This window comes from Pinus tabuliformis, chromosome 7, assembly GCF_031772625.1.
Source record: "Pinus tabuliformis cultivar Carrire ecotype Pingquan chromosome 7, CPIR1, whole genome shotgun sequence".
NCBI lineage: Eukaryota > Viridiplantae > Streptophyta > Pinopsida > Pinales > Pinaceae > Pinus > Pinus tabuliformis.
This window is the reverse complement of record NC_142293.1, coordinates 181,990,770-182,567,485: the sequence shown is the minus strand read 5'-3', so window position 1 is coordinate 182,567,485 and position 576,716 is coordinate 181,990,770. Positions and strand designations below refer to the sequence as shown.

The window sequence follows — 576,716 nt, the reverse complement described above, 5'->3', positions numbered from 1 at the left end:
TTTAAATGAAGCAAAGTATTCAATTGTCAAAGTTTTTGAACAATCTAATATTATCCACTACTGAAGACATAGTGAAAATCAACAAAGCGACTCTTGCTGATATTAAAAGGCATCTACATTATACACATGAAAATGTTGAATTTATCCAACTTGAATCACAGCTACAACGTGATGAGATACAGCAAAAAAGTCATGTTTCTAAGTCATTCAATAACACAACTTCAAATTATGAAGATAATTCCAAGACACTCAACGATACAACTTCAAGTATGTGTACATCATCACATTCAACCTTCTTGTTCCAAGACAATCATCAAACGATGGGAGGAAATCTAATGTGACCAAAAACAACGTGGTTTAGGATCTGACAAAGATGACAACAATTTGCATATTCATGATTATTCAAAACTAATCAAGTTCCTCAATAGCGGATTTCTTGATCAAGCAACATAAAAATTCAATGAGAAAGTTGAAGAAAAGACAAAATACCATTTTATCAAAGAATAGGTCATATGGAAGATTTATTGTTTTGATCTCCATCCTTGTCACCATTGTGGCAAGAAGAATCACTCATCAGAGAAATGTTGCAAACGAAACAAACCAGTCATATTGAAGATTAATTATGCACGGATTGATCCTTGGGAGTGGATATCAACAGTCAAGAGATTATATATGTTTTATCACAAAATTCAATCTCACATATTGCATCCAGCAGTCAAATGAATATAGTACTCTAATGCACCTGAAAGGGGGAGTACAACAGTAAAACTCTCCTACATCTTAAGGGGGGAGTTCGAAACAAATGCAAATGGTTATGGTCTCTACTTTCAGTTGACAAAGGGGGGAATTAATGATGAGATTTAAATTGAATTGATGCTGATTTTTTTTACACTAAAAGTTTTGACAACAACCCAATTCTCCAAGGGGAATCAAAATTTTTCAGTGGACATGCGATTGGGATGTTGATTGAGAGAAAATCTGGGCATTTTTTGTTCACTTAGATGGTCATTGGACCTAGCAATGGATAGATAGATTATTTTAAATTTTAGCTTGGAATTATATTGAGTTGTCAAGAATTTTCAGGGATGTGTGAGACTTTCAGTTCTTCACTTCTCTTGGTTCGCTCTCTTCATATTGGAGTTTTCGGCATCTGGTTTTGGATTTTTTCCAGTAGCTTTTCATTGAGGCTCAAATCAGTAGTTTCAGAATGAAGACTTGGAGATGGTACCAGGTTCTTACTCTAGACTTGTTATTGGGGGGGGGATGTTAGCCTCATACTCACAATCAATAAGTCCATAATAATCAAATTATGAAACTTGGAATATGTAATTCCTACTTATCTCTAATGTGCTCATTAATTCTAGAATGAGTTTGTTCCTAATACTTTGGAGTTTGTTGAGGTCTAGTTGGTATAGATATTCTCTCCAACTAGTTAGCCTCCTATATTAGTGTGGTTGAGATATTCACTCAACCAAGAGATTGCATGTCCAAGATAAACTAAATATCTCAAGACATAGCTTGATGTATAGATATTGTATCATTATTATTTGTGAATAGACAATTAGGCTTAAATCCTTCTCCGTTAGGTTTATGTCTCTTGAATTATTTATTTATTTCATTAATTATCTTCACAAATTAATCAAACTATCATCACATGCTTCATGAAATAATTCACACTTACAACAATTCTCTCACACTCTCAATAAATAGAATGCAACACTCAACATCAAATACAAACCACAGTTTCATCTTCTTAGCAAGGTAATTGAAAATAATGCTCTATTACACTTGGATGCTTGTACTCAGTATACTAACCATACCTCGTATAATTCTTGTACTAAAATGAAAATCCCTAATCCTAAACTCAACCTAGATCATAAATGAAAAGAACGAAATCGCCTCTGCTTACTCAAACAAGGGAACAATCGAGGTTTCGATTCAGTGATATAAATCATAAGCACCCTCAGTTGTTTCAAGTTAGCTCATGTGTGAACACAGGGGGAAAATAGTAAAGGGTTAGGAACAAAGTTCAAAACAGAGTCCAACTACAAACCAGTCACTAAGACTTAAGGTAATAGTTTGTTCATAATGATACACACAATAAGCTAGGTATATCTTTACAAACTAACCTCAACTCGCGGTGATCCAAGTCATAAATAACTAGTTATCTCGACTGACAATAGAAATACTATCACAAAATATAATGGTTCCTTACCGTAGGACTCGCCCTTTGAAATATTTAACAGTGAATGTGAAAGAAGATTAAGATCATGAACCATTAATAGAAAGGAACAATTGCATGAGAAGAAACAACGAATCAAAATTATACAAAACCTTAACAATCACAAATCAATATTAAAACCCTCAAGCAACTAGATCCAAAACCTCTGAAATCATTTCAAAAATAATAATTTTATATTTCATTAATTAAATAGAGATTCAAATCCAACTCATATATTCGAAGATACTAGCACAAGCATGAAACAACAATATTCAATATGGGGATAGTACAATACCAAGAAATAAATATGATGTTTAAAATAAAAATATACTACAATGCTTAAACTACAAGGTGCACACATATTTCATCTAGAGAAAATATACAAAGCGTTGTGGAGTTGCGTTGGTGGGCCCTTAACATACCAACTTCCACACTGAGATTAAAAGATAACTTACAGAAGCAAAACATGAATCATGTAAAATAACATAACTCACAGATATAAATAAACTCCTAACACATAGGTTGAATTAGTTAGACAACTTTCACATCACACGTTCATCTAGTTTGAGGAGTGAGAACTTTAGTAACATCTCCCTATTCTCACTAGTTTTTCTCGTAGACCCAATTATACAATTTATACATAATGATGAATAACAAAGAGGCACTAAGGCTAACTCCAATTTAGAAATAGTTGGATCTAAGATCCATTTTGGGTCCAACATGAAACCAAATTCCCTAGACTTGGACACTTGAAACTGGATCTACCTGTAGAAGTTGACCATTGAGTCTTCACCCCTGCTTCCTTGGGTTGTTACATTGGTGGAGGGAAACAAAATATTTTTCCATATCTTGTCAAATAGTCTGATTTCTAGCTCACATTCTGTAAGTTAACTATGAATATGTGGTACATACATCCACCTATGTACGAGCACTGCATATATTAGGGTTAGTGGTTTATATTTATCACAAAGTTTTAGAAAAACACACAAATCAAATAATTCTGACTTTAAACATAAATGTGCCTACCTATCTTTGTAAAATATTGTATTTGCAATATTTTTCTTATAAAACCACATCAAAATGAAGGATACAAACTATAGGTTTAGGCAAAAATTGGGTGAAACAAAGGTGGGTAAGGGAAAAAAATAAGACATTTTCAACACCATCACTCCTCCAACCCTATCTACTTGTGTGTCCTCACACAAAATTACTAGCCCCTGTAAAAAATAAACTCTTGGAAACCCTTGTCATCACTTATTAACTTTAATATTAATTTCCATATCTAAACTTGGGCTTTCCTTCTGCCTCTTCCTTTCTCTCTTTCCCTTATCATTTGAAGTGTTGAGTTCTCCTTCGAGTTGCATGTTCTTCTCCTTACAAGTATTCAATTCATCTTCAAATTGTTTATTCTTTTCTTTCAATTCTGCTATCTCTGCATTCAATAGAGTCACATTGTTTTTCAAGGTTGAATTTTGAGTTTGAATAAATTGATTCAAGAATTTGATCTCCCTCACTCCATTCTACAAAAAGCTAATTCTCTTTGCATATTTCCTTTGTTTAAGCAAGGTTCTAAGAGGAATCGAATCTTTTGAATATTCAACTCGCACATCCTCATTATCCCAGACCAGTTCTATCGTGGTTTCTTCAACATTCCCTTTAAGCTTGTCAACCACTCGTGACTTCTTATTATTAGTTTTTAGTTTCTTCCCTTTTTCCTTAGTGCTTTCCTGAACCTTAGTGCAAGTGTAGATTTCAATAGTAGATTCTCTATGGATTTCATCATAATTATTTGATACTTGAGAACTGTGACTTACCGCTTTTATCTCACACATAGGGCCTTCCACTGAACGTCTCCTGACACAGGAATACTTTCAGTTATAGGAGTAATTTTAGTTGGAATATCTTCTCTTTCTACAAGCATAGAGAAAAGATATTCCTTAGCCCTTTCCCTAGTCACTCTCATAGTACCATCCATAGATGCCAAAGATGGCTCAACCCTTGCATTCTCAGACCCTTCCAAGGGTTGTTTCTACTTTGCATTCTTAGAATTTTTAACTAGTTTACACTATTTCATAGTCTCAGGCCCCTCCAAAAGTTTTGGTTCCTTCTCAGACTCAGACCCTTCCATAGATTTACTCTATTTTACAATCTTCATCTTCTTCACAGGTTCCCTCTATTTCACAGTCTCAGACTCCTCCATAAGTTTAACCTGTTTCACAGACTGAGACTCTTTCACATGTTTACTTTGTTTATTTTTATCAACACACTTGTGTACCTTCATAACAAATCCTCTTGGAGACTATTCTTCTAAATTAACATGTCGTTTTAAGTCATCGGTCTTGAATTGCACTAGAAATTGATCCCATTGAAACCCTTGTTGACTCAATACCTCATAAACTAATATCTTAAGCAACCCAACATGATATAATTGCCTCTCCTTTTTGTTTGTATGGATCCTTTTAATTCCATGTGACACTCTTTCTAAGATTTTAAGAACAAAATGAGGGAAAATCAAAATCTCATCTGATTTGAAATGCAACAAGTCTCAAATATGATAGAGGAGTACCAATGGAAATCGACCTTCACGGGTCAATAATTTCTGCAGAATCAACAACAAGCTTCTCCACTTCTCAATCAAGCATTTCACATGAATCTCATGCCTCCAATCAACTCTATGGGAAGGATATCTCATGAATATTTGTCATGCACTTGTATCAAAATATCCCTTTTTAAAAATGTTCTCTCCCTCCTCGAGAAGACTGGTTACTTCAACCAAAAACTGATCAGAAACATTAAGCACCAAGGACCTGATTGTTTCCCTTTTACCATCAAAGTTCTCAACGAATACCTGTGCGACTTTAAATTCATGCCCATCAAACTTTTTAATGAATGGTAACCACTCTGCCGCCTTAAATATTTAGAAGCCACTTTTATACTCAGGAATCTTCTTAACTTCTCTAACCAACTCTAGTTCAAATCTTACTACCAACATGCTTTCCACTATAGACTTCTACTCATAATATGTTATACTTCTCCTCCCTCGGCCTTACACTTCAGTTCTATCAACTTGTCTCAGTATCGGTGGCACAATCACCCCTGCAAGTTTGCATGCAATGATATATATAATTTCCCCTTTTAATCATTACCATTGAAATTTGATCCACCGATTATTCCATTTCCACCACCTTTCAAACCAATTGGCAACAACAGAAATTGTGTGAATGTTTAGTCATGATGAGATTGAGGTCACGAAAAATGATTTCTTTTGATTGAGGGTGATTGTAGAATGATGGGTCTAGTAGATATTATCATGCCATGGGCATTCATATGATAACTAACGGCAGGAAATAACATCACTGGTACTATGAGTTTAGTATGAGGCATGGGAAAATATTTGACCTAATTTAATTAACATGTATTATAGTGACATCAAGGACACTAAAGATGTTCCTCCACATCATGATTGTGTCTTGTTGGATTAGTAATTGCAAATATTAACATTATATATAAAGTCTAGGAGAGGTTAGAGATATGTCAGTTTAATTTTTTTTTTTAAATTTAGTGCACTTTCTAACTTTGGGATATAAATAACCACTAAAATCCTAAACATTTTAAGTAACATGTTCCTACTAAAAAAATATGAAAAAGATATATTCCATAAGCCAATCAAAGTCGTAGATCAATAAATAAAAATTGATGATATTAATTGATGGGGTGCAAGGTAAAAACTATTGCATAGGGCCACTATCTCTACCATGTATCTGGCCTGCGTTGAATAATATGTCTATACTACATAGCCTGCATGTACTATATCAAAATTCAAAATAAGGATGATTTTGAAGTTACTCAAATCATTCAAAACTATTATTATCAATATAGATCTATCAATTTGGATTTCGCAATGACGATTCACTGCCAAATGTTGCCCAAGATGTTGCTTGTGCATGTTGGCTTTTTTTTTTTAAATGAAGAAGATCTTGTTAACTTTCAAATGATGGGGAAACAAGAAATAGGGAATATGAGAAATTTTTAGAATGGGAGGGTGTGAATTTTAGGAAGACAAAAATGGACATAAATAAGGAATCTTTCCCTAAAGAGAGGGAGAAATAGAATAGGGATAGGGTGAATAAAGAATGGGAAGTGTAAATACAAGGAATAAAGAGGGGAAGATAGTAATGGGAAAGGAGTTAATTTTTAGGGTAGAATGGGAAAGAAAGAGGCTGGAAATATAGTTAAGCAGAGTTCTCTCATTTCCAATTATCATACCTCTTCTTTTGATGTTGTGGTCTTGTAAAAAAAATAACTACAACGGGAACTATTTATGATGACTGCGTGTAAATTTGACAAGTTGTCTACCCTGAACATTAGTAAGGGCAAGCTTCTACTAGTTAACTACTGTTGTCACCAGAAATACCTATAGAGTCTTGCTTCTTCTCAGGGATATAAACACACATATATAAATCCAACCAATGTTCCCATTTTATTAAAAAAAGTGGAGTCTACCTTCAAGTGACCTGGCTTTCAAGAAGCCTCCTACATAATTGTGCTAGTGACCCAGTTTTCTTTTTTTTTTCCCGTAGAAAAAGTCGTAATTTATATTCATGTTGAAATAAATTACATTTTGTAGATGCTTAGAGCATATGCAGATAGCTGTCCATGGTTAGGACAAAACTGAAAAAAAATAAAAAATTTACAAATACATCAAGCCTATACTTTTCTGCCCTTCTTCTTTTCCACCCTACGCCAACCCTGTGAGTCAGGAGGGGGAACAATGATGGCCTGCGGGTGCTCTTGTATGTTCACTGGAGATTCTTTGTCGGATTCTGATCCTTCAGATCCATGAGTTCTTTTATTGCCACTAAATTCCAGCTGTGGAATTTTCTGCTGCTGAAAATGGTCCTCCATTTGAGGGTCTGGTGCTTTTTCTTCCTGTGTGCCGTTCTGTTCCATATTTGTATCAGGTTCCTCTTGGTTCACTGTATGCTCTGGCGTCTGCATATCCTCTTTTTCCCTCCAATCGGTGTGCTGCCATCCATTCGGCTTTTTTGGTTGTTTCTTGTTCACTTTGGGGTCCTTCTTGCCCAGAGGGCAGGTGTTTTGAAGATGCCCTGTTTGCATGCATCTAAGGCACCTGAATGCTGTATTTTCATAATCAAGCGGTTGTATCCTCTGCGTATTATTATAGTTCAATGTGATGTGATCAGGTAGCCCCAGACTTAGATCCACTTCTACACATAATCTAGCATAGGTGAATATTCCTTGGTTAATTCTTTCTTCATCTGTTTTAAGGAATTTCCCCAAAGAATTTCCAATGGCTGATAAAACTTTGTAGTGCCAGAAATGTAGAGGGAGGTTATGCAGTCTCACCCAAACAGGAACTGTTGTTACTTTCATAGTATTTGCATCAAATTCAGGAAACCAGGGGATGGTGAAGAGGCCAGCCTTTCCCCAGAACCATGGCCCCTGATTGATAATGTTGTCACGTTCTTGTTCTGTTGTAAAGCGAACTATGAAGAAACCCTTTGAGCATAGGTGAATTTCACAGTCAGGTGACCATGTTGAGAGGATCCAGTGATGCAGGGCATCTGATTTTGGCCAGAACCCATTAAATCTACATATAACAGCATGAGTGGCTAGATCAGTGTGTAGACTAGTTACCTCCGGTGAAGTTACTTGGATCGTTGGAGATTCCAGTGTTTGTTCCACAATATAGGGACCTGGTAGTTCTGGTGCTGGTGCTGGTTTGGGTTGAATGTTTTCCCCTTTACCGTTCACCGCATCCTTGAAGGAGCCTGTATTCTTTGAACTGGACCCATTGACTGCATCACGAAAAGAGCCTGGAATCTGTGATCCGCTGGCTGCTGCACCTCCCCGAAGCCTCATGTTGACTATAATGTTAGATCCTGGCTTAATGTTGTAGTGGCCTATTGTCCAGTGATCTTGTATCGATCTGCCCTCTGAGAGCAGATGTTGGTATCCTTCCGGAAGGCCAATGAGATTGGCAATGATTTTCTTCAGTTTTGAGACTTTGTCTGAAGCTTGAACCCAGATTGGGGTTGTTTTCCCACAGGGGGGCTTTATAAAGATTTGGAAACATAGATCTGATGAGGATGCCTTCAGATCCACTGAGTCTGCCTTATCCAGGTCTGATTTTATGGGTTTGGTTTTTAGATCTGGCGGGTTCCCACCTATCTTCTGCCTGGATCTGGACAGATCAGATAGATCCATCCCAGATCTGCCATATTTTGCCCGATCTATTATGGGAGAGGATAGATCTGCTGCATGCAGGCCCCTTTCTTTCTTTGTTTGCCTGGATCTGGACAGATCAGATAGATCCATCCCAGATCTGCCATATTTGGCCCGATCTGTTGTGTAAGGGGGCAGATCTGCTGCTTTCGGGCTCTTTTTCCCATGTCCGAGCCTTCTCCCTCTCTTGTCATCGCAGGCGCCGGCGTTTCTGGTCTTCCTCTGTCCAGCCTTGGTGGCTTCGCTCCTCGGTTCGGCTCCTTTGCCCCCTGAAAGAATCCGTCGATTACGGATCCCTGTACGAGAAGAGATCCATTCATCTGAAGTATCCACCAGTTTAGAAAGATCGTTGTTTGAAACCACAAGTTTAGGCACTGCTGAACCAGAACCTATCAATCTCGAACCTCTGCCAACAACTCTGCGAGGCCGGTGTGCCGATACGCCAAGGGTTTCACGAAATCCTTCAGCTACAGCGCATCGAACGTCCTTGCGCACACTCCTCGTAGATGAAATCTTCAACAAAACGCTTACAGCTATCCCTGAAATCTCTCCATTGAGGAACGAAATAAGAGGTATGCAGTTCGATTCCCTGGCAAGGGGAGAACCAGTAGACAGGTACGATGCTGAGGCCATTTTTTCTCCTCTAGTGACCCAGTTTTCACAGTCATGTATCATTATTATTATATTATTTTTTAATTATTTTTAATTTAATTTTTCTGATTTTTTTTTTTAATTATTCGAGAAAAAGAGAAATTCAATAGGTACTCACAGTAGGCTGGTGCTCTCCCCTACCTACCCATTTTAGATTTTACTGTTTTTGAACTTGTTGGGTAAATTCTTCCTTGATGTTGGGCTAAAGATACAATCTAAGCCTATGTCCATTCACCAGGAAGATAGTACCTTGTTCATCAATGGTCTTTATCTCAACTACCCCATTCTTAAAAACTTTAACCGCCTCATAAGGTCTCATATAGCATGTATGGAACTTCCCTTTAAAATTCTTGAACTTTGAATCGTAGAGAATCACCCACTTTCCCTGCTAGAACTGTTTTTTATTGATCAACTTATCATGTCATTTATTGCATTGTTGCTAATCAAGACAGTTTGTTGTACAAAATCCCTTCTCATCTCATAGAATTCACTTAACTGCAAAAGGCATTATTGCTATACCTCCAACAGATCTAATCCCAACTAGAATGCATTCCTGAAATTTTTAATCTAGAATTCAATTGGCAGTAATACCTATTTCCCATACACCAAGTCATAAGGTGTGTGGCCTATATTTTTCCTCCAAGTGGTTTTGTAATCCCACAATGCTTCTGGAAACCTGCTTGTCGGGTCCTTTTTATGGATATTCATTGTTTTTGTAAGGATGGACTCAGTGACTTTGTCTATGGACTCTACCTGCCCATTTTCTTACAAGTGGTATGGTGTATACTTCCTATGTCGAATCCTATATTGATCTACAATTCCTTTCACCGAATTAGAAACCAATTGTGGTCCATTGCCAGTAAAAATTTCTTGTGGTACACCAAATCAGGTAAAAATTTCAGTAAATAAGAAATCAACGAAAACGTTTTTAGTGGCATAAGGAAGACCCCTAGATTCTACCCATTTTTTCACAAAATTTATACAAACCAAGATATGTCTTTTATTTGAAGATGTTGGAGTTATAGGTCTCACAAATTCAATGGCCCATTTTTCAAAGGGTTCTAACATGACTTGTGGGCACAAAGACATCTCATTGACTTTACTAGCTTGTTCCATCCGCTGACAACTATCACAACATTTAACATATTGTTTGGCATCCTTAAAAAAGGAGGGCCAAAAGTAGCTAGCACAAATAATTTGATATGGTATCCTTTAGTCTGCAAAATGGCCCCCACAAGGTTCATCATGGGCAAATTTAAAATTTCAAACACATCCTCTTCTCTTACACATCTACAGATAATTAGATCGAGTCCTTGTAAAATAGCACTCGTTGAATCCAAGAGTACGAAGCACTATTCTAAATGCTCCTTCGCCTTTCACTAGCAGATATGTGTGGTGGTGTTTTTCCTATGAAGAGATAATTTTCTATATCAACAAACCAAGGGGAGTTTGATGAAACATCAAAGAGATTTTCATCAGGAAATTAATCGTCTACAACAATTGTTTGGCCAAAATTGTTCAATATAGAAATAAAATCAACTACCACATTTGACTTTCCTGGCCTGCCAATTATAGGTACATTGAATTCCTACAGTAAAATTATCCACCTAGTTATCCTACCATTGGTTAAAGGTTTGTTCATCAAATATTTTATGACTGAGTGATTTGTGTGTAGAAATACTTTGTATCTTGTAATGTAGTGTTTGAACTTATTGATAGCAAAAACCACAACTAGGAACTCATTCTCTGACACTGTATAATTAAGCTCGGAAGATGGATTTTTTTACTAATGACATATATGGCATAATATTTTTGTTTTTCCTCTTATCCCAATGTTGCACCAATGGAAGTATCCCAGGCATCCAGGGAGATATGGAATGGAAGGGTCCAATCAGGCCCCCTCAAAATTGGTGTTTGTATTAATCTCTCCTTCAGATTCTTGAAAGCTTGTTGGCAGGCTTTGGTCCAAGAGGAATCACTATCCTTATCCAACAATCAAAAAAGAGGGGCATCTATCATAGAAAAAATCTCGATGAATCTTCGGTAGTAACTCGCATGACCTATGATCCCTCTCACTTCCCTTTGTGTTTTTCGTACAGATAGGTGTATGATGACATCTATCTTGGTTGCATCTACCTGGATACCCTTATCAGAGATAAGATGACCAAGGATCACCCCTACTTTGCACATCAATCTAACTTTTTTGTCATACGGAGCAAAGCAGGCCTGCTGACATCTAACTAGTACTTTATTCAAATTTTAGAGAGCTTCCTGAAATGAATCACCAAATACTGAAAATTCATCCATATAAACCTCTACACACTCAAGGTCACCAAACATATCCAGGACTTCCCTCTAAAAAGTAACAGGAGCATTAAAAAGTCCGAAGGGAAGCACTTGGTAGGCAAATTCTCCCCAGGGATAAGTAAAGGTAGTCTTGTCCCGATCCTCGGGTGTGATATGTATTTGGTTATAACCACTAAATCCATCCAAGAATGAGAAGTACTTTTTGCTATCCTTCACAGTATATTATTGATCTAATTCATTTGGTGCTTTCGTAACTATTTATTTGTCATCATTTGCACTCATACAAACTTAAGTTTTGCGTGTAGTTCTTATTCTACCTTACAATTTCACATATTTTATTATGTGCAGGTTAAGAAGCTATATATTTGGCATCTCCTTCTTTTGTCTTGTATGATTATGAATATTTTTACGAGGTAATCACCCTAGAACATGATCGTTTTCTCAAACGTCATACAAAGAAGCTTCATATCTCTCACCATGTCTCTAACTCTATACGAATTATTCAACATGGTAGGGGCTAAATTGTCAGGAAAATATAAGTTTGGATGGTTCAACCTTGCTACGAAAATAATCTTAGTTAAGGGTTGATTCACAACAACTTCTATATGAATGTTTGTTTTGTGCTGAGAATGTTTAGTGCTCTTCTCCTCAAAATCTCATTGTAGATCTGGTTGAACAAGGTCACATTAAAGCTAAAAAACTTGACAAATATGGAAATGCATATAATGTCATTCCATATCTTAACAATATTGAACTTGATACATTTCCTCAAAATGCCATTCTAGATCTGGTTGAACATGGTCGCATTAAAGTTAAATAATTTGACAAAACTGTGAATGCACCTGATATGATTCCATGTCTTGACAACATTGATCTTGATACACCTCCTGATATAGAGAACATTGTAAGTATTCAACTTGTGATACTCATTTCCCACAAATTGTCATATTTAGTGCCCCTCTTTGATTATATTCTTTTGTAGTGCACAATTTGTAAAAATCAAAACAATGGATAGCTTTTACTAATTTTTGCAAGTTTCTTTATGTAGGAACTAAATTTCAACTCCCAAAGAGAACCTTTCAGCTTGAACAAGGGGCACAACACATTGATTCAAAATGATAGAGAGTTACGCAAGGTATGATAGTGCCACATTACAAAAGGTTGTCTACATCCTAGTAGGAGGAAATGTGGATAGTGCATATTTGATTCGTCTTTCAACTTAAAATTTCTCATCTCAACTTAAAATTGATATTTCAATATATTTTATACATGGCTATCTATTAGCAAAATTACATTATTCAACTTCCACTGTGATTTTGTCTAAAAAGATGCATAGTTATTTCAAAAATATTTTTACCAACAAGAGCATAAACTATTTGACAAAAATGAAGCAACTCAAGAAACTAAAGTTACTAATTTAAGAAACTAAAGGTACTAATTTAATCCCTATACGAAAGCAACTGTGACAGCTTTTGCTCTAGGGCAAGGACTTGTTACTCCGCAATCCAATTGTGACGGCCTTTGCTCTTACCATCATAATCTCCCGCAAGAACTTGTTGTTCGTGAAGCGAAGACTTTTATTTTCGAAGCTTCTTGTGGGAAATGCGGCATTGGTATTAAAGGATATTAACGCTAGTATTTCCCATTTCAACCGCTGTGGAAATATCACAATTTATCATCACGCTATTTTAAAAGGTCACTATATTTGTTAAATGAAAAAAACAACAATTATTAACACAAGCAGCGCTTGGAGCATGAATCTACAAACAAACAAGAGAATTAACCTGAGCACGTTTAGGATTTTCTGCCCGTGAAGAGTATTACTATGAAATCAACGCATCATTGAGTTCATTCATGAATTTACATTTCAGTTGGCACTCCCATCCCAAGCGCAAATTCATCCACATTACTTCAGTGCTGCACATCGGACCTCAACTCCAACATTTTTTGCAGGACAAAAATTCTGATCTCACAAACTCCAGATTTGCTTGTTCTAACGGTTTCTTTTGATAATATTTTACATGAAAAAGTTGTTTTATTGTTAAAACTCAACAATAAATTTGATGATTAAATTTCTTTTAGTGAAGGAGCCATAATCTTGAATTCCGTGGCATTGTGTAAGGCCAAGAATCTTAGACACAGATCTCACACCAATGGGACAAAACCTACTACTGTTATGGAAAATCGTGATAGATTTTGAAGTTTTTCTATCAGATGGCAGCATTCAAAAGACACAACAAATTATATTTACTAGTATTTATATATGTCATCAATAGATGTCACACTAGTTGAAGAAAAGTTTCCAAGGATCGTTGTAAGATATGTTACATTTTTAATCATGAATTAATGCAGTGATCGTGAAGAAAAAGGGTTTGGAAGCTTAGCTTTTCTCCAACATCCTCTACATTATCTCAGTTTTTACTTTAGGTTGATTTTCATTTTTGTTTCAATTTTAGTCGTGATATAAATGTTTTAGTTTTGGTTTAATTTACATTTTATTTTTTTAATGGTTTAGTTTTATTTAATTAGTTTTGAATATTATATTTATATGATATGATATAAAAACATCGAACTATCTATGACAAAACATTCCATGGTTGGCTTGGTCCAATAGTTTAATAGAATTAAAATTGTATTATTATTATTTTAAAAGTTTTATTTTAAGTTTTTATTATTCAAATTGATCTCAATTTTTACTTTAAGTTGATTTTCCTTTTTGTTTTAATTTTAGTTATAATTTACATGTTTTAGTTTTGGTTTAATTTAGATTTTATTTTTATTAATGGTTTTGTTTCATTAATTAATTAGTTTTGAATATTATATTTATATGATATGATAAGCAAAACATCGAACTATGACAATCACTCCATGTGTAAGGCCTCCGCGACTCGGGCAGGCATGCACGACGGACGGACGGTTGCACGACGAGCGGGCGCTCCATGCACGACGAGCGGGCGCTCCGTGCACGACGAGCGGGCGGACGGTTGCACGACGAACGGGCGGGCATACGACGGACCTCTGTCACTTATGCGACATAAGTGCGACGAAAGAATGTAACAATGCGACATGAGCGAGCAACACTTGAAATAAGACTAAGTGTTGGCTCACGATTTATATGCGATGCAAACTAAAGCTAAGCCAACTTGTATTGAAGGCATTTGGGGTGTTGAACGTGGAGTTATGGGGTCGGCCTTAAGGCTGGACACCCCCTCCAAATAGCACGCAGGAATGTGTATATATGCGAGGAGGTTTGAGCTCATTTGCACCATCGAAGTTCATCAACAACTTCGCATATCTCTCTACATTGAGCAAGGGGTAAAAGGGAGGCGCAGTAAGGGCGCATACCTCATGCGCTAAAGTGTGGAGTGCGCAGTTTTACCGGGAGCTGATTGTAGGACGGCAGAACAAAGTTGTAAGGCAGTTTTGTGCAGAACCGAAAGGAGGAGTTCTTGGTGTCTCGGGTGAGCACCCTCCTACCGTAAGAGGTTGCCACATGGTTGTAAAAGGCTGTCTTTGCCTTGGTTGTAAATATTCCTAAGTGTGGGCTTGGATTCTGCCAAGCACACTTGTATGATGTATTATTGAAGATTATCATAATATATTGTTATCGGGCAGACTTGTTCGGGAGTTGCCCCTCCCTTTATACTTGTGTGCAATTGTTATTGTTTTTGGTTAATTGCATATTGGATAATGAATGAGTATGGGCTTCATTAAGTATAAAGGCTAATGCAGTTTACTTGGTTGCGAAACACAAACTAAGTAAGGACAAGTGAATTAGGCGTAGTCCATGTGCATGAGTATTGGTGAAAAGAAAGTGCACGATGGTGCCGCACCTCGCCGGCACGGTTGAAAGACCATCGTAGGCTCGGGGGCATGACAGTTGGTATCGGAGCTCGGTTTAGAGCTGGTGAGCAGGGTTGCTCGTGACAGGTTCTTGCAGGTGAAAGAAACCGTTTCACACGAAGTGGAACAAGGGTTGATTTAGGTTGCAGGTGACTTGGTGAAATATGGAGAAGGCTGAAAAGGCAGTGATGGTAGATGAACCTATGGAAGGTGAGTCTAGCCATAATGCGGTTAAGGCTCTCCGGTACGAAGTGTTGGAACATATGAGTCGATTAAGTTCTAACTGGGTTGCAATGAAGGCTGAGAACATGAAGATTCAAGAAAGCTGTTCAGAACTAAGGAGGGAACTTGAAGAACTCAGAAGCCAATGCGAAAGTACGACAGATGTTGAACTCAATGAGTTTGATGAGGAGATCCGACATAGTGGACCTGGTCTTCAAGAGCTCTTTGATGAAAGGGCCCGGTTGAGGAAGGAAAGGACCAAGGTGGAAGCCGAAATCAAACAAGTTGAGGAAGAGATAAGGAAGAAACTTCTTGGTAAGAAGGTTGTTGTGATTGAGCAAGAAGAGCTCGACTACATTGACAGGTTGGGGACTCACTACCGAGAGCATCCAGAGGACATTCGGAAGTTTAGTTCCATGAACTTGGTCAATGGACACTTGGTTGGTGCACTTGAGCAGAACACGGTGGAAGGAAAGCTTGAAGCAAGTCAAGCTAGACCAGGGCCGAGTTCCCTAGAAGAGCCAAGCAAGGAAGTAAGGTATCTTAAGAGGAATGTCAAGAAGGAGCATAAGCCTATTGACACTTCTGAGGTCGAATTCTTGAAAAAGGTTGCTGAGATAAGGCGTAAAACAAAACTGATAGAGGAAGATGGTTCCTTGAAGTTAAGCTTTGTGCAGGTGACCGTGAAGGGCAAGAGATTTGCAGCTTTGGTTGATACAGGAGCTACTCATAGCTTCGTGAGCAGAAAGGCAGCAAAGTCTTTTGGAAAGAAAGCAAAGATGGAGAGGGAATGTAGTGCTTTCAAAGCAGTTAACTCTTACATTAGAGCTATTGATGGTATATTGAAGGATACTCAGGTGAAAGTAGGATCATGGTTCGGGAAGTTGGACTTGAGAGTTGTGGACATGGATGATCATTCTATGGTGTTGGGGCTGGACTTTATGGAGCTTGCACAAGCCATACCGATGATGACCCGGGACATTCTCTTGATCACAGCTGAAGGAAAGAACATGATGGTACCAATGAATAGAAGAAGTTTCTTGGGGTATAGACCAAGAATGGCTTCTATGACTTTGTATCCCAAAGATCCGAATGTGAAGCATGAGGATGTGGAGCAAAGAGGACTTGGGAGTATGGTTCAAACAACGAAGGAAAGGAAGCTTGTTGACTTCGTTGCAAAAGCTGGAAGGAAGAAGGAAGGATGTGAGAAGGAAACCTCACGAACATGGAGACACTTAGTGGGAGCATCTTCTACTGATGATCTTCACAATGGAGTTGCAAATGAAGGGAGCCCGAGTGCTACTTCAGAAGCAGTGGTTGATGAAGATTATGAGGGTAGAGATCCTGCTGGGATAGTGGACTTTTGCAGATATGCTATGGGCATATATGACTTTCAGTTGACAAAGAACAAGCTAGGTGAGCTTGGATGTACATGTGAAGAGATTGAAGCTGTGCATAGATACTTGAGGACACAACATCAATCTGACACATGGGTGGATGAGAGTCAGGGAGGAAACTTCCTGGCCCTCCTTTCTCTATAGATAACCTTGGAGGAAGGTTGATGTGGAGGCCTTGGTAGGGAGGAACCACATCAACTTTACAAGGGGCCTTGGAGGAGGCTTCTTCATGACAAATGAGAACTTGGATGCAGATGATCAAAGGTTGGGATGGAGTCTACATGAGTTGGACATCATGGACAGCTAGAGTCATGGACATCAGGTTGGCTATACGAGACATGTTGCAGATGGGATGAGGACTACTTCATGGACCTGAGCATGGATTTACTTACATGGATGGATTCTTGATCGAGTTCAGGATGTGGCAGTATGTTTTGAGAACCGACTGATGGTGACATGAGGATGTGCATTCTCATAGTTTGAGCGTGACAGTTGGACTGATCACCCGACTAGTTCAAACGTGGGGACTAGTAGTGTACAGAGATATGTTGACATTATGTTGGGGTATCATGACAGTAGTTCACATGAGGACGACACATGGTGATTAATCATCATGGATTGAGATGACTTCTTGGTATATCATGGGCAGTTTTGCACATGGAGATGATGACATGATGGAGTTGACACATTGTTGCGGTAGACATGTAGCTTGAGTTGGAGGGATTGACCTTCCATGGTAGAGAGCAGCATGGGGAGATTGTGACAGGGGGTCAGTGATCATGGGCATCTATGACATACATTGGTATGGTTGTCTTGGTGACAATTTGGTCACTAAGGTGATACATGATGGAGATGGAGCTTTATATATGTTGCAGTGATGTTTGCCTTATATGGAGTAGTATACATCATGGTTGATGATGATCTTGGTGGAGAGCTATCAAGATGGTGTGTTGTCGAGGACGACAACGATTTTAGGTGGAGGAGGATGTAAGGCCTCCGTGACTCGGGTAGGCGTGCACGACGGACGGACGGTTGCACGACGAGCGGGCGCTCCGTGCACGACGAGCGGGCGGACGGTTGCACGACGAACGGGCGGGCATACGACGGACCTCCGACACTTATGCGACATAAGTGCGACGAAAGAATGTAACAATGCGACATGAGCGAGCAACACTTGAAATAAGACTAAGTGTTGGCTCACGATTTATATGCGATGCAAACTAAAGCTAAGCCGACTTGTATTGAAGGCATTTGGGGTGTTGAACGTGGAGTTATGGGGTCGGCCTTAAGGCTGGACACCCCCTCCAAATAGCACGCAGGAATGTGTATATATGCGAGGAGGTTTGAGCTCATTTGCACCATCGAAGTTCATCAACAACTTCGCATATCTCTCTACATCGAGCAAGGGGTAAAAGGGAGGCGCAGTAAGGGCGCATACCTCATGCGCTAAAGTGTGGAGTGCGCAGTTTTACCGGGAGCTGATTGTAGGACGGCAGAACACAGTTGTAAGGCAGTTTTGTGCAGAACCGAAAGGAGGAGTTCTTGGTGTCTCGGGTGAGCACCCTCCTACCGTAAGAGGTTGGCACATGGTTGTAAAAGGCTGTCTTTGCCTTGGTTGTAAATATTCCTAAGTGTAGGCTTGGATTCTACCAAGCACACTTGTATGATGTATTATTGAAGATTATCATAATATATTGTTATCGGGCAGACTTGTTCGAGAGTTGCCCCTCCCTTTATACTTGTGTGCAATTGTTATTGTTTTTGGTTAATTGCATATTGGATAATGAATGAGTATGGGCTTCATTAAGTATAAAGGCTAATGCATTTTACTTGGTTGCGAAACACAAACTAAGTAAGGACAAGTGAATTAAGCGTAGTCCATGTGCACGAGTATTGGTGAAAAGAAAGTGCACGATGGTGCCGCACCTCGCCGGCACAGTTGAAAGACCACCGTAGGCTCGGGGGCGTGACACCATGGGTTGCTTGCTCGAATAGTTTAACTGAATTAAAATTGTCTTATTATTATTGTTTTAAAAGTTTTATTTTAAGTTTTTTTATTATTCAAATTTAATTTTAATTTTATTTATTAGTATTTTTGGTTTACCTTTCTCCTTATAATTTAAACTAGGTTTATTTTTTAATTTTATATTTAGTTTTATTTAAGTAGTTTATTTTTTTATTATCTACGTTTAATTTTATTAATTTTAGTTTAGTTTATTTTTATTAATTTTATATTTTTCATTTTAATTTAGTTTGACATTAATATAGAATAAGTTAAACAAAGTTTTTTGGTAGAAATTATATGAGAGAATTCTTTGGCCGACGCGTTTCGAACAAACAAGTGTGGTTCAACATCAGGACAAGATGAAGAGGAAAACCATGGCAAAGGCTTAAATAGAGAGCAATGTAGAGACATAATTTCAAGTAACGACTATATTTGAACAATAATTTTTAAATTATAATACTAATTTATTAATATATTAATAACAAATATTATTAAGTAATGGATATATTAAATGGATAGTTTTTGAAAAAAATATTTAAATAATGATATTATTTATTAAAAATATTAATAAGTAAGGGCTATGTTTTTTTTCTCTGTAAAAACTAATTCTATTAAGAGGAAAGAAAAATATAGTTACAATGAGGTAGTAGCCTCAGCTGAGAACATCTGAGTTTCATCTGGTTATCAAAACTGTCCCATGTTTGGGAAAACCAGTTACACTTTGCAAAAAACCATGCAGAAAGTCGGGAATACAACAGTAAAACCAGAATGAGAGCTTGAGAGAGCACCATTTGAAGCATTTGAGACAACATCATATGACAGATTGCTACACAAATCAGCAATAGAACCACAAATGCCAGAACCACAAAACTACAAGCAGTATCACAAAAACCACTAACAACAGAGCCTAACCAGTCAGCAGCAAAAAACTTGGGTGACACGTGGGCGACCATGTGGCATCACATAGGGAAGTCCAGGTCCAGTGGCTCCTCAATGACGGGGCACTCGTTCCCATACCAAATCTCACCTTCCTTTGCCACGCCGCCCTCCGCCCCGCCACCTGGAGGTTCCAAAGCCTGAAGGGTGCCGCTCGAGCTGCCAGCAATGGCCATGGAAATTGTGGCGTCGTGAGAGCTGCCACCTAGTTACTGAGTGTCACCTACAGCATCACCTTCCTCATGCTACCCGCCGCGCCTTGCTGCTCTGCCTTCATCCGCCGAGAGCTGCTCTGAGCCATGTCTGCCGACAATTCTGCGGTTGTCCTGAGGTTGCTCGGCCGGGTTACGCTCCAGAGCCCTGTGTTGTTCTTCTTCTTCAGAGAAGATGATGGTAATATTAGCAGTGATAATGGGCCGGTTCAGGTTGCTCTGGAATCTGAAGTGAGTCGACTGGAAGGCATTGTGCGGATAGACTCTGCGAGGCGGGCTAGGAGGGGGAGAATTAGCCTGGGATGAAGTCGGAGAGGCAGGTGGTGGTGGCTGCTCCATGCTTTGCGCAGCCTGAGAGCTAGCACGGCCCCCTCGGCTACCTCCATGGTGGCTCCTCATGCGGTGACGAACCATGGTAATGCAGCGAAGGAGAAGCGCAGGCGAATTGGGTGCTTGGATGGGAAGCAGAGAGTGCTCAGAGGGGGCCTGAATAGGGTTCAGAGGGCAGAGCTGGGAGAGTGAATTAAGACAGCAAGGAATCGAACAACGATTGCCTGTAACAATTCTGCTGCAGGGGTTTCCTGCTTGGAGCAGGCATATACTGCAGGAGGGCGGACCGACAATGGAGTTGATGGGCTTATGCACCATGTTTAATCTAACCATCTCCTTATCTCGACCGGGGCGTTCATTTATTATGTCCTGCAGGTGGATTTGCTCTCGCCTGAGGTGAGTTTGCAGGTGCCTGAGCTGGGCATGGAGATTAGCGTTGGCCTGTAGCTGGCAGGGCTGAGCACCATCGTTCCCCTGAAGCACCATTAATAGCCTTGAATATCACCCGCATCCGGTTACGTAATGGCTATATTAAATGGCTAGTTTTTGAAAAATAATATTTAAATTAATTAAACCAAATATTACTAGTTCTTGAAAAATAATATTTAAATAATGATATTAGTTTATTAATTTATTGAAATATTGATGATGATGATGGTTAATGTTCACTGAGACCAAAGTTTGGTCTATCGGACCTAAAGAAATGAATTATTTAGTTTGATTTAAGATTTTATTCCTATGTTCAAAAAGCTTGGAGAGAAGCCTCCCGAGCTCACTGTAATTTTGACAATGTAAAAGGTTAGGAAGGTCAGTATTGCAACAAAGATTTTGAAACTAAGATTTAATGTAGTTGTACACAGGATACTCTAAGACGATGTGATTTTCATCCTCGATGTTCGTATTCTCACAAAGATGGCAGAACCATTCCATCCATGGTGTTTTAGGAACTTCCCAACAACCCGTTCACTAGGGAGCTCATGAGAGTTCATTCTAATTTTGGTTATACTAATTTTCTTCTTTGAGCTAGATAAAACAGAGAGATACTTTTGATCTTCTAGGGTGGGGTTGATGACCTCCTTATAATATCTTAATTTTCTTTTACCTACTAAATCTTTCTCACGCCGCATTTTCTCTTTGAACTTAGAAGTAACAATATTTTTAATGTTATTAATGTTTTGCAATGCAACATTCTCATCGATCTCCCAATGGTTTAACCAGGCCCTGGTGTCATTATACCAACCTCGTTTGGGCCTTAGGTGGTTTTGGCCGGAATTTAATATGTAACGGCTATATCAACTGGTTAGTTTTTGAAAAAAATATTTAAATAATGATATTATTTCATTAATTTAATAAAAATATTAATAGGTAACAGCTATATTAAATGACTAGTTTTTGAAAAATGATATTTAAATTAATTTATTAAAAACAAATATTAATAGTTCTTGAAAAATAATATTTAAATAATGATATTAGTTTATTAATTTATTAAAATATTAATATGTAACAGCTATATTAAACGACTAGTTTTTGAAAATAATATTTAAACTGTGATCTATTAGTTTATTAATTTATTAAAAACAAATATTAATAAGTAACCACTATATTAAACAACTAATTTTTAAAATAAATAAATAAATAAACAATCAAAGCCAAACTTTAAAGAAGGGGAGTAAAAAATTATAAAAACAAGTGAAGACCCTAATCTAGACAAGATCATTTGATAAATAAAATAACTAATGGAAATAAAATAAAGTAAATTAAAAATAATTAATGGAAAAATAAATAAATAAAACAAAAATACACACAAGTCAAATTATATATATATATATATATATATATATATATATATATATATATATATATATATATATAGAAACGTACATATATATATATATATATATATATAATGGGGTCAACAAAAAATATGGGGCTCAGGCCCATTAAACAAATAACAAAAATAATAAAAGGAGCTAAGAACGAATAGGATGATAAAATACGTAAAAACTTGAAGGATCAAGAAAATAAACTCTAATGAAGAATAAATCAACAACAAATACTATAAAAGGGATGTCAATACTTAAAATAAAAAAATAAAAGAAAGAAGGAAAGAAAGAGAAGCCTAAAAAATTAGGAGGACAAGACCGGGGCCCAACTTCTACTAATATTCCAACCATCATCTCTATTCAAATTAATGGGTCTTTTCTCAGTTTCTAGGGCCTCCCTCAATTTACGATGATGGAAATGACTAACCTTAGCAACAACTTAGGCCTCCTCAATGCATATGTGATGCTTAGATTTATCTGCATGCTCCCCCAAAGCAGAGGAGTGTGTCCTCTTAATTTTTTAGGCTTTTTTTTCTTTTTCTTTTCTTTTTTTTTTTTTTTTTTTCTCTATGTAGGTATTCGCATCCTTTTTATAGTATTTGTTGTTGATTTATTCTTCATTAGAGTTTATTTTCTTGATCCTTCGGGTTTTTATGTATTTTATCATCTTATTCATTCTTAACTCATTTTAGTATTTTTGTTATTTGTTTAATGGTCTTGAGCCCCATATTTTTTTTTGACCCCATTTTATTTATTAATTATTTTTTCTTTGGATATATATAATTTGACTTGTGTGTATTTTTGTTTTATTTTATTTGTTTTTCCGTTAATTATTTTTATTTTATTTTATTTTATTTCCATTAGTTATTTTATTTATCAAATGATCTTGTCTCAATTAGGGTCTTCACTTGTTTTTATAATTTTTGACTCCCCTCCTTTAAAGTTTGACTTTGATTATTTATTTATATCTTTATTTTAAAAACTAGTTGTTTAATATAGCAGTTACTTATTAATATTTGTTTTTAATAAATTAATAAACTAATATCACAGTTTAAATATTATTTTTCAAAAACTAGCCGTTTAATATAGCTGTTACATATTAATATTTTAATAAATTAATAAACTAATATCATTATTTAAATATTATTTTTCAAGAACTATTAATATTTGGTTTTAATAAATTAATTTAAATATTCTTTTTCAAAAACTAGCCATTTAATATAGCCATTACCTATTAATATTTTTAATAAATTAATGAAATAATATCATTATTTAAATATTTTTTTTGAAAAACTAGCCATTACATATTAATATTTTAAAAAATTAATAAACTAATATCATTATTTAAATACTATTTTTCAAGAACTAATAATATTTGGTTTTAATAAATTAATTTAAATATTATTTTTCAAAAACTAACCATTTAATATAGGCGTTACCTATTAATATTTTTAATAAATAATATCATTATTTAAAAAAAAAATTCCAAAAACTAGCCATTTAATATAGCTGTTACTTAATAATATTTGTTTTTAATATATTAATAAATTAATATTATAATTTAAACATCATTGTTCAAATATAGGCGTTACATGAAATTATGTCTCTACATTGCTCTCTATTTAAGCCTTTGCGATGTCTTGCGTGTTCATTTTGATGATGAACCACACTTGTTGGTTCGAAACGCATTGGTCAAAAAATTCTCTCATGTGGTTTCTACCGAAAGACTTTGTTTAATTCATTATGGATCACAGAAGCTTGAATACAAAAAATAGAATAAGTTAATATGTTTAGTTATTCTAATTTTAATTTATTTAGTTTTGGTTTTAATATATTTAGCTTTTAGTTTTAGTTTTAATTGTATTTAATTTACATTATTTTTGTTTTAATTTAAATTACTTTTAGTTTAAATTTAATTTAAAATTAAATTTCTCGAGTTTCATTAAATTTTTAGTTTTTAAGTTGTACTTCAGATTAAATTTCATTTTATTATTAGGTATTGGTATTTTAATTTTATTTGATTATTGATATTGTTAATTTTGTTGATATTCTTAAGCTTAGTTTTTCTTTTTATTTTAGATTTTAGATTTATTTTGGTAAAAATCAATATTATTTAATTTAGTTTTAATTTTATTTAGAGTTAGTTTTATTTTTAATTAAATTTTATTTCATGTTTTTCTTTAAATATTAATATTAAAATTAGTTTTATTACAATAAGATTTTAATATAATTTGGTTTAATTGTTTTAGATTTTCATTTTTGTTTTTAATTTTCAAATTTTATTTTAGATTCCATTCATATTTTTTGGAGTGAATTTTGGGATTGCAAGTAAATGATGGTGGATTTGGAACATGAAATCAAATCAAGTCAAACAAGCTCAAAGGTTTTATAAAAGGAGCATGATTACACATGAAAAATGGTTCTAGATCTAGAAATTATAATGGAAATTTGTACGATGGGAAACTATTGATTGAAGTTTTGTAATAGGGAGAGATTTTTCTTGTAGAATTGAAAGAGTCTTGAGTTCTACAAGGAAGGAGTTTTTTCACTATTGTATAGCTAATTCCTGAAGTGCAGTAACCCGAAATTAAAATATACAACTAATTACATCAATTTATGCAATAATAATCAACACACAACTATTTATCTATTTAACATAAAATTTTCAAAAAATACGAGTAGAGACAACTTATATATATCAACGATATTCCTTACTTGTGATTTTGGACATGAACTCTATTTGAATCTCGCTAACCACAACAAAGTTTTTGGGGACAACTCTCCACCCAACCTTAGGCTCAACTGCACATAATCTTCCTATAGTTGGCCACTCTTGAGCCTTCAATCAACTACTACTGCCAGGGAATCATTTGTCTCACAACACTATTATTCAAAAGAATGAATCATCTCATCCCTCTCTTCATTCATTAAATAGAACAAATGGTTCCAAGAATCAAAATGGATTGGAAAGGGATCCGCATGCACACAAAACATGTGTCAACATACCAACTTTTATTTCTTTGTTTTAAGTTTTACTTAATTCAATATTTTTCTTAATTTAACTCTTTCTTATTTTATTCATTTTTATTTTTTGTTAATTTTACTTATTCATACTATTTTTGTAGTTTATATATATAACTTCAATTTATTATTTATTAGTTTATTTATGTACTATTATTATATTTTCTTCATTATTTATTATTTACTTGCTATATTATCTTTTCTTTATTCTTTATTCTTTATTTATTTATTTATATTAATTAATTATTATTACAGTATTATTATTACGGTGCATTACATACTCCTCTCTTTAAGAAATTTCATCCTAAAGTTAAGTTGAATCATTTAAATTTTTATTTTATTTTATTTACCTATTTATTACTTCGTGTTTTCCCTATGCCCTCTGCAAAATTAGTATAAGAGTAGGCATCAAAAATTTACACATCACCAGGGAAATCCCAAGGAATATTTGTCATTTTTTCCCAACTTTCAGAATCATGCATAAAGCCTCATTGGTCTATACCATAGCCCAAGGCTCACACCAAGGCTTAGACTTCATCTATCGCAAGGCAAGCATCTAATCCTAGTACTCAATGGCTATGGGCATATCGCAAGGTTGGACTACTCCCTCCACACTTACTAAGGTACACATCCCTAGGCATCAAAGTCCTTACACCCCCACTAGATTTTGGCATCCCAATCCAATATCAGGCACTCAACCTCCTCAAGATGGTCCTATAGCCCCTCAAGAGTTGTCCATCAAAAGATATACAAGACAAAATAACCACTGGCACATGTAGTGTTGATTGACTTTGTCTCCATCCCATGTGGTGTTACATATCCTCCCTCGCAGGTATGAGCTCCCATGAGGTCATCAAATAAACCAGCCCTCTTGACCCATTTGTGGAGTTCCTGTCAATTACCACATCTCAACATGCAAACAATGCATTATTTATAATCATAATATCATATAAAATAATCCACAGGCCAACTCCTGCATGCCATCATGATAACATAATATCATTGTTAATCACAATATTCTAAATAGTAAAAAGTTGCATACTATTGCATGTCTTAAAATCTATGTGCAATTACAACATCCTTAACCTCAAGATTGCATGTCTTAAAATCTATGTGAAATTACAACATCCTTAACCTCATGAAATACCATCATAAGTTATAATATCAACATATCCGCATCAAAGATATATCATGACATCACATAATAAATGTAGCCACATGTCAATATAACCTAATACCATAACATCATAAATATGAGAATCATCTCAATACATATCAAATATAGAGTAATAATACATTATAAGTGGTCTTATCATGAATTAATTTCATTTACTTATATAAACAATGAATACTAACTATGAAATGAGATTATTCAACATCCCTCTAGGATCTAGGCTATCTCACCAATACTATTAGTGTCGTGTTTTCATCAAGATACTATTTACTTTTCAATAACCATTTCATGTTATTTCAACTAGGGAGTTGACAATTTAACAGTTGGTACAGTCATTTAATTATATCGGTAAACTTTAAATGAGTCTCGTCATCTTGATTCTAATCTATAGTCATTTGTTCTTCATTTCCCATGAGATTAACGTCAAGTGATGATTCATGGAAATACATCTGAAACTATTAAGGTAGTTTCACATTAGTAACACTTTAATTCAGAAAAGGTGTAAGATTGGAGCCATATTTAATTACTTACAAAACTATGAGAATAGAAGTACAATCCCCCAAGAAGTACATGTCAAATGAATTCAAATTAGAAGAAATAAGTATATCCCTTAAAATAGTATCCATTTAATCTTGAAGGGATTGTGAACCCATTATTAAAATGAGAACTTAGAAAAATATGTATATCGACAAGGGTTTTAAGAAAGGAGGAAAAGTTTCTAAGTTTGATCTCAAAAGTTAGCAATATATAACTAAGAAAGTTACTTTATGAAGGAAGAGGAAATGATGAACTTTCATTTCTCTATTGATGATAGTCAGAACCCACTTGGAAGGTTTAGATGAATAGAAAAGAGTAGTAGAATGATACTTAAGGCGGGTAAGGGAAAGTTTTATAAATAAGTGTAAGAAATCAACAAGAAGTCATTTCTAGAACATGATGGAAGATTTGGATTTTGGGAATAGTCATGATGAAGTAATTTATTACTCTGGTGGTATCTTGTGAATGAATAACCCTGTGAAAAATGGTTAAGGAATCATAATAGAATATTCCATATAAGGACAATCCATAGTAGAAAGAAAACATTGGAAATCAACCAATGAAGTTAAATGATCATGATAATGATGAAGGTCATTTTTAAGGAACTATAGGAAGTATGATGGCATTAGGTTGCAGAGGTAATCAACCCATGAGTGGATTAACGATTTAATGAGACTTCATATAGGACAACTTATCAACTTGTTCCATTAGTATTGAAAGAAGTTATTGCCAAGCACATTAGGCATACAAACCTTTTGTGGATTATAATGGTAGTAGTGATTCCAAGCACTTTACATTCTAAATTAAAGATGGTAATTGACAAGTCAAAAGTTAAAGGAAAAATTCCTAGAACAACTTGAATAAAGGTGATTCTTTGATAGAAGAGATCAAGTATATTTAGATGAGAAATTAATGAGATAAGGAAATCTTTTAGAGTGAACACAAATAATGATCGAGTTATGGACAAATTACCAAGGATCAACCATCCCTTGTGCAAGTGGATTAACCATGACAAAAGACTTAAACAATGATGACATAGCGTTTGTGTGCATTAAATAGAATGGTACTAGAAGGGATAAGAAAAATATGTATAATGATCATGGAATTTTAAAGTTTGATATGAATGAGTTTGACTAAATTTCATTACATCATCTATCTATTTCCTTTGTTTTATATCTAAATCTTTATTTTAAACTCTCATAAAAATCTTAAAATCCAAACCTCATTTTCAGTACCATTACCAATTTCAAAAGTTCACAATGACTTTAATAATTTTAATAACTAAGATCATTTAATTTGCATATGTACATTTTCATTAACTATCAAAAGGAACATTTAATTTACATATGTACATTTTCACTAACCATCAAAAGTAAGGTAAAAACCATATTTCTGTTATACAATTTCTTATAATATTTATGATAATCTTGTCATAAATTGGATTAAAATGAACATGTACTTCATAATTGTAATAATCTATCACTAATATCACTTATCAAATATAAAGGAAACTACATAAATATATATGATTTATATCATATCCTCCCAAATATTCTCATAAACTTATTTATTGAGATATAAAACAACGTATATATATATATATATATATAAATAAACTTAATATACACACTATAACTTTTACATACAATGACAAATCATAACATATTATATATACTCATTAAAATAATAACTATCTAATTATAAACTTAATAGAATTTTACCATAGTCATATATAAATTTAATAATAATAATATTTATTTATTTATAAAATACATTTTTTTAGTTTAATGGTTACATTCATCACAATATTAATATATTTATTTTTTAATTTTCTTATTTTAAAAATATTTACTCTCTTAACAATAATTTTATTTTAAAATATATATTTATTATTTTTACTTAAATAAATATAATTTCTTTTAATTTTATTTTGAAATATATATTTATTACTTCTAATTTAAATAAATATAATTTCTTTTAATTTTATTTTGAAATACATATTTATTACTTCTAACTTAAATAAATATAATTTCTTTTTCTATACATAAAAAATGTGATATAAAATGTACATTTTTATTTAGAATAGGAAAATAATTCCCAATTGACTCATATCATTGTAAAAAGGATCATAGTTAAATATATCTATTTTTATAGCTTAAATATATAATATATACAATGTGTATATTTTATTGATGATGTTTATATGCAAACACCTTTCACTTTGTTATGTTATCATATCAAGAACTTCAAACGCTAAATCTCTTTTTTGTGTAAGGCGTTAAACTCGTTCCTTAAAAAAAAAAAAAAGTCCCCGCGTACACACGGATGTTTAGCGTGCATCTCAATGCTTATAACTTGCGCAGTTTTCCATGTGATATTGTACCTGAAAGGTTGGTTTTGGGAAAATCGTTGACGATGATGGAGAGAGTAGGTTGAAAAAGTTGCAAATATATTATGTGTATGATAAATATTTATTAATTTGTGAGATGCCTGAAAATTTTTTACATAGCAAAAAAAAATGCTTGAATTGTTTTTTTAAATGCGTTGAGGGTGAGACAAATTAACAGTTTTTGTAATTCAAAATTAATATAAGTAAATTTCAATGTATGAATTTCTTTTTAAAATTTCATAGAAATTTCACAAGTGTTGAAGGTGCTATTTGTTTAAGAAATTATGTTGTTCATTTAACTTCATTTTGTTTGAGGTTAATGAACAAGAATATAAAATCCCGAGGTCCAATAGAGTTGAAACATCGTTTTGATATTATATGTAACAATTTAAAATTAAAATATGTAACTAACCACATCAATTTATTTAATTAATATTCAATACACAATTATTTACTATTTAGAATAACTTTTTTGAAGAATACGAGCATATATGACTTACATGTATTGACGATATTCTTTATTTATGATTTCACAGTTGAACATTATTTGGATCTCGCTAAATGCAACAAAGTTTCGAGGACAACTCTCCATCCAACCATAGAGTAAATTATACATAATCTTCCTACAGTTGGCCACCCCCAAGCCTTCAATTAACTACTATTTCTAAGGAATCCTTTGCCTCGTAACACTATCCTTTAAAAGAATGAATCATCTCATTCCCCTCTTTGTCTATTAAATAGAACAAATGGTTCCAAAAATGGAAAGGGATTGGAAAGGGATTTGTATGCACACAATCCATGTGTCAACATGCCAACTTTTATTTCTTTGTTTTAAGTTTTACTCAATTCAATATTTTTCTTAATTTAACTCTTTCTTATTTTATTCATTTTTATTTTTTGTTAACTTTACTTATTCTTAAAAAAATTATATTTTATTTTTATATATATTTATTTAGAACTTCAGTTTCTTTATTTACTGTAATTATATTTTCTTGTAACATCTTCCTCTCACACTTACCCAAGCTAACTGGTCCATCGGGGTAAACATTTGACGAAGTGTTACTATGATATGATTTAACTCCCCAGGTACAGTTAAGGAAGTGGAACCAACAAGACAAGACTAATCTGACCTTCACTAGGAGCTACAAAACCCTCACGAGACAACCAACCCTTTTAGGTGCCCAACCCCTGAGACAACTTGATTTTTTTCTAACCTAGACCCTCCAGTCACTCCCACCGCAAGGCATACATGCGATTGTGGCCTCTTTCAACTAGTTTTGTGCCAGCAACCCCAAATTTTGTGCCACTTTTTCAGGGCTAGGGCTCAAACGACTACCAAGAACTTCATCAAACTTCCAAAAAAGATAATTAGCACTAAGATAAGATTACTAATGCAAACACTTGAACAAGTAATTAGTATAACCCCTACTATCCATAACAAGTATTTCATCAAACATATCGTAAACATGAAATCTACATGTCATAACAATAGATCTGAACATAAGGACCTCATCCTTATCTGAGAATCGTCAAGGAGGATTGATATCTCCTCCTAGTAGTTGCATTATTATCTATTAGGTGATTCATTCATTATTCCATATACTAACCAAAACATGATGAGAGCCATACACCAATATTATCATAAAATATTTTCATAACTAGCAAATAACCAGAGATATATTAATTATGAAACAACCATTAAAGCCACAGACTCACAACCACATTTTCTCATAAAAATACCAAAGGAAAAGGAGCTCTTATAAAGATATGTAAATCCAACCAAGTTAGGGACTTCCACGTACCACCCAACAATAGATTGGGCTAAACCAAATCTCTCTTTCAGAAAATCACCCTTGCGCCCTATTACAAGCATGAATGTGGGATTTCATGAAACAAATCAAACAAAACCAAACTATGGCTTCTAAATGAAAAACCATCTCAACCCTCAACCAATGATTCCACCTTACGATCGAACATCACTAACCACCACCAGATCAGTCCCTACCCAAGCTATCTAGGGCTCTAGAGTGTTTGTTCCAACCAAGGCTTCCAATACTAGTAACTTAACCCACAACTACTACCAGGCTGTAGATCGTTTGTCCAACCAAGGCTTCTAGGACTTGTAACTCAACCCAAAAATGGCTCCAAAGCATTTGTCCAACCAAGGCTTCTAGGACTAGTAACTCAACCCAAGCTGTTACAGGGCTTCCAAATCATTTGTCCAACCAAGACTCCAAGAACTAGTAACTCAACCATAGCCAAAGGAACCAACCAGAAAAAAAAATAAGATAAAAATCTAAAACTCCATGGTTATCTAGGAAAAACCACTGTCAATCCAATCAATCCTCCATTCCCATGGAAGATCATAACCAAGAAACCACATGCATGTGTCATGCATGCCAAAACTAGCAAGGAAATCATACATGCAACTCGGCACCTGCAAGAAAAACTCCTTGTAGTTGTTGATCCTAATATCCTCTTGTGCTTTCCTTCTTTTCCTTTACCTCCTTGCTCCAAATCCCAAGTATGTCATAATGCTCCAAGAGTGCTCCAAGAAAACTCTAAGTGTGCAAGAGTATGAGAGAGAGAGAATAGAAGACATAGCTTCAAGCTAAGGCTGGAAAAAAGCTATGAACTGATCCTCAGAAGCCTTTTTATCATTGATGCCTCTATTTTCTTCATTTTCCATCATTTTCCTTCAATTTCTTCCTCACATACATATTGTGACCTTTCACCTTAATTTTCTCCTATTCTCCATTATTTTCATAAATAAAATGTCAATTAATGGCTCTTTGCCTTTTCAAAGCCTTTGCCATTGTATTTTTCAATTTCCATAGCCATTAATTAATCACAGGTGATCAACATCGTTTTTTTTTTGTTCAGCATTCATCTTGGAATACGTGTCCCATGACCTTGGTTATTATTTTTCCTTCATTAACTTTATTATGTGTAATTTTAACTAAGGTTGTTACAAACCCCCCCCCCCCTTAGGGGAACACCGTCCTCGGTGTTTACTGATGCCAAGACCGCTAAAAAGAAAAACATACTACCCATGGAGCTTTATAACTTATCTTGTTGCAACATGTACATGGACGACCTATTGAAAAAAAACCAACATGACAAACATAGCAACATGACAATGATATCACTTATTGGAGATTTATAACATAGCTCATGGAGCTTTATAACATAGCTCATGGTGATATTTACATCCATATACATATATACGTATAGAAAAACAACACACACAAATATATACCAAAATAAATCCACTCAACAAGCGAATAGAGAATGATACATAGCCTGCATTTGATCAATCATCTCCCATGTAGTTTCATCGGGCCCAAAGTTCTTTCATTACACTTTATTATGATTTATTTTTCTATTCCAGATCATGAGCATCTTTCTCTACAAAATGCACTAAGTTCCTGGTTTGAATTCTCATTCTAACTCCATTTGTAATACAGACCAGTCAATCACATGATCAACATCTTTAGCATACTTCTTAAGCAATGACACATGGAAAACATCATGGAATTTCATTGTCGAAGGTAGTGCAAGTTAGTAGGCTACTCGTCCAATCGTCTCAAGAGTCTTGAAATGTCCACAATATCGAGGTGCCATTGTTAGGCCCCTATACTACTAGTGTAACCCCTTATTGTTATTAGGATAACCCACTTATTATATTGATGTACCCATGTAGTGCCCATAGTGTTACTATTGTGCCCCATAGAAGCCCACTATTGTTATTATTGTGCCCTTACATTATTATTGTTATGTCAGCTCTGATTATGTTATGACCCCTCAGACTCCTATATATAGAAAGGAGGTCTTTTCATTTGTATCATCCAAAAATTGTTCATTTATGTAATGTAAAGGAGGTTTCCCCCTCGAAGAGGCTGAATTCTGAGGCGTTGATCTATCTTTTCTATCTTTTCTTGAGCTGGTTTCATAACATTTGGTATCAGAGCTTTGGATTCTAGGGTTTCACTGCTCCAAACAGGTCATCGTGGCATTTTCGCTATAACTTTTTCTGTGATGTTTCAGAAGTTGCAAAAAAACACATTCGAGAAGAAATTGCGCTGAACCTCGGGTCTAAATTTCAGAGCTTTTCGCGCTATATTTGTGGAGATATGATCTAAGGAAGTTGGTCCTTTTGCAGACTCCTGAATTACATTCCCAACAGGTGACCTGGGGAAAATCATCATAACTTTCTCTCTGGGGATCGGATTGAAATTTCATAAGAAGGTACGGAAAGAGAACGGACTGTAGTTTCTTGTATGAATTTTTCAAATCCAAAGGTCGAAATAGTGACACGTGGCACTTCATACAATTTCACTCTTCTGGAAAGGTCTATAATCAGGTCATCTTGGGAGATTGTGCATAACTCTTTCTTAGAGAATCCAATTTGGATCAAACTGGTGGCATTGGAAAGAGGACACAGAGGGCTACTATAGGACACAATTTTAGAACTTAAAGATCCAAAAGTACAGAGTTACAGTCATTTCAAGGTCGAGCTCCTAAAATCAAGAAAAAGCAAGATGAGGAAGTTTGATGGCAAGGATCCGGTAAATTGGATACTTCAGATGGAGAAATATTTTGATCTACATAGTGTACAACTGTTACAAAAGGTATGTATTACATCTTCATATTTAGAACCAGATCAATTTTTATGGTACGAAGGGCTTTGTTCTCGTAAACAACTTGTTATGTGGTCAATTTTCACGGAGGAAATGATAGCACATTATGAGGATACAAAGAGCAACACCTTCTTTAGAGCAACACCACAACAATTGGAAAGAGTAAAAGGGCTTTGTGACATAGTGGAAAGCAAAATTATGGAAACCAGGAAGCATACCCCTCACAACTATAAAGATGGAAGTGTTGTTTCTCCTAGCCTTCCACAACCTACAAGGGTTACACCACAACAATTGGAAGAAAAAAGAGAAAAAGGGGTTTGTTACAATTGTGATAGAAAATGCACTAAAGGTCATAAGTATGCTGAGAAGAAATTATTTTACATAGAATATGAAGAGGAGGAAGAAAAGGATCAAGAAACATCAAAAGAAGAAAATATACGCCTGGACCCCACCCCAGAGAAAGAAGAAATGAATCAGACCATATCTTGTAAAGCATTGACAAGAATTACCACTCCTCAAACTCTCAAGATAGAAGGACATATCAAGAAGAAAATGGTGCAAGAAGTGAAAGATCACATCGAGAAAGAAAAAATGAATCCAACCATATCTTGTAATTCATTGTTCGAAATTACCACTCCTCAAACTATCAAGATAGAAGGACGTATCAAGAAGAAAAATGTTCAAGAAGTGAAAGATCACATCGAGCATCAAGAAATGAATCCGACCATATCTTGTAAAGGATTGGAAGAAATTACCACTCCTCAAACTCTAGAGATAGGACATATCAAGAAGAAAAAGGTTCAAGCAGTGAAAGATCACATCGAGCATCAACAACAAGTTCTCCAACTTTTAAAGGATAACGCCACTTCGGTGCAAAATCAAACGAAACAACAGGTAGATCAACATCGTAGTGAAAAAAAATTTGATGTAGGTGATTGGGTATTTTTACTGCTACATCTCAAGCAAGCTATTTATGAGAAGGAAATGTTGGTAATACTACATGCACATAAAAAATGGCGACCTTACCGAATGGGAAGACTCTTCAAGGATGAGGATGTGGAAGCATTGTTTTGTGCTATTTATATTATCCAACCAGATTGGATAAATGAAGCAAGGGATGAATGGAAGAAGGATGAAGAAGTATGGCCACTTATTCAAAAGTTGCAAAAGATCCCAATTCAAACAATATTGCCAGAAATTGAAGAGGAAGGAAAAATCATATTGGAACCTAGAGCAGTCACAGAAACAAGAACCCGACAGCTACGAAATCGATCAATTTCAGAGTATCTCATCAAGTGGAAGAACTTACCCGTTGAATATTCCACATGGGAGGACAAGAATTTTATACAGAAGCATCAAGAACTACTCAAGCGTTGAGGACAACGCTTTTTGAAGGAGAGGGGCATGTTAGGCCCCTATACTACTAGTGTAACCCCTTATTGTTATTAGTATAACCCACTTATTATATTGATGTACCCATGTAGTGCCCATATTGTTACTATTGTGCCCCATAGAAGCCCACTATTGTTATTATTTTTCCCTTACATTATTATTGTTATGTCGACTCTGATTATGTTATGACCCCTTAGACTCATATATATAGAAAGGAGGTCTTTTCATTTGTATCATCCAAGAATTTTTCATTTATGTAATGTAAAGGAGCTTGCCCCCTCGAAGAGGCTGAATTCTAAGGCGTTGATCTATCTTTTCTTGAGCTGGTTTCATAACAGCCATCTTGGCACATGAGCCAATCCTCAAGGATCTCTTCTTGGGCTTGATGCACAAGTACACCTATTTCCCAACCTAAAACTCCTTAAACATCATGTTTTGATCTGCATAACTCTTTTATCAATCATGTGTTGCATTTAGCTTCCTTTTTAGTACTTGTATTTCATGTTCCATCTTTGCCAACATGTCTGATCCTATCAATACCTTGTTCACTGGATTACTCCAACTGATGGGAGTGTTACAAAACCACCCGTAGAGTGCTCCAAACGGACTCATTGTCAATGACTCTTGATACCCATTGTTGTAAGAAAACTCAACCAATGGAAGATACTCTTCCCACTTGTGTTGTCGATGCATGACGTACATTCTCAAAATGTCCTCCAAAATCATGTTGACCCTCTCTATCAACAGGTCAACTCTATACCCAAACCTACAAATAACTCTTTCTAGAACTTGGAAGTGAACTTAACATCCTTGTCTGACATAATATTCTTCGGGACACCATGCAACCTCACTACATCTCTGATGAAGACTTGATTTATATCATTAGCTGAATAAGTATACTTCGGTGGAATGAAGTGTGATACCTTTGCCAACCTGTTCACTACAACCATCGTAAAATCATGTTGTCTAGATGTCCTCAGAAAACCTGTAATGAAATCCATGGAAATGACTTCCCATTTCCACTCTAGAATTAGAATATGTTGTAGCAATCCACCTAGATGCTTACATTATACCTTTACCTATTGACAATCCAAGAATCTAGCCACAAACTCTGCCACTTCCTTCTTCAAATTTGGCCAATAATAGAACTTATTCACCATTGTCAATGTCTTTTGATATCTTGGGTGACCTGAATATGGCTTATCATGAAATTCCCTCAATATGAGCTTCTTGAGATCACTGTTGTTCGGTACATATATTTGGTCCCTAAATCTAACCAAACCATCTGCTCTGAGATGATAGTCAACATCCTGATCACCTGTGCCCTTCCTATAAATTTGTCTTGTATGAACTCATAATTGTTATGTGATTTACTTGTACCCTCTTGCTAAGAGCATCTGCAACCATGTTCTCTTTACCTTTAATGTATCTGATCTCAAAATCAAACTCACTAATCATGGCTACCCATTTAGCTTGTTTGGCATTCACGTTTGGTTGGTGAAATAGATGCCTCAATCCACTGTGATCTATCATCAATACAAACCTCCGGCCAAGAAGATAATTTCTCCACATATTCAATGCATGGATGATCACTACTAACTCAAGATCATGTGTCGGATAATTTAGATCATCCTCATTTAGTTTCCTTGATTCATAACATACCACTTGTCCCTCCTCCATTAAGACTCCACCAAGTCCTCTTCTGCATCTGTACACACTACAAAATCTTTATTTGGAACTACAATATTTAGAACTGGAGCATTCATCAAAAATTGCTTCAATTTCTCAAAATTGGATACAAATTCCTCTGTCCATTCAAATTTCTTACGTTTCCTCTGCAATGATGTAATGGGATAGGAAATCTGAGATAATTTCCTAATGAACCTCCTATAATAACCTGTTAACCCCATGAATGATCTTACCTCATCCACATTCTTAGGAATTTCCCATTCCATAATAGCTCTTATTTTTTCTGGATCCATTGCTATGCCTTCCTTGGAAACAACATGTCCCAAGTAATGTACTGTTGTCTAATAAAAATTGCATTTACTGAGTTTGGCATATAGCTCATGCTCTCTTCGTAATCTCAACACCGTTGTTAAGTGTTTGGTATGCTCTTCTTCATTATTAGAATATGTCGATATATCATCAATGAATACAATAACAAACTTATCCAGATAATGATGCAACACACTATTCATCAACTTCATAAAAAATAATTGGAGCATTATTCAAACCAAATGGAACTACAACAAACTCATAAAGCTCGTACATTTTTTGGAAAATAGTCTTGTAGATTCCTTCTTACTTAATGCGTACATGATGGTATCTTGATCTCATACTAATCTTCGAGAACATTTCTATTCCCTTAAACTAGTCAAACAAATCATCAATCCTCGGCAACAGATACCTATTCTTGATGGTCACTTTGTTCAACTTCCTATAATCGATGCTTAACCTGAGAGTACCATCCTTCTTCTTCATAAAAAACACTGGTGCACCCCAAGGCAACACACTTGGCCTAATATGTCCCTTGTCAAGCATTTCCTTCAATTGCAACTTTAATTGTACTAACTATAGTGTGTTCATCATGTATGGTTCCTTTGATGCTAGTGCTACCCCTCATACTAGCCCAATAGAAAAGTCCACTTCCATGTGAAAGTCCACTTCCATGTGAGGTGAAATCTCTTAAATATTTGTTAGGAACACTTCCTTAAACTAATATAAAACTGGATACCTCCTCAATACATCTGAATCCTCAACTTCCTCACCTTTGTCCCTAGAAATATGTACTACAAATAACACATACCCTTTCCTGCGATTACACTTGGCATGCATAGTTGTCACTATTCTTATTGATGTTTCCTTCTTCCTACCTTGCAAAATTATTTGTTCCTCATTTTCATCCAAGCACTCAATGGAATTTTCATAACAATCCACTTTGGTCCTATGAAGATATAGCCATCCCATACCCAAAAGCATACTATATGATCCCAATGGAAGTACATTAAAATGCGCTGGCATAGGCATACCATTCAACTCAAATGCACAAGCTCTTACGTAGTGATGGACCCTTTTCTTAGTACTTGTAGCCAATTGCACTAACTAATACTTTGCATGCACTTATTTATTCAAACCATACTTATCCACCAGGTCAGGATTAACATAATTACAATTAGATCTAGGGTACATAAAAATAGAAACAACTTGATTACAAAGCTTACCATCTATCTCAATAATATACATCTGGTGATATTCCTGCCTATTATCTAGCGATGCATAGATCTATGGAATACTCTATCCAACACCCCCCACTGCTCGTGCTTCATATGCACTATAGATCTAAGGCCTACCACCCTAATGTTGTAGACAATCTCTTCTATGATTCTCTCCACCACAAGTCCAACAATGTAAAATTTTCCTATCATCAACCTTCTTCTGCTCCTTAGATCAAAATCCCTATCCTCTGTCAGATGCATTGAGATTCTTAGGTGGTGTTGCATTCTCTTTGTTACTTGTGTCCCGAGGTCTTGTTCGCTTCTTATCCCATTTCCCTTTATTCCTATTACTAGCTTTCCAATCCTATTTAGTCTTAGATCTGCGCTTTGATTTCTCATAACAATGTTTTAGCTTTTTGATGGCTTCCTCCAATGATCTAGGCTCATTAAACTCAATCTTATCTTTGAATGCTACCGGGAACCCACTAATGAATCTCTTAATATTTTCTTTCTCCTCTTTAAAATAAGGATCACACCTCAATAATGTGAAAATTCCATAAACCCGAGAATCCCTAACGCGGGAGCTAATGATATTTCTCCCACTTTTTAGATTTAGATGTTATTTGCAGTTTCATACAGAAAACATCAAAATACATACACCACATCCTACGCTAATTAAACAATATGTCGTAACAAGAAACTAAACAATAGAGAAAGATACAACACAAATGACATAGTTGTTTTTGGACAAATGTCCCTAGAAAAACCCAATCCGGGAAAACCGGTGCAGCAGATATGAGGGTTTTTACTATAAAGATGAAGTTTTTTTTAGTGCAATCTCTAGATGACTTACTGTAAATCCAGTACAGAGAATATCACTTGGCAGAAAAAATTAGTGAGATTACCTCATTCTACATTGCAACTCTCGGTTGATCCGATAGTTGAACCAAGGAGTTCCCCAGCTACTTCTTCGTTCCCCTGCATGGGCTTGCATCATCCTCTAAGGCACAATGTCACCTCTGTTGGGAATCGATTTTCCCTCTAGAGTTGATTCCAGCCCTCCCGACTCAGAAATGTCAACCTCTTAAGAAAATTTAGATTTCTGCGTAGGATATACGCTACTCTGCATGGGGCCTGCGTGAGCCCTTCTTGGCTCTACATCACCCTCTTTGGCCTCTGTGATGCCTCCTCTATGTGTCCCTTTACCTCTATATTGAGTATTCTTGGCTCTGAAGAAGATCCTCCAACCAAAACTCCCTCTGCCCTTCTCTACTTGATCACTACAAATCACTGTGTTACCTCTAGCTTCAGCGATTTGATCTAACTATCAACTCTATATGTGTCTTCCAAATGATCCTCAAGCCTCCTTAAATAATCTCCTCATTGAAATTCAATGGCCCAGATTAGAAGTCAATCAATGGCTAAGATCATTTATGCTTAATGTCACATGGAATAAGTCGATCTTGCGGACGAGATAGACCTTCCTAGAATCTAAAGAAGACCTAATGACAAGCGAACCAACCAGACAATATCTTTTCTAAATATGCTTTGATAAACAAATAGCAAACAAATGTTTTTAGGGCCTACCTTAGGTCCAACGCAAGCTTGTGGATGCCCTCGCTCCTTTGATCGAAGTGAGCTCCTTTCCACGAATCTGCAAACACAAACAAGGCAAACAAATTAAATAGCACCTGAAAAGCCAATTGCATAAAACATATTTAACATGAAAGTCAAGGAGTCCATGTAACAAATAACATAAGATACTTGTTGAGAAAAATGAGTTTGATTGTATTAATTCAAAAGAAGAAGAACTTTACAACCTTTTCCTTGACGCTGTACAAGCTCCTCCCAGGGTCCAGCAAGAAGTCTCCTCTACTTTGACAAGTTTCACTCACTCCCCAATGAAGCCAAAAAGATGTGTGATCTCTCCTCTTAAGCTCAACTAGGAAGTCTTGATTTCATCAGCATTTACCCTCAAAAATGTTCAGCTTCTAACCTCCCCAGCAACCAGCCCAATGCCTGTATTTATAGTGCAATGGAGGGAGGTTACTAGGTCCTCCTTCAAAGGGATAAAGCCATCCTTCAAAGGGATAGCTCCTCTCATCAAGGGATTAGCTCCTTCTCTTTTGGGATGCATGAACCACCTCAGAGCGAACAATCCACGTCAAAATTCCTTCTACAAAACCTCTAGAATTAACCCAAAGTGAGTTTTTTAAGATAAAACTTGCGCCTTTTGACTTTCATAGGGGTACGCACCTACACCGTTAGGGACAGAGCGGGCAGGTCCGCAGTTTTTATACACAGAAGGTGCGAGACCACAGGTGACCATGAGAGAAAGTGCGGAACCAGAGTTACATTGATTTTTAATGTCTTTCTCTCATTTCCAAAGCTTGATTTGAAGAACTGAGGTCTGAGACTTGCTTAGGAGGACAGTACAAGTGATGATAGACCCATACTGACTGCAAATAATCATGATGACGATATTGTTTTGTAACAGATTGCCCCCTAAAGTGCGAAGTCTGTAGTAGATGAGGATTTCTTATCATTTAGGAAGAGTGAAGTACTTTATCATTTCGAGGATCATCTTGTGGAGAGCCCGGTTGGAACCTGTAAAAACATTCAACGCAAAATATATATATGAGATCATATCATCGTTGAGGTAGGCATTCCCATACTCAGATAAAAACTAACAAGAAACTAACTATTGTTCTGATACAGGAATGATCTTGTAAAACATCACAAGTATAGACTCATGTGGACACAGTATGGACGTAGCCATCTGTTTATGAATAGTCCATTATATAATGAATACAAAATTCCTCGCAGCCTGGATTGTGGAAACTAGATCCAAGGTCTTCATTTCTACTTCCCGAAACACTACGATTCTATCCATGCGAATGAATGTGTTGATGTCGAACATGGTAGAAACCACTTGATTACCAGTCAATGATGTAAATTGTTAGCAAGTGTGAGACAAACCACCAATGATGTCAATGGCTCTCAAAGTACCCAGTACAATCCATGAGATGCGAATAAATGTGTTGATGTCGAACATGTCACGGAATCCTTTGATCGAAAGTCAATGATGTAAACTATTGTCAAAGGCGAGAAACCTTCCATTGAGGCATACAGACTTCAAGGTACTGACGATTCCTGGATCATCTTTCTAGATAATGAGTTGATGTCGATAGAAAGCGATCCGTCGTAGGCAAGCCCACAACATGAAATCATAGATCAAGTTGAAGAAATTTAGTTGCAAGGACTGACTCAGGGATGGTCAAGATGGATGACAGATATTTTGCAGATGAATGGCTTATTGGCAGTGACCTCTTGAACACATAACGACACGACAGATGGCTTGGTGACGATTGACCCAAAGTTAATACCCAGAAACTAGCTGAAGACTTTCAATAAGGTTTGATCAACTGTTATGCAAAGGATTTCCCAACCCAGGTGAATGAAAGTGTCGTGTTCAAGAGTGGTTACAAAGTATGACAAACAGGCTCATTTTTCTCTCTTTCCCCCACCATTTTTGGCAAGTACCTCTTTATTTTTGACAAGCTTGAGGAGGATAACATTTTCTTGATTATAAGCTCATCCTTCAAATGAGTCCAACTTAGTTTAAATTTGAACCCTAAGAAGGAGTGGTTTGTTCCTGTTTGTAATTGAATAGGTCCTTTACTGTGAAATTTTAACGAGTCCAGTATAGGAGAAACTTGGCGTTTTTCAATTTTAGAGAGTCTGAAAAAACTTAAGAAGACTCCAGGGTTGACCTTTTTCGTAAATTTGTGTCTCCCAAGCCCGAAAAAGTATAAAATAATACTTGAGAGAACCGCTTGATCTTTTACAACCAAGGAGTACTTTTCATCATTAGTGCCCTTGACCCGAAAAAGTAAAAAAGCGATCAATGACACGTCGTTTTATGACCGATATCGAATTTGAAACGACAAAAATCCGGCAATCTTTTCATGTTTTTTACGGTCGGAAAAGAGCTGTAAGTGGACCGTCTTTTAATTTCGTTTTAACGAGTTTAAAAGAAACACTCGGCAATCTTTTCATGTTTTAGGAGTCAGAAAAGAGCTTAAAGATGACTCTACATGTTTTTCTTTGAAAATGATAGATTTCACCTGAATAATCCTTTTATTCTGCACAAGAACACAAACATTACTCATACCTGTTTGAAATGGATAAAAATGTCGCAAAATACCTTTTCAAAGTGAAACATAAACAAATTTGCAATTTATTTACTCAAAAAACTTATAAAAAGGGCCTTTGTCAATTCATTTTTACCGTTTGAGTTTGGGTGAGAAAATAGTGCTTTTGCTCAGAAAACTTCCCGTGAAGATTACGGAAAATCCAACCGTCGGAATCAAACGTCGTCTTCTCCAGGTAATCCACATCATCCCACTCTTCATTTTTAACCGTTTAATTTTTTGTTTTAGTTCTTTATTTCATTTTTGGGAGGGTTTTTAGGCGCAAAACCCGCACGCGGGGGCCCGCAGGTTTACCATTGCAGGCCTGCAGACCCCGACTTTTTCTCCATTGGGAAAAAGCTCGGGGTCCGCACCTTCTATGTAGAAAAGTGCGGTCCCACGCACTGTGTCTAACCTGGAGGGTGCGGTCCCTTCCGCAAGGGTTTTGAACCCAAAAATTCTCAAAACTGGACCACACAAAATATTTTCTAGCATTTTAATTTGTCTTTATGCTTGATGCAGAGAGTACATCATGATAGATTGGCGTGAATGAGAGCATGAGGATGTGGGTGTCGCCGCATGGAATCATCAGCCTTCACTTGATGCTTTGAGGGCGTGTGGATTGTACAAATACTGGGCCATTCCTGGCATGAGGGCTCAGGTGGATTTCTTACAGTGGCTGGTTGATAGATGGAGCATACAAGACCAGTGCTTCTTCATTGGTGGCCACCAGCTCGAAATCGAGCCGGCAGACATATATTTCTTGACTGGTTTGCCTAAGAGAGCCGAAGACTTGACTCTGTTTGGGGCTAGGCCAGGTGGCCAGTCTGTCGATAGCCTCAGGCTAGAGTACTGCAACAGCCAGGCTAGAGACAAAGGGATAGACATAAAGACCATATCTCGTCCTGAGCTCATGGTGATTGCGTTCACTGTCACCAGACTTTGCGGAGCTGCCACATTACATATTGCCACCAGATCCCAGATGCGTATGGCAGTTGATTGCTTTCGAGGCACCATCTTCAACTGGTGTGATGCCGTGTTGGCCAATCTGAAAGGCCAACTGACCAGGGCCAAAAACGGACAACTAAAGACCTTTGGTTATGGGGCTTTGGTTGTGAGTTTTGGCCTGGAGAGGGTTCCTATGCTGATCCCACAACACCTTACTGTTGGAGCTGGGCTTCCTCGAGAGCCCAAACTGATGCGATGGGTCGCAGTCATGGCCCGTCACCCGGACGAGAGGACAGAGGTTGCTCAATTCAAACCTAAGTATTTCCAATGGCTGGAAAACCAGGTCTTTTCCATTCAGGACTTCCCTTACGCTGGGATAGATTTTCGTGGTGACCCAGACATGGTTCTTCCACCAGGAGAGCAGTGGGATGAGTCAGGTAAAATCCTTTTCAACATTTTTCCTATTTTAATTTTTTGTTATTTTTTCATCGTCTCAAAACTGATAGTAAAAATTTCAAATGCAGATGTGGGTCCACAGCAACCAGCCGCTCTCCGGCCTTACGAGAGGAGGCAACCAGTTGCACCCGCGCCAGCCCCACAGGACGAATCAACAGAGGTTTTGGCCGAGTTGGAGGGTAATCTTAAGCGCTTGACAGGAGATATTCCTGAGACCACTATAGATGACATTCCTCGTCGACTTCAGCACTATGTGATTGGGGTCACCCGGACGAGAGGACAGAGGTTGCTCAATTCAAACCTGAGTATTTCCAATGGCTGGAAAACCAGGTCTTTTCCATTCAGGACTTCCCTTACGCTGGGATAGATTTTCGTGGTGACCCAGACATGGTTCTTCCACCAGGAGAGCAGTGGGACGAGTCAGGTAAAATCCTTTTCAACATTTTTCCTATTTTAATTTTTTGTTATTTTTTCATCGTCTCAAAACTGATAGTAAAAATTTCAAATGCAGATGTGGGTCCACAGCGACCAGCCGCTCTCCGGCCTTACGAGAGGAGGCAACCAGTTGCACCCGCGCCAGCCCCACAGGACGAATCAACAGAGGTTTTGGCCGAGTTGGAGGGTAATCTTAAGCGCTTGACAGGAGATATTCCTGAGACCACTATAGATGACATTCCTCGTCGACTTCAGCACTATGTGATTGGGGTCCTGGGACCTTTTAGGAGGTTCCTTTGCAAGGTGGCCCGTGCAGTGGTTTCTTATAGAGATCATCACCAGTGATAGGATGATGGCCTATTGTGGGCACATGTGACATTTTTGTTTTTTGTACTTATCATTTTTTCAGATCATAAGGTGTTTTTCAACCTATGATCGAGGACGATGTATTTTTGACACACTCCTATATATATATATATATATATCACTATTACCGGCTTATCTTGTAAATCATGTTATGGCATGGTTTTAAATTTACAAGTATGATTATTGCAAATGTCTATTTAACATTCGAGAAGCAATTGCATCTGCTAATGTATTTAAAGACCTTGAAATATGTTGATATTCAATATAATCAAATTCACATTCCAAGAGATGCACTCTCAAAAATAATCTTAATAACACTGGATTTCTAATGGCATACACTCTATTAAGCTGTAATACAACGAGTTCAGAATCTAACCTCACTATCAAACTCCGAATCCCAAACGAAATAGATTTAGATAATAACTCTTGAATCACTGCACTATACTCGGCAATGTTGTTCGTTGTTTGACCGAGGCTTACCCCATGCATAGATACTAACTCGTCAAAGGGCGAATAGATAACCCAAGCTGCGGAAGAGATGTTCCGTGTATTACGACAAGCACCATCAGCAAAACCAATGTATGTTTGGAGAGGCATCGACATCTGCGATATCAAGAGTAAAACCAAGATAAGCAGGAATAATGACGAAAAAACACTCTTTAAGCTAAGCACATTGTTTAAACTAAAACACACCAGCTAGAAATAGAAAACTATCCTAACTAAATCTCCATACCCATTCTTTTAGGCATAATACCTCTTCAAGTAAAGGCCATTTCTGGGTTTACCCAAAGAGTCCCCATCAAAGTCTACCAATTCATAAGCCCCTTTGGCTAGCTTTTGCTTGACAACATATGGACCATGCCACATAGAAACGAATTTTCCAGCGCCTAATTTATCATTAGCTTGATCATAAACTAAGACTAGATCTCCTTCCGAAAAATTTCGAGGGGTCACATTTCGATCATACTGAGCTTTCATGCGTTTTGCGTGAGTCTCGATTGCCAATGCAGCATCACGTCGATTCTCATCTAATTGAGCCAAGTATAACAAATTCTTTTCCTCTTCGGAAGTGGCTGGAAGTAACTCGATGGCCATTTGCAGTGACGGGATTTCGCATTCAATGGGTAACACGGCTTCCAAACCATAGACTAGTTGGAAAGGAGTGAACCTTGTTGATGTTTTTACTGAAGTTCGATACGCCCAAAGCGCTGAAAATAGCATGTTGTGCCAATTTGACTGATGAATCCCAATGATTCGTCGGATCATGATAACTAAAACTTTGTTGATGGACTCAACCAGACCATTCGCTTATGGATAATAAAGGGTTGAACTATCATGACGTAAACCAAGCTGGCCTGTAAGTTCGGTCATCATAACATTTCGAAAATGACGCCCATGATCAGTGATTATCGCTTGTGGGACACCAAACCTAGCAATTATATGATTGAACACGAAAATTGCAGCTGTCTTGCCATCTGCCTCGAATGTAGGCATCGCCTCGGCCCACTTAGTAAAATAATCTACCGCAAGGATGATATACGCATGCCCCACGGCCGAGTGAGGGTTACATGTAATAAAATTGATACCCCATTTGGCAAAAGGACCAATGGCAGTTATAGGGTGGAGAGGAGCAGGTGGAGCGCGCATCTTACGATCAAAAATCTGGTAGTTGTGGCATTTTCGGACCGCGGTAATACAATCTTTAAATAAAGACGGCCAGAAGTAGCCAGCGCACAATATCTTTTGGGCTGTGGCAAACCCAGACATATGACCGCCACATGCTCCAGAGTGACAGTCATTTAGAACCCTTTCAGCTTCCTCGTGAGTTAAGCAACGTCGAAAAACAGAATCCGCCCCACGGTGATAAAGAGTATCTCCAATAATCCTGAATTGTTGGGACTGGAATCAAATTTTTCAACGTTCTGACCTTGAAATTTCTGGCTGAAAGGATTGGGTCTGGAGATAAACGATGATATCCCCATACCACGGATCTAAAGTGCTGATTAGAAACAAGGATTCGTCCGCAATGGGCTCCTCCGCCACAGTTTCTGTGTCAGCACGCAGGAAGTCACACATTAACTCCGCAAAAACTAAAGATTTCTTAGACTTGGATTTCTCAAATTCCAAGTCGAACTCTTGCAGGATAACGATCCATTTAGAGTACTTGCCCCCTAGCAATTGCTTGGTCAAAATGTAGATCATAGGGTTGCAATCCAAAATTACTGTAGTTTTACGTAGTAGAATGTAGTGACAAAAACGTTGGACAGCTTGAACGGTTGCCAATGCCAATTTCTCCACATGTGAGTATTTTAACTCAGTTGGATTTAAAGTTCGACTAAGGTAATATATCACATGTTCAGTTCCTGATTCATCTTCCTGAACTAAGACCATTCCAATGGTGGAATGAGAAGCGGCGAGATACAAGAAGTAATCCTGGTTGTAGTTGGGAGGATGCAACAACGATGCATGGGTCAACGTGTGTTTGAGTGCATCAAAAGATTTCTGAGCTATCTCATCCCAATAGAATGGAGTATTCTGTTTCAACAACCGGGTAAAACCCTTTGTAACCTCAGCGTAGTTAGGAATGAATCGTCGTAAAAAGTTTGCTTTCCCCTGCAAACTTTGGAGTTGGCAGAGACTCGAAGGAGGAGGCAATTTGATGATAGCTTCGACCTTTGAGGGATCAATGCGAATGCCGGCTTTTGAAACTACAAACCCCAGCAATCGACCCGTTTCTATACAAAAGACACATTTGTGTGGGTTCAACCGAATACGATAATGCCTACACCTCATAAAGATTGCTCGTAAATGGAGGAGGTGATCAACTCGATGTAATGAATGAGCAGGCAAGTCATCGAGATAAGGATGCACAATGTGCTTGATGTCATGAAACGCATAAGATATCGCCCTTTGAAAAGCCAAAAGGTAATTTGCAATAAGCAAATGTCCCCCATGGACAAATGAAAGCCGTTTTTGGTTGATCGGCAGGTAGAATGTTGATTTGATTGTATCCGGAAAAATCATCCATAAAGGAGAATATTTCGCTGCAGGCACAATCATCAATGATTTGATCGATATAGGGAGTTGGGTAATTTTCCTTTGGACAGGCTCGATTAATGTACCTATAATCGATGCATATTCTTATTGTTCCCTGTTTTTTGTTAACCGGAACAATATTCGATACCCAATCCGTTAATGGGATCAGATAAATGAAACCTGTTTTCAACAGTTTTTCAACTTCTACTTTAATTGTAGCAGCTTTTCATGGGTGAATCTGACGCAAACGTTGCCAGACGGGTTTAGCGTCCGGGTAAGTCTTGATTTCATGAACAACAATGGCGGGATCAATTCCTAGCATTTCCTCATAGGACCACGCAAACACGTCGCGTAATTCTTGAAATAGGGCCTTATATAATTGAATTTCGTCATCTGTACACGAGGCACCTATATGAATGTTCTCAACAATTCCGGGCTTAACCGAAATGTCAATAGGAATAGTTTGAGAGATGTTTCCCAAATTTAACTCTGAATCGGGATGTTTCATTGGATTCTGAGGTTCCTTAACATATTCAGTTGTAAAAATTGATGAGAAATCATTTTCAAAACGATCATACTTAGGTAAAAACGAAGATCTGTGATGGAGATCTTCCCATGGTAAATCATCTACACATAGGATTTCACGAATTTTCTCATCAGAGTGAACAAGTTTAGAAAACGTGGTTAAATCTGAGGTTGATGTGAAAAGTGATTCCTCACAGACCACATTCATTAAGTCATTTTCGGTTGAACACGGGTCGGCAAAAGACTGCACGGCTTCATAGGCAATTTCATATGGACTCAAAGGCATGGAATTACCAAATGAGTCTATCTCAGATTCAGAAGGGATGATCCAAGGATCATCATAAATAATGGTGTCTGATGTAATCATATGAATGGTTGCAAATGAAGATGATGCGTTGATTGGAGGAAAAGGAAAAGTTCCCAGTAAACCGGCATCTTTAACTAATCCTACTCCAACATCCTTATATGGGATAGTCGTTTTACCAACATGCTGAATACTCTCCGAAGAGGCTGGGTCGGATGAAAAGTAAGCCAGCTGGTCTATTGTTACGATCTTTCCATTGTGTGGAAACTTTATTACTTGAAAGACCGATGAAACGACCGATGTCATAGCGTAAGACCAACTTCGACACAAGAGAAGGTTGTAATCTAGAGAGGCATCAACCACCTCCACATCTAGACTAACGGTTTTTCCTTCAACCCCTATAGGCAAATCCTGTAGAATGCCAAAAGGATGAAACCCACGGCCATCAAAGACCTTTAGAATTGTCGGGGATTGATTTAGCGAAGGAGAACCAAGCGATCTCCAACACTGTATCGACATAATACACGTTGAGGCTCCCTCATCAATTACAGTCCGATGAATAGGCCTGTTTTTGACTATCACTGGAATCTGGAAAGCCATTTGATGAGGCAACCGCGGTGTACTATTTTCTAGATTGAAAATTATTAGGTTCGGGTCCTGAACATCAACAGCTCCTATAGCCGACAAAAGTAATTTATGTTGTGCTGGGCATGATTGCAGCACTTCCAAAGCTGACATTGTTGAGGGTGAAACAGCTAAATCCTCAACAATGTTATAATTCTGAGCCGCTCTCGCATGTGGATTGAAAGCTAACTTTTGAAGTATACCCTTGGCGGGCGGTTTGATTACCAAGTCTAGATTAGGTTTCTCGATCTGTAGTGGATCGGAACCGGGAGCTGAGGTTGATGGATTAGAATGAGAAGATTCTACTTCTTTACCATCAACAAGACTCTTACTACCATAATCTTGCGATTGAGTAGCAATCCTAACATGGGACATCATCAGTATGGGTTCTTCATTGGCACTCAAGGATGAACCTATCACTGTCTTGAGCCAGAAAAGGATCCTTCAAAACAGCAGGAGTTTGGGAACCTTTGACAATCTTCGCAACCTTTGCACGATGAGGGCAGTCTCTTGTAAAATGTTCATCGTCACAAATGAGACAAGGATAACGAGGTTTGCGCTTTTCATCATTGGATTCCACCTTTTCAGGTTTCTCCTTTGAAATTTTATCCGTTTTATTCTTCTTCTTTCCTTTCTTCTTCCCACCGGATTTTGATTTGGCTGTAGATGACTCTACAACGTGAATATCAGCGGAAATCTCTGCAGAAGAATCTCCTGTTGGGGAATCAGGAAAGGTTATAATGGGAGAAGAAGTCTTGGAAGACTTCTTCTTACTTTTAGTGTTAACCGTGCCAATCATACCATCGACGACATGAGATCCCGAAGGAGCTGCAGCGATTTGATTTTGCTTGGGAAGATCGGGGATTTTTTCGTGTAACGTACCCGACTGAGTGTAGACCAAGTCAAGGTACTGTGCTTGAGCAATGACTTGCTCCTCAGTAACAACTTCGGCTTTAGCAACATCTTCAGTGATCTTTGGCAACAAAGATTTTACAAACCACTCAGCCAAGATTTGATCCAGAATAAATACCTTCACTAAACGATGTTGACGTCTCCACTCATGAATATGATCTGAAATGTAAGTGGATGTCGATTGTTTTAGCGAAGTTAACAATTCTGTGCCATTGTCATATTGGACTGGCAACTGAAAGTGAGTTAAAAACGAGGTAGCTAACTGACTAAAATTATAAAAAGTGCCTCGTGATAACTCAATGTACCACTTGGTCGCGAGACCAATTAGAGTGCGCTGGAAAAGTCTAAGACGGATTGAATCATCTGTAATGGAGTTAGACGCACACCAGAGGTGGTAAGTCATCACATGGTTCGACGGGTCCTCTCCTGATTTACCTTCGAACTTGGGAATGTCACTGGGCAACTTATTCGGCATTGGCGGCCAAAACGGAAGATAATTAATGGGATCGTTCGTTAGGCGCGACAAGTCAAGTAAGTCCAAAGTTGCGATAAACGGTAACTGCCGATTAGGGTCCCTAAAACTCTGGGTCATGAGACCAGCCCCAGGAGGAGGATATCCAGGATAACTAGGAATAGGAATCGCGTTCGGGATATTGTATCCTCCCGGAAAACCATGATTAACCGGACCGCACTGGGGTTGTTGAGGTTGTTGATAAGTGTACCTAGGATACGGTTGATACTGATAGACTGGTTGCTACACAGCAGGACCGAATTGGTACTGTCCCTGGTACGGTTGATAGGTGAATTGTGGTTGACTTGTGACAACCGTACTTAAACCAGGTTGTCCTACAGGCATCTGAACCGAAGTTTGAATTGTAGATCCAGACGATGGTAAAGATGTCTGAGGAGTAGATACAGGAGCAGTAGAAACTGGAGCTGTCGTTACTCCAGAAGTAGGTGGGGTAGATTGAACAGATGTTGCGGCAGTTGTAGCAGTCGTTTGAGGCGGAGTACGAGGTGTACTAGGCCCAGGCTGAGAAACTACCGAAGGTACATAAGTTTGAATGTTAGACTGGACTGGTTGCTGGGGTGTACCAGAAACTAAGGGATGTCTAGTTTGAGATGACAACTATACACTTGGTTGCAACACCTGTTGGGTTTGCGGTGGATCCCACACTATATTCATTCCGGGGTACTGACCCATAACTGGTTGAGAATACTGAGGACCATAACCAGGTTGAGGGTAGGATTGATAATTGAAAGGTACATTTCCCGTTCCTTGAACAAACGTTTGACCTTGGGGTGGTTGGAAACCTTGGTTCGAGTATTGACCTTGGGGTTGATACCCTTGAGGCACATACTGATACTGGGGTTGACCTTGAGGTATAAATTGATACTGGGGTTGACCTTGGGGTACATATTGAGTCTGGGGTTGACCTTTAGGAACTTACTGTCCGATAGGTATGTACTGTCCTTGAGGTTGCCCCCCAGATGCAAATTGAGGCTACCCCCCAGGCGGTAACTGGCCACCTTGAGGTTGAGGATTGGGAATAGAACCTGACATCATAAGAATGTTTTCTACGCTCAATGGCTTAGTACCATTGTTTCTAGTTAATAACCCTTGTTCAATGGGTTGAGGAGATGCTCCCGAAAAAGTACCAGAAAGTGACTGATACTCGGAGGGAACAGAAGGACTGCCGTACAAAAAAATTCGGGTGATTGAGTAAACATGGATGACTGTCCTACCATATTGACGGGAGTATAAAAACCTCTGGGTGTTGGGTGATAAGGAGCACGAGGTGGTGAAAAACTTAACCCTGAGTTTTCTAGAAAATTAGTCAAAGAAAGATACCAAGAACTACTCCTAGGTGGACTGTAAAAAATTGATTCATGCTCCCTTAGTTCGATAACAGGTTGATTTTCAGGGATAGGGATGCCTAATTCTTCTTCCGGAGCAAGTTCTTCAATAGAAATAAGTCCAGAAGGAAGATCTTGGGTGATTACTCTTTTTACCCTAGGTGAACCAGGACCACTAGAAGTTGGAGAAACAAACCCCGATGTCGGAGTAGCAGAAAATTCACTTTCAGGCTCGGATATTTCAGGTTCTTCACCTATATCACTAGTAGATGAAAAGCTACCAGCGATTTCAGAGACAGACACTGACTGTGGATTATAATCTACTACTAACGGTTGAAAATCAGGATGTACTATCAAAGAAGATTCTCCTTCCTCAGGTGACCCAACTCTACTGTCTCTAGGAGTTACGAGGACTTTTAAGCCTTCAAGTTGGCTTGGTACTTCCTCAGGAGGTTGGCCCCGAAGTCTACGAGACTTCCTCAATAACTCAGCCACGTTTACAAACTCAGGAGACTGGCCCCGAAGTCTACGGGACTGTCTTGGTAATTCAGCCACAGTTGAAAACTTTTAACTACTTCACACGCAAACAAAGTAAAATCTCAATGAAAAGCACCTAAAGCCTCTAAAGAACCAAACAAATTTGAATCACATGCCTAAAGAATCTAGGAGATAAAACACACACAAACAATAACTTTCCAGACTGAAAACACTAGTTGGTGATGAAATCCAACGTCGCAGAGTTCAATATAGAAATGGCGGTTGGAACAGTTACCCCGGCAACCTGCTTAATGAATAGACTGGCACAAGTTCCTCCACTTAACCGTCTCGAGTGAAGTGAACCCCCCAGAAAATCCAAGTGAGTCTAGCTGATGTCTGCTTCAGGTACAGTGGGATCTTCCCACCACTGTCACCTTAGGAAGAGTCCTAAAGAATATGGCCACTAAGGTTACCAACTGAGACAAATACACCTGGGGGAACAGTCTACGATCCGATACACACGCAAGGGCAGAGTAGCAAGCTCAATCCCCTTGAAGGCTCCTTGACATAATCCAAGGTTTACCAACAAGTGACCCCAGGCTCCTCGACAATGGTTAATCCGAGGTTTACCATTTTTAATACGTGAATATCTGGCGTCATTCCCAATGAGGAAGGATTGATTCCCACACTAGTTCGGACACGATCTCGTGCTTCTCCTTTAAGAGGAGCTTTCCCAGAGCATAAATGCAACAATTGGATTTCTTCCCTACCACAAGATACAGCTACTTGTTTGTTTTTACTGTCTTGGAGAGTTAATTACTCTCCTACTCCAAGACACTAGCCTAAGCTAAGTTGGTGTATCAGAGCCCTAGAAATAAAAATGTTACTAGGTGAATTTTACTTTAAGTGTTAATTTTTAGTGGTTTTTGTTTAAGTCCAAAGGTGCGGAGATGAAACTCGTGGTATGAAGACTCGACTCAAAATCACTAAAAATGCACCTAAGATGATCTAAACAATCTTTTTCTCTTCGATGAACTTCTAAACTAAGAAAGAGTTTGAGAATGCAAATACTTTGTAAACACAAATCTTTCTCAATTAAACAAATTAAAAGAAGAGCTTTTCCTTTCCAAAGCACTCAAAACGAGACAACTAGTTATTTCACAAAAAATTCCCTTTTTCGTTTCAAAGCACTCAATCACTACAAAAAACAAACTTTTTTCAAAAGAGATTTTTTTATATTTTTTATAAAACACTCAAAACTAATGAAAATGACTAACTTTGAGATCTACAAATTATAAAAACCTATTTGAAGTCAAAGCCTACTAAAAGTATTTTTAAAGGATGTTTTACTTAGCTAGATGTAAGCTAAAGACCAATTTATGCAGAATCACAAATAAGTCAAGAACAACCAATTTTGTTTTATTTTTGAAAATGAAAATCCAAACTTTCAAATACAAGCTTTTCGAAGTTTTGTAAAGAGAAAACTCAAAGCGGATTCCTCAAACAAGGGGAGATTTCATAAATGGTTAGACTCATAAGAAAGCTGGTAGACACTAAGGTGATCTGAAGTCCCTACAGCTTCTAAGCTCAAAGCCACTACACAACCAAAATGAAAACAAACCCAACAAGCAAAACTCCTAGGAATTTCACCTAAAACCCTAACACTAACGAAATCAATCTAAGGAGAGCTTCTGACAAGTTATATGCAGGTCTGGGCAGTGGATAACAATTTCTAAAGACAAACTAAGCTGACTAACAGAGGAAATCTTAGGGTTTTCAAAATTTTGACAGGGTCCGCAGGCCCACAGTTGGCACAGGTGCGGTCCCGCTCTGTGCTAAAAGCCAAGCTGCGGGTAGGTACACACTGTGTCAAACGGCTAGGGTGCGGCCCTCTCCCAAAGCTATGAAAACGAAAAAATAACCCTGGATCTACAAACTCTACCCACTTTTACACATAACAAGCCAAAAACAGAAACAAAAATAGAGTTTCTCAGGTCAAAGTAAAAACAAGGAAAACAATCAAGTCCCCAGTGGACTCACCATTTTGTCACACGGAATAAGTCGATCTTGCAGACAAGATAGACCTTCCTAGAATCTAAAGAAGACCTAATGACAAGAAAACCAACCAGACACTATCTTTCTCTAAATATGCTTTGATAAACAAATAGAAAACAAGTGTTTTTAGGGCCTACCTTAGGTCCAACGCAATCTTGTGGATGCCCTCGCTCCTTTGATCCAAGTGAGCTCCTTTCTGCGAATCTGCAAACACAAACAAGGGAAACAAATTAAATAGCACCTGAAAAGCCAATTGCATAAAACATATTTAACATGAAAGTCAAGGAGTCCATGTAACAAATAACATAAGATACTTGTTGAGAAAAATGAGTTTGATTGTATTAATTCAAAAGAAGAATAACTTTACAACCTTTGCCTTGACGCTGTACAAGCTCCTCCTAGGGTCCAACAAGAAGTCTCCTCTACTTTGACAAGTTTCACTCACTCCCCAATGAAGCCAAAAAGATGTGTGATCTCTCCTCTTAAGCTCAACTAGGAAGTCTTGATTTCATCAGCATTTACCCTAAAAAATGTTCAGCTTCTAACCTCCCCAGCAACCATCCCAATGCCTGTATTTATAGTGCAATGGAGGGAGGTTACTAGGTCCTCCTTCAAAGGGATAAAGCCCTCCTTCAAAGGGATAGCTCCTCTCATCAAGGGATTAGCTCCTTCTCTTTTGGGATGCATGAACCACCTCAAAGCGAACAATCCACGTCAAAATTCCTTCTAGAAACCTCTAGAATTAACCCAAAGTGAGTTTTTTAAGATAAAACTTGCGCCTTTTGACTTTCACAGGGGTACGCACCTACACCGTTAGGGACAGAGTGGGCAGGTCCGCAGTTTTTATACACAGAAGGTGTGGGACCGCAGGTGACCATGAGAGAAAGTGTGGAACCAGAGTTACATTGATTTTTAATGTCTTTCTCTCATTTCCAAAGCTTGATTTGAAGAACTGAGGTCTGAGACTTGCTTAGGAGGACAGTACAAGTGATGATAGACCCATACTGACTGCAAATAATCATGGTGACAATATTTTTGTGTAACACTTAATCCTCATCTTCTTCTAGAATTTACAGCCACAGTTAGATTAATACTCATTAATTATTTTAATTTCCTAAGTTTAGACTTAGGGTCCCATTAAAAATAATTAATTATTTTAATAAAATTATCTGGGTGGAATTTCCCAAAACTCTTTTTGGGTTCTTTGAAATACATGTGCCCAAGCCTCCCTAAAAAATTTTATACTTAGAGCACATTCGATGCTACTAGAAATCAACACTCCCTCTTAGTAGGGAATGTGCTCTAGCAATGCCTCCCACTGAAGCATTACACCGACTTCAAAACATCGTCCTCTGCGCTGCTAATGTCTGACATGTTTTCCACCAACTATTGTGCTACTGCTGCATTTATACTACAACTCCCTCTGAATTTTTGCATTTGTGTTGTTGCTAGCACTGCCACTGCCAACTGCCCCTCCACTACAAACTATTGTTGCTACTGCATCAGCAATGGAAAAACAACCCAAATTACTGAATACGTTTTCAGCATAGATGTACCTCGATGCTAAATATCTAACTATTTCTAGTCCTACGCTATCCCTCTGAAGCCAGTACATTGTTGGTGATAATGCACTATGCCTCCTTGAACTGTTGCGACTCTGCACTACATTGTTTAGACTTGGAATTCTATCCACTGCATTTGCCGCTCCAACACTACTATGCACCAACTGACACTGATCCATCCTGCTACTACGGCAATTGTCTCTCGTAGCAAGAAACTGATCCTAGAGGTGGGCTCCTCCAAGATCCTGCCCATCTGTAGCTCTTTCGAACTACAGCTCCAAATCAGCCCACCTCCCTCCTGGAGTTATCTTGGTTGTCATGGAAAATTCCTCCTCCTCGATCTTCACAGGTGCAGCCTTTGGATCGTGCTTCTCATATTTTTCCTTCTTCCTAAGAGGACACTATGTTTCATAGTGACCCATTTCACCACACCTAAAGCATTTAATCTTCAAGACATCCTTCTTCCACCTCCACTGCTCCTTCCACCCCTTGGATGCAAGGGTTTCATTCTCTTCCTCCCCCTTGGGCTTCAACCCACTACTGCTGCTTCCATCAAGCTTACACTTTACTAGATCTCTCCTCAGATCCTCTTGCTTATGAGATGCCCACATCTCATCCCAATTTGGCAAAGTCGCCTTGCCCAAGATACTCTCGACAAAGACTTGCCACTCATCCGAGACAGAATTGAGGGTCAGTCTAACCAACTCGGACCCTTTAGGTGTAGACCCCACAACTACTAACTTATCTTGAGTCTCCTGAGTCTTTGTGAGGAACAGATCTATGCGCTCCCCCTTCTACATTTGTGTAGATCTGAGTCTGCCAAGGCATCCCACATCTCCTTAGTAGTCCCTCTGCTAGCAGTGTGGCAAACCATGTGATCCTTTAATCCATCTAGGATCATCCTCTTGGCCTTCACCATTTCTACTATATACTTCTTCAACGGATCTCGATCTGCCGGAAAACCAACATGCTGTTGGCATAGGTCTTGAGAGAATACTCATCTAGAAGGAATGACATTCTTGCCTTCCAAATGACGTAGTTGGATGCCCCATCCAACTTGTCTTGATCTCTTAGTCCACTAGTTGCGATCTATGCCACAAAAATGTCGAACTGCTCCTCTCTGCTCTTACTATTGCTGCTCAGCTAATAAGAAAATGGACTTCTTGGTGGGAAGTCTACTAAGGAAACTCTTCTGATGTCTTTCTGCCTAGTAAAATGGCCTGCAAAAAAAATTACATCCCACCAGCTCTTCCTCACATTAAGCCTCAACGATGCTCCTTGTGCCACGACAAAGTTTCAATATGGAAGCCCTTGTTCTCTTTTGACTCACTCAGAGAGAGCTTGCCTCAAAAGTTCAACCCTCCTGCCTTGGACTACGCAAACCCCTCTAGGGATTTGAACTATTGCCTCCTACTGCTATTTCAATTTCCTTTTCTGCTCAACATCAGTTTCTTTGGCAATTTTCTTCTTACTTCACCTGCACTATTCTGATACCATGTGAAAATTCCCTAAACCAGGGAATCCCTACTGCAACAACTGATGATATTTCTCCTACTTGTTAGATTTACATGAATAATTTATTTTCAGTTTCCTACGACACACATTGAAATACATACACTATAGCCTACACCAATTAAATAATATGCTGAAATAACAAACTGAAAAATAGAGAAGGATACAACACAAATGACACCGTTGTTTTTGGACAAATGTCCACCAAAAAACCCAACTTGGGAAAACCAGTGTAGAAGATCAGAGGGTTTTTATTATTAAGATGAAGTTATTTCTGAATACAATCTCTGGATGCCTTGTTGGCAATCTAGTATAAAGAATATCACTCAGCAAAATAAATTGGTGAGTTTACCTAACTTTACACTGCAAATCCTGGTTGATCTGGTAGTTGAACCAATGAGTTCCCTGACTACTTCTACATTGCCCCTACATCAGCCTCTAAGGCACTATGTCATCTTTGTTGGGAATCAATTTTCCCTCTGGAGTTGATTCCAGCCCTCCCGGCACAAAAATGCTAGCCTCCACAACAAATTCAGACTTCTGTGTAGGATTTGTGCTACTCTGTGTGGGGCCTACGTGAGCCCTTCCTCGCTCTATGGAACCCTCTCTGGCCTCTGCACTGCCTCATATGTGTGTCTCTCTACTTCTATGTTGAGTATTCTTAGGTCCGGATAAGATCCTCCAGCCAAAACTCCCTCTGCCCCTCTTTGTGTGATCATTACAAACCTCTTGCTTCAACAATTCGATCTAACTGATCAACTTTCTGTCTATCTTTCAAATGACCCTCAAGCATCCTTAAATAATCTCCTCATTGACATTAAATGACCCAGATTAGAAGCTAATCAATGACTAAGATCATTTATGTTTGATCCTTGTCTTTTTCTAGAAGATACACCCATGATTAGATTAATACTCATTAATTATTTTAATTTCCTAGGTTTAGACTTAGGGTCCCATTAAAAATAATTAATTATTTTAGTAAAACTATCTCCGAGTGGAATTTCCCAAAACGATTTCTGGGTTCTTTGGAATACATGTACCCAAGCCTCCCTACAAAATTTGATACTTATAGCACATCCTATAGTACAAGAAATCAACAAATAACTCCAAGAATATGCTAGTGTACTCCTCATCGTTCATAGATCCCATCTTCAACTCATAGATATCCTTTTCCTTGTCATCATAGTATCTCTCTAATATATAATTATTCTTGAAAATTCTCTCTAACTCACTCCAAGTCAACTCCTCTTCATGAATACCTTTGACATTCTTTACATCTTCCCACCAGATATCTACGTTACGTTTAAGGCTGAATGTAGCTATTCTGTCCTTCATGTTCTCTGAGTAATCGTGAAATATGAAGAGCTTATTCATCCCAAGAAACCACACTTTTTCATCCTATGAATTCTTCATTTCCCCATCAAATATAGGTGCCTTTTCTTTCTTAAACTCATCTGGAAAATATCCCCTATCCCTCCTCCTGTAAGGATGATAACAATGATGACCACACTACCTGTTTGAACCAGAACTAGAGTAAAGTCCATGTCCATTGCCTCATCTATCATATGTATCCAAGAACCTACCATTTCTAACTATTTAATCTCTATCCAACCTGTGCCCACCATGTGACCTACTACCATATGCTACATTAGTCTTATCCTCCTGTGCATGACTGATTCTAAGTGTTCCTTGTCTCTGCAAGTATGACAAGCTCTAAAGAATAACCATATTAAACTTTTCTTGTTTCTCCTGTTCCTTAGAAAGTATCTCCTGTGATTGAATGATTCAGTCATTATCTTCTTTGCAACTTCTCATTTCTGCCTTCAAAATTCTCAAAGTCTCTGCTATGTCAGGAGAATATCCCTCACCATGCTGCTCATATGATCTATAGGGAGAATCTCATGCACTGTAGTCTACCATTTTACTAGTCACCTTTGATCTTTTCTTCCTACAATGTATATCATGTTAGCTAAACCAAATTATAAACAAACCAACATACCTTAGTGTAGTTCAAGGGAGGATCTATATGCTGCAAGATCAACCAGATTAGCACAATACATGTATAATCATAATCATCACAGTGTATAGACACAATCTCAATCATCATTCCAATTACCATGCATTATGCCACAACTTCGACTTTGACTAGGTACCATGTGTGCATAACCAACATATGTATGACACGCATGCATAAACAATACATATAAACGTTGACATGCATTCATGAAGAACACATCTCGACAACAACACCATCAACTTATGGATGACATCACAATGACAACCATGACCAATACCATGCATACATAACAATCACATAGACCAAAACCATAATGAACATATGCAACTAACATGTACACATGAAAACACATTCACCCAAGGAGAATGGAAACCAGACATCACCCAATGAGAATAAAACCATGCTTTGATACTACTCTGTAACACCCTCCTCCCACATTTACCCAAGCTAACCAATCCACCGGGGTAAACATGTGACGAAGAGTTACTATGATACGATTCAAATCCCCATGTACATTTAAGGAAGTGGAATCAACAAGACAAGACCAATATGACCTTCCTCGCGAGCTACAAAACCCTCAAGAGACAACCAATCCTTCTAGGTGCCCAACCTTGAGACAACTTGATGGTTTTCTGACCTCGACCTTGATTCACTCCCATGACAAGCCATGCATGTGACTTAGACCCTCCAAATGCTCCCACAGCAAGGCATGCATGCAATTGCGGCCTCTTTCAGACAGTCAACGACCCCAGATTTTGTGCCACTTTTTTAGGGCCAGGGCTCTGGCCACTTCCTAGAACTTCATGAAACTTCTAGAAAAGATAATTAATACTGAGATAAGGTTACAAATGCAAACACTTTACCAAGGACTTATTCTGACCCCTACTAGACATGACAAACATTTCTTCAAACATATCACAAACATGAAATCTACAAGTCATAACAACAGATTTGAACATAGGGATCTCATACTTATCTAAGAATCATCAAGGAGGATTGATATCTCCTCCCAATAGTTGCATTGTTATCTATTAGGTCATTCATTTATTATTATTTCATCTACTAACCAAAACATAATGAGATCCATACACTAAGATTATCATAAAACATGCTCATAACCAACAAATAACCAGAGATATATCAATGATGAAACAACTAATCAAGCCACATACTAACAAGCACATTTTCTCATGAAAGTACCAAAAGAGAAGGATCTCTTATTAACATATTCAAATCCAACCAAGTCAGGGACTTCCACATACCACCTGACCATAGCTTAGGCTGAACTAGATCTCTCTTTTAGCCAATCACCCGCACGTCATATTCCAATCATGAATGTAGGATCTCATGAAATAGATCAAACAAAACCAAAATAGGGCTTTCAGAGGCAAAACCACCTCAACCCTCAACCATTGATTCCACCTCAAGGTCGAACATCACTATCCATCACTAGATCGGTCTCTACCCAAGTTTTCTATGGCTCTAGAGTTTTTTTTCCAACCAAGGCTTCTAGGAATAGTAACTAAACCCACAACTGTTGTCGGGCTCCAAAGAATTTTTCCAACCAGGGCTTCCAAAGCATTTGTCTAACCAAGGCTCCAGGAACTAGTAACTCAATGCAAATCCAAAGGAACATGAGCACCAACCAGAAAATAAATATAAAACCTACAACACCATGGTTATCTAGGAAATGGAAAGGCTAGGAAAAACTATTGTCAATCCAGGCAATCATCCATGCCCATGACAGATCATAACCAAGAAACCACATGCATGCCAAAACTAGCAAGGAAATCATACATGCAACTTGGTACCTGTTAGTGCTTGAAATTTCACCTCAGGCTGAGAAAGGCAAACTCCAAGGCAACATCAAACCACTTAGCCTCGTAGCTAGCCCTACGGGGCAGGAGAGGGCTCTCTCCGGTATATCTCGGTAAAGATATTCAACGGGCGAGATAACCAATAAGGAAACACTGATTTTAGGCTAGTAAACTGATAAAAAAGGTTTGAATTGGAAGTTTTAAGATTTTGGTGGAAAGTTGGGGAAAGGCAATTTTGGGTGCGGGGATTGGACACAGTTTTTGCAGGGGGTTCTTTGGGGCAAGGTAGGAGACAGTATTGATGCCTTTGATAGAGGTGGATGGATGAGAATGACCGGTGAGGAGTTAAGGAGAGCAAGAAATAACCTTGAATTCCCCTTAAACAGTTGAAAACATTGATATTAAGCAAACTTAAAAGCAGAGCATGACAGTCATGAATTCTACTTTAACACTTCATTTGCCTAATTTGCAGAAGGAAAAGTAAGGAAATGATTCACATAACACACTTACAAGTACAAAGAGAAACACATCAATCAATACATGTGACCACAAGAATCCCAAAAAGGACTGCAAAACCCTGGTCTTCCTTCCTTTGCCAAAATTGCAGAGATACAATGAGTAATACAATAGAGCTTTCTCCCTCAAGAGTCCAACCCTCCAACCATGAAAATGAGAAAGAAAGTACATAATATAGATCATCTAAACTCTTTCCCTACCTCCATGGGTCGAGCTCACTAACCTAGGAGTTGTTTCATCCACTTCTAAACTAAGCACTACAAACTAGGCAGTCAAAACAACTTGCCTCTATAAACTAGGAAACCAATTCATTCATTTAATTTTCACCTTTTTCATGAATGAATCTTCTAGAAGAGGTACATAAGTGTAAAAGTGTCATAAAATCACATTAATTACATCAAGGAGGATAAAAATTCACTCCATAAAGTCAAACAGGGTCAAACTGCGTTTTTCTGAGCTGTACACTGAAATTTGGAGAAGTTTGCCTGACGGGTCGCGCGCCTTTGGGACCACATTTGGGGCACTTCTGGGTGGCCAAATTGAGCAAGAGTAGGCTTGTTGAAAAGGTCTGTGAGTCTACTTTCCAACCCAACTAGAATATCTGAATTTGGTGGTCATTTTCCCCTCCAAAATTGCAATCTCCCAAGACTGCTTTCTGTGTCTCAAAAATGTGGCAGAAAGTCATTTTTTGCTCCTTTTTTGACTTTCTGGAGACCCAAAACTTCATAAAATCTCAAGTCCATTGATGAGCATATGTAACTTCTCATGACAAATCTGGAAATGCTGAGTTTTCCCGGAACGGAGTAGCCAAATGAAAGGGTCGCGCGGGGGGTGAGACCCGTTGAGGGGACAAAACCTGTTTTTTGCCTGAAAAAACCAAAATGACCCAAAATGCTCAAAATTTCTTGGGATTTGTGCTGTGGCTGAGCTATTTAGTGCCATGTTCCTTTTGATGTGATGCATTCTTAGCCAGAGGTGGAGTGTTGCTTTCCACTAGAGGTGAAGTGTTGTTTTCTACTCGAGGTGAAGTGTTGTTTTCTACTCGAGGTGAACCACTCTGAATACACCTGTTGACCTCTTCAAATGCCCTATGCAATGGAAACATGTGTTCATATGGAGCTGACACATTTGGGTATGGTCCACCTTGTTGATAGTCATTAGAAATCCCCCGAGTTGCATTGCCCTTCACCAGCCTTGTGTGTAATGTTTGAAAATTTTGTGGCTGCAAGTAAGCATCCTCTACAACCATCTTAGACCGAGAGTCTTCACGTTTTATAGCATCCTGTGATATCCTGGTGTATAAAGAAGGATTCTGGGGCCCAATAACAACATCCACTTGTGCTGCCATTGGTTCTCTAATTCTGTTATCATTAGATGCAGCACCACCTAGAACTTCACCATCCCTACACGACTTCATGAGATGATAAGCAACACCAACACGATCAAAACTTCCAGATAGTGGTGTTATAAGGAATTCATACCATCTAAAATGACACACAGCAAATTTATCTCTTTTGAGGAGATAACCAAGAAATGTCTCAAATTCTAATGATTGTTGCCGATTCTGGCCAGCTGCATGAAAATAAACCCGAGGCAACTTTGATAGTGGAAGCATTGCCGCTGGAGTCATCTCCTTAACATGCAAGGCTACAGGTATCTTCACTAGAGAATTGGAGCATGAAACTTGTCTGATTGGCTTTCCATCTTTGTACAACATAATAAAGGTATTTGACTCATCTTCTTCGGGGACCTTATTCAAATCCATCAACACCATTCTCATCCTCAATTAAGCAAACCTTCCAAAATTTGGCAGTTTGTGGCTCCTTGGCAAATTTGCAGGCAGTTTGATATTGAGGGCACTGACGGGTCACGCGCCTCACCCAACGGGTCGTGCGCCATTGACGGGTCGCACCTGTGTAAATTTTGCACTGGAAAAGGCAGCCTGATGGGTCGCGCGCCTCTGACGGGTCGCGCGCCAGGCTCAACGGGTCGCGCTTTTTCAGGAGGCTTTTGGAGGCCTTCCCGGTGTCGGAATTGGGCGCAGGATAGCTCGTTGGAAATTTCTTTGAGTCTAATTTCCAACCCAACTGGAATTTTTCAATTTTAAGTTCATTTTCCTTGTCAAAAATCAAATCTCCCAAGACTGGTCAAAATGTGCCAAATAAGGCTGCCTCAAGGAAGAGTGCTATTGCAGTCAACCTTTGAATGCCTTCCTCAACCCCAAATTGAGCTCATGATAGCTAATTGGAAAGATATTTGTGTCTAGTAATCATTTTACCCATCACACAAGTCATTTGACCAACCAGGCTAGGAGAAAACTTGATTTTCCCAAGGTCATTTCAGAGGTGCCTTTGATTCTCCTGAGGCAATGGTATTTTTTGACATTTCTCTCAAACCACGACACCTGTGTAAAAAGTGAAGGATGTTTTGCTTCTTTGGCATGTTGTGGACAAAAACCTCTCTCATTTTTCCAAAATTCATCTTTGACTGCTCTGAAACATCATTTGAGTGAAACTTGCCCCGATGTGTGAAACAAGGAATTTCGTGGCAATGAAGCGAAATGAAGGGGATAGGGGGCTTCTAAATTCTTGGGGAAATTTTTGGAAGTAGGGAGGGATGTTAGGAAGTAGGGGAAAGTGGAATCTCAGAGATTGAGTGAGGGAAAGGGGTCTAAAAGGGCAAAACACAGGCCCAACCTAGAAAATTGCCAGGTTGTAGCTAGAAACTAGGGTTTGTGCAAAAATGAGGAATTTGGCAGATCTAAGGGATGGGAAGTGTTTGATAAGGTACTTTAAGGATAGGGGAAGGTGTATGAACATCAGGATATGAGTTTTGCCGATGATTTGGCTGCCCAAGAGAAAATGGCTTCAAAACCCTAGGAGAGGGAAATGACCTTACCAAGGCACAACTGAAGCATGAATAAGCTGTGAAATGACCCAATGGAATTTGACATGATGATAAAAACCCTCTGAATGATGATAGACTTAGCTGAATAGTGACATAGACTGAAATTTGGGCAACTTTAGAAGGAGTGAAAGCAAACCCTAGACCTAATGCCTAGTGACCAAATTTTTCTTGAAGACTCACTGAAATGACAAAATTTGACCTTGACACTTCAAAATCACTTTGTAAGAGCACATTTGATCACTAGAGGAAGGCTGGAAAGACTGACACTAACAGTACCTGTAAGAAAAACTATTTGTAGCTATTGATCTCGATGTCCTCTTACACTTTCTTACTTTTCCTTTTCTTCCTTGCTCCAAATCCGAGGTATGCCACAATGCTCCAAGAGTGCTCCAAGAAAACTCTAAGTGTGCAAGACTATGAGAGAGAGAATAAAAGAGAGAGCTCCAATCTAAGACTGACAAAAATCTATGAACTGATCCTCAAATCCTTTTTATCATTGAGGACTCTATTTTCTTCATTTTCCATTATTTTCTTTCATTTTCCTCCTCACATGCGACATGTGACCTTTCGACTTCCTTTTCTCCCATTTTTTTCATAAATAAAATGCCAATTAGTGCCTCTTTTCCTTTTTAAAGCCTTTGCCATTTCCTTTGCAAATTTCCATAGCCCTTAATTAATCACAAGTGATGCCCATCACTATGTTTTTTCCCAACATTCAGCTTGGAAGATGTGCCTCATGACCTTGGTTATTATTTTGCCTTAATATACTTTATTACATGGATTTTTAACTAGGGTTGTTACATTTATTCATTATTTTGTATTTATTTTGTATTATTATCTTTTATTATTATTTATTATTTTATTTATTTATGATGATGATGATGGTTAACGTCCACTGAGACCAAATAATGGTCTATCGGACCTAAAGAAACAAATTATCTATTTTGATTTAAGATTTTATCCCTATGCTCAAAAAGCTTGGAGAGAAGCCTCCCGAGCTCACTATAATTTTGACATTGTAAAAGGCTAGGAAGGTGAGTATTGTAACAAAGATTGTGAAACTGAGATCTAATGTGGTTATACGCGGGGCACTCTAAGAGGAAGTGGTTTTCATCCTCGATGTTCCTCGATGTTATTATTATTATTATTATTATTATTATTACGGGGCACTACATAAAGGGGTTTGAGATTCATTGGGTTGTATCAAACAAAGACATTGGAGCTAATGATAATAAGTGTTCCCTTCAGTACATTATTATATTTTATTTGTTACTTGTTATTGTTTCCCTAACATTACTTTTTTGGTTTAAATTTTGTTCCCATTAGTATAATTATAGGTTAGGATTGTTGTTAATTGCATTTCTTCTATGCTAGTGCATGTTTTGTTTAAAGTTTTATTTTGTAAAATTGAATTGGAATTAGATTAGAATTCATAATGAGTCGCTAGAGACTTGTCAGTGGTCATTGATAACCTTTTATTGGTTGATCATTATCTTGTCTTGTTTTATTTTATGCTGGGTTATATGAATTACTTCTTTAGTCTAACATACGTATTTTATTGGAATCATTTCATGTGAGATAATTTGATAACTACTTATTAAATAAATCTTTTAGCATGTTTATTTGAACAGTTTGCAAATCATATGAACTAGTTCTATAATTTCCAAATGCATCTTAACCTTAGATTCAATCTAAGTCCTTTCCCATTGTTAGAAGATTTTCTCTTGGTTAGGAGTAACACTTCTTCTTCTCCTAGTTAGGATAGATTACTTTTTCATTTATGTTACCTACATCATAGATTAGATATGCATCAAAATTTAGGATAATTCCATTTCATTTATCGAAGTCTCCTTTAGTAGGAGAAAGATCCATGTGGCTTTGTTGTTAGGTCCCTATAATACTAGTGTATTCCCCTTATTGTTATTGTTAATGGAGCTACCTATTGTTATCGTTGTTCTCATGTACTGAAACAACAAACATGAAACCCATAGAAGCCCACTATCATTATTGTTGGGCCCTTATATTATTATTGTTATGTAGGCTCTAATTATATTGTGACCACTTAGATTCCTATACATACCAAGGAGGTCTTATCATTTGAATCATCAAAAATTGTTCATTTATGTGATATAAAGGAGGTTTCCCCCTCGAAGAGACTATTTCTCAAGTCGTTGATCTATCTTTCCTTATATTTTGTGAGCTAGTTGCATAACATTTCATATCCAATCTTTGGATTCTAGGGTTTGACTTCTTCAAACAGGTCATCTTGGAATTTTCACTATAATTTTTTTCTACAGGGCTTCGAAAGCTAAAATTACAACCACGTGGAGAAGAAATATTGGTGAACTTCATGTACTAATTTCAGATCTTGTTTCACTATATTTTCAGAGATATGATCTAAGGAAGTTAGGGTTTTTGCAGGCTCTATAATTCCATCTCAAACAGGTGGCCTAGGGAGAATCGACATAACATTCTCTTCGAGAATCGGAATTGAATTTCATAAAAAGTGACTAAAAGTGGATAGACTATAGTTTTTCTTTTATCATTTTCATGGCTGAAGGTCGAAACAATGACATGTGGTACTTCGTACAAGATCTGTCTGTTATCTCAAAATCAGATCCTGAAGGCTGCTGGTCAGGTTGACTCTAAGTAACTATTTCAAACCGACTTTAGGCTGAGGCTTAGCCTCCTCAACCTGAGAGGGCTCTCTCTTGATGGATTAATGATTTTGATTAAAGATAAGATGGCTAACTCTTATAGAACAACTGTGAAAAATATGAATGGTGTAATCACATTAAACAACTATCCATTGGGCTTATGGAGTCAACAACACCTCAATATAACAATGAACTCAACCTTACATGGAAGTCAGGGCATTCAGCATTTAAACATTCAGAACATAAACTCATATGGGACCACACAATTTATAAATGTATACAGGAAGTCAGAGCACATTCAGTGAATTCTGAGTGATTATACATCCATACCACTGTAAGAATTAAGAAAAGGACAACATCACATATTCTGAACATAAAAAATCCTTCATGAATCCTGAGAAGTAAAGTCAAGCATGTATTACTGAAAATGAGTCTTACATAGGCCAAATACAAGCTTTTCCATAAAATTTCCAACCCTGATTACATTGTTGTTTCAGCTATATATAGAGCTCTTATTCTAACTGATCGAGATTCCTCCTCCAGCATGAGGGGAATTCAAAAACTACTTCTATTACTGACAACTCTTAAACTTTAACTACTTAATAAATACAACAAAGTGTTGACTGGAGTTTTTAGAGATCTAAATCAACTATGACTCTAACTCCATATTACATGCATGATGGCTTTAATTAAGATGATTCCTTTCTATGACATCTGGTTCTCTTTCGGTTTGGCTGAGATGGGTGTTTAATGCTCCGTGTTAACCTTGGATGTTGTATCTTCTTCACTGTCCAGAAAAATTAGAAGACTATCCTTGCTTCTCGGCTTTATGATCTTCAAATCTTCATAAGTTGGTTTTTTTAATTTTTGTCCCTCAAAATATGACGGTGGCCACGTTTTGATGTGCTGTCCGCTGTTATGAAACCTGATTTGATGATGTGTCATCCACTGTTTCGAAAACAAAAAGGAAAACGTATTCAAGCTGTCTGATACATGCTTCAATTTCCCTATGATATGACAAAATGACACTTTTTGATTCAAACTATTTATTTCCACTTGTGCTAGTCTGATTGGCTATTGTAACTTTAGGTGTTCTCGTTGTATACAGCTGTCCTTCAAAATTTTCCCGCTTCAACTTCGAAACTGCTTGATTTATGTTGAAATCATCACTTTCAGCAGTTTCGTAGCGCGCTACGAAACTACTGAGTTATTTAAAACAACTTGTTTTTAACCTGAGACCTTTATTAACCGAGTGCTTGATTGCCAAAAACTTCTTTAGACTTTCCAAAGGCCGAATAGGGATTTAGATTTCTTCAGAAAGATAAGATCAAGCAAACTTATCAAAATTTTGAAACAGAATCTTACTTGAAATGAAAACTCATTTAGCAGGTCCTTTAAGCTGGCTTAGCTGTGCCTTCAGATCTTCAATTTGTTTCTTCATAACCTTATTCCCAGCTCTCAGTTGCATATTGATGCTTCTGATGTACTTGGCTTCTTTGATTACTGGTACTGTCCAGGTGTGAAATTGTGAATGGCCATCAACCACTGAATTCACCTAGGCTTCTACAGTTGCATTCCCTTCCCATAGAATTTTATAATAGTTTGCTTGTATGACTGCATGTCTTCTAGCAGCTTTCTTCAATTTGGCAATTTCATGCTTAGCTGATTCTAATTGGCTCTTCAGGTCTGCTATATTATCTTCTTTAGATGTAATGACTGTTTTGCCTGTGTTTTTCTTTTGCCAACGTTGTGTCCCTTCCCCTGTTTCCTCTGTTCTTGGCAGTGCTTCCTGTACTTGCTGGAATCTCCTTGTCATAGGTCTTCTAGGTTTAAAAACAAACTCTTCAGCTGGCTCATCAAATTTAAGCCTTTTTGAGGTCTTGGATTTCTTGGTGCTTTCTTGTTCTGACTGTATCAACTCAATTTGAACTGGTAGAGACTGCTCAAATTCAATAGCCTGTAATAAGTCATTTAAACTTCCCTTGGACACTGGACTTTCTTCGACTGCTATAGCTTTACCTTTTTCCTTATTCATCTGGCTTCTTGTTCTTATCCTTGAGACTACTTCAGATGTGCTTGTTTCAGGTACAGTCTTTTTACCATGAGCTTTTTCCTTAGTTGATTGCTGAGGTTGATCTTGGATGATGAGTGGCTTCACTTATTTTTTTACTTGTGAATTTGGAACTCTTTTAGCTCTTGCTTCTGTTTGGAGCTCAGCTATTGTAAAATCTCTAGCAGGTAGAGGAGTGAGGCCAGTCTGGCTTTTGAAGCCAGCCATAAAAATGAATGAATTCCAATCTCTGTCTACCTTTTGGAGCCCATCTAAAACCAGTAGTTTGATCAAACCATGATGAAACAAAGAGGTTTCACAATCCTCTTTTCTCAGCTGTACCTTATCACACATCTTACTCAAACTACGGAAAAGATAAAAAGGTAAGTCTATGGAGACCTTCCCAGTGAAATGCAAAAGGAGTTTAAAATGGTAAGAGTAAACCTTGTTATACCTTCCTTCACAAGTGAGATATTTCTATATGCAGGTGAGTAAATGAGCATAATATTCTTTGACATAACTCCTGGGCACTGCCTTACTTAAATCTTCATTTACAAATTCATCCTTCAAAAACTCCTTGCAAGGATTCATGTCAAACTTGAAGTTTTTAAACCATTGCTCTTGTCCTTGTGGGATCTCTGTCACAGTAGATATCACTTCTGGCGAAACCTGCAATTCTATCATGGCTACTTTTGAATTCAAGCCTGTGAAGTTAAGTGCAAATTCTTTAGTTACCTGTGCGTGTCCTCCTTGTAACTTTTTACAAAAATTCCAGCACCCGGCCTTCTTAAATGCTTTCTCCACCTCTTTATTTCTCAGCATTATATCTAAGCCTTCAGGCTCAGTCCTTAGACATTTTCCGGATCTGTGCTCCTTTTTCTCCATTGATTCTTCCAAATCTTCGCAAACAATGACTACCAGCTCCGGTTGGAATTGTGATTCAGCTTCTATTTGAATTCAGCCTCGCTTGATTAGCAGCCTCGCTTGATTATCTTTGCAGTTGAATTTTAAATTTTGCCGTTTAAAATCTTTCAAGTTGTAATCGTGCAGATTTTTCATTCATGCAAGACTTACGACCATCATTAAGATTTATGCACGGTGGTCTTTCTTGGAAATGATGATTCGTGCGTAATCAACAGATCTAGTGGTGGTGATAGTGGCAATGAGTGGTGAAATGTGATAAGAGGGGTACATGAGCTGACCTGAGAAGACACGGCCTATGACTCACCTAACGGACTTGACATTTCGGGAAAGATTCGCTGCGAAATGTACGAATCCATGATTTCGCAGCGCTGTCAGTTTTAAATTTGAATGATGCGCTGCGACACTGCCTAATCAGAATTGCGCTGCGAAACCACAAAAAGGCACGGTGACTGACATAAGATAACAGGTGGCTATAAAACAATGGTAGATGGAGGGGAACCAATGGGAGCTGAGAATAACTTGACTCAAAAACTCTTCAAAACTTCAGATTCTAAGGGAAGAAAATTAAAACAAAAATAAACTAGCACTGACCTTTATCATCGGGCTAGGATGAAAAGTTACATATATCAATTTTAGTTCTAAGTGATAACACTCTCTACAAAACCAGTCTATAATCATGTCATCATGGAAGATTGAGCATAACTCGTTCTTTAAGAATCAAATATTGGTCTGACTTGTGGGGTTGGAAAGAACACTCAAAGGGATACCATAAGACAAAATTTACAACCTTGGAGATCTAAAATTCTATAAATACAACAATTTCAATGTCGAGCCTCTGATCTAGTTCCCATGGCATCTAGCCTGGTTACATCGCTATCTCTTTCAATCCCACAATCGACTGCACCTCAGATTTAGGCCTATTAAATTCCCTATTTAGTGCTACCTAGATGTCTGCTACTCCAGCATTCAGGTTATCGTTAGAGTACTTAATATACCAGGTTGGTGCGCAATCTTGTAGAGCACTAACCAGTGTTGCCTTCTTTATATGATTATCTGTAACACCTTGAGCTTCCCACACAGCTCTCACAACAAACCAGAATTGGTCCAAGTCCTCATTTCCCAAGCCTTTGAGCAAAGGCAACTTCACTGTATTTGCCATATTGAACCACGATGGAGGTGGAGGTGGTATGAGCGAAGTTGGAGGCAATGGTGGTGAAGTCGGAGGTGGTGTGTGCGGGAATCCTTGTCTTATTAACTGAATAGAAATTTGCAGAGAAACCTTCGCTATCCCTTCTTCGTCTCTTTGCGGGGGTGAAATCAAGGGGCTATACTCCAGACCCGTTTTTCCTTCGTTCCTGTAAGTTTTTCCACTTCGCATAGTCCCAAACATCAAGGTAGCTGCGTAACCCATTTTTCGCACAACAACATTTTAATCCAAGAATTCAAAGATTTTATGTACTTACCTCGCGGTCCTTTGAAAAAGTGTCACTCCACCTCATTATAGCTAACTGAGGTGTCAACTGTGAATTCAGTCACAAATCCTCCTATGATGAAATTGAGCCAATGATCGACAGTGCGGGCGATCTTATCCTTTGATGCTTCCAATCTTCGCACTAGCTCTGGGGTCCACACAATAGGATCGTCAAGTTTCCAACTTCCTTGGCTATCTGCTAGATTTGTGATCCACTTGTATAGCTCAATAGGAAAAGAGAAAAAAATATCTCGTGGATCTTTGTATACAGGTACCAGTCCAACCACTGTTCCTTTGTCAGTCACGTGTTTTTGTTCTCCTGTGCCACAAATTTTTGGATCTTTCTATCCAACCAGTCTCCAATCTCCTTCTAAGTTGGATTCCAGTGATATGACATCACACATCTCTTATGCAGATTCCGGTCTCGGCAACAGAACAATTTCTTGGCTTGAGGGGGCCTGACCCAGGGTCAACATTAATTAGCCAAACAAATCCCTACACTACTGGCCCTTTCGGCATCAGCCCACGGAGCACGGACCGAAGTCTCACCCGAAGCAGTATGGGGCGATGCTGGAACCAAGTTTCTGCACCCTGAGATGGTTGTGATGTTGTTTGATCTCTTCTATCCCTGCCTTCACACAGGTGATCTTGCTCTAGGTCTTGTAAGACAAAACCCTCTACTCCAGCTTTCAATACCTTCGCAAAAGTATACAATCAGCCTTCGCACAGCCCTAACCTAGGGATCAGGTAATTTCACGCTACTATGGCAGTGCACTGTGCAGATTCCTCAATTACCCTAATTGATTTGCTTATTTTTCAAAATACTTAAGTTTATCACCACGTAATCAGATATTCGTAATTGCGTTTAATTATTCAATGTAACTGTATTCATTCATGCAACATAGAAGCATAAAAAAGGAAATTCATACACAAAATATCCAAACCCATCAATAGAACAAATACATAGAAATTGTAGAATAGCTCCTTTCATTAATATATTTCAAGTGTTACAGACTCTGTTCACCCTACGCAAATAGTTACAGGGGTCCGTGCACTCAGCTGCGGAATTCTACCCTAGGCCTCTGCGCACTCAGCTGTAGAGCCTCTACCTACGCTACAACCCAAGGCTTAGACTTCTTGGTCTAAAGCTATGACTCTCTTACTTCTTCCATTGATCAATGCCTCTAGCTACTTAGAGCTTAGCTCTTTTTATACAATCCCATGGTCCGCGGACCATGGGTAGATCTCTTACAGCCGACTTTACTTTACAAAACTAAGGGCGGACTACCCTTTGTGATACATAATACCTTCATGCTCCACGACCACAAAATGCAGATTCTTTACAATAATATTACAAAACTTGACTTAAACATGGGCTTTTAGCCCCAAAACTGCCCTTGGGGGATCCTGCTCCCAACATAGAGTCATGGTATTCTTTTGAAAAAATATCTCTGCAGAATCTGCATATACTCAAGGGGAGCATGGACAGCATATTGTACCTCAAAGCAGGAGAATATCTTGCTCCGCCCTTTGCCCTTGATGTCAAAGTGGGAGAGTATCTTGGTGTTTCTTGATATACACCTACATGGTTTCCATCAAGTCCAAAGGGGGAGATTGTTGGAATTATGGTACAGGTGTTCTCCTTGATGGAAACTCAACCACACGTCCATTTAGATTTGATAAAGGGCAATTCACATTGTAACAGGTCAATTAAGAGGTAACAGGGTAGTGGTACAGAAGAACAAGAAGTTGTAACAAAGGACTACTGATCAGAATCAATAAGTTGAAGAAAAAGGATGTTTTAAGTTAGTTTAAGTTGTATACACAAGTTCACCTTGTCAAAGTGGCTTATACAAGCGGGTTCACTGTAAAAAAGGAGCGTATACGTATGCACGCACTTTCACAAGAGGAAAAGCATGTATGGGTTGGAAAATCAAGATTAAATAATACCAAGGGTCAATACCATGGTATTATCCCACAATATTGGGTGAAGTAATGGATATTTGATCCCATCCAAGAATACCACAGGTTCTAAGTGTTGTTTGGTGCGAGGTATTGAGAAAGGCCAAAATCTATATAAGGAGGAGAAGATCAAAGGGCCAAGTGTGCAAGTTAAAGGGTTTTTCTTGAATACTTATATCTGAAGTATATCTTAAGTTGTAAGGGCTATGTTTATGATATGATCTGAAATATCTTATGCACCTTTTGATACAATGTTAGATCAGGATCATGAGACCTAAAATGACTTATCATTGTATGATTTGATAATTGTTGGGCTAGATATGAATGTTAAACAGATGTTTTATCCTATAAATGCTATGATTTGGGTATGACTGAAATCTGTAATAGATGTGAAGTTTTAATTTAGTATTTTCAGATCTATACACTGGTTAGCCTTGGTGAAGGTGCGTATACATGCTGGTTCGACACTACCAAGTAGCATATAAAAAATAAAATCCTGTTGTTCAGAGATGACTGATCTATCTTATCAGTGATGTTGTTTAATAGTTGTTTGTCAACGATGTCTCCATATATCTTAAAGTACAACTGAATGTATAAGGAGATTGAGTCTGATTGATTGATTGATTAAATGAGAAGGGTGATCTTTGTTGCTGTCTGTTTAGATCTCTGTAATTTGACAGTAGATCTTCGGAATGTTACTGGTTGGTACAGTTTTCACTCAGAGGTTTTTATGATTTAGTAATTTTAGAGGTATACGAAGGTTTGATTAAAGGAAGTAGCATATACATGTAGGTTGGATTCACTGAAGTAGCGTATACATTCTGACATATGATTTTTGAGGTTGCAGTTGGTTCTGGATGATGATGTAGGTTTCTTGGTTTAGCACAATGTTCCGGTGACAGTAATTTGACTGTTCAGATTGACTGTTATGAAACTAGCTCAAGAAAAGATAGAAAAGATAGATCAACGCCTTAGAATTCAGCCTCTTCGAGGGGGCAACCTCCTTTACATTACATAAATGAACAATTCTTTGATGATACAAATGACAAAACCTCCTTTCTATATATAAGAGTCTAAGGAGTCACAATATAATCCAGCTGACCTAACAATAATAATATAAAGCCACAAAAATAACAATAGATGGATTCTATGGGGCACAGAAATAACAACATGGGGGTAATAGGGGCACAACAATATAAATAAGGGGTATAACTAAAATATTAATGGGGTAATCACTAGTATTATAGGGACCCAACATGCCCCTCTCCTTCAAAAAAGTGTTGTCCTCAACGCTTGAGTAGTTCTGGATACTTCTGCATAAAATTCTCATCCTCCCATGTGGAATCTTCAACGAATAAGTTCTTCCACTTGATAAGATACTCTGAAATTGATCGATTTCGTAGCTGTCGAGTTCTTGTTTCTGTGACTGCTTCCGGTTCCAATATAATTTTTCCTTCCTCATCAAGTTCTGGCAATATTGTTTGAACTGGGAGCTTGTCGCCTATAACCTTCTTTAAACATGAAACATGGAAAACTGGGTGCAATCGAGAAGCTGCAGGAAGCTCCAATTTGTATGCCATAGTACCAATCTTTTGCAACACCTTGTATGGACCATAATACTTTGGTGATAATTTATTATCCTTCTTAGCTTGCTTTAGGGACATTTTCTTATATGGTTGTAGCCGTAGGAATACCCAATCACCTACATCAAAACTTCTTTCACTGCGATGTTGATCTGCCTGTTGTTTCATTCTATTTTGTGCCAACACGAGGTTATCCTTTAAGAGTTGGAGGACTTGTTGTTGATGTTCGATGTGATGTTCCACTGCCTGAACCTTAGAATTTTCTCTTAAATATGATGTGATGGATGGTGGTTGATACCCATAAAGTGCCATAAATGGGGTCATTTTTGTTGTTGTATGGAAGGAAGTGTTATACCACCATTCAGCCAGAGGCAACCATTTGACCCATTGTGTCTGTTTATCAGATACAAAGCAACGAAGATATCCTTCCAAACATTTGTTTACTATCTCAGTTTGCCCATCAGATTGAGGATGATAAGATGAGCTATGAGCTAACTGAGTACCAAGACAAGAAAATAATTCTGTCCAAAATTTTCCAGTGAAAATGGGATCTCTGTCACTTACAATAATCTTTGGGTTTCCATGTAGCTTTTGAATTGTTTCCATAAATGCAGTAGAAACTGTACTGGCTTTAAATGGATGTGATAATGCACAAAAGTGTGCATACTTGGTAAGTCTGTCAACTACCACCATGATGACACTCTTTCCCTCAGACTTGGGTAAACCTGTGATAAAATCCATTGAAACCTCCTCCCAACGTTGGCTTGGAATGGATAAAGGTTGTAATAGACCCGGTGTCTTAATTGTTTCAACTTTATTTTGTTGGCAAACCAAACATTCCGCCACAAACTTTTGAATATCTGATTTAAGGCCATCCCAAAAAAATTCCTTCTTAACCCTGTGGTAAGTTTTTAAAAATCCTGAGTGCCCTCCTAAGGGAGAAGTGTGCAATTCCATAAGAATCTTTTGTTTTAGCTGGGAATTCTTACACAGGTATAAGCGATCTTTGTACCATAATGAATCATTTTGCCAGCTAAATGTATCAGACGTACTGGAATCTTGTTGTAGCTTTCGAATAAGTGCCCACACTTCTTCATCATTCTTCCATTCCTCCCTTGCTTCGTTTATCCAATCTGGTTGGATAATAGAAATGGTGCACAACAATGCTTCCACATCCTCATCCTTTCTTGAGAGTGCATCTGCCACCACATTTTGCTTCCCTTTTTTGTAGATGATTTCAAAGTCATAACCCAACATCTTTGTGACCCACTTTTGTTGCTCTTCAGAGGATAATCTTTGTTCTAAAAAGTATTTAAGGCTATCATGATCCGTTTTTACCTTGAAGTGTCTTCCCATTAGGTAGGGTCGCCATTTCTTAAGTGCATGGAGTATTGCCAACATTTCCTTCTCATAAATAGCTTTGCTTAAAAACTTTCCCTTGATTGGACGACTTTCAAAAGCAATGGGTCTTTCATCTTGCATTAGAACAGCACCAATTCCATTTCCTGAAGCATCACATTCCACAATAAAGGTTTTTGTGAAGTCCGGTGTAGCTAAGACCGGTGCTTGGCACATTGCCTCTTTAAGATGTTCAAAGGCCTTTGTTGCTTCCGGAGTCCATGAAAATGCATCTTTCTTCAATAATGTTGTTAGAGGTGCTGCTATTCTCCCATAATTCTTAACAAACTTGCGATAATACCCTGTCAACCCAAGAAATCCTCGCAGATGCTTTATGGATGTGGGGATTTTCCATTCCTTAATGGCTTTAATTTTGCTAGGGTCTACCTTAACTCCTTCATGAGATACAATATGACCCAAATATTCCACCTCCTGGACTCCAAAGAAACATTTGGATCTTTTTGCATATAATTGTTTCTCCTCCAATAGTTGTAGCACCCTGTCAACATGTTCAACATGATCCTTCCAAGACTTGCTGTAGATTAGTATATCATCAAAAAATACTAACACAAATTTTCTAAGGAATGGTTTGAAAATTGAATTCATCAAACCTTGAAATGTTGAAGGTGCATTGGTAAGGCCAAAAGGCATGACCAAAAATTCATAATGACCCTCATGAGTTCTAAATGCCGTTTTCGGAATGTCTTCAATCTTCATTCTGATTTGATGATATCCCGAACGAAGATCCAACTTGGTGAAGTAAATTGATCCATGCAATTCATCCAGTAATTCATCAATGACAGGAATGGGGAACTTATCTTTAATAGTGAGCTTGTTGAGCTCCCTATAATCTGGACACATGCGCCATGATCCATCCTTCTTGTGCACCAATACTACTGGAGCAGAGAAAGAACTTTGACTCGGTTGAATTATACCAGCCTCTAGCATTTCTGCAACCATACGTTCAATTTCACTTTTTTGGACATAGGGATATCTGTACGGCCTGATGTTTGGAGGAACACTTCCTGGAATCAGATGAATAGCATGATCATGATCACGCATAGGTGGGAGACCTTTGGGAGTCTCAAATACCTTGGAATGATTGTCCAGGACTTTTTGGAGATCTGGAGAAATAGATGATTCTGAATGTGGAAACATCTAGCGAACATAATTGTGCAATTACACCTCTTTGCTCCTTTTTTAGAAGCTTTGTCATACCATTAGAGCTGATTATCTTTCCTGGTTTCCCTGCAATACCCCTTAATTCAACTTCCTTTCCTTCCGTAGAAAATTTGATGAAAAGTTCTTGAAAATTAAAAGCTATTGTACCCAAGGATTGTAGCCATTGGACTCCTAGTACAACATCAACACCTCCCATTGGAATGGAAAGCATTGGGCTAGTCAATACATATTCTCCCATGGATAGCTTGATATTATGGCACTTTCCAGAGCAATTTATTGTTCCTCCATTTGCAATCATCACTTGACACTCTGGTGCTGGATATAGGAAGCAATTCAATTCTTTTGCTACCCTACAATGAATAAAATTGTGGGTGCTTCCTGAATCAATCAACACTATTACCTTTTTCTTCTTGATTTGTCCTTCTATCTTGATGGTTTGAGGAGTGGTAATTCCCACCAATGCATTACAAGATATGGTCGGATTTATTTGTTCTTCATCTAGGCTTTGTTCCTGGAGTATATCTTCTTCTTTTGACCTTTCTTGCTCCTTTTCTTCTTCCTCTTCACAATCTATGTAGAATAATTTCTTCTCAGCACACTTATGACCTTTAGTGTATTTGCTATCACAACTGTAACAAAGCCCTTTTGCTCTTTTTTCTTCCAATTGTTGTGGTGTCAACCTTATAGGTTGTGGAAGACTAGGGGCAACAACACTTCCGTCTTTATAGTTGTGAGTGGTATGCTTCCTGGTTGCCATAATTTTGCTTTCCATTTTTCTTGCTAACCTGAATGCCTTCTCTAATGAATCAGGTTCCCAAAGGCGAACATCATGTTGGATATTATCCTTTAAAGACCCTATGAACACATCAATCCTATGCTCCTCTGGAATATCTTTTACCCTTATGTTCAATTTTTGGAACTCCTCAATGTGCTCCATTACTGAACCCTTTTGTTTGAGACTTATCAATTGGCTAAAAAAAGTGTTGCTTTTTGTATCTTCATAATGTGCTATCAATTCTTCCGTAAAAATTGCCCAAGTGATAAATTTTTTACGAGAGCAAAGCCATTGATACCATACAAACTGATTTGGTTCCAAATATACAGTTGCCATACGTACCTTTTGTGTGTTTTGCACATTATTGAGATCGAAGAACTGCTCCATCTGTAATATCCATGTGGCGGGATCCTTGCCATCAAACTTCCTCATATCGATTTTTGGAATATGGTGGGTCTTCGATCCAACATTAGCATCTATGGAATCATGATTAACATTACTTTTGTTCACATCATGAGTTTCCTTTACAACCTTTTCACCATTAGTAAGTATTTCTTGTAGAAAATTTGTCAAATTTGTCTTCAAATCTGCCATGTCTGTCTTCAAATCTGTCTTCAAATCATCCATCTTAGCTTACATTCCCTTTATCTTAGATTCCACGCCATTTATCTTAGATTCCACGCCACTTATCTTAGCTTCTGTTAGCTTTTGTGAGCGTGACATTTGTTGCACTTGTTCTTGTAATTTTGATATATCATGTAGCATTTCTTCCTCTTCTTCATGAGTCATGCTAGAGCTTTCAGGTTCCTTACTAGGTGTTTGCATTTTCTTTCCTTGGGGCATCAATTACCGATAATAATGCTTTACTATGCCCTTTGAATTCCGTTAAACCAAGCTTACACAAAAATTTAAAAAAAAACTACACACCTTTTTTCACTTTATAGAAGCCTAATATTGAATTTGATGTATCTCTATAATTTCAGATCATCCAGTTCTGAAATTGCGATCTGTAGTAGCCTTCTGCGTCCTCTTTCTAATGCCACAAGTCTGACCCAAATTGGATTCTCCAAGGAAGAGTTATGTGAAATCTCCCACAGTGACTTGCTTTTAAAATAGTTCAGTAGAGCGAACTTGTACGACGTGCCATGAGTCATTGTTTCAACCTTTGAATCTGAAACACACATACAAGAAACTACTATCCGTCCTCTTTCTGTACCTTCTTATGAAATTTCAATCTGATCCCCAGAGAGAAAGTTATGACGATTTCCCCAGGTCACCTGTTTTGAATGTAATTCAGGAGTCTGCAAAAAGACCAACTTCCTCAGATCATATCTCCGCAAATATCATGCAAAAAGATTTGAAATTCGGACCCAAGTTTCAGCACGATTTCTTCTCAAATGGTTTTTTTTTTTCGAATTCTGAAACGTCACAGAAAAAAAGTTATAGCGAAAATGCTACGATGACCTGTTTGGAGCAGTGAAACCCTAGAATCCAAAGCTCTGATACCAAATGTTATGAAACCAACTCAAGAAAAGATAGAAAAGGTAGATCAACGCCTTAGAATTCAGCCTCTTCGAGGGGGCAACCTCCTTTACATTACATAAATGAACAATTCTTTGATGATACAAATGACAAAACCTCCTTTCTATATATAGGAGTCTAAGGAGTCACAATATAATCCAGCCGACCTAACAATAATAATATAAAGCCACAAAAATAACAATAGAGGGATTCTATGGGGCACAGAAATAACAACATGGGGGTAATAGGGGCACAACAATATAAATAAGGGGTATAACTACAATAGTAATGGGGTAATCACTAGTATTATAGGGACCCAACATTGACTGATTGTTGGTTGATGCAATTATTATTGAGTTTGAGCTTCAATTTTATTGATGGGTCCAGTGTGAAAATTTGATGAAACATGGCCTTCATATTGTGTTGTTTTGTACCAGGAGTATCTAGTCTGAAAATTTATGAAATGTGGTCCTTGGAAGAAGAGGGAAGGTCGTAGCCTTTTGTAGGTCAGCGCCTACGTACTAATAAATATATCGGCTAGTACAAGAGCTAGGGGGTTGTAGATCCCTTCCAGTAGATGCTGAAGAATGAGAGAAGGTTGCAGCCTTCTACATGTGGGTGCCTGCGTACTGGTATGAGTCTACACCAATACAAGATTGTAAATATATTTTCTTTATATTAAAAGAAGACAAAGATGACAACAACAGGTGGTTTTTCTCCTGCATTGGGTTTCCACCTTAAATATTGGTGTTCATGTGTGTTTCTTATGTGTGATGGTTTATTCTATTATTACTGCACATAGTTGTTATTTAATAAAGTATTGATGCACTGATTAAAGATCAACACATGATGAATTAACTGAATCATAAGTTCACTAGATATACGTTGGTTTCCTTAATAACATTTGCATGCACATGTGAGTTCACTTCACTAAAGTAGTGTATATAAATCTGATTATGAAATGAAAAGTTATTAAATTATAAATATTGATTCACCTGCCACCCCCTCTCAGTATTATTCCCAACAAAGGATACCAAGATTAAATCTTTAGAATATCTGGTGATTAAGTTAGGATATGATCCTACTACAAAGGATCTACAAACTAAAGAGGTTGGTGAATTGGAAAAGGATAAAGAAAACATGTTCAATATCATAGTTGAATAGAATCTGCAAATACAGAAGATGGAGACTGAGTTGGAAACTTTATTAAAATAAAAAGAACAACAAGCTAATGTATCAATTGTTATTCCCCTAGAAAAAACTTCCATTGTAGGTACTTCAACAACATGAACTTCTATTGCAAAAACCATTAAAACAGAAACATAGTCCATTGATTTAGCTAAAGCTATGGGAGATTTATCGTTAAAAGGCCAAGATATTGAAAAGTTAAAATCTCAACTTAACAATCTTCAGGAGTAGAAAATCAAAACTGGCAATGCTTACTTGGTAGAAATACAAAAGAGTCATAGGTTGACTCAGAGAATAGAGGCCCTTGACAATGATTCTACTATTGCTCAAACTATAGCACAAGCCAAATAAAATATCTGGCTAGATATCAATGAATCAATAATTCATTTGTGGCCTTCAATAGAAATCATTTTTGAACAAGAACAATTACAAGAGAAATCAAAAAAAGTAATAGCAGAGGTGAAGAAGGACCTGGTTTATAAACGAGGAGATGCAATAGCATTAATCAACATTTTAAATTCAGAAACAAAGGAAGAGATTGAATATTATGAGATTGAAGACAAGACTAAAACCATTCTGGAAGTCAGGAGGATACTTACCAAGAGAAATTTAATGTTGCAATTAGGAAACAAGTGTCATATCCTAGAATCTAACATCAATAAGTTTCATAAAAAATTTAATGTGCTACATCATAAAGGACTTTCAGGTTTGTCAGGGATAGGAGACAAATTGATTCCTCTTGAAGAATACCAGTGTAGATTGCATTCTATAGCTATAGATAGATCAAATTTTGCGAAGATAAAGGGAACACTTACAGGATAATCTTTTATTGAAGGATTGAATTTTGATCTACTAATCCAGCAGGAGATTAAACACTTGTTCATAGTCAAGCCCACCTTTCAAAAACACACTGAAGTGGATGAGACTTACAGAAAATTGATAAAGTATTATATTCTTGATGAAGACAGACGAGAAACAAGATGTCATCTCATTGATTGACAAAAACATGAGGTTTCCAGCACCAGGCAACAAACTTTCAGCAACATGATGCAAGTTTGTAAGAGCAAAAGAACAGATAATTAGGAAACGCAACAAAATAGTAGCTTTATAGCCTCAGTCATCAGCATAAGCCTCAAATTTTTTGCAAGATGTCTAAGCAGTTCAAAATTCCTATTTTCTAGTTCTATTGTTGTAATTAGTTTCAAAAGATATTTTGTAAATAAATCTTGATTTTTAAATCAATATATTTTTAAGATGACTCTATAAATACTTTGTAGCTTGAAGTATGAAGGGTTGAACCCTTGTGATAAACTAGTAAAAAGAATTGTAATTCTCTGTGTTTTTCTGGGATTAATAGAAGGATTATGGATTCGCCTTGAAGCAGCTTGTTTTCTTGTGAGTCTTCTATTTTCTATTATGTATTCATTTTGTTTATTTCTAAATATGTTTGAAATTATTGGGAAATTTGGGTAAGATAAGACTGAATACCAATCTATCTGAAAACCCCTGTGAAGTAATGATCAATTACTGAGACTAGTTAATTGGAACTTTCTGTTTTAATTCATTCCTCTACATATTTTAATTGTCACTTCCCTTTAAGATTTAAATATATTTTGTTTGGTTGTAAAAGGATTTTACACGCATCATCTATATATGATTACTTAAATAGTTTGTTTGAAGATTTAATGAGTCATATATTTTCTTAAGTTCAACCTTACATGTCATTTCAAAGCTAAATTTTGTTGAAGGTGAAGAGTGAACCCTTTTAATATATCATAAATAAATAAGAGTCTGCACATGTTTAATAGTTTAAAGAATTGGTCATCAGAAAACTCAAATTTAAAAAGAAAAAACAATTTAGGTGCTCTAGCACAATTCCTTAACCTATAATTGTCTACAAAGGTACAACATATCCCATTGATAGATATTCTAGGTAGTAGCTCATTGACAGATCTTCTGGGTAGTAGCCCGTTGAAAGATATTTCAGGCAGTAGCCCGCTGACAGATATTTCGTGTAGTATCCCACTGATAGAGATTCTGGGTTATAAACCAATGAATAGAGGGTGGTATCTTAAGCTCCCCTTTGGTAACAAATTCTTCTTCTTTTAGATTCGAGAATATTTAACATATGAGTGGGAACAATCAAGATATAAGAAGGAATAAGCAATAGATGTACATTGATGATTTGAGATGATGAGATACTTGAGATGGGATGTATGATGATAGGAAGTCATGTTGATCGATGGTCAGATATTGGCAGGTGGAATTCTCCCTAGTTGAGAGGGAGTGTTAAAATTATGCAACTACGATAAAATTCCACTTTGGACAGCTCATATGATGAAGATAATAATTGCAATAGATTCCTCTTTTTGAGACGGCCAAAATTGACCTAAATATCACCTTATTTGGACAAGAAGAAGTTGGTTTTTGAATTTATGTTCCCACACATGTATATTGGATTAGGTCAACCCTATGCATATGCACAAGTGGGCAGGTCAGCCTCAACATCAAGTGGACCCTCATGGAAGCCTATAAATAGAAGAGACCTCAAGCTCATTTGGACACATTGAAAAGCCATATTATCTTCTCTTCTATTGTCTTGGTTCACATAGGTTTGACGGAGAAATTTCATACAAGGGTCCAAAACTACAGGGTTGAAGCTCACACGAATCCAGGGTTTCTATTTCTTGGTCACTGGCTCATAACTAAGCATTCTCGGCCCCAAATGCATGCACAAAGTGGTCAAGAGTGCGCTTGGGAAGCCTCAGACGCTCGCACAGTGGCCTAAAGGGAGTGTCTATAGTTTCTGAAGCAAATTGGATAGTATGGTCCCCACATGCACACACAGGGTGGTCAAGGGTGTGTCTGAGATGCCTCAGACACTCGCACAGTAACTTGAAGTGTGTGTATGGGGATTTAAGGCATATCTGAGTGTATTTGTCCCTAGTCACATACATACAATTCACCAAGGAGCATCTAGGACTACCATAGTCACTCACACAACTCCTCCTCTGTGTGTTCGGGACTAAAAGATGAAACTTCAGTACTCCGAAGATTCCACTCAATGACAATAGTGTTCAGCAGTAGGCTACAGATAGTGACAGTACATTATAGTCCTCAAAATCAGGGTTTTGAATACAAACATGTTTAGGTTGATTTCATGGATGTTCTAGTCGTTGTGAAGATATTGATCATCGTACTCTCTTTTACTAAATTATTTTATGACAATCTATAAGAAGAAAAATTTGAAAGGGTTTTCCCCATAGTTGGTTTTGCTCTAGTCTCCAACCAATCCTAGTGTCTCTATATGTCCATGGTTTTCTTATATTGTTCCTATTGAGCCTCATAATTTCTTCTTTTTAACACCCTTTTTCCACCTATTTTACTCCTTTTTTATCATCATAATCACTCAATGGGAAACAAATCACAGAATCTATGGCATGGCAGGTATATGAAAGTCTTGTATTTCATAAGTTAATAATGTTCTTTATTATTAGTCTAATATTTGTTTTAGCTACCAGATTGGGATGATTCTGCAGCTAAGTCCATTGTTTCATAGGTTCTAAGGTGCCAACTGGAGCGAGAAATATATGGGAAGATAGAAATCAATGCACTCCACGATTCCTTCCTACCTTCATGAACCAAATCAATCAAGGAAGCTTCCAGTTACGTGGTCAAAGGAAAAAAGTCAACTTTGTCAGTTACACAAGCAAGCGAGGAATGATATATACGCCTAACGATTTGCTTTGTTAATAGAAAATCATTAGCAAATTTCATTATGATATCTTTCATAGTTAATTTTAGTATTTTGTTAAGCGAAGCTAGGCATGAAGCTTTGAACATTTAATGATATGGGCTTTATAAAAAGACTTCGTAAGCAAGCAAAAACACAGTGATTTTATTATGCGACAGTGAGAATTAAAACTTTGTTTTCAATTCAATTATAAAGAATCCTTCTTATTTCAATGCATGGTTGATTGTTCAATTGGATATCATGACCATCTTCTTATTGAGGGCCCCCTCAAGTAGTAAGCTTATTTTATGTTTTTAAGTGAATTTCCTTATAACATTTTGTAAGTTTATTTTCCGGATGCATCCTATAGAATTTCCTTATCATTTTCCTTTGTTGATTTCTGAGTTAAATAGCAGCAGTGTGATTGTCTTGTTAACTAATTTTCTTTATTGATTCAAGAGAACATGAATTGAGTTTAATGAGTAACGATAACAATGGTGAGAGTTTAGATTTAAATTAAAATTGTAATTCTTAAAAACAGGGGATTTGAATATAGGTTTTATTTCAAACAAGAATGATTTATGATTTTGAGTAAGTGAGAATATATTTTCAATTCTTTTTGGATTTTCATGAAAGAGTGTGTTAGTATGATAGATGATTTGATTCCTTTAGAGAATTGAGTTTATTTTAAAGCATAATTCAGACATACAACAAGGAGAGAGTTGTGTGATTTTCTGAGTTAAATTTCATTTTGCAAGTGCGAGATTGATTTATAATTCTGAGATTTTCATAATTTGTGTGGATTTCATAATTAGAATTAATTTTCATAAGTATGGGATTGATTTACTTTTATGTAGAATTCTGAAATTTTCTTTTGAAGTAGTTGATAAAAGAGTGTGATCATTTTATTTTCTAGGAGAAATTTCTCTACTCATGTGCATTCCAATAACTTAATTTAGAATCTATATTTCGATAACTCAGTTTAATTTATAGGTGTGAATAATCAAGGAATTCTAGCACATAAAGTGCACTTACACTTCATCAACTTACTAGCTTTGGTCGATAATTTATGCAAGTAATTTAAAGTTAATTAAATTACCAAACATTTTGGCGTCATTGTCGGGGAAGTGTAAATAGGAGTCTTTTATTTTTATATAAAAAAAAAACAAAAGTGATATGAATAGGGAAAGAGATTCTAGAGGTAGATTTGTAGGTAGAGGTAAGAGTTTAATTCCAACAATATTACTCACCCCACCACGACCTTGTAGTGCCACACCACCCACTCAAACTCATATTCCACCATTTGCAGGAAAACATAAACTTCCTCAGGTACTTAGATCCAAAATCCAACCTAGAGATTCACCAACCTCATCAACCGAAGCAGTAATAGAAGAAGAAGATCCTCCAGCACGAGGAGTAGTTTTCTTATCTTCAACTAGAGAAAGACTTATAGGGAAAGAGCTAGAGATCCCTAGTGAAGAAGAGGAGGAAGAAACTTATTTTAACTTACCACTGATAGAAGAACCAAAACTAGAAAAGTTAGAAGAAGAACATAAACTTCCTCAGGTACTTAGATCCAAAATCCAACCTAGAGATTCACCAACCTCATCAACCGAAGCAGTAATAGAAGAAGAAGATCCTACATCACCAACACGAGGAGTAGTTTTCTTATCTTCAACTAGAGAAAGACTTATAGGGAAAGAGCTAGAGATCCCTAGTGAAGAAGAGGAGGAAGAAACTTATTTTAACTTACCATTGATAGAAGAACCAAAACTAGAAGAGTTAGAAGAAGAACCAAAAAACCCAATTTTGGAACCTTATATTAGTTCTAAAGAATCTACAATGGCTGGAGAAGGGGAAGGGGAGGTACATAATATTAATGGTGAAAAACATAGGATTGGAGGGGGAATATGAGGAAATATAGGTGGAGGAAGAGGGAGAGGAGGAGGTAGGGGAGATCCAGAACCCTTTGGATTTCCTATCCTCGATGAAGATACAATAGCTACAATGAAAAACATCTCACCCTCCATCCTTCCAAACTTTCATGGATTAAGAAGTGAGGATCCTAAAACATTTCTCTTTGAGTTTGAAGCCTTGTGTAGATCTTATGATTATCTTCCTGGCCCTCAAAAATTGAAATTGTTTCCAATAGCTCTTAAGGATGCATCATTAAAATAGTTCATTGGCTTAGGAGCACACTCTATAAGAACATGGGAAGAAATGGAAACTACATTCTTAGATAAATATAAGGATTATTGTATGCTCCATAATATTAAGGATGAATTCTTTAAAATTATGAAGAAAGAATATGAAAATATTGAAGATTTCATTGACACAATTTCTTATAATGTAAAAAGGGATAAGATGCATGAATTATATGAAGAAACTTAGAAATCTCTCTTATTAAAATCCATCAAAGATGAGTGGATTGATCTCCTCAATTTGATGGGTAAGGGAGATATTTCTCAGTTATCATTTGGAAACATTTGTGAGTTGTGCATACACATTTTAAGAGGTAAGGTAAGAACTGGGAAAAATCCAAAAGATCCTCTCATGTCTAGGATTATTAAATCTACAATTGGGACTGTAAGTAGGGCTGAATTAGGTAATTTTCTTGACAACTTTAAAATAGAAATTTTGGGAAGTATTAGTGAACAAATAGATACCCTTAAAGTGAAAAACAAGAAAAATGTTGAAAATGTTGCATTGTCAATATTTTGTCCCAAATGTAGAAATAAACATGCTATGAGAGAATACCCTCTTGATTTAAAAAATGTAGAAACTAGTGTTATATGTGCATAAAATCATGATACAAAATAATTTCCTTTAATACCAGGTCTTAAAGTAGTTTATCAAGAGAAAATGATACCAAATCAGATAGATCCCCTCTATTTTATTGCTAAGTGACCATGGAAAAATTCACAACCAAATATGACACAGGGATTTAACACTCAAATATTTGCACAACCATCACAAAACAATTGGACTGCACCCATGCCTTGGAAATCTTGGCCTCAACCTTGGGCATAAGGATGGAAAATACTTATGGAAAATATCCTCAATATCCTCAATATCAACCACCTTATCCTGCTTTTCCACCACAATATTTTCCTCTACATGTTCAACCAACTCAACCTTAGAATCCAAATCCACAACTTTCATTACCATTTTCGTAAAGATCAAATCAATTTCCTACTCAACCACTTACAAATATGAATAATAATAAAAATTCACAACCTATTTATAATATGGAAGGACAACATTTCCAAACTTACATGATAACTCCACTAGTTCTAAACAATGTCCAACTTAGATATGGTAGAGTATTGGAAAAGAAGTCCCAGATAATTGTTATTCAAGAATCTGAAAAAGAAAATGCCTCTGAAAAAGAGGAGCCCCTCAATGAAAAAGAAAAACTTAAAAAACAAGTCATCCTTACACATTTTGATGGCAATCCAACTCCTATTATGGAACAACCTTCAGTATCTATTTCAGAACCACCTTTTCCTGAAAGATTAAAAATTGATGAAGGGGTAGAAAAACATATTTTATTGCTTGATTATGATATGTTAGATGAGTTGAAGAATGTTTGTATAAAATTTCCTTTTCTACAATATATTAAGGAAATATAATTTTTTTCAAAGACAATTAGGGAGTTAAGTATTAAAAGACCAAAGAGAAAGAGAAAAGAAATTAAAAGAATTCAGTTAGTTGGAAAAATTGTAGATATCATGATGGGAAAAACAACAATTCAGAAATACCTTCATCCAGGAAGTCCCATTGTAAAAACATGTATCAATGGTATTGAAATTCCAAATACATTTATTGATTTAGGAGCGGCTATAAACATCATGAGTAAACAAACTATGAATCAATTGAAACTTCCTAATCTTCAATATACACCTACATTATTGCAATTAGTAGATAGATCTGTTATTAAACTTGATGGTGTATTAGAAGACATATTTGTATCCTTAGATTCTTGGGAGTATCTTGTTGATTTTATGATTCTAACACCCAAGAGTAATTTAGGAGGACATCCATTGATTCTAGGAAGACCATGGTTAGCTATAGTTGATGCATTTATAAGTTGTATATCTGGTGATATGTTTATTTTTTATGGAACTTCAACAAAAAAATTCGCATTATATACTCCTACAAAAACAACAATAGAATTAGAAAGTGAAGAATGGATATATGATGATATTGATATACGACCAATCTTTGTTACTTCACAAATAGATGAAGAAGATCAGATTTTGAATTTAATGGAAAATAATGAGTCTTCCTCATATTGTGAATCTAATCAAATTTTTCAAGAACAATGCAATATTGAATATTTATCATCTCGTCAATTATCTTTACATTCTATGGAAAAATTTGGCAACTCTTCAATAGAAATCTTCCCAGAAAAAAACTTTGAATATCAATAATAATATGGAAGAATTTCAAAAGAAAGATTTAATAAAGATGTTACAAGAACATTCCACTTCTTATGCATGGGAATATAATGACATGAAATGAATTGATCCTAATACTTGTATACATCATATTTACATTGAAGAAAATGTTAAACCAATACGACAGCCTCAGAGAGGAATGAATCCCAATTTGAGAGAAATTGTTAAAGAGGAATTACAAAATTTGTTAAATGTGAGTTTCATTTATCCAATATCAGATACCCAGTAGGTTTCACCATTGGTAATTGTTCCTAAAAAGAATGGAAAATGGAGAACATGCGTTGACTATAGGGAATTGAATAAATCTACCTTAAAATATCACTTTCCAATCCCTTTCATAGATCAAGTTTTAGACACATTGATAGGAAAGAAATATTTCTCATTTCTAGATGGTTTTAGTGGATATAACTAGATCCAAGTAGCTCTATAAGATCAAGATAAAACCACTTGTACCTGTCCATGGGGAACCTATGCTTACCGAGTACTTCCTCTTGGGTTGTGTAATGCACCTGCAACATTCCAAAGGGCAATTTTAGGAATTTTAACTGATCCAATTCATGATTGTGTGGAAGTTTACATGGACGATTTTACAGTTTATGGAAATTTGTTTGTAGAAGATCTTAAAAATTCATAAAAAGTCTCATTATATGTAAGGAATCAAATCTCTCGTTAAGCCATCAAAAATGTTTTATGATGTTTACTAAGGGGATTTTTTTAGGACACCATATTTCAAGAAATGGAATTAAAGTGGACACATCTAAAGTAGAAGTTATTTCTAAATTTTTAATTCCAACTTGTCAACAAGATGTTAGAAGTTTTCTTGGTTTTACTAGTTACTATAGAAGATTCATAGAAAACTTTACAAAAATTGCATCTCCACTTTTTAAATTTCTCACAAAAGATTTTGAATTCAATTGGAGTTCTGATTTCCAAAAGGCCTTTGAAACATTGAAAGAAAATATTTTTGAAGCACCTATTCTAAGAGGGCCAAATTGGAATTACATTTTCACATTTCAATAGATGCTTCAAATACAACATTAGGAGTTGTACTAGGACAAAAATATTTAACTCCTTATGCCATTTATTATACCAGTAAAAATTTGACTCCTACAGAGTTAAACTATACTGTAATAGAAAATGAGTTTTTAGTTGTTGTCCATGCCATCAACAAATTCAGACATTACATCACTGGCTATGAAACCTTTGTACATACAGATCATTCTGAAATTAGGTACTTAATGAATAAACCAATTAATAATGAAAGAATTACAATATGGTTATTGTTATTACAAGAATTCAATATTACTATTTTGGATCGACCTGGAAAACAAAATACAGTTGTTGACTTTCTATCTAGGATTTAAAATGATAATAATGATGTACCTATAGAAGACAATTTTCATAATGAATATTTATTTGCAGTATCTACTAAATCTCCTTGGTTTGCAGATATTGCTAACTATTTTGCTACAAGGAAGTTACCATTATATTTGTCTTGTGGAGAGAAAAGAAAGGAAATTCAAATTAATGCATCTTACTCGTGGATAAATGGAGAATTTTACAAAATAGGGCCAAATTTGATTATTTGAATATGTGTCAGAGAAGAAGAAGTACAAAAAATACTAAAATCTTGTCATGATGATCATGTTAGCTCTGCTACATAATCCAACATTTGAGGATCAAATGTAGTCCTGATTGGGTTGTTTGCGCACAGAAGGATGCCCAAAAACAGATACAAAGTGCCCCAAAAGCCTTCAAAATCCTCTTAAGGCCTCCACCGATCGAAATGGTTGCAAAGGAAAAGCCCTTGGGAGGGTGGAAATACATTATCGGGAGGCAAAAACACTCCAAAACCATGCAAAAATCAAAATCGCAGGCTTAAAGGTCCGAATTCATATCAGCCGTTGGATCTGGCCGATCAACGGTCCAGATCGCGTCGGCATATCGCAATCGGAGGAGGCAGGCAGTGGCAGCGATGTGGGACATTGCCGATCAGCGATCGCCGATGGGTGCATCGGCGAATCGGCATATTGGCGGGTTGTAGCATCATAGCATCGAAGGTATCAGCGGTAGCATAGCTATGTGATATAGCGATTCGATCAGGACCGTTGATCACGCATCCAGATCAGTGGCCGAGATCGCATCGCAATATCGCTATCGGGATAGTCAAAGGGGTAGGACTTTTACATATGATATGCATGCGACCTGATGGGTCAGACCCGATGGGTCGGACCCGACGGCATTATTAATTCTTTTTGATAGATGTTCGGGTCCACGGCAATATCGCTATCGGCGTTTTCAAAGGGGCGGGGCTTTTACATACGATATGCACTACGACCCAAAAGGCAGACCCGATAGAGGAAATATTGCATAAATGGACCTTTGATATTTAGAAGTGGCAAAGCGAGCAGGATTTCTCGGTGGCAGGGAACTGGTTAAAGCGGACATGGAGTAGTACAGCGCAGCAGGCAACCGCATGCAACTAACAGAGTGGCCGAAGATTGAAAAGGACAGCCTCGAGCAGACCACTGCATTTATCAGTTATGGGGTGTCTTTCAGTTAATGTTCTAGCTTCCAGAGAAGGACAACAAAATATCAGACAAGATCAATTTTGTTTACTGACACGGTCACGCTATAGCAAAGACCGATACCAAGCAGTTAGAGCCGTTGGTGATCCATTATGATCCCTCCACGCATAGGTTAGCAGAGATATTTTGTAATGACACACCATATATACCCAGAAGAGAGATGTAAGAGGGAGAGGAGTGCTAGATGAAGGTGACTCTGTTGTAAGGTTCAACTTCTGGAGACTGTAACTACTTTGTAACCTGCAGCATCTGGTCTTCATTTCCAGCTAATACAAGCTTCTTTTGTTGTCAATTGCTTACTTTCCACTTCTTCTTCTTGTTCCAGGTTGTGCCTGTTTTGCATTTGTTCATGTTCTGTTAATGTTTAGCATTAGAGGGGCTGTCATCCCACCTCTGTGTTAGGATTTAGCATGTATCATTGAACATGTATGCAGGTTTCTGTTGTTTAATGCATAGAGAGCTGTCATCCTGTCTGTGTATTAGAAACTAGATTTACAGACCTTTTAACTGGTTGCAGCCGGCCATCACAGGGTCCTGTGCATCTGCTGGTGTGGTCAGTGTTCTCCATTATCACCTTATCCTCAAACTGTGAGTAATTGGTGGTTAAAAGCCTTGTAGTCTGGGGGTGTTCACCCATGTCTGGGGTCAATCATAGTAGAAGTGGTTATCTGGCTTGAATATGCAGCATTTGTTTCATTCATCCACCATTTATCCAACTATTTTGTTGAATTTGTAATGTTCCCGAGCATCACCGATATGCAACCTAGGTGAGTTTCTTGGGGTGATAACATTAAATGGCGCCATTGCCAGGGAGAAGAGAATCGAAGCTCATCTTCCCTGGGAGACGACACAGCTTCAAGCTTTGATGACAGACAAGGTTTGAACACAGACTTTGGTTAATCATATGTCTAGCGAATCCACTGGAGGAAGGCCATCCTTTGGCAACTCCACATTGAATTTCTTGTCTAGTTCATGAAGCATGCTTGGAGAAATCTTTAGAAATCACTAGCTAGCCAGTGCCTGATCCTGAGAGGATCGATAAGCAGAAGAAACTTTGCAGAAGGGAGCATCAGGATCAGGTAAGCCTTAAAGAATTTTTATGTGTCTCTGTTAGTGAAGTTCACCTTCAGAGATTCATACACCTCCTTGTTATTCATTTCCCTTTTGGACCTCGGTTGAAAGAAGCATCCATGCTGTCTATCATATCCCTCCGTTTCTACCATTCCATTCATTGATTCATTCTACTCAGTCCACCAGTATCTTTTTACCTTACCTCAGTCATGGCAAGCCAGCAAGCTCTTACAAAGATAGAAAGAATAGTTGCTGCTAGGTATGGGCCATTAGTTTTTCCTACCCCTTTGAATGCCATGCCTGTAGGAGATTATATGGAATATATGCCTAAGTTTACTGGTGCAGAAGGAGTATCAGCTGAAGAGCACCTTGAATCTTTTTATTGTTATGCTGATAACCTAGATATCAATGAATAGGATGTCTGGATGAGGCTTTTTGTCCAAAGCCTATATGGGGAGGCTAGAAGATGGTTTAGAGAATTACCCCCTAGGTCTATTGCAGATATTGGGGCCCTAGATGATGTATTTTTAAAGCACTGGGGAAGTAATAAAGATCTACTCTATTATCATACTGAATTTGGGAACTTGCAGAGAGAAGATGGTGAGCTGCTGTCTGATTTCAATATCAGATTCAATCATATGTACAACAGAATACGAGCTGAAATAAAACCTACCCCTACTTCTGCCATGCTCACATATGCCAATGCCTTCGATTCTCAGATCTGCCTGTTGTTAAGAGAAAGGAGATGTGCTTCTCTAGCTGATATGCAAGATGCAGCTTTTGAAGTTGAATTGAACATTCTAGTTGCAGAGAGACTTGAAGGAGATGCTGAAAGGAGAAGACAGGGAGGTGAATCCTCATCATCCTATGATCCTGAGATCGATGAATTAGCTAGAATGATTGAGTTTTTAACCTCTGAAGTTTCCAGATTAAATACTGAGCAGTATTCTAAGGAAGCAGGAGCTCCTTGTTCTATTTCTCTTCCAGCTCCAAATCTATATAAAGGAGCACAGGAGCAATTGCAGATTTTGCAGAAAAACAGAGATGCAAACGAGGATCAAAGGGTGAAGACCCTTTGTTAGAATATAGTCATGAAAGAAGATCTGTTTAAAGAAGAGGAGGAGGTCCATGGTTTGGAAGATAAGGGCAGTGCCCCCTTCTTAACCAGAGCTGCATATGAAGAAGCAATATCTATAGGAACTGCTTGTGTGCTTGTTGTAGCTGTAGAACAACAAGCTGATCAGCAGCAGCAGATTGCAGCAGATCCCTTCATCCTCGAAGAATATGAGCCCGAAGCCAGCTTAATTTCCCATGACTACACATATATACAATTTGAGCAACCTGCTGATGTCCCCGCACCAGTAATCAAGAAGGGAGAAGAATGCTCCCCATCATCTTATGTTTCTCTGTCTGCTCAAGTAGAATTCCCTCAAAGTTGCCCCTCGAACACTGAGGCAGCAAGTAATTTAATGCTCAAGGCTGAAGATGACCATCTCAGTCTTGATATTCTAATATCTGCTCAGATGGCCTCCACACAAGATGAAGGGGCAGTTTATCAGAAGACAGAAGGAGAGGATGCGCAGTCATGGGTTTCCTCCTTGGATGAGGATTGTTCAAAGGAAGATTCAGGAGTAGAAATTATCTCTGTGTCCTCTGCACAAGAAAACAATGATGCATCGTTCACATTTATTTTGCAGGCCACAGAAGATAAAAATAGATACAAAGCATTCATGGTTATCCAGCAGGTGTACAAAGGCTCCCATGAAGAACATCCAAGGAGGAAAATACGCAGAGGGGAAATGAAATGTGATCCCTATCTACCTATCAAGCTCAAATGTCCCAAACTGTTTGAGGTGGAGGATCAAATAAATCCTGTCCTGCTGATCTATGATGAACCGGCTGACAGGCAGCAATTTTTGGTGGCCCAGCAAATGGGCAAATTTTGAAGTTATGTTTTCAAGCTTTAATGTTTGTAATTAAGTTCTTTTACAGTTTTCTGTTGAATGCTTAGTTGACTCCATGCCCAATGGACACTAGGCAAGTGTTTTTATAGCTGTTTTTGTATGAAGGCATTGGTCTGCAGGTTCTTGAGACCTCACAGGGAGGATCTCATCCCCAGAAGGAGCCAGTGTTAGCTCTGCTACATAATCCAACATTTGAGGATCAAATGTAGTCCTAATTGGGTTTTTTGCGCACAGAAGGATGCCCAAAAACGGACACAAAGTGCCCAAAAAGCCTTCAAAATCCTCTTAAGGCTTCCACCGATCGAAATGGCTGCAAAGGAACAGCCCTTGGGAGGGTGGAAATACATTATCGGGAGGCAAAAACACTCCAAAACCATGCAAAAATCAAAATTGCAAGCTTAAAGGTCTGAATTCATATCAGCCATTGGATCTGGCCGATCAATGGTCCAGATCGCGTCGGCATATCGCAATCGGAGGAGGCAGGCAGCGGCAGCGATGTGGGACATTGCCTATCAGCGATCGCCGATGGGTGCATCGGCGAATCGGCGTATCGACGGGTTGGAGCATCGGAGCATCGGAGGTATCGGCGGTAGCATAGCGATGCGATATAGCGATTCGATCAGGACCGTCGATCGCGCATCCGGATCAACAGCCGAGATCGCATCGCAATATCGCTATCGGGATAGTCAAAGGGCCAGGGCTTTTACATATGATATGCATGCGACCCGATGGGTCAGACCGATGGGCCGGACCCGACGGCGTTATTAATTCTTTTTGATAGATGTTCGGGTCCACGGAAATATCGCTATCGGTGTTTTCAAAGGGGCGGGGCTTTTACATACGATATGCACTACGACCCAAAAGGCGGACCCGATAGAGGAAATATTTCATAAATGGACCTTTGATATTTAAAAGTGGCAAAGCGGGCAGGATTTCTCGGTGGCACGGAAATAGTTAAAGTGGACATGGAGCAGTACAGCGCAGCAGGCAACCACATGCAACTAACAGAGTGGCCGAAGATTGAAAAGGACAGCCTCGAGCAGACCACTGCATTTATCAGTTATGGGGCGTCTTTCAGTTAATGTTCCAGCTGCCAGAGAAGGACAACAGAATATCAGGCAAGATCAATTTTGTTTACTGACACAGTCATGCTATAGCAGAGACCAATACCAAGCAGTTAGAGCGATTGGTGATCCATTATGATCCCTCCACGCATATGTTAGCAGAGATATTTTGTAATGACACAACATACATACCCAGAAGAGAGATGTAAGAGGGAGAGGAGTGTTAGATGAAGGTGACTCTCTTGTAAGGTTCAACTTCTGGAGACTGTAACTACTTTGTGACCTGCAGCGTCTGGTCTTCATTTCCAGCTAATACAAGCTTATTTTGCTGTCAATTGCTTACTTTCCACTTCTTCTTCTTGTTCCAGGCTGTGCCTATTTTGCATTTTTTCATGTTCTGTTAATGTTTAGCATTAGAGGGGCTGTCATCCCACCTCTGTGTTAGAATTTAGCATGTATCATTGAACATGTATGCATGTTTCTGTTGTTTAATGCATAGAGAGTTTTCATCTTGTCTGTGTATTAGAAACTAGATTTATAGACCTTTTAACTGGTTGCAGTCGGCCATCATAGGGTCCTGTGCATCTGCTGGTGTGGTCAATCTTCTCCATTATCACCTTATCCTCAAACTGTGAGTAATTGGTGGTTAAAAGCCTTGTAGTCTGGGGGTGTTCACCCGTGTCTGGGTTCAATCATAGTAGAAGTGGTTATCTGGCTTGAATATGCAGCATTTGTTTCATTCATCCGCCAATTATCCAACTATTTTGTTGAATTTGTAATGTTCCTGAGCATCACCTATATGCAACCTAGGTGAGTTTCTTGGGGTGATAACAGATCCATGTGGAGGACACTTCGCTGACAAAAGAACTGCTTATAAAGTTCTTCTCTTAGGATATTATTGGCCTTCCCTTTTCAAGGATGCCAAATAATATGTAAAGAGATGTGATAGTTGTCAGAGAATGGGTAAACATGTTCATTCAAATGAAATTCCTCTGCAACTTCAGGTACTCATTGAACCTTTTGAGAAATGGGCTCTAGATTTTGTTGGTCCAATTAATCCACCATCGAAACAAAAAAGGTACATTCTTGTTTGCACTCATTATGTTACAAAATGGGTGTTTCAGGGAAAACTAGTGTCTATTCGAACTGCTAGTCCCACTAAGACGGGTAGCTATCTTAGAAACAAACAATGAAAGATTTTCAAGAGTTCCTTTAAGTGTGATAGATGGAAGAGAAGAAAAGTGTGATAGATGATAGATTTCTCCTTTCCTTGATAGAATCTACCACTCCTCTCCTACTTGTCCCGCTTCAAAGAGTACCTGTAGAGTCAAAGTAACAGCAAACTATAAAATCATCTCTATATAAAACATCATAAACAATGTGGAATCAAAAACACATTGACCATACAATTGCATTTATAAACAATAAGATTCATAAATACGAGATCATATGGAGGAAAACTCAAAGAACTTTATTAATAGTAATGTAAGAGAGGATTACAACCTAGCTGTCTGATCCAGCATCATCCTCCTAGTTGTAGAAGCCCTCTTCACCTCATGAACAAGAAAATCACCCAATAATGCAATGTATCTTCTCACCAACAAACCAACAGCACTTCCTTACAAAATACAAAATTCCCACCCCCAGATCTCTCAGATGAGGGATCCATTTATAGATGTCTTGCAAGGGTGTGAATCAACTCTGGGTTTTTGATTAGTGTCATTCCACTGATAGTTCTTGGTTCCACTTGGAGATTTCATGATCTCTTACTCATCCCTGGGCGAATTCAGAGAGGCAAGTGTCACAGGAGAAGTTTCTGGAAGATTCCATGATCATCCACCTTGCAAACTATCTCTGCCATTTGTCTATTCTCACTCATCGCACCCCATAGAAGGCCATTTGAGTATGCATCACACCTGGCCAGTTAGGCAGTCAGTATGCATCACACCTTGCCCATGGAGCAGTCTATATGGTCCAGTTTTGGCCAGTTCTGAGTAGTTTTTCAGGTGGAACTTCTGGGAAATGATGTAATCAGTTGACCATGATCCTTTAGGGTGTGAAACAACACTTTTAGGGACTTAAGGAGCCCTTAGTTTATGGACATATGAGTTTGGGGTTACAGTGCCCAAATATGTCTATAACAGTTGCCCCCTAAAGCATGAGGTCGTAAATCTTCTGATGTCGGGTGAAATTCTTTATTCATGAGGATCCGAGGTATTCGAACTGGAAGGTGACCTGTATAAGATACAATACAATACATCATCATCATATTATTTTCATGATCTAGCTGAGGCGGGCATTCCCATGCTCAGCTTTATAAATTCATTTTCATGTACATAGGACAGGAAATCGTCTACTATTGCAAACTGGTGATTCTTTGCATGAAGAGTCATCTTCCCTGGCTTAGATGACTATCTGTGCAGCTTCTGTGTACAATTGATGTCTTTATTTTCCTGAATATATCGCAGCCCGGATGGATGAAACTAGATCCGGGGTCTTCAAAACTCGTCCAATCTTCACCCGATGTACAAGTCGATCCATGTGAAAAGATGTTCTGAAGTCGAACATGGAAAGACATCGCCTGATTACCAACCAATGATGTAAGTTGTTAACAAACACGAGAGAAGTCACCAATAATGATGATGACCCTCAAGGTACTATAGTACAATTCACGTGGTGTGAATATATGAATCGATGTCGAACACCACGCAAAGTCTTTTGGTTGAAGGTCATTGATGTAAACCTGTCGCCAGAAGTGAGAAACTTGCCATTGAGGCATGCAAGCTTCAAAGTACTGAAAGGGTTGTTTCTTAGTCAACTTCTTGGATAATGAGCTGATGTCGACAAGAAGTGACCTGTCATAGGAGGGCCTTGATGTATCCCACATCTATGATGCGAAACAGAGCAAATGATTTTTTGGAGTGAAAACGATCTGATGATATGAGGTTCAGGAATGGCAGTCATGAAAAATGAAGCGTGGATGTAATGTAGTGGATGAGGCGTTTGCTGGATGGTGAATTCTCTGAATGAATTCTCTTGAACATATTGGTGACACTGATATGGAATGGTAGCGTTAACCCCTTGGATGGCACAGCGGACCAATGGTGATGGTGAACAGTAAAACCTAACCCAACTCAATCATGGGGATGGAGTGAAAGTGTCATGTTCAAGAGCGATTTGCTACCAATAGAGTTCTTCAAGTTTTCTTCCCATTTTTCCCCAGTCTTTGCTGACCAGTACCTCTTTATTTTTAACAAGATTGAGGAGGATAACATATGCTTGGTCTATAATTTTCCATTCAAGAAAACCAGTCGCTTTGTGTTTAGCAAGCCTAGCGTCAATGAGACTCATTCTTGTCTAGGTGGATAAGTTTGTCGCTATTGTTTTAACGAGTTTAACGACAAAGATAACTCGGTCCTTTTGATGTTTAGAGAGTTTGAAAATGGATGAAAAGGAGACTCCAACAGTCCTTTTTCGTGGCATAATCCCTTAAGTCTGAAAAAGTGTAAAATAATACGAAAGGGATGACTTTTAGATAGTTTTAACAAACCGACAAAGATAAGTGCTCGATCTTTCTTTTTAATAATCCCTCAAGTAAAAAAAGATTAAAATATATGAGAGGGATTGCATTCCCTTTACTTTAACGAGCTGGGAAGGCCAATAGCTCGATAATCCTTTTATATTTAATGAGTCTAAAAAGAGTTTAAAAGAGGCTCATATTTGAGGAACGAGTGATATTTCTGGGTAGCAACTGGTTCCGTGTAAGTTTGGAACTTCTCAAAACATGGCAGTGTGAAGAGGGTGGCAATTAGAATCACTCGTCGCAGATGTTCCTCAAAGGGGTAAACAATCAAGTGGAAGTGTATGGTCGGTTGAATGAAATGGAGGTGATGGAAGGAACACAACCAAAGTTCACAAAGGGCAGATAGCAAAGTGATCACAAAGGTTATTTACCAAAGGCGGTTTTATTTTTTAATGAGCTTGAACCTTGTGCCAACATGTGCTCAGTGTAGGTTGATTTTTTAACGAGCTTGAACCTTGCGGGAACATTGCTCTTTTTCCTTTTTATGTAAGCTAGGAACGACCAAACTATAAAGCTAAAAAGCTAAAAAAGGACTTAAGGGATAAAAAGGTTTGCATGCCCCCAGCATAAAAAAAGACTTCAATAACCATATGGAAACTTACTATGGTTAAGCAGGATGATTTTCTATCAATACTTAGACAAAACACTTCCTGCACTTTGTCTGCCAAATAAACAAAGGTGAAAGGTCACTCAGACCGATCACATAACTTACAGGGAAACTTATCTCTACAGTTGGGTTTGTCCGCAAAATAGACAAGGGTGCATGCCCCCTAAGCTTCGTTACATTCACCAGACTACTCGCGGTAATTAGGTGGATGGAATGAAGGTTCCTTTACGAGATCAAGTGAAAGACTCGACTTGGAACTTTGCTCAGCCTTGTTTCATTTTTTAATGAGGTTGACACCAGTCAACGAACTATCCTCTGGCGACCTTTGATCACAACTCATAAGGGGTCACGAAGGAAAGATCTAGTTCCAATGCCGCCAGTACATATTGTAAAACATCACTTAATTGAGTCATGTCAGTCAGATTTTTAACTATGAAAACCTAGCTGTGATCGACACTATCAAAATGGTCAGAGTCCTTCTTAATCTTTAATGATGTATAAGATATCATATGACAGGTTTCCACTATGGCCACCTCCACCAGATTACTTGGAGGTGGGAAGGCAAAAGTACCCATTAAGGATGAGTCTTTTAGGAGACCTACTCTGACATGTTGAAGCGATTGAGAACTTCCATGGATCAATGGAATGCTTCCAGTAGCTTGTGAACTGTTGGGGAAAAAGGTTAGTTGGTCAACAATTGTAATTCCACCTTGGAAGGGAAACGCAATCTTTCTAAAATACGTTGACACAACAGCAGCCATAGCATAAATCCAGGGCCTGCCCAGTAGGATATTGTAGTCAAGGTTTCCATCAATGACCTCGACTTCAATTTCTACTGTCTTTCACCCCAGTTTGACTTGCAAGTTACTTAATATACCATATGGCATGTATGTTCTTCCATGGAATGCTTTTATTGTTGTTGATGATCGTGACAAGGGTGGAGAGCCTAAAGTTTTCCAGCAACTCATTGACATAATACAGGTAGATGCTCCCTCATCAATTATTGTTCAATGAACAGTTTTGTTGAGGGATTTTATCTATATGAGGAAAGCGAGTTCTGCTGGTAACTGAGGTTCATATCCTTTATGATTAAAGGCCACTAGATTCAAATTTGCTGGATCAATCCCACCTGTCACTGATAACAAAGCCTGTTTTTGGGATGGGCAAGTCTGTAGTACTTCAAGTGTCGACATAGCGGATGGTGATTGGGCCAGATCTTCCACTATATTATAATTCCGTGCTGCTCAAGCACGAGGATTAAATGTCAATTTATGTACTACTCCCTTAGGCGATTTTATTGTTAATTCAGGAATGATTGGTGGAACAACTTCTGACGAAGTTGTTGTCGAACTGCCCGGTTGATCTGTAGCCTTGCCATTCAACAATTGTGGATTTCCATAATCTTTATTCCTTGTTGATATCAAAGCATCATTTTGTTGTTTCGAGATGGATAGCATAAGCACTTGGGATGGGGAAGCATGATCGATAGCAACCAGGTTTGTTTCTAGGCTCAGAAACGGATTAGTCAACACCGCTGGGGTATTTGAAGTTTTTAAAAATTTCATAACCTTAGCTTTATGTGGACAATCTTTCGTGAAATGCTCATCGTCACATATGTAACATGGATAACAAGGTTTCTTTTTCCCAATAGGGTTTTCAGAAGATTTTTCAGGAGGTGAATTTTCCTGTTTTTTCTTATTATTTGTCCCTTTCTTCTTGTCCCCTGGTTTCTTAGGATATTTTCCTTTGTCAGTTGACACAGCATTAACCTCTGAGGCGAGAGGTTCTTCATCTGCTTTTTGACTAGAAACCGTACAGGCTTTTTTAGATGTAGCCTTTGCGGTTTTCATGCTTGTTGTACCTATCACGCCATTGTCGACACGAGAGTCTTTGCTTGATTTAGGAGGGGGAGGAACAAAAAATTTCGGTTTAGGAGTGTCAGGAATTTTGTCGTAGAGCATGCCAGACTAAGTATAGATCAAGTCTAAATATTGTGCATGAGCAATGACTTGCTCTTTAGTGACAACTCCTCCCTTAGCCACATCCTCTGTAATAGAGGGTAACAATGACTTTATAAACCATTCAGCTAAAAGTTGATCAGGAATGTACGTCTTTACCATTCTTCGACGATGCCACCACTCATGAATATGATCAGATATGTGAGTGGCTGTCGTCTGTTTAAAGTTGGTAAGGAGTTCTGTCCTTGTTTCGTACCTTATGGGTAATTGAAAATGGGTTAAAAAGGTAGTGGCAAGGGTGCTAAAGTTATCAAACGAAGCTCTAGGCAATTCTATATACCATTTAGCTGCCGGACCAGTTAACGTTCGCTGAAAAAGGCGAAGCCTAATCAAATCATCATTCAGGGTGTTGGATGAACACCACAAATGGAATGTCATCACATGATTCGATGGATCTTCACCTGGATTTCCATTGAATTTAGGAATATCATAGGGAAGTTTATGAGGAATCACAGGCCACCAAGGGGCGTAAGCAATTGGATCATTTGTCAGCCGGTTTAGATCTGGTAATTCTAGAGTTGCTACAAAGGGCAACTATTGATTCAGGTTAGGCAAAGCATACCCAAGATAAGATGGAATCGCCTGAGCAGTAGGTCTTTGCATACCAACATAATGTATTTGATGTTGGTAACTTTGATAAGGTTGATGGGCATAACCATTATAGTATGGTTGTTGATAACCGCTTTGGAAATGTGGTTGCCCATTACTTACAAAGACTTGTTGCTCAGGTCCTTGGTATGATTGCTGGAATTGCGGTTGTTGATATTGAACTAGCCATGGTTGTTGGACCATTTGCTATTGTCCAATACTAGATGATTAATCAAGATGCGGAGTCATAGTACCTGTTTGAGCCTAAGTCACTCCAGATAAGGAGGCACTAACCTAAGGTTGTGATTGAATCGCTAAGACGAGAGGTTGTTGTATTGCAACCTGAGAAACCTGAGGTTGACATACAACAGGTAGAACTTGTACTTGTGATACAGTTACAATAGCAGGTGTAGTGGGAATATTCAACACAGGATGGACTGGTTGCATTGAATATACAACCCTTGGTTGTTGAGGCAGTATTGGCACCCAACCGCTGGCTATAATTCCAGTTTGACTTGAACTTTGTTGTAAACTCTCATATGGTTGTTCTCCAGGAGGGAATAATGAAAGCGCATACTGCCCCCCATATGGTGGTAATCCCATACTTAAAGGGTAGATTGGCCTTTGAAGACACATTGGATCAACTTGTTGAGTTTCAACATAAGAAATACGAGATGAGAATTCATATGAAGAAAAAGGAACTGACCATGTCGTCGAAACAGTCCCTGATTGGACTTCGGCTTGTTGTTGATAACTAGCCGAGACATATGGTATACCAACAATCATTGTAGGAATGGTAGCAAGAAGCTCCATCGTAGATGTGTCAGTTGACACAGTCCTAGATGTTGATGGTTGTTCAGACATGTTTAGTCTATCCAAAAGATTTCCTAGCGATTCGATAGGAACTTGCGATGAAAAATAACTAACTTCTGTAGTAGAAGGATATAAGTGGATCCCAATTCCAAAATGCACTGGAGTACCAGGTGGAATATCATCTACTATCTCTTCTATAGCAATCAATTGAGGTGGAAGAGGTAGACCGTCAGGTCCGTAAAATATTTCTGGAGCCGAAGAAAGTGTAGCTTCTGCAGTAACAGATATTGGAGGGGTGACACCTTCTGAATTCTGGAATTCAACTTCCAGATGTTCAGGTAAGTGAACTTCAGTTTCTGGATTAGTCCTAGGTGGAGCTGCTTTAGGAATAGAGGTGTCTACCATTACACTAGGATCAGTTCTAATGTCCTCTCGTAACTGCGGAACTTCTTCTGTAAAGGCAGATGTACCAGAGATAATTGGACAAAGCGTTCTTGTTTAACTGTAATCTCTGACGATGTTGAAACACAAGTTTCAAATAAATCAGGTGAATTGGACACAGTTAAACAAGAACGCTTTGTCTAGGATGGTTTCATTTCCAGGGTCAAATACAGTTGACTCGCTAGTCTCCACGAACGATAGGGTTTTGATTGACTTTCTTCCACGATTGCGGATTACTTGATCAACTCAAAAAATAAGGGGAAAAATGTTATTCCGATTTAAATGAATTTCAAAGACACTTTGATGCAACTTGATTTTTCAATTTTTAAGAGTTGAGAAAAAGCTAAAGGTGACTCTAGTTGCCTTCAATTTTTAATGAAACTAAAGTGACAAGTGCTCAGATGGACCTTTTCTTTTAAGGAGTCGAAAAGGAACGAAAGTGACTGCTCTGGAAGTCTAGACAGAGGATTTACCAAATCGATCGTAAAACTGTAAAATGCACCTTGGTGATAAATGATAGAGAAATTACCAAGGACTTATGTACGGTAGTCAATCTTCTCAAATGTTGTGTTTAGTGCATTACGATCGGCAGGGCGACAGACACGGCTTCCTAAGGATAAAGGATATTAGCCTATTGTGGCATCCCAATATATACTCGACGATACGGGGAGCACAAGTCCGTACTAGCACTTGTCGTATCAAAGAGGAGGAATCACCCAACCTTTGATGAAAATGATAGTTACCAATTTTTACGATGCTGGAACACGTCTCTAGCCTAGACTTCTAGATGTGTTGCATTAGATTCTAAAGTGTTTTTATGTTCATTGAGGTTTATTTTAGAGTTGATCTTGCTTAGAAGTTTGTCTTTCAAGGTTCACCGCGTGATGTAGATGTGAAATTCCTAAATATGCAATCTAAAATGATAAACAGTTGTTTATGTTATTTTAGCAATGAAAATCCTAGCTACAAAGGAAAGAAGATAACGATTTTTCTTTCAGCAAAGAGCATAGAGCACACACTAAATGCAATTTCCTAAATCAAATTTCGCAAGCACTCAAAATGTAGATTCACATGCATGTATTTGTTTTCTGCTTTCTTAATGTGTGAATAACAAAAATAAAGCTAAGTACAGATCTGAACTATTTTCTTTCAAAGCAACAGTACTAACAATTTTTCTTTTCAAAATGAAAGGAAGACTAAGATGACACTTTTCGATTTCGAATTTAAAACTATTTTCGACACTTGAAATACTAATAATTTCAAAATCAAGTACAATGACAAAAGTACAATCAACTATCTAGAAGAGGAAGACTTTACGACACTCTTCTTTTGATTTAAAATGACAATTACGACACTTGCATCAAAAACGACAGTTCGATTAGGCTACTTTCGACAAAGGAAGACTGTAAATGATTGACAAATACACAAAAACATTTACAATTCCTAACTGATGGAGGCTGAAATAATGTGAAGGAAGATGGTTATAGCAAGAAGGTACTGATCATGAACAGCAAAACTATTGAATAAAGCTAAAAACAAAGAGAAAAAACCAAATTTCAGAGAAGAAAAATAGTTCACTCAATCATCGCACCTGCAACACAGGGAAACAGGGATGCATCTCACCTGCAACACACGGGAGGTGCGATGCATCTAGGTTTCATAGTTACAGACAGTGCGATGGGCCAAGGAGCGAAACTGAGCTTGGTTTTTGCTCAAAACTTGCAGCTAAGTTCAGTGATTTAGGCTGAGTAATGATGGACAGTAAACACAAAGCATAAGGGTAGGATCTGATGAGGTTCTGAGCTACCACAAGGGCACTTAGGATGCTTTGTAAGTCAGATGTTCAGTTCATAAACCAACCCAGAGATTGACTGAAGCAGTGTTTATCTACTTCGCAATTGCATAGCAAAGGTGTTTCGAAGGCTAGCTGGCTAACTTCAGGCTCTGTCTGTAGTTTATAAAGCAAACAATAAACAAACAAAACAAACTATTCATTCCCCAATGGAGTCACCATTTTGTTTTATGGAAAACTAGTGTCGATTCAAACTGCTAGTCCCACTAAGACAGGTAGCTATCTTAAAAACAAACAATAAAATATTTTCAAGAGTTCCTTTAAGTGTGATAGATGGAAGAGAAGAAAAGAGGACCAACCTAGATCTTTCGCTTTGATCCTAGCTTGATTTCTCCTTTCCTTGATAGAATCTGCCACTCCTCTCCTACTTGTCCCACTTCAAAGAGTACCTGTAGAGTCAAAGTAACAGAAAACTATCAAAGCATCTCTATCTAAAACATCATAAACAATGCGGAATCAGAAACACATTGACCATACAATTGCATTTATAAACAATAAGATTCACAAATACGAGATCATATAGAGGAAACCTCAAAGAACTTTATTAATAGTAATGTAAGAGAGGATTACAACCCGGCTGTCTGATCCAGCATCATCCTCCCAGTTGTAGAAGCCCTCTTCACTTCATGAACAAGCAAAGCACCCAACAATGCAATGTCTCTTCTCACCAACAGAACTTCCTTACAAAATACAAAATTCCCACCCCCAGATCTCTTAGATGAGGGATCCATTTATAGATGTCTTGCAAGGGTGTGAGTCAGCTCTGGGTTTTTGATTAGTGTCATTCCACTGATAGTTCTTGGTTCCACTTGGAGATTTCATGATCTCTTACTCATCCCTGGGTGAATTCAGAGAGGCAATTGTCACAGGAGAAGTTTCTGGAAGATTCCATGATCATTTACCTTGCAAAGAGTCTCTTCCATTTGTCTATTCTTACTCATCGTACCCCACAGAAGGCCATTTGAGTATGCATTGTACCTGGCCAGTTAGGCAATCAGTATGCATCGCACCTTGCCCGTAGTCTGTATGGTCCAGTTTTGGCCAGTTCTGAGTAGTTTTTTAGGTGGAACTTCTGGGAAATGATGTAATTAGTTGACCATGATCCTTTAGGGTGTGAAACAACACTTTTAGGGACTTAAGGAGCCCTTATTTTATGGATATATGAATTTGGGGCTGCAGTGCCCAAATATGTCTATAACAATGGGTAGAAGCTAATGCACTTTCTTTTGCAACTGAAAATGTTGTAGTTTCATTTCTTTTCGAGGATAGTTTTACTTTTTTTGGTGTCCCAAGGGAGATTGTGATAGATCAAGGAACTCAATTTACATCCAAGTTGGTACAAAAGATAATGGAGGAATATAAAATCAAACATCAGAAGTCCACTCCATATCATCCACAGGCAAATGGACAGGTGGAATCCACCAATAAAGTAATTGAAGCAATTCTTACCAATACTATGCATATGCATAGAAGAGACTGGGCATAAAATATTCCAGAGGCTTTATGGGCATATTGTACCACATGGAGAAATACTACAAGACATACTCCCTATGAACTTGTTTATGGGAAGCAAGTCTTATTTCCTATTGAGTTCCAGGTAAAGATATTCAAGACAGTAGTCAAATTAGGTCTTGATCTATCTGAAGCACATAAACAAAGAATGGAGAAGATGAATGAACTATATGAGATAATATAGGATGTTATTCAAAGAGCCAACATAGTTCAACAACAAATATCCACATGGCATGACAAGTACATAAAGGAAAGGAAATTTCAACCAGGAGATTGGGCATTACTTTTTGACTCAAATTTTAAAGATTTTCAAGGAAAATTTCAAACTCATTGGCTTGGGCCTTATGAGATTGAAACTGTTTTTTATCATGGTGCAATCAGGATCAGAACCATTGATGAAGAAAGAATGACCTTCCTTGTAAATGGTCATCGATTTAGAATTTATCACGAGACATTGGCAAAGGAGGAATTTGTTAAAAACCTACAAGACAATATTGATTTGAACATTATTGTTGGGCCTCCATTTTGTATTAATTTTACTCGAAATCTCTCATGTTGTTGTTTCGATAAATTATTATTTTCGAGAGTATTCGTTACTTCCCTTGTTTTATCAGGATTAAAACATTATTAATAAAGGGTTGTCTATTGCAGGTTTAAAATTGATTTAATCATGATTTTATCTAGGCTATGGACCTATATTTACTTGCCTGTACCATGCAATAGATTCTTGTACCAATTGGGATTCCTGCACCAACTGTGCCTGCACCAACATTCCTGCACCATTTTGTTATGGCTTCTTGCACTCTAGAGAATCTTTGTATTAGGCACTGCACATCAAGCTTGGCTGGAAGAGATAGAAAGTGTCAAAATGGGATGGACATGAAGATCAGCTTTGGAAAAGTATGCTACAACACTGTTGGATTAGCATAAGTGATTGTTGGGTAATGAATGTAGTTCCTGCTGGAAATGGGTTATCACTACAAGCTTAAACTTAGAAAGAACAAATAATTGATGAAATCCTGTTCTCTATTGTAATTCTCTATTTATAAAGTAATACAAATAAGGACTAGGAGAAGGTAGCAGTGTATAGCCTTCCTCTAATATTATCAGCTCCAGCCACGGTGCCTGCAACAACTGAAAGCTTCATACAATCATGAGGTCGTTTACAAATTTAGAAGAAGGCAATCTTATACCTGTAGCTTCTTTTCTATCTTCCCAGCAAACTTCCAAAATCGTTCGAAGATTGTTTCATTTGACAATAATGCAGTAGGATGCATGAACTACTATGTTGGTGGTTTTATTGGAGATCATTTCTCTTCAAAGGACCAGATATTTATTGAGTGAGCGACATTGTTAATTTTATTCACAACTGAAGTACGCTTGGCTCCCGAAAAGCGCAACCACATGATGAAGGCAATGACAAGGGGAATAAGCTCCAGGTCAGCACAGTTCCATGAAAGATCGAAGGGATCGAATCTGTTATTGGACTTCAGCTCGGCCACAACGCCAGATTATCTGATATGATGCATTGTTGCATGAGAAAGAAACATGTGGGAATTTTTACCATCATCATCGCTTTCTATGACAGAAGGGGTTTAGAACCAACGTGATGATGCATCGTTATGCCATATGATGTGGAGTCATCACTGTTATTTTTAGAATTATAAAATGTTTCAGTCGATCCCAGTTTTATGAGGAAATTAATATTATTTGAACAGGCAATTTGAGGAAGCAGTTGGTCCACACACAGCATCATTCCAGGAAAAGAGGAATGACTTGCCATAAACAATCCTTATTTTGACATTTAGTTAAAAACTCAATTTTATTCCTGGAAAATTGTTAAGATTTATAATCTGCCCCTCTTGTATTTCGATTGGCTATTAAAAAGCCTTAGTTTGTATTTCAATGCATATATAAGTTTAAGAGACTGCCTGGAGTAGGGGAATGTGTAGAAGGGAGGAGAAGTTGGTACCAATGTAGCATCACGTAGATTATAGGTTATGGATCACTTCTCCTTCTTGCTGGAGTTAAGTGTTTATCTGCATAATGTAAAACACTTATTTTAAATGTTAATCGAAGCATTTCTTTCCATGCTCTGTTTATCTATTTCATGCACCTCATAGCTTTAATTCTTGTGTGAACCAGGTCACTCATAGAGGGTGCGAGCTGGCTGGGTTGGCCACCAGACTAGCTTGACACTGCTTTGCTTCTCTTATATTAAATAGCATTTAAATTATTGTTTACTGTGTGAAAGATTTAACTATTTCCAGTCTCTTTCCTTCTTCAAATTCGTGTTATTAAATCTGCTACAATGTTTTCCTTTTGATTGCAATATTGATTTGATTCTCTGCATTAGAAATTGTTCTTACACTTGAAATCCTTTTTTATATCGAATAAGGATTGCGTCCCTTCAAAACATCTGAATTTACAAGATCAACTTATGCATTGACACTCTGCCTTTATGAGTTGTAATGTGAAACTTGAACCCATTGAATTGATTCAGATCTGTTTAATTTATATTCCAGAACCTGAGATTGACTTGAGTGTTCACGGTTTCAAGGTATTAACACATTCATTCAATATATGCTTACAAGAAACCATATGTTACTCAGAAGAAAAGATCGCATATATATTTATGTCATTTTAAATCATGATGCTTGCATAGCTGACATTTATGAAAAGGAACTTGCCTCATGTTTGAAAAACGATAATGTTTATTTTCCATCGTAGTTTCCTTTAAAATTCTGGACAGTTCTACAAGATTTATTTTTAGGGACAAGGAAGGTGAGAGAATCTATATTAAATCCATTTCTTGCATAAGTTCATTTACACAGTAAAGTTTGCCGATGCTTTTAGGTTAATTTACAGAGAGGTAGATGTAGTAGAATTGGTGTAGGCGGAATGGTTTTGAATTTCTCTTGAATCTATTCCAGCATTTACAATCTTTTTGATATTGTGTCAGCACTGCTTGGTTTCTAATTCTGATTTCCCTTCTGTTTGCTTGTACATGATTTCCTTTTATTTCTCGCATGATTTTAATTTTTTGGATTAGTGCTTCTCAAATTCTCTTTTAATGTAGGATTTCATTTATTTTCGAGATTAATGCACAGGATAGACTAGAATTTGTTTTGTAGGTTGCCAGAGGCTCTCTCTGGCATTTCCAGTGTTGTGTCTCAAATTTCACGAGCTACCAGATTGAAAATTAAATGTTGGTACATTTATAAGCCCTATACTACACCCAACATTTTGGCATCGTTGTCGGGGAGGTGCTTAGGGATTGACCTTGGTGACCTGTTGCATTTGTTTTTTTCCTTCATCTAATTTCTCTTGCAAATTTATGTTCTTTGAATTTATTTCTATCCTGCACTGTTGCTCTAAGGTTTCTCATTTTCTCTGATGTTATAAGAACTCCCACCCTATATCCACACACACACACTATTCATGTGCTAACGAATGTGCTAGTTGGCTTGTTAAAAATAGGAAAATGGTATTTTGAGGAATCATCCAATGAGGAGTTTTTATGTTGCTATAGAGACATACAACTCATCCAATGAAGAATTAACAAGTGCACAATTTAATATTTTGATTGAACATAAGAATGATATTATTAAATATTTGATTTCAAAATTGGATGATTTACAGGAAGAGCAGAAGAAGGATGAAAAACCACTACTTATCTTTTGCGCCAACTGTAGAAAGAAACACTTCCTTGGAAAGTGTCCACTCAATAGCCTGAAAGTTTGCAAAATTTTTGAAGAGGATCATCTAACAGAATGTTTCCTAGCACTACCAGGATTACTAAAGGCACTCAGGAAATCAAGTAAGGAATCAAATCTACTACTAGGTATAAATCAAGACCCATCACCATTTGATACTTGGAATAATTTTTATTATCCTGAGTAGGTTCCTCAACATGTTTATAATCCTACAGTTTCATGGAAAACTTTTAATCCTCCTCCAATTGAACACCCTACTTCATGGCCACAATGGCCCTCTCCTTGGCCCTCATCCTCGAGCTAGATATCTCCATGGCCTCAAGAATCATTTATTTCTTTCTCTCTAAGTCAATCTCCCATGCAAATTCAATCATATGAGCACCAACAACAACCACAATTTCTTTCCAATTCACCATCAAGTCATCCTCCTCCATGTTCCCAGCTGCATGTGTAACCTTATCTTAGCCTTAATCCATATCCTAACCCAAACCATAATCCATGCCCTCATCCATACCCTAACCCTAGTCCATACCCTAATACATACCCTAGTCCTAACCCAAACCCTAATCCGTACCCTAACCCTAGTCCATACCCTATACCTAATCCTACTCTTAATCCAAAACCTAGGTCTAAACCTAGTTCAAAGCCTAACCCCAATCCAAATCGAAAGCTTAGTCCAAGCCTTAATCAAAACCCTAGCCCAAACCATACCTTAAACCCTAATCTAAACCATCAGGTTGCACAACAATTTGAAACACCTATTCTTCTTGCTATCGAACAAAATGTCACACCTTCCATGTTGGGAAACAGAATGAATTTGAAAACTTCCCCCATTACTGCAGAACGTTTACCCAAGGAAGATATAATTCAAAGACCACCAGAGGAGAAATCTTTCATTGGAACTTGTTCTCAAAATGTTGTTAAAGCTCAAAACCCTAGAATGTCTCTCAACCATTCTTGTCAATTTGAAAATCAAATATTCGAACCTGAACTTAAGGGATTTATCTTTTGTCTTTCACCAAATTATTTGTGCCTCCAGGAGAGTGACTATCAAACTGTGGAGGACTTGCACTAGTTGGAGAATCATAATTATGTGGATTCCATTGAATCTTAGTTTTGAGGAGTCATCAGCCCACCTTATTTCCTCATCATTCGGAAATTCTTGATACCATGTCAATTGAAGCAATTAGTTTCTCACGCTTTGGTACGTCTTGAAGTCTATTCTTTAAAACTATGTGTGAGTATAATCAGCATTTTGTTAAGCACATGGCTTCATTGGAAGTATGCCTACACTTAAAGTTGATATTTCTCTTTTTAAAAATAAGGTAGGGTAATATGAGAATAATGAATAAAGATGTATAACAACACTCTTGAACTTGTGATTCCCTAAAAGCACAACTTTTGAGATTTCTATTATTATGCACTGTCATAGTAAGACTTGTTAGAAGAACTTTACACTTAATGCCTCATATTTTCAAGTGGCATTGATTTTTGATCAATATGTTGGTGAAGGGTATTGTTATAAGTTACATATAATACTTCTCTCCTACTCTAACAAACTATCATCCAGAAAATATTTTCAAGTTCCTCTTCGAAGGGACTCATGAAAATCCTCCAATGGTGGACCACGCCTATAAAACTCTAATAAGCTTTCATAAGAGAACCCTGATATGACCAACTCAAGGAATATTTTTAGTCATTATCTCATTTTTTTTAAATAATACTTTAGTGTAGCACGACCAACCAGTAAAGAATAGTAATTAAAAACTTTTCACGCCATCGTGCACTCTTAAGGAGTAGATTTGCTTCCCCGCCTACTAAGTAACCTATCTGAGGTTAATCATAATCAGAGTTTTTTTTTCTTTAAACATAAACGAATTAATTGAGGGATAGAAGGTCTCATTGCGAACCAATCTACTGTGATCATGGGTCCTAAGGAGAATGACATTACCACACTGGTCACCAAGCCAGGGTAATGGCATTCAGTTGAGGAAGTTGGAAGACAAGAGGTCTCATCGCGACCCAACTTGTTCATTCTTGTTATTTCTTGTGAATGGCACTGTCGTTAGCTGGTTAGCAAGCCAAGATAGCGGCCTTCAATTAACTTTTAAAAAGAGAAAAAATAAATGCTCTTAAATAACTCTGAATCTATATCTAATAGGTGGGACAAAAGCATTTCATGAGCTTAAAAGGTATCCTTGTCGAGGATATAGATGCCTGCTGGCAGCAGGGCCATGCCTGTGGTATTAAAGTTAATTCTACACTATAATTTACTCGGTTGTTTTTTCTTGCCCTGAACTCATTATCAGTGTCTTCGAGAATGGATTTAAAATCCTTTTGTTGTTATACCTAGGAGTTCTATCTTTTTGAAATGATTTTTATAGATGTGGAACCCTTAGTGCACGTAATTCACTGTACCCGGGCAAGAGGAGCTTTAACTATACATGGATAATGGTAAAATGGTCATTGTGGGAAGGTATTACTATGTTTACTTTTAACACCATGGCTTTTAGATCATGTCACTCATATTTAACATGAGGATACTAAAGTGTAACTTCTTATTTGAGATGCCCCCGAGATATTCTTTTTGGATTTTTTTTTTCAAGTAATAACACCATCCTTTCAATTTAGTTTTTCTATGGTAGCTTTTGTTTTAGATTTTCTTGAAATCAATCTAAACAAATAAAGAGTCTAGTAGACACCTTGTTTTTAGAACAAGTCTTATTTAGCACAGAAAATGCAATCACACAGAATTGCAGGAACATCGTTTTGAATGCCTACAAATGTTTCTAATTTTGTTCTTTATGCAAGTGACAATACCAGATTTCCTTGCATGAAGACATGCAATATGGTCATCATGGGGGGATGTTGGGCCTCCATTTTTTCTTATTTTTACTTGAAATATCTCATGTTGTTTTTTGGCTAAATGATTATTTTCGAGAGTATTCATTACTTCCCTTGTTTTATCAGGATTAAAACATTATTAATAAAGAGTTGTCTGTTGCAGGTTTAAAATTGATTTAATCATGCTTTTATACAGGCTATGGACATGCATTTACTTTCCTGTACCATGCAACAGATTCTTCTACCAATTGGGATTCCTGCACCAGTTGTGCCTGCACCAACATTCCTGAACCATTTTGTTATGGCTTCCTGCACTCTCGAGAATCTTTGTATTAGGCACTGCACATCAAGCTTAGCTGGAAGAGATAGAAATTGTCGAAATGGGATGGACATGAAGACCACTTTGGAAAAGTAAGCTACAACACTGCTAGATTAGCATAAGTGATTGCTGGGCAATGAATGTAGTTCCTATTGGAAATGGGCCATCGCTACAAGCTTGAACTTAAAAAGAACAAATAATTGATGAAAGCTTGTGCTCTGTTGTAATTATTTGTTTATTAAGTAATAAAAACAAGGACAAGGAGGAGGCAATTGTGTATAGCCTTCATCTAATATTATTAGCTCCAGCCACGGTGCCTGCAACAACTGAAAGATTCATACAATCATGAGGTCGTGCACAAATTTAGAAGAAGGCAATCTTATACCTGTAGGTACTTTTCTATCTTCCCAGCAAAGTTCCAAAATCGTTCGAAGATTGTTTCATTTGACAATAATGCAGTAGGATGTCTGAACTATTGTGTTGGTAGTTTTATTGGAGACCGTTGCACTTCAAAGGACCAAATATTTATTGAGTGAGGGAGTGTGTTAATTTGCTTCACAATTGAAGTACGTTTGGCTCCCGAAAAGTGCAACCACATGATGGATGCCATGACAAGGGGAATAAGCTCCAAGTCGGCGCAGTGCCATGAAAGAGGGAAGAGATCGAATCTGTTATTGGACTCCAGCTCAACCACAACACCAGACTATCTTATACGATGCATTGTCGCATCAGAAAGCAACAGGTGGGAATTTTTACCATCATCCTCACTTGTTGTGATGAAAGGGGTTTAGAACCAATGTGATGATGTATCTTTTTGCCATCTGATGCGGAGTCATCGTTGTTATTTTTAGAATTAGAAAATGTTTCAAGTGATCCCAGTTTTCTGAGGAAATTAATCTTATTTGAACATGAAATTCGAGGAAGCAGTTGGTCCACCCACAACATCATTCTAGGAAAGAGGAACGACTTTCCAAAAATAATTCCTATTTCGACATTTAGTTACAAACTCAATTCCTGGAAAATTGTTAAGATTTATAATCTTCCCCTCCTGTATTTCGATTGACTGTTAAAAAGCCTTAATTTGTATTTCAATGCATATATAAGTTTAAGAGACTTCCTGGAGCAGGGGAGTTAGTCAGTAAATCAATTCGCCCATAGCATAAGCACTCACAGTAGATAAGGAATGTGCATAAGGGAGGAGAAGTTGGTCCCAATGTAGCATCACGCAAATTATAGGCTATGGATCGCTTCTCCTGCTTGTTGGAGTAAGTGTTTGTCTGCATAACGTAAAACACTGATTTTAAATGTTAATCGAAGCATTTCCTGGCATGCTCTATTTATCTATTTCATGCACCTCATAGCTTTAATTCTTGTGTGAACCAGGCTGCTCATAGAGGGTGCGAGCTAGCTGGGTTGGCCCCAGACCAGCTCGACACCGCTCTACTTCTTTTAGATTAAATAGCATTTAAATTATTATTTACTGTGTGAAAGATTTAACTGTTTCGAGTCTCTTTCCTTCTTCAAATTGGTCTTATTAAATCTGTTGCAATGTTTTCCTTTCGGCTGCAATATTGATTTGATTTTCTACATTATAAATTTTTCTTGCACTCGAAATATTTCTTTATATCGAATAAGTATTGCATCCCTTCTAAACATCTGAATTTACAAGATCAACTTATGCATTGACACTCTGCCTTTATGAGTTGTAGCGTGCAACTTGAACCCATTGAATTGATTCAGATCCGTTTATTTTATATTCCAAAACCTAAGATCAACTTGAATGTTCACGGTTTCAAGGTATTAACGCATCCATTCAATCTATGCTTGCAAGAAACCATATGTTACTTAGAAGCAAAGATCGCATATATATTTTTGTCATTTTAAATCATGATGCTTGCAGAGTCGACATTTATGAAAAGGAAGTTGCCTCATGTTTGAAAAATGATAATGTTTATTTTCTATCGTAGTTGCCTTTAAAATTCTGGACAGTTTTACAAGATTTATTTCTAGGGACAAGGAAGGTGATACAATCTATATTAATCCATTTCTTTCATAAGTTCATTTACATAGTAAATTTTGTTGATGCTTTCAGGTTAATTTTACACAGAGGTAGATGTAGTAGAATTGGTGCAGGCAGAATGGTTTTGAATTTCTCTTGAATCTATTCTAGCATTTACAGTCTTTTTGATATTGTGTTGGCACTGCTTGGTTTCCAATTCTGATTTCCCTTTTGTTTTCTCATACTTAGAATTTCCTTTCGCATTGTTAAATAGTACAAGATTTCCTTTTATTTCCCACATGATTTTAATTGTTTGGATTGGTGCTTCTCAAATTCTCTTTTAGTGCAAGATTTCATTTATTTTCGAGATTAATGCGCAGGATAGACTAGAATTTGTTTTGCAGAATGTCAGGGGCTCTCTCTGGCATTTCCAGTGCTGCATCTCGAAGTTCACAAACTACCAGATTGACAATTAAATGTTGGTACATTTATAAGCCCTATACGACACCCAACAATTATTAGGAAGGATTTTCCTTCCTCTGCAACTTGATTTGTAAAGCTTTTCGTTTTTCCTAATATATATATATATATGTATATATATATATATATATATATATATATATATATATATAATTAAATAATAAAAAAATTGTATAAACATGAAAACCAACTCTGTTGGCATGTTTATACAAAAAATCTAGGGTGAAAACCAAGTAATTTTGGCACCCTAAATTTTCTTTTTCAATCCTATTCTAATTCCCATTTTCTTTATGTCCCTCTTTTTCTTTTCAGAATAAGTAGCTACAAAATTGTTGAGAATCTGTAGCTTTGATGAAATTCTGCAGCTAATATTGACAGGAATCACTGACTGGAATGATTGAAGATTGTAGCAGAAGGAAATGATCAAGTCCATAATGGAAGCACCTAAAGACAATTTCACAAGAAAAATCAAGTATTAGAATCACAAGTTGAAGGTATGCAAATATTGGATTTAATAATAAAGGTAAAAACATTACATTATGAAATAATATAGACATTGTACTGCCATTCAAAATAATGATTATTGTTCTAACTTTAGACTGAGTTATAAATATCATGTCATATCAATGAAGTTAGTCTAAAAATCCCATTTTCTACTCATCATCATCACGCAAACACATCATTTTCAAAACCCTGCTTCATTGATAATTTTGCTCACTCATGTCCATTATACTTTGTTTCTCAAGAGTTATTTCACTCATTTCCCTAAGTTGTCTCACTCATATCCATTTTCTATTTCACTCTCCTGTCCATACTCATATTTCTGAACCTAATACCATTCCAAAACCCTATCAAAGAAGTAATTTTGAAAAGAGACTTTTCCAACATGGGAGTCATTGTTAGAGTAGAACCAAACGGGAAGAAATTTATGGAAGGATAACCATAGGTCAAGCAAAAGTTGCAGCAAGAACTGTGGATAGGTTTTATAGAAAAATTGATGGATGTGAGAAACAGGTAACCAAATCTTTTGCTCGGGCCTTTGATGGAACTGAAGCAAAAATTGGGGACATCAAAATTGTCATGACAGAGTCCTTCATGGCCGAAGTGACTAGACTACCTAGAATTGGCGAAAGGTGGTTCAAAAATAGGGGTATTGAAGGGAATGAATGGAAGGTGTTTATAATGAACACAGGTATCGATATTATTGTTTTAAAAAAGGGTATTTTGAGCACATCTAGAGAAGGGTAAATGGAGGAACTTACTGTTAGTAATTCAGAAGTTCATTACCTGTGAGGGTAAATTTGGTACCATGTTTTTCTACCATGTTTGTTTAGTGATGAACTTTCTTGAAAGAAATGAGATCAATTTACCTTATTCTCTACTTAATAGCTTGAGAAATATGTATGACAATACACAAAGAAAATATCATTCCATTGAAAACACTCTATATCAGCATGGCTTTGTAAAAAATCTTATTGAAGCCCATCTTGAGAATCTAGGAGATAACTGGGATAATTTCTTAATTAGAAATCATTTTAAAGAAGTTGAGCAAGGAGAACCAAGTAGCAATAACATAAGGAGAAGCAAAAGAAAATTGTCTGAAAACCCTACTAATAACCCACCTCAACCAGAGCAACATTTAGAAGATGAACTTCCTCTTGCAAATGTTTTAGAAAATCTAAAGAAGAAAATTGTTAGAAGAAAGAAAGTCAGTGAAAAAGAAGAAAATACACCCAAGAATAAAATAGAGGAAACAAAGAAGGCCACTAAAAAACATAAGAAAACTCAAAAACAAAATCCTCTATCACTTACAATAAGGAGAATCGCAAGACTTAACAAAATGGTAAAGGAGTCATTTCAACAATTCATGGAGTTTGTTAATCTAGAAGAGGAAGAGGAACCAGAGGTTCCATTACTAGCTTTATCACCAGTGTCATCACCAATTGATAATCCAGTGAGAATAACACCATAGGTTGATCCAAGATAGCAGGAGATATATGACTATATTGAGTCTCTAGAGAAAAATGCTACAGGAAAGTTATCTTCTTCTTCAATTCAAAGAAAAGAAATTCAATTTGACAGTCCACAAGAACCTCTAATTGTGAATACTTTGAAGCAAGAAAATTTTGAATTAGAGACGTGAACAAACATCTAAAACAGGAACATGAGACATTGAATGTGAAAAATGAAATTGAAAGATAACATTTTGTTGCATCTAGGCTTATGTTATGAAAATAAAAAAAAAGTTAAAGGAGAAGAACAAGTCTCTCAAGAGAAAGGTCATAAGTTTGAAATACAAAATTTTGATGAAGAAGTGAAGGATGGAAATTGCTAAGAAGAAGGTAAAGAAAACAAACTTCCATATTTTAGCTCAAGCTTATGAAGGAGTGCGATGACAGAGAAACACTATCAATTTTGAATTTTTTCATGAGGATATGCAATGACCTCCATGTGGGGGAATGTTGAGCCTCATGATTGCTTTTTTTTAACACCCTTTTTCCACCTATTTTACTCCTTTTTTATCATCATAATCACTCAAGGGGCAACAAATCATAGAATCTATGGCATGGTAGGTATATGAAAGTCTTTCATTTTCATAAGTTAATAATGTTCTTTATTATTAGTCTAATATTTGTTTTAGCTACCCGATTGAGATGATTCTACAGCAAAGTCCATTGTTTCATAGGTTCTAAGGTGCAAGATGGAGTGAGAAATATATGGAAAGATATCAGTAAATGCACTCCACAATTCCTTCCTACCTTCATGAACCAGATCAATCAAGGAAGCTTCTAGTTACGTGGTTAAAAGTCAAAAGTCAACTTTGTCAACTACACAGGTGAGCGAGGAACAATATATATGCCTAACGATTTGCTTTGTTAATAGAAAATTGTTAGCAAATTTCATTGCAATATCTTTCATAGTTTATTTTAGTATTTTGTTAAGAGAAGCTAGGAATGAAGCTCTCAACATTTAATGCTATGAGATTTATAAAAAGACTTCATAAGCAAGCAAAATCACAGTGATTTTATTATGTGACAGTGAGAATTAAAACTTCGTTTTCAATTCAGTTATAAAGAATCCTTCTTATTGTTGAAGAATCTAGGGCAAGCATATTAAGGTGATTATTCTTGTAACATGATAACAATTTGTGAAGTCTTTAAAAAATTTATCTTAACTTGATGTTTACTTCATTATCAGTATGTGTTTGTTAACTTCATCAAACTTCTATCAAAACAAAAGAGACAAGAACACAAATGTTTTAGCTTTCTTCCAGGGCCAAAACCTCTCCCTCTTAGAGAGGAAAACCCATGCGAAAATTCTTCTTATAGTGATTCCATTGACGAATACCAATACCATGACCCTTGACATGCTCTGCCTATCCAAGACCAAGATATCAATCCTCCTTTCTGTCATTGCTGAGATCATCCTCATTGTTGTTGTATCATGATTTCTCATGGATCATTGTTGCACTATGACTGCTTCATTACTACTACAACCTTCAACAAGATCTTACTTGTTACTGAGAACATTGTTGTTGCAACATTGAGGCCTTCACAACTATATCACCAAGATCATTTACTATTGCATCTTTCCTGCACCTTGCTACATTGAGATTAATGATACACTTTGAGATCAATACTGTGTCTGGAATGTATTCAAAGAAGGGATTATAGAGATCCTTTTTTACCATGAGTGTATCCGAACTGAGACATGGATCACCAAATATGTAACTGAGTCTCGAATGAAGGATGTTGTGGTATATTTTTATGAGATCATCAAGTTACAAGTATGCCGAGAATGACAGATTTGAATCTTCTCATTGTAATATACTCCTATGCCAAGTTAGTACTATTGTAGGATTTCATAGATCCTCTTTTCCATAGGAGTACGCTGTCATTGATCCCATTCATGGAGATGAATACCACCGAGGAGGAGAGTATTACTTTCTCTATTACTGTCATCATCACCAAAGCTTTGGGTAGTTCAAGGTACTGCTATCTACTACAAGGATAGAATTCTTGAGACCAACATGATCTTTACATCCTCATCTGAAGATTGTCTTGATTCATCTATCCGAGATAGATGTGTCGAGAAAGAGACAGTGACATGCCAAAATCACATACGCCCTGATCTAGATTTAAATAGGAACACAACAAATTACATATATGACCATAAATAAAGATATGAAACAGAAATAATACTTCATTTCATTGATGTAAAATACTGAAATACACTTACAAACAGAAATGGAAATAAACTAGCTCGGGTGATGGTAGCTTATCTCTGAGAAGAGATGTAGTGGCTACATGTCTCTAAATTGTCTTACAATGAGGCTCGAATGCCTATTTATTGTTGAGAAATAATGGAAAACCATAAACATCCACAAACCTAACCCTAGGAGATGAAGTGCCAAACTATGGGCCCCGTTTTGGGTAACTTGGTACATCAACTTCCCGTGGTCGTAACTTTGGCATACAATCTTCGTTTCACACCCACAATACCTCGTTAGAAAGATATATCCAAGAACTACAACTTTGGGATGAGAAAAATCAGTCTACAGACCCATGTTGCTCCTACTTTTCCAAAAAAAAAAAATGTCATTTAGGGTCTCAAATGGCTCTGGAAGTTCAGGACCCAAAAAACTGCCAAAAATAGTAAATTGTGCTACAAATAAGAAAATTGAAAGAAACAATGGTGGAGGTCCAAGTGGAATAGGTGGGTGGCCACCAATATCCACCTGGATCACACGCCTTTTTTGCTTTCTTCATATAAGGATACCACCTTTAGGTCATAGATATGTCGAGGCTTTTAATTTACTGCGGTGGCATCATACAGGGTTTCATTCACTGCTCCATGTATCGAGGTTGTGACTGCACCAAAAACCCAAACTAGGTGTAGTCAAACCTTAGTGTGCCTTTCCCTAACATATGAAGATCTTAGATCCATTTTGCGAGTTTTATCTCTTTCATTTGCAGATACCCCAATAGGGTATTTATAGTGGTTGTGCACTATATTTGAGCCGACCTACATTCATGAACTGACGGGTCCTTTTATCAGGCCAACATAACATTTATTTATTTATTTATTTCATATTTTGAGCCGAAGTGAAGTATTTCCTTATCACTTTTCTTGAAAACTTCGGAAGGCTTATGTAATCATCTCCGATGCCAGATGATTACACAATCCTCCATTATTTCTTCTAAACTGAAGACAAGAATGTCGTGTCTGATTCTCCCTCTTAATCAGGGATGAGTTCCAAGTTTCTCTTTACTTAGAAACTTGCTCAAGTTCCTTTGTTCAAAGGAACTTCCCAGAGCTTCCTCTTACCCACAGACTCTATCATCAATGCTTTATAGGGTCTTCTAGTTGACCGATGATTCAAGAGTTCGATGTCATCAATTCCTTCATATGTAGGGCTCAGTTATCCATCACTTTCCTTCATTATGTCATTCCTTCATTCCTGGAAAGTTTCCTCCTTGGTTTTACATCCGGGGCTTCCTTCTTAAGCTCATATGTCTTCACTTTTCTTCAACAATGATTGCTCTGGATCACAAGGTACATAGTTGTGACATCCTTCACAACTCTCCTTTCCTTGATCCTACACACATACCCAGACTTTTCCAAGAGGTCAGACACCAAAAACAAATCACATATTACCTTTTGGTGGTGGCCTTCTTCCAGTGACATCTTCTTGTAGGTGTCAATCATCATGGTTTCATGTCTCACGATCTCTTTCACCCTCATGTCTTGCACTCCCAGGAACTCTCACAGTTCTTCAATTGTCACCAACTACCTCATACCATATTATGAGGACATATTATGTTGATTTCATCTAGTCTGACTTATGTCTTTCTACATCCTTTAAGAGGAGGAGATCTGTTCCCTTTTGATCATGCTTGATCTATTTTATCTGCAACCACATGTCATGACATTACAATATCAAATGAAAATACAAATACAATCATACATACCTTATTTTCCTTTCAGTATTTCCTGCAGCTTCCTTGATTGAAAAGATCTCCAATCCCTTGGGCTGCTCCATTCTTCATGTCATTGAACCACCAATTCATGAGTTCCAGGAGTTGGAATTTATGACAAGACATCTGCTACCTTCCTGGACTAGGATATCCTCCGTTGAGATCTCTATCAAAGATCCTTCAGGATCTAGTATATCCCCATCTGGAAAATGTTTCCTTTGACTTGAATGACTTCTTCCTTTTCTTCAATGTATAACGAGATTCCCTAGAGCTATGTTCTTCAAGATTTCATACGAGCTCTTGATGCCATGATGCATCTTACTATGTTTATATCTACAAGGACTCCTGATAGGATCCTTTTGAGAGGGATATCATTTCATCCACAGTAGAGATCCATTATTCCCTCTTTCCCTTGATCCTTTCCTCAGCTTCCATACACTTATTTGTATCTTATACAACTTGTCTTTCTCTGTCTAACATAGAGACCACAAAATGTTGATCAAGGTAACCTTATTGCTTATGGACATCTGTTACCTTACTTATTAATATCCATATCAATGATCATCGTTTTTCCCAGATCTCATAACTGAGATCTCATGAAGATGTTTCCATTCCTTGGCACCTACTTCTCTTCATTTTAGAGAGTATATCCTTTTATGTCTCCTTTCTTATTTCAAATAACCTTAAGAATTCTCATGACTTCAAAGGAGACCTTGATGTACTGACTTCACTCCTTCATGAGGATTCTGTCAATCCTACTACAAGAACTTTGGATGACTTCTCTAAACCATAGATCTTATTGCACTGATGAAGTCAATAAACCAAAACTTGATTATAGAATAAAAGATACTTACTTGATACGTGAAGACAATATCTTCATCTTGATCATGTCAGTTGATGTTGAAGCTAATATATTGACTGAGATCCTTAGATTGCCTTCCAACAAAATGTTGATACATAATAAATTGAAGTTTCTTGCCATGATCCATAGAATAGCTTCTGATTTGAGTAATGTTCATATACATTCTTAGATCTAATATCTTAAGACTTTTTTCTTTATAAAGAAGGATCCAAACTGAGTTGTGGATGAACTTGTCAAAACTGTTGTTACATATCGTGAGATCTGAGTACTATTGAAATCTTAAATCGTTGTTGTTGTATATTGATCTCTGATCTAGGGTTTGATCATGACTAGGGTTTAATTCTACCATGTAGATCTTCAGCTGCTTTGATGTCTTGATTCTTGAATGCCTCTTTTCTGCCCTTATGTTTGATTGTTGAAACCATCCCTCTGATACCATGTTGAAGAATCTAGGGCATGCATATTAAGGTGATTCTTCTTGTAACATGATAACAATTTGTGAAGACTTTAAACAATTTATCTTAGCTTGATGTTTACTTCATTATTAGTATGTGTCTATTAACTTCATCAAACTGCTATCAAAACAAGAGAGACAAGAACACAAATCTTTTGGCTTTCTACCAGGGCCAAAACCTCTCCCTCTTGGAGAGGAAAACCCATCCAAAAATTCTTCTTATAGATATTCCATTGACGAATACCAAGACCATGACCCTTGACATACTCTTCCTCTCTAAGACCAAGATAGCAATCCTCCTTTCTTTCACTACTAAGATCATCCTCATTTTTGTTGTATCATGATTGCTCCTTGATCACTTTTGCACTATGACTGCTTCATTACTACTACAACCTTCAACAAAATCTTACTTGTTATTGAGACCATCGTTGCTGCAACATTTAGGCCTTCACAACTATATCACCAAGATCATTTACTACTTCATCTTTCTTGTACTTTGCTGCACTGAGATTAATTATACACTTTGAGATCAATACTGTGTTTGGAATGTATTCGGAGAAGGGATTATAGAGATCCCTTTTTACCACAAGTGTATTCGGACTGAGACAGTGATCACCAAATACGTAACTAAGTCTAGAATGAAGGACGTTATGGTATACTGTTATGAGATCATCAAGTTACAAGTATGTCAAGAATGACAGATCTGAATCTTCTCATTGTAATGTACTCCTATGCCGATTTAGTAGTGATTTAGGATTTCATAGATCCTCTTTGCCACAGGAGTACGCTGTCATTGGTCCCATTCATGGAGGTGAATACCACCAAGGAGGAGAGTATTACTTTCTCTATTACTGTGATCATCACTGAAGCTTTGGGTAGTCCAAGGTACTGATGTCTGCTAAAGGGATATCATTCTTGAGACCAATGTGATCTCTGCGTCCTCATCTGAAGATTGTCTTGATTCATTTATCTGAGATAGATATGCCAAGAAAGAGACAGTGACATGCCCAAATCACGTACACCCCTTTTCCGCTTTCTTCATATAAGGATACCACCTTCATATCATAGATATGTCGAGGCTTTTAATTTACTGTTGTGACATCGTACAGGGTTTCATTCACTGCTCCATGTATCGAGGTTGTGAATGCACCAAAAATCCAAACTAGGTGCAGTCAAATCTTACTACAGGTTGCCCTAACATACGAAGATCTCAGAGGCATTTTGCGAGTTCTATCTCTTTCATTTGCATATACCCCAATAGGGTATTTATAGTGGTTGTGCACTATATTTGAGCCGACCTACATTCATGAACAGACGGGTCTTTTTATCAAGCCGACATAACATTTATTTATGTATTTAATTCATATTTTGAGCCGACATGTAGTATTTCTTTATCGCTTTGCTTGCAGACTTCAGAAGGCTTGTTTTGAGGCATAGATCTTGGTCTTGGAGGGTTGTTACACTTGTTGAAGACTTGTATACATTTACACAAACTCATGAAGATTTTCTATACAAGTGACATGACTCTTTGACATATAAAATAAATCCTAAAGACATCAAGAAGAAGTCTTTCACCTAGTGACACTTCTTTCTCATGAAACCCATGTAGCAAGATTACAAAAATAGTTTATTTCCTTTCATTACATAAAATACAAAGATCATGTCATTATGAAGACTGAACCTAGTTACACTTTCTTCAACACTTATTTCGATGCATAGTTTATTTTTCAATTTGATCTTGTGACCATATTCTTGTGGAGGGTCCCCTCAAGTAGTAAGGCTCTTTTATTTTTTTAAGTGAGTTTCCTTATAACATTTCGTAATTTTATTTCTGGATGCATCATGTCGAATTTCCTTATCATTTTCCTTTGTTGATTTCTGAGTTAAATAGCAGCAATATGATTTTCTTGTTAACTAATTTTCTTTATTCATTCAGGAGCACATGAATTGAGTTTAATGAGTAATGATAACAGCAGTGAGAATTTAGATTTAGTTAAAATTATAATTCTTAAAAACAAAGGATTTGATTACAAGTTTTATTTCAAGCAAGAATGATTTATGATTTTGAACAGGTGAGAATATATTTTCAATTCATTTTGGATTTTCATGCAAGAGTGTATTAGTATTATAGATGATTTGATTCCTTTAGAGAATTTAGTTTCTTTTAAAGCATAATTCAGACATACAACAGAGAGAGAGAGAGTGTGTGTGATTTTTTGAGTTAAATTTCATTTTACAAGTGTGAGATTTATTTATAATTATGATATTTTCATAATTTGTGTGGATTTCTTAATTAGAATTAATTTTCATAAGTATGGGATTGATTTACTTTTATGCAGAGTTCTGAAAGTTTATTTTGAAGCAATTGATTAAAGAGTGTGATCCTTTTATTTTCTACCGGAAATTTCTCTACTCATATGCATTCCAATAACTTAATTTAGAATCTATATTTCGATAACTCAATTTAATTTAGAGGTGTGAATAATCAAGGACTTCTAGCACATAGAGTGCACTTACACTTCATTAGCTTACTATCTTTGGTCGATAATTTATGCAAGTAATTTAAATTTAATTAAATTACCAAAGAGTTCCTTTATGTTCATTTGCATTGATGATGATGATATTGTTCTTTCTACATAGTTGCATATGTTGATGAATAATGATGTAAATCTGAATAATGTCCTAATGTTAAGGGGTGAAGTTAATGTGTTAATGAAGAAATCCAATTATCAAAGAAAATAACAATATATCCCTAAGAAAATTTAACATGTTCCCTAGTATGGCCACAGAAAACCCCTCAAACTTTGTAGTTCCTAGCCCTCTTCTGGATACATAAACAAAATATATAAAATTGTGCGCAACTCCATCGTCAACCAATACTATTGCCCGCTGTCCATGTATATTCCCTCAAATCCTAAGTGTAATATATCAAGGAATCCTAGTGAGTGTAGCAATGACACCAATCCCATCTCCCTCCTAGGGTCGCTCACTCTCCATCTCTCGAAACTCCTCTGGTATTTTCTCCTGCTCATCCTCCTCATCCTCACTATTGGAGAGCATCTCAATATAGTAATCCTTCCCCTTTGTTGTGCATTGGTGCCTTGGTTCCCATGGTTCTTAACAAGTGAAGAATAACCTTCTCCTCCTAACTATCTCTCCTTGTCTCCTCATCAAATTGGTTTTTCCTAGTCCGCTTGTTGTAAGGTGGTCTGATGTCTTTCCCTTCTAGTGGGAAAGTTGTCTTAGTATGGGCACTAGTCTTGGGGACTAAATCCTGTAGATCTCATTTCTTGCTGACTGCATCCTACAAGGAAGTGATATTTTAGGATTTTACCATCATACATAGAGGCTCAGCTAACCCCTCAACAAATAACATTATCCTCATGTTATTTTATAAGTCTAGTACCATCACAAATAACCTTAGGAATTTTGATACGTAGCTCTCTGGGATGAATTATTTTATTTAAGGGTGATTGATAGAGAAACTCATCGATATATAATCAAGAAAATAAATAAAAGATGGTTCATGACTTACTTGGGCCAAGAGGCCAAGTGGGGTGCTAAAATCAAGAAGTGGAAAGACAAAGCCTTGAAGGAAGAAGAACTTATGATAATTGTAGTTAACCTAGCTCTTCAAGGGCTTACTACTTGAATTCCTTCATAGGTCTATTCCATCTAGTTACATGAGCATTGGATCATTTTTCAGTTGCAATAGATCATAGCAAGGAAACCTTATCAGATTTCACAGCCTCTATATTTTTTGGATATGTATGTGTATGTCGATAGCTCTTATCAAAACCTATTGCGTGAGTTGTATCTTTTTAATTTCATTTTTCCAGACAATTCAAGGTGGAATTCGAACCCATTTGTAGGGTATATTCATCTCCGAGAAATAATTTCTTACACCAACAATTTGTTGCAGTGGAAGAAATCCCAAAGTCTATATGCAACATTGGAGGAATTTTTGAACCTTGTAGTTAGAGGGGAATACCCTCTAACATGGTTGATTTGCGATGGCGTTAATCCGTTAAGAATGGACCCAAGGGACACAACAACCATTATACACAACCAATATTTGGCTTTCACTTAATACAGGGAAGTGTTTAGGGCTTAAACTTGTAATTTTTTACTGATTTATCAAGATGTGTGGAATTAACTTCCGCAGTACCTCCAGCAAAGGTTTCTGATAGATTACCCATATTTTTTCCTGGCAATAAATAAGGTTGAGTTCTATTTTCGTTCCTTGATGAAATATGAAGCTCACTGGATAGGGTTAAGATTTCATTTTCTAGCCCTATGGTGCCCTACCAGGCACTACCATGCCCTGTGAATGTGGGTGAGTTAGAAGAGCAGAAACATTGGAAAGAACTAGTACGATGTCGTGGTTACTATTAATTGGGGGAATTCTGCCATCCTTCCTATTCCTAGAGCAGTGTGCATGTGGTAGTTCCTGAAGGAGAGGATGATGATGCACGAGGACATTCATCGGCCTCAGTAGGGGGATGTGTTGAGTTGCAAAATGAACCAATTTTTCTAGAAAATTAAATCTATTTGTTACAAAATGATTTTCTCTTTTCTTACCTTTTCCTTTCTGAATATCTTTACACCTATGGTAACCACAAAATATTAAGGTATAACAAGTCTCATTGGTTTTCTATGTTACATTATAAAGAGACTAGAAATTACTTAAGGAGTGTTTGATGTTATATATCTAATGGAATAAATTGAGTTGAAAACTCTTGTTTTTTGAGACCGTAGGCATATATTTTACAGGGATATATCATTTGGATTTTACATGTATGGATATACCAAATTCTAAAACAATGGAGCGGCCAATAAACATCTCCCCAGGGAATTGGCATTTTTTTTATGAATTAGTATCAACATCTCTTTTCATTGCTACTTGTAGCCAATCAGAACAATTTGTTATTCCTTTAGATCTTGTTCAAACTGAGGAAAGTTCTTTGTGTCCTAATGATTTATGGATCCAACAGTTTAGATTCCGTGGTGCACATCAATTGATGTGTTTCCGGGGCTCTTTATGCCAAAAAATATGTAACTTATGTCTGGTTTGAATTTAGAAACTTAGACGAGTTCTTTGGATAGTTCTTTTTAGTTGTTGGGGTAAAGATTCCTCCCCCTTGTACTTATAAATATGTGTGAACTCTGATGGATCAAGGACAATTGTGAAACTATGTTATAATTTTTATAATACATATTGCTCATGGATGCATATTTCTTTCTACTAAATTCATGTGTTTAATTGAGTTTTGTGCACAGGAAAGACCCTCGAGTTTGGGCCCACTCAAGGTAAGGCTTGCACACTTTACTTTTCGAGTTGTTTATTTATGTATATGTATTTTCATGCATTATTTAGTTTGGTTTATGTTCAATAGATTTGTGATTGACCGAATATATTGAATGTTGTTCTTAAGTATAATTGGTTTGATTTTCGTTTCAATTCGCTTATGGGATTTATTTTGTCCTTGAGTTTGTTTTTAGAAAGTGTTTGCATAGTTGTTGTGAAATCAATAGCCTCTGTTGCGAAATTAGCAGCCTGCTATAGAATTGAAAAACTAGTGCAAAATCATATCTAGATAGGGAAACCTTATGAATCAATGATCTTTCTTGTAAGATTTTCACTTCAACAGTTGGGTAAACTTATGTCTATACCAACAACAGTAGTTGACATGTCTTAATCTTGATTACCAGCACTTGTAGGTTTCATGCATATTCGTATCCCTTGATAGGAATTCTGGTACTGTGCATATAACACATAGGCCTCACAAGTTAAAAAACCCTGATAGACAATTAAATGGACATGTGAATCATTTTTAAAATAAATATACACACGTTCACACCGTCACAATGGCTAGTTACAACTTTGTCAAAATTGGTCAACAAGTTAAACAAATTTTGAAGGATAAAAATAGAGTAAGAATTGGGGAAATTAACGCATCCATTATGTAAAAAATGATCAGCAGAATGAAAGGAACATTACCCAAATGTTAGATTTAAAAAAATTTCCAAGGCATTATGTAACCAACACAATGGTAAAATGACGTAGCAAAGATAGGGATGATGTGGAAACACTAGGTAGGATATTAAAATGCAGAGAGATACCCAATGCAAATTAGGGCCGATTTCAACATGCCTAGTTGTCGAAATTGCTAAAAAGTTAAGAGAATCAGGGATCTAGAGGACATGTAGCCAAGTTGAGTTAGTAAGCCAAAGAAACTCAAATTGAATTGGTTGTTGAAGAAGTCAACTAGCAAATAGGTGGTTTGACTAGTCATTGGCAACACCATAAACTAGGAAGTCAAGTCATTGACCAAGAAAGTATTCATTAAAAAGAAAATATTATTTGAAATGACCAAGTAGAGCTCTCCTAGTCATGTTAAACTTCTCAATGACCAAATTGGGCCTTTTCAAGGACCAAGGAGTGGCACAATTAACAATTAATGTGTACCACTTTTTTTTTTACTAGTTTGGACCATTGGCAATGGGAATCTTGGACCTACTTATGCATTATGTGTTAGAAATACTGAGAGGGGGGTGAATCAATGTTTCACTTGAATTATTCAATTTTAACTTCATAGAACATGTATTATCATTAGCATTAGATCAAAACCTAAATTAGCAATACCATTAAAAAATGAATAACTTTGAAGATAGTGCACAAGATATTTTCAGGTGGAAACCCTTCCCGGAGAAAAAAAACTGAATGCTTCTTAATATACGTCTTTTAAAAATTAGATCAATAGGAAGCTCTAAATTCCAAGATTCACGAGATACAACTGGAAGGAGACTAAAACCCTCTAATTTATTAGCTCGAGCTGAAAGGACACTCCAACACCCTAGTTTACCAGCTCCAACTGGAAGGATGCTTGAATGCCCTGGTTTATTAGGTCCCACTAAAAGGATTCTCAAACACAGTGTTTTACTAGCTCAAATTACAAGGACACTCAAATTCTCTTGCTTTATTAGCTCCGACTAAGAGGATATTCCAACACCCTACACAGGATCTAACTTACACTAGCACAACCATGTCACCCTGAAGTGTTCTCATGCTCCAACCTAAAGGAGACTACATTATCTACCTTGCACCACCCTGCCACCCTAAAGATAAAAGATAAAAGAATAATATTTTCTACTGCCTTTGTCACTGCACATGTCTTAAAAACTCTACTCAACAATACTAACTCTTCTCAACACATCAACACTACTCAGTGATATATTCAACTCATAAACCCTAGTAGCAAAAAACTTCTCTCATCAAACCTAATGGGAGTAGACTCTGGAAGAAATCCTTAATCATACATCAAATAACTATATAATCATTTTTTGGTCATAAAAACATGGAAACCATACACATACCCACTCATCCATACTAAGCTATGTTCTCAAAGGATAAAAACCTAGCAGCATGAAAGCTTTGTCAACTCCACTGCCATAAAAAATCTGCTCAAGTTACGCCAACCTATCAACTCACATCAACAACCTATGATTCACAAGCATATACAAGATCTCTGCTCATCATTTATATCAAACCCTAGCATCTCACAACATCAAACCCTATCTCATCAATTCAACATCAACATCTATAAGAAAACTCTGGCAATTGTTACTCATCAAACCATAGAAGCATGTCAAGCTCTCACAATAACCTACTCATAAGCCTCCAACAAAGATACATCAATAAAGTTTGCATGCCTTCACCAAGGTCCATCTCTGAGTTCTAATCTTAGTGCTTCTTCTGGATCTCAACTTGGATAGATGATGACTTCAAAAACCCATATTACAAACTAAATGTTCAACATATGGGCCTTTTCAAGGTGTGTTATACAAATTGGATCCTTTTGGGTGCCAATGTAGAAAGGAGTCAAATTTGGGTCTTTGTTAGGTCACTATATGCCACAACCAACTCTGTCATTGTGTGATACTTTTTATAACCAGGTGATATTAAATATATCAAATAAGGCTTCAATGTTACGTGCTCCTCATAACATAGTGCTTTTGTATGAAGACCATTTGTTATTTCAAGGCCAACCAACTTCAAGCGATATGGTGATATATGTTTAGTTTACCAGTACCCGTATTTCTTGCGACCACAGTATTTTGTGGGTCTCACCACCGAATGTTATTCGTGTGTATTTTCACAAATAGTAAGATGTATTTGGGTCTAATTTCTTTGTTCAATTGTAATGGCAGGTAAGAGCTGGCTTCCGTGACTCTAACTGATTCCCTGTAATCTGTGACAAGATCTATACCTGCCTTGATTTTTTATGCTCCCTTTGATGTTGGATAATATTCAACTTAATCCATTACAACTTTATTAGATGTATAAGTGACCAAAAATGATCTTCTATCAAGGAATGATACGCAAGCTACTTCATATCAAAATTATAACATCACCCTTCTCAACCAACAAACATTGAAAAAAGTGAACAATCACTAGTGAATTAACACTGTCTAATTCAAGTATATTTCAACTAATATCTTCCATATATATATATATATATATATATATATATATATATATATATATATATATATATATAATTTTCACTGCACTAAGGGGAGAACGAACCAAAATTCTTTACGAACTAGCATAGACGCACCATTATATGCAATTTCTCTTATGTTGCATCATATGGTATATTTCCCATGGAGAGTGAGCGGTGTTGTGGGGTGGTCATGATTGAACACCTCTATGTTGAACGATTAATTTTCTTGAAAAATAAGAAACTACCAACAATCATCACCTTCGGAGGGGGATGCCATCCTCTAGCTCACAAGTTCACATTACAACTTCTACAACATCTCATTATTGTAACTAAATTCTTTATGCACTGCCTATATCCAAATGATTTGATGAATGGCCTATGATTTGTGAAATTACCGGACTTGAGATTTGATTTTAAAAGTTTAATGTGTTCAAATATAATGTCTTTCATAAATGCCTTATGCATATTAGCAAATATTTCTGACAAATTTCTCACCATTGTATATTTGAATATATTATCTTCACAGGCACAAATATCACAAAGAATGAGTAGTCATTCCAAGGTTTTGAACCCTATCCCACACATCATCGTGTTTTCATCAAGCCAAGTGATGAATCACTACAAAGTTGCATATCAAGTGTTTTTAAGTGTGATATGTGCCCATGATTCTAACCATAGAGTTTGATGTTCACCGTAGATAGATGTCTTGGAAAATGCATCCATATCTACTAACAAAAAAACCAATACCCAAAAGAAAAAATTAATCCAAAAATACTTTCGATAACCACTTCAACCTTCGACCTCCTTTAGTTGGATGTGACTCACGATTGTCAAAGTTTCATGAAGAAAATAGGTGTTTCATTTGCATACTTCTGAGGAGGAATTGAGTCTCTTTTTATAATGACTTTGGAGGCTTCTAGGAGGATCCGACTTAGACAAAATGGAGGGAAACCGACTTGAATTTTGAATTTCAAGTTTAACTTTTGGAGCCAAAAAATCCCGAAGTCTTTAAGGTTGACTTTAATCAAATTATTTGATAATTTTACCCTTAATAAAATCTTTCTTTGCAAGCATGTTTGACCTAAAAAAAAATATTTAATTCATTCCTTCATTAGTAATTCTTTTTGGTTTCAAGATATTTATCCAAATGTTCAACTACCACATCATCTCATTTTGGGGACTTTAACCATGGAATGGGGCATGAATTTTGAGCGTACATATCTCCTCAATCGTGAGGAGTTATGAGGCATGTTATATACCATTCAAATCAAAAAGACAAGGAGAATCAAAGGATGGTTGTCTCTTTGATAAAAATCATTGTCCTTTACATCCACTTTCCTCGATAAGTGCAAGGCATATAGGGATTTCCTTCTTCTCTTCGAGGGATTCTTTTCATTTAGATATTCTAATCAACACAAACTAGACAAATATGAAGAGCATTCAAGGACGAATTTTGGTATCAAGGACAACACCATTTGATTTGGATTTAAATAGGAACACAACAAATTACAGATATAACCATAAATACATAGATGCAGCAAAAATAACACTTCATTTCATTAATAGAAAAATATTGAAGTATGCTTACAAACAGAATGGAAATAAGACTAGCTTGGGCGATGGTAGCTTATTTCTGAGAAGATATATGGTCGTTATATGTCTCTAAACTGAGTTATATTGAGGCTCAAAGGCCTATTTATTATTGAGAAACAATGGAAAACCCTAAACATCCAAAAACCTAACCCTAGGAGATGAAATGCCAAAACTGTGGGCCACGTTTGGGTAAATTGGTACGTCAACTTCCCGGGGCCATAACTTTGGCATACAATCTCTGTTTGGCTATCATAATACCTCGTTTCAAAGATCTCGAAGAGAAGGCCAAAAACAAACTAACTAGTTGTTTGGAACAATTTTGGTCTCTCTGCTTTCCCTAAAAACATCATTTAGGGCCTCAAAACGAATCCGGAAGTTCATGACCCGAAAAACTGCCAAAAATTGTAAACTGTGCTACAATTAAGGAAAACCAAAAACTAAAAGAGACAGTGTTAGGGGTCCAAGTGGAATAGGTGGTTTGCCACCAATATCCACCTGGATCACCATTCAACAATCTCCCCATTTCATTGTTGGCAACACACATACTCCGCTTACATTTACTGCACCCCCTGTCTTCATGCTTCTAATCCTCTTCTCCTAATTTCTCTCCCCCTTTGACATCAATGTCAAAGGGTTATTCCCCCTAAGGAAATACCTTCTTCTATATTCTTGAAATATGCCTTTCTTCCTTTAAATGCTTCTCTCCCCATAACATGATATTCCTCTGACAGCTTGCCGCAACTAATTTTGTCTATCGACAAAAACCACGAGTCCTTGTCCATGACCTTGCTTTCCAAAATAGTTACTCTACTAATATGCCCATAATGTTGAGTACTTCTCTGACAACTTCTACCATCTACCATCTACCAACTTGTTGAAAGATGGATCTTCAAATCTATAACCACTGCTACTTAGACCACCCCTCTTCAACATCCATATGACATGGATTCATCAGGCTACATCCTTCCGAATAATGGGTGAACCAAATATGTAGTCGAATCATCCTTGACATCTTCCATTGTAGATTCATCATGACCCTTTGAATTTACAAAACCTAAGAGCATAACCACTGGAATTTTTTCTTTTACCTCTTCCTCTTGATTTTTCTTTCTTCTCCAAACTTTCTTGTACCTGATGTTAGAGTTATTTTTCATCTTGTATCTGCAATCATGAGTTATATGTCCATAGTTATGGAATTTGAAATAATCTATATGGTACATGAATGGCAGAACAACTGATGGAGGACACAATCATTTTTAAATATGTCATACGATCTTGCAAACTTGCTTCTAGGGTTTTGATAATGTCTACAATCCCTAGTCATATGCCCAAATTTAGAACATGAGAAGTAATGACCATTAAACATACTAAGGTACCTAGATGAGATGTCTTGTCTTGAAGGTCTTCTATAAGTAATCTTTCTTGGAGGAGGTACATCCCTTTGTTGATCCTTGTCCTTGATTAATTCAATATTAATTCTTGAAGAAACATTACCTTTAATCTTATTTTGAACTTGATTTTTCCTTTGAAGGAATTTCTATCAATATTCTCTTCAACCTTTCTTTACAAGGGTTTTTAGCTTGTGTCTTCATTACATGGGGCTTCAATTGCTTCTTTCACCTTCATCCTCAATAGAGATATTTCTTGATAAATTTTCTTATTAATGACATTATTCTTCTTTTCGTCATCTAAAAATTTATCCTTTTGTCATTTCCCAATCTTGTCTATTTCAGTTAGGGAAACATCAAGTTCTCTTTGCTTTTGAGCAATATCTTCCTGAAATTGGATTTTCAAGACTTTTCTTCTTTCTTTTGCCTCCTCTACTTGCAGTTTTAGACAGCTGAATTTTTATATTACTTTGTTAAAATCTTGCATTTGTTCCTTCTACCTTTTATTTCCTTTTTGAGTCTGTTTATTTTTGCTAGAGATGCATCAAGTTACTTTTACATTCGACCAACTTCTGTTATATACTTTTGCGCACATTCCTCCAATTGGGTTGTCAAGTTTTTCTCTTTCTTTTCTACTTCCTCCACTTGAAGTCTTAGAAGGGAAACTTCTTCATCAAGTATTTGATTTTTCTTCCTTGCTTTGTTAACATCACATAAGGCGCTAATCAATTATAATGTCCCCATTTTATGTTTCCTCTATAATACAACCAAGATGGATTTCGAGGGTATGTGATGGCGAGGTCACAGGAGTAGGATTACATTATCAAGGGTCCTAGCAGGATTATTTTTTGGACCTTGCGACATTCGCTTGGCATATTCATCATTAGGAGCAGCTATGCACAATTTTCTTTGGTCTCGTTTCTTTCTAATAATTCTCATAAAACAGAGTTATTATTGAGCATAACTTAATTAATTACACTTAAGGTGACATTTCGGGAGAAATACTTAATGGAACACCTTCGTGTAATAACTTGCTGGAACCAGAATGAGAAGATCTACAGGATGAGATGCTGAGAAGTGACTTCCAGTGGCTAGAAAAAATATGATGGGAAATTTACAATTTTCCCATATTAAAAATGAATTTAATTAGTCACTTAATTAAAAAGGGAAAAGATTAATTAAGGGGAAAAGGCCAAAGTGACTTAAATAAATTTAAAAGTCACTTAAGAAGAAGTTGAGGAGCTTCTAGAATAATAATAAAAACTAAAATAAAATACTTCTAGAAGATTGGAGATCTATTTATTGGGCCTTTAAAAGGAGGAGGAGGATATCATTTGGGACATCTTGGTTTTGAGTACTTATCTTTGGTGTAGATTGGAGAATTTAGTTCTCTGATATAGTAGCCCTAGGATGAAAACCCTTAGATGATTTAGTGACAGTGGGCATGAACCCATCTCTACCATTCATGAATTCATTCATGAATTCATTCAAAATTCAGAGGTTGTACTCATCAGTTCAATTATTTTGGAGGCTTGATATAGTTTGTAGCATATTTTTTTGGGAGTTCATCCTCTCAGCCATTTCCAGTATTATATGTATTATTTCATATTAATAAAATAAGGCAAAGTTCTTCTGCATGTTTATCTTGTTTATTCTTCAGTTGCAGATTAGATTCATAGTTTTTATCATTAATTTTATGGTTCAATCTGTGCAAATTGTTTATCGAATTGAAAACATAATCTTTTGAAGCAATATTCCGACAAATTTATATGTGGAATATTACGGTGATATCAAAGTTGGCTTTCCTACCAGCGTGAGGGTTTTAGATTGTTTGTAATTAATGTTTGCAGATTTCTATGGGGTAGATTATGTGATTGAGTTGTCGAAAATTGCTCCACAGTAAAAATATTTGAATGTCGACGTTTCGAGTTTACAACAAGACCCATCGCGAAGACAAAGATCAAGAAAAGCCAATGAGAAGGAGAGTTATAAATAGAAGGACAACAAAGGAAAGAAAGAAATGGCTGACAATATGGAAACTTTATAATGAAAATTATTTTATAATATTTATTTTATTATTTCTTATTTAATATATAAATATATTTAGATGTATATTTTTAAAAATATTAATATATTTAAATTTCTTCTCATTTAATATATTAATATATTTAAAATGTTGATAATTTTAAAAATATTAATATATTAAATTTAATTTAAATATATTAATAAATTTAAATATAATTAAATATATTAATATGTTTTAAAGAATGAATATGATATGTTCTATAATTAATTAATTGATTAAAATAAACTATTCATACTTTAAATAGTTTATTTTAATTACCATTCCTAGATTACTATCATTAATGGTTAATGATACTAATGGAGGAATGAGAGGGTTAGAGGGAAGGAGTAAAGGCACCATAAGTAGTTTTTAAAGGTTGTATTTTTTTGTAAGAAGAGGTATCCAACTTTTGCTAACATCAATCCCACCGTCTTTGTTGAGATTGTTGGGATGTTTTATGACCTCTAGTGCTTCACACATCTTCCTCTTATAGTAATGGTTCTCTTTGGAGATTAATTCCATATCCTCAAGGCATATATGATGACTAGTATTTTTAGAATGTTCTGCAAGAGCTGAGGATTTAATTCTTCCATTACTGATGTCAGCAATGTGCTCTTTGAGTATGGTTTTGAAGGCTCTTCTAGTTTCCCCAATGTAACATTTACCACATGAGCATTTGATTTTGTAAACTCCTTTCTGCTGAAGGTGATCCAAATCGTCTTTCACTTATCTCATCTTTTTCCTGATAGTATCCATGGGTTTAAACAAGGTTGATATGCCTTTCTTTCTAAGAATTTTGGCTATTTTATTAGTGAAACGCTAGATGTACGGAAGATATCTTTCCAATAGGGGGGTTTTGAGAGGAGAATGAGGTGGGATTAGTGGTGAATTTGGATTGGGCTTTTTTATTGCTTTGAGCTTGTAGCCAATGTTCAAGAAAACCTTCTTTAGATACTCTATTTCTTCATTTATATGTTCCTTATCAGAAATTATTAATGCTCTTGTGAAGAGTGTGTTGAGAACCCCCATCTTACGATGGTGATGTGAATCAGCATGGAGGTAGTTATCTGTGTGTGCCTTCTTTCTGTATACTTTGTGACCTAATGATCCATCACTTTTTCTTAGAAGAAGGATGTCAAGGAATAGAATGTAATTGTTCTCTTCAGTCTCCATTGTGAATTTAATGTCATTAGACATATTATTGAGGTGTTTAAGAAAGTTGTTAAGCTCAGCATCTCCATGTGGCCAATCAGCACCGGTGTCATCAACAAACCTTATCAAGTACTTGGCTTGAGAGGGTAGGTTTCCAAGGAAATCTTCTCAAATTTCTCCATGTAAAGGTTGGCTACTATGGGAGATAATGGTGACCCCATAGCCACACCTGTGGTATGCTCAAAGAACTCACTCTGGAAGGTGAAGAATGTAGAAGGCAGACGTGAAGAATGTAGAAGGCAGACAAACTTCAGTAAGATTTGCAGTCTCTGGGTATGCCACCTCTTTAACAACTTGCATAGCTTCATTAAGAGGTAGTTTTGTGAAAAGTTGTGTTACATCAAAGCTTACAATCTGATCTTAGGATCCAATCTTATATCCTTGATAAACTCCACAGAGTGATTAGAATCTTTGATATAGGAGTCAATATTGCCAACAAGCGGGGCAAGGGAATTTGCCACATATTTTGTTAATCCATATGTGGGGAACCCAATAGTGCTTACTATAGGCCTTAGGGGAACATCATTCTTGTCAATTTCGAGAGCTCCATAAATTCTGGGGGAGATCTCATTGCTAGGTAAAAGGCCCTTCATGATTCCTTCATCAAGATTGGATTGCTTGATGGCTTTCTTAAGCTCCTTGCTAATGCAGGTGATGGGGTTGTCTTTCAGATTTTTGTAACTAAGGTTGTTGTATAAATGGTCCTTCATTTTAGCGACATAATCAGATTTGTTCATCACAACTGTAGCTCCTCCTTTATCAGCTTTTAGAATGACAATGTCTTCATTGCTTCTAAGGCTTTTGAGAGCTAGCACTTGGCCTCTACTTAAATTGTTACTGAGAGGCTTTGCTTTGCTTAAGATAAATGCCCGGTCCTGCCTAATTTGTTCATTTTCTTCATCTCTTAAATTTTGAATCCTGTCCTCTAAGTTACATATAATTTCTTCAAAAGGTATGCGCCCAGGGTTATTGCGAAGTTTAGCCCTTTGTTTAGAACAAGTTCATGGATATTCAGCTCATATGAGGAAATGTTAACCACTTTTTTATTATTGTTTTATTATTGTTAATGCTGTGCGAACTGTGTATAAGAGGATTACCACATGGTTCACCTACACTGGAGTCTGAATTATTATTAATTGTTATGCCAAGAGGGTCATTAATTTTTCCAATGGGCTCACCCATGCTGGAATCTGGATTATTATTAATTTCATTAACTGCTGTGCCTAAGTCGTTGTTTATTATATTAATTGCTGGATATGTCTGGGAGTCCAACGAGGTGCTGTCAGAACTGCCCACTGCGATATTGCCAGAATTATTCATGTTACAAACTTGCACAATGTTTGGTTGCCTGTACAACGGTGGTGCTGCTGCTTATTGAACACATATTATTGTTTAGCTGACCTCTGACCGGAGCTGGATTGTTGGTACCGTTAGAAACCAGAGTTGCTCTGGATAAATCAATTTGTCGGATTTGTCAACAGCAACGTATTCCTGAAGATCAAGTTTTGGGAGCTGGTGCTACGAAGAAGGAGGTCGCATTAACAATCATTGTGGAGTCCAAATTAATATTTGCAGGGATAGATGGTTGTAAATGTTTTTCTTTGTAGAGAGACCAAATATGCAGTGTCGATTGTTATTTGGTTCCATCATCAATGTGCAGGCAGAAATCAGCTACAAGTAGTCAAGTTAGAAAGGAACCGAACGGATCAACTAACAAGGAAGTTATTAAACTAAGGGACTGAATACCACCAGTCGAATTGAAGCTTACCAGGAAACATTAATTCAATAACTGTAGAATCTGAATTATGGTGTGAGTCATGTTGCATGCCATTGAACAACATTGAGTCAACGGAAAAATTGAACGAGTTGTTGTACGTGATCAAAATTCAAATGCAAGTGTATTTGGCTAGCTTGAAAAGTGATCTGGTGCACAGGGAGACATGTGAATAGGAGTGATCAACTGAGCAACGAATGAGAGAATTCGTTGAAGGCATAGCATTAATTTTTTTGTCATATTGCTGAGTTGCACCCTGAGTAATCGCAAACCAAATGAAGCCTTACAGATGTAGCTACCCGAGTGAGATACAAGGGGACGTAAAAGAGATAGCATGTGGTGTTGACTATGTTGAGGATGCCTTCATCGAAGGAAGGAGCATGGATTGCGCAGGGTGCCAGTAATCAATGTGATTGGCCAGCAAAGATCAAATCAACCATCGGGGGATGAGCCAGGGATTGTGTTCTCATTGTTTGGTGATCGAATATGAATTGATGCTAAGAAAGAAAATATATATGTGTGGACCGAAATAATGTGAATGGTGTTACGCTGGCCGATTCATACAGTCAATATACAAGTGAAAATTGTTCACATGAAAGATCCCATCCGCAGAACTGTGGTTTGGCAGGATTATCATTTCTGGGATAAAGGAATTGTGGGGGGATGATTCCATGTTCTGAGACAAATCTGTGTTCTTACTATATACTATAGTTTCGGTTGGATAATTAATTCTAACCCGTGCAAGATGATTCCAAGTTCCGAGACAAATCTGTGTTCTTACTATAGTTTCGGTTCGGAAATTAATTCTAACGACCACATTAAATACACGGAGAGCAACTATACTTGCTAAATAGATTTTGAAGTTCTATGTAGGAGTACAAATTATTCATTTCGCAACACACATCAACATCAAGTAATTAATAAAGAATGTGTATTTAATAAAGGGTTCATAGAAATTTATGAGAAAATACAACCATACTTGTTAAGTAGATTTTGTTTACAGGTTGTGCGGCTGAAGGACAAATTAAATGAAATTATTTGTAGAAGTACAAAAAATTGAAATTATGTGTAGGAGTACAAATTATCCATTCCCCAACACACATCAAGTAATTAAGAAGTAATGTGTATTTAATGAAAGGTTAGTAAAAACTTATGGGTAAATATTCACTCTCAACATAGACAAAATAATTTCTGTAAAATCCTCCATCCTGTGTCTTAATGTTTTGTTCTATCATAAAAGACAAATTAAATTAAGTTCTCTATAGGAGTACAAATTATCCATTCCGTCAAGTAATTTAGAAGAAATGTGTATTTAATGAATAGTTAGTAAAAACTTATGGGCAAATATTCACTAGGCAACATAGAAAAATAATTTATGTAAAAATCGCCCATCCTATGTCTTAATGTTTTGTTCTTTCATGAATTAATGTGTTGAAATGTATGTTTTAATATACATGTGAAGAATATTTTAGTTTTATTTGGAGGTCCAGAGGAGAAAATCTTCTAACAAATTTTGGTGAGATGGGAGAAAATGGTGGAACAAATTTTGGTGGGCACGTGAAAACAATTTGTTACGAGGTTTTACAAGAGAGTTACTACCCAACTCTTGGTGAATGTAAATCGCATAAGAATGGAGCCTCAATCTCCATATGAATGTATTTCATGTATTAGAATTACAATCCATAGTTTTATTGTATTCCTCCTAAAAATTTTACTTTGTTTTACTCTTTTCTACTATGCACTAAATTTTTGAGTTCTAGCTCTAGTTTAACAACTTGATCTTTGCAAATGAAGTCTTGAGGGAAAGACTCTCCTCTACCCCAACGCTTGTTTTGAAGGCAGATTTTTTTGTTTGGCGCAAGGAGAAAGTTTTTTTCCAGTGAGAAATGGCAGGATCAAGCACAAGCTTGACTAATCCTCAGATAGCTCAATTTAATGGGAAAAATTATGATTATTGGGCTATTACAATGAAAGCTCTATTTTCTTCCCAAAATATTTGGGATTTGGTGGACAATGGTTTTCAAGAACCATCAGATGCAGCATCATATATTGCCTTGACACAAGTAGGAAAGGATTTGTTGAGGGACAACAAGAAGAAGGATTCAAAATCCCTCTTCTACATCTTTCAAGAAGTTTACGAAAGTATTTTCCGAAAGATTGCAGCAACAACAAAGTCTAAGTAAGCATGGGAGACCCTCCGGACAACCTACCAAGGCATGGAAAAAGTGAAGACAACAAAACTACAAATGTTGAGGAGAGACTTTGAAACAATTTGTATGAAAGAGTTTATGAATGTAGACTCATTCTTTACACATGTAATTGGACTAGTTACTCAAATAAGATCTCATGGTGAGACACTTGAGGAAAGAATGCATCTTGGGTAAACAACATAGAGAGACATTTCCAACATCAAAGTCAATAACAGCAAAGGCACCTTTAGAAATTGTTCATTTTGATTTGTGTGGACCAATGCAAACACCATCAATTGGTGGCAACCACTATTTATTTACCTTCATAGATGATTACACAAGGAAAACATGGGTCTACTTTGTTATGAAACCAGCTCACAAAAAGATAGAAAAGAAAGATCAACGCCTTAGAATTTAGCCTCTTCGAGGGGGAAACCTCCTTTACATTACACAAATGAGCAATTCTTGGATGATTCAAATGACAAAACCTCCTTTCTATATATAGGAGTGTAAGGAGTCACAATATAACCCAGCTGACCTAACAATAATAATATAAAGCCACAAAAATAACAATAGAGGGATTCTATGGGGCACAGTAATAACAATATGGGGACAATAAGGGCACAACAATATTAATAAGGGATACAACTACAATAGTAATGGGGTAATCACTAGTATTATAGGGACCCAACATGCCCCTCTCATTCAAAAAAGTGTTGTCCTCAACGCTTAAGTAGTTTTGGATGCTTCTGTATAAAATTCTCATCCTCCCATGTGGAATCTTCAGCAGATAAGTTCTTCCACTTGATAAGATACTCCGAAATTGATCGATTTCGTAACTGTCAAGTTCTTGTTTCTGTGACTGCTTCTGGTTCCAATATAATTTTTCCTTCCTCGTCAAGTTCTGGAAATATTGTTTGAACTGGGAGCTTGTTGCTTATAACCTTCTTTAAACATGAAACATGGAAAACTAGGTGCAATCGAGAAGCTGCAGGAAGCTCCAATTTGTATGCCATAGTACCAATCTTTTGCAACACCTTGTATGGACCATAATACTTTGGTGATAATTTATTATCCTTCTTAGCTTGCTTGAGGGACATTTGCTTATATGGTTGTAGCCATAGGAATACCCAATCACCTACATCAAAACTTCTTTCGCTACGATGTTGATCTGCCTGTTGTTTCATTCTATTCTGTGCCAACACGAGGTTATCCTTTAAGAGTTGGAGGACTTGTTTTTGATTTTCGATGTGATGTTCCACTGCTTGAACCTTAGAATTTTCTCTTAAATATGATGTGATGGATGGTGGCTGATATCCATGAAGTGCCATAAATGGGGTCATTTTTGTTGTTGTATGGAAGGAAGTGTTATACCACCATTCAGCCAGAGGCAACCATTTGACCCATTGTGTCTGTTTATCAAATACAAAGCAACGAAGATATCCTTCCAAACATTTTTTTACTATCTCAGTTTTCCCATCAGATTGAGGATGATAAGATGAGCTATGAGCTAACTGAGTACCAAGACAAGAAAATAATTCTGTCCAAAAATTTCCAGTGAAAATGGATCTCTGTCACTTACAATAATATTTGGGTTTCCATGTAGCTTTTGAATTGTTTCCATAAATGCAGTAGAAACTGTACTGTCTTTAAATGGATGTGATAATGCACAAAAGTGTGCATACTTGGTAAGTCTGTCAACTACCACCATGACGACACTCTTTCCCTCAGACTTGGGTAAACCTGTGATAAAATCCATTGAAACCTCCTCCCAACGTTGGCTTGGAATGGATAAAGGTTGTAATAGACCTGGTGTCTTAATTGTTTCAACTTTATTTTGTTGGCAAACCAAACATTCCGCCACAAACTTTTGAATATCTGATTTAAGGCCCTCCCAAAAAAATTCCTTCTTAACCCTGTGGTAAGTTTTTAAAAATCCTGAGTGCCCTCCTAAGGGAGAAGTGTGCAATTCCATAAGAATCTTTTGTTTTAGCTAGGAATTCTTACAAAGTATAAGCGATCTTTGTACCATAACGAATCATTTTTCCAGGTAAATGTATCAAACGTACTGGAGTCTTGTTGTAACTTTCGAATAAGTGCCCACACTTCTTCATCATTCTTCCATTCCTCCCTTGCTTCATTTATCCAATCTGGTTGGATAATAGAAATGGCGCACAACAATGCTTCCACATCCTCATCCTTTCTTGAGAGTGCATCTGCCACCACATTTTGCTTCCCTTTTTTGTAGATGATTTCAAAGTCATAACCCAACATCTTTGTGACCCACTTTTGTTGCTCTTCAGAGGATAATCTTTGTTCTAAAAAGTATTTAAGGCTATCATGATCCGTTTTTACCTTGAAGTGTCTTCCCATTAGGTAGGGTGCCATTTCTTAAGTGCATGTAGTATTGCCAACATTTCCTTCTCATAAATAGCTTTGTGTAAAAACTTTCCCTTGATTGGACGACTTTCAAAAGCAATGGGTCTTTCATCTTGCATTAAAACAACACCAATTCCATTTCCTGAAGCATCACATTCCACAATAAAGGTTTTTGTGAAGTTTGGTGTAGCTAAGACCGGTGCTTGGCACATTGCCTCTTTAAGATGCTTGAAGGCCTTTGTTGCTTCTGGAGTCCATGAAAATGCATCTTTCTTCAATAATGTTGTTAGAGGTGCTGCTATTCTCCCATAATTCTTAACAAACTTGCGATAATACCCTGTCAACCCGAGAAATCCTCGCAGATGCTTTATGGATGTGGGGATTTTCCATTCCTTAATGGCTTTAATTTTGCTAGGGTCTACTTAACTCCTTCATGAGATACAATATGACCCAGATATTCCACCTCTTGTACTCCAAAGAAACATTTGGATCTTTTTGCATATAATTGTTTCTCCTCCAATAGTTGTAGCACCCTGTCAACATGTTCAACATGATCCTTCCAAGACTTGTTGTAGATTAGTATATCATCAAAAAATACTAACACAAATTTTCTAAGGAATGGTTTGAAAATGGAATTCATCAAACCTTGAAATGTTGAAGGTGCATTGGTAAGGCCAAAAGGCATGACCAAAAATTCATAATGACCCTCATGAGTTCTAAATGTTGTTTTCGGAATGTCTTCAGTCTTCATTCTGATTTGATGATATCCTGAACGAAGATCCAACTTGGTGAAGTAAATTGATCCATGCAATTCATCCAATAATTCATCAATGATAGGAATGGGAAACTTATCTTTAATAGTGAGCTTGTTGAGCTCCCTATAATCCGAACACATGCGCCATGATCCATCCTTCTTGTGCACCAATACTACTGGAGCAGAGAAAGAACTTTGACTCAGTTGAATTATACCAGCCTCTAGCATTTCTGCAACCATACGTTCAATTTCACTCTTTTGGGCATAGGGATATCTGTACGGCCTGATGTTTGGAGGAACACTTCCTGGAATCAAATGAATAGCATGATCATGATCACGAATAGGTGGGAGACCTTTGGGAGTCTCAAATACCTTGGAATGATTGTCCAAGACTTTTTGGAGATCTGGAGAAATAGATGATTCTATTGTGGAAACATCTAGCGAACATAATTGTGCAATTACACCTCTTTGTTCCTTTTTTTGAAGCTTTGTCATACCGTTAGAGCTGATTATCTTTCCCGGTTTCCCTGCAATACCCCTTAATTCAACTTCCTTTCCTTCCACAGAAAATTTCATGAAAAGTTCTTGAAAATTAAAAGCTATTGTACCCAAGGATTGTAGCCATTGGACTCCTAGTACAACATCAGCACCTCCCATTGGAATGGAAAGCATTGGGCTAGTCAATACATATTCTCCCATGGATAGCTTGATATTATGGCACTTTCCAGAGCAATTTATTGTTCCTCCATTTGCAACCATCACTTGACACTCTGGTGCTGGATATAAGAAGCAATTCAATTCTTTTGCTACCTTACAATGAATAAAATTGTGGGTACTTCCTGAATCAATCAACACTATTACCTTTTTCTTCTTGATTTGTCCTTCTATCTTGATGGTTTGAGGAGTGGTAATTCCCGCCAATGCATTACAAGATATGGTCGGATTCATTTCTTCTTTATCTAGGCTTTGTTCCTGGAGTATATCCTCTTCTTTTGACCTTTCTTGCTCCTTTTCTTCTTCCTCTTCACAATCTATGTAGAATAATTTCTTCTCAGCACACTTATGACCTTTAGTGTATTTGCTATCACAACTGTAACAAAGCCCTTTTGCTCTTTTTTCTTCCAATTGTTGTGGTGTCAACCTTATAGGTTGTGGAAGACTGGGGCAACAACACTTCCATCTTTATAGTTGTGAGTGGTATGCTTCCTGGTTGCCATAATTTTGCTTTCCATTTTTCTTGCTAACCTGAATGCCTTCTCTAATGAATCAGGTTCCCAAAGGCGAACATCATGTTGGATATTATCCTTTAAAGTCCCTATGAACACATCAATCCTATGCTCCTCTGGAATATTTTTTACCCTTATGTTCAATTTTTGGAACTCCTCAATGTGCTCCATTATTGAACCCTTTTGTTTGAGACTTATCAATTGGCTAAAAAAAGTGTTGTTTTTGTATCCTCATAATGTGCTGTCAATTCTTCCATAAAAATTGCCCAAGTGATAATTTGTTTACGAGAGCAAAGCCATTGATACCATACAAACTGATTTGGTTCCAAATATAAAGTTTCAATACATACCTTTTGTGTGTTTTGCACATTATTGAGATCGAAAAATTGCTCCATCTGTAAAATCCATGTTGCAGGATCCTTGCCGTCAAACTTCCTCATATCGATTCTTGAAATATGGTAGGTCTTCGATCCAACATTAGAGTCTATGGAATCATGATTAACATTTCTTTTGTTCTCATCATGAGTTTCCTTTACTACCCTTTCACCATTAGTGACCATTTCTTGTAGCAACTTATTCATATTTATCTTCAATTCTTCTATCTTATCATCCATGCCATCAATTTTAGCGTCCATGCCATTTATCTTAGCTTCCATGCCATCCATCCTAGCTTCTACGCCTCTCTTTAAACAATCCATCTTAGCTTCTACACCTTTCTTTAAACCATCCATCTTAGCTTCTACATCTTTCCTTAAACCATCCATCTTAAATTCTATTGCTTTTTATGCAAGTGACACTTGTTGCACTTGGTCTCATAATTTTGATATATCATGCTGCATTTCTTCCTCTTCTTCATGAGTCATGCTAGAGCTTTCAGGTTGCTTACTAGGTGTTTGCATTTTCTTTCCTCGGGGCATCAATTACCGATTCAAACTAATTTTTCAAACCAAGCTTATGCAAAAATTTAAAAAAACTACACACATTTTTTCACTTTGTATAAGCTTGATATTGAATCTGATGTATCTCTGCAATTTTGGATCATCCAGTTCTACAATTGCGACCTATAGTAGCCCTCTGTGTCCTCTTTCTAATGCCACTAGTCTGATCCAAATTGGATTCTCCAAGGAAGAGTTATGCACAATCTCCCAAGATGACCTGATTATATACTAGTTCAGTAGAGCGAACTTGTACGACGTGCCATGAGTCACTGTTTCGACCTTTGGCTCTGAAAAATATGTACACGAAACTACAGTCCGTCCTCTTTCTGTACCATCTTACGAAATCTCAATCCGATGCTCAGAGAGAAAGTTATGACGATTTTCCCCACGTCACCTGTTTGGAATGTAATTCAAGAGTCTGCAAAAAGACCAACTTCCTCAGATCATATCTCCACAAATATAGCATGAAAAGATCTGAAATTTGGACCCGAGATTCAGCGTGATTGCTTCTCAAATGGGTATTTTTTTTAGCTTCTAAAACATCGCAGAAAAAAAAATTATAGCAAAAATTCCACGATGACCTGTTTGGAGCAGCGAAACCCTAGAATCCAAAGCTCTGATACCAAATGTTATGAAACCAGCTCACAAAAAGATAGAAAAGAGAGATCAACGCCTTAGAATTCAGCCTCTTCGAGGGGGAAACCTCCTTTACATTACACAAATGAACAATTCTTGGATGATTCAAATGACAAAACCTCCTTTCTATATATAGGAGTCTAAGGAGTCACAATATAACCCAGCCGACCTAACAATAATAATATAAAGCCACAAAAATAACAATAGAGGGATTCTATGGGGCACAGTAATAACAATATGGGGACAATAGGGGCACAACAATATTAATAAGGGATACAACTACAATAGTAATGGGGTAATCACTAGTATTATAGGGACCCAACATACTTCCTAAAACAGAAAAGTGAAGTGTTTGAGCGCTTTCGCCAATACAAGGCTCTTGTTGAGAAGCAATGTGGACACTACATCAAAGTCTTGAGGACTGACAGAGGTGGCAAATACATCTCAAATGCATTCCTTCGTTTTTGCAGGGAACATGGAATTCACAAGCAATTTACAATAAAGTATACACCTCAGCAAAATGGTGTCGTGGAAAGAAAAATAAGACCATTATGGAAATTGCAAGGTGTATCTTGAAGGCAAAGCATTTGCCAAATAATTATTGGGTTAAAGTTGTCGTTTGTGCAGCATATAGCCTTAATAGGTGTCCAACCAAAAGTGTCAAGAATATGATTCCTGAAGAGGCACGGAGTGGAAGAAAGCATAGTGTCACTCACATGAGAGTGTTTGGATGTGTGGCATATGCACATGTCCCGAATGAGTTAAGGAAGAAGTTGGACAACAAGGGGGAGAAATGGTGTTAGGTCCCTATACTACTAGTGTAGCCCCTTATTATTATTAGTGCAACCCCCTATTGTTATTGTTGTGCCCTTACATTATTATTGTTATGTCGGATCTGATTATATTGTGACCCCTTAGACTCCTATATATAAAAAGGAGGTTTTTTCATTTCTATCATCCAATAATTTTTCATCTGTCTATGTAAAGGATGTTTCCCCCTCGAAGAGGCTAATTTTGAAGTCATTGATCTATATTTTCTTCTATTTTGAGTTGGTTGCATAACATTGGTATATGCAACATGGTATATCAAAATTACGAACCAAGAGCAACAAATTTTGCTTTCACAAAATGTAACTAAAGCTAAGATGGATGGTTTAAATAATGGAATGGAAGCTAAGATGGATGGTTTAAAAAAAGGAATAGAAACTAGGATGGATAGTATAGAAGCAAAACTTAAAGGCAACATGGAAGATTTGAAGATAGATTTGACAAAGTTGCTACAAAAAATGCTTACTGATGGAAAAATGGTAGTAAAAGAAACTCATGTTGAGAACAAAATAAATGTTAGTCATGATTTCATAGACTCTAACGTTGGATTGAAGACCCACCATGTTCCAAATATCGATATGAGGAAGTTTGATGGCAAGGATCCTGTAACTTGGATACTACAGATGGAGCAATATTTCAATCTCCATAATGTGCAAAACACACAAAAGATACACATTGCAACTTTATATTTGGAACCCAATCAGTTTGTATGGTATCAATGGCTTTTCTCTCATAAACAAATTATCATGTGGTCAATTTTTATGAATGAAATGATAGCACATTATGAGGATACAAAGAGCAACACCTTCTTTAGCCAATTGATAAATCTCAAACAAAAGGGTTCAATGATGGAGCACATTGAGGAAATGAATATAAGGGTAAATGATATTCTAAAGAAGCATAGGATTGAAGTCTTCATAGGGACTTTAAAGGATAACATCCAACAAGAGGTTCACCTTTGGGAACTTGATTCATTGGAGAAAGCATTCAGGTTGGCAAGAAAAATTGAAAACAAAATTATGGCAATAAGGAATCCTGCCACTCACAACTATAAATATAGAAGTGTTGTTTCCCTTAGCCTTCCACAACCTACAAGGTTGACACCACAACAATTGGAAGAAAAAAGAGAAAAAGGGCTTTGTTACAGTTGTGATAGAAAATACACTAAAGGTCCTAAGTGTGCTGAGAAGAAATTATTTTACATAGATTGTAAAGAGGAGGAAAAAAAGGAACAAGAAACTTCAAAAGAAGAGGATATACACTAGGAACAAACCCTAGAGAAAGAATAAATGAATCTAACAATATCTTGTAATGCATTGGCAGGAATTATCACTCCTAAAACTCTCAAGATAGAAGGACATATCAAGAAGAAAAAGGTAATAGTGTTGATTTATTCGGGTAGTACCCATAATTTTATTCATTGTAAGATAGCCAAGAAATTGAATTGCTTCCTATATCCAACACCAGAGTGTCAAATGATGGTTGCAAATGGAGGAACCATAAATTGCTCTAGAAGGTGCCATAATATCAAGATTTCCATGAGATAATATGTATTGAATAGTCCAGTTCTTTTCATTCCAATTGGTGGTGTTGATGTACTTGTACTAGGAGTGCAATGGTTACAATATTTGGGTACGATAGCTTTTAATTTTCAAGAACTTTTCTTCATTTTTTTTGGGAAGGAAAGGAAGTTGAATTAATGGGTATCGCAAGGAAACCAAGAAAGATAGTAAGCTCTAACAGCATGATAAAGATTCTAAAGAAAGAACAACGGGGCATAATTTCACAATTATGTTCACTAGAGGTTCCCACATCGAAATCATCTATTTCTCCTAATCTCCAAAAAGTCTTGGACAATCATTATAAGGTTTAAGTAGTGGAAGACCACATTGAGAATCAACAACAAGTTCTCCAACTCTTAAAGGATAACCTCACTTTGGTACAAAATTGAATGAAACAACAGGCATATCAACATCGCAGTGAAAGAAGTTTTGATGTAGGCGACTGGGTATTTTTAGGGCTACAACCATACAAAAAAATGTCCCTCACGCAAGCTAAGAAGGATAATAAATTATCACCAAAGTACTATGGTACTTACAAGGTGTTGAAAAGTATTGGTACTATGGCATACAAATTGGAGCTTCTTGCATCTTCTCAAGTGCACCGAGTTCTCCGTGTTTCATTCTTAAAGAAGGTTATAGATGACAAACTTCCAGTTCAAACAATATTGTCGAAACTTGACGAGGAAGAAAAAATCATATTGAAACTTGAAGCAATCATGGAAGCAAGAACTCGACAACTACGAAATCGATCAATTTCAAAGTATCTCATCAAGTGGAAAAACTTACCCACTGAAAATTCCACATGGGAGGATGAGAATTTTATATAGAAGCATCCAAAACTACTCAAGCATTAAGGACAACACTTTTTGAAGGAGAGGGTCATGTTAGGTCCCTATACTACTAGTGTAGCCCCTTATTGTTATTAGTGCAGCCCCCTATTGTTATTGTTGTGCCCTTACATTATTATTGTGATCCCTTAGACTCCTATACATAGAAAAGAAGTTTTGTCATTTGTATCATCCAATAATTGTTCATTTGTATAATGTAAAGGAGGTTTCCCCCTCGAAGAAGCTGATTTTGAAGTCGTTGATCTATCTTTTCTTCTATTTTGTGAGTTGGTTGCATAACAAATGTATATTTGTTGGATATAGTGATGAATCCAAGGCATACAAGCTCTATAATCCATCAATCAAGAAGGTCATAATCAACAGAGATGTGTAGTTCATAGAAGAGGAAGCATGGGATGGAATTTTAGAGAAGACAGTCAATGTGAAAACATGTATACCACATGAAGACAAAGAGAAATTGACAACAACAAGTAATTCCTCAATAGTCACTCCTTCTACTCCTATTCAAACTCAACAAAGCAGTCAACAAGCGACACTGTCAACAAATAATAGGACAACGTTGCGCAGTCAAGCAAGTGATTCTCCAAGCACACCCAAATACCCACAGTGTCATCTACTTCAAGTGCAACATCAAGTGATATGTCAAGCCCATCTTCCACAAGCATAAGAAGACAAAAATTCAGAAATTTAAGTGAAATTTATGAGAAAGATGAAGTGGATAGTAGCATTGATCTTAATTCCTTATTTGCATTGATTTTTCATGTAGATGACCCAATCCATTTTGAGGATGCAGTGAAAGAAGAAAAATGGGTAGCGACAATGGATGAGGAAATATAATCAATATAAAAGAATGACACATGGGAGTTAGTGGAGCTTTTATAAGGAAAATAAGTCATTGCAGTGAAGTGGGTCTATAAGACCTAAAGCAACGTTGAAGGAAAGATTGAAAGGCATAAAGCAAGGCTAGTTGTCGAAAGATACAAGCAACAGCATGGAAGAGATTATGTGGAGACATTTTAACCAGTCACGAGGATGGAGACAGTGCGTACAGTGGTGTTGATTGTCGCACAACATAAATGGAAAGTGTATCAAATGTACGTAAAATCAGTGTTCTTGAATGGAGTGTTGAAAGAGGAAGTATATGTTGTTCAACCACCTGGTTATGAGGTAGAAGGTCAAGAAAAAGTGTATAGGTTGAGGAAATCTCTTTATGGGTTGAAGAAAGCACCACATGCATGGTATAGCAGGATAGATTCTTACTTGATGGACAATGGCTTTGATAAATGTGACAGTGAACCTACTCTCTACATCAAAGAGAGTGAAGGTAAGCTTCTTATTGTTGTTTTATATGTAGATGATTTTATTTTTATAGGCAGTGATGATTTTCTCATCGCTAATTTCAAAGAAGTCATGAAAAGTGAGTTTGAAATGACTGACTTGGGGTTGTTAAGGTACTTTTTGGGCATAGAAGTGAAGCAAACAAGAAATGGTATTTTTATTTCTCAAGAAAAATATGTAGAAGACATTTTGGAGAGGTTTAATATGCATAACAACAAGCCTGCACCAACTCCAACTATCATGGGGTTGAAGTTTAGCAAAGAATCTTGTAGCAGCAATGTCGATCCGACATTATACAAAAGTATGGTGGGAAGTGTTAGCCTCCTATACCAATAGGTTTCATTTTTCATGATTGGCAGGGGAAATTCCAAATATGTTCTACTTTGATGATGCAAAGATCCCATATTTCTGTGGAAGAACATGTCTGTACATAGTTTCGATGGTGTCCTACTTCTGGATGGGTGATCCAACAGTCTAATCTGGATCATGCCATGTTTAAATTGATGTTGTAGAATAGAGAAAGAGAATCTGTCCAAACTGTCTAATCTTGGCAGATTAGTAGTTAGGTAGAGAATAAAGGTTCCCAACTGCTTAATCTGGGGCCTTGGAAGTGATAAGGGTAGTTTTAGATAGAAACTCAAAAGGAAAAGAAAAAGAAAAAGAAAGAGAGCAATTGAGGGTTTGCAAGTCTAAGTGCACCCTCCTTGAAGTAATAAAAAATGCTAGGCACTAAGATGGGTAGGTAGAAAGGGGTTGCAGAAGCTTGTTTTCCTTTATATTGCTGGCCTTGATAGAGAAAGCATATATTGGCAAGAGCAGGTTCACCTATTCAGCATTTTGGTAACAACACAGTGAAGCATGTCTAACTCCCCAATCATTCCCCACAAAACGTCTTTCTAACATTCCCTAAAGGTCCAATGGGATTTCCTCATTGAGTACTGGCATCACCTTTTGATTATGGCAACATCAAGCCAAGGTGTTGATTCCTATTACACAAGAAAGCCACATTTCCTGTGTAAAATCCTTGATCATTTTCATCTGTCTCTGCACCTAAGTTTACTCATTAAACTTAGTATTCAGTTCCTCTCTCTCATCTCAAATCCATATTAACCCCTAATTTTACTATTTAGCTCCCCAATTTTCCCCTTTTCCCTATTATTATACCATTTTTGTACAAAAATCCCATAAAATATATATATTCCCCCCCCCCTCAGGCAATATAGCCTTAATACTCTAAAGGGTGAAGGCATGATAAAGTCGGGCGCTAATGCAAATGTGCATTCATAGGTTATTTTGGGGGATTAAATCAACATCTGGTTGATCTAATAGCCCTAGCGCACCTTATAAACCTGTACATAGTTTACCCGCTGATCCCTAAAAACCTCATAAAACCCACAAATTCTGTTTGTCCAAAGTTTATCCCGGCGCGATTTACCAGAAATAATAATTGTTTATTGGACGGGCCCCGCCGTATTGCTCTGCCATCTTCGCGTCCCGTCGTCCGTCGGATCCGGGCCCTCCCATCCGATGGTCCTCGGCGATTTCGGACCGCCCCCGATCACCGTCCTTTAGCGCCCGATATTGTCAGAATGATGACGTCTGTCCGTGGACGCGTGTTGGCTTTTGATTGTATCGGGCGGCTTCCGACACAAACCGGGCCCGTACCAAAAGCGGTCCGATAAAACCGCTTACCGTCATTGCATTTCCACCTCACGTCATCCTCGCATCATCGCCACGTCATTGTCGCATCAGCGTCGTGTCAGCTCCCGTTTTGCCATGGTTCCGACAGCTCCGCCACGTCGCTCATCCAGGTCAGCCCACTCACCGGTTGACACGTCATCCCGCCGTACTCGACCCCACCAATGACGTCATGCTGATGTCACTCGTAAAAAAGGCGCCAAAAAACTAATTTTTCCATATTTCGCCCAAAAATCATGTTTTTTCTTATTTTTCATAAGTCGAGCACTGTGTCGCTTGCATGCGTTTTACGACGTTTTTTCCGCCAACCTCCAGAAATTCATCCTTGAGCTGCTGCCGCCCCGAATTCCGCACAGTCAGCTCCCCCCGTCGCGCGACAACCAGGTATTTACCCGTTTCTTCCACAAACTGGTTTTTTCAGTCTTCCTCTGCTAAAAACACAAAATAACCAGTTTCCGGCATTCTGAACTCCTGTACCTTCAAAACCGAACTAGTATCCATTAGAGGGCCCAAATTCACCCTGTTTCGCCCCCTTTGGCAGCATTTCACCTCAATTTTGCCAAAGCTACCCTGTTTCTCTCTGTAAATCTCTTTCTCTGTCAAAATTCACCGCATTCATCCACAATTCAAGTATAATCTAGTTCAAAGGACAAGTGAAGCATGGAGACCCCTGTGGCCTTGAATATTACTCCTCTGAGTGCCCCACAGAGGAACCTGGACTGGTTGGCCCTTGCTGACCGGGATCATCAAATTAAAGAAACAGTTGAGATAACTACCAAATATCACATACACACTGTTTGTGAGCTGAAGGAGAAATACATGAGTGGTGCTGATGACATAGGTATCTGGGAGTCTCACTTGCCCATTTATTACCTACCCCAAGTCAATGTGTTCCTAGACCTCATCCATCAGTGTTGTGAACACTATGAACCCTCACAAAGAGCAGTTTTGGGTTCATCTGGGAATATTTTATTCCACATCACTCCTCAATCCATAAATCAGATGCTGAACTTTAAGCCAACTAAACCTTTGGTCCCCCTTTCTATGAATTTTCTGCTCCAAGAAGTTGCCAAGTTGCCCATCTCAGAGGTCACAAAGATTGGCCAGTTGTTCATGAAGCCAGAATATCAGCCCCGGCAACCTCCTCCTTATCTACATGTCTGGTTCAATGAAACATGGAGACTGCTAGTGGATATGATATCCTGCATTCTAGGATTCAATACCAGTGAGTTTGTGGATGAAACAACCTTGGTAATGTTATCCATGTTCACTCTAGGGCAGCCCCCTGTTGCCCAGTATGATTATGCCACATTTATTGCTAACAAGATTCATGAGCAATTCATGAATTTGGAGAGGGAAAGGGTATTCAAGTACACCTCCTATATATATCACTTGATATTATATTATCAGCCTGATAGTTTCCCTGTTTCCTTGAAAAAGCTGGATGCAAAAGGAAACAGGAGGTCAGTGGTATTTTGGTCATCAATCTGTCACCATATCTCTTGCTCCCCATATAGCTATTGTGAGTTCATTGATCTGTTCATCTATCCGGCCTTGTCTCTGCTACAGAGTTCTCCTCTTCCTAGACTCACCGATGAAATGCAGAAGATCCTCCAGCTTTCAAAGAATTATAGCATTGGAGATTGGTACTTCTACCAAGACCACACAGTAATTAGAATATATGGTTGTGAGCTAGCCCCTTACAGACTGCCAAAGTATGTTCCCATGAGACTTTTTGCATTAGAGTATTTCCGGCAATTTGGAAATGCAGACATGATTCATTTTCATAGCAGAAATAAAAAAGCACAGCTGAAAATCAAACACCAACTGGGTCCATTCATTTTCAACAAAAGAGAAGAAGCCTGGCAAGAAGCAGATAAAATTCTAAAGAGCTTCCAGCTGCAAACAAGCTTCCTTTGGTCACCCTATGACCCCAATCATTTTATAAGTCTTAGAAGAGTCAGATACAGACTTGCCAGCTATGACCATGTCAGAATCCCACACATTGAAAAATATGCAAATCAGTTAGAGTGGAAAGAGGGCACCCTAGTGGAGGCATGTTCTAAGGAAGAAATGGCACAAAAAAAAATGAAGCAATTAGAAAATGCAGTTGACTTAGAATGTTTTGGACAAGTTTGCTCCCCAGTACTCAAGCATCTTGGAGTAGCTGCTTCCTCTTCTACTACTCCCCAGCAATCTGCCCAAGCCACTACTCAAGCAGCAACTACAGCTAAAGGAAAAGAGATGCAACAAGAGGAGCCACTTCCTAATGTAGAGCAGCAAGCAGAATAGCAAGAAGAGATGGCTGAGGCACCTTCAAATATAGAACAACAAACTCAGGAAAAAGTCCTTCCTAGGCAGGAGGTAACAGTGGAAACCTCGGTGCTACAAACTCCAGCTAATGAAGAGAGAACCAGGAAGAGAGATAGGCAGGAGGAAACTCCTCTCACTACCTCAACAGATCAGCAAGGTGAGAAAGGTGAGAAAAGACAAAGGCTGAATCCCTTTTCTGAGGAGGAGATGCCTGAAAGACCCACTGATACCATGCTCCCTCCTAACATTGAAACATCGGCCAGTTCCTTTCAGCAGGAACAAGAGATGCAGCATGGAGGAGAAGTTAGTTCATCAGGACAGCAGACAAGATCCGAGCCTAGCATCAAGAAGCAGTTTATAGAGATAAAAGCAAGAAATGAGCCAATCAGAGTCCAACTCTATAACCAGCTGCTCAAGATGGCGCCAACTAATCAAGAAAGGCTTATGTCGGCCTATGATATCCAAGAGGGAAAAATGACTCTTAGTCATTTTAGGCCCACCATGCTGCAGCCCCAGTCAGCTGCTGACTATATCAGGACTAACCTAGAGGTATTTGCCAAGGACATCCATCCCATGGATCAGATAGAGCTGCACAAACAAACAGGGGAGATGGTTTATGCCACATTGGCTGATAAGACTCTATTGGCACATAGGTTGCAAAACTCCCTGCATAACACTACTGCTCAATTGGAGCTAGAGAAGGCTTCTTCTCAAGCCAAGGACAACAGAATCAAGTCCTTGGAAGAAATTATCATAGAACTGGGGCATGATCCAAATGACCCTAAGGGAGTGCAAGCATTAATGAAGAAGAAAGATGAGGACATAGCAGCTTTGAAGAAGCTGGTTAAACTACCACCAACCCTTCACCCTCAGACTGAAGATGTTGCCCAGCAAAGAAAAGATCAGGATGTGACGGCCATGCTGTTGGCCTTGCACAAAAGGTTGGTGGAGACAGAGGGTGCCTTGGAGGCAGCCCTAAAGCAAAAGGAAGGAGAACAGGTGTCCCAGCCACCTCAGCCAGTTATAAATATTGAGGATGCTCCTCAAGTAATAATTCCTCCCCCGGAAAGGACATCAGAAGCGGGCCCTTCAGCACCAGCACCAGATGTGGCAGCACCAGAGCAGGCACCCAGCCTCGACATGCAAAATATGAGGAAAGAACTGGAGGCTCTTGAAGCACAGATGGCAGAACTAAAGGTAGCAAAAGAAAAATTGGCTACACTAGAAGAAAAATATGATAAATCAAAGCAGAATGTGGCTGAAAGGACAAGAGAAATAAGAACCCTGGAAAAGAAGATAAAGGAGCTGGAAAATGAATTGACCATGAACAAAACTATAGCTGATGTGAAGAAAATTCTATGGGCTAAAATTGGCCAATCCATTACAGACCAATGGCAGTCCATTGAAACAGTTCATGAGCAAATGGATCTTCTGGGCAGAGCTCAAGCTGAAAATCAAAGAGCCAGGGCATCTTTAGGGAGTATGCCTGAAATAGCCAACAGAATGATAAATGTCCTTAACAATCGGACTGGCCTTCAGCTAGGAGGAATGGGCTTTAGAGACAGGACTGATACTATTCTGCTGATAAAAAGGGTGCTTACCCTGAGGAATTATGTCCAGACATTGGAGAGAAAGTGTCAAAAAATACAAGCAGAAGTGAATGGATTTATTGCAAAAAACACAGTTTTACATAACAGGGGCCTCCCCAGTTTGGTGACCAGTGCAGGAAGATTGTTATCACATGAACATTATGCCAAAAGGGTCAAAAACTTTGCAACAAATCAAATAACAGCATCTGCAAGCGCTCCAGAGGAAGCAGGGCCCCCATCTGGGCAGGATCTTTATGATAAGCTGGAAAATCTATTTTTTATTGAGCATGAGATCAGGCACCTTTTTGCAGTTCCTCCCAATTATTACAAATACACTGAAGCTGATGAAACTCTAATCAAAATACAGAGGCACCAATTGCCCACTGAAGAATGGTGGAGGAGTATGATAGAAACTTTACTTTGATAAATTAATTTTGGCCTAAAGTCAGCATTTTCAAATGACTCATGTATCAAATCTACCTAGAGCAACAGTGGAAGACAACTAGATGAAAAGGACAGTGTCTGGGTACAGCTGGATAATGCAATTGATGTGTCCAGTACAGCAACATCATGACAGGGCAGCATAAACGCAAGAATTCTCAAAATCAATGCAAAGGTGCTCAGCCGTCCCAAGGCGCTCCAAAAGTCAAAGGTTTCTGACAGGAATGACCAGCTGTAATCAATCTGCTTTAATAGCAATAACTATTGTATCCACTATTTTTGAGAGTTGGTAGAGAAAGTTATGAGTCAATGACTCATTTTTGAGATATTTTGTAAAGATAATTTTGTATATATACGCCCCGCTTAGCTTATTTGGGGGTTGTTGTTTATTTGTTCTGAAGAACTCGGCTGTATATTCTGAGAAGTATAATACAAGAAGCTGCTGGTTTTCTCAACTTGGCTATGCTTGGAAGCGTTGTGATGGGATTGTTGGCTGTTGCAGAACTCTCGTGTTTTCTCATGATGCAATAAGTGTTTTCCTAACTGTGTCTGTGTTTTATCTGTTTACATAACTCATCTATGCTATATGTTTGATAATCTTAGTAGGAAGGAAAATGAATAGTTCAGGATTTGTCCAGTAAGACACCCTAAACTCAATCTTTCCTGCTAACTATGTTTTCTTCAGGATTAGCTGTAAATGTGGAATTCTTAAATGCTCCTGTTTACTCTAATTTTATGGTGAATTCTATTCGGGAATTCTCTTTTGCTCTTGAATAGGATTCAGCCCTTTATTTTCTGTATCACCAAGAAAGAAATCTTTGTTGCCTTTCATGGTGTGATCCTATACTGTTTCTTCTTAAATCAAAAGTTTGTATCATGAATACCTATCTGGCTCTGCAGTAACACTCTCTTTATCACAGGTACTAAGTAATAATCAGTCATGGACTCCAGTTGCCCAATGGAATAAACCCTCTTTGAACATTGCAAACCCTTCTTCAGACAATAGCTGACAACCAAAATTCAAACAAAAATTTTATACTTCATAACTAGCCTAAAATCCCGAAAAACAAAGCTAAATCAAAAAGAGAGAGCCCTCTCTGATTGCAGGTAGGCTAGAACCTGTAATCCGAAGTTGTTTTGTGGTTACCTCGGCCGTATTCCCTTGGGAGTCAAAGGGAACAACCTGAGTGTTAACAGGAAGCTTGATGTATTTTATGGCAAGTAGGCCAGATATAATGTATGTAGTAAGCCTGGTTTTAAGGTTCAGGGGGACACCCAAGGAGACACATTGGAAAGCATCCAAAATGATCTTAAGGTATGTCAATGGCACAAAGGACTATGGTATTTTGCACACCGCAACAAATGATTTTAGGTTGGTTGGTGACACTGACAATGACTGGGCGAGAAGTGTTGATGATAGAAAGAGCACGTTAGGAAATGTTTTTCATTTGGGTTCAGGAGCCATTTCATGGGCCTCCAAGAAGCAACCATTAGTGTCATTATCAACAACAGAAGTTGAATATGTTTCCGCAACAACAACAACGTGTCAAGCAGTTTGGATGAGAAGAATGTTGAGGAATTTATGCCACGACCAACAGGGAACAACCACTATTTTATGCAACAACATTTCTGTAATTGCACTATCAAAGAATTATGTTTTTCACAAGAGGACCAAGAACATTGATGCTAAATATCATTTATTAGAGATTTAATTAATAAAAGTGAAATTGTGTTGCAGCACTATAGGTTATAGGCACAATTTGCTGATATTTTCACAAAGCCATTGGCATGTGAAAATTTTGTTTATCTCAGAGACTGTTTGGGAATTGTCAATGGCAGAATTTTTTATTAAGGGGGAGTGCTGGAAAATTAATCCCAACCATCGTGTTAAATACATTGACAGAAACCATACTTTCCAAGTAGATTTTGTTTACAGGTTGTGGATTTTTGTTTACAGGTTGAAGGACAGATTAAATGAAGTTCTCAGTAGGAGTACAAATTCTCCATTCCACAACACACATCAAGTAATTAAGAAGGAATGTGTATTTAATGAAGGGTTGGTAAAAAAATATGGGCAAATATTCACTCCACAACATAGAAAAACAATTTCTTTAAAATCGCCCATCCTGTGTCTTAATGTTTTTTCCTACCATGAATTAATGTGTTGAAATGTAGGTTTGAATATACATGTGAAGAAGTTTTTAGTCGAGCGGATGTAACTTTGAGACGTCAAGAGGAGAAAATCGTGGAGAAAATTTTGGTGGGCGTGTGAAAAAAATTGGTTACGGGGTTTTACAGAGAGTTACTCTACAACTCTTGGTGAATTTAAATTATAGTAAGAAATTTTTTCTTTACTTGGTGAAAGAGTCGTAGTCTCCATATGAATGTATTTCATGTATTAGAATTATAATCCAAATTTTTATTGTCTTCCTCCCAAAATTTATACTCAGTTTTACTCTGTTCTGCTATGCATTAAATTTTTGAGTTTTAGCTCCAGTTTAGTTGCGATTTCATCTCCGCAACTGAAGTCTTGAGGGAAAGACTCTCCTCTGCCCCAAATCATTCAGTTCCATACACTAGTGAACGGATCTTATGAATTTTTGTTGAAGTTAGAAGACCAAGGTAAAAATATAGTAGCTGAGTTGTTGTGCGCATGACAAAATTAGAGTCGGTTCTTTGGACTGAGTATGTGTGAGTATGTTAATGTGAATAAGCTAATTTTGAACTAGAGTTGTGCACACAGTTGGCAGATGTGATCATCATCGTATTGATATTTTGGTCGTGGTGATACCCTAAGGATTGACAAGTTGGACCTTGAGAACAAAATGGGTTATTTCAATGCCTAAAGGTCACTCATCTATGTCTAAATTCAATGACAACTACAATATTCTCTCACTCAAGAATTCTAGCCGAGTCAACACCAAAATTCAACTCAATTGCCTTGATTTCTGGTTTTGATGACTTTGTTGGTATGGTGGTGTCCAATTATTGCAATGTTTATTTAATTATTTTCATTGTAATTAAATCACTAGAGAAGATAGTTGCATTTTGTGTAGTTATTTGCATTTGCTTAGTGTTGTCACATTCTCTTCATTCAAGTCAAGGGGATTCACTTAAAACTCATTATATATATAACAAAAGTTTGAGGGGCTTAATGAGATTCAAATATTGTGGCAGAGGTTTCAGTATTGTAATTACATTGTACACATGATACCATTTTTGTCATGTTTATGTATTTATGGAGTCCTCAGAAATTAGAAGTTTGATGCTGCTAGAGGGTATTGTCATAGATGGCATTGTTTTTGTTCGCCTTACTGTCATTATGGGTTGATGGATTGATGAGTTTGTAGAGTTGGCTGAAAAGTGTTGTCAACAGTGTGGATTTGTATTTCTTATTGCTCCCTTGAAATCCTATCAGTATTCATAATTCTATCCAGAAATTAATTCAAGGGATTTGAGTGAGAATAAACATTTATTGATGACAAACCTTGTAATGGTGAGTGAGTGTTGAGTCCAAGTGTCACATGCCAAATAGGAGTAGGATGAAGTATGAATAGAGCATGTGCAAAGTGCTTGCTACCGTAACAAAGTTGTAGATTTGTGAGGTTGTTGTGACCAAAGATCATATTGTTGGTTTTATGTCTCATTTGTTCATGCTATTGTACCAATATGATTTGTGATAAGCGATTTATTGTTGTGGAATGTATATGTATGCTGCCACTGAGTGTAGTTGAGAGGATTTGTCTTTAGTGTTGTGTCTTGAGAGAATTATCGTTGTAGATGTCTTATATGTTGATATATTGTTGCTACTAAATAATGGGGTACTTAAAGCACATCTTAAATCAACACAACAGTACGTCAATGGATTGAAATTTGGACTAGAGATCAAAGCATAACACCAAACCTTTCTTAGGAGGGGTCCATACCATTATTCAACAAGAACAACAAAGGGATTTGCATAAGGGGCCAAAAATTGGACACAAAATCTTTGCACTTGGGATATATTTGAAATAGATGAGGGTTACAGAGAAATCCTTTCTCAAACTGGAAGAACTAGACTCACTCCTTTCCAAGGTGAGCTAGTAAGAGGGGAAGAAGCTAAGTTGGGCTCTAAAACTAGCCATGTGTGCCCTAATACAACACAATTTCTTGGCGTACCCTTGTGAAAGGGTCAAACTTCCATTTGTATCATGTCTCACTAACATCATGAAGTTGACCGCACCTATACCCCCTTACAATGATGATATTATGAGGGGAGTTTTCAAACTTATAGTAGAGACCTTTCGAGACTTGGATAACACTGTGGGTCCTATTGTTTCCCTAGAGACAGTGCTTGAATGCAAGGGAACTAGTGCCCAGGATATCTTTAAGAATAGATAACACTTTAAAAAAAATTGTTGGTTGGAGTTTAGCTTGGATAAAATGAAATGACTAGCTTGAATTCAAAGACCATCAATTAGAACTAGGATGGACATATCACTAAGATTTGCAGGTATTTCTAAATAGAAATGTCTAGTTGAAAAATGAGAAAGAACAAAGTTTAATGACCCAGGCACCCAAATCTGAATTTTAACCATGTAGAAGGAACGATGAAAGAAACAAGAAGTGTGAGTGAATTCTTGGAAAAGGAAAAGCACCTATTAAGGTATCTTAAACAAATTGTGGGTATCGTTTACATAGGTAAATCCACATTTTTCTTAAAGGAACCTGCTGCAACAAATGCCTATTCCAACAGAAGAAAAATACACCATGAAATGATGAACACATAGCAAGGAAAAAAAGGCTGCAACTTATTTAGAGAATTGGAATCAAAATTGGTTTTCTTTACTAATTTCTGAAATATTTTCTTAATTACATCATGACTCCCTCCTTGGAACCCCTCTTTTTCTCATTTCTCCTCTTTTATTTCTACTCCTAATCTAGTTGTTCCTTATCAGTTACCAAACAACTTCTTGAAACAGTTATAAAATTGTTTTCATCCTTTCTTTTTTAAATTATAATACATTTTTTTTTAAGTTCACATAACTCCCAAATAAAATATCAACAATTTTTAATATTATATATGTATATATAATATTAAACTTGGGATCTTCCATTTACAAGACTTTACAGTGTTCTCTAATATATTAGACTTTTAATTAGAGTCGCAGCACATTAATAAAATTCAAATGTCAATGATGGATGTGGGCCCTGGTTGTCTGTCGTATCCACGTTGGAGAGGAGGTGGAAGGTGCATTGTGCAGGCTTTCATGGCGATTTTAATGGCGTGGGGATCCTAGGATTCATCATGTAGCTGTCAACAATTCCATAAGTGGTGTTAGAAACCAGATATCACCTTGCGACACCACCTACAGTGTTTTCAGAAAATTTGATCCCTTACAGTGTTTTCAGAAAATTTGATGGAGAGGTGTCACAATTGATCCTTGTTGTAGATTTGGTGATGGGTGGTTTCATAAAACCATTTTGCGACACCCTTCCATCATTTAAAGCTCAATTATTTTGTCTTGACGCAATTTGTTGATCTGGAAAATGAGCATTATCAACCAACGATTGCTCTGAATACTGCATGAAGTACAAACCCCCAATTTTCATTCGCTATATTTCCGTGATCAATATTTTGTTGTTCATTTGTAGTAGGTTGTTCAATGCTACATTTTGATTTTGATATCGGATAAAATTTCAATCCTTCCCCAGAGGATTTGGAAACAGTAGTGGATGCAAAGCAGGAAAGTCACCAATGTCAGCATCCAAAGACTAAAAACACGCCTCTTCATCCCAATCTACGTCATTTGTCAAAGTCCAAACAAAATAAGGAATACGGTCCATATTAGGAGTATATTGGTCAAGCATCAGTGGAATGTTATGCAGGTTTCCTTGCTTATCAATTATAATACCAAAATATTCTGCTAACAATTGAGCCTTCTTTTCAAGAAGTTTCATGTTCAAATTTGCAATCTCATCTTCTGGACCATCGCTTTCCTGCTACATTCCTGCTTTCTCCTCTTCATCGAGGGAAATCATAAGCAATTCAAAAATAGAAGCAAGATTACTAAGTTGTATAGCATTAAAATGAGAAAACCGTCGCACATCCTGCTAATAGATAATATCCCTACTCAACTTTACAACATTTACGAGATAGAATTATGTTTTATATTGCAACACTGACAAAATATCATCTGCCATTCCACCATATGTACATATTTTAATGATATCTAGTAAGCCTGGATGAGTATTGCAGTTGATAGCATTCACCAATTTTTGGATACTTGTCAAATTCATCATTTCTTTTGGATTACTATTTTATCTTAAAACATACCTCATAACAACCAGGTCACCTTGACTTTCTTGACCTCCAACGGGATTCTTTTTCCCTCATTGTTCTTTCTATTGCTTCCAGAATGAAAAATAAGCCTCGAGGCCAACTTTGGCTTCTTAAGTATTCATTCTAGTATGATATGTACCGTATAAAACACAGATGCCATGTCCTTAATTTCTGGAAAACACACAGCGTAAAATGTGTTTCTATTGTATTTATTGAGAAGTGAATTTAACCTGAATCTTTTAGGAAAATCTGGATTGCCAAAAAAAAATCGACCATAAACTATAAGATCAACTTTAGTATTTGTAATTTCTTCATTTCCATCTTCTCTACTATATCCGCCATCTGGGCTCTATGGAGTGAACCTAGAGAATATTGTATTTATTTAATCCCTTGGCCATGTTAATCCCAAGTGCATCAAGGTTTAAGTCACTAGATTCTAGATATGTTGCAAATGGATAGAGTTGTATTCCCACTCTCTTTGCTCCAATTTTTGTGACTGCTTCAACAACCTAAGAGAAAACCTACATCAATTCTCCAATCTGCCACTTGTTGACACTTCATAGTCTCATGATGTTTTCAAATAATTTATGTCTTCTTCTAAAATTTCTAACAAAGTCACTCTCTCACATATGCATAGTCCCAATTGAACTCATGAGCACACTTTCTTTATGAAAGCTTAAATAAGCATAGAAATGTCTATCAAGACAGTGTTTTTGCAATGTTCAACTCATGTTGATATTCAGTGCACACTTTTGTTGACATATGTTAACAGTCTCCCTCACTTTGATTGTAATTATACTTTTAGTTCGGTGAGTTTTCCCAACTGTCGTTTTTGGTGCACCCTCGCTTTCACAAGTGTCACTTTCACATTAGTGGTTGTTCGCTTTCACTCACTTTCACTTTAATAATTATCATTTTCATGTTATCTTCACTCTGGCATGTGTCTCTTTCAAGGTCGTTTGCATTTTTCAAGTGTCGTATTCATGTTTTCCTTCTATCGCAAGGTGTCACTTTCGTTGTTTTCACTCCTGTGTGTGTCGCACATTTGTGTATCACCAAATTTAGTTTTGGCACACTCTTCTACTTTAGATGGTTTTACATATCATTATAATATTCACTAAGCACATTCCTACATCTTAGTGCACCTTTTAGTCACTTTTGTTGTAACTTGTGTTCTAAGAATGTGTCGTTTCAACTATCGCCCTTAGAAATAAGTGTCACTTTGTTGTCATTTCAAGGTGTGATTGTTATCCACGAGTCTTGTGTGTCCTTTTGGCTTGTATTGATGGTTTTCACATGTGTGATCCAATTTTGAGTTATGATCGGATGAATTTTCCCCTTACCTTACTAGTCCCACACTTACCCATTTCGGAGCCCTTCTTGGTCTTTCAACTTAGTGTGAGTTGTAAAGGAATTATCCCTCTTACCAAGTGATGAGAATAACCTATTCATGGGCCTCAATGATGCAATCCTAGTCACGAATATTTTTGCACTAACTCCTCCTCAAGAACACCTCAAATCCACTGCACATTATGAACCTCCTAAGGGCAGTCACCTAATCCTCCTTGCTTATACTGACTCACCACACTGATTTTTGATCACCTATACCTCGCATGGCACATAGATCACTCCTAACTAGTAGCATGGACCTCTTCCATCATCTTGTAAAGGGAAAACATGCAATGCAAATACCCTATTATCCTCCCATTGCAGTGAAAACCCCCTTAGGAAAAGTGGCTTTCTTCATATGGCTTCCCTTAGTGAAAAGTGCATTCCCAATGGTCAAGAACCCACTATTGGATCAAATTGCACTAGCCTAGGATGAAAAGTTCATTGAAAAGTGATAATGACCCTTTTTGAGTCAAACTGCGCTTTCCTAAAGGCCTTCTCTTCCTTAGGGTGCATGGCGCAGTCTTGAAGCCTGAAGCCTTCACCCTTCCCCCTTTTGAAATGCGCTCTATGCTCAAGCTTCTTCCTTAACAAATCTCCCTCAATGCATGGAACAATCTAAAGAGACAATGAGCCTTTGACCAGTCAAACTGTTCTTTCTTAAAGGGCACATGGCATAGTCTTGAAGCCTAAAGACTTCATCCTTCCCTCTTCCCCTATGTGATTTGTGCTCAAGCCTTGCTTAGACCCTTCCTCTTCAGTGCATGGCACAGTAGGAAGGCTCAACGAGGCCTCGTCTCAACGTTTGAATAGTCAAAGTGTGCTTTCCAAGTCTCCTTCTCTTTTATTTAGGTTGCATGGCACAGTCTTGAATCTTGAAGCCTTCATCCTTCCTCCCTCAGCTTCCCCACTACACTGGACCAAGGAGGATCTCTTCATAGTGCATGGTGTACTAAAAATGAGTACTGAAGCCTTCCTATGACATTGTTGAGTTTCATTGCACCCTCCTAAACAAGCTCCCTCCTTTCAACCCTTCTACAAGCCTATCATGAGATGATCATTCCATGAGTTGGGTAGTGATAGAATAGATGTTTTTAAAGGTTTTCATTGGCAGGGATACCTTCTTAGCATTACAAGATGATGCTCAAAACAGATGGCAAGGAGAAATCATAAAGGAACACCTGCGGAGAAGAAGCACCAAAGAGAGTTATCATGGAGACATGAACCAAGACCGAAAGACGACATATTGTGATGAATCAAAGGATTCCAAAGCTAATTTAACACCCTTTGGAGGGTAAATATAAACAACAAAGTGGATATTTCATGAAGATGAAGCATAGATCAGATCTACCATCAAGAATGCAAGATGAAGAATCAAGGAAGACAACTTGGCATTGCCACCTCATTGTGAAGTCCATGTCATCATTGTCAAGTTGTAACTTGTACAAGTATCATCATAATGGTCAGTATGTGTCCATGTATCATGACACATCATCATGTGTAATGTAATGATGTATTTTCAAGGAAAAGGATAGAATGAAATTTGTAGAAGTCCAAGAGTCATATGAGGAACATGAAGAGTCACATAGCCATATATAGGCAAAAGAGTCTTTTGGAGAAGTCCAAATGTCATTTAGAGAAGTCAAAAAGTCATTTAGAAGTTCAAGAGTTGTTTAGAAGTTCAAAGGTCATAATAGAAGTCCAAGAGTCATGAGGGTAATTCATGAGTCAAGAGGAGATGAAAGTTCATTCCTCTTGTTATAAAATTAACCTCATAACTCAAGCAATGGCTTTCAGAGGATTAAGATTTGGAGAGCTAGGCTTGGCTTCTGTACTTTGAATAGGAGAAAAAACTATTCTTTGGAAAAGCAAGAAGTGACTTAATGTTCCACTACTGGAACTAGTGCTTCATCATTGTAACTGTGTACTTGGACCTTTCACCTAATTGAAGCTCTATGATTCAACACATTTTCATGCATGTATCGCAAAAGTTTTAGGACTATTCTTAGGATATTTACGATATATATTGTGTTCATATGTACTGGAGAAATTGAACTATTTGGGTGGCTTTGGTACTCATTTTGTTGAATGTGTGTTGTATTCACTTTAATGATCGTTATGTGAACTATTTTTCTAACGGATATTTTCATCCTCTCATGTGTCTCTCTTAGGTTAGTAATATTACTTCCTTCCAGAAACTCACTCTCATCTCCTGCTCATGAAGGTCTCCTTTTACACATTACAATCAGTGTTTCACAATGTCAACTTACTTTATTTTTCAAGGTTTATGTATATAATATCTTATGTTATTTGTTGAAACCAAGGTGAACCTTTATGTTATGGTGATCGGGTCGATACTCCGAATGGAACTCCTACTCCAAAAAGTGTGAGGTATAATTGAGACTTCACATCAGGGAGACCCCCTGTATATTGGCGACATCTAGCACCATCAACACTTTGGTGCTAGGAGGGCCAGATCACAAGATGTGCTCGTTGAGTCTGTTTTGAATCTTTTATCTTAAATGGATCTTTCCTTAAATCATAATCCTAAAGTTTTTTCCTAACCTATGCAGTGGAAAACATTCCATCTTCGCGGAAACCCTTCATGTCTTGTCTCAATTCAGGTTTGATGGCAAGGGTGGTACATTTTTATCCAAACACATATATGATTTTCTTGGGTTTTACAAATATCATGAAATCAATGATAAAGATCTTGTTTATATTCTATTTTCCCTCACTCTTGAAGGTCACGTTAATCAATGGTGTCATACCTTACCATCTTCCTCCATCCATTATTTTCATCAATTTCTTAAGGAGCTTCATCAAACTTTTGATTACCGAGTTGTTTATAAGAGAATCAACCAACTTAGAATGGATCCTAATGAATCAATTGAGGATTTTGCTAATATATTCCTTCATTTATGTTGTGAGTTTCCTGAAGAAGATATGGATTTGAATTTCTTTAAGCAAAAGTTTGGACATTTGGTTCGGATCTCTTTGAATCAATGTGAATCTAAACCCCTAGATGTTTCTACTCTCCCAATTCTTGTAAATCATGAGACACCACTAATTTCAAAGTAGGAACCTACTATTCCTTTTGTTCCTTATCCTCCTCCTTTTCCAGTACCAATTGGGGTGCCTCCCTGTGATAATGTTGAAGTTGGGAAATATACAAATCAAACCACTAATCAGCCTCTTCAACCTTCATCTATTTCTCATGATCTAGATCCAACAGAGGAAACTTTGGAATGGTTCATACAACCTAAGGTGAAGGTTAATCCCTTGGTTAGTCAAGATGATATTATCACTCATAAATCCTTTCTTGAATCTGATTTGGATTCCTGTCATCTTCTATCATCTCTTTCTCATGATCCCTTACCCCTTGATTTGCCTGATTTTCAATTTTCCAGTCTAAACCATGATCAGGTGCAAGGTAGTCACTCTTCATACATAGAGAAGCAAGAAAGTGAGTATTCTTTTGATATTTATACTCTTTTCCAAAATCTTCCATGTCAATATTATGTTCTTCCATCCTTGGTTGATTTTGAATCTATTAATCTCGGTGATGAATCAAATGAAGTTGATTTGCTTAATCAATCTGAAGTCGTGGAAAACCATCACTCTGATGATGTTGATTCTATTGATGAATGTGATGATGATTTCCCAATTGCACCATTTGATCTTTCGAAAGATTTAGATCTTAAATCTGATTCGGTCCAAGAATATTTGCTTATGGAAACTTCCTCTTCAGCTCGTTATCCCTTGTGCCCTATTGTTTGTAATGCATTAATTTGTGAAGGAGATACTCCTTGATCTTCAAGTTTATCATCTAATGAGTTGGATTTTGAATTGAAAAAAGGTATTGAGGTTATGAATGAGGAAATAAAAGGCAGACAACTTATCAAGTAACCATTCCATTCCTTATCATTTCCAGTCCATGAGAACTCCTTAGTTCAGGGTACTCATGAGATTTGTCCAATCTATCCATCCTTAGATTCTCAATTAGAATAATCTTATTAACTGAGTAATCTGTTTGTTGAATACATAGATTATGATAAAATCAGTGATGTAGATGGCTACCATTTGGATAGTAGTATTTTAGTTGAAATTATTGACGATATATGTCCACATAACATGCATGATCTAATCCAATCTTTAATATGTCATTCCACAATATTTGAAAGTTCCAATACTTGTCAGGAATTCGAGACACTTCAACTTTTGTTGATGGTTATGTCAACTTCTTGCGTCCCTAGTAAGATTCCCCAACTAATTCAGATCTAGATTTTCTCACACAATTATTTCCTTTGAATGGTTTCACTGGATGCAAATTCCTTCTCGAAAGTTGTGTGGTATTTCAGATATAATTTTTATAACTTTCAAGGTTTGGTTCCCATTTGGATTCAAAGCCATTTTTCAATTGATTCATCTTCATGCAAATCTCTTGTATCAAACTTGGGTTTGGAATGTATACCCTTCATGGATGTACGAATTTGTGAAGTTTGTTATTCTAAAGATTATAAGTGGCTGGAAGATTCATGTCTATTAGATGATTTCAAAAGTAATCAAATCCTAATTCTTCTTGTGAATATTATGATATTAATCATTTTCATGTTGGAACTAGATTTCCTCTTCAGTATTAATGAATGCTTATGTTATTTGTTGAATCTAGTTCCTCTTTCTCATCTACTACATCTCAATTAGTTTCATGTGCTTGCCATATCGACAATCCTTTTTAATGAGCATGATGTCAGTCCAATTTGTAACCAAACACAATTAGATGGTTTGTCACATTCAACATATGAGGAAGATGATTATATTGTTCAAAGCATATGCAAATCTATTCAATCTGATCTATATTTTTTGTCTCTTAACTGAGAAACTTATGCCTTAATCAACCCATTTGATCATGGTTCTTGCTCTAACAATTGTCATTCAATTGATCATTTTCCCACTAGTGTACCTAATGATGGTTGTTTTACATCAACTGATCTTTATGGTTTATCATCTCAATATTTAAACACTTGTCAAGTAGTTGAGGCACTTCAGCCTTTGCTAATAGTTATGTTAGGCCCTCACTATGTTGACAAGCTTTCTGAACATGATCAAATTTATTTTCACTCGCAAGATTCTCATCTTGATTCCACACCATTAATTGAAAATTATTTCTCCCAAGGATTTTAGTTCTTTCAAGAGAATGCTTTTGAATTTTATGATCCAACCTATCATCAGTTAGAAACGTCTTACTTAGCAGGTCCATTTTCTAAAAGAAATTTTTGATCTCTCTTGATGTTTGCTAAGGAAGACAACATAAGTGAAAGTACATTCACAAGGAGCCATCAAGGATTGTTTGATTATGATTTGCATCAAGAAGGTAAGTTAGCAAGTTGGGTAAAGATAGGTAATATGACACATCTTTCTTCGTCTAGAAAATACCTTCTATTCTTTGTGAAAGATATTAAAGTTCTTATATTTTTTGTTGCACATTGTATTACGTCAGTTTTCATTGCTCATATATTTTTGATTGCAAGTTGGGAAAAATTACATTGGCTTAATTGAAAATATCATTACACTTAGCCCTAACCTTCTAGCTGGTTAGGTTAGTAATTGGCTTATTTGCATTTAGTTTCGTTATCATTGCATCCACCTTCTTTCCTGCTCTCCATCTAGTCTTTGCATTTATTTTGTTTTCATATTTTTTTCTTACATGATGCTTTTGGGTTCAGTCTCCATTTGTTTTTTTATGTATTTTCTTTCATGTTTTCTTAGTAAGACTTTGCATGAAAGATGTTCCTTTTGGCTCAAAACACAATGTGGCAAAACTTGAAAAGGGAAATTTTGATGAAAAAAATGCCTGGATTATATGTTGCCTCTTCTGTATCTTGAGTTTACATATCTTTAAATTTGATGATGTTTGACAAAAAATACGACTCATTCCAAACAAAAAACCTTTAGTAAAACTATAAAAGCCTATATCTTTATTAGGGTCTTCATTTTGACCCAGCCGCGTATTGAATGGTGTTTCGACCTGTCGACTCGACCAAATAGAGAAGGGAAAGGAGAAAAAACTTAAAAAGAGCATGTACCTTTTAAATCCCTTAAAACAAGGAACAACCTCTCCTACGCTCAATAAGTCGGGATCCCTCTTCTAGCCTGGTAAATAAATAACTACCTAAGTACATTTCCGTAAATAAATACATATTGGTGAAAGAAGAGAAAGGCTTCCTGCGTAGAGAGGTGAAGCAAGTAACTTTGTTGGGGTATTGTCCAGGCCTATTGGAAACGGAGCAATTCTTGTGTTTCCTTGAGGTGACTTTGTCAGGGTACTATTCAAGCTCGCTAGCACCGGAGCAACACTAGGTAATGTGCCTAAAAAGATCAACATACTTATTATCCTTTCCCCTATCGAAATAGTTGAGGCATGACTAGTCTTATATTGATGTGTTTCACATTGAGTAAAGAATAGAAAGGACTATATATTTAACTTGGATATGTAGCAAAACCAAGGTAATCTGAATGGAAAATCAATACTTCTTAAAGGAATAAGACCTTTCACTTAGAGAATTAAACCTAAACAAAGAAGTTGGAGTTCTACTAGTGTGTTGCCAAGTGTTGACATTGCGATCAACGCCCTCCAAAATTTTGCCTACATTTGAGTTTTGGAGCCTATTGAGGATCTCACGATCTGTCGCTCTATGGTCCCTTCATGGTTGAATAATGTTTTTCAGATCATTTAGGTCCTCTTCTCAAAGTTCTAAATTTCAAAGTCGCTTGCTCACACATGCACAGTCTTGGTTGAACTCATGAGCTCACTTTCTCTATGCAAGCTTAAATAAGCATGACATTGTCCATCAAGACAATTCCTGTGTGATGTTCAACTCATGTCGACAATCAGTGTGCACTTTTGTTGACATCCATTGACAATCTCTCTCACTTTTATTGCAATTATACTTTTAGTTCAGTTGAGTTTTCCAACTGTCGCTTTTGACACACCCTCGCTTTCACAAGTGTCGCTTTCACATTCTCTATTGTCACTTTTTCTCATTTTCATTTTAATAAGTGTCATTTTCATATTATCTTCATTCTGGCATGTTTCACTTTCACGTTCTTTCACATTTTGCAAGTGTTTGTCATCCCTCAATTTTGACCATTTTTCACCATGCATATTCCACCTTTCTATTATCCCTTCACACCATATCATGATCATATTTGTCATATTTTTGTCTCTTTTTTCACATTAAGGTAAATTAATTATGTCTTTTAATTTTTATAATTTTTAGTAAAAACTGGGTATTAAAAATTATTTTTGGCAGAAATAGAATTTCTCATAATGGATACATTGAAGTCTTATGTACAAGACACTTGGGCACAAATAGAAGGTAGATTCGAGAAGTACAAAACAAAGGATCGACAGACTCATATTTTCACACTCCGAATGAGTTAGAACAGGTGTGGTAAAATTTGGTCAAACTTGACTAGTCACTCAGAAAATCCCCTAATTTAGGGGCAATTTTGTGATTTTGTGGAATCTTCCCCTATTTCTTGCAACAAAAGAGATGAGTTCGACCTTATCAAGTGGAATATGACTATTTTTTGTTTTTACAACCATTTTAGTTGATCTTGTTACATTTTTAGCTTATTTAAACACAAACACTCAAGCAACTATGGATATTATTATTATTGTGACTTCTCTATTTCTGAATATAATTTGAAGATTTTGCCTTCTATTTCTTGTTTTGATTGTTGTGGGATGTGATTGTTGATATACTATAGCTAATAGTCTTCAAGTGTACCAAGCAAAGGTGGAGGGCCCCCATTCTAAGCTAAGTACACTACATTGTAATTGTTGTGCATAATTGTTAATATCTTAGATTGCTGAATATTTCCTTTACAATTTCTTGTGAATATTTTCTGAGTCAATTCATTGTATGTCATAGCCATTTATATTTTTGAAGTGATTTCATTTCAGTAATTGGTTTAAGTAAGGAAGGAAAACCTAGGCATCTAAGTTAGATCATCTTCCTTGTGAGCTAAGAATTGAATTGGAAATTGTGTTTATGCATTTAATCTTTACTTCTTTCTTAATTTAATTGTGTTATGCTTTATGGTGGAATTGGTTTTGTTGGAATAGGAATGATGAGGAAGGACAACTAGGACCTCTAAGTTAGAGCCTCTTCCTTGTTGGCTATGCTCCACATAGAATCATTACACATTTAGATCATAATTTTAATGACTTTACAATCAGTAATTTATATTTGTAATATGCATTTCCATTAAAATCTAAGAAACTCCTTCCTAAGCCAATTTAATCCAAGATCCATATATTTTGGATGTGTTTCCAAGCTTACAAGCCCAGATTGATATAAAATACATGTTTTAATTTACCCAGTAAATTGAACTAACATTTTTGGCATCATTGTCAGGGAAGCACGATTAGATATAACTAATTATCAAATAGCTTGTTTATAAAACATAAAAACATACAAAAACATCAAACAAATAAAAAAATTAAAAAATAAAAGTAATATTTTTCATTATGGTTATTTATGCCTAGACAAATAGACAAAAATGGTAGATATAAAAAACAAGACCTCCCAACTATTAAACCATTGGTGGGAGCAAGACGATCTACATTCGAACTAACTACACCAATTGCTAGAAAACCAACTTTGGAAGACTTAAAAGAAAAACAACGTTGAGGGCAAGAGTTAAATCTTGTTGAAAGACAAACTTTGTTGACTTATGAAGTAAAGAGAAAACAAACACAAGCAAAAACATCTTCTATAGGAAAACAAAGAGAAACAAGAAAACTAATGGTTCAACCTGTCCTCGAGCAATTAGAGCAAACAATTGATCAAACTGTCCTTGAACAACTAGAGGAAGTTGAAGAAGTACAAACTCAATTTTTTACTGAAACATTTTAAACAGCTAAAAAAAATGACAGAAGAAGGACAAGGATCCAATATTCCTAGACTAACTCTAGAAAAACGACTAGAATATGAGAAATAACGAAGAGAATGGGCAAGGAAAAGAGGAGGATACCAAAAGAGAAAATGAAAATAAAAGAAATGAGGATGGAGTAGACAATGACCAAGAAGCTACTTTTGGATTTCCAATCTTAGACACTGGAGAAATCTTGGGAGAAGAGGTAAGAATGAAAAATATCCCAACTTCTGTTTGACCAAAATTCTATGGTATATCTGCTCAAGATCCTGACTCATTCTTGTTTGAATTTGATATTCTATGTCATACCTATGGTTATATTGATGATACACATAAAATTCACCTTTTTCATGCTACTCTTAAAGCATCTGCATTAAAGTGGTTCATGGGATTAGGTGACCATACTATTACCAGTTGGGAAGAAATGAGTAATTTTTTTTTTTAAGAAATATCAAGCATACTGTAGGCCTAGAGATTCAAAATATGACATTTTTTGAATGACTCAACAAGAAGATGAAAGTTTAGAGGAATACTTAGAAATATTTCTCTATAACTTACAAAAATCTAAACATCATTCTTTAAATCCTGATATTATTCAAACAATATTTTTAAAAGGCATATGAGATGAGTATCTTGATATTCTTAATGTGATGGGAAAATGAGATATTTCATATTTACCATTTGATGAAATTGGAGAGTTATGTCAAAAATATTCAAGAGGAAGAGCTAAAACTAGGAAAAGAGATACAAATTTCAAAGCTACCAAATTAGCAACAAGAAGTATAACGAGAGATGAATTAGGAAACTTGTTTGAAGACTTCAAAACTAATCTCTTAAGTACATTAGGAACACAAGTTGATATACTAAAAACAAGAAAAAAACAAGAAGAACAAGATCAAGTATTATCCATTTTTTGTCCTAAATGTAGAAAGAAACATCCGTTGAGAGAATGTCCTTTAGACAATATTCATGTTTGTGGACTTTGCACTAAAAATCATGCAACAGATGATTGTCCAAAGTTGAAGGAATTGCAAGAAAATAAAATGGAAGAAAGCCAAGGGATGGAATCTCTTTATTATTTAGCACCAAGAAGACCTTGGCAACCTCGATTTACAAGTATGTCTCAAAATCCTCCTTAACAATTTACTCAACAATTTCCTCAAAACTATCAATATCCTATTCAAAATTTATGGAATGTTCCTATTCTTTGGCATGCTTGACCTCCTCAGCAAACTCAAAATAAACCTTCTCAAGGTTGGCGAGGGTATTCTTATGGAACCCAACCTCCTTAACACTATTATCCTCAACCACATTAGTCTTACCCTCAACAGCCATATAAGTCATTTCCTCAACAATATTTTCCATACCAGCAAATCCATCATTACCTGGACCACAATTAACCCAACCTCAACAGCTTCAACTGCCATCTAACCAAACACCACCTAGACCAACTCAATTACCAGCCCAACTAGTGGAAAATACGAGTAATAAATCAATATATAATGCGGAGGAAGGAACTTCATTTCCTACATATTCAATCCTTCATGTTCAAGATGTTCATTTAAGGTCTAGAAAAATTCTACAAAAAGATTCCCCCATCATCATAGAAGAACAAATAGAAGAAAAAGGGAGTCTTGAAAAATCCAAAATCGAGCACATAATAAAAGATAATCAAATTCAAAAAGGTAAAGCAATAATGACTCAAACACCTCCTTTTCCATAAAGGTTAGTAGAGAAAAAATCTTTAATTTCTCTTCCTAAATTTGATATCTTAGATGAATTAAAAAATTCTTATGTGAAAATTCCATTATTGAAAACTATAAAAGATATTCCAATCTATACAAAATAAATGAAGGAATTATGCATAAAGAAAACTAGAAAAAGAAAAAAAGATCTGCCAACAATCCATGTGATTGGGAAGCTAGCTAGTATCATGTCAACAAGTAGTACAATTGAAAAATATGTTGATCCTGGAATTCCAATGGTGACAATTTCCATTAACAATTTTTCAGTTTCTAAAATTTTAATTGACTTAGGGGCTACCATTAATGTGATGTGACAAAAACGATGAAAAATCTCAATTTGGCAAACATTCAACCAACCACTAAAATTTAGAACTAGTTGATAGATCTAAAGTAGTGCCGGAAGGTGTACTTGAAGATATCATAGTTTCTTTAGACTCTTGGGAATATCCAATAGACTTTTTATTTCTACAACCAAGACAAACCTAGGAGGGCACCCATTAATTCTTAGCAGACCTTGGTTAGCCACAACCAATGCCTTCATTGGTTGTAGACCAAGAAGTATGATTATCTCACACAGAAATGAAAGAAAGCACATAACACTTTATCCTCCTACTCAATCTCCTTCTTTGGTATTATGATCTGATGAAATAGAAAAAGAAAAGAAAGAAATTAAATCTATTCTAAGCATTAATCAAGCTTTTGATTTCAGAGAAGAGAATAATGAGGATTTAATAGATTTATTCATTTTAAAACCTAATATTTCAGATCAGCTAAGAACCATGCAATATGAAGTTGCAAGTCAAATTTTAGAACAATGTTTTTAGGAAATTGCACAATCAATTATTTTCAAACATCATTTGATGTTATCTTTCTTGTTAATTCAATCACAAATTCTAACAACAAAACAATAGAAATTAGTCCTACAAAATGTCTTATCATTGGTAACAATTTGCAAACATCACAAGGGGAACAATTAATTGCATTATTAAGGAAATATTCAAATGAATTTGCTTAGGACTATACTGATATACAAGGAATTCATCTTGACACATGTACTCACCATATTTACACAGATAATAGTGTCAAACCTGTAAGGCAACCACAACAAAAGATGAACCCAATGATGAAAGAAATAGTTAAGGGAGAATTACAAAAAAAATATTACAGGTAGGATTTATCTAGCCTATCTCATACAATCAATTGGTTTCTACTTTAGTAGTGGTTCCAAAGGAAAATGGAAATGGAGAGTCTGTGTAGACTATAGGAAATTGAACAAAGCAACACTTAAAGATCATTTCCCATTACCATTCATTGATCAAGTTCTAGATTCACTAACTGGGAAAGTTTTTTTCTCTTTTCTATATGGATTTAACAGCTATAATCAAATTAAAATAGCATTAGAAGACCAAGAAAAGACTACATTTACATTTCCTTGGGGTACATATCCATACAATGTGTTACCTTTTGGATTATGTAATACACCAGCTACTTTTCAAAGAGCGGTTTTGGTCATCTTTGCTGATTTAATACATGGGTGTGTAGACGTTTATATGGATGATTTCACTGTATATGGGAATACTTTTGATGATTGTTTGAAAATTTTGGAAAATGTTCTACAAATATGCATTGAAACAAATTTATCTCTCAGTAATGAAAAATGTTTTATGATGCTAACTGAAGGGATAGTATTGGGACACCATATTTCTTCTTCAAGAATAAAAGTAGATCCAACAAAAATTCAAATCATTATGAATTTGTTACCACCAACAAATCAAAAAGAGGTAAGAAGTTTTTTAGGGTATGCAGGCTATTATCAAAGATTTATTGAAAATTTTAGTAAATTGACCTTGCCCTTATTTAAAATACTTACAAAGGACATAGAGTTTTAATGGAATACTGATTGTCAAAATGCATTTGAAAAACTGAAACAAAAATTGTCCACAACACCAATTCTTAGAGGACCAAATTGGTCATTACCATTTCACATATCTACAGATGCATTAGATACTGCAGTAGGGGCATCATTAGGCCAAAAAGAAAATCATTTGCACTATGCTATCTATTTCATTAGGAAGAATTTAACTCCAGCTGAGTTGAATTACACAGTTACTGAAAAAGAAATGCTTGTTGTAGTACATGTAGTAAATAAATTCAGACATTACATAACAGAATATGAAGTGTTCATTCATATTGATCATTCAGCCATTAAGTATCTAATGAACAAACCAATTACTAATGGAAGGATTACTATATGGTTGTTATTAATGCAGGAATTTAACATTACTGTATTAGACCGACCAGGAAAAGAAAATCAAGTGGCAGACTTCCTTTCAAGACTTCATCTTCCTAGTGAGATTATTCCAGTTTCTGATAACTTTATGAATGAACATTTATTTGTTATAGTAGTTAAAACTCCATGGTTTGTTGACATAGCTAATTATTTATCATCTACAAAATTGCCTTCTCATTTTACAAATAAACAGAAAAAGAAAGTAATAAAATATAGTGCTAGATATAGTTGGGTTAATGGATATATTTTCTCTACAGGACATGATCTGTTAATTAGAAAATGTGTAAGAGAAGATGAAATTTTGGATATTTTGAAGGCATGTCATGATGAACCATGTTGTGGTCATTTTTCAGACGAAAGGACAACATACAAAGTGTTGAATCTAAGCTATTATTGGCCATCCATATTCAAAAAATCAAAGACTTATGTCAAGAAATGTGATTGCTGCCAAAGAATAGGGAGACCTATACATTCTAATGAAATGTCTTTAAATACACAAGTACTTGTAGAGCCATTTGAGAAATGAGCTCTTGACTTTGTAGGTCTTATTAATCCACTATCCAATGGAAAAAGGTACATCTTAGTATGCATTGATTATGTGACAAGAGGGTTGGAGGCAAAAGCAATGGAAAAAGCAACAAAAAATGTAGTAGTGTCGTTTCTCTTTGAATAGATATTTGTCATATTTGGAGTACCAAGACAGATCATCACCGACCAAGGATACACAATTCACTTCCAAGCTTGTCAGAGACCTTACATATCACCCTCAGGCAAATAGATAAGTGGAATCAACAAACAAAGTACTTGAAAACATCATGCAAAAACAATGAATATGCACAGGAAGGATTGGTCCAAAAAATTGAATGAAGCATTATGGACATATAGAATAGCATGTACGAATACTACTGGGTTCAGCCCATATCAACTGGTCTATGGAAAAGAAGTTATTTTACCTATTGAATTTCAAATCCACACATATAGACTTCCAACTAAACTTGGACTAGACCTATCAGAGACATAACAACAAAGGATCATGCAACTAAATCAATTGGAGGAAATCAAAAAAGAAGCAGTGGAACATACATCATTGGTACAACAACAATGAACAAAATGGTATGACAGATTTATTAAAAAGAAATTTTTTCATATAGGACACTAGGCACTTCTATTTAATTCAAAGTACAAGGAATTCAAAGAAAAATGCACCACTCACTAGTTGGGGCCTTATGAGATTGAAGAAGTCTATGATAATGGATCAGTGAATATCAAGACAATAGATGAGGTAGAAACATCAATTCTAGTCAATGGACACAGATTGAAAATCTACAAGAAGCATGTGAGTAAAGAAGATTTCCTCAAGAAAATATCAACAGAAGAAGACATGGAAGTTTTGGAAAAGCACAGTAATGTGTCTTCCTTACAGAATAAAAAATGATAAAAAAAAAGGTCAAAAATAATAAATACGTTTAGCTGTGAAAATCTAGATTCCTCGCATAGTACAAACCTGAATTCATAATAGAAAACCAATTTATTTAGCTAATATGAATTCTATAAAACAAATGTTTGTCTTTCAAGTCATTATTTTTAATTTTCTTCACTAAATTTTTGCAAAATAACTTCTCCAATTTGGAGACTTGAGGACAAGTCTCAAAATAGGAAAAGGGGAGGAAAACAACTGCATTTGTTTTGCCTTGTTAAACTCAAATAAGTTTAGTAGTTCAACATATTTTTCAATAGGGAAATAACTCATGAATGCAAGATATGTTCACTTCAAAGTAAGCATCTACATCAAAGAGGGACCTGAACATGAAAAGTATCTACATCACAGAGGGACCTGAACATGAGAAGCATCTACATTACAGAGGGACCTAAACATGAAAAACATCTACATCAAAGAGGGACCTGCACATGAAAGACATCTACATCATAGAGGGACCTGAACATGACAAGCATCAACATCACAAAGGGACCTGTATATAAAGAATAACCAATCAAGGAAATATATGAAAATATTAGATGAAAAAAAATCAGTTCATCTCAAATCAACTAAGGGAGCTAATCTTTTCAAGCATCAACCAAGGGAGGTAATGGAAATACTGTAAGTTACATATTTATTTTTAACGCCTTTTGATTTTGAAAAAAAATCTTAGTTTAGGAGACTAATTAAACATTGGTGCATAAGAGTGTAAACCCTTCATAGGAAAACGAAGTCTCGGTTCAAAAACACAATGTCATTCAAACACAGGGATAAGAGAACAAAGGAAATGAAGGCTCAACAGTGGAGATGTGAAACCCAAAACTACGACTGAGACAAAAGGTTGGAAATGTAAACCCAGAAAGACTAGAATCGATTTTATAATGAAGTCAGAGATGAAATCGATTAAAAGAATTTAGCTGTGTAAATTTCTAGGGTATACGAAGATTGTAGTGTTGAAGAGAACTCGAAAAAAATCCATGAAATACGTTGAGTCTTCATTGAATAGAACTCCATAACTAAATGTTGAAGTCTTCAAAATGCAAATCCCATAAATTGTGTGGAGTTCTTAGTGACTGAGTTGTGTTAGGAGTAAGGAACAGGTCAGTCAGTTGGTTTTAAAGTGGCTGTCAGTGTAGATATCAAATCCAAGTTTGAGTGGCATAGTTGGTAGCGTAAACTCGAGTCTGAGACTCCAAGTTACATCGTTAATATTGTAAAATTCGAGCTCTTAAGGTTTTGAATGGGGTGTGAGCTCAAAACAGAACTCAAGTTGCATTGTTGGTGAGCGAAGTCGGTGTTAATTTGGAGCTAAATTGTTGGTGGAAAAAATAAATCGTAATTTCCAGAGTAGAAGACTGTAAGTTTCATAATCTTTTCCAGAAATCAATTTCAAAATATAGAGCCTTATCTTTGTGAGTAAATAGTAGTTAACGAGTTGGTTTTTTTAGCCCTAAAATTCGATACTCTAGCTGAGGGGTTTCTCATCATCTTCGTGGGTATTCAACAGTCAGAGATTTCTCCTTGTTCTTGTAAACAACATTTAGTTCAGAGTCTTGGTAAATAACACCTCTGTGTTATTTAAAAAAAAAAAAAAAAAATCTTCGAATACATCTACAAGAAAACATCTTTCTTCACACCATGAAAGTAATTTCTCTATTATTTAAGATTGCAAATGAAATTCTCCTCTTTAAAATAGATCCATTACTTTTTCCATGAGATTATTCATTGTTGAAGGTTATTTAAATTGGTACAGAGACCAAAACAAGAAAGAACAGAGCCATCTAGACTTCAGTATGGAAGCAAAATTGAGCCCATAGGATTTCAAATTGAAAATTGGAATAAGGAGACAGTGGAGAAACTCTATCAAGCAGGCCTACTGGAGTTTCTTAGGAAATTTAATGGGTATAATGCAAAAGTGACAGAGATGTTTGTATCCAATTATGATAATGAGAAAACCATGGTAGGAGGTATTACTATTCCAATTACACCAGAGTACCTTTCTCAAGCCACAAGTCTATCAGTGAGAGGGGAAAAATATCATAAAGGGAAACATTTCAAGGAGAAAGGGTGGAACTACTTCTTAGAGAAGCCAAGGAAAGGTACATTTGACAGGACAAAAGGGATTCCAAGGGAGTGGTTGAGAGAACCATGGGTTGAGTTGGTTCTTATCATTCAGAAATACTTTACCTGTGATCGGAGGTACAACATAGTGCACCTATACCATATCAAATTCCTCCAACATATAAAAGGTGAATGCAAATTAAACCTTCCTTATTTATTTTCTAAAAGTTTAGTGAAAATGATTGAAGGAGTAAGAAGCAAAATTGGAAACAAGGAAGCTAGTTATTTCCATCAAGGGTTAATTATAATCCTTATTGAGCATCAGTTGAGAAATAGAGAAGAAACTTGGGAGAGTTTTTAAAGTAAAAATAAATTTGTAGAATTGTAGAGGGAAGAAGAACCAGTAGAAAATGAAGAAACTTTTCAACAGATGCACACTTCTATATATATTATGCAATATATTTTATATCCAAGAACTAGATCGAAGAAAAAACAAGAAGGCAGAAGCATGGAAATTTTTTGTGGAATGACCTTGCCCCCTTCATTAAATCTGTAGTAGGAGTCAAGGTTAGGTTGAGGAATAGGTTCCCTTAGCTCTAGGTCCTCTCTCTTTGTTTCTTGTTGCATACTTCCTTCCTTATCGAATTTCTGAGTTTCCTATAGGTTTTGCAGAGTTTCTTGTAGGACTGCCTCTACTTCCTGTAGGTCCTGTTGTGTATCCTGTAGGATGTCTTTTCCTTTGGATGAGGTAGATCTAGTCACAGGCCTTCTCTCATAAGTGATAGGATAATTAGGGGAGGTTTGTGCTGAGGATCCTTCTCCTTGAGTTTTTATAATAGGAGCCATCTTCTCCTGTTGTTTAGGTGAGTCTTCAATAAAAATGGGAACCTTGGTTGGAGTTTGAGGTTTTCCCTACCTTATCCTTTTACTTTTCCTTGTTCTAAAGTACAATGGGGTTTGCCTCTGTCTCTTGCCTTTTTGTTTGATAGGGGTGCTAAGGGCAGTGAGGGCAGCTACTACCTCTTTCTTGGTGGGTTCTAGAGACACCCTAGGTGACTCCTCCTTGTCTGTTGCCTCCTCTTTTCCATTGCCCTTTTCACCTTTTTCTTTCCCCTCTTCTTCTCCCTCTAGATCATCATCTGGTTTATCAATTTCCTCCTTGACATCTTCCTCTGTTTCTTCATCACCTTCCTTCTCTTTCTCTTCCTCTTCCTCCTCATTTATTTCATATTCATACCTTTCTGTTTCTTCATCATCATATGTGAGGGCCTTGATATCCACCTTTGTCGGCATGTCTATGAAAATTTCCCAAGTGATAGGAATTCTAAGGTTTTGGAGGGCATCTTATATCATGATTCTAATTAACCCATGGTGGGATAGTAGTTGGTAGTTTCCTCCCTGCATCTTCATGCTTATATCGATCAGTGATTGCGGAAGGAAGTATGGTATGTTGAGCCTGTGGTGAGGAGGTGTTTTTGCTCCAAACCTCAATTCTTCAAGAAGCCTAAAGTGATATCCATATACCACACTATACCTACCTTCACATGATATCTGTTTTAAAATATGGTAGCTTACCTCATTCCAGGGGTTTGGTAGGCTTGCTCTCCTCACTCCATTTTTGTCTTCAATGGGCTCCTCTCCCTCTTAGAGAAATAATTTCTTCTTTGTAGTTTGGCTATCTCCCTTGTCTTCCTTTCTCCAAGGCACTCCTAAGGGAAGTGTGGTAATTCTTCTTATGAGTCTAGGGGTGAGCTCTATGGAGAGGCCTCTCACCACAACATTGGCATGGGTCCTGGTCAGTGGAAAGAGGGAGAGAGCAAAATGTTTGGTTACTTCATCATCATACCCCCTCAATTTCTCAAAGTACCCCATCCAATTATCCCTTGTGAATATTTATAGCAGAGGAGGGTGTTCGTGAATCCTTACAGTGTTAATGGGCTCCCTTCTATCAAATTCCCTTGTCATTTTGTCTCGTGAATTTGAGGAGCAGAGATACAAAATTTTAATGGAGGAAATGGGACTAAAATTTCTATGGATACAATTCCCTTATACAGCTATCAATTCATCAAACTAGGAGATTTTTCTGTTATTTTTACTTGGAAAAATGGAAGGAAATGTAGAGCCTACCTCCTCATAGTGCTTGTTGTAGCCAACCCCTATGTTTCCCCCTCTGAAATTGCTCTCTGCCAATCCTGTAGACTGCCTGACTGTATCCTGTAGGATTCCTATGTGATCTTATAGGATTTCCTATAGGATCCTGTAGGAAGTCCTGTGCAGGAAAAAAATGAAGTTTTCCTCTCCTGTAGGTTTCTTGGGGATGAGAGCGACTTTTCTAGAGTGAGCCTCGAGAAGATGAATGCATGAGTGCATGGGGATCAACGTTTATTTCCTCTTATGGTCGAGTTGAGTGAGGTGGTGTGCTGGTAGCCGAGGTACGAATTTCTATTTTTGGACCATTGGTCCCCACTACCACATCATCATTCCTTTCACCTCATAATCAACTCCCACTTCGGGCATCCGTAGTCTTAACTACTTTCAACCTCATCCTCCTTTTCTTTGACTTGACTATTGCCACGTGTGTGAGGACTAACTGTTTTGTCCTCGCTGACTAAACGAAGGTGGCCAAGTTAACTAGCCACCTTTCGCTTATAAACAAACTCGTTCACAACCTTTACATATTTTGATTACATTATGCAAATGAGAGAGTGAAGCGAGATACTTACCTGTGGTAACAATACCTTGCTGCAGTTTGTTGAAGAAACAAGGTTTTTGTTGTATGTTGGCTGCATGTGATCTCTCCTTCTTTTTTATTTTATTGTCCTTTGATGATTTCTTTGATGTGAAGGTACCTGGTGTTGAAGATGATGGTGTTACTGCTGCTCTGGAGCTTCTTCTACCCTTGGATCTCCATGCTGGAAACTTGCTACAGCTTATGATTTTTATTCCGTGGGATAGGCTGCTACAGGATGTCCTGTAGCTGCTTCTCCCTTAGAATTTTTAATCATTTCCACTGCTATGACTTGAGGACGATGAACATGGACAAAGAGGAGGTCTAGGGGTGTGTGAATAATGAGAAATAACCCTTCAGGTGTTGTTACCCTTTGCTCTCTGTCTCATTTTTCCTCTGTGTTTTTTCTTGAAGACTGTAAATTTTTTTGAAAACTGGTTTTTTTAATGATGGATGTAGGGGTGATCAAGATGGAGAGAGGTATGGTAATGAAGTGGTGACGTAGGAATTTTATTTTTTTGACACGTGTAGGTCATTTCCTTACCTTAGGGTTACTTCCTTAAGGATTCCCAAGCCACTGTAATTCCTACAGGATCATCCTGTAGGTTTTCATGTTAGTAAATTATATATTACAGAGAAACAGAACACATAAAATATATTGTAGAAATATAAACACTAAAAATACATAAAACAAAAGAGACACAGATATATGTGGTTCACCCAATTTGGGCTACGTCCACAGAGAAACAACCAGTCCTTCCTTTTATATTATCCAGCAAAATGAAGAGATACAACCTACAGCAAATCCACTGTAATTCCCTCTTCACTCTCATTCTCCTCTCTCTTCCTCACTCAGAATACAGATCTACATAGACGTAATACAATTCCCTCATATAGAGCGAAGGGTTTCCTTCTAGGGCAAAACCCTAAATTAAACATAACTTCTACCATCAAATCTCTGCCTAATGAACAACTGAGATTGACTACGAAATTACAACATTTTACAATGCAATTTTACATCTATTTTTCGCTTCAGGGGTGCTCCCCTATCCCCCACTAGGGTGGGGCCGCTCCCAAATATCGTAGCGCGACCCCCTCCATCCCCAGACCCCCCTTGCAGCGCAAATATTATGGGCAGTGTTGCCGCCACATTACGAACTAGGGTCCAATGCGGTGATACCTCTTAATAAAGAAGATAATCAGGCTCCACACCCAACATTTCAAGGGATCCTGTAGGTCTATAGGGGATCCTATAGAAAACACAGTACCCTTGCAAATTGAGGGAAATGAGTGAAAAAAATGAAAGGAATGGTGGAATGATGAAGGATAATGAATGGAGAAATAAAAAAATGAGTGGAATAAGTCCCTTTTGATTCTCCTTTTCTCTCTAATCATCCTCCTACTGACCTGCAAATAATTTTTCATGATTTTCTTTTCTTTTTTGAAAACAACTAGTTTGCCTCCAAGAGGTTTTCATCCTAGCTGTTTGCCCTGGACGCCTCAAGAGAGGTTTTCACCCAAAGATCTTTTTATTTCCCTTTTTTTTTACCACCATTGGGCATCCCCAAGAAGTGTTCAACCCAATAGTGGGACTTAGGTGCCCCATGTAGGTTTTAACCTAAGTCTCCTTAATATTATTTTCTCCTTTTCTCAGTGACTTGATGAGGCAGGAGCTGAGGCTTGCTCCACCACCATCGATGTTTTATTGATACCATCAATGAACTCTTGCTTTGACAATGGCCTTTTACAAGTGGGAAAAGTGCCACAAGGGACACTTGTGGGCTTCGAACCCAAGGATGGAGTTTTGCACCCAATCATGTTTGGGGAATTTTCATGAGTACATTTCTACATGTGATGGTATGAGAGGATAGAGTGCGGAAAGAAAAATCCAACAATTCGAGAATTATCGAATTCCGAGTTGTAGAAGTGGAGAAATGAATTTTTGAAGTTGAAAATTAATTATTGGTATTCAAGTCATGTAGGATTGAAGTAAAATTGTCCAATATATGTGTCTCTTCATGAATTTTTGGAGCCCCTTTATTGGTGTATAAATAAAGGGTGAATGAGCTTCATTTTAGCATCCATTTGTGCAACACTCACACTTGAGAAAGACTCGTGAGAGAGAAGAAATTATATGCCCTAGCCGCAACAAGGAAGAGATAGGACAATGTTGGTTTTGAGGTTTGTTTCAGGGTTATTTTGAGGACCGAGTTGCTATGAGGGGAGGCCGAGGCAACTCCCTAAAGGTATGATGCAAGAGCAGGTTGTTTCAGCTTGTGTAGAGGGACCTTGGGTGCATAAATCTCGAAGGAAGGATAGTGTATGCTACTGTAGGTGGGCTGTGGGCCCTACCTTATCTTTGGAGGGAAAAGTGGGGATGTTTAAGGGTTGTCTATGCCCAGGACAATAGCAAAGGGTGCCATCATTTCTCCAAGACCAGGCTGGAGTCAAGGATGGATGTTTTGGTGGTTGATTGGGGGCTATTACAATAGCTAAATGTGCCCTAACCAGTCACATATATCACCACAGTAATGCAGACTTAGACAACAGTGTTGATGAGTGTTGGATTCGTGTTTTTGGGTCGGTTTGGATAAGTTTAACATTGCAACATGTTGGTTTTGTGTGGAAGACTTTTCGAGGAGTTGAAGAGTCCATCCTAAGAGCGGAATCGACAGTGAAGTATTGGGCATCTTTGCACAGTTGGATGGAAACATGTGGATGTCCAAAGTAGCCCTAGACAAGCTTCCTTGAAGTGACAAAGAGGAGTTGAAGGTTGGGTGAAGATTGGTGCCGAAGTGCAGCACATTGATGGACAAAGGTAACTGCTAGCTTGCCAATTTGAAGCTTGGGAATTACACCAAACTAGAGAGCAGATTGATGAGCTCGTGTACATGCAGCACAAGTGACATGCAACAGTGTTAGAGGGCAGCCCTCCTAGAGTCTCGATGTGTAGTGGTGCTGATGGACTAAGGAAATACTAGTGAACAGTACGGAAGCGAAGGACCGGCAGGACCAAATACGACATAGAAGTTGCATCAAAGTTTGTTATTGTGTCTTGTTTATCATAGACTGTTGTATTATTCGATGTTGGTTTAATATAACAAAGATTGGGATTGTACAATATTGTATAATTTCTTTAAAACTGCATACATTTGTGCATGTGTGATTTACTGCTTTATATTTATGCTGTGAAAAGTAATTTATGGTTGAGATTCTTGGTTTGGTAGCGTCAGTGACTTTAAGACTCTAACCTAGACCCAAAGTCATGGAAATTCAACATCCTCCACCTGGAAAACATCAACCTCGTGTTGATCCTAAAGTTGACCCTTTTCCTTCTTCACCAACTGTTTCTTCATCCCTTTCTTCCTCCTCGCCTGGTGAAATTCTAGATTCTAGTAACCAGAAAGTTAAGAAGAAGAAGAAAAGGAAAAATAAGTAGGGAGAACCAAGCAACCATTACTACAAATGTAACTAGTATGGAAAAATATTCCAATCAACCCCATAAAGTTAAATTCCCTTGCATGTTATGTAAGGGTGACCACTTTCTTAGAGATGTCTTGGTATTCCCAAAGTGTTGGAAGTGTGGTCCATAAGATCACATCGGCCTTTCTCGTCAAATTCTGGAGATCATGCTGGTGAAAATCCCTCGACTAGTGATAGTAAGGTCCATGGCGAAAAGGGTAAAGTCAAATTTCCCGGTAAGTTATCTGAAGAGAATCATCCTATTCACCTTTGTCCTTATATGGATGAAGGCTCAAAAGTGTTGGAAAACCTTGCATCTTCTCAGCCTAGACTTCCGGTTGGTTACCAGAAGCTTTCTCCCAATCCTCCACTAGTTGATGAAGCAATTGATCAGAATCTTAACCCCATCAAGCCCACTCTCTCTGAATATGAATTCCATGAGTCTGTTCCCAACGAACTATTGATTGAGAAAATGGTTGACCAATTCCACCTTCAATCGATTATACTTTTCCCATAGAGAGAAAGGGTCATACCCCTCAAGTTCTTCTTGTTTCTTCAAATCCCAATAAACTGGGAGGCAATCCTCTCGTTCCCATGGTACAAGGGAACAATCCTCCCGTTACCACAACACAAAGGGGCAATTCTCTAGTTCCCACGGCACCCCCTCCAAGTAATATGGTCAGTTCCTTTGATTGGAGTCAACTGACAAGATATCGTCTTCCTCCTTACATGCCCTTTCAGATCATAGTACAAGCTTATAATGCGGTTGTACCTAGCACAATCGTAAATGAAGGCACATCTGTTACTATTATGTTCTCAACTTCTTGGAAAGATTTAGGTTCTTCACAGCTTGTGCCCGTTACAGAGAATTTGTTTCCTTTTGACAGAGGAACCAGTCAAATGTTAGGGATCCTTCCTAAGTTGCCCATTACTTTGGGAGGAAAGGTTGTCTATATCAATGTGATGGTAGTCCAAGGCCCTTTGGATTTTAATGTACTCCTTGGGAGTGACTATATTTATGTCATGGGAGCTCTTGTCTCTTCACTGTTTCGTGTGATGTGTTTCCCACATGAAGGAAGAATCGTGACTATTGACCAGCTTTCGTTCGCTGGTCCTAATTTGACTCCCAATTGTCCTACTTCCTTAAGTGTTATGAATGTACAAGTGGTGTCTTCCCCACCACAGGTTAATTATGTGGCAACCTATCCCATTCACGTACTACTATAGATGAGCCTTTCACTATCTACTTAACTGCTCTTGACCTAGATCCAGTAGGTGATATGGTGAATCATTTATTAGGGGTATTGGAGTCTGATCTTTCCATTGGATCCTTTGATCCTTCTAGAGCATTTTTCTCCCATCTGATGAGAATCTCTTAGAAACCATGATCTGATTTCATAGCAGAGTTCTTTTTCTTGTGTCAAGCTCCTTAAAAAATAAAACAAGGTGTCATGAACACAGTTCTTTTCCTGTGTCAAGCTCATTAAAAAATGAAACAAGTTCCTTTTCAATTAGAGCCTTTGATTAGATCTTGTAAATTCCCAGTCGAGTCTTTTACTTGATCTTGTAAATAAACCTTCATTTCATCCACCTCTTAGTACCCAGTAGTATACTTAGGTGCATGAAATGAATTTTGGGAGGCATGTACCTCGAATTGAGTCATTATGTTGGGGGAATGAAAAATTATTTCAAACATAGTTTTTCCTCTGTTTCAAGCTTGTGTAAAAATGAAACCAATTTCAAGCATAGTTTCCCATGTTTCAAGCTTCTGTAAAAATGAAACCATTCCAATTTTGTCCCTCGTGATTATCATTTTTATTAGCCTGCTTTTTCCAAATGAGCCTTAGTTTTTTCATTCCATCATCACCATCTTATTGGCTCATCATATGCTTTCACTCGGTTATTTTACCCTTTCCCGAGGAACCGCTGCAATGAGTGGTCTTATTAGCTAGCCTCTTGACCTCTACGTGTTTTGAGTAGTTCCACCATCACCAGAACTAGTTGCTATCCTTTTATACCACTCATTCCTCCAGGAGTTCTCTTTCATCTTTTTTCAGAATCCCAAAATACGAAAATATTGTCGAGCACTTGCCTTTTCGAACTCGTAAAAGTAAATGAAAAGATGTCTACTCAATATAATTTTAATCCTTTTCCGAACTAAGATAGACTAGCTATGAAAAATGAATACCTTAGTCGAACATGGCTAAGAGTTTCTCTTGGGTATTGTTTTCTACCTTTTCGGACCTAAGGGACTTCCTACAAAAAGGGACATTTGGAGTTTTATTTTTCACCTATTTTTCAAACTCTCTAAACATGAAAGATAAGTTGAGTTTTACCTTCACTGGACTCGTTAAAACATCAAACAACAATGGTCTTTTTTATCATGATAAGGCCAAACTACTCCTTCTCAAGGGTCGTTAAATATACTCGGAGGGATTCATCTAAAGGATGAACTTACAAATCAAGCATATGTTATCCTACTTAAGCTTGTTAAAAAATAAAGAGGTACTGACCAGTATGGTTGGGGAAATTTGGAGAACAAGGGATTCCATTTTGCTAATGACAACGAGTCGCTCTTGAATAAGACACTCTTCCACTTCATCTTTGTGGTTGTTGGGTTGGGTAATCTGCTTATCTTTTGGTTATCATATCGTTTTGAGAGCCTCCATTTCAATTTTGGGTCAATGCTTTCAACTCCATTCAATGTAGCCAATGTGTTCAAGAGAAGTCATTTAGTTGATCTCTGCTACAATACTCTTAAGCCTTCATTTCATGTTTGTCTTTCCTGATCCAGTTCCATGCCAGCATCATTCTAATCATTCTATCTCAATCATCATACCTGTTTTGTGTCGTTGATGGGGGATACATTAAGGCCCTCCTACGATGGGTTGCTTCCTGTCGACATCAGCACATCATCCTGGAAGTTGACTTAGAAACACACCTTTGGTACCGTGGTGCTTGCATACATCAATGACAAGTTTCCTCACTCTCAGTGATAGGTTTACATCAATGGCCTTTGACCGAAAGGTTCTGTGTGGTGTTCGACATCAACTCATTTATTCATTCCATACGGATTGTAGCATAGTACGTTGCGATCCATTAACATCATCAGTGGTTTCTCTTGCATTTGTTAATGACTTACATCATTGGGCATTAATCAGGTGGTGTGTACCATGTTCCACTCCTCATTGATTCACATGGTTATATTTGTACATTGATTGGTCGTGTGAACAAGATAGAAGACCCCGGATATAGTTTCATCCATCCGAGCTACGATTTCAGGAGTTATACAAAGATCACAATGTATGATGGTCATGATCATATAGATAGTCATCCAGTCATGGTTCCACCAGTTGCATATGTGGACGCATCTTTTGATGATTGTACATGTTATGTTAGCTTATGATTTGAGTATGGGTACGCGTCCCTCAACAAACGAAGATGTCAAGTTGTAAATGTATTGTAACAAATGAAACTCGTCGGTTGTCCTTGATCCCTACTTGTCACAAGGTAAAGCACTTCAGTCCTCAGTCATCTTCTATGACTTTGAGCTTTAGGGGCATTTTGTAATAGGCCATTTTGTCACATCTGATCAGTGAACCTCTTAATGGGACCAATCAACATCTTATTTCCCATTGTCACCATCTTGCACAAATCCCTAAGCATGTTCCCTTCATCCCCCGGAATTTTATCCCTAAACTACATCATTTGAACCAGATTGAGGACCAATGCTCGCTGTAAGCCTACTGGGGTGCATTCATGTACAGGTTGCTCAACTGTGGCCTGTGTTGGTCACCAGCAAGTTGTTCCCCTTTGCACATGCGTTGGTTCTAGAAATCTAGGAGAATGATCGGGATTCTGGAAGCTTCCCCTTCTAGAAGTTTCTAGATGTTGTTTTAACTACTTACCTTGGATAAAACATTCATGTCTTATCCTTCCCTAATTTGGAAGTTTTCACAACTTATCCTTTGATCCTATCCCTCCATCAAAGGTGGATCTCAAACCCTAGATTGGTAATTGGATAAGAAATCCTAACTTTCCCTACTTCTCTATATATTCTCAGTGTTCTATGTGGTTGAGGGTTAGCTTTTGGAGAGTAGTTTTGTCCTTATGCTGCTATAGTGAGTGGTTAGCATTTCATGCATTTAGGGTGATTGGAGGTGCATATTTTGACAAGGAAATGACAAGTCAACAACTTGGAGGAGCTCTTCTACAAGATCAACTGCTACTTATGGTTGTAATCTCCTTACATTTATATTAATGCAAATAATTCATTGTTTTCCTATATGTGATGTTGTTATTTCTCTTATTTCAATACCATGTTGATCTATTGAATGAAGTATTTAGATGATACTGCATAGGTATCGTAGTTTCTTGGATTGTGTTATCTAACTGTGAAGGTTCTAATTTTGGCATTTGGAGCTGAAATTGGAGCTTCCAAGCTCAAAAAGGAGCGAAGTGTGCGAAGGATTCCAAGTAGGCCTCACTCCATCATCTATTTACTTTAAGAAAAAACATCATGTTCCTTGTCTCTTTGTTGTTCTAGGTTAGCCACTGACCTAGGGAGATACTTTTGTTCGCAATCATGAATCCTGTATAACAATATGCAAGATCTTTGTTGTTTGGTAGTATAATTTATCTCGATATTTTTCAATCCATTGATGAAATAGTACCCTGATCATTGGGTTGATAATCCATTTTTCATTATGAGATGTCGAGGCCAAATGAAACCAAAAAAAATTTGCATTATATTTGGAGTCATGCTCTAGAAAAAAATGAACATAAGGCAATCCTCATAGATCCGTCAATTTGGTACATGAAAGGTGTTGTTATTCATGTGGAAGCCATAGCCTTCCTTTAACCACCTATGAAGTTATGTTGTCCCTTTTGTCCAATTCCATGTTAGCACTACTTTTCATGGGATATATCCCACATAGGCCAAAGAAAAAGTAGTTTAAGTGTTTATATATCTCAAGGTTCATGGAATGTATCGACGTGTTGAGCACTTGTATTGTCTCCTTCACAGGCTCCTCCCTTGGTTTGGAACCTTGTGTGTCGAGCTTCCTTGTGATTTGTAATTGGTGGACTCTAATGATATATATAACATGGAATGGGGACTTGGATATTGGGCCTTGAGCCCAATAATTTTAATAAAAAGTACTTCGCGTAAGAGTCTGAGAGCATAAAATGCTTATAAAAACCAAAATTTTTCCCATAATTATAAATAAATAAATAAATAAAATTATAAGCAATGTGCTTCACATAAAAAGAGGTAATTTGTTGAATCAGATCCATAACATCATCAACATATGTTGTTTCCAGCTTGCCAGTTTTCCCAAATTTAATGATCTTTCCTTTAATTTTGATCCTCTGTTGGATTTCACATGCAATTTTTTTTTACATTTTGTGTAGGATTGAGCTACAACATCGAATCCCACTGGGGACAGTGTATTTCTTGCAAGACAATGAGAAAAACATACCAGTACCCTTTTTGGGCATGGAGTCAAAATTCTGAAAACCTTGAAATATAAAATCTCTCTGAAGCCTTTTTCAACTAGAATTGTTTCCCTTATTCATCAACTAAAATACTAAACTGAAACTTCTGAACACTAACACTGAAATGCTCACTACTAAGCTTATTTATGTACAAAATCCTCTACCTATATACAATACTGATTTCATTAAGCGAAATCTGATTTCCAATGGTACCAACCCAACATTTAAGTACTAGACCTTATACCTACTCCCTGAACTTTGAAAATAAAAATAGGCATGCACCATATAAATCATTCTAATATAAAATTGAATACATACCCCCAAACTGATATTGGTTGCCAAATAAAAAAATATGCCATATAATCTGCTATTGGGTCACAAAATTTATGAGAGAAATTAGCAGCTTCATTTTCTTTGATAGTTTCCTGACATATGTATTTTTGCATAAAGAAGCCACAATTACTTCTTCGTTCTTCAACTTTGGGTTCTCTCTCAAAACAATGATATCTATTTGAAACAAGATGTATATGACCAGATTCTTGAAAATTCCTTACCTTTATTTTAGGAACAACAAAAAAGTTCTTCATTAACTCCTTTATGGCATTTTCCCATGAGTGAGTTTGTTTCAAGAACTGCGCCAGAATCCTCCTCTGAATTGTTGAGAAATCAATGCTTATAGGGATTAGGGTTTGATTCCTCTTTCTTGATAATTACTTGTGAATTATGTTGGCTTATTTTACTTCTTAATTAGTTTATCTTTCATCAATCAATTACCAAATTATATGTATATGAAGACCAGAGGAACAAGAGACACAAGATGTAGGTGATTACCTAGGGAAAAACCCCTACAAAGGGCAAAATCTGTAAAAAAACGCTTCCTTTAGTATATTCAAATCAAGATGAGACACTTCCAAACTTCTTAGACCTAGACAAAGACCTCCTCCAACCACCAAGTCAACCCTTCCCTTCAATAGATGGTCCCTGACAAAAACTCAAAGTGACAAAATAGCAGTAGCTTTAGTCCAAAATTTCAGCCCCCCAACAATAGAACTTCGACGCCTAACAACAAAATTTTGGACCTACAGTAGACACATAATTTCAGCCCCAAAAAATGCCCAAAAAATTCACATGTGTGAGAGATAGATAGCCCATAAACTCGAATTAGGTCTTCGCAACAAATTTCGTCCTTCTCCACCTACTTTGCTCTCTTTTCCATCTTTCTTCCTTGAATATCTAACTTGTTGAGTGAATGCTCCAAATAGGTTGAATTTCCTCTCTTTATATAGCCTTTCTACGCGGTCGAATTGCCCTAATGTAGGCCGACTTCATGGGGACAAGGTCGACTTGGTGTGGAGGTAACAAATAATATTTTTGACTCAAAAATCATGTTTTTACATGATATAAAAGCCCAAGGAGGGTTTAATAAAAATGACAATGACTATAATGGCTCAAGACAAAACCTAAAAGCCTTGAATGGATGCTTTGACTTAGAAAACATTGACCCAAGCATGAAACCCATGCCTTAATAAGTCATTTTCTTTAATAATAAATTTTCTTTTGACAAGTACAATTATGAAGACCAAAACTAATTACATTCTTCAACACTCCCTCTTAACTAGGGAGGTATTCATAATTACATACATATAAGAGTACATGGAATATTTCAAAATGAAATGAACTACGAAGAGTTATAGCACACTCAGTGTTGCGGACTAGATCCCTGACTAGGGTATTCTATCCAAGTGGGACTAAGGGACTCAAGCTTTAGCTATTCTAGGTACCATCAGGATTTTAAGCTCTACCACCAACCCTAGGATCTAGGTGTGTATCCAAGGTCAGAGCTCCATGATCAATGCAACCCTCCCTCTTCAGGATCTAGACATCAATACATAGGTCGATGAGATGTCCTCCTAAGAATCTTGTCATAAGATGTTTCATCTTTCCCTATCAGCTAAATTTGTAACATCAATCAACCTAAGCATGCTCCTAAAATATTCAAACTTCTTATTCAGAAGAGATTTTGTCAGCACATCAGCTACTTGTTCATCTTTCAAGATATATTGTAGCTTCATGACCCCATCTTGTACCAAACTCCTAATGTAGTGATACTTGTTGATATGCTTCGTCCTTGCATGGAATACGAGGTCTTCATACATCTTGATGTTGTCTTGATTATCACAATTTATCATTGTAGGATTCAAACGCTTTCTAAACAAATCTAACAAGAGTTTTCTTAACGAAACAACTTTATTTCCTATTTCACATGCAACAACATATTCTGCTTCAATAATACTTAACACAACAGGATCTTGGTTTCTACTCATCCATGAAATCATTGTAGATCCCAAATTGAAACATCCATCTGTAGTGCTTCTTCCAACAATCTCATTTCCACCGCAATCAGAATCGATAAAACTTGTTAACTTGACTTCCTTTCCATCATATTTTACGCAGTTATGTATAGTGCCACGTAGGTATCTCAAGATATGCTTGGAAACTATCCAATGGTCATGATGAGGCTCCAACTGAAATTGACTTAGAACATTTATAGCAAACATATATCAGGTCTTGTATTTACCATGTACCTCAGACAACCCACCAACTTACGATAGCTAGTAGGATTGACTAGACTAAAGTAAAAGCTTCTCAACTTCTTGAGATTACTAATCATGGGAGTAGTCATAGGCTTGGAATCCATCATACCAAATTTATGCAACATATTGATTATGTATTTATATTGAACCAAATATATCTCACCAGGTTTCTTCTAGACTTCCAAGCCTAAATAATAGTGCATGAGTCCTAAATCTTTCATTTTGAATTCAACTCGCAACATTTTCTTGCATTCTAGTATTTTGCACTCCACACCTATAATAAACAAATCATCTGTTATTTTTTGTATCATCGGATATGTTCTAGCCTTGAAATTTTGTGGAGAGGCTAGAATGCATGAGGTCTCCAAAACCCAGAAATATTTTCTAGCAATTCCACCTAGAAATGACTTAATTAGATTATTAGTCAGTTTTTAAATATTTCCTAAAGTCTAAACTTAGGGAATATGACTAAATAATCAGAATTAATTAATTTATGGTGTGAATTTTCTAGAAACTCACACGGATCGACTTCAAGTTAATCCTAGCCATCGATTAAGATCTAATATTGGCCGTTGAAGTCTCAACAAAGGATTATAAGAAGTCGATGGGGCTTGGAGTAATCACTTGTGCAGTTTGATTTTATGAGCAGATCGATTCGCTAAGTAGCAACATTCAGTTGTCGAAGAGAGAGCCAAATAAATCGAAGCAGTGAGAGAAGGGCAGGGACAGTGAAGCCAGAGGAAGATTTCCAGATCCGGTGAGTGCATTTGCAGAGAGGCAGAGAAGCCACGGTGAGGCCAACGCAGAGCAACGCAATAGCCTTTAGAGGCAAAGTCGAATCGCTGGGGAGAAACAAAATTCCAGTGCCAGAAGTTGGGCAGAGGTTCCAGAGGCCAGAAGAGACACTTTCCCAAACAGTAGTTGGTCAAACAACTTGAGGAGAAGTTGTTCCAAGCTTAGAGCAACAACAACTATGCTAGGGTGACGCAGTGATTGCATAGAGGACAATTTGGACGACTCAATTTGAGCTAAGCTCAGTGCCTGAATTTGCTTGTGGAGTGAGGGATTTCTCCCCACTATATTTTCTTGCCAGTATTTCTCTATAGGATTGCCAATTTTCGCATCTAGTTGTACTCAGATTATTTCACTGCTGCATAATAATAAAACCCTCAGTTGTTGCACCGATTTTACCAATTTGGGTTTTTCAGGGGACATTAGTCCAAAAATAATTATGTTATTTTATGTGTGTGCTAGTATTTATTCCATTTTTTATTTCTTCTTCATTTTATTTGTGTAGGTTTCAATGTGATTGATTCAGTATTTGCTATAGCAAACAATAAATAAATTGTTAAGAATTAACTTAACAATTAGGAGAATTATTTCCAGTCGCTGTAATAAGATTTGGGTTTCCAAATTTTCACATGGTATCAAAGAATAGATGATCAACCAAAGAGCTCAATAGCGAAGGCAGAGGAAGTTTGGTTGTTCATTGAGGGGAAGTAGATCGAAACCCCATAGGTAGCGCAATCACCTTAGCTAAGAGGTCGAATTCTTGAGGAGAATCATTTTTTTTCTAAGAGAGGGACAGAAAAAATCGATCTCTCCAGATTGAGGGATTCCAGAGGTAGAGGGAGTAGCCATAATTTCAACAGAGCAGATCTCCAACTAGACACAGTAGTTTTGCAGCAGTTTGCTATAGCAGAACTAAAGTCAGGAGGAAGAAGAGCACACACTGAGGGAAAATTTTCCTCGGGGAACTTCTAGTCTCAAGAAATTCAAATTCCCTTGCAGATCAGCAGTCGTTGTGAGAATTTTTTCTTACTCTAGAAGGGAGTGTGAATAGCCTAGCTACAACTGAGTAGAAGGGAAGAGAAGATTTTCGACATCATCTGAGATGGCCACTGCCGGACTATGAGATCAGGACAAGTTGGACGGTGCTTCCAACTATTTCATCTGGAAGGAAAGGATGTCCTTCCTTCTGGATGAATATGGCCTGAAGCCATATATAGATGCAGTGGTAGTTATCTCCACATATGCAGATCAGCTAAAGGAGTACAGAAAGGAGATGGTGACGACAAAGAGGTTGATCCTTTATGGTGTTCAAGATCACATTGTATCACACATAGCGGCCCAAGGAATGACCAAAGAGACGTGGGATACACTTTCCACGTTGTACCAAGGCACTTTCGAGCAGTGAAAGATGTACTTAGAGGAGAAGTTGATATGCACCAGGATGTAGAAAGGGGAACACATAGATCCCTTCCTCACTAGGATTCAGGAGATCTGGGACTAGCTGTCAGTTGTTGGGGCAGCGCCTCAACCCACAGAGCTAGTGCGATTGGAACTAAACATTGTCTCCGAGGAGTGGCAAGTATTCGTCAAAAGCATTTTGGGCAGATAAACCTTGCCAAGGTGGGATAGGATGTGGGCCAATTTGCAGCAGAAGGAATTGAGACGGGACCTAGTGAAGAACTCCATCAGTGGCAGCAGCAACGGATTGAAGCAGGTGAAGGAGGAGGAGAATGTGGCCCTTGCATCGAAGGGTCCCAGTCAGGGACAAGGGGAGCAACAAAATAAGTAGAAGGACCTATCAAAGGTCAAGTGATTTAAATGTGGTGAGCTTGGTCACTATAGTACCCAGTGTCCTCTCGGGAAGAAAGACAAGGAAGAGAAGTAGGACCAATAGGTAGCATCAATAGAGGTCGATAGGATTTCCTCCAAGCTAGAGGAACACTTCACCATGTTTGCTGGCATACCCCTAGGAGTGAAATGGGGTGACTTGGTGTTTGTTAAATTGGCAACTAGGGCCAAACTCCATGTGGGTCAGTTTATTTATGGCAACTGATATTTTATTGGATCCCTCTCGTTGAGAGGTGTAGGATTGATCCAAAGATCATCCGATTCCGATAAGTACTTATGGAGATATGAATTTATTTTGATTATGTAATTATTATCAAGCCGACCAACTCTTATGTAGGCTCTAGAAGCCCAAACATCATGTCTATTCAACCTATACGTTTTTGGTATAAATAGATGAGGATTTGATGTCATTTGAACACATTTTTCTTGAGGTGATTTGCTCCTCTCCACGTCTTGGGTTTTTGGAGGAGTGAGACACCAAGAGTCATACGCTAGCCTAAAGATGATACCCTAACTCACACACAGTTGATTCCCTAGTTTGCACACAGATGATGCCCTAGACTGTACGCTGTAATGGAAACACCAACCCACAGTAAGGGAAGGATTTCATACGATATAATACACATGGACACCTTGCACGTTGTCATAAAGACACTATCCAATGCAGTCATGAAAAACACATATACGCAAATCAGGGAAGGCATGTAAAACGCAGCCAAAAGGAGAACCGTTCATGCAGGTTTGAATACAAGGTAATATGCATAGCATGGGCACCTTATCCAACACAGTCACATTGAACGCAGATATATACTTGAAGGACGCAGTCATATTGAATGCATTATGGGACAGCAGCAATGTAATCCAACGCAGTCACATTGAACGCAGATATATACTTCAGGGACGCAGTCATATTGAACACATTATGGGACGACAGCAATGTAATCCAACGCAATCACATTGAACGCAGATATATACTTCAGGGATGCAGTCATATTGAACGCATTATGGGACGGCAGCAATGTAATCCAACGCAGTCACATTGAACGCATATATATACTTCAGGGACGCAGTCACATTGAATGCATTATGGGACGGCAGCAACGTAATCCAACGCAGTCACATTGAACACAGATATATACAAGTCATATTCAGGGACGCAGTCATATTATATATGCTGCAGTAATGTAAACACTGGACAGTATATACGCTGGGCATTATGTAAATATGCTAGAAGTATATACGTTGGATATATACGCTAGGCACTGGAAATATATACGCTGGGCATTCATATAATATGCCACGCAGTCATAACGCAATACATATATCTTGGAACGCAGTCATATAATATACCACGCAGAGTTAGCCGCTGTAAAGGAAAGAAAACAACGTGGATGCATATACTCTGTCATACCCTACCTCGCAGCCCTAATCTGCTTCCATCATTATACGTTGTGTATGAAGACATATAAATACACTGGTCTAGAATGACATAGTAACATTGTTATGAAAAGTACTAAGAGCTACTATTCATATGTAGTCCTAAATAAAACATACGTTGCCTCTATACACTAGATAATGTCTCAAGTATTGTTGTATGGGACAGCATGAAAGTAGAAGGATTGTTTAAGATGGGACTGTGTGAAACTATAAGCCTAGTTACTTTGCTAGGCTGCAAGCCATAGAAAGCAGCTAAGGCTGATATCAGCAGAGGCAAATTGTTGTAGCATGATGATGCAACGAGAAGGCAGGGGTAGCAGCATGGTGGGCAGCACTATGAGATCATGTGCATGGACAGTACAATGATACATTAGCAGGGGCAGAAGCATGATGATGATGCACATTAGTTTGAGCATCATGATGATAATCATGGTTAGTGCAGCATGGTGCAGTATGCAATGGTGCAACTAGAGGACCAGATGCAACACGATGATAGGTATCAGTTGAAGCAGAATGTCTTCAACTGATCTCATCGTTATTGGAGATGATCTATGCTTAGATCTAGACAAGTCAAAGTGTTGACTTCTGTTGTAAATGTACAATCTCTCTCTCTCTCTCTTTCTCTACTGATCTTTGAAGAACATAAAAGAAGAATTGATCAAGGGTTTTCCCACACATTGTGGGGTTTGTCCCTGGCTCGTGCCACATCTTGTGTCCTCTTGTCTTGGCTTGTCTTCTGCGATTTATATTTATGTTCTATCTGCAATTTACTTTATGCTGATGTGATTGCTAATGTGGAAAAGAAATTGAAATAAATTGCTCTAGCATAGAACATTCCAAAAATTAACATGGTATCAGAGCTGAGGTGAAGAAAATGCCCAAACAAGAGTGAAAGAGCAATCACCAAAGACAGTTGGGACAAGACAAAAGGATCAATGGGTTCTTCATAATTCACATAGGGTGAAGTTGAAGCATAGCATATTATCAGAATGGCGCAGCGGAACTTCTGTTGGCCTACCTAAAGATCACTTCATTGGGAAGTTCGGATCTAAGGGTGGAAGGAAAGGCAGATGTCTTGGTTATAAGTTCGGCCCTTATGCAAAGGAGTGTCTGAATGGCAGAGATGCAGCTCATCAAGGACACGACCGACTCTTCAAGGAAGCAAGGAACCCCAGGAATGGAAGTCAAAGTTTTTAAGGTGGCATTCGTCGATGGAAAGGTACATGTTTGAAAATAGAATTTTCAAAGATGCTTTTGAGTTCAGGGTTGTATTAAGTTACAGGAAGTCCACTAGGGACCATGTCCATTGACACATAGCACCGAAGGTTTGTGAGTCAGATGGTGACAAGGAAGCCTGAATTCAAAAAGAGCATGAAAGTACATGTCTGAGATGTACCAAAGGAAAATCTTACAAGGGGACCATTCCCCTCATGTAGTAGGTCCACAGGTTTGAAACAACCCGTGGAGTTTGAGATTCTTGAACGGGAATCTCATGTATACAGGTAGAAGAAAGCCCTCTATGGCTTGAAGCAAGACACCCCGGGCATAGTATGAGAGGATCAGCAGCTGTCTGATGAAGCTGAGATTCACTAGGAGTGAAATCGAACCAAAGCACTCGAAGGTTGTGGAAGATAGACCTCTCATACCGGCACCTATGTCTGATAGGTGCAGACCCTCTCATTTGTAGGAGACAGAGGGAGTTGGATTCCGGATGTGGAATGATAAACTGCAAGCCTATGACTACCTCGAGGATCGTAAGTTATATGGTAGTGATGTCAGACCAGATTTGAGAATGCCTCTGAGTTTCATAAACTCATTCGCATTAATGTTCTTGGTGAACCTCTGTCCGGACATATGTTTTGCAGTTAGCATGGTGAGCTCATATTTGGTTGAGCCTCACTGGATTGGTGCCAAGAATCTTCTGAGATATCTTCAGGGCACAATCTCTCATGGATTGAGATACACTGCCGGAAAGATGAAATTGAATTATTATTCGAATGCTGAATGGGCAGGCAATGTGGAGGATCACTAGAGCACTTTTCAATGCTGGTTCTCTTTGGATTCTGCTTCGATGCAGGAAGCAGAAGTCGGTCGCTATAAGCACCACCAAGACCAAATACATGGCTATGAGTATGATCTCGTATGAAGCTACATGGTTGCGGAAGCTCTTAAGTGAGCTGTTTTTTTCTCTGTGACAACCAGAGGTGGGATTCAATTATTGAGGAATCCCGTATTTGACAATTTCTCCAGCAGACAAACATCAGATACTGCCTTATCTGGGATATGGAAATTCGATGAGCAAGGAGGCTCCATCGCACTGAGATGATGTACAGGTCGCTAAAGCCCTGGGGGAAAGATCAAATCTATGATTTTCCCGAACGAATTAGAGTCGTCAAGAGACCCTTGTACAAGGGTCCTGCATGTTGCATACATTGAGCTCTGGGAGCTCTGAGGGCTTGCAGTTCTTACTAGAGCAACATACGACCAAGGTGACTCACCCTCCCCTGGTGGTGTGCACTGGAACAAGATGATTCGCTTTCTTGTGGGACAAGATGATTCACTCTCTTGTGGAATAGGATGATTCGCTCTCCTGTGTAGCAGGATGATTAGTTCTCCTGTGAGGCCTGGATTGATGTGTTCTCCATGGCAATTGCAGCAGGGTTGATGTGTTCTCCTGTGAGGCCTGGATTGATGTGTTCTCCATGGCAATTGCAGCAGGATTGATGTGTTCTCCTGTGAGGCTTGGATTGATGTGTTCTCCATGGCGATTGTAGCAGGATTGATGTGTTCTCCTGTGAGGCCTGGATTGATGTGTTCTCCATGGCGATTGTAGCAGGATTGATGTGTTCTTCTGTGAGGCCTGGATTGATGTGTTCTCCATGGCGATTGTAGCAGGATTGATGTGTTCTCCTATGAGGCCTGGATTGATGTGTTCTCCATGGCGATTGGAGCAGGATGGATGTGTTCTCCTGTGAGGCCTGGATTGATGTGTTCTCCATGGCAACTGTAGTAGGATTGATTTTTTCTCCTGTGAGGATAGGATTGATTAGTTCTCCTGTTGAGGCATCCTACCCATGCAGTTTGGGACTCCTGGGAAGTACCTCTCATCTGATCAATGAGTAGGGAAACGAAGTTAGGGACCATAGTAGTACCGATGGACACATCACTATATCTACTGTACTCCCTACGCTAGGATGACCTCCATTGATCTGGGATCAATGATACTGGTCTGGGACCAGTTGTACACTCTCTAAGACTGTGATATTGCTCTGGGACCAATGGTAGGAGTTGTACCATACTATGACGCTGACTTCGGGTCGGTTAAGACTGGTCTGGGACCAGTGGTACCTACTCTGAGACTGACCTTGTGTCAGTGCAGTACTGGTCTGGGACTAGTGAGAGTTATACCATACTATGACGCTGACTTCGGGTCGGTTGAGACTGGTCTGGGACTAGTGGTACATACTCTGAGACTGACCTTGTGTCAATGCAATACTGGTCTGGGACCAGTGAGAGTGGCACATACTATGACACTGACTTCGGGTCGGTTGAGACTGGTCTGGGACCAGTGGTACACTCTCTGAGACTGTGATACTGGCCTGGGACCAATGGTAGGAGTTGTACCATACTATGACGTTGACTTCGGGTCGGTTGAGACTGGTCTGGGACCAGTGGTACATACTCTGAGACTAACCTTGTGTCAGTGCAGTACTGGTCTGGGACCAGTGAGAGTGGTACATACTATGACGTTGACTTCGGGTCGGTTGAGACTGGTCTGGGACCAGTGGTACACTCTCTGAGACTGCGATACTAGTCTGGGACCAGTGGTAGGAGTTGTACCATATTATGACGCTGACTTCGGGTCGGTTGAGACTGGTTTGGGACCAGTGTACATACTCTGAGACTGACTTTGTGTCAGTGTAGGACTGGTCTGGGACCAGTGAGGGTGGTACATACTTTGACGCTGACTTCGGGTCGGTTGAGACTGGTCTGGACCAGTGATACCCTCTCTAAGCCTGTGACACTGGTCTGGGACCAGTGGTACACACTCTGAGACTAACTTCGGGTCAGTGGAGAATGTTATGAGACATTCTCGATCAATTCTTCTTCTTCATGGTTCAGCAGAGCTAAGTAGAGAAGAGCAGAGCTAGCAAAGCCAGTAGAGCTGAGCAGAGCAGAGCAGAGCTAGTAGAGCCAGCAGAGCTAAGCTGAGTAGAGCAGAGCTGAGTAGAGCCAGCAGAGCTGAGCCGAGCAGAACCCGCAGAGCAGAGCTAGCAGAGCCAACAGAGCATAGCAGAGCCAACAAAGCTGAGCAAAGTTGGGCAGAGCAGTGCAGGGCACTGATGACAAAGATAGTACAGTCGGACTTATGGATCAGTGGATGGAGTTCTCCCTAGTTGAGAGGGAGTGTTAAATTGGAAACTAGGGCCAAACTCCATGTGGGTCAGCTTATTTATGGCAACTGATATTTTTATTGGATCCCTCTCATTAAGAGGTGTAGGATTGATCCAAAGATCATCCGATTCCGATAAGTATTTATGGAGATATGAATTTATTTTGATTATGTAATTATTATCAAGCCGACTAGTGCTTATGTAGGCTCTAGAAGCCCAAACGTCATGTCTATTCAACCTATATGTTTTTGGTATAAATAGATGAGGATTTGATGTCATTTGAACACATTTTTCTTGAGGTGATCTGCTCCTCTCCACGTCTTGGATTTTTTGAGGAGTGAGACACCAAGAGTAATACACTAGCCTAAAGATGATACCCTAACTCACACACAGTTGATGCCCTAGTTTGCACGCAGATGATGCCCTAGACTGTACGCTGTAATGGAAACACCAAGCCATAGTAAGGGGAGGATTTCATACGATGTAATATGCATGGACACCTTGCACGCTGTCATAAAGACACTATCCAACGCAGTCATGAAAAAGACATATACGCAGATCAGGGAAGGCATGTAAAACGCAGCCAAAAGGAGAATTGTTCACGCAGGTTTCCATACAAGGTAATACGCATAGCATGGACACCTTATCCAACGCAGTCACATTGAACGTAGATATATACTTCAGGGATGCAGTCATATTGAACGCATTATGGGACGGCAGCAATGTAATCCAACGCAGTCACATTGAACGCAGATATATACTTCAGGGACGCAATCATATTGAACGCATTATGGGATGGCAGCAATGTAATCCAACGCAGTCACATTGAACACAGATATATACTTCAGAGACGCAGTCATATTGAACGCATTATGGGACGGTAGCACTGTAATCCAACGCAATCACATTGAACGCAGATATATACTTCAGGGACGCAGTCATATTGAATGCATTATGGGACGGCAGCAACGTAATCCAACGCAGTCACATTGAACACAGATATATACAAGTCATATTCAGGGACGCAGTCATATTATATACGCTGCAGTAATGTAAACGCTAGACAGTATATATGTTGGGCATTATGTAAATACGCTGGAAGTATATATGTTGGGTATATACACTGGGCACTGGAAATATATACGTTGGGCATTCATATAATATGCCACGCAGTCATAACACAATACATATATCTTGGAACGCAGTCATATAATATACCACGCAGAGTTAGCCGCTGTAAACGAAAGAAAACAACGTGGATGCATATATGTTGTCATACCCTACCTCGCAGCCCTAATCTGCTTCCGTCATTATACGTTGTGTATGAAGACATATAAATACATTGGTCTAGAATGACATAGTAACACTGTTATGAAAAGTACTAAGAGCTACTATTCATACGTAGTCCTAAATAAAACATACGCTGCCTCTATACACTAGATAATGTCTCAAGTATTGCTATATGGGACAACATGAAAATAGAAGGATTGTTTAAGATGGGACTGTGTGAAACTATAAGCCTAGCTGCTTTGCTAGGTTGCAAGCCATAGAAAGCAGCTAAGGCTGATATCAGCAGAGGCAAATTGTTGTAGCATGATGATGCAACGAGAAGGCAAGGGCAGCAGCATGGTGGGCAGCACTATGAGATCATGTGCATGGGCAGTACAATGATACATTAGCAGGGGCAGAAGCATGATGATGATGCACATTAGTTTGAGCAGCATTATGATGGATAAGATCATGTACATGGGAAGCATGATGATAATCATGGTTAGTGCAGCATGGTGCAGTATGCAGTGGTGCAACTAGAGGACCAGATGCAGCACGATGATAGGTATCAGTTGAAGCAGAATGTCTTCAACTAATCTCATCGTTATAGGAGATGATCTATGCTTAGATCTAGAGAAGTCAAAGTGTTGACTTATGTTGTAAATGTACTGTCTCTCTCTCTCTCTCTTTCTCTGTTGATCTTTGAAGAACATAGAAGAAGAATTGATCAAGGGTTTCGCCACACATTGTGGGGTTTGTCCCTGGCTCGCGCCACATCTTGTGTCCTCTTGTCTTGGCTTGTCTTCTCCGATTTATATTTATGTTCTATCTGCAATTTACTTTATGCTGATGTGATTGCTAATGTGGAAAAGAAATTGAAATAAATTGCTCTAGCATAGAACATACCAAAAATTAACAGTGTTGTAGCCCCAGAGTGCTACAAATGGGCAAGATCCTTGAGGAGGTCCACCTCTTGGGTCAATACCTTGCTACGGGGGGTCATAGTATTTTTTGCAGCAGGTTGGATCAATGACAGTAGATGCAGTTAGATGCCAGAGTGACAAATGAAAAGTCTAGTAGCAGTTAAATGTTGGGCGGCGCAGTGCAAAGTTGACAGCAGTGCAATTGGCACAATGAAGAGTCAGCAATAGCACAAATTCCTCAGTGACAGCGTAGATACTAGCAACAGTTAGGACACGGGTGACAGATGCGTCATACTTATCAGAGTTGATTCAATATTTAGGATGCTTCTCAATTGAAATTATTATAGTTTAAACAACAACAGATGAGAGGGAGTTGTAGTGCAGATGCAGTGTTGGTAGTAGTTTAACAAGGTCAGGAACAACAAAGATGTAGCACATATCAAAGTTGCGCAGTAGTTGGTGGGTAGCATGGCCAGACATCAGTACCGTGACAAGAGATGATGCAGAGACAGGGTACTATTACAAGGGGCAGTAGCACTAGAACACATTCCTCGCTAAGAGGGAGTGTTATTTTTTGTAGGATCGGATGTGTTTTATCCTTGAAATTTTGTGGAGAGGTTAAAATGCATGAGGTCTCTAAAACCCAGAAATCGTTTCTGGAAATTCCACATAGAAATGACTTAATTAGATTATTAGTCAATTTTTAAATATTTCCTAAGTCTAAACATAGGGAATATGACTAATTAATCAAAATTAATTAAGTTATGGTGTGAATGTTCTAGAAACTCACACGGATCGAATTCAAGTTAATCCTAGCCATCGATTAAGATCTAATCTTGGCCATTGAAGTCTCAACAGAGGATTATAAGAAGAAGTCGATGGGGCTTGGAGAAATCACTTGTGTAGTTCAATTTCATGAGCAAATCAATTTCCTGAGTAGCAGCGTTCAGTTGTCAGAGAGAGAGCCAGAGAAATCGAAGTAGTGAGAAATGGGCAAGGACAGTGAAGCCGGAGGAATATTTCCAGATCCAATGAGTGCATTTGTAGAGAGGCATAGAAGCCACAATGAGGCTAACATAGAGCAACATAGTAGCCTTTAGAGGCCAAGTCAAATTGTCGGGGAGAAGCAGAATTTCAGTGCCAGAAGCTGGGCAAAGGTTCCAAAGGCCAGAAGAGACGCTTTCCCAGACAACGGTTGGTCAGATGGCATGAGGAGAAGTTCTTCCAAGCTGAGAGAAGCAACAACTAAGCTAGGGTGACACAATGACTGCACAAAGGACAATTTGGACGACTCAATTTGCGCCGAGGTCAGTGCTCAGAATTTCTTGTGGAGTGAGAGATTTCTCCTCACTAGATTTTCTTGCCAATATTTCTCTATATGATTGTCATTTTTGACATCCAGTTGTACTCAGATTATTTCACTGCTGCATAATAATAAAACCCTCAGTTGTTGCATCGATTTTCCTGAGTTGGGTCTTTTCGAGGACATTGGTCCAAAAATAATGGTGTTATTTTATGTGTGTGTGTTAGTATTTCTTCCAGTGTTTATTTATTCCACAATTTATTTGTGTAGGTTGCAATGTGATTGATTCATTATTTGTTGTAGCAAACAATAAATAAATTGTTAAGAATTAATTTAACAATTAGGAGAATTATTTCCAGTCGTTGCAATAGGATTTGGGTTTCTGAATTTTCACATCATCCACATATAGTAGCATAATGATTGGTTCATTCTTCACCACCTTCATGTAGAGGTTTGAATATGCGGAACTTTTGACGAACCCAATTCTTAAGAGATATGCATCCATCCTTGCACACCATGCCCTAGGAGCTTGTTTTAAGCCATATAGGGATTTCTTGAGTCTACAAACATGTGTATCTTTGCTATTTATTTCGAAGCCTTTTGGTTGTTCAATGTATACTTCTTCATCAATGGTTCCATTTAGAAATGTTGTTTTGACATCCATTTGATGGATATTCCATCCCATAGTAGTAGCTAGTGAAACCAAAGATCTTATAGTAGTATACCTAGCAGTAGGAGCAAAGGTTTCTTCATAGTATATACCTTCCTTTTGTGAGAAACCCCTTGCAATGAATCTAGCTTTGTATTTTTCTATGCTTCCATCAACAACATGTTTGATTTTGTAGATCCATTTTGAGGTGACAACCGATTTATTACTTGGTTTATGAATGATTTCCTTGATTCCATTCTTAATGATGGATTGATATTCTTCTTGCATTGCCTTCTTCCATTCCTCTTGATGAGAAGTTTCTTCAAATGTAGTTGGTTCAACTTCTATCAATTTTTTCATGTATGTTGCATAACCTGAATATCTCTTTGGTCTTTTGCTTTCTCTAAAAGTTCCTTTACCAACTCCATGTCCTTCGACATCTTCAAGTGTATCTTTTAACCAATTTTTCCTCTTCTTTGTTTCGGGAATGATTACAAATTGAATAGGCTCACTTGGTCCTTCTTCTTCTTTTTCTTGGCTTGTAGTTCTTTTTTCATGATGCTCTTCTTCTTCAAATAGTGGTATATATTCATCATCATATTTGATTGGTATATCGTTGGATCTTTTGTAGGCATGATTTTCGTCAATTATAACATCCCTGCTAACTTCAATTTGTCTTCCTTCCTTGATGTAGATTCTATAGGCCTTTGAAGAAAGACTGTAACCAATGAAGATCCATTTTATACTTGAAGAATCCAATTTCTTTTGCTTGTCTTTTGCAACATGGATGTATGCAGGACACCCAAAGATTCGAAGATGGTCTACACATGGCTTCTTCCCAGTGAATGCTTCTTCCAGTGTCATATTATCAAGGATTCTATGAGGACTTCTATTTTGTATATATATTGTTGTCGTTGTTGCTTCTCCCCATAGAAAATTTGGTGGATCTTGATCAATTATCATAGTTTGTATATATTCTTCAATTGTTCTATTTTTCCTTTCTGCAACTTGATTCTACTCAAGGTTGTAGGGAACAATGAGCTCCCTCTTAATACTTGCTTCTTTACAATATGCAATTGACTCTTTTGAAGTGTATTCCCCACAATTTTCGAATCTCAAAGTCTTTATCTTTCTTTCAGTTAATTTCTCTACTTTGGATCTAAATTCCTTGAAATTTTCAAATACTTCATCCTTTGTCTTGAGAAGATAGAGCCATGTCTTTCTAGAATGATCATCAATGAAGGTCACATAATAAAGATGGCCTCAAAGAGATTTGTTAGACATTGGCCCACACACATTGGAATCAATGAGGTCTAAGATCTTTTTAGACCTTGTATCACTTCTTGTAAATGGTTTCCTTGTATTCTTTCCCAAAGCACATCCCTTGCATACTCCTTCATGGTCTTCCTTGATGTCAATGATGCCCTTTACCATTTGACTAAGTGAGGGTATTATCTTGTAATGAATATGCCCATATCTTCTATGCCATAGTTCGATAGGATTGATCTCTATGTGAACCAGGGCTTGAGGAGATGGCGTTATAAATCTATATAGCCTTCCTTTACGAACTCCACTAACTTTTGCCTTTTCAATACTTGAATCCTTTCACCAAACCAAGACTTTACCATCTACAAAGGCAACCCTATCTCCTTTATCTTCTAAACATTAAATTGAAAGTAGATTCTTTTTCAAACCTGAGGCATAGAGTATAATGTTGAGATGTAGATTTGCTCCAATTTCTAGCTTCAGTGATGTAGATCCAAGGCCCTTGACTGCATAAATTTTGTTGTCTCCTAGATCCACTGCACGGGATGATGGTTCCTTCAATAAAGTATGATGTTATCCACTTTCTCCCATCACATGTTTTGATGATCCACTATCAATTATCCATGCATTGTCATCATCAAGAGTACCTGTAACTGTAGCCAAGAATCCTTCACTCTTGAGTTTCCTAAATAAGTTGTAAATGATCCTTCCAATCCATCTTCCTGCAATTCTCATGATATTGAATCCCATCTTCAAGTAGCTTTGCCATAGAGGGGGTAGCTTTTTCTTCCAAGCCAACAAAGTGATCTTCAACCTTCTTCAGCCTTAGCTTTGATACCATGTTGAGAAATCAATGTTTATAGGGATTAGGATTTGATTCCTCTTTCTTGATAATTACTTGTGAATTATGTTGGCTTCTTCTACTTCTTAATTAGTTTATCTTTCATCAAGAAATTGATCCAAAAATAAAATTATGTGTCTGAGGACACTTCTGCCATTAATGTGGTATCAGAGCTCTAGTAATGTTGCAGCTGATGTGAGGAGGAGATTCCAGCTCTACAAGCACAGATACCAAGTTCATCCCTGAACTTAGTAAATTTTATTCTGCCAAGAGGTTTCGTGAAAATGTTGGAGATCTGATCTTCTGAAGGACAATAAATTGGCTTGAGGACATCCTTGGCAATGAAAGATCTGATATGATGATACTTGGTGTCCACATGCTTTGTCTTTGAATGAAAAACAGGGTTCTTGGCAAGCTTAATGGCTGACTGGCTGTCAATGAATAATGATGTAGCTTCTGCCTAAGAAATTCCCAAGTCCTGCAAAATTCTGTGCAACCAAACAATTTCACATGCTGCTTCCCATGCTGAAATGTACTCTACTTTTGTTGAAGAAGTGGCCACTGTAGCTTGTTTCTTACAACTCCAAGACACTGCTGCTGACCCCATGCTCATTAAATAACCTGATGTTGATGCTCGATCATCAATACTTCCAGCAAAGTCGGCATCTGAAAAACCACCAAGTACAAAGTTTTTAGTCTTTTTGTAAAGAAGACCAAAATCTTTTGTTCCTTGGATATATCGAAGAACTCTTTTGGCTGCATTCCAGTGGCTATCTCATGGTTCCTGCATAAAACGTGAAATAATACTGACTGCATAAGATAGATCAAGGCGAGTGTTTGTCAAATAAATCAAGCTGCCAATCAACTGTCTATAAGTAGTGTTGTCCACCATTCCCCCCCCTTCAAATTTTGAAAGTTTCAAGTTTTGCTCCATGGGGGTAAGAACGGGCTTGCAATCCTGCATTCCAAATCGTTGAAGAACCTTTGCTGCATACTTCCTCTGAGAAATGAAAATATGATGTGGACGTTGGAAGACTTCAACTCCAAGATAGTAGTGAAGTAATCCCAAATCTGTCATCTTAAAACCTGCATGTAACTTCGTTTTCACCTGTGCAATATGATCATCATCGTTTCTAGTAATGATCAAATCATCTACATACATAACAAGAATCACCAGATATTTACCCTGTTGTCGCACATACAAAGTATCATCAGATTCACTTCGTTGAAAACCAACTTTCCTAAGATATTCATCCATTTTTGCATACCAAGCTCGGGGAGCTTGTTTTAACCCATATAAAGCCTTGATCAATTTGCAGACTTTATGTTCCTGCCCTTCAATTTCAAAACCTGGTGGTTGTGTCATATATACTTCTTCCTGTAAATCCCTGTTGAGAAAAGCACTTTTTACATCCATTTAATGAACTTTCCATCCTTTCTGAGCAGCCAATGCAAGTGTTAATCAGATGGTGCTTCATTTAGCTGTAGGAGCAAAAGTTTCCTCATAATCAATGCCTTCCTGCTGCGCAAAACCTTTAGCCACAAGTCTTGCTTTATACTTTTCAAGTTCTCCATTTTGATTGTACTTAACTCTGTAAACCCATTTACATCCTATGGGTTTAACATTTTGAGGACAATCAACAAGTTTCCAAGTGTTGTTATCAATTACTGCTCGATATTCTTCAATCATAGCCTATTGCCATTCTTTATGTTTTACTGCTTCATTGTATGTGGAAGGTTCAGTAAAATCATTTGCTATCAAGGCAAAATTTCCTTCACTTTTGTGTGACTTCCTTGTTCCTATTTTATTCTTCTCATCAGGCCTTACATCTTTCAAAAGTTGAACTACCCATTTTGGTAGTTGATGCTCACTTGTTTGAGATTCTGAAAAGTCACCATCATTGTAAAGAGGATTAATGTAAACTGATGTTCATCGATCAGTTGAAGATTCTGGAGGTGGAGAATCACTGTCAAAAGAACTGTTGCTGCTTGGAGATGCAGATGAACTGCTAGAAGATCCAGATGGTGTTGTTGAAGTAGATGGACTGGATGAATCATCTTCAGATGAAGGAAAATCAAGTTCATACCAATTTGGTGAATTTGGTTGACTTTTCATATTTCCTTTTCTTTGACTGCCTTTAGTTTCTAACTTTTGAAGAAGACTTTCTATTTCTTCAGCACTCTTACTCTCTGTTTCATAAAAAATTACATCCCTACTCACAATAAATTTTCCATTGGTCAAAAGACGGTACCCTTTCTTCTCATCAAAATATCCAATCATTGTGCATTTCAAACTTCTTGAGTCAAGCTTAGTTCTTTTTTCTTTCGGAACTAAGGCATAACATATTGATCCAAAAACTCTAAGATGTTTAACTCGAGGTTTGAAACCAAACCAAGCTTCATAAGGTGTGATTCCGTCTAAAGAAGCAGTTGGAGATCTGTTTCTTAAGTAGACAGTTGTATGAATTGCTTCTTCCCAATATGTTGGACTTAACTTTTTGAAAGTTAACATGGATCTCGCCATTCCTAACAAGGTGTGATTCATTCTTTCTACTACTCCATTTTGCTGTGGAGTGTAAACATTTGTAAGATGTCTTCTTATGCCATTATCGCTGCAATAAGTTTTGAATTCATTTGAAGTGAATTCTCCCCCATTATCTGTCCTGAGAGTGCCTATCTTTTCTTTGACTTCATTTTCAACAAGTTGGCGAAAAATTTTAAACTTTTCAAATGCTTCTGACTTTTGCTTCAAGAAATAAACCCAAGTCATTCTATTGAAATCATCAATGAATAGTAAGAAATATTTGCAACCACCTAATGAAGTTTGTAGTGGTCCACAAACATCACTGTGAACTAGTTGCAGCAGCCTGTTTGCACGCCAAGAACTTGTTGGAAAACTTTCTCAACTTTGTTTTCCATAAATGCAAGCTTCACATTTTGCATTTTCCTTTTTGAAAGTTGGAAGTCCCTTAACCATCCCTTGTTTTTGCAACTGAGAAAGACTTTCAAAATTTAAATGTCCATATCTTACATGCCACAATCTTATAGGTGAAATTCTTGTAGTCATTGCCCCTGCAAAGTCAGAATGCCTTGGAATAATTGTCCCTTTCATCCTTAACAATTTTCCATCTTCATAACCTGTCATCACAGTTTGCAAGCTCTATTTGACTGAATTAATCTTAACTAAGCCATCTTCCATAATTACCTGATGTCTTGCTTGTCAAATCATGACTAAAGATAACAAATTCTTCTTAAAGGTTGGTACATACCATACATTTGAAATCATTTTTTCTCCAATGCTAGGGAGAGAAACTTTAACTGCACCTTTTCCATAAGGAGTATGTTTTGTATCATCGGCAAGAAAGATGGAATTAAGTTGGCAATCTTGAAAATTCCAAAAGTAGTTTCGTCGACAAGTCATGCGCTGAGTTTCTCCTGAATCCAAGATCCAAGCATCTTCATAATCACTTTTAAGATAGGAGGAAAGTTGTAATGCCGGCGAAGAAGTAAAGACATATTCTAAACCATCATCATCTTGATCATTTGCAAATTGTGCTGAGTGTTGATGAAACTTGGGTATTTTATCAATAGAAGTTCAACAATCTTCAGCATAATGTCCAAATTTGTGACATCTTCGACACACAATTTGACTTAAGTCTCTTCCTCTTCCTGGAGACTGTCCTCTGCCTCTGCTTTGACTTCTGTTTTGAGGTTGTCCTCTACCTTGATTATTTCCTCTTCCTTGAAAATAGCCTCTTCCTTGACTGTTTCCTCTACCTTGAAAATTACTCTTGCCTGAACTGTTGCCATTGTTAAAGTTGTTTCCTCTGCTTTGGCTTCGACCACGACTTTGTACATTATGTGCTGCTTGATTCTGATTGAAATTCCCTCTGCCTCTGCTTCTAGAACTGTCAATTGATGATTTACTAGTGCTGGCCTCTGTGAAAAAGACATCTTCACCAACTTTCTTTTTCTTCCCAAAGGTTTTATCATGTTGGGTCAACATTTCATAGAGCTCATCAAACTTTAGCTTCTCTAACTTTCCAGTTAATTGTAGAGTTTCCAAAAAATGTGTGTAGGAAGAAGGAAGTCCAGCAATTAAAATTGTGACCATAAAACTATCATCTACTACTTGAAAACTAGCATTAATGATTTCCTGCTTAATATTCTTAAGTCTGGAGATGTATTCAAGGACATCACCTCCTTCAGTCAATTTTTGTTGCAACAATTTTAATTGTAGATCAACTTTCTTTGATTTGGGCTGAGTATCAAAGAAGTCTTTAAAATTCACAAAGCAGACCATGCATATGTAGCATTTGCTATATGGACATACATTTCATCATTAACACAAGATGTAATGAGAGCTAATGCTTTGGCATTCTTAACTTCCCATTTTGCTAGTGTAGTTGCATCTGTGGGTTTATTTGGCTTAATATCACCATCACATATATCATGCCAAAGTTCATTATAAACAAGAGTGCTTTCAATGAGGCATTGCCATATTTTGTAAGATTTTGTGCCTTCAAGTTTGTCAGAATCAGAAAACAAATTAATCAACTTTGACATTGTAGTGTTGAAGCTTCACACCAAGAATCGAGCTCAGAAAAAATATCAAGATGGGAAACACAACATGCAACACACTACGCAAAAAAATGATCTATCGGGGCTTGGCCTTGACCCTTGTATAGTTGTTGAAACAAGAGAAAAATGACTGAGCTTTGCACTTGGCTCTAGTCAATTTCTCAAATATTTACAAGGTAACTTTCGAAATTTGACTTTTACAATGCTCTTGCAAATCCTGGTAAAAAAAAAAATGTCACCCCCCCTCAAAGTAAAATTACTTTGAGTTACAATGCGATGAACCCAAATTTACAGATTTTAAATAAAAAATCACTTCTTTGAGAAATTACCCAACTCACCTTATTTCTCCATTACAAAAAAAACTTTATCGCCCCATTACAAAAAAAATACTTTTCTCTCCATTAAGTTTCCTTATTACTCCAAAAAAAATTGCTACCCTTCCACATTGTTTGATTAATATAAGAAAATTGAACTAAATCAACCCCTTAAGTGCTGACAAGAACCTTTATGGCTGATCTGGTGAATTTATCTCTGCATTGAATTTCAGTTGCCAAAGTACTGCAATCATCAAACAAATTTTCACCAGAAGACCAAAAATTTTCACCCAATATTTCTTGTCGTCAATATAGAAGAGGAACATGATCACATAGCAGAATTCCAGAACGGCCCCAGTTCCATTAACCATGGTCAGCAAAATGTTATTAGGTGATATAAAGGGCAGGCCGTACCATGCAGCAAGCAAGAAATTCATAAGTGCGGTAACATAAGGAAATCCTGAGAAGTCTTTTGTCAAATTCCTCCTAACAATATGGGGACTAAGAAGAGTATCAGGGCACTAATATCGGACTGTCGAAGAGGTTTGCAGATCTGACTGTCGAAGAGATAACTGATTTGTGGATTTCCGCACAAAAGATTGGTAGCAAACTCGAGTCACACTTGAAAGCTTCTTCACTTACATTTGCAATCTAGGATGGACCTGAAGCTGGTTAGATAGTTCGTCATGTTCACATTCATATTCATCCAAGGAAATGGTGGAGTTGAAGCTTTGACATCGTCTTCAGGCGTAAAGCAATAGATCTCTCAAAGGCCCCAAATTAATGAGATGGGCAGCAAATTATCGTTACAAGAGTCGAACTCCGCACCTCGTCTGATTCCTACTGTTGACAACAATGTAATTGAAAGAAACGGCAATGGCGTCCAACGCTCCAAGAGCTTCGCCTTCCAGGCTCCGCAGGAACCCTTTCGCATCGAAGATTTTGAATGCGAGAAATTGCATGGGGTTGGTTCTTACTCCAGGGTTGTCAGGGAAAAAAATAAAGACACTGGGAAAATATATGCATTGAAGATTATGGATAAACAATTCATAGCAAAAGAAAAGTGGTACTTTACAGTACCCAAATTGCGCAAATTTATTTTTTTCAGATTAAGTGGAGCACTCAATTGCTCAAACTTATGAATGCCTACTGTGACAGGCAATCCATTGATTTCAACTCAATCTAAAATCAATGATATAATTAAATTTCTTTTCCGAAAAAAAAAAAATTAGATACCAAATATTAACTGACCAAATTAATGGAGTTTTCCATGTGCCTGTAGAGCTGGAATCTCCTCTTCACATCAGCTATAGCATTACTGGAGCTCTGATACCACAATAATGTCATAAGTGTCATCAAACACGTAATTTTATTAATAAGAAAAAAAATTACATCTGGAATTTTGCAAGAATTTACACCCGGACAACAAAACACTCTTGCAATGAGCTATTTATAAGCTCAATGTCCTAACTACCTCTAATTATGGATCATTTATAAAATAACAAGTGTCCATTTACAATAAAAGCTATTTAAACAACTTACTAACAATTCTCCTAAATTAGAGCCTAAGATATGACACATTTGTAGAGTCATATATGTTGGAAATAATACTGAGAGGGGGGGTGAATCAGTGTTATTAAATTCTTTTCAATATACCTTCCAGATTTATACTTTAATTTATTCTTCAGATATTGATCATTAATTTGTATGTCAGTGCCATATAATAATGAACAAGAACGAAAAAAATAGATAAGCACACCAAAGAACACCAGATATAAGGTGGAAACCCAATGTGGGTGAAAACCACCTACTGCAATATGTCTCTATCTTCTTTCAATTAGAAACTTATTTTACAAGGATTTTGTACTGGTGCAGTTCTTTACCAGTACGCAGGCTGCAACCTGCAGAGAGTTACAACTCTCTCTCGTTTTCCAGTCTCTCCTGGAAGGGAGCTACAACCCCCTTTTCTTTTTTACTTCTTTTAAGGACCACGTTTCATTAATTTTCAAACTGGATCCAAGAAGATCAAATAATCATCAAATACATGCAAATCACCCAATCTCCTTATACAATCAACCAATGAATCATCCAACTTCTCAGAACGTTGTAAACAGAAAAGTAATACCAGAAATCTAAACCCAGAACTCTGCAGCAATAGATAAAAGACAGCCAACAAATGTTTCAAGATAGGTCCGCAACTTCACCAATAGAGGCCTGCAAATACCCGCAGCTCTTTTGTGTCTAAACTGCGCAGATCTGCACCTGGTCGGTCTACTGCTTTGCGTATCTCCGCACCACTTGTTCTGCTTCCCTGTGTACCTCTGCTCAGATCCGCACCTGCACTGTCCGCCTGATAGCGTACCTCCGCAACTTGTTCTTCTGCTTCCCTGCGCACCTCCGCACTGTGCCTTCTTCTGCGCTGCGTACCTCGCACTGCGCTGCGAACCCCCGCATTGCACCTTCTCCTGCGCTGCGTACCCCCGCACTCACGCCGTGGATCGCCTGCGAACCTCTGATTAGGGCCAAATTAACAGTCCTCCAATGTGCCACAGACAGTCAGATCCACAGATCTGATCATGCGCCCGAGAGATCACGACTTATCAATAGATTTGCCTTAAGTTTTCTCCTTGATTTAGATCTAGCTTTTAAAACCAATCACCCAAAATTTCAGATCTTAAGATATTCAAATTTCACAAGTGTCTAGCCAAGTGATCTCCTTTCCTTTTTATAGGCAAGCCCTTATTCAAACCATGGGACAAAACCATCGAAAACCAATACAAGGGATCCAAACAGGGGTTCAATAATTTAGATCCTATACCACGGGCCAAAACCATAGGATCATGAACGACGGGCTAAATACCAAGGGCCAAACATAAGAAACCCCACGTGAGCGTGCTTCTCTGCATTGGAGTGAGTGAACTGGGGGACCACACCTTATGAATGGAGAACCTGCGGGTATGTCCGCACTTCCTGGACGGCGAACCTGCAGGTCCGCACCTTTTGAACCATGCACCTGCGAACCTCTTATTTTCCATCATTTTGAGAGCTTGAACAGAGTTTTGCCACTTGAGTGAGTTGCCATCAAGTACAACACCTGTACCATAGAGCCAAACCAGAATCATAATGCCAACAATCTCCCCCTTTGGACTTGATGGCAACCTCAAGATCCTCAACGTCATTCTCCCCCTTTGACATCAAGGGCAAAGGGTTATGCTCCCCTTGAGAACATGCTTAGGCCTTTGATTTGCTGATCATGCTCCCCCTGACTAAAGATCAGATCTGCAAAAGAAAAATTTCTTCAAGAAGAACCATAATCCACCATACACCATAAATGACCATGAAAGAGATAGAGACATATTGCAGCAATATTCAGATCAGCATCCATGTTCTCCTTCTGTACTTCCTCCAAGATCTTCTACCATAATGCCAACAATGCATTATTAGAAGAATATATGCTCCCCCTGAACCTGTGCCATTCAATCTTCGACCAATCCGCAACCCAGCAAATGTACGCGTATACCCCATATGAAACTTGCGTACAACCAACAATCTCTGAAACAGATGAGATTCAACAACAAGATGATGCATCAACAACCCCCAGCTTTTGTCTGAGGTATTCAAAGGTGTCCCTGGGCAATGGTTTGGTGAGTATATCAGCAACTTGTTCCTTAGAAGGAACATACTCCAACTTGACCTTTTGTTCAAGCACTTGTTCCCTGAGAAAGTGATACTTGATCGGTATGTGCTTGGTCTTTAAATGCATGATTGGGTTCTTTGAAATGTTGATTGCACTTGTATTATCACATAAGATGGAGATAGGTGGAGTACAAGTGATCTAAAAATCCTGCAAGGTCTGCATCATCCAAAGGAGTTGAGTGCAGCAAGATGCAGCAGCCACATATTCCGCTTCAGCTGTAGATAAAGCAATCGAACTCTGTTTCTTGTTGAACCAAGATACTAATCTGGAACCCATAAAGAATGCACCACCACTTGTGCTCTTCTTGTCATCCACGCTTCCGGCCCAATCTTCATCTGTATAAGCATGAAGTGTGAGATCTGTATCTCTAGGATACCATAAGCCATAGTTTTGAGTTCCTTGAAGGTACTTGAAAATTCTTTTCACTGCTTGAAAATGAGTTTCCTTTGGATTTTCCTAAAATCTTCCAACTATTCCCACTGCATGCATGATGTCTGGTCGGGTACCTGTCAAATAAAGTAGACTTCCAATCATAGATCTGTAGGTTGGTTGATGCACTGCTGCTGATTCATCATTTGCACTGCAGCTACATCCTGTGACCATGGGGGTACATACTGGTTTTGCATCTTCCATGCCATATTTCTTCAAAATCTGCTTGAGATACTTGGTTTGAGACAAGAAGATCTCGCCTTCATTTTGTTGAATTTGCAGTCCAAAAAAATATGTCAGTTCTCCAAGCAAAGACATTTCGAATTCTTTCTGCATCACCAAGGCAAAGCTTTGACTCATAGCTTCTTCATTGCTGCCAAAGATAATATCATCTATATACACAACAAGTATTAGCAATTTGTCATTTTCAATTTTTATATAAATATTGCTATCTGCTGATCCCTTTGAAAAACCTTGTTGATGAAGATATTTGTCCAAATGGTAGTACCAAGCCCTTGGAGCCTATTTAAGACCATAGAGAGCCTTTTTTAGTCTGCATACAAGATTTGGATCATTCCCAAGGATGAACCCATCTGGTTGCTCAATGTACACTTCTTCTTCTAAGTCTCCATTCAGAAACGCTGATTTTACATCCATTTGAAATACTTTGAACTTCTGAAAGCTTGAGAGAGCAAGGAACATTCGGATGGCCTCAAGTCTAGCAACGAGAGAAAAAGTTTCTTCAAAGTCTATTCCTTCTTGTTGAGCATACCCTTTACAAACAAGTCTGGCCTTGTTTCTAATTACTTCCCCATTTTCATTCAACTTATTTTTGAAGATCCATTTTGTCCCTATGACATTCTTATCTTTTGGTCTAGGAACCAACTCCCAAGTGTTGTTCTTTTCGATCTGCTCAAGTTCTTCATCCATCGCCTTGACCCAGCATTCATCTTTGCATGCCTCTCTTACATTTTGTGGTTCAATGGAGGAGAGTAATGCCAAATAGCTTGAGGCTTCTGCAATTGTTCTTCTTGTTTGTACACCTGCCTCTTTCTGCCCCAAAATCTGAGATTCTGGATGATTCTTCTGAACGTACCTGGATGGAGTCTTCTCTTCTATCCTTATCTATTCCTCTGGTGCCTCTTGAGGTTCTTCTTCATCATCAATCTGATTTGGAGAGTAGTCTTCATCCTCTTCAATATTTTCATAATTTACTTGCCTAGGAATGTATCCTTTTTCATCAACCACTACATCAATGTTGTCAACAATTCTTCCAAGTCTTTTATTGTAACACTTATATGCTTTGCTGTGGGGAGAATAACCAAGGAGAATGCCTTCATCTGCTCTATGTTCAAGTTTGCCAAGTTGTTCATCATTATTCTTAATATAGCATTTGCTTCCAAAAATTTTGAAATGCTTTACCGAAGGAGTCTCACCATACTAGAGCTCATGAGGAGTTTGAGTGTTGTTCACTCGGACATTTGTTTTGTTCAGAATAACAACCGCAGCAAAAGCAGCTTCACCCCAGAAGGTTGCAGGAGTCCCAGACTCGTCAAGCATAGCACGAGCCATTTGTTGGACCATTCTGTTCATCCTTTCCACCACTCCATTTTGCTGAGGAGTCCTAGTTGTAGAGAATTCCCTTCTTATTCCATGTTCTTCACAGAAATCGAAAAATTCATTTGAGGTAAACTCCCCACCTCTGTCAGACCTGAGGCACTTAATTTTGTGATCTGATTCATTTTCAGCCAAGGCTTTGAAAGATTTGAATTTTTCGAATGCTTCGTCCTTGTGTTTCATAAGTCTCAACCAAACCATCATGGAGAAGTCGTCAATGAATAATATAAAGTATTTTTCTCCTCGAGGTGACCTTGTCCTAAATGGACCACATATATCTGTATGGACTAGTTCAAGAGGCCTGCTGGCTGATCCTTCCTTCTCAGGGAAGTTAGTTCTGGTTTGCTTACCAAACTGACATGATTTGCATATGGTGTTGTCTGGAATTTTGATATCTGGAAGACCACAAACTGCCTGGTATTTGCATGCTTTTCTTATTTGTGAAAAGCTTAGATGCCCCAACCTCCGGTGCCATAACCAATGTTCATCATCCTTACTCAAATAGCATTGTTGTTGTCCTTCTTCAAATATGTATAGATTATTTGGAGTTCTTCTGCCTTTGATCACTTTTTTTCCTGTATCAAGATCACGAACACTACATCCATTTGATCGAAATATTACCTCTGTTCCTTAATCGCACATCTGACTGACACTTAGTAGATTATGCTTCAAGCCATCAACATACAAAACATTTCCAGCTTTGACCTTTTTTTTCAACTGAGCAGTGCCTTTTTCCTTTTATGGTTGCAGGAGTATCATTTCCAAAAGAAACTTTCTTTCCCTTTTCTAAAGCAGTATATGATTCAAGTTTTTCTTTATCACCTGTCATATGCTTCGAACATCCGCTGTCGATGTACCATAGATTTTCTTGTCCTTCTGCATAAAAAGCTATCCCACATCTTTCTGTTTGTGGTTCCTTTGTTCTCCATGTTCTGGTGCTTGAGGCTTGTTCCTTTGTCTGCCGAAACCTGCTCCTGCATTCAAAATCTTCATGACCAAATTTATTACAAATAGAACATTCAATTTCATTTTCAAGGGCAGAAAAGTTGTTATAGGTCCTTTTCGTAGTCCCAGTCATACTTCTTTGTTTTTGAGCTTCTCTAGTCATGATTGTCTTATAAGCAACACATTGAGCTGCTTTGTGACCAAAGTTATGGCAAGCGAAACATTGGCCATTGAAGAAACTTCTGCAATTATCAAATCTACCAGCCAAATGATTGTAATTTCTATTGTCACCCATTCTTGAAGCAAATTGAGAAGTTTTTACCTGTGACTGGTTGTAGCTTTTGTTCACCCTTAAGATGGATTGCCCCTGGTTTACCTGGTAGTCTTGGTTTGTTCTTGATGTAATTCGTCCCTGCCATACCTGGTGATCTCCATTGGGCTTTTGCTCATTCCTCCTTGCTGCATCAAGATAACTCTTTGAGGTGGATGCTTGAGATGTTTCTCCATTATAACCCAGGCCTGTCTTGATTAGTGGAGAACGTTATACATTGATAATCTCATCCAGAGTTTCAGATCCTTTAACAAATTTAAGATTAAGAACATTTGTTTTCTCAATTTCTTTTCTAAGGCCAACAATTTCACATTCTAACTTCTCAAGAGATTTTTCTTTTTCATCAAGTTGGAATTGCAGAGTATCAATGATCATATCTTTTTCTTCTAAACATATTTTGAGTCGAGAAATCTCTTCATAAAAACCATCTACATCTATAGCATCCATGTAATCATCATCTTCAAAGGCCATTAAAAGTTTATAATCATTACCTCGTTCATCTTCGTCACTATTTGATAGGCCATCACTGTCTTCATGAGTGTAGTAACTTTTCTTAGTTGCATTCTGTTTCTTGTTCCATCTAACAGGTTCCTTCCCTTTGTCAATCTTATCCTTGTGAGGACATTTGGCAGCATAGTGACCGACTCTTCCACAAGCAAAGCATTTGAAAGGTAAATTACCTCAGAAACGACCAGTACCCCGTTGAAGATTTCTGACAGAATTTGATTCTTCTTCTTCTTCTGACACGTGTCCTGACTCATAATACTCTCCTTTCCCTGAAGCCTTGAAGGCAGCTTCTCTCCTGTCTAAAGGACCTCCTTTCCTCATTTCATAAGCAGTTAGAATTCCGTGCAGCTATGACATTTTAAGCCTTTGTAGATTCTCCTTTTCTTCTATTGCAGAAACTTTAGATTCAAACCTAGGGGACAAAGATCTTAGAACTTTTTCAACCATAACAGCCTCTTTTATTTCTTCGACCAAATTTTTCATACAATTAACAATCTAATCTACACGAAGAAAATAGTTAGCCACACTTTCATCATCATACATTCTGATATTTTCATACTGAATCCTGAGGGTTTGAAATTTTGCTCATTTTACCTTATCATCTCCTTCATAGCTCAGAACAATCTTGTCCCATATCTCTTTTGCGGATTTAAACTGCATTACCTTAACAAATTCTGATTGAGATAGGCATCCTAATAGAGTATTGACCGCCTTTGCATTTGTTTCATATTTCTTCTTCTCAGCCGGATCTGTAGGAGTTGCTGATGGAAAAGTATACCCTGTATCTATGATATCCCAGACTTCTGTACCAAGAGATTGAAGATAGGCAGTAACTCTTACCTTCCAATAAACGAAGTTTGTCCCATCAAAAATCGATGGCCTGATTGATGCTTCCCTCTCATAGTTGCTCATGATGAAAGATCTTTCTTCAAGCGATCAAGCTTCTTCTGAAGAACCTGCTCTGATACCAATTGTTGGAAATAATACTGAGAGGGGGGGTGAATCAGTATTATTAAATTCTTTTCAATATACCTTCCAGATTTATACTTTAATTTATTCTTCAGATATTGATCATTAATTTGTATGTCAGTGCCATATAATAATGAACAAGAACAAGAAAAATAGATAGGCACACCAAAGAACACCAGATATAAGGTGGAAACCCAATGTGGGTGAAAACCACCTGCTGCAATATGTAACTATCTTCTTTCAATTAGAAACTTATTTTACAAGGATTTTGTACTGGTGCAACCCTTTACCAGTACGCAGGCTGCAACCTGCAGAGAGCTACAACTCTCTCTCGTTTTCCAGTCTCTCCTGGAAGGGAGCTACAACCCCCTTTGCTCTTTTACTTCTTTTAAGGACCACGTTTCATTAATTTTCAAACTGGATCCAAGAAGATCAAATAATCATCAAGTACATGCAAATCACCCAATCTCCTTATACAATCAACCAATGAATCACCCAACTTCTCAGAATGCTGTAAACAGAAAAGTAATACCAGAAATCTAAACCCAGAACTCTGCAGCAATAGATAAAAGACAACCAACAAATGTTTCAAGATAGGTCCGCAACTTCACCAATAGAGGCCTGCGAATACCCGCAGCTCTTCTGTGTCTAAACTGCGCAGATCCGCACCTGGTCAGTCTACTGCTCTGCATATCTCCGCACCACTCGTTCTGCTTCCCTGCGTACCTCTGCTCAGATCCGCACCTGCATTGTCCGCCTGACAGCGTACCTCCGCAACTTGTTCTTCTGCTTCCCTGCGCACCTCCGCATTGTGCCTTCTTCTGCACTGCGTACCTCGCACTACGCCTTTTGCTGCGCTGCGAACCCCTGCACTGCGCCTTCTCAAGCGTTGCGTACCCTCGGACTCACACCGTGGATCGCCTGCGAACCTCTGATTAGAGCCAAATTAACAGTCCTCCAATGTGCCACAGACAGTCAGATCCACATATCTGATCATGCGCCCGAGAGATCACGACTTATCAATAGATTTGCCTTAAGTTTCTCCTTGATTTAGATCTAGCTTTTAAAACCAGTCACCCAAAATTTCAGATCTTAAGATATTCAAATTTCACAAGTGTCTATCCAAGTGATCTCCTTTCCTTTTTATAGGCAAGCCCTTATTCAAACCATGGGACAAAACCATCGAAAACCAATACAGGGGATCCAAACAGGGGTTCAATAATTTAGATCCTATACCACGGGCCAAAACCATAGGATCATGAACGACGGGCTAAATACCAAGGGCCAAACATAAGAAACCCCACGTGAGCGCGCTTTTCTGCATTGGAGTGAGTGAACTGGAGGACCGCACCTTATGAACGGAGAACCTGTGGGTATGTCCGCCCTTCCTGGACGGCAAACCGGCGGATCCGCACCTTTTGAACCATGCACCTGCGAACCTCTTATTTTCCATCATTTTGAGAGCCTGAACAGAGTTTTTCCACTTGAGTGAGTTGCCATCAAGTACAACACCTATACCATAGAGCCAAACCAGAATCATAATGCCAACAATATCTTTTTACAACAATATTCTAATTCTAAATGTCTACATTTAATAATTAAATATTCTAGATTAATAATTATTAATTTAAAATATTAAATTAATAATTATTTTATTCTAACTTTATAACCTATGATAATATTTTATTTTTGGATCATCTAACATCAATTACCAAATTATATGTATATGAAGAGCATAAGAAAAAGATACACACGCTGTAGGCGCTCAGCTAGGGAAAAACCTCTACAAAGGGAAAACCCAGTCAAAAACTCTTCCTTCAGTAGATTCAAATCAAGATGAGACACTTCCAGACTCCTTAGACCTAGATAAAGACCTCCTCCAACCACTAAGTCGGCCCTTCCCTTCAATAGATGATCCCTGACAAAAATTCCAAGTGACAGCTCTGCAGCAACAGCTTTAGTCCATAACACTTTAAAAGAAAATATTGGTTGGAGTTGAGCTTGGATAAAATGCAATGAATGGCTCTAATTCAAAAACCATCAATTACAACCAGGATGGCCATATCACTGAGATTTGTAGGTATTTTTAAATAGAAAATGCTTGTTGAAAAACGAGATAGAACAAGATTTAATAACCCAGGAACCCAAGAATCTAAGTTTTAACAATGTAGAAGGAATGGTGAAAGAAACAAGAAATATGAATGAATTCTTAGAAAACGAAGAACACCTATTAAGGTATCTTAAAAAAATTGTTAGTACTAGTTACATAGATAAATCCATAGTTTCCTTAAGAGAACCTACTGCTACGAATTCCTATTCCAATAGAAGAAAAATATACCATGAAATGATGAATACATTGGTGAATCATTGGAAGTCCTTTTTGCATGTTTATGGATGCCCGAGACAATTAAGGGCCATAGATGAGCATGGTTGCTACATTAGAAAGGGCTATGTTAATTGATTTCCTCCCACTTATGCCCCTTTTGTGCTACTTGCCTTCAAGATGAAAACATTATGTATTTGCTCCAATTTTCCCATCACGTTTTGTGGTAAGGTCCACCATTTGATTGCCTTCAATAGTGGATCTATTATAGACCATTTTCACTATTAAAGTTGTATATCTACCAACCATTAAAGACTACTATAGGCACGTTGCCATGGCTACTTGTCACCCCTAATCCTTCATTAGAATCAACCTGTGAAATTGCATACATGATCCCATCGCCGAAGAAAATTTAGGCATTGAACTTCTCTTTCATCCACCACCTAGAAATGATAAAATTCCAAATCATTTTTCTTTTTTGTTTTATTTTGCTAAGCTCTCTTTTGCTTCCAGTACATAATTGTAAGGTCCCTTTTTCAAGATGTTAATAGCAGGGACATTTTTGTGGCCTAGCTAATTCCCATGGGCTACAAAATATTAAATATCAAGGAATTAATTCATCAAAAAGTGACTAAGGAAAATAAATATTATAAAGTCACTTATTAAGAGAGGAAAAAGCGACCCATGCTATTCAGATGAATCATTGTATTGACACATGGTGTTCGGAATGACCATCTCTCTAAAAGAAAGGAGTTCATTCAAGGGGTATGATTATATATTTGGTGAATTGTTTTTCTTGGGCTCTTGGAGCTTTACATGACAATTTGTAACCCTGAGTATATATTTTCTTCGGGGGTAAAACTATCCTTCCCAAGGATCAAACCTAGTTTCAGTGTTGCAAGATACAACCTAGCTAGTCATCTAGAGGAATCACTCAAACTCTTCACTGGGGATTAATTTCTAGGTACAAAGTTGGTTAAGGCATCAATGGTTTAAGAAGGATCGCATTATCATTGATCAAAAGGATTTCATCATAAAAATTGCAAGTCTAAGTTCATCACTGGCGAAGATTGAGAAGCCCTTGGACCACACTAATTTTCTAACTGTCATGGTGGTTGAGGGTCGAATCCAGTGAGAAGGCTTACTATTTTCATGGAGGCCAAATGGTGCAGAGGAAGATGAGGTTGAAATTATCTTAGGGCCGAAACAATTGAAGGGCCAAATTCGTGGAAGTCAAGGGCTCCTGGCCAAATTTGTGTTGTGGGAGCCGGGCTTTGTATTGGATTTCTTGCAGGATTTTTATAGCTCATGCTAGGCTTTTTCCCACATGCTAAATTATGTCCTAGACATCTTTTGCATTTTTATTTTCTTTCTTTTTGTTTTATTGTGTCCATGTTATGTTTTTACATTCTTTTAGCTACATGAACCTCCAGGGCAGTAGTTTTTCGGTGTTGCTCATGGAGTGTGAACATATGGGTGCCAAATCCCAAGGAACCAATGAGAAGTTAGACCCGAAGAGTAGAGGTGATATATGGGGCTTGTAATGTATGACAGAAAGTGTAAAGTATGTATAGGGGACAACAAACATGTTATCTCAATCATGGCTTTCCAAGTAGTGTCCCTGCTATAACCCTAAGGCCTTAAGGGAGGTTGCAGTAGATTAGGGCTAAAGATTAACCCCTTTGGTAAGCTGAAAGAACAAAATTACAGTCAATGTCAGTCAATCTTCCAGATCACTTTTTTATCCATACTAAATGCCCAAATCAAACAAGTATAAGCACCCAATTGCAAAATGATCAAAGTATCTTTTGAATAGCAGGCCACCTTCATCCAAGTGTAAATGCCAAACGGTGAAATGCACATGGATGATGCAAATGGTAGAGGCACATGGATGATCATCAGGGGCCGCTGACTGGTTGACTAGCAAATGTAGGAAAAGAGTTCTCCTATGGGGTTACAATTTTGGTGGGTCAATGACTATTTCCCTAAAGTACTCCATTAAATAACTCATAACAAAGTTTATTATGATAGAAAATTAAATTTATAAACATTGCATCAATCACATACTAGCTAAGAAAAAATAATGGAAAATATAAAACACACACAAGGATTTCTCCTTCAAATCAACTTATCATTCCTTTGATCAAAGCTTACAAGGTGATCTCTGTAGCTTGTTTAAACCAACAGCTAAATAGTCACTAAAATTGTCTCAAACAATAGTGTATGGCCTTTGAAAAGACGACACAGCTAAAACAATACAGCCTGTTCTATTTATGTCTATTCTAGACAACAAATTGTTCTTTCTCCTTTCAATCACTAAAGCGTGCTCCAATAATACACTGTATGGCCAAAATTGAAGCCATGCAGCTAGATCTGAAGATATATGGTCTATGCATGAAGAAAATATAGTTACAGTGACAATAGGGACACAAAAACCTATTGTACCTTCTAGTCTCATTAAAAAATATACTCTTCTTCTCTTCCGGAGGCACTCTTCCTTACCCTCGCATTCTTGCTCTCTTCTCATGTGTATATGATCTATCTCTCCTATCTTGTCCTATTTATGCTTTGAGAGAATATATCTAATCTTTTCAATTATGGCAACTAATCTCCTCAATTCTACCTACCACCTATTTCAATCATTACATGTACGATGAAGATTAAATCATATTAATATAAATTCATTAATTTTCTACAACTTCTAGAACACTTCATTCAGATTTCTAAGACTAGTTGACTTGAAAACATTACACTTTCACTTTTTCTTCAGTTTCTTAGGTGAAATTACAAGACACAATTAGCGATCACTTTTTCAAGGAGATCACCAAAGAAATGCCTTGTACCACTTCTTACATGTTCACATTGAACTAGTTCAAGAAGTTCTTGCATGAGCTACATTTCTCAACAACCTCAGCATAGAAAGATAAACCATGCTATTCAAGCATAGAATTTAAATATACTTACATTGTTAAATAAGAAAAACATAAATAAACTTTAATTTTGAGCTGTCAGACTATGCAACTTTGACTTATTAGGTTCCCACATTCTCTTTTTGGCTTGGGATACCTGTGCTCACCATTTTATAAAAATTAATAGCACTAATAACCCAGAGAATGCTACTAAATTAATAATGCTAATAACCCAGCGAACACTACAAATCATCATTCCTTGTAAGAAGATGAACAATTGAAGCATATTAATTCACAAGTGTGTTCCCTAATAAGTGGAAAACCCAACCAATATAGGCATAGATCAAAGTTGTATATATCTACAATTAACAACCAAAGATGTAGAAAATAAAATTTGCTGGAATTCGAACAAAGGAAATAACAGCTAAATTCCATAGGCTATATAAAATAAATGCACTTTAATTGTTGTGTAACGGTTAATGCTTTTGTAAATACTCTTCTCAACTAATCTTTGTGTAACTCCGGCCTCTGGAGTTTTTGGTGTTTGGAATTGATTTGCAGTAGTCCCACTCATGTTATTATCTAAGAGTGGTTGAAAAACATGCATATTTACAAAAAATAATTCATGCCAAGTGCCTGAGAATCTGATTTGTCAGTCAATTTATAATCAACAAGTGTCAACGCTAGGTGGTTATATCAAGAAAAAGAATAGTCATAGAATAAAATATATTGAAATCTGTTTTTTTAAGAAGGTATTTGTAAAATATTCATGTGTTGAGAATCTAGCATGTGTACAGGGGAAATGCACAAGTCAAACATTGAAAAACTCATTGCAAGATTCAGCTAGATTGTTTAATCAAGACTTCTGCTGTTTGCAAATGAGAAAACATTCTTCTCTTTTCAATGTCATTGCAAACAAGAAGATGAAAAAACTAAGAAAGCAAAGAGAAAAGAATTAAGGTACTTAAAAAGACATAACCTGCACACATAACTCAAAGCAAATACTCATTTCAACTCCTCTAGTATAGCTCTGAGGCTTAGACCTCACATGCCAAAATCCGTTTAAGTTTTACTTGAATGGTATCAACATTTGATTGATACAGATCAGGATATGCTGCAGATATGAATTCTATTGCATTACAGTTGAGGCTGATATCATTGGAAATCCCATTTCACTTCTCTGATTAGGTCACTGCCATTTTTCTTTTTTAAGACATTTGTTTTACATATATCTGAGAATAGCATTTTGGAAATAATGCTACAACATTATTCTTTACCACTACAGCAGAACACAGAACGTCCAGGGTTTCATTAAAACAGCCAATGTTTCTTTTTCTGGACACGGATTGGAACTTCTGCGGGAGTAACAACAAAGAAGAAGAATAGTTTCAGTTATTTCTCCACCAATAACAATGCTATCTGGCCATTCCGTTATTCAACTGTTTGGTCACTTATCTTGTCATACATTTGAATCAGAGGAATACAAGTTAATAAGATTCAATTGTACAATGTCAAAAAATATCTAAATGTTGTGATTCCATTTACCTCCAATTTCATAAAGAGAGTTGTAGTGCACTTCAGACCAGAAGCTCAACCAAAGTTCTAGCAATACAAAAAAATGTCTATGTCAATCCCTCAAGAAAAACATGAAAATGACCTTATAATCCACGAGGCATACAATGTAAAGAGTAGAGAATATTTTGCAATCATACAATGAAGTTAAAGTGAGCCAAATATCAAAAGGTGTGAAATTTCCTTAATTGTAGTTACCAGTATTTATTCTTCTACCTTATGCAGATTATTTGTCTTCAGAAATTCAGTGTTGCGAAAATCGTTATTGGGAGTAAATCGGCGAGGGGAAAAATCGTAAAAATTGGGATAAAATCAGCAAAATTAAACCAAAAAAAAAATCAAGATTTTTTCCCAAAAAATCTTGATTAAATCGCAATTTTTCAAAATGAAAAAATCACTGAATTAATCGCGCGATATTATCGGGAAAATGAAAAAATCGCGATTTTTTGATGTCATCGCGATAAAATTGCGATTTTCGCAACACTGCAGAAATTAATCATGGTAAATAATGAATAAATCACTACTGCAATTTTCACAAATAATAATAGGAACTGAGAAATAATGCAAACACAAAAAATAATTAACACTAATATTTTTTGGACAAATTGTTCCCGTAAAAACCCCAGTGTGAGGAAAACCAATTCTACGGATGATGGTTTTATTATTAATCTTCAACAAAATTTGAGAATTACAATCTGCTTGCCTCTCACTGGAAAAGCCCCAACAAATATTTTTCTCTTCACAAAAATGATCTGGAAACCATAAACTCTCCCTCTGCAGATGTACTTGGCCTCTCCGTGCAATTTTCACTCCTTCCAGCAACTCGCACCAGCTGCTCCAGAAATTCACACTACCTTCGGGTGGTAGCTACAGCCACTGACAACTAAAACGAGCCTCTCTGTAACTTGGACTGCCTAACTAGCTATTCACACTACTAAATCGACCTCTTCTTCTGTTGATGAAATCAACCTCCTTCCTCTCACTAGAAACTAGAAATCACTTAGTAAATTCCTCTGCAAAATTTCTCCCCAATTTTCACTACTGAAACCCTTTTTGTTGGTGTTTCCCTCACTCAAACTGCACCCGTGCTGTCTCTACAACTAGGTGATTCAAACTCCTTGTTGTTGAAGTTTCTAAGTTTACTTAGTTTAGAAACCCTTCATGCACTTTTTCTGGTTTATTCCTACCTACTTGTTACTTTTCTTTAACAAGTTATTTACAAAGTAAATACTGAAAATAAACACCAGTGCATTATCAACATATTACATATTAGCAACTAAAAGAAACAAGAACAAACACACCACATGACACCATTATTTTTGGACCAATGTCCCCAAAAAAACCCAATGTAGGAAAATCGGTGCAGCTATCTGAGGGTTTTCTTATTAAGCAATATCATAGTACAATCTGGATGCCGAAACTAGCCTACCCAACAGAGAATTTTCTTAGCATCTATACCTCACAGTTTGAGAGAAATCTCCTGGCTGAAACCCGGAAAATCCTTCCAGCAGCTCCTCAGCACAAAACTGCTCTGCAACCCTAGCGTCTGCCCAATCTAGACTGCGTCAGCCCCTCTCTGTCTCACGCTAGCCCTGCGTCAGCCTTTCTTGGCCTACGTCAGCCCCAGGAGGCCCTGCGTTAGCTTTCTGGGCCTCTGCATCAGACACGCTGGCCTCTCTGGTGCTCTGCGCAGCACTTGGCTGCCTCTGCGTGGCCCTGCGTGAGCCCTTGCTGGCTCTACGTCACTCTCCTTGGTTGTTGCGCTGCTCTCCCGACACAATCTCTGCCTTCTCTGTTTCTCTGTACTCAATGCCCCTCAGCTGCTCTCCCGATCACTGATTCTATCTCTCTTAGCAAACCCCGCTCTAGAGAATAGAATGACTGATCACTCTGGTGTATTCTCCAAGTGACCCTCAAGCCTCCTCTTATACTTTTCCTATTGACATATCAATGACCGAGATTAAGTCCCTAATCAACAGCTAAGATTAGATCTGGCTTGATCCATGTTTTCTGGACCCTTCTAACATAGATTCATATAATACACATTAATATTTTATTTTCCCTAAGTTTAGACTTAGGGACTCCATTAAAAATATTAATTATTTTAATATCTCCTGATCTGTTTAGAATTTGCCCAAACCCTTTCTAGGTATTGGAGATCTCATGTGCCCCAACCTCTCCACCAAATTTCGTGGCTAGAGCACATCCGATGCTACCTCAAATCAACACTCCCTCTTAGCGAGGACTGTGCTCTAGCAATACTCCTCACTGAGTATTACTCTGATCATCCAGCATCGGTACCTGTGCTGATGCTAGGCCTTCCTACCCAACATCCTCTGCACTGCTGCCCATGGTTCTGCCACTATTGCATCTGTACGACAGCTCCCTATGCATCCGTGCTACTGCTGGTCCTTTCTCCCAGCACTGCATCCGCACCGCACCTCCTCTCATCATGCTGCATCGTGCTGCCCACTGCTGCACTGCAACTCAGTTACTGAGAAGTAAGTAACTAATCTCCCAACTGACCTCCTTGTTGGGCTAGAAACACCCTCTGATATTGAAGCTCCCTCTGCTGCTGACAAGTCTCCCTCTCTGACCTCTACGCTACTGCATCAACTCCCTGCATCTCGCACCGTTGCACACCTCTTTGTGCCTTCCTGCACTGGTGCAACACTCCTGTGGCTCTCGCCCTACAGCAGCCTGCTAGCTCTGCACTGTCTCGAGACTACTGCACTGTAGCTCTCTCTGCCACTCCATCCGCATCCGTCTCTACCCACTCAGCCAGTCCTGCTACTCCTCGTTGGGGCTCCCATAGCAAGGTCTAATCCAAGAGGTTGGGTACCTCAAGGATCCTGCCCCTCATCATCTATAGTCCTCCTAACTACAGCTCGATGTCTCCCCACTTTCGCTCAAGTGGTGTGTGTGCACTCATGGCACAGTCATCATCTGTCAAAACTTCCTTCTCTGCCCATGTTGGCGTTGCCTTAGTCTCAGAAGACTCTCCCTTACTCTTCTTCCTTGAGCACTGGGTCACATAATGAGCCATCTCCCCACAGTGGAAACACTTGATCTTGGAGAGATATTTCTTCTTCTCCTACTTTCCCTCAAATGCTAGGGCCACATCCTCCTCCTCCTGCTTGACCTTGATCCCTTTGTTGCTGCTACCTATCTTCGACTGTCGTTTGATCTCTTCCTGGCGAAGAGCTGCCCATATCTCGTCCCAAGGTGGGAGAGTCCCTCTGCCCACGATACTCTAGACAAACACTTCCCAATCTTCTGAGACAGCATTGCATCTGTGTTGTTGTTGGCCCTGCTGCACTATTGTGAACACTGAACTCCCTGTTGATTTGGGGTAGCATCGAATGTGCCCTAGCCACGAAATTTGGTGGAGAGGCTAAGGCACATAAGATCTCCAATACTCAGAAAGGGTTTGGGCAGATTCTAAACAGTTTGGGAGATATTAAAATAATCAATATTTTTAATGGGGTCCCTAAGTCTAAACTTAGGGAAATTAAAATATTAATGTGAATCAATATAAAACTGCGTTAGAATGGTCCAAAAGTCATGGATCAAGCCAGATCCAATCTTAGCCGTTGATTAGGGACTTAATCTCGGCCGTTGATCTGTCAACGAGAAAAGTATAAGAGGAGGCTTGAGGGTCATTTAGAGAACACACCAAGAGATCAAGATTTCGACTTTCTGGGGCTGGGTTTGCTGAGAAAATTGTTGCAGTTGAGGAACAGTGAATACAGAAGCAGAGATGGCAGAAGTTGGAACTGTTGGGAACAGCCAGAACTGCCGGGAACTGCTAGAACTGTCAGGAAAGCTGACGCAGAGGGCAGAAGCCGGAACTACCAGGAACTGCCGGGAAAGCTGACACAGAGGGCAGAAGCCGAAACAGCCGGGAACTATCGGAACTGTCGGGAAAGCTGACACAGAGGGCAGAAGAGACTGACACAGTCGCTAGAGGCTTATGCTGGGGTTTTTCGTGGGGCAGATTGGAGCTGAGGAGCTGCCAGAGTGTTTATCTGGGGTTTCAGCTGGAGCATCTGTCTCCGAAGGAGAGGTACTACTGCCGAGATTTTTCTCTGTTGGGTGAGCCAGATTTGGCACCCTGATTTTATTCTAAAACTGGTAAAAAAAATCAAACCCTCAGATAGTTGCATCGGTTTTCCCACATTGGGTTTTTCCGAGGACATTAGTCCAAAAATAACGCTGTCATTTGTGTGCTTGTTTTTGTTTCCTTCAGTTGATGATCTGTAATGTGTTCAGCATGTACTTGTGTTTATTTTCAGTATTTACATGATAAATAACTTGTTAATTAATCAAAACAAGTAGGAAGGAATAAATCAGAAAGTACATGGAGGGTTTCTAACTGTTAGACTTAGAAACTTCAACATGCTATCAAAGTGTGGTTGTAGATCATAGGAGAATTGAGGACATCAACTAAGCAGAGCAGCGGCAGCAGAAAACAGTTGTCCCGAGTGATAGAAGTTGTTCCTAGCAACAAAACAACAAGGGGTGAAGCAGTGCCTGCATCATCAAGTTCGGGCCAAGAAGAGGCCGCGCAGAGGCTGAGGGAGGCAAAGACAGGCTCACGCAGAGGCCAAAAGGGCTAACACAATTGGCTCAGGGAACTGGTTTGTCTGTGCTGGGACTGCACAGAGCCTAGGAGCTCTCACCTTCAGGTTGTTGGGGTTTAGGAGGCTGTGGATAAGTTGCAGAGTGGAGCTGGTGGGGTACTGTTGTCAGAACAGTACCTAACAGGGCAAGGCCAAGGAGGAGGGAGTTGCTACCGAGGGTTTCTAGCCGAGAAATCCGGATCAATGGTATGGTTGCACAGACGATCAGAGTAGGGGGCATCTCGACATCGGTAGAAGGATTTCCAGGAGGGAAATCGAGGCTCAGAGGGAGTCACATCGAGAACTTCCAGGAGGGAAGTAGAAGAGCAGCGGAATGGCACTACATGGAGTAAGAGACCAAGACAAACTGGACGGAGCCTCAAACTTCGTAGTCTGGAAGGCCAAAATCTTATCCGTACTTGACAGAAATCGTGTCAAGCACTTCGCCTTAAAGACGATAGCGGTCCCAGTTGACCCAGCTAACAATGACAAGTATGAGGAAGCAATGGCGAGGGCCAAGAGTATCATTCTTGACGAGGTCAAGGATCATATAGTACCACATATTGCCGAGAAGAATACGGCACAGGAGATGTGGGAGGCCCTAACCAAGTTGTATCAGCATACTTCCGTGCAGAAGAAGATGCTCCTAGAAAATTAGCTGCGGTCATATCAAATGCAGAAGGGAGAACATATTGACACCTTCCTTGGTCGATTGAAGGAGATTTGAGATCAGCTGACTTCCATAGGGGCCACACCAGATCCAGAGTTGATGGTGAGAACAATCCTAAATGCAGTCTCAGAAGACTGGGAGGTGTTTGTCTAGAGCATACTAGGCAGGGCGACCCTTCAAGATTGGGAGGAAATGTGGGCAGCTCTTCGCCAAGAAGAGATCAGGAGGGTGACCAAGACGGGAAGCAGCAGCAAGGGGATCAAAATCAAGAAGGAGGAGGAGGTGGATGCTGCCCTAGAATCTGAGGGTAAGAAAGAAAAGCGGAAGAAGGACCTCTCCAAGGTCAAATGCTTCCACTGTGGGGAGCTGGGTCATTATGTGACCCAGTGTCCAAGGAAGAAGAGCAAGGGAGAGGCTTCCGAGACCAAGGAAGCGCCAACAAGGGCAAAGAAGGAAGTGGAGACAGACGATGTCTATGCCATGAGTGCACACACACCACTTGAGCAAAAGTGGGGAGACATCGAGCTGTAGTCAGGAGGACTACAAAAGATGAGGGGCAGGATCCTCAAGGTACCCAACCTCTTGGATTATACCTAGCTACGGGAGCCCCAAAGAGGAGTAGCAGGACTGGCGGATGTGGTAGAGACGGATGGGGATGGAGCGGCAAAGAGAGCTACAGTGGAGGATTCCCAGGACAGCGTGAGTCTAGCAAGCTACAACAGTGCGAGAGGTACAGGAGTGTTGCACCAGTGCAGGATGGCATAGAGAGGTGTGCAACAGTGCAAGATGCAGGGAGTTGTTGCAGCAACGTAGAGGTCAAAGAGGGAGCACTTGTCAGCGACAGAGGGAGTTTCAACATTGGGAGTGTCTCTAGCCTGACAAAGATGTCAGAGTTGGGAGATCAGTTACTTACTTCTCAGTAACTGAGTTGTAGTGCAGCGGTTAGCAGTGGCGTGCTATGGGCAGCATGATGAGAGGGGATGCAGTGCAGACGCAGCAGTGGCAGTGGCAGGGCCATGGGCAGCAGCACGGATGCAGAGGGAGCTATCGTACAGATGCAGCAGTGGTAGTGGTAGAGCCATGGGTGGCAGTACGGGATGCAGTAGTACAGATGATGGGCAACAGGCCTAGCATCAGGGACCGATGCCGGATGATCAAAGTAATACTCAGTGAGGAGTATTGCTAGAGCACAGTCCTCACTAAGAGGGAGTGTTGATTTGGGGTAGCATCGGATGTGCTCTAGCCACAAAATTTGGTGGAGAGGCTAAGGCACATGAGATCTCCAATACCCAGAAAGGGTTTGGGCAGATTCTAAACAGTTTGGGAGATATTAAAATAATTAATATTTTTAATGGATTCCCTAAGTCTAAACTTAGGGAAATTCAAATATTAATGTGAATTAATATAAAACTGTGTTAGAATGGTCCAAAAGTCATAGATCAAGCAAGATCTAATCTTAGCCATTGATCAGGGACTTAATCTCGGTCGTTGATCTGTCAATGAGAAAAGTATAAGAGGAGGCTTGAGGGTCACTTGGAGAACACACCAAGAGATCAAGATTTTGACTTTTTGGGGCTGGGTTTGCTGAGAAAGTTGAGAGAGTGGTATGGAGTTGCAGCTGAGGGGCAGTGAATACAAAAGCACAGATGGCAGAAGCCGGAACCGCTGGGAACAGCCGGAACTGCCGGGAAAGCTGACACAAAGGGCAAAAGTCGGAACTGCCGGGAAAGCTGACACAAAGGGCAAAAGTCGGAACTGCCGGGAAAGCTGCTGCAAAGGGCCGAAACCGGAACTGCTGGGAACAGCCGGAACTGCCGAGAAAGCTGACGCTGAGTGCAGAAGAGGCTGACACAGTCCCTAGAGGCTAACGCTGGGGGTTTTCATGGGGCAGATTGCAGCTAAGGAGCTATCGGACTGTTTATCCAGGGTTTCAATTTGTCTCCGAAGGAGAGGTACTACTGCCGAGATTTTTCTCTGTTGGGTGAGCCAGATTTGGCACCCTGGTTGTATTCTGAAACTGCTTAATAAACCAAACCCTCAGATAGCTACACTGGTTTTCCCGCATTAGGTTTTTCCAAGGACATTAGTCCAAAAATAACGGTGTCATTTGTGTGCTTATTTCTGTTTCCTTCAGTTGATGATTTGTAATGTGTTGAGCATGTACTTGTGTTTATTTTCAATATTTACATGGTAAATAACTTGCTAATTAATCAAAACAAGTAGGAAGGAATAAATCAGAAAGTACATGGAGGGTTTCTAGCTGTTAGACTTAGAAACTTCAACACTACCTCTCCATCTGTTGTTGCTACAACTACAAAAACTGCAATTGAAAAGCATCCAAAATACTAAATCAACTATGATCAGTATGATGCATCTGCCTCCCGAGTCTCTAACTGCTACTAGTCTCTATGTTGTCATTGAAGCCTATGTGTTGCTGCTAACTCTGCTTTGTGCCAGCTGCACTGCTGCCAACTTTGCACTGTGCTGCCCAGTATCTGACCGCTACTAGCCACTGCATCTGTCAATTTGGCATCTGACTGCACCATTTGCCACATATCAATCCTGCTACTGAAATATTGTCGGCTCCCGTAGCAAGGTATCGATTCATGTGGTGGACTTCCTCAAGAATCCTACCCATCCTATAGCTCTTTGGGGCTATAAAACCAAATCACCCCACCTCACTCCTAGAGGTATATCAATGATCATGGCAAACTCTTCCTCCAATCTGGAGGACAACCTGTCGATCTTTGCATGAGCTGCCACCTGGTCTTGCTTCTCCTCCTTGTCCTTCTTCTTGAGAGGGCACTGGGTGTTGCAGTGGCCAAGCTCACCACATCTGAATCATTTGACCTTGGAAAAGTCCTTCTTCCTCCTACGTTGCTCCTACTCCCCCTTTGATGCAAGGGCCACATTCTCCTCTTCCTTCACTTGCTTCGTCCCACTGTTGTTGCTGCTACCACTGATGGTGCTCTTCACCAAATCTCGCCTCATCTCCTCCTGCTGCAAATCAATCCACATTCGATCCCACTTTGGCAACTTGTCTCTGCCCCGAATACTCTGGATGAAGAGCTGTTAATCTTCGAAAACTAACCGCACCAATTTTGTAGGCTAGGGCGCTGACCCTACTGCAAACAGTTGGTCTCGAACATCCTGAATTCTCGCGAGGAAGGGGTCTATGTGCTCCCCTCTCTGCATCCTTGTACATCTTAGCTTCTCAAGATAGATCTTCTGAGCAGATCTTCCGCTGCTCGGAAGATCCTAGTATAGCATAGCGAGAGCTTCCCACATCTGCCTGACAGTATCTTTCCCAACTATGTGAGAATCAGCCTCTTTGCTTTCGCCATCTCCTTCTTGTAGGTCTTCATCTGATCTGCATCCGTGGGTATAGCTACCACATTACCGATGTAGGCTTTGAGATCATATTCATTTAGAAGACGGGAAATTCTTGCCTCCCAGATCACGTAGTTGGAGGCTTCGTCCAACCAATCCTGATCTCTCAGCCCTACTGATGTCATTTTTTCAAAAAGTCGAACTCCTCCTCTTCTCCTCTGTGCAGTTGTTGACTAGCTCTATGCACTCCCTGCTGGAGTGGGAAAATACGCTCACAACTACTGCTACTCTGCAATGAAAAATCGAACTTGTGGACTAGAAGTTCCCTGAGGAAAGAATTCCCTTAGTGTGTGATCTTCCTTCCTCCTGACGCTATTCTACACCAGCAAACTACTGCAAAATAACTGCGTCCTAGCTGAAGATCTGCTCTACAAGGAAGGAATATACTGCTTCTCCCTTTGCCTTTGGTAATCTTTGATCTGGAAAATTTAATCTCTGTCGAATCTCTCAGAGAAATAAACTTTTCCACAAAAATTGACCCTCCTGGCCAAAGGGACTGCGCAACTCCTGGGGTTTCGAACAGCTGCTTACGCAGTGCTTCGAAGCTCCTTCTTCCAGCCTGCAACTAAGCTCTCCGGCTATAACCTGTGCTCCAATACCATGTGAAAATTCAGAAAACCCTGAATCCTATTGCAACAAATGATGTTAATTCTTCTAATTGTTAATTCGATTAAACAATTTACTTGCTGTGTGCTACGACAAATATTGAATTAAATACACTGCAACCTTCACAAAATAAATGTTGCCGAAAGAATGCTGAAAGAATAGATGCACACACACAAATACACAATTGTTTTTGGACTAATTCCTTGGAAAAACCCAACTTGGGAAAACCAATGCAGCAGCTGAGGGTTTTAATATTATGCAGTAGTTAATTTGAGTGCAAGACTATGGATGCTTAAAACTAACAATCCATACAAAGAAATGACTGAAAATAAATCTAGTGAGAAAAATCTCAACCCCACAGGCGATCCGACACTGACCTTGGCTCAAGTTGAGCTGCTCTTTGCTGCCTCTACGCAGTCACTACGTCAGCTTATGCAGTATTGCGTCCCCACAACTCGGAATTTCTTTCCCTCTCACTATCTGATCAGCTGTTGTCTAGAAGATGGATTGTATTGGCCTCTAGATGTTGAAGTTTCTGAGTTTACTTAGTTAGAAACCCTCCATGCACTTTATCTGATTTATTCCTACCTACTTGTTATTTTTCTTAACAAGTTATTTACAATGTAAAAACTGAAAATAAACACTGGTGCATGCTCAACATATTACAGATCAGCAACTAAAAGAAACAGAAACAAACACACCATATGACACCATTATTTTGGGACTAATGTCCCCGGAAAAACCGGTGCAGCTATTTGAGGGTTTTCTTATTAAGCAATATCAGAGTACAATCTGGGTGCCAAAATTGGCCTACCCAACAGAAAATTTCCTTGGCAGTAATACCTCTCAGTTTCTGACAAATCCCCTGGCTGAAACCCTGGATAATCCTTCCGGCAGCTACTCAACACAAATATGCCCCAAAAACCCTAGCGTTAGCCTCTCTCTGGACTGCGTCAACCCCCCTCTGCCTCACGCTAGCCCTACGTCACCCGGATGGGTCTACGTCAGCCCTGGGAGGCCCTGCTTCAGCGCTCTGGTCCTCTGCGTCAGCAACGTTGGCCTCTCTGAGGCTCTGCGCAGCTCCCGGCTGCCTCCGCGTGGCCTTGCGTGAGCTCTAGTTAGCTCTGCATCACTCTCCTTGGCTACTGCACTACTCTCCCGACACTATCTCTGCCTCTCTGTACTCAAATGCCCCTCAGCTGCATCTCCCGATCACTAATTCTATCTCTCTTAGCAAACCCCGCTCTAGAGAATAGAATGATTGATCACTCTGGTGTATTCTCCAAGTGACCCTCAAGCCTCCTCTTATACTTTTCCTATTGACATATCAACGGCCGAGATTAAGTCCCTAATCAACAGCTAAGATTAGATCTGGCTTGATCCATGTCTTTTGGACCATTCTAACACAGTTTCATATTAATCCACATTAATATTTTAATTTCCCTAAGTGTAAATATCTCCTTAACTGTTTAGAATCTACCCAAACCCTTTCTGAGTATTGGAGATCTCATGTGCCCCAACCTCTCCACCAAATTTCGTGGCTAGAGCACATCCGATGCTACCCCAAATCAACACTCCCTCTTAGCGAGGATTGTGCTCTAGTAATACTCCTCACTAAGTATCACCCTGATCATCCAACATCAGTCCCTGTGCTAATGCTAGGCCTGCTGCCCACCATCTAGTTTGATCTTCAATGCTCTGATACTGTTGGAAATATTGAAAGGAGGGGTTAATTAGTATTCCTTAGCAATTAGCACTTTTAAATCTTTTCAAAGCATTAGTTAATCCTCAATTATTATTAATGTTTATGCAATAATAACAGTAAATAAAAGAACACAGTAGGCACAAAAATTTTAGGTGGAAAACCCCCTCCGGGTCAAAAACCACCTAACGCTTTTCTAATAAATTCTTTAATCTTCAGCCCCAATTGAAATGAAAGCAAAAACTTCCTAGAATTCTAGAAAAACATTCTTCTCTAGCTCCCACTGGAAGGACGCCCCAACGCCCTGGTTTCTTCAGTAGTCAACTAGATGGATGCCCCAACATCCTAGACCAACCTACCACCCTGAAATGCTCACAGGCTCCAACCTATAGGCGACTTCATGCACCAGCCTAGCACCTCCCTGCCACCCTATATTGACTGAATAAAGACGAGTGTGGATTGTCGTACCAGGGACAATGACCCACGATACAATATGATTTACAATGATTTTGACTGAACACCCAATCACACGGTGACATGCAACCCAGCCACGACATCATCCCAACAAAGACTCCTATACCTCCCAATAATGCCTTTTCAACTCTAGGTAGATTGACTCCTTTACAATAATGACTCTTCCAATGATGACACTTTTACAAATGACTCTTTTACAACTTTACAATGATGACTCTTGGCCTTGACACTTCTTCACAATATACGGATGGTTGTCATGTCTTCAAAGGATGTCCTACAACAATGCTTCCTTTGATTTGATACTTCTGCTCTTGAATTCTTGCTTGAAGTTGTACTTGAATCTTCTTCTACCTGCATGCAAAATTTGCCCCGCAAAACCAATCCCAAAACAAAAAAAAATACCCTTCAACTAACCTCGGCCTACAAAACACATGTAAGTGCATAATAATGAATAAATACAAATTAAAATTACAATGCGTACCTGAAGTGTGATCACTTTTGTTGTTGACTAGTTGTAGCAGTAGAAAAAGACTCCCACTCTTGATATAGGTCTGGACTCTATGCAAGACTATACCCAAAACTGACCAAAAGATAGATACAATAAAAACTAATCACAGACCCTAGACTTGTGATGGACCAAGTTCTAAGTACAACAATAGAGACCATTCTATCAACTATGACAAGACAAGTAACATGAACATACAACATCATATAGATTTAGAAGACTTGGTGTAGCATCAAACGTGTAGTATCAAGAATATGGCATCCGAAATGCAGTATCAAAACTAAATGTGACATATAGAGACATAGAGATATAACCGAGACCCTGTATGTACTTACGTTGTCCCGCAAAAACATATGTCAGAGATGATACTCGTATTTCAAATGTAAACACTAATCATACATACCTTGCGGTAGGATACTTACCCTTGCCTATTGATGTGTGGTCCTTATTGCAGTGATCCTTGAATGCATGTGTTTTCTTTCCTTCTAGGAGCTCGATATTGAATCTGTCGTATCTATGTAATTTTGGATCTCCAGGGTCTGAAATTTCGTCCTGTGGTAGCCCTCTGAGTCTGCTTTCCAACCCCACAGGTCTGATCAAGATTGAATTCTTCAAGAAAGAGTTATGCCCAATCTCCCACGATGACCTGATTATAGACTAGTTCAGTAGAGCGAACTTGTACGAAGTTCCACGTGTCATTGTTGCAACCTTAGGTCCTAAAAAAAACTACTAAGCAAAGTACCGTTCGTCCTCTTTCTGTGACTATTTACAAAATTTGAATCTAATGCTCAAAGAGAAAGTTATGACGATTTTCCCAACGTCCCCTGTTTGGCATGGAAATCGGGAGTCTGTAAAAACCCTAACTTCCTCATACATATCTCCGAAAATATAGCGAACCAAGATCTGAAATTCAGTCATGAGGTTCATCAAGATTTCGGCTCAAATGCGTTTTAATTTCAGCTTCTGAAGTTTCACAAAAAAAAACGTTATAGTGAAAATGCCACAATGACCTGTTTGAAGCCACAAAATCCCTACTAGAGGAGGATATGAGAGTCATTATTTATATGAATGTCTTGAGTTGAGAGGGTCCTCAACAAGTGAATGTTGGAGGGACTTTAGGAGCAATTTTTTTATTATTAATTATTGACTATTCAATGACCACAACCAATTATGAGTGCCATGCCACAACTCCATAGGGTTTTAGCCCACTAACTAGGGTTACTAACTTCAAACGTGAATATCTCTCAAACCGTGAAGAATTACTTGGCGTGCCATATATCAACGGAAACATCTCGATGAGTAGAATACATCTAGAAAATCATTGACTCAGAATAGAGTAAGTTGTCACATCAAAATTCTCATGCAAGATCGGGGTAGCCCCTGGTGCTGCTTGGGTTGACATCAACGACAACCACTGATCAACAGATACCATGTGAAAATTCCTTGATTGCAATTACTGGATATTATCCTCCTAACTCTTAGTAGTTAAATTGTTTACGATAATTACAAATAATTCACAATTGCAATCTTCACCAAAAATACGCTGCAGAAAATAAAATCAAGAACTGAGAAATAGATGCGCACACATAAAAAATCGACACAATAATTTTTGGATTGAAAAGTCCTCGGAAAAACCCTGAAGGGAAAACCAGTGCAGCAAATGAGGGTTTATTTTATTATGCAGCAAATTCTGAGAGTACAATAATCTGGTTTCCTCATTGGGAATCCTCCAACAAATATACTAGCAAAATATCTAGGAGAAATTTTTCTCCATCTACAAATCTACTGGGCCTCCCTATGGCATGCTCAAACCCTCTCACTGGCAACTCGGTTCACCTGGAATTTGCATTGTCTAGCCTGGGAAATTCGTACTACCTGCGTCTCAGCTCTAACTTAGCCTTCCAGCCTCCACCTATATCTGGAAATGACTCACTCTTCTTTCTGGGTGATCTCACGGCCTTCAATTGCTGAAATGACCCTCTTTCCGACACTCTCACTAGGGTTTCTGGCTACTCGCATTGGCTATTCGGCCCCTCTGCAGAATAATTTCAGCCTCCTTTTCCTACCTCTCGAACACTAGAAAACTGTTGGGAAACTCTCTAGAATTCTCCTTTGTTGCTCCCTCAATCATTGATTGTTTTCTTCTCTAGCTCAAACTCTCTTCCTTGCTAAATCACAACAACTATATAATTCGATCTGCCAAGGAAACTCGCTCCCCTCTTATGTCTTTCTCCATCCCATTGACTTGCTCTTATAATCTCTCGTCGGACCTTCAACAACCATGATTAGATCCTCATAAATAGCTAAGATTATCTCAGAGTTGATCAGAGTGATTTTCCATAAGTTTCTAGAGCATAAATCAATCTCCTCAATTAATTCACTTTAATTAACCATTTTCCCTAAGTTAGACTTAGGAAATATTTAAATGATCGCTAATTAATTTAGTGAAGGAGTTTCACAAGCTTATCTCACGAAACCTTCGCTGGGTTGTGGAGATTTCGTATTCCTTAGCCTCGTAGATACAAATCGAAACTAGAACACCTGTCTGGAGCTACCAAAACACTTTGTTTCCACCCTTCTTCATTTTTCTTTTTCATTTTATTGAATTTTCTTTTATTTCACTGCTAGGGGCTCCAGGGGATGAGAGCATGTTGTGTAAGATATAGCAGTGATTACCCCCTTAACACGGGGCAGTGCATTTCCCACCAAGGATTGGAACGTGCATGGATTCCTTAATATGTAGGGGGCACTCGTTGGGGCCCTAGGAACCAGGGTGATGGCCATAATGTAAGGGTTAGAGCTCATGTTTTGCTTTTCCCCATGTGATAAATTTTATTGTGCCAACCATCTTTTGCATTTTGTGGTATTATTTTTTTATATGTGGCCATGATATGCTTTTATATTTTTTTAGTTGCATCAACCTCTGGGGCATTGTTCCAGGCCCGACCCAAACATGTGGATAAGGGTAGGGGAGTACCATGTGAAAGTTTTCGTGAAATGCAACAAATGAAATTTATTCTTCTAACTAGTTATTTATGCAATTTATTTGTGAAGACAAATAACGAATAAATCACACTGCAATTTCTAGATGCATACACACACTAAAAAATAGATGCACACACAAAATAAAAATGACACCAATATTTTTGGACAAAAGTACCCGGAAAAACCCAACTAGGAAAACCAGTGCACCAGATGAGGGTTTATTTTACTATATGCGGCAGCAAAACTTAAGTACAATATCAGGATGCCCATACTGGCAATCCAAATCAAAATTATCTCACCAAAATATTTGTGAGATAATTTTTCTCACTCCACAATTGATCCCAACTCCAAATCTAGCTCTGTCTGGGCTACTCGAAAGCCTCTACGTCAACCTTTGTGCTACCTCTGTGAAGGCTAAACTCCCACTGCCTGTGGAACTGCTCTGATGCAATCGTTCTGCCAAACTCAGCCTCTGAATATGACTTGCTTGGCCTTCTGGAAATTTTCCTGCCCACCAGCAACTGAATCCACCTCCTTTCCAGTTAAATCGAATTTCCCTTTGAAGCTACTGCGCAGTCCCGACATAGCGTCACTAAGGAATAACTCAGCGCTCTTGCTGCTAACTCTCTGGCACTGGAAACCCACTACAAATCACTTCTGCTACTCCCTCTCGCTTTTGCCTTCCTTTCGCTTTAACTCTTCTTCCCTGCTCAACTTCTCTAGCTGGATAGCTCAATCTACCAAGGAACTCGCTCTATTGATGTGTTTATCTCCATCACCATCGATTTGCTCTTATAATCTCTCGTTGGTGAACCAACGACCATGATTACATCCTCATCAACGGCTACGATCACCTCAAACTCAATCCATGTGAGTTTGTATAGCATTCTCACCTTTCCTTAATTAATTACTATTAATTAACTTGTTTTTCTAAGTTAGGCTTGGGAAAAATTTAAATGATGGTTAATTAATTTAATTAGGGTGTTTCGCAAGCTTATCTCGTGAAACCTTTTCTGGGTTTTGAAGATTTCATGTTCTTAGCCTCTTTGACACATATCAAGACTAAAACACTCGTTCGATGCTACCAAAACTAACATACCAGAGCCTTCTGGACCCCGAGGGGAAAGATGATGAAATAGGCCATGTAATGTGCAGAGAGGAGTGGAAAATGTGGAATGGGAAAGCAGGACCACATTACCAAAATTAGGTTTCCCAAGTAGTGCCCATCTTAAAGTTGTAAGCCAGTGGGTGAGATCGCACGGGATTAGGGTTGAGGATTAACACCCCAGTTAAGGTAAGGGAGAAAGACTACAATCGAAACCCTTCCTTCTTTCAAGTCACCCAAAAATCCATACCCAAGTGTTCCCAAAAAAAAACAAGCATAAGTACCCAATTGAACAATGAAAGACATACCTTTAGGATTGAATGGCTCACCTCCAAACATATGATCTCAACAGATGGGCGAGGGGCCATATGACTAGCTTAGGGAGATCAGACATCTAGCACAATATCAACTACAATGGTGGCTGTCAGGGGTTGTCAGGTGAAGACAAATCTAGGAGAAAATTTCTCCCATGGAGTCACCCATTGGTGGTGGGTAACATGTACTTTGACCAAATTTGACCTTATGTCTCATCATCAATTGGTTATTGGATTGTTGACTTGGATAGTGAAGGCTTTGACCTTTGACTTGTTGATGGATGTACTTGGTGTGAAAATTCCTTGAAATGCAACAACTAGAAATAATTCTTCTAACTAATAAATTAATTATGCAGTTTATTTTGTTTACGATAAAATAATGAATTATTCACGCTACAATTTCTTCACCATAAAAAATACCGCGGAAGCAAAAATAGGAACTGATAAATGCTAGCAGTTGAGGCTTTTTATTATTATCCAACAATGAATTTTTTAGTACAATAAAATGACGCCAAACTGGCGTTTCTATCTAAGAGAAATACTGGCAAAATTTACTAAGGGAAATTACCCTCTTCTCCAAGCAATCTCGGCTACTGGCTTCCTCTGAAAGGTTAATCGTCCAACCCATGCACATACCTTTCTGCACTGCTCCTGCGCAGGCTTCAACACGTGTGGCTAACAAACCTTCTCACAACAAGTCACCTTGCCTGTTGCTGCTTTGGAAACAATCCTCTTTGCTTTCTGGGAGACTTTCCTGGCCGTTGGGTGTTGAATCGAACTTCCCCATAGCTAAATCAAACTGCTCCTCTTGACACCATATGCAACCCTTGCGCATCCTCTTGGAGAATAAATTTCGTCCTCCCCTCTTTGCCTCTCCATAACTTGAAAAATTCCTCCAAATCTTTGTCAATGCCCCTCTCTAACTCGAACTCTGCTGCTGGCTAGCTCTAACAGACCAAGGAACTTGTACTAGTGGCTCTCTTGTGTGTTTCTCCATCTACTCATCAACCTCTTCTTATAATCTCCAGTTGAGTCTTCGACGACCAAGATTAAAACTTAATCGATGGTTAAGATCATCTCCAAGTCAATCCGTGTGAGTTTTTGGATAATTCTCACCTTTCTCAATTAATTACTATTAATTAACCAGTTTTCCTAAGACATAGGAAAAATTTAAATGATAATCAATTAACTTAATTGAGCTATCTCTAAGTGGAATTTCCAAAACCGATTCCTAGGTTTTGGAGAACTCTGTGTTTTAGCCTCTCTACAATGTTTTGAGACTAGAACACCATCCGATGCTACAAAAACTAACACTCCGTCTTAACGAGGAAGGTGTTCTCCAACTGTCTACATAACATCCTCCATACACATTGTTGATGTCTGACAACTGTAGTTGTCTGCCACTGTCCACCCACCACTACGCTAACTCTGATTCATTTGTTACTGACTGAGGTGCTCCAAACCCTAGGGTACAGGGTTGTGGAGGAATTTGGCACCACAAAGACACTTGTGGGCTAAGTACCCAAGGTGGGGGTTCTGCACCCAAAGGAGTGGGCCCAAAACTAAGAAGAGTTTTGATGACTTGGCAGTTGGAGATGATAGAGCACCCTTCAAGGAGCAAGGGGCTACTTAGAACACCAAGAGAGCCCTTGTAGTTTGGGAGAAATTATTTTTTATGTGTTTTTGTGTGGGATTATGGCACAAAAGACAAGTCGGCCTTACTTGAGACAACCCTAGAAGAGGGCTAGATGATTGCCACAAGAAAGTCATATAAATAGAGTGAGGAGAGAGCCTCATTCCACATCCAAGTGCAACGAATCATACGAAAACATCATCTAAATTAGCCTGTAGATCCAGGAGCTCAGCGAAGAAGGAATGAGATCTATTTTGGGGTGACTTCTCTACCCGCTAGAAAGACGAGTTGATTAGGAGTGCAGACCGTGACAAGAAGGGATATTCTAGGCAATCTTTTGTGTGAGATTTTAGTGGTGTAACCTCTTTAAAATCAAACTGCAATTTGTGCATTCTTGGCAAGAGGGTCGAGCACTGTCACTTCAGAATTGAAGAGGGCTGAAAGCCCTAACAATGGGCTAGAAGCAGCCCTAGAAGCCAACACATGGAAGGAGCTTGCAGGTAGAGGAGGACTGCAAGTTGAGGAAGGTTTTTAGGAGCATAAAGGAAGAGCTAATGTGCACTGTTAGAAGCCCTAACCAAGCCGAGAACCTATAACAATGTTCATATGCCCAGAATGTATGGAAAGGTATGTTGTATGGTGTTTTCAAGTTGATTTTGTTGCTAGTGGATGAGAGTCCTAGTTTGGACAGTTAGATTGAGCATCTTGAGGACTGTTTGGAGGTAAGTAGAAAGGTGTCCAGTGTGCCCTAGGTGCAGATCTGTGAAGGACTATTAGAACTGCTAGGAAAGGTAGAAGAGTGGAGCTCCAGGCTTGTTCTTTGAAGCGATAAAAAGGGTAGGCAAGGGAGCGGTTTGACTAGCCCTAAGTGTGAAAATTCCGAAACCCGAAACTTATTGCAGCAACTAGAAATAATTTTCCTAATTGTTAAATTAATTTTTAACAACTTATTTACTATGTGCTACAACGAATACTAAATCAATCACATTGTAGCCTGTTGTCGCACAGAATGTCTAGGCACCGCGACAATGCTCAGATGGGGGCTATCACCTTGATCCCAAATCTCTCGGTTTAAGTTGTCTCCCTAAAACAGGCTAAGGGGGGTAGACCCTATGGAAAAGTGGAATGAAGAAGAACTAGTTGGGAACCAGCCAGTTCGAGAGACACAGTGAAGTGATCAAGTACTTGATTAAGATTTAGCAAGACTTATAGGATTTGATTAGATTTTAAACGATTGATACCAGTGCCTTATGGAATCAACGATCTTGCTAGGGAAATTAAGACCAAGTAATCGATTAGCAACTGTTGCTTAGATGAATGACTATTTTATATGAAATGAAGATCCTAAAACTAGTGTGAGATGCAAGAATCTTGGTTAATTTTAGTTAAATGCCTATTTAAATGTGAACCCTTCAATCCTTTCTGTGTTGAACCTGATTTCATAGTAATTGGCGGAGAGAAAATCAGGAGAAGCACACTAAGGTGTGAGTAACTTTACCTCTCCTGAAATTCTAACATACCCAGTGCCTCCGGTGCTGCAGAGCACTGTGGCTCTGATCACTGCAAGGTCACCGTTTTAAGTACTATTAAAACAGGCTTCTCAAGAAAAGACGGATGGAGATTTATCTGTCTATCGAACAAACTTATGCTTGGAGGTAAATTTTATCTATGCAAAGTTAACTTATATGCAAATGCACCGAAAGATGAGATGAAGTTAGACTCGAGAATGGGAAAACACATATGTCGCAAAAGCCCTCAATTACCCAAATGAAATGCTCACCTTTTTTTAGATGAAGACTTAGAAAATAGACTCTTGAAGATACTATAGTTAAAACACCAGCTTATTTCAAATCTTCTTGATACAATTTAGTTCAAAGAAAACAAAAACAACTTTGCAATTTGATATCAATGTCAATAGATGCTAAAAAAAGTACACAATTTATGAAACAAAAAATATGCATTTTATCACAATTCCATGACAAAGTACTTAATTTTCAGAAATTAATTTTTAGGACAGTAGTAAGAAAAACTTAATGACAGCAGCAATATGACAATAAAAACAGTAAGCTATCAATGATATCTTTATTCCAAAAATTTACCGAAATTTTTCCAAACTTGCCCACATGAATTATCAAAAATTTTCAGCCTGTTATGATGTGATTTCTAGAATTATATCAGATCTGATATACTTATTACAGCCAACAATTAAAACATGAAATAAGCCTTATGATAAATGCCCAACTCAAGGAATTAATTCCTTAATGTATTAGACAACTTAGGCACTGATTTTAGGCTAACCCACATGAAATTTTTCCACTGTTATATTTCAGACTTCAAAAACAGAATTATTCAAAGATAACATTGACCCAAAATGTATATCTAGGCCAAATTCTTGATACACATCAAACATAAATGAATTATTAATGTATTTAGCAATTTTTTAGTTAATTTCAAACCACTTAGATGTGTTTTTCACCACTATTAAAAAGGTATATGATTGTTGTAACAAACAGTGAGGAAAAAGATGGTTTAGAAATCAAACCCTTAGGCCCTAGGCCTTGAAGATCACTTGCCCAAGTTGCCAAAAAAAATTCAATATCTGAAACACAAATTTTTACCAAATTTTCTGCAAAAACCCACCAATGATTAGCTTCAGAAAATCAAATATTCAAATCAGAAATGGAGCAAGGGAATCTAGGGCCAATGAGAGCTAGCACTAGGCCCAATAGAACTAGCGTTGGGCTAGGAGAAGGCAGATCTGGGCTTAGGAGCCCCAAAACTTGAAACCCTTGTTCTGAAAAAAATTATTTTGCTTCAGATCTTCAGATTTATTGCAAAATATTTAATGGTTGGCCTTGTAAAAAGATTTGGGATAAGATATTGCCCTCCAGCACCTAGATCTGTCTCAAACCCTCCAGATTTTCTTGAAAAATCTCAGATCTGAAGATTTACTTGGTTGATTTCTCAGATCTATCCCTGCAAACAATCTTTGAGCCCAAATCTTGCCCTCCAGGGTCTAGATGTAGCTCAGATCTGAAGATTTACTTGGCTGTTTTCTCAGATCTATTTCTGCAAACAATCTTTGAGCCCAGACCTTACCCTCCAGGGTCTAGATCGAGGTCAAATATGAAGATTTTCTTGGCTGATTTCTCAGATCTATTTTTGCGCAAGATCTTTGAGTCCAGATCTTTCCCTCCAGGGTCTAGATCTAACTCAGATCTGAAGATTTTCTTGGCTTATTTCTCAAATCTATTTCTACATAAGTGAAAAGAGAAAAACCCAATACCTAATATGTACAAAAATAAAGAAAATCCCAAAAACCCAAATGTTAAAATTCAAAATTATGTTACAAAATTTCAAATCTACAAAAGTAAATAAGAGATGTATACAAATAATTTACAGATGTATACAAATAATTTATAGATCTATCAGATCTGAAGAGTATAAGTCCAACTCCGGTCCCAAATCTAATAATCTAAGGCTCTTAATAGTCAGATCTATCAAAATTTCCACAAAATATTTAAAAGATTTTGAAATTTTAGAGAGGTACTAGCCCAAAAACACCCCGCAAAAAAAATAAAAACTAAAAAAAAAATTATCGTTAGATAAATCCTGAGGTTGATATGAAGTAGGGTCTTCAAAAAATATGTGTTGAGAGTTGGTTGGTCCAATCGAGAACTATCCCAAACGCTCAATGAGAACTTGAGAAATCTTCTACAAACACTAGATCAACCATCAAATCAAGTAGAGAAATAGAACAAGAAGAAAATTATGAAGAAATAGAAATACCTGCTACTTCAATCAAAATTAAAATGTTACCCTAGATCCAACAAACTGAATAAGATACTTGTATTCAAATTATTCTAAGAGAACTATTGATTGATAGTTTTCACATAATATTAAGCAGAAATTAAAATAATATTACCGTAAATTCATGAAGAGGAACACTACAGCACATTGAAACCCCAAAGACTTTTGCATTAATTCAAAAAAGTATACAAAAGAGCTTGAGAGCTTAGTACACGATCCAGAGATCAGATGATCCTGACTGACAAAATGACCTCCTATTTAAAGATAAATCCTCCGACGGCTAGTTCGAGTGATCCTCGTCAAAGCAATCTCGACCATTGATCAGAATTACAATTTCTTTTAATCTCATCCGTCGAAATTTTAAATTATTGAGGAAATTCAGAATTTTCAATTAAATGAATTTTAATTAACTCAAAAATAAAAATTGAGTTAATCTCTCCAAAGATCTGACTTTGACTTAAACCCCAAAGACCAAAGGCTTAAAATTTAGCAAAATAATTAATTTACCTTAGTCCCGGGACTTTTTAAAATTTGAATTTTAAAGGACCCACAAATTTTGCCTTTAGAAAATTTAAATTTACTTAGGATCTATAATTTATTTAAATTTCTAGCTTAAGATTTTAATTAATTTTGGCCAGAAAAATTTAATTAATTAACCTATGAGGGAATAAATTATTTTTCCAACCCTCAAGACCCTTTACATCATGATTTTCATATTTTTTACATCTCAAAGGGGAAAACCCATTTGCAAAAGACCCTCACAGACTATCCAGTTCTGCGACACAAATATAATCTAGCAGATCAAACAATTTGTAATAAAATAACCTAACCAAATAGATCCTATTTCCAAATTACTTTTACATAGACTCGCTATAGAACACTAAGACTCCCCTAAGATCCCAGTTGACAAAATCCATTCCGGCTTTAGGGTAAGGCTGAAGGAAAACTCTGTCGACCATCCGAGAATGAATCGGTGAGACAAAAAACCTCCCGGCATGTAGATGGTCACCAGAAAAGTAGGTTTACCTAAGTGATTACATATACGACATGGATCTGTTGAGATTATTTACATTATACACATGCAGACTGGGTTTACATTATAAGATGATAATCAAGCTGACGATGATAGTTGGACGGCACGAACATATCGATCAAGCACTATCCCTTTAGCGAAAAAAGGGGGTGTATTGCTATGGGTCGTTGACACGTAGTGGTCAACACAACCTACACAAATAAAACTGCGGAACAAATAAACATTGGAAGAAATACTAGCACACACACATAAAATGACAACTATTTTTGGACCAATGTCCCAGAAAAAACCCAACTCGGGAAAACCGATGCAGCAACTGAGGGTTTTATTATTATGCAGCAATGAAATAATCTAAGTACAACTGGATGCCGAAACTAGAAATCCTACAGAGAAATAATGGCAAGAAAAATCTATTGAGGAATTTCCTCTCCACAGGAAAATCCGGGTACTGACCTCAGCTCAAATTGAGCTGTCTAGACTCTAAACTGGCTCTGCGCAATCACTTATGCACTCAGCTCGGAACAACTTCTCCTCAGGCCAACTAGTCGGCTACTCTCTGGGAAAATGTCTCTCCTGGCCTCTGGAACCTCTGCCTAGCTTTTAGCACTGAAATTCTGCTTCTCCCCAGCAAAATCGATTTTGCTTCTAGACTCTAGAGGCTACTGCGTTGCTTTGCGTTAACCTCTCTGTGGTTCCTCTACCTCTCTATAAATGCACTCACCGAGACTAGAATCCTTCCTCTGGCTTCACTGTCCCTGCCCCTCTCTCACTGCTTCGATTGCTCTAGCTCTCTCTCCGACAACTAAACGCTGCTACCCAGGAAATTGATCTTCTCATGAAATCGAACTGCACAAGTGATTTCTCCAAGTGCCCATCGACTTCTTCTTATAATCCTTTGTTGGGACTCCAACGACCAAAATTAAATCTTAATCAATAGCTAGGATTAACTTGAAGTCGATCCGTGTGAATTTCTAGAACATTCACACATTAACTTAATTAATTCTGATTAATTAGTCATATTCCCTAAGTTTAGACTTAGGAAATATTTAAAAACTGACTAATAATCTAATTATGCCATTTCTAGGTGGAATTTCCATAAACGATTTCTGGGTTTTGGAGATCTCATGTATTCTAGCCTATCCACAAAGTTTCAAGGCTAGAACACATCCGATGCTAAGAAAATAACACTAAGTTGATTTTTGGAGAAGGACTTTTGATAGTGGTAGTGGGCAGCCTCCATGCCCTAAGTTTGTCTTCATATAGCAGCAAAGGAAGGCAAAGGTGGGAAGAAGTCCCAAAGTGTTGTGTTCCTGAGGGACTAAGGAGCAGCACATGGGCATTGCGAAATTTTTATCTATTGCAGCAACTGGAAATTATTCTTCTAACTAAAATTTTTAATTATGCAGTTAATTTGCTACGACAAACAACGAATAAAATCACAACTACAATTTTCACTATAAAAATATTGCAGAAAATAAAACACTGAAAACTGAGAAATTATATCACACACAAGAATTTTGACAGAGTTATTTTTTGGACAATTGTCCCCGGAAAATCCCAATGTGGGAAAATTGGTGAGGCAGATGAAGGTTTTATTATTATTCTTCAGAAGCTATTCTGAGTACAATAATTTAGATGCCCAACTGACAATCTAATCTAAGGAAAATACTAGCAAAATTATCGTGAGAATTTTTTCTCACCCCATAGCTAATTTCATCACCGAAACTACCTCCCTAGCCTCTGCGTTGAGCCTCCTGCGTCACCCTCTGCACAGAGCTTACGCTAGCCCTACGAGAATTTTGGCCTTCCTTCCTTTGCATCTTCCGGGAACTGGAAACCTTCCTCTCGGAATGTTGCTTCCCTCTTCTTCCACCTGCTATTCACCCTTTGACTATATCTTCTCTGCTGAGCTACTGCTACTGAGAAAATCGAACTGTCTGGGCAATTGGGTATCTGCATTGGTGTATCCTCTATCACCACATCGACCTCCTCTTATAATCCACTGTTGGAGCACCAACGACCAAGATTAAAACATAATCGATGGCTAGGATCATTTCTGGATCGATCCATGTGAGTTTCTAGATGATTCTCACCTTATCTCAATTAATATTGATTAATTAACCATATTCCTTAAGTTTAGACTTAGGGAACATTTGAAAAACGGTTAATAATCTAACTGACACACTTCTAGGCAGAATTTCAAAAACAATTTCTAGGTTTTGGATATTTCATGTATTCTATCGTCTCCACCAAATTTTGTGACTAGAACACATTCGATGCTACAAAAAATAACACTCCCTATTAGCGAGGAATGTGTTCTAGTGTTGCATTCCCTGCCACAACACCATGTCTCTGCATCATCTCCTATCACACTACTAATGCCTGGCCGTACTGCCCACCAACCACTGCACAACTCTGATATGTGCTGCATCTGTGCTATTGTTGACCCTGTTGTACCGCTGCCAACACTACATCTGCACTGCAACTCCCTCTCATCTGTTATTGCTGCAATTGCAACATCTGCAATTGAGAATCATCCAAAGTAACCTGTCCCTGCTACTAAAACAAATTCTACACCATACCCATATGTTCCTTGAAATAGACGGACTTAGCTCTCCCTAGAGCTTTCATGAGTATATCTACAACTTGCTCTTCTGTGGGAACATATTGTAGCTAGACTGATCCACGTTGTACACAATCTCTGATGAAATGACATCGAATATCAATTAGCTTCGACTTGCCATGAAACATTCGATTCTCAAAGAGATTTATGCAACTTTGATTATCACAGTAGATAGTGGTCAACTCGATCCTCTGCTTGAACAAGCTTTCGAAGCCATATAGCTTTGCACAGAGCTATGTTGGCTTCCCTATACATTGCTTCTGCAAAGCTCAATGCTACTGACTTCTGTCGAAGTTTCTAATTTTCCTTAGTTAGAAACCCTTCATGCATTTTTTTCTGAATTATTCCTACCTACTTGTTATTTTTCTTTAACAAGTTATTTACAAAGTAAATACTCAAAATAAACACCGGTGCACGCTCAACATATTACATACCAGCAACTAAAAGAAGCAAGAACAAACACACCACATGACACCATTATTTTTGGACCAATGTCCCCGAAAAAACCCAATGCGTAAAAACCGGTGCAGCTATCTAAGGGTTTTCTTATTAAGCAATATCAGAGTACAATCTAGGTGCCGAAACTAGCCTACCCAACAGAGAATTCCCTTAGCAGCTATACCTCACAGTTTGAGAGAAATCTCCTGGCTGAAACCCCAGAAAATCCTTCTGGCAGCTCCTCAGCACAAAACTGCTCTTGCAACCCGAGTGTTTGCCCAAACTGGACTACGTCAACCCCTCTCTGTCTCACAGTGGCCCTGCGTTAGCCTTTCTAGGCCTGTATTAGCCCCAGGAGACCCTGCGTCAGCCCCAGGAGACCCTGCATCAGCCCCAGGAGGCCCTGCGTCAACTCTAGGAGCCTTTGTGCCAGCTGCGCTGGCCCCTCTGGTGCTCTACGCAGCACTTGGCTGCCTCTACGTGGCCCTGCGTGAGCCCTTGCTGGCTCTACGTCACCCTCCTTGGCTATTGCGCTGCTCTCCCAGCACAATCTCTGCTTTCTCTGTTTCTCTGTACTCAATGCCCCTCAGCGGCTCTCTCGATCACTGATTCTATCTCTTTTAGCAAACCCCGCTCTAGAGAATAGAATGACTGGTCATCTAGTGTGCTCTCCAAGTGACCCTCAAGCCTCCTCTTATACTTTTCTCATTAACATATCAATAGCCGAGATTAAGTCTCTAATCAACGGCTAAGATTAGATCTGGCTTGATCCATGTCTTTTGGACCATTCTAACACAGTTTCATATTAATTCAAATTAGTATTTTAATTTCCCTAAGTTTAGACTTAGGGACTCCATTGAAAATATTAATTATTTTAATATCTCCTGAACTGTTTAGAATCTGCCCAAACCCTTTCTGGGTATTGGAGATCTCATGTGCCCCAACCTCTCCACCAAATTTAATGGCTAGAGCACATCCGATGCTACCCCAAATCAACTTCTTCTTCCTACTACACCAAGAAACCATCCCTGATCCAACACTGAAGCAGTACCCAAAGGTACTTTTCCTATCCACTAAACTGCTTGCCCAATCTGCATCTGTGTACCCACAAAGTCTAACGTCATCCCCTCGAGTATATCTCAACCCATACTCGACTATGTCGCGAACATACCTCAGAATATGCCTCGTTGCTACCCAATGTACCCTCTTTGGCTCTACCATGAATTGACTTAGGGTATTGATTGCAAAGCAGATATTTGGCCTAGTGTTGACCAAATACATGAGACCCAATATGTTGTCTATACAAGGTGGGGTCGACATCCTTGTCATCTGATGCATCTGTCTTCTTGCAGTTGGTGATAATGGACATAGACATGAGTCTGCAATCCTGCATTCTGAACCTCTTCAAAATATCTGTAGCGTATCTTCCTTGCCCAAGGAAGATCTTCCCATCCTTTTGCCACACTTCCAATCCTAGGAAATAGTGCATCACCCCCAAATCCTTCATGTCAAACTTTGATGCCAAGTTCCTCTTGCAGTCCTCTATGAACCCTAATGATCCTGTGAAAATGTGATCATCCACATACAAAACTAGAATGAGTGGCTCACCCTCTACCATCAAATAGCTTGACAAATCCCATTTGCTGCAAGTAGTTGTCAATCCTGCCATACCATGCCCTGGGAGCCTGCTTGAGTCTGTATAGATCTTACTTCAGTCCGCATACATGAGTACGCCTCTAATGAGTCTCAAATACCTCTGGTTGTTCTATGTGCACTTCTTCCTCTATCACCTCATTCAAGAAGGTTGTCTTGACGTCAATCTGGTGAATTTTCCATCCCATCTGAGCGGCCAAGGATATAACTAATCGAATAGAAGTGTATCTGGCAACTGGGCCGAAGGTCTCCTGATAATCTATCCCTTCTTTTTGGGCATACCCCTTTGCCACAAACCTAGCCTTGTACTATTCCACACTGTCGTCTATAGTATTTTTGATCTTGTAGATCCATCTAGAACCTACAACTGATCTGTCTTCCAGTCTTGGCACTACCTCCCAAACATCATTCGTCATGATAGAGCTACACTCTTCTACCATGGCATCTACCCACCCTTGATGTTGTGTGGCCTCCTGAAAGATGGATGGTTCTGCAACCTGAGCCAACAATGCTTGATACCTGTCAGGTTGTCCGTGTTGTCTTTTGTTTGTCTTAGGAGTTCCAATAAACTCCTCTGCATCTTTCAATGTCTGAAAAACCTCTCCGCTGGCTCGACCACTAATCGTGGGAGGTTCAGCCAACTCCTCCTCATCCTACCTCTGTTACTCCATCTGCTGAGAACTCCCCAAATTTCCTGCACCTAAGGGAATACTGGTATTGGTCACAGTACTTAATCCTTGTGACGGTCCTCCTGCCTATCGCACTGGCTGCCCCTACTGCTGGACCAAAGGAGCTTTTGTTGATTGATTCTAATCACATGCAGGCATCTCACAATATCTTCTGAAAGCTCGGTCCTCCGTGAACTTCATGTCTCGCCTTACGACAATCTTCCTATTGCTAGGAATGTAGATTCTGTATGCCTTTGTGGTTTCACTATACCCAGCAAAGAACCCCTTCTTTGTAATCTGAACCAATTTGGTACATTTATCATCTGGCATGTGGCAATAAGCAACGCTGCCAAAAATGCTGAAGTGGTTAACTTCTGACTTCTTCCTTGTGAAGACTCCTTCTGGTGTTTTCTTTGCCAATGCTCTATGAGGAGTCTTGTTTTGAATATCTATTGTCATGTTACATGCCTCTACCCATAGAAATCCGGGTAGATCATGGTCATATAACATAGCCTTTGCAGCTCCAACAATGGTTATGTTTTTCCGCTCCGATACACCATTCTGCTCTGGATTATACAGAGTTGTCCATTCTCTCTTGATGCCTTCTTTCGTACAGAAATCTGTGAAGTCTTTATCAATATATTATCCACCATTATTTGAGTGAAGCACCTTGATCTTCTTCCCTGTCGCATTCTCCATGAGAGCTTTAAATTCTCTAAGACGATCGAAGACCTCATCATTGGTCTTCAAGAAGTAGATTCAGGTTTCCTGGAATGGTCATCAATAAAGGTGATGAAATATTCGGCACCACTTAGAGCTCTAGTGGATATCGGGCCGCATATATCTGAATGTATGAATCCTAACACGCCATCACCTCTGCGATCACTTCTTGGAAATGTTGCCTTAGCATACATCTTAGGCACACATCATCTGCACACATCATCGTGTTCCGTGCCAAGTTTTGGAACCCCTATTACTGTTTCTTTGAGCATCTTGAGTGCTCCATGGTGTAGATGCCCCATTCTCCTATGCCATAACTCATTCAAATCCTTCCCACTTCTACCATCACTGCTTATTAGTGCCATTGGAGAATTAATCTGTAACCGGTACAATTTGTTACTTCGAACTCCAATATGTCTTACCTTTTTCTAGCTCGGGTGTTTGACATACACTTTCTTCCCTACGAAGTGAATATCATACCCCTTATCCTATAACTGGGATACTGAAATCAGATTCATACCCAATCCTGGCACATGAAATACATCTGTAGCGTTGGTGCTTGCTCCTGACTCCCTCTGAAAATCTATGGTACCTCTCCCTACTGGAGTACATTTTGTTATGTTTTCCATAGTAGTCTAGAAGTCCATCTACTCCTCCTTGTAGCTAGAGAAATATTCTCTAACCCCTTTAATGTGAGCAGATGCTCCACTGTCTATATACCAGACACCCTGTGAAGCTGATCCTGATAAGCAAGCAAATTTGTCCTCCAATATGGAAGACAAATCTGAATTCTCCTTAATGTTACTTCTGTCCATGGTTATGCTCAAGATTTTATAGTGTGTTATTCCTCTTTTCCACACCGACGTTGGCTCTGCTTCTAGCGAACTGCTACAGTGTAAGGTTCCAAACTTAAATAAACAGTGATATGTAGAGCAAAAATGATTTTCAACACAAAAAATTTCAACAATCAGTAAATATGCAGAAAAACTCCAAAAGTAGAACCAGCTGAGCCATTTTATTAATCAATGGAGCAAGTACAATAGTATGGAGGAATGCACCTGGGCTTGCCTCAATGGCAAGCGTGACAGAACCCAGGTGATAAGACAATGATCTCAAATGCTGGAAATGACTGCTCCTCTAATGCTTTGCGTTGTCCCAGAAAACTACACTACTAGCTGGAAAGGAACTGCAAGAAACTCCACCTCCACTGCTCAGAAAATGCTATAAATTCAGCCCCAAGCTCCTTGACCAAAACCCACAAAAACCCAAAAAGGGTTTGGTCTGAATCCAACCTCCCAAATTCGGCCTCCAATATGCCCTATGCCCTCCAAACTACTCAAGAATACGGCCTACAAGGAATACAAGCAAAAACCTCCTCCCAAGCTCCGAAAAATGTAGCAAAGTTCAGCCTTAAAGGCTGATGCTCTACCTCCCACGTGTGCACAAAATGTTTCCTTTATGCTAACCCAAGAAGTGCGAAAGTCACACTGCCAAGAAGCACTCTCCTCCAGCTCCCAAACTCTCCAAAATGACAACAAACCTCCTATGTCTCCTCTCTAAAAATCCTCCCGACAAAAACTCTTCTACAAGATGCCACAAACAAACTTGGTCTCCCTTCACTGCGTCCTCTAAAAATACACACAACCTGGAGATGAATGCAACTGCTAGAAACCACAATGAAATCCTCCTTCGGAAAGACTAAAGAAAAACCTCTCTAGGGTGGCACTCAAAGTCCCTCGAAGAAAGGGTGAGCTCTTTGCTTGAAGAACTCTTGCTAAACAGCAAGTGACTCAGCTAAGCAGCGCGAGCAACCAAAGAGAAATTCGATATGCCAAAAGATGATGAAATGACGAGAGTTTCCTTATACAGATTTCGTGGAGCACTTTCCCTGTCAAATTTTCCCTCGAACGTGGGCCCTCAACCAACGACTTTTCCCCTCCATGCAATTCAAACTAGGGAATGCGTATTTCCCTAGTGTGGCTAGCCCCCACGTGGAACTTAACCACAACAAAATAACTTCTCCTAAGTCTAATCTCCTAATAAAATCGAATGGGCCCCACTATCTCCAAAATTGGCCCCAAAATGCAATAATTAATCTTGTTCCAAATTAATTTAGGAAGGGACATGACAGTCCTCCCCTCCCAAATGTTGCTTGTCCCCAAGAAACTTCAATGTTGGATGCTCAAGTATGTGCTCCCCTTCCCAAGTAGCATCCTCATCTGGTAAGCTCTTCCAACGCACCAAGTACTCTTTGATGACCTTGCTTCTGAGCTTCCTCTCCCTGGTCTCCAAGATGGCCTCCGACTCTAAAATCAGGTGCCCCTCATCATCAAGTGGAGGCAACTCCACAGCTACTGTAGCCTGTTGCCCCAACACCCTCTTGAGGCATGACACATGCAAAATGTTATGGATCCTGCTCCCTGGTAGTAGCTCCAACTCGTAAGCCACCTCTCCAACCCTCCTGATCACCCTGTAAGGCCCAAAGAATCTCGGCTGCAACTTCTCAGCCTCCTTCTGCTTCAGCGTGAACTGTCGGTAAGGCTGTAATCGAAGGTAGACCAAGTCCCCTTCGTCGAAATGCCTCTCCACTCGATGCCTATCAGCATACATCTTCTGTTGGTTCTAAGCTATCTGTAAGTTATCCTTAAGAGCCTTGATGATATCTTGGCTCTCTAGGATCCAATCCTTAGCCTTTGGGACCCTGCTGTCTCCAAAAAAAATGTCAGCAAAAGACAAAGCATCATAACCATATAAAGCACAAAAAGGAGTCATACCAATGGACATGTGATGTGTTGTGTTGTAACAATACTCTCCGAGATGCAACCATCAAATCCAATCCCTGTGTTAACCTGTCACATAGTTCCTGAGATAGCCCTCTAACCACTGGTTCACCCTCTCTATCTGGTCGTTGGTCTGTGGATGATAGCTGGTACTCGGGGTGAGCTCAGTGCCAACTAGCCTGAAAAGTTGCTGCCAAAATCCTCCCATGAATCGACTAGCTTGGTCACTGACTATAGTCTTAGGGAATCCGTGCAGACAAAAGACCTCCCTAAAGAACAACTATGCCACCAGTGAGGCTGAATATCATGTCAGAATAGCAAAGAAGTGTGCAAAACTTGGTCAGCTAGTCGACCACCACAAAGATACAATCCTTCCCTTGCACCAAGGGAAGTCCAGTGATGAAATCCATAAAGATACTCTCTTATTTCCCCTTAGGGATGGGAACAAGCTGCAACATTCCTACTGGATGGGTCAACTCTCCTTTGTCCCTCTGGCAAGCTTCGCACTCCTGCACATGCCTTAATACGTCTCCTTTGAGGCCCTTCCAAGTGAAGCGCTCTCTCACTGCTATATAAGTCTTTGTGAACTCCCAGTGCCTCGACAAAGGAGAATCATGAGCTGCACGAAGGACGTGCTCCCTCAACTGGGATCTCGAAACCAAAAATATGCGCCCTTTGTATTAAATAACCTCATCCATCACCTTGTAGTACTCATCTGCATAGTTACCCTCCAAGATATCGCACGCCCGTCGATCCTTAGAGTACTCTACCAATAACTGTGTCTTCCAATTATGGCAAATGCTCGTGAGTGAAAGTCCTACTGGTCTCCTGGATAGTGCATCCGCCACCACATTGTGCTTCCCCCACACATACTCAATATCAAAATCATAGGCCCGCACCTTGCTAACCCACCTCCGTTGCCTATCATTGAGGCCTTGTTGCCCCATGAAATGGCGAAGACTGTTATGATCTGGCTTCACCCGAAACCAGTTCCCCACCAAGTACTGAATTTGGCCAATGCATGCATTATGGCCAACATCTCCTTGTCGTATATGGAATACAATATCTCATGCGGTAGGAGCCTCCGGCTCTCAAAAGCAATGGGGTGTTACCCTTGGGACAAGACTACCCCTATCCCCACACCCGATGCATCGCACTCCAATGTGAAAGGTTGTGTAAAATCTAGAAGTGCCAACACCAGGCAAAAACTCATCACCTCCTTGAGGCAATCGAATGTTGCTTGAGCTCTCTCTGTCCATGCGAAAGCCCCCTTCATAGTCAAATCAGTAAGGGGTGCTTCCAACTGTGAGAATCCCTTCACGAACTTCCAATACTAAATACAGATGCCCAAAAATCCTCTCAGTGTTGTCACATCTCTAGGCTCTGGCCAATCTCATATAGCCTGAATCTTCTCCTTGTGCACCTTGACCCCATCTGCGCCTATGATGTGCCCCAAGTAGAGCATCTTTGTCAGCCCAAACTTGCACTTGGACATCTTGGCATAGAACTGTTGCTCCTCCAATATACGCAATACTGTCTCTAGGTGCTGCAGGTGCTCCTCCCATGTCGTGTTGTAGATCAAGATGTCATCAAAGAATACTAGTACAAACCTCCTCAGCTGGCCTCTGAACACATGGTTCACGCACGACCAAAAAGTAGTCGGTGCATGTTGATTTGGGGTAGCATCAGATATGCTATAGCCACAAAATTTGGTGGAGAGACTAGGGCTCATGAGATCTCCAATACCCAGAAAGGGTTTGGACAGATTCTAAACAGATCAAGAGATATTAAAATAATTAATATTTTTTATGGAGTCCCTAAGTCTAAACTTAGGGAAAATAAAATATTAATGTGTATTAATATGAATCTGTGTTAGAATTGTCCAAAAGACATGGATCAAGCCAGATCTAATCGTTGTCGTTGATTAGGGACTTAATCTCGGCCATTGATATGTGAAGAGGAAAAGTATAAGAGGAGGCTTAAGGGTCACTTGGAGAATACACCAGAGTGATCAGTCATTCTATTCTCTAGAGCGAGGTTTGCTAAGAGAGATAGAATCAGTGATCGGAGAGCAGCTGAGGGGCATTAAGTACATAGAGACAGAGAGGCAGAGATAGTGCTAGGATAGCAGCAGAGCAGCTAGAGAGAGAGACGCGGGAACAGCCAGTGCTTACACAGAGGCAGCGAAGTGCTGCGTAGAGCACCAGAGGGGCCAATGTTGCTGACGCAGAGGCTCAGAGAGCTGACGCAGGGCCTCCTGGGGCTAACGCAAGCCAAGATAGGCTGACGCAGGGCTAGCGCTAGGCTTGGAGAGGCTAAAGCAGTCCAGATTGGGCAAACACTAGGGTTTCTGGGGCAGATTGGTGCTGAGTAGCTGTCGGAAGGATTATCTAGGGTTTCAGCCAGTAGATTTGTCAGAAACTGAGAGGTATTACTGCTAAGGAAATTCTCTGTTGGGTAGGCCAGTTTCGGCACCCAGATTGTACTCTAATATTGCTTAATAAGAAAACCCTCATATAGCTGCACCGGTTTTCCCACATTTGGTTTTTCCAGGGACATTAGTCCAAAAATAATGGTGTCATGTGGTGTGTTTGTTCTTGTTTCTTTTAGTTGTTGATCTGTAATATGTTGAGCATGCACTAGTGTTTATTTTCAGTATTTATATTGTAAAAAACTTGTTAAGAAAAAGAACAAGTAGGTAGGAATAAATCAAATAAAGTGCATGGAGGGTTTCTAAGTAAGTAAACTTAGAAACTTCAACATGGTATCAGAGCGTGATTGTAGAACACAGGAGGACTAAAAGACATCAGTCAAGCGGAGCAATAGCAGCAGAAAACAGTGGTCCCGAGGTGACAGAAGCTATTTCTAGCAACGTAGAAGCCAAGGAGTCTGACGCAGAGCCAACAAGGGCCACGCAGAGGAAGCCGGGAGTTGCGCAGAGCCTCAGAGAGGCTAGCGTTGCTGACGCAGAGGGTCAAAGGGCTGATGTAGGGCATCCCAGGGCTGACGCAGACCCATTTGGGGTGATGCAGGGCCAACATGAGGCAGAGAGGGGCTGACGCAGTTCACAAAGAAGCAGTTGCAGGGATCTAGAAGGCTGTAGGAATATTGCAGAGTTGAGCTGGTGAGGTACTGTAGTCAGAACAATACCTAACAGAGCATGGCCAGAGGAGTTGTTACCGAGGGTTTAGCAGTGCAGCTACACAAGTCGATCAGAGTAGGGGACATCTCGACAAGCGGCAAAAGGATTTCCAGGAGGGAAATCAGGGCCCAAAGAGAGTCCAAAAGAGAACTTCCAGATGGGAAGTAGAGACTCAGAGGAGTCGAACGGAGAACTTCCAAGAGGGGAGTAGAGGAGCATCATGGCACTACACGGGGTAAGAGACCAGGATAGACTAGACGGAGCATCGAACTTCGCAATTTGGAATGCTAGAATCTTATCTGTGCTTGACAAGAATCGTGTCAAGAACTTCGCCTTGAAGGTAATAGTTGTCCCAATCAACCCCAGTGATAATGACAAGTACGAGGAGGCGATAACGAGGGCCAAGTGCATTATCCTTGACGAGGTCAAGGATCATGTGGTACCCCATATAGTCGAGAAGGAAACAACATTTGAGATGTGGGAGGCTCTCAAGAAGCTATACCAGTGTGCTTCTGTGCAAAGAAAAATGCTGCTTGAGAATCAGATGAGGTCGTATCAGATGAAGAAGGGACAATCTATTGATAACTTCCTCAAAGGACCGAATGAGATCCGAGACCAGTTGACTGCTATAGGAGCGACACCGGATCAGGAGCTAATGGTGAGGATATCCCTGAATGTTGTCACAGAAGATTGGGAAGTATTTGTCCAGAGTATACTGGGCAGAGGGACACTTCCACCTTGGGACGAGATGTGGGCAGCTCTTCGCCAGGAAGAGATCAGACGGCAGTCGAAGACAGGTAGAAGCAGCAAGGAGATCAAAGTCAAGCAGGAGGAGAAAGATGTGGCCCTAGCATCTGAGAGAAAGCAGGAAAAACGAAAGAAAAAAGATCTCTCCAAGATCAAGTGCTTCCACTATGGGGAGCTGGGTCATTATGCAACCCAGTGTTCAAGGAAGAAGAGTAAGGGAGAGTCTTCCAAGGCCAAGGCAGCGCCAGCAAGGGCAAAGAAGGAAGTTTTGACAGACGATGACTGTGCCATGAGTGCACATGCGCCACTTGAGAGGAAGTGGGGAGACATCGAACTGTAGTCAGGTGGACTACAGGCAATGAGGGGCAGAATCCTCAAGGTACCCAGCCTCTTGGATTAGACCTTGCTACGGGAGCCCCGTCGAGGAGTAGCAGGACTGGCTGGTCGGGTAGAGACGGATGCAGATGGAGCAGCGAAGAGAGCTACAGTGCAGGAGTCCCGAGACAGCGCGAGGTTAGCAGGCTGCAGTAGTGCGAGAGGCATAGGAGTGTTGCACCAGTGCAGGATGGCACAGAGAGGTTTGCAACGGTGCGAGATGCAGGGAGTTGTTGCAGCAGCGCAGAGGTCAGAGAGGGAGCACTTGTCAATGATAGGGGAGCTTCAGCATCAGTGAGTGTCTCTAGCCCAACAAGGAGGTCAATTGGGAGATCGGTTACTTACTTCTCAATAACTGAGTTACAGTGCAGCAGTGGGCAGCACGATGCAGCATGTTGAGAGGAGGTGCAATGCGGATGCAGTGCTAGGAGAAAGGACCAGCAGCAGCACAGATGTAGAGGGGGCTATCGTACAGATGCAGCAGTGGCAGAACCATGGGCAGCAGTACAGGGTGCACCAGTGCAGAGGATGTTGGGCAGGAAGGCCTAGCATCAGCACAGGTACCGATGCCGGATGATCAGAGTAATACTCAGTGAGGAGTATTGCTAGAGCACAGTGCTCGCTAAGAGGTAGTGTTTATTTGGGGTAGCATTGGATGTGATCTAGCCACGAAATTTGGTGGAGAGGCTGGGGCACATGAGATCTCCAATACCCAAAAAGGGTTTGGGCAGATTCTAAACAAATCAGGAGATATTAAAATAATTAATATTTTTAATAGAGTCCCTAAGTCTAAACTTAGGGAAAAAAAAATATTAATGTGTATTAATATGAATCTGTGTTAGAATGGTCCGAAAAACATGGATCAAGCCAGATCTAATCTTAGCCTATTAAAATAGGCAACTAGGGCCAAACTCCATATGGGTCATCTTATTAATGGCAGCTAATATTTGTCTTGGATCCCTCTCATCGAGAAGTGTAGGATTGATCTAAAGATCATCTAATTCCGATAAGTATTCATGGAGATATGAATTTATTTGTGTTATGGGCAAATTCGTCAAGGTTGGCCAGCAACCAAATATACCCCACTTGTGCTCAATGTTTTAGTATAAAAAAAGGTGCCTTGAATCAATTGATAACATACTCTCGTCTCTCTTGATCTCTCCTCTCCACTTGTTTGGGTTGTCCTCTCTCAAAGAGGATGTAGTGGAAAGGGTCTCCTTAGAGAGCCCTAGACACAGTCAACTAAAGAGCCCTAGCCACAGTCTTATGAGGAGATCCATTCGCAGGTTAAAGGAGACCTATACGCAACTCAAAGAAACCCCTATTTGTTGTCAAGAGGGAGACATATTCGCAGATCAAGGAGGAAGCCTAGCCACTGTCCAAACAGGGAGATCTAGCCACAGTAAAGGAGGCCTATGCACAGCTGAAGGAGAAGCCCTAATGCGCTGTCCTAAAAGTGCCCTAACCACAGGTCAAAGGTGCCTTAATCTTATGCCCTAATCCGCTGCAAAGAGAGCTCCTAAACATAGCTAAAGGGAGTCCCTAATCCGCAGTCATAAAGGAGACTAGAACGTTGTCAAGGGTGGTCCTACTTGCTGTCAAGAAAGCTCCAATACACAGCAAACAGGTAGCCCTAATTCGCTGTCCCAAGAGGCCCTAAATCTGCTGTCCTAAGAAGCTCTATATTCGCAATCAAAGAAGCCTAAAGCCACTATCAATGGAGCCCTAATACTCAGCCATGTAAAGACCCTAAGACGCAGCACAGGTAGCCTTAGAACGCAGCAAGTGTCTTAAAGGTACAGGAATGGACAGTGTGTTTGTTGTAGGTGTTTGTGTGATAAAGGAAGACTGAAGGGCTGAAGAGGAGGCTGTGTATCTTGCTAGAAGGCTGAGGATAGAGGGAGTTGTTTGAGAGCTCATAAAGGATGGAATGGTCCTCCAGAAAGGCTGCCTCAGACCTGTTCTAAGGGCTGTATAATGTTGCTGTAATAAGAGATGGACAGTGCCATTGTCAAAGGTTAGAAGTATTGCATTGAGGATCAGTCAGCTAAGCAAGGAGCAGAGTGGTGGTGTAATCATCTTGGAGAACCAGTTGAAGAATGAAGACTGAGGAGCTACACATCTAGATGCAGCAGTTATATGCAGCATGACAGTTAGTGGACAGTATGCACAACAACATGTAATGATTGCAGCATAGTGATGACAGTATGTACAGCAGCAAGTATAGGTACAACTGTTGCATAGTGGAAGCAGTGTGTACAACAGCATGTATGGGTACAACCATGACTGGTTGCATTTCCGTGACAAGAGCAGCTCAGTGAATGGGTGCAGCATGATGACGAGATGCAGCACAATGGAGAATCAGTTGAAGCAACTTGTCTTCAACTGATCTCATGTATCATCTTCTTAGAGATGATCTATGCTCTTATCTAGATAAGTCAAAGTGTTGACTTCTGTTGTAAATGTACTATCTCTCTCTCTCTCTCTCTCTCTCTCTCTCTCTCTGCTGAATTATTGAAGAACATATAAGAAGAATTGATCAAGGGTTTCCCCACATTGGCATTTGTCCCTGGCTAGCGCCACATCTTGTGTTCTCTTGTCTTGGCTTGTCTTCTGCGATTTATGTTTATGTTCTATCTGCAGTTTACTCTAATGTTGATGTGATTGCTAATCTGGAAAGATATGTGAAAATTGAAATAAATTGCTCTAAGCATAGAACATACCTAAAATTAACATGGTATCGGAGCTGAGATGAAGACAAAGCCCAAGAAGAGTGAAAGAGCAATTGCCGAAGACAGCTGGGAAAGGGCAAAAGGATCAATGGATTCCTCATCCCTCTTCTAATTCACCAAGGGTGAATTCGAAGCAGAGAATATTATCAGAATGCCACAGCAAAGTTTTTGATGGTCTACCTGAAGATCACTTCTATGGGAAAACCGGATCTAAGGGTGGAAGGAAAGGCAGATGCCTTGGTTGAAATAAGTTCGGCCATTATGCAAAGGAGTGTCCGACTGGTAGGGACACATCACTTGATGATGATAACAATCATTCCTGGGACATCTTCAATGATCGGAGGAATGATAGGTAATGCAGGTCATCAAGGATACGGCTGACTCTTCAGAGAAAGCAAGGAACCCCAGGTATGAAGAATCAAATGTTGTTTCTGATAAGATAAAGAAGTGTTATCTTGTATTGGCCCTCTCCTTCAGATTCTTTGGGAATCTAGCTTATTGATTGTAGTGCTTCAAGGCACTCCATTGGATACAAGGGTGCTCTCTCTCTAATTTGGTAGAGATGTAAACGTTCGTGGGATTATACTTGGAGCTAATGCCACCTATCCTGAAAAGGGTGTTACCCCTCAATTGAATGAGGGTAACTCGATTCATTTACAAAATCTCTTTTATGTACCTGATCACAAGAAGAACCTGGTGTCCATTTCGGCAATGGAAGTCAAAGGTTTCAGGGTGGTATTCAATGTTCATCGATGGAAAGGTACGTTTTTGAAAATGAAATTTTCAAAGATGTTTTTACTCATGCGTTTAGGGTTGGCAATTTGTGTGAAGTTGCAGGATGGTCCATTGGGGATCATGACATATCTCATCTATAACACCTGAAATCTACTTTATGAGGTCCTAACCAATGTGAGTCAGATGGTGACTCGGATACCTGAATTCAAGAAGAGCATGAAGGTACATGTCTGAGATGTACCGAAGGAAAATCTTACAAGGGGACCATTCGCCTCATGTAGCAGGTCCACAGGTTTGGAACAACCCAAGGGGATTGAGATTCATGATTGGGAATCTCATGTATACAGGTGGAAGAAAGTCCTCTATGGCTTGAAGTAAAACACCCCGGGCCTAATATGAGAGGATTGATAGTTGTTTGATGAAGTTGAGATTCACTAAAAGTGAAGCCGATCCAAACCATTGTTTGAAGGTTATGGATGGTAGACCTCTCATACCGGCACCTTCTGAGAAACGACCTATTTTTGACAGGTGTAGACCCTCTCACTTGCAGAAGTAAGAGGGAGTTGGATTCCAGATATGGAATGGTAAACTACAAGCCCGTGACTACCTCGAGGATCTTAACTTTCAGAAGTTATATGGTGGTGATGCCGGACCAGATTTGGGAAATGCCTCTTAGTTTCATAAACTCATCTGCATTGATGTTCTTGGTGAACTTCCGTCCGTAAATATGCTTTGCAGTTATCATGGTGAGCTCATATCTAGTTGAGCCTCACTAGATTGGTGCCAGGAATCTTCTGAGATATCTTCAGGGCACAATCTCTCATGGATTGAGATACACTGCCGGAAATATGAAGCTGCGTGATTATTCGAATGTTGACTGGGCAGGCAGTGTGGAGGATCGCTAGAGCACTTCTCAATGTTGGTTCTCTCTGAATTCTACTTCGACATCACGGATGAGTAGGAAGCAAAAGTCGGTTGCTATAAGCACCGCCGAGACCGAATACATAGCTACGAGTATGATCTCGTGTGAAGCTCCCTGGTTGTGAAAGCTCATCAATGAGTTGTTTGTACACATGATGAATACCGCTGTGATTCTTTCTGACAACCAGGGGGGATTCAATTATTGAGGAAGCCCGTATTCGATGATTGCTCTAGCAGATAAACATCAAATACTACCTTATCTGGGATATTTTAGTCAATGAGCGAGGAGGCTCCATCGCATTAAGATTGATGTACAGGTCGCAAACACTTTGTTAAAGCCCTAGGGAATGGTCAAATCTGTGATTTTCCCGAACGACTTGGAGTCATTGAGAGACCTTCGTATAAGGGAACTACATGTTGCATGCATTGAGCTCTGGGGGGTTTGGGGTACTTATTGGAGCGACATACGACCACAGGGCGACTCACCCTCCCCTGGTGGTGCGCTATGTACAGGGTGACAGGTTCAACTTTCCTTGTGATACCTCGTCGCGACTATGGAACAAGATGATTAGTTCTCCTGTGGGCCGGGATGATTAGTTCTCACGTGGCAACTATGGAACAAGATGATTAGTTCTCTTGTGGGCTGGGATGATTAGTTCTCTTGTGGCAACTGTGGAACAGGATGATTAGTTCTCCTGTGGGCCACGATGATTAGTTCTCCCGTGGCAACTGTGGGACAGGATGATTCGTTCTTCTATGGGCACGATGATTAGTTCTCCTGTCGAGGCATCCTACCCATGCAGTCTGGGACTCATGGGAAGTACCTCTCATCTGATCAATGAGCAGGAAAATGGGGTTAGGGACCATAATAGTACAATCGATGGACACATTGTTGTATCTACCATACTCCCTATGCTAGGATGACCTCCATTGATTTGGAATCGCTGTCAGTGGTTTGAGACACTCTCTTGTGATATTGATCTAGGATCAATGAAACTGACTTCTGGTCAGTAGAGAATGGTATGAGACATTCTCGATCAATTCTTCTTCTTCATAGTTCAGCAGAACAGAACTAAGCAGAGCTCAGCAGAGCAGAGTAGAGAAAAGCAGAGTAGTGCAGGGCACTGTTGGCAGAGATAGTATTGTCGAACATATGGATCAGCGGATGGAGTTCTCCCTAGTTGAGAGGGAGTGTTAAAATTGGCAACTACGGCCAAACTCCATATGGGTCATCTTATTAATGGTATCTGATATTTTTCTTGGATCCCTCTCATTGAGAGGTGTAGGATTGATCTAAAGACCATCCGATTCCAATAAGTATTCATGGAGATATGAATTTATTTGTGTTATGGGCAATTCGTCAAGGTTGGCCAACAACCAAATATACCCCACTTGTGCTCAACGTTTTAGTATAAATAAAGGTGCCTTGAATCATTTGATAACACACTCTCATCTCTCTTGATCTCTCCTCTCCACTTGTTTGGGTTATCCTCTCTCAAAGAGGATGTAGTGGAAAGGGTCTTCTTAGAGAGCCCTAGACGTAGTCAACTAAAGAGCCCTAGCCGCAGTCTTATGAGGAGATCCATTCGCAAGTTAGAGGAGACCTATACGAAATTCAAATAAACCCCTATTCGTTGTCAAGAAGGAGACATATTCGCAGCTCAAGGAGGAAGCCTAGCCACTGTCCAAACAGGGAGACCTAGCCACAGTAAAGGAGGCCTATGCACAGCTGAAGGAGAAACCCTAATGTGCTGTCTTGAAAGTGCCCTAATCGGAGGTCAAAGGTGCCTTAATCTTAGGCCCTAATCCGCTATAAAGAGAGTTCCTAAACATAGCTAAAGGGAGTCCCTAATCCGCAGTCATAAAGGAGACTAGAACATTGTCAAGGGTGGTCCTACTTGCTGTTAAGAAAGCTCCAATACGCAGCAAACAAATAGCCCTAATTCGTTGTCCCAAGAGGCCCTAAATCCGGTGTCCTAAGAAGCTCTATATTCGCAATCAAAGAAGCCTAAAGCCACTATCAATGGAGCCCTAATACTCAGCCATGTAAAGACCCTAAGACGCAGCACAGGTAGCCTTAGAACGCAGCAAGAAAGTGTCTTAAAGGTACAAGAATGGACAGTGTGTTTGTTGTAGGTGTCTGTGTGATAAAGGAAGACAGAAGGGCAGAAGAGGACGCTGTGTATCTTGCTATAAGGCCGAGGATAGAGGGAGCTGCTTGAGAGCTCATAAAGGATGGAACGGTCCTCCAAAAAGGTTGCCTAAGACCTGTTGTAAGGGGTGTATAATGCTACTGTAATAAGAGATGGACAGTGCCATTGTCAAAGGTTAGAAGTATTGCATTGAGGATCAGTTAGCTAAGCAAGGAGCAGAGTAGTGGTGTAATCATCTTGGAGAACCAGTTGAAGAATGAAGACTGAGGAGCTACACATCTAGATGAAGCAGTTATATGCAGCATGACAATTAGTGGGTAGTATGCACAGCAACATGTAATGATTGCAGCATAGTGATGACAGTATGTACAGCAGCAAGTATAGGTACAATTGTTGCATAGTGGAAGCAGTGTGTACAACAGCATGTATGGGTACAACCATGACTGGTTGCATTTCCGTGACAAGAGCAGCTTAGTGAATGGGTGCAAAATGATGATGAGATGCAGCACGATGGAGAATCAGTTGAAGCAGCTTGGCTTCCACTGATCTCATGTATCATTTTCTTAGAGATAATCTATGCTCTTGTCTAGATAAGTCAAAGTGTTGAGTTCTATTGTAAATGTACTATCTCTCTCTCTCTCTGTTGAACTATTGAAGAACATATAAGAAGAATTGATCAAGGGTTCCCCACTTTGGGGTTTGTCTCTGGCTAGCGCCACATCTTGTCTCCTCTTGTCTTAGCTGTTGGGTTGTGTTATATTCTTTCCACGACTAGCCCACATAGTTAACCGCCAGGGGGTTAGAGGGGGGCCGGAGCCCCCCCCTTCGTTGCGCCGATTGCGTAGCGGGGGGTCACAGGGAGTTTAAGGGGTGCAGGTAACTCCCGTCTATGGGGTTCGGGGTGGCGTCCTGGAAAATTTTGTTTTTTGGACCATATATTAGGTTGGGCGGACCTACTACAGTTTTGTGCATGATTTTCGCACATGGTTTTGGACGCGATGGTTTTCAGTCCATGGTTTTGGACTCAATGGTTTTTGGTCCATGGTATTGGATTCTTCGACATGTATAAATATGTATTGTAACATTGAAAGGAACATAATGAAAGATCAAGCTGGTAGTCCCGGTTTTGGGATCCAGGGGAAATCTCTGTGTATGTGTTTTATGTGTTATGCTCTCACATTGTTTATTTTTTGTGTCTTAGAATTCGTATGCAGGTAATTTTTGTACAGGGTTAAAACCTACATTTGGTATCAGAGTTGTTTTGGCTTCAAGGGGACGCCTTTGTTACTGAGGGGTTTCGCTCGGCCTGTGGTAGACCCTGTTCAGTGGGAGATCTGCAGGATCGATTCTGGTGGTGAAAGAAAATGGCGAGCAGTGGAAATATAGAGATCAAGAAATTTAATGGTTAGAGTTTTGAGTTATGGAAATTCAAGATGGAGGATTTGTTGGTGGACAAAGATCAGTGGATCGCGGTAGATCCAGGTACTAAACCAACGGAAGTGTTTGATGAAGAATGGAAGAAGTTGGATCGGAAGGCAAAGAGCACAATACGATTGTGTGTCTCAGATTCAGTATTGCTGAATGTATCAGGGGAATCTATGGTGAAGACTTTGTGGGACAAGTTAGGGACTTTGTACCAATCTAAGTCTCTGGTGAATAAACTGTTCCGAAGGAAAAAGCTGTATAACCTAAGGATGAAATATGGAGACTCAGTGACAGAGCATCTGAACACATTTAATACTGTGGTAAGTCAGTTATTATCTGTTGATATTAAAATTTCAAATGAAGATAAGTGCATCAATTTGTTGTGTTCTCTACCAGATTCATGGGATAGTCTGGTTATTGCAATAGGTAGCAATGCAACTGCCTTGCAATTTGATGAAATAGTCTCATCCTTGCCAATGGGGGAAATGAGACGGAAAAATATGGAGAGCCAGAATGGTGATGCCTTGTCTGTACGAGGACAGTCCCAGAACAGAAACAAAAATAAGTCATCGAGTGGGAGGTCTAAATCTAGAGGGAGATCTAAATCTTCAGGGAAACCTGTAAAGGTGGTGTGTTGGAAATGCAGAAAGGAAGGGCACTACAAAAGGGACTGTAAATTTAAAGTTCCTGATAAAGGAAAGGGATCTAATGATGCTCCTTCTGCAGAGGCGAAAACCACCTCAGATGAGAGTGGGGATGTGTACTTGGCTTCTTCAAGTACACATGTAGATCATGAGGCATGGTCGATTGACTCAGGTGCATCCTTTCACTTCACTCCCCATAGAGAGTGGTTCTACGAGTATGAGAAATATGATGGTGGTGATGTCTTCTTAGGGGATGACAGGAAGGCTAGAATCGTTGGTCGTGGAAAAGTAAAGTTGAAGTTGCAAGGTGGAAGGGTTAGAACACTTCCGAGTGTTCTGCATATTCCTGCATTGGCCAGAAATACAAAGCTCGATTGGTAGCAAAAGGTTATTCCCAGGTTCCAGGAATTGATTTTGGTGATATTTTTTCTCCTGTTGCCAAGGTAGCTTCTATTAGATTACTTTTATCTGTCGTTGTTACTTTTGATTTTGAGGTAGAACAGATGGATGTGAAGACAACATTTCTTCACGGGGATCTAGAAGAGGAGATCTACATGAAGCAACCTGAAGGTTTTGCGGTGAAGGGTAAGAAAGAAATGGTATGCAAGTTAAATAAGTCTCTGTATGGGTTAAAACAGTCACCAAGGATGTGGTTTCAGAAATTTGATACATTTATACGGGGACTTGGCTTCACCAGAAGCAAAGCAGATCACTGTGTATTTTAAATTAATTGGTGACCGTGTTATTTATCTGGTCTTGTATGTGGATGATATGTTGCTGGTTGGAAATGACAAAGAAATTATCTAGGATTTGAAGACCCAATTGTCCTCCAAATTCGACATGAAAGATCTTGGTGCTGCAAACTATATTTTGGGCATGGAAATTAAAAGAGACCAGAAAAAGAGGAAGCTCTGGTTAAACCAGAGGAAGTATGTCGAGACAATACTGCAGAGGTTTAATATGTAGGATAGTAAACCGGTGAAGGTTCCTATTCCTGTAGGTGTGAGGTTATCTGTTGAACAGTGTCCCAAGACACAAGAAGAGGAAGAGGACATGTCCCGTGTTCCATATGCAAGTGCAGTTGGTAGCCTGATGTATGCAATGGTTTGTAGTATACCAAACATTGCATATGCAGTGGGAGTATTGAGCAGGTTTATTTCAAAAACAGGGAAGGAGCACTGGACAACAGTGAAGCGGGTTTTCAGGTATTTGCATGGCACTAGTGATTATGGTTTGTGCTACCAAGGAAGACCAGGATTAGACAGAGTGTTGGATATTCATGGCTTTGTTGATGCAGACTGGGCTGGGGATCTGGATCAGAGAAGATCTACAAGTGGGTATGTGTTTAACCTATTTGGAGGTGCAATCAGTTAGATGAGTAAGAAACAATATGTAGTGGCACTATCAACTACAGAGGCAGAATACATGGCAGCCACTCATGCAAGCAAGGAAGTAGTTTGGTTGCAGAGATTGTGTTCAGTATGGGGTTAGTACAAGGAGCTATAAGGATAGAGTGTGATAGCCAAAGTGCAATTTTCTTGGCAAAGAACCCTGCATATCATTCAAAGAAAAATGCACATTGATGTTCAGTATCACTTTGTGAGGGATATGATAGAAGACAAAAAGGTGTTGCTGGTAAAGGTGGACACTTTGAAGAATACTGCAGATGCATTGACAAAATCTGTGAGCTCTGAGAAGTTCCCTTGGTGTAGAGAAACGATGGGTGTTGCAGGGCTGGATAAATGACTAAGCTCTCTTATGGCCCCCTGTGGAAAGAAAACAACAAGTGGGAGAATGTTGGGTTGTGTTATATTCTTTCCACGACTAGCCCACGTAGTTAACTGGGCGGTTAGAAGGGGGGGGGGGGCAAAGCCCCCCCTTCGTTGTGCCGATTGCGTAGCGGGGGGGTCATAGGGGGTTTGAGGGGTGTAGGTAACCCCTCTCTATGGGGTCTGGGGCAGCGCCCCAGAAAAAATTGTTTTTTGGACCCTATATTAGGTTGGGCGGACCTACCTATGGTTTTGTGCATGATTTTTACACATGGTTTTGGACACGATGGTTTTTGGCCCATGGTTTTGGACGCAATGGTTTTTAGTCCATGGTATTGGATGCTTCGACATGTATGAATATGTATTGTAACATTGAAAGGAACATAATGAAAAATCAAGCTGGTAGTCCTGATTTTGGGATCCAGGGGAAAATCTCTGTGTATGTGTGTTTTATGTGTTATGCTCTCGCATTGTTTATTTTCTGTGTTTTAGAATTCGTATGCAGGTAATTTTTGTGCAGGGTTAAAACCTACATTGGCTTGTCTTCTGCGATTTATGTTTATGTTCTATCTACAGTTTACTCTAGTGTTGATGTGATTGCTAATCTAGAAAGATATGTGAAAATTGAAATAAATTGCTCTAAGCATAGAACATACTTAAAATTAACATAGTCGTTGATTAGGGACTTAATCTCGGCCGTTGATATGTCAACAGGAAAAGAATAAGAGGAGGCTTGAGGGTCATTTGGAGAATACACCAGAGTGATCAGTCATTCTATTCTCTAGAGTGGGGTTTGCTAAGAGAGATAGAATCAGTGATCGGAGAGAAGCTGAGGGCATCGAGTACAGAGAGACAGAAAGGCAGAGATAGTGTCGAGATAGCAGCAGAGCAGCCAAAGAGAGAGACGCAGGAGCAGCCAGTGCTCACGCAGGGCCACGCATCGGCAGCTAAGTGCTGCACAGAGCACCAGAGGGGCTAGCGCAGGGCCTCTTGGGGCTAACGCTGACGCAGGGCCAGCGTTAGGGTAGGAGAGGCTGACGCAGTCCAGATTGGGCAAACGCTGGGGTTTCTGGGACAAATTGGTGCTGAGTAGCTGCCGGAAGGATTATCTGGGGTTTCAGCCAGTAGATTTGTCAGAAACTGAGAGGTATTACTGCTAAGGAAATTCTCTGTTGGGTAGGCCAGTTTCAGCACCCAGATTGTACTCTAATATTGCTTAATAAGAAAACCCTTAGATAGTTGCATCGGTTTTCCCACATTTGGTTTTTTTGGGGACATTAGTCCAAAAATGATGGTGTCATGTGGTGTGTTTGTTCTTGTTTCTTTTAGTTGTTGATCTGTAATATGTTGAGCATGAACTAGTGTTTATTTTCAGTATTTACATTGTAAATAACTTGTTAAGGAAAATAATAAGTAGGTAGGAATAAATCAGATAAAGTGCATGGAGGGTTTCTAACTAAGTAAACTTAGAAACTTCAACATTACATTAGTCAACCCAACAAGCATGACCAGGAACTCGAAATGCCAATAATGACATTTGAAAGTTATCTTCAAGATGTCTTGCTCCCTCACCCGAATTTGATGATTCCCTTATCGCAAATCTATCTTAGAGAAGTACTTGGCTCCTCTAAGTTCGTCCATCAACTCATCAATACGCGGAATGGGATACTTGTTCTTCAATGTCTTCTTGTTGAGGGCCCTGTAGTCAATACACATGCAGAGAGTCCCATCCTTCTTCTTCACCAGCACAACCGAAGAAGTGAATGGACTAGAACTCGGTCTAATGTGGCCCAACGCCAATATCTCCCTGATGGCCCTCTCAATCTCATCCTTATAGGCTTTGGGATGCCTAGAGGGTGTAGTAATGAATTCCTGCACACCAGGATCTAGCTCTATAGTGTGCTCAAATCCCCTATCAGGTGGTTGTCCCAGCGGTATGTCTCCAAATACTAGCAGATATCTATCCAGTATTGCCTGTATGTCTGGATGTGGTGGCTTGGCCTTCTCCCCAACCTCTGAAATCCTTGGCTCTACTGCCCACACTATGTCTCCATGCCTCAAATCAGCCTCCATCTTGTGGGCCGAAACTATCTAAGGGGCGTACGAATGCATGCCCTGAAAGACCACCTGCTTGCCATCTAGCCCAGCAAACTCCATCACAAGCTTCTTCCAATTGGTGGTAACTCGGCTAAGGGAATACAACCATTAGACACCCAGCACCACATTGGTGTCCGGTACATCCACCACGAAAAAGTGATCTGTCATCGAATAGTTCCCCATGGTCATAGTCAGAGCAGTAACATATCGAGTGCACTGCATAGTCCTATCTGCAGGTATTAGGACTGAAAACCCCTCAAACTCTACAGTGGTGATGCCTCGCCTCTGGACCATTTGAGCATCAATAAAATTGTGGGTGGCCCCACTGTCTACTAAAATTGAGACACACTGCCCCTGCACCGTACCTCTAATCCTCATGGTCAAAAATTTGGGAATCCCGCACAAAGAAGCTAGGACTCCCCCGGCTAGTGCAAAAGATGCTCCTCCCTATGGTGGTGGTGGTGGTGGTCCCCTCCCTGCTGGATCCTCATTGTCTCCTCCACCAAGCTCCAACTCCACCTCGTCCTCCTGATCACTGTCTGAGAAGACCTCGATGTAATGGGCCTTGCCCGCTGTGCACCGATGGCCTGGTGCCCAAGGCTCTCGACATGTAAAACACAACTTCCTCCTCCTGAGGTCCCTCCTGGTCTCATCATCCAATTGTCCCCGCCCTTGGGCTGTTCTCTGCGTTGCAGGTGCTCTAGTGTCACCTCCCTTCTAAGTGTAGGGAGTGCGTGGAGGAAATGGTGCCCGGGTCTTGGGGATGGCCCCCTGCAAATCTCGTGTACAGGTCACTGCCTCCAAAAGAGTAGATGGTCTGCGTGACTTCACCAGTCCCCATAGTGGCTCAGTCAACCACTCCACAAATGTGTATACTCTCCTAGCATCTGACAAATCAGGCACCATGACTAAGACCCTCAAGAACTCTGAAATATAATGCTCTGGATGTCCTGTTTGCCTGAGTTGAGTCAACTCCCTGAAGTGAGCCTTTGGATCCCTCCGATCAAAATGCTCCACTACTCTCTATGTGAAGTCCTCATAGGATGTCACACCGACATGCCCCAGAGTGGACAAGCCATGAAACCGCCAATCGTGTGCCTCTCCCTCCAAATGCAATGTGGCCATCTTGATGGCTTCTACCTCTGTCATCATGTTGAGCTGGAAGTATGTGTCCAACTTCTCTACCCAAGCACGTGTTGTGCACTTGGTAGTGCCATCATAGGTGGGAAAATACATCTTCGCAATGCTGTGGTGCAGCTCATAATTTTGCGTAGCATGGCTTCCATAGCCCTTCCCCTTCTCATTCTGTTTGAGCTGGCAATAATCTCTGAAAGATAGAGCCTCTCTGAAATCTGCTCCCATGGACTGCCACTCCCTGAAATGCTCTCCCATCAACGATGGATCCTCTCCTCCACTCGTTTCACCCTGCGCCAAAGGTATAAAAGAAGGTAAAGTAGCTCGAGTTGGCTCACTCGAGGATGGCCGTTGCGCAGTAGGTGAAAGGTGATCGAGCTGTTGAGAGGCCCCTGAAGTCTCTCCAAATATAAACTCCCGGTGAGTGCTCCACTCCCGGTTCTGCATCTTGATCTCATCCAGCATCTCCTTCTACCCTTTTTCCAAATCGCTCCAAGCCTTCAAGAGACTGTTGAAGGCCATTTCTTCCCTGCTCTTGGGCTCCCCCATATCCTCTGCTACCACTGTCTTCCCACGATCCTCTGTGTCTGGAGTAATCTCCAACTCCCTCTCCCTACTCTGGTACCTTTGCCTCCTGTAAGTAATATTTTGTCGGTCCTCCTCACTCATAGGAAAGTTCCCCCATGGTTGAGCCAGAATCTGAGCTCTGATACCACTGTAATGTTCCAAACTTAAATAAATAGTGATATGCAAAGCAAAAACGATTTACAACACAGAAAATTTCAACAATCAATAAATGCTCATAAAAACTCCAGAAGTAGAACCAGTTGAGCCATTTTATTAATCAATGGAGCAAGTACAATAATATGGAGGAATGCACCCAGGCTTACCACAATAACAAGCGTGACAGAACCCAGGTGATAAGACAATGATCTCAAATGTTGGAAATGACTGCTCCTCTAATGCTCTACGCTGTCCTAGAAAACTCCACTGCCAATTGGAAAGGAACTGCAAGAATCTCCATCTCAACTGCTCAAAAAATGTTATAAATTCAGCCCCAAGCTCCGGAAATGTCACAATCTCCTCCACGAACCCCAAAAAAGTTCAACCTCAAAGATTGATGCTCTACCTCCCATGTGTGCACCAAATGTTGCCTCTGCGCTGGCCCAAGAAGTGCAAAAGTCACACTGCCAAGAAGCACTCTCCTCCAGCTCCCAAACTCTCCAAAATGACAACAAACCTCCTATGCCTCCTCTTTGGAAATTCTCCCGGCCAAAACTCCTCTACAAGATGCCACAAACAAACTCGGCCTCCCTTCACTGCGTCCTCCAGAAATACGCACCACCTGGAGATGAATGCAACTGCTGGAAACCACAATGAAATCCTCCTCCAGAAAGACTGAAGAAAAACCTCTCTAGGGTGGCACTCAAAGTCCCCCGAAGAAAGGGTGAGCTCTTCGCTTGAAGAACTCTTTCTAAACAACAAGTGACTCGGCTAAGTAGCTCGAGAAACCAAAGAGAAATCCGATATGCCAAAAGATGATGAAATGAGGAGAGTTGCCTTCCTTATATAGATTTCGTGGAGCACTTTTCCCTCCAATTTTCCCTCCATCGTGGGCCCTCACTTAACCAATGACATTTTCCCTCCATACAATTCAAACTAGGGAATGCATATTTCCCTAGTGTGGCTGGCCCCCACGTGGAACTTAACCACAACAAAATAACTTCTCCTCAGTCTAATCTCCTAATAAAATCAAATGGGCCCCACTATCTCCAAAATTGACCCCAAAATGCAATAATTAATCTTGTTCCAAATTAATTTAGGAAGGGACATAACATGCAAAAACCTTTGTGTCCAACTAGAGATTTGCCCAACGAAAGTACTGAGGAGCTCCTTGCAGCCTCTGGAATCACTCGATCTGGAAGGATCTAGTTTTTCTACCCCTCTCAGAAAAATCGAACTTTCCTCAAACAACTCGGCTTCGTGGCAAAATACTGCGTTGCCCTTGGGAATTTCGTCCTACTGCCCTTGCTGAGTAGCGAAATTCCTTTCCTTCCTTTTTCTGAGCTCTCTGTCTGATCAAATGTGCTTTGATACCATGTGAAATTTTTATCTATTGTAGCAACTGGAAATTATTCTTCTAACTGAAAATTTTAATTATGTTGTTTATTTGCTATGACAAACAACAAATAAAATCACAACTGTAATTTTCACCATAAAAATACTGCGGAAAATAAAATACTGAAAACTGAGAAATTATAGCAGACACAAGAATTTTAACAGTTATTTTTTGGACAATTGTCCCCGAAAAACTCAATGCAGGAAAACCAGTGCAGCAGATGTGGGTTTTATTATTATTCTTCAGCAACAATTCTGAGTACAATAATTTAGATGCCCAACTAGCAATCTAATATGAGAAAAATATTGGCAAAATTATTGTGAGAATTTTCTCTCACCCCACAGCTAATTTCTGCCATGGAAATTACCTCCCTAAGCTCTGCATTGAGCCTCCTGCGTCAGCCTGTGTGCAGAGTTTACGCTAGCCCTATGAGAATTTTGGCCTTCCTTCCTTTGCCTCTTCTGGGAACTGGAAACCTTCCTCTCAGAATGTTGTTGCCCTCTTCTTCCACCTGCTACTCACCCTCTAGCTCTATCTTCTCTGCTGATGTTAGGCCCCTATACTACTAGTGTAACCCCTTATTGTTATTAGTACAAACCCCTTATTATATTGTTGTACCCATGTAGTCCCCATATTGTTATTATTGTGCCCCATAGAAGCCCACTATTGTTATTATTGTGCCCTTTCATTATTATTGTTATGTCGGCTCTAATTATATTATGACCCCTTAGACTCCTATATAGAAAGGAGGTCATGTCATTTGTATCATCCAAGAATTATTCATTTGTGTAATAAAGAGGTTGCCCCCTCGAAGAGGCTTATTTTTAAGGCATTGATATATCTTTTCTACCTTTGTGTGAGCTGGTTTCATAACATTTGGAATCAAAGCTTTGGATTCTAGGGTTTCACTGCTCCAAACAGGTCCTCGTGGCATTTTCGCTATAACTTTTTGTCTACGACGTTTCAGAAGCTAAGAAAAAACCCATTTGAGACGAAATCGCACTGAACCTCGGCTCTGAATTTCAGATCTTGTCTTGCTATATTTTCGGAGATATGATCTAAGGAAGTTAGTGTTTTTGCAAGCTCCAGAATTTCATTTAAAACAAACCATCAAAAAATGAATCCGACCATATCTTGTAATGCATTGGAAGAAATTACCACTCCTCAAACTCTCAATATAGAAGGGCATATCAATAAGAAAAATGTTCAAGAAGTGAAACATCACATCGAGCATCAAGAAATGAATCCAGCCATATCTTGTAATGTATTGGAAGAAATTACGACTCCTCAAACTCTCAAGATAGAAGGACATATCAAGAAGAAAAAGATTCAAGCAGTGAAAGATCACATCAAGCATCAACAACAAGTTCTCCAACTTTTAAAGGAGAAAGCCACTTTGGTGCAGAATCGAATGAATCTACAGGTAGATCAACATCGCAGTGAAAAAAGATTTGATGTAGGTGATTGGGTATTTTTACGACTACATCGCAAGCAAGCTATTTATGAGAAGGAAATGTTGGCAATACTACATGCACTTAAGAAATGGCGACCTTACCCAATGGGAAGACACTTCAAGGTAAAAATGGATCATGATAGCCTTAAATACTTTTTAGAATAAAGATTATCTTTAGAAGAACAGAAAAAATGGGTCACAAATATGTTGGGTTATGACTTTGAAATCATCTACAAAAAAGGGAAGCAAAATGTTGTTGCAGATGCACTCTCAAGAAAGGATGAGGATGTGGAAGCATTGTTTTATGCTATTTCTATTATCCAGTCAAATTGGATAAACGAAGCAAGGGATGAATGGAAGAAGGATGATGAAGTGTGGCCACTCATTCAAAAATTGCAGAAGATCCCAGTTCAAACAATATTGCCAGAACTTGACGAGGAAGGAAAAATCATATTGGAACCTGGAGCAGTCATAGAAACAAGAACCCGACAGCTACGAAATCAATCAATTTCAGAGTATCTCATCAAGTGGAAGAACTTACCCGCTGAAAATTCCACATGGGAGGACAAGAATTTTATACAGGAACATCAAGAACTACTCAAGTGTTGAGGACAACACTTTCTGAAGGAGAGGGGCATGTTAGGCCCCTATACTACTAGTGTAACCCCTTATTGTTATTAGTACTACCTCCTTATTATATTGTTGTATCCATGTAGTCCCCATATTGTTATTATTGTGCCCCATAGAAACCCACTATTGTTATGATTGTGCCCTTTCATTATTATTGTTATGTCGGCTCTGATTATATTATGACCCCTTAGACTCCTATAAAGAAAGGAGGTCTTGTCATCTGTATCATCCAAGAATTGTTCATTTGTGTAATGTAAAGGAGGTTTCCCCCTCGAAGAGGCTTATTTCTAAGGCGTTGATCTATCTTTTCTATCTTTTTGTGAGCTGGTTTCATAACAGTTGAGCTACTGCTACTACGAAAATCGAACTGCCTTGGCAACTGGGTATCTGCGCTAGTGTATAGTCCATCACCACATCGACCTCCTCTTATAATCCATTGTTGGAGCACCAACGGCCAAGATTAAAACATTATTGATGGCTAGGATCATTTCTGGATCGATCCATGTGAGTTTCTAGATGATTCTCACCTTATCTCAATTAATAATGATTAATTAACCATATTCCCTAAGTTTAGACTTAGGAAATATTTTAAAAACGGTTATAATCTAATTGAGACACTTCTAGGAGGTATTTCCAAAAACGATTTCTGATTTTTGGAGATTTCATGTATTTTATCAGCTCCGCCAAATTTCATAGCTAGAACACATCCGACGCTACAAAGACTAACAGGCATCTTAGGAGTTATTCACAAACAGAGTTGTGAACAACTCCCAAAATTCCCTGTGTTGACTCATTGATGGACTAATGATCAGCTACAGGCCAGACAGTTGGTAAGTCATGTTCAGTGACCTAAAGAAGCAGGATTCATTGATAGAGGTAGATTGGTGTTGTTGCAGATTGGGAGCAGAAGGACCAGCAAATGTGTACACGATACGTAGTGCACTACATCAGCTAGTAGGTTAGTTGGTATCTTGTTCAGGGTAGATTGGTGGTCATAGTTGTTGACACCAAACCCTAGTTTGTATTCTTGTATCAGTGATTGTATGAGGGCCATGATCCCTGGTACGAGAGCCCTAGACAGTTGTATTATAGATTGATAATATAACGAAGTTGGGTTGTTGAAAAATTGTAAAAATTTGTCTATTTGTGCACTAGTTGATTTACTGTTGTATTTATTCTGCTGCACAAAATAGTTTGTTGTGGCAATTGAGTTGGTTGTGCCGGAAATTCTAAGACCCTAACCTAGAATTTTGACCACAGAAGTTGACTTTGACTTTGACCAGTAATGGAGGTATTTTTGGGACTGTTTCGACTTGACATTGACCAGCAAAAGAGGCCTAATTTTCTGCTGCTAAGATCAAACTTTTTGGAGGCTCTTTGACTGTTTAACGTCAACTGGTTAGTGCATCATTTGCTGCTGTTGACTTTGACCAGCTTTGACTTTCGGGCCCATTTCTTGGAAATTGATTAGTGAATTGTTCGATAAGTAAAAGGATTGACTTTGACTCTTTTGTTGATGAATGAATCATTGTATCTCTCTGCTGAACATTTTATGACAATCTAATAAGAAGAAGAATTTGAAAGGGTTTTCCCCCTTGTGGGGTTTTTCCCTGGTCTTTGACCAAATCTTGTGTCTCTTGCTATTGTTCTTGATTGTCTTCTATTGTAAATTGCATTTACTGTTCTATCTACAATTGTTATCTATTTTTGGAAGACTGATTTGATTTCTTATTAAAGAAAAGATTGGGCTACGTAAATTGTTTCAGCATAGAACAGTGGAAAAATAACAAGACCATGGAAAAGGCAATCACAAACTAAGAAGGATCCTCCTCTACATCTACTACAGTCTTTAATGCAACCGGTTTCACTCCCTTCTCCTTCTTCAATGGACATTGGCGCATCATTTGTGACATCAAAAAGACAACTTACTCAAGCCCTTATTTCCTGTATTTGAGTCTTCCTTCTTCTTCTAGCCTTTCTTCCTACCTTCATTGTCTTCCCAATGAAACCAATCACATCTAGTTCCCCTTATTGCCTTGAAAAAGATTATAATCTGATCTCTTTCTACACAAAGACCAATCCAAAGTTTTGCAAACTTTGGCAAAGTCTCACGAGAAAAAACACCTTGAACAAAAGGCATCCAAGAAGGAGCAAGTCAATTCAAAGAAATGGACATCAACTCCTAATCCTCCAAATGTGCTCCAATAGCATCCAATTGATATCTCAACTCATTGATCCTAATCAAGTAGGTCACCACAATATTTGTCTTGCTCATGAAAATAAATGAAAGATAGTTTTGCAAGAACATTTGTTGAGAAACACAAGAATTTTGAAACAACTCAACCAAAGCTCCAAACATGTCCTTACCTATCCTCTTCTTTTCTATGTCAGTGATGAAATGATCCTTCACTAAATAAAATATATGTAGTCTAAGGTCTAAGATACCAAGGAACAAAATTGGAAGTTCCATCCAGCCTGTCAAACTCCCTAAGACCAAGAGTCATTTTACACATCTTGAAACACTCAGTGCAGAAATCAGCAATTAGTAGACAAACCCCCTTCTCGGGTTCAAATGCTTCTCTCAAGCAACCTAGGGTTTCACATCCAGCAATCTTAACAAGAGCATGCACATCTCCCAAGTACTCCACAGCTGAAATACCAACTCCATTTTACACCTAGACTGATCCTAGTCAAAAAAATCCTTCATACCATAAAGAAATTTTGTGAATCAAGGCAATAATCCAACTTCAAAAATTTCACCTCTTTCTTAAAGGCTTCCTAAATCTTAACCCGAATTTTCAGCATTCGAGCTGCTACAAAATATGATAAAAACAACAATAGAAATGTACAATATTTCACTAGAGAAAGCTACCAAATGTGCACCAACAACATTTTTCCTTTTAACCCTTTCAAAAATTCAACTTCAAATCAAAATACACATTTCCATGAGAAGCAAGCCATAAACAAACTAATTGGCATGATGGTTAACACAAAATAAGTCACTGTTTACACAAGAACCATGCATCAAACGTACCATATTTAATTCAGGCTAACAGAAGTGTAAGGTATTAAACAATGTTAGTTGATCAAGTAATTGATACACTAAGTAGAAGAAAAGCCATCACCTTTGCTTCGATTTAGTTGCTTTGGCACAATTTCAATGAAGCATGTGTCCCTAAATGAAGTAACCAAACATATTTTGGCTCCAAACTACACACATGAAAGGAACAAACATTGCCATGGTAAAATTTTAGCCATCTATCATCAGCTCTGAGAAAAGGCATAAAAACATTTAATGATGAGAACATAGCCCAAAGAAAAAGGAATAATCTTATTGGTCAACAAATAGTATACCATAATTACAATGAAAGCAATAAATCTCACAAATTGCAACAGGAAAAAGCACTAATCATAGAAGTTAACAAACGATTAAAACTAGAGAGATACTTAGAATAGCATGAGCAAATAAAGAAAACTGAGAAATAAAATTGGTTAGAATTTTATTAGATAACCATAGTTGCACAAAACTTGGACGAAAGAAAGGAGGAGAAAAGGAAGATATATTAACTTTCATGGATGACAACAAATTGTTAATGGGACAAAAAAATTCAAGAGTTGATGTAGTCAGAAGTTGTGTGAATCTCCATCAAAATTAGAATAAAATAAACATATGTTAATAAAAAAACAAATCCTACGAAAATACTATTTATATTATAGTGAATATTAATGTATATTTACATAGCAAGGCTGTGAAGCAGTTAACACTACAACAAGATTAGAATGCACATTGGTAGATACATTCTTAGTAGGAGAAATTAGCACAAAGCCCTTGGCTTTGACTTAAGTGTTGAAATTTGGGCAGTTGCGGAATGAATTTTCCCAAAGGGAAACCCTACTGCCCCAAGGAAAGCCATCGTGCCCCGAAGAGAATATTATTATTAATGTGTGGGCTTTCCTCCTTATGTCAATCTTACTTGGACACGCCATCTTATAGAAGAATTCATATTGCGCAAAGGAAATATTTCAAGAAATAAAATTTCAGCCTAATGCATCAAGTCAGCTGCATTTCAACATGTTGGCCTAATCATAAGTCATGACCCTTGGTACTTAGATATAGCTATATATTGGATATGGTCCTCATCCATTTGATATAGAAGTTCGGTATTCTCTGAGGTAGTGACTATGTAGCTCGCAAAAGTGGCTCGCACATCCAACTTGGTTTGATCTCGTGTGGTTTGTATGGAAGACATCCTTTGTGGTTTGTATAGCACAACATTTGAGCAGATTGCATGACAAAGGGCCCACCTTGTAGCTCGCACTTGTAATTTATCTGAGGTTCATATTAAACTTTTGTAGCTTGATTATCTCTGAGCAGTTCATTTCACATTGGCATGATCTACACTCTAAGGTACCGACACTATATACAGTGGCTTGACTCACTATATATATAGTGCGAGCTACAGTGAGTCAAGCCACTGTATGTAGTGTTGGTACCTTATATATATGCAGCTAGCATCTAATTGTAGCTTGAGCTTTACTATCTCTCTCTTTCCGTGGCTCCTATAATTCCATATGTGGCTCGTTGTTAAACTTCTATGGATCTCATATGTCATGGTTCCAATATCATACTATAGCTCGCATTTGGTCCACTCATATTTTTCTGTGGATCAAATCATAAATAGATCGCATCAATTCTTTATGGCCTGCATCATATTTGTCTATGGTTCATTTTTGTCTTCTATGGCTCACATAGTAAGTCGCATTATATATTTTGGGCTTCGCATACACTTTGAGATTTGCACATACTCCAAGATCGAGATTTACAGTGAGGTGGCATCGTTCTATTGATTCTGAAACTTACATCAGTGGCATCCACATTTCATCAATGGCATCACCTTATGTTGATTTGGGGTAGCATTGGATGTGTTCTAGCCACGAAAATTGGTGGAGAGGCTAAGGCACATGAGATCTCCAATACCCAGAAAGGGTTTGGGCAGATTCTAAACAGTTTGGGAGATATTAAAATAATTAATATTTTTAATGGAGTCCCTAAGTCTAAACTTAGGGAAAATAAAATATTAATGTGAATTAATATAAAACTGTGTTAGAATGGTCCAAAAGTCATGGATCAAGCCAAATCTAATCTTAGATGTTGATTAGGGACTTAATCTCAGTCGTTGATTTGTCAACAAGAAAATTATAAGAGGAGGCTTGAGGGTCACTTGGAGAACACACCGAGTTGATCAAGATTTCAACTTTCTGGGGCTGGGTTTGCTGAGGAAGTCGAGAGAGTGATCAAAGTTGCAGCTGAGGGACAGTGAATACAAAAGCAGACAGGCAGAGATAGCACCAGGAGAGTCAGCGCAGCAGCCGAGAGTGAGGGACGCAAAACTAGCCAAGGGTTCACACAGAGCCAGCCAAGGCTCACGCAAAGCCAGCCGGAGCTGCGCAGTGCCTCAGAGGGCCAGTGTGGGTGACACAAAGGGCCATAGGGTTGACGCAGTGCCTCCAGAGGCTGACACAGGCCAAGCCAGAGTGACATTGGGCAAACGTTGGGCCAGAAAGGGCTGGCGCTATCCCTAGAGGCTGACGCTGGGGTTTTGTGGGGTAGATTGGAGCTGTGAAGTTGTCGGAGTGATTATCTAGGGTTTCAGCCGGAACATCTATCTCCGACTGAGAGGTACTACTGCCGAGATTATTCTCTATTGGGTAAGCCAGTTTTGGCACCCAGATTGTATTCAGAAACTGCATAATAATAAAACCCTCAGATAGCTGCACCGATTTTCCTGCATTGGGTTTTTCCGGGGACATTTGTCCAAAAACCACGGTGTCACTTGTGTGCTTGTTTTGTTTCCTTCAGTTGATGATCTGTAATGTGTTGAGCCTGTACTTGTATTTATTTTCAGTGTTCACATGGTAAATAAATTGTTAATTAATCAAAACAAGTAGGCAGAAATAAATCAAAAAAGTGCATGAAGGGTTTCTAACAGTTAGACTTAAAAATTCCAACACCTTATACATAGCTCGAATTAGTAATGCCCTCACCTATAACAGCGTACTCTCTTCGAGTGGATTTCTCGCACTTACATTTCTTTGAATTAACATATAGCAGTGAACTTAATGTATAATGGTGATCATGTGTAAATCTTGAAGACAGTAAATTTGATGTCAGCTACAACCTGAACCTCAATATGGAAGATTGATGACAATGACCTTCATAAGTGACAATTGATATGACATTTATGTCATTGTATGGCAAAAACCTCATTTACGTACATTTACGTCATTGTATGACAGTGTTAATAGTGACTTTGAGACAGTATTATATGTGACAGTATTTGACAATGTCTTTAGCAGTAAGACAATGTTCTAAGTGACATTATGACATTGACCTTTGATGATTGACAAAACAATGATCTTGACATGGCTGATAGTGGCTATGTCAACATCCTTGTTGATGAATGATAGATGTAACTGTGTCTCTATGGTAGATGGGATATTGTATACGACAGTAATATGGCTGAAGCATTCTTGGACTCATTTGGTTATCGAAAGTTAGTTCACAATTGAGGTTGTGAACTGACTTGGATTGGCCCTAGGAGACTTGTTGTAATGATGTATCTCTCTTTGGATGTACTTTGTCTCTCAGCTGAACAATTGATGAATATCAAATAGAAGAAGAATATGGTTGGGATTTCCCCCTTGTGGGGTTTTGCCTTGGTCTCTGACCTAACTCCTGGTGTCTCAAGTGTGTATGTTTTGCTTTTGTTGATCTTTATTGTTCCGTTGCACTATTGATGTTATTGTTCTTTCTACATAATTGCTAATGATGCTACGATGTTATGGGGTGAATGCAATATGTAAATGAAGAAAAAGTTTGTAAATGCAATTGTCTACAGTAAAGAAAGCCCCAAAAATTAACATTAAGCACTTACCTCATTTAGGGCCAATTTTTGAATAGCAAAGATCTAAGATAACTGACAACTCCTCCAAAGTTTTGTTAATTTTCCACAAGTTCTCTACTATAATAATTACTTAAAACAATATTGCATTCAATTTCATTCACCCCAAAACAATTAAGCAATTATAGAGAGAACAATAAATAACAATGCACAAGAGAAGATAGCCATGTGCAATGAGGTAGAGATTTTTGGTCAAAGACCAGGGCAAAACCCCACAAGGGGGAAAACCCAAATCAATTCTTCTTCTTAGGAGATTTTCATTCAATGCTCAGTTGAGATACAATCCAATTTGTACATCAATAATGTTCCAACAAAATTCCAAATCTGACCTCCACAATATCCAGTGAAAACTAGTCAATGAGGAGAAAGAAAAGTCAACGTTGGTCAAAGATTACAGTCTGCATAGAGGGCCGAATTTCAGCCTATGGTAGATGAACAGAGGGACTGAAATTCGGTCCTGAAATTTTCCTCAAAACATCTAGTCAATACACCAATCAAATCTTTGGACAAAGCCTACAGTGAATTCCCAGAAAGACAGTTTGAATTTTGGCCAATACAAAGGAATATCCTATAAAATATTTGGCCTCTTTCCTCAATCAAAATCTCGGTCGAAACATAGCCAACCATCCCAAGTCAATGAAAGCTAAACAAAGAAAGATATGTTGGTCAACACATATAATATTCTCCTTTAGATTCCTTCGTACATGTGAACTCTCTCTTGCTATTTTAGATCAGATGAGATGATGTGATGTGTCCAAATGAGGTCTAACAATGCCATTTTTATGTGTTTCAAGAGGTGGATTTTCACACATGTGGGGCCTATTGACCCTGCCGCCTACACCCACCTACAAGTCAGTGAGAAAAGCCTTCAACCCCACAAGGTGTGGTTGGTGGCAAGGAACTAAGAGAAGGGGATGTCACACTAAATCCCCTCTCTCTCCGTTTAAGCTATCTCCTAGGTTAGCTATGGGGGGTGGTCCCTAATATGGAAAACTAAGATAAAAGAAATGTGAGGTTCTGAGAGAGATGTTAAAATGAAAGTGGATTACTTTTAAGAATTATGAGCAAAATATGATATCAGCAATTAACATATTAAAACCATAAAACCAGTGCCTTTAGATAGATTGCTCAACAGGAATGAAAGATATATTTGCTCAAAACAAAAGTAGAAAGCTTCAAAAAATGAAAGCAAAGCAATCCTGAAATGGAGAAAAAGATGTTAGCATGATAATCGATACAAGATATAAAATTCTTTTAAAATATAATCAATGCCTAAATCAAAGCATATAGAGATATCTTGCAAAAGGAAAATGAAACACTGCTTGCCAACATAAAATATTCAATAATGACAAGTAAAATGGACAATTGCAAGTGAAATCATAAGATGTATTAGCATGAGATGCACCTATACTAGATTTGAATGCAATTAGTCTTGGCTATCTTTAATCTAAAATGTCTAATCTAGATGAGAACTCTTCCTCTTGAGCTCTTACCAAAGGCTAAAAATTGGGGTGGTTGTAAGAAGGTGTCATTAACGATACTCGTCCCCTTAGTCTTACAAGCCAGCGTGTGCCTTCATTACTACAAGGGGAGAAGCCACCTTCATAACTTCAGAGTCACAACACTTTTACCTTACTTCGTACCAGATGGAAGAACTTTCCAAGAAATTATTTTTCCCTGTAATTTATATCAACCAAGCTTATGCTTGGAGGTTAATTTTAGTGAGGTTTGGGGACTAGCTTGGAAGCCTTATTATACTAAAATGGCTAGATGAAATGCACGAGTGAGTGTTGTTGCTTCCAAGAAAGTATTGATATCAGTGCTCAAAATAAAAGACAATGCTCAAATAAACAATACCAATATCTTTCAATGGAAAGGGAAAGTGAAACGATTAGCTCAATGTAGCTCTACAAGTTCCAAATATGTTGTTTTGCAAGTAAATGAAATCAATGCCAAATTGCTTCAATGGAGTGACACAAGAAAGACCCAATAATAATGATAATGCCACATGATATAAATTGACAATGATAAAGCAATGTGCTTAAGAGACTTGTGAAACCAAAGTAGATGGATAAATTAAACTAGTTTAAACTTTCCCAGTAAATATAAAACACTTGCTTGCATCAAAAGAAAAATTGCATGTGTTGTAGTAGATTGCCCAATACAAGTATTCAAGAAATAGAAATGGAAAACATAAACCAATCTCAAATGTATGTTAAAATGAGAATTGATGTGAGTGTTATGTTAAGAAACTAATCATGCACGAATGAGCTTAGCAATGAGATTAACAAAGAAAATTGGAGTAACTAAACTAAGAGATTGGTCCACCCATAAGCAATGATCCTCCCTCTAAATGGGGAGAAAGGATACCATGGGAAAAATCCCAAGCTCCTTCACAAGAAAAAAATAATATTTTTATTAGAAATTGGTCACAAAGAGAGAAAAGAAAATCCTTTTGAGAAGACTTCCCAAGGAAACCAAAGGAGTTTTTTACAACATGCCACTTCCAAGGGCTAGATCTCTTCAAGTAACAACTACAAGAGAGTCTTTGACAAAATCTAAAAATACAAGAAACAAATTTGCAGCAATCAAATCAGCCACAAAGAGAGTTGTATTCAGCGCTAAGGAGAGAGGTTAAGCCTCCTCTAGCCCACAGCCTAGTGAGAGAAGGATGTTGCCCTCAAAGTAGAACTCGGCCTTTCAAGAAATGATGCCTCAAATACTCACAACCTCCTTGAATTTTCGTCTCAAAATGCTCCAAAGGTCCTGCAAATAACTTGTTAAATGTCTCAAATGAAAACTCCCTCAAGCTGCCACAACATTTGAATTAGTAAATCTGCTCAAAAGGGGTTGCAAAAGAGATCCAAAATGAGTGGAAAGGGGCAGTGCAGTTGCTCCAGTGAGGCAATTCAATTTGGAGGAAGGAAAAATCGTTCTCAATTCCAGAGGCCGGGTAAAAGTGCCAGAGGGCCGGAGACACGATTTCCTCAGCATCCAAAGGCAGAACGACTTCATCAGAGCCCAGTCCGAGGCAAGCCGTCCAAACAGCTACGTAGAGGCTGAAGCAGAGCTCCAGGAGGCTGAGTTTTGGTAGGCAAAGTCGTGCCAGAGATTGCTTGTGGGAGAAGGGTAATTCCCTTTAGTATTTTGTCCAGATTTTCTTGTTGTTTGGATTGCCAGTTGGGCATCCATAGATGTACTCAAATTTCACTGCTGCATAATAAAATAAAGCCCTCACTGTTGCACCGGTTTTCCCAAGTTGGGCTTTTCCGGGGACTTTTGTCCCAAAAAATTGTCATTTTATGCGTGAGCTAGCATTTCTTACAGCGTTTATTCTTCCGCAGTTTTATTTGTGTAGATTGCAGTGAAAATTATTCAGTATTTGTTGTAGGAAATAGTAAATAAATTGTTAAATTTAATTAACAATTAGGAGAATAATATCCAGTTGTTGCAATAGGATTCCGATTGTGGAATTTTCACATGGTATCATAGCGCAGTTGATTAGTCGGGAGAGCTCAGTAGCGAAGACAAAAGGAGTTTCATTGTTCAGTGTGGGCAACAGATCGAAAGCCCAAAGGGCAGCATAGTCACTTTGCCAAGAGGTCAAGTTTCTTGAGGAGATTCGAATTTTCTGAGTGAGGAACAAAAAAATTTGATCCCTCTAGATCAAGGGATTCCAGAGGCAGAGGAAGCAGCTCAATTTTTTTTATAGAGCAGATCTCTAGCTAGACGCAGTAGTTTTGCAGTAGTTTGCTAGAACAGAGCTAGCGTCGGGTGGAAGGAAGAAGAGCACACACTAAGGGAAAATTTTCCTCAGGGAACTTCTAGTCTCAAGAAGTTCGATTTCCCTTGCAGATCAACAGCCGTTGTGAGCAGAGGTTCTCACTCCATAAGCGAGTCTGAATAGCCTAGTTGTTAAAATTGGCAACTAGGGCTAAACTCCATGTGGGTCATCTTATCTATGGCAGCTGATATTTTTATTGGATCCCTCTCATCGAGAGATGTAGGATTGATCTAAAGATCATCCGATTCCGATAAGTATTCCTGGAGTTATGAATTTATTTGTATTATAAGACATATTGTCAAGTCGACCAACATCCTATGTAGGCTCACAAGCCCAATAGTCGTGTCTATTCATCATCTACGTTTTAGTATAAATATAGAGGACTTGAAATCATTCAGAATACACATCCTCTTCATATGTGGTCTCCTCCTCTCCACGTCTTTCGGTTTTTGGTGAAGGAGAGACACAATGAAGATAAGTTGGCCCAAGGGAGATGCCCTAACCGCAGGAAGTCGCAGGCATATGAGGATGATCCACGCAGCAGACGGAGACCTAATACGTTGTCCAAGAAGTTTTATACACAGGGCCTAATCTACGCAGTCAAGGAGGCTCCCATATATACGCTGGTCATGGAGACAGTCATACGCTGTTCATGGAGACTGCTATACACAAGTCATGGAAACATATCTATGCAGTTCATGAAGACATTTTGGATGCTGTTCATGAAGACATTCATATGCTGTTCTTAGAAATATTTATACGCAGTCAAAAGGATCTTCGCATGGAGGAGAGAAGTCGTAGTCAAGAAGATCCGCATTTCGGCGAGATAGATCTAGGGTTCAGCTGCAGCAGAATCTGAGCTAGTCTACTCTCGGGATAGTTGTGATCTGAAGGTGATTTGCTCGGATGGACAGAGCAGTGAAGTCTCTATCTCATTTTGGGCATACCTCTCGGATGGATGAAGCAACAGAAACTTCGGTGGAAGAGCCGCAGTCAAACGCAGTCATACGTTTTGGGCTATCGGCATACCTGAAGGAGATTTGATGAAGCCGCAGTAGAAGAGCCGTAGTCAAACACAGCATTGTCAATGAATCTTTATATGCAGCAATAAAGACTCATTTATACGCATTCATGGATGGAAAAGTAATTTGGAAATAATTCTAACTATTTGGTTCTAAGTTACCAGGATTCGGATACGGATACAGATACGGATCCGGATCCGGATACGGATCCGTTGCATTTTTGAAAAGGTAGGATCCGGATACGAGGAGGATACGGCAAGTACAAAAATATATAATAATATTTTTTAAAATTTTAGAAAATACATTTGATGTTTAAAATCAAAACCATTCATGAATCACAACATTAGAACTAAAATTATTAGATAATTTATGAATTTGAACACTGAAATGATGAAATTAAAAAACTAACAAACAAATAAACATATAAATATTAATGCTAACATATTGATATAATTGTTAAAATAAAGTTATTACATAAAATATATATTTTTTAATTTATAAAAATTAAAAAATATTTTGATTTTTAACAACCTAACATAAAGTTATATAAGTTGTGATTTATAAAAATACAAAACATACGGTTTATTAAACATAAATATATTGATTTAAAATAAATAAATTAAAATAACTTTATTATATATATTAACATCCAAATAAACTTTTTAATTAAATCAGAAATCTTTATATTATAAACTTATTTAAAAAACATATTGATTTAAAATAAATAAATTAAAATAACTTTATTATACATATATATTAACCTCAAAATAAACTTTTTAATTAAACCAGAAATCTTTATATTGAAAGGTTGTTAACAAAACTTGAAGCATATTTTTATTGAAATCTTTCTCTATATCTATATATGGGAAGATGGTATTAAAAAACTTCACCCGTAATCTTAATAAAATCTTTATATATATCAATCAGATGGTATATGGATACGTAAATAAATTAAAATAACTTTATTATATATATCAATCAGATGGTATTAAAAAGATGGTATTAAAAACTATGATACCTAAATAAATTAAAATAACTTTATTATATATATATATATATATTAACATCAAAATAAACCAAAAAGCATATATATATATATATATATATCAGATAGTATTAAAAACTATGATACTTAAATAAATTAAAATAACTTTATCATATATATATTAACATCAAAATAAACCTTTTAATTAAATCGGAAATCTTTATATTGAAAGCTTATTAAAAAAACAAATTGATTTAAAATAACTTTATTATTCATATATATAAATCAAAAATCTTTATGATGGAAAGTTTATTTAAAATAAATAAACTTTTTAATTAAATCAGAGATCTTTATATTGAAAGGTATTAAGATCACTGTTTGGTATTGGTAGAAGTCACAATATGTGTTATCGTGCAAAAAGCCTGAGTTGACAATTTGAAAGCTCAGACTTCTGTATACAATTCAATATCCCATGGATTTGTATTTGATAATCTTATTTTGACAATCAGATTGATTTGGAATCTTACATTCGTGAGAGCAGGCGTATATATCAAATTATGAAACTATAAAACATGTATTACTGTATTAAAACTATGGATCGATGACGCCATGGAATCGTTTGCTGACACGCTTCAAGGCATATCTAAAGCGAGTAGTGTGTTTATATTTGACCGGAATTTATGACAACATTAAAATATTATTCAAATTCAATAAAATCAATTAAAATGTGGATAGGATAAATGATTCGATTCATATTTTATGGGAGTTGGTATAGCAGAACCGTAATTCTTCAATTTTTTCACCGAAGTAATTAAAAATTTGTTGCGCTGATGACTGCACTGTCCGTCTCTGAAATTTTTTCGCCGAAGTAATTAAAAAAATGTTTGACGCATAATTTTATTGAAATATATATATATATATATAAAAGCCGGCAGATGGTATTAAAAAACCACCCGTAATTTTATTTAAACGCTGGCAGATAGTCATTAACTAAGTCACTAACTGACCGTACACGGATCCTAGCGTATCCGTACCCGTACCAGTTTCGGATTCGGGGATCCGCGGTTCCACCTCTTGCCTTCAGCGGATCCGGTAACGTAGATTTGGTTAGGTTATTACAAATTGCTTGATCTGCTAGATTATATTTGTGTCACAGAACTGGGTGGTCTATGAGGGTCTATGTCAAATGGGTTTTCCCCTTGAGATGTAAAATTGCAAAAGTCATGATGTAAAGTGTCATGAGTGTTAGAAAATGTTTTAATCCCCTCATAAGTCCTAGGTCCTTGGTGTTTTTTCCCAAAGCTTAAGTTCGAACGTCCAATAAAAATAATAAAAGATATAAATAATAAAAAAATTAAAATTAAAAAATGACTAAAAAATTAAAAAATAAAATAAAATTTAAAAATAAATAAATAAATAAATAATTAAAAAATAATAAAATAATAATAAGTCAAAGTTTTGATAAAATAAATGCAAAATTTTAATTTTTAATATATTAAAATGCATTTAAAATTTCGACGGATGAGATTTAAAGGGATTTTGATCCTAATCGACGGTCGAGATTAGTTTGGCATGGATCACTTGAACTAGCCGTTGGCAAATTTTCCCTTAAATAGGGTGTTAGAGGTCATCTGAGATCATTCGATCTATGAGTATTGTGCTGAAGAAAGCTCTCTTGTAATCTTTTTCTTTTGCAATAAAGAAAGACTTTGGGGTTGAAATCTTGTTGGTGTTACTCTTCTGATATGTTGTAAGTTGTTTCATTTTCTGCATAAATTTATTTTCAGCCATTGGTAATAGCTTGATGAAGAGTGATGTTGAACACAGGTATCTTGTTTACTCACTAGGGTTTGAATGTTAATATAATTTCTGAAAATAATGGCAGGTATCTCCATTGGATTTGGATTTTACTACTGTTTTTCCCTCTTTATTGATAGTTGAAGTGAGTTGTGCAGGAAAATCTAGGTTGTAAATATCAACAGGCGTTTGGGGAAGTTCTCGGTTGAGCCAACCAACTCCTGAAAAGCATTTTCTAGAAGAGCCCAGCCAGTTTCAATCCTGGGTTTGTCATTTAAGTTTATCTTTTTGAATGCATGAGAGGTTTTCTAAAATATCTCATAGTAAATCTGAAATTTTGAAAAATATGGTTGTGGATTATTGATAAATCTGGCTTCTTAGAGTCATTAGTTTGTGAATACTGTAATTATTTAGTTAAATTTTGGGTTATTTCCTTGCATATTTTGTCTCTGGTTTTTTTTGTAGGTTGCAGGAAGAGTTTCTTGTTGGAAGCCAGATCTAGGCCCTAGAGGGTAAGATCTGGCCTCACAACCAGTTTTTACAGGGACACTGTTTTGCTGTCCAAGGGTTTCAAATTCAGTCACTTTCAGATCTAGAAATTTGTTGCAGGGTTTCCATCAGAAGCAAAGGGAGTTAAAATTTTTAAGATTTTAGAAGAAGTTCCAAACTCCATATTCCTCCATCAAAACCTCATGTAGGTTGCCGCTGCCTCATTCCCTTCACGCAAACCCATCTTCTACCAAGCTGCCTGTCCACCGCTGCCAGAAAACCTTGAATCCTCTCTAGCGCTGCCTCTTTTCTCTTCATGCATCTGCTCACTCCACGCAATCCACTGTCTGACCCTCTACCTGTGCATGCCACTCCTATTCCGCTGCAAATCTCCCTCACGCAGCTCTCTGCCTGCGTCTTCCTTTCCGTTCCTCCTTATTGCATCCATTTCCACGCATTCTCATTCCCTCCACACTCCCTTTTCCTTCACATCCAGCTCCATCGCAGCTTCCATTCTCCCATCGCTGCCCTTTATCTGCCGTCGAAGCACTCTTCTGCAGCCCATACCTATCACGTTCCTCTTCACGCTACTCGGCCACCTACGTGTTGCTCCTCACCTGCAATACACTTGTTTTTTTGTCCTGCTCTTCCCATCGAATCTTCGCGGATTTGCACACGCCCACGCACAACACAAAAAAAACGCTGATACGTATACGACGTGGGTAAGAATTGGGGGTTTTCCATATGCGTTGGTTAGATTTTTGTTTAATTTAGACTCAGATCTGAGTCATTTTGGTTAGGTTTCGATTTTAGATTAAAGTTTAGTTTTATCTTTGGTTTAGCCGTTAGTTCATTTAAATTTTAGATTTATATCTTTTGTTTTAGTTTTTAGATTTAGATTTCTTTAAATTTAGATTTAATTTTTTAAAGTTTGATTTTAAAAATAATATCAAACAATAAAAAATCATAAAAATAAAAAATTTAAGAAGGACATAAAGAATTTTTTTTTCTTTTATTTAGTTTTAAAATTAAATTTTAGATTTAGATTAGTTTAATATTTGAGTTTTAAGTTAGGTTTTAGTTTTAGTTTATTTGCTTTTTTTACTTGGTTTAGTTTAGTGTTAATACTTTTTAAGTTTTATTTACTCTAATTTTTGCTTAGCTCATTTAAAAAAAAAATTATAAAAAGGGTACCAAAAAAGTTCCTTTATGGTTTAGGATTTAAATTTGGTTTAAATTTAGATTAGATTAATATTTAAGATTTTGAGTTATTTTGTTTAGTTTTTATTTTAATTAAAAAAATATAAAAAGTATATAAAAATTTTGAAATATTTTTGTGTCGCATTTAGTCTTAACATATTTTGTCACGTTTCCAAATTTTGGTGTATTTCGCTAAGGCTAATATAATTTTGATGTGGGATTAATATTATTATTTTTATGTGGATAAACATGCTTAAATGTTCATTTGAAGATTAGCTATATGAAAGTGATAACTGGTTAGCATTTAAAATTGCGTGGTTATTTAAAGCATTTAATCTTTTAAATTTTAATTGCTGGAATATTGTTAAGGCATTGAGCATTTATCGATTACCTCGCATTTGGTAAAATTAATCTTTGTTTGGGTTATTTGATGATAAATGATTGTTAATGGTGGAATTACAAAGTTCATATTTCTGCAGCATTTGATAAACAATTATTTAATCATTAACTCCATAAGGCACTGGTACATTAACTGCTAAAATCAATCAGGTGCCAATTTTCCTTGTTGTGTCTCTCAACCCAAATGGTCCACAGTTGGTCATCCTTTATCCCATAGGGTCTACCCCCCTTAGCCTCGGGAGACGGCTTAAACAAAGAGATCGGGGATCAGGGTGACAGCCCCTCGGTCTGAGCGTTGTCGTGACAATTTGTGCGACAACATTTTTTGGCGTCGTTGCCAGGGATAGAGTTTTTCTGTCCTTGGTTCCTTCGACATTCGTCTCGTTTCTTTCCTCTCGTCCTTTCTTGTCCTTAGCTCCTTCCTTTCGAGCTTTTTTGTGTTTCACTTCCTGCCCGAGTGGTGACTCCATTTCATATATCATCTACAAGAGTGTATACTAGAAGATATCCAAGCAGTTTGTGCAATCCTGCTCCTGATCCTGAAAGAGCTCTCAGGGTACGATTACACAAACTCTCTTCTCGTACACTTCTTGTTAACCTCGAACAAAAAGCCCTCTCCGATATCCATTTGCTTTTTACTAGCCCGGTTGGGCACGACATCATGGATATATATGCCCCTTGCGATTTTTCTAACATTCAAGGTTATCCCAATGATCTTCCAACACTTGGGATAGATAAGTTGCCTAGCTTTCATGGAAATAACGCAATTAGTGCTAATTCACATCTAAGAGCTTTTAGTATATGGATGTCTAAGTACACAAGGTCTACTGATTTTGATCATGAAGATGTTAGAATGACTCTTTTTATTATAACCTTGGAGGGCGATGCTCATGACTGGTTTTCAGAAAAGCCTCGGAATTCATTTAATTCCTTACAATCGATCATTGATGCCTTTAAGGAAAAGTATGGAGATAAGAGAGAAGGAAGACACCTCGTGAAAGCTATTAGCATAATTAAAAAAAGAGAGAATGAAACCGTTGAAGAATTTAACAAAAGGTTTAATGATATTATTAAAGAATTACCTCAAGATTATAAACCTACCGACAAATCTCTTCAAGATTTTTACATTGATGCCTTTAGTCCTGAGCCCTCTTATGAATTGAGGCATGCTAGACTTAATGATTATAGGGATTGCCAAGCCTTAGCAATAGAGCTTGAAAAGGACAAGGCGGCATCTGGGAAGTCTGAGATCCCAGGTTTCGATAGGGCTGCTACGAAACTAAAAGAACCTAAAGGAAAAGCGGTTCAAGAGCTTGATAGTGAGCTTGTTCAGAAATTGCTCCAAAAGATCGAAAGCATGGAAATTAATCATAATAAGGAGATAGCTACTTTGTAGAATAGGTTGGTCCAAATGGAAAGAGCTCAAACACAAAATTTCCAACCTAGAAATAATAATAACAAAAATAACAATTGGCAAAAGAAGGGTCAATCTAGTGAGCAGAGACCTCCTAATCCGCTTACTAATTTGGTCGATAATGCTCCGCCTTACTGTCGGGTTTGTGATGCTCTCCATGAAGAGGCTACTTGTCCCATCGTTAGAAGAATTTTAGATAATGGAATGTTTGGGGCAGGTGATCAAATAAATGTAGTGGGTAACAAGTTTCCTTTGTCTATGGATGATTGGATAGAAGTCAAGGAGAATAGTCGTGACGTTATGAATCCCTTGTCAGCTTTTAGTATAAATTACCTTGAAAATGAAGATGACATTTTGGCTAAGTTATATGGTGAAAAACCTTCTCCAGAGCAAATCATGGAAATGACTAGAGATAAAGGTTTAACCTATCAAAAAAGGGATAAAGATTAGAGTAGGAATCGAATTCCCCCTCGAACTTTTAACCCTGGTTTAAACTCTAGATTAGATGTCGATTTGGGAAGTTGGTTTAACCAATGTTGCACGAAGCGGGAGCGAAGCGGAAGCACGGAGCGCGGAAGCGTCATTTTCCAAAAATCTAGGAAGCGAAGCGTCCGCGGAAGCGTCTGCTATATATATATATATATATATATATATATATATATATATATATATATATTTATATTTTTTTGCATTTATACTCAAAACAAACATCCCAAATACCAAATTAATTGTAGAAGACATGAAAACATGCATATTTTTGCATAAATCAAGATAGATATGGCATCCATGATTCCATTGTAGTTACTAGTATGTACAACAATCATCTATATTCTAGCTATTACAAACATACATCAAATTTTTAAGCATATTATAAAACATAAAACATTTAAGCATATTATAAAACATAAAACATAGAGCATATTATGATTTATCTAGCAAGTGAGCAACTGTCAACATTTGTCATGTCCAAAATTCAAATAATAATGTTTACAAAATATGTCACTTGGTCACCGCCAAGCCAAAAAGGTTCAAAATTCAAATTCACAAGTCTACAAGTCTAATGAGTAATCTATGACAAAAAGAAGTAGATTGTGAATATATCTACTAATCTCTCCTCCTTCCACCACGAATAGAACGTGATGGCGGGCCTCCACGTGGTGGCAATGAAGAAGATGGTCCCTGTGTAAGTCGTGGCACTGGAACTGATGAAGAAGAACCCCCTGCTGTTGGTGTTGAACCATGGAACCTAGGAACCAAGGGACCAGATGGGGGTGGGGGTGGGGGTGGTGGCATATCAACACGGTCATCATCATCCTAGAATCGCTCAAAAAATTCATGCAAAAAAAAAAAACACTAGTTAACAAAAAAATTAAAAACATGAATTAGAGAAATGCTTTATAAGGGAAAATTGGAAAATTCATACCACAATGGACATACCTGGATAAGAGCATCCTCTAATTGCTCTAGTCGCAACACTCCATCCTCCAAATTGGGCTCCTCTGGATTCTTGTCCCAAATCAACAAGTCTTTATTAGACTTTGCATCTTCACAGTAATGGGACAACAATCGCAAGTTGTAATGAACATAAACCAAGCTCTCTGCCCGGTCTAAATTCAACCTGTTCCTTTTAACACTGTGGATGAAAGAATAAGAGCTCCAACACCTCTCTGCAAAAGAAGTGTTTACCACCTGTGATAGCACCCGCAATGCCAAACTCTGTAGAAGTAGAGTACCCCCTCCATGCATGTTCCACCACTCAAGAGCAGAAAAATGCTCTCGATCTTGAATTGCATGCATGCTCCCAAATGGACCAGTGTTGAGCGTATAGTTGCTCACCTGTCTCCGTACCAATGCAGCCTCCTCATCATCAGGGATTAATCTACTCAATGCAGCCATATATTTTTCGTGAACCTCTCTATCTTGGTGTGGTTTTTTCTTGCTTCCCCCCCCCAGGTGCTGGTGTTGAAAGCCATGATGGATGATAGTATTTAGGTGTCAAAACATATGCTAATGCATGCAATGGAATATTTAGCATTTCCCATCGGTTTTGCACCTCTACACGAATATAATTGTACAAGGTGGTATCTCTAGGCTCAACAATGTCTTTAATCTGCCCCAACATGCTATCCATTTGCTCATACACCTCCCCAATTACTGGTCGATCTGAATCTGCAAACTTGATCATGTAATAAATTGGTTTGGTGAATTGCAAAACATATTTAACCTGTGACCAAAAGTAACTGTCAAGAACAGTGTCCTTGACTACATCAGCACCATCTGTGTCAGTGTTAATTTCATCCCATGTTTCAGCACACACCAGATTAGTTAAAGCTTGTCTCACCCTCACTAGCCGCCTAAAGGTGAGGTAATAACTAGCAAATCTTGTCTTTGCAATTTTAAGCAATTGCAACTTGGAGTAAGTGCCATAGAAGTAGTTTACCCTTGTATGCCCTGTGATGAATTTAATGAGCTGCTTCCCTTTCCTGTGAACCTCAGCAATCCACCCACAATCTTTGTGTTTCACAATATCATGCATCAAAAGGTTCAATGTGTGAACCAGGCACCCAGACCAAAAGATGTGTGGATGAGTACGCTCAATAATTTTTCCTGCTGCCTTACAATTTGCTGCATTATCTGTGATCACTTGAACCACATTATTCGGACCAACATCTTTGATTGATTTCAATAGGAGATCTGCAATGTTTTGTGCAGTTGCACTGATGGAGGAGGAGTCATGACATGCAATAAATACTGCACCACTAGAAGAAACACCAAGAACATTTATCAAATGTTGGTTTCTAATATTTGTCCACCCATCTGATACAATGGATACCCCAGAATCCACCCACTCATGTGTAAAACGTGTCAAAGCTCTTTGAACCTTAGCTTTTTCTCTTTCTAATAACACTGTTCTAGCTTTCTCATAGTTGGGGGCCTTGTATCCTTTTGGGGCTTCATTGATGGCCTTTACCATGTCATGCCAATAGGGAGAGCGAAGCACATTGAATGGTACACCGCAAGCACAAAGAAAACGGACTATCTTTCCATCCACATCATCCCTCCCAGCAACATTAAGGAAATCCCCTATTGTTCTTCTACCTCCAGAGGTTGCAGAAGTACCATGAGGAGATGGGCAACTACCAAATTTAGAGGTTGCACTTGAATCAGAATGAGTTTTTTGTTTCTTGTTTTTTTGTTGTGCAGCCATCTCTATTTGGATGTATTTTCTTCTTTCTTCAGTTGAAATGTTTGGGCAAATTTGTACCCCCACAGAACCCTTTTTTTCATCACTGTCCAGCACCCCACAAAGATGCCTCCTCAGACGGGTATATGAACCACAATATGGTTTTCCTCCATGACAACCATGAGGGCACACAAATTTGTAAGATCCACCACCCTTTCCCCCATCAAGTTTGGTCACATAGTTCCACAAGGGTGTTGATGTACCTTTCCCATCTTGTGCTTCAGTGTCCCCTTCAAGTTCATCCCCTTCCTCTTCAAACCCTTCCTCCTCATCATACATTGGGTCACTACTATGAGGACCATCACCAATGTCCTCTTCTGTTTCTTCCCTTCTATTCTTCACCCTTGCCATCATTAAAACCAAGAGTGGAATGATACATAGAAGCCAAAAGAACACCATCTTGGAATATGGATATAGGTGGTGGACAACCTGTAAATAAATGAGCAAGTAGAAACAATGGGAAAGAGTAGGAGAGGGAGGAGAAAAATACAAAAAAAATTTCAAAAAAACAAGGGAGTTTGGGGTTTGAACTTACCTCTTTAGCTCTTGTAGATGAAGTCCTCCAAGCTCTTGCTCCAAGCTCCTCCTCCTTCTCCTAGCTCCTTCTTCTTCACTCCTCCAAGCTCTCCTCTCTTCTCCTCTCCTTTCCTCTCTTCTCTTCTCCTCTCCTCTCTTCTCTTCTCGAACTCTCATAAATTCAAAGTGAGAAAATGAGGAATGAATGGGGGCTTTATTCTTTTCATTCCTCACCCTAAACTCACCCTAACCCACCCCCTCACTCTTAAGTTAAGTTAACTTCAAAAAAAAATTAAAAAAAAGATGCGTATTTTCCAGCCCGCGCGGATTATGGAGGAAGCGCTCGGAAGCGCATCGTGAAGCGTACGCTTCCGGGCCCGAATCGTGGCGCTTCGGAGGCCCGAAGCGCATCCAAAGCGCGCTTCGGGGCCCACGCTTCCGTACGGGGCACGATTCCGGCCTCGGATCCGGGGGGGGGCGCTTCCTGCAACTCTGGGTTTAACAATGCGAAAATCTAGGTTCCTATCTCCGAGATTGCTAAAATCCTTTCCCAAAGAGATAAGTTACTAAAAGCTATTCAAGGTCCTCAAGTAAATATTTCTCAACAGAAGACCCAGGAAGTTGACTATCACGATGCTCCCATATATTTGCAAAGCTTAGATGCGGATAACAAAAATCACCAGCCTTTCTTTATCACCTTGTTGGTTAATGGATATAAATTGAATAATTGCGTGTTGGATTCTGATGCATCCACTTGTGTCATGACAAAAAGGGTCATGGAACAGCTTAACTTAAGAGTTTCTAGACCCTACTATAATATATGTGCCATGGATTCTAAGAAGATTGAAGTGCATGGTTTGATCAAAGATTTACAAGTTCATCTATCAGTTTACCTAGACATCATGATTGTTATGGATATTGTTGTTGTTGATGTGCCTGATCCCTGGGGTATGCTTTTATCCAAAAAGTGGGCCTCTAATCTAGGAGGAAGTATTCAAATGAATTGGTCATATGCTATGATTCCTTCTCCTACAGGTGATGGTTTTGTAAGACTTAATAGAGAGCCCGAAAGAAAATTCTGTTGGAAATAATACTGAGAGGGGGGGGTGAATCAGTATTATCAAATTCTTTTCAGTATATCTTCCTTATTTATACTTTGAATAATTCTTCAAATATTGATCATTACTTTGTATGTCAGTATCATAAAATAATGAGCAGGAACAAAAAAAGCAAATAGTCACACAAAAGAACACCAGATATAAGGTGGAAACCCAATGTGGGTGAAAACCACCTGCTGCAATATGTCTCTATCTTCTTTTAATTAGAAACTCCTTTTACAATGATTTTGTACTGGTGCAGTCCTTTACCAGTACGCAGGCTAAAACCTGCAGAGAGCTACAACTCTCTCTCTCGTTTTCCAGTCTCTCCTGGAAGGGAGCTACAACCCCCTAACTTCTTTTCTTTCAAGGACCACTTTTCATTAATTTTCAGACTGGATCCAAGAACATCAAATAAACATCAAGTACATGTGAATCAACCAATCTCCTTATACAATCAATCCAGTGAGCCACCCAAACTTCTCAGAATGCTGTAAACAGAAAAACAACACCAGTAATCTAAACCCAGAACACAACAGCAAATAGAAAACAGGCAGCCAACAAATATTTCAAAACAGGTCCGCAACTTCACCAATATACACCTGCGGATACCTGCACTTCACCTTCAGCTGCGCTGCGTATACCCGCACTGCGCCTTCTTCTGTACTGCGTACCCCGCACTGCGCCTTCAGTTGAGCTGCGTATACCCGCACTGTGCCTTCCTCTGTACTGCGTACCCCGCACTGCGCCTTCAGCTTTGCTGCGTATACCCGCACTGTGCCTTCGTCTGTACTGCGTACCCCCGCACTGCGCCTTCAGATCGCCTGCGAACCTCTGATTAGGGCCAAATTAACAGTCCTCCAAGGTACCACAAACAGTCAGATCCACAGATCTGATCATGCGCCCGAGAGATCACGACTTAGCAATAGATTCGCCTTTAAATTTTTTACCTTCATTTAGATCTAACTTTTAAAACTGATAACCCAAAATTCAGATCTTAAGATATTCAACTTTCAAAAGATGTCTCAGCCAAGAGATCTCCTTCCCTATTTATAGTCAAGTCCTTATTCACACCATGGGACAAAACCATCAATAATCAATACAAGGGATCCAAACCGGGGCTAAAATAGATCCTATACCACGGGCCAAAACCATAGGATCATGAACGACGGGCTAAATACCACAGGCCAAACATAAGAAACCCCACGTGAGCGCACTTCTCTACCTTGAAGTGAGTGAACTGGGGGACCGCACTTTCTGAACGGGTACCCTGCGAGTATGACTGCACTTCATGAACGACGTGCCTGCGAGTCCGCACCTTTTGAACCGTTCACCTGCAGACCTCTTAATTTCCAACATTTTGAGAGCCTGAACAAAACATTTCCACTAGAGTGAGTTGCCATCAAGTACAACACCTGTAACATAGAGCCATACCAGAATCATAATGCCAACAATCTCCCCCTTTGAACTTGATGGCAACCTCAAGATCCTCAACATCATTCTCCCCCTTTGACATCAAGGGCAAAGGGTTATGCTCCCCCTAAGAACATGCTCCCCCTGACTATAAACCAGATCTGCAAAGAAGAACCATAATCCATCAAACACCATAAATGACCATGAAAGGGATAGAGACGTATTGCAGCAATATTCAGACCAGCATCCATGATCTCCTTCTGTACTTCCTCCATAATGCCAACAATGCATGATATGCTCCCCCTGAACCTGTGCCATTCGATCTTCAACCAATGTACGCATATACTTCAGATGAACCTTGCGTACAACCAACAATCAGAAGAGATTCAACAACAAGATGATGCATCAACAACCCCCAGCTTTTGCCTGAGGTATTCAAAGGTCTCCCTAGGCAATGGTTTGGTGAGTATATCAGCAACCTGTTCCTTAGAAGGAACATACTCCAACTTGACCTTTTGTTCAAGCACTTGTTCCCGGAGAAAGTGATACTTGATTGGTATGTGCTTGGTTTTTGAATGCATGATTGGGTTCTTTGAAATGCTGATTGCACTTGTATTATCACATAAGATGGAGATAGGTGGTGTACAAGTGATTTGAAAATCCTGCAAGGTCTGCATCATCCAAAGGAGTTGAGTGCAGCAAGATGCAGCAGCAACATATTCTGCTTCAGCTGTAAACAAGGCAATCGAACTCTGTTTCTTGCTGAACCAAGATACTAATCTGGAACCCATAAAGAATGCACCACCACTTGTGCTCTTCCTGTCATCCACGCTTCCGGCCCAATCTGCATCAGTATAAGCATGAAGTGTGAGATCTGTATCTCTAGGATACCATAAGCCATAATTTTGAGTCCCTTGAAGATATTTGAAGATTCTCTTTACTGCCTGAAGATGAGTTTCCTTTGGATTTGCCTGAAATCTTCCAACTATTCCCACTGCATGCATGATGTCTAGTCGGGTACCTATCAAATAAAGTAGACTTCCAATCATAGATCTGTAGGTTGGTTGATGTACTGCTGCTGATTCATCATTTGCACTGAGGCTACATCCTGTGACCATGGGTGTACATACTGGTTTTGCATCTTCCATGCCATATTTCTTCAAAATCTGCTTGAGATACTTGGTTTGAGACAAGAAGATCCCTCCTTCCTTTTGTTGGATTTGCAGGCCAAGAAAATATGTCAATTCTCCAAGCAAGGACATTTCGAATTCTTTCTGCATCACCAAGGCAAAGCTTTGACTCATAGATTCTTCATCGCTGCCAAAGATAATGTCATCTACATACACAACAAGTATTAGCAATTTGTCATTTTCAATTTTTATATAAATATTGCTATCTGCTGATCCTTTTGAAAAACCTTGTTGATGAAGATATTTGTCCAAACGATAGTACCAAGCCCTTGGAGCTTGTTTAAGACCATAGAGAGCCTTTTTCAGTCTGCATACAAGATTTGGATCATTTCCAAGAATGAACCCATCTGGCTGCTCAATGTATACTTCTTCTTCTAAGTCTCCATTCAGAAAGGCTGATTTCAAGTCCATTTGAAATACTTTGAACTTTTGAAAGCTTGAGAGAGCAAGGAACATTCAGATGGCCTCAAGTCTTGCAACAGGAGCAAAAGTTTCCTCAAAATCTATTCCTTCTTGCTGCGCATACCCTTTACAAACAAGTCTTGCCTTGTTTCTAATTACTTCCCCATTTTCATTCAACTTATTTTTGAAGACCCATTTTGTCCCTATAACATTCTTATCCTTTGGTCTAGGAACCAACTCCCAAGTGTTGTTCTTTTCGATCTGCTCAAGTTCTTCATCCATTGCTTTGACCCAACATTCATCTTTGCATGCCTCTTTTACATTTTGTGGTTCAGTGGAGGAGAGTAATGCCAAATAGCTTGAAGCTTCTGCAATTGTTCTTCTTGTTTGTACACCTGCTTCTTTCTACCCCAAAATATGAGATTCTGGATGATTCTTCTGAACGTACCGGGATGGAGTCTTCTCTTCTATCCTTATCTGTTCCTCTGGTGCTTCTTGAGGTTCATCTTCTTCATCATTCTGTCTTTGAGGGTAGTCTTCATCTTCTTCGATATTTTCATGATTTACTTGCCTAGGAATGTATCCCTTTTCATCAACCACTACATCAAATGCTGTCAACAATTCTTCCAAGTCTTTTATTGTAGCACTTATATGCTTTGCTGTGTGGAGAATAACTAAGAAGAATGCCTTCATCTGCTCTAGGTTCAAGTTTGCCAAGTTGCTCATCAGTATTCTTAATATAGCATTTGCTCCCAAAGATTTTGAAGTGCTTTACCGAAGGAGTCTCACCATACCAGAGCTCATGAGGAGTTTGAGTGCTGTTCACTCGGACATTTGTTTTGTTGAGAATAACAACCGCAGCATATGCGGCTTCACCCCAGAAAGTTGCGGGAGTTCCAGACTCATCCAGCATAGCACGAGCCATTTGTTGGACTGTTCTGTTCATCCTTTCCACCACTCCATTTTGCTGAGGAGTTCTAGCTGTAGAGAATTCTCTTCTTATCCCATGTTCTTCACAGAAATCGAAAAATTCATTTGAGGTAAACACCCCACCTCTGTCAGATCTGAGGCACTTAATTTTGTAACCTGATTCATTTTCAACCAAGGCTTTGAAAGATTTGAATTTCTCGAATGCTTCGTCTTTGTGCTTCATAAGTCCTAACCAAACAAACCTGGAGAAATCGTCAATGAATAATATCAAGTATTCTTCTCCTCGAGGTGTCCTTTTCCTAAATGGACCACATACATCTGTTTGGACTAGCTCAAGAGGCATGCTAGCTGATCCTTCCTTCTCTGGAAAGTTAGTTCTGGTTTGCTTTCCAAACTGACATGATTTGCATATGGTGTTGTCTGGAATTTTGATATCTGGAAGACCACGTACTGCCTGATATTTGCATGCTTTCCTTATTTGTGAAAAGCTTAGATGCCCCAACCTCCAGTGCCATAACCAGTGTTCATCATCCTTGCTCAAATAGCATTGTTGTTGTCCTTCTTCAAATATGTATAGATTATTTGGAGTTCTTCTACCTTTGATCACTGTTTCACCTGTATCAAGTCACGAACACGACATCCGTTTGATCTAAATATCACCTCGATTCCTTGATCACACATCTGGCTGACACTTAGAAGATTATGCTTCAATCCATCAACATACAAAACATTTCCAGCTTTGACCTTTTCTTTTAACTGAGCAGTGCCTTTTCCTTTTATAGCTGCAGGAGTATCATTTCCAAAAGAAACTTTCTTTCCCTTTTCTAACGCAGAATATGATTCAAGTTTTTCTTTATCACCTGTCATATGTTTCGAACATCCACTGTCAATGTACCATAGATTTTCTTGTCCTTCTGCATAAAATGCTATCCCACATCTTTCTGTTTGTGGTTCCTTTATTCTCCATGTTCTGGTGCTTGAGGCTTGTTCCTTTGTCTGCTGAAACCTGCTCCTGCATTCAGAATCTTCATGACCAAAGTTATTGCAAATAGAACATTCAACTTCATTTTCAAGAGCCGAAAAGTTGTTATAGGTCCTTTTTGTAATCCCGATCATACTTCTTTGTTTTTGAGCTTCTCTAGTCATGATTGTTTTATATGCAACACATTGAGCTGCTTTGTGACCGAAGTTATGGCAAGAGAAACATTGCCCATTGAAGAAACTTCTGCGATTATCAAATCTGCCGGCCAAATGATTGTAATTTCTATTGTCATCCATTCTTGAAGCAAATTGAGAAGATTTTACTTGTGGCTGGTTGTAGCTTTTGTTCATCCTTAAGACAGATTGCCCCTAGTTTACCTAATAGTCTTTGTTCGTTCTTGATGTAATTCGTCCCTGCTTTACCTGGTGATCTCCATTGTGCTTTTGCTCATTCCTTCTTGTTGCATCAAGATAACTCTTTGAGGTGGATGCTTGAGATGTTTCTCCATTATACCCCAGACCTATCTTGTTTAGCGGAGAACGCTGTACATTGATGATTTCATCCAGAGTTTCAGATCCTTTGACAAACTTAAGATTAATAGCCTTTGTTTTCTCAATTTCTTTTCTAAGGCCAACAATTTCACCTTCTAACTTTTCAAGATATTTTTCTTTTTCATCAATTTGAAATTGTAGAGTATCAATGATCATATTCTTTTCTTCTATACATGTCTTAAGTCTAGAAATCTCTTCATAAAAACTATCCACATCTATAGCATCCATGTAATCATCATCTTCAAATGCCATTAAAAGTTTATAGTCATTACCTTGTTCATCTTCATCACTATTTGATAGACCATCACTGTCTTCATGAGTGTAGTAGCTTTTCTTATTTGCATTCTGTTTCTTGTTCCATCTAGCAGGTTCCTTTCCTTTGTCAATCTTATCCTTATGAGGACATTTGGCAGCATAATGACCTACTCTTCCACAAGCAAAACATTTAAAAGGTAGCTTACCTCTGAACCTTCCAGTACCCCGTTGAAGATTTCTGACAAAATTTGATTCTTCTTCTTCTGGCACGTGACTTGATTCATAGTAGTCTCCTTTGCCTGAAGCCTTAAAAGCAGCTTCTCTCCTGTCTGATGGACCTCCTTTTCTCATTTCGTAAGCAGTTAGAATTCCGTGTAGCTGAGACATAGTAAGAGTTCGTAGATTTTCCTTTTCTTCTATTGCAGACACTTTAGATTCAAACTTGGGGGACAATGATCTTAGGACTTTTTCAACCACAACAGCCTATTTTATTTCTTCACCCAAGTTTTTCATACAATTAACAATCTCATCTACCCGAAGGAAATAGTTAGCCACACTTTCATCATTATACATTATGAGATTCTCATACTGAATCCTGAGGGTTTGAAGTTTTGCACGTTTTACCTGTTCATCTCCTTCGTAGCTCAAAACAATCTTGTCCCATATTTCTTTTGCGGATTTATATTGCATAACCTTCACGAATTCAGATTGAGATAGACATCCTAGAAGAGTATTAACCGCCTTTGCATTTGTTTCATATTTCTTCTTCTCAGCTGAATCTGTAGGAGTAGCTGATGGAAAAGTATACCCTGTGTCTATAATGTCCCATACTTCTGTACCCAAAGATTGAAGATAGGCAGTAACTCTTACCTTCCAATATACGAAGTTTGTCCCATCAAAAATCGGTGGCCTGATTGATGCTTCCCTCTCGTAGTTGCTCATGATGTTAGATCTTCCTTCAAGCGATCAAGCTTCTTCAGAAGAACCGGCTCTGATACCAATTGTTGGAAATAATACTGAGAGGGGGGGGTGAATCAGTATTATCAAATTCTTTTCAGTATATCTTCCTTATTTATACTTTGAATAATTCTTCAAATATTGATCATTACTTTGTATGTCAGTATCATAAAATAATGAGCAGGAACAAGAAAAGCAAATAGTCACACAAAAGAACACCAGATATAAGGTGGAAACCCAATGTGGGTGAAAACCACCTGCTGCAATATGTCTCTATCTTCTTTTAATTAGAAACTCCTTTTACAATGATTTTGTACTGGTGCAGTCCTTTACCAGTACGCAGGCTACAACCTGCAGAGAGCTACAACTCTCTCTCTCGTTTTCCAGTCTCTCCTGGAAGGGAGCTACAACCCCCTACTTCTTTTCTTTCAAGGACCACTTTTCATTAATTTTCAGACTGGATCCAAGAACATCAAATAAACATCAAGTACATGTGAATCAACCAATCTCCTTATACAATCAATCCAGTGAGCCACCCAAACTTCTCAGAATGCTGTAAACAGAAAAACAACACCAGTAACCTAAACCCAGAACACAGCAGCAAATAGAAAACAGGCAGCCAACAAATATTTCAAAACAGGTCCGCAACTTCACCAATATACACCTGCGGATACCCGCACTTCACCTTCAATTGCGCTGTGTATACCCGCACTGCGCCTTCTTCTGTACTGCGTACCCCGCACTGCGCCTTCAGCTGAGCTGCGTATACCCGCACTGTGCCTTCCTCTGTACTGCGTACCCCGCACTGCGCCTTCAGCTTTGCTGCGTATACCTGCACTGTGCCTTCGTCTGTACTGCGTACCCCCGCACTGCGCCTTCAGATCACCTGCGAACCTCTGATTAGGGCCAAATTAACAGTCCTCCAAGGTACCACAAACAGTCAGATCCACAGATCTGATCATGCGCCCGAGAGATCACGACTTAGCAATAGATTCGCCTTTAAATTTTTTACCTTGATTTAGATCTAGCTTTTAAAACTGATAACCCAAAATTCAGATCTTAAGATATTCAACTTTCAAAAGATGTCTCAGCCAAGAGATCTCCTTCCCTATTTATAGTCAAGTCCTTATTCACACCATGGGACAAAACCATCAATAATCAATACAAGGGATCCAAACTGGGGCTAAAATAGATCCTATACCACGGGCCAAAACCATAGCATCATGAACGACGGGCTAAATACCACGGGCCAAACATAAGAAACCCCACGTGAGCGCACTTTCTGAACGGGTACCCTGCGAGTATGACCGCACTTCATGAACGACGTGCCTGTGGGTCCGCACCTTTTGAACCATTCACCTGCGGACCTCTTAATTTCCAACATTTTGAGAGCCTGAACAAAACATTTCCACTAGAGTGAGTTGCTATCAAGTACAACACCTGTAACATAGAGCCATACCAGAATCATAATGCCAACAAATTCCATGTTGAAGATCCTAAGAGACCTCACAACGAGATAATTAAAGAACAATCTGACATTGGGAATTACGCTATCATGTCTAATTTCATAATTCCTCCTGATGATAAGATTAAGGATCTCAATGACAAAGTTTGGTACATGTATTTTGACAGTGCATCCTCTAGGCATGGTAAAGGTGCGGGAATAGTGCTTAAATCTCCCCTTGGTCACATTTTCAAGTTTGCCTATCGATTAGAATTTGAAGCAACCAACAATATCGCTGAATATGAGGCTTTATTGTTGGGTCTTGAATTGGCAAAAATCTTTGAGAATTAAGTTGCTTAGCATTAAGGGGGATTCTGATTTAATTATCATGCAGCTTAAAAATAAATTTACATGTAAAAATCAAAGATTAAGGAATTATCGAAATGCTGTGTGGGATACTTTGGAACACTTTGATGCCCTTGACCTTGAAGCTATCCCAAGAGAGCATAATAGTTTGGCGGATGAACTTGCCGTAGTTGCTACTACCTTCCAGTTATCTGATGAGCTAATTAAGAATAAGATCAAAATGGAAGTTATGTTTAGACCGTCTGTTCCAGATAACTCAGAGCATTGGCAAGTCTTTAATGATGAAAAGAAAGTGATTCGTTTTCTTGATAGTCTGGATGAGTTTGAAGATTTTTGGATAGATTCTGAGGAGGATGGATCTGTTGATCATGACCATTTCATAAATCCTACTCCTAGGAATGTGGTTGCCTTAGAGCAACACTTTGATCGCCATGATGCCACGAAATTGATAGAGGAAAATAAAATGGATCCAGGTGAATACCTCGAGATAAACATTGGTACTCCTGTGAACCCAAAGATTGTTTAAATTGGTAAAGGTACTAGTGTGGAGGAAAGAAAAAAGTTAACTAATTTACTTCGCGAGTATTGAGATGTTTTAGCATTCTCTTGTGATGAGTTAAAGGGCTATAGGGAAGATGTCATGGAATATACTATCCCCTTAAAAGATGAAAATGCTAAACCCTTTCGCCAAAAGCTTAGGCAAATTAATCCTAAGTTAGCCCCTTTGGTTCAGAAAGAGCTTTTAAAAATGCTTGCGGCAGGAATTATCGCTCAAACAAAGCATTCAACATGGTGTTCCAATCTGGTGATTGTTAGGAAAAAGAACGATATGATAAGGCTTTGTGTCGATTTTCGCAATCTTAATCTAGCATGCAAGAAAGATAATTACCCTTTGCCAAATATGGAGACTTTGTTGCAAAGAGTAACCGGCTCTGGAATGATGTCATTTCTAGATGGCTTTTCTGGGTATAATCAGGTACGGGTTAAAAAGGAAGATCGTCACAAAACCACATTCACCACACCATGGGGTACTTTTGAATACATTAGAATGTCGTTTGGATTAACCAACGTTGGGGCTACATTTCAAAGGGCTATGGATTATGCCTTCAAGGGGTTAATCGGGATTTTTATTGAAATTTACCAAGATGATCTTACTGTATTTACTAAAGATGGTATCAGTCATATAAATCATCTTAGGCAGGTTTTCGATAGATGTAGAGAATACAGGATTTCTTTGAATCCATCTAAGTCTGTTTTTGGAAGAACCGAAGGGAAATTACTTAGCCATATCATCTCTAAAGATGGAATCAAGATTGATCCTGAAAGAATTGAAGCAATCCAAAAGATTCCTCTTCCTTATAATCTTAAATCCCCTCAGTCCTTCCTTGGAAAAACAAATTTTCTTAGAAGGTTTATTCCAAATTACACAGAAGTAGCTAAGCCTATTCAAAGTCTTCTGAAGAAAGATGTAAAATTTGTTTGGCAAGAAGACGGCAAAAAGGCTTTTTAGAAAATCAAATGCGCTATTGCAAGAGCTCTTGTCTTCGTTAGTCCCGATTACTCCAAGGATTTCATGATTTTTTCTTTCGCTTCTGAAGATACCATTGCTGGTGTCCTTTTACAAAAGAATAAAGATGGTCACGAGCAGCCTATTGCTTTCATGAGTAGAGCGCTTCAAAATTCCAAATTAAAGTACAATACCATGGAAAAGCAAGCTTATGCCCTGGTCAAGTCTCTTAAGCATTTCAAAACTTATGTGGGTTATTCTAAAATCATTGCTTTCGTCCCACATTCTGCTGTTAAAGATATATTAACTCAAACCGATTGCTTAGGGACTCGCGCTAGGTGGGTTACTAAAATACAAGAATATGATTTGGAGATCAGACCCACCAAGCTAGTCAAAGGCCAAGGCTTGGCTCAAATGTTGACCGAAGGTAACGAAAAGACTCTTGGTTTGTTTTGTCTTAGCGATCTATCTTCGCCTGAGTTGCAAAGATTAGGAGAGCATGAGTGGTACAAGGACATTGTTTATTACTTGATGAATCTTACATGTCCTAACCATTTAGTTGCTCATAAGAGAAGGGCTCTTAGACTAAAAGCCACTAAGTATTGCCTTATGAAGGATGGCCTTGGATGGAGAAATCCTGAGGGCATAGTACTTAGGTGTGTTGATGAAATTGAGTCCAAGAAATTAATTTCTGAGTTTCATTCAGGATTTGTGGGGGTCATTATGCCGCTAGAACTACCGCCCACAAAATTCTGAGAGCTGGTTATTATTGGCCTTCAATTTTTTCTGATGTGCATAGGTTTGTTAGAACTTGTCAAACCTGTCCGTTGTTCACTGGAAAACAGAAGCTTGCTGCCCTGCCCGTACAACCTGTCATTATAGAGGCACCTTTTCAGCATTGGGGTTTGGACTTCATCGGGAAGTTCCATGAAAATTCTAGCAATGGCTACTCATGGATGTTGACTGCTACTGGTTATTTCACTAAATGGGTTGAAGCCATTCCTGCTAAGAATGCCACTGAAAAGGTTATTATGGACTTCATTGAAAATAATATCATTACTAGATTTGGTGTCCCTGCTAAGATCACTACTGACAATGCCAAAGCTTTTAGTTCCTCAGAGTTTTCATCTTTCTGTTTCAAGTATGGCATTGTCCTATCTCATTCATCAAACTACTATCCTCAACGTAATGGTCTAGCTAAATCAAGTAACAAGAATATCATAACCATTATCAAGAAGATAGTAGGAGATAATAAGAGATCATGGGCTAGCAAAATCAAGTATGCTTTATGGGCAGATAGGATCACTAAAAAGAAAGCTACTGGTAAATCTCCCTTTGAATTGGTTTATGGCTTGGATGTAACCTTACCTGTGCACTTGAAATTGCCAGCTTATCAGCTCCTTCAGCATTTTTCTACTAATAAAGATGTTGTTCAAAATAGAATAGATCAGATTGTGGAGTTAGATGAAGCTCGTAGGACAGTTTTTGATGCTATATGTAAAAATCAATCTAACATTAAGAAAAGCTTTGATAAATCCTCTCGATTTAGATCTTTGCAGGTTGGAGATATGGTACTTCTTTGGGATCGCAAGAATGAAAAACCAGGAAAACATAAGAAGTTCGACAGTTTGTGGCTGGGACCGTACATCATCTGAGACATTGCTAGGCCAAACTCATTCCACTTGAGCAGATTGGATGGCGAACCACTTGACTTACCTGCAAATGGCCAAATGCTCAAGCTATTCTTCAAAGATGATATCTGATGCCATGGGGCATCCTTTGTATTGTATTTCTAACCTCACTCCTTGTCATTTCAGCATTTTATTTCTGTTTTAGGATTAGATTTACTTTCCTTGTTACTAGATAGTTAATAAATGGAGAGCTTATATCTTTCATGTGCTTAATGTTATATGATGATTTTTGGATGGACACTACTTATTTTTTATTGTGTTTTGCACGGATGCAGATTCTGGATTCTCACATTCCTACAGTGCAGCAACGTGTCCCCAAGTAGAGCCAGATTTTGACCGCTACGTGTCAACTACCCATAATAGTACACCCCCTTTTTTCACAAAAGGGATAGCGCTTAGTCGACATGTCCGTGCCATTCGACAGTCATCGTCGACCCGATCATGTTGTGTTGTAAACCCAGTCTACATGTGTAAATTGTAAATAATCTTAGCAGATCTGAGTCATATATGTAAACTGCCTAGGCAAACCTAATTTTCTAGTGATTATCTACGTTCCGGAAGGTTTTTTGTCTCACCGATCCATGATCGGCAGATTTTTCCTTCAGCCTAACCCCAAAGCCGGAATGAATTTTGTCATTAGAATCTTAGGGGAATCCTAGTGTGCTTCGAGTCTATGTAAAAGTAATTTGGAAATAATTCTAACTATTTGGTTAGGTTATTACAAATTGCTTGATCTGCTAGATTATATTTGTGTCGCAGAACTGGGTGGTCTATGAGGGTCTATGCCAAATGGGTTTTCCCCTTGAGATGTAAAATTGCAAAAGTCATGATGTAAAGTGTCTTGAGGGTTAGAAAATGTTTTAATCACCTCATAATTCCTAGGTCCTAGGGTTTTTTCCCAAAGGCTAAGTTTGAGGGTCCAATAAATATAATAAAAGATATAAATAATAAAAAAATAAAATTTTAGAAATTTAAAAATAACTAAAAAATAAATAAATAAATAAAAATTTAAAAAATAAAATAATAATAAGTCAAAGTTTTGAGAAAATAAATGCAAACTTGTAATTTTTAATATATTAAAATGCATTTAAAATTTCGACGGATGAGATTTAAAGGGATTTTGATCCTCATCGACGGTCGAGATTAGTTTGGCATGGATCACTTGAAGTAGTTGTTAGAAAATTTTCCTTTAAATAGGGTGTTAGGGGTCATTTGAGATCATTCAATCTGTGAGTATTGTGCTAAAGAAAGCTCTCTTGTAATCTTTTTCTTGTGCAATAAAGAAAGACTTTGGGGTTGAAATCTTGCTGGTGTTACTCTTCTGAAATGTTGTAAGCTGTTTCATTTTCTACATAAATTTATTTTTAGCCATTGGTAATAGCTTGATGAAGAGTGATGTTGAACACAGGTATCTTGTTTACTCACTAGGGTTTGAATGATAATAGAATTTCTGAAAATAATGGTAGGAATCTCCGTTGGATTTGGATTTTACTACTATTTTTTCCCTCTTTATTGATAGTTGAAGTGAGTTGTGCAGGAAAATCTAGACTGTAAAGATCAATGGGCATTTGGGGAAGTTCTCGGTTGAGCTAGCCAACTCCCGAAAAGCATTTTCTAGAAGAGCCCAGCTAATTTTGATCCTGGGTTTATCATTTAAGTTTATCTTTTTGAATGCATGAGAGATTTTCTGAAGTATCTCATAGTAAATCTGAAATTCTAAAAAATATTATTGTGGATTATTGATAAATCTGGCTGCTTAGAGTCATTAGTTTGTGAATACTATAATTATTTAGTTAAATTTTGGGTTATTTCCTTGCATATTTTGTCTCTGGGTTTTTTGTTTGCAGGTTGCAGGAAGAGTTTCTTGTTGGAAGCCAGATCTAGGCCCTGGAGGGTAAGATCTGGCCTCACAACCAGTTTTTACAGGGACACTGTTTTGTTGTCCAAGGGTTTCAAATTTGTGACTTTCAGATCTAGAAATTTGTCGCAGGGTTTCCATCAGAAGCAAAGGGAGTTAAAATTTTTAAGATTTCAGAAGAAGTTCCAAACTCCATATTCCTCCATCAAAACCTCACGCAGGTTGCCGCTGCCTCATTCCCTTCACGCAAACCCATCTTCCACCGAGTTGCCTGTCCACCACTGCCAGAAAACCTTGAATCCTCTCCAGCACTGCCTCTTTTCTCTTCACGCATCTGCTCACTCCACGCAATCCACTATTCGTCCCCTCTACCTATGCGTGCCACTCCTATTCCGCTGCAAATCTCCCTCACGCAGCTCTCTGCCTGCGTCTTCCTTTCCGTTCCTCCTCATTGCGTCCATTTCCACGCATTCTCATTCCCTCCACACTCCCTTTTCCTTCACATCCAGCTCCATCACAACTTCCAGTCTCCCATCGCTGCCCTCTGTCTGCCGTCGAAGCACTCTTCTGCAACCCATACCTATCACGTTCCTCTTCACGCTGCTCGGCCACCTACGTGTTGCTCCTCACCTGCAATACATTTGTTTTTCTGTCCTGCTCTTCCCATCGAATCTTCGCGGACCTGCACACGCCCACGCACAACACAAAAAAAACGCTGATACGTATACGACGTGGGTAAGAATTGGGGGTTTTCCATATGCGTTGGTTAGATTTTTGTTTAATTTAGATTCAGATCTGAGTCATTTTGGTTAGGTTTCGATTTTAGATTTAAAGTTTAGTTTTATCTTTGATTTAGCCATTAGTTCATTTAAATTTTAGATTTATTTCTTTTGTTTTAGTTTTTAGATTTAGATTTCTTTAAATTTAGATTTAATTTTTTAAAGTTTGATTTTAAAAATAATATCAAAAAAAATCATAAAAATAAAAAATTTAAAAAGGGCATAAAGAATTTTTTTTTTCCTTTATTTAGTTTTAGAATTAAATTTTAGATTTAGATTAGTTTAATATTTGAGTTTTAAGTTAGGTTTTAGTTTTAGTTTATTTGCTTTTTTTACTTGGTTTAGTTTAGTGTTAACAATTTTTAAGTTTTATTTACTCTAATTTTTGCTTAGCTCCTTTTAAAAATATATATATATAAAAAGAGTACCAAAAAAGCTCCTTTATGGTTTAGGATTTAAATTTGGTTTAAATTTAGATTAGATTAATATTTAAGATTTTGGGTTATTTTGTTTAGTTTTTCTTTTAATTAAAAAAATATAAAAAGTATATAAAAAATTTGAAATATTTTTGTGTCGCATTTAGTCTTAGCATATTTTGTCACGTTTCCAAATTTTGGTGTATTTCGCTAAGGCTAATAGATTTTTGATGTGGGATTAATATTTATCATTTTTATGTGGTTAAACATGCTTAAATGTTCATTTGAAGATTAGCTATATGAAAGTGATAACTGGTTAGCATTTAAAATTGTGTGGTTATTTAAAGCATTTAATCTTGTAAATTTTAATTGCTGGAATATTGTTAAGGCATTGAGCATTTATCGATTACCTCGCATTTGGTAAAATTAATCTTTGTTTGGGTTATTTGATGATAAATGATTGTTAATGGTGGAATTACAAAGTTCATATTTTTGCAGCATTTGATAAACAATTATTTAATCATTAACTCCGTAAGGCACTGGTACATTAACTGCTAAAATCAATCAGGTGCTAATTTGCCTTGTTGTGTCTCCCAACTCAACTGGTCCACAATTGGTCATCCTTTATCCCATAGGGTTTACCCCCCTTAGTCTCGGGAGACGGCTTAAACGGAGAGATCGGGGATCAAGGTGATAGCCCCTCGGTCTGAGCGTTGTCGTGACAATCTGTGCGACAACACATATTAAATTCACCCCACAACACCATAACATTATTCAATAACATATGCAAGTATATAGAAAGAACAATATCTTTGTTGATTTCGGGTAGCATCGGATGTGCTCTAGCCACGAAAATTCGTGGAGAGACTAAGGCACATGATATCTCCAATACCCAGAAATGGTTTGGGCAGATTTTAAACAGTTTGGGAGACATTAAAATAATTAATATTTTTAATAGAGTCCCTAAGTCTAAACTTAGAGAAAAAAATTATTAATGCGAATTAATATAAAACTATGTTAGAATGATCCAAAAGCCATGGATCAAGCCAGATCTAATCTTCGCCGTTAATTAGGGACTTAATCTCGGCCGTTGAATTGTCAACAAGAAAAGTATAAAAGGAGACTTGAGGGTCACTCAGAGAACACACCAAGAGATCAAGATTTCGACTTTCTAGGGTTGGATTTGCTGAGAAAGTTGAGAGAGTGATTAGAGTTGCAACTGAGGGGCAGTGAATACAGAAGCAGAGAGGCAGATATAGCACCGGGAGGATCAATGCAGTAGCCGGAGAGAGGGACGCAGAAGCAGCCAAGGGTTCGCGCAAAGCCAGCCAAGGCTCACGCAGAGCTAGCCAAGAGGTGCGCATGCCTCAAAGGGTCAACGTGGGTGATGCAGAGGGCCAGAGGACTAACGCAATGCCTCTAGAGGCTGACGCAAGCCAAGCTAGAGTGACGTTGGGCTAACGCTGGGCCAAAGAAAGGCTAACGTTGGAGTTTCGTGGGGCAGACTGTGTTAGGATATTCCGACACACAGGAAATAGTTAAGTATAACTCGGTCTAGTGTAGAGTTAGGTAAAGTGTGTTTCTTTACTATGTACTTTTGTAACTTACAATCTGACGGACACGATATGTTCTAGAAATGAAGTGATTCGACAGTTTATTCTCTCCTCGGTATTATCGACACTTGATCCATGGCTTAACACCCGATTGGTCTATGATCTCTATTTAAAGAGCATGGAAGGTCATTTGTAGGGTAACCGTTCATGAGAGAAGCTTATGTAAATTTTCATTCTTTTATTAATAAATTGCCTGAAGTGGCCGGGTTGGCTCAGGCCATGGACTGTTTCCCTCTTTGAGGGTTTTAACCACATCAAAAATACTGGTGTATTGATCTGTGATCTGTTTGTGAACGGTGTCCTTTAGTGTTCTGTCTGAAGAACTTACCTTGTAAATTTCTACATAGTATCAGAGCTATTTGAGGGCGGCATCTGTTGGTGATCCAAATCTGAAACCGGTACCACTGCATCTGACTGTCGTTTCTTAGATATATTGTTTCTGACTGCTTTCGGGCCGAGAGGACTGCTCTATTGTGTTAGCAGCATCTATTCGAGTGAGGAACCCCTTTCGTTTCAAGCGAAAAGGTTTCCGGTAGCCCTAGGTACGTCATTTTTAAGGTCTGGAGGTATAGAGTCTTTATTTAAAGTTCTAGCTATTCATCTCTCTGTTTATTTCAATTTATTTAGCTCTCGGTTTTTTATTACCAGATCTATACCTTTCATTTCTACGTATGCTCTTTGCTCCGCGACTCTGTGTGATCTGAGCAAATCAGAAATAGAAAGGAAGAATTTTTTCTCATGCATATGCTCTTATCCGCTGTGCCTTAGTGTGATCTCGGAAAATCAGAAACATCGAGGAAAATATTTAGTTTTCGACTAAAGCTAACTTCAAGCCGTAAGGTTTTGTTTTTTTTGTATGTCCGTGTTGGGTTTTGTGTTTTTTGTTTTGTACGCAAAAAAAAAACTTTTTCAAGTAAACACGCACCCCAAAGCTTCAGTGAGTTCAAGTCTTTCTTTTTGTTGAGTTACCTTTTCAAAAAGCACATGTAACTTATGTTTTAAAGTTACTTTATGTAAAAGTGTTCTCACCCATTATAAAAAAAGAGTCACTTATAATTCTAAAGTCTCTTTATCTTTTATTTAAGTTACAATTTAATGGGTAGCTCATAAAGTACCATTGTAAAAGTGACTTCCACTTATTTATAAAAGTGAGTCACATAAAATATTTTTTTTTTAAATGAGCTAATTAGATTAAGTTTGGAAATGGGGGTATTTTTTTAAAATATAACATTATCATTCATTTCTGCACATTCACGCACTTCGTCGACATCTTCAACAATTTTTCTTCAAAAAGCCATAACTTCTTCATCCGGAAGTCGTTTTCAGAGCTGTTTTTTTTAATCAGCCTAATTTTTCGAGATCTTTCCATTGGAACACTTAGTTTCAGCATCTACAGCTTCAGTTTCTGTTAAAATGGAAAGTCCATGCCAAGTTATTCTTGACAGCACCAACTACTTCCAATGGTGGTCCTACATTGTGGATTTACTTAGAAGTAAAGGTCTTTACATAATAGCCTCAGGCCAAGAAACCAAACCTCAAGATGAAGATAAGGCAGCCAAATGGGAAAATAGGCAAGATCAAGCATGTGGGTTGATAGAGATGTCTATTTCTCCAGACCTTAGATTCCATATCGCAGAACTTGATACTCCTAATGAAGCAATGAAACAGCTCACTAAAGTTTTTGGAATTAAAAATGAAATTAGAGCCCATCAACTCGAAAATGAGTTGCTTACATTGGACCCCAATAATTTTTCTTCCATTGAAGATTTTTTGTCCAAGTTCAAGACCCTTAGACTTCTCTTGGAAGGTGTTAAGGTTAAGAAAGAAGATGGTAGCCTTATCTATTCCATTCTTACTAAGTTGGGACCAGCCTACTCTGTGTTTGTTTCCACCTTCCATTCTACTAAAGAAGCCTTTATTTCTCAAGGACAAGACTACAAGTCCCCCTCTTTTGATGCCTTTTGTGATTCTTTAATAAGAGAACAAGAAAAGCTCTTATATCTTGGTCTTCTTAATCTTGGAAACTCTTCTAAGAAAGCCTTAGCCACCCAGCAGCAACCAAATTCAAAGAATCCTAAGAAGCAGTATCCTAAAAAGAATGGTCCTAAACCAAACAAGGGTCCTAAGAAATTTCAGTCTCAAAATGAAAAATCATTTCAACAAAATGATAAGGCAAATAAAAACAAAGGGAAGAAGACTAATAGACATTGCCACTTTTGTAATCGAGATGGCCACTTAGAATCCAAATGCTTTAAGAAGATGGAAGCCTTGGAAGCAGCAATGAAGAAGCATAACATCCATTTGGAGAACTCTTCAACTTCAACTTCATCTTCAAGAATAGCACTTTCTGCATGTGGTTGTTAAGCATCTCGGTCTAGTTATGCACTAAATGTATCTTCTTCTTCTCATTCTCATGAGTGGCTCATTGATTCTGGAGCTTCTTATCACATGGCCAAAAACAAAGCCACGTTTTCTTCTTTAAATGATTGTTACACCAAAAATATATGTTGGTGATGATAGATCTCTTAGTATTGTAGGGACTAGAACTGTTCATCTAGAGTCTAGACAATGGTCAATTTAATGATGTATTATGTGTTCCAACCTTATCCTGCAACCTTCTATCTGTATATCAGATAACTCATTCAGGTGAAAGTAAAATCGTTGAATTTTCACCTCACGATGTTGTAATTAAGGACCTAAGAGATCCTAGACATATTTTAGCTACTGACAGTGTTGATGATTCTACAAGGTTGTATAAGTTTAACAACTTTGGGTTATCAAATCTTCCCTTGGTATTTGTTGCTCATAATGATGAAGTGAGCAAATTTTGGCATGAGCGATTTGGTCACTTAAACTATCGCTCCCTTCAGTATCTATGTAAAGAAAATATGGTGACAAGTCTTCCAATGGTATCTTGCACAGATGGTGTTTGTTCCGGATGTGTACTCGGAAAACATCATCGGGATAGTTTTAAAAAACGTGCCTCTTGGCACGCCTCAGCCCCTTTACAGCTTGTGCATAGTGATTTATGTGGTCCACATCCAATTGTTTCATTCTCTGGCTACAAGTATTTCTTAACTTTCATTGATGATTTCTCCAAACGCACTTGGGTATAGTTCTTAAAACTCAAGAGTCAAGTATTTAACATGTTCTTGGCCTTTAAGGCCTTTGTTGAAAAACAATCTGGAAAACTTGTAGGAAAACTTTTGTATCTAACCCATACTCATCCTGACCTTTCCTTTGCGGTTGGCCTTATTGCTCGGTTTATGCAAAAACCACATGAAAGTAATTGGAAAGTAGCTAAAAGAATATTTCGTTATGTTCGAGGTACATTTCAATTTGGGATTTATTACAGTGCAGAAGCATCTCCTCTATTGGTTGGTTTCACTGATTCCGCTTGGGCTGGTGACCCTGATGATCGGAAGTCCACTGCAGGTTATGTGTTCACTCTTGGTTCAGGACCTATTACATGGGCTTACAAGAAACAAAGTGCCATTTCTCTTTCTTCAGCAGAAGCAAAGTATCGTTGTGCCGTAGAAGCTAGTAAGGAAGCCCTATGGCTTCGTCAAATCTTGTCAGAGTTTGGCTTTCAGCAGCAACATTCGACCACACTTTGGTGTGATAATCAAAGTGCCATTCAATTATGCAAAGATCCAGTCCAACATCAGCGCAGCAAACACATTGAACTGCACATGCACTTCATCAGAAAGCTCATTCATGACCATGTTCTTGAAGTGCAATATTGTTCAACAGATAATCAAGTTGCAAACATCTTTACAAAGGCTCTCACAGAGGCGAAGTTTACTAAACTTCGATTTATGGTTGGAGTTTAGGAAGTTGTCACTAAAGGGGGATAGGCTCTAATGCCTCCTTCCTTCTCCTATTGTGTCATATTTGTACATCCTTCAATCCTATCCCAAGTTGTTCTTAAGGGGGGATGTTAGGATATTTCGACACATAGGAAATAGTTAAGTATAACTTGGTCTAGTGTAGAGTTAGGTAAAGTGTGTTTCTTTACTATGTACTTTTGTAACTTACAATATGATGGTCACGATATGTTCTAGACATGAAGTGATCCGATGGTTCATTCTCTCCTCGGTATTACCGACACTTGATCTGTGGCTTAACACCCGATTGGTCCATGATCTATGTTTAAAGAGCATGGAGGGTCATTTGTAGGGTAACCGTTCATGAGAGAAGCTTATGTAAATTTTCATTCTTTTATTAATAAATTGACTGAAGTGGTCGCGTTGGCTCAGGCCGTGCACTGTTTCCCTCTTTGAGGGTTTTAACCACGTCAAGAATACTGGTGTATTGATCTGTGATCTGTTTGTAAGCAGTGTCCTTTGGTGTTTTGTCTGAGGAACTTACCTTGAAGTGAATACAGAAGCAGAGAGGCAGAGATAGCACCGGAAGGATCAACGCAGTAGCCGGAGAGAGGGATGCAAAAGCAGCCAAGGGTTCACGCAGAGCCAGCCAGGAGGTGCATAGTGCCTCAGAGAGCCAGCGTGGATGACACAAAGGGCAGGAGGACTGGCGCAGTGCCTCCAAAGGCTGACGCAAGCCAAGCCAGAGTGACATTGGACTAACGCTGGGCCACAGAGAGGTTGACGCAGTCCTAGAGGCTGATGTCGGGGTTTCGTGGGGAAGATTGGAGCCGTGGAACTGCTGGAGTGTTTCTCCGAGGTTTCAGCCGGAATATCTACTTCCGAGTAGAGAGGTACTACTGCCGAAATTTTTCTCTGTTGGTTGAGCCAGATTTGGCACCCAGATTGTATTTTGAAACTGCTTAATAAATCAAACCCTCAGATAGTTACACCGGTTTTCCAGCGTTGGGTTTTTACGGGGACATTAGTCCAAAAACAACGGTGTCACTTGTGTGCTTGTTTCTGTTTCCTTTAGTTGATGATCTGTAATGTGTTGAGCATGTACTTGTATTTATTTCCAGTGTTTACATGGTAAATAACTTATTAATTAACAGAACAAGTAGGTAGGAATAAATTAGAAAGTACATGAAGGGTTTCTAACGAGTTAGACATAGAAATTCCAACATGGTACTAGAGCGTGCTTGCAGATCATAGGAGAACTGAGGACATCAGCTGAGCAGAGCAGCAACAGCAAAAAACAATTGTCCCGAGTGACAAAAGTTGTTCCTAGCAGAGTAGTAGCAAGGAAGGGGTGACGCAGTGCCTGCATCATCAAGATTGAGCCAAGAAGAGGCAGCGCAGAGGCTAAGGGAGGCAAAGACAGGCCCACGCAGAGGCCAGGAGGGCTGACGTAGTTGGCTGAGGAAGCTGATTTGCCGGTGTCGGGATTGCGTAGAGCCTAGGAGCTCTAACCTTCAGTTTGTTGGGGTTTAGGAGGCTATGGGTAAGTTGCACAGTGGAGCTGGTGGGGTACTGTAAATAGAAAAGTACCTAATAGGGCAATACCAAGGAGGATGGATTTTCTACTGAGGGTTTTTAGCCAAGAAATCCGGATCAGTGGTGCAGCAGGACTAAGGATCGGAGTGGGAGCATCTTGACATTGGCAGAAGGGTTTCTAGGAGGAAATCGAGGCTCAGAGGGAGTCACACCAAGAACTTCTAGGAGGGAAGTAGAGGAGCAGCGAGATGGCAGTGAACAGGGTAAGAGACCAGGACAGACTGGACAGAGCCTCAAACTTCGTACTCTGGAAGGTCAGAATCCTATCCGTTCTAGACAGGAATCGTGTCAAGCACTTCGCCTTGAGGATGATAGTTATCCCAGTTGACCCAGCTGATAATGACAAGTACGAGGAGGCAATGGAGAGGCCTAAGAGCATCATCCTTAACGGGGTCAAGGACCATGTAGTACCACATATTGCCGAAAAGGAAACGGTAAATGAGATGTGGGAGGCCCTAAAGAAATTGTACTAGCATACTTCTGTGCAGAGAAGGATGTTACTAGAAAATCAGTTGCGCTCATACCAAATGGAGAAGGGAGAATAGATCGACCTCTTCCTCGGTCAACTGAAAGAGATCTTGGATCAGCTGACTTCCATAGGGGCCACGTCGGATCAAGAATTGATGGTGAGAATAGCCCTGAACGCAGTCTCAGAAGACTGAGAGGTGCTTGTCCAAAGCATACTGGGCAGGGCGACCCTTCCAGATTGGAAGGAAATGTGGGTTGCTCTTCGCCACGAAGAGATCAGAAGGCTGAGCAAGGCAGAAAGCAGCGGCAAGGGGATCAGAATCAAAAAGGAGGAGGAGGTGGATGCTGCCTTAGCATCTGAGGGAAAGCAGGAGAAATGGAAGAAGAAGGACCTCTCCAAGGTCAAATGCTTCCACTGTGGGGAGTTGGGTCATTATGCGACCCAGTGTCCAAGGAAGAAGAGCAAGGGAGAGGCCTCCGAGACCAAGGTTGCGCTAGCAAGGGCAGAGAAGGAAGTGGAGACAGACGATGACTGTGCCATGAGTGTTCACAGGCCACTTGAGCGCAAGTGGGGAGACATTGAGTTGTAGTCGGACGGACTACAGGGGATGAGGGGCAAGATCCTCGAGGTACCCAACCTCTTGGATTATACATTGCTATGGGAGCCCCAAAGAGGAGTAGCAAGACTGGCAGATGTCGGTAGAGATAGATGCAGATGGAGCACCAGAGGGAGCTACAGTGCAGGATTCCCAAACAGCATGAGGAAACAGCGCAAGAAGCACAGGAGAGTTGGACCAATGCAAGATGGCACAGAGAGGTGTGAAACGGTGCGAGATGCATGGAATAGTTGCAGTAGCGCAGAGGTCAGAAAGGGAGCACTTGTCAGTGACAGAGGGAGCTTCAGCATCGGGAGTGTTTCTAGCCTAACAGAGATGTCAGAGTTGGGAGATCAGTTACTTACTTCTCAGTAACTGAGTTGCAGTGCAGCAGTTAGCCGTGGCAGTGTTATGGGCAGCACGATGCAAGATGATGAGAGGGGTTGCAGTGCAGATGCAGCGATGGCAGTGGTAGGGCCATGGGCAGCAGCACGAATGCAGAGGGCGTTGCCGTACAGATGCAACAGTGGCAGTGACAAGGTCATGGGTAGCAGTACAGGATGCAGCGGTGCAGAGGATGGGCAGCATGCCTAGCATCAGCACAGGGACTGATGCCAGGTGATCAGGGCGATACTCAGTGAGGAGAATTGCTAGAGCACAATCCACGCTAAGAGGGAGTGTTGATTTGGGGTAGCATCGGATGTGATCTAGCCACGAAAATTGGTGGAGAGGCTAAGGCACATGAGATCTCCAATACCCAAAAATGGTTTGGGCACATTCTAAACAGTTTGGGAGATATTAAAATAATTAATATTTTTAATGGAGTCCCTAAGTCTGAACTTAGGGAAAATAAAATATTAATGTGAATTAATATAAACCTGTGTTAGAATGGTCCAAAAGTAATGAATCAAGCCAGATCTAATCTTAGTCGTTGATTAGGGACTTAATCTTGGCCACTGAATTGTCAACGAGAAAAGTATAAGAGGCTTGAGGGTCACTTGGAGAACACACCAAGAGATCAAGATTTCGACTTTCTGGGGCTAGGTTTGCTGAGAAAGTTGAGAGAGTGATTAAAGTTGCAACTGAGGGGCAGTGAATACAAAAGCAGAGAGGCATAGGTAGCACCGCGAGGATCAACGCAGTAGTCGGAGAGAGAGACGCAGAAGCAGCCAAGGGTTTACACAGAGCTAGCCAAGGCTCATGTAGAGCCAGCCAAGAGGTGCACAGTGACTCAGAGGGCCACTGTGGGTGACGCAAAGGGCCAGAGGACTAACGTAGTGCCTCCAGAGGCTGACGCGGGCCAAACCAGGGTGACGTTGGGCTAACGCTAGGCCAGAGAGAGGCTGACGTTGGGGTTTCGAGCGGGCAGATTGGAGCTGTGGAGTTGCTGGAGTGTTTATCTAGGGTTTCAGCCGGAATATCTGCTTCCGAGTCGAGAGGTACTACGACCGAGATTTTTCTCTGTTGGGTGAGCCGTATTTGGCACCCAGATTGTATTCTGAAACTGCTTAATAAATCAAACCCTCAGATAGCTGCATCGGTTTTCCCGCATTGGGTTATTTTGGGGACATTAGTCCAAAAACAACGGTGTCACTTGTGTGCTTGTTTTTGTTTCCTTCAGTTGATGATTTGTAATGTGTTAAGCATGTACTTGTATTTATTTCCAGTATTTACATGGTAAATAACTTGTTAATTAACAGAACAAGTAGGTAGGAATAAATCAAAAAGTACATGAACGGTTTCTAACGAGTTAGACTTAGAAATTCCAACAATCTTCATCAATGCAGCAAAACATATAGGAACAATAGAAGAAAAGCACTCACACATAAAGACACCAGGATTGGTCTATAACCAGGGCAAAACCCTTTCAAATTCTTACTCTTATTAGATTGTCATTGAATGTTTCAACAAAGAGAGAGTATAATGATCCATATCTTCAACCACAAAACTATCCAACGAATCAACTAAACAACATCCAAGAGATGAACCCAACAATGCTAATATTCAAAACCATGACTCAGAAGCCCGTAGTCAACTGTCACTGTCTACAGTCAACCACCAAATTCTGCATTCAACTGAAAAATTAAACCTTAGTTTCCAACAACATGCAGAGAGTGTATGTGCGTGTGATTGAAGCCCTCCAACTGCACGCATGAGCCTGCGAGCCTACGGTTGTGACTGAAAATTCTTTGTGTCATCCTTGCAGTTGGAAACCAAAACCCTAGATCTCATGTGCGAGCTTCATACCCTGCAATTTTGGACCTATGCAAACCCATCTCAGTGAACCACCTCAAGCCTCTGCAAGCCAAACCAAAGAAAGAAGAATGATCATGATGATGTCCAAATGAGGGTCACTTTACTTGTATTTATAGCCATCTATTAGTGTCCAATTTCTCTTTTGGGCTGACCTGTCCTTTTGTGCACATGTGGGCTTTTCTTCAAAAGTTACACTTTCCCTTGTCCAAATTGAGCATTTCAATAGTCAAAATTGGTCCTCTCAAAAAGAGGAAGCTGGTCCCAAGGTTGGAATATGTCACTGAGCTTTCAAAAATTAACACTCCCTCTCAGCTGGGGAGAAATTCCAATCCTATCATCATATCATGTCCCATCTCAAGTATCTCGTCATCAAATGTTGTCACTGCTCATCTTGGTTCATCTTTGCTTGTCCCTGCGTATCTCTTGCTTGTCTCTACTCATATGGAGAACATTCTCGAATCTAAAAGAAGAATAATTTTACATTAGAGGGGAGCTCAATCAACCACCCTCTACCCATCAAGGAGTCACTTCTACCTCCCAGAATGACTGCCAGCAGGAAGCCAATGTTGCTACCCATGAATCTCTACCAGCGGGGAGCCAATGCTACGACCCAGGAAACTCTGCCAGCGGAGAGCCAATGCTACGACCTGAGAAACTCTGCCAGCAAGAAGCCCAATGCTATGACCCAGGAAACTCTGCCAGTGGGGAGCCCAATGCTACAACCTGGTAAACCACAAACAATAGGAGGTATGCCACTTACCTTATGAGGTAAGGATCGCGCCTATCCCACTGCCTAGCGATAATAGGAGGGATACCACTTACCATAAATGGTAAGGATCGTGCCTATCCTATTATCTGTTGATCTTCCCAACATGACCCTAAAGAGTCAGTGGTAGAACACCTGCATCTCTAGCTTGAGCGAAATGCCACTTACAATAAACAATAAGAATCACGCTTAACTCAAGCAGCCAGCACCCATTAGCTAGATGGGTGGGAAATATGAATGCCAACTAGGGTATACTATGCAAAGACCAAGATAGGGGAGAAACTTCTTCCACCCTATGGGTAATATATAGGCGTGATACCCTAATGTCTAGAGATCCCTCAAACCTAGGAGCCCTACATCTCAATTCCTCACCCTGGGAGCTCAAACAATGGGGAAGAGTTGGCTCAGTGTCCTTGATTAGCCCAGACCTTACTTCAGAGGGTCACATCCATCAATCCATGTTGCTCTTTGTAGATCAAAAACATATCAATGTGCTCACATCTAGTACCAACTTAACCAACTCACTAAAGAGTTGCCTCAAACATCACCAAGAGCAGCAGTCCTCTGTTTTCCTGTTCATGCAGGTCATCAAAATCAAATATTATGTTAGAGCAAATATATGTCACAAAAGGATACCTTATTCATCCTCCCTCTCACAGAGGCAACAACCACAAGCCTAAGCTTGTCTCATACAGCAACACCTTCTCAATCTACGAAGATATCTTTGTCTCTGCTAATCGAATCCCACTCTTGTTATCCCAATATATCACTGTCATATCCAGAGCTTGCTCAAACCACTCTCAAAAGAGATTTCTCAACCAAACTTCCCCTCAACTAGCCATGCTAGCAGCAATGTACTCAACCTTGGTCGTGCTTAAAGCTACGAACTTCTATTTTTTGTTCACGCAGGATATCATTGTAGATCCCAAGCAGCACTCAGATGTACTCTTTCTGTTTCCAGACCAATCATCATAATATCCATGCAGACTCATATATCCATAAGTACACATCGAAATCTTTCATCTCGAACTCAAAGGCCTACTCCCTCGCACGCTCGATCATTAGAGGCTCACACCCTGTCAAGAATAGATCTTCAACATATAAAACCAAAATCAAAGGCATAACTTGGACTAATTTAGAGGTTCAGATTGGAACTGCTTCTTCACCAAGAATCTGTCAATGTGGACATGTCAGGATTGCGGAGCATGCTTCAAACCATACAATGCTTTCTGCAAGCATAGCAATTCTCTATTGTCATGTCAGCTCATAGAACTTTCTATTATCTACTCCTTATGTTTGTAGGCCTGTCATACTCTTGCTGCGCTCCTAGTTTCGTGCATAAGGTTTTAGATTTTGTAACCTACAGGCTCAACTGCCCCTATAGGCCTTCTTCCATGCAATTGGGAAGCTTATAACTACACCCTTAATGTTGAAATTTCTAAGTCTGACACGTTAGAAACCCTTCATGCACTTTACTGATTTATTTCTACCTACTTGTTCTGTTAATTAACAAGATATTTACCATGTAAATACTGGAAATAAATACAAGTACATGCTCAACACATTACAAATCATCAAATGAAGGAAATAGAAACAAGCATACAAGTGACACCGTTGTTTTTGGACTAATGTCCTCGGAAAAACCCAATGCGAGAAAACCGGTGCAGCTATCTGAGGGTTTGATTTATTAAGCAGTTTCAGAATACAATCTGGGTGCCAAATCCGACTCACCCAACAGAGAAAAATCTCGGCAATAGTACCTCTGCTCGAAAGCAGATATTCCAGCTGAAACCCCAGATAAACACTCCGGTAGCTTTACAGCTCCAATCTGCCCCACGAAACCCCAACGTCAGCCTCCAGGGACTAATTCAGTGTCTCTCTGGCCTGCGTCAGCCTCTGGAGGCATTGCGTCAGTCCTCTAGCCCTTTGCGTCACCCATGTTGGCCCTCTGAGGCACTGCGCACCTCCTAGCTGCCTCTGCGTGAGCCTTGGCTGGCTCTGCGTGAACCCTTTGCTGCTTATGAGTCCCTCTCTCCAGCTACTGCAGTGATCCTCCTGGTGCTATCTCTGCCTCTCTACTTCTATATTCATTGCCCTTCAGCTACAACTCTGATCACTCTCTCAACTTTCTCAACAAACCCAGCCCAGAAAGTTGAAATCTTGATCTCTTGGTGTGTTCTCCAAGTGACCTTCAAGCCTCCTCTTATACCTTTCTCGTTGACAAATCAGCGGCCGAGATTAAGTCCCTAATCAATGGCTAAGATTAATCTGGCTTGATCCATGTCTTTTGGACCATTCTAACACAGTTTTATATTAATTCACATTAATATTTTAATTTCCCTAAGTTTAGACTTACGGACTCCATTAAAAATATTAATTATTTTAATATCTCCCAAACTCTCTAGAATCTGCCCAAACCCTTTCTAGGTATTGGAGATCTCATGTGCCTTAGCCTCTCCACCAATTTTCGTGGCTAGAGCACATCCGATGCTACCCCAAATCAACACTCCCTCTTAGCGAGGACCCTGCTCTAGTAATACTCCTCACTGAGTATCACCTTGATCATCCGGCATTGATCCTTGTGCTGATGCTAGGCCTGCTGCCCAACATTCTCTACACTGTTGCATCCTATACTGCTACCCATGGCCCTGCCACTGCCACTATTGCATCTGTACTGCAACTCCCTCTGCATCCGTGCTATTGCCCATGGCCCTGCCACTGCCACCACTGCATCTGCACTACAACCCCTCTCATCATGTTGCATCATGCTTCCCATAGCACTACCACTACTAACTGCTGCACTGCAACTCAGTTACTGAGAAGTAAGTAACTGATCTCCCAACTCTAACATCTCCGTCAGGCTAGAAACACTCCTGATGCTGAAGCTCCTTCTGTTGCTAAGAAGTGCTCCCTCTTTGACCTCTGCGCTACTGCAACAACTCTGTGCATCTCACACCGTTGCACACCTCTCTGTGCCATCCTGCATTGGTGCAACACTCTTGTGCCTCTCGCACTATTTTAGCCTGCTAGCCTTGCACTATCTTGGGAATCCTCCAATATAGCTCCCTCTGTCGATCCATCTGCATCCGTCTCCACTGACATCGCCATTACTGCGACTCCTCTTCGAGGCTCTCGTAGCAAGGTCTAATCCGGGAGGTTGGGTGCCTCGAGGATCTTGCCCCTCATTGTCTATAGTCCGCCTGACTACAGCTCCATGTCTCCCCACTTCCGCTCAAGTGGTGTGTGTGCACTCATGGCACACAGAACAAAAAAGGATCCTAGCCTTCCAGATGACAAAGATGGATGCCTCATCCAACCTATCCTGATCTCTCAGCCCATTCATGGCCATCTCTCTGCTCTTCTTGTTGACTCCTCTGAGTCTCTCTACTTCCCGCCTAGAAGTTCTTTGTTCGACTCCTGCTGAGTCTACTTCCTGTTTGGAAGTTCTCTGTTCAACTCCTGCTGAGTCTACTTCTCGTCTGGAAGTTCTCTATTCGACTCCTACTAAGTCTACAACCCGTCTGGAAGTTCTCTGTTCGACTCCTGCTGAGTCTCTCCACTTCCTGTCTGGAAGTTCTCGGTTCAACTCCTGCTGAGTCTCTCCACTTCCCGTCTGGAAGTTCTCGGTTCGACTCCTGCTGAGTCTCTCCACTTCCCGTCTGGAAGTTCTCGGTTCGACTCCTGTTGAGTCTCTCTACTTCCCGCCTGGAAGTTCTCTTCCGGACTCCTTCTGAGTCCTGATTTCCCACCTGGAAATCCTTATGCCAATGTCGAGATGCCCCTTTCAAATCATCTATGCACCTGCAACACTAATCTGGATTCCTTGGCTAGAAATCCACCTCGGCAGCAACTCCCTCTACCTTGACCTTGCCCTGTTAGGTATTATTTTGACTACAGTACCCCACCAACTCCACTCTGCAACTTACCCACAGCCTCCTAAACCCCAGCAAACTAAAGGTTAGAAATCCTAGGCTATGCGCAATGTCAGCACTGACAAATCATCCTCCTCAGCCAACTGCATCAGCCCTCCTGGCCTCTGCGTGAGCCTGCCTTTGCCTCCCTCAGCCTCTGCTCTACCTCTTCCTAGCTCAATTTTGATGACGCAGGCACTGCGTCACCCCTTCCTTGCTGCTACTGTGCTAGGAACAGCGTCTGTCACTTGGGACCACTGTTTTCTACTGTTGCGGCTCCATTCGGCTGACGTCCTTAGTTCTACTGTGATCTGTAACCACGCTCTAATACCATGTTGGAATTTCAAAGTCTGACACGTTAGAAACCCTTCATGCACTTTACTGATTTATTCCTACCTACTTAACAAGTTATTTACCATGTAAATACTAGAAATAAATACAAGTACATGCTCAACACATTACAAATCATCAACTGAAGGAAATAGAAACAAGCACACAAGTGACACCATTGTTTTTGGATTAATGTCCCCGGAAAAACCCAATGCAACAAAACCGATGTAGCTATCTAAGGGTTTGATTTATTAAGCAGTTTCAGAATACAATCTGGGTGCCAAATCCGGCTCACCCAACAAAGAAAAATCCCGGCAGTAGTACCTCTCTACTCAAAAGTAGATATTCCATCTGAAACCCCGGATAAACACTCTGGCAGCTCTACAGCTCCAATCTGCCCCACGAAACCCCAACATCAGCCTCTAGGGACTACATCAGCCTCTCTCTGGCCTAGCATTAACCCAGCGTCACCCTGGCTTGGCCTGTGTCAGCCTCTGGAGGCACTGCATCAGTCCTCTAGCCCTTTGCGTCACCCACACTGGCCCTCTGAGGCACTGCCCACCTCCTGGCTGCCTTTGCGTGAGCCCTGGCTGGCTCTGCGTGAACCCTTGGCTACTTCTATGTCCCTCTCTCCGGCTACTGCGCTGATCCTACCGGTGCTATCTCTACCTCTCTGCTTCTATATTCACTGCCCCTCAATTGCAACTCTGATCACTCTCTCAACTTTCTCAGCAAACCCAGCCCCAGAAAATCAAAATCTTGATCTCTTGGTGTGTTCTCCAAGTGACCCTCAAACCTCCTCTTATACCTTTCTCGTTGACAAATCAACGACTGAGATTAAGTCCCTAATCAATGGCTAAGATTAAATCTGGCTTGATCCATGTCTTTTGGACCATTCTAACACAGTTTTATATTAATTCACATTAATATTTTAATTTCCCTAAGTTTAGACTTACGTACTCCATTAAAAATATTAATTATTTTAATATCTCCCAAACTCTCTAGAATTTGCCCAAACCCTTTCTGGGTATTGGAGATCTCATGTGCCTTAGCCTCTCCACCAATTTTTGTGGCTAGAGCATATCCGATGCTACCCGAAATCAACACTCCCTCTTAGTGAGGACTGTGCTCTAATAATACTCCTCACTGAGTATCACCTTGATCATCCAGCATCGGTTCTTGTGCTAATGCTAGGCCTGCTGTCCAACATCCTCTGCACTGTTGTATCCTGTACTACTACCCATGGCCCTGCCACTGCCACTATTGCATCCGTACTGCAACACCCTTTGCATCCATGTTATTGCCCATGGCCCTGCCACTGCCACTGCTACATCTGCACTACAACCCCTCTCATCATGCTGCATTTTGCTTCCCATAGCACTACCACTACTAACTGTTGCGCTGCAACTTAGTTACTGAGAAGTAAGTAACTGATCTCCCAACTCTAACATCTCCGTCGGGCTAGAAACACTCTTGATGCTGAAGCTCCCTCTGTTGCTGACAAGTGCTCCCTCTCTGACCTCTGCGCTGTTGCAACAACTATGTGCATCTCACACCGTTGCACACCTCTCTGTGCCATCCTGCATGGGTGCAACACTCATGTGCCTCTCGCACTATTGCAGCCTGCTAGCCCCGCGCTATCCTGGGAATCCTCCATTGTAGCTCCCTTTGTTGCTCCATCCAAATCCGTTTCTACTGACATCGCCATTACTGCTACTCCTCTTCGGGGCTCCCATAGCAAGGTTTAATCTGGGAGGCTAGGTACCTCGAGGATCCTACCCCTCGTCGCCTGTAGTCCGCCTGACTACAGCTCCATGTCTCCCCACTTCTGCTCAAGTGGTGTGTGTCCACTCATGGCACACAGAACAAAAAGGATCTTGGCCTTCCAGATGACAAAGTTGGATGCCTCATCCAACCTATCCTGATCCCTCAGCCCATTCATGGCCATCTCTCTGCTCTTCTTGTTGACTTCTCCGAGTCTCTTTACTTCCCACCTAGAAGTTCTTTGTTCGACTCCTGTTGAGTCTATTCCTGCCTGGAAGTTCTCTGTTCGAGTCCTGATGAGTCTACTTCCCTTCTGGAAGTTCTTTGTTCGACTCTTGCTGAGTCTACTTCCCGTCTGGAAGTTCTTTGTTCGACCCCTACTGAGTCTCTCCACTTCCCGTCTGGAAGTTCTCGGTTCGACTCCTGCTGAGTCTCTCCACTTCCTGTCTAGAAGTTCTCAGTTCGACTCCTACTGAGTCTCTCTATTTCCCCCCTGGAAGTTCTCTTCTGGAATCCCTCTGAGTCCCGATTTCCCACCTGAAAATCCTTCTGCCAATGTCAAGATGCCCCTCTCCAATCATTTGTGCAACTGCACACTGATCTGGATTCCTTGGCTAGAAATCCACCTCGACAACAACTCCCTCTACCTTGGCCTTGCCCTGTTAGGTACTATTCTGACTACAGTGCCCCACCAGTTCCACTCTGCAACTTACCCATAGCCTCCTAAACCCCAGCAAACTGAATGTTAGAGCTCCTAGGCTTTGCGCAATCCCGGCACCGGAAAATCAGCCTCCTCGGCCAATTGTGTCAGCCCTCCTGGCCTCTTCATGAGCCTACCTTTGCCTCCCTCAGCCTCTGCGCTGCCTCCTCCTAGCTCAATCTTGATGACGCAAGCACTGTGTCACCCCTTCCTTGCTGCTACTCTACTAGGAACAACTTCTGTCACTCGGGACAACTGTTTTCTGCTGTTGCTGCTCTGTTTGGCTGATGTCCTCAGTTCTCCTGTGATCTGTAACCACGCTCTGATACCATTTTGAAATTTCTGAGTCTAACATGTTAGAAACCCTTCATGCACTTTACTGATTTATTCCTACCTACTTGTTCTGTTAATTAACAAGTTATTTACCATGTAAATACTGGAAATAAATACAAGTACATGCTCAACACATTACAGATCATCAACTGAAGGAAATAGAAACAAGCACATAAGTGACACTGTTGTTTTTGGACTAATGTCCCCGGAAAAACCCAATGCGAGAAACTTAGTGCAGTTATCTGAGGGTTTGATTTATTAAGAAGTTTCAGAATACAATCTGGGTGCCAAATCCAGCTCACCCAACAGAGAAAAATCTCGGCAGTAGTACCTCTCTACTCGGAAGTAGATATTCCGGCTGAAACCCCAGATAAACACTCCAGCAGCTCTACAGCTCCAATCTGCCCCATGCAACCCCAACGTCAGCCTCTAGGGACTGCGTCAGCCTCTTTCTGGCCCAGAGTCACACTGGCTTGGTCTGCGTCAGCCTCTGGAGGCACTGCGTCAATCCTCTGGCCCTCTGCGTCATCCACGATGGCACTCTGAGGCACTGCGCACCTCCTGGCTGCCTCAGAGTGAGCCCTGGATGGCTCTGTGTGAACCCTTGGCTGCTTCTACGTCCCTCTCCCCAGCTACTGCGCTGATCCTCCCGGTGCTGTCTCTGCCTCTCTGCTTTTGTATTCATTGCCCCGCAGCTGCAACTCTAATCACTCTCTCAACTTTCTCAGCAAACCCAGCCCCAGAAAGTCGAAATCTTGATCTCTTGGTGTGTTCTCCAAGTGACCCTCAAGCCTCCTCTTATACTTTTCGCGTTGACAAATCAACGGCCGAGATTAAGTCCCTAATCAACGGTTAGGATTAGATCTAGCTTGATCCATGTCTTTTGGACCATTCTAACACAGTTTTATATTAATTCACATTAATATTTTAATTTCTCTATGTTTAGACTTAGGGACTCTATTAAAAATATTAATTATTTTAATATCTCCCAAACTCTTTAGAATTTGCCCAAACCCTTTCTGGGTATTGGAGATCTCATGTGCCTTAGGCTCTTCACCAATTTTGGTGGCTAGAGCACATCCGATGCTACCCCAAATCAACACTTAAGCCTTTCTCCCAACGGTTGTGGCTTGGACTAGGAGAAGCTTTCTTTGCTCAAATTAGAACTTGCCAAAACTTCTTCAACAACATCAGATGGTTATTCATGTCCAGAATCCTTCCTTCAACAGTCAAGTATCTTCTTAAATAATAATAGGAGTTAAAATCTTATGAAGAGTTTCTCCCTCTGAATGAGAAGATTTTTCAATCATCACCATCAACCTGTCTATTATAATATTGTCATGCTACAACAAAAATTGTTAGATCACAAACTCTATTAGGTTCTCAGACATATCTCATAACAAGTCATCATCATGGCATCAAACATTTATCAAGGGTTAGTGTCATATAAGTGTATTTGCATACTTCAAGGATCATAATCAAGACATCAATTCAGGGCATCCAATTCTACCACTTCACAGATTTACTAAGCTTAACAAAACGTTACAGAGATCAACAAGAGTATCAATCTTATTGTCACACTTTCATCATGCTTATCACAAGCATTAACAATAGTATCAAGTTACCATATAATGTATCTAGCCTTCTTTAGGAAATCCATCATGTCTAAAATGTAAAAACTTACCAAGTATCAAGTGCATCATTATATCATATGTACCATAAATCAAACTTACTTTCATATGTATGCATGAAGGTGATATTCTTTCATATGTATGCATGAAGATGATATTCTTGTCAGACCTCAGGGCTTACCTTGTAGTATTCATACAGCTTTGCAACTAGTAACACTTATTTTTCATTGGCAGTTGTATCACTTTGTCAACTTTCCACTAGCTCTTCTCTTCCTGCACTAGCTTTCTTTTCCTGCACCTAAGATGATCCTCAAGAAGGATCTTCTTTTCACATCTCATCTAGAGGTTAGAAGTATACATATACTCAAATATTCATGCAGGAAGCAATAATCAAATCAACAAGAATAGTGTCATAAAGAAATAACATAAGTCTAAAAGGTACTTATCTTTTAATGAGAGGTGATCATCTCCCTCTTGAACCAAACTTCAAGAGTTAGTACTATCCATAACAATGTTGCCTTCCATATTTCCACGATCTTCATCAACAACCAAGGCCATCAAACCTGACACAAGGCTAGAACATCTTCACACTGATCATGTTTCAAAACTGCAAAACTCAAGCCATCATCTTATCCTAGGGTTTCTTCCAAACCCTAACCTCATGTCATCCATTAAACCCTAATAACCAAATTAGGGTTTCCTTCAAACCCTAGCATTATTTTAGGCCTCCTTCATCTTCTCTTGCTTCCATCAAATGTGTCTTAGGGGTGATCTCAATGACTTTTCTTCAGCCTAGCTCTGATACCATGTTAATTTTTCTTAGGGCTATATTGTTCTTTGCTTTAGATAATTGCATTTCTTCATTTACATATTAAATTCACCCCACAACATCATAACATTATTCAACAACATATGCAATTATATAGAAAGAACAATATCATCATCAATGCAGCAGAACATAAAGGAACAATAGAAGAAAAGCATTCACACATAGACACTAGGATTGGTCGGAGACCAGGGAAAAACCCACTACGGGGAAAACCCTTTCAAATTATTATTTTTATTAGATTGTCATTGAATGTTTCAGCAAAGAGAGAGTACAATGATCCATATCTTCAACCACAAAACTATCTAGCAAAATCAACTAAATAACATCCAAGAGATAAACCCAATAATGCTAATATTCGAAACCGTAATTCAGAAGCTTGCGGTCAACTACCGAATTCTGCGGTCAACTGAAAAACTTAACCCTAGTTTCTAACCACATGCAAAGAGTGCGTGTGCGTGCAATTGAAGCCCTCCAACCACACGCAAGATCCTATGAGCCTATGCCTGTGACATAAAACTGCCTCTGTCATCCCTATGGCTGGAAACCAAAACACTAGATCTCACATGCGATCTTCGAGCCCTACAATTTTGGACCTGTACGAACCCATCTCTGTGAACCACCTCAGACCTATGCGAGCCAAACCAAAGAAAGAAGAATGATCATGATGATGACCAATAAAGGGTCACTTTACTTGTATTTATAGCCATCCATGGGTGTCCAATTTATATTTTGGGCCAACCTGTCCTTTTGTACACATGTTAGCTTTTCTTCAAAAATTACACTTGTCAAAATTGGTCCTCTCGAAAAGAGGAATCTAGTCCCATGGTTGGAATTTCTCACTGAGCTGCCAAAAATTAACACTTCTTCCTTTGAGGACATTGAGTACTGTAGAGGAAAAACTCGCCACACCTGCACTTAATCTTAGATAAATCCTTCTTTTTCTTCTTCTCTCCCTGCGATCCTTGTCCCTAACTGGGACCTTTTGCTTTCCCTTTCGATGCAAGAGCCACATTTTCTTCCTCCTTCACACCCTTCAATCCTTTGCTGCTACTACCTCTGATGGAGCTCTTTACTAGAACTCGCCTCATCTCCTCCTATGAGAGATCAACCCACATTCTATCCCACCCATGCAATTATCTCATCCAAGAATTCCTTGGACAAAATTCTCCCAATCCTCAGTGACACTGTTGAGGGTGAACCTCACCATTTCTATAGGTGGAGGTGTCTCTCCTATAGCTGCAAGCTCATCCCAAATATCCTGAAGTCTGCTGAGAAAGGGGTTGATTCCTTCACCTTTCTACATCCTTGCATTCAGCAGCTTTTCTCTCAGAAACATCTTCCATTGCTCAAAAGGATTCTGATATAATCCTATGAGAGCATCCTACATCCCTTTGGCCGTATTCTTAGTCGCTATGTGTGAGAGTATATGATCTCGAACTCCATCAAGAATCATCCACTTCGCCTTGGCCATTTCTTTTCTGAAATTCGCTAGCTACTGTTGATCTGTAGGTTCTGCCACAACATTTTCTTCATGAGTCTTCAGACCATGCTCATCTGGGAGAAAGGACATTATGGCCCTCCAAACGATATAGTTGGAAGCACCATCCAATTTGTCCTTATCTCTAAGCGCTATTGTGGCCATTTCTGCAAAACATCGACTTGGGGTAGAAATCTCTCTCTTTCACCAGCTTGGCTGCAAGAACTGTTACTCACACTTCTTCCTGGAGTGAGAAAATCTGCCTTCTAGAACTAGAAACTGTTGGATTTCTGAAGCTAGAAACCTTTGAGAGAAATTCCCTCTGTGTGTGCACTTTCTCTTCCACCCAACACTGAATCTGCTCTAACTAACTGCTGCAAACCCTCTGTGCCCAAACAAGAAATCTACTCTGCGAAAATATTGAGTTGTTGCTCCCTTTGCCTGTTGGAATCGCTTCCCAGGACAAATCAAACTTTCCTACCACCTGCTACTAGAAAATCAAACTTTGTCTAGCAATTCACACTGCGTAGCTCTAAAAAATTTGCCATGCTCCTCCCTTTGAATAGTGAAATTTTCCCTTCTTTGACTTTGAGCCTCATGTCCATCAAATATGCTCTGATACCATGTGAAAACTCCTTGAAATGTAGCTCCTGAAATTAATTCTTCTAACTGATAAAATTATGCAGTTTATTTTGTTATGGAAAAATAAAGAATTATTCACACTGCAATTTCTTCACCATTAAAAAATTAACTGCGGAAGCAAAAATAGGAACTGAGAAATGCTAGCACACACACATAAAATGACAGTTATTTTTGGAAAATTGTCCCCATAAAAACCCAATGTGGGAAATCGGTGCAGCAACTGAGGGTTTTATAATTATGCAGCAATGAAATTTTGAATACAAAATATGGATGCCCAACTAGCTATCCAATCTGAGAGAAATACTAAAAAAATCAACAAAGGGAATTTACCCTCCTCCACAAGCAATCTCAACTCAATCTAGCCACTCGAATTGGCTCTCCTACTGCCTCTGCGCAGGGTCTCCTTCACCTCTATGACAACTTGAATCTCACTAGCTTAGAACTACCTCGAATCAGCTACTAACTGACTTTTGTTGGTCTCAAAGCCTCTGACTTGGCCATCTAGAAATATTCTCGGCCACTAGCATCTGAAACTGCCACAACTCCAGCTAAATCAAATGCCCTCTTTAAGGCTATGTGTTGGCCCTACGCGGCCTCCTAGAGAAATAATTCGGCCTTCTCTTTTTGCCTCTCTAGAACTAGAAAAATTCCTCCCGATCACTGTCTTTGGCCCCCTCTAGCTTTGCGTACCCTCTGTGGCTCGAACTCTGCTACTGGGTAGCTAGAACTTCCCAAGGAACTCACACTATTGGCTCTCTCTTTTGTGTGTGTGTTTCCATCGACCCATTGACCTCTACTTATATTCTCTAGTTGGGACTCCAATGACCAAGATTAAAATTTAATTGATGGTTGAGATCATCTCCAAGTCGATCCGTGTGAGTTTCTAGAGAATTCTACCTTTCTCAATTAATTACTATTAAGTAACCAGTTTTCCTAGGTTAGACTTAGGAAAAATTTAAATGATTGTCAATTAATTTAATTGAGTTGTCTCTAGGTGGAATTTCCATAAACGATTTCTGGGTTTTGGATAACTCATGTGTTTTAGCCTCTCCACAAAGTTTCGAGACTAGAACACCTTCCAATGGTACAAAAACTAACACTATAACTCAACAGAATTATTCTCAACCTTGAGAAAATCAAGGATGGAATAAAAAAGACATCCTCCTAAACAAAGAGTGCCCAATCCCCTCACTCCTACTAACATGGTAAATCAAGAGGGAATATCTTGGTGTTTTCCTTGCAACAAATCACCTACTAACATGGTAAACCAAGAGGGAATCTCTTGGTGTTTTCCTTGCAACAAATCTAAAGACTTGGGATGCCCCCAAAACCAAAACTATGACAATAGTGAAGACCCTAATGGCCTTGGTAGTAAGAACTTTGTTGAAGTCTTGGATTCCATACACAACAAAAAACCCACTCGGTCACTAACAAGAAAATGAGGCAAATCAAGCAAACAAATGTAGATTTTGCTAGCTTGGCTAGGATTGAAATATTAAATTTTGTCAATGAAGAAACCAAAAATAAGCTCAAGAAAGAAAAGCACATCCAATACATGAGAAGAAATAAATCCACCAAGCCTTCACAACCTAGGACTTCTAAACTACAAAGGAAACATGGACTAGAAGACCTTTACCTTTCGATACTAGACCTATGACTTCGTCAATATCAAACAAGAAAGATGACGTGCAATTAAATGTTGAAGTAGTCAATGTTTTGGCCAAAGTAGCAGTTCAATTTTGCCTTTCAAAGTTAATCAAGATTCCCTAAAATATGGATAAAGTAAAGAAATTCCCTAAGCTAGAAGATGCAACAAAAGATCCACCTATGAGATAAGATAATTTTATTAATGTCTCACAGATGACCACAAATGCAGGACAATGGGGCTGAAGAGTACGACCAATATGAATACAATGTGGGAGTGCAAGCACAACTCCTAGAAATGTTGAAAATAATATAAAGAAAGAAATCTACATCAGAACATATGTATAAATGTATAAAATCATGACAAACATATGGCGTTACAAAATATTGAGTGGTAATCTGATGGGAGGGAGGTACTCTACTCCAAGTCTATATGGAGCTCATGTCTTTAACATTCTAAGAATGTGTGGCTTGATGTATGGACCAATACCACCAAGCTGGTCTAGAAAATATCAGGTGGCCTCCTAGAAGGAGAGGCTGAGAAGAAACTCAGGTTCTCACCATTATATTGTCTCGTGCACTTTGGTTATGCATAGCTTTCCACCATAATGATCTTTCTTTTGCTTTGTTCTTTTGTTTTAACTTTGAAGTGTGGAAGGTTGTGTACTAACACAAAACATATTAATGAGTAGAGCATTTGCTCTCCATAAAAAGGATCTATCATAAGCAAGCACGCATACCTCTAGGATCTCAGCATAAGATTTTTGTGTGTTTGTATGTTTGACCCTACAATTTATAACCTATATCTCAATAAGAATTAACAAGGTCATACCCGGTCTGCAGCGGATTGTAAGGTAATGTGATCTCCCCACTCTCCAGACCTAGACAACATTAATATATTGCTTAGTTGAATGGTCACACAAAGATTGATTAATGTAATATAAGGAAAGATGCATGAAACTAGGGTAAAATATAGAAATATTAGGAAACATATGTTGGATCTAATCCCACTGAAATCAACGTCCCCAGCAGTAATGGGAAAGTTAAACATACCTCTTCATTTTCTTCAAGTATTCCTTGTATCTCATGGGCACATAGCCTTCATAAGCAGACTGAAAAGACTTTAGCTGCAATTTAATCAAAAGAATGGTCAAAGGAAAAAGAACAAGTCACTTTTCAAAAGCATTAAAGATAGTAATGTCACTAATAGGAGAAAAGATTATCTTACCACATTATACATGAAATGGAAAGTACAATGAATATAACTAGAAAAAAATATGATAACATTGTGGACACTAGTGATACCCCAATAAAACCATTCCTATTGTTACAAGGTCAAGAGTTGCAGTCAGCAATGACATGAATAAGCTAGTGATGCACCTCAAAGGACATTTACAAATTAAAGTTTCGTGAACTTTTGCATATGAGAGAGTTGAATATATCTTATCTTTCATTTATATAAAGTGTGGCACCCTTAGCTATGTTAGTTTCTATAGCATCGGATGTTTTCTAGCCACAAAATTTGGTGGAAAGACTAAAATACACGAGATCTCCAAAACCCAAAAATCGTTTATGGAAATTCCACCTAAAAGTGTCTCAATTAGATTATTAGCCGATTTTTAAATATTTCCTAACTCTAAACTTAAGGAATATGGTTAATTAATCAGTATTAACCAGTGAAAATAATATCGGCGAAATATCGCCGAATATCATAAATATCGCGATATTTTTGGCGAGCCGAAATATCGTCGAGAAAATATCGCGATATTTTTTGCTCCCAAAAATATTGCGATATTTCCGAGATATCGGCAACATATCGTGAGACGATATAAAATATCGCTGGGCGTGTTTTGCCGCGGCTACAAAAAGGAAAAATCGTTTTTTTTCTTCATTTTTGTTTCTGAGTGTTGGAGAAGGAAGGGGAAGAGTTTTGTGGTGGTTGTCAAGGAGGGTTTGAGGATCAAACAACGATTATCACCACCAACTAAGAGTTTTTTGTAGATCAAAGATTGAAGAATAGTGAGACAAACTTCATTTCTTCCATTAACACGTATATTCTTAAAAACCCCTATGTTAGTGATTTTTTCATAGATTTAGGGTTATGCTTGCTTGCCTCTTTGCCTACCAACATTTTGTTTCTCTGTTTTTTTCCATTTGCTATGATTTTCATACCCATGAACCAATGCAAGGGTTTTCTCCATATTTGGACAGCAAGCTTCATTTTTTTTTCAACTTTCTTATGCACCCTCTTATTGCCATTTTTCATTCACATTGCAAAATGCAAATAATGTAGTAATTTTTTTTGAATGAGGTGGTTATTACTTATTATTTTTTCATTTTGTGTTGGGGGGTTTAATGCCAATTTTTTGTTTTTTTTGTGCCCTAGGTTTGAATTAGTTCACTACAAATGTCAAATATGCCAAAAGCCTTGGACCCATTTTGGGAGTATGGGGAGGCTGTTGGTGGGGCAAATCAGGCATATATATCATGCAACTTGTGTGGGACCAAGATGTCAGGAGGGGTTACACGATTGAAATACCATCTGGCTAGACTCTCTGCATATGATGCAGATGTAATGCCTTGTATGGTTTCTAGTGCAGAGGTTATACAAAAAGCTTGTGAAGCAATTGCTGAACAAGACAGAAAGAACGCTGCTAGGGAGAGGCCAATGGTCTCAGATAGATAGCTGCTAGTTTTATTTGTTTTGCGACTTTTGCTACATATAAGTTATAACTCATGATGATGAAATACTTTTAAAGTTTTATATATGTGATGTTGTTTTGTTTGAGTCCTTGATTGGACAATTATCACTATCAGGGATCAGCAAAATATGTGATGTTATTTTGTTTGAGTCCTTGATTGGACAATTATCAGGGATCAGTAGGATTTGGTATCGCCTTTGAAGTTTGATGTATCATTTCTATTTGACATCATATATATCAGTGCCTTCTTCATATTTATGTGCCAATGTGCTTAGTTCATGTTGTTATTGCTTTATATGTTTAGAAATCTGAAAAAAAAAAAAAAAAAAAATGAATATATTATGCATTTTTTATGCTTGCCGATATTGCAATAAGATATTTTCTGGACCCTCGCTGATATTTTGCCGATACCGATATTTTCAACACTGGTATTAACTGAGATAAGGTGAGAATCATCTAGAAACTCACATGGATCGACAGGGAATTAATCTAAGCCATCAATTATGTTTTAATCTTCGTCATTGGTGCTCCAACAGATGATTATAAGTTGATGGGTAGATGGAGAACAAACCAGGTGCAAATACTCAGGATCTACGCAGTTTGATTTCCCATTGGCAAATGATTTAGCAGTGAGATCAAGCCAGTGATCAAGTAGCAAGTGGCAAAGGGGCGGCATAGTGATTTTTCGGAGGAGTTTTCAGTTCTGGAGAAGTTAGAAGAGGAGGTCATAATTATTCTTCAGGAGGCTACAGAGGGGTTGCGCAGTGCCTCAAGAAGGGCAGTTCGATTTAGTTGTGGAGCGAATTGTTTCGGGGGTCGGAGGTTGGGAAATTTTCCATAAGGCTTGGACAGAGACTTCCAACAGTAGAGGTAGGCAGGATGTCTGCTTCAGAGGGAGTTCATGGCTTAGCGTACAAGAGACTGTGCACAGCTAGCCCAGAGGTTAACAAAGATCATTCCGGGGGTCAATTTCTGAGCCTAGACTAAAAGCCGAGATGTTAATTTTAGGTATGTTCTATGCTTAGAGAAATTTATTTCAATTTTCACAGTTAGCTCAATATCTTTTCTAGATTAGCAATCACATCAGCATAATAGTAAATTGCAGATAGAACATAAACATAAATCGCATGAGACAAGCCAAGACAAAAGGACAAAAGATGTGGCGCTAGCCATGGACAAACCCCAATGTGGGGAAACCCTTGATCAATTCTTCTTATATGTTCTTCAATAGTTCAGCAGAGAGAGAGAGATAGTACATATACAACAGAAGTCAACACTTTGACTTATCTAAATAAGAGCATAGATCATCTCTAAGAAGATGACACTTGAGGTAGTTGAACTCAGTTGAAGACATGATGCTTCAACTGATTCTCCAAGGTGACTCCATCACCATGCTGCACCTATGATTGTGCTGCACCTCATCATCATGCTGCACCTCATTGTGTTGCACCATGTTGCACCCATCATCACTATGTTGTATCTCATCATGCTTCACTAATCATGACTGTACCCATCACTGTATTGCATCTTCTCATGTTGCACTAAATTGAGCTCTTCATTGCACTATGTTGCATCCAAATGCATTTTGCAATACCTCATCATCCTGTTGCTGCGATACATTCTTGTTGCTGCTATATGCCCATCATCACCACAACGTACTATTGTTGCTCCATACTGCACCATGTTGCCTTCATCATGCTGCCACCTATCATAGTGTTGCACTTTGTTACCAAGCACACAACATGTTGCACTACACTTCTTTATGATGCCTATCATGCTGTAGCAGCGTTCCACATCATGCTGCTCCAACACTGTCATATCTTATCATTTGCTGCATAGTTCACTGTTAAGAGGATTCTCTATATGCTACACTGGAAGTCATTCTAATACTAGGTGGGTAGCCTTCATGTTAAGATAGTCCTATATATCCTCACATAGCAACATCAAACTTGTTGCTCAAACTTTGTTTGCCTATCACTGTTAGTGGTTGTCAGATTAGGGCATATGGCTGTAGCCTTCGATTCTCCAACAGACTTCCAAACAACCTTTGAAGGACTGTGGCATACCTTAATAGAACCCCTCCCTAGCTGCATTGCTGCCTTAGGGCATATGACAACCCTTTGCTGCCCTATGCAAGCCCAGCTGTGGTGCTATGGCCTGCGGCCTAGCACAACAACATTTGGTCCTTAAAACATGTCACAATCATCATGTGTTTAGCCCTCAAGCTCGGCCTAACAACTAGCTGTGATGATACCTACGGCTAGGGCACATTTTGCATCAGCTGTAACCCTTCCTTATATCTGCGGCTAGGGCACATTTAAGGCTTCCTCATGACAGCAAATTAGGGCATCCTTTAGGTAGCGTATTAGGGTAGGTTAGGGAAACGTATAGGAGTAGGTATAGGCTGTGAAGAAACCTCTTTACTGCGGCCAGATCTCCTCTCTTGGACTTCGGCTAAACCACCCTCTGCGGCTAGGGCATCATCCTCTAGGACTGTGTTTTTCCCTTAAAAATTCTTCTTTCCACTAAAACCCAAAACAAGTGGAGAAGAAGAAATCTCAAGAGAGTTGTGTGTCCAAATGACTTGCAAGGCACTTGTATTTATACTAAAACGTGCAGCACAAGTGGGGGCAATTTGGTTGTTGGCCGACCTTGATGAATTGTCCCATAACACAAATAAATTCATATCTCCATGAATACTTATCGGAATCGGATGATCTTTAGATCAATCCTACACCTCTCAATGAGAGGAGTCCAAGATGACCCACATGGAGTTTGGCCCTACTTTCCAATTTTAACACTCCCTCTCAACTTGGGAGAACTCTGTCCAATGATCTATCTGTCAAACTGTACTATCTCTGCCATCAGTGCCCTGCACTGCTCTGCTTTATTGAACCATGAAGAAGAATTGATCGAGAATGTCTCATACCATTCTCTACTGACCCGAAGTCAGTCCCATATGAAGAGAGTGTGACATACCACTCTTACTGATCCTAGATCAGTTCCAAAAGAGAGTGAGTTATATCACTCTTACTGACCCGAAGTCAGTTTCATTGATCCCAAATCAATATCAAGAGAGTGTCTCAAACCAATCATACTAACTCGAAGTCAGTTTCATTGATCCCAGAGAGTGTCTCAAACCACTCATACTGACCCGAAGTCAGTTTCATTGATCCCAGATCAATATCATCCTAGCATAGGGAGTACGGTAGTAACACGATGCATCCATTGGTACTACTATGGTCCCTATCCTTATTTCCCTACTGATTGGCCAAATGAGAGGTACTTCCCATGAGTCCCAAACTGCATGGGTAGGATGTCTCAGTAGGAGAAGAATGAACCACTCGCCCTGCCTACATGTCGCAAGGGGTATCCCAAGGGAAGGTTGAACCACTCACCCTGTACACAACAAATCAGTAGGGGAAGGTTGAACCACTCACCCCATGATTGTGTCTCAGCAGGATAAGGATTAACCACTCATCCTACCTACATGTCGCAAGGGGTATCCGAAGGGAAGGCTGAACCACTCACCCTATACACAACAAATCACTAGGGGAAGGTTGAACCACTGACCCTATGATTGTGTCTTGGCAGGAGAAGGATGAATCACTCATCCTGCCTACATAGCAAACCACTAGGGGAAGGCAAGACCACTCACCCTATGGTTGCTCATCGCTCCACGATGTACCCACAAGCCCCCCAAAGCTCCCAGAGCTCAATGTCCATATCATATAGGACCCTTAGGAGAGAGTCTCTCCATGACTCTTAGTCGTTCTCGGAAAGTCACAAATTTGACCTTTCCCAAGGGCTTCAACAGAATGTCGGTGACCTAAACATCAGTCCCAATGCGATGGGGCCTTCTTGCTCATCGATGTACCATATCCCAAATAAAGTGGTACTTGATGTCTATATGCTGGAGCGATCATAAAATACGGGATTCCTCAATAATCGAATGCTGGTTGACACAAAAGATCATGGTGGTATCCATCATGTGTACAAACAGCTCATATCCATCATGTGTACAAACAGCTCACTGAAGAGCTTCCCCAACCAGGCAGCTTCACACGAGGCCATACTCGTAGCTATGTATTCGATCTCAGCGATGCTATCTATGTATTCGGTCTCAGCGGTGCTCCAAGCAACTATCTTCTGCTTCCTGCTCATCCAGGATATCGTAGTAGAACCCAAAGAGAACCAGCACTCAAAAGTGCTGTAGTGATCCTCCGTACTGCCTGCCCAGTCAGCATTCGAATAATCATGTAGCTTCACAATTCCGGTAGTGTATCTCAATCCATGAGAGATTGTGCCCCGAAGATATCTCAGAAGATTCTTGGCACCAATCCAGTGAGGCTCAACCATATATGAGCTCAACATGCTAACTGCAAAACATATATCCGAACAGGAGTTCACCAAGAACATCAATGCTAGAATGAGTTTATGGAACTCAGAGGCATTTCCCAAATCAGGTCTGGCATCCCTACCACATAACTTCTGAAAGTTAAGCTCCATCGAGGTAGTCACGGGCTTGCAGTTCACCATTCCAAATCCGAAATCCAACTCCCTCTTACTTTTGCAAATAAGAGGGTCTACACTTGTTAGAAAGAGGTCGTCCTTAGAAGGTGCCAGCATGAGAGGTCTATCATCCACAACCTTCAAGCAAAGGTTTGGATCGACTTCACTCCTAATGAATCTCAGCTTCATCAGACAACTATCAATCCTCTCATATCAAGCCCGAGGTGTTAGCTCTAAATCATAGAGAGCTTTCTTCCACCTACATACAAGACATTCCTGATCATGAATATCAAACCCCTCGGGTTGTTCCAAACTTGTGGACCTGCTATATGAGGGGAATGGTCCCCTTGTAATATTCTCCTTCGGTACATCTCGGACATGTACCTTCATGCTCTTCTTGAATTCAGGCATCCCTGTCACCATCTGACTCACATCGGGTAGGGTCCCATAATAAGCAGACCTTCGATGCTATAGAAGAGATGTGTCAACTGACATGGTTCCCAATGGACTTCCTGCAACTTGATACAATTTGCCGACCCTGAACCCATGAGTAAAAACATCTTTGAAAATTCCATTTTCAAACACGTACCTTTCCATCGATGAATGCCACCTTGAAACCTTTGACTTCCATTGCCGAAATGGACACCACGTACCCAAATCCTCAGTATGAGTGGTTTGAGACACTCACTTCCTCGTTAGTCAAGGTAAGTCAAAGGAAGTCCCAAATCCTCAAGAAAGTGTCTCAAACCAATCATACTAACTTGAAGTCAGTTTCATTGATCCCAGATCAATATCAAGAGAGTGTCTCAAGCTTATTTCTTTATGTTTAACATGAATGTACCCAAATCCTTAAACCACAGTTGATTGAGTATGATGTCAGTGTTTCTATCCGTCCTTACAACATGAAATTGAGATATGTAGTCATAATGACCTATTGTCACTTGTAGATCACTAATTTTATACTCGTTTTGGTCAAAAATATTTTTCTTTACACCAATGCTTAGCTCTAGAATTAATAGTTGATTTGCCAAGTTGATGTTGATATAATTTTTATCATTGCTTGGGTTGATGGCGACATTAACTTCTCTTCCTTGGATATTTCCTTTTAATGTAATTACTCTATGATCTGTAACTGAAAGACCATTATAGGAAAACCTTTCTTCCTTCATCATTTTAGAATTGAGCTCCATCATTTTTTTTTCAATGATTGATCCCATTTGTTTTGTCGTGATGACTTAAGGTATTATATTTAAAGTTCCTTTGGACTTTGTACTTCAAGCCTCCTTTAAAAGTGTCTTTTTAATATCTATATATATATATATATAATTCTTCAAAACTCTTTTAATCCAATTTCCTATTATCCTTAATATTTCAAAACTCTTTTGTATTCTTTTTATATAATTCTACTTACGCTTTTTTTTTCCTTTTGTACTTTAAAAAGAATATTTAAATATTGTTTCAATTGGCTTCTTTTAAATATCTTATTGTCTTTTAAATTTCATATAACTCTTTAAAATTTAATTCAATTTCACTTTAACGTAAACTCTTAACTCTTAACTGATATTTTCTCCTTATGAAACCTTTTATAATAATACCCGCTTTGTACTTATATATATTTTCAATAATTTTATGACGTGAACTTTTCTTTAAATACCCCTTTATAATATAATACTTCTCTTTATATATATTTTATTTATAATATTTTTTCTTTTTCTTTTTGAAAAGTTACAACCCTAGTGAAACGTGGCTATTCACCTTTGGCGTATATTATAAAATATATGTTCACTTATGTACTTTTGACTCGGTTAATGTTCTCCACATAAAAAGTAAAACTTACCATTCACATAAAGAGATTTTGTATTCTTTTTGTTTTTCTTTTACTTTTAAAATACCACGGGTAATTACCATTGGTTTCTAAAACCACCGGCTTGTAAACCACTTAATGAAGAATCAAAATAATATTATATACTCTTCACGTAAAAGGTATTACTTACCATTCACGTAAAGAGATTTTGTATTCCTTTTGTTTTTCTTTTACTTTTAAAATACCATGGGCAATTACCACGGGTTTCTAAAACAACGGGCTTCTCCACGTAAAAAGTAAAACTTACCATTCACATAAAGAGATTTTGTATTCTTTTTATTTTTCTTTTACTTTTAAAATACCATGGGCAATTAACACGGGCTTCTATAACCACGGGCTTGTAAACCACTTAATGAAGAATCAAGATAATATTATCTACTCTTCCTTCTCTTACTTCTCTTACATATAGTTTTAAATATATTTGGAAAGATTCCCTCCTATCTTTATTATGCACTTTTTATCAATAATGTAGAATCTTTTTTATTTATTTTTTTGAAATCTTTCTTTATATGTACTTAGTTTATTTTAATTTTTTCTTTTTTTTAAAGAAACTCCAAATTCTTGTAACTCCAAATTCTTGTAGCGAAATGCTTCAATGAAAACGATGTTGATGAATTTGACGGTCAAAGACCACACGAATCTGTGCAGCGGTTGAGCGACCAGAGGATCGAACAACTCTGATACCAATGTAACAGCTCTGATACCAATATAACGACCAAAAGTCGTATACGCAACGTAAATATTAAAATACTTCGTAGACAGATACATCCATTGTAGGACAGTAAATGTAAATTGTATATTATATAAAAAATTGATGTAGGATGAGTACAAATGACAATGAGGGTCCTGTATATATAGCTAGGTAAGTACCCTTTTGACGAACAAGCATGTCTCTAAGACATGCCTTTTCATTATTAACTAACTAACCATTAGTTACAGTGTTGCGGGGGAGCGCCCCCCCCCCTCGCTCCCGCTCCCGATCCGCGCTCCGGGCGGGAGCGACTCGGGAGCGGGTCGGGAGCGCGCTCCCTAAAAAAAATTTCGCTCCCTGCCTTTTCGGGAGCGTTTTCGGGAGCGTTTTGCCTTTTTTGCATTTTTTTTTTTGTAGTAATGTTCGAAATGCAATTTTTTTTGAAAGAAACAAATAGTTTTTGAGTGGGGCAACTTAATGATCAAGTCTAGGCCCTAGTATTGATATGCTATTCATGGTAATGTTAAATTCTTAAAGTAAAAGTGACATTTTCTTTAATTTTCATTTTCATCCTTTTACTTAAATTTTTAACATTACCATGAAATGACTCAGGATGTTTGAGAGTGGTTTCGTCCTCATTGGATTTCATATGGAGAAAGTAGAATTTTAGATTTCATTCAAAAATCCAGCAAACTTATCAGTTTTTCAGGATTTCAGGATTGGGGGATTGCAATGTTTCCATTGAATTTTGTCATGTATTAGGGTATGGAACTCATATTTAATCAAGAGTACCAATCCCTCTATGTACCTTGATGTTAGTGACATTGGTTGTCGAACTCCTCTATCATGACCCTTCTAAAAATGTACGCATCACTCAAACAAAATCTTGACTTGACATGCTATGCTTTTTCTATCTTATGTTAATGCTTAGAGGGTGATATTAATGACAAAGATCCCTATACAGATACAAAGGTAATGACAAAGATACCTCTGGATATTAATGCTTGGAGGGTGATATTAATGACAAAGATCCTGATTTTGCAACAAGACTAAAAAATTAGACATTTCTCGTGGTGGCAAGAGGCCCAAGCATAAGAAATAGATAATAGATTTACTTCTCTTTTCTAGTTTCTAGTAGCTTTTATAACTATTGACTCTTTCATATTTATTATGATATTTTTTTAAACAATATATGACAATTTAAGTTTGAAGTTGGCAATTATAACTCATTAGTAATGAATTATGAATATGATGCTTCATGAAAGTTGAAAGTTGTTTCATTTCATTTCATTTTATAACATTTCATTTCATGTTAGATATTATTTGTTGTAATGGTTACACTTAGCTTACAAGTACAACTTTGGTGATCAATGATGATAAATGTTATATATTGAATTTTGAAAGCTTGAAACTTTAAGATTGATGAATCATGAGACTCAATATGTTGTATGCTACTATGTTACTAACTTGCGGACGTGGTTGATGAAGATTATAACTTCTAGATGATTGTTGTTATATGGTTCAATCTATGCTTTTTTATGTTTTTTATATCTAATTCATCATTCTACATGTTTTTGTTGACATATATGTATCAAAAATTAAAAAATATATATATTTTTAAAAAATCGCTCCGGGATTCGCTCCCAAACCGGGAGCTTCTGAAAATGGTCGCTCCCGCTCCCGCTTCCGCTCCCGCTCCCCGCTCCCGCTTCCGCTCCCGCTCCCCGCTCCCGCTCCCGCTCCCAAGTAACATTGATTAGTTAATTTACTTATTATTTATTGTTATTACGGGCATCTCTCTGCGGCTCCAGGTCTCCAGGTCTCTCTGCGGCTGCGGCTCTTATTGAATAAGATCTTATTAAATCAGATCTCCGTGTCTTTCTCCAGGTCTTATTAAATCAGATCTCCGCGTGTTTCTCCAGGTCTCTGCGTCTTTCTCCAGGTCTCCAGGCGTCTATAAGTATATATATATATATATATATATATATATATATATATACTTAGATCTAATTTTTTACGGTTAGATCTAGATCTAGGCTGCTCATTTTCTGCGGCCAGATCTAGATCTAATCTTATCTTCTCTAAGGCTGGGTTCTAATATGGCTCAAGGCTTCGCAAAAATTACTGGTGGCTCACCCGCCTCTGGAGGGCAATCTCCTGCCCATATCGTCAGTGAAGCCCCAGCTCCCACTATCCAAGTGGTCCAGGCCTCACTCGATGAAGCTTTGAAGTTTTCCGAAAGTGCCCTAATTTGCCGGTTCAATGGTTTTTGGCCGCGGCTGATAGCACTGCACAATTGGATTTCAGAGGTATGGAAGCCTGACATTTCTGATGAAATTAATATCTACCCTTGTGCTAGGGGTTTCTTTATAGTAGATTTTGAAAATCCTGAAAGCAGACAATGTATTCTAGATTCCAGCCCTTGGTTTTGGGAAAAATCAGGCCTATTCATGAAGCCATGGGACCCATCATTCGATCCTTCTACAGCAGTGATAACCTCAGCACCAGTTTGGGTGAGATTGCCAAACCTACCCTTGCATCTCTGGAATCTCTCCTCACTAAAAGCCATCGGAAATGCAATTGGGAAATTTTACTGCAGGTGCCCAGAAACAGAGGAATATGCCAGAACCACCTATGCACGCATCTGTGTGGAAATGGACTTTAGCGCCGGATTCCCAGCTGAAATAAACCTAACAAGTAAAGACTATGTGTGGAACCAGAAACTTGATTATGAAAGTGTCCTCTTCAGATGTCGATCCTGCTTTGAGACAGGGCATCTAGCCAAAAATTGCCCAAAAGCCTCTGAGAAAAATTTTGCTAGAAAAAACCACCACAGATCTACATGGTGGGAAGGAGCACAAAAAGAACACTACACTGTCATCAAAGAAAAATATTCTAGAGAAAACTCTGAGTCACAAGAAAGCAGGGAAGAAATAAACAACTCTCAAGACAAGCAAGAAGAAATCCCGCCCCAGCAAATCAACAGTTATGAGGATTCGAATAACTCAGAAAATAAATCTTCATTTAACAGCAAAGCAGATCTCCCAGACCAAACTTCTTCTCCGACTATCTTCAAAAGAACGAACACAATAGATCGCGAAGCTAAGACACCAATGTTCCAAGAACCAGAAGAGATGAAGAAGATGCAAGATAAAGGAAGTTGGAAGACCGTAGAGAAAAAAAAGAAAGCTACAACACCAATCTCGCCAAGAAAGACGAGGAGCCAGACAAGTAAAAATTAAATTGTAGGTCCGATAGACCAATTTGGTCTCAGTGGACGTTAACCACCATCATCATCATCATCATCATCATTATTATGATTATTATTTATTATCTATTTTTATTTATTTTTACATAATTTATGTTCATAACATTCTTCTTGCAATCAGGTACATAAAGAGCTTCTTTTAAACGAATAGAGTTACGCTCATTTAATTGAGGGGTAACATTCCCTACACCCTTTCCGGGAAAGGTGGCATTGACTCCAAGTATAATCCCATGATTGTTTCCATCTCTGCCAAATTTGAGAGAGCACCCTTCTATCCAATGAAGTGCCTTGAGCACCACAAATTCCCAAAGATTCTGGAGGAGAGGGCCAATATAACAACATTTGATTCTTCATACCTGGGGTTCCTTGCTTTCTTTAAAGAGTCGGTGATTTCCTTGATGTCCTGCATTACCTGTGATTCCTCCGATCATTGAAGATGTCCCTGGAATGATTGTTATCATCAAGTGATGTGTCCCGACCATTCGGACACTCCTTCACATAATGGCTGAACTTATTGCAAGCAAGGCATCTGCCTTTCCTTCTAGGTAGGCCATTAGAAGCTTCTGCTGCGCCACTCGGATATTATTCTCTGCTTCGACTTCACCCTTAGTGAATTTGAAGAGGAATGAAGAACCCATTGAGCCTTTTTGTCCTTTCCAACTGTCTTCAGTGATTGCCCTTTCGCTCTTGCTTGGGCTTTGTCTTCACCTCACCTCTGATACCATGTAAATTTTAGGTATGTTCTATGCTTAGAGAAATTTATTTGAATTTTCACAGTTAGCTCAATATCTTTTCCAGATTAGCAATCACATCAGCGTAATAGTAAATTGCAGATAGAATGTAAACATAAATCGCAGAAGACAAGCCAAGACAAGAGGACACAAGATGTGGCGCTAGCCAGGGACAAACCCCAATGTGGGGAAACCCTTGATCAATTCTTCTTATATGTTCTTCAATAGTTTAGCAAAGAGAGAGAGAGAGATAGTACATATACAGTAGAAGTCAACACTTTGACTTATCTAAATAAGAGCATAGATCATATCTAAGAAGATGATACTTGAGGTAGCTAAACTCAGTTGAAGACATGCTGCTTCAACTGATTCTCCAAGGTGACTGCATCACCATGCTGCACCTCATCATCATGTTGCACCTCACTGTGTCGCACCATGCTGCACCCATCATCACTATGTTGTATCTCATCATGCTTCACTAATCATGACAGTACCCATCACTGCACTGCATCTCCTCATGCTGCTCTATGTTGAGCTCTTCATTGCACTATGCTGCATCCAAATGCATGCTACAATACCTCATCATCCTGTTGCTGCAATACATTCTTGCTGCTGCTATATTCCCATCATCACCACGTTGTACTATTGTTGCTCCATATCGCACCATGTTGCCTTCATCATGCTGCCAGCTATCATAGTACTGCACTTTGTTACCAAGCACACAACATGTTGCACTACACTTCTTTATGATGCCTATCATATTGTAGCAGTGTTCCACATCATGTTGCTCCAACACTATCATATCTTATCATTTGCTGCATAGTTCACTATTAAGAGGATTCTCTATATGTTGCAATGGAAGTCATTCTAATACTAGGTGGGCAGCCTTCATGTTAAGACAGTCCTACCTATCCTCACATAGCAACATCAAACTTGTTGCTCAAACTTTGTTTGCCTATCACTGTTAGTGGCTATCAGATTAGGGCATATGGCTGTAGCCTTCGATTCTCCAATAGACTTCCAAACAACCTTTGAAGGACTGCGGCATGCCTTAATAGAACCCCTCCCTAGCTGCGTTGCTGCCTTAGGGCATATGACAGCCCTTTGCTGCCCTACGCAAGCCCAGTTGTGGTACTATGGCCTGCAGCCTAGCACAACATCATTCGGTCCTTAAAACATGTCACAATCATCATGTGTTTAGAACTCAAGCTCAGCCTAACAACTAGCTGTGATGATACTTGCGGCTAGGGCACATTTTGCATCAGCTGTAACCCTTCCTTAGATCTGTGGCTAGGGCACATTTAAGGCCTCCTCATGACAGCGGATTAGGGCATCCTTTAGGCAGCGTATTAGGGTAGGTTAGGGCAGCGTATAGGAGCAGGTTTAGGCTGTGAAGGAGCCTCTTTACTGCGGCCAAATCTCCTCTCTTGGACTGCGGCTAGACCACCCTCTGCGGCTAGGGCATCATCCTCTAGGACTGTGTTTAGGGCATCATCCTCTAGGACTGTGTTTTTCCCTTAGAGATTCTTCTTTCCACTAAAACCCAAAACAAGTGGAGAAGAAGAAATCTCAAGAGAGTTGTGTGTCCAAATGACTTGCAAGGCACTTGTATTTATACTAAAACGTGGAGCACAAGTGGGGGCAGTTTGGTTGCTGGCCGACCTTGATGAATTGTCCCATAACACAAATAAATTCATATCTCCATGAATACTTATCGAAATGGGATGATCAATCCTACACCTCTCTATGAGAGGAGTCCAAGAAAAATATCAGATGCCATAAATAAGATGACCCACATGAAGTTTGGCCCCAGTTGCTAATTTTAACACAAGATTGCTTGGAAAGGAGGGTAAAGTTCCCTCAGATAGTTTGGCCAATATTTCTTTCAGATAGAAACGCCAATTTGGCGTCATTTTATTATACTCAAATTTTTGCTGCATAATAATAACGAAACCCTCATCTTCTGCATGGATTTTCCCGCATTGGGTTTTTCCGAGGACGATTGTCCAAAAATAACAGTGTCAAAATTTTGTGCGCTAAAACTCTCAATTTCTAGTTTGCTATTTTTCCGCAGTATCTTTATGGTGAAAATTGCAGTTGTGATATTATTCATTCTTTTCTCTGCATAATTAAATTTACAATTAGAAGAAAAATTTCCAATTGCTACAATAGATGAAATTTTCACATTGTATCAGAGCGTAAGTGATCAACCAGGAGGCTCAGAAGCGGAGAAGAAAATTTCATTGCTCAGAAGGAGCAGTGGGTCGAAATTCTTGAGGTAGCGCAGTGCTCAGACAGACAGTGCCAACTGCTAGGCCAATAGTTCGATTTTTAGTTGTAGGGGTGCAGAAAATTCGATTTTCCCAAGAGAGTGATTCCAGCAGTCAGAGGGAGCAACTACAGCTCAGATTTTCGTTGAGCAGATTTCTCTTTGGACGCTGATATTTTTTTGCAGCAGTTTACAGTTGTAGAATCAGTGTCGGGTGGAAGAGGAATAACACACAAATTATGGCCATGGACAGAATTGACATTCATGAAGCTTCAAACTTGTGTTCCAGGTTGGAGGATGAATTTGCTTGCTTGTCAGGATCAGCTCCACAAGGTGTCTGATATATAGATAGTGGAGCATTAGCTCATATGACAAGCGTTAGAGAATATTACTCTAGCTACGAGGAGGAGCAGATGGACTTCCATATTACTATGGGAAATAGAACGAAGTGTACTCTAGTAGGGAGAGGTACCATCGATTTTCAGAGGGAGTCAGGAGCAAGCACCAACGCTACAGATGTATTGCATGTGCCAGGATTAGGTATGAACTTGATTTCAGTATCCCAGTTATAGGATACGGGGATATGATATCCACTTCATAGGGAAGAAAGTGTTTGTCAAACACTCAGTATCCCAGTTATAGGATACGGGGATATGATATCCACTTCATAGGGAAGAAAGTGTTTGTCAAACACTCAAGCTGGAAGAAGGTAAGATAGAATGGAGTTTGAAGCAACAGATTGTACAGGTTGCAGCTCGACTCTCCAATGGCACTAATAGGCAGTGACAGTAGCCATGGGAAGGAGTTGAATGAGTTATGGCATAGTAGAATGGGACATCTACACCATGGAGCACTCAAGATGCTCAAAGAAATAAAAACAGGGGTTCCAGAACTTGACATGAAACGCGATGATGTGTGTAGAGGATTCGTACATGGGAAGTATGCTAAGACAACATTCCTAAGAAGTGACAGCAGAGCAGGCGCTATGTTAGGACTTAGACATTCAGATATTGTGGCCTAATGTCCACTAGAGCTCTCAGTGGTGTCGAATACTTCGTCACCTTTATTGATGACCTTTCCAGGTGTTGACCTCTACTGGTCAACTACCCATGCAGTGCACCACATTTTTCTTGACAGAAAGAAGCAGCACCTGATCAGCATGTTCGTGCCATCCTGCCATCATCAGCAGCTTGATCATTTCAGTTGTAAACCCAGTCTGCATGTATGAATTGTAAATAATCTAAGCAGATCAGAGTCATGTATGTAAAATTGCCTAGGTGGACCTAACTTTCTGATGGTAATCTACGTCCCGGAAGGTTTTTCGTCTCACCGATCCATGGATCGGCAGAGTTTTCCTTCAAACCTGACCCCAAAGCCGGGATGGATTTTGTCATTAGAACTTTAGGAGAATCCTAGTGTGTTAATCTGCTAGATTATCGTTGTGTCGCAGAGCTGGGTGATTTGTGAGGGTCTGTATTAAGTGGGTTTGCCCCCTTGAGATGTAAATTGTAAAAGTCATGATGTAATGTGTCCTGAGGGTCGAAAAATGTTTTAAATCCCCTCATGAGTCCGAAGTCCTAGGTCCTAGGGGATGTTTCCGAAGGCTTAGTTCGATGATCCATTTTAAAATGAATTAAAAAATTAAAAAAAAAAATAATAAAACCCTAACTAATAAAATAATAATATTTTAAGTGAATAAATCGACGGATGAGATCAAGAGATGTCTTGATCCTCATCAACGGTCGAGATCATTTCTACATAGATCACTCGAACTAGCCGTTAGGATCATTTCCTTTATATAGGGTCTTAGGGGGTCATTTCAACTCATCTGATCTGTGGGTCTCTACTGAAAAAGCTCTCTTGTAATCTGATTTTCTAGTTAATAAAGAAGACTTTGGGGTCCAAATCTGGCCGGTGTTACTCTCTGGAATTGCTGTGAGATGTTTATTTTTCTACATATTTCAGTTTTCAGCCGTTAATAATAGCTTGTTTTCAGAGTATTGTGAGTACAGGTATCTTGCTCACTTGCTAGGGTTTGAATGTTGTAGGGTTTCTGGAAATAATGGCAGGTATCTCCATTATTTCCTGAGATCTAGCAGCATTCTCTCTCTCTTTGCTGATGGTTGTTTGAGATGTGCAGGAAAACCTTTCTGAAGGAAATTGTGGGCGTTTGGGGAAGTTCCAGGCTGAACCAGCCGACTCCCACAGGCTTTTCTTTGCAGAGCCCAGCTGATTTTGGCCCTGGGTTAATCATTTAAAGTTTATTTCGTGTTTTACATTGAGAAATTTTCTGTCTATTCACAACAAAGTTCAAGTTTTCTGATAACCTGAAAATATTTCTGTTATTATGGCTAAATCTGGCTGTCAAGGGGCCAAAAATTTGTACATTTATCAGCTGTTTTAGGGTTTCAAAATTTTCTGATCTAGGGTTTCAAATTTTTTTACAATTTTCATTAGGGTTCTGTTGTTCTATTGCAGGTATAGGGTTTTGTCTTTTTTTTTTGCAATTGCAGGACTGCCGTCAATTTTCTCACCCACAATCCGGGCCCAGCAGCAAAACATTTAATCAGTACCCAGCATTCCATCAATGTCAGTCAGAGCGTAGCTGCAAATCAGTTTCCAAAAAGGGCTGCATGCATGGGTAACACAATCTGTTGCTGTCGACAAAAAATCGCTGCAACCAATCATTGATTTCTCTGCATACAAACATAAATGAACAAGTGACTTATATGTGGTATGGTGAGTAGCCGTCGGAGTTTCCATTTGTCGCAGAGAATCAGACCAATCTCAAGAACGCCGACAATGTGAGCAGAGCATTTCGTTTTATGAACCAAATATCTCTGGGCGTGAAATATAGTCTCGCTGCTCCCTCTATTCCATCACCGGCAAAATCGATCTTCAATCATTTAATTGTAAAATTATTCCGCTCCAGATTTCTCTGTCGATTAGGCATTCTTGATAACACAAATAACAAATCGGCCCAGAGGAAGCGTGCTTTCAAAGTTTCATTCTACGTGGCTGAGACTTTCATTTATCCGCTGTTAGAATTCTGGTTTCCGCATTCAGCTTCTTTGTTTCAAAACGAGGTCACGATTTTGATAGGCTGCCGTCACTTGTGCTGGTCGAGTTCTTTGAAGACGTGTTCAATCAGGGTTCAGCAATCGTTCCATTCATAAGCGTTCAGCCGCCTGAGCAAGAGCATACAGTGTCACTGTCAATCCAGGTATCCATTCTGAAATCCGCAGGTAAAAATCGATTCACGCACAGGTAATATCCCGCCGTTTTATTGTTTCACGATTTCATGGTCGGTTCTCGATTTGATATGCAAAGGCGTGGTTATATCGTGGTCTAGGGTTACGTCTTTAAACTGGCAGCTCGAAATTTGTTTTACGGCTTAAGTTTATTCCGTTCTCGTTTTCGTTTCTTTTTATGCGACTTCGTTTCCTCAACAAAACTCGTAGTGTAGTTTTTACGTCAAGAGCTTTATCGTTTTAGATTATGGTTAGGTATTAGTTTTGTTTTATTTATTTCTTTATATTATATCATGAAAATCAAAAAATGTGATTCCGCCCCATTTTTATTTTAACGTAGTTTTTCTTTGTTTTATTTAAATTTTAGTTAAGTTACATTTAGATTTAATGTTTTATTAGATTTTAATTTATTTAACTTTTAATTATGTATAGATTTTAAATTTATGTTTTATATTTTAGTTTTTATTTAGATCTTAATTAGATTAGATTTTTTATTTATAAAAAAAAGAAATAACAATAAAAAGATTTTATTCAGTTTTTAGACTTAGGGTTATATTTTTGTATAGTTAAATTTCTTAGATTTTAGTTTTAGAATAGATTTTAAATTTTTAAATTTTTTTTAGATTTTTAATTATCATTTTTATAATATTGAAAAATAAAAAATTGAAAAAAGATTTTAAATTTTTTTTTGAAAAAATATTAAAATTTTGTGGAAAATTATTTTGCCAGTTTCAGTTGCTTTCGCGATATATCTTTCATGCTGAGATCTGAAATTTTCAAGTCGAAACACGAAATATGATATCTGGTTAATAATTCATGGTTCTCAGGCTTTCATCTTTTCAAAAAAAATTAGTTGCCGGATATCATTTTGGTCATGTGATTTAGCTGATGACAAATGATTACTATTCACGGTTTATGTTTCTATACCATTTAACAAGTAATCATTGCAATAATAACCTCTTAAGGCACTGGTCTGCTCAAATAATCAAATCATTTTAGTGCTTATCTTATTTGTGTCTCGTGTCTCCCAACCAACTGGTCGACAGTTGGTCTCATCATCTCACAGGGTCTACCCCCCTTAGCCGCGGGAGACAGGCTTAAACGGAGGGATCGGGGATCAGAGTGACAGCCCCCGGTCTGAGCGTTGTCGTGTCAATCCGCGCGACAACATTTTTTGGCGCCGTTGCCGGGGATACTTTATTCTCGGTGTTTCAACGACAATCATCCTTCTCATTTCTTATCTTTTCATCTGGCCCGGCAACGCCAACAATTTTTGGCGCCGTTGCCGGGGAGTTTGTTTTCTCGGTGTTTCAACGACTTTTAATCATTCATCGCTCATCTTTCTATCGTTCGTTTGAGCCGGCAACGCCAACATTTTTTGGCGCCGTTGCCGGGGACACTTTGTTCTCGGTGTTTCAAACGACAATCATTCATCTTCTCATCTTTCTCATCTCTCAGTTGAGCTGGCAGATTCAATATTTTGGCATCTTTTCATCACATATCAGCAGCGCCTCTTGGGTTTGTTTCCTGTTTGGGTGGCGACTCCACTTTCTCATTTTTCCCAGACAAGAAGCTCTCCTCATATCTGCTTGTGGTTACTTTTTGGATCCTAGAATCAGATTCATTGTTCAAGTGGCGACTCCACTTCTCTCATCTCTTAATTCTCTTGAGCAGACATCTCTTTCTATCATCCATTTGATCCCTTGTTGTTCATCATGGATTATTCATGTAAACCATGTCATTTTACTAATAATCTCCATGATCTTCCGAAAGAGGCCATTTCTAAATTATTTAAGTTCTCGGGTGATGATCCGATCGCTGTTAAACATCATTTAAACATGTTTACTTGTGTAATGACCATATATTGTAGACTTCCTCAATATAATCATGAAGATTTCAAGATGCGTCTATTTGTCCATTCTTTAGAGGGTGATGCCTTGAATTGGTTTAATAATTTTCCTAATGATTTTTTCACTTCTTTACAAGACATTCTCAATGCTTTTAAAGATAGATATGATAGTCCAAACAGCTTGCCTTCTGCCCCTAAAATTGTTCAACAGAAAGAAAGAGTTCAAGATCAGAATATGTCATCAACCGGAACTATTGCAGATCAAGTTCATGATAGTGAAAAATCAGGGATAAATGACAATGAAAAGGAAGAGCAAAAGCAAATAATACAAGATTTAATGATGCTGGTGAAAAATATGGAAAGCAACCAAACTAATCTTATCAATGATGTTAAAACTTTACGCACCCATCTGGAAAAACGTAATAAGGAGATTGAGGACACGAAAAATCAGCATGCTAAGGAAATTGAAGCCATGAAAACTAAACATGAAACAGAAATTGGAAACATGCAAGCGAATCATGAAGAAAAAATAAATTCCATGCAGCATTGCTTGATGAACATAAAGGAAGAAAATGTTAAAGTAATAAAAGACATGGAAGAACATCATGCCAGACAAATTAGTGCTATAAAGGTTGAACACTCTAGACAGATGGATGCCATTAGAATACAGGTTCAAAAGTTTCAGCAATTGGAAAATGAAAGAAACCAGATAACATCAATAGATCAGGAGCCTTCTCATTTGTTGCAACAAGCTCCATCTTATTATGAGGAGGTTATTAGTTCAGTTGAAAGATGGTTGATTGAAGATGGACTTAAGAATGATAAAGATCAGATGCGGGCTAAAGAGAGACATATCACGCATACTTCATCTGATAGTTTCGAGACAGAAAGTTCTACCTCATCAGTAATTCATCCTGCCAGAAAGAAAAAGTGCAAGAGGAAGAAAATGAGAAGAAGATTTGACCCATCAGACGGCCGCGAGCAGCTTGATTTCCGGATAGGAAGGAGTCCTACCATATGCAAAATTGGACATGGCACATCCGACAAGCAGCCGACAGATTTGCCTGAAAGCAGGCAAATGCTCAGTATGCACTATATTGAACACATCTGATGCCGTAGGGCATCCTTTGTATCGTATTTCTAACCCTACTCCTTGTTTTTTCCGCATTTTCGTTTCTGCTTTAGATAGTTAATAAATGAAGAGCTTTTATCTTTATTGTGCTTAACGTATATGCTGATTTTTGGATGGACGCTACTTATTTTTTGTGTTGTATGGATGCAGATTCTGGATTCTCACATTCCTGCAAGCAGCAACGTGTCCCCAAGTAGAGCCAGATGTTGACCTCTACTGGTCAACTACCTATGCAGTGCACCCCGTTTTTCTTGACAAAAAGAAGCAGCACCTGATCAGCATGTCCGTGCCATCCTGCCATCATCAGCAGCTTGATCATTTCAGTTGTAAACCCAGTCTGCATGTATGAATTGTAAATAATCTAAGCAGATCAGAGTCATATATGTAAAATTGCCTAGGTGGACCTAACTTTCTGATGGTAATCTACGTCCCGGAAGGTTTTTCGTCTCACCGATCCATGGATCGGCAGAGTTTTCCTTCAAACCTGACCCCAAAGCCGGGATGGATTTTGTCATTAGAACTTTAGGAGAATCCTAGTGTGTTAATCTGCTAGATTATCGTTGTGTCGCAGAGCTGGGTGATTTGTGAGGGTCTGTATTAAGTGGGTTTGCCCCCTTGAGATGTAAATTGTAAAAGTCATGATGTAATGTGTCCTGAGGGTCGAAAAATGTTTTAAATCCCCTCATGAGTCCGAAGTCCTAGGTCCTAGGGGATGTTTCCGAAGGCTTAGTTCGATGATCCATTTTAAAATGAATTAAAAAATTAAAAAAATTAAAAATAAAACCCTAACTAATAAAATAATAATATTTTAAGTGAATAAATCGACGGATGAGATCAAGAGATGTCTTGATCCTCATCAACGGTCGAGATCATTTCTACATGGATCACTCGAACTAGCCGTTAGGATCATTTCCTTTATATAGGGTCTTAGGGGGTCATTTCAACTCATCTGATCTGTGGGTCTGTACTAAAAAAGCTCTCTTGTAATCTGATTTTATGGTTAATAAAGAAGACTTTGGGGTCCAAATCTGGCCGGTGTTACTCTCTGGAATTGCTGTGAGATGTTTATTTTTCTGCATATTTCAGTTTTCAGCCGTTAATAATAGCTTGTTTTCAGAGTATTGTGAGTACAGGTATCTTGCTCACTTGCTAGGGTTTGAATGTTGTAGGGTTTCTGGAAATAATGGCAGGTATCTCCATTATTTCCTGAGATCTAGCAGCATTCTCTCTCTCTTTGCTGATGGTTGTTTGAGATGTGCAGGAAAACCTTTCTGAAGGAAATTGTGGGCGTTTGGGGAAGTTCTAGGCTGAACCAGCCGACTCCCACAGGCTTTTCTTTGCAGAGCCCAGCTGATTTTGGCCCTGGGTTAATCATTTAAAGTTTATTTCGTGTTTTACATTGAGAGATTTTCTTTCTATTCACAGCAAAGTTCAAGTTTTCTGATAACCTGAAAATATTTCTGTTATTATGGCTAAATCTGGCTGTCAAGGGGCCAAAAATTTGTACATTTATCAGCTGTTTTAGGGTTTCAAAATTTTCTGATCTAGGGTTTCAAATTTTTTTACAGTTTTCATTAGGGTTCTGTTGTTCTGTTGCAGGTATAGGGTTTTGTCTTTTTTTTTGCAATTGCAGGACTGCCGTCAATTTTCTCACCCACAATCCGGGCCCAGCAGCAAAACATTTAATCAGTACCCAGCATTCCATCAATGTCAGTCAGAGCGTAGCTGCAAATCAGTTTCCAAAAAGGGCTGCATGCGTGGGTAATACAATCTGTTGCTGTCGACAAAAAATTGCTGCAACCAATCATTGATTTCTCTGCATACAAACATAAATGAACAAGTGACTTATATGTGGTATGGTGAGTAGCCGTCGGAGTTTCCATTTGTCGCAGAGAATCAGATCAATCTCAAGAACGCCGACAATGTGAGCAGAGCATTTCGTTTTATGAACCAAGTATCTCTGGGCGTGAAATATAGTCTCGCTGCTCCCTCTATTCCATCACCGGCAAAATCGATCTTCAATCATTTAATTGGAAAAATCATTCCGCTCCAGATTTCTCTGTCGGTTAGGCATTCTTGATAACACAAATAACAAATCGGACCAGAGGAAGCGTGCTTTCAAAGTTTCATTCTACGTGGCTGAGACTTTCATTTATCCGCTGTTAGAATTCTGGTTTCCGCATTCAGTTTCTTTGTTTCAAAACGAGGTCACGATTTTGATAGGCTGCCGTCACTTGTGCTGGTCGAGTTCTTTGAAAACGCGTTCAGTTTTGCAATTGAATCAGGGTTCAGCAATCGTTCCATTCATAAGCGTTCAGCCGCCTGAGCAAGAGCGTACAGTGTCACTGTCAATCCAGGTATCCATTCTGAAATCCGCAGGTAAAATCGACTCACGCACAGGTAATATCCCGCCGTTTTATTGTTTCACGATTTCATGGTCGGTTCTCGATTTAATATGCAAAGGCGTGGTTATATCGTGGTCTAGGGTTACGTCTTTGAACTGGCAGCTCGAAATTTGTTTTACGGCTTAAGTTTATTCCGTTCTCGTTTTCGTTTTTTTTTATGCGCCTTCGTTTTCTCAACAAAACTCGTAGTGTAGTTTTTACGTCAAGAGCTTTATCGTTTTAGATTATGGTTAGGTATTAGTTTTGTTTTATTTATTTCTTTCAAATATTATATCATGAAAATCAAAAAATGTGATTCCGCCCCATTTTTATTTTAACGTAGTTTTTCTTTGTTTTATTTAAATTTTAGTTAAGTTACATTTAGATTTAATGTTTTATTAGATTTTAATTTATTTAACTTTTAGTTTTGTATAGTTTTTATTTTATGTTCTAGATTTTAGTATTTTAGATCTTAGTTAGATTAGATTTTTTATTTATAAAAAAAAAAAGAAATAACAATAAAAAGATTTTATTCAGTTTTTAGACTTAGGGTTATATTTTTGTATAGTTAAATTTCTTAGATTTTAGTTTTAGAATAGATTTTAAATTTTTAAATTTTTTTGAGATTTTTAATTATCATTTTTATAATATTGAAAAATAAAAAATTGAAAAAAGATTTTAAAATTTTTTTTTGAAAAAATATTAAAATTTTGTGGAAAATTATTTTGCCAGTTTCAGTTGCTTTCGCGATGTATCTTTCATGCTGAAATATGAAATTTCAAGTCGAAACACGAAATATGATATCTGGTTAATAATTCATGGTTCTCGTGGTGGTTTAAGGCTTTCATCTTTTCAAAAAAATTTAGTTGCCGGATATCATTTTGGTCATGTGATTTAGCTGATGACAAATGATTACTATTCACGGTTTATGTTTCTATACCATTTAACAAGTAATCATTGCAATAATAACCTCTTAAGGCACTGGTCTGCTCAAATAATCAAATCATTTTAGTGCTTATCTTATTTGTGTCTCGTGTCTCCCAACCAATTGGTCGACAGTTGGTCTCATCATCTCACAGGGTCTACCCCCCTTAGCCGCGGGAGACAGGCTTAAACGGAGGGATCGGGGATCAGAGTGACAGCCCCCGGTCTGAGCGTTGTCGTGTCAATCCGCGCGACAACACCAGGAAAACCCAGATCTACTTCTTGAAGACCAAAAATGAGGTCTTCGATCGTTTCAGGGAGTTTAAGGCCCTCGTGGAGAATACAACAGGGAAGAAGATCAAGGTGCTTCGCTCAGATAATGGTGGAGAGTATATTGATAAAGACTTCACAGATTTTTGTGCAAAGGAAGGCATCAAAAGAGAATGGACAACTCTATATAATCCACAACAAAATGGGCTAGCAAAGAGGAAAAACAGAACCATAGTTGGGGCTGCAAAAGCAATGTTATATGACCAAAATTTGCCCAGGTTTCTATGGGCAGAGGCATGTAACACAACAATATACATTCAGAACCGAACTCCTCATAGAGCATTGGGGAAGAAAACACCAAAAGGGGTCTTCACAGGGAAGAAGCCAAAAGTTAGTCACTTCAGGATCTTTGGCAGCGTTGCTTATTGCCATGTGCTAGATGAGAAGCACACCAAATTGGATCAAACTACAGAGAAGGGGTTTCTCGTTGGGTATAGTGAGACCTCCAAGGCATACAAGATCTACATTCCTAGCAATAGGAAGATTGTAGTAAGACGAGACGTAAAGTTCATGGAAGATCAAGCTTTCAAGAGATCTCATGAGATGCCTGCAAGTGATCAGGATCAGCCAGTTGAAGCTCCATTGGTCCAGGAACAAGGGCATCCAGAGGGGAAGCCAGTGGGACCACTAGTGGGACAGTCACAAGGATCCAGTACAGTAACCAATACTAGTATTTCCTCAGGAGCAGGGAATCCAGTGAGATCTCAAGAGACGGAGCAGCAGGGGCAGGATGAGGAGGAGCTGGTAGAACCTCCCACTACTAGTGGTCGAGCCAGCAGAGAGGTTCGTCAGACATTGAGAGATGCAGAGGAGTTTGTTGGAGCTCCTACAATGAATAAAAGACAATTACGCAACCTGACAAATATCAAGCGTTGGTAGTTCAGGAAGCATAACCTTCTAGCTTTCAGGAAGCCGCACAACATCAGGTGTGGGTAGATGCCATGGTAGAAGAATACAACTCTATCATGACGAATGATGTTTGGGAGGTGGTGCCGAGACCTGAGGACAAGTCAGTTGTAGGTTCTCGATGGATCTACAAGATCAAGTATGTTGCAGATGGTAGCGTAGAGAAGTACAAGGCTAATTTCGTGGCAAAAAGTTATGCATAGAAAGAAGGGATAGATTATGAGGAGACCTTCGCCCTAGTTACCAAATACACCTTTATTCGGTCAGTTATATCCCTAGCAACTTAGATGGGATGGTAAATTCACCAGATGGACGTCAAGACAACATTCTTGAATGCGGTGATAGAGAAAGAGGTGTACATTGAACAGCCAGAGGACTTCGAGACTCATGAGAGACGCACTCATGTGTGCAGATTGAAGAAAGCTTTATACAAGCTCCCAAGGCATTGTATGGTCGGATTGACAGCCACTTGCAGCAGATGGGATTCATCAAGAGTGACGCGGATCCCAACCTTTACTATTGGATGGTAGAGAGTGAGCCACTCATCCTAGTATTGTATGCGGATGATCTCTTCTTGACAGGATCATCAAGGCTCATAGAATATTGTAAGTAGAACCTGGAAACAAAGTTTGATATGAAGGATTTGGGGTTGATGCACCATTGGAAGGGTGGCAGAAGGATGAGGAGATCTTCCTTTGGTACGGAAGATACGCTACAGATATTTTGAAGAGGTTCAGAATGTAGGATTGTAGACCCATGTCTATGCCCATGATCACCAACTGGAAGAAGATAGATGCATCAGATGTCAAGGATGTCGACCCCACCTTGTATAGACAACTTATCGGTTCTCTCATGTATCTGGTCAACACTAGGCTAGATATTTTCTTCACAATCAATACCCTCACTCAGTTTATGGTAGAACCAAAGAGGGTACATTGGACAACAACAAGGCATATTTTGAGGTATGTGTGTGGCATAGTCGAGTATGGGTTAAGATATACACGAGGCAATGATGTCCGACTATGTGGATTCAGATATGCAGATTGGGCAAGCAATTCAATGGACAAGAAAAGCACCTCTAGGATCAGGGATGGTTTCTTGGTGTAGCAGGAAGCAAAAGTCAGTAGCACTAAGCTTTGTAGAAGTAGTATATGGTAGCAAGCAGAGCTGCGTGCGAAGCCATATGGCTTCGGAAGCTACTAGTAAGCTTGTTCAGGCAAAGGTTGGAGGCGACCAGTGTCTATTGTGATAATCAAAGTTGCATAAAGCTCTCTAAGAATCTAGTGTTTCATGACAAGTCGAAACGCATAGATATTCGGTGTCATTTCATCAGAGATTGTGTACAGTGTGGAGTAGTCCAGCTACAGTATCTTCCCACAGAAGAGCAGGTTGCAGATATGCTCACGAAAGCTCTAGGGAGACCTAAGATCGTTTATTTCAAAGAACAGATGGGTATGGTGGAGAACCTGTTTCAGTAGCAGGGACAAATTACTTAGGATGCTTCTCAGTTGCAGTAGTTGCGGTTGCAGCAGCAACAAATGAGAGGGAGTTGCAGTGCAGATTCAGAGTTGGCAGTAGTATGGCAGTGTCAGCAGCAGCACAGATGTAGCATCAGAGTTGTGCAGAAGTTGTGGGTAGCAATAGCCAGACATCAGCAACATGACAGAGGTGATATAGAGACAGGGTGTTGTGGCAAGATGTGTTGCACTAGAGAGAGAACACAGTGCTCGCTAAAATAGATGAGATCTCCAAAACCCAGAAATTGTTTTTGGAAATTCCACTTAGTAGTGTCTCAATTATATTATTAGCCAATTTTTAAATATTTCCTATGTCTAAACTTAGCGAATATGGTTAATTAATCAGTATTAATTGAGATAAGGTGAGAATCATATAGAAACTCACATGGATCGACAAGGAATTAATTTGAGCCATTGATTATGTTTTAATCTTGGTCGTTGGTGCTCCAACAGAGGATTATAAAAAGTCGATGGATAGATGGAGAACACACTAGTCGCAGAAACTCAGTGATCTAAGCAGTTCGATTTCCCAGTGACAGATGATTCAACAATGAGATCAAGCCAGTGATCAAGTAGCAAGTGGCAGAGGGGCAGCATATTGATTTTCTGGGGGAGTTTCCAGTTCTAGAGGACTAAGAAGAGGAGGCCATAATTATTCTCCAGGAGGCTACGCAGGGGTTACATAGTGCCTCAAGAAGGGAAGTTCGATTTAGCTGTGGAGTGGGTTGTTTTAGGTGCAGGAGGCCGAGAAAATTTCCAGAAGGCCTGGACAAAGACTTCCAGCAACAGAGACAGGAAGGACATCTGCTTCAAAGGGAGTTCCAGGCTGAGCGTACAAGGGACTGCGCAGAGCCAGCGTACAAGGGACTGTGCAGAGCCAGCGCAGAGTTCTGAGCCCAAACTAAGCCAAGATTGCTTGGAAAGGAGGGTAAAATTCCTTCATATATTTTGGCCAGTATTTCTTTCAAATAGAAACGCCAGTTTGGCATCATGTTATTGTACTCAGAATTTTTGCTGCATAATAATAATAAAACCCTCATCTTTTGCACCGGTTTTTCCACATTGGGTTTTTCTGGGGACAATTGTCCAAAAATAACAATGTCAAAATTTTATGTGTGCTAAAATCTCTCAGTTTCCAGTTTGCTATTTTTCCTCAGTATTTTTATGGTGAAAATCACAGTTGTGATTTTATTCATTGTTTGTCATAGCAAATAAATTGCATAATTAAATTTAAAGTTAGAAAAATAATTTCCAGTGGCTGCAATAGATGAAATTTTCACAAGCTAGATCATCAACAAGAGAACCCTCCATAACCCTATCTGCCACTACTTTCCTTTTAAGAAATTTATAAATCCACTACAACCTAGGAAAAACCCAGCGACCCATGGCAATGTAATCCGCCCCCTTGCAAACTGCTATCTCCAACCAATGTTATCAAAACCAAACCGATAAGCGGACCCATCGATCCCAAAACTGATCACCGGACCCAAACAGTAGAATAAAAATTAAAAAATTAAAAACGGAGCAAAAAATAGATAAATATTCAAATTTTAGAAAAGAAAACATATATTCATGTGCATCCATATGAACCCAAGCCATTATACACAAATATACGAAGTTTTTCATATATATTGCAAGGGTACATATAACCAAATAGCACTGGGTGAAATCCATCTCATAGCTAAAAATACATCAATAAAAAGGCTCTAGATGGTCTCTAGCATCCAAAAAAGGTCACGCTACAACACATAACTACATATCATCATAATCATTGCCTATATCGAGGTCCTCATCATCAATATTACCCTCTAAGCATTACAAATAAGATAGAAAAAGCTTAATGTGTCAAATCGAGAATTTGTTTGAGTGACAGGTACATTTCTACTAGGGTCATGATACAGGAGTTCAACGATCAATACCACTAACATGAAGGTACATAGAGGGCTTGGTGTTCTTGATCAAATGCTAGTTCCATATTACTGTACATGATAGAATTCAATGGAAACATTACAATCCCTACAATCTCGAAATCCTAAAAATTGTTAAGTCTGATGGATTTTGAGTAGGATCTAAACTTCTACTTTCTCCATAAGAATCCAATGAGGGTGGAACCACTCTCAAACATCCTAAAACAATTAATGGTAATGCTAAAAGTTTAAATAAAAGGATGAGTAGGGGCCCTAGGGTTGAACATTACGCTACCCCACTCATAACTTTTTTTAAACATACGTTCAGAGGGACCTTGATTGCATTGTATAGAACCAGTCGATTATGTCAATAACCAACGGGCCTTTTCTAGTTGGTTTCCATCGATTGGACCGATTTACGAGACAAAATGATTGGATCCACTGATTCCACCTGTTCCAATAACAGTGTCCCCAACTATGCAACAACCTCCTGAAGGGACACATTATGAATGTGCTCTTTGAGAAAATGCACAACTCCTCGAGTGTAAGCCAAGCCTCCAAAAATTCTTTCCTCCTTTTCCATCATTCGCCCACCACCTATCATGAATTTTTAATTTTTATAGTACAACATACAATGGCTTCCTACAAAGAATGCATCCATCTCTTTCTGCTTTGATGGATTATGTTGTGGCTACTATTACCCACCAAAAAGTGGGTGACCCCATAGGAGAAAATTTTCTCCTACCATCTCCTCTAACCAGCGACCAGTAGCCCCTGATAGCCATTAGTAATCGATGATAATGTGTCATTCATGTCCTTGCCACCTGCATCAATCATATGTTTCCTCGACCATTTGGCAAGAGTGCATGTTGGAAGGTGAGCCTCTAATCAAAAGGTACTTTATTCATTTTGCAATTGGGTGCTTATGCTTGTTTGTATTTTGGGCATTTGGCATAGATAATGGGGTAACCTGGAACGAAGAGGGATTTTAACCATCATCTTGTTCACTCACTTGAAATGGGGGTTTAATCTTTCATCCTAATCTAGTGGGACCTCCCTTAATGGCCTGATGGGAATAGGAGGGGTACTACTTGGGAAACTCTGATTGAGATAGCATAGTACCATCTCTCCCTATTCCATGCTTACCACTTTCCATCTTACATTACGAGCCCCATATTCCACCTCCCTTCTTCAGGTTCAACTAACCATTGGTTCTCTAGGGTTGGCACCATACATCCTCATACCTAGGTAGGGCCCAAAACTTCACTGGGAGGTTGATGTAGCTAAAAGAACAATAAAAATCATATGATGGCCACAAGAAAAAACAAAGAAGATCAAAATGCAAAAGATGGTTGGGACATACACAATAGCACGCAGGAAAAAGCCTAGCATGAGCTCTCTCTCACTCATTATGGCCATCACCCAGTTCCTGAACACATGTTGCTATGCGTATTATGAGAAGGAACACTTGCATGTCACAACACCTGGTGGGCAATGAGTTGCCTCACCCTTATGGGGGTAATAACTGTTACACATCATACAAAGCAAGTTCTACCCCTTGAACTATGAGCGATAACACAAAGAAAAATCAAGAAAAAGTAAAAGGCGCACAAGAGAGGTGGAAAAACAAAGGTCGAGTTGGTAACTCATGCATCCATGATTGTTCCCTACCCACATCTATATGCTTAGGATGAGGAGCCCCATGTGAAAATTCCACACTGGAATCCTATTGCAGCGACTAGAAATTATTCTCCTAATTGTTAATTTAATTTAACAAATTATTTATTGTTTGCTACAGAAAGCATTGAATAAATCACACTGCAACCTACACAAATAAAATTGCGAAAGAGTAAATGCTGGAAGAAATGCTAGCACACACACATAAAATAATACAGTTATTTTTGGACAAAAGTCTGCAGGAAGAGGAACAGGTCTTACCTTCTATGGAGGATTTGGCACTAGATGTTGATTTTTTGTAGCATAGGATGTGCTCATAGCTTCAAAATTTGCAGGGAGGCTAGGACACATGTATTCCACAATACCCAGAAATCGTTTTGGGAAATTCCACCCAGAGACAGTTTTATTAAAATAATTAATTATTTTCAATGGGTGCCTACTTCTAAACTTCGGAAATTAAAATAATTAAAGGGTATTAATCAAACTGAGGGTGAAACTTCTAGAAGAAGATGGAGATTGAGTCCAAATGATCTGAGCCATTGATTAGAATCTAATATGGGTCGTTGATTACTCAACTGGAGGATTATAAGAAGGACTTCGATGGGAATTTGGAAGATACATCGAAGGGAGATCAAGAGATCAAATTTCTCAGAGAGGGCAACGCAGCAGTTTCTAGAGAATCGATTGAGGAGATTTCTTGCAGCGAGGGGCAGCGATAGTTCCAGAGGAAGATTTCCTGATCCGGGAATACATTGCAGAGAAGGCATAGAGAGATCTAGAAGAAGCAGCGCAGAGGCTACGTTGGGCAGTGTATGCTCACGCAAAGGTAGCACAGATCTTCAGAGGGGGTCCGAAGTTCAGCTGGGAAGTCTAGTTCCTAAGCCAAAAGACCGGGTGTGAGACCGAAAAGACAGAGGAACAAAGCTCCATACAACAGGAGATCCGGGACGCAGATCCCCAGAGAGGTTGACACAGAACTGTGTAGGCCGACATAGTAGTTGTGCAGAGCCTGCATGGGGCCAGCCATCCAGGGCCTGGATCAGTGTCGGATCGCCAGTGATAGCGTGAGGTATTTATCACTTATCTTCTGCTAGTCACATTCTCTATATTGGATAGCCAGTAAGGCATCCAAAGATTGTATTCAGAAAACTATTGTTTAATAATACAAACCCTCCGTTGCTGCATCAATTTTCCCACATTGGGTTTTTCTGGGGATGTTTGTCCAAAAATAACGATGTCATGTGTTTTGTATTTCTTTCTTTCTCAGTTTCTTGTTTCCGCATTTAATTTAATTGGTGAAGGCTACAATGTATTAGTTTCGATATTTGCTGTAGGATGCAGTAGATAATTTGTTCATAAATTTAACAAATAGACAAAACTTAATCAGTTGCTGCAGTAGAAATTTGGGTCTTCCAAATTTCCACACCAGCTGCTCAAGCAAAGTTGACAGAAGATACATTTTTGCAGAAGAGGTACAGAACTAAAAGACTAGGGCAGCATGACCTTTGGCAAATTAGATTGAAGGGAAAATTTCCAGGCAAAGCTAAATAGTACACCAGAGAGAAGATGGAGGAAATATTTCCTCGCCTCATTCAATATAATATTTTGGGGACCAAAAGCCTCCCAAAATGGGGAGGTGTGTGATCTAGATTGGATCATTATATTGTTTCTCATCCATCTCGATACATTTGGAGTGGAAAAAGTAGAGGAATCAACTCACAGGACCGCTTTAACCGGCGAGACCCAGTTTAGCAAAACGGGGTTTGAAACCTTCCGGGAGTGATTTAAGGCATCAAAGGACGTTTTTTGGGGGTAAACTTTGCCGCTATAGCGCCGCACCATTTCATTTTATTCTACACACAAAGATCTTTCCAACGGCACAAGAAGTGTGTCAATTGGAGTCTGTATGTAAAAGTTATGCCACTCAGAAGTTGACCTTCCTGTTTTCACACGTATAGTTCGAGAAGATGTCGCGTCAGCCCCCATTGTTCATGGAAAATGGGCTAGCCACATGATTATGATGTAAAAAATTCTAGAAAAGTCTATATTGTAACTCTAGTTAAGAATTGATGTAGTCAAAATTAACCACTAGTACCCTATCGGGTTGTGTTATAACTAGGCCACAAGGAAGAAGAGGCATTCCATTCTTTTGAGAGCATTTTGTTCCATAGCTAAGCAAAGATAGCCAGAAGAGATAGAAGGTAGAGCACACAGAGAAGATTTGTGCACTGTAACAACCAACGGGCCACAGGCATTACTTCTTTGTACCTGCAGCAATATTTCCAGACAAAGAAAGAGAGCAAAGCGGCCTCACCTTCCACTTGGGTTTTCTCCCGAAAGGGTTTCCAAGAGAGAATATCTTGTTTCTTGTGTGTGTGTGTGCTTATTTTGTCATTCTCTACTTTTCTGCATAATTTCCATTCACGTGCATGCACTAATTAAAGTTAAATCTACAGATCTTAAAGTTTAATAAAATTATAATAGTGTGGAATCTCAGATTTTTAATATAATATTATCAGATATGTTGTGATGAACTATCCAGTGGAATATCCACGGCAGTTTACAGATCAATGTGTGTGGTTTTCTCAGTTTCTGTGAATTTTTTAATTGGTGAATATTGAAGTAGTGTTTTTATTTAGTATTTACAGTAAATAATTTTGCCGAGACAAATAATCTTTGAAAGGAAAGATTAGATAATTACCATATAACTGCAATAAGTTCTAGATCATAGTTAGATCTAGAATTTTCACACTAAACTGAAACGAGGCCTTTTGAGATTGAATGCTCTGGTTTCTAGATTGTTTGTTGTCTCAAGTTTCTGGCATTGATTCTAAATTATGATACACTACTGCTCTCTAATGCTGACATCTTTCATACACCCCGTGCGGAGGTTATGACGAATGTGTATCATTCATTTTTTCATTACGTTGTAGGGTTATTTCAGCTCTAAACAGTGGCAAATCTCCTTCATCAAATTCTAAACAATATGTTACGACATGTGCACCTCAATGTGTTCTAGTACATGATTTAATCATTGTCTTAGCTCAAGTCAATGATTTGAATGTGCTCTACTCCTTGAAATATATTGCTTGACATCAGTCATCCCTTGCATTTACTTTATATGATTACTGTTGGGGCACTCCATGGTGTTTTGAATATTCTTGATGGATCATTACCATATCTGGTTGCAACACGCTCCATGATAAACCAATGCGACCTGAATATTGGTGTTTCTCTTGCTTTTCTATTGACATACGAGTTCTACATATTAACTACACATCCACATGGTAGAAAGCATATGAGTCATGCTCATTGTCTACTTTGAGAAGTGGAGATTAGGTTTTCTTTAATAATTGAGGTCGTTTGAAACAAATGTCATAGCCTAGGATAATTTGATAATACTCTTGCTGTAAAAAATGTTCTAATTCTAGGTACTATTGCAAGCATGACATATGTTTCTTTGAGTTGATGCTCTGATCATAATGTTTATGTTCTGAAACAACGAATGACTCTGTAATCTGCTGCCAGATCTTTTCATTTGATATTTTGTGACATGTATGGGTCTCATGAAGCAATTTTAGTACTTGCAATTATTCCATGCCTGATCTATTAAGGTGGATTCACTTGTCATTTCCAAGCATCACTTGCTAAGAAACCGAATTCGTTGAAAACCCACTGCGTGTCCCAAATCAGACATGATTCAATGGGACATGTGTCCTCTAATTGTGTCTGGTCGTGTCTGCGAAACGCGTCCATCGTGTCTCGATTCTGGGACACGTGTCCCCTTGAATTATGTGTTGCGCAACCCATAAAGACCAGTTTTGGATCATTTCCCCCTCACTTTTCTCCATCTCTCTTGCTGTGGGTGTGTGGGGGCAACTAGAAAAGGGTTTGGGAGGATTTTGGAGGCAATTCAAGCAATAGGTAAGTGCATTTTGTTTCTATTCTTTTTGCATTTTTATCACAGCACTTTGCATATGCATTTTTTTTACAAGTTTGTGCATTTTTTCTTTATTTTTTTACAACATTCATGGCTCAATCAAGAGTAGCAGGGAAGGGGCAAAGGAAGGGGAAGAATGTCCCCATTGGAGATGCCCCTCTTGTTCCAATTTCATTAAGGTCTGCAAGTGTTCCCTCTATTGGAAGTGGCTCTGCAACAGCAACGTCAAATGTTGAGGGAAGAATTAATTTAGAAAAACAATAGGCTCCAGAAAACAAATATCCCTTGTGGAATTATGTTACAAGAGAGCAAGGTCCAAGCAACAAGTTGAAGGAAGGAGGCAATGTTGCTTGGAAATGCAACTATTGCAACAATCATTTGATGAGCACTTATTACCATGTGAAAGTTCATTTTTTGGCTTTACCAGGTTGTGGAATTGCAGCATGTACACAGATGTCTTTAGCTAAGAGGAAAGAAATGGAAAAAGAGGCCAATGTTGGTATGGAAAAGGTGGTTGCAACATCTAAAAAAAACAAGAATGATGATCCCCTTACATTCTTGAGGAAAAGCAACAACAAATATCCATTTGAGAGTTTTGATGGGAAACAAGCAGCAAAATGAAAGGCAATGGCACTTGGTCCAATGGACAAGATTTTTCAAAAAAAGAAACCGGAAGAGCTTGATCTCACCATTGCATTCTTTTTCTATCAGAACTTCATAACCTTTAATGTCGCATGCTCACCTTTATTTATTGAGATGTGTCGAGCTCTAACTCAAGGGGCTCCATCAAGGTATGTGCCTCCTGGGTCAGAGAAGCTTAGAACCACTTTGTTTATTAAGGCAAAGAAAGAGGCGCATAAAATGCTTGAGCCTATTAAATCAGCATAGCCAACATCTGGGGTTAGTATTGTTTCTTATTGATAGAAAAATCCAGCATGCCACCCACTCATCAACATCATGGTGTCCTCCTTGAATGGTCCAGTTTTCTTGAAATCATTGGATGCACTTGGACAACAAAAGGATTCACAATATATGGGTGAGTTGTTCATTAAATTTATTGAAGATGTAGGTGTTGATTCTTGTGTGCAAATCATTACAGATAATGCACTTGTTTGCAAGGTTGTTGGCATGATTGTGGAAGTTAAATATCCACAAGTATTTTGGACACCTTGCATTGTCCATTCCTTGAATTTAGCACTTAAATCTATTGCTTTTGATGTGCTTTGGATTGGAAGTATTGTTGAGGATGCACAACATATCCACAACTTTGTACAAAATCATATAAATGCCCTCACAATCTACAAGGAGTACACCAATCTATCATTGTTGAATGTTACAGATACACGGTTTTCCTCTTCGTTAATCATGTTGAAGAGGTTGAGGGAGGTCAAGACTGCTCTTGGAGCCATGGTTATTTCAGAGTTTTGGTCTTTTTGGAGGAAGCCAAATCAAGTAGCCTCAAAAAGATTAAAGGACACAATGTTAGATAATGCTTGGTGGGAGAGGGTGGATCTACTTATTAATATCATGGACCCTATCATTAATTTGCTACGATTTGCAGATACAGACCAACCCATCCTAGGAGAGGTTTATGAGGGATGGGATTCCATGATTGAGTCTGTGAGGACTGTTGACCACTAGAGTGGCACCTGATGATTATATGAAGACTCCATGCCCAAGGATGATCCAAAGGACACTTGTACTATCATATATCATCAATCAACAAGAGTTTGTAAACTCTACTTCTATTTCTCATCATCTTTCCTGTACCCAGATTGCACACCCTGTGGGGAATTATAATAAGTGATCCTAATAATGATGAGTTTTGAGTCTGTAACAAGCCTAGGATTTTGGGACTCGATCAGAAAACAAGTACACCTTGTTTTTTTTTTATCTGGTTAATTAACCCTTCTTTTTCAGAAGCGGATAATTTTCTCGGTTTTTTTCACTCATTTTTTACCCCAAAGTCGAAGTGGCGGTTTGAAGGTTGAACCCCTAACACATCTTAATGCCTAGAGTCGTTGTATATTACCATACTAGATCACACAAAAAAATTCGTGGAATTTGGTTAGGTCTAGGTAGTCATTTTTTAAATTTTTAGATTTTCCACACAGTGGAAATTGCTAATAAAATTGTATTTGTAATGTAATAAGTGATGTTTAGAGAATTTGTATGGGGTATGAGTAATGAAATTTGCACCTCCCACCCTAAACTTTCTACTATGACACACTTTGAAGGGTTAAAAATGTGTTTTGAACCCTAAAAATCCACTTTTCCTAAGTTTAATGAGAAATCTAGCAATTAATTAAGCCAGAAATTAAATAAATAGAGAAAAATAAATATCCACACATGCTAAATGTTGTGGAAATGAGGTGGAAAATTATGGGGGAGTTAAAGTGAAGTCCCAAGGTGATGTGGACTCCTAAAATCAAGGAAAGGACATGTGCTCAAATAAAATCGAATTTATGGAATTAAATGAGAAAGTTGCTTACTTGGAAATTCGAATTTGTGAAGTTAATGCACATTTGGGAGGATTTTGGAGAATATTTGGTGGAGATTTTTGTGGGAAATTGTCCCCACATGGGTTACCACCCATATACACTTGTCATTCCATCATAAAATTCAAATTTGACACATAGGGGAAGAAGAAAGTGATGTCCACTTGCCAAAATCGATTTTTACACTTGGCATTAGAGCTTCATTTAACAAATTCAAATTTCTCTTTGGGATTGTCACCTCATGCCACTTGTTTAATCACTTCTACATTGGGATTGGCTCCCATAGTTCTATATAATAGAGCCTTGAGCTCTCATTTGTATCATATTGTTACTAGCTATTGTGCTTGCGGAAGCATTGGTGCCTTGTACACTTTCAAAAATATCAATAAAGACTTTGGGGTTTCATTTATGAGGTGTTCCTCCTTTGAGAGTGTGATGAATTGTTGATAATTGGTATAATTCCTTTTACTCATGCTTTGATCTAATTTGTTTCCATATGCTCTTGTAGATTTGTTAATGTAGAGCTATCTTGCATTGACATTTGGTTTAGAAGCATGCTCTAGGTATAGAATGGTCTAGTTGGTTTTAAATCAATCTCTAGAGTTTCTTATCATTGTTTATTGTTAAATCTATATGGAACTAATTCTTGATTGAAATTTTGTAGAGAGAACATCTTGTTGTGATCATAAAATCAAACGTGAGGGGAAGTCTTTGGAGAGACCACCCTACTCTTGATACATTCTTAAAAGAGCTCTCATTTGTTCTTTGAGCCTTCATAGTTTATCTTACAAAGTGGTTTTGCAGGGGTTTTGGCACACAGCTTGTACACAAGCCGAGCACTTCTAAATTTTAATCTCTTTTAAAAAGCATTGTACTTCATTTCTTTCATTTGTTATCTAAGAGCTTGAAAATGGCTAAGCAAAGACGAGAGTTTACTCTCACTCTTTAGCTTAGCCTTTTGTAAATTATAATTGTACATATACATTTTATCTTGTTGATTTTTTCACTAATACTTAACTTATTTTGCAGTCATTGTTTGGATTGTTTACTAACTCTTGTGTGGCAGATTTTGAAGAGCAACTTCCCGCAACATCTAACAAGTGTTTGCAGGACATTTGGCAAGTGTTCGGGCTTCGATTTCCAAGGATGCCATAAGCCCTTTTGAGCCTTATTTTGGCCAAAGTCGAGTTCACTAGAGGGATGCCCATTTTCCTTTTTAAGCCGTGGGCATTTGGAGGAAACTTTCACCTTGTTTCCCTTGCATAACTTTTGTGAAATCTTGTCATTACTTTCTCAAGAAAGGAGGTCTAGTGTCCAAGTTTCAAGCAATTATTGTAAAGACTCTCCTTGAATTTTAGTTGAGGCCTTTGAAGGGCTCTCTTCTCATTGTAATATTAATAAAAGATCTAATTTGCTTGTGGAGCTTGGGATTTCTCCCATGGTATCCTATCTCCCCATTTAGAAAGAGGCTTCTCTTGGGTGGATTGACATTTCCATGGTTTAAACTTTCACACTTCACTCACTTACATGCATGCTTTAATTGGGAATTAACACAACCTCACTATCACATTTCATTAAGTTAAAATTTGTTACAATTTCTTTTGAGCTTTGCATTCTCTATCTCATTGTTGCTTGAAGCTACAAGCTTACACTTTGCTTTGGACAATTCATCATTTACATGCAAACATTTTATATTCTTAACAAACTTTGATTCATTTCCATTTACTTTGGTAAATTGTTTCATGAGCACTTGAATACATGCTTCATTTTTATGCTACATTATTATCTTGAATATTGGAGCAATTTATTGTCATTGTCTATTTGAAACAAATTTTACTTTCAAGCAAATTACTTGTATCATTTTAATTCATTGATGAGACAAATGCAACACTTGTAAGCTAATTTTATTCCTCCAATTGATGTTATAATTGCAACTTATGTTGAACACTATTTCATTTTCAAGCATTGCAAATCAATCTCTTTGAAGCATTTACATGTAGCATTATTTTATTTTGGGGAAAAAATTTACATGCATTTCATCTAGGCATTTTAGTATAGGAATGCTTAAAGCTTCAATAAAATTTTACCTCCAACATAAGTTGGTTGAAGTAGACATCTTAGAGATCCTCTACTCCTCTATTGACTCCTCACTGTGAGATCCATATCTTTGGGCGAGGGTAAGGTCTGAGGATTGAAAAGTTAAATTGTAATCTTGTTGTAGAAATAATTAATAAAATTAACCAAGATCACTTTCTATTACATTTACTTTATTTGTCTCTTAATGGTTTGAGTTTTCATATGCAAAGTCTATTCCAAAAGCAAGTATTGTAATCCTTTCAAACAAGTGTTTTCTTTTCATGCTTCAAGTCTAATTGCATATTGATGTCTTGGTTTAGCACTTCTTTTCTTTTACATTTCCAAGTTAATTACTAATTTTTGGGTTTTGGCAAGATATGTTTCACATGTTTTGATTTATAAAGTTGATTATCTCAAAAACATTTTGTATCTTACATATCTTGTGCTAACAATTTTTGTTTACATTTTAGGGTTACTTTGCTTTCTCTTTTGAGAGCATTGCATTTTACTTTGAGAAAATATATCTTTAAATTGTTGAGAAAATTCCTTATAAGGCACTAGTTTTATGGTTTTTGTCATTGGCATTGTTATTTCAAGTTGCTCACTTCATATCTGCTCATAAATCCTTAAAAGTAATCCATTTTCACTATAACACTCTCCTAAAAAGTCACATCTTTTAACTTAAACTTTTCATTAGGGACCACCCCCCTTAGCTAACCTAGGAGATAGCTCAAATGGAGAGAGTCAGGATTAGTGTGACAACCCCTTCTCTGATTTCCCTGCCACCAACCACACCTTGTGGGGTTGAAGGCTTTTCTCAATAACTTGTAGGTAAGTGTAGGCAGCAAGGTCAACAAGGACCATTATTTTACAGAGTGAGTGCCCCGAGTACGAGACACCATCAAAGGCCTTCTTCACCACCATACAAGATATTATTGTCAGTAGATGGGACAAGAATTGTGCACCTTTGCATTGTTTGGCTCACTCATTGAACCCAAAATACTACAGCCATGAGAGGCTGAATGGTGGACCTTCCCACAGATTCCCTCCTCACATGGATGGTGAAATTTCACAGGGGAGGAAGGATGCATTGAGGTGGATTTTTTAGGATAGAGCATCCCTTGATGAGGTGGAGGATGTTTTTGCAGAATTTTCCAATGGCACTGGTCAATTTGTGGGATATGATGTGATCAGAGACATGGGGGCTGAAGCCCTATTCTTGGTGGGCAACTCATGGGGCAACAAGCCCTCCTCTATAGCAGTTAGTCATGAGGCTCATCTTTTAGGTGACTTCATCTTCTTGTCGCGAGAGGAATTGGAGCACATATGGGAATTTGTATAGTGTCAAGAAGAACACGATTGAGCAGTCTAGGACAAAGACAATGGTGTATGTGCACACCAACCTTCGTCTTATTTACAGGCAGAATAATGAGTGGTTGAAGGAAAAGACAAAGATGTGGGATGTCTTTCCTAATGATATGGGTTTGGACAGCAGTGTTGAGTTGGCATTGGCTAACTTGGATCTTAATGAACCAGTCCTAGAGCCTGTCACTTTTGATGATGGTGGTACTATTGAGGGGTCATCCTCCACACCAACAGATGCAAAGATGATATTGGATAAAGAGGAGGAGGACGCAGCAAAGAAGAGCAGTGGTGACCATGATGATGACAATGATGCCAATGTTGATGATAATGAGTGATGACTCTTGAGCTACCTACTGCCTTGAGGCTTGTAGTTGTTTTGTATTTTCTATTTCTATTTGCCATTGGCATTGCTACTACCTATGTAACACATTTTGATTTTGATGACTTAATGAGAAAACTGCAGTTTCTTGTCTTTTTCCTATTGGATCATTGATGAATCTGCCACAATTGTATTTGTATGCATGATGTTACGTTGTAAAACTTACAAATTTTAAATTTACAATGAAGAATCTATATCTATGTTTGAATTTGTATCATGAATGAGAATTTGTGTAGCAAATATCCAATTTTTAATATATAATAATATATAACGTGTCCTGTTTCGGGGGATCAACGTGCATGTGTCAAACACTTGAATCCTCATGTCCTGCATGTCCAGTGTCCCCGTTTCAGGTGACTTAGATCACTTGAATGAATTATTGTTTAATTTGAATATCTTTCCAACATGTTTGCATTTATAATTTGATATACTGTTCACACTTAAGTCAGCAACTCATTACCTTAAGACCAGTTATCAAATTGTCTTACCCAAGCCTAGCTTGAAGGAGCCTCTCCGCTTACTACATGACCTGGCTAAGTTTGACCCTTAGGAAAGCCCTCCTTAGGTTAGTAAGCCCCTTCCTCAGTATTACAATGAAAGGCAAGGCCACCACGATGACAGTGGGTGGCTTGTCTCGTATTTGCTTCTTGGCTCTCCCACTAGACTTAGGAATTGTCCCTTAACGTGAGAGTTTGAGTCACAACAGGCTTCATTTTTATATCTAATGCATGCTCCTTTTATTTTATTTTCTAATATTATTTTATCATTTTCTTTCATGCCATTCTCATCTATGATTCAGTTTAACTTTGTGCTTCTTCAGAAGCCTTAGAACTTCTACAATTGTTCATTGTTGATTGTACTTTCTTTTAATACCATATACCTACCTTTTTGGTCATTTGTTGGACATTATTATATGTATCTCGCATTATCTCATCTCTCTCTCTTGTGAATATTTCTCTATGCTCTTATAAAACCAACACACATGAATACCAAGTTTATATTATCTCATCTCTCTCGCTGATGAATATCTCTATATGCTCTTATAAAACCAACACACATGAATACCAAGTTTCTGGCCATCCAAAAGAAAAGAAAAGAAAAGAAAAACTTGCTACCTCATCAATCACAGATATTGTTTTTGCTACAGATAAGTTAAACTAAGATCCACAGGAAAAGGGCTACAAGTTAAGCAAAGGCATCTAACTACCTCTAGACAAAAGAGAATAGTAAGTTAAAATCACTGTATACATTCTCTTAGCCAAATTACAATTCTCAAAGGAACAAGAAACCTTGAAATAAATGAACTGGTATTTTTTTTAAATCTTACAGACAATAAGTGTTAAACTTCATTCATGATAATTCCAATATTTCAATAATTTCTACAAAAGGAACCTAAAACAACTGTAAGTACAAATTCTAAATATACCTGCTTGATAACCTCCTTCCGAACATATTTATGATACTCTGGACTATGGTATAACTGGTCTGACAATGCTCGAAACTGCTTGTCATACATATGTTCACCATATAAGAAATTGTCAATTCCATGCACCAATGTTAAAGACATCAGAAATATACACCCATAAAGTTTAAAAATATTCCTTGAATTTTGTTTTCAATAAATTAAACAGCATACAAATATTATTTGAGTTTTGATCTCATAAATGAAAAATCAAGTATGCCTTTCAAATAAAAGTAAAGACCATGATCCCAATGACATAAAAACCTGGCAATTCCCATCTCCTTGGATCTTTAATTCACATAAACCATATACAGTCAACCTGACCAACAAAAAGTAAGGAAAGATTAATTTGTCAGATGTTTTGTTCTTCCTGAAACAGAAGGGAAATTTAACCCTTATATATTCAAACTTGGCTGAAACATAATCTAATATTCTGTCCATTTTCTGTTTAAAAGAATTATGACACCAATTAAGTTTCTCTTGCTAACAGAAATTTGAACATCACCCAAGCGATGACAATCATCTGCCGTAGAGAAAATACCATTTATTATATCTGTAACTAGTTTCATGTTCTGTATTTATGTTGAGCCAACATTATGTAAAGAGAAATAGTTTGCGATTGCTTTCTTGCAATGCCCTTCATATTAAGACCTTGTAGATAAAACTTATATCTTCTTTGCCTTCATGCCTATATTGAACAACTTGCGGCACATATAGCTAAACATCCACGTCCCAATATCTTGATAGTTGAAGTTTACATAGATCAAAAATGAAAATGGATTTGTCAAATATGTTCAAAGAGTGTAGTTTTTTTACTTACAGTTGCTGCCATTATATTAACAATCAATAATTTTGTTCAACGTGGTTTTGATTTTTCCTTTTTTAACTTAAAACTTTAAAAGTTCACTGAAGCCCACAAACGTCTTTAACCTAGCAGATCCAAAAAGATCCCAATAAAGGTGAGGGGGAAGGAGGCCACTTGTTAGCTTTTAGGGTTACTGTGAAAGTGTCTACATCATGGTTGGGGGTGCTTCATTGTGGGGTGCATGGTAAGGATGATTTTTGGTTATGTCATGCTAGACATACACATGCGAGGAGGCTTTATCATTGATTGCTAGACCTTGTATGGATGTTTATGTGTCATTTTTTCTTGGAGTGTTGGAGACCTAAACAGCTTGATGCACATATGAGAGTGGAAGGCTTGCTTGGAGGATGCATTTCCTTGGAAGAGGAGTGTTGGGCATCCTAGAGGAAGCTTTTGAGCATGTAATGTCCCTTTCCAAGAAGAACAATTTAATTGTTCAGTTTCACTTAGAAAGAATAGCAACATCAAAAGGTGGAATGAATAATTAATTTAAAATGGGGTATCCATGGTGATTTTATGACCCATGGTATTGACCATGTATTTCAGCAACCCATGGTATTTGGAGGGCAATTATAAAAAGAAATAAGAGAGTCCATTCATGGCATGATTGAGTATTGATATTTTGATAATTATTCCAAGAGCTCTAGTAGCTTACAGTGTGAGGGAGAAACCCTCGATATTTCCCAGCTATTGTATTGAAATATACACCCTAGTTGGTGGCGATCAGTTTCGGTGGTTGTAAAGCCACCCTAGCTAATCATTTGCTTTTGCATAATAGGCCGAAATTCGAATCAGTTATTCAAGGAGGCCAAATTTCAAAACTCAGGGGAAGGCCAAATTGACCAATCTAGAAGGTCAAATTGCCAGCTTGCAGAGGGGCCAAATTGCAAGGGCTAGAGAATTCATGGATCGAGCATATCTTCCAGGATTATCCTCAAGATATTATAGTGATTTCCCTTTAGCAAATTTTAATAATATTATTTGTGTTGATTTTTCCACGACACTTCAGCTACAGGTCTATGTCTAATAACATGATCATAAACACACTGAAATACAATAACACTAGCACTTTGCACAACAGAAAACATATAGCGGTGAATCAACTCAGTGCACAAGACAATTTTTAACCCAAAACTTGTTATATTACAAACTTTAATACAACAAACATAGGGCTCCTGTACCAAGGATCATGGTTCTTACAATCAACCCTGATACAAGAATAACTAGGGCTTGGAGTTAACAGCTTATGACTACCAATCTACCCTTGAAAAAAATACACTTGACTTGTTGAAGGTGCGCACAACTCAGCCCTTTCGGTCCATGTACCTTTAACACTTCTGGCAGGTCCTTTGCCACCTCTTCTACTGCTCACAAGACTTTTGCAACTTTAGAATGCTCGCATCTTTAGCCGACCATATGCCTCTATCAACCACTCTTGCTGCTCCAAGGACGACTGATCTTAGGCCTTCAACTGAATCTGCCCTCTAGCATAAACAGGGTTGCTCCACTATCTCTGCTCTTAGGGTCTTCAAGTCTGTCGACTTATCAATCTTCTAGCTGCTCCTAGAATGCTGAACTTAGGGCACAACAACCAACCCTCTTATCATAGATTTTCCAACCATGAAATCTCTGAACCAGGGCTCAAACAACCAGCCCTCACAACAGTGATAAGACTACCCTCTATCATTGTACTTAGGGCTCTACAAATCTGCCCAAACAACAGTGATTTACCTCTTGCACTCACTGTACTTAGGGCTTCACACATCATCCCCCATAGTCCTTAAAAAACATATAAGGTGACTAAACTAGGACATTCTAGGACAACCCAATTTGACAATGAACCCGCACTTGATTCAATATACCTAGGGAACACATAAACTATTGTCCTAACCTCCCTTGTAGGACAGACCTTATACCATTACCATTACTTGCAATCATCAACTAGAAAAACCAGCCAACCATACCTTTCAGAGATGTCTAGTACAACCGTAAAAGGCATGATTTTGTGCATAAATACTCTGAGTTTTTTTTCCCTCTTTAGGGCACCTGTAACAGCGTCACGTCTACCCTTAACTCGGCCTCAAAACTGTTGATTTATGGTAGCATCGGATGTGCTCTAAGCCTCAGAATTTGCAGGGTCGCTTGGACACATGTATTCCACAATACCCAGAAACTGTTTTGGGAAATTTAACCCGAAGACAGTTTTATTAAAATAATTAATTATTTTTAATGTGTGCCTAAGTCTAAACTTAGGAAATTGGAGTTGTCTTTAGTGCAACTTTTTAGAAGCTTTTCCGGTGAGTTTTTCAGGTCTAATTTCTCTAAAATCTGAGAGGAATTTATTGAAATCACAAGATTGATGGGTAACCCTGCACAATCGAAGTGCCCTAGGGGTTTTTCAACTTGTTGAATCCATATATACAGTAAAAAAACAAGTTTAAATAACACAAATCAAGATTTCACCTCAAATTTTTCAGCGAGATTCGGACACCGGAAAGTCCAAAAAGTCGCACTAAAGACAACTCCAATTAAAATAATTAAAGGGCATTAATTAAACTGAGGGCGAAACTTCTAGAAGAAGATGAGGACCAAGTCAATATGATCTGAGCCATTGATTAGAATCTAATCTGGGTCATTGATTACTCAACAGGAGGATTATAAGGACTTTGATGGGTATTTGGAAAACACAATGGGCAGATATTCAGTTACCCAAGTAAGATCGATTTTCTCACTGGTCGAAATTCGGTAAGAGGAAATCGAATCAAAGGGAGAGTTGCAAGTGAGAAGGAGAGAGGGCATCAGCATCAGTCGGGAGTGCAGGAGTAGAAAGAAGACACAGAGCAGAGGAGGAACAGTGTTGAGGCTATGACGTTGGGATTGATGTTGGGACTGCGCAATCCCTATGCAGAAGCTGACGTAGTGAGATGCAGAGGGGGCAACAAGTGCTCTCCAAAGTCAAAATCTTGCTGAGAAGCTTGAGAATATCGTTTGTAAAATTTCTCACAGAAATTCCTCTTCTATTCTGTTGGTTGTATCTTGTACATGAGATTTTTGTTGAAGATCAATAAAGAAACCCTCATCTGCTACACTGGTTTTCCCACACTGAGTTTTTCCAGAGACAATTGTCCAAAAGTAATTGTCATTATGATTATACTTGTGCTAGTATTTTTTCTTTGCATTTATTTTTCGCAGTGTTTTAATTGTTAAGGCTGCAATAGAATTTATTTTGATATTTGTTGTAGAAACACTATGAATAACTTATTTCTGAAATGATAAGTAGAAGAAATAATATCAGTCACTGCAGTTGGATTTTTACTTAGAAATTTTCACATGGTATCGGAGATGAGTTAAGCAGGAGTGCAGACAGAAAAAGCCAGTGTTGAAGAGGAGGAGGGAAGTCGAAGTACTGCATAGGCAGCGAATCGAATCCCTATAGGGATTGCGCAGTCCAAGCCAGAAGGGCAAGATTTTTGTGGAAGATCTCTATTTCAGTGAGTTGACAGAGAGGTAAGATTTCTAGATCGAGATTTGTCAGCGGCAGAGGGAGCAGTGCAGCAAAAGCTTCAGCGCAGGGCAGTCTTCAAGTAAAAGAAGCAGCTTTTTTCTGCAACAGTTGATGGGGCAGAAAAGAGTTGGAAATCGATAAGAAAAATAGCACAAAGAAGGTTGGAAAATCAAGATGTCTCTGAATTATCTTCCAGATAAGAAGAAGAATTCACATGCTTGTCAATTTCAGCGTCAGCATATGTTTGGTATATTGATAGCGAGGCTTCAGCCAATATGATTGGAGTACGAGAATATCTCTCGAGCTATCAAGAAGAGCAAATGGTCTTCCAAATTACTATGGGAAATAGAACGAAGTGTACTCTAGTAGGGAGAGGCACCATAACATTTCAGACGGAAGCAAGAACCAGCATCGAGCTACTAATGTTCTGCATGTGCTCGAGTTAGGAATGAATCTGATTTCAGTGTCTTAGTTACAAGACAAGGGATACAATGTATACTTCATTGGAAGGAAAGTATGTGTCAAACATCCAAGCTGTAAGAAGAAGGGGCAAATTTGAGCTCGAAGCAACAAACTGTATAGAATGCAGCTCGAAGCAACAAACTGTATAGATTGCAGCTCGAATCTCCAATGGCACTGATAGGCAGCAATCATAATGGTGAAAAGGAACTGAATGAATGGTGGCACAGGCGAATGGGGCACTTACACCATGGAGCACTGAGGATGCTCAGAGAGACTATTACAGGAGTTCCAGTCCTTAGTACCGAGCATGATGATGTATGTAGAGGATGTGTACTAGGGAAGTACGCTAAAGCAGATTTTTCCAGAACTAACAACAAAGTAGAAGATATATTGGGATTGATACACTCAAATATTTGTGGCCCAATGTCCACAAGATTTCTTAGTGGTGGCGAATACTTCATCACCTTTATTGATAATCACTCGAGAAAAACTTGGACCTATTTCTTAAAAACCAAGGATGAGGTCTTTGATCGGTTCAGAGAGTTTACGGCTCTCATAGAGAACATGACAGGGAAAAAGATAAAAGTATTGCATTCAAATAATGGTGGAGAGTATACGGACAAAGACTTCACGGATTTCTGCGCAAACGAGGGCATAAAAAGAGAATGGACAACTCCATATAATCCATAGCAGAGTGGAGTAGCAGAGCAAAAGGATAGAACTATTGTTGTGGCGACAAAGACTATGTTGCATGACCAGGACCTGCCTAGATTCTTATGGGCAGAGGCTTGCAACACAGCAGTGTATATTCAGAATAGAACTCCTCACAGAGCATTGGGTAAGAAAACACCTTAAGATGTCTTCACAAGTAAGAAGCCAGACGTGAGTCATCTCAAGTTATTCAGAACTGTAGCATATTGTCACATTCTAGAAAGTGAAGCTTAGTAAACTGGATCAGAGTGCAAAAAAGGGGTAACTCATAGGATATAGCGAGACCTCGAAGGCATACACAATCTGCATTCCTAGATGCAGGAATATTGTAGTAAGAGGGGATACAAAGTTCATGGGGGATAGAGATTTCAAAAAATCTCGAGAGATACCGACAGAAGATCAGTCAGTTGATGTTCCATTAGTCCAACAGCAGCAGGCGCAGCAACGAGGACAAGCAAGAGGACAGACACCTAGATCGAGCACAGTGCCCAGCACCAGTATTTCCTCAAAAGTAGGAAATCTAAGAAGTTCTCTTCAGATGGAACAACAGGAACAGGAGGGGGATCTGATTAAGCCTCCCACCACTAGTGGTAGAAATGGTAGGGAAGTACGGCAGACACTGAGGGACGCAGAGAAGTTTGTCGGAGCTCCTAGAACTGAGAAGAGGCAACATAGACAGTCTGAAGGTACCAAGCCTTGGTAGCACAGGTTGAAGAACCCTCCAGCCTCCAGCTTTTAGAAGTCGTACAACACCAAGTTTGGGTGGATGCCATGGTAGAAGAGTATAGTTCTATCATGATGAATTATGTTTGGGAAGTGGTACCTAGACCAGAGGATAGATCAATTGTAGGATCAAGGTGGATCTACAGGATCAAATATGTTGTAGATGACAGTATAGAGAAGTACAAGGCTAGGTTCGTGGCAAAGGGGTACGCACAAAAGGAAGGAATAGAATATGAGGAGACCTTCACCCCCGTATCCAGATATACCTCTATCAGATCTGTTATATCCCTAGCAGCTCAAATGGGATGGGAGATTCACCAGATGGATGTCAAGACAACTTTCTTGAACAAGGTGATAGAAGAAGAGGTGTATATAGAACAGCCTGAAGGCTTCGAAACTCATGAAAAGAGAACTAATGTTTGTAGGTTAAAGAAAGCCCTGTATGGGCTCAATCAGGCACCCAGAGCATGGTCTAGTCGGATTGATAGTTACTTGCAGCAATTGGGATTCATCAAGAGGGATGCTAATCCCAATCTCTACTATCTAATGGTGGAGAAAGAGCCACTTATTTTGGTATTATATGTGGATGACTTATTTCTAACGGGGTCATCTAGGCTCATAAAGGACTACAAGAAGAATCTTGAAGCAAAATTCGACATGAAGGATATGGGGTTGATGCATTATTTTCTAGGGTTGGAGGTTTGGCAGAAGAATGGGGAGATCTTCCTTGGGCAAGGAATATATGTTACAGAGATTCTGAAGAGATTCAGAATGCAGGATTGTCGACCCATGGCTATGCCCATGATCACCAACTGGAAGAAAATAGATGCATCAGGAGACAAGGAGGTGGACCCCACCTTGTACAGACAACTCATTAGGTCGCTCATGTATCTGGTCAACACTAGGCCAGACATTTGCTTCACTGTCAACACCCTTAGTCAGTTCATGGTGGAACCGAAAAGGGTGCATTGGGCAGCAGCTAGGCACATTCTTAGATATGTGCGTGGAACAGTCAGATATGGGTTGAAATACACCCGAGGAGATGATGTCAGATTGAATGGATTCACAGATGCAGATTGGGCAGGTAGTTCAGTAGACTAGAAAAGTACCTCTGAGTATTGCTTCAGCGTTGGATCAAGAATGATCTCTTGGTGCAGCAGGAAGCAAAAGTCAGTGGCTTTGAGCTCAGCAGAAGTCGAATATATGGCAGCTAGCACAGCTACGTGCGAAGCTATATGGCTTAGAAAACTGCTTGTGAGTTTGTTCAGGAAGAGGATGGAAGGGACCAGCATTTTCTGCGATAATCAGAGTTGTATTAAACTCTTTGACAATCCTGTATTTCATGATCGGTCGAAACACATTGATATCATATGTCACTTTGTCAGAGACTATGTTCAGCGTGGAGCAGTACAATTGCAGTATGTCTCCACAGGAAATCAGGTAGCAAACATACTCACGAAAACTCTAGGAAGAGCTAAATTCATCCAGTTTAGGGACCAGATGGGTATGGTAGAGAATCTGTTTCAGTACCAAAAACAGGTGGTTTCTCAGTTGCAGTAGCAAGAAATGAGATGGAGTTGCAGTGTTGGCAGTGGCAGGGTCAGCAACATTACAGATGCAGTGTTGGGAGTGGCAGGGTCAGCAACATTACAAATGCAATGTTGGCAGTGCCAGGGTCAACAACATTACAGATGCAGCGTTTGCGCAGTAGTTGGTGGGCAGCAATGTCAGACATCAATAGCGCAGAGGGCAATGTTATAGAGAAGGGCGATTCTTCAGTAGGTTGTATTACTAGAGCACATTCCTTGCTAAGAGGGAGTGTTGATTTATGGTAACATCGGATGTGCTCTGTTGAAATTTCTAAGTCTGACACGTTAGAAATTCCTACTGCATTATTTGGTTTATTATCTCCTACTTGTTCTTTCCATTAACAAGTTATTTATAAATATAAATACCGAAATAAACACAAATGCGACCTCAACACATATACAGATCAGCGACTAAAATAACTCAGACAGTCACACAAGGGACACCATTATTTTTGGACAATCGTCCCTGGAAAGACCCAATGTGGGAAAACCAGTGCAACAAATATGAAGGTTTTATTATTATGCAGTTTCTGAATACAACTAGGGTGCCAGAAATGGCTTACCCTTCAAAGATTTTCCTTAGCAGAAGTACCTCTCCTCAGAGAGAGATATTCCGACTAATTAGCAACCAAATGATTGATCCCATAGTAACTTCGACAGTTCCTTAGCTGGATAGCGAAAGCTGATCCAAGCTTCTCTCTGGAACTGGGTCACCCTTTTCTGCTCTGCGTCTGCCTCTCAGCTCCCAATCTGCCCCACGAAAATCTCCAGCGCTGCCTCTTGGCCTTGCATCAGCTTTGCTAGCCTCTGCATCAGCCACTTGGCTCTCTACGTCAACACTCTGGCCCTCTGCATCACCCACGCTGGCCTCCTCAGCCACTGCGTCAATCCCAGCTGCCTCTGCGTCAGTCTTCCCAAGCTCTACGCTGTCTCTCGAGTCTCCAGCACTATCTCTGCCTCTCTATTGTGTATTCTCAGCCTTCTATCGAACTGCACCTCACCGCAACAAATCACTAACTCAATTCTCTCAGCAAACCCTGCCCCAGAAAATCGAATTCTTGATCAACTTGGTGCATCTCCAACAGACCCTCAAGCCTCCTCTTATACTTTTCCTGTTGAGTCTTCAATGGCCAAGATTAAGTCCCTAATCAACGGCTAAGATTAGATTTGGCTTGATCCTCGTCTTTTGGAACCTTCTAACCCAAAATTATATTAATACACATTAATATTTTAATTTTCCACCCCATTAAAAATATTAATTATTTTAATATCTCATCATCCGGGTAGAATTTCTCCAAACGATTTATGGGTTTTGGAGATCTCATGTGCTTTAGCCTCTCCACCAATTTTCATGGCTAGAGCACATCTGATGCTACCACAAATCAACACTCCCTCTTAGCGAGGAATGTGCTCTAGTAATGTTTCACCATGCAAACATCACACTGATCCTCCACACCGGCACCTGTGTTGATGCTTGGCCTGATGCCTCACATCATCTGCACTGTTGCTTCCTATACTACGGCCCATGACATTGCCATTGCCACTGCTACATTTGTATTGTAGCTCCCTCTCAATTTGATGCCCATGCTGCCCCTAGCACTGCCACTGCGGCTCAGTTACCGAGAAGTAGGTCACTGACTTCTCCCAAATACTGACATCCCAGTCAGTCTGGAAGCCTTGTGAAACTGAAATTGCCTCTGCTGCTATCCTATGCTCCCTCTGCTACCACTGTGTTGCTGCATACACCTTTGTGCCTCTCGCACTACTGCAACCTCTACTGCGCTGCCTCAAATTTCCGCACCCAAGCATTGCCTTGCTGCTCCACCCGGCCCTTATCATCCTGCTACTATTGTTAAGGGCTCCCGTAGCCGAATATGATCCAGGAGTTTGGGCACCTCAAGGATCCTGCCCCTAGTATGTAGTCCTCTTGACTACAACTCGATGTCTCCCCACCTCTTCTCTAGAGGTGCATGAGCACTCATGGCACAATTGTCATCAGTCTCGACCTCTTTCTTGTTGGGTTGTGTTATATTCTTTCCACGACTAGCCCACGTAGTTAACCCGGGGGTTAGAGGGGGGGCAGAGCCCCCCCTTCGTTGCGTCGATTGCGTAGTGGGGGCGTCACAGGGGGTTTGAGGGGCGCAGGTAACCCCCCTCTATGGAGTCCGGGGCAGCGCCCCAGAAAATTTTGTTTTTTGGACCCTATATTAGGTTCGGCGGACCTACCTATGGTTTTGTGCATGATTTCCGAACATGGTTTTGGATGCGATGGTTTTCGGTCCATGGTTTTGGACGCGATGGTTTTTGGTCCATGGTATTGGATGCTTCGGCATGTATAAATATGTATTGTAACATTGAAAGGAACATAATGAAAAATCAAGTTGGTAGTCCCGGTTTTGGGATCCAGGGAAAAATCTTTGTGTATATGTGTTTTATGTGTTATGCTCTCGCATTGTTTATTTTATGTGTTTTAGAATTTGTATGCAGGTAATTTCTGTATAGGGTTAAAACCTACATTTCTCCGCCTTAGCTGGAGTTGCCTTTGAATCAAAAGCCTCTCCCTTGTTTTTCTTTCTGGGACACTAGGATGCATAATGTCCCAACTCCCCACAATGGAAGAACTTCACCTTGGAGATGTCCTTCTTCCTCTTCCCTTGTTGTTCCGCATCCTCCTCCTCCTCTTTCTTGATTCGACCTCCCTTGCCACTACTCCCCGCCTTAGTCATCCTCCTGATCTCTTCGTGACAAAGAGCTGCCCACATCTCCTCCCAACCGAAAAGAGTAGCCCTGCCCAAAATACTTTGGACAAATGTCTCCCACTCCTCGGAGACTGCATTCAGGGCAGTCCTAACCATAAATTCTGGATCTAGTGTAGACCCCACGGAAGTAAGTTGGTGGCGAATCTCCTGTAACCTGAGAAGGAATGGATCTATATGCTCTCCCTTCTGCATCTGATATGACCGCAACTAATTCTCCAATAGCATCTTCTACTGCACGAAAGAGCCCTGGTATAAGGTGGTCAAGGTGTCCCACATCTCCTTTGTTGTGTTCTTCTCAGCAATATGTGGTATGACATGATCTTTGACCCCGTCTAGGATCATGCACTTCGCCCTTGCCATTGCATCCTCATACTTCTCGTTCTCAGCTGGGTCAACTGGGATAGCCACGGTTTTCAAGGCAAAGTCCTTGATGCGATGTCGATCCAAGACTGCTAGGATCCTGGCCTTCCAGATGACAAAGTTGGAAGCCCCATCCAACCTGTCTTGATCCCTCAGTCCATTCACTGCCATTTCAACTCCTCTTCTGGACTCCCTCTAAGTCTCGACTCCCCTCTTGGAAATCTCCCTCTAAGCCCTGATTTCCCTTCTGGAAATCCTCTGTCCAACTGTCGAACAACTCCTCTCCAATCCTCCTTGCAACTACAACTCGGATCTGGATTCCTTGGCTAGAAATCCGTCGGGGTAGTGATTCCCTCTACCTTGGTTCCGTCTCCTTATACATTGTTCTGTTTCGACAGAAGCAGCGTCCCACTAGCTCCTCAAATCACAATTTGCCCACAACTCCCCAAGCCCCAGCAATAGAAGAAATTGAGCCTTTCAAGGTCTGCGCAATCCCGACAACGGTTGAATCTGCACCTCCTGGCCACAATGTCGATCCTTCCTGGCTGAGAAAGATGATCGCGCACTACATAGGTCTAATATGCCCCTCTTTGCCTCTGCGCTGACCCTCTTCCTGGCTCAAAATGATGGCGCGGGCTCTGCGTCACTTCCTCTCTAGCTGCTTCTACTCTGGAACAACGTTGTCTCTCGGGACCGCTGCTACTGTTGCAAATTCTTCAGATTATTGCTGGTGCCTTCAATTCTTCTGTGATCTGCAATCACTCTGATACCATGTTGAAATTTCTAAGTCTGGCATGTTAGAAACTCCTACTGCATTATCTGGTTTGTTATCTCCTTGTTCTTTCCATTAACAAGTTATTTATAAATATAAATACCAAAATAAACACAAATGTAGCCTCAACACATATACAGATCAGCAATTGAAATAACTAAGACAATCACACAAGGGACACCATTATTTTTGGACAATCATCCCCAGAAAAACACAATGCGGGAAAACCGGTGCAGTAAATATGAGGGTTTTATTATTATGCAGTTTCTGAATACAACGAGGGTGCCAGAAATGGCTCACCTTTCAAGGATTTTCCTTGGCAGAAGTACCTCTCCTCGGAGACAGATATTCCGGCTGATCAGCAACTGGATGATTGATCCCACAGCAACTTCGACAGTTCCTTAGCTGGACAAGGAAAGCTGACCCAAGCTTCTCTCTGGAACTGTGTCACCCTTTTCTGCTCTGCGTCTGCCTCTCAGCTCCCAATCTCCCCCACGAAAATCTTCAGCATTGCCTCTTGGCCCTGCTTCAACGCTGCTAGCCTTTGCGTAGCTATTGTTGCCTCTGCGTCAGCCACTTGGCCCTCTACGTCAGCCCTTTGGCCCTTTGCGTCACCAACGCTGGCCTCCTCAGCCACTGCGTCAACCTTCCTAGGCTCTGCGCTGTCTCTCTGGCACTACCTTGCCTCTCTACTATGTATTCTTAACCTTCTGCCAAACTGCCCCTCACTGCAACAAATCACTAACTCGATTCTCTCAGCAAACCCTGCCCCAGAAAATCGAATTCTTGATCAACTTGGTGTATCTCCAACTGACCCTCAAGCCTCCTCTAATACTTTTCCTGTTGAGTCTTGAACGCCCGAGATTAAGTCCCTAATCAACAGCTAAGATTAGATTTGGTGTGATCCTCGTCTCTTGGAACCTTATAACCCAAAATTATATTAATATTTTAATTTTCCTAAGTTTATACTTAGGACCCCATTAAAAATATTAATTATTTTAATATCTCATCATCCGGTTAGAATTTCTCCAAAAGATTTTTGGGTTTTGGAGATCTCATGTACTTTAGCCTCTCTACCAATTTTCATGGCTAGAGCACATCTGATATTACCACAAATCAACATGCTCTAAGCCTCAAAATTTGTAGGGAGACTTGGACACATGTATTCCACAATACCCAGAAATCATTATGGGAAATTTAACCTGAAGGCGGTTTTATTAAAATAATTAATTATTTTTTATGGGTGCTTAAGTCTAAACTTAGGAAATTAAAATAATTAAAGGGTATTAATTAAACTGAGGGTGAAACTTCTAGAAGAAGACGAGGATCAAGTCAATATGATCTGAGCCATTGATTAGAATCTAATATGGGCAGCTGGGCCATTGATTACTCAACTACAGGATTATAAGGACTTTGATGGGCATTTGCAAAACACACCGGCCAGATACTCAGTTACCCAAGTAAGATCGATTTTCTCATTGGTTGAAGTTCGGCAAGAAGAAATTGAATCAAAGGAAGAGTTGCACGTGAGAAAGAGAGAGGGCATCAACATCAGTCGGGCGGTCCCAAATTTTTTTCTAAGTGATGACAAGTGACTAAGATCTGTGTATGGTAGAAACCAGAGCTCAAGTCATGGCCAACGAGAAGATCGCGAGCCTTGAACAAAAGTTGGAGGCTTTCCAGAGCCTAGCAGACCAGATGCAGGAATTCATGGCACAATTCAAACTGAACATGTCGGGGTTGCATTCGGAGGCACATGGTATTAATGAAGATCTTGAAGGAGAGTCTAGCCATCATATTCACTTCCATGGAAATCACCCACATTCCCACCCTCGGCCACCCAAGCTAGACATGTATAAATTTGATGGCTCTAATCTAGCAATATGGGTAGCACAAATGGAACAATATTTCATTCTAAATGATATCCGAGATGATCAAACTAAACTATGTGTGGGAGCCCTTTACTTAGACCAAGAGAGATGGCAATGGTGGCAATGGCATCGGAAATGCTATCCCGAGAACATAACTTGGCAGGTGTTCTCAAAATCTCTTTGTAACCGCTTTGACAGAGAGTATAATTTTTTGGGTCGCCTTACTAAGCTCCGACAAATAGGCACAGTGAAAGACTACATTGTAGCCTTTGAGACATTGGCCAACCGCATAGAAGGTCTGGGAGATGAATTCTACTTGGAATGTTTTCTAAATGGTCTCAAAGAAGCCATCCAAACCCATGTCCAGATGCACCACCCACCTACATGGATGGACGCTTGCACAAAGGCTATCGAAGTGGAACGTGTGTTAGCTGCCCAGTCGCCTCGTCCAAAGTTCATAGCCAAGGGACGCCCCACCCAGGATCAAGGCCCTACCCAAACACTAAAGGTTCAAAAGGTGTCTCCAACAGAAATGGCTGAAAGAAGAAAACAAGGATTGTGCTACTACTATGATGAGAAACACTCCCTGGGGCATAAATGCAAGGAACCCAAATTCTTTCAAATTGATGCTATTGATCCCAGCTCATCTAAGGAAGCCCCGCCTCTTGAGGGACCAGAGGACGAAGTTGAGGACACCCAGCAGGACAATGAGCTCCCAGCTACGCCAGAGGAACCAGTTATCTCGCTACATGCTTTGGCAGGCATTTCTACGCCACAAACTCTCAAAATCAAAGGCTTTATTAAACATCGCCCGGTAGTAGTATTGATTGATAGTGGTAGCACTCATAACTTTATCCATCAGCGAGTCGCATAAGTTGTTCATTGTTTTGTCAGGGTAGTCTCTAATTTCCAGGTCCAGATTGGGGACAATGAAATGTGAAGGCCGCTGCGAAAATATCAAACTTCAGATGGGAGACTACCACCTAAAGACCCACATGTTTGCGATTAACATGGGTGGTTGTGACATTGTCTTGGGTGTTGAATGGCTTCGCACACTAGGCCCAATCACAATGGATTTCCAGGAGTTATATATGAGTTTTAAGCAGAATGACCACATGCATACCCTCCGTGGACTCCAGGCAGGTGCTCCTTCTATCATCAGCTCGCATCGAATGGAAAAGTTGTTGAAAAAGGGCCATCATGGAGTTATTGCCCAGTTTAATGCCATCCAGGCCATCGAGCCCACTACTCTTCATATTCATCCTGAGATGCAACAGGTCTTAAACCGCCACCAGCAGGTATTTGACAAACCTAAAGAGCTTCCACCCTCTAGAGGGGAACATGATCATGGCATCACTTTGGTCCCGGGGCACAATCGCCGAATGTGTGCCCATATCGATATCCTTTCGCCCAAAAGAATGAAATTGAAAAAATCATCAAGGAACTCCTTGAAGTCGGTGTTATTCGTCCTAGCATCAATCCTTATTCATCGCCAGTGGTCATGGTGCTCAAGAAATATGGGGAATGGCGCATGTGTCCAGACTTCAGGGCCCTCAACAAGCTCACTATCAAAGACAAATTCCCTATCCCGATTGTTGATGATCTGCTTGATGAACTACATGGTGCTCAATTCTTTACGAAGCTAGATCTTCGCTCTGGCTATCACCAAATACGCATGAAAGAAGTAGACATTCCCAAGACTGCTTTCCGAACTCATGAAGGCCATTATGAATTCTCAGTCATGCCATTTGGTCTCTATAATGCCCCATCCACTTTTCAAAGCCTCATGAATCACCTATTGAAACCATATCTCCGAAAATTTGTCCTCGTTTTCTTTGATGGCATTCTCATCTACAGCCTAACCTAGGAAAAACATCTTTAGCATGCAGACCTGCTCTTGCAACTACTACGGAATCACAAGTTATTTGTCAAATTGTCCAAATGCTCTTTTGGCAGGGAAGAATTCGAGTATTTGGGCCACATTGTGGGTCGTGAAGGTGTCCGGGTGGATCCCAAAAAGATACAGGCAATGCAAGATTGGCCCCAACCAAAAACCTTGAAGAGTTTGAGGGGATTCTTGGGTCTCACCGGCTACTATCGCAAATTTGTCGGCATTATGGTCGCATTGCTAGACCCCTCACTAACCTTCTCAATAAAAATTCATTCCTCTGGACTGATGCAGCACAACATGCGTTTATGGCTCTCAAACAAGCCATGTGTTCCACTCCCGTATTGGCACTACCCAACTTCACCAAATCTTTTGTGATTGAATGTGATGCTTCAAGTACTGGTATTGGTGTTGTCTTAAAGCAGGAAGGTCGACCCTTGGCTTTCACCAGCCAACAACAGAGTGGGAAACATCTAGGACAATCTATCTATAAGAAGGAGATGATGACCATCTTACATGTAGTAGATACCTGGTGACCATACTTAATGGGGCGGCATTTCCAAATCCGCACAGACCATCAAAGCCTCAAATATTTTTTGGAGCAACGTCTATCCTCACCCCAGAAAAATAAATGGTTGGCCAAAATGTTGGGATATGATTATGAGATAATTTACAAGAAAGGGCGTGAAAATGTAGTAGCGGATGCTTTATCACGCCAATTTGAGGATGAAAGCACCCTGCTATCAATCTCTCTTCCCATACCAGATTGGATTGAAGAAGCTCGCAAGGAATGGTTTTCACACCCCTCTCTCTCCCAACTCATTAATAAATTGAGAGCAGATCCTAATTCCTCAATTGGCTACTCTTGGAAGGATGATATTCTTCGCTACAAGGATAGAGTAGTTATATCGCCGACATCCACCCTCAAAACGCGCATTTTGGCAAAGTTGCACTCATCTCCCATTGCAGGCCATACAGGCTTTCAGAAGGCTTATGCTCGCACTCGTCGTTCTTTCTTTTGGACATGCATGAAAACTGACATTCTTACTTTTGTAGCTGAATGTGATGCATGTCAACGCCACAAAGGAGAAACAGTGAAGTCACTAGACACCTTACAACCATTGCCAATCCCTGCCTCAGTCTGGACAGATGTTTCTATGGATTTCATTACTGACCTTCGAATGTCAGGAAACAAATCAGTCATCATGGTGGTTGTGGACAGACTTTCTAAATATGCTCATTTTTGCGCTCTACCCCACCCATTTACCCCCACTTTGGTGGCTCAAGCTTTCATGGACCAGATCTTCAAACTGCATGGCATGCCCACTTCCATTGTGTTTGATCGTGACCCGACTTTCACCAGTAACTTTTGGCAAGAACTTTTCAAGCTACAAGGCACCCAACTCCAACTAAGTACTTCCTATCATCCCCAAATTGATGGTCAAACTGAAGCAGTCAACAAATGTTTGGAGACATACCTAAGGTGCTTCACTTCAGAAAAGCAACATCAATGGGTACAGTGGCTACCTTTAGCTGAATGGTGGTATAATACTAACTATCATGCAGCCACCAAGATGACTCCATATGAAGCAATGTATGGCCAACTCCCACCTTCACCTATTTCTTATATCCCTAGATGCTCTAAGGTGCAAGCAGTGGATCAACTCCTACAGAACTATGCAGCCATGCTAGCCCGTCTCAAAGATAATCTCCATCAAGCTCAGAATCGAATGAAGCAACAAGCAGACCAACATCGTTCAAAGCGCACATTTCAAGAAGGGGATCAGGTATTCTGTGGCTACAACCATATAAGCAAACATCACTCAAAGAAAAGGGATGCCAAAAATTAGCTCCAAAATTCGATGGACCTTATCAAATACTTCAGCGCATTGGAGAAGTAGCCTACAAGCTGGCCTTGCCACCAACTTCAAAAATCCATCCAGTCTTCCATGTATCATGCCTCAAGAAAGTGGTGGGGAACAATTGCAGAATTCAAACCAGTCTACCTGAATTGGATGAAGAAGGTTCACTCTGGCTCCAACTTGAACAGGTCCTCGATACGCGAGAACGACATTTACGTGGCCACATGATCAAGGAAGTCCTCGTCAAGTGGAAAGACACCTCTCCAAAAGATGCGACCTGGGAACCAGCCACTATTCTTCAGCAATTTCCGCAGCTTCAGCCTTGAGGACAAGGCTACTTTTTATGGGGGAGGGCATGTTAGGGTCCAACCCTAACCCCTTTATTTATGTAATAGGGTCAAGTCATAGTTATAGTTAGTTAAAGAGTCAATAAAGCCCATATTAATAATTGTAAGTGGTTAACCCGCATTTAAGAAAGGGACCACAATTAGTTGCAAATGAGCCATGGTATTAGATAGATGGTATTGAGAGAACCATGGTAATGACCCATGGTATTGTATGAATCCTATATAAAGGATAGCGACTCCCCATTGAGAAATATAGAGTCTTATTTTGTAATCAAGCTCTGCTCCGCTGGAGGTTTCCCCTCGAAGAGGCAAGTGAACATTGCTTTCATCTCTGAATAATAAAATAATTGCTATTTTTCTCATTTTGTTCTGTGTTCTGGGTTGTATTTCTTCGCATATTTGGTATTCTGGAATTTCTCGCAGGTCAAGAGCATAACAATTTTCGTGGGGCATACTAGAGCTGAGAGGCTGAATATCTGTCTCCAAGAAGAGGTATTACTGCCGTGTAACAATCTCTGTTGGGTGAGCCAGTTCGGCACCCTAGTTGTAGTCAAGAAATCTGCATAATAATAAAACCCTTAAAACTGCTGCACCGGTTTTCCCGCATTGGGTTTTTACGGGGACGATTGTCCAAAAATAACGGTGTCCCTTATGTGTTTGTCTAGTATTTCAGTGGCTGATCTATGTATGAGTTAAGGCTAAATTTGTGTTTATTTTCAGTATTTATATGTATAAATAACTTGTTAATGGATTAAACAAGTAGGTGAAATAAACCAGATAATGCAGTAGGGATTTCTGATGTGTTAGATTCATAAATTTCAACACATCCTAGATTTGTATTCAGATATTTCTCCTGCATAATAATAAACCCTCAAAATTGCTGCACCGGTTTTCCCACGTTGGGTTTTTCCGGGGACTATTGTGTCCAAAAATAAGTGTATCCTATGTATCTTGTTCTTTGCTCCAATTTCTGTTTCATAAGATCAAATATTTAATTAGTGTAGGCTGCAAAAGTAATTTGCTTCAGTATTCAGAAGAATAACTTGATGTATGTAACTTAAAAATCAATTACGTGAAGTAGATTCAGATTGGCTACAGTTGGGGTTCCTTCAAGTGTAGGAATTTTCACAACCCACACTTGGGTATATGAATGTAGGAGGGAGCAATTGTGCTACATGAGTTACCTCGACCTTTGTTTTTTCCACCCTTCTTCATATGGCTTTTGCTTTTTATTGATTTTTTCTTATAATTGGTCATGGCTTCAAGCGATGAAAGAATGATGTGTAAGATATAGTAGTGGATACCCCTTTGAGGAGGGGCAATTCATTGCCCACCATGGGTTGGGACAATCATGGGTTCCTTAATGATGAAAGGGGTCGATATGAGGGATCCTAGGAACCAGGGTGATGGTCATAATGATAAGGGTAGAGCTCGTGTTTGTGTTTTGCCCAAGTGCTAAATTTTTATGTCCCGACCATCTTTTGCATTTTATGGTACATTTTCTATTGAGAGTGGGCAAATTATGCTTTTTCTTCTCTTTTTAGCTACATCAACCTCTGGGGCATCGTTCCAGGCCTGACCCAAACTGTGGACAAGGGGAGGGGGAGGCTAACTCCTTATGGACCGAATGGACAAATGCAGACCTAGATGGGAAATATGGTGAATGGGGTTGTAATGAGCGGAGAGGAGTGATGTATGTCGTGTCGGGAAATGGGACCACGCAACCAAAATCAGGGTTTCCCATGTAGTGCCACCCCTAAAGCTAGCAACCAATAAAGAAGATCCCACGGGACTAAGATACAAGGCTAACCATCAAATTGGACATAGGAGATAAGAGTACAAACCTAGCCCACTCTTTCTGTCAAATTCCCCCACTAATCCATGCCCCAAAGTGTCCATGATAAGAAAACAAAAATACCCAACTACACCTACCTTCAGGGTTGGAAGGCCCACCTTCAAACTACGATTAGAACAGATGGGCAAGGGAGCATATCGCTGGCTCAGGTGGCGGGGATGGTGGCACATCGAGCTATATGGTGGCGGCAATGGGTTGATGGCTGTCTACTGCATACCATATAGGGAAAAAATTTCTCCTATGGATATTACCCACAGGTGGTGGGTAACATCTAGCTCCAATTGGAACATGATCTGTCAGAAGAGTGCACAAACGTACTCGAACAGGGAGGTCACGAGAACACCAACAATATCTTGGGAGCGCAGACTTATTACTTGTTGTTGATTTCGGGTAGCATCGGATGTGCTCTAGCCATGAAAATTGGTGGAGAGGCTAAAGCACATGAAATATCCAAGACCCAAAAATTATTTGGACAGATTGTACCCAGTTTGGGAGATATTAAAATAATTAATATTTTTAATGGAGTTCCTAAGTCTAAACTTAGGAAAAATAAAATATTAATGGGTATTAATATAAAACTGGGTTAGAAGGTTCCAAAAGTCATGGATCAAGCCAAATCTAACCTTAGACGTTGATTAGAGATTTAATCTCGATTATTGAAGGACCAAAAGGAAAAGTATAAGAGGAGGCTTGAGGGTCAGTTGGAGAACACATCAGAGTGATCAGTCATTTGATTTGCTAGAGCGGGGTTGCTAAGCAAAGTCGAATCAGTGATCAGCGGCAAGGGGCAGTGAGTACTGGACAGAGAGGTAGGGACAGTGCCAAGAGAATAGCGCAGAGGCAGAGAGCAAGAAGCAGCAGCTAGAGCAGGCCACGTAGATCCTAGCAGAGACAGCGCAGAGGCCAGAGGGACTGCGTCATCCAAGCAGAGAGTAGCTGGAGTGACGGAGAGGCTCCGAGAGGCCGTGCAATGCCTCAGAGGGCTGACGCAGAGGGGTTTGGCGCTGATGCAGAGGCCAGAAGGGCTAGTGCAGAGCTTCAGAGTCGCTGGAGAGGGTTTCGTGGGACAGGTTTTCTGAATACCTCTTTCCGAATAGAGAGGCATTGCTGCCAGTTACTTTTCTCTGTCAGGTGAGCCAGTTTGGCACCTAATTGTACTCAAGGAAATACTGCATAATAATAAACCCTCAGAATAGTTGCACCAGTTTTCCTACATTGGGTTTCTCTGGGGACATTTGTCCAAAAATAACGGTGTCACTTGTGTGTTTGTTTTCTTTCAGTTGATGATCTATAGATGTTGAAACCGTATTGTGTTTATTTCGTTATTTATATGTTTTAAATAAAATGTTCGAATTTAACAAGTAGAAGAAAGAAACCAAAAGAATACAGATTAAATTTATAACGAATAGATTTAGAAATTTCAACATGGTATCAGAGTGTGGTTGCAGATCACAGGAGAGTTGAAGGCATAAGCTAAGCAGAGCATTTGCAGTAGAATCAGTTGTCCCGAGTGACAGAAGTTGATCCTTGCAGAAGCAACAGAAGAAGGGTTGATGCAGAGGGACTGCATCATCAGTCCGGGCCAAAGAGAGGCCAGCACAGAGGCTAAGGAGGGCAGAGAGAGGCTCACGCATAGATCAGAAGGGTTGACGCAGTTAGCTGAGGGAGTTGTTTTGCCAGTGTCGGGATTGCGCAGAGCCTAGAGGCTCAGTCCTTTAGTTGCTGGGGCATAGGAAGCTGTGGGCAGTTTGTAGGTGATCTGATATATGATCTTAAACAATTATTAAGGTATTACAGACTCATGTGCATGGATATGCCTATGTTATTTTGTGCACTGGATCGATAAGATTGCGAAATACATAGACAATGAAGCAGTAAAAGAAACATAATAGACAACACACATAAACACAACTAGTTTAATAATGAGTTCAAGCAACACTCCTGGGCTACATCTCCTGGTCCAGCCTTCAGTGGTGACCTCTCTATTATGTCTTCAAAACAGAGTTTTACAATAGTGAGCTCAATTTGAGCCTCACACAACAGATACAAAACAATAAGGCTTTACTTGGATCCCCCAAGTCTCTTCTGAGTACACAGACTCTCCTCACTGACTCTCTGTCTTTGTTGCTCTGTCTCAGCACTGCTTGTCCTGTTTGCTCTCTGTCTATGGCTTTAAAGCCAATCTGCGTTGTCTGTTCGTTTCATCTTCTCAGGCTTTCTGTCTCCCAGCCCCTGTTCGCTCGAATCCCCCTTTTGAGCGTTAAATAATCATTGCTAACGCCTTTAGGGGAGGTGGTCACCTGTTCTGCAACGGAAGAGTGCATCAGGCCTTTGAAATCCCTGAAATAGTGGCTCTCTGTTTACACAGAGAAATTCATTCAAACACGGGAAAAACCGCCAAAACACTGTTCATCGAACTTCAAAAGTCCTCAAATCCGATCTATACTCCTATCGGGTCCGCCTTTACACCGCTTACCGCATCTCCACAGTTGATCTGGGAGATCCAGATCCAACGGCTATGGTTCATTTCAGGTGGCCCTTTCATATGGGGGTTAACCGCCCGATGAGGGTGGTTTTCTCTCTCCTTAGCCTGGACACATGGCAACCGTTGTATGGGATCGGGCAGAGCCCGGCCCAAACCATTTACCACCTTTGGCCCGCCCAAAATCCCGCTTATATCGTGATTTCCATGTATTTAAAAATACATTAAAACGTTGAAAACCCCCATAAAATGGCTTTATCGGACTTGAAATATTATAATATCGCATTCATAGATCCCGTCGGGTCCGGTTTTCATCGCATCAGCGCTTCCCTTCGTATTTCGTTTAATAAACGAAATACGTGAAATACATAGAAATTTGTCGTTTGACAAATCTCAAATTTTATGGAATATTGCTTTATAGCTCTATCGGTTCCGACTGTCACAAGCCATATGTATATCGGCCCCGATCCTTTGCATAGTTCCGATGCAACATTGCAATGCGATTAATCGCAATCTCATATCGCAGATACCCCGGGCCATTTGTAATCGCTCCTCTGTGTTTATCGATTGCGATATCGCGCGTTAACATGGATCGTCAATCTGCGCGCTTGATCGACGGTCCTCGTTGGCCCGCGCTGATCGCAATCGCAACTATCATGTGATAGCCCCCGACTGCCTTCGCTTGCCATCGCCGATTGCGATGTGCCGATCGGATCTGGGCTGTTGATCGGCCAGATCTGACAGCTCTTATGCAAAGTTGTTTTTGATCGCCGATAAGCCTGTTTTCACTGTTTTCTATATGTTTTTCGTTGTCGATAGTGTTTTCCGCCTATTTTAGGAGTTCATCCTCATGCGATAGTTTTGATCTTTTAAAATATTTTGAAGACTTAGAGGGTTTTTGGATCCTTTTTGGATCACGCCTTCCCACTGAAAAGGCTTTTGGACCACCAAAATTTGGTTTTTAAGCATCAATCAAGTGAGGATACAGCTTCCTCACTTGCCCAATCTCTATCCATCTTGCACTGCTTGGCTTTGAACCTTTGAGTCCAATTTTGAGGTACTCAACATCCCCTCTGCGCATAGTTCTCACCTTCCTGTCCAGAACTGTATCTTCCTGCAACTCATTGAGATATTCAAGCAACAGATCATCAATAGAAGGCAACTGACTTTGCTCTTCGGGATTCTCAATCAATGAAGGTTCAAATAGTCTCAAGTTCTCCGCATTAATTATTGAATAGATGTGCATGTAAGCTCGCAAATGAAGGCAAAAAGCATTCTCACCAATTTTCTCAAGTATCTTGAAAGGCCCATACCTTATTGGCTTCAGCTTTTTACCTTCACCTTGCATTCTGTCTTTGTTGATGTACAACCAGACTTGATCACCAACTTGGAAGCTATGCTCAATTCGATGCTTATCATGCCTTGCCTTGTACTTGGCTTGGCTCTTTTCCAGCTGTTTCTACACTGCCTGGTGAATTTCTTGGATCTGTTCAATGAACTTGGTTGCTTTGTCCACATCATTGTGTCCATCAACTGCTATGTCTTTACTGAAGACAAAATCCAAAGGAGACCTTGGTGTAAAACCAAAACAAGCCTCAAAAGGAGATCGTTGTGTAGAAGAATGTTTAGCACGGTCATAAGCATGTTGCACATGACACAAATGTTCATCCCAAAGCTTGGGATGCTTGCTGCAATAGCCTCTGAGCAACTGAATCATTGTGTTGTTGACCACCTTTGTTTGGCCATCTGTTTGTGGATGAAATGTTGTGCTCTTCTTTGATCTGGTGTCCATTAACTCCCATAGACTTGACCAAAACTTCCCAACAAATCAGGAATCTCGATCAGAGACAACAGAAGTGTGTAACCCAAAATGAACCCATACATGCTGAAAGAAAAACTTCGTTGTTTGTTCAGCTGTAATCTGCTTGTTACAAGGTATTAGGATACACATTTTGTTGAACCTATCCACAATAACATATAAATAATCATGACCTTTTCTAGATTTTGGCAGTCCCCCAAAAAAGTCCATGGAAACACTTTCCCAAGGGTGAGAAGGAACTGGAAGTGGAGTGTACAAGCCTAGTTTTCTATTGCTAGGCTTGCTTTTAGCACACATGGTACACCCCTTAATATATCTAGAAACTGTTTCATGCATTCTTGGCCAATAGCAGAATCTCTGCAGCTGTGCAACTGTTTTACTTACACCAAAATGACCTGATATTAGAGAAGTGTGTGCTTCTCAGATTATATTAACTCTTTCAGTTTGAGGAATGCATAACTTTCCCAAATGATACAAGAGTTGGTCCTTAACATGATAATCCAATTCTTCTACTTGTTTGCCATGACTTAAAGTTGCATATACATCTTTAAAATCTACATCTTGAGCATATTGTTCAATGTAACTTTCATGCAATACTGAGTTATGCTTAAGTATAGTAGATGCATTTATAATGGGTCTGGAGAACATATCTGCAACCTTATTGTGTGTGCCTTTCTTATATTTGATGACAAGATGAAACTGTTGTAGAAAACCCATCCACCTATAGTGTCTTGATTGATGCAATTTAGTTTGTGAGTGCAAATATTGAAGTGGCTGATGAACAATATATATAACTGTTTCTTTGCCCAATAGGTAATGTTTCCACTTTTTCACACTCTGTACTAATGCATACAATTTTTTATCATATGTGGGATAATTAACTACTGCAGAATTAAATGTCTCAGAATGATAACATATGGGTTTACCATGTTGCATCAACACTGCTCCCATGGCATAGTCACTGGCATCTGTTTCAATCTCAAATGGTCTTTGAAGATCTGGCAATGCTAGTACTGGTGCTGTACTAATCTTTTCTTTCAAGGTGTCGAAGGCTTTCTGCTGTTTGCCTCCCCACTGAAACACCTTGTTCAATCCTGTTAAAGCATGTAAGGGAACTACAATCAAGGAAAAGTTAGCAATAAACTTTCTCCAATATTGTGCTGCCCCTAAGAAGCTCCTAACTTCTGTAGCAGATTTGGGTTTAGGCCAGTTCACAATGACTTCAACCTTAGAGGGATCTATCTTCAATTCACCACCCCCTACAATATGACCCAAATAATTCAAAGATGTTTTGCCAAATTCACATTTTGATAATTTAACATAGAGGTTTTCTTTTTTCAAAACATCTAGAGTTTGCTTTACATGCTTCAAATGTTCTTCCCATGTTTTACTGAAAACAAGAATGTCATTTAAATATACAATTACAAAATCATCAATAAAAGGTCGGAGTACATCATTCTTAGCTCTCATGAATGTGGCAGGAGCATTAGTTAAGCCAAAAGACATAACTAGCCATTCATATAGCCCTTGCTTTGTTTTAAAAGCAGTCTTCCATGCATCTTGTTCTGCAACTCTGACTTGATGGTAGCCACTACGCAAGTCTAACTTGGAAAAGTAAACAGCTTCTTTTAACTGATCTAATAGATCATATATGCGAGGAAGAGGACAACGATTCTTGATCGTTATTTTATTCAGTGCTCTGTGATCAATGCACATCCTCCACGAGCCATCTTTCTTTCTCACCAAGACAATTGGAGATTCGCATGGTGATGTGCTTGGTCTTATGAACCCTTTGTCGAGAAGCTCCTGTCCCTGCTTCTTGATCTTTGCATTCTCTAAAGCCGATAACCTATACATTCTGATGTTAGGCAATGGAGCATCTTGCTGCAAATTAATATCATGTACAATTTCCCTTTTGGGTGGCAGACCTTTATGTTCTTGAAATAGAATATCATATTCTGAAACAACTTTTTCTAAATCAGCTTTCTGTTTAGCATCACAGCCTTCAAATACATTGGTTTTATCAGGGGTCTTTTCCTTTACAACCATTAGTAAAAATTGCTTGCATGAGTTTACAATTCTTTTCATTTGCCCTGAGTTAATGAGAGTGTAGTTATTTTTGAGCTGATGAGCTCTTACAATATATTCGATTCCATCTTTTGTGAGTTGATACTTATTTTCAATTCTATAGAAAATGGCTTTTCTATCATACAAGTAAGGACTTCCTAAAACAATACCACATATATCCAAAGGAACTATATCTAACTCAACCTCATTTACAAAAGTTGACCCAAAAGCAAACCTAAGTTTACATTGTCTAGTCACTTGTAGCTTTGCTTTATCACATACCCAACCTAATGGATATGGTTTCTTGTGAGGTGTGGTTAGTAGTCCCAACTTCTTTACAATTGTTTCAGAAATCAAGTTTACTTGTGAACCACTATCAAATAAAATATCAATCTTTTGATGCTTGGAAATAACTCTAATATGAAAAAGCTCATATCTTTTCCTCTCATTTTCTTCATTATCAATAGATTGTGCAGAATTACTAGTAGATGCTTAAGAATTTTTAACTTTTATTCCTGCAGCTGTGACTGTTGTTTCATCACCTGAGTCTAACCCCAAATCTTTCTAAATAGCAGCAGCAGTGTTCTTCTTCTTGCCATCGAACTTCTTGGGTTTCAGCTCCGGATGCAAAGACCAGCAGTGTTCATCATCATGTCCAACCTTCTTGCAGTGAGTGCATGAAGGTTTGTCCTTCTGTACAGTATTTGTCTTCCTCTCTTTCCATTTCTGCTTCCTCTTCTCCTTGTTCTTGCTTGCAGTGAGTTTTGATGATCCCCCAATCTCTAGGTTCACATTCCTGCCTCTAGCCTCTAGATGTGTAGCCTGAACAGATACCTCATCTATGTTAGTAGGGTTAAACATGAGAATGGTGTGCCTCAAATAGCTATGTAGACCACCTATATACTTCAACAAAGTTTCAGGTGAGTCTAGAGAAATGCCTAGAATTAAAACTCTTTTTCAAAATTCCTAGGTATAGCATTGTACACTTTGCCCTTTTAATTGGCGAAGAGTTTGCCAACTCATCATGGCTTGCTGCGTATAAGCTAGTGGATAGAATTGCTTTTTAATGGCAGAAACAAATTCATTCCAGGTAGAAAGAATTTTACCATGCTTCTCCAAATCAACTTGTGCCTTGCCTTCCCACCACACTAGGGCAGTTCCTCCAAGGCGTAGGCTAGCCAGCTGAACTTTCTCCTTTCTGAATCGATGTTCTGCACTCTGCAATATACATCAATCTGTCTAATCCAATTATCTAGCTTTTCTGCATTTAATTCTCCATCATATATTGGCAAATCAAATTTTACATCTAATTTAATCAAAGGGCTAGAAGGAGGTGTTGATAGAGGAGGCTCTTTCCCTTTCCCTTTGCCTTCTGAATGGCCATCTAGAAGAGGTTCCTTTGTTCCTTTGTCTTGTTTGGAGGTTGAAGTATCTTCAACTCGACCTTTCTTAAATTCTCTATACATCTCTTCTACCATGGCTCTCATGGTCATGAAATTGTCCATGAACTGAGAGTCTAATTCCAAGGGAATTTCTTCTACCATTTTCCTCCTAGGATGGACTCTTCCTATTTCTGGGTTAGTCTCAACTAGTTCTCCTTCTCCTAATTTGAGCTTTGACCTAGTTAGCATTCAACAATCTAGCACAAGCTTGTCTAACCTTAGAAAACCTAAAGCTCTGATACCACTTGATCTGATATATGATCTTAAACAATTATTAAGGTATTACAGACTCATGTGCATGGATATGCCTATGTTACTTTGTGCAATGGATCGATAAGATTGCGAAATACATAGACAATGAAGCAGTAAAAGAAACATAATAGACAACACACATAAACACAACAAGTTTAATAAGGAGTTCACCCAACACTCCTGGGCTACATCTCCTGGTCCAGCCTTCAGTGGTGACCTCTCTATTATGTCTTCAAAACAGAGTTTTACAACAGTGAGCTCAATTTGAGCCTCACACAACAGATACAAAACAATAAGGCTTTACTTGGATCCCCCAAGTCTCTTCTGAGTACACAGACTCTCCTCACTGACTCTCTGTCTCTGTTGCTCTGTCTCAACACTGCTTGTCCTGTTTGCTCTCTGTCTATGGCTTTAAAGCCAATCTGCATTGTCTGTTCGTTTCATCTTCTCGGGCTTTCTGTCTCCCGACCCCTGTCCGCTCGAATCCCCCTTTTGAGCGTTAAATAATCATTGCTAACGCCTTTAGGGGAGGTGGCCACCTGTTCTGCAACAGAAGAGTGCATCGGGCCTTTGAAATCCCTGAAACAGTCGCTCTCTGTTTACACAGAGAAATGCATTCAAACACGGGAAAAACCGCCAAAACACTGTTCATCGGACTTCAAAAGTCCTCAAATCCGGTCTATACTCCTATCGGGTCTACCTTTACACCACTTACCGCATCTCCACCGTTGATCTGGGAGATCCAGATCCAATGGCTATGGTTCATTTCGGGCGGCCCTTTCGTACGGGGGTTAACCACCCGATGAGGGTGGTTTTCTCTCTCCTTAGCCTGGACACGTGGCAGTCGTTGTATAGGATTGAGCAGAGCCCGGCCCAAACCATTTACTGCCTTTGGCCCGCCCGAAATCCTACTTATATCGTGATTTCCTTTGTATTTAAAAATACATTAAAATGTTGAAAAACCCCGTAAAATGGCTTTATCGGACTTGAAATATTATAATATCGCATTCATAGATCCCGTCGGGTCTGGTTTTCATCGCATCAGCACTTCCCTTCATATTTCATTTAATAAACGAAATACGCGAAATACACAGAAATCTGTCGTTTGACGGATCTCAAATTTTATGGAATATTGCCTTATATCTCTATCGATTCCGACTGCCGAAAGCCATATGTATATCAGCCCCGATCTTTTGCATAGTTCCGATGCGACATTGCGATGCGATTAATCTCAATCACATATCACAGATACCCCGGGCCATTTGTAATCACTCCTCTGTGTTTTTCGATTGTGATATCGCGCGTTAACATGGGTCGTCGATCTGCGCGCTTGATCGACAGTCCTCGTTGGCCCGCGCTGATCACAATCGCAACTGTCATGTGATATCCCTGACTGCCTCCGCTTGCCATCGCCGATTGCGATGTGTCGATCGAATCTGGGCCGTTGATTGGCCAAATCCGACGGCTCTTATGCAAAGTTGCTTTAGACCGCCGATAAGCTTGTTTTCACTATTTTCTCTATGTTTTTCGCTGCCGATAGTGTTTTCCGCCTGTTTTAAGAGTTCATCCTTTTGCGATAGTTTTGATCTTTTAAAAGATTTTGAAGACTTAGAGGGTTTTTGGATCAGCGGAAGCGAAGCTGGTGGGGTACTGTGTGGGCAGAACAGTACCTAACAGGGCAAAACCAAGGTAGAAGGAGTTGCTACCGAGGCGGATTTCTAGCCAAGGAATCTGGATCAATGTTGCAAGTGCACAGAAGATCGGAGAGGTGCAACTTGACGATTGGCAGGAGGATTTCCAGAAGGGAAATTGGGACTCAGAGGGAGTCTAGCAGAGAACTTCTAAGCGAGAAGTAGAGAGACTCAGCAGGAGTCGAAAGGAGAACTTCCAGAGGGAAGTAGAGAGACTCGGAGGAGTCGAAAGAAGAGCAGAGAGATGGCCATGAATGGGCTGAGGGATCAAGACAGGCTGGACGAGGCGTCCAACTTTGTGGTCTGGAAGGCTAGGATCTTGTCCATTCTAGATAGACATCGCATCAAGGGCTTCGCCTTGAGAACAATGGCTATCCCAGTTGACCCGGCAGCTAATGAGAAGTACGAGGAGGCAATGGCCAAGGCAAAATGCATCATCCTTGATGGGGTCAAGGATCATGTGGTCCAACATATTGCCGAGAAGGAGATGGCAAAGGAAATGTGGGACACCTTGAAGACGTTGTACCAGCATACTTCCGTGCAGAGGAAGAAGTTACTTGAGAATTAGTTACGGTCATACCAGATGCAGAAGGGGGAGCGGATAGATCACTTCCTCAGTCGGTTGAAGGAGAGTCGGGACCCACTGAATTCCATAGGAGCCACGCCAGATGAAGAGTTGATGTTGATTTGGGGTAGCATCGGATGTGCTCTAGCCATGAAAATTGGTGGAGAGGCTAAAGCACATGAGATCTCCAAGACTCGGAAATGGTTTGGGCAGATTCTAACCGGTTTGGGAGATATTAAAATAATTAATATTTTTAATGGAGTTGTGTTGGAATTTCTAAGTCTAACTGTTAGAAATCCTTCCTGTACTTTCTGACTTATTTCTTCCTACTTATTCTGTTAATTAACAAGTTATTTACCATGTAAATATTGAAAATAAATACAAGTACAGTCTCAACACATACAGATCATCAACTGAAGGAAAAACAAGCACATAAGTGACACCGCTATTTTTGGACTAATGTCCCCGGAAAAACCCAATGCGGGAAAACCGGTGTAGCTATCTGAGGGTTTTATTATTAAGCAGTTTCAAAATACAATCTAGGTGCCAGAAATGGCTCACACAACAGAGAATGCCCTTGGCAGTAGTACCTCTCAGTCGGATACAGATATCAGCCCAAATCTTTCCCCACGAAATTTCCAAGCGTCAAACTCTAGGGTTTGTGTCAGACTATCTGGCCCAGCGTCAGCCTCTTTGGGCTCTGCGTTAGCCTCTGGAGCCTTTGCATCTCCCACGCTGGCCCTCCTCAAGCTCTGCGCAACTCCTCACTGCCTCTGCGTGGCCTCTGGCTGTTTTTGCATGGCCTTTAGCTGGCTCTGCGTCAACCCTCTCCCGACTTTTGCATTGATGCTCCTGGTACTATCTCTGCCTCTCTACTACTGCATTCACTGCCCCTCAGCCGCAACTCTGATCACTCCTTCAATTTCCTCAGCAAGCCCTGCCTCAGAAAATCGAATTCTTGATCAACTCAGTGTGTTCTCCAAGTGACCCTCAAACCTCCTCTTATACTTTTCTCGTTGACAATTCAACGACCGAGATTAAGTCCCTAATCAACAGCTAAGATTAGATTTGGCTTGATCTATGACTTTTGGACCATTCTAACTCAGTTTTATATTAATTCACATTAATATTTTATTTTCCCTAAGTTTAGACTTAGGGACTTCATTAAAAATATTAATTATTTTAATATCTCCCAAACTGGTTAGATTCTGCCCAAACCATTTCTGGGTATTGGAGATCTCATGCGCTTTAGCCTCTCCACCAATTTTCATGGCTAGAGCACATCCGATGCTACCCCAAATCAACAAGTTCCTAAGTTTGGTATTAATATAAAACTGGGTTAGAGGGTTCCAAAAGTCATGGATCAAGCCAAATCTAATCTTAGCCGTTGATTAGAGATTTAATCTTGGCCATTGAAGGACCAACAGGAAAAGTATAAGAAGAGGCTTGAGGGTCAGTTGGAGAACACACTGAGGGAGACCAGTCAGTTCGATTTTTGGAGCAGGGTTAGCTAAGAAATTCGAACTAGTGGTCTGGAGAGCAGCAGGAGGCAGCAAGTACGAAACAGAGAGTCAGGAACAGCACCAAGGGAACAACGCAGAGGTTGGAGAGGCAGACGCAGAGGCTGCAGACTGCGCAGTCACTGGAGGGCCTGCGTGGGTGATGCAGAGAGGCCCAATGCTGACACAGAGGGGCAGGGGTTGACGCTGAGACTGGGGGAAGTGCTGAAGAATTTTCTCTCTGTTGGGTAAGCCAGTTTGGCACCCAGTTGTACTGAAGAATTGCTAAATAATAAAATCCTCCCTTGTTGCACTGGTTTTCCCACGTTGGGTTTTTCTGGGGACTAATTGTCCAAAATATTTGTGTCTATGTGTTAATTCGTGTGCATGTGTTTGTTTCTGTACTATGGTGTGATATCTGCAGCAAAATTTATTTTAATGTTTACTGAAGGATTTTCATAAATAACTTATAGGGAAATAAGTAGGTAAAATAAATCAGTGGTTGCAGTGATAGAAATTTCACAGTTGATGGTGAGGACCGCACTTAATTTAGTCTCCGAGGAGTGGGAGACATTTGTCCAGAGCATATTGGGCAGGGCGGATCTTCCAGATTGGGAAGAATTGTGGGCACCTCTTCGTCAAGAGGAGGTCAAGTGGTTGAGCAAGGCAGGAAGTAGCAGCAAAGGAGTCTGGATCAAGAAGGAAGAGGAAGAGGATGTAGATCTGGCATATGCGGGAAAGCAGGAGAAGAGGAAGAAGAAGGACCTCTCCAAGGTCAAGTGCTTCCACTGTGGGGAACTAGGTCATTATCCGAGGAAGAAGAACAACGGAGAGGCGTCTGACTCTAAGGCAGCGCCAGCGAAGGCGAAGAAGGAGGTCGAGGAGGACGACGATTGTGCCATGAGTGCTCATGTACCTCTAGAGAAGAGGTGGGGAGACATCGAGCTATAGTCCAGAAGACTACAGGAGATGAGGGGAAGGATCCTTGAGGTACCCAACCTCCTGGATTATACCTTGCTACAGGAGCCTGAGGAGAGAGTAGCAGGACTGGCAGATGTCGGTAGAGACAGATGCGGATGAAGCAGCACAGATTGCTATAGCACAGGAGTCCCCGGGCAACGCGAGGCTAGTAGGCTACAACAGTGCAAGAGGCACGGGAGTGTTGCAACGGTGCAGGATGGCACAGAGAGGTTTGCAACGGTGTGAGATGTAGGGAGTTGTTGCAGCAGCGCAGAGGTCAGTAGAGGGAGCACTTGTTAGCGACAAAGGGAGCTTCAACATTGGGACTGTTTCTAGCCTGACAAGGATGTCAAAAGTTGGGTGGATCAGTTACTTACTTCTCAGTAACTGAGTTGCAGTGCAGTAGCAGTAGGCAATAGCACGATGCAACATGATGAGAGGGGATGTAGTGCAGATGCAGTGTTGGGAGGATGGACCAGTAGCAGCACGGATGCAGAGGGAGTTGCCGTACGGATGCAGCAGTGGTAGTGGCAGGGCCATGGGCAGTAGTACAGGATGCAGCAGTGCAGAGGATGTTGGGCGGGGAGGCCTAGCATCAGCATAGGTACCGGTGCCAGATAATCAGAGTGATGCTCAGTGAGGAGTATTACTAGAGCACAGTCCTCGCTAAGAGGGAGTGTTGATTTGGGGTAGCATCGAATGTGCTCTAGCCATGAAAATTGGTGGTAATATAAAACTAGGTTAGAAGGTTCCAAAATTCATGGATCAAACCAAATCTAATCTTAGTTGTTGATTAGAGATTTAATCTCAATCGTTGAAGGACCAATAGGAAAAGTATAAGAGGAGGCTTGAGGGTCAGTTGGAGAACACACCAAAGTGATCAGTCATTCGATTTGCTAGAGCAGGGTTACTAAGCAAAGTCGAAGCAGTAATCAGCAGGGAGGGGCAGTGAGTACTGGACAGAGAGGCAGGAACAGTGCCAAGAGACCAGCACAGAGGCAGAGAGCGAGAAGCAGCAACCAGAGCAGGCCACGCAGAGCCCAGCAAAGACAACGCTAAGGCCAAAGGGACTGTGTCATGCAAGCAGAGAGTAGCTGGAGTGACGCAGAGGGTCCCAGAGGCTGCGCAGCACCTCAGAGGGTTGACACAGAGGGGTGTGGGGCTAATGCAGAGGCCAGAAGGGCCAACGCACAGCTTCAGATTCACTGGAGAGGGTTTCGTGGGACAGGTTTTCTGAATACCTATTTTCGAATAGAGAGGTATTGTTGCCAGTTATTTTTCTCTGTCGAGTGAGCCAATTTGGCACCCAATTGTACTCAAGGAAATACTGCATAATAATAAACCCTCATAATAGTTGCACCAGTTTTCCCGCATTGGGTTTTTTTGGGGACATTTGTCCAAAAATAACAGTGTCACTTATGTGTTTGTTTTCTTTCAGTTGATGATCTGTAGATGTTGACACTGTATTGTGTTTATTTCGTTATTTATATGTTTTAAATAACTTGTTCGAATTTAACAAGTAGAAGAAATAAACCAAAAGAATACAGATTAAATTTCTAACAGATAGATTTAGAAATTTCAACACTTGCACATATCAAAGACCAAGCACACGGGGCAGCGTTTGTTTGCGGCGTCTTATGATCGCCCATGCTTATATTAGGCCATAAAAATAAAATAAAGAGGTTTATTCTAAAAGCATTTTAATCTACATGTAGCTGATCTAGCATGATAGAAGAATATGATGTTAGTTCTAATGAGAAAATCAACATGCAATGCATCCTACCCTAACATGCATATGATTTCGGGCGAATACTAAGTGTAATCATAGAGCCAATGCACATAACATATCATTAGGTCAATACAAATATGCCTGCCTATATGATTACTCATGCGATAGATCCAAAAACCAACATAGAGACAATCACATGGAGGATGATGCGGGTGGGAGGCGGGAAAGTACGATATCCATATGACGTAGAAAGGAGTCTTGGATGAGGGGAAGGACACCATTTTAGAGGTTCAGAACCTTTCTTGTAAATACAATGGATGAATGAACGACCAAGCTTAGGAACTCCCTATCATGATCATTGTTCATGATATTATGCTTTGTGAATGCCACAAAGCCCTGATGGGAGGGGAGAGGAGACTGAGGGAAGGAAGAAGCGCGACAAACGGATATCTCAATGTGATGGTCACATTGGAGAGGGGCAATGATGGCGTGCTCATAATCCTGATGCTAATTTGGGGTAGCATCGGATGTGCTCTAGTCACAAAAATTGGTGGAGAGGCTAAAGCACATGAGATCTCCGATACCCAGAAATGGTTTGGGCAGATTCTAAACAGTTTGAGAGATATTAAAATAATTAATATTTTTAATGGAGTCCCTAACTCTAAGTATAAACTTAGGGAAAATAAAATATTAATGTGAATTAATATAAAACTGTGTTAGAAGGGTCAAAAAGCCATGGATCAAACCAGAGCTAATCTTAGCCGTTGATTAGGGACTTAATCTCGGCCATTGAATTGTCAACAAGAAAAGTATAAGAGGAGGCTTAAGGGTCACTTGGAGAACACACCGAGTTGATCAAGAATTCGATTTTCTGGGGTAGGGCTTGTTGAGGAAATCGAAGGAGTGATCAGAGCTGCAGCTGAGAGGAAGTGAATACAGTAGCAAAGCGGCAGAGATAGTACCGGGAGAATCAACGCAAAAGCTGGGAGAGGGTTGAAGCAGAACCAGCTACATGCCATGCAGAAGCAGCCAGAGGCCACGCAGAGGCAGCAAGGAGCTGCGTAGAGCCTGAGGAGGGCCAGCGTGGGAGATGCAGAGGCTCCAGAGGCTGACGCTGGGGCAGAGAGGCTGACGCAGACCCTAGAGGTTGACGCTGGGGCAGAGAGGCTGACGCAGACCCTAGAGGTTGACGCTGGGAGATTTCGTGGGGCAGATTAGGGATGATATCTGTCTCCGACTGAGAGGTACTACTGCTGAGGACATTTTCTGTTGGGTGAGCCATTTCTAGCACCCAAATTGTATTCTGAAACTGTTTAATAATAAAACCCTCAGATAGTTGCACCGGTTTTCCCGCATTGGGTTTCTCCGAGGACATTAGTCCAAAAATAACGGTGTCACTTGTGTGCTTGTTCTTCCTTCAGTTGATGATCTGTATGTGTTGAGACTGTACTTGTATTTATTTTCAGTATTTACATGGTAAATAACTTGTTAATTAACAGAACAAGTAGGAAGAAATAAATCAGAAAGTACAGGAAGGATTTCTAACAGATAAAATTAGAAATTCCAACATGTTATCAGAGCATGGTTGCAGATCACAAGATAACTGAGGGCATCAGGCGAGCAAAGCAATAGCAGCAGCAGAAATAGTTGTCCCAAGTGACAGAAGTTCCTAGCGGAAAAGCAGCGAGGAAGGGGTGACGCAGTGCTTGTGTCATCAGTTCGAGCTGGGAAGAGGATCAGCGCAATGGCAGAGAGGAGCAGACCTAACCTATGCAGTGCCCGATCATCTTTCTCTATCAGGAAATATTGACGTCCGTGGCCAGGATGTCCGGATTTTGCTAGTGCCGGGATTGCGTAGAGCCTAGACGCTCTAACCTTTAGTTTGCTGGGGCATAGGAGGCTGTGGGTAAGTTGTGGAGTGAAGCTCGTGGGGTACTGTGGTCAGAACAGTACCTAACAGGGCAAGACCAAGGAGGAGGGATTTGCTGCCAAGGATTTCTAGCCAAGAAATCCGGATCAGTGGTGCAGCTGCACTAACGATCGAAGTGGTGGCATCTCGACATAAGCAGAGGGGTTTCTAGAAGGGAAATCGAGGCTCAGAGGGAGTCACACCGAGAACTTCCATGAGGGAAGTAGAGAAACTCAGAGGAGTCGAAAAAGGAGCAGCGAAATGGCAGTGAATGGGGTAAGAGATTAGGACAGACTGGACGGAGCCTCAAACTTCGTAGTCTGGAAGGCCAGGATCTTGTCCATTCTAGACAAGAATCGTCTCAAGCACTTCGCCTTGAACACGATAGTGATCCCAGTTGACCCGTCTAAGAACGACAAGTACGAGGAGGCAATGGCGAGGACCAAGAGCATCATCCTTGATGGGGTCAGGGACCATGTAGTACCACATATTACCGAAAAGGACACGGCAAATGCGATGTGGAAGGCCCTGACGAAATTGTATCAACATACTTCCGTGCAGAGGAAGACACTACCAGAAAATCAACTACAGTCATCCCAGATGCAGAAGGGAGAACAGATAGACACCTTCCTCAATCAATTGAAGGAGATCCAGGATCAGCTGACTTCCATAGGGGCCATGCTGGATGAGGAGATGTTGGTGAGGACTGCATTGAACACAGTCTCAGAGGATTGGGAGGTATTTGTCCAGAGCATACTGGGCAGGTTGACCCTTCCAGATTGGGAGGAATTGTGGGCGGCTCTTTGTCAAGAAGAGATCATAAGGCTAACCAAGGCGGGAAGCAGTGGTAAGGGGGTCAGAATCAAGGAGGAAGAGGAGGATGTTGCCCTAGCATTTGAGGGAAATCAGGAAAAACAGAAGAAGAAGGACCTCTCCAAGGTCAAATGCTTCCACTATGGGGAACTAGGTCACTATGCGAGCCAGTGTCCAAGGAAGAAGAGCAAGGGAGAGGCTTCTGAGACCAAGGTTGTGCCAGCAAGGGCGAAGAAAGAAGTGGAGACAGATGATGACTGTGCCATGAGTGCTCATGCACCACTTGAGAGGAAGTGGGGAGACATCGAGCTGTAGTCAGATGGACTACAGGCAATGAGGGGCAGGATCCTTGAGGTACCCAACCTCTTGGATTATACCTTGCTACGAGAGCCCCAAAGAGGAGTAGCGGTACTGGCAGATGTCGGTAGAGATGGATGCCGATGGAGCGACAGAGGGAGCTACAGTGCAGGAGTCCCAGGGCAGCGTGAGGCAGCAGTGCGAGATGCACAGAGTTGTTGCAGCAGCACAGAGGTCAAAGAGGGAGCACTTGTTAGTGACAAAGGGAGCTTCAACATCGGGAGCGTTTCTAGCCTGATGGAGATGTCAGAGTTGGGAGATCTGTTACTTACTTCTCAATAACCGAGTTGCAATGCAGCAGTTAGCAGTGGCAATGCTATGAGCAGCATGATGCAACATGATGAGAGGGGTTGCAGTGCAAATGCAGTAATGGCAATGGCAGGGCCATGGTTAGCAGCACGGATGTAGAGGGAGCTGTCGTACAGATGCAACAGTGGCAGTGGAAAAGCCATGGGTAGCAGTACATGATGCAGCAGTGCAGAGGATGTTGGGAAGCCATCCTAACATCAGCACAAGGACCGATGCCGGATGATCAGGGTGATACTCAGTGAGGAGTATTACAAGAGCACAGTCCTCGCTAAGAGGGAGTGTTTATTTGGGGTAGCATCGGATGTGCTCTAGCCACGAAAATTGGTGGAGACGCTAAAGCACATGAGATATCCAATACCCATAAATGGTTTGGGCATATTCTAAACAGTTTGGGAGATATTAAAATAATTAATATTTTTAATGGAGTCCCTAAGTATAAAGCTAGGGAAAATAAAATATTAATGTGAATTAATATAAACTATGTTAGAAGGGTCCAAAAGTCATGGATCAAGCCAGAGTTAATCTTAGCCGTTGATTAGGGACTTAATCTCAGCTGTTGAATTTTCAATGAGAAAAGTATAAGAGGAGGCTTGAGGGTCACTTGGAGAACACACCGAGTTGATCAAGAATTTGATTTTTTGGGGCAGGGCTTGTTGAGGAAATCGAAGGAGTAATCAGAGTTGCAGTTGAGGGGCAGTGAATACAGTAGCAAAGAGGCAGAGATAGTACCGGGAGCATCAACGCAGAAGTCAGGAGAGGGTTGACACAGAGCCAGCTAGAGGCCACACAGAAGCAGCCAGAGGCCACGCAGAGGTAGCTAGGAGCTGCGCAGAGCCTGAGGAGGGCCAGCATGGGAGACGCAAAGGCTCCAGAGGCTGACGCAAAGCCCAAAGAGGCTAACGCTGGGCCAGAAAGGCTGAAGCTAGGCAGACGGTGGGCCAAAGAGACTGACACAAACCCTAGAGGTTGATGCTGGGAGATTTCGTGGGGCAAATTGGGGTTGATATCTATCTCCGACTGAGAGGTACTACTGCCGAGGGAATTTTCTGTTGGGTGAGCCATTTCTGGCACCCAAATTGTATTCTGAAACTGCTTAATAATAAAACCCTCAGATAGCTGCACCGGTTTTCCCGCATTGGGTTTTTCTGGGGACATTAGTCCAAAAATAACGGTGTCACTTGTGTGCTTGTTTTTCCTTCAGTTGATGATTTGTATGTGTTGAGACTGTACTTGTATTTATTTTCAGTATTTACATGGTAAATAACTTGTTAATTAACAGAACAAGTAGGAAGAAATAAATCAGAAAGTACAGGAAGGACTTTTAACAGATAGAATTAGAAATTCCAACACCTGAGGGTGTATCTGAGGAGGTAAAATATATCCAACAAGGGTCTCTTCCTTGACACTATACTTAGGAGGGGGAAAGGGCTCATCAGCGTTGAGGGAAGGGTCCTCAAATGGTTCGAATATACTCCTAGAATCACAAGGAAGGCAGGTAGTAGCAAAGACCCTATCGACTTCATCATCATTAGTACCAAAAATAGGGTCTTTCCAAAAAGGAGAATCAATTGCTTCCAATTGCACCCTTTCATGCAAGGCAAAACAATGATCCTCTTTTCCAAGGGTATCGATCAGTGTTGCGGGGGAGCGCCCCCCCCCCCCCTCGCTCCCGCTCCCGATCCGCGCTCCGGGCGGGAGCGACTCGGGAGCGGGTCGGGAGCGCGCTCCCGAAATCGCTCCCGAAAAGGGAGCGATTTCGGGAGCGCGCTCCCTAAAAAAAATTTCGCTCCCTGCCTTTTCGGGAGCGTTTTCGGGAGCGTTTTGCCTTTTTTGCATTTTTTTTTTGTAGTAATGTTCGAAATGCAATTTTGTTTGAAAGAAACAAATAGTTTTTTAGTGGGGCAACTTAATGATCAAGTCTAGGCCCTAGTATTGATATGCTATTCATGGTAATGTTAAATTCTTAAAGTAAAAGTGACATTTTCTTTAATTTTCATTTTCATCCTTTTACTTAAATTTTTAACATTACCATGAAATGACTCAGGATGTTTGAGAGTGGTTTCGTCCTCATTGGATTTCATATGGAGAAAGTAGAATTTTAGATTTCATTCAAAATCCAGCAGACTTATCAGTTTTTCAGGATTTCAGGATTGGGGGATTGCAATGTTTCCATTGAATTTTGTCATGTATTAGGGTATGGAACTCATATTTAATCAAGAGTACCAATCCCTCTATGTACCTTGATGTTAGTGACATTGGTTGTCGAACTCCTCTATCATGACCCTTCTAAAAATGTACGCATCACTCAAACAAAATCTTGACTTGACATGCTATGCTTTTTCTATCTTATGTTAATGCTTAGAGGGTGATATTAATGACAAAGATCCCTATACAGATACAAAGGTAATGACAAAGATACCTCTGGATATTAATACTTGGAGGGTGATATTAATGACAAAGATCCTGATTTTGCAACAAGACTAAAAAATTAGATATTTCTCGTGGTGGCAAGAGGCCCAAGCATAAGAAATAGATAATAGATTTACTTCTCTTTTCTAGTTTCTAGTAGCTTTTATAACTATTGACTCTTTCATATTTATTATGATATTTTTTTAAACAATATATGACAATTTAAGTTTGAAGTTGGCAATTATAACTCATTAGTAATGAATTATGAATATGATGCTTCATGAAAGTTGAAAGTTGTTTCATTTCATTTCATTTTATAACATTTCATTTCATGTTAGATATTATTTGTTGTAATGGTTACACTTAGCTTACAAGTACAACTTTGGTGATCAATGATGATAAATGTTATATATTGAATTTTAAAAGCTTGAAACTTTAAGATTGATGAATCATGAGACTCAATATGTTGTATGTTACTATGTTACTAACTTGCGGACGTGGTTGATGAAGATTATAACTTCTAGATGATTGTTGTTATATGGTTCAATCTATGTTTTTTTATGTTTTTTATGTCTATTTCATCATTCTACATGTTTTTGTTGACATATATGTATCAAAAATTAAAAAATATAAAATATATATATATTTTTTAAAAATCGCTCCCTGATTCGCTCCCAAACCGGGAGCTTCTGAAAATGGTCGCTCCCGCTCCCGCTTCCGCTCCCGCTCCCCGCTCCCGCTCCCGCTCCCAAGTAACATTGGTATCGATGGATATGTCATCATGCATAATGCCCAAGAGAAAGGGAAGGCCAATCTCAACTTCATCCTCCTTGTCGGTGTCATAAATGGGAGCACAATCAAATTAAGGACCAAAAATTTCCCATTTTTCCTTTTCAGTACGGAAGTAATCCCTAATGTCAACTTCCAAGGGACTAATGGGATCACCTTCCTCAAGGTTCTCAAAGGGAGAATCATAAGGAGTAATATCCTCAGGAAAGGTAAGGTTAGCCTCAACTCTATTTACCATAGACTCATCCTCCTCATCACATGTGTTCTCAAAATCATCTTTATCACCATTTTCATCATCTGGACCCAGGTTGGATTCATTTTCCTACTCATCATTTAGATTCCCAATGTCCTCTCCAATTACTTCATCTTGACTAATAAGACCTTCCCTTTGGAGGGCTACCTCTAGGCTTTCACAAGCAGCTTCATTAGATTGGAATTTTGGCCCCTTATACTTCACGAATTCGTTGATCAACTCAACAAAGGATGAAATGTTTTCAGGTGCACATGAGTCAAGCTAGCCTCGGTGTTCATATCCAATCGAGGAAATAAATAACTCGATGAGGTTGTCTAAAATAATCACATTCACCTCGGAAGCATGCTTGATGACTTTTTCTATGTGGTCAATCATTGTACACGGATCACCATCAAACTGTGGCATATTTCGCATGAACTTCTAATCCAAGGCATTTGGGTATCTTGGGACCCATGTGATATCCAAAACAAGGAACCATTCATGAAGTCTTTTGATAGCCATTGATCTTTATATATCGATAACATGGGAATCGCTAGAGTGAATAAAAATTGCCTCAACTAATGCTTACTTCACCCTACAAGCATTAACTTTAAAGTTCAATGAGGAACTAGGGCTTTGTTCCCCGACAATGGCACCAAAAATGTTACCGCTCAAACTAGCAGGGACCCTAGGACGAGTTCCTATAGAGCAACTTCTAGGTCAAGTGGCAACAATGGAGTGATAGCCCATTGTCACTTCAGCTAAAGCTCCCTGCTCTTTAAGAACTTTCACCGACGGGAGGAATCCTGGTATTAGGGAAATCACTAGGAGAAATATATCAAAGGTGTGAACGGTAGTGATTCTAAGAGCTTATTCAAGGAAAGACTCTAGTAATAGGGATAACTTGCTTTAGAAGCAAGATGAATGGCTCTCCAAGAAATGCAAGGAGTCCTAGACCTAGAGTTGAGTAGTATTTCTTGATAAGAAGTGCCCCAGACCAAATAATCCTAGAAGAAAAAGGTTTCCAAGCAATCCTTTTGAAATTGGAGAGACAAGGTTACAGGACCACAAAGAAGCCCTAGTGGACCCAAACAAGGTCGAGGGTTTGGGATGAAACTTCAAACAAAGGGTCTTTACCAAATGAGGGAGAAGGAGAAGGATCAAGAGATTGGATTTTGATTTTAATTTTCAATGCAATGATCCTTGAAAATGCCACCAACAAAGTGAGACCTAGGTAGAATGGTTGTTGAACTAGCTCTTGGAAAAACTTGATATTCAACTGTTGGAATGGCTTCAAATTTGGAGGACCTCTCGAGAACACACCACCGTATATCTTGACTAAGTTTCATCAATTTTCGATGGCTACAATAGCATTCATATGATGCCCTAGGAGACACTAGGGTTAGGGCCTTACTTGGACAAAAAGAGAAAAAAAGAAAATTTTGGCGACCACCAAAGGAATTTGAGTATCAGTGCCTTGTCTTTTAGGCTTAATGGAGTCAAGATACACCAAGATTTCGAATTTTGATATGCTAAGGAGCCCTAGATGACCTTTGCTAACCTTACCAAGTGAAGCAACTAGGCCATAGGGATTTACACTTCGTTTTGCAAGACAGATGAATTTTCAAGGCTTGTTAAGCTCATAGGCTGCCCCTAGGAACATTCGTCTCCCTCTCAAAGAATAATACATACAATATTTATATCATTAAAAACTCATAAAGCATTTCGCATCGTTTAGGGCATGTGCAAGAACAATAAAAGATATTCCATGTGTTAGACAAGTAATATGTACTCACAAGAGAGACAAGAGTATATCCATTCATCATGCTCCCAAAAATATAAGCTCCAAAGACAATAGCGAAAATCTAAACATCATAGTGCACCAAGATACTCCAATTTCGTCTAAGAAGAGCAAATGCGAAAATCTTTTAGAGATATTAATCCAAATCTCAGTGATGATCAAATGAAATGATCATCACATCAATATATATCTTCCCTAAGGGGTTCGATTTGCCTAATAAGGTCTAATAATGCCCCAACTAATAAAATAATGTGCAAAATAACATTCCTTGGTGACAAGTCCACCAAGATAGCTCCACAATACAAAAATAAGCCCCCAAGAGGGAAAAATAATAGATACAATAGGTCGAAGGGCCATTGAAGAGGCCTAATGGAGTCCAATGTGTGCCAAGATGGATGAATGAGCTACAAACATAGTGATAAAGGGGGTGGTCCCTTGATATCCAAGCAAATGACCTATGGTGTCCCCAAGTGGTTGTGGGGGCACAAAAACATCCTCATGGGTCTCCCTGTGGATTGAACAACCATTTCTCCCATTTGTAAGGGCTGGAAGGATGATGCAAGCCCTCCCTTTGTCTCCCACGGTGAGATACATCCTCATCTAGGCCCTGGATCAGCTGCCAATTGTGTGGTGCAAGAGTGTTGTCGGTTGGGCAAGGTTGTCCATCACTTGGGATCTTGATCTAAGGAAAACTTATTATCATCATAAATCTCAAACCCTAAGTCTCGATCTCCTTCTAGGTATTTCTTGGAGAGCTTTTAGCTTGAAGCATTGAACCATTATTGTGTCTCTCCTTGAATGGGGTTTGTGGAATCACTTCACACCTGAATCATTGGTCTATTCAGTCCAAGTGATTCCCTTCCTACCGAGACTCCTCCCATCGGTGAAAGTCCGTTAAGAGCAAGGGACTTTGACTAAGGTGACAGTGGGACATTGTCCCATGGTTGTCGCTTAGTCTAGTAGTTGTCCCTTAGGTTTTCCCTACCTTAAGGCCTTGCTAGATTGTGTGGTAACATAACCAACTTTGTTACGAGTGATCCCTAGCTAGGAGTTGGTGGCTAGGGTTTTATATGGTTTCTCTACCTAGGGTTTGAAGAGCTTGGCTTGCACCAGCTTTCTGATAAGTTGTGGTATGTACTTCATACACACAAAGTTTCCAGCAATTCAAATACCATGCGCTTGCAAATTTGATTCCCAGCTTTATCTTATCTTCTTAATTGAATAGATTCCAGCACCTGTCGTTCATGCTGATTTGACATAACATGTATTTGAACAGGTTAAATGATTCAAGTTTTAACACACATCTAGAAGATAAAAGAAAATATTTGCTGCTGTTATGATCTGTTGTAATAAGACATTTCAAATCTGTTATATGCTAAGAAAAGTGTATCTAAGGGCTGTAACATTGTAGTATTGAAGTACACTTATATGGTATTTATTCTCTTAGGCTGCTGGGTGAAATTGGGTTGAATGGAAATAAAATATTACAGCTGTGATTTAATATCTCTGATCAGCCCTAAGGCCGAAAGGTCACAGGGATTAGATTTCGAAACCTCAAGATTGAGGTGAAATTTTGAAAGTAACATTCCAAAAAAATCCACACCACCAAGAAACATTTTAGAATGTTCATAAAATTTTCCAGCTACATGGGATAACAAATTGCAAGGGAACAGATCCTTGTAACACGGATGCTAATTCTTGTAAAGTAATTTTTACTCATGGAGCTACCATTTTTAAACAAAAGCATGTCTGGGAACTTCTGATTCGTTAGCTAAATTGCATTAAATGCTCACTGAAGATACTTATATTTTGTTTTCTCCTCAAAATTTTCTTAATATTTGGAATGTCACTTTCCTTTCCGTCTATGACACCACCTCACCATAAACTTTCACTGTATCATGTATTATGCATGACATCGATAGTTATTGCACTCCATAAAAAAAACATAACAAATACCTTTTAATACAATACAGACAAATTGCCTAGACTAGATCTATCTACTTTGTGTAGAAATAATCACAAATATGGAGCCATTCTCCTGCATTATCAGCTTTTACAATGTGCCATTTAGTTTCATTTCTAAAAGTCGACATTGGACCCACTAACTCCCAAAAACAATAAAGTGAGCTCTGGGATGAAAAAGTGTAAACACAATAAAATGGTTATAAAAGAAAGGGGACAATTACATGATAGATATCACAGAAGCAGACAAACCATTGTAAATGTAAAGCAATAAGAAACTCATGGTACTACAGCAGATCAGAATGGACTGAAAACAAAATTGTGGCAGATTAGTAACATCCATGGAATATGTTACTTTTCATTTGTTTTGTGTATTTTGATTAATCATATCCAGAAAAAAAACAAGTTCTGGTTATTAAAGTCGGTTCATGTTTATAATAAACCAAACATTAAACATCTTACCTATCATGCAAACGTTGATGATCTAATGTTGCTTCATTCGCACTAGGTATATATACATTAATCCGAGGAGTATGCTGCAAAAAAAAACAGAAAGCCAATTCAAGAATTGCTATTATGACAAGGAAATTATGAAACAGGATCCTTTTATGAGAGCAAAATATCCTTGCTCTAAACAAAGAATGAGAAGTTATTAGCGAAAATCAAAAGACCAACCAAAAATGAATGCACGAGATAAGGCATTAAGTATATTAATCAAATCAGAAGGCATAGTTTTCGTAAGTTCCCTCTTTGTGCACATGGTATTTTATATAAACGTAGAAGCAGACAGGTCTACATTTTGAGTTGAGAAAAGTGGGAGATAGGGGCTGTTGCACACATTTTGTCAAAAGATCCAAGGAAGCAGAACTGCTCAACTTTTTCAACATGATCGGTGTGAAAATTCCTAGTCTCAAGGAACCCCTACTGCAGCAAATCTGAATCTACTTCACCTACTTGATTTTAATATTCATTCATCAAGTTATTCTCTGAACACTGAAGCAAATTACTTATGCAGCGTACACTACTTTAAATTTGATTTACATGAAACAGAAAACTGAGCAAAGAACAAGATACATAGGACACAATTATTTTTGGACAAAATAGTCCCTGGAAAAACCCAATGTGGGAAAACTGATGCAGCATCTCTGAGGGTTTATTTATTATGCAGGAGAAAATTCTAAAAACAAATCTACGATGTTCAACTAGCAATCCTTTACAGAGAAAATACTGGACAAAAGATTGGTGAAATAATCTCACCCTGTCACTGGAGAATCAGTGACTGATCCTCAGCTTTGGAGGCTCTATGTCACCTTCTGATGGCCTCTGCGTCAAACTGCGTCACCCTGGGCAGCTTCTGTGTCACTCCTCCTGGGTATTACACTGCCTCTCTGCTCTAGATCCTCTGTTGGCTGAGAAATTGACTTTCTTGCCTCCAGTCTCACACCTTGGCTTCTGTCAACTGAACTTCGAATTCCCTCGGCAGAAACTCAACTTCCCCTGACTGACTGCCTCTACGTCAGCACTGTGTAGGCCAGCGCCAGCGCCAGCCCTCCTCTGGATGTCTTTTTGTCCTCTCTCTGCCTTATATTCTCCAGAAATTCCTTCTCCCAGATTCTCACTGCCCCTCTGCTGCAAGATCTCCCCAATTGATTTTCCTTCTGGGAACTTCTCACCTCAGAAAATCGATTTCCTCAATCTCTCTGTCTTTCTAAATGAACCCCAAGCCTCCTTATACTTTTCTCGTTGAGACTTCAACGACCGATATTAAGTCTCTAATCAATGGCTAAGATCAAAACATGACTTGATCCGCCTTTTGGATCATTCTCACCCATATTTTGATTAATACCCATTAATACTTTAATTTTCCTAAGTTTAGACTTAGGAACCCCATTAAAAATATTAATTATTTTAATCCAAGTGGAATTTCACCAAATGGTTTCTAGGTTCTTTAGAACTCATGTGCCTTAGCCTCTCTGCCAATTTTCATGGCTAAAGCAGATCCGATGCTACCAAAAACTAATACTCCCACTTAGTGAGGAAAGTGCTCTAGCAGCAATGTCCAACTGTTGGAATTTCTAAGTTTAACCCATTAGAAATTCTTCCTATACTATCTGGTTTATTTCTTCCTACTTGTTTAATTACTTAACAAGTTATTTACCATGTAAATACTGAAAATAAACACAAGTATAGTATCAACATCTACAAATCATCAACTGAAAGAAAACAAGCATACAAGTGACACTGTTATTTTTGGACCAATGTCCCCGGAAAAACCCAATGCGGGAAAACCGGTGCAGCTATTCAGAGGGTTATATTATTATGCAGTTTATCAGAGTGCAACTGGGCGCCTAAACCGGCTCACCCGATAGAGAAAATTATATGGCAGCAATACCTCTATATCCAAAAATAGGTATTCAAAAACCCTGTCCCACAGAAACCCTCTCTAGCACAATCAGAGCACAGTGTTGGCCCTTCTAGCCACTACGTCAGCCCTCTACTGACCTGTGTCAGCCCCAGGACCCTCTGAGGCACTGCGCAACCTCTGGAGGCTTCTGCGTCAGTCCCTCTACCCTCTGCGTGGATGACACAGTCTCTCTGGGCTCTGCACTGCCTCTGCTGGGCTCTGCGTAGCCTGGACTGGTTGCTGCTCTGGCTGTCTCTGCTTCTGCGCTGGTCTCTCAGTATCGTCTCTGCCTCTCTGCCTCGTACTCACTGCCCCTCATTGTTGATCACTGATTCAACTTTGCTTAGCAAACCCGCTCTAGCAAAATGAATGACTGATCACTCTAGTGTATTCTCCAACTGACCCTCAAGCCTCCTCTTATACTTTTCTCGTTGGTCCTTCAACGACCGAGATTAAATTTCTAACCAACGACTAAGATTAGATTTGGCTTGATCCATGAATTTTGGAACCTTCTAACCCAGTTTTATATTAATACCCATTAATATTTTATTTTTCCTAAGTTCAGACCTAGGAACTCCATTAAAAATATTAATTATTTTAATATCTCCCAAACCGAGTACAATCTGTCCAAGCTATTTCTGGGTCTCGGAGATCTCATGTACTTTAGACTTTCCACCAATTTTCATGGCTAGAGCACATTGATGCTACCGCAAATCAACACCAACTGCATGTTCTCTGTTTCTGAAGCATCTCCAATTGCATTGTTGTTGTTGCTACCAATTTTCATGGCTAGAGCACATCGATGCTACCGCAAATCAACACCAACTGCATGTTGCTCTGTTTCTGAAGCATCTCCTTTTTGCATTGTTGTTGCCACCAACACTGTGTTGTTGTTGTTACTGTATTGCAACACATGACACCACCACTACCACTGCTGCATCTGTACTACAGCTCCCTCTGCATTTGCTGCTAAAACTGCCACTGCTAGCTCTGCACTGTGTTATTTTTCCAATTGTTGTTGCTCAGCAATGGAAAAGCATCCAAAATTGACTGAACTTAATTGTGTTCAGCGTAATACCATGAATGTTGGAATATGATTGCTCTAGTCTCTGACCCTCTGAATCTTCTGCGATTCTGTTGACTTCTGCACTATGCCAACTGCACTGTTGCCGACCTTGCTCTGCACTAATCATCTCCTGGTCTCGGGCTACTGCATTTGTCTCTCCAAACAATCCATTGCATCATCTGACACTAAGTCCATCTTGCTACTTTGAACCTTGGGCTCTCGTAGCAAGGAATTGATCCAAGGGGTGGACTCCTCAAGGACCTTGCCCACATGTATTCCTCCCGAATACAACTCAATATCGCCCCATTGCCCTCCTGGAGATGCATGGGCACTCATGTCAAACTCATCTTTGTCAATCTTTGCTGAAGCAACCTTAGGATCATGTTTCTCATCCTTATCATTTTGCTTCAAAGGACAATGGGATGCAAAGTGGCCCATCTCGCCACATCTGAAACATTTCACCTTCGAAATGTCCTTCTTCCACTTCAGTTTTTGTTGTCCCTTCGATGCTAGAGCTGCGTTCTCCTCCTCCTCCTTGGTCTTCGTGCCACTCCCACTGCTTCCATTGAGGTTGACCTTTACTAGGTCCCTCCTTAATTCCTCATGTTGAAGGGTTGCCCAAATCTCCTCCCATGAAGGTAGTCTTTCCCTACCCAATATGCTTTGGACAAAGACTTGCCATTCATACAAGACTCCATTCAGGGCTCTCCTTCCCATCGAGGTAGTCTGAGGAGTAGACCCCACTGCAGCAAGTTGGTCTCTGGTGCCTTGAAGACGTTGAAGATAGGAGTTAACCCTTCTCCTTTCTGCATCAATGTTTGTTGCAACTTCTGTTCCAGGTACATCTTTCGTTGTTCGGAAGAACCTTTATACAGTGAAGACAAGGCTTCCCACATCTCACGGGTTGTATCCTTGCCCTACAAGTGTGAGACCACATGATCTCGAACTCCATCAAGAATGAGCCTCTTCACCTTCCCCTGCTCAACCTTGTACTTCTTCCTTTGACCATTGTCAGCAGAAACAGCCACAACACTCTTGACGTAGGCTTCAAGATCGTATTCTTCCAGAACAGCTAAGATTTTGGTCTTCCATATGACATAATAGTTGGAAGTTGCTTCCAACCTGTCCTGATCTCTGAGCCCATGCGATGCCATCTCACCCAAACTGTCGAATTGACTCCTCTAGTCATTGCTCAGTTGCCCAACAAGTGAGAAATTCAAACTTTTTTGGCAAAAAGTTCTCTGAGGAGAAAATTCCCCTTCTATGTGTCTTTGCACTTTTCCAACGGATTTCTGCACCAGCAAAAACTACGCCCTTTAAGCACTGCACTGAGGCTCTGCTTCACTCCCTCTGCCTCTGCAAGCTCACGATTTTGAAATCGTACCTCTCTAATAACTCTCTCAAAGAGAGATTTCCTCGGAATCTCTGCTTCCCGGCAAGGACTGCGCAATCCCTTCAAGGGGATTTGAATAGCTGCCAAGTGCATCTTTTGGCCTCTCTGCTCAGCGTTGGATCTTCTCTTCTTGTTTCAAAATCAATGCTCTGATACCATGTGAAAATTCATAATCTCAAGGAACCCCTACTGCAACAAATATGAATCTACTTCACCTACTTGATTTTAATATTCATTCATCTAGTTATTCTCTGAATACTGAAGCAAATTACTTCGGCAGCCTACACTACTTTAAATTTGATTTACATGAAACAGAAAACTGAGCAACGAATAAGATACATAGGACACAGTGATTTTTTGACAAAATAATCCCCGGAAAAACCCGATGCGAGAAAACCGATGCAGCAGCTCTGAGAGTTTATTTATTATGCAGGATAAAATTCTAAATACAAATCTAAGATGCTCAACTAGCAATCCTTTACACAGAAAATACTAGACAAAAGATTGGTGAAATAGTCTCACCTTGTCACTGGAGAATCAGTGACTGATCCTCAACTCTAGAGGCTCTATGTCACCTTCTGATGGCCTCTGCGTCAAACTGCGTCACCCTAGGCAGCTTTTGTGTCACCCCTCCTGGGTATTACGCTGCCTCTCTGCTCTGCATCCTCTGTTGGTTGAGAAATCGACTTTCTTACCTCCATTCTCACACCTTAGCTTCCAACAACTGAACTTCGAATTCCCTCGGTAGAAACTTGACTTCCCCTCACTGGCTGCGATGTCTTTGCATCAGCACTGTGTAGGCTAGTGTCAACCCTCCTCTAGACGTCTTTCTGTCCTCTCTCTGCCTTGTATTCTCCGGAAATTCCTTCTCCCGGGTTCTCACTGCCCCTCTGCTACAAGATCTCCCCAATCGATTTTCTTCCTGAGAACTTCTCACCTCATAAAATCGATTTTCTCAATCTCTCTGTGTGTCTTTCTATATGAACCCCAAGCCTCCTTATACTTTTCTCGTTGAGACTTCAACGGTCGAGATTAAGTCTCTAATCAATGGCTAAGATTAAAACATGACTTGATCCGTCTTCTAGATCATTCTCACCCATATTTTCATTAATACCCATTAATACTTTAATTTTCCTAAGTTTAGACTTAGAAACGCCATTAAAAATATTAATTATTTAAAAAAAAAATACAATCTAGGTGGATTTTCACCAAATGGTTTCTGAGTTCTTTAGAACTCATGTGCCTTAGCCTCTCCACAAATTTTCATGGCTAGAGCACATCCGATGCCACCAAAAACTAACAATCAAGTCATCTATTGGCAGTTTAAACGTCATTGTAAACCCATTCTGCAAGTTATATAATGTAAATGATCTTAGTAAGACCTTGAGTATATGTAACAACCTGGGTTAGTCTATGATTTTGATGACGAATTTCATCCTAGGAAGTTTTTTAACCTCGTTGATTACTTGTGTTTCTAGACACGACTAATCAGAAGAGGTTTTTCCCTCCAGCTTAAACCCAAAGCTAGGATGAAATTTATTGTCGAAATCTTAGGTGAGTCCTACTGTTTAGTCGAGTCTAATGTAAAAGTGATTTGTGAATAATTTAAGCTAGTTGGCTTAATTAGTTTATTACAAATCACTTGGTCTACTAGATCATATTGTGTCGCAGATAGGTTATGTGTCTCCAGGATCTAAGCCAAATGTGTATTCCCCCTTTGAGGGTAGTAAATGTAAAATATTATGTATTAGAGAGTGGAAAAATAATTAAATCCCCTCATGCGTAAATTCATTAATTTTTCTGGCAAAATAAAATTAAATCTTAAGCCAAAAAATTAATTGATAGAGTCAAAATTAAATTGTCTTAGGAAAAATAATTTCTCCAAGTAGAAAAATTCATGGTTCCTAAAGGAATCAACTTTAAAAGTCCTCCACCAAGGGAATATTATATATTTCAAGAAAATTTAGAACCTTGGACCTTGGTGATTAAGTCAAAATCAGAATTTTGAAAGAATTAGCTCAAAATAATTAATTTTGAACTAATAAAAATAGAATTAAATGATAAATTCGAAAATTCCTCAAAAATAAAAATAAAAAAATCAAATGCCAGGATTAAAATATCTTGAAGTGTTTATCAACGGCCAAGATTATTTTGACAAGGATCAAACAAACTAGCCGTTATTTTTCCACTTGGTGGATAAATCTATAAATAAGATAGTCATTTGAGTCTCTAGAATCTTGATATCTGGCTAGAAAATTTCTGTTGAAGCAACTTTGTAACTATTGTCTCATTGGCAACTATTTTTTCAATCATAATAAAGACTTTGGGTGCAATTCAAGGTGTTTTTTCTTACTGATTTGTGGTATGTGTTGACTACGGGCATCTCTATGTTGTGTTGAATATTGGTAAGATTTGTTTCTTCATTAGATGGAGATAAAACCATTCTATTGATAGTTTGGACTAATCTTAAGTGGTTTGATTCCCATGTGATCTAACAAATGATTTTTGAGATAAATTCATAGTGCTTGCAAGTACTTCAATCCTTGGCCTCCAAGTTCACAAACTTGGGCAAGGATCATTGTTGCTTGGATCCCAAATATTTACATGCTGGATTAAATATTCGCTAAGGCTATAGTATACATTGGGATGTTTAAAGTATTTTTAGCTATTCATCAAAAGAAAAAACTCCATAAAAATATTTTTCTCAATTTTTTTTTTAAAACCCTTGTATATTTGTAGATCTTGTAAATAATTTTGCAGATCTAACTTGTAAATTATTTTTTCTAACTTGCGTTTTGGGGATTTTTAGTATTTTGCAATTCCACGGGATCGCGTCCCCCCACCTGGTGGTCGAGTTTCCTAGCTCCCTCGCGCTTTGGGAACTTGGGGACGGCTAGGGGTCGTTTCCCCATGCTCCCAAAAAGCAAGGTACACACGGAAACTTGGAAGGGATCGTTTCCCCTAATTTCGAGGTCACTTCCTCAAAAGGGGGTCATCTGGGGTCATTTCCATGGACAAAATTCGAAATTTTTTAAATGAAACAATTTTTTTTAAATCATAATTTTATTATTAATCCACGCCACCTGGAGGGTTTAACTTTATTTCATTGTGCAAAGAGTTTAAACTTTATTTCATTATGTCATCGCCCATCCATCGGATGTCGCCCACTATTGAAGCGTTGATGGACGCAGCCTCGCCTCACTGTGCCTGCAGCCTCGCCCATCTACTTTGCAGCCTCACCTCACTATGCCGACTTTCGACCGTGCTGACGCCCATCGAGATCTGACTCCCATCCATTGTGCCGACTCCTAACTTTGTGCCAACACCCATTGAGATTATTCGACTGTGCTCAGTGCTGCCCACTGCGCCATATACATCGCACCTTTGTCGCTATCACCACACAATGCACACTGCACAATAAATAATGTTGTAGCCTGTCACTATGTAATTTAAAAAAAAAAAATTGTAAATTTAAAAAAAATAATTTTCAGTGTTGTCTGTGTATTAATTTTTTTTGTAAATTTTTTATGCCCTGTGTTAACTGTGTTTAGTGTTAGTAAGCCCGTGTAAGTTTTTTAATTTTTAATTTTTAAATTTTTTTATTTTCACTGTGTATCAGTATGCATATGCCATAAAGCCTAAAATTTTTATTAAAAATAAACTTTAAATTTAAACAGTAAACCCTTGTTGCAGGTCGCAGCCTACAAGTTACAATCAACTTACAACTATGAGTCAGAGTTACTCTGAAAACAATGACAACATCTATAGTGGTAGTGAGTCACATGATGCAAAAGAAGAAATTGAAAGCAGTCATAGGAGCGCAGTGTTGATCAGTGGTTGTCATTGATGTCAACCCAAGCAGCACCAAGGGCTACCCTGATCTTGCATGGGCATTTTGACTTGAAAACTAACTCTATTCTGAGTCAAGGATCTTCTAGATGGATTCTACTCGTCGAGATGTTTCCGTTGATAAATGGCACGCCACATAATTCTTTACGGTTTGAGAGATATTCGTGTTTGAAGTTAGTAACCCAAGTTAGTGGGCTAAAACGCTATGGGGTTGTGGCATGACAATCATAATTGGTTGTGATCATTGAATAGTCAATAATTAATAATGTTCCTTTTTGCTCCTAAAATTACTCCAATGTTCACTTTTTTAGGACCCTCTCAACTCAAGACATTCATATAAATAGTGACCCTCATATCCTCCTTTAGTAGGGATTTTGTGGCTTCAAACAAGCCATCGTGGCATTTTTGCTATAACGTTTTTTATGCAAAGCTTCAGAAGCCGAAATTAAAACCCATTTGAGCCGAAATCTTGGTGAACCTCGTGACCGAATTTCAGATCTTGGTTCGCTATATTTTCGGAGATATGATCTGAGGAAGTTAGGGTTTTTGCAGGCTCTCAAATTCCATGTCAAACAGGTGACGTTAGGAAAATCGTCATAACTTTCTCTCTGAGCATTGGATTCAAATTTCATAAATAGTGACAGAAAGAGGATGGACTTTAGTTTGTTGGGTGTTGTCTTCAGGGCCGAAGGTCGCAACGGTGACACGTGGCACTTCATACAAGTTCGCTCCACTGAACCAGTCTATAATAAGGGCATTGTGGGAGATTGGGCATAAATATTTCTTGAAGAATCCAATATTGATTAGACCTATAGGGTTGGAAAGAGGACTCAAAGAGCTACCACAGGACGCAATTTCATACCCTGGAGATCTGAAATTACATAGATACAACAGATTCAATATCAAGCTCCTAGAAGGCAAGAAAAAGCATGCATTCAAGGATCACTACAGTAAGGACCACACATCAACAGTCAAGGGTAATTCTCCTACAGCAAAGTATGTATGATTAGTGTTTACATTTGAATTTTGAATATCATCTCTAACATATGTTTTTGCAAGACAATGTAAGTAGATACAGGGTCTCGATTATATCTTTATGTCTCTATATGTCACAGTTAGTTTTGATACCACATTTCGGATGTCCTATTCTTGATACTACACATTTGATGCTACACCAAGTCTGCTAAATCTATATGATGTTGTAAGTTCATGTTACTTGTCTTGTCATAGTTGATAGAATGGTCTTTGTTGTTGTACTTAGAACTTGGTCCATCACAAGTCTAGGGTATGTCATCAGTTTTATTGTATATATCTTTAGGTCAGTTTTGGATATAGTCTTGCATAGAGTCCAAGCCTATATCAAGAGTGGGAGTCTATATCTTTAGGTCAGTTTTGGATATAGTCTTGCATAGAGTCCAAGCCTGTATCAAGAGTGGGAGTCTATATCTTTAGGTCAGTTTTGGATATAGTCTTGCATAGAGTCCAAGCCTATATCAAGAGTGGGAGTCTTTGTCTACTGCTGCAACAAGTCAACAACAAAAGTGACAAGCACACTTCAGGTATGCATTGTAATTTTAATTTGTATTTATTCATTATTATGCACTTACATGTGTTTTGTAGGCAGAGGTAAGTTGAAGGGTATTTTGTTTTGTTTTGGGATTGATTTCACCGGGCAAATTTTGCATGCAGGTAGAAGAAGATTCAAGTACAACATCAAGCAAGAATTCAAGAGCAGAAGTATCAAATCAAAGGAAGCATTGCAGCAGGACATCCTTGAAGACATGACAACCATCCAGATATCGTGAAGTATTGTTAAGGCCAAGAGTCATCATTGTAAAGTTGTAAAAGAGTCATCATTGTAAAGATTGTAAAATAGTCATTTTGCCTAGAGTCGAAGAGGAAGTGTTGGGAGGTATACGAGTCACTGTTGGGATGATGTCATGGTTGGGTCGCAGGTCATAGAGTGATTGGGTATTTGGTCAAGTACACGAAAACCATTGTACATCTTGTTGTATCGTGGATTGTTGTCCCTGGTTTAGCAATCCACAATCTTGTACTATTTCAATTATTATAGGATGGCAAGGAGGTGCTAGGCAGGTGCACGAAGTCGCCTACAGGTTGGAGCCTGTGAACACTTCAGGGTGGTAGGGTGGTGCTAGGGCAAGTTCTGGCCCGCTAGGGTGTTGGGGCATCCATTCAGTTGATTACTAAAGAAACTAGGGCGTTGGGGCATTCTTCCGGTGGGAGTTGGAGAAGAATGTTTTTCTAGAATTCTAGGAAGTTGTTGCTTTCATTTCAATTGGGGCTAAAGATTAAGAATTTATTAGAAAAGCGTTCGGTGGTTTTTAACCCGAAGGGGGTTTTTCACCTAAAATTCTTGTGCGTACTGTATTCTTTTATTTACTGTTATTACTGCATAAACATTAATAATAATTGAATATTAACTAATGCTCTGAAAAGATTTAGAAGTGCTAATTGCTAAGGAATACGGATTCACCCCCCTCTTAGTATTTCCAACAATTGGTATCAGAGCTTGGTTCCTTCAATCGCAGTCTAACAACTGGAAGGAGATCATAGAGTATACTAAGAATAGAGTTCCTTTTTTCAATGGAAATAACTATGCACTTTGGTGTGGAAGAATGCAGGTTCATTTGCTGGCACAAGGATACGAAGTATGGGAAATCCTTGAAAAAGGCTTCACACCAACCCAGGATAAACAAGGTAAGAAAAACATGGTACATGATGCAAAAGCTAAAGATCTTATTATTAGTGGGCTTATCGAATATGTCTATATCAAGGTATTAAGTTGCAAAAATGCTAAATAGGTATGGGACAAGCTTGAGAACATATATGCAGGTGACTCAACAGTGAAAGAAGCAAAGCTTCAAATTTTGAGGGCAAAATTTGAGCAACTCAAAATGAAGGAAGATGAAGATATTGCTACATACTTTCAGTGTGTTGATGAAACAACAAATATATTGGAAGGTTTGGAAGAACCTATTGACAAAAAAATTGTTGTCTAAAAGATCCTCGGAAGCTTGCCTGCAAGATTCAACCCTAAGGTGTTTGTCTTGAAAGATAGATCGAATCCGACCAAGCTCAGCATAGATGAATTGCATGGAATTCTTACAGCATATGAAATGAGGATTGAAGAAGAGGATGGCACATCTCACTTAGAAATAGCGTTTTCCGCATCCAAGAAGAATGGTAAGGACAAGCAGACTCAGAAAGCAAAAACTTGCAGTTGTAATGATGAAGAAAAGGAAGAAGAACTCTCAAATAAAGAATTCGCCTACTTCACACGGAAAATGAGAACAGGTACGGGAAAATTCAAAAGTAAGCTTCCATTAATATATTTTGACTATGGTGAGGTTGGGCATTTTGCAGCCAAATGTCCTCACAAAAATGAGGTTGTTACGAATGGAAAGAAAGGTCCTAGGAAGTTCAACAAGCAAGGCAAGAAGAAATGATTTAACAAAAGTTTCTTCACCAAAGAAGATAGTTCCTCATCCGAAGAAGACAATGATAATGAAAAAGAATTCAATGGAAGAGTATTGTTTATGGCCAAGCACAATAAGTAAGAGGCACCTGACGAAGAAGGAAATGAAGAAGAAGAAGAAAGGACTGACGTTGAAATTCAAAACGAAGTGATCAGGATTATCAAAGAGCTCAAAGTCGAGAAGAAGCATGTCAACACTCTTGAAGACAAATTGAAGACAAAAAGAGAACATGTCCTCAACCTTAAAATCAAGGTTGAAGGATACAAGCGAATTGAAGAATCTCTCAGGAAAGAATTAAAGGAAAACAACAAGGAAAGAGAAGCATTGGAAGCTGAAATAGTTGCTCTATGAAAGGAAGTAAAAAATGGAAAAACTTTTCAAAACTATGCCAACAATTCAAAGACTTTGGACGAACTCATCAGCAACCAACGATCATACAGCGACAAGACTGGTCTTGGTTACAAAGAAAAATTCAAAAAGAAGTCAAGTCCTTCTATGACAATTAAAGAAAATGGATATGCAAAATCTACCAAGCAAATAGATCTCTTAGTTAAATCGAGAAATCAAGACTCGAAGGAAGAACCTTGGAAGACAATTCCTCAAAGAAGATTTCCTCCCAAGTACCAACCTATTTTTTATGGTCATTGTTATTCATGTGGAAGGTTTGGACATATAGCTGCAAAATGTCGCATGTATGTTTGGAATGAATATAATTCCAGGAGATCCTTTAGAAATGGATATTCTAGAACTCAACATAATATCAACAAATTTGATCATTTGAGAGATGATGTCGAATGTTACAAATGTAACAATTTTGGACATATGTCTAGGGATTGTGAAGTTCCAGATAGGTACAACTATTATTGGCAAAACCCTAGAAGCAAATTTGCAAGATCACGAGATAGACACCAAACAGAATCTTCTATGAATAACATCGAATGTTACAAATGTCATAACTATGGACACATAGCTTGTAACTGCAGGTACAAGATGGAATCAACCATGAATGAAAAGCTTGACGACGAGAATAAGAAGGTTTGGAAAGAAAAACAAGTACCAGATGAAGTACAAGATGAGCAAGAAAAGCAAGAAGGCAATAAGGTCCCAATAGTTATGTTTTCATGATTCGTAACGGATTGTGAGGAATCAATAGCTGCTTTGGTTGATGACTCGAGTCAAGACGGTTCGTTAAATGACACACTATTCTAAACAATTCAGCGTATCGACTCCTAAAAATTTGAAGATGAGGAGTCTATGCAACTGTATATGACACAAGTCTACGATTGACAGACAGGTAGTTTGAATAACATGGCAGTTTAATTACATGTTCAGGGGAGAAGAATAGTTGAAGTATTACAAATTCAAGAAAGGAAGCTCTGACAAGCAATCTCTATGTAAAACTGGATCAATACAATCTAATGATTATCGAGATATCTCAGCAGATAAAGGAATATTCATATATCAAATCAAGTACATCACGAAAATGCTCAAGAAATTCAAGACGGAAGATTGCAAGCCTATCCTTACCCCCATGGTAACAGGTTACAAGAAGATTCGTCAACAGATGTGGACCAAAGGTTGTATAGATCCATGACTAGTAGTCTCCTATATGTGACAGTCTCCCTGCCAGATATGATGCAGGTTTTTGGATAAGTAGCACGATTCCAAGCAGCACCAAAAGAATCTCATATTATTGGCGTCAAAATAATTCTTCGATACCTCAAGGGTACAGCGGAATATTGTCTATGGTATCCCAAAGGAAATGATCTGATTATCCAAGCTTATACAGATGCAGATTGGGCAGGAAGTGTTGATGATCGTAAGAGTACCAGTGGAGCAGCGTTCTACCTAGGTGGTTGCCTTGTCTCATGGTTAAGTAAAAAGCAGTCTTCAATCTCATTATCCACAGCGGAAGCAAAATACATCGCGGCAACAGCTTGTTGTACTCAAGTTCTCTAGATGAAGCAAACCTTGCAAGATCTTCAAGTTAAGTTTGATGAGCCTATTCCCATCTTCTGCGATAACACTAGTGCCATCAGTATCTCCAAAAATCCTGTGATGCATTCCAAAACAAAGCACATTCCGATCAAATATCATTTCGTTAGAGAGCAGGTCGCCAAAAAGAATATCAATCTTGAATATGTTGGCACAAAGGAACAAATTGCTGACATCTTTACCAAACCATTACCTCGTGAAGCATTTGAGTATCTTTGCCAAAAGCTTGGGATTCTCCCAAGTTCTCATTAGAATCTTTCTCTTATCTAACTAAGTAGAAAGGGGGAGTGGAGGTGTGTACAAGTCTGCAAGATGACAATTTGTCGAGGGGGAGTTACGCTTTGCCATTGATAACAAAGAGGGAGAGAAGGCAGTAGGAAGAGGTGTCATGATCACAGGGGGAGTACTTGTGTTGCCATCAATGCCAAAGGGGGAGATTGTTGATCAGTGGTTGTCATTGATGTCAACCCAAGCAACACCAGGGGCTACCCCGATCTTGCATGGGCATTTTGACTTGACAACTTACTCTATTCTGAGTCAAGGATCTTCTAGATGGATTCTATTCATCGAGATGTTTTCCGTTGACATATGGCACGCCACGTAATTCTTCACGGTTTGAGAGATATTCGTGTTTCAAGTTAGTAACCCCAGTTAGTGGGCTAAAACCCTATGGGGTTATCACATGGCACTCATAATTGGTTATGGTCACTGAATAGTCAATAATTAATAATGTTTTTTTTTTGCTCCTAAAATCCCTCCAACATTCACTTGCTGAGGACCCTCTCATCTCAAGACATTCATATAAATAGTGACCCTCATATCCTCCTCTAGTAGGGATTTTGTGGCTTCAAACAGGTCATCATGGCATTTTCGCTATAAATTTTTTTCTGCGAAGCTTCAAAAGCTGAAATTAAAACCCATTTGAGTCGAAATTTTGATGAACCTTGTGACTGAATTTCAGATCTCGATTCGCTATATTTTCGGAGATATGATCTAAGGAAGTTAGGGTTTCGCAGGTTCCCGAATTCCATGTCAAACAGGTTATGTTGGGAAAATCATCATAACTTTCTCTCTGAGCATTGGATTTAAATTTCGTAAATAGTGACAGAAAGAGGACAAACTGTAGTTTGTTGGGTATTGTTTTCAGGGCCGAAGGTCACAACAGTGACACGTGACACTTCGTACAAGTTTGCTCTACTGAACCAGTCTATAATCAGGTCATCGTGGGAGATTGGCAATAAATCTTTCTTGAAGAATCCAATCTTGATCAGACCTGTGGGGTTGGAAAGAGGACTTAGAGGACTACCACAGGATGAAATTGTAGACCCTGGAGATCCGAAATTACATAGATACAATAAATTCAATATCGAGCTCCTAGAAGGCATGAAAAAGCATGTATTCAAGGATCACTGCAGTAAGGACCACACATCAACAGGGAAGGTTAAGTCTCTTACAGCAAGGTATGTATGATTAGTGTTTACATTTGAATTTTGAGTATCATCCCTGACATATGTTTTTGCAAGACAATGTAAGTATATACAGGGTTAGGAATTGGGAACAGCATAGGGAAATACATCAAAACAGATCTGGAAAGGACTGATGAAAGGATTTACACCTTTGCACGCATTTGTGTGGAAGCAGATCTAAGCAAAGGGCTGCCAGACAGCATAAAGCTGATCTATAAACAACAAAACTGGCTGCAAGCACTAGACTATGAAAATACTGCTTTCAGATGTAGGCTTTGCAGGCAGACAGGACACCTGCAAAGCACATGCCCAGAAGGAAAAAAAGCAAACAGTAAAAAGAAGCAGAAAGGGAAGCAGAGGAAAGGATGGCAATTTCCTCCCCCTGACTCAGATGATGAAGAATCAGAAGCAGAAGAGGATGATACCCATGCAGAGAATGCAGAGGTACCCCAAGAAATGGAGACACAGAAGGAAAATACAACAGAAAACATGATCACAAAGCTCCATCAAAACCAGGCAGAGAAGACAAGAAAGGATCAAAGTATGGGAGGAATCAAACGGCATCACCTCTCAGATACTTCAGACTCAGACAAGGAAACAGCCCCTCAGAAAGCAGAAACACAGTTAGTCATAGCTTCGATCGAGCCCACTCAAGAAGAGTGGCGCAAGGTCGAAAAGAAAAAGGGGAGAAAAACTTGAAGTGTGAGTTTTTACTCACTGCCGGATCTCAGTTTTTTGCCTCTTTCTTCTCTCTCCTCTCTTCTCATTTCTTATTCTTTTTTATGCACGTTAGTCTTCTAACGTCGCGTGGGGTGCAAAGGCACTCGAACCCATATGGGCTGCTTATGGAAATGCTTAAATGCATCTGCTAGTGTAACTTTTCATTTTATAAATAAAAGGTTACCGTTTTTTTTCTTTGGAAAAAGTATATATAGGGTCTCATTATATCTTTATGTCTCTATATGTCACAGTTAGATTTGATACCACATTTCGGATTTCCTATTCTTAATACTACACATTTGATGCAACATATTCTTGATGCTACACCAAGTCTGCTAAATCTATATGATGTTTAACTTCATGTTACTTGTCTTGTCATAGTTGATAGAATGGTCTCTGTTGTTGTACTTAGAACTTCGTCCATCACAATTCTAGGGTCTGTCATCAATTTTTATTGTATATATCTTTAGGTCAGTTTTGGATATAGTCTTGCATAGAGTCCAGGCCTATATCAAGAGTGGGAGTCTTTGTCTACTTTTGCAACAACTCAACAACAAAAGTGACAAACACACTTCAGGTACGCATTGTAATTTTAATTTGTATATATTCATTATTATGCACTTACATGTGTTTTGCAAGCAGAGGTAAGTTGAGGGGTATTTTGTTTTGTTTTGGGATTGGTTTTAGCAGTAGCGAGATGGACTTAGTGTCAGACGATGCAGTGGATTGTTTGGAGAGACGGATGCAATAGCTTGGGACCAGAGACCGATCAGCGCTGAGCAAGGTTGGCAGCAATGCAGTTGGCATAGTGCGGAAGTCAGCATCAGCGCAGAAGTTTCAGAGGGTCAAAAACTAGAGTAGTCAGATTCCAACATTCATTGTATTATGTTGAACACAGTTAAGTTCAACTAATTTTGGCTATTTTTCAGTTGTTTCTCTTAGCAACTGAGTTGTAGTATGGATGCAGTGTTCGCAGTGGCAGTGCTAGCACCATAGCAGATGCAGCATTTGAGAGGGAGTTGTAGTACAGATGCAGAAGTAGCAGTGGCAGTGTCATGGGCAGCAGTACAATAGCAACAGCAGCACAATGTTGGTGGCAGCAATAGTGCGGAAAGGAGGTGCTTCAGAAGCAGAGCAGCGTGCAGTTGGGCATTGTTGCTAGAGCACTTTCCTCGCTAAGAGAGAGTGTTTGTTTTTGGTAGCACCGGAAGTGCTCTGGTCTTGAAAATTGGTGGAGAGGCTAAGGCGCATGAGTTCTAAAGAACCCAGAAACTGTTTGGTGAAATTCCACCCGGATTGTATTTTATTAAAATAATTAATATTTTTAATGGGGTTCCTAATTCTAAACTTCGGAAAATTAAAATATTAATGAGTATTAATCAAAATATGGGTGAAATATGGGTGAAAATGATCTAGAAGGCGGATCAAATCATGTTTTAATCTTAGCCGTTGATTAGAGACTTAATCTCAGTCGTTGAAGAATCAATAGGAAAAGTATAAAATGGAGGTTTGGGGTTCATTTGGAAACACACAGAGAGAACGAATTGATCTAGAATTCGGTTCCTAGGGCAGGTTTGCTAAAGAATTTGAATTAAGTGATCATTCTGCAACAGAGGGGCAGTGAGAATCTGGGAGGACTTTCCGCAAAATACAGACAGAGAGGCAGAGAGAGCCAGCAGAGCAGAAAAGTTGTTTGTCACGCAGAAGCCGAAACTACCAGGAACAGCCGGAATGTAGGGAACTGCCAAAACAGCCGAGAAAGTTGACACAGCGGGCAAAAGTCAGAGCTGCTGGGAACTTCTGGAACAGTAGGGAGAGCTGACGTAGAGGCAGCGCAGTAGCCGGGAGAGCCGACACAGAAAAGTTCTCTGTCACGCAGAATCCATCACTGCCGAAACTGTCAGTAACTGCCGGGAATTGCCAGAACAGCCCGGAGAGCTGACGCAGAGGGTAGAGAAGGTGCCGCAAGGCTGACGCAGAGCCAACACAGAAATAGCCAGGGTTAGCCAGTCTTGTGCCGAATCCGTCGGAATTCTGCCGGGTGAAGTGAGGTAAAACTGACTCAGATTTTCCGCTAGTATTTTCTTTGTAAAGGATTGCTAGATGAGCATCCTAGATTTGTATTCAAATATTTCTCCTGCATAATAATAAGTTGTTGCACCGGTTTCCCGCATTGGGTTTTTCCGGGGACTATTGTGTCCAAAAATAAGTGCGTCCTATGTATCTTGTTCTTTGCTTTGTTTGCTGTTTCATGAGATCAAATATTTAATTAGTGTAGGCTACAAAAGTAATTTGCTTCAATATTCAATTAAACTTGATGAATATAAATTTAAAAATCAAGTAGGTGAAGTAGATTCAAATTTGCTGCAGTAGAGGTTCCTTCGAGCTTAGGAATTTTCATAGACCACGCAACCAAAATTGGGGTCTCCCATGAAATATCATCCCTAAAACCAAGTGGTTAGTAAAAGAGATCCCACGGGGCTAAAATTCAAGGTTAAGTCCTAAAAGGGGTCTAAGGGGAAGAAGCACAGACCTAGCCCATTCTTTCCACCGAATCCCGCCATTAATCCGTGCCGAGAAGTGCCGTGATAAGCAAACTGCAAAACTCAATTTCAAAATGACAAGGCATACCTTTAGATTTTGGAGGCCCACCTTCAAACATACAATCATGACAGTCTGAAATTTCTAACACTGCAGTAACTAATTTATTTCTCCTACTTATCTTCCACAATAAGTTATTTACAAAACCCTTCAGTAAACATTAAAATAAATTCTACTGCAATTATCACATAATAGCATAGAGAAAATAACAGTGATATACAAGCACAAGAATCAATCACATCAACACAGTTATTTTTGGACAATTGTCCCCGGAAAAACCCAATGCGGGAAAATCGGTGCAGCAAATGAGGGTTTATTTATTAATCTTCAGCAACAATCTCTTTACAAGGAACGATTCTATAGAATATTGAGACACTTCTGAGAGAAACACCTGAGACAATTTTTCCTCCTCTACCTGGAGAAGTTCTGACACCTCGGAGACCCTTTGTCCTTCTCTGCGTCACTTCTGCGTCCTTGGTTTCCTTGACATCGTTTTAATCATCTCATCTTTTCTGCCATTAATTAGCCTGTCAAGTGGCACAACATATTTTGGCGTCATTTGATCTTTTCATCGTCTTATCTTTCGTCATCTCATTAATCATTTCATCTGCACTTTTAACCCCTGGACATTTCAGTTCGTTTCATGTTCAAGTGGTGACTCCACTTATTCATCCATTATTTCTCAAACAAGAAACCCTCCCTTATATCCAGTTGTTTGCCTTTTGGATCTTCGAGCTAGATTCATGTTCAAGTGGCAACTCCATTTCTTTCATTTCTTACAAGAATTTCTACTAGAAGCTCGCTTCTTGTGGATCTCTTGATTTTCTTGAGCAGGGGTCTCTCTCTAGCATCCATTTGGTCCTTATCCCTTTAAGCAAGTCATCATGGATGACTTGTTTACCCCGTGTCATTTTACTAACTTTCTTCATGATATGCCGGAAGAGGCTATTCATAAATTGCCTTTGTTCTAGGGTGGTGATTCAGTCGCTGTTAGAAAGCATCTATACAGGGTTACTCATACAATAATCAAATATTGTAGTTCTCCCCAATATAAACATGAAGATGTCAAAATGCGTCCATTTGCCTTTTCTTTAGAGGGTGATGCTTTGAATTGGTTTCATAATTGTCCTGAAGATTCTTTCGATTCTTTACAAGACATCATCAATGCTTTTACAGATAGATATGGTGATCAAGGTAGCTCGCCTTATGCCTCTAACATTATGCAACAGAATGAGAGTGATCGTGTAAAGGATCCAGCTGTCAATGAAAGATTTCAAAACAATTCTCCATATCAAAATGTGCCATCCACTTGTACCGTTGCAGGACGAATCCATGATAGTGGAAAAACAGGGACAAGTTGTCAAATCAGTGTTGATAATGAAAGGGAAAATGATAAGCATATTATAGAAGAACTAACACAGCTGGTAAAAAATATGGAGCTTAGTCAAGAAAAATTGATAGCTGATTACGCCAAGGATATGAGAACTTTATACACCCAACTGGAAAAACGTGATAAGGAGATGGAAATCATGAAAATTAAACACTCTGATCACGTAGCCAATGTAGTAGTAAAGTGTGCTCAGAATATGGAGGCTCATCATGAGAAAGAAAGGACTTCCATGCAAAACTATTTACTTGTCATGAGAGAAAAACATGCTAAGGAAATGGAAACCATGAAAGCTAATCATGACAGGGAAATGAGCTCTATGCAAAATTGTTTGATGACCATAAAAGCGGATAATGACAAAGTAATAAAAGATATGGACGTTGGTCAGATATGTCTTCAGAATAAGTTATTGACCATGGAGGAAAACCATGCCAAAGAAGTCAATGCTATGAAAGTTGAACACTCTAACCAGATGGATGCCATAACAATATAGGTACAAAAATTTCAGCGTCGGTCAGAGGATGAAAGAAACAAGGAAATGTCAACAAATCATAAGCCTCCTTGTCTGTTGCAGCAAGCTCCATCTTATTATGAAAAGGTCATTTGTTCCATTGAAAAGTGGCTAATTGAAGGTGACCCAGATAAAATGGAAATTAATAAGAATCAGGTTGATGCTTACATGCTTGATCCAACAGTCATAAAAGATCAAGCTACAACTCATGACACATGTGAGGCTAATCCATCATTCTTGACAGAGCAAATGCAAAATGAAGAAAGACATGTCATGCATATCTTACATACTTCATCTGAAAGTTTTGAAGCAAAATGTTCCACATGATTAGTGATAGAGCCTACCATAAAGAAAAAGTGCAAGAGAAAGAGAATGAGAAAGTGATTTGATGCATCAGATGGCCACGAGCAGCTTGATTTTCGGATAGGAAAAAGTCCTACCGTGTGCAGAATTGGACATGGTACATCTGAGAAACAGCGGACAGATTTGCCTGAAAGCAGGGAAATGCTCAGTATGAACTATATTGAACGCATCTGATGCCATGGGGCATCTTTGTATTGTATTCTTGACCCTACCCCTTTTATTTCAGTATTTTAATTTGTAGGTAGATTTATGTTTTTCATTTTGTTAGACTAGTTAATAAATGAAGAGCTTATATATTTCCTGTGCTTAATGTCATATGATGATTTTTGAATGGACGCTACTTATGTTATATTGTATGTTGCGTGGATGCAGATTCTGGATTCTCACATTCCTCTGGTGCAGCAACGTGTCCCCAAGTAGAGCCAGATGTTGACCACTACGTGTCAACAACCCATAGCAATACATCCCTTTTTCTTCGCAAAAGGGATAGCACCTGATCGATGTGTCCGTGTCGTTTAGCTATCATCATCAGCCTGATCATCATGTTATAATGTAAACTCATTACGCATTTATATGATGTAAATAATCTCAACAAATCCGTGTCATGTATGTAATTGCCTGGGTAAACCTACTTTTCTAGTGACAATCTATATTCTTGGAGGTTTTTTTGTCTCACCGATCTATTTTCGGATGGTCGACAGAGTTTTCCTTCAACCTTACCCCAAAGCCGAAATGAATTTTGTCACTGGAATCTTAGGCGATTCCTAGTATTATAGATAGAGTCTATGTAAAAGTGATTTGGGAATAACCCTAACTATTTGGTTAGGTTATTTTATTACAAATTGTTTGGTTTGTTGGATTATATTTGTGTCGCAGAAATGGGTAGTCTGTGAGGGTCTTTCACAAATGGGTTTTCCCCCTTGAGATGTAAAAAATGTGAAAATCGTGATGTAAAGTCTCTTGAGGGTTGGAAAAATAATTTATCTCCTCATAGGTTAATTAATTAAATTTTCTAGCCAAAATTAATTAAAATCCTAAGCCAAAAATTTAATTAATTCTAGGTCTTAGGTAAATTTAAATTCTCCAAAGGCAAAATTCATCAGTCCCTTAAAATTCAAATTTTAAAAGTTCCGGGGACTAAGGTAAATTAATTATTTTGCTAAATTTTAAGCCTTTGGTCCATGGGGTTTAAGTCAAAGTCAAATTGCTGAGGACATTAACTCAAAATTTTTATTTTTGAGTTAATTAAAATGCATTTAATTGAAAAATTTGAATTTCCTCGAGAATTTAAAATTTTGACAGATGAGATTAAAAGAAATTTTAATCTTCATAAACGGTCGAGATTGCTTTGACGAGAATCAGTCAAACTAGCCGTTGGAAAAATTATCTTTAAATAGGAGGTCATTTGTCAGTTGATCCATCCGATCTTTGAATCGTGTACTAAGCTTTCAAGCTCTCTTGTATATTTTTTTTGAATTAATGCAAAAGTCTTTGGGGTTTCAACGTGCTGGAGTGTTCCTCTTCATGAATTTATGGTAACATTGTTTTAATTTCTACTTAATATTATGTGAAAACTATCAATCAATAGCTCTTTTAGAGTAATCTGAATACAAGTATCTCATTCAGTTTGTTGGATCTAGGGTAACATTTTTAATTTTGATTGAAGTAGCAGGTATTTTTATTTCTTCAGAATTTTATTGTTGTTCTATTTCTCTACTTCATTTGATGGTTGATCTAGTGTTTGCAGAAGATCTCTCAGGTTCTCATTGAGCGTTTGGGGATAGTCTTTGGTTGGACCAGCCAACTCTCAACACATATTTTCTGAAGAGCCTACTTCATATAAGCCTCAGGATTTATCTAACGATTTTTTTCTTTCTTTTTTTCTTGCAGGGTGTTTTTGGGCTAGTACCTCTCTAAAATTTCAAAAATTTTTAAATATTTTGTGGAAATTTTGATAGATTTGGCTATTAAAAGCCTTAGATTATCAAATCAGTGAGCGGAGTTGGATTCATACTCCTCAGATCTGATAGGTCTATAAATTATTTGTATAGATCTGTTATTTACTTGTGTAGATCTGAAATTTTGTAACATAATTTTGAATTTTAACACTTGGGTTTTTGGGATTTTCTCTATTTTTGTACATATTAGGTATTGGGTTTTTCTCTTTTCACTTACACAGAGATAGATCTGAGAAATCAGCCAAGAAAATCTTCATATCTGAGCTAGATCTAGACCCTAGAGGGCAAGATCTGGGTTCAAAGATTGTTTGCAGGAATAGATCTGAAAAATCAGCCAAGTAAATCTTCAGATCTGAGAGTTTTGAGACAGATCTAGGCCCTGGAGAGCAATATATCATCCCAAATATTTTTGCAAGGCCAACCATTAAAGATTTTGCAATAAATTTGAAGATCTTAAGCAAAATAATTTTTTTCAGAACAAGGGTTTCAAGTTTTTGGGCTCCTAAGCCCAACGCTAGTTCTATTGGGCCTAGTACTAGCTCTCATTGGCCCTAGATTCCCCTTGCTCCATTTCTGATTTCAATATTTGATTTTCTGAAGCTAATCATTGGTAGATTTTGCAAAAAATTTGGTAAAAATTTGTGTTTCAGTTATTGAAATTTTTTGGGCAACTTGGATAAGTGATCTTCAAGGCCCAAGGCCTAAGGATTTGATCTCTAAACCATCTTTTTTCTCACTATTTGCTATAGCAATCATATACCTTTCTAATAGTGGTTAAAAACACATCTAAGTGGTTTGAAATTAACTAAAAAAATTGCTAAATACATTAATAAGTCATTTATGTTTGATGTGTATCAAAAATTTGGCCTAAATCTACATTCTAGATGACTGTTATCTCTGAATAATTCTATTTCTAAAGTATGAAATATAACAGTGCAAAAATTTCATGTGGATTAGCCTAAAATCAGTTCCTAAGTTGTCTAATACATTAAGGAATTAATTGCTTGAGTTGGGCATTTATCATTAGGCTTATTTCATGTTTTAATTGCTGGTTGTAATAAGTATATTAGATCTGATATAATTCTGGAAATCACATCATAACAGGCTGAAATTTTTTGATAATTCATGTGGGTAAGTTTGGAAAAATTCCGTAAATTTTTGTCATAAAGATATCATTGATAGCTTACTGTTTTCATTGTCATATTGATGTTGTCATAAAGTTTTTCATACTGCTATCCTAAAAACTAATTTCTGGCAAATAAGTACTCTGTCATGAAATTGTAATAAAATGCATATCTTTTGTTTCATAAACTGAGTATTTTTTGAGCATCTGTTGACATTGATTGCAAAGAAGTTTTTGTTCTCTTTGAGCTATAATTGTATCAAAAAATATTTGAAATAAGCTTGTGGTTTAATTGTAATATTTCAGGGGTTTATTTTTAAATCTTCATCTAATAAAGCGAGCATTTTATTTTGGTGATTAAGGGCTTTTGCAACACAAGCATTTCTAATCTTCGGGTCTAACTTCTTCTCATCATCTGGTGCATTTGCATATAAGTTAGTTTTGCATGAATAAAATATACTTCCAAGCATAAGCTTGGTCGATAGAGAGATAGGTATCCATCCATCTTTGCTTTAGAAGTCTTATTTTAATAGTACTTAAAACGGTGACCTTGCAGTCGTCAGAGCCACAGCTCTCTGTAGCGTTGGAGGCACCGGGTATGTTAGATTTTCAGGAGAGATATCGTTAATCACACCTTAGTGTGCTTCACCTTATCCTCTTTCTGCCAATTACTACGAAATCAGGTTCAATATAGAAAGGATCGAAGGTTTAAAACTTAGATAGGCATTTAACTAAAATTAACCAAGATTCTTGCATCTCATATTAGCTTTAGGATCTGCACTTCATATAAGATAGTCATTCATCAAAGCAACAGTTGCAAATCAATTACTTGGTCCTAAATTTCCTAGAAAGATAGTTGACTCCATAAGGCACTGGCATCAATTGCTAAAAATCTAATCAAATCCTATAAATCTTGCTAAATCTAAATCAAGTACATGGTCGCTTCACTGTGTCTCCCGAACTGGCTGGTTTCCAACTAGTTCTCCTTCATTCCATTTTCGTAGGGTCTACCCCCTAGCCTACTGTAGGGAGACAACTTAAACAAAGAGATTGGGAATCAAGGTAACAGCCCCTGATCTGAGCTGTTGTCGTGGTGTCTAGACATTCTGTGCAACAACAGGTTCCTAAGTCTAAACTTAGAAAAATAAAAATATTAATGGGTATTAATAAAGATAAGGGTGAGAAGCTTCTAAGAGACGAGGATCAAGTCTGTTTTAATCTTAGCCGTTGATTAGGGACTTAACCTCGATCGTTGATTCGTCAACAAGAAAAGTATAAGAGAAGACTTGAGGATCATTTGGGGACAAACCAGCAAATACTCAATATCTCAAGGAAAATCGATTCTCAAGTAGAGGAGATTGATTTCAAAGGGAGAGTTGCAGGGTGGAGGAAGAGGAGGGCATCAGCAACAGGCAGTGACTGAGGAGGAGGGGACGCAAGGACAGTGGGAGATAGTGCAAAGAGAGACGCAGTCCAGAGGAGAGACACAGAGCTTACGTAGGTTGATGCAAAGGGATGCAGAGCCACTCAAAGCCACACTGGACCATGCAAAGTGACATAAGGGCGACGCAAAAGTGGGAGCAGGGTCTCCAAAGTGTCAGAAGGTCTCAAAGGGAAAGTATCAGGTGTTTTCTTTCAGTTTCTTTGTAAAATCTTTCCTTGTAAAAGCAATTGTTGTTGAAGATTAATAAAGCTCTCATCTGTTGCATCGATTTTTCCACATTGGATTTTCCCGGGGACAATTGTCCAAAAATAACTATGTTGATGTGATTGGTTCTTATGCATGTATTTTTCTCTTAGTAGTTGTGCGATAACTGCAGTAGAATTTATTTTAATATTTGTTGAAGGGATTTCGTAAATAACTTATTGTGAATAATAAGTAAGTGAAATAAATCAGTTGTTGCAGTAGTAGAATTTAAGTTTAGAAATTTTCACATGGTATCAGAGCAGAGATCTGAAAACAGAAGAGAAAAATCGATTATGGGTCAAGAGCATGATGCAAAGGCATCCACTCAAGGGGACTCGCGCAGATTTCCAGAAGAATGCACAAGGGACATAAATTACGATTATTCTATGTTAGCTTCCAAATTGGAAGAAGTCCCTTGCGTAGCAAGCTCTGCCTCCTTGGAGGTTTGGTATATAGACAGTGGAGCTCCCTGGCATATGACAGGAACCAGAGAATGTTTTTCAGATTATCACGAAGAAAGAATGAATTTTCAGATCACCATGGTGAATAAGGCAAAGTGTACTCCAGTAGGAAGAGGTACTATAGTTTTTCAAACCGAAGCAGGAAAGCAGCTTTGAGCAACCAATGTGTTGCATGTGCCAAGATTGGGGATGAACTTATTTTCCGTATCTCAACTTCAAAACAAAGGCTATGACGTTTTCTTCATTAAAGAGAAAGTATATGTCAAACACCCGAGTTGGAAAAAGAAGGCCCATATTGGAATCACAAGTAACAGGTTGCAACTAGAATCACCAATGGCACTGATAGGCAGTAATGGAGACAAATATTTGAATGAATTATGGCACAAGAGGATAGAACACTTGCACCATGGGGCTCTGAGAATTCTCAGGAAAACAGTATCAGGAGTTCCAAATTTTAGTATTGAACGAGATGATGTATGCAAAGGGTGCGCTCTGGGCAAGTATGCCAAAGCAACATTTTCCAGAAGTAACAATAGGGCTAGGAGTGTGCTAGGATTGATACACTCAATCATCTGCGGACCGATGTCCACAAAAGCTCTTAGTGGTGCCGAATACTGTCACCTTCATCGATGACCATTCCAGGAAGACTTGGATCTACTTTCTGAAAACCAAGGATGCGGTTCTCGTTTAATTCAAAGAGTTCAAGGCTCTAGCGGAGAATCTGATCGGAGAGAAGATAAAAGTGTTGTGCTCAGACAATGGTGGAGAGTATGTTGACAAAGGCTTCACCGACTTTTTGCACTAACGCATCAGAAGAGAATGGAAAACTCCCTACAATCCGGAGTAGAATGGAGTAGCAGAAAGGAAAAACAAGATTATTGTGGAAGTAGCTAGGGCAATGTTGTATGATCATGGTATGCCTAAATTCCTGTGGGCCAAAGCATGCAGCATGGCAATTTATGTCCAGAACAAAATTCATCACAAAGCATTACGCAAAATCACTCCAGAGAAGGTCTTCACCGGAAAGACACCTAAAGTCAGTGATTTCAGGATATTTGGGAGTTTAGCGTATTGTCATATACCCGAGGAGAAGAGGAAGAAATTACATCAAACTGCTGGGAAAGGATATCTTGTGGGATATAGCGAGAATGCTAAGGCATATAGAGTCTATCTTCCAGGGAGTAGGAAGGTAGTAGTTCGGCGGGCTATAAAATTCATGGAGGATAGAGCTTTCAAGAAATCCTGAGAAATGCCTTTCGAGGAGCAGTTGAAAGACAAGCCGTTGGTCAAACCACTTCAACCAGCAGAAACTAGTACCAGAAATTCTCCTGAAGACAAAGCTTCAGAACAGGAGGAATCTCAGGAAGAGGAAGAGCTAATAGATGTGCCTACTACCATTGGAAGAATGACCCGGGAACTCCGACAGTTTCTACGGGATGCAGAAGACTTCATTGGTGCACCCAGGACTAGTAAAAGGGATCGAAGACAGCCAGACAGATACCATGCCCTAGTAGCTCAAGTTGGGGAACCTTCCAGTTTTTAGAAGGTCGTTCAGCATCAAGTATGGGTGGATGCTATGGTATAGGAATAAAGCTCTATAATGGTCAATGATGTCTGGGAAGTGGTACCTAGGCCTCAGGACAGATTAGTGGTAGGTTCGAGATGGATCTACAAGGTCAAATATGTTGCAGACGGCAGTGTGGAGAAATACAAAGCCAGGTGTGTGGATAAGGGGTATGCTCAGAAGGAAGGGATAGACTACGAAAAAGCCTTCGCCCTAGTAGCCAGGTATACTTCTATTAGAACTGTGATATCTCTTGCAGCAGAGATGGGGTGGAAGATTCATCAGATGGATGTCAAGACGACATTCTTAAACGGGGTAAAAGAAGAGGAACTATACATTGAACAGCCATAAGGTTTTGAGACACATGAGAAGAAATCTTATGTATCCAAATTAAAGAAAGCCTTGTATAGGCTTAAACAGGCACCTAGGGCATGGTACGGTCAAATTGATGGCTACTTGCAGAAGATGGGGTTCGTCAAGAGTGACACAGACCCTAATCTCTACTATCTAGTCGTAGAGAATGAGCCTCTAATCCTAGTGTTATATGTGGATGATCTCTTCCTGACAAGATCATCCAGACTCGTCAAAGACTGCAAGAAGAACCTAGCCAAAGAATTCGACATGAAGGATTTGGGACAGATGCATTATTTCCTGGGATTGGAAGTTTGGCAGCAGAAGGTTGAGATCTTCCTTGGACAAGGGAGATATGTTACAGAAATATGGAAGAGATTCAGGATGCAGGGCTATAGACCTATGGCTACTCCAATGATCACCAACTAGAAGAAGATTGATGCATCAGAATATAAAGACGTTGATCCCACCTTGTACATGTAGCTTATAGGGTCCCTAATGTATCTGGTCAATACCAGGCCAAACATTTGTTACGCTGTCAACACCCTCAGTCAGTTCATGGTGGAACCTAAGAGGGCGCACTGGGCAGTAGCCAAACATGTTCTCAAGTATATACAAGGAACAGTCAATCATGGACTATTGTACACCAGAGGCAATGACATCAGCTTGAGTGGGTTCACTCATGCAAATTGGGCTGAAAGTACAGTAGATTGGAAAAGTACAACTGGGTACTGTTTCAACATTGGATGAGGAATGACCTCCTGGTGCAGTAGGAAACAAAAGTCCGTGGCTCTTAGCTTAGTTGAAGCAAAATATATGGCAACTAGCACAGCTTTGTGCGAAGCCATATGGCTTAGGAAATTGCTTGTGAATTTATTCAGGAGAAGGATAGAAGCAACCAGGATCATGTGTCATAATCAAAGTTGCATCAAGCTCTCTGAGAATCCAGTATTTCATGATCGGTCAAAGCACATTGATATCAGGAGTCACTTTGTCAGAGACTGTGTCCAACGAAGAGCAGTACAGTTGAGATACACTCGTACAGGAGAACAGGTGGCAGACATCCTCACCAAGGCTCTAGGAAGAAAAGAGTTCGTTTATTTCAGGGAGAAGATGGGGATGGTAAAGAATCCATTTCAGTAGCAGAAATGGATCCATTTCAGTAGCAAAAATGGATAAGTGTGAGGAGTTGCAGTGCAACAATTAGCAGTGCAGTGCTATGGGCAGCAAGATGCAGCATCTTGAGAGGGAGCTGCAATACAGGTCCAGCAGTGGCAGTGGCAGTGTCATGGACAGCAGTACAGGAAACAGTAATGCAAGGGATGTGAGGCAGCAGGCCAAGCATCAGCACAGGTACCGATGCGGAAGATTAGTGTGATGTTTCTATAGTGAAAGATTGCTAGAGCATATTCCTCGCTAAGAGGGAGTGTTGATTTTTGGTAGTATCGGATGTGCTCTAGCCTTGAAATTTGGAGGAAAGGCTAAGGCTCATGAGATCTCTGAGACCCAGAAATCGTTTTGAAAAATTCCACCCAGATGAGGAGTTATTAAAATAATTAATATTTTTAATGGGTTCCTAAGTCTAAACTTAGAAAAATAAAAATATTAATGTGTATTAATAAAGATAAGGGTGAGAAGCTTCTAAGAGACGAGGATCAAGTTTGTTTTAATCTTAGCCGTTGATTAGGGACTTACTCTCGGTCGTTGATTTGTCAAGATGAAAAGTATAAGAGAAGACTTGAGGATCATTTGGAGACACACATGCAGATACTCAATATCTCAAGGAAAATTGATTCTCAAGTAAAGGAGATCGATTTCAGAGGGAGAGTTGCAGGGTGGAGGAAGAGGAGGGCATCAGCAGCAGGCAATGACTGAGGAGGTGACGCAGGGACAGCGGGAGACAGTGCAGAGAGAGATGCAGTCCAGAGGGGAGACGCAAAGCTTACGCAGGCTGACGCAGAGGGACGCAGAGCCACGCAAAGTGATGCAAGGTTGACGCAGAAGTGGAAGCAAGGTCTCTAAAGTGTCAGAAGGTCTCAAAGGGCAAGTATCAAGTGTTTTCTTTCAGTTTCTTTGTAAAATCTTTCCTTGTAAAAGCAATTGTTGTTGAAGATTAATAAAGCCCTTATCTACTGCACCGGTTTTCCCACATTGGGTTTTTCCGGGGACAATTGTCCAAAAATAACTGTGTTGATGTGATTGGTTCTTGTGCATGTATTTTTCTCTAGGTAATTGTGTGATAACTGCAGTGGAATTTATTTTAATATTTGCTGAAGGGATTTTGTAAATAACTTATTGTGAATAATAATTAGGTGAAATAAATCAGTTGCTGCGGTAGTAGAATTTCAGTTTAGAAATTTTCCCACTTCCTTCACCCTGCAACTCTCCCTCTGAAATCGAACTTCTTCTACTTGAGAATCGATTTCCCTCGAGTTACTGAGTATTTGCCTGGTGTGTCTCCAAATGACTCTCAAGTCTTCTCTTATACTTTTCCTATTCATGAATCAACGGCCGAGATTAAGTCCCCAATCAACAGCTAAGATTAACGCAGATTTGATCCTCGTCTCTTAAAAGCTTCTCACCCATATCTTTATTAATACCCATTAATATTTTTATTTTCGTAAGTTTAGACTTAGGAACCCCATTAAAAATATTAATTATTTTAATCAGTGTTGATAATATCGGTATCGGGAAAATATCGGCAAGGGTCCAGAAAATATCTTATCGGCAATATCGGCGAAAATATCGGCAAATATCGGCAAGCATAAAAAATGCATAATATATTCATTTTTTTCAGATTTTTAAACATATAAAGCAATAACAACATGAAATAAACACATTGGCACAGAAATATGAAGAAAACACTGATATATATGATGTCAAATAGAAATGATACATCAAAGGCGATACCAAATCTTGCTGATCCCTGATAATTGTCCATTCAAGGACTCAAATGTGGAGAACCAATACAAAATAACATCACATATATAAAAGTATCTCATCATCATGAGTTATATGTAGCACAACAAATAAAACTAGCAGCTATCTATCTGAAATCACTGCCCTCTCCCCCTTTTACGGGAAAACATGATGGGCTGTTTGCCAGACCTGCCCCTAGTAGTAGGAGGCCCTGACCCTGCCTCTGCACCTAATGTCAAATAATTAGTGCTAGGTATGGGGCTATGCTCTCCTATATCTATAGCAGATGGTGTTGATGTTGATGCTCCCGCAGTGTCCTCCTCCTCCTCCTCCTGCTCCTCCTCTGAGTGCTGCTGCTCCTCTGACTCTGAGTCCTCCTCTTGCTGCCCCTGCTCTAATGGATCATCTGCCACTAGCTCTAACCATGAAGGTGACTCCTCCAAGAGGGGCTCCTCAGACTCCACCTTCCACGGAGACAATACATCAATATTGTCTAAGCTAAGTCACATGACACGAGGACACGAGACATGGAGGACACGTAAATACGAGTATTCAATACGAAACACAACGACCTGGAAACAAGACACGGGGGACACGTTTTATATATATATATATATATATAGATACCAAAATATAATTTTTTATCCATATTAAATTGCAGGTTGCAGCATATCTAATCAAATTAAAATATAATTACTTCTCAAAGTTCATAGTTCACTTTAAAAAAATAAATAGAATCAAAATTTACTATTTAGAAATTAGAATGTGATATGCTTGGTCTTGATTCTTGAATATTCAATGTTCATTGTTCATGTACAACTTACAAGCACATAAGAAAATAACTAAAGTCTAATCCTATTGATTTCCTCTGCCCCTCTTGCAAGAAAATGCCACAGCTTTCCCTTTCCCTCTAGATGTAGATGCTGGTGATGGTGGAGTTGGCAGTGGAGTTTGCTATGCTCTAGAAGCTGAATAACTAGAAGTAGGAGCTATAGGAGGTAGACCACGTCCTCTACTGGTGGCAGGGGTAGCCCGGGCAGGTGGTGTCACCTGGAAACATTACAATCTCCCAATCCTGAAATCCTAAAAAACTGATAAGTCTGTTGTATTTTGAATGAAATCTAAAATTCTACTTTTTCCATATGAAATCCAATGAGGCCAGAACCACTCTCAAACATCCTGAGTCATTTCATGGTAATGTTAAAAATTTAAGTAAAAGGATGAAAATGAAGATTAAGGAGAATGTCACTTTTACTTTAAGAATTTAACATTACCATGAATAGCATATCAATACTAGGGCCTAGAACACTCAAACCCTCTTTGGCAGCAACCACATAGCTCCCCCCTTCCTTCTCCAGCAATCAGAAATGAAAATGATATGAAAAAAAACCAAAATCGGATTTTTATAGGCCGTGCAGAAAATTTTTACAGTCACCGGGCGATATTTTCAATTGTCGCGATATTTTCCGAAATATCGGCGATATTTCGGAAATCGCGCGATATTTTCAAAAGCCGAAAATATCGCGATATTTTGTCGGCGATATATCGGCTCGCCGCGATATTTCCGAATATCGCCGATATTATCAACACTGATTTTAATAACTCAACATCCAGGTGGAATTTCTCAAACGATTTCTGGAACTTGGAGATCTCGTGTATTCTAGCCCCTCCACAAAATTTTGGAGCTAGATCACATCCGATGCTACCTGTTGACCACTACGTGTCAACAACCCATAGCAATGCACCCCCTTTTTTCGCAAAAGGGATAGCGCCTGATCGATGTGTTTGTGTCGTCCAGCTATCATCATCAGCTTAAGGATCATGTTATAATGTAAACCCATTATGCATGTATATGATGTAAATAATCTCAGCAGATTTGTGTCATGCATGTAATTGCCTAGATAAACCTACTTTTCTGGTGATGATCTACACTCCGAGAGGTTTTTTGTCTCACTGATCCATTCTCGAATGGTCGGCAGAATTTTCTTTCAGCGTTACCTCAAAGCCGGAATGGATTTTGTCACTGGGATCTTAGGCGAGTCCTAGTGTTATAGATCGAGTTTATGTAAAAGTGATTTGAGAATAATCTTAACTATTTGGTTAGGTTATTTTATTACAAATTGCTTGGTCTGTTGAATTATATTTGTGTCGCAAAAATGGCTAGTCTGTGAGGGTCTATTTTAGATGGGTTTTCCCCATTGTGATGTAAAAGATATGAAAATTATGATGAGAAGTGCCTTGAGGGTTGGAAAAATAATTTGTCCCCTCATAGGTTAATTAATTAAATTTTCTAGCCAAAATTAATTGAAATCCTAAGCCAGAAATTTAATTAATTCTAAGTCCTAGGTAAATTTAAATTCTCTAAAGGAAAAATTCGTTGGTTCTTAAAAATTAAATTTTAAGAGGTCCCAAGACGAAGGTAAATTGATTATTTAACTAAATTTTAAGCCTTTGGTCCCTGGGGTTAAGTCAAAGTCAAAATTTTGAGGAAATTAATTCAAAAATTTAATTTTTGAATTAATTAAAATGCATTTAATTGAAAAATTCGAATTTCCTCAAGAATTTGAAATTTCGACGGATGAGATTAAAAGAAATTTTGATCCTCATCAACGGTCGAGATTGCTTTGACGAGAATCACTCGAACTAGCCGTTGGAGGATTTATCTTTAAATAGGAGGTCATTTGTCAGTCAGTTCATCCGATCTTTTGATCGTGTGCTAAGCGAAAAGCTCGTGTAAACTTTTTCGAATAATAAATAAAGACTTCGGGGTTAATTTTCGCCGGTGTTACTCTTCATGGAAATACTGTAAGATGTGTCATTTTCATGCATAATTGTTTTTTAGCCATTGATAATAGTTTTTAAAGAGTGATTTGAGTACAGGTATCTTTCTCAGTCGTTGGGGTTTGAATAATAATCTAAATTCTGAACGTGATACCAAGTATCTCTATTTGTCCGAGTTTTATTATTGTTTTCTCACTCTATGTTGATCGTTGAATTGAGTTTTGCAGGAAAGTCTTGATTTTTTAGATCATTGAGCGTTCGGGGAAGTTTTCAGTTGGACCAACGAACTCTCGATCCGTGTTTTCTGAGGAGCCCAGCTTAATTTGATCCTGGGCTTATCATAAGATATTTTTTATGGGTGATGCATAAAGGGTTTTGAGCTCAGCACCTCCTTTAAACTTTAAAAATTTTATTTTTTTATGTGCGAAATTGAAAAATCTGCCTATTGAGAGCCTTAAATTATCAGATCTGGGAGCGGGGTTGGACTCACACTCTCCAGATCCGATAGATCTGTCATTCCTGTGCATAGATCTGTAATTATTTTCGGTTTTCTAACATGGGTTTTCTGGGTTTTAGTTTTTATCATTGTATATATCGTTTGGGTGTTTTCTTGTTGTCGTGCAACTACAGATCTGAAGAAGAAAACTATGTAGAGTCCAGATCTAGGCCCTGGAGGGTAAGATCTAGATCTCTGGGGTTCATCAACATCATTTTTGCAGGGATTCTATCCAGATTTTGCAATCTAGGGGTTAAAAAAAAAAAATTAAACTGGAGAAAATTTTTAAGGGTTTTCATTGATAAATCTGAAGCAATTGGATTCGACATTTTAATTAAAATTTTAGGAAAATTTTTAAGGGGTTTCTAGACCACCAGTTTGCTGACTAGTTTCTTTGATTTGCTGCCTGATTTGTGGATTTCACTGTGGAATTTCGATTTAAAAACCTTTCTGCTGTGGATCCCTCTCATACCCTGCCCGCAGCCTTCCATATCTCCATTCCCTTTCTGCGTGTTGCCTCAAACCGCTCACTACAGCTCCACAATCCCTCTCCATGCTGCCCGTCGATCATCCATCCAGCTCATCTCCTGCAATCTCAAACGCTGCCTTACTTCTTCCAACGCGCTCTCTTCTATCCAGCGCATAGAGCACCCTCCAAACGTTGTCTTTCTTCCATAAACTCGCATTCCTCTCTCTCTGCTTTTTCGATGCAAACCGCGTCCATTCCTTGCCCTATGTTGCCCTCGATCTGCTTCTTCTTTCCCACTCATCGCTCTTCATCCTTCCGCGACCTGGTTTATTTTTTCTATGCATCTTAGCACCCTTTCCATCCACGATGTCCAACTTCTCCCATTGCTCCCCTCCAGCTCTGCGTTTTCTCCCTGTGTCCTCTCTTCCTCAGCCTCCATTCAAACCCTCGACTGCTCCTTTCTTTCACTCACTGTTGTGTTCGCAGCCCTCCATACCCATCTCGCTGACGTCAAAGCCTTTCGCCCCGCAGCCGCAATCCGTCCTTCCCTTGTTACCTTCGAGATCTACCCTCCCTCTGCGCGTTTTGCTGTCCATCCCAACCTCATCTCCGCTGTTGTCTCGCTGCTCTCACCTCCTGCAAACTTGCATTCACAAACAACAGAGAAATACACATTCGATTTCTTTTTATTCGTATATATGCATTTGGTTAGGTTAGTTTTTATTTTCATTTAGTTTAGTGAGTTTAATTTCTGATTTCTTTTTTTTTAATGTGTATATGCTTAGAAATTAGGGGTTAGAATATTTTCCCTTTTTGTATTTGAGATTTCGATTTCTGAATTTTATTTTTGATTTCATTTATTCTTTTTATTTATGAATTTTTTTTATTTCCCCTTTATTTTTAATTTGAATTTCGATTTTGATTTGTTTTCGACTTTCCGTTTTTCATTTTCATCATTTGCTTTAGTTAGACTCATTTTTTCTTTTATTTTGATTTTCCATTTTGATTTTTATTTTTAATTTTGTGGTTTGATTTGATTTTCTCACTTTTCATTTTTTATTTTATGATTTATTTTTTATTTTTTTTTCATTTAAAAAATTCATTAAAAACATTAAATTTTTTTCTAAAATCATAAAAATTAAAAAAAAATCTAAAAAAACATTAAAAATATATATAAATTTTGAAAAATCTAAAAATTAAAAAAAATTCTAAAAATCTTTAAAAATCTAAAAAAAATAAAAAGTTTAAAATTTTGGTGACTAAGGAATTAAATTAAAGGGATTCACGCATTCACATTAAAAATTTTAATGTGGCCTATGGCCCATTAAAATTTTAATTTATTAATTTTTTGATTCGTTTTACTTCCGTCACATTAAAAGAAAGATTTTGATTTCTTCAGTTACCATTAAAGTTATTGCCTAAGGAATAATAATAATTTAAATTTCCTTAGTGTTATTTGATGATTAAATGTGTTTTTGATATTTCTTTATTGTCAAGTGTGATAAATGTTTTAAACCATATTGGCAATAGGAGAAAGTTGAATGTTCTAGATCTGAATTCCTAACAAAAATCATTTTAAATCTGGAATCTCTTGCATGTTAAAGTTGTTAGAGCCTAGATTGACCTCAGGCTGAAGAGAGACAATCCTAGGATAACCACAAACCACGCTTAACCTGGTAGCTAGCCCTACCAGGTCGGGAGAGGGCTTTCTCCTTGTCAATTTCAGTGGAGATGACTGAATCAAATATAGATTTTAGGCTAGGTATAGCAGCTCAGAGGATTTGATTGGATTTGTTTTGGGTCCAAAACAACAACAGAAAGGGTGATTGGACTATGGAATCGATGTCAGTTTCTGCAGGCAAACCTGGGGCACATTAAGTGCCATGTTCAGCCAAGTGAAGATTGTAAATGTGATAAGTATGAGGGAGAAAGCCCGCTGCCCTGCAGGCATCAGACAAATGATGAATCTGCAACAGCAACTTTAGATGAAAGTGAATCACGAAGTTGCTCAACAGAGCATCTAGCCAAGGATGAATTCTACTAAGACAACCATTACAACAGCCAGCAAAATCATCACGAAAGGAGCATCATTACGGATGAATTCCTAACATATCACTTAGATAATACTATAACAAGGCAGAAAAAACATAATTTGTAAATGAATTACAGGAAAAACATACTAAACATCAGCACCGTGATGAATCCCAGGCCTAAAGGGCAAAAACTGTTTTATTATGATATTCAATAAAACTTTACACAATCCAAATGCTTCTTCCTGTTGCAAAAATCGAACCTCTACACTATGAAATTCATAAAATTTATACATTTAGCTCATCCATGTATTAAGGGAATTGAACTCAACCATCTTCTTCAAAATAGAATCAGTTACATTAAACTTGGACCGAATTTCTGAAAATAGGTGTTTAAGATGAACTCGTATCCCCTAAACCATAGCACCTGTTACAAAACTAAAAGATTTTTTTGTAGATAAGGTCATTTTGGAGAAAAACCTCTCTCAAATTTTGGAAATTCGTTTCCATTTGCTCGGAATCTGTGCCACAAAATCATCTCTAAAACAGAAAATCATTAAAAATTTAAATCTGTGAAAATGAGCTGTAAAGATCTAGTCACATATCCAAATTCACGACACCTGTGAATAAACTGAAAGAGATTTTTGTTATATGGCTCGTGGTTAACAAAAACCTCCTTGGGTTTTTCAAAATTACTTTCCATCTATTGTAAAATGGCACCGCACTAAAATGACTAAAACAGTAAAATAAATAAAAAATTTGCTTTGTTTTAATGTAGGCTCCAAATATCATTGCATATCTCCCACATAGTAGCACTTGTGCATAAACTGAAGGAGGTTTTTGTTATTTGGTATGTGATGGACAAAAACCTCTTTCACTTTTGAAAAATTCCTTACCATTATTTCAGAAACTGATCTTGTAGTAAACTTGTCGTTGTGTGCAGCAACTGACCTCAAAACATGCATAACCAAGAATCACTCATTCATTTCGATCATATCTTCTGATCCAGAAACCGGTTACGGGAGTGTGATATACCGTTGGAAATATTTTTCTGAGCTTCTTCTGATGGAAATACTTAGGATATGATTTGCACTGAAGATCATGTGCAAAACATCTCTGAAAACCAGACATAGTAAGAGCCCATTTTGATCCCTGGTGACAGGCTGCGAAGACTGGAACTAACATCGGCCTTATTGGGGATGGCAGCTCCTTGGAGGTGTCAAGAACACCGTAGACCAAGTGCCTCATCCATTGGGCAATACGGTCAAACAACTGCAAACTCAAAACAACTCATACCAATCCAAACATACACATACTGCAACCTGTACATAACAAATACCAGAAACTAAAATGTTGCCTTTGGAAGCTTATTTATTTACACAAACCTACCCTACTTTGTTGCAAAATCAATGGATCAAGTGATGTTGTAATGCCATATCAACCATTCAAGTAACTGTGACAAAGATGCTGCTTGGAAATGCTTGAACCAGGACACAACTGGAAATTCTTCCAGCAATATATACCCATAGTACCTCTGGCTCTGTAAAAGGCAACTTGGTTTTTCTTTCAACTTAAAAATATATTCCATATATGCTACTATGGGATCATAGAAACCAGATTCTATCTGCTGCCCCAGCTCATTAACATATGCTTTTGGCTGGAGATTGTCACATCCTCGCTGTAAATCATAACATCCTTCAATCCAACCATCCAAGGGCAGCCTTATCTTTTCTTCTTTGGGAGGAGGGAGAGTTTCCAAGAACTGTTTTGGGTCTTGGAATTCATGTGATTTAATTTGAACATCCAATAATTCAATTTCATTTTCCAATCTTTCAACCACTAAGCCAAGAAAACAATATTTATTCTCAGGTGTGAGTCGGCTGGATTTCAAGCTAAGAAACAATGATGTTAAAAAACTCTGATCAATCTGAAATTTTGTTATCTCATCCCTTAAAATCAATAACATTTCACTAGATAATGGATTTGCCACATACCCTGTCATCGGTGATTACCATCAATGTTCTGAAAACTGGATTCTTTGGCAGTGAAGTCGAAGCTCAGGATCTTGAACATTGGAGTCATCAAGTAGATGATTTCAGCCTTCATATGTGTCTGACTATTGTCCACCATCAGCAATCAGATCTGCAACTTGAATGATCTTTCCCGGAGAAGATCTGTCACCTCTTCCCCAGTATGGTCGCCACTATGTTAGAGCCTAGATTGACCTCAGGCTGAAGGGAGGCAATCCTAGGATAACCACAAACCACGCTTAACCTGGTAGCTAGCCCTACCAGGTCGGGAGAGGGCTCTCTCCTTATCAATCTCAGTGGAGATCACTGAATCAAATATAGATTTTAGGCTAGGTATAGTAGCTCAGAGGATTTGATTGGATTTGTTTTGGGTCGAAAACAGCAAGAGAAAGGGTGATTGGACTATGGAATTGATGTCAGTTTCTGCCGGCAAACCTGGGGCAAATTAAGTGCCATGTTCAGCCAAGTGAAGATTGTAAATGTGAGAAGTATGAGGGAGAAAGCCCGCTACCCTGCAGGCATCAGACAAAGGATGAATCTGCAACAGCAACTTTAGATGAAAGAGAATCACGAGATTGCTCAACAAAGCATCTCGCCAAGGATGAATTCTGCTAAGACAACCATTACAACTAACAGCAAAATCATCACGAAAGGAGCATCATTACGGATGAATTCCTAACATATCACTTAGATAATACTGTAACAAGGCAGAAAAAACATAATGTGTAAATGAATTACAGGAAAAACATACTAAACATCAGCACCGTGATGAATCCCAGGCCTAAAGGGCAAAAACTGCTTTATTATGATATTCAATAAAACTTTACACAGTCCAAATGCTTCTTCCTGTTGCAAAAATCGAACCTCTACACTATGAAATTCATAAAATTTATACATTTAGCTCATCCATGTATTAAGGGAATTGAGCTCAACCATCTTCTTCAAAATAGAATCAGTTACATTAAACTTGGACCGAATTTCTGAAAATAGGTGTTGAAGATGAACTCGTATCTCCTAAACCATAGCACCTATTACAAAACTGAAAGAGGTTTTTGTAGATAAGGTCATTTTGGATAAAAACCTCTCAAATTTTGGAAACTCGTTTCCAGTTGCTCGGAATCTGTGCTACAAAATCATCTCTAAAACAGAAAATCATTAAAAATTTAAATCTGTGAAAATGAGTTGTAAAAATCTAGTCACATATCCAAATCCACGACACCTGTGAATAAACTGAAAGAGGTTTTTGTTATATGGCTCGTGGTTAACAAAACCGTCCTTGGGTTTTTCAAAATTACTTTCCATCTGTTGTAAAATGGCACCGCACTAAAATGACTAAAACAGTAAAATGGATAAAAAAATTTCTTTGTTTTAATGTAAGCTCCAAATATCACTACATATCTCCCACATAGTAGCACCTGTGCATAAACTGAAGGAGGTTTTTGTTATTTGGTATGTGATGGACAAAAACCTCTTTCACTTTTGAAAAATTCCTTACCATTATTTCATAAACTGATCTTGTAGTAAACTTGTCGTTGTGTGCAGAAACTGACCTCAAAACATGCATAACCAAGAATCACTCATTCATTTCGATCATATCTTCTGATCCAGAAACCGGTTACGGGAGTGTGATATACCGTTGGAAATATTTTTCCGAGCTTCTTCTGATGGAAATACTTAGGATATGATTTGCACTAAAGATCATGTGCAAAACATCTCTGAAAACCAAACATAGTAAGAGCCCATTTTGATCCCTGGTGACAGGCTGCAAAGACCGGAACTAACAAAAATTTTGAGCGTTTATATTGATCATCCCTGATTGTCACCATTCGTCACATATGGGAAAATTGTTCTGGATAGCTTGTTATTGTATAGTCTTTAGTTAATTCAAATTAAAGGCACTGGTACATAATTGTTTCTATCTTGTGGTCGTATCTTGGTTACATTAGCATTTAATCTATTCATTTGAATTAATCAAGATTCATTTACCATTCATCAAATTGTTCATCCTTAAAATCTCTTAGATCCTGTGTTTCACAGGCTATCCTCGTCCATTTACCTTAGGGACTACCCCCTTGACTTGTCTAAGAGAGAGTCTAAATGGAGTGAGTAAGGATCAAGAGTGGTAGCCCTTACTCTGAGCGTTATCGCGGTGCCTAGACACTTTGTGCGACAACACTACCCAAAAACAACACTCCCAATTAGCGAGGAATGTGCTCTAACAATGCTTCCCAATAGAAGCATCACACTGATCCACGGCATCGGTCCTCTACGTTTTTGATGCTCAGCCTGTTGCCCCTCATCTACTGCACTACTGCAACCTGTACCACTGCCCATGACACTACAACTGTCACTGTTACATCTGTACTGCAGCTCTATTTGAATATGCTACATCATGTTGCCCATAGCACTACCATTGCTAACTGCTGCACTGCAACTCCCTATACTATCCTCTTCTACTACTGAAACAGATTCTTGACCATCCCCATCTTCTCCCTGAAATAAACAAATTTTGTTCTTCCTATAACCTTGGTGAGAATGTCCGCCACTTGTTCTCCTATCAATGTGTACCTCAACTATACTGCCCCTTGTTGGACACAATCTCTGATAAAGTGACACCTAATGTCAATGTGCTTCGACTGATCATGAAAAAACTGGATTCTCAAAGAGCTTGATGCAACTCTTATTATCACACAAATTATTGGTCGCTTCCATCCTTCTCCTGAATATAATCACAAGCAATTTCCTAAGCCATATGGCATCACACAAAGCTGTGCTAGCTGCCATATATTCAGCTTCAGCTGAGATCAGAGCTACGGATTTCTGTTTCCTACTACCACAGGAGGTCATTCTCGATCCAATGCTGAAACGATACCCAGTGGTACTTTTCCGATCTACTGAACTTCTAGCCCAATCTGCGTCAATGAACCCACTCAGCCTGATGTCATTGCCTTGGGTGTACATTAGTCCATGCTTGACTATTCCTTGTATATATCTAATAACATGCTTGTTGCTGCCCAGTGCGCCCTCTTTGGTTCCACCATGAACTGACTGAGGGTGTTGACAGCGTAACAAATGTCTGGCTTGGTATTGACCAGATACATCAGAGACCCTATGAGATGCCTGTACAAGGTGGGATTGATTTCTTTATCTTCGAATGCATCAATCTTCTTCCAGTTGGTAATCATTGGAGTAGCCATAGGTCTACAGTCCTGGATTCTGAACCTTTTCAAAATCTTTGTAGCGCATCTCTCTTGTCCAAGGAAAATCCCACTCTTCTACTGCCAAACTTCCAACCCCAAGAAATAATGCATTCGTCCCAAATCCTTCATGTCGAAATCTGTAGCTAGGTTTTCCTTGCAAATCTTTGATGAGCCTAGATGAGCCTGTCAGAAAAAGATCATCCACATATAACACCAGGATTAGAGGCTCATTTTCTGCAACCAGATAATAGAGATTAGGATCTACGTCACCCTTGACGAATCCCATCTTCTATAGGTAACCATCAATTCGACCATACCATGTTCTAGGCGCCTGTTTAAGCCCATGCAAGGCTTTCTTCAACCTGCATACATGAGATTTCTTCTCATGTTTCTCAAAACCCTCTGGTTGTTCAATGTATACTTCTTCTTCTATCACCCCATTCAAGAGCACAGTCTTGACATCCATCTAGTGAATCTCCCACCCCATCTGTGTTGCGAGGGATATCACGGATCTAATAGAAGTATACCTGGCTACTGGAGCGAAGGTTTCTTCGTAGTCTATCCCTTCCTTCTGAGCATAACCCTTAGCCACAAACCTGGCTTTGTATTTTTCCACACTGCCATCTACAGCGTATTTGACTTTGTAGATCCCTCTCGAACCTACAACTGACCTGTCCTGAGGCCTAAGTACCACTTCCCAGACATCATTGACCATTATGGAACTGTATTCCTCCACCATAGCATCTTACCCATACTTGATGCTGAACGGCCTCCTGAAAACTAGAGGGTTCTCCAAACTGAGCCACCAAGGCTCGGTATCTGTTTGGCTATCTACGCTCCCTATTCTCGTTCCTAGGCGCTCCAACGAAATCATCTGCATCCCGTAGTATCTGTCGACGTTACCGGCGTGTTCTTCCACTGGTAGTTGGTAGATCTATCTGCTCCTCCTCTTCCTAAGACTCCACATGTTGTGATACCTCTGGAGTTGTCTTTAGAAGAAATACTGGTGCTGGTTTCTACTAGTTGAAGTGGCTAGACCAATGGATTATCCTTCGACTGCTCTTCGGAAGGAATTTCTCGAGATTTCCTGAAAGCTCTGTACTCCATGAACTTTACATCCCGTCGAATTATGATCTTCCTATTCCCCGAAATATAGACCCTATATGCCTTGGCATTCTCGCTATATCCCACAAGATATCATTTTTCTGCAGTTTGATCCAATTTCTTCCTCTTTTCTTCAGATATATGGCAGTATGCCAAACTCCCAAATATCCTGAAATGACTCACCTCAGGCTTCTTACCGGTGAAGACACTCTCCGGAGTAATCTTACCTAATGCCTTGGGAGAAGTCCTGTTCTAGACATAAACTGTCGTGCTGCATGCTTCTGCCCATAGGAATTTGGGCATATCCTGATCATACAACATTGCATGGTTGCTTCAACAATAGTTCTATTCTTCCTTTCTGCAACTCCATTCTGCTCTGGATTATAAGGAGTTGTCCATTCTCTTTTGATGCCTTCCCTTGCACAAAAATCAGTGAATTCCTTGTCAATGTATTCTCCACCATTGTCTGAGTGCAACACTTTTATCCTCTTTCCCGACAGATTCTCAACTAGAGCCTTGAACTCTTTGAATCGACCAAAAAGCTCATCCTTGGTTTTTAGAAAGTAGATCCAAGTCTTTCTGGAATGGTCATCAATGAAAGTGACAAAGTATTCGGCACCACTAAGAGCTTTTGTGGACATGGGTCTGTAGATATCTGAGTGTATCAATCCCATAACACTCTTAGCCCTATTGTTACTTTGGAATAAGTCGCTTTGGCATACTTGCCTAGTGCGCACCCTCTGCATACATCATCTCGTTTGGTACTTAACTCTGGAACTCCTGTGATGGTTCTTCCGAGAATTCTTAGAGCCCCATGGTGTAAGTGTCCCATCCTCCTGTGCCATAGTTCATTCAAATATTTTTCCCCACTGCTACCTATCAATGCCATTGGAGATTCTAGCTGTAACTTATACAACCTGTTACTTCTGACTCCAATTTGAGCCTTCTTTTTCCAACTCAAGTGTTTGACATATACCTTCTTCCCAATGAAGAAAACATCATAGCCCTTGTTTTGTAGCTGAGATACAGAGAGTAAGTTCATCCCCAATCCTGGCACATGCAACACATTGGTTGCTCGAAGCCAATCCCCTAATTCTGTCTGAAAGACTACAGTACCTCTTCCTACGAGGGTACATTTTGACTTATTTCCCATGGTGATTTGGAAGTTCATCTATTCTTCCTAATAATTCGAAAAACATTCTCATATTCCTGTCGTGTGCGAAAAATCTCCACTATCAATATACCAAACCTCAGAGGAGGTAGAACTTGCTAAGCAACCAACTTCTTCTTCTAGTCTAGAAGCTAACATAGAATAATTGTGATCCATATTCTTCGTGCTTTCTTCTTTCCCTGGAGAACTACGTGAGTCCTTCTGAGTTGCTGCCCCGGCATTATGCTCCTAACTTGTAGCAAATTCTCTAGTCCTATTGCCGAATCTCTGCTCTGATACCATGTGGAAATTTATAACACTGCAGTAACTGATTTATTTCTCCTACTTATCTTCCACAATAAGTTATTTACAAAACACTTCAGTAAACATTAAAATAAATTCTACTGCAGTTATCACATAATAGCATAGAGAAAATAATAGTGATATACAAGCACAAGAATCAATCACATCAACACAGTTATTTTTGGACAATTGTCCCCGAAAAAACCCAATGCGAGAAAACCGATGCAGCAGATGAGGGTTTATTTATTAATCTTCAGCAACAATCTCTTTACAAGGAACGATTCTACAAAATATTGAGACACTTCTAAGAGAAACACCTATCACAATTATTCCTCCTCTACCTGGAGAAGTTCTGACACCTCGGAGACACTCTGTCCTTCTCTAGGATGCTCTATGTCACCTCCTTCTAAGTCTCTGACTGATGCTGATGCCCTCCTCTTCCTTCACCTTGCAACTCTCCCTCTGAAATCGAACTTCTTCTCCTTGAGAATCGATTTCCCTCGGGTTACTGAATATTTGCCCGGTGCGTCTCCAAATGGCTCTCAAGTCTTCTCTTATACTTTTCCTGTTGATGAATCAATGACCGAGACTAAGTCCCTAATCAACGGCTAAGATTAAAATAGACTTGATCCTCATCTCTTAGAAGCTTCTCACCCATATCTTTATTAGTACCCATTAATATTTTTATTTTCCTAAGTTTAGATTTAGGAACCCCATTAAAAATATTAATTATTTTAATAATTCATCATCCGCGTGGAATTTCTCCAAACGATTTCTGGGTCTTGGAGATCTCATGTATTTGAGCCCCTCTACAAAATTTCGGAGCTAGATCACATTCGATGCTACCCAAAATCAACAGACAAATGGGCGAGGGACCACATGGCTAGCTCAGGTGGCGGAGAAATGGCATAATGAGCTAGTTGATGGCTGCAAAGGGTTGTTGGCTACCGACCAAGGATCACATTGCAGAAAAAATTTCTCCTAGGGATATTACCCACAAAATGGTGGGTAACAGTGACCTTGCAGTCGTCAGAGCCACAGTCTCTGCAGCGCCAGAGGCATCGGGTGGAACACAGGGGGAGGTATCATTAATCAAGCCTTTACTTGCTTCCCGTCATCCCACAACCTACTTTAAAGACTGGTTCCAAAACAGTTAAGAGGAAGGTCATAATTAGAATAGGCATCTAACTAAAAGTAATCAAGATTCTTGCATCACACCTAGATCTTAAGATTTGCATAGCATATAGGTTAGTAAATCATCCAAGCAACGATTGTTCATCCGATTACTTGGCATCAAATTGATAAAAAGCAAGAAGTTGACTCCATAAAACACTGGTCTCACATTTAAATCTAATTTAACCCTTAAATCTTGCTTGAATTAACCAAGTAGCTAGGCTACTCAATCGTGTCTCTCGGACTCGTTGATCGCCAACTTGTCCTTCGTCTTCACATTTCCAGGGGGACTACCCCATAGCCTGTTGTTGGGAGACAGACAGAATGGAGAGGTCAGGGATCAAAGTGACAACCCCCGACCTGAGTCGTTGTCGTAGTGTCTGTACAATTTGAGCGACAACAGCTCCATCCTAAGACCTCCAATCCTATACAAGAAGAAAGGACCTTAAATAGAGTCAAAGCAGATAGGGCATGACTGACCATAATAGGCATACAAACCCATAATGCATAATATCACATGGCCTGCAAGACTTTGGCTTGGATTCTCTAGCTTATAATGGTGTTGTCAAATTAAGAAAATGCATATAGATACCCCTGCTGAAATGAGCAGTAGCATGATAAATGCACAATATTAGAAAGGAAGAAGATGAGCTTTAACGAAAAGACAATAAAATAGGACTAAATGGAAAAGGATTGTTGATCAGTGCTTGTCATTGATGTCAACCCAAGCAACACCAGGGGCTATCCCGATCTTGCAAGGGCATTTTGATTTGACAACTCATATTATTTTGCGTCAAATATCTTCTCGACTAAGTCACATGACACGAGGACACGAGACACGGAGGACACATAAATAAGAGTATTCAATACAAAACGCAGCGACCTGGAAACAAGACACGGGGGACACGTTTTATATATATTTAATAAAATATATATATATATATATACTGAAATATAGTTTCTTATCCATATTAAATTGCAGGTTGCAGCTTATCTAATCAAATTAAAATATAATTACTTCTCAAAGTTCATAGTTCACTTTAAAAAAATAAATAGAATCAAAATTTACTATTTAGAAATTAGAATGTGATATGCTTGGTCTTGATTCTTGAATACCTCTACCCTCACACAAACAAATGATGGATCTGCTGCTCCAAGGGCAGACTTATGCATACAAATTGAGCAAAACAACTCAAATTGCCCCAGAGATGAAGCTGTTGATGTCAAACATGCAGATGAGGGCATTTCAGAAGTGAAACAACAGCTCCCTATCCTTGCTAAAAATTGCCTACAAGGAGCAGTCAATATTTTGAGAGACCATTTGGAAACCCTTGGTGATGAAAGCACATAAGGAAGTGCAGGCTGATAACAATGTAGATATTAATGAAGGAGCAGGTCAGTTTAATGACAAACATAATAAAAACATCCTTAACCTACAGAATGGATCAAACAAGGGGATATTTACGGCACATGGACATGGCTGCAAAGCTGGTAGACATACTAGCATTAGAAAACGATCCCACAAGCATTTAATTTTGAAAACAGTTCTGAGTTTGCAGATTTCAGAAATGGGGCAAGCGGAAGCCGCAACACAAATAAGTTATAAGTTTATAACTTAGAAACGGTAAACGGAAACCCCATCAATCATATATAAATTATATAATGATTAATCAAATAATTTACAAAACCGTAAACGTGAAGTTTGAACACAGGTTTACGGGTTTACGGGCCGGTTTTCTTGAACGCTGAAGCCTGAACGCTGCACAGCACAATCGGCACCACACTCTGCTCCAAACTTAGTTCAAACAATAGCTTGCTGCTCCACACGACAACTCCACACACACAACAGCTCCCCACGACAACACACGACGAAAAGAACCGGGAAAAATCCATTGCGTGGGCTTTAAACTACACTTTTTAGTGGGGTACGTATTCAACCGGAGGAAAAACGTTAGGGCAACGTTTTCGATCAACGGAATACGCGTTTTCCAGATGCAGGACACGACGAAAACCGGCGAATACGTTTTACGTTTTACAGGACACGATGAAAAACGTTTTCGACACGTTTTAGGGCCGTTTTCGTGTCCAACACGTAAAATACGGGACAAGGGACCTTGGAGGACATGTCCTGTGACTTAGCTTCTCGATGGATTCTATTCGTCGAGATGTTTTCGTTGATACATGGTACGCCTCCCAGTTCTTTACGGTTTGAGAGTTATTTGCGTTTGAAGTTAGTAATCCCAGTTAGTGGGCTAAAACCCTATGGGGTTGTGGCATGGCACTCATAATTGGTTGTGGTCATTAAATAGTCAATAGTTAATAATATTTTTTTGCTCCTAAAATCACTCCAATGTTCACTTTTTGAGGACCCTCTCAACTCAAGACATTCATATAAATAATGACCCTCATATCCTCCTCTTGTAGGGATTTTGTGGCTTCAAACAGGTCATCGTGGCATTTTTGCTATAACTTTTTTTCTGCGAAGCTTCAGAAGCTGAAATTAAAACCCATTTGAGCCGAAATCTTGATGAACCTCGTGACTGAATTTTGGATCTTGGTTTGCTATATTTTCGGAGATATGATCTGAGGAAGTTAGGGTTTTTGCAGGCTCCCAAATTCCATGTCAAACAGGTGACGTTGGGAAAATCATCATAACTTTCTCTCTGAGCATTGGATTCAAATTTCGTAAATAGTCACAGAAAGAGGACGGACTGTAGTTTGTTGAGTAGCATTTTCAAGGCCGAAGGTCGCAACAGTGACACGTGGCACTTTGTACAAGTTCGCTCTACTGAACCAGGCTATAATCAGGTCATCGTGGGAGATTGGGCATAACTCTTTCTTGAAGAATCCAATATTGATCAGACCTGTGGGGTTGCAAAAGAGGACTCATTAGGCTACCACAGGACGAAATTTCAAACCCTAGAGATCCGAAATTACATAGATACAACAGATTCAATATCAAGCTCCTAGAAGGCAAGAAAAAGCATGCATTCAAGGATCACTACAGTAAGGACCACACATCAACAGTCAAGGGTAAGTCTCCTACAACAAGGTATGTATGATTAAGTGTTTACATTTGAATTTTCGAGTATCATCTCTCACATATGTTTGTGCAGGACAACGTAAGTATATACAGGGTCTCGGTCATATCTCTATGTCTCTATATGTCATAGTTAGTTTTGATACCACATTTCGGATGTCCTATTCTTGATACTACACATTTGATGCTACACCAAGTATGCTAAATCTATATGATGTTGTAAGTTCATGTTACTTGTCTTGTCGTAGTTGATAGAATGGTCTTTGTTGTTGTACATAGAACTTGGTTCATCACAAGTCTAGGGTTCGTCATCAGTTTCTATTGTATATATCTTTAGGTCAGTTTTGGATATAGTCATGCATAGAGTCCAAGCCTATATCAAGAGTAGAAGTCTTTGTCTACTGCTGCAACAAGTCAACAACAAAAGTGATAAGAACATTTCAAGTATGCATTGTAATTTTAATTTGTATTAATTCATTATTATGCACTTACATGTGTTTTGCAGGCAGAGGTAAGTTGAAGGGTATTTTGTTTTTCCTTTTGAGATTGGGTTTCGCTAGGCAAATTTGCATGTAGGTAGAAGAAGATTCAAGGACAGCATCAAGCAAGCATTCAAGCACTGAAGTATCAAATCAAAGGAAGATTGCAACGGGACATCCTTTAAAACCATGACAACCATTCGTATATTGTGAAGAAGTGTCAAGGCCAAGAGTCATCATTGTAAAGTTGTAAAAGAGTCATTTGTAAAAGTGTCATCATTAGAAGAGTCATTATTGTAAAAGATTCAATTTGCCTAGAGTTGAAAAGGCATTATTGGGAGGTATAGGAGTCTCTGTTGGGATGATGTCATGGTTGGGTTGCAGGTCATAGTGTGATTGGTGTTCAGTCAAGTACAAGAAAATCATTGTAAATCATATTGTATCGTGGATCATTGTCCCTGGTACGGGAGTCCACACTCTTGTCTCATTTCTGGTCATTATAGGGTGGCAGGGAGGTGCTAGGTTGGTGTATGAAGTCGCCTACAGGTTGGAGCCTGTGAACACTTCAGGGTGGTAGGTTGGTCTAGGATGTTGGGGCATCCATTCAGTTGACTACTGAAGAAACCAGGGCGTTGGGGCATCCTTCCAGTGGGAGCTGGAGAAGAATGCTTTTCTAGAATTCTAGGAAGTTGTTGCTTTCATTTCAGTTGGGGATGAAGATTAAAGAATTTATTAGAAAAGCGTTCGGTGGTTTTTGACCCGAAGGGGGTTTTCCACCTAAAATTCTTGTGTCTACTATGTTCTTTTATTTACTGTTATTACTACATAAACATTAATAATAATTGAAGATTAACTAATGCTCTGAAAAGATTTAAAAGTGCTAATTGCTAAGGAATACTGATTCACCCCCCCCTCAGTATTTCCAACAATTGGTATCAGAGCTTGGTTCCTTCAGTAACAGCTTAACCATTGGAAGTCAATTTTCAGAGCATAGAGATGGGAAAGTCAAAGAAGCAGGTTACAAGGATTTCAAAGGAAGGTACAGGTACAACAAAATCTGAAGAAAGTGAGTATTGTGTACCAACCCCTGATTTTGATGCAGATAATTACTGGATATGGGAATCCAGGATGGAAGTACATTTGCAGGCACATGGAGTATGGGAATCAATTGTTTCTGGAGACACATCTACCGACAAAGCTAAAAGGTACAATTCAAAGGCCATGAATGTAATTTTGAATGTTTTGCCAAATTTTGTGAAAACAAAAGTTGGTCAATGTTCAACAACTAAAGCTCTTTGGGAAAAGCTTCATAATCTCTATTCAACAAAGCAATCAGGTCAAGATGTTATTAAAAATTTAGATCCTTCTGATTATGATGAAGAAATGGGAGAAATGAGTAAAATAGAGTTTCAAAATCAAGTGATCAAGGTGATAAAGGAACTCAAAAATCAAAAGGAAAAGACAAGACTTTTAGAAGCAGAATTGAAGACAGCAAAAGAACTCATCAAAGAAAATGAAGAGTCTGAGAAGATGATTAGTAGTCTTAGAAGTTAGAACTCAACTGGAAGAAATCAAGAATACAGCGACATGATACCTCAAGAGAGAAGTCCAACAGAAGCAACAAGAACTCGACACAGCGTTTGCAGAGATTAGAAGGATCACACAACAGATGTAGGAAACAGAAATTGAAAGGAAGGAATCTGATGAAAGATACATATCCGTTGTTGACCAAAAGCAAAAGGAATTAGAAACATCTTCAGTAGAAACAAACAGACTCAGGATTGAAAATGAGAAGCAGAAGGAACAAATGCAGGTTCTCAACGGAGAAGTAGAGAAGACCACTCTTCTCAAGCTACAGGTTGAGGAGGCAGAAAAAAGAAGGAAGATCTTGCTCAAAATCAAGAAGAACTTGATGCAACCCGTGATGAGATCAACAAACTCAAGGGATCGCAAAAAGAACACTTACAAGATGAAACAGATGAATAATAAAAAAATGAAGGCAATTTAAGATGGTAAAGCTCCAGTTGATGAAGGTACAATCTCCACATCTTCGCAAGATGATTCTAAGAAGGAAGTTGATCAAAGTAAAAAGCCAAAGAAGAATGTTGCAACTCCAAAGAACAAGACCAAAGCAATCAAGAACAAAGGACCACAACAAACTACAACACCGCCTCCAAAGAAGAATAAAAAATCTTCCAGGTATGTTCGTTTATTTAATGGTTATTGTTTTTCATGCGCTAACTATGGACATATGGCCAAGGATTATAAAGTTATTGACGGGTACAACTATCAAGGACCATCGCATCTGAATGAACCATTCAGGTACACACATTTATTTAATGGTTATTGCTTTTTATGTGCTAACTATGGACATATGGATAGGGATTGTGAAGTTTTTGACAAGTACAATCATTATCTGCAAAACCCTAGAAGCAAGTTTGCAGGATCACGAGACAAGTTCCACGATGATTTTGTCAGAAGAGAATACATGCTAGATGGGCCAAACATTGAATGTTTCAAATGCCATAACTATGGCCATAGCGCTCGCGGTTGTAGATATCAGATGGAATCACCTATGGACAACATTGAATGCTTCAAGTGTCATAACTATGGGCACATGGCTCGAGATTGCAAGAATAAGAAGGTCTGGAAAAGGAAACAGGTACAGGAAGACAAAGAAGATAACAAGGTTTCAGCAGTTATGCTTTCAGGATTTGTAAAAGCAAAAGGTCATGAGGAATTAACAGTTGCTTCAGATAATGACTCAAGTCAAGATGGCCTGTTAGGTGACTCACTATTTTGAACAATCTGGCTTGTTGACTCCTTAATGTTTGTAGAGGAGGAGTCTATGCAGCAGTATATGGCACAAGTCTATGATTGACAGGAAGGTAGTTTGAACAAGATGGCAGTTTCATTACAGGTTTAGGGGGAGAAAAACAATTGAAGGATTACAAGTTACCAGGAACAAGGCAAGATTAGTCTGCAAAGGATATGCACAAGTTGAAGGAATCGATTTTGAAGAAACATTTGCTCCCGTTGCCAGAATGGAAGCTATCAGGATGTTTCTCGCTTATGCTTGCTCGAGAAAAATCAAGGTCTACCAAATGGATGTTAAGTTAGCTTTTCTAAATGGTGAATTGGAGGAAGAAGTTTACATTGAACAACCCGAAGGTTTTCTGCTCTCTGACAAAGAAGACTACGTCTGCAGATTAAAAAAGGCTCTATATGGTCTCAAGCAAGCTCCTAGGGCTTGGTATGCTCATCTTGACGGATATCTACATCAACAGGGATTCAAGAAAGGAAGCGCTGACAATAATCTTTATGTGAAAGTGGATCGAGATAACCTAACAATTATCGAAGTATATGTGGATGATATAATCTTTGGAAGCAGTGATGACAGATTAAGTAAAGACTTTGCCACAAAAATGCAAAGTGAGTTTGAAATGTCTATGATTCGCGAACTAAAATACTCTTTAGGGCTTTAGATTTCTCAGCAGGATAAAAGAAAATTCATATATCAAACCAAGTACATCAAAGAAATGCTCAAGAAATTCTAGATGAAAGATTACAAACCAGTCCTTACCCCCATGGTAACATGTTGCAAGTTAAGCTTAGAAAATTCGTCAAAGGATGTGGACCAAAGGTTGTATAGATCCATGATTGGTAGTCTCTTATATGTGACAGCTTCCCGGCCTGATGTGATGTAAACAGTTGGACAAGTAGCAAGATTCCAAGAAGCACCAAAAGAATCTCATATTATTTCCCTCAAAAGAATTCTTCGGTATCTTAAGGGCACAGCGGAATATGGTCTATGGTATCCCAAAGGAAATGATCTGGTCATCTAAGCTTATACACATGTAGATTGGGCAGGAAGTGTTGATGATCGTAAGAGTATCATGGAGGGTTGTCTTGTTTCATGGTTAATTAAAAAGCAATCTTGAATCTCATTATCCATAGCAGAAGCAGAATATATCACGGCAACAGCTTGTTGTACACAAGTTCTCTGGATGAAGCAAACTTTGAAAGATATTCAAGTCAAGTTTGATGAGCCTATTCCCATCTTTTGCGATAACACCAGCGCCATCAGTATCTCCAATAATCCTGTGATGCATTCCAAAACGAAGCACATTCTGATTAAATATCATTTCGTTAGAGAGCGGGTCGCTGAAAGCAATATCAAGCTTGAATATGTTGGCACAAAGAAACAAATTGTTGGCATCTTTACCAAACCATTACCTCGTGAAGCATTTGAATATCTTCGCCAAAAGCTTGGGATTCTCCAAAGTTTTCATTAGACTCTTTTTCTTATCTACTCGAGTAGAAAGGGGGAGTGGAGGTGTGTACAAGTCCGCAGGATGGTTGTTTGTCAGGGGAGTTACCCTTTGCCATTGATGACAAAGGGGGAGAGAAGGCAATAGGAAGAGGTGTCATGATCGCATGGGGAGTACTTGTGTTTCCATCAATGCCAAAGGGGGAGATTGTTGATCAGTGGTTGTCATTGATGTCAACCCAAGCAGCACCAGGGGCTACCCCAATCTTGCAAGGGCATTTTGACTTGACAACTTATATTATTTTGCGTCAAATATCTTCTGAATGGATTCTATTCATTGAGATGTTTCCGTTGATATATGGTACGCCTCCCAGTTCTTCACGGTTTGAGTTTTATTTGTGTTTGAAGTTAGTAACCCCACTTAGTGGGCTAAAACTCTATGGGGTTGTGGCATGGAACTCATAATTGGTTGTGGTCATTGAATAGTCAATAATTAATAATAATTTTTTGCTCGTAAAATCCCTCCAACGTTCACTTGTTGAGGACCCTCTCAACTCAAGACATTCATATAAATAATGACCCTCACATCCTCCTCTTGTAGGGCTTTTGTGGCTTCAAACAGGGCATCGTGGCATCAAAAGCTGAAATTAAAACCCATTTGATCTGAAATCTTGATGAACCTCGAGACCGGATTTCAGATCTTGGTTCGCTATAGTTTCAAAGATATGATCCGAGGAAGTTAGGGTTTTTGCATGCTCACGAATTTCATGTCAAACAGGTGACGTTGGGAAAATCGTCATAACTCTCTCTGAGCCTTGGATTCAAATTTCGTAAATAGTCACAGAAAGAGGACGCATTGTAGTTTGTTGAGTAGCATTTTCAGGGCCGAAGGTCGCAACAGTGACACGTGGCACTTTGTACAAGTTCACTATACTGAACCAGGCTATAATCAGGTCATCGTGCGAGATTGGGCATAATTGTTTCTTGAAGAATCCAATCTTTATTAGATCTGTGGGGTTGCAAAGAGGACTCAGAGGGCTACCACAGGACGAAATTTTAGACCCTGGAGATCTGAAATTACATAGATACAACATATTCAATATCGAGCTCCTAGAAGGCAAGAAAAAACATGCATTCAAGGATCACTACAATAAGGACCACACATCAACAGTCAAGGGTAAGTCTCCTATAGCAAGGTATGTATGATTAAGTGTTTACATTTGAATTTTTGAATATCATCTCTCACATATGTTTTTGCAGGACAATGTAAGTATATACAGGGTCTCGGTTATATCTCTGTCTCTGTATGTCACAGTTAGTTTTGATACCACATTTCGGATGTCCTATTCTTGATACTACACATTTGATGCTACACCAAGTCTGCTAAATCTATATGATGTTGTAAGTTCATGTTACTTGTCTTGTCATAGTTGATAGAATGGTCTCTGTTGTTGTACTTAGAACTTGGTTCATCATAAGTCTAGGGTCTGTCATCAATTTCTATTGTATATATCTTTAGGTCAAGTTTGGATATAGTCTTGCATAGCATCCAGGCCTATATCAAGAGTGGGAGTCTTTGTCTACTACTGCAACAAGTCAACAACAAAAGTGACAAACATTTCAGGTACGCACTGTAATTTAATTTGTATTTATTCATTATTATGCACTTACATGTGTTTTGCAGGCAAAGGTAAGTTGAAGGGTATTTTGTTTTTCCTTTTGAGATTGGATTTCGTTGGACAAATTTGCATGCAGGTAGAAGAAGATTCAAGGACAGCATCAAGCGGGCATTCAAGAGCTGAAGCATCAAATCAAAGGAAACATTTCAGTAGGACATCCTTTAAAGACATGACAACCATCCGTATATTGTGAAGAAGTGTCAAGGCCAAGAGTCATCATTGTAAAGTTGTAAAAGAGTCATTTGTAAAAGTGTCATCATTGGAAGAGTCATTATTGTAAAAGAGTCAATTTGCTTAGAGTTGAAAAGGCATTATTGGGAGGTATAGGAGTCTTTGTTGGGATGATGTCATGGTTGGGTTGCAGGTCATAGTGTGATTGGTGTTCAGTCAAATACAAGAAAATCATTGTAAATCATATTGTATCGTGGATCATTGTCCCTGGTACGGAAGTCCACACTTTTGTCTCATTTTTTGTCGTTATAGGGTGGCAGGTGTTGATTTGGGGTAGCATCGGATGTGCTCTAACCACGAAAATTGGTGGAGAGGCTAAGGCACATTCTAAACAGTTTGGAAGATATTAAAATAATTAATATTTTTAATGGAGTCCCTAAGTCTAAACTTAGGGAAAATTAAAATATTAATGTGAATTAATATAAAACTATGTTAGAATGGTCCAAAAGTCATGGATCAAGCTAGATCTAATCTTAGCCATTGATTAGAGACTTAATCTCGGCCGTTCATTTGTCAATGAGAAAAGTATAAGAAGAGGCTTGAGGGTCACTTGGAGAACACACCAAGAGATCAAGATTTCGACTTTATGGGGCTAGGTTTGCTGAGAAAGTTGAGAGAGTGATATGGAGTTGCAGCTGAGGGGCAATGAATACAGAGGCAGAGAGGCAGAGATAGTGTCGGGAGGATCAGCGCAGCAGCCGGGAAAGCTGACGCGAAAGGCATAAGCCGAAACTGTCGGGAACTGTCAGAACAGTCGGGAAAGCTAATGCAGAGGGCAGAAGCCGGAACCGCTAGAACAGCCGAGAACTACTAGAACAGCCATGAAAGTTGACGCAGAGGGCAGAAGCCGGAACTGCCGGGAACAGCTGGAACTGCCGGGAAAGTTGGCGCAGAGGGCAGAAGCTGTAAATGTCGAGAACAGCCGGAACAGCCGGGAACTGCCGGAACTGTCGGGAAAGCTGACGAAGAGGGCAGAAGCCGGAACTGTCGGGAACAGACGAAACTGCCGGGAATTGTCGGAACTACCGGGAAAGTTGACGCAGAGGGCAGAAGAGGCTGACATAGTCCCTAGAGACTAGCGATGGGGTTTTTCGTGGGGCAGATTGGAGCTGAGGAATTGTTGGAGTGTTTATCCGGGGTTTCAGCCGGAGCATCTGTCTCCGAAGGAGAGGTACTACTGCCGAGATTTTTCTCTGTTGGGTGAGTCGGTAGTCATAACAGTACCTAACAGGGCAAGGCCAAGGAGAAGGGAGTTGCTGCTGAGGTGGATTTCTAGCCAAGGAATCCAAATCAGCGTTGTTGTTGCACAGATGATCGAAGAGGGGCAACTTGACATTGGCAGAAGGATTTCCAGGTGGGAAATCGGGACTCAGAGGGAGTCCAGAAGAGAACTTCCAGACAGGAAGTAGAGAGACTCAGCAGGAGTCGAACCGAGAACTTCCAAACGGGAAGTGGAGAGACTCAGCAGGAGTCAAACAGAGAACTTCCAGACGGGAAGTAGACTCAGCAGGAGTCGAACAGAGAACTTCCAGACAAGAAGTAGACTCAGCAAGAGGCGAACAGAGAACTTCCAAGCAGGAAGTAGAGAGACTCGGAGGAGTCGACAAGAAGAGTAGAGAGATGGCCATGAACGGGCTAAGGGATCAGGACAGGTTGGATGAGGCATCCAACTTTGTCATCTGGAAGGCCAGGTCCTTTCTGTTCTGTGTGCCATGAGTACTCATATGCCACTTGAGAAGAAGTGGGGAGACATCGAGCTGTAGTCAGGCAGACTACAAGCGATGAGTGGCAGGATCCTTGAGGTACCCAACCTCTTGGATTAGACCTTGCTACAAGAGCCCCAAAGAGGAGTAGTAGCACTGGCAATGTTAGTAGAGATGGATGCGGATGGAGCGACAAAGGGAGCTATAGTGCAGGATTCCCAGGACAGTGCGAGGCTAGCAAGTTGCAACAGTGCGAGAGGCTCGGGAGTGTTGCACCAATGCAGGATGGCACAGAGAGGTGTGCAACGGTGCGAGATGCATGGAGTTTTTGCAACAACGCAGAGGTCAGAGAGGGAGCACTTGTCAATGACAGAGGGAGCTTCAGCATTAAGAATGTTTCTAGCCTAACAAAGATGTCAAAGTTGGGAGATCAATTACTGACTTCTCAATCACTGGGTTGCAGTGCAGCAGTTAGCAGTGGTAGTGCTATGGGCAGCATGATGCAGCATGATGAGAGGGGTTGCAGTGCAGATGCAGCAGTGGCAGTGGCAGGGCCATGGTTGCAGCACAGATGTAGAGGGAGTTGCAGTACGGATGCAGCAGTGGTAGTGGCAGGGCCATGGGTTGCAGTACAGGATGCAACAGTGTAGAGGATGTTGGGCAGTAGGCCTAGCATCAGCACAGGGACCGATGTCAGATGATCAGAGTGATGCTCAGTGAGGAGTATTACTAGAGCACAGTCCTTGCTAAGAGGGAGTGTTGATTTGGGGTAGCATCGGATGTGCTCTAGCCACGAAAATTGGTGGAGAGGCTAAGGCACATGAGATCTCCAATACCCAGAAAGGGTTTGGGCAGATTCTAAACAGTTTGGAAGATATTAAAATAATTAATATTTTTAATGGAGTCCCTAAGTCTAAACTTAGGGAAAATTAAAATATTAATGTGAATTAATATAAAACTATGTTAGAATGGTCCAAAAGTCATGGATCAAGCCAGATCTAATCTTAGCCGTTGATTAGAGACTTAATCTCGGTCGTTGATTCGTCAACGAGAAAAGTATAAGAGGAGGCTTGAAGGTCACTTGGAGAACACACTAAGAAATCAAGATTTCGACTCTCTGGGGCTGGGTTTGCTGTGAAAGTTGAGAGTGATCTGGAGTTGCAGCTGAGGGGAAGTGAATACAGAAGCAGAGAGGCAGAGATAGTGCCAGGAGGATCAACGTAGCAGCCGGGAAAGCTAACGCAAAGGGCAGAAGTCGGAACTGCCGGGAACGGCTGGAACTGCCGGGAACTGTCGGAACTGCAGGGAAAGCTGACGCAAAGGGTAGAAGCCGGCACTGTCGGGAACGCTGACGCAAAGGGCAGAAGCCGGAACTGCCAGGAAAGCTGACGCAAAGGGCAGAAGCCGGAATTGCCGGGAAAGCTGATGCAAAGGGCAGAAGCCGAAACTGTCAGGAACTGCCAGAACAACCGGGAAAGCTGACGCAAAGGGCAGAAGCCGGAACTGCCGGGAACTGCCAAAACTGCTTGAAAGCTGACATAGAGGGGAGAAGTCGGAACTGCCGGGAACAGCCGAAACTACCGAGAATTGCCGAAACTGCCGGGAAAGTTGACGTAGAGGGCAGAAGAGGCTGACGTTGGGGTTTTTCGTGGGGCAAATTAGAGCTAAGGAGCTGCCAGAGTGTTTATCCGAGGTTTCAGCCGGAGCACCTATGTTTGAAGGAGAGGTACTACTGCAGAGATTTTTCTCTGTTGGGTGAGCCGAATTTGGCACCCAGATAGTATTCTTAAACTGCTTAATAAATCAAACCCTCTGATAGTTGCACCAGTTTTTCCGCATTGGGTTTTTCCAGGACATTAGTCGAAAAATAACGGTGTCATTTGTGTGCTTGTTTCTGTTTCCTTCAGTTGATGATCTGTAATGTGTTGAGCATGTACTTGTGTTTATTTTCAATATTTACATGGTAAATAACTTGTTAATTAATCAGAACACGTAGGAAGGAATAAATGAGAAAGTACATGGAGGTTTTCTAACTGTTAGACTTAGAAACTTCAACATGGTATCAGAGCGTGGTTGCAAGTCACAGAAGAACTGAGGACATCAACCGAATAGAGCAACAACAGCAGAAAACAATTGTCCTGAGTGATAGAAGTTGTTCCTAGCAGAGTAGCAGCAAGGAAGGGGTGACGCAGTGCCTGCGTCATCAAGATTGAGCCAGGAAGAGGCAGCGCAAAGGCTGAGAGAGGCAAAGGCAGGCTCATGCAGAGCCACGCAAAAGCCAGGAGGGCTGACACATTTGGCTGAGGCTGATTTTCCGATGCCGGGATTGCGCAGAGCCTAGGAGCTCTAACATTCAGTTTTTGGGGTTTAGGAGGTCGTGGGTAAGTTGCAGAGTGGTGCTGGTGGGGTACAGTAGTTAGAACGGTACCTAACAGGGCAAGGCCGAGGAGGAGGGAGTTCCTGCCGAGTTGAATTTCTAGCCAAGGAATCTGGATCAGCGTTGTTGTTGCACAGACGATCGGAGAGGGGCAACTTGATGTTGGCAGAAGGATTTCCAGGTGGGAAATCGAGACTCAGAGGGAGTGCAGAAGAGAACTTCCAGACAAGAAGTAGAGAGACTCAACAGGAGTCGAATCAAGAACTTCCAGATGGGAAGTGGAGAGACTCAGCAAGAGTTGAAAAGAGAACTTCCAGACGGGAAGTAGACTCAGCAAGAGTTGAACAAAGAACTTCCAGACGGGAAGTAGACTCAGCAGGAGTTGAACAGAGAACTTCCAGGCGGGAAGTAGAGAGACTCGAAGGAGTCGACAAGAAGAGTAGAGAGATGGCCATGAATGGGCTGAGGGATCAGGACAGGTTGGACGAGGCATCCAACTTTGTCATCTGGAATGCCAGGATCCTTTCTGTTCTGTGTGCCATGAGTGCTCATATGCCACTTGGGAAGAAGTGGGGAGACATCGCGCTGTAGTCAAGTGGAGTACAAGCGATGAGAGGCAGGATCCTTGAGGTACCCAACCTCTTGGATTAGACCTTGCTATGGGAGCCCCAAAGAGGAGTAGCAGTACTGGCAATGTCAATAGAAACAGATGCGGATGGATCCACAGAGGGAGCTACAGTGCAAGATTCCCAGGATAGCGCGAGGCTAGCAAGTTGCAACAATGCGAGAGGCACCGCGGTGTTGCACCAGTGCAAGATGGCACAGAGAGGTGTGCAACGGTGTGAGATGCATGGAGTTGTTGCAGCAACGCAGAGGTCAGAGAGGGAGCACTTGTCAGTGACAGAGGGAGCTTCAGCGTCAGGAGTGTTTCTAGCCTGACGGAGATGTCAGAGTTGGGAGATCAGTTACTTACTTCTCAGTAACTGGGTTGCAGTGCAGAAGTTAGCAGTGGTAGTACTATGGGCAGCATGATGCAACATGATGAAAGGGGTTGCAGTGCAAATGCAGCAGTGGCAGTGGCAGGGCCATGGCCAGCAACACAGATGCAGAGGGAGTTGCAATACAGATGCAGTAGTGGTAGTGGTAGGGCCATGTGTTGCAGTACAGGATGCAGCAGTGTAGAGGATGTTGGGAGGCCTAGCATCAGCACAGGGACCGATGCCAGATCATCAGAGTGATGCTCAGTGAGGAGTATTACTAGAGAACAGTCCTCGCTAAGAGGGAGTGTTGTAGGCTAAAGCACATGACATCTCCAATAACCAGAAAGAGTTTGGGCAGATTCTAAACAGTTTGGGAGATATTAAAATAATTAATATTTTTAATGGAGTCCCTAAGTCTAAACTTAGGGAAATTAAAATATTAATGTGAATTAATATAAAATTGTGTTAGAATGGTCCAAAAGTCATTGATCAAGCCAAATTTAATCTTAGCCATTGATTAGGGACTTAATCTCGGTCGTTGATTTGTCAACGAGAAAAGCATAAGAGGAGGCTTGAGGGTCACTTGGAGAACACACCAAGAAATCAAGATTTCGACTTTCTGGGGTTGGGTTTGCTGAGAAAGTTGAGAAAGTGATCTGGAGTTGCCGCTGAGGGGAAGCGAATACAGAGGCAAAGAGGCAGAGATAGTGCTGGGAGGATCAGCGTAGCAGCCAGGAAAGCTGACGCAGAGGGCAGAAACCGGAACTGTCGGGAACTGACAGAACAGCCGGGAACGTTGACGCAGAGGACAGAAGTCAGAATTGTCGGGAACAACCGAGAACGCTGACGCAGAGGGCAGAAGTCAGAATTGTCGGGAACAGCCAGAACTGCCAGGAAAGCTGACGCAGAGGGCAGAAGCCGAAACTGCCGAGAACAGCCGAAACTGCTGGGAACTGCCGGGAAAGCTGACGCGGAGGGTAGAAGAGGCTGACGTTGGGGTTTTTCGTGGGGAAGATTGGAGCTGAGGAGCTGTCAGAGTGTTTATCCGGGGTTTCAGCAGGAGAATCTGTCTCCAAAGGAGAGGTACTACTGCAGAGATTTTTCTCTATTGGGTGAGCCAGATTTGGCACCCAGATTGTATTCTGAAACTGCTTAATAAATCAAACCCTCAGATAGCTGCATTGGTTTTCCCGCGTTGGGTTTTTTCCGGGGACATTAGTCCAAAAATAACGATGTCATTTGTGTGTTTGTTTCTGTTTCCTTCAGTTGATGATCTGTAATGTGTTGAGCGTGTACTTGTGTTTATTTTTAGTATTTACATGGTAAATAACTTGTTAATTAATCAAAACAAGTAGGAAGGAATAAATCAGAAAGTACATGGAGGGTTTCTAACTGTTAGACTTAGAAACTTCAACGACAGGGAGGTGCTAGGTTGGTGTATGAAGTCGCCTACAAGTTGGACTGTTAAAATTGGCAACCAGGGCAAAACTTCATGTGGGTCATCTTATTCATGGCTAATAATATTTTTATTAGATTCCTCTCGTCGAGAGGTGTAGGATTGATATAAAGATCATCCAATTCCGATAAGTATTCATGGAGATATGAATTTATTTTGATTATGGAATTATTATCAAGCCGACCTACAACTCATGTAGGCTCAGAAGCCCAACAGTCGCATCTATTCACCCACCAACGTTGTGTATAAATATAAGAGGACTTTTCCTCATTTGGACTCACTCATCTCATCACATCTCTCTCTCTCTACTGCGCAGATATGAGTCTCTTCTCTACTGCGCTGAAATGGGTCTCTCTCTCTCACACATGTGAAGCTGGAAGCTGTTGAATTTGAAGCTGCAACTGCAGAAGTAAAGATTGACTTGTGTGGCCTAGAAGATCTCCTCTTTGGAACTGTGTTGTAGGTTCATCTGAACCTCCTTTGAAAGCCGCAACTTTTGGTGGTGGAATGAAGTCAATCCGACGAACGGTTTGCAAGATATCGACTGCCCTAGTTTGAAGCCGGAAACTGCTAAAACTAAAGCTACAACTGCAGAAGTAAAGATTGACTTGCGTGGCCTAGAAGATCTCCTCATCTGAACTGTGTTGTAGGTTCATCTGAACCTCCTCTGGAAGCCGAAACTTTTGGTGGTGGAATGAAGTCAATCCGACTGTCGGTTTGTGAGATATGGTCTGCCCTAGTTTGATAATGAAGCCGCTAATGCTGATGCTACTGATCTAGGGTTTGCTACTGTTGATATGAATCAGATTTATTGTACTATTTCTCTCTGCTGAAGTATTGAAGATAAAAGAAGATTTGATCAAAGGGTTTCCCCACAGATTGTGGGGTTTGTCCCTGGCTAGCCGCCACATCTTGTGTCTCTTGTCTTGGCTTGTTTTCTGTCGATCGTTTAATGTTCTGTCTGCACTTTACTTTATGTACATGTGATTGCTAATCGGTGGAATACAATAAGAAAAAGAAGTAAACGGTTATAAGCATAGAACATACCATAATTTAACATGGTATCAGAGCTGAGGTGAAGACAAAGCCCGAGCAAGAGCAAGAGCAATCATTGAAGAGAAGATTGGCAAGGCTATCCTAAAAGAACTATGGGGTCCTCAACACTCTTTCCTGCCGAAGACAAGCTCCATGAGAAAGCTGACTATCACGGATGGAAGACGTCTATCGATCTAACCCTTGAAGATCAAGGAGTGCTGGACCATGTAAGAGGCAATATTGTTGAGCCTTCATCAAATGCATCTGCTGCTGCCTGGAACAAATGGAAAAATGGAGAAGTCAAAACAAAGAAGATCATCCGGGACTCTATCGACAAGCGCTTGGTGGCCTACATCTCTGATCTAGACACCTCCAAGGAAATCTACGACAGACTGGTGAGTTTATTTAAAGTTAATGATGCAAATCAAGTTTTGTTTCTTAGAAATAAGTTGAGGGAAATCAAGAAGGGTAAAGATGAAAGTATGCAAGCATACTTCTTAAGAATCACCGAGATCAAGAACGATCTCCTATCTATTGGGGAAACCATTACTGACAGAGAAATGGCACTCACAACTCTCGGAGGATTACCATCTGAATGGTATGTGTTCAGGACTACTCTTTTGAACAATAATGTAATTCCTAGATTCGAGGAATTAATGGCTAGATGCATTCAAGAACAAACAAGGGTAGAAGAGCAGGAAATGCCCTTGCCTAAAGGTCCTCCTGCTGCTTTTCTTCTCATGCTAAGAAAAGAAATAATTCTGGGTCTAAATCGAAAAGAAAGGCTGGATTTAAGGGTGGAAGAAAAGGACGATGTTTCATTTGCAATAAAGCAGGTCACTATGCAAGGGAATGCCCTGATAGAAAGGACTCTCACCGTGACGATGATCAAAATCCCTCTCATGGTAATCGAAGGAATGGAAAATTCAACAACAAAGGAAAAAGGAATGCGGGAAATCAAGGAAGAGGGCAACCATTCAAGAAGGCTAGAAATTCCAGGTATGAATCTAACACTATTGACGATAAGCAGGCTGAATATTATCTACCAGCTGCTCTATCTACCTCCGCTCCTTCGGATTCAATGGGAATTTGGCTCATTGATAGTGGTGCCTCAAGACACTTCACTGGTTACAAAGAAGTACTCTATAATCTGGTAGAGAAAGAAACTAACCTGGAAATTGTCCTTGGAGATGACATGAAATACCCAGTGAAAGGTGTAGGCAATGTTTCTCTTAAACTGAATCAAGGTAATACGATTCACTTACAAGATGTATTATATGTACCTGATCTCAAAAAGAACCTGGTATCCATCTCGGCAATGGAAGACAAAGGCTATAAGGAAACCTTCAGCGATGGTAAGGTACGCATATGGAAAAATAATGTTAAAGATGCTTTCACTCTTGGGTTTCGAGTTGATTCTTTATATCAAGTCGGTGGAAGTCCGCTAGGTGTCATGTCTTGTGACACAACGCTTCAGTCCGAACTTTGGCATCGGAGGTTTGCCCACCTTCATTACAAAGCTCTACCCGATGTAAGACAGTTGGTAACAGGGATGCCTGAATTCCAAGTAGAGAAAGAAGGTGTATGTCCGGGATGTGCCGAAGGAAAGCTCAAAAGGGGACCATTCCCTTCAAGTCAAAGCAAGACCTCCGATATATTACAACTAGTTCACTCAGACATATCAGGTATGATGCCTGTGAACTCCTTGGGAGGATACTCATATTATCTTACTTTTACAGATGACCATTCTCGAAAGACCTGGATATACTTCTTGAAGAAGAAGGATGAAGTGTTCCCTTGGTTCCGACACTTCAAAGCCCTAATCGAGAATCAAACCGAAAAGAAGATCAAGATCTTAAGAACTGACAATGGGACTGAATATGAATCTAATGAGTTCCATGATTTTTGTAAAGAGGCTGGCATCAAGAGGGAGACTACTACACCATATACTCCTGAACAAAATGGTGTGGCAGAAAGGAAGAACCGCACAATTATGGAAGCTGTCCGGGCCATGCTACATGATCAAAGTCTTCCTAAGTTTCTATGGGCTGAAGCTGCAAACACTGCCGTATATGTACAAAATCGATGCCCTCATCAAGCATTGGGTTCCAAGACTCCTGAAGAAAAATTCACCGGTAAGAAACCTGATGTTTCTCATTTTAAAATTTTTGGAAGCCCTGTATACTTTCATGTGCCGAAAGAGAAAAGAAATAAATTGGGAGCATCTGGAAAGAAGGGAATTTTCGTGGGCTATGGTGAAAATACTAAAGGCTATAGAATCTATGTAGCCGGTCAAAGGGAAGTCATAATCAGTCATGATGTCACCTTTGACGAAGATATGGCTCTCAGCAAGGTGATCAATCTTCCGATTTTGAGGAGCTCTCAAGAAGCCGACACCAGGGAACCGAAAGAAAAGGATGATGAATCAATGCCTGATGTAGAAGAACCCATGGATCTGATTGATCCTCCTCCATATGAGCCTTCCTCTTCTAGGAAGAGGCCTTCATGGTTTAAGGGGTTACTTGATGATGCTGAAGGACATGCTGCACCCCGAGGAACCTTTCGTGAAAGTAAGAAACCTAATAGGTATCAAGGATACCTGACCATCATGAGCACGATCATACAAAATGAGCCTTCGTCATTCTCAGATGCCGTCAAGCATCAAGTATGGAAGGATGCTATGTAAAGTTTTGTAGATGTTCTATGCTAAGAGCAATTTCACTTTTCTCACAGCAATCATACAAATAGATAAGCAAAATGCAGATAGAACATATAAGCAGATCTTACAGAAGACAAATCAGAAACAAGAAAAATGTATGTGTTCGTTTCGGCGGTCAACAGGATGCTTCAACCAGCAAAGTCTCCTTTGGTCAGCCAGCCCAGCATGTGTCACAACAACCCTCCAACCAGTAGATGAGTCAACCCAAGTCAGTTCTACAAAAGTCAACGCTGTCATGAAAAGTCAACGCAGGGGCAGCAAGCTAAAAGTCAACGCAGCAGCAAAACGGTCAACCCTTTGACCTCGATTTTTGTGCCAGGTAGTACGGCCTTCAAAAATCGAACCTCCTACAAGTTTTCAGCTTGTTTGGACCAAGCGTTGACCAAAGTCAACGCTGGTCAAACTTCTGCGAAACCCTAGCAACAGAAAAAATCCTCTTCGTCCTTCCCACGTGTGGCTGAAATTCGTCCTCTAGGTAGCTCGTACTTTTTAGGATGAGAGAGGAAGATGTGAGTTATGTTCAAATTCTCTCCAACTTTTCCTATATATATATCCATCAATGAGGGTGTGTGACACATCTGTTGGGCATGTGAGCCTACATTACAAAACTGGCTGACCTTGCACATATAATTTATTAAGAATAATAAATTCAAAATATAAGTTCTGCTCATCGGATTAAGACTATTTTTATATGGATTTTACACCTCTCAGAAAGAGGAATCCAACAAAAATATTAGCCTCTTAATCTGAGCATCAGAACATGGAGTTTGGACCTAGTTGTCCAAATTTAACATGCTATGACCGAAGAATATGAGTCTATCATAAAGAATGATGTTTGGGAAGTAGTTCCCAGACCCCAGGACAAGACTGTTGTTACTTCCAAATGGCTTTACAAGATAAAGCATGCAGCAGATGGAAGCACGGAAAAGTATAAGGCTCGTTTTGTTGCTCGAGGTTTCTCCCAAAAGGAAGGTATAGATTATGATGAGATATTTGCACCTGTTGCCAGATATACGACCATCCGCTCGATCATAGCCCTTGCCGCTTCACAAGGATGGAACCTACATCAGATGGATGTCAAGACTGCGTTCTTGCATGGCTCGATCAAAGAAGAGGTCTACGTGGAGCAACCCGAAGGATTTGAGATTTATGATCGAAAATCTCATGTATGCAGGTTGAAGAAAGCTCTCTATGGGCTGAAGCAAACACCCCGAGCATGGTATGAGAGGATCGATAGCTACTTGATGAAGCTGGGATTCACTAGGAGTGAAGCCGATCCTAACCTTTACTTTAAGGTTGAAGATGACAAGCCTCTCATACTGGTGTTGTATGTGGATGACCTCTTTCTAACAGGTGCAGACCCTCTCATTCACAAATGTAAGAGGGAGTTGGCCTCTGAATTTGAAATGAAAGACCTAGGACTGATGCACTACTTCCTAGGACTTGAAGTGCGGCAAAAGCCAGGAGAAATTTTCCTATCTCAAGGAAAATATGTGGTGAAGATATTGGAAAGATTCGGAATGGTGGACTGCAAGCCTGTAACTACTCCGATGGAGCTTGACTTCAAGAAGTTAAGCGGTAGTGCTGCTGGACCTGTTTTACGAAATGCTACCGAGTATCGGCAACTCATCGGAGCATTAATGTTCTTAGTGAACTCCCGTCCAGATATATGCTTTGCAGTCAACACGTTGAGCCAGCATATGGTTGAACCCCACCACATACACTGGATTGGTGCCAAGAATCTGCTGAGATATCTTCGTGGCACTATCACTTATGGGTTAAGATACATTGCCAGAGATGTGAGACTATTTGGATACACAGATGCTGACTGGGCAGGCAATGTGGAGGACCGTAAGAGCACTTCCGGGTGTTGTTTCTCCTTGGGATCTGCTTCGATATCCTGGATGAGCAGGAAACAAAAGTCGGTGGCTTTGAGCACCGCCGAAGCAGAGTATATTGCTGCTAGCATGGCTTCTTGTGAGGCAGTTTGGTTGCGAAAGCTCTTCAGTGAGTTGTTTGGATTCACATTGGATACCACTGTGATCCTTTGTGACAACCAAAGTGGGATTTGTTTGTCAGAGAATCCCGTATTCCATGATCGCTCCAAACATATTGATATCAGATACCATTATATTCGAGATATGGTGCAACAGGGAGCTATAAGGCTCCATCATATCGGTACAGATGAACAGGTCGCCGACATTCTGACAAAACCCCTTGGGAAAGTAAAATTTCTGACTTTCCGTGAACAACTTGGAGTTGTTCAAAGACCCTCCAATAAGGGTCATGTATGATGCATTGAGCTCTGAGAGCTCCAGGGGGGTGCAGGGTGCTTCTTGGAGCAACATATGACCACAGGATTATTCACTATCCCCTGGTGGTATACATGTACACCCCGTGGCGACATTGTAGCAGGATTGATGTGTTCTCCTGTGAGGCCTGGATTGATGTGTTCTCCATGGCAACCTGGATTGATGTGTTCTCCATGGCAATTGTAGCAGGATTGATGTGTTCTCCTGTGAGGCCTGGATTGATGTGTTCTCCATGGCAATTGTAGCAGGATTGATGTGTTCTCCTGTGAGGCCTGGATTGATGTGTTCTCCATGGCAATTGTAGCAGGATTGATGTGTTCTCCTGTGAGGACAGGATTGATTAGTTCTCCTGTCGAGGCATCCTACCCATGCAGTCTGGGACTCATGGGAAGTACCTCTCATCTGATCAATGAGCAGGGAAATGAAGTTAGGGACCATAGTAGTACCGATGGACGCATCGTTGTCACTACCGTACTCCCTACGCTAGGATGACCTCCATTGATCTGGGATCAATGATACTGGTCTGGGACCAGTGGTAGGAGTTGTACCATACTATGACGCTGACTTCGGGTCGGTTGAGACTGGTCTGGGATCAGTGGTACATACTCTGAGACTGACTTTGAGTCAGTGGAGGATGATATTGGTCTGGGACCATTGGAGTTGTACTCACTATGACGCTGACTTTGGGTTGGTTGAGACTGGTCTGAGACCAGTGGTACATACTCTGAGACTGACTTTGAATCAGTATGATACATCCTCGATCATTTCTTCTTCTTCATAATTCGGACAAAAGCAGAGTAGAACAGAACAATGCAAGAGCAGAGCAGAACAGAACAAAACAATACATATCAGTGCAGGGCAGAACAAGACAAAGCAGAACAGGCAAAATAGAGCAGAGCAGGGCAAGGGTCAGGCTGTACAAGGCAGTGCATTTGATGGATGAATAGTAACGACCGATAGACAGATTGCAGATGAAGTTCTCCATGGTTGAGAGGGAGTGTTAAAATTGGCAACCAGGGCAAAACTTCATGTGGGTCATCTTATTCATGGCTAATAATATTTTTATTAGATTCCTCTCGTCGAGAGGTGTAGGATTGATATAAAGATCATCCAATTCCGATAAGTATTCATGGAGATATGAATTTATTTTGATTATGGAATTATTATCAAGCCGACCTACAACTCATGTAGGCTCAGAAGCCCAACAGTCGCATCTATTCACCCACCAACGTTGTGTATAAATATAAGAGGACTTTTCCTCATTTGGACTCACTCATCTCATCACATCTCTCTCTCTCTACTGCGCAGATATGAGTCTCTTCTCTACTGCGCTGAAATGGGTCTCTCTCTCTCACACATGTGAAGCTGGAAGCTGTTGAATTTGAAGCTGCAACTGCAGAAGTAAAGATTGACTTGCGTGGCCTAGAATATCTCCTCTTTGGAACTGCGTTGTAGGTTCATCTGAACCTCCTTTGAAAGCCGCAACTTTTGGTGGTGGAATGAAGTCAATCCGACGAACGGTTTGCAAGATATCGACTGCCCTAGTTTGAAGCCGGAAACTGCTGAAACTGAAGCTGCAACTGCAGAAGTAAAGATTGACTTGCGTGGCCTAGAAGATCTCCTCATCTGAACTGCGCTGTAGGTTCATCTGAACCTCCTCTGGAAGCCGAAACTTTTGGTGGTGGAATGAAGTCAATCCGACTGTCGGTTTGTGAGATATGGTCTGCCCTAGTTTGATAATGAAGCCGCTAATGCTGATGCTACTGATCTAGAGTTTTCTACTGCTGATATGAATCAGATTTATTGTACTATTTCTCTCTGCTGAATTATTGAAGATAAAAGAAGATTTGATCAAAGGGTTTCCCCACACATTGTGGGGTTTGTCCCTGGCTAGCCGCCACATCTTGTGTCTCTTGTCTTGGCTTGTTTTCTGTCGATCGTTTAATGTTCTATCTGCACTTTACTTTATGTACATGTGATTGCTAATCGGTGGAATACAATAAGAAAAAGAAGTAAACTGTTCTAAGCATAGAACATACCATAATTTAACATGGACCCTGTGAAAGGGGACCGTTTGGTCCACCGACTTGCATGATGTAATCATTGTAACCGACAGTCCCGTTGACCTACTATGGTCATTTGTTGGACATTAATAAAATTATCTTATCTTATCTTCAGGGTGGTAGATTTGTCTAGGATTTGGGGCATCCATTCAGTTGACTAATGAAGAAACTAGGGCGTTGGGGCGTCCTTCCAGTGGGAGCTAAAGAAGAATGCTTTTCTAGAATTCTAGGAAGTTGTTGCTTCCATTTCAGTTGGGGATGAATATTAAAGAATTTATTAGAATAACGTTCGGTGGTTTTTGACCCGAAGGGGGTTGTCCACCTAAAATTCTTGTGTCTATTGTTTTCTTTTATTTACTATTTTTTTTTGCGAAAGCAAGAGTTGAGCCTTCTATTTCAATAAATCAAAAAACGAATTACATAAGGTACAACAATCCACAAGGAACTGTGAGCAAAAGAGAAATCAAATCACTGATAGCCACAGAACCACAAACAGTACCACAAAACCCTCGAAAAGCAGGCCAAAGTCTAAACCATTCAATCACCCTCCAGAGATCCAACGGACTACGATAAAATAAGCCTCGGATTCGAATAGGGGAAAGAAGCCATTCTGAAAGGATTTCGGATCCGAAAGGGGATAACTCTTGAGCATAATTTTGGCCCAAAATCCACCAATGCCCATCATGATGCGTAACACAATCGCCTTGCCCTACACCTTATCCTTGACCGTCGCTTCCCCTTGCCAGATCCAACGGTGGAGGAAGATATCGCACGACCCACAAACATGGAGAATAACCGCGCACTGAACACCCTGGACCCTCCAACCTACACGATTGATCATGACCGTAGAAACATATTGCTTGATCCAACGGCTGTGATACATATCGCACGGGCCAAAAGCACCTAGATTTAGCTCGCGATGAGGGCAGTATTTATTACCGTACCTAGGCCATGTGTTGATATGTGAATGGAATCGCTCCCAAATCTGAAAAACCACAAACCGCTTGAAGGGCTTGCGATGAACCCGAAACCACTCCCCGAGCGGTATTGCCATCGCTGGAAGAATAACCGGTTTGTTGAGTTTGCCGAGATATCCAGGATTCCGGCCTCTCGCACTAGCCCATCTCCTCGCGCTAAAGCACCAAAGGAAGATGAAAAGTCCTCCGTTCCGCCGTCTGCCCGAGTAACAGCTTCTACCTAACCACATCCTCCAGAGACTTCTGAGATTATTCTTACCACGGTTGAGGAGGCCAACAGTGAACTGCTTCCCAAAAGGGACCTCCCTACAAAACTGACTCTTCATAAGAAAAACCCAAATCATATAGATGTCGGTTCTGTGTCTCTATTACGAAACACCTTTCTGTCCTCGTCCGCCTGATCTAGACAACGAACCCTTAACCCATTCTGAGGCAGCTCTTGCCAGCTCAGCTCAACCCTGCTCATGGTGCAGAGCACCCCTTGATTTGCCAGGATGTCCGCCAATTTATTGGTCGTTCTTAGCACATGTGTGAAACCCACTGTACTTAAGCCCCGAAGGTGAAGCTGAATCCGTTGAAAGACCTGCAGCAACCTCCAGTGCTTTGAGACTTTTTCTGGCTCCGTACCATAACTGATTCTCTTAACCGAATTAATGATTAACTCAGAGTCAGCTTCAACTATGATATTCTGGAGATTATTTTGCTTCAGGAATTCTAAACAATGCTCGAGAGCCATTAATTCTGCCAAATTATTAGTGGCTCTTCCCAAATGGCAGTGAAAAATAAAAAGGATGCAGCCATTATCATCTCTTAACACCCCTCCAAAACCGGCTACACCCGGGTTACCTTTTGAGGCCCCATCAATGTTGAATTTTAAAAAACCCTGAGGTGGGGGGTGCCAGTAATCCTGCTTAGTGTTCATTTTCATGACCTTTCTATCCAAGCCCTGTGGGATGAGCTCCAGCATCCCCAACTGAAGAAGTATCTGCCTTTTAGCTTCTGAAGGTGGATTCTTTGGGGAATTTCTCACAACAGTGCCTACCGTCTCTTTAAGTTGTCTTAAGATCTGCTCAAAGATTTGTTGGGATGATCTTTTTTCATTTTTGAAGACTCTGTTGTTCCTTTCTTTCCAGACATTCCATATTATGAAACTTGGCATTAAAGCCCAGGCTGAGCAGAGAAACTCATAATCAGAGAAGTTTCGTCTCCATTTATTCAGGGTGTTGATAATGCTTCCTTTGTCCCTGTCTGTCTGTTGGAAAATAGTGGCGAATGAGTCCCACAAACTGGAAGTGAAGTTGCAATTATTGAGCAGGTGCTCTATGGTTTCCTCCTGGGCCTCACAGAGCTGGCATCTAGAAGGACCCAGAACACCCCTCTTTCGAATATTATCCCAAGTCAGAATTTTCTTGTGTTGAACCAGCCACATGAAGAGTTTGATCTTCATCCATCCTTGATGCCTCCATAGGTTCTTCCAAGCCTTGTCCGGTACATTGTGGTCCAAGTCAAGGAGTATACTTTTAGCCTCCTTAAGATTGAAGGTACCTTCATTATTATTACCCCATCTAAGTTGATCATGTCCCCCTGTCACTAAAATTTTTCTTTGGTCGAACACTTTCATTAGTGCCTCCGCTTTTGCTTTTAAGGGGTTATCATCCCTATAATCAAACTTCTTCCAGATTCTCCATTTTCCTTCTCTGTTGTTTTGAACCCAAAAATCTTTAACCCTAAGTAAACCTTGGGCATCAGTTTCTTTCTTGAGATCTAGAAAGTCCTCTGTTAGCAGTGTAGGTTCCTGTTGCCATTTATCCTCCCAAAACAAAGCAAGATCCCCCTCTCTGATTTCCCAAAAGCTATTTTTTGTACTAATCTTCTATTTTCCCAATCCTTATTCCAAATATGTGAACCTTTAATGATGCCAGTCATCCATATGTGCTCATTCTCTTGCCAATTGCTAGCATATTTTGCTTTCCAGATACTAGCCCATTGATCCCTTGGATCTTTTACCCAGCGCCACCATAATTTCGCCCCTAGAACTCTACTTAGCACTTCCAGATCATCCAATCCAAGACCCCCCTGTTTTTTAGGTTTGCAGATCTTATCCCAAGCAACCAAGGCCCGTTTCTTTCTCTGCTCCCCCTTGCCCCAAAGAAAGTCTCTTTGAATGTTTCTAAATTGTTGCAACACTCCCTGAGGAGCAGGCAGGGCAGAGAGCATGAATAAAATCATAGTGATATTGGTGTTCAGTCAAGTACAAGAAAATCATTGTAAATCATATTGTATCGTGGATCATTGTCCCTGGTACGGGAGTCCACACTCTTGTCTCATTTCTGGTCATTATAGGGTGGCAGGGAGGTGCTAGGTTGGTGTATGAAGTCACCTACAGGTTGAAGCCTGTGAACACTTCAGGGTGGTAGGTTGGTCTAGGATGTTGGGGCATCCATTCAGTTGACTACTGAAGAAACCAGGGCATTGGGGCGTCCTTCCAGTGGGAGCTGGAGAAGAATGCTTTTCTAGAATTCTAGGAAGTTGTTGCTTTCATTTCAGTTGGGGATGAAGATTAAAGAATTTATTAGAAAAGCGTTCGGTGGTTTTTGACCCAAAGGGGGTTTTCCACCTAAAATTCTTATGTCTACTGTGTTCTTTTATTTACTGTTATTACTGCATAAACATTAATAATAATTGAAGATTAACTAATGCTCTGAAAAGATTTAAAAGTGCTAATTGCTAAGGAACACTGATTCACCTACCCTTCCCAGTATTTCCAACAAGGATAAGATGCCTAAAAATACTCAAGAGATGTGGAATGAAATGAAAACATTTTCAAAGAGAGTAACTGACACAAATCAAAGACACACCCAAAGATGATAGACTATTATTGCTTGAACAAGATGCTCAAGTATAGAGCAAGGGGCAAATGTTACTCCAAAAATAGTCACCTTGATGTATGCCGGCTCATAGTTTAAAATATTATGTGATATAATTTAATAATTTACGAGTGGATCCTGAGTTAAGTCTGAAGGTAATTATTATGAAGACACCATGACAAAGTCCTCGTCAAGAAGTCTTAATAAGTTGAGTAAACAATTACTGAATCATCGTGCAAGTAGAACCTGTGTGTATAAAGAGGCACCCTACTTTTTTAAATTGAGTTATCATCACAAGTGGAGGCAGCATCATTGTATATCTTTTCTCATACCTCCATCTCTCTTGATCATATATTTATAGGTAAAAATGATGCTGAATTGCTTAAGAGCTTCACCGACATTTTTGGTGGTCATGCAAATGCTACTCAAATTGCTTTCTCTCTCTGATTTATATAAGTCATTTGAACACATTATTTCTTAATTAACTGTCTCATTCTGATTCCAAATTTGTAAGTGCAAGCGGATCCAAGCTCGACAAATTTCTTATATTTTGATGAACAATTGCTGGCCAATTTTCACCCCAAGATGTCATTTCCAAATTGCTTCCTTGATAACCAGCTATTGAGAGGAAAGAAGCAAGCAATCATCCAAAATTGTTGGCAGTGCAGTACGCAGATTATATGTGAATACAGTCCCTTTCTTACATGAATGCAAGTATTGATATGTGTGAATATACTCCATTTCTTACATGATTGGAAGTACTGATGGAAATTCAGCAAGAGAATTTACTTCTCATTTTCTAACAAAAAACATTTTCATTGATCAGGCATATCATAAAATATAAACCATAATATTATACATTACAATCTCACCGGGATGGACTGCAAATGTGATAAGCGTCGCGCAACTGAACGATCCAAACTTGCATATTCTTCAGATAGGATTGTAGCAATCATCCTATCATCTTCAACATCTTGCTGACTATTCGAGACCCTTGAACTGGAAGTTTCACCAATATTATCTTGTTCTCTTTTCATATTACCTGTAAACAAGAACAAAATGATTTTCTATCTCATTGACCTTTTTTATCAACACCACAACCTTTGTTCAATAGATTAGCCTCTTACCTGTTTGAGAAATCAAAGTTTATGCCATGACAATAGGGGCAAAGAATATAACATACAATCATTTTCTATTCTACAAAGGGAAACTTCAATCATGATCAAGAGAATAAAAATGGTCAATGTAATCATAATGTACCTTAACCTACCTTGTTCAATCTAATACGTTGAGATGATTTTAAGACATTGAGACTATGATACCACTGCATACCTAAGTGTATATTGAAGATGTTTTAAAAGGAAATACCTTCGTACTAACCAAAAATGGAGAGATAATGTTATTAAATAAATTGCTTTATCTTTTCATCCAAACAATAAGTGTTGTCAAGATCTCAAACGAATAGACATAGGTAAGCAAATGGATATCTCTTCTCCAAAAAATTTCAAGCTTCAAAACATAGTTGTTATAATATCATCCTTTTTAGGATTAAAGAAGTCTAAAATAAATATTATAATCGTCATATCTAGGACCTAGGAGTTTTATTAGTGCACTTTGTGTACATGGTGTTTGTTACCCACTAAAAGTGGATGACCCCATAGGAGAATTTTTCTCCTAGATGTCTCTTCAAATGGCAGCCAATAGCCACCGCTGTATCGTATACATTGTGCCATTCAATCTCCGTTCCCTGCATCAGTCATATGTCCCCTCGCCCATCTATTGAGAGCATATGTTAGAAGGTAGGTAGTCCAACCCAAAAGGTGTGTTTTTCATTGTGCAATCGAGTGTTTATGCTTGTTTTTCTTAGGCATATTGGGCATGGATTATTGGGTGACTTAGAAGAAGAAAGGGCTTTGACCGTGGTTTTCTTCCCTTACCTTAAATGGGGGGTTAATTTTCAATCCTAGTCCCGTGGGATCTCCCCTATTGACCTATGGTTTTAGGAAGGGCACTATTTGGGAAACCTCGATTTTGGTAGTGTGGTCCCGTTCTCCCGTTCCACATTTTTCACTCCCCCACACACATTTCAAGCCCTATTTCATCATTTTCCTTCTCTCCGTCCATAAGGCATTAGCACTCCCCCTTCGATTGTCCACATATATGAGTCGAATCTGAAAAGGTGTCCCCAAAGGTTGATGCAACTAAAAGAAAGTTAAAATCATATCATGTCCACAAGCAAGAAACAAAAGAAAAGGAATATTATAAAATGCAAAAGATGGTCGAGACATCAATTAGCACATGGGCAAAAGCCAAACATGAACTCTACTCATTATCATGGCCATCACCCTAGAAAAATTCTAAAGGGGTTTTAAGAAAAAATCGAATGTTTTCCTCAAAATTAAAAATCAACAGTGGAAATCAAGTTATTTTCAAACGAAGATCAAAGGATGAGATTATTTTGGCGAGGATCAAGCCAACTAGCCGTTATTTCCACATGGAGGGGTTCCATTGTCTCATTTTCTATATAAGAAAGCTATCAAGCTCCTCATCTCATCTTTGGATGATGTAATCTCTACTGCATATACTGAGCCTTGCTTTGCTGGAATTGTATTCCTCATAATAGAAAGAATTTGGGGTTTCAATCTCATGGTGTTCTTCTATCTATTGATCTGTGGTATGTGCTAGTAATTTTTCATGCTCTATATGTGCTTTATAATTGTTATTTCATTTGCTGCATGAAGGAACATCTATTGGTACAGATATCTTGCCTTAGGTGTTGGGTTTAGATCTACAGATCTAAATCTCTTATGATCTAACAATTTATCTTTTAAGTTTGAATAGAGATCTACAGGTACGCTAGCCCTTGGTCTCCAAGTTCACAGACTATGGAGAAGAATTGACCGTGTTTGGATTTTGAGCTTTCATTTTGTAGGGTACTTTGCAGAAGGGTTTTGGTTGGTGATCCATTTACATACATCATTCATTTTAAAATCCCTTGAAAAAATATTAATCTCTTTCTCTTACGCTATCACGGAATTTACATGCTAATAAGGGTAAATTTTATTTTGTAAATATTGTAAATATTTGTAAAATAATTTTGAATCTAACCCTTGTATTTTAATTCTAACCCATTTTAAATTTTGTATAGCATTTGGGGTTATAAATTTTTGTATATGTTGGGTACTTGGTGTTTGAGCTTTTCATTCAAGAGAGGAAGGCTGATCTAGGCCCTTGAGGGTAAGATCTAGCCCTTCCAGCTCCCAGTAATTCAACGTCCAGCTGAAGAAAGGAAGCCGCTAGCCTTTTTGGTCTTTTGCAGTGATTTTTCTGAGGTAAAATTCGTGTTTGCAGGGGGTCGAAGTCATTTTTTTTAGTGCCATGAGGGATTTTAGCCTCTTGGAGGCTAGCTGCAGCCCTTGTGGGCCCCTTATACCTTAGTGGAAACCTCCAACACCTAGCCGCAAGCCTTTTTGGCCTAGTTTAGGCAGACCACAAGCCTTTGTAGCCTCAACTTGGGCAGCCGCAGCCCCTAGAGGGACACCCCTATTAGCCACAGCCCTATTGGACAATTTGTTTCATTGATTCAGTTATGTTTGGGCAATTTTCCGAGTTTGGCATTTCAATTTGGCATTGATTCTTGTGGTTGCAGGCTTATGACTTGCCATCAAGGATTTGAGGGCTTCAACCATAGAAGCCCTTGTTTCAGTCATAGGTAGGCTGATCCATTTAATTCCAAGCTAACAAGTCGGGTTGCAGGTGTTTGAAGGAGTTCTAGTCCATTGGAAGGTCAACTAGCCATCAAACTAGGCCTCTAGGCCTAAGGGTTTGCTCTCTTTCCTCATATTCTCCTTATTGTTCTTTGCAATCAGATCTGAAGCATTCATGTTAACAGTGGTGAAAATCTGATCTAAACACCTTAATAAGCTCTAAAATACATTGGCATAAGTATATAATCATTTCACACTTAATCTCAAGTAATAAGAAAGACTTGTGTCATTGTTCCTAGGGTGTTCTAAGTGATTTTGGAGGTCTGATATATAATTTTCTGAGTCTGATATACATGCTACAGAAGTAAGGAAATACCTTAAGAAGCATTAAAAAGGTCATAAGAATTCATTCTCATAGCTTAAGGTGTTCCTATATTTCATTTTGTCCTCATTTGCAAAAAAAAAAGTGGACTACTCTTATAGTTTTTGGTGTTTTGTGTTGGGCTAATTGAATAACATAAATATCATTGTTCATCTTGCCTCATTTTACACACTTGCATTTTTGGCATTTGCATTAGTGCATTTCACTTCTAAAAATCATTGTTAGTAATCCCATCTTTAAGAAGATTGTGCTCGTATTAACTTAACATAGGCAATGTATTGGTTCATTGTGAGAGCTAATGATATTGAGGTCACTTATTTGCTAATGCTCTTTTAAAAAATTCAAATATTCTTGTAACCGATTGCTTCTAATTGATAAGTGACATAAGGAATTGGTTTCTAATTGGATAAGAGCATTATCTTGTTTCATGGTTTAACAACATTGTGATCTAAAGATAATCTTGTGATATCATCTTCTTTGAGTAATATTGTGATCTCAATTGGAGAATCCTATTGCTGATTCTGTGTAAAGGATTCATTAATTTGGTGCTCCTTGCTTCTTATTGGTTATCTATTTAGAGAACTTGTCATTTTTTGAGATTGCTAATCATTGGATAGATCTTGAAGTGATTTCTATTTGGCACTCTAGTGATCTTGTTTCATTAGCACATTGAGATTGTTCCTAATATCGCTCTCTAGGCACTGTGTATTGAATATCATAGGAATCAAATCCTAAGTAATTTAACTTAAAGTACTTAAGAGGCTATTTGATAATCTCATTTAAGGAAATCACTTATAACTTTCACTTCATCCTAGGATTAGTTGTGCATTAATTAATTTACCTCCAAGCATAAGCTTGGTCGATAGAAAGATAGGACCACCTCTCTCACCCAACGTGCGAAGTTTAGACCCTCAACTGTGGTTAACACGGTGAGCTTGTAGTCGTCAGGACCACAGTGCCTGTAGTGTCGAAGGCATTCAGGTGGTTAGAACCCTAGGGGAGGTATCGTTAATAAAGCCATAGCTTTCTTCCCTTGGGTTTCTCTCCACAACCTACATTTGAGACTAACTTCAAAACAGTTGAGAGAAAGGATTCACTTAGAATAGGCATTTAATCTAAAATTAACCAAGAGTTTGCATTTCACTTAGTTCTAGGTGTTGCATCTCATATAGGATAGCTTTCATCCTAGCAACAATTATTCATCCGGTAACTTGGAAATTAATCTATATTATGCAAGTAATTTGACTCCTAAGGCACTGGTCTCATACTTAAGAAATTCTTAAATATAATCAAGTTGTGCTAAATAATATTAACTTGCCAAATTATCTTCAACCAAGTTGCTAGGCCATTCAATTTTGTCTCCCGAATCCATTGTTTCATCCATAGGGACTACCCCCCTTAACCTGTTGTAGGGAGACAGCTTAAATGAAGAGGGTCAAGATCAAAGTGACAACCCCTACCCTGAGCATTGTCGCAATCGTGTGTACATTTTAGGCGACAACAGGTTCTTCTATTGATATTTGTATCAAAAGATGGCTATCATGATCACAAAAAATGCAACACAAAGTCCCCCGCACCCCTCATAGTGATATGAGGTAAATGGTTGGAGAAAAACCTAGCTACCTTTAAAGGAAAAGAGCTTGTCACCATCAAGGTTCTATTCATAGTTTGGCCATCATCAACACTATAAAACCAACAGTCCATATAAAAAGACAAATTCCTCTCTTGGAGCCCAATATTCAGACACACTGTCTGGGCCTTCTTTAACAGAGAAGCTCAAGGCTCTCCCTCTATGGAAGGGACTGGAGGAGTTTTACATGTTTCTACCAGCAAACACTTCACCATCTCGGCAAACATTGTCTTGGGTTCAAACAATTTTGCAAAATTGTTTGCTCTCAAATTTTGGCTCTGTTACCCACCACCGTGGGTGAAACCCATAGGAGAATTTTTTCTCCTAGATTGTCTTCAACCTGCATCCAACAACCCCTTGCAACCCCAAAAAGCTCAATGTGCCACCATCTCTGCCACCTAAGCCAGTATTTATGCACCCTTGCCCATCTGTCATGAGCGTATGTTTGAAGTTGGGCCTTCCAACCCCGAAGGTATGGATTTCATTATGTAGTTGGGTACTTTTTCTTACTTATAATGGACACTTCCAGGCATGGACTAGTGGGTGGATTCAGTGAAAATAATTGGTTTGGTCTATGCTCTTGTCTCCTTGTCCAACTTGGTAGTTAACCTTGTATCCTAGTCGCATGTTTCAAGCCAGGGGGTAACTCCTCAATTCGAATTGTGATCTTGCATTAAGATTGATCATAGATATATACATGGAGGGAGAGACTCTTGGGTTTCATCTCCCAGTGTCTCTTCATCTTCTAATTCTCCTTATTTTCTATTTACAATATTTACATGGTTTACCTAATCCCAAAGATTAGGTGTCAACATTCCCCCCTTAATATGAAGGGATGTTGGTGAGTCCAAGCATAATTCTGAATCTTTCAAACTTTTCTCTTCCAAGCGCTTTGGCGAAGATGTCTGCAATCTGCTCATTTGCGGACCAATGGCATAGGTGGATTGGCTTGGCCTTAACATGGTGTCGAATCAAATGGTATTTTGTATTGATGTGCTTCGTTCGATCATGGAACTTTGGGTTCTTGGCCAACTTTATTGTAGAAGTGTTGTTAATCATGAGAGGAGTTGAATGCACTTGTTTCTCCTGCAAATCTTCTAGAATTTTCCTGAGCCACACAATTTCCTTTGTTGCTTCAGCTGCTGCCACATATTCTGCCTCAATTGTGGAATCTGTTGGAACTGATTGTTTGTGTGACCTCCAGGAGACAGCTCCTGATCCAAGACTCATAACATAACCTGAAGTAGATACCCTGGTTTCTTTATCTCCATCGAAGTCTGAATCAGAGTATCCAATCAAGCTGAAGTCGCCCACCTGTGTATACTTAAGTCCAAAGTCTTGAGTTCCCTTCAAGTACTTTAGAACTCTTTTTGCAGCAGACCAATGACCCTCACAAGGCTTTTGCATAAACCTGGAGAGGATTCCAACAACAAATGAAATGTCTGGTCTGGTAGTAGTCAGGTAGTTGAGACTTCCTACGAGCTGTCTATACTTTGTTGCATCCTCAAATTCTTTTCCTTCAGTGGATGTGAACTTTAAATTATGTTTCATTGGAGTGGTTAAAGGATTGCACTCGGTCATGCCAAACCTGTTCAACAGATCTCCAATGTACTTTTTCTGAGAGAGGAATATAAACTCTGTATGTTGAGTTACTTCAATACCAAGATAATAGTGAACATAGCCCAAGTCTGTCATTTCAAAACCTTTCTTCAATTCCTTCTTTATGGATGCAATGTAGCTCTCATTGTTCCCTATCATCAAAAGATCATCTACATACACCACAAGATATACAATTGTTTTGCCAACTTTCTTTACAAAGAAAGTTGCATCATCAAGATCATAATGTTTGAAGTTGAGTTTCAGAAGATGCTCAGTTAACTTCTCATACCAAGCTTGCGGAGTTTGCTTCAAGCCATACAAGGATTTTACAAGCTTGCATATTTTATGTTCCTAACCCTTCACAACAAATCCTTCTGGTTGTGACATAAAAACATTCTCTTTCAGATCTCCATTCAAGAAAGAAGTTTTTACATCCATTTGATGGACTTTCCAACTGTTTTGTGCTGTCAAGGCACAGAGTGTCCGGATGGTAGCCCATTTTGCTGTGGGGGCAAAAGACTCCTCATAGTCAACCACTTCCTTTTGTGCAAAACCTTTTGCCACAAGCCTGGTTTGTGCTTATCAAGTGAGCCATCTGCTTTATACTTATTAAGTTATTCTTGAAGACCCACTTGCAACCTATTGGTTTGGTTCCCAATGGAGGATCAACCAACGTCCAAGTGCCATTTTTTATCAAGGCATCATATTCTTTCTGCATCGCTTCTTTCCATTCATCATGAGAAGCATCTTCCGTGAAGGAAGTTGGTTCAAAATCTATAGACAAGTTTAGTTCACAATCATAAAAAACATCCATATCAACGGGTGAATTAGAATCGTCTACATCACCTCCATTCTGTCTGGTTGAGCTTCTTGTTCTTGTCTTTCCAACCTCATCAGGATGAACACTTTCAAGTGTCTTTGTCAAAATTTAGCACGTGGGCAAAAAAATCCAAACATGAGGTCTACCACTTATCATGGTCATCACCCTGGTTCCTAGGGCCCCTATATGAGCCCCCTGCACCATTAAGGAACCCATGATTGTCCCAACCCCTAGTGGGTGATGAACTGCCCAACTTTAGAGGGGTATTCATTTCCATATCATTCACATCATGCTCTCATTCTTTGGAGCCCCGAACAATTATGAAAAGAAAAAAATCAATAAAAGGCAAAAGGCATATGAAGAAGGGTGGAAAAACAAAGGTTGGGTTAACTCATGTACCACGATTACTCCCTCCTACATCTATAAACCCAAGTGTGGGCTTCCCTCATTATAGCTACCCTTGTACCATGGCATGTGGCTTGGCACCTTCCTTGTTACCCCACTCCACTTCATCATTATTTCACATGAAACCTGCCATCTGACGAATGTACCATGGACATGTCACTCTCTTAGAGGTTGAAACCACCTAATAGAGACCTGTTGACCACTGGAGTGGAACCTAAAGATTTTCTGACAACTCCATGCCCAAGGATGTACCAAAGGTTGCTTGTACCATCAGAGATCATCATATTACCAGAGTTTTTCAACTCTATCTTCTTCCCATTTTCTTCTTCAGTCCTCAGATTTCGTAGCCCTAGAGGGATATTGTATAAATGTCACTAGCATGATGAATAAAGCGATGTAACACGCCTAGGGTGTTGGGACTTGATCAGCAAGTGAGTACACCTTGGAGTGTTTTGTTTACTTGGTTAATTATTCCTGCTTTTTAGCAGTGAATAATTTTCTAAGTTTTTCACTCACTGCATTACCCCAAAGTTGGGGCGACGGCTTAAAGGTCAAGCCCCTAACGCATCTTAGTGTTTAGAGTCAACGTATATTACCATGCTAGGTCATCTCTGAAATTTCGTGGAATTTGACTAGGTCTAAGTAGGATTTTTTAATAGTTAAAAATTTCCTACAAAACGGGATTTTTTAATTATTTTTTATGTAATGATGTAAATAAGTGGCCTTAGGAAATGTCTGGGGCGTGTGACTACTCGAAATTCATCCTCAAAGGTCTAGCATTATTCTAGTACCCACTTTGAGGGTCAAAAATTGACTTATAGTTCCTCAAAAGAAAATTTTCCAAATTTTGGTGGCAAAAAATGAGAAAAAAAATTCAAAAAAAAATTATAATTGGAAAAATTTATAAATTTTCCAAAGTCAAAATAAGTCAAATTTTGACATGAAGATTAAGTGGAGAAGCAATGGTGATATGGCAATCATGTAGGGACCACGACCCAAATGCCAACTCATCAAGTCAAAGCGCCAAATTAGCCAAGTCAACAAGCAGCTAGGAGGGTCCACAAATTGACAATTCATGGGGCAAGAATTGGGTGCAAGAAAATTTATTTGATGAAAATTTTGTTAATGTCTAAAGTTAAGAATGAGTGGGGAATGGACCCCACCTCGATCCCTCGCCCATGGTCTACATATAGCCAACAAAGGATGACACACACATCCCAGATTTGAGGTTCCACGCAACACAAAAATTTGCCTTGATGTGCACAAATTTGGAGATAATGCAAAGTTCAAATTAAACAGAAAAATTCATGGGTTTGTCTCCACCAAATTCCTATTTGGCTACACGTGGCTCTCATCAAATACGCACAGCTCTTCTAGGCTAGTTTACTCTAGCAATACAACAACTCCCTCAACTACATGCAAGCCAGATTAAGGAAAACTTGTATGACAGATTCAGGTAGCTGATTGTTCCCAGATTTGAGGGGGATTTGTCCCCTCCTTTCACCACTTCATTTTGCAAGTGTCAGACACAAAAAAAAGCACATGGTGAGAAGGTAATACGCTGGCCAGCAGAGGGATCATTTCAAAAATTCATTGGACACATCTACAACAGTTGGGTGACACTCACTTCAGTCATCTCTACACTTGGAGGGTTCGATTTGCTTCTTGGGCACTTGGCATTTCTCTTTTACATTGGGATTTTCTCCCAGGTTCTTATAAATGTAACCCAACTCTCATTGTTGAGCATGGTTTTTGAAGCTTGTGCTTATTGTTACTATGCCGAAATTGTTATTGAGCTAAATAAAGTGAAAGTATTTGGGGTTACTAGCTTCTCTTGTGGTGCATTCTTTGGTTGATGAGGTATACCTGTTTCATTTGATGTTGTTATTCATTTGATTTTACATCGCTATCTAGTTGGTTATTTTGTGCATTTGCCTAAGGGCACTATTGTCTAGGGAGGGGAGATTTGTAGCTATCTCAAATCTCCTTTGGGCTTGATATATTTTGATCTCTTGTTGTAGCTTGTTATTTTCAGTTGAATCGCAACCTCAACTTGGCCTTTATATGCCAAGTCATTTTTTCACTAGTAATTGGTTTGTAGGCATTTGTGTGTTCAAACGACAGGTTGTCAAGTCTATTGGACTCTGAGGACTTCTTCAGGTGGAATAGTCACCTCTAAGGATATCAAAGATCCCACAAGTTGTTCAAGCCAACAATCTCATAAGACATCAAGAGATTTATTTAAAAGGGGGTTTCATGAGCCCTTTGCTTCTTTTCCATCTCTAAAAATCATATATTTTCTTCTCTCATTTGTGCACATATTGATTTTATCTAGCATTTGAGGCTAAGTTGTTGGATTTAAATCCTAACTCTCACTCATTAAATCAACGCTTTCAAGCTGATCTTAGTGAGGGAATTTGTAATATAAAGTGTATTTTATACTTGCATTGGGTTTCTAACTCTTTCCTTCTCATGCATGTGATTTCCTCTCACATATTTCAGCACTATTTCTTTTGCATGCTAACTCTTTTGTTTGTTTTCCTATAAGTGTTCTTAGAGGCAATTCAGGTTTGAAAAAAAGGGAGCTAAAGCATAAGCTAAAGACCCTTTTCCATTTGGAACCTCAAGTCCAAGTACCTCCTTCTTATCACTTCACCTCTTCTTCTAAAGCCTCATTCTTTTGAGAAATTGCAACCATTATTCACCTCAAGGCTTTAGGCATTTACTTTGTAACATCTCACAAGTTTAGGCATTTACTTTGTAACATCTCACAAGTAAATCTTTAAAATCTCACTTGTAACTTTGGGAAAAAGTAAGTTTAAAGTGCATATTGTAAGCTCTACCCAAGCCCCTCATTTCTATAAGAGGGCCTCATTTTCAATAATAAAAATATGATTTCTCTAGGGAGCTTGGGAATTTCCTATGGTATCCCACCTCCTTATTTAAAGGGAGAACTTTTTTTGTGGTGACTAACATTCTAATTTAGCTTAGATCTAAAAATTAGCTAACTTTTCTTCTTCATTTGCATTTATCATTCACTTGCTATTGTGATTCTAATTTGCCATCTAAATCTAGTTGCATGTGAATAACTCATATTTTCATTTCATTAGTTTCTTAGATCACATAGTCCTTTAATTTCCTAATATTCAATCTCATTTGCCGTCACTTACTTGTGTTTTCTGATCTATTTCTCATTTGGTTAAGCTTTCACAATATACTACAAGTAAAGAAGCATAGCGCTTTCAATTCATGACAACTTGAGTTATTTTTCTAACTATGAAGCTAATTTCCACTTTATTTTTTCCAATTGAAATCATTATTGCAATTTATGTTGAGCACTATCTCATTGTTCTTGTTTTGAAGCATTGCAATCAACAGTTTGTTAGTTTTTGTAGCATCGAATGTGTTCTAGCCTTGAATTTTGTGGAGAGGCTAGAATACATGAGATCTCCAAAACCCATAAATCGTTTCTAGAAATTCCACCTAGAAATGACTTAATTAGATTATTAACCAGTTTTTAAATATTTCTAAAGTCTAAACTGAGGAAATATGGTTAATTAATCAAAATTAATTAAGTCAAGGCGTGAATAATCTAGAAACTCACACGGATTGACTCCAAAATGATCCTAGCCATCGATTATGTTTTAATCTTGGTCGTTGATGCTCCAACAAAGGATTATAAGAGGAGGTCGACGTGGTGATGGAGAAAACACTTGAGAGGTTCGATTTCATGAGCAGATCGATTTCGAGAGTAGCAGCAATCAGTTGTCGGAAAGAGAGCTAGTGGGATCGAAGCAGTGAGACAGGGGCAGAGACAGTGAAGTCGGAGGAAGGTTTCTAGATCCGGTGAGTGCATTTGCAAAAAGCCAAGAGAGCCACAGAGAGGCTGATGTTGGGGCAGCAAAGAGACCTCTAGAGGCAAAGTCAATTTGTTGGGAGAGATTGACGTTTTCAGTTCCAAAGGTCGGGAAGGAGTCCCAGAGTGTCGGAGAAGCGTCTTTATGGTCAGCAGAAGGCAGAACAACTTCATCAGAGTCCAGTCCGAGGCTAGACATCCAACCTCATCAGAGTCCAGTCCGAGGCTAGACGTCCAACCATCTACGTAGAGCAACGCAGAGGCTGATGCAGAGACTCAAAGGGACGAAATTCTGAAGGCAAGTTGTGCCAGGAGATTGCCTGCGGGGTGACGAAAATTTCTCTCCATATTTTTGCCAATATTTCTTTGTAGGATCGCCAGTTTCGGCATCTAGTTGTACTCGGATTATTTCATTGTTGCATAATAATAGAAGCCTCAGTTGCTACACCGGTTTTCCCAAGTTGGGTTTTCCCAAGGATCTTTATCCAAAAATAACTATGTTATTTTATGTGTGTGTTCTAGCATTTCTTCTAGTGTTTATTCTTCCGCGGTTTTGTTTGTGTAAGTTGCAGTGTGATTTATTCAGTATTTGTTGTAGTAAACAGTAAACAAATTGTTAAATTAAATTAGCAATTAGGACAATAATTTACAGCTGTTGCAATAGGATAACAGTTTGGAATTTTCACATGGTATCAAAGCGCAGTTGATCAGCTAGAGAGCTTAGAGGCGGAGAGAGAAGGAATTTCGTTGTTCAGTGTGGGCAGTAGATCAAAATTCCTAGGGGCAGTGCAGTCACTTTGCCAAGAGGTCGAGTTACTTTAGGAGATTCGATTTTTCTGAGAGAGGGACAGAAAAATTCGATCTTTCCAGATCGAGTGATTCTAGAGGCAGAGGGAGCAGCTCAGTATTTTCATGGAGCATATCTCTAGCTGGACGAAGTGGTTTTGCAGCAGTTTGCTAGAGCAGAGCCAGCGTCAGGTGGAAGGAAGAAGAGCAAACACTGAGGGAAATTTTTCCTCAAGGAACTTCTAGTCTCAAGATGTTTGTTTTTTCTTTACAGATCAGCAATCGTTGTGAGAGGATTTTCTCACTTCAGTGTGAAAATTTCTGAATCTAACAAACCATAAATCCTACCGCAGTAAACAGATTTGCATTACCTACTTGTGTTCTTCATTTTAACAAGTTATTTTCATAAATATTCAAAAAATATTAATGCAAATACACTGCAAACTACACCAATATACAAATCAAGTACTGAAAAATAAATTAGACAATCACACAAAGGACACACTTATTTTTGGATTAAATGTCCCCGGAAAAACCCAATACGAGAAAACCGGTGCAACAGCTCTAAGGGTTTTCTATTATTAAGTAGTTCTGAATACAAATGTTGGTTGCCCTCTCGACAAACCAGTGACAGAGAAATACAATGGCGGAAAACCTAAGTGAGTTTTACCTCACTTCACCCGGCAGATTCCGGCTGATCCGACAGCAAAACTGGCTAGCCCTGGCTACAACTGCGCTGCCCCTTCACAGTAACTGTGTGGGCCTGCGTGGAGCTCTCTGAGGCTCTGCGTCAGCTCTTCTGCCCACTGCATCAGCTTTCCCGGCTATTCTGGCAATTCCATATTTCTACGTGGAAGGCAGTTTTCTCCTTTGCATTGGCCCTTCTGGCACTGCGTCAAGGCTACGTGGGCCAAGACTGGCCCAACGTCAGCTCTTCCTGGCTACTGCATTGCCTCCACAAGCTTCTCTCCACCTCTCTGTTAGTATTCCCGAACTATCCCTGCCCCTCAGCTACAAGATCTCCCCAAGCAATTTTCCTCCTAAGAAATTCTCACCTCAGAAAATCGATTTCTGCAATCTCTCTGCGTCTTCTCCAACTGACCCCAAGCCTTCCTTTATACTTTTCCTGTTGAGAAATCAACAACTGTGATCTAATCTCTAATCAACGGCTAAGATTAAATTAGATTTGACCCTTGTCTCTTAGAAGCTTCTCACCCATATTTTCATTAATACCCATTAATATTTTAATTTTCCTAAGTTTAGACTTAGGAACCCAATTAAAAATATTAATTACTTTAATAAAATACAATCGAGTGGAATTTCAACAAACGATTTCTAGGTCTTGGAGATCTCATGTGTTCTAGCTCCTCCACAAAATTCCAGAGCTAAAGCACATCCGATGCTACCCAAAAATCAACACTCCTTAGCGAGGAATGTGCTCTAGCAATACTTTCCAGTAAAAGTATCACATTGATCCATGACATCGGTCCTCTGTGTTGTTGATGCTCAGTCTGTTGCCCTTCATCCATTGCGCTGCTGCAACTTGTACTGTTTCCCATGACACCACCATTGTCACTGTTATATCTGTACTGCAGCTCCCTCTCAATATGTTGCATCATGTTGCCCATAGCACTGCACTGTTAACTGCTACATTGCAACTCAGTTGCTGAGAAGTAAGCAACTGAAAAGCCACCCGAAACTGACATGTTGGTCAGTCTGGATGCCCCTAGATGTTGAAGCTACCTCTGTTTCTATTTTGTGATAACGCTCTGATGCTACTGCGTTGCTGTTGTATCTTCTCTGTGCCTCCTGCACTGCTGCAACACTCCACTACGCTGCTTCAAACTTTGGCACTCTAGCTCTGCCACTGTTGCTCCATCATCTCTCGCACCGACTGATATCCGTCATTCTGCTACTGTCATTAAGGGCTCTCGTAGCCGTATGTGATCCAAGAGTTTGGGCACCTCAAAGATCCTGCACGTCTATTGTAGTCCTCCCGACTACAACTCAATATCGCCCCACCTCTTCTCTAGAGGTGCATGAGCACTCATGGCGCAATCATCATCGTCCTCTCCGTCAGCTTTCGCTGGAGTAGCCTTTGAGTCAAACTTTTCTTCTTTGCCCTTCTTCTGAGGGAACTGCGTGGCGAAATGACCCATTTCTCCACATCTGAAGCATCTGACTTTGGATGTGTCCTTCCTCTTCCTCCTTGATTCTGATCCCTTTGTTGCTGCTTCTCGCCTTGGTTAATCGTTTGATCTCTTCCTGTCGAAGGGCTGCCCACATCTCCTCCCAACTGGGAAGAGAAGCCCTGCTCAAGATGCTTTGGAAAAAGGTTTCCCAGTCTTCAATGGCTGCATTCAGGGCAGTCCTAACCATGAATTCAGCATCTGGTGTAGACCCTACGGAAGTTAGCTGGTCACAGATCCTTTGCAACCTGAGAAGGAAGGGATCAATTTCTTCTCCCTTCTGCATCTGAAAATGTCTCAGCTGACTCTTAAGCAACATCTTCCGCTGAACAGAAGTTCCCTTGTACAATGTGGTTAAGGCCCCCACATTTCCCTTGTTGTGTCGTTCTCAACAATATGTGGGATCACATGATCCTTGACCCCATCCAAGATCATGCACTTCGCTTTCACCTGAGCCTCCTCGTACTTCTTGAGAGGATCAGCATCAACCGGAACAACAATCGTCCTCAAGGCATAATCCTTGATGTGATTTTTATCCAAAATTGCCAGGATCCTAGCCTTCCAGATGACGAAGTTGGATGCTCCATCCAACCTGTCCTAATCCCTCAGTCCGTTAACGGCCATCTCTGCTCAAATGAATGTCGAACTAGTTCTCTTCTCCCTCTTTCGTTGCTGCCCCAGCAAAACTTGGATCTGGATTTCTTTGGCACTATAAATCCTCTAACGAACAAGCTCCCTTTGAATTTCAATTTCCTTCACGGAAATCCTTCTCCCAACCACTATCGAACCACCCCTCTCTGATCTCTCTTTGTCGCTGCTCAGCACTGGATCTCGATTTCTTGGCAAGAAATCTTTTGAGGAACCGATTCCCTCTACTTTGCTTTTGCCCCACTTGGTACTGTTCTGCACCAACAAAATCACCGCCCCACCAGCAACTCCAGATGAAATCTGCGTCGCACCTCTAGCCACGGCAAAGGGAAAAATGAGACTCAACAGTCTCTGCACTCGCCCAATAACCACTGCACTGCCCTCTGCAGCAACAGCGTCACCCAATCAAGCTGATGCATGTTGATTTTTGGTAGCATCGGATGTGCTCTAGCAATGAAATTTGGTGGAGAGGCTAAGACACGACATCTCCAAGACCCATAAATCGTTTGGGGAAATTCCATCCGGATGAAGAGATATTAAAATAATTGATATTTTTAATGGGTTCCTAAGTCTAAACTTAAGAAAATAAAAATATTAATGTATATTAATATAAAATGGGTGAGAAAGTTCTAAGTGACGAGGATCAAGCCAGTTTTAATCTTAGTCGTTGATTAGGGACTTAATCTCGGTTGTTGAATCGTCAACAGGAAATGTATAAGAGGAGGCTTGAGGGTCACTTGGAGACACACCAAGAGAGATCAAGAATTCGATTTTCTGGGGCAAGGTTTGCTAAGGAAATCGAGTCAGTGATCAGTTGCAGCAAGGGGCAGTTCAGCAAGGGATTTTCATCCGAGGCTGAAGAATACATAGCAGAGAGGCAACGCAGTGCAAGAGAGACAGTGCAAGCCCTAGAAGGGTTGACGCAGAGGCAGCGGGAGCTGACGCAGAGGATGCAGAAGCTGTAGAGGCTGACGCAGGCAGTGCAGAGGGCCATAGAGGCTAACGCTGGGCTTCAGAGGCAGTGCTGGGGAGATTATGTGAGGCAAATTGAGAGCAGATCAGCCGGTAAAGGGTGACGCAGTTCCAGAGCAATGCTTGGAGCAACTTTCGCTATCTAGCACAAGGAACAGTCAGAGTCACTGTGGGGTTGATCATCCGGTTGTTGATTTGCCGGAATATCTATCTTCGGATAGAGGTACTACTGCCGAGGACATTCTCTGTTGGGTGAGCCAATTCTGGCACCCTAGTTGTATTCACGAAATTTGCTTAATAATAAAACCCTCATATATGCTACACTGGTTTTCCCACATTAGGTTTTTCCGGGGACGATTGTCCAAAAATAACAGTGTCCCTTGTGTTATTGTTTCTGTTTACTTCAATGCATGATCTGTATATCTGTGAAGGTTGCATTTGTGTTTACTTCGATGTTTATGCAATTAAATAGCTTGTTAATGTAAAGAACAAGTAGTAGATAGTAAACTAGAAATTGCAGTAGAGGTTTCTGATGTGTTAGATTCGGTAATTTTCACATGGTATCAGAGGGATTGCAAATCATAGACAACTGAAGACACCAGCGGAGAAATCTAAGAATTTGCAGTAGAGAAGCAGTGGTCCCTAGAGACAGTGTTGTTCCAGAGCTGAAGAGGCAAGAGGAGGAGTTACACAGTGCAGAGAGTGTGACACAGAGGCTCACGCAGTCCCTGGGTCAACATTCTAAGTCCGGAGAGGAAGACGCAGTAGCTGGGAGGAGCCCACGCAATAGCTGCGTCAGCTATCAGGGCCAGGGCAAAGACAGAGGAGAGCAGACCAGGCTCATGCAGAGCCACGTCATCCTTCTGAAGTAGGAAGGATTGACGCAGATGGCCGGGAGGAGCAGATTCAGCCCACGCAGAGATTGCGCAGAGCCTGAGGGCTCAGATTCTTTGAGTTGTAAGGGCTAAGGGAGCTATGCAGATTTTGATTTGTGGAGTTGGTGGAACATTGTTTCTGTCGGTGCTGAACAACGTCTAAGGAGACTGAACCAAGGTAGAGGGAAGCACTACCTCGACAGATTTCTAGCCAAGAATCTAGATCCGAGTTGCAGCGACAAAGGAGGATTGGAGAGGAGTGATTCGACGGTTGGCCGGAGGATTTCCAAGAGGGAAATCTGGACTTGGGGGGAGTTTAGAGAAGAGGAGCAGAGATGGCAATGAACAGATTAAGGGATTAGGACAGATTGGACGGGGCTTCCAATTTTGTCATCTGGAAGGCCAGGATCCTGGCAATCCTGGATAAAAGTCGCATCAAGGACATGCCTTGAAAGAAATAGTTGAACCGGTCGACACTGATCCATTGAAGAAATACGAGGAGGCCTGGGCTAAGGCCAATTGCATGATCCTAGATGGAGTCAAAGATCATGTAATACCTCACATTGCTGAGAAGAACATAGCAAGGGAGATGTGGGAGACCCTGACCACCTTGTATCAGGGATCTTCCGTGCAACGGAAGATGCTATTAGAAAATCAGCTGAGACAGTATCAGATGCAGAAAGGAGAGGAGATAGATCCCTTCCTTCTCAGGTTGCAAGGGATTCGCAACCAGCTTACTTCTGTGGGGTCTACACCGAATCCAGAGTTCCTTGAAGAGCGAAGTTCCTAAATCTTGATCATTTTGACTCCAATCTTCCCAATAGCCAGGAACTGGTCCTAGATCCTTGGTGATCACATTAAACTTAACGAAATATCATTCTTTCACCTCTTTTCTTTCCCTTTTCTTCGTCCCCTAAGCATAAGGAGGTTTTCTACAGCTTGGTGTCATTAAAGAATGTAACTAGTGTCGATCTTCATAATTGTACGTGAGTCATGATGTAATATATTTGTCAAAAGAAATTTATTATTATTATTATTAATTTGACTTATTAAAGGATGGGTTTCATGCTTGGGTCAATAGTGATAGGTCAAGCCTCCATTGTAGGCTTCTAGGATTTTTCTATTGAGCCAAAGTCAAAATTTGATGTAATAAACCCTTCTTGGGAACATGATAGAAAAGAATATTTAACTGTCACCTCTCCTCCATCAACTCGGCCTTTGTCACCTTGCAAGTCGGCCTCAAATTAATCTTCTACTCATGTTGACTCATTTACAGGCAACAACAACTATAAATAAACATGTGTACTCAGCCCAGTTCAAGGAACAGTCAGTCAAGTTTGGATATCACAGAAAAGTAGCAAGGTTTCACAGGACCGAAACATTATTGCAGGACTATAGTATAAAGAGAAGGAACAAAACTCTATTATAGAAAGACAAAGTCTGAAGCTTATTATTGCAAGAAGCCGAAGTTTTTATTATTGCAGGAAACTGAAGTCTTTGTAATTACAGGAAGCCGAAGTCTCTATGATTACAGGATCTCAATAAGTATGTAGATGTCAAGAAGGATCAAATTTGAAAATCTGTTCTGGAAGAAGAATATGTCAAAGGTTGACTTGATGGACGGAGAGAAGTTTAGGTTAAGGTCTTGGTTGTCTCACTGTCATATGGATCTACTGAAGGAAGAGTTCTTCACTAGGTTTTCCCCTACCTAGGGGTTTTTCCCTAACTGTGTGCCTACATCTTGTGTCGTCTTTTGTTTATTGTTTGGCATTTATCTTGATGCAAGAAAAATATAAATAAGAACTAACAAGCACATAAGAATTTTCACAAGTAAATGCCAAAGATCTAAGAGAAATATAATGTCCTAAGATTTCTCAACTGTTGAAATTTCTAAGTCTGACACGTCAGAAATTCCTACCGCATTATCTGGTTTATTTCACCTACTTGTTTATTCCTTAACAAGTTATTTAACCATATAAATACTGAAAATAAACACAAATGCAGCCTCAACTCATATACAGATCACCAACTGAAATAACAGACAAACACACAAGGGACACCATTGTTTTTGGAAAACCGTCCCCGGAAAAACCCAATGCGGGAAAACCGGTGCAGCAGTTCTGAGGGTTTTATTATTAAGCAGCTTTCTTGAGTACAACTAGGGTGCCAAACTAGCTCACCCAACAAAGATTTCTACACGGCAGTAATACCTCTTCTCGGAAGCAGATATTCAGCTTCTCAGCACTAGTCTACCCCATGAAAATCCTTTCAGCACTTCTCCAAGGCTCTGCATAAGCCCTGCTAGCCTCTGCGTAGCTTTGGAACCCCCTGCATCAGCCCTCTGCCTCTCTGCATCAGCCCTCTGCCTCTCTACATCAACCCTCTGCCTCTCAGCATCAGCTCTCTGGCCTTCTGCATCACTCACGCAGGCCCCTCAGCCTCTGCGCAGTCTCTGGCTACCTCTGCATGGCTCTTGTTGGCTCTGCGTAGCCTCCTCAATCATTGTGCTGGCCCTCTGGCACTATCTCTGCCTCTCTGCTATGTACTCACTGCCCCTCGCTGCAACTCAGATCACTTGTTTGAATTTTCTCAGCAAACCCCGCTCCAGAAAATCGAACTGACTGATCAATCTTGGTGTATCTCCAACTAACCCTCAAGCCTCCTCTTATACTTTTCCTGTTGAGTCTTCAACGGCCAAGATTAAGTCCCTAATCAACTGCTGATATTAGATTTGGCTTGATCCATGTCATTTAGAACATTCTCACCCAGTTTTATAATAATACCCATTAATATTTTAATTTTCCTAAGCTTAGACTTAGGAACTCCATTAAACATATTAATTATTTTAACATCTCTCCAATCGGGTGAATTTCTCCAAACCATTTTTGGGTCTTGGAGATCTCATGTGTTTTAGCCTCTCCACCAATTTTCATGGCTAGAGCACATCTGATGCTACCACAAATCAACACTCCCTCTTAGCGAGGAATGTGCTCTAGTAATGCTCCACCACTGAACATCACACTGATCCTTCTGCACCGGTACTTGTGTTGATGCTTGGCCTATTGCCCAACATCCACCACACTATTGCTCCCTGTACGGTTGCCCATTACACTGCCACTGCCACTGCTACATCTGTACTGCAGCTCCCTCTCAACATGTTGCCTATGCCGCCCATATCACTGCCACTACTAATTGTCGCACTAAAACTCAGTTACCAAGAAGTAAGTAACTGATCTACCCAAATATTGACATCCTTGTCACTCTGGAAGCCTCCTGATGCTGAAGCTACCTCTATTGCTATCCTGTGCTCCCTCTGCTGCCTCTACGCTGCTGCAACCACCTCTGTGCCTCTCGCACTGCTGCAACCTCCACTGTGCCTCTCGCACTGTTGCAAACACCTTTGTGCCTCTCGCACTGCTGCAACCCCCACTGCGCTACTACAGACCTCTGCACTCTAGCACTGCCTTGTCGCTCCATCGCATCTTGCTTCTACTGACATTCGCATCCTGCTACTGTCATTCGGGGCTCCCGTAGCCGGATATGATCCAAGAGTTTGGGCACCTCAAGGATCCTGCCCCTACATCTTCTATAGTCCTCCTGACTACAGCTTGATGTCACCCCACCTCTTCTCTAGAGGTGCATGAGCACTTATGGCACCCTCGTCATCAGTCTCGACTTCTTTCTCCGCCTTAGTCGGAGCTACCTTGGAGTCAGAAGCCTCTCCCTTGTTCTTCTTCCTGGGACACTGGGATGCATAATGACCCAGCTCCCCACAATGGAAGCACTTCACCTTGGAGATATCCTTCTTCTTCCTCTTCCCCTGTTGTCCCGCAGATGACAGAACCACATTCTCCTCCTCCTCTTTCTTGATTCGACCTCCTTTGCTGCTACTCCCTGCCTTGGTCAACAGTCTAATCTCTTCTTGGCGAAGAGTTGCCCACATTTCTTCCCATCCTAGAAGAACAGCTCTGCCCAAAATGCCTTGGACAAATGTCTCCCACTCCTCGGAGACTGCATTCAGGGCAGTCCTCACCATGAACTCCTGATCTGTTGTGGCACCTATGGAAGTAAGTTGGTCCCGAATCTCCTGCAATTTGAGGAGGTATAGATATATCTACTCCCCCTTCTGCATCCGATACGACCACAGTTGATTCTCTAATGGTTAGCTAGTAAGCCGGATGGTACCTAGAGTCGCTGAAAGCTTGAGTCCATCTTAGTCCCACCCGGATAGATTACCCTAGTCAGGTATCTAGTCCATAGCACTAAGTCTGCTAGAACTCTTTGTAGTTCATCTCGAGATCTTCCATGTACCTCTGTATACTATATATATATATAATTATGAATACCTCCCTAGTTAAGAGGGAGTGTTGAAGAATGTAACTAGTGTCGATTTTCATAATTGTACGTGAGCATGATGTAATATATTTGTCAAAAGAAATTATTTATTATTAATTTGACTTATTAAAGAATGGGTTTCATGCTTGGGTCAATAGTCATAGGTCAAGCCTCCATTGTAGGCTTCTCGGATTTTTCTATTGAGTCAAAGTCAAAATTTGATGTAATAAACCCTTCTTGGGAACATGATAGAAAAGAATACTTAAGTGTCACCTCTCCTCCAACAAGTCGGCCTTTGTCACCTCAAGTCAACCTCAAATTAATCTTCTACTCATGTCGGCTCATTCATAGGAAACAACAGCTATAAATAACCATGTGTACTCGGCCCAGTTCAAGGAACGGTCAGTCAAGTTCGGATATAACAGAAAAGTAGCAAGGTTTCACAAGTCCGAAACATTACTACAAGACTATAGTATAAAGTGAAGGAACAAAACTCTATTACAGAATGGTGATGTCTGAAACTTATTATTGCAGGAATACAAAGTCTTTATTATTGCAGGAAGCCGAAGTCTTTGTAATTACAGGAAGTCGAAGTCTCTATGATTGCAGGATGTAAATAAGGATGTAGATGTCAAGAAGAATCAAATTTGAAAATTTGTTCTGGAAGAAGAATATGTCAAAGGCTGACTTGATGGATGGAGAGAAGTTTAGGTTAAGGTCTTGGTTGTCTCACTGTCATATGAATCTACTAAAGGAAGACTTCTTGACTGGGTTTTCCCCTACCTAGGGGTTTTGCCTTGGTTGTGTACCTACATCTTGTGTCATCTTTTGTTTATTGTTTGGCATCTATCTTGATGAAAGAAAAACATAAATAAGACCTAACAAGCACATAAGAATTTTCACAGGTAAATGTCAAAGATCAAGGAGAAATATAATGTCCTAAGATTTCTCAACAGGTGCGAAATTTTAGGGACGATGAATTTTAGGATTTTGTCCTAACAAATTTCTTCATTTATGTATCCTCTAGGCATTCTCCAGTCTTGAACAAATTTTGATAGTGGAATTTAAAATAAATTGATGCCCTAGCTATCACACCAAGAGGGAACACTTGAAGCTACTTTGACTTGGGGATTTCTTGAAGGTTTGCACTTTGTAGTTCATCATTCAAAACCTTTTCTCTCAACTATAGGTGATCATTGGATGAGCCTTTACCACGTCATATCTCTCAACCCTTAGTTTCTTATAGTATTTCTCTCAAGGGGTTTTTCTTTTCGTGGAAAGTCACCCTAGCTTCTCTCAAAGCTCACACTTTAATGGAATCTTTCCATTGAATGAGCCATCTTGCCTCACTTATAACCCTAATATAAACACATCAATCACAAGTGAGGGATTTTGGAAGTTTAGATCTTAGGCATTCATCACTTTTGAATATTCCTAAGCCTGAGGTCATCCTTCATAGGTCTTTCTTGAGGAGCCTTTCAGCTTTTCTTTAAGTATTTGAACCGTTAATTGAGCCTATCCTTTGAATGGGCCTAGGAAATCACATTATACCTTGCCATTTACCCTATCATTCAAGTGATTTCCTCCATACCGGGACTCTTCCCATCGGTGAAAGTCCATAAAGAGCAGGGGGCATCGATCGAGGTGACAGTGAGTCCTTGTCCCACTGTTGTCACTTGGTCTAGCAGTAGTCCCTTTGGAACTATTAGCTCTGCTACAAACTTCAGCAGTTGGGGGATAAAATGACAGCTTGGCCGTGTTGTTGATGGTTAAAGAAAGCTTGCAGCGGTCTTCTCTTCCCTCCTCCTTCAGTTTCCTCTCACCCTCTTAAAACCCGCTTTCTCTGTTTTTCCTCTGAAAATCTCTTCATTTCCCGCTTTCCCGTCTCCTACGAAGCTCTGCATAACCCTTGTTCTTAAGCCCGGGCGCTTAACCAATGAACCCGCGCCCATACGACCCTTCGAGATTGTACGACCCCGTGATGGTCTGCCCTCCGTCCTTCGTTAAATCCCCACCATCAATCGCATCACGATCCGACGGTCTCCGCTATGTTTACCGCACGTTAAACCCTGTGCACTTTTCTCGCCATCCGACCGTCCGTCACACGATCGAACGGTAGTCGCAAGCCCCGCTCGCGCGACCTGCCCGCCCTTTATCGCACGGGAAAGCGGTTTCCCCGCCGTCCCATCCGCCACGCATCACAATATTACTGCATCCCACATATGGAAACCACCGCAGCTCCAAAGGCGGTGCAGGGAATACCGCCCGCCCGCGAAACCACTACTCCTCGACCGTTAATCTTCGTGCGTCTTTCACGCCCGATCACCGTCAGATCTGCCATAATTGCGATCCGAAGGCCCACACCTGTTTGACCTGCTTCTGCCCGATTTTTCCCTTCGATAGATCCCCGTCGTTGATCCACGCGATCCAACGGCCGAGTCTTGTCCCCGTCGCAATCATGTCTCTGCCATTCTGTCTCTATCCATAGCCTGTCTGGCGTACCTGAGGGAGAAGGAGGCCAGAATCCAGTACCCTGCGTAATAAATCTTCAACAACTGCAGTTAAAGGAAAGCATGGCCGAAGAGGAAAATGCAGAGTTCGAGCAGTCAAAGGCATTTACCATTTTATGGAGTTTCACTCATATAGCACTCCACCTGCCCGAAAAGGACTGCAGAACACCAGAGAAGGTTAAATTCATGCCCAAACACAGTCAGATCATGGCAGAGGTCCATTCCAAAGAATTAATGTGGTTGTTGGTTCATTATGATCCTTCCTCGTATAGCATAGCAGAGTGTTTTTGTAATCAACCTCTATATATATCCAGAAGACAGAATGTAATGAGGGTTGATGGATATTGTTTTGATGTAAGGTTCAACTTCTGGAGACCGTAACTACTGTGATACTTGCAGCATCTGGTCTTCATTTTCAGCTAATACAAGCGTCTTTTGTTGTTAATTGCTCACTTTCCACTTCTTCTTTGTTCCAGGTTGTGCCTGTTATGCATTTTTCATGTGCTCTTGATGTTTAGCATTATAGGGGCTGTCATCCCACCTCTGTGTTAGAATCTAGTATGTATTCTTGAATGTGTATGCAGGTTTATGTTATTTTAATGCCAGAGAGCTGTCATCCTGTCTGTGCATTAAGAAATAGATTTACAGACCTCTTTATTGGTTGCCGCTGGCCATCACAGGGTCCTGTGCATCTGCTGGTGTGATCAGTATTCTCCATTTCCACTTAATTCTCAAACTGTGAGTAGTTAGTGGTCTAAAGCCTTGTAGTCTAGGGATGTTCACCCATGTCTAGGGTTAAGCATAGTAGAAGTGGTTATCTAGCTTGAATATGCATCATTCCTTCCATTCATCCACCATTTTCCAACATTGTTGTTGAGTTTGTAATGTTCCTGAGCATCTCTGAGATACAACCTAGGAGAGTTTCTTGGGGTGATAACATTAATTGGCGCCATTGCTGGGGAAAGGAGATTGAAGCTCAGCTTCCCTGGGAGAACGACACAGTTCCAGACTTTGATGATAGACAAGGCTTGGACACATATTCTGGTTGTAATCATCTATCTGGCGAATCCACTGGAGGAAGACCAACCTTTGGCAACTCCACATTGCAGTCCTGGCTCATTTTGTGAGGCATGTTCAGAGAACTCTTCAAAAATCACCAGCTGAACCAGTGCCTGATCTTGAGAAGATCGTTAAGCAGAAGAAAGTATCGTAGAAAGGAGCATCAGGACCAGGTAAGCCTTAGATATTCCATGTATCTCTATTAGTGAAAGTCACCTTCAGAGATTCATAAAGCTCCTTAGTCATTCATTTCCCTTTCGGTTCTCAGTCCAAAAAGCACCATGTTGTCCATCGTAGTCCTCTGTCTCTGTCATCCTTTTCATTGATCCATATCACTCAGTCTACCAGTATCCTTCCACTTACCTCAGTCATGGCAGGCCAGCAAGCTCTCACAAAGATAGAAAGAATAGTTGCTGCTAGGTATGGACCCTTGGTCTTGCCTGTCCCTTTGAATGCCATGCCTGCAGGAGATTATCAAGAATATATGCCTAAGTTTACTGGTACAAAAGGAGTATCAGCTGAAGAGCACCTTGAATCTTTTTATTGTTATGCTGATAACCTAGATATCAATGAAGAGGATGTGTGGATGAGGGTTTTTGTCCAAAGCCTAGAGGGAGAGGCTAGAAAATGGTTCAGAGAATTACCCCCTAGGTCTATTACAGACATTGAGGCCTCAGATGATGTGTTCCTAAAGCACTGGGGGAATAATAAAGATCTACTCTACTATCATACTGAATTTGGGAACTTGCAGAGGGAAGATGGTGAGCTGCTGTCTGATTTCAACATCAGATTCAATCATATGTACAGCAGAATGCCAGTTGAAGTAAGACCCACCCCCGCTTCTGCCATGCTCATTTATGCTAATGCCTTTGATTCTCAGTTCTGCCTGCGGTTAAGAGAAAGATGTGCTTCTTTGGCTGATATGCAAAACGCAGCCTTTGAGGTAGAAGCAAACATCATTGCTGCAGAAAGACTCGAAGGTGATGCTGAAAGGAGAAGATGGGGAGGTGAATCCTCATCATCCTATGATCCTGAGATCAATGAATTAGCTAGGGTGATTGAGTTATTGGCCTCTGAAGTTTCCAAACTAAAGGCTGAGCAGTATCCTGAGGAAGCAGGAACTCCTTGTTCTTTTACTCTTTCGAAGCCATATCCATATAAAGGAGCACAGGAGCAATTGCAGATTTTGCAAAGAAATAAAGATGCAAACGAAGACAAAAGGGTGAAGACCCTTTGTCAGAATATAGTCGTGGAAGAAGAGCAACCTGAAGAAGAGGAGGAGGTCCATGGTTTGGAAGATAAGGGCAGTGCCCCCTTCTTAACCAGAGCTGCCTATGAAGAAGCATTATCCAGAGGCACTGCTTGTGAGTTTGTTGTGGCTGCAGAACAACAAGCTCATCAGCAGAAGCAAGTAGCAGCAAATCCCTTCATCCTCGAAGAAGCTGAGCCCAAAGCCAGCCCATCTTCCCATGACTATGCAGATCTGCAAATTGTCCAACCTGCTTTTGTCCCCTGCCCAGTGATCAATAAGGGAGAAGAAAGCTCCCCATCATCTTATGTTTCTCTGTCTGCTCAAATGAGAATCCCTCACAGTTGCCCACTAGGCACTGAGGCAGGAAATAGCTCCATTCTCAAGGCTGAGACTGATCACCTCAGTTTTGATTTTCTGAAACCTGCTCAGGTGGCCTCCACACAGCTTGAAAGGGCAGCTTTCTTGATGACAGAGGAAGAGGGTGTACAGTTGTGGGACTCCTCCTTGGATGAGGATTGTTCTAAGAAAGATTCAGGAGCAGGTGATGTTTGTGAGTCCTCCACACAAGGATACATTGGTTTTCCTTTCATATTAATTGTGCAGGCCACAGATGACACAGATATGTACACAGCAGCCATGATTATTCAGCAGGTGTACAGAGGCTCTCATGAAAAACATCCGAGGAGGAGAGTATACAGAAAGGGGATGAAATTTGATCCATATCTACTAGACAAGGTCAAATGTCCTAAACTTTTTGAGGTAGAGGATCAAATAAATCCAGTTTTGTTGATCTATGATGAACCGGTCGAGAGGAGGAGAAACAGTTTTGATGGCCCAGCAGATGGCCAGTTTTTGAGATTTTAGGATGTTTAAGGCTCTCAAGCCTTAATGATTGTAATCATGTTCTTTTACAGGTTTTTATTGTAGGCTTAGTTTGACTCCATGCCCAATGGATACTAGGAAATGTTTTTAACCTGATTTTGTATGAAGGCATTGGTCTGTAGTTCTTGAGATCTCACAAGGAGGATCTCATCCCCAGAAAGAGCCAGTGTTAGCTCTGCTACAAACTTCAGCAGTTGGGGGATAAAATGACAGCTTGGCCGTGTTGTTGATGGTTAAAGAAAGCTTGCAACGGTCTTCTCTTCCCTCCTCCTTCAGTTTCCTCTCACCCTCTTAGAACCCGTTTTCTCTGTTTTTTCCTCTGAAAATCTCTTCATTTCCCGCTTTCCCGTCTCCTAAGAAGCTCTGCATAACCCTTGTTCTTAAGCCCGGGCACTTAACCAATTAACCCGCGCCCATACAACCCTTCGAGATTGTACGACCCCGCGATGGTTTGCCCTCCGTCCTTCATTAAATCCCCACCGTCGATCGCATCACGATCCGACGGTCTCCGCTATGTTTACCGCACGTTAAACCCTGTGCACTTTTCTTGCCATGCGACCGTCCGTCGCACGATCGGACAATAGTTACAAGCCCCACTCGCGCGACTTGCCCGCCCGTTATCGCGCAGGGAAAGCGGTTTCCCCGCCGTCGCATCCGCCACGCGTCACAATATTACTGCATCGCACCCCCACATACGGAAACCACCGCAGCTCCAAAGGCGGTGCGGGGAATACCGCCCGCCCGCGAAACCACTGCTCCTCGGCCGTTAATCTCCGTGCGTCTTTCACGCCCGATCACCGTCGGATCTGCCAGAATTGCGATCCGACGGCCCACACCTGTTTGACCCGCTTCTGCCCGATTTTTCCCTCCAATAGATCCCCGCCGTTGATCCACGCGATCCAACGGCCGAGTCTTGTCCCCGTCGCAGTCATGTCTCCGCCATTCTGTCTCTGTCCATAGCCTGTCTCGTGTACCCAAGGGAGAAGGAGGCCAGAATCCAGTACCCTGCGTAATAAATTTTCAACAACTGCAGTTAAAGGAAAGCATGGCCGAAGAGGAAAATGCAGAGTTCGAGCAGTCAAAGGCATTTACCATTTCATGGAGTTTCATTCATATAGCACTCCACCTGCCCGAGAAGGACTGCAGAACACCAGAGAAGGTTGAATTCATGCGCAAACACAGTCAGATCATGGCAGATGCCCATTCCAAAGAATTAATGTGGTTGTTGGTTCATTATGATCCTTCCTCGTATAGCATAGCAGAGTGTTTTTGTAATCAACCTCTATATATATCCAGAAGACAAAATGTAATGAGGGTTGATGGATATTGTTTTGATGTAAGGTTCAACTTCTGGAGACTGTAACTACTATGATACCTGCAGCGTCTAGTCTTCATTTTTAGCTAATACAAGCTTCTTTTGCTGCTAGCTGCTCACTTTCCACTTCTTTGTTCCAGGCTATGCCTGTTATGCATTTTTCATGTGTTCTTGATGTTTAGCATTAGAGGGGCTGTCATCCCACCTCTGTGTTAGAATCTAGTATGTATTCTTGAATGTGTATGCAGGTTTATGTTATTTTAATGCCAGAGAGCTGTCATCCTATTTGTGCATTAGGAAATAGATTTGCAGACCTCTTTATTGGTTGCAGCTAGCCATCACAGGGTCCTGTGCATCTGCTGGTGTGATCAGTATTCTCCATTTCCACTTAATCATCAAACTGTGAGTAGTTAGTGGTCTAAAGCCTTGTAGACTAGGGATGTTCACCCATGTCTGGAGTTAAGCATAGTAGAAGTGGTTATCTGGCTTGAATATGCATCATTCCTTCCATTCATCCACCATTTTCCAACATTGTTGTTGAGTTTGTAATGTTCCCGAGCATCTCTGAGATACAACCTAGGAGAGTTTCTTGGGGTGATAACAGGAACCTCTCCTAGGACCCCTGCTACATTGAACGGTAACAGGTTCATGATCAGGGAATCACATAATTGCATGTTTATGGGGACTTACAAATTGTAATTAATTGGATGATGGAAACAGCTCAGATCAGAAATGCTCTCTTTCCCCTCTTTACCACAAGATTTGTAAGCAGAAATCCTTTCATCTATGATTTCCTTTGATCATGTTTACAGGCAGAGGAATTCAGCAGCAGACGCCCTCTCCAACGCTGGATTGGATTTGGACAAAGGTGCATGCAAAATCTCAAAAAAGAAGAAGGCCCACAGCAAGAATTTTTTTCTCAACCCCTTAGCCCAACATACTACAAAATGCACACAGTTTTATATTACTTTTTTGTTGATAATACTTGAGAACTCTCTTTGAGGGTATATACAGATTTTTTGAGATCTTTTTTGTTGTAGAGTCATATATCATTGTACATTCCATGTGTAATGTTGGCGGCATATGTATTAAAAGAAGTAATCAGGCTAAAAAGTTGAAGGCATAGGAAGGAGATACCCTTTGTATTTTTGTTTGGAAAACTCGCCACTGGAATGCTGCCAAGCATTTGCTGATGTAATTTCGTTTATATATAGAGAGAGAGATTTTTTTTTGGAAATAAAATATAAAAAAAAAATAAAATTAAAAATAAAAAAATAGAATGCTCAAGATCAATGTATGGTATATGAGGATTGTGCATATACTTCTCTATCATCAAACTGTAGTTAATGGAGGTTATCTAAACAAGAAAGAAATGAAACCGACAACAAACACACAAGTAATAACTCAGGATTTACGTGGTAAAACCCTGACAGAGTGTCAAGGAAACATCCACAGGGCAAGGGATTGGAATCTCTATTCAATCAATAAATGATTCTCCATTACAATAGTTCGGGCATTCATCAGTTTTATATGAGCCTCCTCAGTTACATAACTGTTGATTCGGTATGAAACTGACTTGTCAATAACTAATACAATTTACCCAAATTTACATTTACATTAATTTGTTGTCAATTACCAACAAACTCCACCTTGACAACAATTTTCCTAATCCCTTGCCCATGCCCATTCATCATCTTTTCTACAAGCCAAGAGAAGCTAAACACCATCGCAGCTTCTCTACTGTAACTGGCTTTGTGAATATGTCTGCACAATTCTCTCATGTATGGACCTTTTGAAGAGCTACTTTTCTGCCATCAATCACATGTCTCAGAAAATGATACCTTACATCAATGTGCTTGGTTCTGCTGTGATAAGCAGGATTTGTAGCCAAGTGAATAGCACTTTGACTGTCACAAAGTACATTCACTTTCTCCTGCGTCCTTCCAATCTCATCAAGTAGACCCTTTAACCAAATTGCTTCTTTACTGGCATCTGAAGCAGCTATATATTCTACTTCGGTAGTGGACAACGCAACTGTTTCTTGAAGCTTTGACATCCAACTAATTGCTCCACCTGCAAGAGTAAAGACATAACCTGTAGTAGATCTTCTTTTGTCCAAATCACCTGCATAATCAGCATCTACATATCCGCAGACTGATCCTTCACTACCATTAAAGATGATGCAATGGTCACTTGTGCCTCTTAGATATCGAAGCACCCATTTCACTGCTCGCCAATGTTCTTCACCTGGATTTGCCATGAACCTGCTGACAACTCCAACTGCATGTGAAATGTCAGGTCTTGTAGATACCATCGCATACATTAAGTTGCCTACAGCATTTGCATATGGTACATGAGACATATACTGCTTTTCTTCATCAGTTCTAGGACTCAAAACTGAAGAAAGCTTAAAATGGGAAGCTAATGGAACATTAACAGGTTTCACATTGTTCATACAGAACTTTTCAAGTACTTTCTCCACATATTTTTGTTGTGATAACCAAAGCTTACCATTTTTCCTGTCTCTGTGTATCTCCATGCCCAAGATATGTTTTGCTGCTCCAAGATCCTTCATATCAAATGTCCTAGAGAGCTGAGCCTTTAACCTGTTGATCTCTTCCATGCTTTTGCTTGCAATAAGCATATCGTCAACATACAAAGCTAAGATAATGAATATGCCATTGAAACTTTTAAAGTATACACAATGATCATACTCACTTCTAATAAAGTTTTGGCTCACCATGAAGGAATCAAACTTCTTGTACCATTGTCTAGGAGACTGCCTCAAACCATACAATGATTTCCTGAGCTTGCAAACTAATCTTCTGCTGCGACCTTGTACAAAACCTTCTGGTTGTTCCATATATAACTCTTCATTCAAATCACCATGTAGAAAAGTTGTTTTAACATCTAACTGTTCTAACTCAAGGTTAAGTAATGCAGTTAGTGCCAACACAGTACGAATAGAAACAAGTTTTACAACTGGTGAAAAAATCTCATGAAATTCGATACCTTCAACTTGAGAATACCCTTTTGCTACCAGTCTCGCCTTATACCTTTCGATACTTCCATCAACTTTTCGTTTCAGTTTGAAGACCCATTTGCATCCAACAACACTTCTCCCTTCAGGAAGTTCTACAAGATCCCAGGTATTGTTCTTGGCTAAGGAATCCATTTCTTCTTCCATAGTTGTTTTCCATTTTTCGCTATCCATATCATCTACTGCTTCCTGATAACAAGAAGGTTCCCCATCTTCAGTGATCAAAGCAAAAGATGAAGCAGAATCTTCATACCTTTTGGGAGTTTTTCTTTCCCTTGTAGACCTTCTTAGAGTGACTGGTTGTTGAACTGGTTCAGAAACTTCAACAGTTTCCTTTGTATCTTCTTTATTTTTTTCTTCAAAATTCTCTTCTTCCTTTTGATTGTCATCGAAAGGTCTAGCCTCCAACCGAATTTGTTGATTTGGCAATACCTGTTCCTGTTCAATTCTTTCAACATTTGATTTTAAAAAAGAAGATTCATCAAATGTTACATCTCTACTAATGACTATTTTCCGCGATGTCGGATCCCACAACCTATATCCTTTCACTGCATAGTCATACCCAAAAAAGACATAACATTTCGATTTTGGATCTAATTTTGAACGCTGATTTTTAGGAATAAGAGAATAAGCATCACAGCCAAATATCCTTAAATGTGAATAATCACAAGACTGACCTAACCAAATTTCTTCAGGAATTTTACAATTAATTGCTACTGAAGGTGATCTGTTAACTAAATAACAAGCAGTGGACACTGCTTTTGCCCACAACTCCTTTTGCAAGTTAGCATTGCTAATCATGCTTCTGGCTCTTTCCATAAGAGTCTGATTCATACGTTCAGCAACACCATTTTGCTGAGGAGTATAAACAGCAGTTTTGTGTCTAACAATTCCTTCATCCTTACAGTATTGTTCAAATTCTATTGAAGTGAATTTGTCAGGCCAGGGTAACTCCAGAATGGGCAGAAGAAAACTGATTGATTATTTCATTAGATAACTATTGTTTATATACATAAATGAGACGGATCAGTTCATCTTCTTGATGACTGTTCACGTTCCAGTTTACCCAACCGCTGAGGATTAGGTGTGAACATTCCCCCCCTTAATCTGAAGGGATGTTGGTGAGTCCAAGCATCGTTCTAAATCTTTCAAGCTTTTCTCTTCCAAGCGCTTTGGTGAAGATGTCTGCAATTTGCTCATTTGTGGAACAATGACGGAGATGGATTGTTTTGGCCTCAACATGATGTCGGATCAGATGATATTTAGTATTGATGTGCTTAGTACGATCATGGAACTTTGGGTTCTTGGCCAACTTTATTGCAGAGGTGTTATCAATCATGAGTGGAGTTGATTGTACTTGTTTTACCTGCAAATCTTCAAGAATTTTCCTGAGCCACACAATTTCTTTCGTTGCTTCAGCTGCTGCCACGTATTCTGCTTCTGTTGTGGAATCCGCTGGAACTGATTGTTTGCGTGATCTCCAGGAGACAGCTCCTGATCCAAGACTCATAGCATATCCTGAAGTAGATACCCCAGTTTCTTTGTCTCCATCGAAGTCTAAATCAGAGTATCCAATCAAGCTGAAGTCGTCCACCTGTGTATACTTGATTCCAAGGTCTTGAGTTCCCTTCAAGTACCTTAGAACTCTTTTTGCAGCAAACCAATGTCCCTCACAAGGTTTTTGCATAAACCTGAAGAGGATTCCAACAGCAAATGAAATGTCTGGTCTGGTAGTAGTGAGGTAGATGAGACTTCCTACAAGCTGTCTATACTTTGTTGCATCCTCAAATTCCTTTCCTTCAATAGATGTGAGCTTCAAGTTTTGTTCCATTGGAGTAGAAAGAGGATTGCACTCTGTCATGCCAAATCTGTTTAACAAATCTCCAATGTATTTCTTTTGAGAAAGAAATATGGATTTTGGATGTTGGGTTACTTCAATGCCAAGATAGTAATGAACATAGCCCAAATCAGTCATTTCAAAACTTTTTCCTAATTCTTTCTTTATGGATGCAATATAGCTTTCATTGTTCCCTGTCATTAAAAGATCATCTACATATACCACAAGATATACAACTGTTTTGCCAACTTTCTTGACAAATAAAGTTGCATCATCAAGATCAAAATGATTGAAGTTGAGTTTCAGAAGATGCTCAATTAGTTTTTCATACCAGGCTCGTGGTGCTTGTTTGAGGCCATACAAGGACTTCACAAGTTTGCATACTTTATGTTCATGTCCTTTCACAGCAAATCCTTCAGGCTGGGACATAAAAACATTCTCTTTTAGATCTCCATTCAAGAATGCAGTTTTTACATCCATTTGATGGACTTTCCAACCGTTCTGAGCAGCTAGTGCAAAGAGTGTCCGGATGGTGGCCCATTTTGCTGTGGGGGCAAAAGTTTCCTCATAATCGACCCCTTCCTTCTGTGCAAAACCTTTTGCCACAAGCCTAGCTTTGTGCTTGTCAAGTGAGCCATCAGCTTTGTATTTGTTCTTGTAGACCCACTTGCAGCCAATTGGTTTGGTTCCAAATGGAGGATCAACCAGCTTCCAAGTGCCATTCTTTATGAGGGCATCATACTCCTTCTGCATCGCTTCTTTCCATTCATCATGAGAAGCAGCTTCTTTGAAGGAAGTTGGTTCAAAATCTGTAGACAAGTTCAATTCACAATCATAAGTAACATCCATATCAACAGGTGAATTAGAGTTATCTACATCACCTCCATCTTGTCGGTTTGTATTTCTGGTTCCTGTTTTTCCGATTTCATCAGGATGAACACTTTCAAGTGTCTTTGTCAGCCACTTTGGGGGACCTTTCTGAGATGGTCCAGGCTGCTCTGTTGATTGAGTTGGGACTAAATCAAGATTGAGTCTCCCAATTCTATCAATTACATCACTTAAAGGATCATCCGGTGTTGGAGTTTCATGCAAGGGAGATTGTTCTTCAGAAGAAGATTCCACATGTTGATCTAGTATAGGAATCCCCCCTTCAATATGTGGAATCTGATTATCAAACTCTTGAAATGATTTCGTTTTTGTGAATCTATCCAAGCGATCAAGTTGCCGCTCAACAACACTGTCAGATTTGGATGATTCAAGAAAAATGACATCTCTAGATACAACAAACTTTTTATTTACTTCATCATAGAGACGGTATGCTTTAGAGGTGTTTGAATACCCCAGCAAGATACACTTACGACTTCTAGCACCAAGTTTGTTTCTATGTACCTTTGGTATTAAAGCATAACAGGTGGAACCAAAAATCCTAAGGTGTTTTACCGAAGGAACATGTCCATACCACAATTCATAAGGAGTCTTGTTTCTTATAGCACTAGATGGACATCTATTCTTTATATATGCAGCACATAGAACAGCATCAGCCCAAAACATTATCTTTACATTTTTGAAGAAAAGCATGGATCGTACCATATTCAAGATTGTTCTATTCATTCTTTCTGCTACACCATTCTGTTGGGGATTATAAGGTACAGTTGTTTGATGTTTGATCCCATGTTGGCGAAGATAGTTTTCAAATTCATTTGATGTATATTCTTTTCCATTATCAGTGCGAATAGACCCAATATGAGATTGTGCATCATTTTCAATCCACTTATGAAAATTCTTGAATGTTTGAAAAGCATCAAATTTGTTCTTCAATAAATAAACCCAACACATTCTGGTGTAATCATCAATAAATGTCATGATATATTTATTTCCATTTGCAGAAGGAACAGGCATTGGACCACATAAATCTAAATGAATGAGTTCAAGCTTCCTATGTGCTCTTGAATGTGAATCATGAAAAGACTGTTTGCTATGCTTTCCTAGAATGCAAGCATCACATTGCTTATGTTTTCTAGGAATTGTAGGCAAACCAGCAACACCATTTTTCTTTAATAAGCGGAGACTGTCATAGTTTAAATGTCCAAATCTAGCATGCCATAATAAACTTGATAGAAGTGTACCTTCTTCATGATGAGAAATATATGAGAAATGTTGTGCATGAGCAGAGGTTCCTTGCAGTTTAAGAAGTCTTTCTTCTTCTATTCCCCTCATGACAAGTGAGTGGTCAGATGCCTTTCTTACCTCAAGCTTTCCATCAAACATATGAATGGAGTGACCTTGCTGGCGGATGTGGACCAAGGACAGCAAGTTTCTCTTGAGCTGTGGGAGATATAGAACATGATTCAGAAGAAAGTCTGGAAGACCAGGCAGTTTAAGCCTGATTGTGCCAAGCCCTGATGGCTTGATTTTTGACTGATCTGCAAAGTATACTGCTCCATCAACATTGTCAGTGAAATCTTCAAAAAAATCTTTCCTATGAGTCATATGACAGGTTGCTCCTGAATCAAGCAGCCAATCATTTTTCGAAGAAGTAAGTGAAGCATTAAACAAATCTTCATTTACTCCAATGTTACATTGTGCCTCAATATAGTGAGCGGATTCAGGTGCTTTACCTTTGTCTGTATCATCAGTTTTACCTTTCTGCTGATTTCTTCTCTGCTCAATTTTGTCCCATGGTAGCTTGCATGTAGAAGCATCATGTGATCCATTTCGTTTGCAGCGAATGCAATGCAGATCTGCCTTTTCTCCTTGAGAATGTCTGCCCCCCCTGCCTCTGAAGTATCTTCCTCTTCCTCTTCGTCCACCTCTTCCTCTTGTAGAATCTTGAGCAGGATGCTTTTCTTTATGAGCAAGGCAAACAGTCTCTTCAGAAGATTCAGGGACTGTCTTCTTTCCAAAGGCTTTCTCTCTTTCAGCAAACTTTTTCACAAGAGAGTCAAAGGTTATATCTTTAAGATTTCCATTTGCTTGTAATGACTCAAGATAATTGGAGTAGGTAGGATAGAGTGCTCTGAGAAAGGCAATAAGAGGGATATCTAGCTCAACCTTAGTGGATTTAATATCATGCATTATAGACTTTACTTCAGATGCAAGAGCAAGAGGATCATTATTTTTCAGTTCAAGAGTGAAGCGTTTAATCATGAGCTGAACAATTTCAAGTGCAGAATGTGAATCATAGAGTTCTTTTAGCTTTTGTAAAGCTTCAAAGGCAGTGGAATAAGATGAAATATGACGACTTACTTCTTCATTTACAGATGCTGCGATCAATGCATAGGCTTTGTTGTTCTTGTTTTCCCGAATGACAAGTTCTTTATCTGATGTAGGCTGCACAAGGTCTTTGTCTTCTTCTCCGACACACACTCCTTTCCACAACTCATTGTAGATGAGGGTGTGTTTTACCATCCGAGACCATTCAGAATAGTTCTCCTTGCCAGTGAGAACTATTCCTACCATAGAGATGATTGAATGCATTCTGTAAAAAATTACTTCTGCTAAAAAAAATCCTTACGTTACAGCCTTCAAATCCCTCTAATATTTGCTAAAAGCATCAGCATTTCATTGTACATATCACTGCAATACTACTATGTTTTGAAAAAATGCGCAAGGGATCACTTCAATATATCACTTCAATATATCATGCAATACTACAAATGCTTTGGTATATAAAACATTCTGGAAACACCGCAATATTTTGAATGATATACAAACGCTTTGAATCATATAAACTGCGTAATATCATGAATTCAACAAACGTTTATACTTTGACTCAACTGCTCAACGCTATACCAAAACCGCCATCATAAATATACACTGAAGTTAAAAATCAACTGCATAATACTAAAGCCCTAGCAGTCTTCGTAATACCCAGCGTTACTGGCGACTGTTGAGGCTCTCGCGTTCTGCGAAAATGTCTTTGATTGCAAATGAGGAGTTTCAACACATTCTTCGTGTCCTCAACACCAATGTTGATGGGCGACAGAAGATCATGTTTGCCCTGACTTCTATCAAGGGAATTGGTCGGCGTTTGGCCAACCTTGTATGCAAGAAGGCCGATGTTGATATGAACAAGAGAGCTGGTGAACTTTCTGCACTTGAGCTTGAGAACCTGATGATAATTGTCGCGAATCCTAAACAATTCAAGATCCCAGATTGGTTTTTTTTAAACAGACAGAAAGATATCAAGGATGGCCGAACCACTCAGGTGGTATCCAATGCTCTTGACATGAAACTCAGGGATGACTTGGAACGCTTGAAGAAGATCAGGAACCACCGCGGTCTTCGTCACTACTGGGGCCTTCGGGTGCGTGGACAGCACACAAAGACCACTGGTCGCAGGGGAAAGACTGTTGGTGTCTCAAAAAAGCGTTGAGCATAGATAGATCGGAGTGGCGCAGACAAGCAGAGGCTTACTACCTCTACTCTTGACTTCACTGGTGTAGAAAACCAGCAGGACGGCTTCGAATCCGGCAAGGGGCTCGTGGAGGAAGTGTATGCCCGATACAAGACGGGAGAAATAGATTCCGACAACGAGCGTTTAAGCAGGGTTTCGTCCTGGTCTCAGTTCGGTGATTTCTAAGTGAAGTAATCGTGCTGAGGGCCGATTAGCATTTCTGGGTTTTGCATGTTAAAGGGGCACAATGGCTTTTGCAAGTAGACTTGGAAGCCTGCTTAGGCAATCTATAACAAAACATATTGAATTAAATACCTCGGCATCCCCGCTTTCTCTCTACAATGCTGTTCGCAACAAGGCCAGGTCGTAGAGCCAACGGCAGAGACAGTCGGAGGTGGAGCGGAATTCCACAACGTCCTCGATGAAATCTCCTCAACGGAATTCCACAACGTCCTCAATGATCTGTTGCAGAGCCGGTGCATCAGGTGTGGAGAGGCAGCGAATCAATGGAACGCAGGACAATCAATGACTTTTAACCGATGCGCAGAGAATTAATGACACTCAGGACAGATGCAGCGCTCATGACAGAGCAGCGCTCAGGACAGAGCAGCGCTCAGGACAGAGCAGCGCTCAGGACAGAGGAGCGCTCAGGACAGAGATAAGGGAGTTACAAGGAATCTGGGACCTGCGCTCTGATACCATGTCAGGCCAGGGTAACTCCAGAATGGGCAGAAGAAAACTGATTGATTATTTCATTAGATAACTATTGTTTATATACATAAATGAGACAGATCAGTTCATCTTCTTGATGACTGTTCACGTTCCAGTTTACCCAACCGCTGAGGATTAGGTGTGAACAGAATTCACCACCATTGTCAGTTCTTAAACATTTAATTGATTTGTCTGTTCTTTTCTCTACCATTGCTTTAAATTGTTTAAAGATAATGAATACATCAGCTTTCTTTTTTAGCATAAAGACCCAAACTATACGGGAGAAATCATCAAGAAACATTAAAAAATATAGAGCACCTCCATATGATACAAAAGGAGATGATCCCCACAGATCAGAATGAATATAGTCTAAAATATCTTTACTATTATGATTTCCAGTTTTAAATCTCTGTTTACACTGTTTTCCATACACACAATGTTTACAGAAATCCAACTTCAAAGATTTCAAACCGGGAAGAGATTTACGTTTCATCAGTATCTGAAGACCTTTCCTGCTCATGTGACCCAATCGCTGATGCCATAGGCGAGTACCTTCTTCTTTTTCTAACACAATCGCTGCTTTACTGACCTGAGTACTTCCTTTGAGTCTGTAAAGATTTCCGACCTTTTCTGATTTCATAACAACTAGGGCACCTTTAGAGACTTTTAGCACTCCATTATGACCTGTAAACTTAAAACCATCCGAATCCAACACTCCCAAAGAAATCAAATTTTTCTTCAAATCAGGTACGTGTCTAACACTAGTTAATGTTCTAACTATGTTATCATACATTTTAATCCTGATATTTCCCATCCCAATAGTCTGACATGATACATTATTACCCATAAACACAGAACTACCATTTACATCTTCATATGAAGTAAACCAATTTCTGTGTGGACACATGTGATGAGAAGCACCAGAGTCTAACAGCCAGCTTTCAAAACCCTGAGAGACATTACATACAGGTGAAGTTTCATCTATCATACATAATTCTTCAGCAGATAAAACTTCATCTATCATACCTGAATCAACCTGATTTGCTTCCTTCTTCGGGTTATCAGACTCTTTTCGTTTCCAACAGTCTTTCTTCAGGTATCCAATTTTATAGCAGTGCCAACATTTTGCCTTACACTTCTTTCCCTTTGATTTAGATCTGGAAGAACCCCTTATTTTTTCTCCTCTTTCCTTTGACCTTCCTCTAGCTATCATGGCTTCTGATGCACCTGTTTCAGTACTGTATTTCCTTCGTACTTCTTCAGACAAGAGAGCTCCCACAACTGATTCAAATTTCAAAGAATCAGCGGTGCTCAACCTTATTGAAGTTACGAAGTGGTCCCATGACTCGGGCAGAGAACACAACAAGGTTATAGCTTTGTCTTCTTCCATATCTGCTAATTGACATATAAGTGTATTAAAAACATTCAAATGTTCTGCAACTTTTGAACCCTCCTTCATTCGAAGACTGTACAGCTATCTTTTCAAATAAATTCTATTGGTTAACGACTTTGTCATATATAGTTTTTCCAGTTTTTCCCATAAACCTGAAGTTGTACTCTCTTCAACAATGTTGAAGAGAACTTCATCAGCCAGGCATAACCTGATGGTACTGAGAGCTCGGACATCCAAGTCCTCCCAGTCTGAATCTTTCATGCTTGCAGGTTTCTTATTTTCCCCGTCCAAAGCTTTGTGCAACCCTTGTTGCACCAGCAAATCCCTAACTTTTAGTTTCCATAGAGCAAAGTTGCTCTTGCTGGTGAATTTCTCCACCTCGAACTTTGCATTCGACATCTTGGCCATTTCTTTCCTCCTAGGGTTTCCTTTTTTTCAACTAGGGTTTATTTTTGGTTTCCCTTTCTTCAAAAAAAAACTGAGCCCCTTTTTAAATAAACAAATTCCTCTTTACAATTCTAAGCCTTTGTTGTTTTTTTTAGTTTGTTTATTTTAAAAAAAAAACCAAATTTCTAAACTTCCCCAAGAAAAAAAAATCCTTATTTCAGTTTTTTTTCTTGATTCTGTTAGAGAAACCCTTCTCAACAAATTTTACTAAAAAACTTGTTCTCCTTTCCTTGATGAAACCCTGCTCTTCTCTCATTAATTTTAACAATTTTCTTAAGGAAATTTCCACTGGCTTTTGAGCCCAAATATTCTGGGGGAAAAAATTGTTTTCAAAATTATTTTAAAAATTACCCGGATCTATTTCTGTTGATCGAATTCCTTTGGCGACAAGCAAGCCAAGCTCTAGGGTCCCTCCTCGATGGCTCTTCCTCTAGCGGCTCAAACTTATTTCTGCTGGTCGCTGGTCGAATTTCTCTGGCCGCTGGTTGAATTTCTCTAGCAGCAAGCAAGCCAGGCTCTAGAGCCCCTCCTCGATGGCTCAAACTTATTTCTGCTGGTCGCTGGTCGAATTTCTCCTGCCGCTAGTTGAATTTCTCTAGCAGCAAGCAAGCCAGGCTCTAGAGCCCCTCCTCGACGGCTCTTGGCAGCACGCAGAGGCAACACGCTTCCTTGACGACTCTGGCAACACTCAGGCTCTAGACGAGCCCGCAACGGCCCCTCCTTGACGCACAAAGCTCTCCTCAATGCACGCAGAGACTAACGGCTCTGGCTTCAGCACTCCACGACGGGTTCGCGGGAGGCTTCGCCCTCCAGCATGCAGAGGTCAAGGGTCTCCTCGACGCACAAAGCTCTCCTTGACGCACACAGAGACTGATGGCTCTGGCTTCAGCACTCCACGAGGGGTCCGCGGCAGGCTACGCCCTCCTCTCCAACATCGGCATGGACCCTGTTGAGCAGCCCAGATTTCTTAAAAAAAAAACTGCGTTTCCTTTTCTTAAAAAAACTGTGTTTCCTTTTCTTAATCTTCTGCTGATCCGTTGATTTACACTGGCGTCTACTTTTCCCCTTCACAACTGCGGACTAGGTAATATGATGGCTCTGATACCATTTGTAGTTAATGGAGGTTATCTAAACAAAAAAGAAATGAAATTGACAACAAATACACAAGTAATAACTCAGGATTTACGTGGTAAAACCCTGACCGAGTGTCAAGGAAACATCCACGGGGCAAGGAATTGGAATCTCTATTCAGTCAATATATGATTCTCTGTTATAATAGTTCGGGCATTCATCAGTTTTACATGAGCCTCCTCAGTTACATAACTGCTAATTCGGTATGAAACTGACATGTCTATAACTAATACAATTTACCCAAATTTACATTTACATTAATTTGTTGTCAATTACCAACACAAACTGTCTTTCAAGTCCTGAGCTTATTCTTGTGTACATCTTGCCCACCTTGGTGCTGAGTTGCAAAGCCATATATTGAGCATCGGATCCGTTTTGCTTTTTGACCAGGTCAACAGGACTTATTGATTTAGGCATATACCCTTCATCAACTGTACATGATCGCTGGGGAAAAGGTCCAATTAGACCTTTCTCCATTTGGAAGGCTTCAGGTTATTATATCAGACTCTAGTTGAGACATTGTACTATTTCTGTCAGAACAGAGTTTTAATATAATATCATTAGTATTTCCAATTTGGGGTCATCACCACTTGTGTCTATCTTGTGCGATAGTCCGTGTTCTTTTCTGGTTGAGCTGAATATTTATTTTGTCTCCAAGTCTGTAATATTTTCGACTCTGATTTAAGTCTACACCTCTACATAATCCATGATTCTGATGACTTTATTCGCTTGGTTTACAGTTGGGCTCTCGGTGCCCAACAGACACGCAATAAGAATTTTCCATGGGACTAATTAAGCTTTGCCACCACACTAAACGCACATTATACCAGTAATTTATGTCTACGGCTATAAGAAAGGGGGTGTGACCGTGTTAATCACCTAGTTTAAGCCGCCGCTGGCTAGAACCCAGGATTATATGTTACCTGAGTTTGACGGGATTCACGTGCAGCATTAGTTTTATATATGCGTGTGTCAGTTTCAGTGGGAGGGGGGTCGGGTGTGAGGTTAATGGCACCGTACTTGTATGAATACGTGATAGATGGGTACAATTTACAGAACTTGATTATTTTCTCTCTACAAACAACTACATTGTAAGAAAATTCAAAGAAAAATAATTTAGTTTGAGATCTAAATTAATATCAATTCAGCGAGATTCCTATAGAATAAAATGAAGGTTCTATCAGGCTTATTTCCAACCCATGATTTCCACACCCTTCCTACTTTCGATCCCTCCCTCTGTTGTTTACCAACAAATGCCAAGGTACTGTAATTAAAGGAGGCTTTAATTCCGTTTGATACCACAATTGACGCAAATTTTCAGTTGAAATACATGCAAACTTATATTCTTGAAATCCAGTAGCCCTAAGCACCGACGTTTTTGTTTCAAGAATAAAATATATATTAATCGTTTATCCTAGCATCGAATCAAACAAGTCACAGACAATTGTTGGCAAGAATAAAACGACCTTTAAGCTGTTGACTGTCTTTTGTTCCGCAGCCGGCGATGCATTTGGAATAATTCTAATCATAATACAAATACACAATTTTCTGAAAAAACGCTTCCGCTTCGGCCACGGTTGCTTAAGGTATCTCGGCGTCCCCCGGCCACCAAAAGTTCCTTTTCCACGGCTCAGATGGACCGCATTGTTGGCAATCGTTTTCTACACCAGAAACCAGCGGGGCCTTCAATTTAAAATAACGAAATCTATGATTCAATAATTTTGTTGATTCTTAGCCGGAGTTAAATTGTATGCGCAATGCCAGCATGTTGTTGCCATAATTTTACGGCACTCTGTTATGCAAAAGATATCGAAGGCAGCAATGGTGTACGCTGTCCATATATGTAGGCACAGAAGTCGAGGCGCCAGAGGTTGAGATATTTTTAAAGTTGATGTGAAACGCTTTAAAGTACAATGTTAAATTGGTCGCCAATAATTACAAACTGTACCGGGGCCTGTGTAATGTACCCACCACCTTCGAGTGGATAAAAGTTATCCAGCCTAGCACATTTCCCAGCTAACAAATCCGACAGAAATCTTGGTAACCGGAATGGTTCCACCGTTCTAATTAGGCAGCAATTCCAGCGACCGTAAATTTATCCAAATAGATACCTCACCTTTCTCAGCGATCTAATCCAACTGAATTTTGGTGACTGTAATAGTTCGATCAGATCCAAGTCCCGCCGAACTAATTTGGCAGAAATCTTGGTGATCGTGATACTTCTATTACCTTTAGTTTGCTCAAATTATAGTGTGGGTATGGCTATAATTCTGATATCCCGAAGTTGAACCCATGACCTATTGCATATGACATGACAAACGGATATTACCCAATTCCCCTATGTAAAAATTAAAATTTAGTAAGAATAAAAACTACTAAGATTTTTTCTTTCTGAAGGGCATCTATTTGATGTTTTGAACTACCCTTTATATGGCATGGATGTTTGGATGGTTTTTTAAGACCGGTTTTGAAAGAATAAAATTATTGGAATTATGAATTTTAAAAACTAGGTAATAGATTCACGTTATTGTCATTGTGATATTATTGTATTTAATAATATTTTATTTATGGTTTTGGTGTTGTTTAAATAGCATTATATTGCATTGTTATATTATTATATTTAATAATATTTTATTTATGGTTTTGGGTTGTTTAAACAGTATTATATGGATGTTTTTCTTATTATATTGTATGGATTTTTTATTTTTATTTTTTTATTTTTTTTTATATTCGAGTGTTTTTACTAGTGGTCTTGAGGGAATAAAATTATTGGAGTTTAAAATTAGGTAGTAGTTTTTCATCATTTTCATTGTCATGATGTTGTATTTAGTAATATTTTATTTATGGGATTGACGTATAATATGTTTAATAATATAAAATGGTATTGTTTTGGTGTTTCTTAAATGGTGTTAAAAGTTTAAATACAATTTATAGAAGAAAGAAAGAAATTATTTTAATTTCCACGATGTTAAAGATTGTCTATGGGACACATCGGTTTTTCATCTAGTTGTTGTATTTGACCATATTCCTATGAAGTCTTATAATAAACGCTCCTAACTTCTCGACAAACCCCTCATTGAATAGATTAACCCAAGAGCTAGCTGCCAGAATATTGGCATAACTTTCTCTGTTGTCTTTGAAGGCCTCGCATTCTAAAATGAAATGTTTTTTTGTTTCCACTTTTCCGAAAGAAAAAAAATACATACTCTTTCCTCCCACGCTTCTTCGGTCTTTTCCAATGCCCTGTTTCACAATGAAGTTGATGAGAATTAGTCCTTAACTGAGCAATAAGAATTTTGGCTCTCCAAGAAATATTGGCCTCTATGTACGCTTTTTGTTGATGATTATGAGTGGGATTAAACACTTCAATATAATATTTTTTCTTTCTCCTAGCTCCTTATCCCAAGTATGCTTGTGGAACTTATCCATAACAAAAAAAATTATCTATTTATTGTTTATGGGACACATGTTCGAGCAAATACCCCATTTACTAAACCATTTGTTATTTTGTTGCATCTAAGTCTTCTTTCTTTTGCACAATATGTCGTTAAAGACAACCTTAGGTCATATGCCCTCTTCTATTTGCTCAATTTTTCTAAATACCTTATAACTCGCACCATAGCAATTGCTTCAATAGGAGAAGCCCTTGTTTCACAAGATAGCATAAGGAACAACACTTTTAATTTTGAATTTGTTTGTAATCAAACGTTTTTGAATTTTCTCAATTTGTTTCCATATGTCTGATGTACTGTTGGCCCACAGTTCACAACCATAGAGAATCACTAGAATCACTCAAAGCCCAAAAAGGGTTTGAGTGGTTTTCCAATCTCATAACTCTGCCTCTTTACACCTATTTTGAAAAGCGTAAAATGCTTTCTAACCCCCCAAAGTTTTTTCTTTCTACAACCATCCCAACTTAGATTTTTGTTGAAGTCAATTATGAGGTATTTGTAATCCACAACTTCTTCCATAATGTCATTTTCAAAGTAGAACTTATGCTACTTATGTTTTATTTTCTAGAGAAAACCACTACTTTTATTTTGCTAATATTGACTTGCATCCCCACCCTTCTACAAAAATGCTCAAGGGATAGTAAGTGCTCTTGCTAACCAAGAGGATTTAGCAATCAAAATAAGGTCATCTGCATACAAAAGAAGCCTTATAACAAACTTGCCCAAATGGATACCATCACCCCCTTGTGAATTTAGCCACTACTCAAGCTTGTTGATTTTTATACACCAAAAAGGGTAGGACACAATGAACAACCTTGCTTGACCCCGATATCGCTTCTAAAACTTTTAGAAATTCCTAATGAAGTTCTAATTTTTACTTTCACCTCTTCATACAACCTATGCAGAGCTGCTCTCAAATGTCTAGGAACCCCAAATTCCTCCATTTTGCCAATGTTTATCCCTAGGATCATGTCAAACGTTATTCTGAAATCAACAAAGCAACAAAAGGCTTCTTCCTTTTTCTCCCAAAATTTTTCAATGATGTGCCTTAAAGTTATACAATGATCAATTGTGGAATGTTTAGTTCTAAGACCTGCTTTCCCTTTAGCACGTTTATCTCTTTCTTCTGCCCACTTGCTGATTTTATTTTCTAGCATGCCTCCAAAGAACTTTGCAAACAAGGGGTTTATCATTATGGTCCTATAATTGGAGAGATTATTGACGTCACCGCCCTTGAAAAGAGGTATTGCTAGACTAGTTATCCATTCTAATGGGAAACCTTTTTGTATTATGTTGTTGAAATTTTTTGTAATGTGAGGTGCAAGAATCTTTAAGCCCCACTTTAAATACTCTGCTTGGAGTTTAGCTAAGTCTTTTTCTTTTCCAACACCCAACTTCTTGATACCCATCTCTACCTCTTGCACCATGAAGATTTTAGTATCTGTGTTGACCAAGGGAGGAGGGTCAACCTTGGGATCCTACTCATAGAGTTGTCTTGCATAGTCAAACCACTTAGAAGTTATAATACTATTTTCAGTTTGTAGCTTTCTCGGTTGGAGCTCATTCCAAAATAATTTGGGGTTATTTTTCCCAAGGAAGATTAGTTCTTCCATCCTTGAAACATGAAATTATCCTTTTTCTTTCTTAATATATACTTGTAATCTTTGAGCTTTATGTTATCCTTATTTGACTCTTTCCACATTCTCCCTGCCTTTTTGCATTCCTCATCAAACCAAGCATTAACCGGAAAGCAATTTGTTTCAAACTTCTTAATTTTTTTGTCATGAAGTACTTATCTTTAACTAACTCAACTTGTACTTATTTTGCTAACAAGAATGCTTACCTCTTTTTCTAAAAATAATAGTGAATATATATCAATCTCTTCATTTAATGTTATTCAATACAAAAATTGGTGATGAGGAGATTTAGTGCTTTTCAAGATGGAACATCTACTTTGTTACTAAGTGGTAAGTTATTAATATTGGGTATGTTATTGTGTGTTCTCTCTCTTTTCAAACTAGTATGCTGATTAAGGATACCATCAATGAACATGAAAAGGTATCCCATGGTTTCTCCACAAGGTTTTGCTTCAAATTCCAAAATATTCTGAAAATCTAATGGACATGAGTGAAGTCAAACAAATGACTTTGCTAATGTCCATTAGATTTCCAAAAAATTCCAAAGTATACAATTAACATAAGGATGGCTAATATTGACACACGAACACTCCATGGAAAGCTTCATAGTTTCCACTCTCTTCCTCAAAATGTCATAATAGAGGGTAGCTTAACCACCAATGACAATAATAGTTGGTAACCACGAGGGACCCACCAAATTTGAACATGTGGTTTCCCTATTAGCAACATGCATTGGGTAAATGGTTCAACCGATTAAGCTAACCCTTTCAATTGATTAAACCATCCACCCTAAACATGTTCTGGTGGCACCCAAGAAGTTAGCTCAATCACTTAAACCATCTACCAAAAGCATGTCTCCAATCATAAGCCATAGGTTCTAATATGATCAAGTGTGATGGGATTATTATGGGGTTACTAGCCTTGAGGCCGACAGTTAATCCATCTTCCATCTATAACTTTTGAGAAAGAAGAGAGAGTGCTCCATAAGGTAACAATTACTAACCCTCAAGTCATTGATTGCCTTCGAGCTAATAAGCTCTTAGGTTGAACAAACTTGACTTTGTTCCTAAGATTGTGTGTGTGTACGCGTGTCTATGTGTATTAAAGGGGAGAAATTCGATGATCTTAACACCAATACATGAATTGAAATCAAGATCACTTACACAAAATAAAGTGTGTAACATACCCAATGCCCTTTATACCTTGTTAAGGGTATGGGATATCAAATTTTTACTTTTCTTATTCAATTCAAACTATTTTATATGATCATCATCACCTTATTACTTGTCAAGAGCTTTCTAGTGGTGTAAACTTTATTAAAATCTTAGTCTGGAATCATTGAGAAATGGTCATTTGAAGATTTTCACTCTTGATGTCATGTTAATGCTACTAAGCAACTACCATGTGGAAGATGCCATGGCACCCCAATCCATGTGTCATCATGGGTGATCATGCCATGACAACACCAAGGCCATTAGGCCTACTATGTCATTCACTAACCCAATTAATTTGTTTCACATGTATTTGCATGAGGGATAAAACTTGTATTTATAAATCCACTTAAATATTTATATTCCACCATTATTAAATAATAAAAGTAAAACCCACATGTTAAATTCCAAAGTCCCAATCCCAATAGTCATTGGAGTAGATTTAGAAATGGCTACGATAAATCTAAGAAATTTTACATTAAACATTAAAGAGGATTATCTCTATTCAAGAATTTAATCAAATTTACCAAGCCCAATCTTACGCATCAAGATCCAAAAGATCACATTTGGGTAAATTCGTTGCCAAGAATTCTCATCTTCTTCATTCTTCATGTATGAGAAAATCCATAAATGTATGTAACTAGCACAACCATATAAATTAAATGGTTGGTAAACGCCAAGGCATCAATCTATGATAAGCATCAAAACACTTATGTCATGATACATCTCACATTGCTAAGATTAAAAACTTCATAAAAATTAATTAAATTATACTTTTATTTAAATTATTATTAATTATAAAAAGAATAAATATATGAGTTAAACATATATGCATTTAAAAAAACATGTAACAAGATTCCTAACCATGGAGGTTGAGCCCATTTAACGATGAAGACTCTTAACTTATAAATATATTGTTACAATACCATGTCTTATCACTACCGCATGCCCTAAAACCATAACTCATTTCATATGACACTTGTTCACATCACATTTTTTTAGTTAATCAATTTAACTAAAAGGACAAAAAGAGAATACCTATGTTTGAGATAAATCTTAACCTTTGATTAATTAAATTAAAATTATGAAAGCCCTATTCCAAAATAGATGTACTTATGGACCTAATTATATGCATATAGATATTCTCATATAAGCAATGCATTGAAGAAAATTTCTTTCAAATGCATTATTATCAGGATTTATCACATTCACTCAAGTAAAGAAGATTTTACTTCTTGAGTGTAAATTTATGCGAACATATATCGTTGAAGTTTCAATTCAATCATAGGAGTAAGGAAAATTCCAACATTATTTAAACTCATGTAAATAAACACAATTACCATGAGTTGCCAGGATTTATCACATTCACTCAAGTACCAAAAAAAATATTTTTATTACTTAATAACCCTAAATTTATGTGAACTTACATAGTTGAAGTTTCAATTCAATCCCAGGATTAAGGAAAATTCTGACATTATTTAAATTCATGTAAATAAACAAAATTACCATGAGTTATTGCCGACCATAATATCTTTGCACCAAAAATGGATAGAAATGTAAATAAGTATACTTACCAGGAGTTATATTGCCCACTATTATTATGCATTTCTTATATGCATACAAAAATTTAAGCAAACATTTTCACATGAATAGGCAAGACCACTTCAAACATCAATTTATTCCCAAAAGGCTCTTGTAGACTTGAGTAATATACATTCAAGCTTGTCCACAAGGTCTTGGAACAAGTGTGTTATTAAGGCACTCCTAGATGTTAAGTCACTGATTCAAGCACAATGTTAAATATTAGCATGAATGTGTGTGTGTGTGCCGTATTCAACACATTTCAAATTCCATGAATGTGTGTGTTGCATCCATGTTGTTGTTGACACTACCATACTGCTGCAAACTCTGCATCTACACTACAACTCCCTCTCATTTGTTGCTGCTACAACTGCGACTATTGCAACTGAGAAGCATCCAAAATATTGAATCAATTGTGTTCAATATGATGCATCTATCTCCTGAGTCTCTGACTGCTACTAGTTACTGAATTTTCCAACAAGTAATCTATGTTGTTGTTAACTCTGCTACTGTGCCACTCTACACTATTGTCCACATTGCACCGCACTCCTCAGCATCTGACTGCTAGTAGTCTGCAACTGTCACTCTAGTACTGACTACATCAACTGCCATTGAATATTCCTGCTACTGAATATTGTGGACCCCCATAGCCAGGTAATGATCCATGAGGTGGACTCCTCAAGGATCCTTCCCACTCTTTATATCTCTCTAGGGCTATAACAACAAATCAACCCACCTCACTCCTTGAGGTATATCTGCGAACATAGAAAACTCTTCCTCTAGCCTAGAGGAAAGCTTGTCTATTTCCGTATTTGCTACCTGCTGGTCCTGCTTCTCCTACTTTCCCTTCTTCCTAAGAGGCAACTGAGAACTGTAATGGCCAAACTCACCACACTTGAAGCACTTGACCTTTGGTAGGTCCTTTTTTCTTCCTCTGCTCCCCCTGCCCCTGACTGGGACCCTTAGATGCGAGGGCCACATTCTCCTCCTCCTTCACACCCTTCGATCCACTACTACTGTTTCCACTGATGGAGCTCTTTAGAAGAGCTCGCCTCAATTCCTCCTGTTGCAAGTCAAACCACATCTTGTCCCATTCTAGTAGCTTGTCTCTGCCCAATATACTGTGTACGAAGACTTTCCAATCCTCTGAGACATTGTTCAGTGCCAACAACACTAGATTTGTTGGTTGAGGCACTGCCCCAACAATTGCAAGTTGATCCCATACCTCCTGAATCCTAGTGATTAAAGGATCTATGCCTTCCCCTTTTTGCATCCTGATGCATCTCATTTTTCTTCCAGCAACATCTTTCATTGCATGAAAGTACCCTGATATAGTTGGGTGAGAGAATCCCACATCTGTTTGGCAGTATCCTTGCCAGATATATGAGCGACTATATGGTCTCGGACTCCATCCAGGATCAACTGCTTCACCTTCGCCATTTCCCTCTAGTATTCCTTCAACTGATCTGCATCTTGCGGAACTACCACAATGTTTTCTATGTAGAGCTTCAAGCCATATTCATCTAACAGGAAGGACATCCTGCCCTTCTAGATGACATAGTTAGAGGAACCCTCAAACTTATCTTGATCTCTAAGCCCTACTACAGCCATATCTGAATCTGTCAAAAACTCCCTCTTTCCTTGTGCTTGGTTGCTGGTTCTGTTATAGCACTCCCTTTTGGAGTGAGAAAATTTGCACTCAACTATTGCCAATCTGTTGCTAGAAAAAATCGAACTTTTGAGACTCGAAGTTCCCTAAGAGAAATTTTCCCTCTGCGTGTGATTTTCTCTTCCACTCGAAATTGGTTCTGCTACTACAAATTGTTGCAAAACCCTCTATGTCCAACCAAAAATTTTCTTAGCGAAAATCTGAGTTGTTGTTGCTCCCCCTGACCATTGGAATCACTATCCTAGGAAACTCAAATTTTCTGTAACCCTGTAATTGAAAATCGAACTTCCCCAACCAATTCGATCTGCCTATGCTAGGGTCTGCGCAGACTTTGAGAATTTTGACCTGTTGCTCCCTCTAAACAACAGAATTCTCTTCTTTTGCTTCTGAGTTGCCTAACTGATCACTTACGCTTTGATACCATGTGAAAATTTCGGCGCTATGAAATTATTTTGCAGCTCAGAAAATTTCACTACAAAATTTTATTGCAGCGACTGGAAATTATTCTTCTAACTGTAAATTAAATAACAATTTTTTTCCCATACAAACAATAAATAATTCACTGTTGCAAAATTCACAAATAAAAAATTCTACAGAAGGAAATAACACTGGAAACTAAGAAAATGTAGCACACGCACACACATAAAATTTACACAGTTATTCTTGGACAATTGTTCATGGAAAAACTCAACATGGGAAAACCAGTGTAACAATTGAGGGTTTTATTATTATGGAGTAGTAAAATTCTAAGTATAATCTATGGATGCTCAGCTAGCAATCTAAACAACAAGAATCTAATAGAAATAATTAGAGAGAAAATTCTTTCACCCCACAAGAAATCTTGAAATTGGCTTCTCCAAAAAAAACCTGGTTGTCCAAACCCCTACATAAGCCTTCTATGCAGTCCCATTGCTTCCTCTCACACATGTAGATCAGTCTCGGCCTCTAATCAGTTTGTCTTGCCTATCTCTGCTGCTGGAAGTGACTCTAAGGCCCTCCTGGAGACTTTCCCGACCTTTGGAAGCTTAATCAACTTCCTCCCCAGCTAAATTAAATTGTTATGCTTCAACTATTGGAAATACTGAGAGGGGGGGTAAATCAGTATTACTTTTCAATTATTTTTTTAACAGGAATAAAACATTTATATTTGGAACATAGAAATAGATAACAGGAATAGATGCTTTTATTAATGTGATCTCTGCAATAAATCAAGTACAATATATATATATATATATATATATGGCTTCAATCAGTTGCCAAGCACCAACTTGGACTTTTTGTGAGGCTCCAACCTCCAGAGCACCAACTCTGTCTTGTCAAGGCACCAACCTTGAATTTAGGAGCACCAACTCCCAGGACACCAATCCTTTCAGTTCTGAGGCACCAACCTCAAGGGCTCCAACCCTCTGTTGTAACTGTCTGGATCTGTTTGGTTGTAATTCTCTGCTCCCAACCCTGCTGGACCTATGACTTACTTTTGTCCTCCTGTTCCTTCCACTTCTGCTAGAACTTTAGTTCCCTTTTTTCTTACAGTTCGCCAACAACACTAAAGTGTCCTTGTTCTCTGTTTTATATGCCTGATACGCCTGACCTTTGGCTTCCTCCTTGCTCGCTTGAGCTTCGGCTTCCTCAACGCTCGCTTGATCTTTCAGCTTCCTCTGCGCTCACTCTTCGGCTTCCTTTGTCTCTTCGAATTCATCAATACTCACAGGACACATTAATTAGGAAGAGAGGCCATCTTTATTATTATTCAAACAATAGACTTATTCTTTACGACAATCGCAACATTCATGAACAGTCGGAGTTATTTCCTTTAAACCTGCAATCGCAATCGCAACATTTTGGAGGTATTTATAAGTCGTGCCCATAGTACAGTCGATGGTCGATAGCCGATTCCCCTGCTAGATGCGATATGATTATAAACTATTTTTAATGAATCCATCGGGTCCACAGTAATATCGCAATCGCAATTTATAGTGTGCCATCCCTTTATAACTTGTGATACATATCTTCTAACGCAGCGGACGCGATATTACAATAGGGTGTATTACAATGGAGCAGCGGGTCCACTGTATTATCGCAATTGAAGTTTTAACGTGACAAGGCCTTAAACACTACGATACATAACTCCCGATACGATAGACGAGATATACCATTAGGGTGCGATATAACAGGAGTCCTCGTTTCGCATTGTCGATTTCTTTTGTATTAGATCCGACGATCAATACTTAGTCCGATCAACACAATCCATCGGAAGCTTGCTACGACATAGATCTCTTCTCTCCAGATCTAATGGTCCTGACTTAACCTGATCAACCCAAAACCGTCTGTTGATCCTTCGTCGTTGATCAACCCGCGCTAGATCCAACGGCCTACATGCATTTTGGGTGGACTACTTGCACAAGAGTTACCTGCCTGAAATGAGCGGTTTTTCTCTCTCCTCTAGTTGCTACGTGTCAACCATTGAATGGAATTAGGCGCTCTCCTCTAAATACCACTTACCATTTTGCATCTGCCTGAAAACCACTGCCACTATTACAAACCCGCCTTTTGGAATATAACCACGTGCATTAATCAATCACTTAAATAAAGTGCTTAATCGTTTAACCACAATATTAATTGTTAAATCCTCCATTATGGATCTTACTCTTAGCATATGCGATACTTCCGATAGTTTTTCCTTTGGCTTCTGATAGCTCTACTCCTCCAAATTCCTTTTTTGCTAGAACGAAAACTCATCTTCGTCGTTCATCTTTTATATAACGCTCCTGGCCTGACAACTTCCAATATTCTTTGCTTTGATATGTTCCTCTTTGCTTCTTTTGATGAATTCTTCCTCCTGGTCCTTCTTGGGCATACATTACACATGATACTCTTGATATGGCTCCTCCAATGTGGGTCCTCCTCAATCTTCCGCTCTTACACTTACTTGGCTTTCCTTCTCTGCTTTGATAGCTCCTCAGCTTCATATTGCCATTAATGACAATCTAGATCAACAATCTCCCCCTTTGTCATTGATGGCAATATTCTTCTTCTCTCCCCCTTTGACATCAGTGGCAAAGGAGTGCACAAGGACTCCCCTTGTTGAACTGCTTCCCCTGTCCTGCAAAATATTTATGAATCAACTTAAGTGATGCTAAAGAGATAACCCCCATCTTTTGACAAAGATGTTCAAATGCTTCTCGAGGAAGAGGTTTTGTGAAAATATCAGCGATCTACTCCTTAGTATTAATATATTCCAAGATGATGTTTTGTTCAACTACTTGCTCACGAAGGAAATGATACTTGATTCGTATATGTTTGGTCTTTGAGTGCATCACTAGATTTTTGTTGAGGCTGATCGCACTTGTGTTATCACAATAGATGGTAATTGGTTGATTTGTACCTATGTTGACATCTTTTAGAGCTTCCTTCATCCATAGTATTTGAGTACAACAATTTGCGGCAGCTCTATACTCAACTTCAGCTGTAGATAGTGATATGGATGTCTGTTTTTTTCTCAGCCCAGATACTAAACAGTCTCCTAGGAAGAATGCATTTCCACTAGTACTTTTCCGATCATCGACACTTCTAGCCCAATCAGCAGCGGTGTATGCAGTGAAAGTAAGAGTTGAGCTTTTAGGGTACCAGAGACCGAAATCAGGAGTTCCTTTCAACTATCTAAGAATACTTTTTACAGCCAACAAATGGGATTGTTTAGGAGCTTATTAAAATCTTCCCACCATTCCTACTGCTTGCATAATGTCAGGTCTCGTAGCAGTTAAGTACATAAGGGCTCCAATTATTGACCTGTAATGAGTTGCATCTACCAGAGGGGAGTCATCATTTTTGCTCAATTTGCAACTTGTGGTCATAGGTGTGTTCATGGGTGCACAGTCTTCCATTCCATATCTTTTAAGCATGTCTTTAAGATATTTGGCTTGAGATATAAACATGCATGTTGTGGTTTGAGATACTTGTAGTCCAAGGAAGTGAGATAACTCTCCTATCATTAACATCTAGAACTCTTTTGACATATTTTGAGAAAACTCATGGCTCATCTCATCATTATTACTAGCAAAAATCAGATCATCAACATAAACAAGTGTGACTAGTAACTTATCCTCATCCGTCTTTATGTAGAGATTACTTCCTGCCACCCCCTTCTTGAAGCCTTGTTGTTGTAGATAGTGATCCAATCTTGCGTACCAAGCTCTAGGAGCTTGTTTCAACCCATATAATGCCTTTTTCAACTTACAAACAAAATATTTTCCTTCTGTTAGATTAAACCCTTCTGGTTGCTCCATGTAGACTTCTTCCTTGAGTTCCCCATTCAGAAATGTTGATTTTACGTCCATTTGATAGATTTTGAATCCTTTTGAGCAAGCAAATGCCAAGAACATCCTGATAGCTTCCACACGAGCTACTGGTGCAAATGTTTCTTCAAAGTCAATTCCTTCAATTTGTGAATAACCTTTACAAACAAGCCTTGCCTTGTTTTTGATGATTTGTCCATCTTCATTCATTTAGTTTTTGAATACCCATTTGGTTCCTATTATGTTTTTGTCCTTTGGACGAGGTACCAACTCCCATGTCTCATTCTTCTCAATTTGAGACATTTCTTCTTCCATGGCTTTTACCCAATGAGGATCCTTACTTGCTTGAGTAAATGTTTCTGGTTCTATCATGGATAGAAGAGAAACATCATTCTTCTTTGGTGTACTAGTCATATTTCTTCGGGTTTGCATCCCTTCATCCATATTGCCAATAATCTGCTCTTCTGGGTGATATTTTTGGAGAAATTTCATCTTTGAAGGGGTTTGAGATGGTTCTTTTTCCTTGGTTTTTTCTTGGTCTTTTTCTTCTTTTTCAGGTTCTTCTTCTTCAATGAGAGGATCAACTTCATGTTCTTCAATTTCTTTTTCTAGAAGGTCTTCATAAATTTTTAGATCAATGCTTTCCACTATTTTCCATAGTCGGTTATTGTAGCACTTGTAGGTTGTGCTTCTTATAGAATATCCAAGAAAGATCCCTTCGTCAACCTGTGAATCAAAATTTCCTGGTGAGCCATCATTGATTTTTATGAAGCACTTGCTTCCAAAAATCTTGAAGTATTTTACTGAAGCAGGTCTTCCTTTCCATAATTCATAAGGAGTCTTTTCATTATTTAGTCTTAATTGAGTTTGATTCAAGGTATAGACAGCTGTCCTGACTGCTTCTCTCCAGAATTTTGGTTGCAAGTCAGCTGCTATTAACATTGTTCTTGCCATTTCTTGAACTGTTCGTTTTCTTCTTTCAACTACCACATTTTGCTTGGGTGTTCTGGCAGCAGAGGGTTCTCTTTAATTCCGTGTATTTTACATAATTCATTAAATTATTTTGATGTGAATTCTCCCCCTCTATCTATTTTGAGGCACTTAATCTTTGAGTCCTTTTCATTTTCTACAAGAGCTTTAAGATTCTTAAAATACTCAAATGCTTCGGATTTATATTTTATAAAATATATCCACATCATTCTAGTATAGTCATCAACAAATAAAGCAAAGTACCTTTCTCCTTGGAGTGCCAGAGTTCTAGTTGGTCCACATAAATCAGCATGGATGATCTCCAAAGGCTTTGATGTAGAAAACTCCTTGGTCTTGTGGCTGGTTCTGGTTTGCTTTCCATGTTGACATGGACCACATATTCCTTGATTTGGTTTGAATAACTTTGGAATGTCTCGTACTGCTTTAATCTTGCTGATATTGATCAAGTTATCGAAGCTTGTATGTCCAAGTCACTTGTGCCACAACCAACTTTCATCTGTTTGACTTAAGTAGCATTTATCTTCTTGAATCTTGTTCAGAATGTAGATGTTGTCTGGTGTTCTAACCCCTTTCGCCACAAGTTCCCCTGAGGAAGAGTTCCTTATTTCACAGTCTTTGGTGCTAAAGACAACATTATGTCCTTGATCACAGATTTAGCTAACACTCAGGAGGTTGTGTTTGAGCCCATTTAATAGCAAAGCATTTTGAGCTTTTCCTTTTCCATTAATAAGAGTAATAGTTCCTTTTCCAGCAATTTTGGTAGATCCACTTCCAAAGGATACATTTCCTTCCTTTTTGTTCAATGAGACAAACTTCCTTTTGTCCCCTATCATGTGTCTGGAGCACCCACTATCCACAAACCAATGATTTTCAATATTTTGTGCACATAGATCTAGGCCAAATTTATCCGTGTTGGGATTCTCACTTCTTGCTTTTCCTCTTTTTAATGGGAAATTTTGTTCATTGTGTCCATTATTATTACATAATGAGCAAATCAGATCAAATTTTGCCAAGGGATCAAAACAATTGTAGGTCTTGATTTGTCCTTTCCCTTTGGGGCCATATGGTTTGTTTATTTGATCCTTCAGTTTTGGTGTGTCATTCTTATGAGCCATGCAATGTCTAGCTTGATGACCAAAATTTTTACAATGGAAACAATGCCCAAAAAAGATAGTTTTGTACCTGTTGTAATAGCCATGATTTGAATCAACATTGTTCCTTGGAGTTATTCCCACTTCATTATTTGGATTTGAGATGGGCCTTTGATGAAATACTGTTTTGCATCTATTGTAACATCCATGATTCGAATCAACATTCTTCCTTGGAGTTACTCTCTCTTCATTCTTTGGATCTGGGATGAGCCTTTGATGAAATAATCTTTCTTCTTTTGGGTTGCTGGAAAGTACGTTGGCATAGATTTTCGCATTATTCTTAGTACTTTATGATTCTCCTTCAAAACCTATTCCAGATTCGTCATGTTGAGGTTTTTGATTATTTAGGATAGTGTCAAGTATTTGAGAGCTTTTCCAACCCTTTTTAACTTGCTCCAATTCCTTCCTCAAAGATACTATTTCGGCTTCACGTTCTTCGCAAGCTTCTTCTTTTTATTTTAGCTTATTTTTCAAGAGATCTTCCCTTCTTTTTGTTTCCTCATTTTCTACCTTGAGAGAAATGATTTTATTCCGTAATTTCTCATTTTCTTCAATGGCACTTATTAACAATTCATCTACATTTCCATCTAGCCCTGAGTCATCATCATTTGTGAATGCCATGAATAATACTTCTTGGCTTCCAGCATGGTCATTTTCTTCATCTGATTCTTCATTACCTCCTTTGCGGTGAGGGAACTAGTTAGTTGATTTCTTTTTGATGACTACAAATTCATCTTCATCAGACTCATCTTGCTTAGAGAGGAAATTCTTCTTATTGAACCCTTTCTTTTTGTATACCATCCTTTTAGAATTTTCTTCATCATCACTATCATGCTTATGAGGACATTTTGCAGCATAATGACCTATTTTTCCACATTTGAAACAAATAAGAGGGTATTTACCTTTTAGCTTAGATTCTTTCTTCAGCCTTTGTACAAATTGCGCCAATTCGGATTCAACATCGGAGTCATCACTACTAACATTCCTTTCTTTCCCATTTTTTGATTTTGAAGCCTTGAATGCTGCATCTTTGGAACTTGGGCAACCTTTTCTCATCTCATAGGCAATGAGGATTCCATGGAGTTCATCCATCTTGAGAGTATCTAGATCCTTCATTTCTTCTATGGCACTTACTTTGGAGTCAAATCTGTCTAGGAGTGATCTTAAGACCTTTTGAACAATGGTGCTTTCTTCCATGTTTTCTTCCAATCCTTTAAGAGATTTGACCACTTCAGCTACTCGGAGAAAGTATGATGCAATATCTTCTTCATCATCCATTTTCAGACTTTCAAATTTCCTTCTATGAGTTTGAAGCTTTGCCTTCTTGACTTTGAAGTCCCCGTCGTATAAGCCAATTATCTTATCCCATACTTCTTTAGCAGAGTTACAATTCATGACTTTTGTAAATTCAGAATCAATGATTCCACTAGTGATGGAGTTTAAGGCTTTTGCATTTGCAACATAGACTTTCCTCTCATCTTGATCTGTTGGAAGAGTGGAAGGAGCTATGTACTCATTTAAGACCGAATGCCAAACTTCAGGTCCAAGGGACATTAAGTAGTAGGATAGTCTCTTTTTCTAGAAACCAAAATTTGTGCCATCGAACAGAGGAGGTCTTCTTGACACTTCTTGATTTCTCATCATGACTAAGAATCCTTCTTCAAGCTGTTAGGCTGATATGAAGAAGCCTGCCCTGATACCAATTGCTGGAAATACTGAGAGGGGGGATGAATCAATATTTCTTTTCAATTATTATTTTTAACAGGAATAAAACATTTATATTTGGAACACAGAAATAGATAACAAGAATAGATGCTTTTATTAATGTGATCTCTGCAATAAATCAAGTACAATATATATATATATATATATATATATATATATATATATATCTATATATATAGCTTCAATCAGTTGCCAAGCACCAACTTGGACTCTTTGTGAGGCTCCAACCTCCAGAGCACCAACTCTGTCTTATCAAGGCACCAACCTTGAATTAGGAGCACCAATTCCCAGGACACTAATCCTTTCAGTTCTGAGGCACCAAACTCAAGGGCTCCAACCCTCTGTTGTAACTGTCTGGATTTGTTTGGTTGTAATTCTCTGCTCCCAACCCTATTGGACCTATGAATTACTTCTGTCCTCCTGTTCCTTCCACTTCTGCCAGAACTTCGGCTCCCTTTTTTCCTTATAGTTCGCCAGCAACACTAAAATTTCCTTGTTCTCTGTTTTATATGTCTGATACGCCTGACCTTTGGCTTCCTCTTTTCTCGCTTGATCTTCGGCTTCCTCAATGATCGCTTGATCTTTCAGCTTCCTCTACGCTCATTCTTCGGCTTCCTCTGTCTCTTCGAATTCATCAATACTCACAGGACACGTTAATTAGGAAGAGAGGCCATCTTTATTATTATTCAAACAATAGACTTATTCTTTACGACAATCGCAACATTCATGAATAGTCGGAGTTATTCCTTTAAACCCACAATCGCAATCGCAACATTCTGGAGGTCTTTATAAGTCATGCCCATAGTACAGCCGATGGCCGATAGCCGATTCCCCTGCTGGATGTGATATGATTATAAACTATTTTTAATGAATCCATCGGGTCCACAATAATATCGCAATCACAGTTTATAGTGTGCCATCCCTTTATAACTTGCGATACATATCTTCCGACGCGGCAGACACGATATTACAATAGGGCATATTACAATGGAGCAGCGGGTCCGTGGTATTATCGCAATCGGAGTTTTAACATGACAAGGCCTTAAACACTGCGATACATAACTCTCGATACGACGAATGTGATATACCATTAGGGTACGATATAATAGGAGTCCTCGTTCCGCACCGTCAATTTCTTCTGTATTAGATCTGATGATCAACACTCGGTCCGATCAACACAATCCATCAAAAGCTTGTTGCATCATAGATCTCTTCTCTCCAGATCTAACAGTCCCAACTTAACTCGATCAACCCAAAACCGTCCGTTGATCCTTCGTCGTCAATCAACCCGTGCTAGATCCAACGGCCTACATGCATTTCGGGTGGACTACTTGCACGAGAGTTACTCGCCCGAAATGAGCGGTTTTTCTCTCTCCTCTAGTTGCTACGTGTCAACCATTGAATGGAATCAGGCGCTCTCCTCTAAATACCACTTACCATTTTGCATCCGCCCGAAAACCACTGCCACTATTACAAACCTGCCTTTTGGAATATAACCACGTGCATTAATCAATCACTTAAATAAAGCGCTTAATCGTTTAACCATGAGATTAACTGTTAACTCCTTCGTTATGGCTCTTACTCTTAGCATATGTGATACTTCCGATAGTTTTTCCTTTGGCTTCCAATAGCTCTACTCCTCCGGATTCCTTTTTTGCTAGAACGAAAACTCATCTCCGCCATTCATCTTTTATATAATGCTCCTAGTCTTGACAACTTCCAATATTCTCTGCTCTGATATGTTCCTTTTTGCTTCTTTTGATGAATTCTTCCTGGGCATACATTACACGCGATACTCCCGATATGGCTCCTTCGATGTGGCTCCTCCTCAATCTTTCGCTCTTACACTTACTTGGCTTTCCTTCTCTTCTTTGATAGCTCTGCTCTAATAGCTCCTTGGCTTCATATTGCCATTAATGACAATCTAGATCAACATCAACTACAACGCAACCCGCGTTGCTTCTGCGTGAATCACTTCTATCACTTGTTGCTACCTCTCTAGATCTGGAGATCTTCCTCTGTATCCCTGTCTCTGCTTCAATCTTTGGCTCTTTGGCAACTAATGCTGCTCTCTGGAAATTGATCTGATAAGGAAATCGAACTTCTCAAGTGTATTCTCCAAGTGTCAATCAATGTCTTCTTATAATCCTCTGTTGGTTCACCAACGACCAATATTAGAACTTAATCAAGTGCCTAGATTAATTCCATGTTGATCCATATGAGTTTCTTGAGAATTCTCACCTTGACTTAATTAAGTCCGATTAATTAACCAATTTTCCTAAGTTTAGACTTAGGAAACATTAAAAAATAGGTTAATAATCTAATTAATCCATCTCTAGGTGGAATTTATAGAAACAATTTTTGGGTTATGGATATCTCATGTATTCTAGCCCCTCCACCAAGTTTCGTGACTAGAACACATTTGATGCTACAAAAACTAACATGTTCTAGGTAGTCTAGGTTAAGTTTTTTTAATTTAAGTTTGAATGTTTAACTTTGTTGTTACGTGTAATATGATTATGGAAAGTTACAAGAAGTTATAGGCAATGGTATGGAGGCTAGCCTAGAAAAGTGGCTCAGATCCCGGGACCACAAGCACTGAACTAGGGAATTTAGGCCATAACCGCATGGAAGCAGGCCTTTGTGTGCAATTGGAGGCCTATAACTGCCCCCTTACCTTGTTGTGCATGCGGTTAGTGTGCTAGGTCAGTGAAAATGGGTTCCATCTCATGGATTGATCACTTGGGTTGGTTGTTCGGCTCTTAAGTGATCTGTAGTCCCTGTAGGATGTTAGTTTGTGGTCAATTTGTAGGCCCCACTCCATAATTAGAACTTGGAGGTCGAGTCATGTCATAGTGACACTTGTCTTATGTTTACCCTGGCGAGCTTGTGAATTTGGGTAAATATAGGAGGAGGTGGTTACAGGGTGCTATCAGAGTGGGTTTTCATTCTCTTTGGGTGATATTTGCTAGCATAGGGTGGTATAAGAGCAAGGTTGCAACACTAGACCTCAGGGTAGATGTGATTGTTATGCATGCATGTTAGTTGTTGATGTGATTGTTGTGCATGCATGTTAGTCGTATGAATGCATCGTAGTGGCTATGGTTTTCATGTATATAGTCTATGTTGCAGTTTGTGGCATCATGCATGATGATTGAGATGACGTCGATAGCTTGATATTGTTAGTTTTTGTAGCATTGGATGTGTTATAGCCTTGAAAATTTGTGGAGAGGATAGAATGCATGAGATATCCAAAACCCATAAATCATTTCGGGAAATTCCACCTAGAAATGACTTAATTAGATTCTTAACTAGTTTTTAAATATTTCCCAAGTCTAAACTTAGGGAATATGGTTAATTAATCAGTATTAATTAAGTCAAGGCGAAAATCATCTAGAAACTCACATAGAATGATCCAAAGATGATCCTCACCATTGATTAAGTTTTAATCTTGGTCGTTGATGCTCCAACAAAGGATTATAAGAGGAGGTTGATGTGGTGATGGAGAAGACATTTGAGTAGTTTGATTTCATGAGCAGATCGATTTCCTGAGTAGTAGCATTCAGCAGCCAGAGAGAGAGCCAATGAGATCGAAGCAGTGAGAAAGGGGCAGAGATAGTGAAGCCAGAGGAAGGATTCCAAATGCAATGAGTGCATTTGCAGAGAGTAAAATGAGCCATAGTGAGGCTGACGTAGAGCAACACAGTATCCTCTAGAGGCAATTTCGAATCTGCTAGGGAAAGACGAGTTTCAGTGTCAAAGGCGGGGTAGAGGTTTACCTGGAGAGACATTTTCCCAGACAATAGTAGACCAAACAACATGAGGAGAAGTTGGTTTGAACTAAGTTCAGAAGGGACTATGTTAGGGTGATGTAGTAGCTGCATAGAGGTAGTTTGGACAACTCAATTTCAGTTGAGGTCAGAGCCTGGATTTTCCTGTGGAGTGAGGAATTTTCCTCACTAGATTTTTCTTGCTAGTATTTCTTTGTAGGATTGCTATTTTCAACATCGAGTTGTAGTTAGATTTTTCGCTGCTGCTTAATATTAAAACCCTCAGCTATTGCATCGGTTTTCCCAAGTTGGGTTTCTCTGGGGACATTTGTCCAAAAATAACTGTGTTATTTTATGTGTGTGTGTTAGCATTTCTTCCAACTTTTACTCCTCCGTAGTTTTATTTGTGTAGATTGTAATGAGATTTATTCAATATTTGTTGTATAAACAATAAATAAATTGTTAAATTAAATTAACAATTAGGAGAATAATTTCCAATTGTTGCAATAGGATTCTGGTTGTGGAATTTTCACATGGTATCATAGCGCAGTTGATCAGGTGGAGAGCTCAGTCGCAAAGATAGAAGGAGTTTCATTGTTCTATGTGGGCAACAGATTGAAACCACAAAGGCAGCATAGTCACTTTGCTGAGAGGCCGAGTTACTTGAGGAGATTCAATTTTTCTAAGTGGGGGACATAAAAATTCAATCTCTGCAGATCAAGTGATTCCATAGGCAGAGGGAGCAGTCTAGTATTTTCGCAGAGCATATGTCTACCTAGACACAATAAGTTTGCAACAGTTTTCTAGAGTAGAGCTAGCATCAGGTGGAAGGAAGAAGAGCACACATAGAAGAAAAATTTTCCTCAGGGAACTTCCAATCTCAAGAAGTTCGATTTTCCTTGTAGAGTAGCAGTCGCTATATGCAGAGTTTCTCACTCCAAAAGGACTGCAAATAGTTGAGCAGCAGTTGAGCAGAAGGGAAGAGAATATTTTCGCCATTTGTTGAGATGTTTGCTACTGGGCTTCGTGATCAAGACAGGTTGGATGGAGCTTCCAACTATGTCATCTAGAAGGCAAGGATGTCCTTCCTTCTAGATGAATATGGCCTTAAGACATATATTAATGCAACGATAGAAGTTCCCACGGATGCAGATCATCTGAAGGAGTACAAGAAGGATATGACACAGGTGAAGAGGTTGATCCTAGACGGTTTCTAGGATCATATCGTCTCACATATAGCAGACA

At 39.3% G+C, this 576,716-nt stretch overlaps 2 protein-coding genes and 1 pseudogene across 5 annotated transcripts; 1 reads left to right on the top strand and 2 right to left on the bottom strand.

Annotated features, from left to right (window-relative positions):
- Window positions 1-232,578: 232,578 nt before the first annotated feature.
- Window positions 232,579-556,176, bottom strand: LOC149246455 (OVARIAN TUMOR DOMAIN-containing deubiquitinating enzyme 12-like). Of its 4 annotated transcripts, XM_089457920.1 has the most exons (10): window positions 555,457-556,149; window positions 512,686-512,855; window positions 438,034-438,107; window positions 393,180-393,234; window positions 392,880-392,954; window positions 350,335-350,408; window positions 350,114-350,162; window positions 290,374-290,458; window positions 233,415-233,471; window positions 232,579-233,224 (listed from the first exon to the last, which is right to left on the bottom strand). In XM_089457920.1, exons 2-10 carry the CDS (start codon window positions 512,848-512,850, stop codon window positions 233,181-233,183), a joined length of 678 nt encoding a protein of 225 aa, XP_089314046.1. In that variant the 5' UTR covers window positions 512,851-512,855; window positions 555,457-556,149; the 3' UTR covers window positions 232,579-233,180. The 4 variants fall into 4 exon arrangements, with proteins under 4 accessions (XP_089314046.1, XP_089314047.1, XP_089314048.1 ...); XM_089457921.1 differs by lacking the exon at window positions 233,415-233,471 and having other exon boundaries at window positions 555,457-556,167; XM_089457922.1 differs by lacking the exons at window positions 350,114-350,162; window positions 350,335-350,408 and having other exon boundaries at window positions 555,457-556,176.
- Window positions 306,255-307,046, bottom strand: LOC149246457 (uncharacterized). Its single transcript, XM_089457530.1, has 2 exons — window positions 306,738-307,046; window positions 306,255-306,614 (listed from the first exon to the last, which is right to left on the bottom strand). The coding sequence occupies exons 1-2, from the start codon at window positions 307,044-307,046 to the stop codon at window positions 306,405-306,407; spliced, it is 519 nt and encodes a 172-aa protein (XP_089313656.1). The 3' UTR covers window positions 306,255-306,404.
- LOC149246456 (small ribosomal subunit protein uS13z/uS13y/uS13x pseudogene) lies at window positions 549,755-550,287 on the top strand (annotated as a pseudogene).
- Window positions 556,177-576,716: the final 20,540 nt, after the last annotated feature.

Excerpts from the sequence above, each read along its gene's own strand:
- LOC149246457 (XM_089457530.1), bottom strand. The coding sequence starts at position 307,046 with ATGCATGGAGGGGGTACTCTACTTCTACAGAGTTTGGCATTGCGGGTG. Across the intron at positions 306,615-306,737 it reads TAGAGGATGCTCTTATCCAG|GATGATGATGACCGTGTTGA; the intron begins GTATGTCCATTG and ends GAGCGATTCTAG.
- LOC149246455 (XM_089457920.1), bottom strand. The coding sequence starts at position 512,850 with ATGAAAAGAGAACAAGATAATATTGGTGAAACTTCCAGTTCAAGGGTC. Across the intron at positions 392,955-393,179 it reads AAGGAGATGGGAATTGCCAG|TTTCGAGCATTGTCAGACCA; the intron begins GTTTTTATGTCA and ends TATGACAAGCAG. Across the intron at positions 233,472-290,373 it reads GCAACTAAATCGAAGCAAAG|AACTTTGGTTGAGCTTCTGG; the intron begins GTGATGGCTTTT and ends TTGTATTGCTAG.